This window comes from Chrysemys picta, chromosome 5 (assembly GCF_011386835.1).
Source record: "Chrysemys picta bellii isolate R12L10 chromosome 5, ASM1138683v2, whole genome shotgun sequence".
In the NCBI taxonomy this organism is placed as follows: Eukaryota; Metazoa; Chordata; order Testudines; family Emydidae; genus Chrysemys; species Chrysemys picta.
Window position 1 is genome coordinate 70,786,540 of NC_088795.1, and position 406,129 is coordinate 71,192,668.

At 41.0% G+C, this 406,129-nt stretch overlaps 2 protein-coding genes and 1 long non-coding RNA gene across 24 annotated transcripts; 1 reads left to right on the forward strand and 2 right to left on the reverse strand.

The window, feature by feature from the left end:
- Positions 1–23,678: 23,678 nt before the first annotated feature.
- On the forward strand, positions 23,679–348,126 carry PALLD (palladin, cytoskeletal associated protein). Of its 8 annotated transcripts, XM_005309738.4 has the most exons (23): positions 24,599–24,777; positions 27,900–28,955; positions 141,636–141,814; positions 147,560–147,626; positions 150,332–150,437; positions 151,461–151,535; positions 152,788–152,929; positions 153,294–153,317; positions 172,279–172,398; positions 174,258–174,603; positions 289,873–290,562; positions 308,947–309,082; positions 310,159–310,260; positions 310,827–310,877; positions 312,324–312,545; positions 324,513–324,662; positions 335,289–335,383; positions 338,124–338,256; positions 340,646–340,853; positions 342,370–342,535; positions 344,733–344,866; positions 344,991–345,041; positions 346,014–348,126. In XM_005309738.4, the coding sequence occupies exons 2-22, from the start codon at positions 27,901–27,903 to the stop codon at positions 345,002–345,004; spliced, it is 4,215 nt and encodes a 1,404-aa protein (XP_005309795.2). In that variant the 5' UTR covers positions 24,599–24,777; position 27,900; the 3' UTR covers positions 345,005–345,041; positions 346,014–348,126. The 8 variants fall into 8 exon arrangements, with proteins under 8 accessions (XP_005309791.2, XP_005309795.2, XP_005309790.2 ...); XM_005309734.5 differs by lacking the exons at positions 24,599–24,777; positions 344,991–345,041 and adding an exon at positions 23,679–23,838; XM_005309733.5 differs by lacking the exon at positions 344,991–345,041.
- On the reverse strand, positions 266,145–275,025 carry LOC135983674 (uncharacterized). Its single transcript, XR_010601403.1, has 2 exons — positions 272,808–275,025; positions 266,145–269,045 (listed from the first exon to the last, which is right to left on the reverse strand). It is a non-coding gene; the product is annotated as an uncharacterized LOC135983674 (long non-coding RNA).
- CBR4 (carbonyl reductase 4) lies at positions 292,812–403,160 on the reverse strand. 15 transcript variants are annotated; one of them, XR_010601402.1, is made up of 8 exons: positions 384,652–384,815; positions 382,269–382,410; positions 381,161–381,278; positions 379,079–379,215; positions 377,508–377,642; positions 366,227–366,474; positions 348,446–348,516; positions 292,812–294,085 (listed from the first exon to the last, which is right to left on the reverse strand). XR_010601402.1 is itself a non-coding variant. In XM_024111118.3 (6 exons), the coding sequence occupies exons 2-6, from the start codon at positions 382,408–382,410 to the stop codon at positions 366,296–366,298; spliced, it is 714 nt and encodes a 237-aa protein (XP_023966886.1). In that variant the 5' UTR covers positions 384,703–384,828; the 3' UTR covers positions 361,614–366,295. The 15 variants fall into 15 exon arrangements, 9 of the variants coding, with proteins under 9 accessions (XP_023966886.1, XP_005309797.2, XP_023966884.1 ...); XR_010601400.1 differs by having other exon boundaries at positions 381,161–381,281; XR_006172598.2 differs by having other exon boundaries at positions 381,161–381,281; positions 383,608–384,805.
- Between the last annotated feature and the right edge of the window lie 2,969 nt (positions 403,161–406,129).

Sequence of the window (406,129 nt, forward strand, 5' to 3'; positions counted from 1 at the left end):
CTCCAGTATGAAACTGCAGAGAAACCTGAGAGTCTCTGGATTAAGCTTAGAAGCGTGAGCAACAAGGGTGATGTTGGGGTGGGAGTCTGCTATAGACCACCAGACCAGGGGGATGAGGTGGACTAGGCTTTCTTCTGCCAACTAACAGAAGTTACTAGATCGCAGGCCCTAGTTCTCAGAGTCCCCTGGGAGAATAACATGAGGGGGAAAGGAGTCCAGGAGAGCTGGCTGTATTTTAAAGAATCCTTATTGAGGTTGCAGGAACAAACCATCCCGAAGTGTAGAAAGAATAATAAATATGGCAGGCGACCAGCTTGGCTTAACAGTGAGATCCTTGCTGATCTTAAACACAAAAAAGAAGCTTACAAGAAGTGGAAGATTGGACAAATGACCAGGGAGGAGTCTAAAAATATTGCTCAGGCATGCAGGAGTGAAATCAGGAAGGCCAAATCACACTTGGAGTTGCAGCTAGCAAGAGATGTTAAGAGTCACAAGAAGGGTTTCTTCAGGTATGGTAGCAACAAGAAGAAGGTCAAGAAAAGTGTGGGCTCCTTACTAAATGAGGGAGGCAACCTAGATTCATAGATTCATAGATTATAGGACTGGAAGGGACCTCGAGAGGTCATCGAGTCCAGTCCCCTGCCCGCATGGCAGGACCAAATACTGTCTAGACTGTCCCTGATAGACATTTATCTAACCTACTCTTAAATATCTCCAGAGACGGAGATTCCACAACCTCCCTAGGCAATTTGTTCCAGTGTTTAACCACCCTGACAGTTAGGAACTTTTTCCTAATGTCCAACCTAGACCTCCCTTGCTGCAGTTTAAACCCATTGTTTCTGGTTCTATCCTTAGAGGCTAAGGTGAACAAGTTCTCTCCCTCCTCCTCATGACACCCTTTTAGATACCTGAAAACTGCTATCATGTCCCCTCTCAGTCTTCTCTTCTCCAAACTAAACAAACCCAGTTCTTTCAGCCTTCCTTCATAGGTCATGTTCTCAAGACCTTTAATCATTCTTGTTGCTCTTCTTTGGACCCTTTCCAATTTCTCCATATCTTTTTTAAAATGCGGCGCCCAGAACTGGACACAATACTCCAGCTGAGGCCTAACCAGAGCAGAGTAGAGCGGAAGAATGACTTCTCGTGTCTTGCTCACAACACACCTGTTAATGCATCCCAGAATCATGTTTGCTTTTTTTGCAACAGCATCACACTGTTGACTCATATTTAGCTTGTGGTCCACTATAACCCCTAGATCCCTTTCTGCCGTACTCCTTCCTAGACAGTCTTTTCCCATTCTGTATGTGTGAAATTGATTTTTCCTTCCTAAGTGGAGCACTTTGCATTTGTCTTTGTTAAACTTCATCCTGTTTAACTCAGACCATTTCTCCAATTTGTCCAGATCATTTTGAATTATGACCCTGTCCTCCAAAGTAGTTGCAATCCCTCCCAGTTTGGTATCATCCGCAAACTTGATAAGCATACTTTCTATGCCAATATCTAAGTCGTTGATGAAGATATTGAACAGAGCCGGTCCCAAAACAGACCCCTGCGGAACCCCACTCGTTACGCCTTTCCAGCAGGATTGGGAACCATTAATAACAACTCTCTGAGTACGGTTATCCAGCCAGTTATGCACCCACCTTATAGTAGCCCCATCTAATTTGTATTTGCCTAGTTTATCGATAAGAATATCATGCGAGACCGTATCAAATGCCTTACTAAAGTCTAGGTATACCACATCCACCGCTTCACCCTTATCCACAAGGCTCGTTATTCTATCAAAGAAAGCTATCAGATGGGTTTGACATGATTTGTTCTTCACAAATCCATGCTGGCTGTTCCCTATCACCTTACCACCTTCCAAGTGTTTGCAGATGATTTCCTTAATTACTTGCTCCATTATCTTCCCTGGCACAGAAGTTAAACTAACTGGTCTGTAGTTACCTGGGTTGTTTTTATTTCCCTTTTTATAGATGGGCACTATATTTGCCCTTTTCCAGTCTTCTGGAATCACTCACGTCTCCCATGACTTTCCAAAGATAATAGCTAGAGGCTCAGATACCTCCTCTATTAGCTCCTTGAGTATTCTAGGATGCATTTCATCAGGCCCGGGTGACTTGCAGGCATCTAACTTTTCTAAGTGATTTTTAACTTGTTCTTTTTTTATTTTATCCGCTAAACCTACCCCCTTCCCATTAGCATTCACTATGTTAGGCATTCCTTCAGACTTCTCGGTGAAGACCGAAACAAAGAAGTCATTAAGCATCTCTGCCATTTCCAAGTTTCCTGTTACTGTTTCTCCCTCTTCACTAAGCAGTGGGCCTACCCTGTCTTTGGTCTTCCTCTTGCTTCTAATGTATTGATAAAAAGTCTTCTTGTTTCCTTTTATTCCCGTAGCTAGTTTGAGCTCATTTTGTGCCTTTGCCTTTCTAATCTTGCCCCTGCATTCCTGTGTTGTTTGCCTATATTCATCCTTTGTAATCTGTCCTAGTTTCCATTTTTTATATGACTCCTTTTTATTTTTTAGATCGTGCAAGATCTCGTGGTTAAGCCAAGGTGGTCTTTTGCCACATTTTCTATCTTTCCTAACCAGCGGAATAGCTTGCTTTTGGGCCCTTAATAGTGTCCCTTTGAAAAACTGCCAACTCTCCTCAGTTGTTTTTCCCCTCAGTCTTGATTCCCATGGGATCTTACCTATCAGCTCTCTGAGCTTCCCAAAATCTGCCTTCCTGAAATCCATTGTCTCTATTTTGCTGTTCTCCCTTCTACCCTTCGTTAGAATTGCAAACTCTATGATTTCATGATCACTTTCACCCAGGCTGCCTTCTACTTTCACATTCTCAACGAGTTCCTCCCTATTTGTTAAAATCAAGTCTAGAACAGCTTCCCCCCAGTAGCTTTTTCAACCTTCTGAAATAAAAAGTTGTCTCCAATGCAGTCCAAGAATTTGTTGGATAGTCTGTGCCCCGCTGTGTTATTTTCCCAACATATATCCGGATAGTTGAAGTCCCCCATCACCACCAAATCTTGGGCTTTGGATGATTTTGTTAGTTGCTTGAAAAAAGCCTCATCCACCTCTTCCACCTGGTTAGGTGGCCTGTAGTAGACTCCTAGCATGACATCTCCCTTGTTTTTTGCCCCTTTAAGCCTAACCCAGAGACTCTCAACACTTCCGTCTCCTATGTCCATCTCTACCTCAGTCCAAGTGTGTACATTTTTAATATATAAGGCAACACCTCCTCCCTTTTTCCCCTGTCTATCCTTCCTGAGCAAGCTGTACCCATCCACACCAACATTCCAATCATGTGTATTATCCCACCAAGTTTCAGTGATGCCAACAATGTCATAGTTGTATTTATTTATTAGCACTTCCAGTTCTTCCTGCTTATTCCCCATACTTCTCGCATTTGTATATAGGCATCTAAGATACTGGTTTGATCTTTCCTCCCAGTTTTGTCCTGACTCTCCTTTCTCTCTGCCAATATAGCCCACACTCCCTCTTGTTTCCGACCCATCTCCCCGGTCTCCATGTTCCCCACTCACCTAGTGACAGAGGACGTGGAAAAAGCTAGTGTACTCAATGCTTTTTTGCCTCTGTCTTCACGAACAAGGTCAGCTCCCAGACTACTGCACTGAGCAGCACAGCATGGGGAGGAGGTGACCAGCACAGCATGGGGAGGAGAAAGAAGTGGTTCAGGACTATTTAGAAAAGCTGGACGAGCACAAGTCCATGGGGCAGGATGCGCTGCATCCGAGGGTGCTAAAGGAGTTAGCGGATGTGATTGCAGAGCCATTGGCCATTATCGTTGAAAACTCATAGCAATTGGGGGAGGTCCCAGATGACTGGAAAAAGGCTAATGCAGTGCCCATCTTTAAAAAAGGGAAGAAGGAGGATCCAGGGAACTACAGGCAAGTCAGCCTCACCTCCGTCCCTGGAAAAATCATGGAGCAGGTCCTCAAGGAATCAATTCTGATGCTCTTAGAGGAGAGGAAAATGATCAGAAACAGTCAGCATGGATTCACCAATGGCAAGTCATGCCTGACTAACCTAATTGCCTTCTATGATAAGATAACTGGCTCTGTGGATGAGGGGAAAACAGTGGACGTGTTATTTCTTGACTTTAGCAAAGCTTTTGATACGGTCTCCGACAGTATTCTTGCCAGCAAGTTAAAGAAGTATGGGCTGGATGAATGGAGTATAAGGTGGATAGAAAGCTGGCTAGATCATCAGGCTCAATGGGTAGTGATCAATGGCTCCATGTCTAGTATCAAGCAGAGTGCCCCAAGGGTCGGTCCTGGGGCCGGTTTTGTTCAATATCATTAATGATCTGGAGAATGGCATGGACTGCACCCTCAGCAAGTTTGCAGATGACACTAAACTGGGAGGAGTGGTAGATACGCTGGAGGGTAGGGATATGATACAGAGGGACCTAGACAAATTAGAGGATTGGGCCAAAAGAAATCTGGTGAGGTTCAACAAGGACAAGTGCAGAGTCCTGCTCTTAGGACGGAAGAATCCCATGCACTGCTACAGACTAGGGACCGAGTGGCTAGGCAGCAGTTCTGCAGAAAAGGACCTAGGGGTTACAGTGGACGAGAAGCTGGATATGAGTTGACATTATGCCCTTGTTGCCAAGAAGGCTAACGGCATTTTGGGCTGTGTAAGTAGGGGCATTGCCAGCAGATGGAGGGACGTGATCATTCCCCTCTATTTGGCATTTGTGAGGCCTCATCATAGAATCATAGAATAGAAATCATAGAATATCAGGGTTGGAAGGGACCTCAAGAGGTCATCTAGTCCAACCCGCTGCTCAAAGCAGGACCAATTCCCAACTAAATCATCCCAGCCAGGGCTTTGTCAAGCCGGGTCTTAAAAACCTCCAAGGAAGGAGACTCCACCACCTCCCTAGGTAACGCATTCCAGTGTTTCACCACCCTCCTAGTGAAATAGTGTTTCCTAATATCCAACCTGGACCTCCCCCACTGCAACTTGAGACCATTGCTCCTTGTTCTGTCATCTGCCACCACTGAGAACAGCTGAGCTCCATCCTCTTTGGAACCCCCCTTCAGGTAGTTGAAGGCTGCTATCAAATCCCCCCTCATTCTTCTCTTCTGGAGACTAAACAATCCCAGTTCCCTCAGCCTCTCCTCATAAGTCATGTGCTCCAGACCCCTAATCATTTTTGTTGCCCTCCATTGGACTCTTTCCAATTTTTCCACATCCTTCTTGTAGTGTGGGGCCCAAAACTGGACACAGTATTCCAGATGAGGCCTCACCAATGTCGAAAAAAGGGGAACAATCACGTTCCTCGATCTGCTGGCAATGCCCCTACTTATACAGCCCAAAATGCCGTTAGCCTTCTTGGCAACAAGAGCACACTGTTGACTCATATCCAGCTTCTCGTCCACTGTGACCCCTAGGTCTTTTTCTGCAGAACTGCTACCTAGCCATTCGGTCCCTAGTCTGTAGCAGTGCATGGGATTCTTCTGTCCTAAGTGCAAGACTCTGCACTTGTCCTTGTTGAACCTCATCAGGTTTTTTTTGGCCCAATCCTCTAATTTGTCTAGGTCCCTCTGTATCCGATCCCTACCCTCTAGTGTATCTACTACGCCTCCTAGTTTAGTGTCATCTGCAGACTTGCTGAGAGTGCAGTCCACACCATCCTCCAGATCATTAATAAAGATATTAAACAAAACCGGCCCCAGGACCGACCCTTGGGGCACTCCGCTTGAAACTGGCTGCCAACTAGACATGGAGCCATTGATCACTACCCGTTGAACCCGACGATCTAGCCAGCTTTCTATCCACCTTACAGTCCATTCATCCAGCCCATATTTCTTTAACTTGGCGGCAAGAATACTGTGGGAGACTGTATCAAAAGCTTTGCTAAAGTCAAGGAATAACACATCCACTGCTTTCCCCTCATCCACAGAGCCAGTTATCTTATCATAGAAGGCAATTAGGTTGGTCAGGCACGACTTCCCCTTCGTGAATCCATGCTGACTGTTCCTGATCACTTTCCTCTCCTCTAAGTGTTTCATAATGGATTCCTTGAGGACCTGCTCCATGATTTTTCCAGGGACTGAGGTGAGGCTGACTGGCCTGTAGTTCCCTGGATCCTCCTCCTTCCCTTTTTTAAAGATGGGCACTACATTAGCCTTTTTCCAGTCATCCGGGACCTCCCCCGATCGCCATGAGTTTTCAAAAATAATGGCTAATGGCTCTGCAATCTCACCCGCCAATTCCTTTAGCACCCTCGGATGCAGCGCATCTGGCCCCATGGACTTGTGCACGTCCAGTTTTTCTAAATAGTCCCGAACCACTTCTTTCTCCACAGAGGGCTGGCCACCTTCTCCCCATACTGTACTGTCCAGTGCAGCAATCTGGGAGCTGACCTTGTTCATGAAGACAGAGGCAAAAAAATCATTGAGTACATTAGCTTTTTCCACATCCTCGGTCACTAGGTTGCCTCCCTCATTCAGTAAGGGGCCCACACTTTCCTTGATTTTCTTCTTGTTGCTAACATACCTGAAGAAACCCTTCTTGTTACTCTTAACATCTCTTGCCAACTGCAACTCCAAGTGTGATTTGGCCTTCCTGATTTCACTCCTGCATGCCTGAGCAATATTTTTATACTCCTCCCTGGTCATTTGTCCAATCTTCCACTTCTTGTAAGCTTCTTTTTTGCGTTTAAGATCAGCAAGGATTTCACTGTTTAGCCAAGCTGGTCGCCTGCCATATTTACTATTCTTTCTACACATCGGGATGGTTTGTTCCTGCAACCGCAATAAGGATTCTTTAAAATACAGCCAGCTCTCCTGGACCCCTTTGCCCTTCATGTTATTCTCCCAGGGGATCCTGCCCATCTGTTCCCTGAGGGAGTCAAAGTCTGCTTTTCTGAAGTCCTGGGTCCGTATTCTGCTGCTCTCCTTTCTTCCTTGTGTAAGGATCCTGAATTCGACCATCTCATGGTCACTGCCTCCCAGGTTTCCATCCACTTTTGCTTCCCCTACTAATTCTTCCCTGTTTGTGAGCAGCAGGTCAAGAAAAGCTCTGCCCCTAGTTGGTTCCTCCAGCACTTGCACCAGGAAATTGTCCCCTACACGTTCCAAAAACTTCCTGGATTGTCTGTGCACCGCTGCATTGCTCTCCCAGCAGATATCAGGGTGATTAAAGTCTCCCATGAGAACCAGGGCCTGCGATCTAGCAACTTCTGCTAGTTGCCAGAAGAAAGCCTCATCCCCCTGGTCTGGTGGTCTATAGCAGACTCCAACCACGACATCACCCTTGTTGCTCACACTTCTCAACTTTATCCAGAGACTCTCAGGTTTTTCTGCAGTTTCATACCGGAGCTCTGAGCAGTCATACTGCTTTCTTACATACAACGCAACTCCCCCACCTTTTCTGCCCTGCCTGTCCTTCCTGAACAGTTTATATCCATCCATGACAGTACTCCAGTCATGTGAGTTATCCCACCAAGTCTCTGTTATTCCAATCACATCATAGTTCCCTGACTGTGCCAGGACTTCCAGTTCTCCCTGCTTGTTTCCCAGGCTTCTTGCATTTGTGTATAGGCACTTAAGATAACGCATCGATCGTCCCTCTTTCTCAGCATGAGCCAGGAGTCCTCCCCTCTTGCGCTCTCCTGCTTGTGCTTCCTCCCAGGATCCCATTTCCCCACTTACCTCAGGGCTTTGGTCTCCTTCCCCCGGTGAACCTAGTTTAAAGCCCTCCTCACTAGGTTAGCCAGCCTGCTGGCAAAGATGCTCTTCCCTCTCTTCGTTAGGTGGAGCCCGTCTCTGCCTAGCACTCCTCCTTCTTGGAACACCATCCCATGGTCGAAGAATCCAAAGCCTTCTCTCCGACACCACCTGCGTAGCCATTCGTTGACTTCCACGATTCGACGGTCTCTACCCCGGCCTTTTCCTTGCACAGGGAGGATGGACGAGAACACCACTTGCGCCTCAAACTCCTTTATCCTTCTTCCCAGAGCCACGTAGTCTGCAGTGATCCGCTCAAGGTCATTCTTGGCAGTATCATTGGTGCCCACGTGGAGAAGCAGGAAGGGGTAGTGATCCGAGGGCTTGATGAGTCTCGGCAGTCTCTCCGTCACATCGTGTATCCTAGCTCCTGGCAAGCAGCAGACCTCTCGGTTTTCCCAGTCGGGGCAGCAGATAGATGACTCAGTCCCCCTGAGGAGGGAGTCCCCGACCACCACCACCCTCCTCCTCCTCTTGGGAGTGGTGGTCGTGAAACCCCCATCCCTAGGACAGTGCATCTTTTGCCTTCCAATCGGTGGAGTCTCCTTCTGCTCCCTTCCCTCAGATGGGTCATCTAGTCCACTCTCCGCATTAGTACCTGTAGAGAGAACATGGAAACAATTGCTCACCTGTATCTCCATTGCTGGTGCATGGACGCTCCTCTTTCTCCTTCTGGAGGTCACATGCTGCCAAACCTCTTCACAATCCTTCTGTCCCTGCTGCGCCTGCTCTGAATCTTCAGAACATTGTGGTCGTAGAAGCATCTCCTGACGTCTGTCCAGGAAATCTTCATTTTCCCTTATGCAACGCAGAGTTGATACTCGTTTCTCCAGCCCTCAAACCTTCTCTTCCAATATGGAGACCAGCTTGCACTTTGTATAGACAAAGTCGCTTCTGTCCTGTGGAAGAAAGACAAACATGGCACAACCTGTGCAGGTTACAAAAGCTGATCGCTCACCTTCCATATCACCGTCCTCTTAAGAACTTCCTCAACTGTTGCAGGAGCTACTCAGAGAAACCTGCAGATGAAAGCCTCGGTGCGCTCTCCCTAGGCAAACTCCCGCTGTTAGCCTCTGCTGTTCGCCGCTCAGCTGGTTCGCTGCTGACTGCCCTTATATACCAGTCAGGCCCACCCAAGGCCCACCTGGAACAAAGCACTCCCAATTCACACTTTTCAAACAAACAAGCAAGCAATCAAGCACACGGCCAAACTGACCAACTGTCCCAGCAGCAGACAGACACTCAGATACTCACCAACACAGCCCCCCCTAATGCAGCACTTAGCGTACCTCCTCTCGGACAGCTCCCAGGCAAACTCCCGCTGTTAGCCTCTGCTGTTCGCCGCCTCATCTGGAGTACTGTGTCCAGTTTTGGGCCCCACACTACAAGAAGGATGTGGAAAAATTTGAAAGAGTCCAATGGAGGGCAACAAAAATGATTAGGGGTCTGGAGCACATGACTTATGAGGAGAGGCTGAGGGAACTGGGATTGTTTAGTCTGCAGAAGAGAAGAATGAGGGGGGATTTGATAGCTGCTTTCAACTACCTGAAAGGGGGTTCCAAAGAGGATGGATCTAGACTGTTCTCAGTGGTACCAGATGACAGAACAAGGAGTAACAGTCTCAAGTTGCAGTGGGGGAGGTTTAGGTTGGATATTAGGAAAAACTTTTTCACTAGGAGGTTGGTGAAGCACTGGAATGGGTTAACTAGGGAGGTGGTGGAATCTCCTTCCTTAGGGGTTTTTAAGGTCAGGCTTGACGAAGCTCTGACTGATTTAGTTGGGGGTTGGTCCCCCACTTCAATTAAAGTTTTGGGCTTCCCATCTAGGATGTACTTTTCTATTGCCTCAGGAACACGCTCTAAGAACTGCTCCATTTGTATTAGGAGAGACAAATCTTCCAAAGACTTAACATTTGTTCCTGATATCCAGGCATCCCAATTTTTTACAATGTGGTAGGTGTGTCGGGAAAATGTCACATCTGGTTTCCACCTTAGGGCTCTGAACCACCGATGGGCATGCTTGGATGTTAACCAGATCCTAATTCTGGCCTTTTGTTTAAAAAGTTTGTACTCATTCATGTGTTCTTTAGGCATTTTAGCTGCCACCTCTGCTAAGCGTCCACTGAGTTGTGGCCTCAGCTCCACCATATACTGGTCTGTAAGAATGTTGTACCCAAGGCAGGCCCTTTCAAAATTTTCTAAGAAGGCCTCTCTATCATCTCTGACCTTGTATGTGTGGAATTTTTTGGAATGGGGAGCGGTACCTGGAGGAGGACCATTAGGGCTACCTGGCTGATCCAGTTTAGCCCTTTCCAGCTCTAAGCATTTCAGCTCTGTATCCGCTTTTAAAGGCTTCGCCTCTATTTCTGCCTCCAAGCACTTCTCCACTGCTTCCGCCTCCAAGCGCTTCATCTGTAGGAAGAAATTCCTGTCTTCTGCAGTTAGAACTCGGTCTGGATTAAGGGCATCCCTCTAATTTGGCACCTGAATCTCAGGTTGGGGAGGACTGACCATTCCCTTCGGGGAAATCTCCAGTCCCCCATCCTCTCCCTGCATTTCTGTCATGGAGCTGGATGTCTGGGCTTGATCTGGGTCTGTCTTCTCCGTGGCGTGCTGCTTTGGGAAGACTGGTTGCTCTAAGGTTTCGGTGCCTGACTACAACCTCATGCACGGGGATGCCTTACTCTAGCCGAGCTATTTTGTTGCCACGAAGCTAGGAAAGAAAATAAACTGCTTGTTGAACTCCCTGGCTTTGCAGCTGAACCCTCTGCGTTCCTGTTCCCCCTCAGGCAGCAAAGAAAAGAAAAGAAGGAGAAAAAAACCTCCCTGGCTTTGCAGGCTGCCAAAAGGAAAAATGTGTCCTTTTAAAAATCCTGAGGTCTGTGCCTCTGGTTCAGAATGATCCCACCGTTCTGCCACCATGTCAAGGCTAATTCCTCACTCTGGCACTTCGGGTGCAGAAGGTGGGGGCCTGCAAGGATTCTAAAAATTACTACTGGCCACTCCAGGCTTGTATTAAACTCCCAAGGTTACAGCTTTTCTCTGACCTTGGATTGGTAAATGCTGCCACCACCCAAATGCAGAACCCCTTTGAGAGCCCAGGAAGGCACACTTGAGAATTCCTTCCTGTGGGCAACCCTCAAGCCCTTTCACACCCCCTCCAGGGAAGAGCTGAGAAAGAAAAAAAAAGGAAATCAGCTGTTGCCACCAGCTAATTAAACAACATGTGCACAAACCTCTTAAGATAAAAAAATCCAATTCTGTTCTTAAAATAGGTAAATTTTATTAATAAAAAAAGAAAATACAACTGAGAACTCAGGCTATTGCTAGATTTTAAGAGAGCAACTACAAGGATTAAGCACCAAGAATAGCTTTCTTGAGGTCCATCTTAAAGGTTACAAGCAAAACAAAAGCACCTGGGGTTAGCACAGAGGAATCCACAAGCCATAATGAAATAAAGGAGATAAACCTAATTGCATCTTCGTAGACATTTCCTAATCTACTTACTTATCTGGGGTTTTAAATGAGTAATTTCTAGGTATGATACTGATCATTTTTTCATACCTGGCCCAAGCTTCTTACAGTATAGCTGCTGTCCTGTCTGCCTCTCTCTGAGAGAACAACAACACAGACAAAAGGGGAGGTTTTTTTTCCAATTTTAAAAAGTTCTACCCTTCCCATTGGGTCTTTTGGCCACTCACTTCCTTTTACCTATGCATATCAGTAAAACTTTTTAACCCTTTACAGGTAGAGCAATTAGAGAACAGCTACTAAGAGGGATTTTATAGCTACTGGCTGGCTGGGTGGCCATAAAAGGGAGCTCCCCCCCTTTCATTTATCACAGTGCTCCAAAGAACATACAGTCTAAAAGACAAGATAGATACATTGTGGGAAAGAGAGAGAGAGTATACAATCAGAGTGAATGGAACCTTTTGTGTTTGGCTGAGTTGGTCATTGTCTGAGTAGAGCAATCTAAATTTAATTTCGCGCAGTCAGCCCCTTTACAATCTTTCTTGTATAGATGCTTCAACATTCAAGGGCTTATTAAATATATAGTGTTTTTAATACTTTGCTATGTTTCAGTATTGTGATCTTCCCTTACTTTGTTCTGATCTAAAACACTAAAATATCAGTCTCACGGTTTACAGTTTTGCTAATGCATATGAATGGAGTGGTATGGCCACCATGTTCAGCACAGAGCAGATGTCTGGAGAGCCCAGTGACAGGCATGATATAGATACACCGTAGATAACATAGAATGGTCTATGGCAAAGCACAGCACTGTAGTACACACAATACACAACTTCTTCCATTTCTTTTATCTCATTCTCACATGGGAGACTGTATTATTCATTAATGAGGTAATAGGAAAGCAATTTTTAACTGAGCCTTTGGTGCTTAGTTCAATGCCATGCAGGGCCCAGTCTCAATACCTCCTAATGCCAGATATTTTTAGAAATCATTTATTCTATATGTGTTTTATTGCTAAAGCCAGACAACTTACTTTTCTATGGGAACAACATTTATTTCTCCATCTGCAGGATATGTAACCTTTGCACATCAAGCTGATACATTTGCAAATTTTACTAAGAATTATGGTATCTACAATATTTCCCACTGTGGGGGAAAAAAAGGTTTTGTGTTCCTTCTAAGAGTTTATATGAGCGCCTTAGAGTGAGTTCCTGCTCCCAAGTTATAAAGAAATTTCTCATATTTTCAATTGACATATGTTAGTTTTCTATTTAGTTACCCTTCTTTTTTTCTCCTATGTGTGTAAGATAGAAAGGACATTTATATTGTTTTGACATAACAGCCAATCATAAAACAAAAAGTAACAGCTTCTAGTGCCTGTATATGTGATATCTACGAGGTCTGGGATATTTCTGCCACCACCTTTTTCAACACCTTTCTGTTAGCCAATCAGAAAAAAGCAAAGGGCCTGAATACTCTTCACATCCATGGAAACTCTTTCCAAAAATAGTCCTGAGCTAAGTGCCTACCTACTAGGAGTCAGTGACTGACACATCCCTCTGTATTTCACACTAATTGGCCAACTGTGTTCTACTAACTGATTCTTTTAAAACAATTTCATCCTATTTCAGTTGAACAGCTGATTTCTTCCCTTGGCATATTCCCTTGACAGTATTCACTCCCTTGCTTTACCAGGGAATGTGACATCCTTTCACATTTGTCTTTGTTTAGCACTCTGGCTCCTGGTATCATTATACAGCTGTCTACGCTTATCTTGCATCAACTGACTTTTACTTGCAAGGTGGATTTCCTCATACAGGCCACACAAACTCAATATGCACTATTAAAAGACATAGTGGTTTGAAATAGTTGGTTAGAAAAACAAAATTACTAACAGCTATAATTTTAAAAAGGGAACCGAAAGTAATGTATTTTATCCAGAGATCAACGTGTCAATGCTAGTGCAACAAAGCACTAAAAGGCACATTCACTTTTCAGAGTTAAACCACTGTATGAAGCAGGAGCTTTGGAACAGCTGTTGAGCTTCAGGATAGTGTCCATGTAACATATCTTATCCTTTCTTAACAGTTCTGCTCTGACACCCTTCATATGTTCTGAAAAGAACAGGTCAGTCTTTTAAAGCCACAGTATCTACAGGGTCCATGATCTGAAGGCACGGCTGGCTGTCAATATAAAAACATAAATATCCACCATAGACTTAAGACTAAAATTAATCTAACAGAAATTCTTTCCTTAATATACTATCCACCCAATAAAAGGGGGGAAATCTGAATAAATTATACTGGCAAATGCTAGAAATATGGAACAACAAAAGGCACAGTAAGAGGTGACTTTGTCTCACGTCCCAGCAGTCAGAATCCTCGGACATGTTTAATGAACAAAGAGTGGGATTTTCAAAAGCACTCAGTTTTGGCTTAATTGTTCCCCTATTGAAGCAAATGGGAGTCAACTGAAGTTAGTGAATTTAAGCACATCCGTAAAGTTAAGCACATACTTAAATACTATGCTGAATAGGGATAGACTGCTGAATCAAGGCCCTTAGCAGTTCATATATGGTACAGACAAGAAAAACAAATTAAATTAAATTTACAAAAAAAGAAAAGAAATGAAAAGAAACAGTTAATCCATATGAAGATGTAATAATTGTATGCAATTTGAAAAATGCCAAATTAGAAAAGCATTAGCTATTTAAGTGGTCAAGTTAAAGCTAACTTTGCCTTTTTTCTAGGTGTTCTGCACCCACAGAAGGGAGCTCTCGACTGAGGAGAGGAAACCACATTAGTTCTACTTGTGTCTTGTATAATTTGACCATTTAAACTGCTCAGCATTTCCTAACGTTGCTCTGCCCCCACCCCACCCTACGTGTGTCTTATACCTTTATATGTCAACAGGGAAGAATTGGTAGGGGAAGTAGAAGTGGGTGGCAACCTAGGCAGCAGTGACCATGAGATGGCTGAGTTCAGGATCCTGACAAAAGGAAGAAAGGAGAGTGGCAAAATACGGACCGTGGACTTCAGAAAAGCAGACTTAGACTAGGGTTACCATATTTCAGCAAGCAAAAAAGAGGACGGGAGGAGCCCCGCCCTAGCCCCGCCCCTGCCCCTCCCACTTCCCGCCCCCCCAGAACCCCCAACCCTCCCCCCGTTCCTTGTCCCCTGACTGCCCCCTCCTGGGACCCCTGCCCCTAACTGCCCCCCGGGACTCCACTCCCTATCTAAGCCTCCTTGCCTCTTGTCCCCTGACTGCCCCAACCATTATCCACACCCCCACCCCCAGACAGACCCCTGGGACTCCCACGCCCCATCCAACCACTCCCCACCCCCTGACAGCCCCCCCCAGAACTCCCAACACATCTAAACCCCTCTGCTCCCTGTCCCCTGACTGCTCCGATCCCTCTCCACACTCCTGCCCCCTGACAGCCCCCCCAGAACTCCCAACCCATCTAAACCCCTCTGCTCCCTGTCCCCTGACTGCTCCGATCCCTCTCCACACTCCTGCCCTCTGACAGCCCCCCCAGAACTCCCAACCCATCTAAACCCCTCTGCTCCCTGTCCCCTGACTGCTCCGATCCCTCTCCCCACTCCTGCCCCCTGACAGCTCCCCCCTAGAACTCCCAGCCCCCCACCCCCCTGCTCCTTGTCCCCTGACTGCCCCCTCCTGGGACCCCTGCTCCTAACTGCCCTCCAGAACCCCACCCCCTACCTAAGACTCCCTGTTCCTTGTCCCCTAACTGCCCCTTCCTAAGACCCCCCCCAACTGCCCCCCAGGACCCTACCCCCTACCTGTACCCTGACTGCCCAAAACTTTCTTCACTCCCCTCCAAAAGCCCCCCCAGAACCTCCCTGTCCCTTCTCCTGCTGCTCAGAACAGGGTGTTGGGCTCTGTGCCAGCCGGACACATGGCTGAGCTCCCCTGCAAAACACAAAACCCGGTCCCTGGCCCTGCACAGGGTTGCCGGAGCGGGCTGCAGGAGCAGGAGCTGCCGGCCGGCTCAGAATGCAGGGAGGGGGGGGTGGGAGGAGGAAGCTGCTCCGGAATCCAGCCCGGGACTTTCCTGCAGCCCTCCCAGCCGGGGGAGGGGGAAGTCCCGGACATTGTGAGTGCTTCACAAATTCCCCCCGGACGCTATTTTTAGCACACAAAAGGAGGACATGTCCGGGTAAATCCGGACGAATGGTAACCCTAACTTAGACTCCCTTAGGGAACTGATGGGCAGGATTCCCTGGGAGGCTAATATGAGGGTGCAAGGAGTCCAGAAGAGCTGACTGTATTTTAAAGAAGCCTTATTGAGGGCGCAGGAACAAACCATCCTGATGTGCAGAAATAATAGCAAATATGGCAGGTGACCAGCTTAGCTTAGCAGTGAAATCTTTGGTGAGCTTAAACTCAAAAAGGAAGCTTACAAAAAGTGGAAATTTGGACAGACGTCTAGGGAGGAGTATAGAAATACTGCTAGAGCATGCAGGGGTGTAATCAAGGCACAATTGGAGTTGCAGTTAGCAAGGGATGTGAAGGGTAACAAGAAGAGTTTCTACAGGTATGTTAGCCACAAGAAGAAGGTCAGGGAAAGTGTGGGACCCTTACTGAATGGGGGAGGCAATTTAGTGACAGATGATGTGGAAAAAGCTGAAGTACTCAATGCTTTTTTTGCCTCGGTCTTCACAAACAGCACCCTTGGATGCATTAGATCTGGACCCATGGACTTGTGCATGTCCAGCTTTTCTAAATAGTCCTTAACCTGTTCATTCAACACTGAGGACTGCTAACCTCCTCCCAGACTGCTGCATTGGGCAACAAGTATGGGGAGGAGGTTAGCAGTCCTCAATGTTGAAAGAACAGGTTAAGGACTATTTAGAAAAGCTGGACATTGCACAAGTCCATGGGTCCAGATCTAATGCATCCAAGGGTGCTGAGGGAGTTGGCTGATGTGATTGCAAAGCCATTGGCCATTATCTTTGAAAATTCATGGCGATCAGGGGAGGTCCCGGACAATTGGAAAAAGGCAAATATAGCGCCCATATTTTAAAAAGGGAAGAAAGAGAACCTGGGGAACTACAGACCGGTCAGCCTCACTTCAGTCTCCTGCAAAATCATGGAGCAGGTCCTCAAGGAATCCATTTTGAAGCACTTGGAGGAGAGGAAGGTGATCAGGAACAGTCAACATGGATTCTCCAAGGGCAAGTCATGCCTGACCAACCTGATTGCCTTCTATGATGAGATAACTGGCTCTGTGGATATGGGGAAAGCGGTGAATGTGATATATCTTGACTTAAGCAAAACTTTTGATATCGTCTCCTGCAGTATTCTTGCCAGCAAGTTAAAAAAGTATGGATTGGATGAATGACTATAAGGTGGATAGAAAGTTGGCTAGATTGTCGGGCTCACCAGGTAGTGATCAACGGCTCAATGTCTAGTTGTCAGCTGGTATCAAACGGAGTGCTCCAGGGGTCAATCCTGGGGCTGGTTTTGTTCAACATCTTTATTAATGATCTGGATGATGGGATGGATTGCACCCTCAGCAAGTTCGCAGATGACACTAAGCTGGGGGGAGAGGTAGATAAGCTGAAGGGTAGGCATAGGCTCCAGAGTGATCTAGACAAATTGGAGAATTGGACCAAAAGAAATCTGATGAGGTTCAACAAGGACAAGTGCAGAGTCCTACACTTAGGAAGGAAGAATCCCATGCACCGTTACAGGCTGGGGACCGACTGGCTAAGCAGCAATTCTGCAGAAATGGACCTGGGGATTACAGTGAACGAGAAGTTGGATATGAGTCAGCAATGTGCCCTTGTTGCCAAGAAGGCCAATGGGCTGCATTAGTAGGAGCACTGCCAGCAGATCGAGGGAAATGATTATTCCCCTCTATTCGGCACTGGTGAGGCCACACCTGGAGTATTGCATCCAGTTTTGGTCCCCCCAATACAGAAGGGATGTGGACAAATTGGAGAGAGTCCAGCAGAGGGCAATGAAAATGATCATGGACCTGGGGCACATGACTTGCGAGGAGAGGCTGAGGGAACTGGGCTTCTTTAGTCTGCAGAAGAGAAGAGTGAGGGGGGATTTGATAGCAGCCTTCAACTACTTGAAGGGGGTTTCCAAAGATGATGGAGCTAGGCTGTTCTCAGTGGTGGCAGATGACAGAACAAGAATCAATGGTCTCAAGTTACAGTGCGGGAGATCTAGGTTGGATATTAGGAAACACTGTTTCACTAGGAGGATGGTGACGCACTGGAATGTGTTACCTAGGGAGGTGATGGAATCTCCATCCTTAGAGGTTTTTGAGGCCTGGCTTGACAAAGCCCTGGCTGGGATGATTTAGTTGGTGTTGGTCCCACTGTGAGCAGGGCTTGAAGTAGATGACATCTTGAGGTCACTTCCAACCCTAATCTTCTATGATTCTATGATTCTACGTTTGAGTTGTTCTTTTTCTCATTTGGCTTTTTTCACATGTGTAAGATTTTGGAACAGATATCATTTTGTTTCTTTTTTTAGAAAAGTAGTTAATCTAAATATACACTGATGTAACTTTTTAAAAAAAAGAAATGTAAGACAATATCTTTATATACCAGACTACCAATCTTAGTTCAGCAGCCAAGGTTTCACATTGATATTTTGCATTTTTTTATACTAAGATTTTTCTTTTCTTCCTACAGAACACCCCTCTTCTGTGTTTATCCCCAGGTTGCTACATTGCCAGAATTTGTCCTCGCTTTCTCTGTCTCGCTTTCTCACATCATATAACTCCTGTCTTTTGTCATCTTTGTTGACTTCCGAGTATCTCTGACTCCAGGGGCAAATTGGCCTCTTGGTTTTTTTTTTTCTTTTTCCACCAATAGCTGCCAATATTCTCTAACAAAAACATAGCAGATAACAAATTTGCATAAATGTTTATATATTTGCATACATTCATATATTTTTATCCCCAAATTCTGAAACTTGGAATTGCACTTACATTTCAACCCCAATGATGGTCTAGAACAGCTGATATAGCAGTTAAGTCCATTAACGGGCTTGCATTTTCTTTAGGAAAGGTCTACTAATTTCCACTGAGCTTTTTGGCACTTTTTTTTTAAATCTGTAGTGTCCTCTGGGCATTTAAATGGGATTAAGTGGTGTATAGGTTTTGTCTGTACCCTCTGCACAGGAGTGAATTTCTTCCTTCAAAATTAAATAAGCTCTTTCATTATAAAAATATTAATAATTTAAAAACAATCCTAGCCATTCCCTTCTCTGGGCTTCTCAGTGCACCCTCTCTCTCCTGAGCCAGAGCCTCAGTTGTTGTAAATTGGTATAGTCCTATTGACTTCAATGGAACTGTGAGGGTCTAGCCCAGTCTGTCTTGTTTGGACTATGAACTTTTCAAGAGACGAATTGTCTGTATTCTGTATCTTATACAACACCAAGCACATTGTTTTTTCTTCACAAAGTAATTAACAATAATTCATTTTAAACTAAATAATTGAAGATATTACTTGTTTGAAACTGATGTAAAATAAAATTAGATTTCATTTTAACTAAATTTCTGGCTCCCTTGCTTTTAACTTCTCTGGAGAATTTCAGTAAAACTTAATAACATAATGTGTTTAAATACACAAAGTTTTGATTGATGGAAAGCCCAGAGGAGTTCCATGTCACCCTCCAATCTTAATGCTATCTAGCTAGGATGTACATGTGCAGCGCCTTCCTTAGTATTACTTTCACCCCTCAGTTCAGGAAGTTCCGTGCATTTCATCGGCAAGAAAGTTAGTAGGTCAGCTTTAGTTTGCATTTCTTCACCTTAAGTCTAAATCTGTGGGACCTCATTTTGCTTTTTATCTGTCAAGGGATATTAAATCATTCAAGAAGAAAATTTCTAATTCCTTACAAAATAATGCTCTGGGGCTTCAGGATATGCCAGTAACTGTAAAGCCAAGCTACTATAATATACTATAATCATTTGTCTATCAATTGTGTGTAGTGTTTCTGTTTAATAATAGATTAAACAATGAAGCTTTTTTTTTGCACTCAGGAAAAAAAATCTAAGCAGCCATCACATAGTGCTTTAGCAGAGTAAAGAGTTCCTGAAGGATTTAACCACAGAACAGCATTATCAGTTTGTTAGGAACTGCACTCAGGGATAGACTACATTACAGATAGATGAGAGGAAAGAAGACCAGCTAACTTGATTACACAGATATGGTAAGAGATCCATTTGCAGGGCCGGCTCCAGGCACCAGCGGAGGAAGCACGTGCCTGGGGCGGCACATGCTATGGGGCGGCATTCCATCCATTCTTGGGGCTGCACAGTCCAGGCGGCTTTTTTTTTTTGCTTCAGCAGTTTGGGCGGCTTTATTTTTTTGCTTGGGGCGGCAAAAATGGTAGAGCCGGCCCTGTCCATTTGCACTGGGGAAAAACAGTATGCTGAACTGTTTATGAGAATAAACTCTCTTAATTTAAATCCCAGGCAGAGTTGTCACACTGTCAGCTGCCAGTTATCAACATATAGATATTGTTATGGCAGAGGTCACCAGATGGTACTGATAAACTTAGGTTAGGAGCTCTTTTTGCTACAATTGCATGAGAGCAAGTTTTTAGTCTTGGAAGAAAAGGCCATGTTATTAGTTTTGTGATGCAGATTCTTTAGGGGGATCTATGGTGAGCAGCAAAGAAGTTTACTCTCTGCCTTAATCTCACTAACTAGAATAAATTCTTGAGGCGGGGTTGTTCTATGGAGTTCATGCTCTGGTATTTGGGCTGAGATACTTGAAAGAGGGGATTGCCTGTGTGCTGTTTGTGACCTTCTCTGTTCAAGGACTGGACTGTATGTGTAAAATAAACCAGTTGCACTAAGAATATACTCAGATTCCATGTAACTGATTTCTCCTCCAATGAAAGCTAACCTGTAAGGTCCCGCCTTCTGCTACCACTGAGCATAGAAGCAACAACAGTACTATGGTCTTGCAGTAAAGAGATCATAGTTAAGGTTGCAAAAGAATATTCTGTTTTACAGGGTCTGTACCTCAGTGCCTCTCCTTTGTTAGGAACCCTCTTTTGTAAACATGCCGTGGGAAATTTGAACCAGATTTCAACCACTAATTAGCATGTATGGAATAATCCCCAGTATGTAGTTTGTGTTTGTATGCTGGGTTTTTAGGAAATTTGAGAAAACTTGAACACTTGAAAAACTTGATTTCCCCCTTCCCCACCGCCCCCGCCCACACACACACACTCGCTGTCTACTGCTGCTGTCTGAGAAGTAACATTGTGACATCAGAAATAGTCAGCCATTTATCACTCTTTCCCCTGCAGTTCCATTTCAGACTTGGAGAGAGTGCCCTGGTTGTCATGGCAACAGCTGCCTTTGATTATTGATTTACTTCAGGTACTAGAACATTCTCACAGAGAAGGGTCCCAGGAAGAGCTGACTGGGTTTGGATAAGCTCCTGCAATGCTCCTTTAGGTTTGAACTGGGATAAATTACACGGTTTCTTTTCAAAGGATAATTGTTACTGTCCTCAAAAAGGGTTACATGGAAATAAGAAACAATTTACATGACAAGGAGGTGGCATTTTGTATGTGCTGCTTAAAAATGGGAGGAGGATGACTTTCTGAATTAACCTTTTAAATAGGCAGGGAATTATAGCTATGAGTCCCTACTTATTGTTGTTACACAGTTAAAAACAAGTATTAGGGGGTAGCCGTGTTAGTCTGTATCCACAAAAACAACAAGGAGTCCAGTGGCACCTTAAAGACTAACAGATTTATTTGGGCATAAGCTTTTGTGGGTAAAAAACCCACTTTGTCAGATGCATGGAGTGAAAATTACAGATGCAGGCATTATATAATGATATGAAGAGAAGGGAGTTACCTCACAAGTGGAGAACAGTTAAAAACAGTTTCATTTAGAAGTTGTGAGAAAACAAAGTTGCATTAAAAAAAAACAAATGTGTTTCATTTGATGGCAGTTTAATTTATTAACTTTCAACATATTGGTCAACACAGCAGTGAGTGGTGAAATATGAAGCATCACAAAAATAAACAATGCAAAAAATGCATTGAAGACAACAATTGTGTAAGTGCTTTATTCTTTAAATTAGGCATAGATATAGAAATATTTTCAATTAAAAAAATAAAGAAATTCATAAACAGAAAACTTGGTTTAACCTTAGGCAAGGTTGCTCTCATCAATGAACTAAACTGTAAAAATTAGGAAATACAAAGTTAAGGATTGAAAGCTTGCAAAGTCATGCATTCTCAAGTTGCCCAGACAAGCTTAATTCAGCCTCCTTGTATGAATGCATTATGATACAGTCTTTAATTACATGTAGAAGTGACTATCTGTGAAAAGTTTGTGGTAAATGGGTTGCCCAGCCTTACATAAGAACTCAGTGGCAATGGCAGGGATCAAATCATAGTCTTAATGGTGGTATTCAATTGCCCTAACGACAAGACCATCCTTTCTCTTCCTGCAGCCTCCTACCTCCTTCATTACAAACCTTCCAGCTTCTGCAACAAAGGAAGCAAGAGTCCTGCAGACAACAGAGACCTTCACTACAGAGTTCCAATTCATCCGCAGAGCACATTTGTCCTCTGCTTTGAATAAGTTAGGCATCCTGTGTAATAATAAATAATAATAATAATAAACAATGGACCATGTAATTAAAGATTGTACCATAAGGCATACCGCAGAAGGGGGCCAAATTAAGTATTCATTCTATCTTTTCCTAATTTAGGAGTGCTTGACTTTCAGCATTTAATCCTTTTTATTCCTTAGCTTTATTTTCTATGGTTTTGTTTATTGATTAGGGGTTCTCAAACTTCATTGCAGTGTAACCCCCATCTGACAACAAAAATTACTACATGACCCTAGGAGGGGGGACCAAAGCCTGAGCCCGCCTGAGCCCTGCTGCCCTGGGCAGGGGGCCAAAGCCCAAGCCCCACCACCCCAGGCAGGGGCGCCAAAGGCAAAGCCCAAGGTCTCTAGGGCTGAAATCCTCAGCCCCGGGTGGTGGGGCTCGTGCTTCGGGTTTGGTTCTGGGTGCTGGGGCTGAGGCTGAGGCTGAGGCTTCAGCTCTGGGCTCCAGCAAGTCTAGCACCAGTCCTGGTGACCCCAGGGTGTCCCAACCTACTTTGGGGTCCTGACCCACAGTTTGAGAACCACTGGACCTTAACTAATGGAACTTGAAGTTTTTTGGTTTTGAATTATTATATATGGATGCAGACCATGTTTAGAGCCAGCCATGCCACTAACTAGTTAAAAACTCAATTAAAAGTTATAGTGTGGATCAGGTCAAAATCTTACATCTTAACAGAACTGTAAATGGATTCAAACACTGTTGCATTTATGGTATGATCAATGTAAATTCAAAATGGGGAAAAAAGCTAAAGTGAGGGAAAGACTGCACCTACTTTATAAAAAGGAAATGATAGCCCAGTATGCTTTTTCAAAATGAAATAGCTCTGCTAAAGCACTTGTTCCTGTTAAATACAGAACCCAGTTTTTAAGCAATGTGATGGGTAATCATTGCACATGGTGATAAGTGGTTGCAGGATTGGACCCTTGTATTGGACCTACACTTTGCAAGTCTTGGCTCCAATCCTGCAATCACCTATACATGTGCTTACCTTTATGCAAATGAGCAGTGCCATTGGCTTCAACAAGACTACTCACATCTGTGATATAAGCACATGGGCAAGTGAGTGCAGGACTAAGAATGTAAACTTCTCAGAGTGGGATTTCTGTTCTGTGTTTGGTCCACTCAACCTACTGTAAAATGGCCCAAACATCTAATGGTGCTATATAAATTATATTTTTCTTAATAGTAATCACAACAAGGTGAAGATCCTGATGCACCAAAATGGGATCATAGCACAGAATGAACACAATTAACTGTAGTAACCAAGATCCATATACTATTTCCTGTGCTAAAATGTTTGTTATGCCACTATCAACTGTTAAAAGCTACAATATATCGCTCCAGAGGTATGTGAAGAGGTTATTATATAGAGCTTGTTAGCGCTTTAGGATCTTTCCTGTTGAAAGGTGTACAATAAGATATTATTAATAGTTAATATTAGTATCAATGATGCAGCTGTATCATCAGAAGACAAACTAATTTCCCATGGTAGGCATGGTAATGTTATCAGTCAAAATGACGCTGGGGAAAATGAGAGAGACAATGTGGGTGAGGTAATTTCTTTCCTTGGACCAAATTCTGTTGGTGAAAGAGACAAGTTTTTAAGTTTACACAGAGCTGTGTAAGCTCAAAAGCTTGTGTCTTTCACCAACAGAAGTTGGTCCAATAAAAGATATTACCTCATGTACCATGTCTCTCTAATATTCTGGGACCAACACGGCTATCACAACACTGCAAACTAATGGGGAAAATCTCAGTGAATCCACGGATAGATATTACTTTAGCTACTGCATCTCTAGTTAAAAGAAATGGATCGTAGATAAGAAGATAAAAAGAAACATACCAAATTAACCAAAATAAAAATGAAGTATATGAATGCTAGAAAGGTACAGGTGCATTTTTGACAGAAAACTCAGACAAAACTCTCACTGAAGTCTTTAATCAGGCAAAACTTCTTCCTGAGCAAGGTCAGTATGAGAAAGTGGAACTGGGATCATTTAGCATGCTACAGACTAATATAATGCTATATGTATCAACTATATTTTCGTTGTGCACTTGTTTCGTTTGTTGGTAAATGTATAAGATTTTCATCAGTATCATTTTTGAGTGTTAACTATTACAATAGTAAATTGGCTTGTCTTCTGATGATAGAGCCACATTATTAGTAGTAAGATAATTGCCAGTCTTGAACTGGACATTTATCTTCCACCAACAACTTAGCATGGAAATAAGGTACTATTTCTAATCACATATCTAAATGTAGTATAATATTTTTCTCGTTAGAATATTTTGTTGTCATATGTATCGCTATAACATGTTGACTAATTTACAATTATTTTAATACAAAAGCTTTTTTCAATTTAATGTGGTAAAAATAAAAATCAAATGTTAAGATGAAACTCCTTATAAAGAGGTTTTTTTTTTTTACCCCTGTAAATCAAACCACAGGCCTTACTTTCTATTTCTGGTGAATGGAGGCACTTTGATAGTGAACAAGTGTCACATTTTAAAATTCCTGAATACTGTAAAAGAGACTGAAATCCTGTCTAGAATACAACAAAAATGGAACATTTCAACATTAAGTTCCTTGAGTTTCTAAGCACCAAGTGCACAGAACTTGTTGTGGCTTCCAGGGCTAACATCCCTTCTGCTGGAATTCCAGATAGTGGCAGTCTGCTGAAACATGAGTTCAGTTACCAAATATAGATGAGTGGGGTAAGAATACATAGTCACAGAGGACAGATATAATTCACAGGCCACAGTCGCCTTGATGCTTACTCAGGACCAAGCAATCTTTATTGAATAGTTAAAGCAACTTTCAGCTTTCTTAAGCAAAAAAGGAGGAAGCAGCCTTTCCTGAAATTAATTATATGTGAGACTCTTCAAGCTGGCCTAACGTATATAAGGTCTGTAATGTGGTTTTTTTTTTTTTTCTGTGAATTCAATTAATTGTTCTCAGGGAATAATAGCTCAGGGCTTCAAAATCCATATCAAAATAAGTATTTATTTGTTTTTGAAACACCATTAGAAATTTCCCTTAAACTCTGTTACTCATTTGAGTGGGCTTGATTTTATTTTGATTTTTTTTAATCTATGATTTTTCTTAGCACAATTTTCACAAATTTTAAAGATGTTTGTATTTTTCCTTAGTATTTCCCTTTTCATTACAATGAGAAAGTGAGATCTGTAAAATTACTTTCCATGGTATTCTGTTCCTTACTGTTTATTCATGTAATGCTTTAAACTGATGAATTATTCATGTATTTTCTAAAAGCGTGAAAATTATTGCCACTGTAATAAAATCGATTTTAATTAATTATTTTACCATGTTAATGGGTATAGCATCTGTGATTTTACATGACAAGATAAATATCAAATTGTACCATGGAAATAATTTGTGCATAATATATCTTCCATAAAGTTAAACATTCCAAGTAATATATATGCAAAATTTTTATTTTCCATGTTGTCTTTAAAACAATACAGTGCATTAATAATGGTGAATACACTCATTAGATAGAAGTGCAAAGCACCATTATAAATATGCTGTTGTCTAACCACTAGATGCTAGAAATAGCATTAGATATTTCTAATTATGATCTTATGTGCTATTTGATAGGGTTAGTGTTATTTTAACTTCATTTAGCTGTGACTTAAAGAAGCAAGTTGTTCTAAATGAAATTTTGGATTCCCTGAATTACAGTGGATTTATACATTACAATATAAGTTTTAAAAGTGTCTTTTAGACCAAAATGTTTAAACTTAGATGCCTAAAGACAGACATGTAAATCCATATTTAGACACCAAAATAAGTAATCAGATTTTTCAGAAACGCTCAGCACTTCTGAAAATCTAGCCAATTATTTAGATATCTCAATATGGATTTAGATGCCTAACTTTAGGCATCAGACTTTGAAAATTATAACTTTCAGTCATGTGTAAACCACTGTTTTTATCTAATAAGATACACAATGCTATAAAGCTCAAATAATTGTAACATTGTTCACAATATAATCATTTTACTAGAAACTAACCATTCTCTGTTATGCTGAGTGGCAAAGGGCCAAATTCTGCCCTGAGCCATATCCCAGTCAGACAACAGAATAGCATAGAGTGAAAGTCAGGACAGTTTAGCTTATTATGATACATTTCACACAGAGATATAAGCTTCAGTAGGAAGAAGAAACTGTGTGAATCAGAGTCATGTAAAGATATGCTTGTGATGCACAATATGATTTAAAGCAGTAAATTATCCATACACAGTAGCATATTTATTCATTTGAATATGACGTTTTCAAAAATTACTAATTGTTCCAGAGACACAAATTCTCCAGATTTAACTCTTGATTCCCTGGCATTCATCCAGTTGCCTTAACAGCTGCGCCTCTAGATCAGGTTGGGTTCATTTCTAAAACTGCTAAATTGTAGCCAGTTATGCTGTATATACTTTTTTAGATTTTGTTGACAATATATTGGCATGATTGCTAGATTTGTTCCCCTGTAAATAGGAATAAAGGGAAAGAGACAACCTAATTAAAGCAAGGACTACCCCTATCAACCTACTCTATAAAACTATGCTTCAAATGTTGAACCATAAAACAAACTCTTTGGCTTCCCTGTACTTCCCTTGTATGTGCTTGGCTGTAATCCACTGGCAGAGCACACAAAAAAAGAGATATCAAGAGAGGCATGTACTAGTCCAAGAATTCAATCAGTCAATCAGCTAATGATTATCTGCTGGGTAAACCCCAGTGAAGTAACTAGAAGTAATTGGAGTGTGCATGAGCCAGTGTAAAATACATGTGTGTGCATCTCATGACTATCAAGCCAGCTAGCACTGAAGAAATGGACTAGGGAATAATGTGAACATGCAAAGTTTTAAGCAATCTAGTTTTAAGAAATTAAACTCCCCAAGGAAATGAGAATATATATATAAAGGTATATATATGGTCATGACGATCAGGGATATTTACATCACTGTTGTTCAGCTGAATTAATATTCAGCAGAAGCAGTTATCATTCTTGGAGCCAAGTTGTCACCAATGTAGCATCTAGGAAACCAAACAAGCTTCAACTCATGGAACTTCTTGCATATAATTCCATTTGGGGAACGGGTTTTATTCTGCCCCCACAGAACAAGCAAGGAATGAGATGCTTTAAAATGCTGTAGAAAAACTGAGGGGAGTTATAGACAATTTTATCTTCATATACAAGCTGCTTGGTACAATGTGACTTGCAAGATATATGCATGAATAACACTCCCTTCAATATTGCTTTACTGTATCTATAGTTCATGGTAGTCTGATGTTCTATTAATTTAAATGATCACTGTATATCATAATGCTACCAAGGAACATGCATGTTCCAACAGCAGTGAAGGAAATGAAATATTAACAACCAGAAAATCATAAATAACATGATTAAAAATAATTTTATATTATTAACCAGGAGAAAGCATGGAAATTCTAATCAAGGGAATTCTAGAGACTCCTACTCATTCAGATTCTAAATAATAATAATCATTTGTTTAAATCACTTCAATGTTCTCTTATTGTGATTTAATGTTGCAATATGTTATGATTTTGAAGGCACTTTTGTGGGGAAAGAAATGCAGGTACATCATGGAAATGATCATGAACCTAAACATATAATAATAGAATGGGTAAGATTAATAGGAATCAATAAATCACTGAAAATCATTTGGAGGAGATGAGCTAGTGCTAGCCAACATGCAGGGTTAAAACAAAACAAACCTCTTACAAATTCATAACAGGACTGGATGTAGAGGACCTGAAACACTTACTTTGTAACTAGCTTTCTCTTGCTCAGTGTCAGTCAGGCCTATTCTAACTCAAAGTGAATGATCATGCTACAAATAATTCTTACATCATTAGGATTTAACTTTTTCCCACCTGCGTTTGTAGCCTGTCATTTGTAAATAATGAATCTACAGTTATATGACACAAGCATATAAAGTGTTTGTTTTATTGTCACACTGCTTATAGAAATTATGTGCATTTTCTTCCAGCATGCAAGACAGAAGGCATGAACAGGTGGTGTCTCTACCCTTAATGCTAAAGGAGGCTTACTCAGCAGAGAAAAGAGCCCATGAGGATTACTCTGAAAACATGTCAGAGGCTTCCTCCTTTCATGACTTTTTTTATGATTCCCTATCAGGCATACAGGATGGAGAGGTTTCTAATGAGCTATCTGCATTTCTCAGCAAGGAGGAGATAAGTAAAAGCCTTGATCTTGCCAGAGAAGCTATTGCTAATTCAGTGAAGGAGAATCAGAATATAGAGCAGGAGTTCACTCATCGTTTCAACACTTATCCAAACTCATCAGAATATGCTTCTTCTAGAAAGACCAAAGTCCACGAACAAGAAGATTTGGGGACGCTTCAGCTGAGCAGTCCAAATTCACTATTCAGCACAGCTCAAACTCTCCCAGAGCAACAGAAACAGCAACCACCCACATCCCCTCAGGCAGCAAGCAGCATTTGCACTGTTCCTGGGAGGCAAGGCAGCATCTCGCCCTCGCTAATGGCTAGTCCCAGCTTTATTCGGAGTCTAAGAAATGCAGAGAGATGTAGTCCAAATACGCAAAAGACAAGCCCAAAATCCAAATCAATATCCCAGGGAGATGCTCCTTTCAAGAACAAGCTGTGTGACAAGGCTGCCATGTTCATTGAAGAACTTTCTTCCATATTTAGAGAAGCAGCAAAGGCAAGAGGCAGGAGTCCCAATGGGGACTCCTCTTCTCCAGACAGTGGATACCTGTCTCCTAAAAAGAAACAGTCAGCCATGATAAATGCCTCAGTGAATCAAAGCCCTGGTAGAGCATATCCAGAGACCAAACCTGAGGCAAAGTTACCTGAGACTCACCACAATGGAGAGCCCTTCCCTGACAGGAAGTATGTCACTCAAGAAAGTGAAATTGCCTTTCACCATGAGCTCACCAATCCAGGTAGCTATCAGTCTTCAGCTCCTCGATTTACTCAGAAACTCCGGAGCCAGGAAGTAGCTGAAGGAAGCAAGGTGCTGCTGGAGTGCAGAGTTGCTGGAAACCCAACACCTCATGTCAGGTAGGTGTATGGCAGTTTAAAATGGTCAGGGTGATATCTTCTAATGGCTGATATCTTCTAATTTTACTTTTGTGGAAGAGTATCACCATGGACCTGCTCAAGGGTAATGTACAAGAAAATTCTAACAGTGCATGCTGACAGCCAAGTGATTTTACTAATATATTCATGAAGTGACAGATTTTACCACCATTACCTTGGTGGTTCCTTACTCTGCAAATATTTCCATTGATTTCTACTTGCAGAGTAAGGTACTGTCGTCAGACGTCACCGGTGTGATGCTCTGCTCTGTTCAATGATGATAACGGTCGGCTGCGTATATGTGTGTTCTCCCAGTGTGCTGTCCCAGCTCTGCGCACATAGCTGGAATAGCAGATCTCAAGTGAACCGCCCAATGACCGTAGACTCTAATAAGGTACGAAGGCACCCAGCCAGGTTTATTGTCAAATGAAACACAGTCTCTAGCTCCCCGGATCAGATGTCTACAGTTCTGCTAGTACATATATGCTCCCTGACAATGGACTGGCTCAGTCAGTGGCAGGATTTGCCACTGCCCCCTAGGCCAGACAAAGATGTCCACATAGGGATGCATTCTTATACACAGGTACAAACAGGTCACACATCACTCCTGACACATTGAGGTACAGCCCTCTATGCATTAGGGTGCTGCCTCTCCCCTGGTACAGGTTGGTTTCAAATAAGTCTATCCATCATATTGTCCTTTTGATCCTGTCTTTAGGATGGGTTCCTTTTTATCTCTGTGGGATGTGTTTGTACCGGGCTATTCTGGTGCCATCCTAGCACACGTTCATCTTACTAGTGCTTATATGTGTATACGTGTTTTTAGCAGCCTTGTTCTTGCCAACATCTGTGAGCAGGGCCTGCCTCTGACTCACAGCATAACTTTGCTTTATGTTAGCAAAGTCTTGACCATTACTTCCATTCAGACCTCAGGCTTCATACCAGGCCTCTGATACCAAGGGTTTATGTCTCAGGGCCTCATCTTACTACAGGTACTCAGTCCAAGTAAGGGTGGCAGAACTAGGCCCAAAATTGGCTTCAGAGATTAGTGTCTCACCAATGTGAGTAAAGGGATTCACAATCTGGTCCTTAAATGCTGCAGTCACAAAGACAGTAAATAAGTGTATACATTGCATTTCTCTCCATCGGTCAGAACACTGGATAAATAACCTGAAAAAACTTTCTAATAATTTTGTCACCTCCAGCCAGAAGTCTTTCAGATTGAGACATTCTCAGAAGATACACTGCTCTACAGCCAAAATGCTTCTGAAATAAATGTAGTCAAACTTTACTAATTCTGGGTCACTGAGAACAAAAATGATGCTTAAAATTGTTGATTGCCTCTAGTTTTCAAGATATGCTATTGGGTCAGTATATATGACCCTTGACTTGAGAATGGCGGAGGATAAGTGAGTTATAAAGGGAAGGGATCTCAATTTAAACCAGAAATGGCTAAAATACATCTTTGACTGGATCTATGAATAAATCTATGACTGGGTTTGGACAGTACTTGCTTTTTAGGCGAAACAATGAATGATGCAATCTGAAGCTGGTATTGCGTCATACATGATATGAATTGCATCATGTTATTCCTAGAAGTCATGGATGATGCAATCATAACGAAGCTTACATCACTCTGCTGAACAAATTGCCCTATATCATCTCTAGAAATCATACAGTGTCGTGCTCTCTTATTTGTCAGTGTTTGATTTTGCAAAGGGACACATTTCTGTTTAGCCAAAGTGAGCAGAGATGCCTCGTACTTGGGTGAACAGTGCAGATAACTTCTGCTATGTTTGTGGTGAAGTGACTTTTGCATCACAAAAGCGCAGTATAACCACTGTGGTTAAGAAAGCCTATCACCTTTATTTTGGCTGCAAAATTGGAGATCAGGACAAGAGATGGGCCCCACACATATGCTGCAACACTTGTGCAACAAATCTTTGCCCGTGGTTGAACAGGAAAAGGAAATCTATGCCTTTTACAGTGCCAATGATTTGGAGAGAGCCAACAGATCATACCAGCAATTGTTACTTCTGCATGGTGCTTCCAGTTGGGAAAGGTGTGTCAAAGAAGAAAAAGTGGACTGTGCATTATCCAAACATTCCATCAGCTATACGCCCAGTACCCCACGGAGAAGGACTGCCGGTTTCTGATGCACCAGAATCATTCTCACTTGAGTCAAACGAGGAAGAGGAAGAGGATGAAACTTCTGGTCCTGAACCATCAATGTCACAGGACCCACATTTTCTCCCATCCTCCTCCTCTGAACCACACCTCATAACACAAGGTGAACTGAATGACCTTGTCAGGGATTTGGAACTACCCAAGAGTAAGGCAGAGCTGTTGGGCTCCAGCCTACAGTAGTGGAATCTCCTGGCAGGTGATGTTAGGGTTTCCATGTTCCGTGACCATCAAAAGGATCTTGTCCCATTCTTCTTCATGGAAGGTGATCTTGTAGCCTGCAACAACATCGATGGTGTCATGGCAGCCCTCAACATCGTTCACGATCCAGATGAGTGGAGACTGTTCATTGATTCATCGAAGACGAGTCTTAAAGCTGTTTTACTGCATAATGGCAATGTTTTGCCATCAATTCCAGTTGGTCATGCAGTCCATATGAAGGAAACCTATGACAACATGAAACAACTTTTGAGGTGCATAAACTATGACCAACATCCGTGGCAGCTTTGTGGCGATTTGAAGGTTGTTGCTCTCTTGCTTGGTCTGCAGACTGGATACACAAAGTACTGCTGTTTTCTCTGTGAATGGGATAGTCGTGCAAGAGATTCCCACTACATCAAGAAAGATTGGCCACTCCGACAGTCATTGGAGCCTGGGGGGGAAAAGTGTTCAGCATCCACCACTTGTTGAATCAAGGAAGATTTTGTTAATACCCTTACACATCAAGCTGGGTCTGATGAAGAACTTTGTCACGGCCATTGACAAAACACAAGCAGCTTTCAAGTACCTCCATGGAAAATTTTCAAGGTTAAGTGAAGCTAAGATAAAGGAAGGTGTCTTTGTTGGTCCTCAGATTCATGAACTTCTTCGAGATGATGCATTTGACCATGCACTGCGTGGCAAGGAAAAGACGGCATGGAAAGCCTTCCGGTTAGTGGCAATAAATTTTCTCGGAAACAACAAGGCAGACAACTACAGGTTGTTGGTGGAAAACCTCCTCAAGGCATACAAAAGCCTTGGTTGCAACATGTCACTAAAGATACATTTTTTGCACTCTCATCTAGATTTTTTTCCAGCGAACTGCGGAGCAGTGAGCGGCGAGCACGGCGAGCGATTTCACCAGGACATTGCAACAATGGAGAAACGCTATCAGGGCAAATGGAGCCCATCAATGCTTGCAGACTATTGCTGGACAGTGACAAGAGATGCTCCATTTAATGAATACAAGAGACAAGCCAAGAAGCGCCAAGTAGACACTGAATAGGACTAAACTATGTACAGAATAGTTTTTTGCCTTTTGTTTCATAATAAATGTTATTTATATAACCCTTTTGCTGATTTTTAAAGTGTTACATAAACAGGACAGTTGAAATATTATCATGTAAAGCAACCATAAACACATGAAAAGACCTAGGTTTACAATTTATGATTAAAACTCTACTATCTACACAATATACATAGACATAAAATGTAAAAAATAACTTAAATATCTTAGAAACAGTAGCCAATCAGTTGTTTTAATTGTCATATTTGAATTCAGCACATCAAAATATATAATACATAGCACATTTTATCTCTGAAGCAGACGACTTCTCAAAAATTGTAGAACAGTGATATCAGATGGTCCCTGTATCAAAACATTTCCTCCAGTATGTCGTTGCAATTTTGAACCTGTATTGTTATGCTTGATGGGCATACTGAAATATCTACTGTAATAACAATTTTCACAATGTTCTTAATTGTTAAATCATACTTGTTAGCTATTATGAGAGTTCTAAATTTTACATTTCTAAAACCTATAAACACAATTATTAAGGGAACTCAGCAAAATCTGAAAGGTGCTGAGAGCTTTCTGATCCTTTTGAAGCCAATGGAAGTTGAGGACAATTTCAACTTGCAGACCTGGGCATTTCTTGGAAAGATGTCTGCCAATATTTTGTCTTAAATCAGATGTTTTCTCAAGCATCTTTAACAAGAAAAGAAATTGACAGATCAAAGCAATTATTTTGCAAAGCAACATGTTTTCGGCATGATTTTAATACAATTATTCAAGTATTATAAAGTATTACAAAGCAGCTGTACTTCCTTAAATTGAAAAGCAAGTGAGACTGAATAGTCTAAAAATAGGAGACCTTAATAAGGAAGGGAATGTGAAAACCTTTGACGCCAGAAAACAAGCTTAATCTTTAACTGATTTATTTTGGCTTGATTAGAAAGAACTGATAGTCAAGTTGTATACTACATTAATGTACTAGAATGAAACAGGTCATATAGATACTCAACGTTTCTACTGAGTTGACTATTTTTACCAGTTCTAGCCTAATATGCCTGTTAATTTAACACTTCAGAATTATAAAATATAAGTATAGGCACCTACCCTATGTTATAGGTACCTAGCCAAAGATTATAACCTAAAATATGTATATGGAATCTTTCTCATACCAGTAAAATATCTGAAAATGGTGAAATATTCTAAGTGCATTTAATGCATATAGCATATAATCATCAGTTGGTAATAACTTCAGATAACAGCTGAGCAGAACTGGAATCAAACCAGTGACCTAAAAGTGAAATGCTGTGTATGATATTATAAGTCCTCAATGAAGATGCAATATTAGGAAAGCAAAGATACATCATTATCTTATATTAACATTACAGTATCTCATTGCTATTATTTTGTCTAGCAGTCTTATAGTTACTCTGACTCACAGCTGTGGAGTCATCCATGAAAAACCCACAGCAATGGAAAGATGTGTGCAAAAACCTTAGATGCTTTCATAGTATTTTTGCATTGCTATTACATTCATCCAGTTAGTGGTGTGTGCAAAGAAGCTACAAGTTCTTCACTTTAACTGACATGACTTTTTTTTAAAAAATTCCCTTAATATTGCAGTACTCATTAACTTACAATCTGGTCTACCCCCAATTGTCTTTTTTATGTGGTTATATCTTTGATTGGTGATATCTCTTTGTTACTCTTCATTCAGGGACAATAGAAGAGATGCAAAAAAAAATTTTTTGTCAGCACAGCTCCTGGACTATGGTATGTGAGGCACTTATGAAAAAACAAATCATGCTCTCTTGTGTGAATCCCATAGAAACGGTGGCTTTTTCCTTTAATGTGAATGGAATGGTGATTTTAGAGATGGGGGGGAAGATTTGGAAAATGTGCCCCACCTTGCAATAACAATTTATTTTCAATGCCAATAAAATTCTTTTGGCTTATTGTAATCTTATCCACCTTACTGAAGAGGTCACTCTATCACAAGTCAGGCAATGAGAATTTTGACAAAGTATTTCTCTTTAGTGAATAACACCAGGGGGCACTCGAAAGCAGTTTCAATATATTTATTTAGTTAAACATATTTCAGGGTGAACTGTGAAAGCAGTACTATTATCCAGTCAGTTATTAAGAATTTGTTGTTAGATACAGGTAACAGCAAAAATTTGAACCCTCTCAGACTTTGTGGCAGTTTGGACCTAGGCCCAGAGTCCATCTTTAAATCTTGCCCAGGTTTTTATTTATTAAAACAAATCACAAGTTGTATTTTAAGTCTCTATTTTAAGAGCATCACAACTATTATACTATAAGACTATCTAACATTAGAATAGCCTGGTTCATTAAGAAGGCTTCCAAAGAACTGTACATTGTGCACATCAGAATCACTTCACCTCCATTCTTCCTCCCTCCAACACTGAAAAACAGCCGTCTTCAGGATGGAACTGTGTAACAGCCCATAACAACATCACACAGTAGTTCAACACTGGAAGGAAAAAATAGTGAATCCAGATGAAATTGCAGAAGTAAATCAGAATAGGCAAAATGTGCAATAGCTGAACTTAAAATGTTTCTACCATTTTCAGAGAGATTTCTGCACTTGTGTGTGAGAGAAAATATTATGTATATAGGCCCAGATTTTTATAAATGGATGCCTGAAGTTAGTCTTCCCAATCCATATTTAAGCACCTAAATAAGTGGCCTGATTTTCTGAAGTGCTACACATTCAGGAAATCCTGCTGATTACATCCAATGGGAATTTCTAGGTATGTGTTACCTTAGAAAACCAGGCCACTTATTTGCGACCTAAATATATGGATTGGGGAAGCCTCACTTTGGACACCCTTTTCTCCAAAATCTTGAATATTAGGGGAATAATGGTAGAAGCAGTGAAAACTTTCATACCTGTAGAAACTAAGCATGCCAACTGTATGAAACTAAAGCTCAATAAGCTGAAATTTGACCATAATACTAGGGCCAAACAGCAATATTTTTATGGTAAGTGCTATCAATCTTTAGTGACTAAGAGTGTTCAGAATCTTGGTTTTGGATCTCATCTGAAAGGCAGCAGCACCAATAGTATAATATCCCCTAAAACAGTGATGCTCAAACTTTTTCAGTTGCATCCCCCCTTAGCAGTAACAGAATCTGTCCATGCCTCTCCCCCTCCCCCCCCCCCCCCAATTACTGCAGGTGGAGCTTCGGCTGAAGGCAGAGAGCTGAGGGCAGAATTGGGGATGGGGGTGGAGCTGGGGCTACAGACAGAGCTGGTCTGGGGTGGAGAGGGAATGAGGGCAGATCCAGGCTGGGGGTGGAGCAGAGCTGCAGCGGGGTCAGAACTGGTCTGGGGGCAGAACTGGGCCTGGAGACAGAGCAGGACTGGGGGCTGAATGGGGTTGGATGTGTGGTTGTTAGCGTGATGCTCCCATAGTTTGAGAACCACTGCCCTGAAACCATGCTGAAGTAGTAGTACAGTGGAACCTCAAAGATACGAACACCAGTGTTCCAGGCTTAGAGTTGGTAGGGGAACTCCCACCTTTTCATGTTCTCTGTATGTATATATATCTCCTTACTATATGTTCCATTCTGTGCATCCGAATAAGTGGGCTGTAGCACACGAAAGCTGATGCTCAAATAAATTTGTTAGTCTCTAAGGTGCCACCAGTACTCCTGTTCTTTTTGCAGACACAGACTAATACGGCTGCTACCCTGAAACAAATTACTGTTTGTAGTTTTAAAAGGTGCTGAATATCCATCAGCTCCCCTGGACTTCAAAAGTAGTTGCTGGATGTTCAGAATCTTTGAAATCAATTGCTTATTTAGGTGCATAAAAATATATTTAGAAGCCTATCTTTAGGCATCCATGCTTATTTTGTATTATACACATCCTGTATGTACATGTAAACAACATGCCTCTTTTGCTCACTACAAACTACTTCCCTTCATGACTACTGGACTCTAACCTGGACTCTAACCAGATCCAGCAGACAGAGCCATCCCTTGGGTAGGGTGAATCAGGGCAACTGCTCTGGGCCTGCACTTTGGGGGGCCCCACAGGCCGTGCAATTGGCTGGTGCGGTCGATCCCGGAACACATAGGCGTGAGAACTAGGAGTGCGGGGGGTGCTGCAGCACCCTTGGTCTCCTGGCTGCCAGCTCTGCACCCAAGGTCCCAGCTGCTTCCCCGCGTGCCTGGGGTCTGTCCTGCCAACCAGCCGCTGATGCAGAGTGGGGCCCCCAAGCCAGCGGGGGCTGATGTGTCCCAGGCCCTGCAGCCCCCTAGGGACAGCCCTGCCAGCAGACACTAATGACATTTAAATGTCAGCAAGCAAAATTAATATGTAAAGATATGCTCAGAGTCTGTTTTCAACAGCAGATAAAGCAAATACTGTATAATCCTGCACTTATAGTGTACTTGTAAGCGGGGGAATGGTCCCGCTATTGTGGATAACTTTCCTGACTTCTGCACTACCCCGGTGAGGTGGGCTAGCAAAAGGATCTGAGTCCCCGCTCCCACTTCCTTTACCCAGAGGCCTCCCTGCCCTTGAGGGCTCCCCTTCCACTCTCCTGTCTGGCTGAGTCCTCGTAACCCCAACAAGGCTGGGCCCAGGATTCCTGGGGGGGCTCGACCCCTAACCCTGCTGTGGTCACCTAGGACAGGGGCTAGGGTGTCCCCACTCCGGGGTACTCTCTCTGCACTGGGCACCTCCCTGACCCACTGATTATTCCATACAATTTAAAGCAAATACAAGTTGTTTAATTAACAATTAATCTAAAGAAAAGAACAAGGAAAAATGGGAAAGGTTAAAGGAAAACACATCACCCCGCTCTGTGGCAGGGAACATCACAAACAGTGTCTCTGGAACGTCAGGGCAGGTCACAGTCTGCTCCTTGTAGGTCCCAGGCCTCCTTCTCAGGCCCTGGCCGTGCTGCAGAGATGCTGCGGGTTGGACACTTGCAATGGTGGTGGCCACACACCTCCGGGCTTTGAGTGGTGGGACCCTTCTTCCCAGCATCAGCCCCCCGTAGGGTTAAGGTCCCCCTCCCAGTCTGGCCTGCAAGGGCCCTTGTCTGGGGGTGTCTTTCTGTGCTGGGCCCTTTGCCCAGGTCCCCCCTTGGCTGGCCCCACTTGCTAACCACACCTGGCTCTGTGGCTGCAGGTCTGCTCCCAGCACAGCATCTGCTCCCCCTGGGCTGCGTCTCTGGCTTTGTATCTGGCACGGTTCTGCTCTCCAGCTCAGCTTGGGCCCCTGCTCTCTCCTTAGCTCGGCCCCACTCAGTCTGACCCAGGCAATTCCAACTCACACGGAGGACAGGACCCACCCTGGCCTCCTGTCATGCTGATTAGCCTGCCTGCCCTGTCAATCAGGCTTACCTGGAGTATTGGCCTCTCGCCATTGTTCCTGGGGACTGTCAGTCTCAGGGTCCTGATTTCCCATCGACCCCTCCCCTTTTAGTGCTGGGAGCTAGCAACCAAAACACCCCCACTGAATGTTAGTAAGGGGGCAACAGTCCCCTTACATACTTTATGTTTTCAAAGCACCTGAGGAGCCTCCACTAGCTTGATTCCCCTTCCCTACCATGTCCCAATTATTCCAAGGCTTCTAATAAGTTTAAAACCTAAGACTACATTACAATTCTAACCCCGCATTCAATTTTCTAAAATGAGGGGCTTGATTCTACCCTGTCTTGCACCTTCTGTAGTCTGTGATAGCTATGTAATGCAAAACATTGACACTTGCATTAGGTAGCATTTAACAGCACTTTGCACAGCTGTGAGTGATCTCATACAGTGTAAGGCAGTGCAGAATCAGGCCCTTAAATGCCTAATAAGTAGACAAATTGCAATCTCTCCAAAATACACACAGCCTCACGGGAACCTAAAGTTCTGATCCTCCCAGTAACATCTGCATCATTTGCTGAGAATCCTATCTCTAAATTAGTTACCTCAAAGAATTCCCCTCCCTCTTCACAAGTGCTGCTTTAAGCCCTGATCCCTTACATATGAGTTCAACTTTATGCATGTGTGTGAATGTTTGGAGGATCCGGCCCTTATTTGACAAAAACCCTTTATAGTGAATAGTTCTAATTTACCTACCAGTTTCATCCTTTTAACTTGTCCCCTTCCCTTATTGCCCAACCCAGTATTGCTACCTCTTCTTAGGAATCATGGATTTTCATGGGAAGAGTCAACAGGAGAATTCTCTTTTTGGAGAATGAGTGATATCTATAGAGTTCTACAACCAGCAAGATTATCACCAAGGCAATTAACAATAGTAGGTGTTTGTTTCAATGGTTAGAGAAGTCTTTTATAAAAAATATATAAAGAAGTAATACACGCTATAGGAATATCAGTAGGAAGTGCTTTTGTAGAAAAGACTACAGTTCAATAGCATGCCCATAACCATTATCTTGTATTCTATAACCTGTTTTCATAATCAAGATTAATTTGTTCTCACAAATTAAAAACTGGATTTATATGCTTTAACATTAATGATTGTCACACCAATTTTCAGAAGAGGCTAGACAAGGCAATAATTACCTAAGCTTATTAGACATAGAATTGCTGTTTTATTCTAGCATTAAAGCTTATAATGAAAAATATTTGTTTTAAAGGCTCATGCTGGCTATAAAGCCTTTAAAACCTCAGAAAGTTTGTTACTGATGCTGAAATTGTAGCAAAGTTTTTTTCATATATACATTTCCTACAAATATGTATCTTACTATTGCAGTAACACCTACCATAGATTTACTCAGATTTTTTTTTCTTTTTTTAAGAAACAACTTTTCTGCTAAAATTAACCTTAATGCTCCCCTGTCTTCTTAGAGCCTGTTGGTATAGTGTATTTGGTGTCTAAAATATGTAAATATTTTTCTACTTATTATATCATAGTGCTAAAGCCCTAAGAAGAGGGAGGGTATTTAAATAGAGGACTCGTTATTTAACTTGTATTCCTTCATTATCTCCCACAAGTTCTGTCTTTTGTAAAATTGCTGCAGTAGTAAACTACTCCTCGTATGTAAGTTCTTTTGGGGTAGGGGCATTGTCATCTTATAGGTTGGTACTGCACCTACCCTATGAACGGTGCTACTAAAATATAAATAATAATATATGAACTTTTGTGTGTGTTGCTATGAGCCTGATTACAAAGGGAAGAACGATAGTCGCTATTTTTAACCTACCGGTATACCCACTACAGGAAGCAAAAATTTGTTTCAAATCTGTTTATTAACAGTAGACGGTTATGGCAGTTTTACCTATCCCTAATTAAGATATGGGGTAGCTTATATATAAATGTAAGGAAATAATATCCCTGTCCAAGGAGAGATTTCTCTGGATGTTACATCACTTCTTTCATTTTTTCCTAATTTGCTTTTTTACCCTTTCTCAATCATTTGGCGTTTGTTTTGTTTTTGTTGTTTTGCCTTTGATTTATATTCTTCTTTCCTCTGTTGCTTTCTCCTTGTTGAGTATCCCTTTCTGATTTTGGTGTCTCCCCCAGTTATCTGTTGTCCTCTTTCTCCTATTCTGTGGCCTGTATCGCCGTTCTCTTTTTCCCTTCTGAAATCTCTCTTCCTACTTCACCCCTCGTTTGGGATAATGTATTTCTATGTCTGAACGCCCAGGGAGCACCTCTCTTACAGAAATTCTGAGCATCTTTGGGCTGCAACAGGAAAGTTCATATGTATTGAAAAAGCACTCTCAGCGATTTATGTGATTATTTCATCACTTCTCCTGCTTTTTTTTATTGGAAAGCATACTGTGATTGGTCACTTTTCTGAACAGTGCTTGGGCAAATGGGTTTTTCCTAGCCAACTCTGCCTGGGGATCTCCTTTTGGAGGGGAGGGTTTTCCATGATGCCAATGAGCAAACTATGCAAACTCTGCCTGCGGTAATTTGTGCTGATATGCCCTGTGGATTTTAGGGTGGATGAGAGATCTGGCAGAGATCTCTCCCTACCCAGCTTGTGTGCTGAACACTCACAGTAGGGATTCTGTGGAATTGGGAAGAATATGCTGTGGATGCAGTATTCCTTGTGGCCAGGATAGTTTAGATCAGGCTCCCCTCTGCTTGGCTGAAGGATAGAGCCGTAGTTTTCTTTAACTTGTTAGGAAGATGCCTTTCCTTTAAGAACCAAGAGGGTGTTGATTGACATCATGATTGTCTGTTGATACTATTTGTGCATAAGTGCCTGGGAACCGATGCAGTGTGTGAATACCCATTGTCATTGCAGGTAAATGTCTTATTTCCCCCCACACACACACACTTTATGGTCAAATTTATACAAATAGTCACACTAGTGATAAACTGGTGTGAGGAGAGTCAGGCCCCTATAGTGTCATTGGGAAATGACCCTTCACAGGGACTCAGTGTTGATAATAGGATACTTTATCCTATGTAACTTTGAACAACAGTCACTGGTTCAAATGTGGTTTAGTCTGTTAACAATGGCAGTTCAGGGATCCTAGAAACAAGCTTGTGTGTGCAAAGACTCCAAGGACAGAAGAGGCAGGGATGCTGAGCGATTCTTAAACTACTAATTTCACCCATTTCGTGTACCCCTGGTATATGTTTGAGGGTTGTTAGACAGATGATGCAATTTCTGCTGTCCGTTATTTTTCTGTGCACTAAGAGGAGTTCTGTCCTCAGGCAGGCTGTCTAGTACCTTCACTGAATGACCTTTTAAAAAAATCAGAAACTTGTGTTCTACCATTTATCACAGCATAAATAAAAAAAAAGTTAGGTGCATATAGATGGAAGTTATGAGAGGCAATATCAAGATAATGGGGCAATTGTTTTAAATAATAATAATAAAAAAACTAGGACTGCTGTCTTAAATTGGATTTAGGCAGGAATCCCAGCTCAGTCAGTTTATTGTTCAGCAGCTATTTGTGAATACAAGTTTTTGTCCTGATGTATTTCTAATTACATCATGAATATTCTAAAGATGACTTGATCCATTTCTTTAACAGTTATCCCTTTTTGTCTGCCTCTGTTACAAAATGCAGAACTAAAATTGCTGACTAACACTCCCAGATAAATAGCATCTTAATTACTATTTACAAAAAGAAATCCAAAGAATAGACAATAGTGTTATCAAGTACAGTTGTATTTTGAATATTCTGGGCTTGATGTGAAGTGTATTCATAGCCACTCTAATTCTTAAAAGCTATTCCTGAATGGAATGTGAAGAAAATGGGTCTCTCTCTCTTTGTACAATAAGTTTATAAGGACACCTTTTTTTTTTTTTTAAAGTGGCTATGTAAGTGTTGTGCTTGGCTGAGAGCATAGGGAAACTTTCTCAGATGAGAATGTATCCACTCAAGTCTTCAGAAGACTAGAGATTATCAACAAGACTTCAGTTTTAAAATCAGATTATTAATAACAAACTACACTGTAAAAATAGAACCAAGACTCAACTCTCTGTATCACTTACTATTTGTTTGAGTTCATGCTTGTGTAAATTCAAAACATGGTCTCTTGTTTTTTCTAGCCTCCTACAAGCTTTTGACCTTAGCCACCTCTTGCCAAAGGTTTTGGCAAAAAGGAAATATACTAGTAATCTGACCAGAATATGCTAATTTGTTGGAGGTATTTTTTTGTTTGTTTGTTTTTTGTCAGATCAGTACTGTCAATCAGAAGCCTTATGTAAAGTAGACTATTGTGTAGCTTGCAGAGGTGCAAAGGAAAAGCGTATTGGAAGTGGAGGATCTTATCAGTGCTGAAAATATGGGGATGAGTGTGGGAGTGATGCTTTCAATAAAGAACAGCTGGAATCAATATATTTGGCTTCATTGCAGTCATTGCTTATCCGTGTTCAACAAGTACGTAATGCTATTCCAAATAATTTCTAAATAGTTATGTTAGTGTTTTTTGACATGTTTGCTTACTTGCCTTAGGGCAATACCACATCTTGGATTGTTTAAGAGTGTTAGGGGTAATTACAGCAATTTAATAACCTTATTTAGACAGCACATACTTTTGTGGGATACAATGCATTGCTTTATAAAGATGAATGCAGTAAATACAATTATCACTTTGAAACTTGACGCTTGAAACATTCTTTGCTGAAAGACACAAAGCTGTTTGCCATGTCTGAAATGCACTCTGTAAATGTTTTCAAGACAGCATGGAAGTTAATTTTACTGAACTGGACTACAAAACTGAGTAAATGGGATTCTTTGCAAATGTACATAGCTGATGACTGAAAACATTAACTTCAGTTTATTCAATTAGAGTTGACAAGACCTTGGGGGAGGCAGAGCAGCCTATACTCTAATGACTTATAGTAGACCAAGTATAGAAGAAATACTGTTAAATAGCAGTGAAAATTGAGTTTATTTTATTAGTTTTAGAGGCCATCTGGAAAATCTGTTTTTCTTTCTTATAAGCAGTTTAGTTTGACAGCGCAGTGTTAACTAGACCAAAACTAGGTAGCTTGGTAGCTTTGGGCCAGATTGAGGCCAATGCAGGGGAGATTAAAGAGGTGAAAGGTTCCCCTTTAGTTCCTTTCACCTACTACATGTACCATGGATAGTGGTGCAAAAGAATATCATCTCCATGTCTTGTGATATTTCTTAAGGCATCCAGAACCATAGATCACTGTGTTTCTCTCTCTGAGGTGGTGGGTGAGACTTGCTGGTGTTAAACTCGGAGAGAGATGTTCCCCAGTCTTTTAGCCATCCCAGGCAAGCTTCTCAGGACTCTGCCAGCCCTTACTTTGTCTCACAAGTTAACACTTGGTATACCTCAGTTCCTGAACTTCCCAGAAGTGTCCCTCTGTAGTGTTCAGCCCCCTATCACTGGACACTCTCAGTAATTGCCAAGTCCACTGCCTCCAAAGAGACAGTGTACACACAAGCTTACTTGATTCAACTGAGAAGGCACACTCTTCTTAATATCATAGTGCTGAGGCTATGTCTAAGCAGCAAAGGAAAACCCACGGCTGGCCTGTATCAGCCAACTTGGGCTCACGGAGCTCGGGCTGTGGGGCTCTTTCATTGCTGTGTAGACTTCTGAGCTCAGGCAGGAGACCAAGCTCTAAGATTCTGTGGGGCGGAAGGGTCCCAGAGCTCAGAGTCGTGCCTGAGCCCAGAAGTGTACTCAGCAATGAAACCGCCCCGCAGCCCAAGCCCCATGAGCCCGAGTTGGCTAGCAAGGGCCAGCCGTGGGTTTTTCTTTGCTGCATAGGCATACCCCGAGATGACTTTATAGTAAAAGGAGAATAAATTTAATAAACAACAGTTTCAAGTGCGTATTGAGTAAGAATAATGGAAACACAGTAATGGTTACAGACAGGGCCAGCTCCAGGCACCAGCTTAACAAGCAGGTGCTTGGGGCGGCCAAGAGAGAGGGGCGGCATGTGCGGCGATTCAGGGGCGGCAGGTCCCTCACTCCCTCTAGGAGCGAAGGACCTACCGCCGAACTGGCATCACTGATCGCGGCTTCCCCCCCTCCCCTCCCCAATTGCCGCCGCCGGTCGCGATTGCAGCTTTTTTGTTGTTGGTTTTTTTGCGTGCTTGGGGCGGCAGAAATGCTGGAGCCGGCCCTGCTTACAGATACAACATAAGTATAACACACTTCTAAAAGACTAAGGCCTGTTAAAAGTTATGCTTAGACCTTTATCCACGGTAAGTTTCTCATCTAAAGCAACCTCTTTGTCACCAGCCCTCAGGGTCAGGATCCAACTTTCATGGATGCAAGAAGTGCTGTCCTTTTTGTTCCCTCAGTGATGGGAAAAGAAACCCCTTCTTATCCTTCCTGTAGTCCAACAAACCTTCAAAAGGATACGCTTCAAAGTGTACCTCCAGAAAAGATCTTTGTTCCCCACTGCTCTGTGCTCTGGTTTGGTGAAGCTATGCTGTTTACAAGGCCTCCTATTAACTTGTTTTGCCTGTACTTCCACTGTATTTGACTTATCCTGACTAATTTACATAAAAAGAAGAACAGGAGTACTTGTGGCACCTTAGAGACTAACAAATTTATTAGAGCATAAGCTTTCGTGGACTACAGCCCACTTCTTCGGATGCATATCCGAAGTGGGCTGTAGTCCACGAAAGCTTATGCTCTAATAAATTTGTTAGTCTCTAAGGTGCCACAAGTACTCCTGTTCTTCTTTTTGCGGATACAGACTAACACGGCTGTTACTCTGAAACCTGTAATTTACATAAGAGATCCTGGCAGATAGGTAAATCAGTATTCCTTTGTCTGGGAGAGCTTTGTAACTAGGCAGGGTTGATAAACACAGTTTAAACATTGGTAATACATCTATACAATTTCTTGAATGATACCCATACGTACATCTCGTAATGCTTATATGATGCGATCTTCTATTAGCCCTTTACAGTGGTGTGAGACAAAGTCAGACAGCAGCAAGTAGACCTGCTGGTTCCATTAATCCACAAAAGAGCCTTCTGGAAGGTAAACGCTAAAAATCAAAAGCTACTAAAGGTACAATACGTCAGTGAAAACTATTTATATGTGAAATTAGAGCTTCCAAAGTTCATTCACTTATTCATTTTCTGCACAAAAGGCTTTCCTTCAAAAGATGAATTAGTGTGGGGTTTTGTTTTGTTTATCTTCAGATAACTCAAGTGGCTGAGCACAACTGCCTGAAATTCTTTAAAAAAAATACACACATTTAGGCATGGAAACTTTAATCCACAAATACACTTCAGAAAAGTTATGAACAGTGAAAAGTGGGTTGTATAGAAACTCTTGTGACTTTAAATATAATGGTTGCTAATAATTACTTTAGGGTTTCAGACACTAGCATAGCCGTAGTTCCAAATTGGATGCAACACAGTGACAAACTGGTAGCCTTGCATTTTTGAACCCATTGAAGGGAACCCATTACCCTTATTTCTGTGTTATTTAGGGTGTTCACACTCATGAACCAGAATCTTGATCAGCAAGAACATTCCTTCTAAATCAGTGCCAAAATTGTCAAACCAAATAATTGCCCTCTATTCTGAGGGTTGGTATTTAAAATAAAATAAAATCTTGTATGTGACATAAGCACTGCATTGTAATATCCATTCGTACATGTAGAAAATTACTTTTTTTTCAGAACAGATACTGAATTGATAGCAGACCTCTCACAAACCTGTGAACAGTCAATGGGAACCAATAATACAAGCAGCAGACTGTGACAGTGGCCAAATATTGCTCTAATATTATAAACATTCTTAGATAAAACTCTGAACTGTTTTTTACAGCATGCATGGACTCTTGTATTTGACTTCTTGTGAATATTTATATAAGCACATTTTTTGTGGGGAGACAATGTCGAACATAACTCCTGCTGCTCTGTATTAGAGTGGTATGCAGCCATCTTAGAAGCTTTGTGGATATAGAAGTCATCTAGTTAACCAGCTGAAATATTACCACATCACAAAATATGACTAGCTAATTAAGAACAGGGAATAATTGATGGAAGTCATGGTGAATAGTTTGTAAGCAATCCATAGGCTGACTTATGTATAGACAAATTGAGTAATGAGCAGATGAGCACTTTTCTGTATACAGATTTTTAACATTTTTTTAAAATTAATAATGAATAATTCACCCAGCTCTAGTGAACATTTAAAATTGTATAAATGCAGGGCTTTTCAGTTAAGAAAGGTTACATACCTACATATCACTGAAGGAGGTATCTTATCTGATGCATTAAGAGCTGGATATCCAACAAACGCTAATTATGGATCAGATACTGAGAGCCTTATGTGCCCTAAATAGCACCTTACTCTGCATTTAAGTAAGGTACAATTCAACATGAGTAAGAGGGGCACAATCTGACCCTATGTTGGTTTAAAATTGACATCAGTCTGGTTTCCTGTAGGGAAAAGGCAGTGTGTTGAACATTTAAAGTTTTGCTGGTAATTACCAAGTAGAATCACCCATAAAAGTTGTTTTTTCAGCTAGCTGCAGGTCAAAGCAAGTAGATGACTTTAAAGATCCTTGTGCAGCAAGGCCATTACTGAGATGTTTGTATTAGTTGCTAAGACTAATGTAGTGCTTCAAATCAAAGTAACTTTTAACATCAGGGAACTGTAATCGTGCATTCCTGTGGTGTATGTATGTGCTGATGCCATAAAAATAATTAATACTTTGCAGTACCTTTCATCTGATGATCTGAGTGCTTTATAGAGAGCTTGGGTCATACATTGGCAGCTTTGGTTTGTTTCCTTCTGTTTCATATGGCTATGCTTGTCAGAAGGGGAGGGGAAGAAAAGTTGAGAGAGGGCAGTACTCATTGTTCCATTTTTGTCCCAGGAACAGTTAAATACCAGTTGAACACCTTCCTTACTACCTGGCAAGCTGCTGAGTTATAACTTTTGTACATCATAGAAAAGAAAGTTGCAGAGAGGGAGCAAGGGGGCCCAGGGGAAATAACTGCCTTGTAGGGGAGACCTGAGACATCTTCACAGGGAGGCTTTTTGAAAATATTTGCCATTTAGGAAAGCGGTGCATGTGTTTGCATTTTAATTGTGCCATACTGAACTCCAGGGCCTGATAACCTATGTTAACTGGTCATAATGCTGACAATTTGTGGACTTACTGTGTAAAAGACTATTTAACATATAACCTCAGACTAGTCCACTAGCGTTGTGTAAGAGAAGTATGAGATAATTAGTCCAGTATGTAGCTTTTCTTTTTCTATAATGTATAATACTCTGGTGCAGTGAAGAATTCTAATATCCAGAGGCCAGGTATAATGCTAGATGCTGCCACACACAGTTATATCTCTGTGTACATTTTCCAGAAGGCTGACTTGAAGGGGAAGCAGGGCCTCCTCAGTCAGGAGTGATGCTGTTTTATGATAGGCTTTGCTGCCTCCTGGGAACTAATCTAAATGTCAAGGCATACTTCTCCTCTCAGAATAACAAACTGAATTTGAACCAGCTTTCCCAAGGAAAAACAAAACAAAACAAGAGTACGGAGCATACCTAAAAACACAGATATCTGTAAGGGAAGCAAGGTAATAAAGTAAACTCATGTCAAAAAATACCTGTTAAAATAATGTAGAATTCATATATGGTCAAAATATGGCTAGTCAAGCATCTGCAAAATTAATAACACTGTCTCTTTTGTGTACAAAGGTTAAAAGTGTTTCTACTCTGTTGCAGGTCATAGTTATCAAGTTGGAGAATGTTGCCAAATTAAAGGTTTCACTGTTGGGTGGATAATGCCAGCAGTGGGCTGAGACCAGGAGTCGGAGTGTTGTGTAAATAGTGGAGAAGAGAGATCCCAATATTCAGTATTTTTCTTCAAATAGAAGCACTTACAATAATTCCTTTTGTGCAGAGCACCCTTTGTAAACTCAGGATGTCTTACACTGAAAAGTAAAGACCTGTATAGCCCTTTACAGTCAAACTATATCAGATTTCTGATCTCCAAGCCTGACAATCTAACTGAAACTAGGATTTTCCAGTGACAATAGACCACATATTAAGAAATAAATCTCAACATTTGCCAACAGTTAAATATGGTATCTAATACTGTTTTATGTTCTCTTCCATTATGGATAGGGTTAAATGGATTGTATCTCATTATTTGAAGGGAACTGTTGGCAAATGCAGAGGTTTTTTGACTGCTGAAATTCTAAATAATATTTTACAGTAATACTTTAAAATCAGTCCCAAATTTTGAACCTAAATCTCCTGTAAGCACGGGATTGTACTTTATTACGGTTTACCTCAGAAGGGTAGAGTAATAACAAAATGGTGGGAAAAACCTGTATACATGAGATTTTTGCAACAGTTAAGTGCACACTGCAATATAAGAACAGTTTGAAAAATAGTTATAGCATTCCTAGATCTTTTTTTTTTTTTTTTCTCCTGCTGAAAGGGTGGGCATGGGAGGAGGCGATAGCTCCGAGGATCCTTCTTTCTTTTCCTAACTTTTTGAACCAACTTCTAGCACACATGTCACTGGCTCAGTCATATGTCTATCATCCCTCTGGATGATCAGAAATGGAGAGTGAACTCCTGTGAGGCTTGACTGACCCTGCTCTTTAACCAGCTAGAGACTGCTGTTTAATTCTGGGGGAATGCACATCCCTTATCTCAGGGTTCTCAACCTGTGGTCCCTGGACCTTTTGAGGTCCGCAGACTATGTCTAAGGGGTCTGTGAAAAGTTGTTATTATTATGCAACAGTGGTTTTCAACCTGTGGTCTGTGTACTCCTGGGGGTCTTCAGATTATGTGTAAGATTTCCAAAGGGGTCTGCACCTCCATTCGAAATTTTTTTGGTGCCAGCAAATGAAAAAGAGTTAGAACCACTGCTTTATCCCCTATGGTCTGCCTGCATAACAAATCTACTGCTCTCATCCCAGATAGAATAAGGCACTAGAAATCAAACCAGATAATCTTCCATTAGATATTGAGTGCTACTTCTGACCAAAAGAAATTCCTACATTTTGATAGAACTATATAGCTTCGGTGCTGTTGAAAGATTAAAAAGAGGGTTACCGAAAAGGACCGAGTTGGCATATTGCTGCTCTTACTGTCCTTATCAGAGTCCATTTGAGAATCATTATTTTAATCTGTTTATACACATTGGTATTACACAGATGTATATAGCTGTTTGATTGTATAGGTCTTCCCTTAAGCAAAGATTATTTAAAAGCACCTCAAAGTTAGGTGTCCAAACTCCAGTGCAATTAATTGAAAAGCCCTGCCTTAAATTTTGTAGTAGGTTCAGAGTTCATAAATTTTGTGTCTGAGAGCTGTCTAAAAATTTAAGAGCAGGAACCAAGCTAGATAACCTTTGTATGCACTATCACACTTTATTTGCCAATTTAAGGAGTTCTGAAAATATATAATTGACACAACACACAAATGTACACAAAATATGAAAACAGCAACTATGAGAACTTTCCTTTATTCAGGATAAAGTGATAAAAGCCCAAGTAACTCTTTGAACGCAAGACATTATATTCTTGGATTATTCCCATCCCAGTTTTAACACGAATGAGACAAAATTACCAGAGAGCTTGTTTTTACTTGCTTTGCTTTTATTTTGTGTGGATCTGAAATGTGAACACTTGCCAAATTGGAGACAGTTAGCTCAGTGTGATCAAGCCAAAATAACAGTAATAGTTAATATAAAACTCATAGCTTGTACACTAGAATGTAATGTTTAAAATTGAATGATTCTTATCATGGTTATCAGTTTTTTTGCATCTCCCTCCTCTTCTTTGAGAATATAAAATCAGTGGTGTGTTTTTTTCCATGTATCAAATACTTTTTATGGACATCTTCACCCGCATAATATCCAATTGCTTAAGCCAACCACAGAGTTGATGTGTAAGGTAGTGCCAGTTAGGCAGTGTTAAGCCTCCTTGGTCTCTCAATGTGTAAAATCTAAACTGATGTAATTTACATGCCAAATAGCTGGAAGAAGGCTTTAATTTAAAATAACCCCTCCATTCCCTGCTTTACACACTGCAGAGCAGAACAAAGATGTAAATTAAAGTACAATAATGGGATAGTAATGGGGAAAATAAATACAAAATACTCTGTATAAAGGGTCTCATTTACACCACGTTACATCACTTCTACATTTGACCATAAGGCAATAATTAATTATGCTCTTACTGTATGGGATCCACAAAAGTTATTGGAGGTATCTGTGCAAAACTCTTAAAGTGTTTTGAAAACAATGAGAGTGGTGTTTGACACTATTCTGTGTGGGTTGGGTTTTTGCCCTCATTGTCTCAATTAATAACTTGTTAATGTTCATCACTTCCCTGTCTGCCCACCCCTGGTTTAGCTAAATTGATGGCAGAGCACTCTCTGGTCGACCCCGGTACTCCAGCTCTACAAAAAGAGTAAGGTAAGTTGACCGGAGAGTGTCTCCCGTCGATGCAGCACAGTGAAGACACCAGGATAAGTCGACCTAAGCTACGTCGACTCCAGTTAAATTATTCATGTAGCTGGAGTAGTGTAACTTAGGTCAAATTACCCCCATAGTGAAGACAAGCCCAGAGATTCCCTCACAAAATGTTCCTTTCAACATAAGGATAATCTAAGCCTAGGTGGTAACAGAATTTCAGTGTTAGAATTTCCTAACTTTTGTGATCTTCAGTTCCAGACTAGTTGGACGCTGTCACTTTCTTCTATTCATCAAACTTACAATATATATACTTCAGAAAAGACAAAACTTAAATGCATGTCTCATTCATTATGAGATTTTGTTTGTTTTTGTTTTTTCATTCTTGATAACCACTCACGATGGAAGTAAGGCTTACTTCAAACACATTTCTCTGAAACTCCATTGTGGCTATGTATAACTGAATCAAAAAGGAGAGAGTGGAAAATTGCTCTATATACATAGCAGGATTTCTCCTTAATCAAATGTTTGTTATTTGAGCACAAAGTTTTGTATAATATTAAACATGATATCGTGTTAAAACTCTTCAATTTAAAGACAGCATTGGAGGTGAGGAAAAGTAGAACATGTGATGGGTTAGATCACAGAAACCCCCTTGGAAACTGCCAACTGATATTCCAAGACGACTACTGCCCCTGCTTTCCCTGCCAGCCTGGGACTCCAGCACCCTGTCTTGTTGAGCCAGACATGCCAGTCTGCTCCAACACAGACCCAGGGTCTGAACCACATGTCCCAAAGCTGCAGACGTTGAAAGCAACTTACAGAAGTGTTCTTGTCTTTAACACTCAGATGCCCAACTCCCAATGGGGTCTAAACCCCAAATAAATCTGTTTTACCCTGTATAAAGCTTATACAGGATAAACTCATAAATTGTTCACCCTCTATAACACTGATAGAGAGAGATGCACAGCTGTTTGCGCCCCCCCCCCAGGTATTAATGCATACTCTGTGTTAATTAAGAAGTAAAAAGTGATTTTATTAAATACAGAAAGTAAGATTTAAGTGGTTCCAAGTAGTAACAGACAGAACAAAGTGAATTACCAAGTAAAATAAAATAAAACACGCAAATCTATGTCTAATAAAACTGAATACAGATAAAATCTCACCCTCAGAGATGTTTCAATAAGTTACTTTCACAGACTGGATGCCTTCCTAGTCTGGGAACAATCCTTTCCCCTGGTACAGCCCTTGTTCCAGCTCAGGTAGTAGCTAGGGGATTTCTCATGATGGCTGCCTCCTTTTCTCTGTTCCACCCACTTATATATCTTTTGCATAAGGTGGGAATCCTTTGTCCCTCTGGGTTCCTACCCCCTCCCCCCCTTCTCAATGGAAAAGCACCAGGTTAAAGATGGATTCCAGTTCAGGTGACATGACCACATGTCACTGTAAGACTTCATTACCCACTTGCCAGCACACACGTATACAGGAAGACTCACAAGTAAAACAGAGCCATCTACAGACAGTTGCCCTGGTTAATGGGAGCCATCAAGAATCCAAACCACTATTAATGGCCCACACTTTCCATAATTACAATAGGCCCTCAGTTATATTTTATATTTCTAGTTTCAGATACAAGAGTGATACATTTATACAAATAGGATGACCACACTCAGTAGATTATAAGCTTTGTAATGATACCTTACAAGAGACCTTTTGCATGAAGCATATTCCAGTTACATTATAGTCATACTCATCAGCATACTTTCATAAAATCATATAGAGTGCAACATCACAGAACACCCCACTATTGGACTACACATGAAATTCCCTTAAAATGACAGTCACATTGTGCATTCTTCCTAAGTAGGCAAAGCTAGCCCTTGATTTCAGTACTAGAAGTAGAGAGAAATATTATGCTATTAAAAATCCTACCTTCATTTTAAAACAATGGTGACACATGGAAACTACAGACCAGTCAGCCTCACTTCAGTCCCTGGAAAAATCATGGAGCAGGTCCTCAAGGAAACCATTTTGAAGCACTTGGAGGAGAGGAAGGTGATCAGGAACAGTCAATGTGGCTTCACCAAGGGCAAGTCATGCCTGACCAACTTGATTGCCTTCTATGATGAGATAACTGGCTCTATGGATATGGGGAAAGTGGTGGATGTGATATATCTTGACATTAGCAAAGCTTTTGATACGGTCTCCCACAGTATTCTTGCCAGCAAGTTAAAAAAGTATGGATTGGATGAATGGACTATAAGGTGGATAGAAAGCTGGCTAGATTGTCAGGTTCAATGGGTAGTGATCAATGGCTCAATGTCTAGTTGGCAGCCAGTATCAAGCGGAGTGACCCAGGAGTCGGTCCTGGGGACGTTTTTCTTCAATATCTTTAATGATTTGGATGATGAGATAGATTGTTCCCTCAGCAAGTTCACAGATTACAGTAAGCTGGGGGGAGAGGTAGATACACTAGACGGTAGGGATAGGGTCCAGAGTGACCTAGACAAATTGGAGGATTGGGCCAAAAGAAATCTGATGAGGTTCCAGAAGGACAAGTGCAGAGTCCTACACTTAGGACAGAAGAATCCCATGCACCGCTACAGGCTGGGGACTGACTGGCTAAGCAGCAGTTCTGCAGAAAAGGACCTGGGGATTACAGTGGATGAGAAGCTGGATATGTTGACAAGAAGGCTAATGGCATATTGGGCTTCATTAGTAGGAGCATTGCCAGCAGATTGAGGAAGGTGATTATTCCCCTCTATTCAATACTGGTGAGGCCACATCTGGAGTACTGTGTCCAGTTTTGGTCCTCCCACTACAGAAAGGATGTTTACAAATTGGAGAGAGTCCAGCGGAGGGCAATGAAAATGATCAGGGGGCTGGGGCACATGACTTGCAAGGAGAGGCTGAGGGAACTGGCCTTGTTTAGTCTGCAAAAGAGAAGAGCGAGGGGGGATTTGATAGCAGCCTTCAACTACCTGAAGGGGGGTTCCAAAGAGGATGGAGCTAGTCTGTTCTCACTGGTGGCAGATGACAGAACAAGGAACAATGGTCTCAAGTTGCAGTGGGGGAGGTCTAGGTTGGATATTAGGAAACACTATTTCACTAGGAGGATGGTGAAGCACTGGAATGGGTTACCTACGGAGGTGGTGGAATCTCCATCCTTAGAGGTTTTTAAGTCCTGGCTTGACAAAGCCCTGGCTGGGATGATTTAGTTGGTGTTGGTCCTGCTTTGAGCATGGGTTTGGACTAGATGACATCTTGAGGTCTCTTCCAACCCTAATCTTCTATGATTCTAAGATATGATCATTTCTTATATATTGTGCTGTTTCTCTTCTCACCTTCAAGAAATCCTCTCGGTACAGATAAGAATTACTGAGACAGATTAACATATTAGGAAAATTTAGCCATAATACCTTTAAGGCTGGCTGAAAAGGGAGTTGCCATCTCCTGTGGAAAAACAATCCAATGCAATGTTAGTAGCATGGCAACAGTTGTATAACTTGTCAAAGTGTAAAAAAGAAGCAGACCCCATCGGTACTGGCTTTGTTTGGGCTGCGATTCCCTCTAAATATTTAAGTCTCCATTCCTGATCCAATGAGATGTTGGAGATGTTCTGCCAGGGAAGAAGGGATAACAAACATGCAAACAAACTTTACCTGACAAAGCTGCATGAAAAGAAATGTTAACCCCATAGAGGTTAAGGATGCCAATAGGTATATGAGAGGAAACTGACCAAAACAACGATTGCAGAGAAAGACTGGAATGCTTTCATAAAATATTGTATAAAAATGCTTGAATCGACATTGTCTCAATGCACTTGTAACACATAACTCCGCAACTAATAAGGCAGTACACTATCTCAGCAAATTCTGCCATGTAAGTGTAGAGTATAACTTAAAAGTACCTCTGATAAGGCAGAATGGACAAGTGGCCTCAGATTAGATCAACCTAGGTAAGCCTAATACTTAGGGGTGTTCTGTACTTTTTATTTCTACTTAATATTATTTTTAAGTCTTCTTTGTCTAGGATTGTCTTCACAAAAGTCACTATGGCCTGCCTTCAAAGACAAAAGTATCTGTTAGTGGTACCTTACCTGAAAGGCAGCCATAGAGTAAAACACTGCCCCAGCTTAGCAGGAACAGCTGGGATTCTGGCTGTGGCTAATAAGGTGCCAGAGCAAACAATGATCAGTTGAGGCAGGGATTTCCCTACCCGCCCCCTTGAATTTCCCCAACACCCCCCTCACCCAGTTTTTTGAACAAGTTACATGCAGTGTTGCCAATTTAGTGATTGGAAATTTGAATTGAAATTGAAACATTAATACACACTTTAAAAGCATATAAAGTATATGATAAAATACGTGTATCTGAAAAACTATAATAGATTTGAAAAGTATGAACGTAGACTAGCTTCCTTATACAACTGTTTTTTTATGACAATGTCAGTGAATTCATTTCAGTGATGTTGGCCAACCTAATAATTTCAAATTATGATTTGTAAGCAAAGTCTAAATGAGCTCTCCCTGACATTCACACCTAATCTACCTAGGTATCTAGCAGAGTTGTGTTGCCCAAGTGATAGATTTTGGCTGGGGTTGGGTTACAAATCACTTGGATGTGGGGGGTAATAAAATGTTGTTGTTCTTATTGTAGGAGTAAAGGGCAGTAGAACTGTACTTAGCCTGTGCTGGTTGAGAGCATCAAGAGAGAGGGTGGGGACAGGTGTTTTGCTTGATGGTCTACCTAAGTCACAAGTACTATTTGACCTGCCCCTCTCCATTGTTTAAAGACAGAGCTGATTAGGCTCCATAGATAGGCTTCTGTTTTGTTAAGTGACCACTTCAGCTGAAATCACAGATAATGAGGTCTAAGTGCTTAGGCCTGCTGTGGGAGAGTGTTTCTGTGGAAGACACAGCCCAGTCTGCACTAGCAGTGAGGTTCCCACACTGAGAGCTCAGCTGAAATCACTGAGAGCTGGGTAGAAACTCAAGAGACCAACTCACAGAGGGTACAGTGGCAGGTGGCAGCAGAAGGTGATGGCGCAGGGCCATTGGCAACAGAGCGATGGAGTGAAGGGTGGCACAACAATTAGTGGCCTGAGTGAACAGTGAGCAGCTAGAGGAACGAGCAAGGTGCCTTCTTTCCCCCCACCTGGGAGGTGAACTCATGTGAAAGCACCTCTGAACTCTGAGTCTCCACTGACCAAGGACAACACCAGTGAGTGTTAATGAGGATGTTATGAATGCTGGAGACACAACACAGTTCATACAAACAAACATGGCTGTGGAATCAAACTTTCTATTTAAGCAAGAGAGACCACACAAACTGGAGGCCAATGTTAAGTGCATTGTCACTTGTTCATCCTGAAGTTGAACACTGGTTCTGAACAAGACCAGCAAATGCTCACTATTTTTCTGCAAGAAACTCAACTGATTGGCTAGAAGCATGTGGTGCAACAGTGAAAGACTCAACAGTTGAAAAAGTGAAGAACTCTCTCACCACGTTCAAAAAATTTGCATACATGGCTGAAGAATGCACCAATGCAAATGATCATCAGGTATTAAGTCATTGTGTACGTTATCATGATGTCAGTGGTAGGCCAGTAGATGTATTTCTAGATGTTCAAGTTATAGAAGACACATCGCCTGCCTCTGTGACAACCCACATCTTAGAAGAGCTAAATGCTTGTCAGTTGGACCCCAAACAGATGGTGCTTGTGCATTTGATGGAGCTGCAAACTTCTCTGGAAGACATGGTGGAGTACAAGCTTTGCTAAGAGAAAAGTGTAACCCTAATCTCTCCTATACACATTGCTACTCCAACTAGCACTAGTACGAGCTGCAGATTCTTCAAAAGACATTTAAAAAGCTATACATTTAATGTCTTCATTATATTCTTTTTTCAGCAAGAGTACAAAAAGACTGAATATCTTGGAAAATATAGAAGATACACTGAGACTGAAGTTCAAATTAGTCCAACCTGGGAAAACCCTCTGGCTTTCTCATGAGCGATCCTTGGCTGTTGTCTTAAAATTACTCCGGCTGTTATTACTGGCTTTGGAAAGTATCTACCAAGATGGGATGGATCTAAGTAGTGAGGCTGGTGGATTACTTTTGCTACTACGTTCAGAGAAGACTATTGCCATTCTCTCTCGTAAGTCTACTGTTGAAACCACTTGAGTCATTAAACAATGCCATCCAGGCATCTGCTACAACAGTAGTAGATCTTTGTCCAGCAATAGAAGCTACATTTGGATCAATCAGAGATCGATCTATTGAAAAAGTACTGGAAGAAGCAAAGACTTCAGTCCAGAAGTTGATTCATGAAGGCATTTATATTGAATCCTTAAGTGAAGAGGACAAGAAGTGTTTAAGACAACTGAAAAAGTACACAGACTTGATTCTTAAAAATCTACAACAGCGACTTCTAGATTCTACTCAACCTCTATGTAGCTTTTACAGATCCCTATCCTATAAAACACCAACAGTTAGTGGAGTGAGGCTCTACCAGCAATGGGGCTGCCATGTGCTCAGGACAGAATAGAGAATTTGAACACAGAGTGGAATATCATATAATGAATGAATGAAAATTTGACTTCAACTTCTTTTTTATCATCATCACTAGTGGCTCGACCCGATCTTTATGCTATGTTTCCTGGGATGAAAGAAGTAGGAATTCATCTCTTGCTACTCGCAGTCACAACAGCTACAGTTGAACGTTCTTTTTCATCATTGAATAGAACTTTGTGTTCTGAAAGAAGTCGCCTTCTGCCTGATCAATGAGCATATCAATTGAAGGAATGGAAGTACCGGACACACGAGAAGCCACCAAAGATGAACGCATTGCATGTGATGATTTTAAAACATGAGTTAAATCTAATAAAATGGTCATGAAACATTTTTCAGTTTTTATTATAGTGCCATACAGCCTACCTTCACCCTCACGGTCTGTCCTGATCCTCTCTCCCCTGCCCCCTAAGTTCAAACACCACCACCCATAATTTCAATTCCTGGGGAAAACACTGAGTTGAGGTGACAGGAATTGAGGATTGGGGCTTTTTGTTTTTGTTTGTTTGTTTGTTTTTTGTTCCCCTTCAGCATTTGTTTCTACTCATAGTGTCCTAGGAATATTTACATTTGAATATATATTGCTGTAAAAACAGTATAATGGACAGATTAAGGTAAGGCTTGTTTGTTTTTTGTCTCATGCTAAGCTTTTGTAAGGGACTGGCTCAGGACTGTGCAATTACCTCTCTTCCTCCTCCACCCCCTGGCTCCCTCAGGAATGAAGGACCATCATAAACCTCACCACCACCTGCTCCAAGTGCAAGGGTAATTCTCTCCCCTTGCTTTCTCTAACATAAATGCACAGGTGTGTATAAATACACACACAAAATATATATTTATTAAAAATTTCAACTCTCCACTGCACAGGAGAGGAAGTGAGAACACATATATGACAAATGTGCAGTCACATCACTAAATTCACTACAGGAAATGCTTGGATACTATGGCGAAGTAAGGTTAAAAAAACCTATAGGACAGAGTTTATTACAAATTAGTTATTATAGTTGTTACAAATAACAATTCTTGTTTTCAAGAATGTCACAAAAAGTGTAACTTTTTTTCAAATAGTCACGTACAATAGTCTTTACTTCTAATGGAAATAATATACATTAATAAACCTTATATATTTTTCCTTTTGGGTGGTTAGTATCACAATGGAAATTTTTGTTCATTATATTAACTGGTCTATCAGTCTCTTCCTGTTAAACTGAATCCCCAACAATCTCCTCTGGCATTTAGATTTTTCCTTAGAGAATTTTTCATCCATGTACACTCTAAACCAGCAAATGTTTCTGAAATCTATTAAGAGGACCACTTGAGGTGATATCTGTTGGTTTCAAGAAGTACTTTTCTTCCCTTGTAGTAGACAGGTTTTAATATATCCTGCATCTAGTGACCTAGGGCTGACTCTGTCTGCACTTACTTAAAAAAAGTGTGTGTGTATAGTGGGATAGGTAATGGGCATTAGTTTTCCAGCAATAAAATCCTAGTGGAGACAAGGCCCTGTAGTTCCTACCAGAAGGTAGCTAGGTGAAGTCAATGCTATTTCCCCATCTGTGACTGATTTAACCTAGCAATCATGTGGCAAAAACTACAGGTGCTTTGTCTCCACTAGGCTATTGCAGTGGGATACCTAATACTTGTATTCTTTTTAAAGGCAACAAGGGGATAACTAACAACCTCTCCACACACACTTTTTTTTTCCTCCCAGTAAAAGTATAGCCTAAGATTTTTAAAGGAAAACCTTAACTGCTTCTCTTCCTTCTCCTATTTGCTATTGTCTACTGATTACATGGATTGAAAGTCAAACAAAATGTGGAACTTTGGTGTAATAGCTGGTAAAATTTACTTGGCTTTGAGCTAATAGGACTATCCTCCTTCTTTGAATGAATAAAGAACATATGGATGGGCATTAGCATTCCTTACTTCCAGCAATGAGGCTGAACCCAAAACTCCAGCTCTAAAGAGTCCTAAATTTTGAATTGGCATGGCAGCTCATTTATTTTGATTTCTAACCAAGCACCTGTCTCAAGCTCCATGCTTTTATTAGTTTTTACTTTATACTGCAGTTAGGTTAATCTATACTATAATACATTTGGACTTGTCTTCATGCCTAATCAGTATTTTGAGCTATATCTGCTTTCTAACAGTTGCAAGACTAGATGAGGTGACTAACAAGTTCTTGAATTAATAATTTACATTGTCCACCACCAGGTAGATTCAGAAATATACGAACTATAGTTTATGCCAATATTACTTATTGTAATAAACAAAATGAATAAACAACCCAGGATGAGTGTCGTGTGATAACCATTGTAAGTCCTGTGAGGAAGCTCAAAGGACTACTGTACTTCAGAAATGTTTAAATGTACAAAACTATGTGAACATACAACTGCAAAGTACTGAATGTGGCAACTTAATCTCTTCTGAACCTCTGAAAAGAGACTATAGGATGGGCAAAAAGAGGAAAAGAACTGGTGTTACAATGGAAAAGTTGAGGCCACTGGAACATTCTGGTATCTGGTACCATTCTAAATACAAATCTTCTGGGATAGGCTGAATCAGAGTAGTTCAATGACATCAAGGTCAGTAAGCCAGTTGCACTGTTAGGGGTGGCAGCGAGTCCCCTGGAAATAAAGTGGATCCTTTCCTGGCTCACAAAGGAAGAGAATGCTCAACAGAGAAGTTTACACTAATCTGAAACACAACCAAAACCAGGCAATATTTGCTGAACTGATCTTTACATATGATGGTGCCACACATGTGGCAACTGATATTTTTATACTATTGCTACTATTCATTACTTTTGGTGCGTGCCCCAAATTGTGCTTGGTGTCTCCCAAACACAAAACAGTTCCTGAACTAAAGAGTTCACAATCCACATTCAATTGAGGGTCCTAGACAGACCGAAAAGATTAAGAGGAAAGGGTAGAGAAAAGACCAGGGTAGCAATAAAATCACATTATTGGTCAGGAGGGCACGTACACATCCTGTGAGTCTGCTAACATACTTTTTAAAAATTGATCTTGTTTTTGCAAATGTCATCCAGTTCTGTGTTGGAAATTGAATAGGGCAAGGAAGGTGAATTGGTGAACTGGTTTGAGGAGGGTTTAATGATGTTCAATAGGAGCGGCATGGAAGAAGGCTCAGAAGTTAAAGTAGGAGAAGGGAACCAAAGGGGGCATAAAATGGCAGGGAAGAGGGATATTGAGAGGAGATCATTTGAAGGAAGAGGGCTTCCAATGCAACAACAGGGAGCTCGAAATTGACATGCAGGGGAAGGGTGAGTCAGAGGAGAGAGATGAAGAGGATTGACAGGCTGTAACCAGTGTAAGATGTTTATCCAGACCCCTCTTCTTCTCTCCTCCCCCCCTCCCCCGCAGGTAGGGTTGCTACCATACTGAAATTAATGGAATGGTTCTTAAATTAAACAGTCCTACCTTAAGTGCTAGGGAAGTTAAAAGTCCCAATCTATACTGGTCTTGTTGGATTTTAGTTCCTGTCAGGCATTTGTGACAGCAAAGGACAAGTTTAGGCCACTGGGAGCTGGAAGAATGGATCTGACAACGCGGCGCCACTCTTCAGACGGAGGAGGTAGGTTGCCGCTGCATTTCAGAACTGTCAGCAGAGGTGATGCCTTTGTATCTGACTGGGCCGAGAGAGCAGTCCAAGGACAGAGTAGTTTCCTAAGTATCCCCACATTCTAGAACTGCACTGTCTAATCTCTTAAGCCTTGATGAGCAACTTGGATGCTTGTTTATCCTCATATTTCAAAACACCTTTTCTCACAGGAGAAAGTGCAATAAAGTGAGAGCCAGGAGACCATGAATTCAGTTTCACCTTTTCTACTGACTGAAGTAATCTATACATATCACAGCTCTTACTACTGAGCAAGGTCATCTTGTCAGAGAGAGCAAATATCACTCCCTGCATTTTACAGGTAAGGTAACTGAGAGGATTCACAAGCTCACTTCTTCTGGTAGAGCTCTGAATAAAATTCTAGTTTTTAATATGGAAGAACCAAATCTTAGCCATACTAACTGACAAATCTGGTTTTGGTTATTCTATTTGTAACCCCTGCTTTAACTACTAATCCACACTATCCTTCCTGATCCTGTATTAGAGTCCAGGAATCCTGTGCGTCTCATTCTACTATTGTCTAGAAAATATTTGTGCACCACTGGCAAAGTGTGTCACATGACCCTCTAGTGGTTCACCATTGGAGGTCAGTAGTCTTATTGCTGCTTGTTCCATAACACACTGTATCGCTCAAAGTGCTCTCTACAGGTTAGATGATGATTTGAGGTCCTGTCCCTTCCAGGATAACTTGAGGCCCAATTCTTTCCCTTCAGGTCATTCTAAAGGGGACAGCAGGTTCACTAGACATTTTCCTCTCTTGTTTTGAATGTAGGCCTGCAGCCTAGTTGCTTCTGTGTTCTGGACACAGTTCTCCTTTACTAAAACAGTAACATGGAGACAAAGTATAAAGAAAATAATTGTTGCAAAAAATCTTAATTTAAAATCTTAAGAATCTTCTGGTCACAAGTGAAGTCTGCCTCTTTTTTATAAACAGTCCTTAAAATGATGATTTTTTTCAGCCCAAAACAGATAAGTGATCCTTTTTCTTTTCTAACTTTATGCCTTGTGAACCCTAATAACCTGAGAACCCTTTGAGAGTGGTCATCATACATCTAACAGAATACTTTTGATTTTTATCACGGTGTGAGGGAAAATGTCAAAGTTTCCAAGTGTTTCAGTTTTTGTTATTTGGAATGTTACCTAACAATACCTATGGAAAAAATGTTGACCTGTTCTGGAACCACATATTGGCTACAAAGGAAGTATTTTGATTACATTGTAATAGTGTAAAATATATCCTCGATAATGTAAGGCAAAGGATATGGCCTCTTACTGTTTAATCTTGTTGGCCATCATCCAGAGCAGGAAATTTTCTCTGGGAGAGCTATGGTATCCAGTAACTTAAAAAGTAATATATTTTCAGACACTAGCTTCACTTCACACTGCTTTCTAAATTAGACTGTCATTGCAGACAACAAAATTATTGATTGTAAAGCAGTCTTTACATTCCAAGGGTGTGTTTAAAAACAGCAATCCACTTTCCAATAGAAGGTACTACAGCAGATTTTTTTTTTTAAACAAGGCACATTAATTTCTTTTAATCGTGTTCCTGGTCAATTGTTGATACTTGATTCATGATCCAAATGTGTGGGTGTGAAAGGAAATTTTAGAGCAACTTGTTCACAGGACATCTGTTAAGAGTTGATTCCTAGAATGGTCATTACCAGTGTCAATAGCAATCCTGTATGTGTGACCTGCCAGTGGTCAAGGAAAGTGGCAAAGACAAATCCAAAATAGAATGGAGGGGCTCATTGTTACCTTGCATTTCCTCCATCTATTGTATCTGCTTGTTATCTCTTGTCTTACACTTAAATAGTAAGATCTTTGCGGGAAGGGCCACCATCTTATATGATTATATAGCACCTTGTCCTGATGTATGATTTTGGGTCTCTAGCTGCTACCACCATACAAATAAGTGACTAGATTTATTCATATATCTTTGTATGCATGTGTGACACATCTTCTCTGAAAGGGTATATGCTGCAAAATAGACTGAAACTGCAATAGTGGAATATGTTCTTGTTAATACCAGCCATGGAGTGATCATTTATTTTTCAAACCTAGGCATTATTCTATCCTCAAGTTTAGAATAGATTTATATAGAGAATAGGTAACTTATTAAAATGGTTGAAACAATTTGTAGATTAAATATTTTAAGTGACATAATTGTGCATATGGAAAATAACATACTGCATTCAATGTATAATTAGTGTGTGGACAGTCAGTCAGTGATTCCTTTTCTTATTTGAACCTGTTCCTTTAAATAGATCTGTTGGGCCATTAGTTGTGGTTCATGGAGTGGATTTCTCTCCTAGTTCCTTGGGTGGTTCCCTTCACCTACACTTCATCATTATAATCTAAATCATAGTCAGTCTCAAAAGTGCAAATTAAAAGATCTCACTAAGCCCCTTTTGGGGCTTCTACAGATCCCGGATAAACCACTTCACTACATTTATTGTGCATGGGATCTATACAACTCATTCCATGGTACTTATGCCAACCTATTGTAAGGAGCCTAGAAGTAATTAAGTCTATTTGTAATAAATCTGCCTAAGGTTGCCTGGCACTTTCCATTATAAGATACTGTTTTCAGATGCTTGTAACTTTGTCATATTTTACCCATTTGGGCTGAAAATATACATCTGGGAGTCTGCTTCAAGCTGACTTTTCCCCAGCCCTCATTTCAGCCAACCTGGTTTAGCCATTGCAGAGAATGAGTTGAGAAAAATACACTCTTTATTGCTCATGTTAAAAATTCTGGTGACCTTTTCTTAGAGAAGCTCTAGTTTCCCCCTGTGGCCCCACTTTGGAGCAGTGACTTGAAATTTGGCAGGAGGTGCCTTTATGCCAAAGTCACATGCCTGATACATTCCACAAAAATCCACCCAAACTTGACCAAGTTATGATAATGTAACACCGAAACACCCCGGCATCGGCGGGTGGGAAGAACCAGGGACCTCTGGAGTTTAGTGTATGAGCCTCTACAGCATGAGCTAAAAGCCAACTGGCTGTTGAGCAGACTTATTTAACACTCTAAGTGGTCTCGGTGCCACTAGATGGGACAGAACATCACACCTAGGAGGTGTGTGGGTTACAATAAACCCAGGAGGTGTGTGGGTTACAATAAGCCCATGAGAAAATTGCAATTTGCACATACTCAGACTTGCTAGAGCCTCAGAGCCAAATTCCTTGGAGATTTTTTTTTTTTATGGTAAGCATGGTCCAGGCTGTGACTGCAGTGGGCTACTTGAACAGGACTTCCCCTGCAGTTTGCATATCTGGGCTGCTGTTGGCTGGCCTCTGTCTGTGCCAGGGCACTGAAAATGAAAGCGGGGAAACTGTCTGCTATGCTCTCAATGAAACCGCCCCCTCCCCTGCTGGTCTCATTCAGCATGGAGAAGGAAGATTCCTGATTTGATTGTACAGGGGAGAGGGGTAGGGAAGAATAGATGGGGATAAGTAGGATTCAGGGAGAAGGAGACTGTGACTAGGACTGGCTGGGTAAGGAGAGTGGGGCAATATTAATTTACCACCACCATCCTTATGAGTATGCATTATGATGCAGTCTTTAATTACATGATTGCATACTATTTTCCCTCCAGCACAGGAGAGACCTGCTCTGGGGATAAACCAGAGTGTAATGAAGGAGACTGTTGTCTGTAGGATCCTTGCTTCATTTGTTGCAGAAATTGGAAGGTGGATAGTTAGTGATGTAGAGGAAGGATGGCCTCATAATTAGGGCAGTTGAATGCTGCATTGGAGAATTTGGAGTATGTACCACAGAGTTCCTGTGTGATGCTGGGCAAGTCTCTTAAACCGAACTTTTCACAGGAGGTCACTAAGGTTGCCCAGGCAACCTTAATTCTGGCACTCTGACTTTTGAGTATGTAACTTTGTGGTCTTAATGTTCTTTTAACCTAATAATGTATTTGTGTGTGTGTGTGTGTGTGTGTGTGTGTGTGTGTTTGACTTAAAAACTCCATATTGAAATGGATATACAAGCTCTGAATCCTCAGTCAATACTTACTCTGAATTACAGTTAGCTAAATAAAGGCAGCGGGAACATGCATATAAATATCATGGGTAGTTTTTAACATTTTTATAAACTCTTAGAATGATTTGTTTTAGTCCATTTGGTAGAAATTATTAAAACACTCAACCAACTCCTTGTACTCTTTGAAATACAGGAGTGTCAGCATGGGTCACGTCCCTCCCCTTCCCCCCTCTCTCCCCAGCTGCCAAAATCCCACCTCAGCAAGCCTAAGGACTGCCAGAAAAGGTATTCTGGCCTAGTCAAATGAAAACTTCTGTTAATGAGGAGTGGTTACAAGGCATGACTTTGGCTTTTCAACATTGTTCAAGCGCACACACAAGAAATATCTGTTTTACCTGCCTTGGAGAGCATCTTATCAGCACATTTTATTCAAACAAGAACTCTTCTTATCAACAAGAACCAGGTTCAGTGGTGTTAATGTACTGAGTTGGCAAGCACTCCTATCTACATAGCAACTGGGCAAATACTGTTCCAGCCCTGCTGAGTAACAAATGAGAATCAAGGTACTGCAGATCAGATCTTTTTCAATTCAAGTAGTATTAGTGTGAATAACCTTCGTCAATGCCTTTCTCTCTTTCTGTCTCCTCTCTCTCAGTATTACTATTTCTAGAGTGTGATCTCATCTGCAGACAGTAAATACTTGGGGCTTTTATGAAGGGAAAATATTACAAACTGCTGCAGTTTGCTTCATGAAGAATTTAGGTAGGAGATACATTTTAATTACTGTTAGCAACTGTAAATATTTGTGCATGTGCTGTCAAAAAGGTACAATCTTTAATTAACAGTAAGAAGATAAGGTAACTTATCTTCAGTAAGAGCTTGCAATGTGCATTATGCCTGAGAAGCTCTCAGAAACAGCCTAAAAATATCCCAGGTAATGACAATTACTAGGGATGTATATTGTTCTAGTCCTCTAATGAATATCCTCAGAGTCTAGGATTTTTGATAAACCCTTTAACATGTGTATTTGACATTCACATTATCACAGAAGCCTCTTGATGGAACTGAGTCAGTTGCATTTTATTGTTCCTAACATATTTCAGTTAATAAAATGAACCTTTGTCATCTAGCAATACCCTTCCTTAGCTATTCAACCTGTGGCTGCACTAGCTTTAAACTCCTTCTTAATAGAAGAACAAAAGTGAAGGATGCATGTTTCCCTTTCTAGATTTTCATATCAAAAATGTAAAAGATGTGCATCTGCAGGGATAAGGCATAGCTCAGCTAGCCAGGTTTTAGACTGTAAAATTTGACTTTATTACTCTGCCATTCTAAATAATAGTTCATACTAAAATTTAGCATATTGTAAGTAGGTTTCTCTGCCTCTTCCCTCCATTTCTATTTTAATGTGGTATAATTCTTACTAAGTAACCTAGAATGCACATGGATTCTCAGTCTATACAAACAAAGTTTGACTGTCTCTCAATTGAGACTCTTATGAAAAGGAGATTTTAGGGGAGCAGCACTACAGTACTTGCTACACATTTAGAGCAACTTCTTACTACAGTATCAATACAGTATCTGTATTCCAGTGTTTAGTATGGAAGTTTGTTGTCTTAGTGCTTGCTCTCTTTGTAGTGTATTAGAGAACCTGGTTTCTAATTGAAATGATGCATTATTCATAAATATTATATAAAGATACTGCTATCAAAACAAAAAAGGATGACAGCCAGAGGAAATATTACCATACCAATAATGTTCTTTCTATTTGCTTCCAGTTTTTGGAACAAGGCCACCTCATGTATTCAAGCTGGTATGGCCACACTTCCTAGAGGGAGTTTAGAAGTCTGTCTTAATTTACTGGTTCATACATGTCTTTAAAAACTAACAAATGTCCAACAATTCTGGGCTGTTTTTAGGTTTTGAATTTGGAACGTGTTGCAGGTCTATGTTGAGCCTAAACAGATGCTAAACATTAGAATGAAAATTATTTTTTTAAGAGATATCATTTTGAGATTGACATAAAATAAGTGTTTCAACACAGCAGTGTCTGTAACTTCTTAGCTTTTTATGAGACAAAGGATGCCTTTTTCCATACAAAGATCCAGCCCAGAAGCACTGTACATTAAGAAAGCAAATAAGACTTGTGGGACCCATTTTTATAACCATATTTTGGAAACATCTTAAAAGGTCCAAAATCTTAAGGAACAGTCGTTCACATGTCTTCCCACAACTTTGATTTCCTTTGCCATAGAATTGTCACTTTCACTTTTATTTCAGTATACTGTTAAATTGAAATGAATGCATGTAAAAAAAAAATAACTTCAAAAGTTAAAAGCCACTGCCCTTGAAAGAAGCAACAAATTCATGGTCCTTGTGGTGTTTTAATTCAGATATACCTTATCTTGTTTGTTCAAAAATATTGATGCTCCCACAGTCTCTCTAGTATAGTTTATGGGATATGTTTTGATTCCTGCTCATTAGAAGCTGATAGTCCATTTTATAGGCCTCTCAAAGTAATTTGCATTCATCACCAGCATAACAATTCCCAAAAGGTCAGTGATATATTGACTTCTGCACATGTTCTACTAGTAACATTAAAGGGAAATTAGAAAGTTAAATTTAAAATTGGATTAAGTCCAAAAACATATACTCTAATGTCCATATTATCCTGGTCTACAAGAAGCATTATCATACACTTAATATCTAAAAAAAAAAATAGAGAAGCATAAAATATATATAACATTCCATTTACTCAAAAAGAACAGGAGTACTTGTGGCACCTTAGAGACTAACAAATTTATTAGAGCATAAGCTTTCGTGGGCTACTGCCCACTTCTTTGGATGCAGTAGCCCACGAAAGCTTATGCTCTAATAAATTTGTTAGTCTCTAAGGTGCCACAAGTACTCCTGTTCTTTTTGCGGATACAGACTAACACGGCTGCAACTCTGAAACATTCCATTTACTCTTTTCTTACCAGAGGTGGTGATTAGCTTTCATGTTGTTGTTTGAATATTAATTGTCTCTGATGTTTAAAACATTTTAAAGTCTCTGTTTTTTCTGTTCTATGAAATTCTTTCACTTCTGATCTGCCAAACTTAACAGAACCATCATATAATAAATACCAGTAGTTTTGCAAAATGATGGATCTAGGATATTTTTTGGAGAGCACATAAGTGGCAGAGGATTTCAGAAGGGAATTTTCTATTTTTTAAAATTTTAAAATTCATTTACTTAGTACTTACCACAGTGTGGTTGATAGACCTTGAACAACCCTCTTCCTCTCCACTCCCCCACTTCACTTCCCACCATTTTATGAACTACCAAGAAGCAAATAGGAAGTCTTGGTGGGCAGAAGTTGTACAGGAATGCATCCATCATACAGTGTTTTGCCTGATTGACTAGTAGTGTATGCTCATTGACAGCTACTCTGCCGGGAAAATTTGCTAGATTAGAGGGTCTTTTATAATTTGAATAATGGTTGTACCTTTCTTACCCTCTGATCTTGAGGGTGAATGTTCCCTCCTCTCAGACTAATACAATCTGTAATACTTTACCATTTATTCAGTTATCTAGTATTCTGCCACTAGATGAAGTCCCTTTTCAAGTAATACTGACTCTGATGGGTTTTGTTTTGTTTTGCCTTCACTTTCTACTGTATTTCCTTCCTTATGTCTTACAGCAGGATGATTTGAAAAAAAAATTCTGGTTATTGCAAGAGCCCTTCACTAAGGGAGAAGAGACACAGAGAAACTCATTGAACAGCATTTTGAGCAGGAGTTTGACTAGACTGCTATTTTGGAGAATTGAACTCCAAGGACCAAATTCTGGCCTCTATTACCCCCTCTGAAACCCCTATGACTTCATGGGTTTTGTCTGGTGGATCCAAACCTCAAGTTCTAAGTCATAGGCTCTATGGTGCATATTCTCATCCAGATGTATCTTCAAGAATAACTAAGTCATCTCTTAATTTTCACTATGCTGATACGTTTAGCACTTAATTTTTGGAATAAAATCTGAGTTCAGAATAGAAATGAGTGACTGATAGGTTTACCTAAATGTACGCCTCAACACATACTATTATCCCCACTTCTCAGATGGGAAAATGGAGGCTCAGCAAGGGCGGCTTTCTGAGGCTCCCACCAAATTATGTGGCAGAGCAGAGAAAGGAGGCAAAATTTCTTGACACCATTGAATGGTTAGAGTAGTTCAGTATTTCAGATTCATGCTCATTGAAAAACACTCTCCTCCCTCTCCTTTTGTTATGCCACAAGTAAGGATGCTGCTATACCTCCACAAGAATTGTGTAAATACAAGCTTCAGAAGAGTTTTCAAATGTAGCAAATTTTAAGCAAGTGCATACACAACTTCAGGAGCAAGTCAATAAATCAACAGGCTATGAAATAAAATGCAAACTGCCTCCCTCTATATACAATGCATCATTACAGTGGTAAGTTTCCAGCACTTCACTGTAACTGGGCAAAGATTAAATCCTTGTATACTGCAGCTATACATGTTTGATCTTGACTCTTCCATATAACACTTACTAAAATTCAGGCCCTCAACTTAATGGCTTCTTTTGAATCCAAATTCAGTTGCATCTTTTTAATTAACATTTTATAGCCTCTGATTCCCACCCTTGCGGACAGATTAGCATACCATCAGAGTGACAAAAGGAGATTTAAAAAGGTAGACACGTTTTTGATTGCCTTTATGCAATTTCATGAGGAGGGAGAAGGAAAGAATTCCAGATGCTACTATTCCCTTGATTGTTACAAAGACAGGAAGACTCAATCTTTCTTATCTGCAAGTCATCCATTATCTACCACCAGGTCTCAGAAGTTGTCTTTTATTTTGATTTACCATAGGTCTATATTCTGACTTCCATTATGATCTGGCAGTAGCTTCACAGCTATAGCAGGCTCCAATGCCACTGAAGTCCAATTTTTTTTAATGAAAATAGTCTCTTGATTTTTGTTAAAAAGTAAGGTCTCTGTGGAGTTTATATGAGATTGAAAGTGTGGAGCTAGATAAATGGGTGTTCCTCACTGCCTTCAATTGCACTTCACCCTGCTATTGCTGTATCTTAGATATACCGGTACTTTGTAGCACTACTTTCTACTTAAAGTTGTAACATTTTTTTCCTATCATGAAAACTAACCACCAGAGGTTGTCCTGTCTGTGCACAGGCACCCTGTTGCACACACAGCATGACTTTAAATAAATGTGGCACATGGGCAAGAAAGTCACAGCTATGGCTTGAAGGAATTAAATGATTACAATAGAGTCTGTTCTGCTGATAGGGAAATTATCAATTGTTAATTAACATCTTCCTTCAGGTGCAATAGTATACATCACTGAGGAAGCAGTTCTTAAAACAGGTTTTTTAAAAGGACAGTTTTAGAAGCTACTGGGACTTTGATACATTTTTAATTTTTGATACAAAAATATCTGCCATAAGCAACAGCATCTTAACTAATTCTTTGTAGTCGTATTTAGTTTTTTCTTTTAATAAAGAAAAAGACTAAAGGAATACTTTTTCTTGCATTTTTGTAACATAATTACTTAGCTTGCACCTGTACATTCTAGCTTTCCTCACCTGGAATAAAACCCTTATAGAAAGATCCTATAGGACTTATTAGCAAATGAGAACCTTTCCATAGCCCTTGCCGTGATATTTAAAGAGCAGCATAATCCTCAGTTTCAGTGATACTGCTTAACTTAAGACCTACATTATCTCATGTGTTCTTTATAAATTATCTGGTCCCAGTTATTCAGAATTTCAGAATAGCCAAGTATGTTGCACAGGAATATCCTGTCCCTCTCTCTCAAGACAGTGCAGCTGCCAGAAACTATCACATAACTTAAGCTGGGCCCCATGTTGTAGTAACTCTTCCTTCAGCTGAAAAACTGAATGTGGCAGTTTCTGGAGTCCAGCATGATGCCCCTGCAGAATGTCTAGGCATTGTTGGCATCGAGTGTTCAGAATTGAGATGAGGACCCAAACTTGGGCTGCTGAGTGGAAGAACAGTCTGCAGTTGGCTGAGTCAGACTCCCATCAATCAGTGAATCCAGGCCCTGGCGTGAGAAGGCACCAATGGACCCGCAAAGTTTGTCTCCAAGGATCTATGAGGGAGAAGGGCAACACTGGGATGTATTGGAGTCCACCATAAGTATCAATAATTTAGTAGTATTGACAGGGTAAGGACCCAGGCGAGCTTTGATTTCTTATAGGCTTTTTGGTAAGATGTGATTCAGGTTCCTTCTAAGCAATGCATCAAAATGGAAATATTTCTAGGCCCACCTGCTAACTAGTGGGGTGATAGGATGAGGGTTCAACTTCTAATCCAAGTCTTGCTCCCTAGGCTGGCAACGTTAGAAGCAGCCCACTTAGTCCCCGAAGGGAAGGGGAGTACATTGTATTGTTCAGCAGCAACCCTGCTGGGTTATTAAGGAAAACTTTTGATAGGCCTTTGAAGGAAGATTTTATCAGTCCTACTAAGCAAGAAGGATGGTGTTTGCAGTATAAGACCTTAAGTATGTAAAATGGGAAAAACAGGTGGGATTAGGGAGGGGTGTGGAATTCTCAGTTATTGGGGGTATTTAATTTAAAACATAAAATCAAATCCAATATTCTAATTACCAGCTGATTATCTAGATGAAATCTGGTAATTATATGGGTGGGGTGTGCTCCATAACTTTCTCAATCTGTCTCACACAAGGTTTTAAAACCTTTCATTCTATTGACAGTTGTGTACTGTTGTTATTAATATCTTTACAGTAGTCTCTCAAGTCACTTGTAGTCTCTCATCTCTGCAGTCTCTCAAGCAGAATGGCCAGCCAGTCCAAATATTTAAAAGGTTCAAGCAGTTCAGGCAGGGCTTAAATTCTCTTGGTGTTTCTCAGAGTCCCTTGCGCCCTGCCTCCTCAACAAGCTATGAAAACTCCAGGGGGAGTTGAAAATATTTACCAGAGCGCCACTCTGGACAGCTCCAGATAAATTTAAGCCATGAATCCAGCATACCATTTACTCTTATTGTATTGAAAAGTATGATGTGGGGGGGAGGCAGAATGACATCCTTCCTCAAGTGAACAAAAGTGATGATGGAAAATACAACCTTCCCTTTTCATTGTGATGTATTGCTTTCCTCAGATAATATACTTCCTGTTTTAGTCACAGAATCTAAGACTTAAATTTTAAACACCACAATCAGCACTATCATGGACTGTTGATATTTCTCCGTGTTAAACATGATCATATGAATATTTTAAGTTCTTGTACATTTTAAAAAACAAAGTTTAATATTGCAAACCTTCAATAAACTCTACTTGCCATCATAAAACAGGGGTATGAAACATCACCCAAATATGTAGCCAAAAGCCTGAAAACATAGATGGGCTTTGCATGATGTCCTGAAAGCTAATAAACTCTCTGTCCAACAAGAAACATATCAAGTCTTTTCCTTACATCAAGAATACTTCTACAATTACAATGTAAATCTTCTCTTTTTGCTTTGCAAAAGGACCTCCTTTAAAGAAACATTCAAACAAAAATCATCATAGAAATTCTGTCTTTTTGCTTTTTATACAACATTAAGAACGTGAGGAAACAACGCAGATCTAGTTGGGTTCCAAATAACTGTTTACAAACAATAAACAAACATAAAAGGCCAAATTACATGTACCGGTATATACTACCACTTTGTTAGGTTCTGGTGGATTCTGCCTCTACCTTTTTTGCAAAAGGTACTGAACACATTTTTCAAAATCTAGGAATTGCTATCAGGACTGTCCCGATATTTACTTGTTTGTCCCGCGTCCCGACCGATGTTCAGTCGGGACACGAATTGTCCCGATATTTTGCACTCCGGCGCACAGGCAGAGGGGGCTTGGCCCCCCCATCCCAACTCCACCCTCTCCCTTCCCCATTGGATCCCTCCCCAAATCCCTGCCCTGGCCCCGCCTCTTCCCCAAGCACGCCGCATTCCTCCTCCTCACCCTCCCTTCCAAGCTTGCACTAATCAGCTGTATGGCAGCACAAGTGCTGGAGGATGGGGGAGAAGCAGGATGTGGCAGCCAGCTCAGGGGAGGTGGAGACAGAGCGGAGCTGGTGGGGGGGATTGGGGTGTGGAGCTGTTGGTGGGAGCTTAGCCCCCACCAATTTTTCTATGCTCCTGCTTTTCTTTCTTTTTTTTTTTTTTCCTCCACCGCCAGCTCTTGGGGTTGTTGGGGTTTTTTTTTGTTTTTTGTTTTTTTGCTCTATGGGCACACACACATCTCTCATCTGGTCACCCTAGCTACACCTGGCTTACAAATAAATCATGAATTCATATTCACCCTTTCTCACAATACAAGAACAAAGGGGGCAGTCAATGAAATCGAAAGGTAGCAAATTGAAAATATTTTTTCACATAATGTGCAATTAGCCTATGAAACTCATTACAAGTTAACACTAATGCCAAGAACCTAGCAGGATTAAAAAAGACTAGACATATGTAAGGCTTGCAAGAGTTAGAACCCACAGTTGTAATAGTCAATAATATAAACAAGAGCTTTTGGAAGGGATATAAACCCTTATGCTTCATCACCTCTGTGATGTTAAGAAGCTTTTACAGTTATCCCATAACTGTCTGCTGCACAGTTTCTTCCTTTCAGTAGCTGATACTGACCTCTGTCAGTGATAGGATACCTTGATGGGTCTGAATCAGTATGATAATTCCTATGATGTTTTGTGACAAGTTGTTGATACGATTATTCTCTCCTACCATTGTTTCCAGTAATGTTTTTGTAACTTGCAGTATGTAGAACTAGCTATTTAAACATTTGTGTGTGTGTGTGTGTGTGTATACATACATACATACACACACACATATATAATGGAAAAATATGTTTAAACATTTCGTGTGTGTATATTGTATATTCCTCTTAGAAGTAATATTTATAAAAACAGTCACATAAAAAGCTTGACTGCTTTAATTGTTATGGCCATATTAGTGACTTGGTCCCCTGCTAGGATTCACAGACTCAAACACAGAGGCATCAGGTTTGATTTAATTGTGTCCTGTTAAACATGACCATTTAAACAGTTTTTCTAACACTGTTGTATTTGTAGCTATGCAGTTCAGTTCTCTGTGTGTGTGTGTGCGCACACACAATTTATATATAATTATTTAAACTACGATTCCAGTTATGACTATGACTTGAAGCTAACATAAAATAAGAAGCTACTACCAGTGAATAGTTCAGAAAAGCCTGCAAAACAGTTTTCACATATCCCTAACAACTTTCTGAAACATTCATCTTTTGGGGTGTAATATTCCTTGCTTAATCTATCTCTGAAGGTGTATCATTTAAGTTTGATCAAAACTAGGGCTGTCAAGTAATTTAAAAAAATAATCATGATTAATCATGCGATTAATTGCACTGTTAATAATATAATGCCGTTTATTTAAGAAGTTTTGGATATTTTCTACTTTTTCAAATATATTGATTTCAGTTGCAACACAGAATACGAAGTGTACAGTGTTCACTTTATATTTATTTTATTATAAATATTTGCACTGTAAAAAACAAAAGTATTTTTCAATTCACCTAATACAAGTACTGTAGTGCAATCTCTTTATCATGAAAGTTGAACTTACAAGTGTAGAATTATGTACAAAAAATAACTGCATTCAAAAATAAAACAACATAAAACTTTAGAGCCTACAAGTCCACTCAGTCCTACTTCAGACAATTGCTCAGACAAACAAGTTTGTTTAAATTTGCAGGCGATAATGCTGCCTGCTTCTTGTTTACAATGTCACCTGAAAGTGTGAACAGGTGTTTACATGGCATTGTTGTAGCTGGTGTTGCAAGATACTTATATGCAAGATGCACTAAAGGTTGATATGTCTCTTCATGCTTCAACCACCGTTCCAGAGGACATGCATACATGCTGATAATGGGTTCTTCTCGATAATGAGACCGACACATATTTATTTTCATCATCTGAGTCAGATGCCACCAGAAGGTTGATTTTATTTTTTGGTGGTTCGGATTCTGTAGTTTCCACGTCAGAGTGTTGCTCTTTTAAGACTTCTGAAAGTATGCTCTACACCACATCCTTCTCAGATTTTGGAAGGCACTTCAGATTCTAAAACCTTTGGCCAAGTGTTGTAGCTATTTTTAGAAATCTTACATTGGTACCTTCTTTGTGTTTTGTCAAATCTGCAGTGAAAGTGTTCTTAAAACGAACAACATGTGCTGGGTCATCATACAAGAGTGCTATAACATGAAACGTATGGCAGAATGCAGGTAAAACAGAGTAGAAGATATACAGTTCTTCCCCCAAGGAGTTCTGTCACAAATGTAATTAATGCATTATTTTTTTAACAAGCGTCATCAGCATGGAAGCATGTCCTCTGGAATGGTGACCGAAGCATGAAGGGCATACGAATGTTTAGCATATCTAGCATGTAAATAACATGTAATGCCGACTACAAAAATGCCATGTGAATGCTTGTTCTTGCAGTCAGGTGACATTGTAAATAAGGAGCTGGCAGAATTATCTCCCGTAAATGTAAACAAACTTGTTTGTCTTAGCAATTGGCTGAACAAGAAGTAGGATTGAGTGGACTTGTAGGCTCAAAAGTTTTACATTGTTTTGTTTTTGAGTGCAGTTATGTAACAAAAAAAATCTACATTTGTAAGTTGCACTTTCACTACAGAGATTGCACTATGGGACTTGTATGAGGTGAATTGAAAAATACTATTTCTTTTGTTTATAATTTTTACAGTGCAAATATTTGTAATAAAAAATATATACACTTTGATTTCAATTACAATACAGAATACAATATATATGAAAATGAAGAAAAACATCCAAAATATTTAATACATTTCAATTGGTATTCTACTGTTTAACAGTGTGATTAAAACTGTGATTAATCGCAATTAATTTTTTGAGTTAATTGCGTGAGTTAACTGTGATAAATTAACAGCCCTAATCAAAACCTTTTCAGCCATCCTTGACTATGGGAAAGTATGCCTTTGAGGAAAGAGGAGGAATAGTTTTCCTATAGTGAATCTGGAACCATACTGTTAGATCTGCAACAAAAATGTTTAAAGTTTAAAACTGGAATAGCTATAATCCTAACTGGAGTGTGTTTTCCTGAGGGGTTTTTTGGAGAAGAATCTGGTATATGACTCTGACAGTTCCAAGCACTGAAAATCTGTTCTTCTGAGATTCAAATAGACTGCTGGAAAGGGCTTGAAGAAAGTTCTCTTTGCCATAGAATCCCTGCAGGTATCCTTCAGGAGAAGGATGAAGTTGAGTTTTGTACAGGAAGAGAAATGTCCTGAATAATAATGAGCTCTCTGCTTCTGCTTAACATGCCTATCTGGAGTGGAGAGTTAGGCTAGAAGAGCAGCCACTGGATCAACTAACTTTGATTTGTGGGGAACAGTCCATCCCTTTACCACTAGTTAGTTCCCTAGGCAAAAATCTAAGGTATAGGATATGATGAAAATCTTCATCTTTATCTTTCCTTGTAACTCTTTCTATTACAGTCTGGGCCTTGTTCTGTTTAGTGGCTTATTTAACGCTAGTATCAACCTTGGTCCACTAGCCAATTCAGACATTCCATGTACACAGTCAATATAGCCTGGTTTGGGGGATGGGAGGGGAAAATAAGTTGGCCCTTACTTATAGAGTTGGTCAGATGCTTGAACAAAATATCTTTAATCGAAAAATGGCCTTTTTCAAAATCAAAGTTGTGAAAATGTAGGGGGATTGACAAACTTAAAAGCTACAAATTAGCCTGCTATTTTTTTCATTTTTGATTGTGGTCACTGTCATCCTTTTCTTGTCCTATGGTTAGACCCCTTCTGTTTTCTTGGTTTTGTTTGTCAATCACAATACATTTCTTCTTCTGTGTTCATGCATTTTTTTTGTGTGTGTTCTGTCACCATCTCTTTTTATTTAGAGGGAGTGGAATTTTGGGGGATGATATTTACATGAGATGGGAGCACACAGTGTTAGGTACTGTACAGATAGGCTCAGCTCTTGTACTGGGTAGACACGCAAGCTCAGCAGTTCACCCACCCACTGCACCATCGAGGAACAAAGCTGTAAAAAGTCCTTGTCCTGAAGTACTTACAATTAGGTAGACGAGACAAAGGCTGGGAGAGAAACAAGCAAAAACTTAGTGATTTGCTCAGGGTCATACAGAGGTCAGTGGCAAAGAAAGGAATAAAATCCAGTTCAGGTCTCCTGACACCTAGTCCAGTGCCCTATCTACTAAACAATACTGCATCACTGCCTTACTGCTTCATCTAAATTTTACTAGATATCATTGGCAATTGTGACTAAAAAAGTGTCTAAGTTTACCAAAGGGGAAACTTTTTTGAAAATCTTTCTGTTTTTTGAAATCCAGAATTCTCATTGTACAAAATTATTTAACTAGAAAATAAAAACAACCAAAGAAAATAAAAAGTAAACAAAAGTTGATAAACTATATAGAAAACTTCAGGAAAATGAAAGGAGTCTGTCTCAAACTAGTAACAGAAATAATTGAAAAATTTGCCCAAATTTTGGGGTCTTGTTTAAACTGATCATTTAGGAGCATTGATTTCAATGGAACTACTTATATGCGTATCTTTAAGCATGTCAGTGTGTGCAGGAGCAGGGCCTAAATCTTCTCAGTGAGTTTTCTGAAATAGTCTAACTTTTCCTGAATAACTCAACTTGGTGCTCTAAACATCAACTGGTTTTAACCACATACAAGAATTAACACACCAAAAGTTCTGTTGGGAAGCAACTAGCACCAAGTTGAGTTTATTTTTATACATGTATAATAAACACACTTTACACAAACCCGCAAAAACAAAGAAATGAAAAGTTAAGCTGCCTAACCAGGGCCAATCCCAATCAGATGGGGGGGGGGCAAGAGGACCAGTTGGCCTGGGCCTCAAGCTCAAAGAGGGGTTCAAATTTAGACACTTGTTAATTTTTTGGCATTGGATAAGTTTTGCAACTTGTTTTCATGCACATCCCTATCGGACCAAAATGTGATACACTCTTTCAGCTTAGAGCTGCAAATTTAAGTAAATAAGAGATGTGATTTGGTAAAAGACATAATTTTTTTGTTAACTGATATAGATTTTGTCATATTAAAGAGTTAAAAATATATTGGTTCCGATGGCACAAGATTAGACCATGAACGTGTCCTCTCAGATCAGCTGATTATATAAACAAACCACTACTAGTGGCTGGTGCTGGATCAAGTACATGTTGAAAGTTAGAGAATTGTTACATTTAGTGTCTTTATAGTTTTATGTCTAGTTGACTAAGGTGAGCGCTGCACAAGAGACTGGTTATGCTGGAGTATAGAAAAACAATCTCTGTACTGTGCACCCTGCTTCATTTTGAACAAAAGTGCTGCAAATACATCTGTTGCAACAGAGGTTGGAGGAAGTTGAAAGACCGAATACCAACACATGAGAGTTCAACGTCACACAAAGAAAACTGTGTTGCATGGAAATCATACAGTAGGGCAGCATCAGCTTAAAGTTCAATTGAGAATTTACTCTTGACTGAATTCTCTACAGAAACCTAATAACTAGAAAAAACTTGTTGAGCGCATCCTGAATGTCACCCTTTTTCTTTCTGAGCAGGGATTGGCTTTCTTTGGTTCCAGTCAACGTACTGGTGATCGTGCCAATGGAAACTTTCTAGGCATAGTTGAGCTCCTCGTCAAATATGACCCACTTTTATCAGAGCATGTTATACATGTTTGAGAACTGCAAGAGAGTCAAAAGCGCATGCAAGTCCATTATCTCTCCATACGCATACAAAATGAGTTTATTGAGCTACGTGGGTTATTCATACCAACAACAATTGGTCAGGCCTATGACAATGGCTCTAATATGGTTTGGAAGTATGAAGGTGTACAAGCAGTTCTGCTTGAGCATAATTCAAACTGTATTTTCTCCAGCTGTGGAAACCACACACTAAACCTTGGAGGTGTTGACTGTGCTGAATCATGCAAGGAGGCAATTATTTACTTTGTACATTTGCTGAACAGTTCTAATCTCTTCAGTAGCAGTTCACAAAGGTGGGAAATTCTGAAGCATTATCTTCCTGTTTCACTGCATGGGATGTCCAAAACTAGATGGTCTGCACCAGTTTGATGGTGTTCAACCAGTTGCACAGCATTTGAATTCAGTGAGAAAGGCTTTGAGAGATTCAAGCTCATTTAATCTCACTGCACAGGCTCAAACTGAACTTCAGTCTATTCAGAAGCACATGTCAAAATTTGAATGTATTCTGATGTCATCTTTGTGGATGAAGCTACTTACAATGATCCACCAAACTAATCTGGTAATTGAAGCACACAATGCCACACTTGATGTTGAGAGGGATAACATTGAAAGTCTTATCAATGACAGTGAACAGATTCGTGAACAATGGGATGCAATCCTGACTGAGTCCAAATTAGTAGCACAGAATATTGACATTTCATCTGAGTTCTGCACCAATCGCAATTTACCTACTGAATCTGATGCCGAACAGCATTATAGGGTCAATGTCTTCCTTGTCATCATTGACTCTATTCAATCAGGTCTTACATGTTGATTTGAGTCACTGTGACTAATTTGTATCCTTTTGGGGTTTCTTTGGCACTTCAACAAACTGAGTAATGAAGATCTGCTTTCTGCAACTGAACAATTTCAGCAACAGTATGACAAAGAAATCTCAAAAGATCTCGGTGACGAGGTCATCTTCCTCAAACGAATATATTCTATGAACTTTAAATTGGATTGCAAGCCAAAGGAATTGCTTCAAGAAATACTCAAACTTGGACTCTCTGGGGTGTTTCCTATTATCACAATTGCATTGCGTATTTTTGTCAGTTTGCCTGCATCAGTGGCTTCAGGTGAACGCACCTTCAACATGTTGAAGCAGGTAAAGAACTATCACCGTTCAACTATGGGACAAGAGCATTTGAATGGGCTCACCATGCTTAATATCACCTGTGCACGAAAGCTAGATTTTTCCTCAATCATTAGTGCATTTGCATAGAAGGGCTAGAAAAGCATTTATCAAATAAAAACAATTCAAATTCAAAAGAATGTTTTGTCTGTCAGCAGTTGTGCATGAATGTCCTATCATAGGGTATGATCTGATAGAAAAGTGTTGCTCCTGATGGAGACAGTTTTATGTATGCCCATACCCATCACTCAGTCTTGCCTGTTTCCAGCCCCCAATCAATTAATTAGACTTATGTGTGTTGCAGATAAACTCTCAATTATCATTGTGAATAGCTTCTCAGAATCTACTACTCTACCTAGTTTTGGGTAGATAGACAATTTTTTTAAAAGATCGCTCAATAAACTTTCCAAGGGTGAGGCTGCTAGTGTGCAGAGACCACTAGATATCATGCTGACCAATGTTGTTTCATCGTTTCCTTGTACTCCCTTGTCTGTTGTCTTACATTTAGATTGTCAGCTCCTTGGGGGCAGGGACCATCTTTTTTGTACTCTTTGTACAGCATCTACCAGAATGGAGTCCTGATCCAGTAATACTACTAATAATAAAAAGTAGGATTTACAAGGGCGGAGGGGGGGAAGTCAGAGCCCTATTTCAAAGACATTCTACTAACAATTTAGGAAGAGAAACCAAACCAATTTCCTAGTTTTTATCCCCTTTGAATCTTCTAATCCTGTATGAAATTTCAGTGTTCCCCTACCTTTAGAGAAAAATGGGAATTTTTGCCAATTTTGGAATATAACCTTAACTATGGTGTTGCTACCATGAAGCTACATAATGTAATATATAATCTCAGAACACCTATTTTTTGTAAATCTTTTTTAATTAGTTGCCTTTGTTTGTTCTTTACTGAACATTTGGCTTATGATGCCCCATAAAACTAGCTTGTTAACTATTTTTTTACTCCAAGGTACTCATTCTCTAATAATAAATTTGAAGTATGTGAATTAGATCATCCATTTGTTGACATCAGTCTGTTTTTGCTCTTCTCTGCTCTCATCTATTTTGATGAATATGAAAAACAAACCAAAAACTTCGCTTTCCTTTTGAAAGTGTATTCATAGGGAAGGCCTGTAATGTATAGTAAACAGATGGGATGACACTTGCAAAGCTGACCAAGACCCCTGGGATCCTAGATGCTTAAGCAGATCTCATCATTAACTATAAAAAGTTCAAAGGCTTCATAGCTTTTGCCCAATACATTTACTGCACATAATTACATAGGTAACTAATCTGATAATTTTTATTGGACCAACATGTATGATGTAACATATATGTTGGCATCAAAATACTGTTCTTTAGATGTGGACAATTTTCATAAAAGAGCTTTGTGTATGTTATGTAAGTATTATACATACTGATCTACTTGCTGTTAAACTAGAAAGGTATCTCATGTCACTGGTAACTAGCATCTGAAGGAAGTTCAGTTCACTGTTCTTATCACTCATCAACACACTGCATTGATGCACAACAACAAAAACTTATAAGAAAATATGTGGTTACCTTCCAGGCAAAATAACCCACTTTTCCCCCGTGTATTTATATAAGTGCAAGAAAGCTGCCTATATGCAGATCATTTAAACAAAACTTATGCTGAGGTGTTGTTTTGTTCATCTTTCACTATTAAAGTGTCATCAACTGGAAGTCAACGCTAGTGGTCTTATCCCAAAGCTGCACCCACTTGAGATGCATAAATGACATGCCAAAACAAAGCTATATTTATAGAAGATGTCCATCATATGATGATCCTTCTTGTTTCCTGTGTGCTTTGCTCGGCAATGAAATAGTTAACATTGTCTTGTAAATTGCCATTCAACTTCAGAGTGAAATGAAATGGAGGCTATTGTTTCCTTCAGTGAAACTCCCTTTCTGAAGATGGCCAACAGAATCACATTTCAGCCACCATCAGGGCTTGATGCAATCCTTTTTTATTTGGGTTAGCACAACTGACTACTTTTGCCTTTTTTCCCCCTATTTAGATTTTCTTTACGCTTTAATTTAGTTTGATACTATAGTAGCATATGAGTACTTTAAAAAATTAAATTAAAACTGCCTCTTCTCCTGAAATTGAACTATTTGAATGTCTGAAACAGACATTTTAGCCATAGCATTTTAACTAACATGTAATCAGATTTTTTTTTCTTTTTTTGGAATTGACTACTTAAGTTTTAGTCCTGCTTTTTAAAAAGACCCTGAAAGCAGATATTTATAAATAATATAAATAGTAAAAATGAGTCAAAGTCCAAATATCACTAGACTTTCTCAAAATTAGGGTATAATCCAAGGTTTGGATATTTGACCAATTGCGAACTATGTATGTTATATGTAGCCATGAAACTGAAAGTAGATATCATGTTCTGAGTATTCTGTACCTTTAAATGCAGATGACTCTCTGCGCTGATGAGACAGCTGCCATTTAATGTTGCAATTCAGAGGCGGTGTATTAGTGAGTCAGTGCTGACTGTCGCTAGGTCTGCTTTTTGCTTTTCATTAATAAAAATAAGTCCTCTAGTCTGAAAAATTTTGCATGTATATAGCACACCATCATTATTTATATTGCAATAATGTCGAGAGGCCTCAACTAGATCAGGGTCCCTTTGCGCTAGATAGCGTGTGTATGTGTGTATCATAGAATATTAGGGTTGGAAGAGATCTCAGGAGGTTATCTAGTCCAATCCCCTGCTCAAAGCAAGACCAACACCAACTAAATAATCCCAGCCAGGGCTTTGTCAAGCTGGGCCTTAAAAGCCTCTAAAAATGGAGATTCCACCACCTCCCTAGGTAACCCATTCCAGTGCTTCACCACCCTCCTAGTGAAATACTATTTCCTAATATCCAACCTAGACCTCCCCCACTGCAACTTGAGACCATTGCTTCTTATTCTGTCATATGTATATACATATATCTATACACTATATGTAGGGTGTGTGTGTGTGTGTGTATATATATATATATATTATATATAATATAATATTAAATAACAGCCTTTACCCCCATAGAGTTCACAATCAGGATCCCCACATGCACAGATCTTTGCACACCTTTCCTTCCTTCCTACCTGTAAATAAAAAGGGCAGTAATAGATCCATAATTACCATAGGAGTAGGTGGAGAAAAAAGATCAATCTGAAGAAAAATCTATTAGCAACTCACCCCAAAATTGCAATAAACAAAACATGTTTTCATTTAAAAAGGTGAATCATTCTCTTCAGCTTTGCCCAGAAGAAGGCCACAGCTGATCTCTGGTATGTACTTTATGCTCTGTTGGGCTGAGAGCCCTAAATGGTATATGGCACTAGAATGTGACTTTTGAAAAGCCTGGAGCTGTATGGGCTCCATGATATGCAAAACCTCTTGCAGGCACTATAGTACCATTCTAAATGACATAAATATGTGAAGAAATCAAAAACTTGATAGCATTGTCTTCATATCTCAGCAATACTCGTGTACAGCTTTAACAAACCTGGATTTGCCAAAAAGTTATTGCTTCATAAGTTCATTCAGTTGAATGCAGAAATAAGCCAATTTTTCAGTGAGTCCAATACAAAACGAAAAACCTTCTGAAAAAAAAACTTGTTCCCAGCTGTGTTGCTCATTACTCCTCTGTCTGAATTATTTGCAGTTTAACCCTCTTTGCACAGTGCAACAGCAAGGCAGCAAAATGCACCCCTGAATGTTGTGTGGGCATTTTCTACACTTGTTCAGAAACCGTCATCTATAAAGCAGCTGGAAATGCTGCAGGAGAGAGAGCTCCAGAAAACATTTCCAGATCTGCTTGGACAGCTGGTCTTTTCAGTCCATGAAACCATAGCTGAAGATGTGCAGAGAATGTAAGGTTTGCACTGGTGAGCAGCAGGATATCTACTTAAGACATTTGGAAATATTGTGTGCATGGATTATCCATCTTTCATCATAAATCCTATTTACGTCAACCATGCAATTAGCTCAGGCGTGTTTGACTCCTACATTGCAGAGTGATGTGAAATGGTGTGAGCCAGCCCTGTCTTGGAACTTACATACTGATTTTTCTAGTTTGTGTTTTCACATACTGGTTACACATTCTTAACAGGGCTGTGTCATAATTTAAAGTGTCCCCAAAGGAATTACCGTTGAGAAGGGGGGGGAAATCCTTTTCCTTTGGAAGGTTTCAACTTCTTCAATTCAAGTTCAAGTATCAAACTGCATTAGCCATCTCTATAGCTAAAGCTGTGAGAAACTTATCTAATCTAACTCTTGAAGTGTTCATAAAACTTGCAGAAAGGTATAAAGTGGGAAATGTGGTTTTGCCCTGGGACTACACTTAGAAAATTTATATTTCTTTATATAACTTAATTTTATTTATATAATGTCATAAGCATAGTTCTTTTTCATGTTCAGGAAAAATAGGGATGGGAGGGTGTTGTATTGCTCTTAAAGGTCTAAAGAGTTAAAGACATTTATAAACGCTTTCACTGTCTAACATGAAATAGTATCAGACAGATTCAGAGTTATTTTTAAACAGAGCTGTTGGTTTTACTCAGTTACTTGGCAAACATTGAAAAGCATTAATTCAAATTGAAAGTTTATTGATGAAATACAAAGAACAAGAAATTAAAACAAGCACTTGTATTGAAAGTGTGGTTGAGTGAATATGCAAAACCGACTTAGTCAGACCTTTTTGAAGTCTGTCTCCTTTTGGAGTCAAAATAGCAGTCTCTTATGTTCAGAGCAACCTTTCTTTGATTAAAAGGATAGGGTTAATTTTACTCACACCTGATGTGAAGGGCACTCATTTAACCTTTTATTAACACACACACACACACACACACACACACACCAGATGGAAGAGAGACAGGATAGAAAACACGATGAAATATGGCATTTATTGATACCTTTTGGACTGCTGGTTAGTTACAAGTAGATGCTTTGGCTGGCAAGTTGACCATGACACCTGCTTCTTGGACCCTGGTTAGTTATAATCAGCTCATGGCCATCATCTGGTTGGATCTTTTCTACTTAGATAAGACAGGTTTGGATGAATGCAATATACACCACTACCTCAATATAACGCAACCCGATATAACACAAATTCGGATATAACGTGGTAAAGCAGTGCTCCAGGGGAGCGGGGCTGTGCACTCCGGTGAATCAAAGCAAGTTCAATAAAATGCAGTTTCACCTATAATGCGGTAAGATTTTTTAGGTTCCCGAGGACAGCGTTATATCGAGGTAGAGGTGTAGTTGACTCCAGAATTTGATGAAACACCAAGAGATTGAGATAGGATAGGAGGAAAGAAACTGATTGGGGGGGGTGGAATATGATCGAGGTCTAGAAAATCATGAATGGTTAGAGGAAGGGAATAAGGAACCATTGTTTATCCCTTAACATAACACAAGAACCAGGGGTGTGATGGGGTATACAAACACCACACAAGGCAACATGGGGTTAAGGAGCTGTTCTTGGCTCCTGTATGAGATGTACAGACTGGAAGAGGAGTTAAAAGGAAAGCAGACCAGCTTACTTGTAAGCAGACCAGGGAAGAGAATGGACCTTTTAACTGGCAGCTCCTGAGGAAAGGACTGAGGGGGAAGGTAGGATCTTTCCCATCACCAACTGCCTGAAAGTCCTCCCTGGGGGAAGAAAGGACCTGTTTCTGATACACCCTGAAAGGGAGGCATTTCCCCCTCTCATGTACTAACCCAGTTTGTGTTAATTCCCCTTATTTTGTTTATGGACTACCACAGAAGGGAAGAGACTTGGAACTGACTGAGCTGGAGGGTCAAGTCACAGGAGGAGGGAGTCACCACCTCCAAGAGAGGGAGAGAGCTACCATGCCACAGCTAGTTACAAGGAGGTGCCAAGCTGTGAGCTGACCCCTTCACACTTTCTTGCTACAGACTGTGAACTTTAGACAATAGAGGGGTGGTAGGAAGTGGCCCGGGGAGAGCAGTTTTAAGGCACTCTTGGGTGTCAGATCCTTTGGGAGACCTCCGAGGGCTCTGGGCCAGAGCTCAGTAGAGTGGGAGGCACTGTGCTTCCCCCTACCAAACTGCCTTCTGCATTTTGAAGGATCTTAACCCCTTGACCACTAGGTGATGTTTCCCATGAGTGCTGACCCTCACGAGGGGTCATCTGATAACACTAATAGGCAGCAGGTTTTATAACAAACATAAGGAAGTATTTTTTCACACAATGCACAAACAACCTGTGGAACTCATTGCCATGGGATGATGAAGGCAAAAAGTATAACTGGGTTCAAAAAGGAATTCGCTAAGTTCCTGGAGGCGATATCCATCAATGGCTATTAGTGAAGATGGTCAGGGATGCAATCTCATGCTCTGAGTGTCCCTAAACCTCTGACTGCAAAAAGCTGGGACCGGACAATGGGATGGCTCAATTGAAATTGCCCTGTGCTGTTCATTCCCTCTGAAACTTCTGGCACCGGCTACTGTCAGAAAACCGGACACTGGATATCTGGCTATATGGACCAGTATAGCTGTGCTTATGTCCCTCAACAAAATAATACAACAAGAAAAGGAAGCCCTGGGAGAGAACCAGACCTTCAGTTCTCTGCTTCCAGAGGAGAGTATGGCTGAGAACTGGCACTGCTTGCATTGCTTGTCAGAGCTCCCTGCTGGGACAGTGGTGAGAGCTGCAAACAATTACTTTAGAATGCCTACTAAGACTTGCCTGCGGGAGCTGGAATGAATTATGGCCTGCCAAAGGCCCCTTGAAAGAAGGGAGGGATGCTGTGGGCTTGGCATCAGTTGGCTTTCTCACCTCCTGCCTTTTTCACTCCTTCTGGGGTAACCAAAGGTCGTGTCCCACAAGTAGACATGTTCTGCCAACTGCCCGGACACTGAGAACTGGAGGATGGAGGAATACAAGGCCTTGTCACACCTGAAAAGGGCACTGTGGAAGACCAAGCTCATGACAAATGGAATTCCTAAATGATTCACTGAGATACATCAGGGTCATTTGTCTGTATTCCAAGCAAGTGGAAATAGGAAGTTGCTGTGGCAAACTCAATTGCTGTGAAAGATGTGGAATCCCAAGAGGTGGCTGGGACTCGTGGCCCAAAGATGGGAGGATCTGTAATTTAAAAAAAAAAAAAAAAACAGCAACCATGGGTTTAAGTCTGTACTGGCATTGTGGAAAGAAATCTAAGCAACACCACAGCTGTTGTTGTAAAACACTCTTCTAGCCTGTACATGGTTATGATACTGGAGCTTGGAATAAGAGTGTTTGTGGTAGTGGTGGTGGTTTTTATTTTTTATTTTTTTTTAAATGGGAGCCTAAAGTCCAGGCTCTAAAATCTATAGTTAGGTGTCTGATTTTCAAAAACACTGAGCATCCAGAAACTCCCACCCAAATCAGTGGAAACTGATGGGTGCTCAGCTCGATTAATTATAAGTGAGTTATAAAGGGAAGGGATCTCAATTTAAACCAGAAATGACTAAAATATATCTTTGACTGGATCTATGAATAAATCTATGACTGGGTTTGGACAGTACTTGCTTTTTAGGCAAAACAATGAATGATGCAATCTGAGGCTGGTATTGCGTCCTACATGATATGAATTGCATCATGTTATTCCTAGAAGTCATGGATGATGCAATCATAACGAAGCTTTCATCACTCTGCTGAACAAATTGCACTGTATCAGCTCTAGAAATTATACAGTGTCGTGCTCTCTTATTTGTCAGTGTTTGATTTTGCAAAGGGACACATTTCTGTTTAGCCAAAGTGAGCAGAGATGCCTCGTACTTGGGTGAACAGTGCAGATAACTTCTGCTATGTTTGTGGTGAAGTGACTTTTGCATCACAAAAGCGCAGTATAACCACTATGGTTAAGAAAGCCTATCACTTTTATTTTGGCTGCAAAACTGGAGATCAGGACAAGAGGTGGGCCCCACACATATGCTGCAACACTTGTGCAACAAATCTTCGCCAGTGGTTGAACAGGAAAAGGAAATCTATGCCTTTTGCAGTGCCAATGATTTGGAGAGAGCCAACAGATCATACCATTGTTATTTCTGCATGGTGCCTCCAGTTGGGAAAGATGTCAAAGAAGAAAAAGTGGACTGTGCATTATCCAAACATTCCATCAGCTATATGCCCAGTACCCCACGGAGAAGGACTGCCGGTTCCTGATGCACAAGAATCATTCTCACTTGAGTCAGACGAGGAAGAGAATAAAACTTCTGGTCCTGAACCATCAATGTCACAGGACCCACATTTTCTCCCATCCTCCTCCTCTGAACCACACCTCATAACACAAGGTGAACTGAATGACCTTGTCAGGAATTTGGAACTACCCAAGAGTAAGGCAGAGCTGTTGGGCTCCAGACCACAGCAGTGGAATCTCCTGGCAGGTGATGTTCGGGTTTCCATGTTCCGTGACCGTCAAAAGGATCTTGTCCCATTCTTCTTCATGGAAGGTGATCTTGTAGCCTGCAACAACATCGATGGTGTGATGGCAGCCCTCAACATCGTTCACGATCCAGATGAGTGGAGACTGTTCATTGATTCATCGAAGATGAGTCTTAAAGCTGTTTTACTGCCTAATGGCAATGTTTTGCCATCAATTCCAGTTGGTCATTCAGTCCATATGAAGGAAACCTATGACAACATGAAACAACTTCTGAGGTGCATAAACTATGACCAACATCAGTGGCAGCTTTGTGGTGATTTGAAGGTTGTTGCTCTCTTGCTTGGTCTGCAGACTGGATACACAAAGTACTGCTGTTTTCTCTGCGAATGGGATAGTCGTGCAAGAGATTCCCACTACATCGAGAAAGAATGGCCACTTCGACAGTCATTGGAGCCTGGGAGGAAAAGTGTTCAGCATCCACCACTTGTTGAATCAAGGAAGATTTTGTTACCACCCTTACACATCAAGCTGGGTCTGATGAAGAACTTTGTCAAGGCCATTGACAAAACACAAGCAGCTTTCAAGTACCTCCGTGGAAAATTTCCAAGGTTAAGTGAAGCTAAGATAAAGGAAGGTGTCTTTGTTGGTCCTCAGATTCGTGAACTTCTTCGAGCTGATGCATTTGACCATGCACTGCGAGGCAAGGAAAAGACGGCATGGAAAGCCTTCCGGTTAGTGGCAATAAATTTTCTCGGAAACAACAAGGCAGACAACTACAGGTTGTTGGTGGAAAACCTCCTCAAGGCATACAAAAGCCTTGGTTGCAACATGTCACTAAAGATACATTTTTTGCACTCTCATCTAGATTTTTTTCCACTGAACTGCGGAGCAGTGAGCGACGAGCACGGCAAGCGATTTCACCAGGACATTGCAACAATGGAGAAACGCTATCAGGGCAAATGGAGCCCATCAATGCTTGCAGCCTATTGCTGGACAGTGACAAGAGATGCTCCATTTAATGAATACAAGAGACAAGCCAAGAAGCGCCGAGTAGATACTGAATAGGACTAAACTATGTACAGAATAGTTTTTTTGCCTTTTGTTTCATAATAAATTTTATTTATATAACCTTTTTGCTGATTTTTAAAGTGTTACATAAACAGGACAGGTGAAATATTATCATGTAAAGCAACCATAAACACATGAAAAAACCTAGGTTTACAATTTATGATTAAAACTCTACTATCTACACAATATACATAGACATAAAATGTAAAAACTTAAATATCTTAGAAACAGTAGCCAATCAGTTGTTTTAATTGTCATATTTGAATTCAGCACATCAAAATACATAATAAATAGCACATTTTATCTCTGAAGCAGACGACTTCTCAAAAATTGTAGACCAGTGAAATCAGAGCCTCTATTTAAGAAGCCTAACTTTCAATTTCAATTTGGAAAAAAAAAAATCTTGTCTGTGAATAACTTCAGTTGGTGTGGGCTACGTGCAATCTATTGAACTGTTTTTACCTGGTGCCTGGGCAAATGCATACCCCTCCAAGGTTATATTAGTGAGTGTGTGACAAATACATCATCATTCTCTGTGTAGAGTGATACTCTATATCTACTAGCTAATTTCCTGAACTGATTTTTTTTCCTTCAGCAGCACCAGAAATGTGGTTTTTACTTCAGTTACTTCTGAAGAATTACCGTTGTACAGTTAATCCTCTTGAATGGCATTTTTAAGATTTCCCGCCCCCCCCCCCAAATGATGAAAGGAGATTGTCCCAGAAGTAGATGAGGCAGTCAGCCTGGTGAAACTCACCCTTCACTCCACAGCTATGCAAATAGCCAAAGTGAACTTAGTTCTGTATAAAAAACTGATTGATGTATATGGGAGGCCCATTGCAGTTGGTGCGTGAACTGAGACCCCCATGGTCAAGTCAGCAGTCTCTAACAGGTGATCTATAGGGAAGATTTACCGTTGGCCGACCTAGTGCATGGTGTTGTGCCAAGAATATCTTATCTGGAAATCATTTTTACAGACCTTGCACATTTTGTTTGAAATTGCTTTCTCCAATGTGGAATGCTTTAAAGCACATATAAACAAATGGGATTTTTTATTTAAAACATACCAAATATTGTGCTTTTACAAGTGTGGTGTTTTTTGTTATTTCTAGCTTTTATTTTTTATGAATCTCAGTGCTTCCTCGGCAGCAAGCAGCCACCACCTCCACTTCCTTAAGATCCTTTCTTAAAATCCACTTCATTGTCACTGTTAATCCCTACTTCCAAACATTTGCTCTTCTTTTTTAGGCTTAATATTTATCATATTGTATTTCCCTACATTGGAGTAGGGACCATATACTTATTTGTTCATAATGTGGCTTATACCGTTAAGGTGTTCTAAATAAATAACATTGTGACCAACCAAGCTTTTTTTAAATGGTGGCAAAGCTCCTAAATTCATATTTTATGCCCTCCGAACTAGCAGTCTGATTTTCTGGGTCACAGGATGACAAATCATTTTTAACCATCCAAAATTGCTGTAACAAGTGCTTTTTGAAAATAAAGTTATAACTATCTCTCTCCTCTGCCTCTCAGAACATAGGATATAAGCTTTCTTTATGAAAAGGAGAATTTGTGGCCTCTTCCAGGAGATAATTTTAGTTTGGTTTATGATTCCTCATATTCACACATGGATTTGCTGATCATGAATGAATTCTGATCTTGACAGATACACAAGGGAAAGCATTGACAAGGATAGACAAATAGGATCTCTTCTTACATACTGTAGAGCTCTTTACTGTCCATTTACTGGCAAAGCTACTAAATAGTAGTGAATATTGTATTTCAAATGGACATAATTTTTTGGCTTCTTTAGATACTCACTTTGCTTGACTAACATAAAACATATGTGCCCATGAGTTACCAGTTTCAACGGAGAGAGATAGTTTAAAAGAAATTAAAAATCCTAGGATCAAAGTGCAAGAACTTTTATAATGTTCAAAATAGTTCTATTTTTAGTCTCAGGCAAAGTTTGTTCATTCAGTTGTAACTATTATAACTCTTTGAAAAGGGTTATAAATGGTTGTCAGCTTTTCTGAATGTTTCCAGTGCCTCAGTAAATCCATCATGCAAAAAATGCAGCATCGTCTTTTGACTTAAACTAACTACTGTCTTACATTAAAAAGTTGATAAGTGTATTCTGCCCAGTTTTATAGGCTTTATAACAGCTATACATGAAAAGCATTTTCTCAAGCTGCTGTTAGCTGAGAATAGAAATATTTATATGGTGGAAAGAGAAGGATGATTGCATTATAATGGGTTTTATTTGAAGCAATCCTACTTAATATTTTATCGTTGTCATAACATCTTTCGATAAATTCCAATAATTTGTCATCTTCACCTTGCTGCCAGTTTAGAATTTAGTATTTGTTCAAGAAGTAAACATTTATTACATGACAGAAAATATGGACTTTCCTCATCATTGGGCTACATTTTACTTTTTGCAATGTATTTGTCTCTGCTCAAATCTCCTTAAAAAATATCTTTGCAATTGCATGACATTTAACAAAATCTGGATTGCTTCATTCATCCAGTTAATATTTCTTTCAATAGTGCAAAACAAAACAAAAATGCACCTTAACTTTCAAGGTTATTTTTCAAGCTCAAGCTGAGGTGCTCTTTGGGTGGTGGCTATATTTAAAAAACAATATTTTCTTAACTTCACAACAATCAGTTAATGTTGAGTAAGATGGCAGTGGGCAAGGACAATTTTGTTAAAGTAACATTAGACCCATGTTACAAAGGCGGGCCCATCAGTCTCTTGTTGCACTGCTGGTCATGTCTACACTAGCACTTATTTCCTCAAACTTTTGTCACTCAGGGGTGTGAAAAAACACATCCTTGACTGACATACGTTTTGCTGACATAAATGCTTGTATGCATAGCGCTATGTCGGCGGACGATGCTCTCCGCGCAGACATAGCTACCACCGCTCATTGAGCTGGTTTTATTATGTTGACAGGAAAGCTCTCTTCCATCGGCATAATGCAGCTATACAAGCACTCTTACAGCGGCACAGCTGCATTAGCATAATTCTGGCACCATAAACTTGTAAGCATAGACATCTCAATCTTTTTGTAAGCTGCTTACTGGCTACTTGACCAAAGCACTGGAACCCTTAGCTCGTTTTACAATTTTTCTTAAGATGAGTGACCTGAGAATTAGTATAACCTGGTGTTTACTCCTCCAATGTCTGTCCCTCCCTACAGATTCTCAGAATGGCAGACAAAGTGTGAACAAGTTATGCAAAATAATCACTACTATAGAAATATTTTCTAACTTGACCGGGGAGTTTTCTTAAAATCACCTTTGGGTTTGTCTCTGGATTAGGCTAGAGCTGAGCTGTGTAGCTTACAAACTTCTTGTCATGTTGCCATTTGATTACGTTTTCTTGTCTGCTTATTTACCCAAAAGTGAATGACCGTGAAGATGTGTGAAATTTATAATAGCATAAAAATAATAATGGCAGACAGGAAGGAGCAGTGATATCTGTGGACAGGGCCAGCTCCAGGCACCAGCTTACCAAGCAGGTGCTTGGGGCGGCCACTTCGGAGAGGGGCGGCACATCCAGCTGTTCAGTGGCAATTCGGCAGACGGTTCCTCACTCCTGCTTGGAGTGAAGGACCTCCCGCCGAATTGCCGCCGCAGATCGCGATCGCGGGTTTTTGTTTGTTTGTTTGTTTGTTTGTTTGGCTGCTTGGGGCGGCCGAAACCCTGGAGCCGGCCCTGTCTGTGGACATACCTGGGGATCTCTGTTTCAGTCCAGGAAGGTGCAATGGCTGTTCTGGAGACCCTGTCTGGAGCAGTCAAAGCGGAGGACCCCAACTTTTCCAGAGAGTTGGTGGGGAGTGGTGGAAATGGAGGCTGGTCAATACTCCCAGCTTCTGAACAAGGGCCTTCCTTGTATAGCTGTGCTTACCAGTAGTTGCTGCTGTTCTGGTAATATGATGTGTAGCCACCAAAAGTTACATGCTTGTGTCCAGGCAACATCTCTTCTGGAGCTCCTCCTGGCTTTGGGTAGTAAATCCCAGTTCAGGGAGAACATCCAAAATATCCTCAGATGGTGAAACTGAACTCCCTTTTCTTCTAAGCACAGGCAAGGAAACTTTATATTTTTTTCCCCTTAAAGCTGTCCCTAGCAACCCACCCAACCATTGTATTCCCCTACAAAGGAATCTTCCTTAATCATTTTCAGAAATAGCTAATTTCCTTGTGGAAATCATTTCTGACTAGGAAATGTCTCTAGTGACTGGACAGGATTACTTGGATCAATAGTGTAATAGACAGAGGATAAGGAAGGATCTTTGTCATGAAAAGTCCTGTTGACATGCCTATTTTTAATGTTCCTGCCAATGTGTTGTGTTTTTTAGCCTCCTTTTGCTTCTTAGATATTTTCCTGTTCCCACAAACAAATTTGTCCTGTCATTTTAGGCAGTTTTAGAACAGCCATTCAGCAAACTAAATAACAAACCATCCAAGGTTAAGTCTCATACTTGTACAAAAGATTATATAAATATATATTAATATACTTCAGCTTAAAGAAAGTCCTATAGCATATCCATTAAATCTTTGCAAGCAGAAGTAGGTGATAGTCCATGAATGTGTGCTTCATCTGTTTGACTTAATTGGGCACCTTCAGGCCTACACATGTGCCAAAAGTAGGAAGCCTAGCTTTCATTGAAAACAGATGTAGCTGCTAGCATAGAAAGTAAAAATTTTCTTCCAGTTGCTCTCTGGCACTACAGCCTTTGGTGGGATCCTGTTAAAATAAAGAAGACACATGTTGAACAATGTCCTACATTCTGTTATTACTCAGGAATACAGTAATGTGATGTGAGCAGAGTTAAGTATGATTTGGGAGGCAAGTGGGGAATGACTTTCTTCTGAGACCCCAGTAAATGCAGCTTTCCATCAGTTCAGGATTAGGATGCATCCAAGGGTACATCTACACTACAGCGGGGAGTCGATTTAAGATACACAAATTCAGCTACGTGAATAGCGTAGCTGAATTCGACGTACTGCAGCCGACTTACCCCGTTGTGAGGACGGCGGCAAAATCGACTTCTGCCGCTTTTTGTCGGCGGCGCTTACTACCACCTCCGCTGGTGGAGTTAGAGCGCCGATTCGGGGATCGATCCCCGAGAGGTCGATTTCTACCCGCCGATTCAGGCGGGTAGTATAGACCAGACCTAAGAATATTTGTCACATTTGTGAATGCAAGTCAGACTTGCTTGAATATATGCATCATCAGTATGATTCAGATGCTGAATTTAGGGGTAGTCTGTTTTGAGGCTGTGGGGTTTAGGAACTATTCACTTGGACTTAACGGATACAGAGTTTGAGAAGTTTGTTGTGCTGCTTAGATATTTCTTTTTACATGTTGATTTTTTTGATGGTTCTTTTAATGGAATGTATGGAGACTTCATCAGTGATTAACATAAGACAATATTTGATCATATGGTAAGTCTTGCATGTGCAGTCCACACTATTGCTTTGAATTTCATATTTTTGTCTGTTTTCTAGTGTTTTGGATAGCTTCTGCATTTTAATCCTCCTTCCTTCCTTCCTTTTGAATTTGTGTACATACAAAAATGGAAAGCTCTGATACATGAAATAGGTTCTGATAAACTTGTTTTTGTTTTAGATTATATTTGAGTAGCATTTGTCCCAACATCTTACATTATATTTCAATAAAATGTTTTTCCTTTTACTTAGCTATTGGTATTGAATTTAAATTTGAGTTACTTGCAAGAGAGAGGAGAATCAGCCCACCGGGTAACATTTTCAAAAATTTCTACATCCCAATTTCAAAAACATCTAAGTCACTTAGAAGCTGGGAATGGGTGACAGGGGATGGATCACTTGATGATTACCTGTTCTGTTCATTCCCTCTGGGGCATCAGGCATTGGCCACTGTCAGAAGACAGGATAATGGGCTAGATGGACCTTTGGTCTGTCCCAATATGGCCATTCTTGTTCTTAAGCCTATATGCTTTAGACCCTTCTGAAAATGGGATTTGGGCTCCTAAAACATTCAGGCACATTTGAAAACTTCATCCATTATCTTTACAAAGAAAGCCTTCTTGTATATATCTACATCTTGGATAGCTTAGATTGATCCCAGCTTTCAAAACAAAGAATTCAAGTCTATGGAAATTGATGAAGGGGCTAGAAAAGATGACCCTTACTACCTATGTGCAGAGAAATCATGCTCACTGAGGCATGAGAAGTTGTTTTGCAAGAATATGCTAAATCTTTGGTAAAGATTTCCCTAGCTAAAGCAGATGCCTGAAACGGGTCACCAATCAAGTAAGTACCTCCCACATAAATTAGCTGAACTGTACATACCTGTAATGTTCTAGATCATAAATTGGTGCACTTCATTTTTCCATATTTGGTTGTTTTTTATCTTTCTTCCCCAATCTCTTCCCTTTTCAGTTTGGAGCCCTCCTCTCCCTAGGTTCAAGCACTGTATTGTAAATGACCTGTATTGATGAATGCCAACATCATATATGAAACATGGAAGGTACATGTAGGGTTTTGTATTTATCAAGTACATGACATTGGTGTTAGGTGGGCTCTGACTTATGAGGATACACCTTGCAGTTGATCTAAAGGAACGGATCTAAGGGTTTTTTTCCCCACTTGAGACTATTTAATCATTGCATCAAAAATATCAAAGGGGGAGCAGGAAGCGGAGCCAGTAGTTTCTTTATGCAATCAGCACAAAAGAGCCCAGCATAGCCTCCCTGGATGGGATGTATGGGGGCATTACTGAAAGAGGGCATCTTCTCATGCAAATTTAACTGTGCTTTTCCTGATTTTTAAAAAGTTTGAGTTTTGCTCAACTCAGCATTCTGCAAGGGGATAACAACCTTAATTCTGTATTAACAGGGGGGTAGCGGTTGCCATTGAGTACATCATTAATGATGCTGATGTTATGTTCTATTTACTATGTGGAGTCTTCACTGAGGTGTAATTTGATATTATATGTCTTTATATAATTTACTGAATAATTAGATAAAAACACTTTAATTTTGCAGAAACCTTTGTAACACTAACACCAACCATTAAAATTTTTCTTCCTCACTTCAAATAAGTTATAAATGTCCTTAGTTATGAATGGGTTTGTCATATACTCCAACTGTGCACTTGCTAATTTGCAGATGGTCTTCTCCTATTACTGTGAATTATTTTCTTTCTGCAGCCTTTTCAACAACAGGTGGTACTGGTGGGTGTTTATTAGAATACTCTCTTAGAATTCTTTGAGGGGAGTCAACAAACACGTGGACAAGGATGAGCCAGTGGATATAGTGTACCTAGACTTTCAGAAAGCTTTGACTAGGTCACTCACCAAAGGCTCTTAAGCAAACTAAGCAGTGATCGGATAAGAGGGAAGGTCCTCTAATGGATCAGTAAACTGGTTAAAAGACAGAAAACAAAGGGTAGGAATAAATGGTCAGTTTTCAGAACAGAGAGAGATAAATAGTGATGTCCCCCAGAGATCTGTACTGGGACCAGTGCTGTTCAACATATTCATAAATGATCTGCAAATTCTGCCACCTCACTGTTTTACCCCTTTTTCCAGATGATGCAAAATTACTCAAGATAGTTGAGTCCAAAGCAGTCTGTGAAGAGTCACACAGGGATCTCACAAAACTGGGTGAATGGGCAACAAAATGGTAGATGAAATTCACTGTTGGTAAATGCACAGTAATGCACATTGGCAAACATCATCCCAATTCTACCACATGCCGAACCATTGGTAGCCCAAAGGGCCCTGGCTCAGAGCCCAATGGAATGGAAGAGCCCAGGCTCACCTACCAACAACACTCTGCTGGTCACAGGTTGCAGCCTGACCACTAGGCCACACTTCCCAACCAACTCCTGAGTGAGAACCATTGCATGCCTCAATAGTTTACACTCTAGCTCTGGGCAAAAAAAAACCCCAAAATCTAAACTTTTTTAAAATGGCTATTCCCCCCCCCCCCCAAAGCTTATATCTCTGGAACCTGGGGTCACTATCCCTACCCTGCATCCTTCTGAAGCACACCAAATTTCAAAGAAGTCTGACTAAGCATGTTGATTTTAGAGGACTGTGATGGGGTGTTCGCTCCACACCTCATATGAAAGGGTTAAGGTAGGTGGGAAGGGGCTAATTAACCTAATAGGCTGCACCTTGGGGAGAGTTAGGTTGGAGATGCAAGCCCTAATAAAAGATGATGCTCATCTGAGCAGGTGTAGGCTGGGCTGGTACAAAGCCAGCAAGTTGAGAACAGAAGGGGGCTGAAAGGGAAGTACTGTGCAGTCACTCCCTGAGAGGAGAGAGGTGTGTTTGCAATATAGACTCTGTCAAGAACCTGCCCTGAGCCCCCTCCCATGAGTCCCGGCCCGCACTCTGCCCTGAGCCCCCTGCTGCACTGCTCCTGCACCCCAACCTCTTTCCCTGAGCCCCTTCCTACACACTGCACCCCCTCCCACACCCCGCACTCCCTTCTGCACCCCCCAACCCCCTGCCCCAGCCCTACATTCATGACCCTGAATGCAGTTTCCCCACACAGATGTGGCCCTCGGGCCAAAAAGTTTGCACACCCCTGATCTAAGGGTATGTCTATATAGCCAAAAAACAAAACCAAAAAAGAACCCACACATGACAGCAAGTCCAGAGCCTGTGTCAACTGACTCAGACTTCTGCTATGTAGCTAGCAATAGCAGTGTAGACATGACTACTTGGACTGGAGCTGGGGCTCTGAAACCCAACCAAGGGGGACTCCAAGTAGAAATATCTGCAGAACTGTTTTTAGTCCTGTAGTGTGAGCCCCAAAAGCAGTTAGTTGATTCAGGCTCTGAGATGCTCTGTAGCAGGGTGTGATTTTTTTTTTTTTTTTTTTTTTTAAGAGTAGACATACCCTAACTGATTACTATCTGTAAGATCAGGAAGGAATTTTTTGCCAGGTTAGATTGGCAGTGATCTTGGGAGTTTTAGCCTATCTTTGCAGCATGGGATGTGGGTGCTTACTAGGATCATGTGGATATATTTCGCTAAATTAATTCCCTGCCAGTTCAGGGGCCTTGGACATTGCACCTCAGTCCCTTCTATTATCAACTTGTGGCACATAACAGTTAAGTCTCCTGAGGGCTGTTGCTGTAATATCTTTGTCTAATTATGGTGGTTCAGTTTACTTCATGGGTGCTGATTGGTGTTGGGGTGGCCTGTGATATAGAGGAGATCAGACTAAATTATCTGATGGCCCCTTCTGGACTTAAATTCTATGACTAACTGAAATGCTTTTGCCAGATTCTTCTGTATAACACAAAAACTAATTCCAAAAGTCTTTTCTGACATTCTTCCTTAGGTTGCCAAGTGCAATTGTCCCTGTTCATTTCATTACCTAAAAGACTATTCCTTACAAGAAATTGTTCTCTGAGTACATGGGGGTTGTGATGTTGCACTCCATATGTTTTATGGAAATATGCTTATAAGTGTAAATATGATGTAACTGGAATATGCTTTATGCAAAAGGTATCATAACAAAGGTTATAACCTACTGAATATATTCCTCCTATTTGTATGTATGTATCATTCTTGTATCTGAAGCTAGAAATATGAAGTATATCTGAGGTCCTATTGTAATTATGCAAAGTGTGGGCCATTAATGGTGGTTTAGAATCTTGATGGCTCCCACTGACTAGGACAATTGGTTGTAAATGGCTCTGTTTACTTACAAATGTACGCATAGGCCAGCCCTGGGAGAATGGAGGCTGGGGTCTCACAGGTGAACATGTCACCTGATACTAGAATCCATCTTAAATCTGGTACTTTTCCATTTAGAAGAGATGGTGGGGACCCAGAAAGACAAAAGATTCCAGCCTTGTGCCAAAGCTATAAAAGGGGGTGGAACAGAACAAAGGGGGCAGCCAGTCATATGAGAACCCCTAGTCTCCACCTAAGATGTCTGCTGAAACTAACAAGGACTGTACCAGGGGAAAGTATTGGGTCCAGATTAGGAAGGAGTGCCCAGACTAGGAAGGAGTCTAGTCTGTGAAAGAAGCTTATTGGAATATCTCTGGGGGTGAGATTTTACCTGTAATTAGTTACTTAATGTATTAGGCTTAGACTTGCATGTTTTTGCTTTATTTTGCTTGGTGACTTTCTTTGTTCTGTATATTATTACTTGAAACCACTTAAATCCTACTTTTTATATTTAATAAAATCACTTCTGTTTATTAATAAACCCAGAGTAAGTGATTAATACTTTGGGGAGCAAACAGCTGTGCATCTCTCTCGGTCAGTGTTATAGAGGGCAGACAATTTATGAGTTTACCCTGCATAGAAGCATAAAATATCAGGGTTGGAAGGGACCTCAGGAGGTCATCTAGTCCAACCCCCTGCTCAAAGCAGGATCAATCCCCAGACAGATTTTTGCCCCAGATCCCTAAATGGCTCCCTAAAGGATTGAACGCACAATCCTGGGTTTAGCAGGCCAATGCTCAAAACACTGAGCTATCCCTCTCCAGTAAAATGGATTGATTTGGGGTATGGATCCCATTGGGAGCTGGTGTCTGGGTGCTGGAGCTAGGTAACCTGCTAAGCTGTTTTCAGTTAAGCCTGCAGCTTTGGGGGTGTGGACCAGACGTGGGTCTGTGTTGCAGCAGGCTAGCATGTCTGGCTGAACAAGACAGGGTTCTGGAGTCACAAGCTGGCAGGGAAAACGGGCTCAGAAGTAATCTCAGCATGTCAGATGACAATCCCAAGGGGATCTCTGTGACCGAACTCATCACAGTGGTGAAGAATAAAAAAACTATTTATTTTTGGCATTGGCATCTCTGGTCCAATTGTAACCACAGTAGTTAACTTGTAGCTCTGAAGTCCTCTGGGGAAACTTCTTATTTCTTTTTAGGTACAGAGCAAGCTCCTTTCAAAGCGTGGAGTAACAGAATTCATTAGAGGTAATGAGAGGGTGGTGTGGGGTAAGTTGCCATAGTTTGTGCGTTGTGCTATAGGCAAATACATAGTCGATTTTTTTAAAAATCTATGTTATACAACATCCAGAGATGCCAGGGAGTGGAATCTGAAATAGCTCAGGAAAGCAATGGCAGTATATATCTTGAAAATTGAGTAAACTTTTAATTGGGGGGGGGAGGGGCAGAGAGAGAGCGAGAGAGAGCGAACTATTGCGAACCTAACGTTAGATTGCTACTAAGCCCGCAATTCCCAAGGTGTCTTGACAGTGTCCTCGCTCAGGGGATGAAGGGAGCCCCTCCGTTGTGGTTTAAAGTGCCGTCCAACCAGCGATCGGTTTTAGGAAGCTCCGTTGGAATTTGCTCTCTACCTTCTGGTCTTGAGGTCAAAATCCCCGGCAAGGAAAAAGCCTCAGCACATGTGATAAGAGGAGAAAGTGAGGGGAGACGGATCACCCTAGTCATTTCTTTCGTCTTATTTCTGGACATCACCAGCATTCCTCCCGCAACACCCACCCTATTTTTTCCCAGCCCTCCTCTCTCACATACATTACGGCGCACATAAGCACACACTCACGTACTCTGAAGCAAAAGCAAGAGCAACAGTTGGATTGAAGCCAGGGGACTTACACTCAGCTTCCTCACTGCCAGCAGTAGGCTTTGTTCTTTGGAATCAGTCGGAACCCGGGAGAACGTCTTCACTGCTACTCGTGAGTGGTCGGAATTTTGGCAACTCGGCGGTCTATTAATTTCCTCTGTTCAGTTCTGCAAACTAGGCTGATTTTTAGAAGAGCAAAGCTGGGAGCTGGAGATAGTCAAGGAGTAAAGGGACACGGAGACCGTCAACCTCTTTGGGGGTGGGGGTCCATTTGTTCCATGACGGTAAGTGCCAGCATTAAATACGTATAAAGAAGCAGAGAAAATTAGGTGCTTTAGTAATTTCATTGCAATGGCAACGCATTCGAGTGAATCGCAGTGTATATGCTCAGTCATAGTTTGCCTCGGAACAGTGTTGTGCAGTTAAGTTTTCCTGATCTTTCTCACCCCCCGAAAGCTTTAACAAGACTCAATAGGCTTTAGCCAAATTCTGATGTTGGAAAGATTTCCATAGGGCTTCATGACTAGGTTAGCTGAAAATCTGTTCAATCACCATTCGTAAGTAGAATAGAGTAACTACAGAATAGGAACTGCTTAGTTTGTTGTTTGAACCTGTGAAGTGGAAATTAGCACTGTCGGACAGAGGCAGGATACAGTGGAGTTGTTTGTATGTCGGTCACTAATGTAAGGAATGGGGGGAGGGGAAAGATTTATTTAGGTTCATAGGAGCAAAAAATAGGTTTGATTTACCTGCTTTAATTCATTCAAACCACCTTTGCTCATTTTAGGAAACTAATCGCATTTTTAAAAACCCACTTTTTCAGGTCTTGACATAAAGAGCAATCAGTTAGCAAATATTGTTCTCGGGGAAACAAGTGGAAACCAACATACAGTAGAAAGGAATATGTTCTTGGAGACTTGTCTGTCATTGAGAGGACAAGAACTGGGCAAAATGAAACCTGGTTTTCTTCTAGTAAACATACAGTTGCTGCTATACTAGTTTTTGTACCTATCCCATACTGTTTCTTAAACTTGCTACCGAAGAACCACCCATTACGGTGTTTACAGGGATTGCTTTCCCCTTCTCTCTGACTGGTCTCTAGAAATACTTAAAATGAACAGTGCTCCAGGATATTGATCCAGATGCCTCCAGAGATCTCAAATGGCTGTCAGAAAGGGACCCACCTTAGGGACCATTTGTCTTAAAGCTACTGATAAATAATGCAGTCAGCATACTACTAGATCTTGCCAAGATTTAGTTGAACTGTCTTGACAAAATGATGATGAAACTTTGAAAACCAGTAGTTCAACTATGTTAAAAAGTTGGGGAAGGGGAGAAGACCTGTAGTGTGAATGCATTTTCGATGTAACTACCAGGGGGTTATAAACAGGATTGTAAATAAACTTGAGGAGGGGAACAGATTCTCTACCCTTGCCTGTGGTTGTACCTATACTTAAAATAGTGATTCCAAAACCCTGTAGTAATTTGCAAAAAGGCAATTGTTTACTTTTGTTTTGTCACAGGTGATGTGGGAGTGAATCTAGTCACATACAAAATATGCAGTTGTGTGCAGGTGCAAATGGTTGGTTGATTGTGCAAAATATGGCAGGTGCAATCAGTTACCTGTTTGCTCCGATGGCTGCAGCTTTTTGTTTGTTCAGTTTCTCAAATTTTTACCAACACTGTCCAGTTCTAACTTTCCCCTTTTTGTTGGAAAGAATAGTCTGGTTGGTGAATAAATGTCCTGCTACCTGGTCAGCTGACTGAGTGGGGATTTGAATTTCCAAATGACTACAGATGGTATTCAGTGCCTCATTCATTTTTTAGTGATATGTTCAAAAGGAGTTTTTGTCCTTGTTGCACTGGGATTCACATCTCCTTTGCATGCTGTTGTTTAGTCTATAAAAAGTGTATTATTCACTTGTTTGGAATGGGACACTAGAACTAGCAAAAATTCCTTTTGGGAGCTAAAATTGTAAAAGTGCTTTCTAGAGCTGTGCTCCCCCCTCTGATGGCATCATGTCAGATTTCATCAGCAATGCTTTCAGTTTCACAATTTCCATAGGTGCTATAATTTCTCACTGGGGAGAAATGCGAGGAAAAACCTGAGGTCTTTTGTTACTTTTCCTGCTTTAATATGTTTTTTAACATATCATTTGGTACTGTCTGTGAATTTTGGCAATGAGTGTTAAGCTCAGCAGTTAGACACTAGAGGTGGGCCTCAACCAAAAACCCTGGATCCAGATATTCTTGAACGATGGGAAAGTTAATATCTGGATCCAAAAGGTTCTGGCTCTGGCCTATCCATATTAAAGACGCATCACTTTGGCTACATGTATGTATAATTTGCCATTTGAAGGGGGAGGGAAGCTTATTCAAACTATGGCTATATTTTTAAAAATAACATGCTACTTAGTGCTGCTGATAGATAAATATTAAACCTGGGCCTCTCTGTTCTGATAGCTGATGTGATACCTATGCTGAGAGCTTGTTTGTTAGGTAGCTTCTTTTATTATTCATTGCCTAAACTTGACTTTCACAGGAACTAATTCACTGTAGGTTTATCTCCTATTATAATTTTAAAGGTAAGTTGCATTTGGGGACTCCTTTTGAGACATACTGAATACTTACAGAACAGAAGAATGGCCATACTGGGTCAGACCAAAGGTCCATCTAAGCCCAGTATCCTTTAGAGGGAATGAACAGAATAGGTAATCATTGAGTGATCTGTCCTCTGTCGCCCATTCCCAGCTTTTGGCAAACAGACTAGGGACACCGTCCCTGCCCATCCTGGCTAATAGTCCATTGATGGACCTATCCTCCATGAATGTATCTAGTTCCTTTCTGAACCTTGTTATAGTCTTGATCTTCACCACATCCTCTGGCAAGGAGTTCCACAGGTTGACTGTGTGTTGTGTGAAGAAATACTTCCTTTTGTTTGTTTTTAAACTTGTTGCTATTAATTTCATTTGGTGACCCCCTAGTTCTCGTGTTATGAAAAGGGGTAAATAACACTGCCTTCTTTACTTTCTCCACACCAGTCATGATTTTATAGACCTCTATCATATCCCCCCTTAATCGTCTCTTTTCCAAGTTGAAAAGTCCAAGTCTTGTTAATCTCTCCTCATATGGAAGCCATTCTATACCTATAATCATGTTTGTTGCCCTTTTCTGTACCTTTTCCAATTCCAATACAGTAACGCCTCACTTAAAGTTGTAGTTATGTTCTTGAAAAATGCAACTTTAAGTGAAACAATGTTAAGCGAATCCAATTTCCCCATAAGAATTAATGTAAATGAGGGGGTTAGGTGCCAGTGAAAAATTTTTCACCAGACAAGACTATATACACACACACACACACACACACACACTATACGTTTTAAACAAACAATTTAATACTGATACACAGTGATGATGATTGTGAAGCTTGGTTGAGGTGGAGGAATCAAAGGGTGGGATATTTTCCTTACTGCTAAATGATGAACTAGCAATTGGCTGAACCCTCAAGGGTTAACACTATCACTCTACAAGGCAGCAGGAATGAGGGAGATAAGTGCATTTCCCCTTTAAGTACACTGCTTTGTTAATTAGATCAGCTTGCTGAGACCTCAGCTGCTGCAAGCTCCCTCAGTCCTGAGCCCTGGTGTGTCCCCCCTGTCTAGGGAAGATGGGGTAAGTGGGCTGCAGGAGCAGGGGGAAGGGGGACACCCTGACAATAGCCCCCCCTCTTCCTTCCCTCCCCCCTGCACAGCAAGCAGGAGTCTTGGGGAGCAGCTCCAAGGCAGAGGGCAGGAGCAGCACATGGCAGTGCAGGGAGGGACAGCTGCAATTGCTAGCCTGCTGGGCAGCTGCTGCACAGGGAACTTAAGGGAGCGGGGAGCTGATATGGGGGGCTGCTGGTCCACCCTGGTTCCAAGCCCTCACGGGCTGCTCTTCCTGCAAGCAGTAGAAAAAGCTGGCAGCTGCCAAATGACGTTAGAAGGGAGCATTACACAACTTTAAACGAGCATGTTCCCTAATAGATCAGCAACGTAACAACGAAAGAATGTTAACCAGGATGACTTTAAGTGAGGAGATACTGTATACCTTTTTTGAGATAGGGCGACCACATCTGCACGCAATATTCAAGATGTGGGCATACCATGGATTTATATACAGGCGATAAGATATGATCTGTCTTATTATCTATCCCTTTCTTAATGATTCCAAACATTCTGTTCGCTTTTCTGACTGCCACTTCGCATTGAGTGGATGTTTTCAGAGAACGATCCACAATGACTCCAAGATCTTTCTTGACTGGTAACTGCTAATTTAAACCCCATCATTTTATATGTATAGTTGGGAATTGGAAAACATAATGTGCATTACTTTGCATTTGTCAACATTGAATTTCATCTGCCATCTTGTTGCCCAGTCACACAGTTTTGTGAGATCCCTTTGTAACTCTTCGCCATCTGTTTTGGACTTAACTATCTTGAGTAGTTTTGTATCATCTGCAAATTTTGCCACTTCATTGTTTACCCCTTTTTCCAGATCATTTATGATTATGTTGAATAGCACTGGTCCCAGTACTGGTGGGGGGACACCACTATTTACCTCTCTCCATTCAGAAAACCGACCATTTATTCCTACCCTTTGTTTCCTATCTTTTAACCAGTTATTGATCCATGAGAGGACCTTCCCTCTTACCTCATGACAGCTTACTTTGCTTAAGAGTCTTTGATGAGGGATATTGTCAAAGGCTTTCTGAAAATCTAAGTACACCATATCCACTGGATCCCCTTTATCCACATGCTTGTTGACCCCCTCAAAGAATTGTAGTAGATTGGTGAGGCATGATTTCCCTTTTAAAAAAAACATGTTGTCTCTACCCCAGCAAATTGTGTTCATATATGTTTCACAATTCTGTTCTAACTCTTGTGAGGTATTGAGTGCCTTCAAGTCCTGCTGACTTCAGTGGTACTTGTGGAAGCTCAGCACCATCTTGGTAGTGCTAGGCATCTCACAGGATTGGGCCTTAAATGATCTGTCTAAAACTCTTTAAAGGATATTGCCAGATATATTTGATACCTGTGCCAAAAATGTTGATAGCCCACAACCTGGACTGCAGTACAGTATAAATGTGAAAGCAGAATTCAATTTGTTGTTCTAAGTGTGGTTATTCTGACATTGCATACTGATTGGCCGCTCTGAATATGGCTGTGCTGACAGATACAATAGGTTTCTGTGAATACAATTAAACATGTATCTGCCAGCTGCTTGTGGTATCTGTATGCCTTAGTAAGAAAACCTGTTCTTTGGCTTTATCTGCCCACTGTGGTTTGTGGTACATTACTTTGACTTATTCTGCAGAAATTGCATTTTTTTTCTGAATGATTAAACTCTGATGTCATTTTCTATCTTCAAGGCTTTAACCTTTAAAGATTTTTGCTGTGGATGAGGCCCTTTAACACTGGAAATGGAAAATGCCCTAAAGTCCACTTCTGAGCGACTGTCTACTCAAGCACATTCCAGTGTCACCCATTCATTTGTGGTCAGAATGATTCAGATCTGGTTAAAGATGATTTAAAAGAGAGGCTATGGGTACACTGCAATGTACATTTAGGAACATAAAGATGGTGGGGGGGAGGGGTGTTTTTACAGCTTTATTGAGACCACATGGTTCCAGCTTGCACTTTTTTTTTTTTTTTTTAAACATGGAAATTGCTGGCTGGATTTAGTCAAACAATTTTCTTTCTTTCTAATTGCCTGGAGGCTGAGAGTTGGAATTGTGGCATTAATGGTCAGGTCAAGCTAAAATCAAATAGTTTTTAAGGCTCTCCATATATAATGACGGGTTTTCTTTTGGAGGACTTCACAGAGCATGTAAACCTACATTGCCTCAACATGAGGGGGAGAAAAATGTAATGGGAAATCTTTTGACTTAGTAGGAGAACTGGAGGCATAGTTACAACAAAAAAACAATTAATAGACTGGAGATGGTCTCCATATAACACCAGATGTTATCATCCTCTTCCCAACAAGGAATGCAGACCTGCGAGGAGGTTGTCCACCTTAGCCAAAAAATGCTGAATTCTGTATATAGTTATCTTGGGGGAGCGAAATAACTGGATAATTAATTAAAATAAAAGATATTTTTTAAATAACCACATCATAATTCACATATTTGTCCCCTTATACATATTACATATATAATAAATGGTAGATGCATTCTTTTTGTCTGTTCATCTAATATGTGTTGGAGAATGAACAACCACTTGTCATTTATGTTCATTGAATAGTCACCATGAAATTACAGGGCGGAAGTAGTATGCTAAAATATTTTTCTTACTCTTTCAAGATTTCTTCTTTATTCTGTTCCCCAATCCCAACCCATTTGTCTCCCATTTTGTACACCATCTGGGTAGAGTTCTTTGCGTAAAAGAAAAGATCTCATTTGGCTCTCAGATTCCCCAGCTCTCTTAGGCAAACCCTTCCCTTGAGACATCCCTGTGATTCATTACTCCTGTTGAGACCATTCCTAATTCTGACCCCCTTATGACCATCATCCACTGATGAAGCCATTGCTTCTCTGGAAAATTCATCCCCAATTCAGATTTAACTGTATTTTTTTTAAACAGAGAGAAATTGCAGCCCATAATGATTTGTCTGTCTGTCCTTAGACTGTGAACTTCACTGTCCCTTCGTGAATGTTTAGAAAGCACCAAGCACATCAATTGTGCTATAGTAAACAAATATTAGATTTCTTTTTTTTTAAAACTTTGTGTTCTAGGCTTTAAATTTTGCAACATACAGTACTGCTATTTCAAATTTAATTGGTTTTTGTGGAAGATGGTAGAACACCAACTTAGAGAACAATCCTTAGAGAAATCACTATACAACTTGAATTTTGCTGAGAGCAAAACACAGTACACTATTCAGTGCTATTATACTATCCAGTAGCAAAACCAATAAACAGCAGTTATACTGAAGACTTTTTTTGGAGTTTCTTGGAATATTAGTTTGAGGTGATTATGTTTAGGTCAACAAGCTGAAAGGGGATGGGGGAGCATTGATCACAAATCTGTGCATAAATTTTCAATAATACCTTCTGACACATACTGTGACCAAAGTTTTTTGTGGTTTTGTGTCTCTTCTCCCCCCTCCCCACTCTCCCCACTTGTTTGTGAATACTCTCCAGGACACAGGTGAACTTTGTTCTTAACTTATAAGGAAATTTTACCCTTACTCCTTGAATCAGAATCTATGAAATTAACTTCTGCCACACATAAACTACATTGTTTAAAACTTAATTGCAGTTTGTTCTAAATATGAAGTGCACAATACATATGTGGAAGTTATTAGTACCTCTCAATATCCACTAAACATTAACCAACACACTAGATATGTCTCAGGGCACTTAAACTCTAGGATCTGAACAATCACACAATTCCACAATATTAAAGCATGTGTTAATAAGCCAACCTGAGCCAACTTGTTTGTAGCTTTCCATATGAAAATATAATTATAAGGTAATAACTATATAGTAGGTGTAGCAATGTAATACTTATTTTCAAGAACAAGGAAGTGCAGGTATTAACATGTCTAGTACCATGTAGCACTACCACTCTCTGCAGTTCTATAGGACATCACCTTCCACCTGAAGATCATTAAACACTTTGCAAGTATTAATTATCAGAGCATTTCTATTAGGTAAGTATTCTAACCATATTGCAGATAGATAAATGGAGGCAGAGCAGTTAAGTGACTTGAATAAGAGTAAACAATAAATCAGTGGCAGAGACGGGAACAGAAGCAAACAGTCCTGATCCTGATATTGCTTTTAGTAAAGACAAATATTAAGTCTGGGAGAAAGTGTGATTTAGTGATATAAATAGGGAATGGAGCCCAAATCCACAAAGGGACTTAGGAGCCTAGCCACCTAGTGGAATCCACAAACCCTGAATTAGGTGTCTAGGCTACCTGTTCAATGCATGGGGAGAGGTTGGCGCCTAAGAATGGAATTAAAACAAAAAACAGCACGCTGGGCAGGGAAATGCCTAAACTAGCAATAGCAGATGCTGAGGACACACCCCTCTCCTTATCCCTGTCCCTCTCAGGGAGTTAGGTGCCTATCTTCACATGGGATCCACAGCAGGAAACCTCCATCCTACACCTATTAAGCTTCTTGCAAGAACAGCAGCTGCAGATACCTAACTTCACAAAAGAGTTGGGAGAGTAGGGGAGGGAGGAGGTCTCCCTTATAATCTCTATCCCTGTGGTTAGTTTAGTTCACTAATCAGGGATGTGGGAGATGCTGGCTGAGGAGATGGGATTTCAACAGGGTTTCCCACTTTTCATGTGAGTGCCCGAACCTCTGGGCTACTCTGACGTGGCTCTCTGTCTCTCCTGCTGAAGCTGTTCCATTATGAATAAATAATTTAAATATTCATTGGGTCAGAAAGAGAGAGAGAGCTACTCTATAGTAAAGTTCAAATCCCTTCTCTTCATCAGGTGGAGAAAGGAATTGAACTGTGATCTCCCACATCCCCGATGAGTGCCCTAACTACTGGGCTAAAGGTTATAAGGAAGACTTCCCTCCGCTAGCCCCCCCCCAGCAGTTTTGTATAGAGTCAGGCTTGCTGAAAGCATGCTACTGGGTTGGGCCACACAGGCAAGATAGGTGGGGCAATGCCTCTCTTCATCTGGTTTTAGAATCCTTCTGGGGTTTAGGCACTTGAGAGCCTAGAATAAGGCATTGTGTGAACGACACATGCTCAGAAGCTGAGGCAACTAGGGGACTTTAACAGTTGGACTCTTAAGTGCTGGGGTATTTTAGGCACCTCCAGGTTTATGTAGTAGCTTAGCAGAGGGCCTGAGGATCTCAGGACCCTAGAGTTTGAATTTAAATGCATAAATCCTTTGGTGGATCTGGGCCTGGGAGTTTAGATTTCTAGGTTCTAATCCCAACTCTGCTACTGATTTGCTCTACAGTCTTGAGCAAGTCAGTTTACTCTGCCTCTTAGTTAACTCCATTTTGCAGCTGAGTATAGTATTTCTTCAGGAGGCTTAATTCTTTAAAAAGTGCTTGAAATAAACAGGTGAAAGCTGTTACATAGAGCAAGGGCAAAGTATCATTCTTATAACCCTTAATCAGTTCAGACCAATTTTGTGAAAGGTCCTTTTCTTATTACTGATTTTTATATTTTTTTATTGCTCTGTTTGAACTTAATCTGCAGAATATGCATATCTGGTTTTAAAAAAATTACATCTTGAGCAGGAAGGTATCAGTGTTGTTGATCTACTGTTTCTCTAATCAGCGTTACAAATGGACTCAGAAACCTTAAGGTTATTGTCAAGGCTGATAGGCCCAGCATCTCTCTCCTATTACTGACTTACCGCAAGATACAACTGCAGATGATGATGCTCTCCAAGCCCTGGATGATCATTTTAATCAGGACCGGCTCTAGGCACCAGCAAAACAAGCTGGTGCTTGGGGCGGCACATTTTTAGGGGCGGCATTCTGGCGCGGGCCATGCCACCCCTAAAAATGTGCCCCGGCCGCCCTAACTCACCTCCGCTGCTGCCATTCGCGCACCGCTGCTCGCCCTCCCTCCCAGTCTCTCAAACCCGGGAGGGAGGGGGAGATCCCGAGCGGCTGCGGCGCACGAAACAGCTGATTTGCACGCCGCGGCCACTTGGGATCTCCCCCTCCCTCCCGGGTTTGAGAGCCTGGGAGGGAGGGGGAGCAGCGGCGCGCAAATCAGCTGTTTCGCGTGCCTCGGTCGCTCAGGATCTCCCCCTCCCTCCTGGGTTTGAGAGCCTGGGAGGGAGGGGGAGACCCTGAGTGGCCGCGGCGCGCATGCTGCTTCTCCCTCTCCCTCCCTCCCTCCTAGGCTTGAGAGCCTGGGGGGAGGAGGCAGGGCTGGGGATTTGGGGAAGGGGCGGAGTTGAGGCGGGGCCGGGGGTGGGGTAAGAAAAAAACGGGGGGGGGGGGGGGGTGGCCAAAATTGTTTTCGCTTGGGGTGGCAAAAATCCTAGAGCCCTGATTTTAATCCTCTACTAAATATTGTGCTGAACACTTCAAATTTGGTTCCCATGTACAGGTGCCTCACAAGCCCATTGACCACTATGTAGCTGCATTATATGAGGTGAGTGCAACCTGTAGATTTGCTAGTTTCACAGATAAAAATGATCAGAGATCAAATTTTCATGAAGATGGCCAGTTCCAAGATTCATGAACGACTCCTCATGATAAAAGGCCTTACCTTGGACGAAACACAGAACCTTCCCAATGAGTGGAAAGCACACCATCCACTGTGCTAAATCACTTTCCACAACATCAGATGTCTCCCAGCTTGCAGAGGTTAATGCAGTTCAATACAAGACTGCAATCTGCAAATTTCCTAAGTCTACATCCAAAGTGGCTTTACCCTCCCACATACCACATTGCTACCAGTGCTACAGGTGCAGCAGAAGGCAGGTCACAAGACAGACTTTCAAAGGTGTCCTGCCAAGAAATCTGTATACAAGAAGTGCAAAAAAAAAAAAGTATATTTTGGTAGTCTATGAATCTACTATCAATGTAGTATCCTTAGTTTTCACAGATAGTGATGATGGGAACTGAATCCCAGTGGTGTTCTGAATATGACAGGAGATCACCACACCACTGCACACTGCTAAGTGCAAGTCCGTGGTCATGAGATCAGGATGTTAGTGGATTCTGGTTCACCTTGTACTATAACTAGGGCTCTGCCAGATTAAAGGTCCATTTTTGGTCAGTGTCACGGTCATAGGATTTTAAAAATAATAAATTTCATGATTTCAGCCATTTAAATCAACAATTTCACAGTGTTGTAATTGTAGGGATCCTGCCCCAAAAAGGAGTTGTTCAGTGGTGTCAAGGTTATTGTAGCGTAGCAGTACCACAACCACTCCCTTACTTCTACGCTGCTGCTGGCATCAGCTCTGCCTTCAGAGATGGGCAGCTGGAGAGCAGTGGCTGCTGGTTGGGAGACTAGCTCTGAAGGCACAGCCACTGCTAGCAGCACTGCAGAAGTATGGATGATGTGGTACGGTATTGCCAGCCTTACTTCTGTGCTGCTGCTGACAGGGTGCTGCCTACAGAGCTGGGCACCCGGCCAACAGCCACCGCTCTCCGGCCACCCAGCTCTGAAGGCAGCGCAGAAGTAACGGTGGCAATACTGTGACCCCCCTAAAATATCCTTGCGACTCCACTGCAACTCCCTAATTATAATTTCCCACCACCTCTACACTGTGCTATTTGTCAGCTTCCAACTTGAATTGCATCTTCCAGACATATACCCCAAAGGGTATTTTACAGCTACTCTCAAATACAAGCTCTGTAATACCCAAGGGAAAATCTATGTAGCCTAAGACAGAGTTTCTATTTTAGTATGGAATCATCAAAGAGATCTTCAGATGATATTGGATCTGAATAGTACACAGCCTGTCCTGCAAACTGAAGATAGGCTACAACCAGGAATTTTCCTTGACTTTCCAGAAGTTTTCACCTGTACCACAGGCGTTGCAAAAATCTTCAAGCATAAGATCCAGCTAAAAAAGCAATGTTGTGCCATACAGCATAAAGTATGAAATGCTCCAATTGCACTGAGACAATTGGCCAAGGAGGAGATTCTGAAATGATGCAAAACAAATATCATTGAGCCTGCTGATTCATCCGAATGGATTTCTCCTATTGGTCTCAGCAGGAAGCCTAATAGTGCTATCTGCATGTGTGTGGACTTGAGAGATCTAAACTCCAACACTGTTATGGATTATCATCCTCTACCCAATATCAGTGAAATGCTCTCCCCTTGAAGGAGGCAAGAGTCTTTACAACCCTTGATTTATCCTCCGCTTACCAGCAGATCACCTTAATGGAAGAGTTCCACAAATATGAAACTTTCTTCACTCCAGAAGGTTTGATGCCCAAACAACACCATTTGAATTGTAAGCCTCTGTAGCTTCTGTATTCCAAGGAATGAGGCATGGGATCTTCAGACAGACGAGGGGTTTTACTTTTAAGATGACATTCTAGTGTATGGCAAAGATTAATCCAAACATGTCCTCCTATAAAAGGTTCTAGAAAAACTTTGACAACATGATTTTGCCATCAGCAAAAAGAAATGTCAATTCCATATTGACTCAGTGACATATCTAGGACATACAATCAGAATGACATGCAGCCAAAACCAGTCTTGGTGAAAACCAATTTTGTTGTACCAGAGCCTGACAACAAGGTCAAACTTCAATCCTTCTTGAGATTGTGTGAATACTATTCAAAGTTTGTACAGCAGTTTGCTCTGAAAATAGTACCTTTGCATCATCTCCTCCTTTAAAATGGATGTAAGGTTTAAATGGGATGAAGTGTGAAAGAACCGCTTCAATGAGGTAAAACATGCAATTTCCACCAGCCTGCCTCTTAGCCCTCTTTGATTCAGAGAAGAAAACAATTGTCACAACAGATGCTTGTGAGTACGGTCTTGGTGCTGTCTTGACTCAACTTAAAAAAAATGGAGAGAAGTCACTCTTGCACTGCCCTCCAGAGCACTGACTGAACCAGAAAAATCCTATTCTGTCATTTGAGGAAGTTCTGACACTTCAGAATCTACCTGTGGTGTAGGAGATTTATCTTGAGAGCTGATCACAAACCTCTTTTTCAGTTTTATTCACCACACAAGGTTCTGGATCAGCAATACCAAGAATTGCCAAACGGGCCACCAAACTAATGGACTTTGATTTCCAGACTGCGTATCTTCTAAGTGCCAAGAACACGCCGCAGATGGTCTCTGACCTTATGAGGGTGCAATAGAGAAAGATGAAGAGTGTAATTGCACAAAACACTGCTACAACTCAAGGAGTGATCACAGTCTGAGTGGGCAACAGCCATGAGAGAAAACAAAGTACTTCAGAACCTAAGGACTTAGATTGTCAATGCATGGCCTTGAAAAACGATGATACTAGAACACTTGCAACCATATAGACATGTATATCATAGATTTTGAGAATTGACCATCTTGTTGTGCCAACGCTACTGAGAGAATGATTGATTCACCTGTCACACGAAGGAAATCTGGGAATGAGTCTAACCAAAAGACAACTGCATCAAGACTTGTGGTAGCCAGGGATGGACAAGCAGATTGAGGAAATCAAGAATTGCATAACTTGTCCAAATAGTGATAAGTCACAGAAAAAACTTGAGCATCCCTCTGTCATGGAGTGTGGGGGAGTCAGGGCTCTGCACCCCCTACTTCCTGCAATTCACTGTGACTCTCAGCCAGCCAGTAAAACAGAAGGTTTATTAGACGACAGGAACACAATCTAAAACAGAGCTTGTAGGTACAGAAAACAGGACCCCTCAGTCAGGTCCCTCTTGTGGGGTGGGGAGCCCAGACCCAGATTCTGGGCCTTCCCACATCTCCCCAGCCAGTTCCAAACTCAACCCCCTTTCTGCTCCCTCACCCAGCCACCACCCCCCGCCCCTCCTCCAGCCTTTGTCCAGTTTCCCCTGGCAGAAGGTGTCGCCTGGCCCCAACCACCTCCTGGGCTCAGGTTACAAAGGGCAGCTGCCATCATTTACATGCTGGCCATCAAGTATCATCCCTCAGTGAAGTCATACCCTTATTTCCCATCACCATCTCGTATTAGTGCAGTACCCCAGGGAAAACTAGTAAAACTTCCATGCAACACTACCAAGTTAATACTTCCTACTCCATTACACCCTGTCAATTAGTTGACTGTCTGAACTGCCCATGGAAGAAACTGGCTGTAGACCTAATGGGACCATTTGAAGGTCAGTCTGTTAGTCTACCATTACTATGGCAAACCTTTACCTATCATTCAAAATGGCCAGAAGTTACATTCACTGTAAAGATTACCACTGAAATAGTGATTAAGTTCGTCATCATTCTTAGCCTGAGAAGATTTCTCAAGGAATTGGTAATGGACAATGGAATGCCATTGACTTCTCCTGATATGCAACACTACTTCAGTAGCAATGGTATCAAGTACAAAATGGTTTCTTTATATTATCCAAGACTTAATGGCCTATTTAAGAGAATAAACAGACTAGTGAAAGAAAGTTTGCTCAATCTTTCCTTAAACTGTTCCACTGTAAATATTTCAGTGTTGTCTGTATTTAAAAAGAGAAGTCAATGCCATTGACCTAGTAGAATTAAAAAATAATGCCATAATACTTTTTTATGACCATATGGTATAGGGGGAACCAATTGATAAGAGAGCAGATTTCAGTTTTCTTCCCAAGAGGTGTTGCTTTAAGTAGAGGACAGAATTATATTTCCAACACACCTCTGAACAGCATACTAACCCACAAAAACCTTCCTACCAACACTAGAGAAAGAAGGATTCTGCGTGGACTCCTCCTGAAATACTACCACTCTGAAACCTGTCATGCTATGTCACGTCAAAAAATTGCCAGTTAGATCCATATAAACAGTGACTATTAATTCCTATTTGTTCCTATGTTTTCAGGCCTACAGTAACAGTGAAAAATGGAAAAAGAGCAAAAATAAGTAGAAGCCTCTAGGTACGATATTAACAATATTTCCTCACTCTCGGGAACATGAAATTTACATGCAGAATGAGGAGAAAGATAATCTGTCTTTGTTAATTAAAAACTAGAGATGGACCCAAACCAAATCCCTGATCAAAGCACTGCTAAACTTTGGGTTGGGGATGGGACAATTAAAAATCAAGATTTATATTTTGTGGCTTGAGCCTCTCTGTAATAAAATTGAAATAAGCTGCAAAAAAGGGCATTTTGCTACACTTATTGGAGATAAAAATCTCTCTCTCTCTCTCTCTCTCTCAAGTAAAGTAGGATTGTTCCATTTCCAGCATTCTCTATTGCAGGGGTGGCCAACCTAAGCATGAGAAGGAGCCAGAATTTACCAATGTACATTGCCAAAGAGCCACAGTAATACATCAGCAGCCCCCCATCAGCTCCTCCACCCGCTCCCAGCGCCTCCCACCCACCGGCAGCCCCGCCAATCAGCGTCTTCCTCTCCCTCCCCACACCTCCTGATCAGCTGTTTCGTGGCATGCAGGAGGCTCAGGACGGGGAGGGGGAGGAGTGAGGGCATGGCAGGCTCAGAGGAGGGGATGGGAAGGAGTGGAGTGGGGGCAGGGCCTGTGGCAGAGTCAGGGGTTGAGCAGTGAGCACCCCCTGTCGCATTGGAAAGTTTGCACTTGTAGCTCCAGCCCTGGAGTCTGTGCCTACACAAGGAGCCACATATTAACTTCTGAAGAGCTGCATGTGCAAGCTAGTGCACTGTAGATTGACACCCTGGCTTGCTGTTCACTTACTTGTAATGTAGACAATCCTCAGCTGATATGCAAAAAAACCTTCAAACAATTAGTGTATTTTTGTTACAGTGAAGCTGACTTACTAAAAGTTCTTTCGTACAATTTGGTAATGTTTATACTAGGGTTTGCTTGTGTGTGTGTGTGGTTTTTTTTTTTTCCCCCTCATGGTTCTGGGACAGTGCAAGAATTACTATAATGAGAAAAGAAGACAAGCTTATGGAAAGCGGTTCACAACTCAACAAAAGAAAATTGTGGTCAAGGTTAACTGAAAAGGTTATGTAGAACATCAAAGCCACATGCCACTATCTCAAACCCAACAGTCATTGAAAACTATATTAATTAATACTTTTATTGTCTGGAAGTGTGTGGGATTCAGTAATGCTTTGGCTGCATATTTTAAAAATAATATGCAGGGCTCCTGACTGGGGACCAGATAAGGTGGTCTAACTTTGCTGTAATTCTGACTTTGCTATTGCATAATACTGCATCATCACCACCTCTGTGGCTGTGTGTGTCGTACACAAGTAATTTTAATCATTAATGTTTTGGATGCATTTCGACACTGATGGGGAATTGCCAGTTGATTAACTGCTGCTTTGGAAAATGGTATTCTTTGAGTGCAATAGTGTGTATGTGCTTCAATCTCAAATCAGCTTGTTCGCTTGATCCTGGTATTCTTTGCAGAGGGGAAGCTCCTCTTTCTGGTGTGACTGCTTTGACTGAACTTAACTGAGCATCTTCTATTGCAGTCTTAATATAAAGCTGAGAACCTCCTTACTTTGTTGTGCACAGTTATTGACTTGCAGAGCTGTGTGGATAAAATATCTCCAAGTCATTAAAGTTATGTGGATGCCTTCTAAATTGTCTTTGGAAGAAATCTATAGAGGGATAAGGACATTGGCAGTGTCTGCAATAGCATCAATAACCTAATACTTTTCTCTGTACACAAGTAAAAGCTTTACCCTGCAGGATTTTTTTTATCTTGGATACCTAGGCCTCATTTTCTACTCTTTCTTAACTTGGTTTCTGATATTCAGACCTGTAATCTTGTTAGGTACAAATAAAATCACTTTGATGTGTAGGTGCTATTAGGTAACCAACCATCTCCTGTAAGTGTCATTAATTCTCCTGCACAAAAGAGCTGAGCTTTTAAATTTCACTAGTATCTTTCTGAATTTGAGGAAAATATCTGCCAGTATTGGTCCTAATCCTGGATGGGTCAGAGTGTACTTTTCACAGTATTGCTAACCCAGAGTGTTAACAAATGAGTTAGGCCCCAAAAATGGATTGGCTTAAAAATTGTGAAATTATTTAAATAATATTGTCATCTTTTTATTTGGCTCTGGTTTTTGATCCTCTAAGGTTCATGGTTTTCAAGTCTTTCTCTGCACCCAAGAGAGCCAGAAATTTTTATTTTTCAAAAAATGAAAACTGAGTTTGTCACATAATTAATGACACAGAGCTGGAGCTTTAAGAAAAGTGCCAAATGTCTTACGAATCAGAGTACAATTGTGAGAGCTGGCAAAATGGTCATGGTAATTAACAGAAAGAATTGCTTTCTTCTGACATTGTTACAATAAAACAATATTATGCCTTGATGATAATCCTTAGAGTATTTCAGTCTATACAACCTGAGTTCTTTCATGGCATAATACAGGTATTCCCTCTAAATGTATTCTCCATGCTTCATTGTAGTGTTTCTGCCTGGAACTTTCTTCAGTCTTTTTCTCCCTGACTTCCTAAATGTGATTTAAAGAAACAATACGCACTGTTAGGTTCCTCTTCTGTGGTTGACTTAAATGGGGATTAGAAGATGCTAATGAACACCTTGCAGGACTGGGCCATTTAAAACTAAATTGAATAGTACCAAAGTTTTGAAAGTAAGTAGCACCTGCCCCTTCCTCATCTGAACTCTGTGTAGCCAGCCATGACCCACTCCTCTCTAACAAAGCTGATTATATTGCATGTACCCTGTGGCTGGATTTTTTTTTTAATACTATATGAATGTAATTCTATCCCTCTACTTTTCCACCTTTTTTTTTTTAACTACTTTAACCCCCTGCAAAGGTCCCCCAAAGTAAAAAATTCTTCAAGTAGAAAATCACATTTGGCAGTTCTGCAAGATGATTTTTTTCAAATGGACAAAATAATTGCAGAAAACTGGTTCAGAAACCTTCTGTGGCCAAAGAAAGTATAAAGTTATGTAGAGCTATATTAAGTTGGAGTTGTACTTAAAAATGCTTTCCATGCCAACTGAGAGCATAATAATGCTAATCCCACAAGTCTTAACAGAGTTTCAGGTTTGAAAAATGTTTTATGGTTCACATTTCACTATTAAATAGTCAATATTTTTTTTAAGTTTGCTGCAATTGTCCTCATTGTTTTTTTTTCCCCTTTTTTTCTTCCCCTCCACTGTATTCCCAGTTTCTCCACTTCCATTTAGGAGACAGTAGCAACTAGTGGCAGTCTCTATATTGGAGAAGCCCAGGCCCATGTCAACCAATGTGACAGTCTCTGCAATTTGTGAAATGAATATAGTTACCATAGGGTTTATTTGGTTAATGCACAGGAGATTTACATGTATAATGTCACTCAGTGTTAACAGGAATCACCCACATAAAAACCTTGTGCAACAATAGGTGAGTAGACCTCTAAGTTTAAACTCCAATACTTTATTGCCATGCAGTGCAGTACAATAATTTGCACACACCCCACACTCAGACGTCTATTGATCTAAATGTGCTGGCTTTTTAAGAGGGCAGAATAACTTTGCGATCAATAATCTATGTTATGTAGGTTCAGAATCCAACCTTATTCTGTACAGCATAATCAGCAGAAGGAGGGTGGTCTTGTGGTTAAAGCACAGGAATCTGGGTTCTATTCTGGCTCTCCACCCAGATTACCTGTGTAACTGTAGATGAATTGCTTAACTTCTCAGCTTCTCAACTAGTTTAATGGGGTTAACTACCTCCATAGGAGTGTTGAAACTTAACGTTTGTGAAGTACATCAGGATGCACTGACAGAACTTAATATATAGGCACAGATTACTTATTTTAATTATAAGTATAAAATATTCAAAAAGAGCACTTTATTACTCTGACTACCTGAGGAACTGGATTTTTTTTCCTCCCATAAACAGTATATTGCACGAATGGCCAGGTACACAGTGGACAGGAGGGATGCAGTCCTCTGAAACATTAGATTCAGAGCCGAAACTAAACATTTTTTTGCCCAGGGCTATAACCATATTTGCGCCCCCTACCAGAGGTGCCATGGGGGGGGGAGCATGTGGGGTCACATGCCCCCCAGATATTTTGTTTCCCCTGCAACCCAGACAGGTTGGGTGGCTTGCTGTGGTGAATCAGGGGGGAGGGGAGGTGGCACTCCCTCACCGAGCCCAGAAAAGTGGGACTGGCCCTATAGACAGAGTTTGACTTCTGTATTTGGGGCCATCGGGCTTAATAAAAATGTTTGTCAATAGAGAATATGGAAGTTAAACACAGAAATGTGTGTCTATGATGAAGTGGTTGCACATTCACCCAATGTGGTATGATTTATCAGACTATTCATTATTAAACATCTTGATTTTTTTAATATTGGGCAATACAGAATGCAAACATTATGACAAGGTATTTGTTGAATATATTTGAGGAAGTTATGATCTGCCTATGTATATCCCACAAACAGAAAAATGTGGCTCCACTTGCTAAATAAGTTGTTCAATAACTCTATTTAAAATCAGAAGTTAGAAGTGAAATAGACCTATGGAGTTATGTTTATCCCTTACTGAACAGGAGAGTGACTTTGTTCCAGTGCATTCTTGTGTTCTTTATCTAGACCAATTTCATGAGAGGTAGGGCTCTTTCCACTGCCTTTTGGATGCTATTCAGCAGTGTAATAGATCTCTCCATTCACCCTAAATTTTCCTTTGCTCAGGTTCACCCTATAATTCTTAGTTGTAGTCCACCAACATTACCCTCAACCCACCAAACTCAAATTTGATCCACTGACCTTTTCTTAGTGGCCCTCAGAACAAAGTATTTGAAGAAGCACATGCTGGGGGATTGAGCATTTAGGAGATGAGTGGGTCCTTGAAGGGATCTATCTTGTATGAAGTTGCCTACCTAAGGAAAGAGCTGGAAAACAACTGCTGTAAATAACAGCTTGTGAAGGACAGAACTCAGAGGAAAACAAAAATGGAAAATAGAGGGAAATAACATCGAAAAAGTTCTACAGCAGTAGAGCTAGACAAATGATTTTAGTTGCTGTTGTTTTGGTGGCAAAAATAATTTCATTTCAGGTCCAATGAAAGGAAACATTTTATTTCAATTTTGGGTGATATTTTTACCTTTTTTGTTAAATCTAGCTAAATTTCTAAATAGAACATCATTTTAGAAACAAAGCCAGAGGGGCCTCAGAGGATGAGGGAGGGGATTTTGTGAGCAGGGATGGCAGCAGGGTATGTTCTCCCAGCATCTGAACTTGCCTCATGTAGTCACCCAAGGTTCCCAGCCACAGCTTATCAGCCAGTGGCTTACCCTCCAGCTTCTGGGCGATGGTCTCCCTGCTCAGGGCCGTCACGTGGTTGCTGGCGCTTGCACCCGGCCTGGGGCCAAGCTTTCCCCTCGCTCCCGCTCTCAGGCTGCAGCAGCTGCTCCCCTGTAAGCCACCAGTGTCCTGCCCGGAGTTCCCAGGAAGGTTTCAGCCATCCAGTCCTTATGGGGAAGTTTCTTTCACCTTGGAAACCCCTTTGCCCCCCCCCCCCAGTGCTTGGAGATGCAGGGGAGCAAGAGCACCCAGTTGGGGGAGGGAGCCTCTCGTGCACTGAGGGGACTTGGCTGAGGTAAGCAGATCCCATGTGCATTGCTGCTGAGAGGGGAGTGACGCTAGTGGGCTCTGGAGTGCTGGGACCAGTATACAGTTGCGGGGGGGGAGGCAATGCCCTTGCAGGCCCCCCCAATCTCTGCCTGTGGTTGGCTCAACCGACCCTTGCCATGCCCCAATTTTCTACCTCTGTGGCTTTGCACCCTTGGCAGTTGCCCCGCTTGCCCCACTCTGTTTATGTCCCTGATTAGGTTGTTACCTGAGATAAAATACCACATTTGATGGACCAATGGTCAGATCCAATGTGGCAAATGCTATTTGCTGAGCTTTCTGGACACAATTTCTTTGCTGGAAGAGGGCGTAAGTGACCTAGTTAGAAAAGGGAAAAAACCAAAGTGGATAAGAGGAAAGTAAAATTGGAATAAAACATGTTGTAAAATTGCTGTAAGCTAGATATCATTCCCAGCAAGAATGCTGCTGGTTTTGCTAGACAGTAATCTAACTTTACTGTTTCCAGTATTGCCAACTATAACGGCTGGAGAGCATGGGGTTAAACCAACCTGATTACAGAATGAGCTGCACCTGAGAGGAATCAGGCAATTCCCCATAAAGAGCAGAATGTGGTTTCAGTAAAGAGGGAAAACCAGGAAATTTCAGCTAGGTCTGTAGACATACTGCAGGGAGCAATAAGGCTCCTTCAGGGCCCAGAGACAGCAGGGGGAAAGCTCAGAGCAGAAAAGGAAGCTGCAGGGAAGAGAGTGAGGGAGAAAAGATCCTAATTTCCGTCAGTGGGCTCCTCATTCATTCTCAGTCTCTCTCCCAACACCTCCCCAATCTGTCCCCATACCCTAGCTCCTTGTCCTCTGCCTTTTTTGTCATTTCCATGTCTCCCTTTGCTTCTCATTCACTCTGTCTCTCCCCACCCTCTCAGCCAACTGGTATCAATCCCCCCATCACTCTCTGTTGGCTTCCAGTCCCAGTCTACCTATCCAACTTCTGTCCCCTCTGCATTCTAATCTGACTGCTGCCTCCCCCATGTGGCCTGGGTGCCAAATGGGGTCACTGAGAGCATGGGAGAGACAGGATTCCTGCTCTCAGTGCTAATGCCTGGTCACCAGTGCATTTGGGAGCAGCCATTAAAGGGAAGTTTGGCTTTGCCACTGTAGTCCTGTGCTGGAGAGAGGCATCCTCGGTTGCTTTGTGAGGGATGAACATGTGCAGTCCTGGCACATGCAGGAGTTGAGAGCCTCAAACATGCCCAGCGAGAATGGAATCTTCTGAGATTTTTGCTGCTAAAATCAAAGAAGTCTCTATTGAGCATATGTAAATTGCAGTTTTTCAAAGGCTTATAACTTGGCCAAATTTGGGCAGATAGTCACAGAAAATGGAAAGGCAAAGACCTGAGACAAAGACCACCCCTTGTCAAATTTCAAGTCCCAGCTCCAAAGCACAGGGGGTGATAGAGGTGTTCAAACAAAAAGTTGCCCAAATATAACATGGGTAAGATGACATATTTTTCCATAGCCTTGTTCTTAGAAATGGTTGAACTGTTTAGCTGAAATCTCCCCGTCCCCCACAAAAAACAAACAAACAAATAAATCTGCCTGAGGCAAACACCCAGCATCAAAAAATTCAGCCCACATGGTTTTAGTTTGATGAAGTTACAAGCAACTGAAAACAGGGTCTTATACTGAGCAGTGTCTGGCAACCTTAATAGGCAACACTCCCAGCCCTGCCTCTAATTAGACTTGGAAGGATTAGATTTTTATCAGAAAACGTTGGTAAATATTGATTTTTACTGTACACACACAAATATGAAAAAAATATTTCTATTCATAACTGGAATGTATTGATAAGCAAAGTAAGAAAAATGCTGCTTAAGAACTTATTAGAGTTTGATTTAAGGGTAGTTACATTATATATTTTGAGATGTGATGTTGACAGTTTGTATTTTAGCTGTTTTATAACCTTTTTGAACACCAATGTCTGTCATTATATAATTGTCTGACCCTCCCCCAATAATGTCCTGCAACTGTGAACATTTCAATTAATAAAAATAAATATCTATATTAGCTGTCACAATTACAGAAATATAAATATTTTAAAAATAGCTGAATGCTGCTAAGCCTACCTATAATATGTTTTCATGTTCACTTGAGGTCAGCAGCAGTGTTTGAACATTCAACCTTCAAAGCCATAGTATAAACTTCTTCCATTTCAGCTATAGGAGTAACTGCTGGAGAAAGGGAAACATGCTGCTCTTTTTTGTGGGCCAGCCTATATAGAACATATACATGGCCAGTTGTTTGCACAGGTATTTGTGAGACAGCATTGGAACACTGAGCACCAGGATTCTTGATTACAAACAGCATAGCTAAATGTGACAACATCTCTATTTGTGTAATCTGTGAGGGCTGAATTTGAAACCTCTAGTACTTGAGCTAAGGAACCAAAATAGAATCATAAACCATCTATAAGTGGTCTAGCTGGTAGAGGGAGACACAGAGACACAATGTTAGTGTGGGTTGCAGAAGTACCTAATTTGGCACGGTTTCTTCTGAACACTGTGCAAAGTGGATGATATTTGTCTTTGATGTATTAGAGACCTAGTTTCTCTGTTCTCAGAATTTCCTAAGTGGCCTTCTGCATCTCTAGTACTGTCTACAAAAGAAACTCTAGAGCCAGTCCATATCTGGTAGAAGAGTCTGGCCTCCTAGTAGCAGCCCTGAAACATACTTTGTACAAGAAGATGTGAAATGGTGTTAGAAGTAAAGGTAGCCTCACTGGTGCCAGAGGAGAGTAGAAACAGAAGGAAAACAGCAACAAAAGTTGCGAACAGGAGCAAAGTAAAAAAGGTTGCATGTTTAATAAAGGTTGCAGGATCAAATCTCATGAACATGCTGCTCTTCAGCTTTGATTGTCCTTCAAGATAGACAGAGTAGAAGCAATATTTTCAAGATGTTTCATTGCTACAAAACTCTACCAGGAAACTGGAAATATTCCGGTATCTTCTTGAATTTATGCCATAAATCTTTTGCCGTTACTGAAGTCAGCTCAAAGATGACTAAGAAAGGGATCTGGGTATGTTTGATGCATAGATCCTACCTAAGAGAAATGTGGTTTATGAAAGAGCGTGTTTATACCAGAGAATACAGGAACCAGGAATCTTTTATAAGAGCTCTACATGCATTGTCCGGAAACCTATTTGAGGTGAGGGGCACTGCAAAACAGAAAAGTATCAGAGACCGACTAATCATTGAACTTAGGGATAAAAATATTTCTCAGGAACTACAATTAAAGACAAATTTAAATCTACACACTGATACCAAAGCACTCTGAACTTGTGATGCAGCAGCAAAACAAATTTGTCAAACCAAAAACTAGCTTAGAAGTTGTAAACAGACTCGGCACGAGTGCTAAAAGTAATTATCATAGGATCTGGGAGGGATTTCAAGAATTCATCATAAGACCCCTGAGGCTAAGGGGGACAAATTCCAGGTTAACTACAAAACCTTTTAGACTAAATGTAAGATGTGGAAAAATTCATATCCCAACAGATGTCCAGCCAAGAGCACAAGTATAGTCATTTTACAGCTGTTTGCCAGCTAATTATGATAATGGACAGTCAAGAGCCTTTGTTTCTGGGATCTATTGCAGTGTCTGCCTGAAGAATGAAACTGATTATTCATGGAAAGATTATTGACATCAAAAATTGACTCAAGCAGATGTGACCGTGATTATCAGAGGGACTTACAATCACCCTAACCCCTCTCAGAGCTGAAGTCACCTAATGGAGCTCTGACAAGCCCTGAAGGTATTCCGAACTGCCCTGGGCCATTTCGCCCCAGAAACAACTTATACTCTGAATCAAAATTTTGTCTTTTGTATGTGAACAAAGGATCAAAGACCAACAACCTTCTGAGCTGCTGTGTGGCAGCCATGATGGTCCTAGTGAGAAAGGTGGAAGAACTTGATGTAGTATTTGGTGATACTGGACTCTTGGAAGGAGATGCAGTACAGATGATCTTAAGAGACTATGCTGAACCATGTAGTGTACATAAACTTCACAGGATTTCTCAAAGTGGAAATAGAATTAGAGAAAATGGAACAGATTGGCATTATCGAGAAAATCTCTAAACCAACACCTCAATGGTGCCTATTATAAAGCAAAATGGAAAAATACAAATCTTTGGATTTCAAGATTTAATGAAGCAGTTGTGAGAGAAAAAAATATATCTTTCTCTGAGAGGGGTTAGGGTGATTGTAAGTCCCTCTGATAATCACGGTCACATCTGCTTGAGTCAATTTTTGATGTCAATAAGCTTTCCATGAATAATCACTGGATGACTTCCTCCTCAAAGTGAAAAAAGCTATAGTATTCTCAAAGCTGGATACCTTGAGCAGGTTCTGGCAAATTGCCTTAGCCAAAGAGAGTTGTAAACTGACTTCATTTATCACACACTTTCGGAGATTTTGCTTTAGAAGCTTACTTTTTGAGATTACCAAGCTTACCTGGAAGCTTCCAAAGAAAGTTAGCAGAACTGTTAACGAACACAAATGGAGTTAGTTTTCATGGATGATGATTTGATATATGGTTCTTCAATTAGAAAAACACAACAAAATCCTCAGCGAATTTCTAATCCTCGTGATTCAGTCTAGGCTGAAGCTAAACAAGCAAAAGATGCATTCTCTGCTTACCCCAAATTGAGTTTTGGGACAGACAATAAGCAAAGGTGGAATCAATCCTAGCCCAGAGAGTAAAGGCAATTCAAGAATTCAGTGAACCAACAAATGTACCAGAACTGAGAGGTATGCTGGTGATGGTAAATTACTTTGATCAATACTCTCTCTACAGTGACAAAACCACTGAAAGTACTGTTAATGTTCAATACATTGTGAGTATAGGGGTCATATTAAGAAATTGCCTTCAAAAAGGTAAAAAAATCATCTTAACAGCGCCAGTTCTCAAGTACAATGATGTAAACAAACCCCCAATGGTCAGTGAGAATGCAAGCAGCTGTGGTGTACTGTTCCGTCAATATAGAGCTGAGTGGATGTCAGGTGCATTTTGCATTTGCACACTCACCGAAGCAGAAAAATGATGAGCACAGATTGAAAAGGAATGTACATGGTCATGTGAGAACTTTTACAGTAATCGGTGAGGATTGGATGCTTTTACACTAACCGACCATAAACCACTTGTAACCCTCATCAACGGAAAAGACCTGAATCAAGCCTATTGAAAAAGTTATTGTGATTTTAACCCAATTACTAATTATGATCCTGGAAAAAAAAAATCTGGTAGTAGCAGACACACTGTCATAGAGCACAGCATTGCACTCAACTATCCTTGAGCTTGAAGATGTAAATAGATGCTGTGGATGCATACAGACCAGTGTCAGAAAGGAGGTTACATCAAGCAACCTTAACTGATACACAACTTCAAGAAGTATCAGAGGGGTATCCCTGTTAGTCTGGATCTGTAAAAAGCGACAAAAAGTCCTGTGGCACCTTGTAAACTAACAGACGTATTGGAGCATAAGTTTTTGTGGGTGAATACTCACTTCATCAGATGCATGTAGTGGAAATTTCCAGAGGCAGGTATAAATATGCAGGCAAGAATCAGTTTAGAGATAACAAGGTTAGTTCAATCAGGGAGGATAAGGCACTCTACTAGCAGTTGAGGTGTGAACACCAAGGGAGGAGAAGCTACTTTTGAAGTTGGCTAGCCATTCATAGTCTTTGTTTAATCCTCAGTTGATGGTGTCAAATTTACAAATGAACTTGAAGTTCAGCAGTTTCTCTTTTAAGTCTGGTCCTGAAGCTTTTTTGCTGTAGGATGGCTACCTTTAAATCTGCTATTGTGTGTCCAGGGAGATTGAAGTGTTCTCCTACAGGTTTTTGTTTATTGCCATTCCTAATATCTGACTTGTGTCCATTTATCCTAAAGAAATGGGTTTTTTTCTTGTTTTAAGAGTGGAGTGCATTGTCAACTCTTAACAGATAGTAAATATTAATAAAAACATCTGTTCAAGTTCATTTTGATATGCATAATATTTTGGTGAAATATATTCATTTGTTCAAGCAAAGGGGTTTGCTGTGTATACATGCACTTCTGCAGAGTTACACTGATGCACAACTGGAATAATGCAGTCATGAGCCAGACTTGTAGTTTTATATAGCTATAGAGCCTGCTTCATGACTGCATTATTCGAGTTCTACACCTATATAAGTCTATTGAAATACTAACTCCTAATGAAATCAATAATTATTTCAGTGGAGTTACATGGACATAAAACTTGGAGTAATACAGTTATGAATCAGGCCCGTTTGATTTTGTAAATTATTTATATATGTTTGTATATACAAAATTAATTAGCCCTCTCAGTGCTTCCCCAGAAACCAAGCATGTTGTCCATTTAGTAGTGGGAAAACTACTTCCCATACTGCTTACTCCTGTACTGGTTCTGCTCTCCTAACCAGCAGCTGTTTTGAGATGCATTTTTTATGTTTCCCAAGAGACAGGGCTGACTGCATTTGAATGCTATTCTTTAAAATATATGGAAACTTTATCTTGCCTCCCATTATAGGAGTGCTTTTAGGGAAGACCCCAGGGCAGTGAAGTGAGCTATACTTACTGCATTGTCTTTATCGTCCAGGAAAATAAAAAGCCTGATGTGCTGATCGTGTTTCTTGTAGTTGCACAAGTAATGTTGTGGCTAACAAACTGAGAGACTGTGTAGCCAGTTCTATATAGTGTGAATAAGATAGAGTGAATAAAGAATGGAGAAGTATCTCTAATTTAGAAATCTAATAATCCAACCTTTTAAAGAGAGATGTTAATCCTTTTACGTAGCAAAACAGCAAATAAATCATATGCTGCTGGCAGAACAACGCAGACCGACAGAAGGGGGCTGCTTGACATACTGACAAATGAATTAGTGAAACAATTTCAGATGTAGATAATGTCTACCACACTTTGACTTCAGGGTAAGATGTTCCAGTCCCCAGGAGGAAGTTGTACAAAAACATTCAATTTAATTACCTGTCAAAAGGAAAAAAATTACTGCTCGGTTTCTGGGAGTTCACATACTTAAAACTACAGGGGGTTTCACATGCAGTAACTTTAGTTAGCTGAAAATGCTGTATGTGCCAGCTGCCCCTGTTTTCCCTATGTTAGAAGTTGGTATTATAGCTACTGTTTCACACTTCTGTGATAATCATTACATAGAAACATAAAAACTTCATGTGGAAGAATGAAGGAATTGTTCAATAAAGTACACCATATTCATTCTGATATGTAATCCAGGTTTAAACAATGAGTAATTTTAACTACCTACAATAACTTTGGCTTGAAATTAGCTGAGTATGCACCTCTACCCGTCTTTTTGACTGCAATTTCTCATTCTCAACATTTATAAACCATTCTGTATTTTATACTTTGATAACTTGGAAGTGGCCAGCACAACTATTGACATTAGTAGGGGTAACTATGAAACCAGTGTTTGTTGGTATTGCCAAATGTGCAAGATGCTTTCTAAACAGAAGAAGAGAAACCTGCCCCAAAGATCATGAAGTCTAAAAAGACAAAGATTGCTATAGGGTGGGAGAAGGGACAGAGTAGACTGGACAAGTAAAGTGATCAGGGTAATGATAGATAGACATCTTATTAGCAATACTTCTTGCTTTTTTAAAAGTTAAACACCATTTCCTCCACTCAACCACTTATCTTCTGCCCATACAGTTAGATTACAACATAAAATATTCTGCAGTCTGCTAAATGTTGTACCCAGAAATATACTGTGTAACTATTTAGTGTTTTTTCCTTTATGTATTCACAGCTTATTTTTTTCTAATCGGTCATCATGAACCATGTCTGTAGAAGGTTCAAAACAGCATGAGGTCCAAAAAATGTCTGCAGCTTTTTCCTGCGACTATGAATGATACTAAAGAGTGTGTCCAGTTTCTAATAATTGTTTCCTTGAGACAAAAATGGGGGAAACAATATTGCTTTGTGGGTATTAGGGCTGTCAATCACAATTAACTCACACAATTAACTACAAAAATAATTAATCGTGATTAATTACACTGTTAATAGGATACCAAATAAATTTATTAAATATTTTTGGATGTTTTCCTACATTTTCAGAAAAGGTTTTGTAGCTATGAGGGAGTTCCATCCCATTACAGATCGGGTTTCTTATTTGTTTCCATCCTAATCCCTTTTCCTCAGTCATTTGCAACTTTCTGAAACTTTCAGCTTTTTGACTGTGGTAATTTGTTTTGGGGTTGTGACTTTTTTCAAATTTAAAAATAAAAAAAAAAGTTCACCTGTTTTTGTAGAGGAGGAAAGATATAAAATAACTCCAAAAAATCTTGACTTTTTAAACAACTTTGCAGCTTGAAGTTCTGAAAGTTTTAAATCCTCACTGTGGGCCTGTGACAGGGTATATCTGGCCTTTGCAGTTCCCTACAGGAGGCCCCATGCTCCTACTACAGCCTGTACCAGGAAGTGTCAATGTGGGAGGAAGAGAGTAGTGAAGGTGGGTCTTACAGGTCTGCCTAGAGAGGCCTCTCTGGAGCAGACACTTTGGAAACCACAGTCCACCAAGGGGCTAGAGCAGCTAGCAATGGCCAATAAGGGCCCTGCTGGTCCAGATAAAAGGATCTGGTGGGGATTAACAGTGCAGTTCCTGGCGGGGACCAGAGGAGTGGACAAGATGCTCCTCTCTCGTCAAAGGAGCCCAACACTCAGACAAATTATATGGCTGACTGAATTTACATAGCTGGGAGTGCAGAGGTAGGAGGACCTGAGGATGTTAGCCCTGATGCAGGGCTAGAGATAGAAGTGCCTGGTAGGAAAAGGCCCAGGGAAACAGCAGCAGAAGAATGAAGTTTATAGAGTCTCTGAGTTGGAACCTGGAGTAGTGGGCAGGCCCAGGTTCCCCCACCAGACACCAGTAAAGTTGCGTGAACTCCAAAAGGGGACAGACTTTAATTGGGAGCCCAAAAAAGGACTCAGTTTAAAGGGCTCAGAGCCAGGGCTCAAGACCCTAGTGAGGATAGTGACTGTTTATTTGCTGGACTCTAATACTCGAAAAGGGCTTTGTGACTTGGCTGAAGGGCCAAGCCACTGAAGCTGCATCAGAATCAGCTGGCAGCCTGCAGGAGGCAGCAGAGGAGAGAAATTGACTGTTATCACACCAAGACATTCAGAGGTGCTCAACAGTTGAGTTCCCCTTACAGGATAATTAAGGGTCTGTCTACACTGCAGCTGGGAGTGAGTCTCCGAGCATGGGTAGACGGACTTGTGCTAGCAGGACTCAAGATAGTATGCTAAAAATAGCTGTGTGGATATTGTGGTTCAGGCAGCAGCTTGAATATTATTATAAATAAATAAATGGAGATATCCTATCTCCTAGAACTGGAAGGGACCTTGAAAGGTCATTGAGTCCAGCCCCCTGCCTTCACTAGCAGGACCAAGTACTGATTTTGCCCCAGATCCCTAAGTGGCCCCCTCAAGGATTGAACTCACAACCCTGGGTTTAGCAGGCCAATGCTCAAGCCACTGAGCTATCCCTCCCCCCGTATTATCAATATTGAATATTATTGAATGTTGAATATTATTATTATCAATATTGTTGAGTGGGCTTAACAGCCCACGCAACCCCTGGGTCTGAGTTCAGGTGGCTAGCACAAGTCTCTGTGGACTGCAACATCCATGCTAGCATGATAGTTCAAGCCCTGCTAATGCAAGTTTCACTCCTAGCTGCTGTGCAGACATACCCTACAGCATCTGGTAGTGTTTCTGTTCCCTGCTCTGATCATTGCCCAAACCCACAAAGAGCTCTGAAGATAACCACACAAACACTTCTCTTGTAAATACATATTAATGTATGAATACATATTTGCATGAGAATTTGACACTTTCTCTTTCCAAGTACATTCTTGTGAACAAAACTTCACACACAATTTTATGTAAATAAGAGGTCACAAATACAGACAACACACGTTCTGTTTTAATTTGAATTAATATTCGCAAATATTACTTATTTAAAGTATTTACTCAGCCCGACTTGTGAATTATGTTACTGCTTATAAAAGTGAAGGATTTAGACTACTGACTTGAGCCAAATATAGAGCAGAAAACACTGCACAAGGTTTCACATGCAGCTCTTCCAAATGTATGTTTAGTTTAATCCACACCTATAACTTTTCAGTACTTCAGCAGACCATGCCGATTGGGGTCATTTTTAGTAAACTGTGTAGTGGTTTTGTGATGTGGATAAATAAGAGCAAGAACAGACAGTTATCTTGTGACCCAGGGTAGGATTTAAACTTCGGTCTCGAGAGGTGAAAGGCTTGTTATCCACTGTGCCATCCAGCACTCCCTTCTCCCCTGCTTGAAAGGGGTTTATGCTGTAAGTGATCTGATATGAGATAAAGCTGCTGCATAGTCCACTCTTAGGCCAATCTTTCGTCTTTCAAAACAGAATAGTCTTCTAAGCAGAGGACTGGACTGAAGGAGAGAATCTTCCACTCTTTTTTTTTCTCAATGTGAGGAGACCATCCTTTTCTTACTGGCATAGAAAAGAGCCTGATCTGCTTCCTATTCTTACTGAATTAATAACAGCTGCACAGTTGCCTCCTGTTCTGCAGGATGACTGTTGAAACTGGATTACTTAAAGTATAATACCTATATCATTTGCCACTGTGCTGTGGAAAAATCAGCTTTCACAGTGAGTCATTTCTTTGTTATCTCTAATCTGTTCATGTTATAAATGCACCCATGAGACCTGAAACCAGATTCACCAAAGAGAAAATTGGCAGATTTTTCACTTTTAAAGCATAATTGTCCTCCTGTTAAACTCTTCAAATAAGTAATACATATTTTAATAATTATAAAGGTCTAGAAAAACACACAGTCAAGGTCACCTGAAAATATTAATAGCCACCAGCGAGGACTGATCAGCAGGGGACATTACCTTGAGCTCTTGCAACCAAGACATGAGTACCTGCATGACAGTAATATTTCTAGATAACCTTGACTATGCATCCCAAAAATTCTGTATTTACTAAGGGCCATTTTTCTAAATGGAAAATAATCTCTCTGATCTAGTGTTAATTGCATTTCCATATGCTAATACTGAAAATAAATTAACTTGTTACAGTTTGAAAAGCAAAACCCGTTTCCTCATTCTCCCTTCAATTAATTTGAGCCATGGTGGGAAAACTGCATTTACAGATACCCCATCAATCAGTGAGTTCACACATTTCTCCTAGATTTTTACTTTATATGCATGTGGACTAATACAGAAACCATCTGGAATATGATTCATTGTGTCTTGGAATGCCTGTTTACATATGAAATTTTACTGAACTAGAATGGTCTCATCTTATCAGACTCTTTTATTATTGGCTCTTATCTATATGGTAGGTTTCCATAAATATACAGAGTCAAACTTTGCTCTGTTATAAAACCAGTGCAAAAAGATACTCGTTAGTTCCACTTTTGTTTTTAATTACATTTACACACCCTCACAGTTCTCATCCACCACCACAAAGATGCAGGGTTAAGTTGTAAACCACCTAGAGAAACACTTAAATCCAAACAAAAGTTTATCCATTGCATTATTTTTAAAGTTTCATTAATTTTTTTTTTAAAGAATTATGATGTTCTGGGCCAAATCTGTTGCTGTATCTCTAACTTAACTTAATGGGGTAAATCTCAGAGTGTAAGGCATAGTTCCAAATGTTTTTGCTGAAAAGGTTTGGATCAGTCATATGTTTAAGTGCTTTGATTCAGGCCCATGTCTCTCAGAATAATATTTTATAATTATAACTAAAAGTTGAAACAGTTTAGAAGATCTTCAAGTAAGATGAAGTGGGCCTATGAATGAGTTTGGAGGGCAGTAGTGAATTTGAAATTCAGGGCTATCATTTTGTGACATGCATTCTGATGCATTACAGAGGTTTAAATCATTGGTAACTCAGTTGAAGCCAACAGAATTTCATGATCCAAGATGAGCAAAGTGTAAACGGTAAACAAAGATAAATAAATAAGGTTAAAAAGCTCTCCTAATCTAAGATATAAATAAAACAGTTTTTAGAAAAAACATTTTTTGCCAATTTTAACCTGATGGTACAATATGTCTAATACTCGGTTTGAATACAAACTGACAAAAACCAGTAAGCCGAAGGTAAAATTTTGACAATCTATGATTTTATCACAGCTCTTGTCATGTTTTGGTGTTTTTCTGCTAGTCCCAACTCCTGCAGTCATGTTATGATAATCTCTGATGTTTCTTTTTTTTTAAAGGAAACTTGTATGTGTCAAGATAACAGAGAAAAGTCTAGAAATACGAATCCTGAAAGACTCAAACTAGAGGCAAATAAGGCCCCCAGTTTTAATATCTTAATTCTTGGGTGCTTTAAGCCAATCCCATGATTTTTTAGGGTGGACTCATGATTTTTGAATGTTCAGGGTTGGTAAAACTGGTCTTCTATGGTATCTAATTATTATAGTGCATTTAGCATATAGTACTATACAAGGCTGCGAAACCACTGCAATACCCAGACACAATTAAATGAGCTAAGAACAGTCTCAGCTACAACTTCAAATGCCTTGTCTGGATTTGTCAATACCTAAAACTAACTTAGCAGTTCTTTTCCTTAGGTTATTACACACACTGAAAAGATGCATCAACTTCAATGGAATACCCGTATATACTCATTCATTAGCCTGCTCATTTATAAGCCAACCCCCCAAAATGGATAGATTAAAAATAGCAAAAACTGTATGACCCTTTCATAAGCCGAACCTATTTCATATTTCAGGGGTTGGAAAACTTTGGCTCCCGGCCTGTCAGGGTAGACCGTTGGCAGATCGGGACGTTTTGTTTACTTGGAGCATCTAGTACTCCTGTTCTTTTTGCAGGCATGGAGCCCTTCATCTCCCTGTGGCCGCAGTTCGCCGGCACGTCCTGCAGCTCCCATTGGCTGGGAACAGAGAACTGTGGTCACAGGGAGCTGAGGGGCTCCATGCCTGCAGACGCTCCAGGTAAACAAAACTACAATGTATTAGATCAGGGATCAGCAACCTTTGGCACATGGCTCGCCAGGGTAAGCCGCCACTTCCTGCCACCCCCATTGGCCTGGAGCGGTGAACAGCGGCCAGTGGGAGCTGCGATCGGCCAAACCTGCGGAAGCGGCAGGTAAACGAACCGGCCTGGCCCGCCAGAGTGCTTACCCTGGCGGGCTGTGTGCCAAAGCTTGCCGATCCCTGTATTAGATATTCAATTCAATGATTCCATAGATTTTAAAATCATCAAATTTTGGTGTAGACCCGTTTATAAGCCGACCCCCGCTCTTTTATGCGTCACTTTTTTTACCAAAAATATTCGGCTTATGAACGAATATAAACGGTAGTTAGTCTGTAGTGCAAATTCCTAATAATTAGTTACAGCCAAATCCTTGTTCATAAACACAGCTCTCACAAAAAGATTGTGAGGAACTATGTGACAGTTGGAGGGAACACATTTTCCCCTCTAAACTGGAGTAGATTAGTGAAGACAGTCTGTGGAGTTCTTGCAGCCTACTCTCAGCAGTAGAGGCCATGGCGCACTGCATTCTTTCTAAATCAACTGGCCCCATCTCTTACCTTTCCTCCTGCTCTCTGCTTCTATGTTGCTTCCAGGGAGCAGAATTCTCTTGAACAAATGTTATACCTCTCTCCTTCCACAACACAGTGAAAATGCAGCAAATCCAGTGCGGTTTTTTGGTCTTCACATGCTGCATGAGGAAAGACTGTTGCCTCTTTAAGGTATGTCTATACTGCAATTAAACAACCATGCTGGCTCATGTCTACTGACTCCAGCTCACAGGGTTCAGGCTGCAAGGTTGTTTAATCACGGTGTAGACATTTGGGGTCAGGCTGGAACCTGGGCTCTGGAACCCTGCCCGCTGCAAGGTCCAACCCGATCTTGAACATCTACACTGCAATTAAAGAGCCCCATAGCCTGAGCCCGAGTCAGCTGATGTGGGCCAGCTGTGGGTGTTTAACTGCAGTATAGACATACCCTGAGAGATTAATCCTGCAATTGTTCCACTGAATATGACACTCTCAAGTCAGTGAGAGTTTTAAGATCACAATTAGATTACTAAAGAGATCAGTCCAGAATAAATGAGAGAGATCATCCAATGTTATGTACTTTTTTTTACTAGCTTGACCACAATAGCCCTGTAAATTCATTTTTGGACCCACTAAGCTAGGCATTCAGAGAGAAGCTACACATTTTTCTACTGTTTTCAGAGGTTAAAATCTTGATGGATTTTTAAAAGATATCAAAATATAGGTAGCAAGAGTCTGTCATTATTTGTAGTAATTTTATAATATATAACACTAAGAATATGGACTACATATGAAAACGTGTCCTAATTGCTTCACAAATTACTTTTTGTGTAAAACTGAGTTATGCTTACACTAGAAACATAAATCAATTTCTTTATAGCAATATACTCTAATTTTGATGTGGTGAAACTGATTTCTTTTTAAAATTGTAAACTAAAAAGTTTGCAAATGGAGATGTTTTGAGGGCTGGAAGTGTGAGACAGTGGTTAATTTTTATAGGGAAATTACAAAATAGGAGTTTATACAGTATAATGGAAACACTGACTATACCACTAAAGCAATACTACATTGTTTTCTTTTAGCATTTCTTGCTGGCCATAGTTAACACCACTAAGGATAAAATTACTTCACATTTGGTAGGGGTCGGAGTGCCCTATTATAATTCTTCCCTCAGGCTGTGTCTTTAAATTTCACTTCAGCTGCCATTTTAAATTAACTTTTAAGAGTGTGTGGAAAGGAAACCCTCCTTATTCCTCAGTTACTTTGACTAAACATAGGTTACAGCAGGATTATGCATTAGAGGAAAGCTTGAACTGTTTTTCTTAAGGCCCTGGTATTTGGTCAGTCACTGTGCTGCTCAACTGTTAATATTTTGTTCAGAGTCATTAAAATCCCAGACTCACATGCATTTCCATACATGGAGGATTGTCAGGGCAGGAGGGAAAGAGGAGTGAAGGAGATAGACAAATGGTATGAATGACTAACTCATGTCATGATATGCATGATATACAAACTGTTTCACAGCTGGCATCTCTCATTCCTTTCTTTCATGTAAGCATATCACAGTAAAAATTAGGATGCTAAGTATAGCCAGTAAAAAAGCTTTGGGGGGTGGGGGTAGAGGAGTGAAACTACTTATACGAGAGCATGGAAGAGTGCACAGCAGTCAAAATTCACTTCCCTGTCACTTGAAATATGTTAAAGTGCTAGTCTTTCTCACCCTTTTTTTAAAGTTATCTGAGCTGTTACGTGCCCTGACTAGGATATAATGTCATGCATTAATACAATACTGTTTACTGCAAAGGATCCCAAAGTGATTTAGTAAGGTTAACAAACTGAAATAGAAACTGTATGCAGGGATCAATTACAAAGACTACTGAAATGTGGTCACCATTGGGATAACCTACAGAAATGGTTCACTAACCCACAACAATTGTACACAGCAGTTTTGGAGAAGAAGTAAGGAGTTTTGGCCAAGATCCTTAAACTAGTGACTGAGGTTAGCCTCCTAAGGGTGGAACTTTCAATGGAGCCCAGGTGATTTAGGACCAAGTGCCATTGAAATTCAGTGGGTGCAATGACTGAAGTAATGATACTAAGGCACAGGTGTGTCAAAATCTGACTCCTGAAAGGGATATGGTAGTCTGGAATGGTTGAGAACCACTACTTTAGACCATGCCAATTCTCTTTAGATGCATGGTCTAAAGCAGTGGTTCTCAACCTTTCTGGACTACTGTACCCCTTCCAGGAGTCTGATTTTTGTCTTGTGTATCCCCAAGTTTCACCTCACTTAAGAACTACTTGCTTACGAAATCAGACAAAAATACAAAAGTGTCTCAGCACACTTTTACTGAAAAATTGCTTACTCTCTCATTTTACCATATAATTATAAAGTAAATTGATTGGAATATAAATATTGTACTTACATTTCAGTGTGTAGTGTATAGAGCAGTATAAATAAGTCGTCTGTATGAAATTTTAGTTTGTACTGACTTCGCTAGTGCTTTTTCTGTAGTCTGTTATAAAACTAGGCAAATATCTAGATGAGTTGACGTACCCCCCGGAAAACCCCTCTATGTGTACCCCTGGTTGAGAACCACTGCTCTAAAGAAAAGAGCATAAGGTGGGCGTTAGAACATCTGATCCCAGAACTGCCACAGACTCGCTGTGTTATCTTAGTCAAGTCATTTCACCCCTCTGCTTGTGTACTTCCCCTCCTCCACCACCCAATGTATACATGTGACATAATATATATCTATAATAGAGGGGTGGTGTGAGAACTAATTAATTAATGTTTGCACACAGTGCTTTGAACATACGAAGTACAAAATTTTGTTTCACCCTGATATCCAGAGAAATCCTCCTTCTCTCAGAGCATCTGGACTGTGGGCCCATTCTTCCATGCTACTCTTTAGGGCATAATTTTCTGGTAGAATGCCTCCTCAGGAGCAAAATTGCTATCGCCTTCCACATCCACACCTGGGTCATAATCCTTCTCCCCCTAAGGGAATAAATAGCAAGGAATGGACTATAGGTGACACATGGGGGGGCACGATTTCTGCCAGGGTGGGCTGAGCGCAGCTGAAGGGTCGTGCCTACTAAAGACACCAGCAGTGAGTGCCCCTGCTGAGCCCCACTAGCTGGTGCCCAGAGCAGGGAATTGAAACCGCTCTCTGCAAGAGGGGAGCAGGGGGGCCTTCTGAGTCACATCCCTTCCTCACTGGCTGGCAGCCAGTTACCTGATCGAGTATGTGTCTGGACTCCCCTGCCTGGAGCTCAGGGAGTCAGTTGGGGCATTGAGTGGGGGAGGCAGCAGGAGCTGAGGTAGTGAGCCCAGGGGCGATGGGTGGGAGCTGGAGGAGGCAGCGGGGGCCAGGAGTAATTGGGGGGGAGAGCCAGGGGAGGCGTTGGGGTGCTGGGAGAGGTAGTGGGGGCCAGGGGCAATGGGGGGGAGTTGGAGGAGGCAGTGGGGTCCAAGAGTGATTGGGGTTGGGGAGTCCAGGAAGGCAGTGGGTCAGGGTGCTAGGGTGCCATTTTCCCGAAGGCCAATCATGACAGTGTGAACTTTAAGAATAGGCGACGTGAGCGACCAACCAGTGTGCCATGGTCAGAGGGGTGCCGTGGTCAAGAGGGTGTTGCTGGAGGGTGCCTTGGCAGTCACCAGGAAGTTGACGGTGACTGTGGGGGGGGGGGGGACCATTATGCCCTCCCCCATCAGCAGTTACCAGTCGCCTATGCAATGAACTGTAAAGGAGGAAATGCTGATCTAGCTAGTGAAAACTTGCAGAGGAATTTTCACATAAGTTTCACGTGACTGTTCTCTGATCAGTCATGATTCCAAAATGCCAGTAGCACCTGAAAGGGAAAATGATACTAGAAGGCCTCCTTTGCCTTTCCTCTTTAATCTTTAGGGCCATTTGAGTGTGAATTCCTCTCCTCTGAACCTTTCCACGCAGGGCTGGCTCTAACTTTTTTGCTGGCCCAAGCAGCAAAAAAAAGTGCCGCCCCGCTGTAACACCCCCCCCCAATGCCACCCCGCCCTGCCGAACCCCCCCCCACCGAGTGCTGCACCGCTGAAACCCCCCCGCCGAGCACCGTGCCAACGAACAGCCCCCACTGCGCTGCCGAAAACCCCTGCCGAGTGCCGCCGAACACCCCCGCCGAGCTGCTGAACTCCCACCGAGCACCGCGCTGCCGAACACCCCCCACACACACCCTGCAGAGCGCCGCCGAAACCCCTGCGGAGTGCCGCGCTGCTGAACACCCCTGCCCCCCACGGAGCGCCGCGCTGCTGAACATCCCCCCCCCCCCCCCGCGCGGAGCGCTGCCGAACCCCTCCCTGTGGAGCACTGCGCTGCCAAACACCCCGCCGAGCTGCTGAACCCCCGCCGAGCGCCGTGCCACCAAACTCCCCCGCCCCACACACCGAGCGCCGCCCCCCACCACCCCAAGATTGGCTACCCCTTACCAGGTGCCGCCCCAAGCACAAGCTTGTTTCCACGCTAAACAGCAATAGGGATGACAAAGCCCATAGTGTAAAGGTGTAATCTATTGATGGTCAATCTGCTCCATGGAATATCCTATGCTGTATAAAAGCTAGTTTGCTTTAAACATAAATTCTGTCTTTAAGTGCATGCAAGTCTTAACACTTCATCCAGCTTTATAAGCTGAAAAACACCTTTCTGGGTGGCTAATGGATCCATTACATTAGTGGTACTTCATGTGAACTGAACTGGCACCTACCAAGTTCATTGCAAGAAAAACAAAAACTTCAGTGAGGCATTCATTCAGTAGACTTAATTTTCAGCTCTCCCCTGAGGAATTCACAATAAATACCCTGAATTTCCTGTAAGAAAACTGAGTTGAAAATGTTATGAAATAAACATACGTAGCTAATGTAACCAACATCTCCAACGTTGTCTCTGCATTTCATGAAACAGCAATTACTAGGTTGCAACTGCAATCAGAAATGGGGGAATGAATTGTTCTTGATAACAGTGATGAGTGTAGTAAAAAATCAGGCCTGTTTCCTGTTCATCAAGCATCACATTAAAGACGATTGAGGTAATTTTGTATTGAATTGCTTACTACTATGTTTTGATCTTTGGCTTCAGCTACAGAAATGAGGCAGTGTCTGATGTGGAAGGTTGAGATTCATGTTCTTTTTTTCTAATGATAGGTCATTGGTGGTGACTTTCAACCTCAACTAGAAGTCACAGAATACATAAAGATTTACTTGCAATAACTCCCATTGAGGTCACTAGTTGCTAGCCACATAAATCTCTCATGCATCAGGGGAAGAAAATAAAACTGACCCTCCTAAGAAAATAACTTTGTTTAAACCTCCGGATAAATCTCCCTGATACAACTATATTAGCAGAAATTTTATGACCATATAAATCATAGTACCATAAATATTTGGGGTAAAAGGAACTTGGGCGACAATAGAGACTTATTAGAATTCTAAACCTGCACAAGACTAAAACTGGACCCTATCTGAGAAAGTAATTAGGCTATGAATGGAATCTTTGCCTTGAAAGATATTTCCAGAAAGAAGAAAAGGAAATGGAAAGAGGAATAGGATGGCTAGTTAGGTTTCCGATTCCCCATTTTATAGGGTCTTGGCTACAGTTATCAGTCTAGAAATTCTGGATCAGCCTTTCCTTCCTCTATATTATCAAACTCATAGCCTATAGAAAAGGTGATCAAAGTCTAGGACTCTGGCAGTCTAAATGGCAGATATAGTAGTTGAAGTTCCTCATGCAGAATAAGGAGGGGATGGGGAGGAATTGGCATGTGAACTGCCTGGATAAATTTGTCCCCAAACCAGATAATTGTAAAACTAGGCCAAATGGGGCTACTGAGTAAACAAAAGGAAGTTTATTTGTTTCTTGCCTAACTGGTACAGTCTCTCTATGTGTAGAGCTCTGGGCACAATAGGAAACACAAAAGGAGCTTGTTAGTCTTCAATTACAAAACAGAATGGTATAGGATTTTAGTGCCATTATCAACATTTCCTAGCCTTGAGGAATATTGTGTCTATTCTTCATCTGCACAGGGGACTTGTGTGCACAGTTCTCATTAATGTTAATGGGAGTTACCTCATGTGTAAATCCATTAGATATTGAATGGGGAAGGTATCATTTTTATTCTAGGGTATAAAATAAAAATGAATGTAGTCATTCAGATTTAATATTTTTAGAGGCAAATTGTCCAAGTATCTTCCTATTTTGCTAATCATAGATGAAAAGGAAACCAAAGTAATTTTATTCTATCCATTTGGCTAGAATGAAATAGGAACAGGTCGGTCCATTTGTAAAGGCTCCTAATTGACCTTTATTATTTGACATCTCTAGCACTGTGTGATGCATTACAAACTGTTCTTAAATAGGAATGGAAGATACCCTAACACTGCATCACTTTTATTTTTAAATTTAGGAAAAGCAACCGATATGGCTTCTATTGTTTTTGTTTTCAGGACAAGATGCCAACAAAGCAAAAAGTTTCAGATGGAAGCAATTAATGGAAGATTAGAATTGCAGAAAAATGCTAAGAAGTGGTTAAGAACTAAGGGGACAATCTTGTCAAAGGGATTTTGAATCCTTTGTTGGTCTGAAGTAGAAAATTCCTTAAATTTTTCTGTTTTTAATTGAAGTAAATCAGGCTTTCAATGTATTTTCATAGTTGTATAATGATAAAAATCTATTCATAAGGATGAAGGTCGGGAGGGAGAGTGTGTATGTACTGGTATTGATAAACAAATCACTTTGGAGCCCTCCACATCAGACTTCTGGGTGTTTAGGAAAGCAATAACTCTGTCAAGCCATTTGTATCAGAATTGGAATCACTATGGTCATATTTTAGTAGGAACCTTAAAAACATTAATGATATGGAAGGCATAAGACATGGCTTTGCTATTTTGATTGCAAATTTGATAACAAAAATCACATATTCTAGATGGAGGATTTGTAATGAACACAAAGGAGTTTGCTTGCCTGCACATACTGCCTTTGACTCTCAAAACAAGAGATTAAATTGTAACTTAATTTCCAAGTGCTTAATGCAGGTTACTTTTTTAAAATGTACAATGTGTTAATGGTACCCGAAGAGAAGTTAAGGAAATTATTAATAGCAATTTGTAAGTATGTACGTTTGTTAAGCAAGCTTGAGATACATCTTATATTAGAAAGTTGTATTTCTTTGTAGGTTCCATGAAATATAAAAACAAGCAATACGTTTTCCTTAATGTGTATATAGCTGTTTAGAGTTTGCAACAATTTTTCATACCATTTTGTTAGCGGTAGATGCAAATCGACACTTTGTTTTCTCTTTGTATTCTGTCCCTGTTCATGTGTGAACTGCAGATGGTTCTGTGAAGGGAAAGAGTTGCAGAATTCCCCTGATATTCAGATCCATTGTGAAAGTGGAGGCCTTCATTCACTAGTCATAGCAGAAGCCTTTGAGGACGATACCGGACGTTACACTTGCCTGGCATCAAATTCTGTTGGCTCTGATAGTACTTCAGCAGAAGTATTCATTGAAGGTAAGAAAAAGGGTAAAATGAAAATACTTAGGCTCCTAAATTAGTTAGGCGTTGCAATGCTGAGCTCGGCAATACTTAAATACCTTTACAAATCTGGGCCTAATTCTTCTTTTCAAAGGGGATGTAGGCATCTAGGAGCCAAAATCTCATTTTAAAAATGGAGCTGACTTTAGATACTGCACATTAGATTTCGTTTATGATTTTGTTGCTTCGAGATTTTCGCTGAGTCAAGCTAGGCCTTACGCTCAACTTGGTGGCATTTCTGTGTCTCTAAAAATTCCAGGAATTTTCTAGACATCAATGGGGAGAACCATATGGATTTTGGCAAAAATTGGTAAACTGAAAGAGGAAATGGGCGGGAGACACAGGCACTTTGGTATCTGCTTAGGAGAGCTTAGGGCTCCAATAGTCTTTAGATTAAAGAACCAGTTGATGGCACCCATTAACATCTTCTGACATACCAATCATGGCAGCTCAGCTCTGCCCATCCTCCCAGTACAGTTTTAAAACATTGACCCCCTGAATGAAGTATCTTCCAGACAGAAATCAAATAAAAATAATGGGAGGAAGAGTGGAATGGGGGCTCACACAGATGCTGGCATAGAGAGGGGATGGATGGTAGATGCTGGTGTGGGGAAGAAGGAGGGAATCCCTGGAATAGAAGGGGATGAGAAGGTGCCACATAGGGTGCTTGGAGTGGGGAAGAATGAAAGTAGCCCTGGCCTACAGAAGCAACAAATTGTGTGATCCTCTATTTAGGATTATTTTGGCATGAAAGCCATTTTGACATCGTAACCTTTTGTAGTGTCATGATCCAAACTTAGACTCCAATCCTACAAACAGAATAAACTCGGATGGACTACTCACAGATGTAAAGTGCCTCACTTGTTTGCGAAGTTGAGGCCTTAATTTCTAATTGAATGTACTAAATCAAACAAAAAAAATTCTGATAGTCACCTAATGAATGCAGTGAGAATCTGGCCTGCATGATTTAAATATTTGCTTCCCTAAAGCTTTTAAGAGAGATTAAAATACAGGCATGTCCAGAACCAAATGCCAATAATTCTTCTCATGTTTCTTTGAATTCAAGATTGCTCAGAGTTCAAGTACTGTATTAACCAACTGAAGTTAAACTATTGTGGAAAGACATTCAAAGGCGTTTTTAATTATGGAATATTTAAAGGCGTAGTTGAGTTAATTCTAATTTTTTCCTTTGAGCAACTATTGCTCTTTCAACCATTTTTGGCATAATTTATTTCTTTTGGAGGTTTCAGTTCATAAATGCAGCTGGTTAAATTTTATTTTAACAGTTAAATATGTAAAAATAGATGGATATAGTAAACACTTGTAACATATGTGTGTGGATATCAACATATTAGAAGGATCATCTCTTGACCAACAAAAAATCCACTTTTCATTAGTAATTAGAAACTAAATAGAGATGCATCATTTAATATTAGTACTATTTTTTTATCATTCTCTAAGTGCTGTATTTTCAATATTCAGTACTTAAATACAAAGGAAAATCCCCATTCCAATGAACGTATAGTCTCTACTAGATCTAGAGCTGTTATTCTGCATTGAGATACATTAGCATGCTGTTGTCCTGTTAACATCCATTCCTCAAACACTCTTCTCTCTAAAGCCCCACCCACCCAAGACCACTTTCTCCTTCATTCATGGGTACCCATAAGAAACTTTCATGTAGACTCCATTTTGGGAGTAGCAGCCATGATAATAAAGCTCACTGCAACAGTTGTCAGACAGCTGCTGCTTCTGCTAACTTCTCCCCAAAGTCTTTTCTTTTTAAGAACCACAAAAAGGAGTCAGGGAGAATAGCTCACCCCCTGCTGTTTTATTGACCAATTAGCCCTAATTTCTGACACACATTAATTTCTGGTCCCGTACTTTTCTTGTTTACTCAGCATAATAGCTTAACATAGTCCTTCCTTGAATTATATCAGTGGGCCTTTTTGTTTGTACTAATTCAGTCTTTCATTTCCCTTTTCACCTTTCTCTATCAATTTATTGTTTTAGGTTATTTTGACATTTTATAAACTTTCATTTGCTTTTCACAGCTGAGCTCACAATTAGGGTAAATTTGTAGGCCCAGTTATTACAACACACCTACCTCCTAATTTTTATAGTCTAGCAACAATGAATATAGTCTGAATATTTAGGTATCTGCATGATTCTTTCCCCAGAAGTCAGTCTTTGTGATGTACTAATAACTAGTTGCTTATGATTATATCAAACAGAAATTTTGGAGTTTAGGTGCAGAATAAGCAACAACAATTTATCATTTTCACACATTTCTAAGGAAGAAATCCATACACCCCCACCAGGTATATAGAAGATTTGGATCTAAACAAAATTACTTTCTATGAAACATCAGTTGCGTTTTTTTTTTTTTAAAGAGCATGAAAAAGCTTTATTCCCATGTTCAAGATGTTTCCAGATACATAGATTATATTAAAACTTCCAGTTGCACAGAATGCCCCGATTAAATTCTGAGTGTGATAAATGGAAACCATCAAAATTTGAACCCCAATTCTGATATTTTTCAAAGTATTAAGTTTCTTTCAAATTTCCCATTAAAGGAAGAACTAAAATCTGTGCACATAATAACCAGAATCTCAAGCAGTCATTAATGAAGGGGGCAAATGGGAATTAAAGACAGCATTTTGTTTCTCAGAAGGCTATGCAGGGTCATCAGCAGTAGTGTGGTGATGAGTATAGTGCATGTAGATGAATATAAATAGCATCTGAACTGAGGGTGGACAGTTTAGCATGCAAATGTTATGCCATACTGAGTTATAGTTAAGGTTAAAGTTTATCTATAAATGTCTGAGCTGCACCTGTTCACTTAAACCAGCAGGAGGATAAGCCTCTTTGCCACTCTGTAACAAGTATAAGTATGTGGATATAGAAGGATGGTGTCATTGCTACAAATATTTTTATATTTACTGTGTAAAGCCTTACTTGACAGACAGATGAAAGCTTAAAAATCAACCTGATGCAATAACAATGCATTGGGCATTTTGACCAGTTTATTTAAACATGCTTGTGACATTACCCAGGGTACCGTCTGGACTGTTGAACAGCTGTGTCCCTCAATTCTCCAATCTGGGATGCCTTTTACGCTGCTTCACTGTGAGAGCAACCACTCCTGGTCTGCCCACGCTCAGCTTCCAGCATATATATGACTGTCAGATATACTGAATGAGTGCTATAGCTAGCTAGCCAGCCAGCCATGAATTATATTACAGAGTGACACCAGCAAATTCTGTACTCCAGACTTGTCCCCAGAAATGTGCATCTCGTATTGCCCAGTACCCTCCTGGACAATACAAGCACATAGAAAGTCTGTCATTTCATTTATAGAAAATGGTGTGCACAAATCTTGTTATCCCAAATGAAGTTCCCAAACACACTGGTTTAGATAAAACAAGTTTATTAACTACAGAAAGACAGATTTTAAGTGATTACAAGTGATGAGACATAAAAGTGAGAATTGGTTACAAAGAAATAAAAGGTAAAACACAAACTAATACCTAACTTAACAAGCTGAGTGGATTTAAAGCAAAAGGTTTCTCTCACAACATGCTTACAGCAGTCTGGCTGGATTCCTTTCAGCCAGAACCCCTCCCCCAGTTCAATGATGTTTCCTTTGTCTTTCAAGTGTTGATGCAGTGAGGAGAGAGAGGTAATCTGAGGAGTTTGCTCCCCTTCCTTATAGCATTATTTTTCTTTGAAAATCATCTCCAGCTGGGGTTCAGGCAACACCCAGTCTGTTTCTTTGCCAATGTGTAAATTTCTTGCTTACACCCTTTTTCCTGCCAAAGAATAGCTGCTTAACCAGGTGATGGTCCATTTGATTATGTTGACACCTAGCTGAGGTGTTGGCTAGCCTGTTGTCTCTGTGGAACTGGTCTGAAGCTGTTTCCCCAGACTTGGAGCATGTTTTAAACTAGAACTTTATAACTTTACATACAATATTGCCACACATATTTTACAAGAACAATAATGATAAGCAAATTATGAGCTTTCAAATGATAACTCTCAAGGCATACATTGTACAAAATTTATCATAGTCTTGTAAAAAGGGTTAACATACAGCTACAGACTGTCACAATGCCTACTGGAAATCTTGAATTAATGCTGACATTTTAATTTTTAAAAACACAGTATATGTTAGGTATATAGTTTCTTTCATTGTGAGATGAAATGGAGCCTCTGGTGAAACCCAGGTCTGCGTATATCCAGATCTTGCCCCACTATCACCTCTTTCTCTAATCTATCAAAAATATAACCACGCTAATTATTCATAGCTATTAATAGAGTCCAAGGCCAAAAGGGACCATTTTGATAGTCGAAGCTGATCTCCCATGCAACACAGGCCAAAGAACTTTCCCAAAATAATTCCTTTTGAACTACAACATTTAAAAAAAATCCAATCTTGATTGAAAAATTGCCAGTGATGAAGAATTCAACACACACTTTGTAAATTCTTCTATAAGGTAATTAGCTATACTGTTAAAAAATATGTGCCTTATTTCCAGTCTGAATTTGTCTTGCTTCTACTTCCAACTATTGGATCTTTTTACACATTTGTCTGATAAATGAGGAGCCTGCTATCAAATGATTGTTCCCCATGTAAATACTTATAGACTATGATCAAGTCACCCCTTAACCTTCTCTTCATTAAATTAAGTAGAATGAAATTTCCTCCTCCCTACTGGCAGTTTTATTTAATACAACTTTAATAGCTACAGTGTATCATTTGCTGTCATTCTTGCCATGAACTGGGGACAATGGAAATCCCAGATGAATTGTTAGGAAAACCTCTAGTTAGTGGCCTATGGATTTAAGTCTGCATTTGTTTGACCCACAAAGACATTGAAAAGTCACACACATCACTTTTTTTTTTACATACGTTAATAGCACAGTAAGTGATTCCTTCAGGAATCTTGTCTAGCATGCATAGTATTATTTTTTTTAAGTAGCATACAGCTTCAGCTTCCTTCAATGTCTTAAATTCCTTAAATTCCCTTTCCTGGAATGGATTAAAAAAATGCATCCCCTTAAACAATTAATCTGACTGTACCAAATTCATTGTAGGTATATCTCTAAAGCAGAGATGACTCATACCTGCTGATAGTGGGGGGAGGAGGGACAGAGTGAGGACAGCCAGCTTCAGCAATGTTACTGAGCATGCTTAGGACTAGCCAAGCAGCAAATCCAGGGTGGAGGGGAGACATGTGACCCACATGCCCCTCCCCCAATGTGTTGCCACTTCTCCAAAGACTTCCATGATGTTAAACCAGGTAGGAATGAATATGGCCCATTAACTCATCTTTTACGGAAAAATGGTATGCATGTAAGTAACCAGAGGTTTTTTTGCTTAATTTGCCTTAACGTGAAGGAGTTAAAAACCCAGGAAAACAATTTGTGATTAAATTAGCAATTAACCTCTAATAATATATATCAGCACAGTCATGACTCCCAAACCGTTTAAAGATCCTAAAGACATGTCAGGCAAAAAGAAAAGCTACAATATTTTTGAAAAAAAGAATTTCCAGCTCTGCATTGAAATGATTTCACTTATACTACATCCTATAAGTCAATTCAGTGTAATGCTTTCAGAATAATACTAAATAAGTATAGTATTTACTTTTGAAATTAAGCGTAGTGGAGATTGGAGAGTGTATAACAGCACTGAATATACCCTTTTTCCCCCCCCAGGTGTCAGCTCAACAGATTCTGAGAGTGAAAGTTTAGTTTTCAAGTCAAAATCTGGAGCTATGCCACAGTAAGTGTGTTCAGTAACACCAATGATATACAAATTTTCTATATAACTGTATAAGAATGGTAGCAAAACTGTTCTGCTACATCTGTCCTTGCTGAGGTTACTCCAAAAGAAGAGGCTAACTGGTGTTAATCAATGATCAAGTTATGTTAAAGTACAATACCGGACCTTGATCCTGGGACTTGCTACATGCAGGCTTTATTGTAGGCTCAGAGCTATCAAAACAGAAAATAACTTTAGTTATAAAAACATCTGTTTAAAAGAAAATATGTTGATGTATAATGCATGCAGAAAATAGCTGTACCTAGATTAACTTGGCTCTACTCACAGAACATCTAGTGAAGGAAATTTCTTAAAAAACAAAGTCAATTTAACTTACTTGTGGAAGAAGGTTTAATATAGGCTGGAAAATTACTATCTATATATATTAAGGCTGTTGATTAATCACAGTTAACTCATACAATTAACTTTAAAAAATTAATCATGATTAATTGCAGTTTTAATTGCACTGTTAAACAGTAGAATACCAATTAAAATTTATTAAGTCTTTTGGATGTTTTTCTACATTTTCATATATATTGTATTTTGTGTTGTAATTGAAATCAAAGTGTATATAATTTTTTATTACAAATATTTGCAATGTAAAAATTATAAACAAAAGAAATAGTATTTTTCAATGCACCTCATATCTCTTTTGTTTTTTAGAGTGCGAATATTTCTATAAAAATAAATATAAAGTGAGCACTGTACTCTTTCTGTTCTGTGTTGTAATTGAAATCAATATGTTTGAAAATGTAGAAAACATCCACAAATATTTAAATAAATGGTATTCTTTTGTTTAACAGTGTGATTAATTGCGCAATTAATAGTGATTAATTTTTTTTAATTGCTTGACAGCCCAAGTATATATAATACATACATTTCTGTGACAAAAGGGTAAATTTCCCAGTAGTTTAGCTGAGCCAAATTTATATTTGGAAATACTTTGGCAATACTGAATTTGAATAAACATTTTGGGGTAGGGGGAAGCATTCAAGTAACGGTATATATACCAATGTTCCCATTTAAAAGATGTATCTGAAATTTGGAAAAGTAAAATTTTGAAAGTTAAAAAGCAAAATGAACAATTTTACAACTTTGAGAAATTTTACCCAAAACAAAATGTTGCTTACTCACCTGTATCCAATATCTTCCTTAGTTTCTAAGTTTTTGGATGTTCCCAGAAGGAGAGAAAAAGGGTGGATGTAGTGATGAGAGTTTTCTCTGAAACTTAAACAAGCAGTAATCAGGGCCAGCTCCAGGGTTTGGCCGTCCCAAGCAGCCAAAAAAAAAAAAAAAAAGCCACGATCACGATCTGCGGCGGCAATTCGGCGGGAGGTCCTTCGCTCCAAGGCGGAGTGAGGGACTGTCCACCGAATTGCCGCCGAATATCTGGACGTGCCGCCCTTCTCCGGAGCGGCCGCCCCAATCACCTGCTTGACAAGCTGGTGCCTGGAGCCGGCCCTGGCAGTAATATATCTGTTTATATTGTGATAACTGTTTCTTTGCAATGTGAAAAGAGAGAAACTTATTTTCCAGAGTAGCAGCCGTGTTAGTCTGTATCCGCAAAAAGAAGAACAGGAGGACTTGTGGCACCTTAGAGACTAACAAATTTATTAGAGCATAAGCTTTCGTGGACTATAGCCCACTTCTTCGGATGCATATCGAAGAAGTGGGCTATAGTCCACGAAAGCTTATGCTCTAATAAATTTGTTAGTCTCTAAGGTGCCACAAGTCCTCCTGTTCTTATTTTCCAGATTAAATCTTAGAATTTGCAAGGTATTTTAGAATGCAAGAAGCCTTAAATTGTTTATGTTCAACACTTTCTCCTATCCTGGATGTTCAGAATTTTATTTTATTGGTTTCTTTCATGGAAATAATCTCTGTCAAACATATTGTGCTAGCAACAGTGTATGTGCTGCATCTCCCGTCCTTGTCGAGTCTCCTTCCAAAGCAAAAGCACTAATCCTCGGAGGACTTGAATGGATGTCAAGTTTATGTTTTTAAATAAAATGTTTTGTTTTGTTTTGTTTTACAATTTAAATACTTACATAACTGAAAAGCAGCTGATGAAGGGATTGAGTTCAAACCTTCCAACATATTCACCCTTTGGGCTGATATTCTCTATCTTAGCTCAAAGTTAATATTTTGGAAGGTTATAAGCATGGACTAAGATGGAAACTGATTTTGTAATTTTAATCTGGCAGTGTGATCAGCACGAGTTTATAAATTGCATAGAGACAAAGATAGGTAGGAGGGGGATAGACAATAAAATATAGTAAAAAGACCAATGTGGTTCAGGTAATATTTTATTGGACCAACTTCTGTTGCTGAAAGACACATGCTTTCTAGCTTACACAGAGCTCTTCCTGAAGGTACTCAGTACCTTACAGCAGGTACTCAGACATCCTGAAGGAAGAGCTCTGTGTAAGCTGGAAAACTTGTCTCTTTCATGAGCAGAGGTTGGTCCAATAAAAGATATTGCCTCACCCACCTTGTCTGTCTAATATCCTGGGACCAATGAAGCTACAACAACATTGCAAATAAAATATAGTGTCATCCCTTTCAAATCCTGTAAGAATTTTGAGTTTACGTTGGTTCCAAAGTAACACATTCGATAACTGTTATATGATCTGAAAAAATGGGTTTTTTTCCCCCTTTTTTTCCAGGGCCCAGAAGAAAACCACTTCTGTTTCCTTAACAATAGGATCTTCTACTCCAAAGGCTGGAGTCACCACAGCTGTAATTCAGCCTATCTCTGTACCCATTCAGCAGGTACTCAGACATCATGTTAAGTCAGTCAAATATATTAAATCTCTCTCTCAAAATTAAATATTGGGGGGGCAGAATTGCCATTTTGGGGGATGAGGGATCATACTTCATATTATTTAACTTAAAATCATTGAACTGCCATTTGCAATCTGAAGATTAACAGTAAAAAAAAATGTTTTGAAGTTACTTACTTTATTTGCCCCCATTCAGTGTATTTGAGCATGTGCACATATGTGCTATATAGGTTTTTACACCACAGTCATAACCATAATATCTGAGCACTTGATAATGTACTGAATACTACACAGTATGCTACATTAATATGATTTATGATAATTCTTACGTGTATTCTTTTTATACTGCTCAGAACTCCCTATGCATATGATGTTTAATTACATACTTTTAGCACAAAATGACTCTTTAATCTTTATTTTCTGTGGTTAACTTAAATCAAATGCTTGTGGTTTCAGTTATACTTTGCTGTTTTTTACATCAGCTGTTGGAAATAAGTTTGCCTAAAGTGATTTGTAAGTTATAAAGTATCTATGTTGGTCTTTAGACAATCACATTTTCTCTCAATATTAACTTAATTGAAATTAAGTCCTCTTCCTCTCTCCTTTTGTTACATTGGTTCAAGCCCTCCTAGTTCTTAGATTATTTTTTTTAATAACATACTACATTGTTATATGGTCCGTAATAATAGGTGATGCAGAACTACTTCATTTTGGGGAGATATTTTAAAGATGATCAGATACCAAACACACACAACTCATTAAGGTAATGACAGTTGGGAACACAATTCTCATGTGGAGCATCAAAACCTTTAAATCTTGTGTTTTGATTGCAGAAGTACACATGTGAAATAGTAAAGTTGCACAATGATTGTACTATAATAAAAACTCCTTTGCAGGATTATGTAGTTGGATTTGCATTAGATCTATATTGATCATATTATCAGAGCATATTCAAACTTTACAGTAATAATACATTTAGCGCTTCAAGTGACTGTCATTTTTGATTTTATAGGTCCAAAGTCCTACGTCATATCTGTACCGACTAGATGGATCCAAGCCTGTCTGCTCCACACCCATTTTTACAAAGGTCTGTTTTCTCTATCATTATATACAGTCTACATTTTACTTTCCAGTCTCTAATAATGCATGAATCCTTTAATCACATTAAAACATATATTTTATATAGTTTGTTATGGGTCCTTTTCCTTGTAGGTACTAGTGGCCACTTAGGAAAAGAAGCTTTACATTGTAATAGTAAATTTCCTGTTCTTCTGCACTATTGAAATGTTTTAAAGAATTAAATGTGTTTGTCGCATACCTATCACTGGCCATGGCTACAAAAATTAAAAACAAAACATTTGGCAACACATGCTAATAAGAAAGACCCATTCCCATGATTGCATCCTGGATAATAAAATCTAATGGTTTTGAAGTTATTTTAACAATAATGGATGTGCTCACCAACTAACACATTTTAGCTAGGAGTATTTATAGGATGATTGTAGAAGTTATAAAACTCTTTACATGTCACTAAAATTCAAACCACCAGTTTTTCCAATTTTCCTTAACTACTTGTTCTGTTCCTTTCCTTATCTTTGTCTTGGGTACTAGCCTTTCAGGTACTGGTCCATGAAGGTACCATCTAGGTTTGTACCAGGATAGGACATTCATATATCTCGTCCTTTTCCCTTTGGGACATTCTACTATTAACCTGTGAGAGTAACTCCCTACCTGTTGCTATGGTAACACACTTGTGTCCTGATGCTGACAGTTTTCCTGTCTACTTAAGCCAAAGCTTACTTCAGCTAATGCAAGGTGTTATGGTATACTTGACATGGCTGGACAGAATTGTGAGTTACATTCAGTTAACATAACTTCCCAACACTTAACATACAGTATATGTATTGACTAACAAGAACAATTTATTCTCTCATGTCCAGATTAGCCAATATGTAGTTAACAAAAGATGTGTGCCAGCTGAAAATTCTTCATTTCACACCATGGGGTAACAAATAAGATAGAAGACTATCTGTTGACATCCACCTCTTGTGGATGTTTGGCGTTAACCATTTTCCACTTTCTCCTCAATGATGTTGCTTTCAGAAGATCAGCCTCCTAGAGAACAAGCAGTGCACTACTTCTTCTGTAACCATGATAAGAATGTATTCAAAAATAGACCCTGTATTAAACATATTCCAACTGAAAACACTGTTCTTGGAAAAGAAAATCAGCAGAATGTTATGACACAATGAAATAAATTGAGGATGGGAAGCTTGATTTGATTGTTTTAAAGTATGTAGGGTTTTTTGTTAATGTAAAGTATGTTTGTCACATTTCAGGAGCTGCAAAACTCCACAGCATCTGAAGGACAGGTTGTTGTACTAGAGTGCAGAGTCAGGGGAGCTCCTCCCTTGCACGTCGAGTGGTTTCGACAGGATGTTGAAATCCAAGATTCTCCAGATTTCAGAATTCTCCAGAAAAGTAAGAAATAGCCCTTTGGCTAGCCCAATAATATTCATGTATTCTCAAGAAAGCACCATGGAATTAGCCTCAGTCAGTCAAAGCAGTCACTTTCCACCATAAGGATTGAGTTCTGGATAAAGGGAAAACCTCTTATCCACTTATTTGGGTAATAGTAATACAGACCAAGTAAATTAATTCCAGAAGAACTATTATAGGCAGGTGATATGAATGTCATCCTTGATTTTTCCTGCCAGTATCATCTGCATAGATACTGTACTTGCCTGTAGTATTTCTATACAGAACTTCTATTATTTTTATTAATGTAACCTCTTTCTAATACATTTTTCTTGTTTATTTTCTCCTTGGATAATGTGATATCCAGAGCCCCGGTCTGCAGCTGAACCTGGTAAGAATCATATGAAAAAATAATCTTTTGATTCACTAGCTCTTTGTGTTTGCATTGAAGCCATAAATAGAACAATAATTCTGGAGCACATTGGTAATATGAAACCCCCTTAAAGACAATCTATTCTTTTATCACAGGCTTCATATTCTGCACTGTGCTTTACATCCATTCCTGTATTCGTTAAACAGTAAATTCCATTCAGACCAATATCGAGCTCCCCACTGACAAAACTTTAAATTATCTTTATTCTCAGAAAATGAGCAACTTGCAAGCTAATGAGGAAAAACAATCCCCACAAAATTCCATCACCCAAATTCTACTTGCATAGTTTTGTAACACCAGACCACTAAATGCTGGTTTCCTCAGTCTGGCTTCTCAGATGCAAGCTGTCCTAAATGTAAGCAGAGCTGGCTCAAAATAAGCACCTTTAGTTCTAGTGAGCCTTTCCAGTTTATTCACAAGGTATGGCTCTTGGAACTCAGCAGGCATAAAAATGGTCTGTCCATTTGCACGTTTCTCTCTACCTCCTTATTTCACTCTTCACACGTTGTGTTATGGACTTTTTTGGACTATCAGCTGGAAGTTGTAGGAATTGGAACATATGTTCTCCCATGCCATACCATTTTTATGTTTGTGCAAGAAATCACTAAAATCACCAGCATGGCACCATCTAGCTCCAGTTCTGTGAGATTGAAAGAAAATGGCTTCTTCTGAAGCAATTGTTTAGGCTTTTGCATAGATTGCTTGGCAAATGTCCTATAAGAGCACTGCAGCCAACCCTCCTCCTCTCCCTTTCTCCAGAGATTAAGTCAAGGGAAAAACTAGTTAGTAGGAACTACTGGGGCTAAATACTACCACTACTGTCCCAACATTGTATTCTCTGGCTCAAACTACAGAATGTAGCATTACTTGCTGCCAGTGAGAACTCTTGCTATGACTAGAGTTGCTCCAGCCACTGTAATGTAATACACTTGGCTGACTGGCAGGGAACTGGCCCTGCAGCACGTAAGTGGCAGATAGCAGAGACAACAAGGAGTCTGGTGGCACCTTAAAGACTAACAGATTTATTTGGGCAGAGGAGGCACAGAGCAAGGTTATTTCTGTTCATTATCACATAAGCAGAGTATAGGGCTGTTTTCATATGCTGCCTGTGCTCCTACTTTCCCAGATCAAACAACAAATGGGGGAGGGGATGCCTCTTAGCTTGGTGGTAGAGGATGACAAGTAGCAAGGTAAAGGGCTCTTAGCCTGGGGCTGGTTTTCTGCACATGGAGGGTTGTGTGTGAATGTGGGGTGTTCTGAGCCTTGGGGTAAGAGACAGGAGGTGGCTCAGAACTAATAAATAAACAAGCGTTCAGATGTGGAGAAGTTAAGGCAGAAGAAAAGAATTTCTGCCTGAGACATAGGTGTTGTGTAGGATGTTTCTGAACTGATAGGGACTTGGTTAGAGGAGCCTAGGGGCTTTGAGATGCTGCACTGGCGGGCATGGGGTGAATTGGCGGGATTCAATACGGGGGAACGGTGTCAGCTGGGGATTTGGGTAGGTGAATTGGTGGTGTGCATATGAGGGATCTAGGGTAAAATCTAGGTTGAAGAGGAAGGGTTTGGGACTAAGAAAAAACAGTGAAGGGCTAATATGGATAACTATGATCTTCCACCATGTCTTTTATGAAACTGAGCTGGAAGAGAGAAGGAGGATGCTCCTTTTTTCACCTCACTTCTCCACCAACCTCCCTTATCCCCCCAGCAAAACACTTGCCTATTGTGCCCCCAGACACAGTGCCTCAGTTTTGGAACTTGAAAATATTGATTAGCAGAGGATGTGGAGAGATGAGTGTGCAGATTGCTGCATGCAATCCCATTACTTATTTTGGGCATCAGTTGTCATGGGAATAAATACAAAACTTGCATATGTGTCTATTTTTTTTATAATGCAACTGCCCCACCTGGTTTACTGAGGCCTGAAATGTGAGATGTGCTAGGTAACAACCTTAAAAGAAAGTTGAAAACAGTATATTTGCTCAAACTGGCCTCTCACAAGGTTTAACAGTGAGTCCAGGTATTAACTATGGGGTTTGGGTTATAATTATACACTAGTCTATATTTGTTAAGGATGTCAAATTACAGTACAATCCAATTTTTCTGAAGTGTTTCAGAGACCTCTGAAGCCTTTGGATATGCAGGAGAGTAACATATGGTATGCATTACATTGTGGGCTGTAATTGACTGTTGATTAACTAGGAGTTTGGTTATATGGTGGTCAGATAAATTGGGCTAAAGAAGGAGATATTCAAAAGTAACTAAGGGATTTTATGCTAAAGCTGCACAAATAACTGACTATTTGGTTTGTGTGCAGGTCCAAAAAATTGAAAAAGAAAATTGTTCCAGGTTGACCCAAAATGAAAATGTTTAGTAATTTTTGGCAAACCAATATGTAGAGAAAAATTTCATTTTGTGTTAACGAAAATGTTTGTCAGTGCCAAACAAAACATTTTATTTTGATTCTGTTTTTTTTTAATTTACAATTTTTTTTTAATAAAATTGAGAGAAATTCCAAAATAAAATGTTTTTCCAAAACGTGGAAATGTTTTTAGTTTCAGAAATGCTAAAACTGTTTTGACATTTCCAAATTTTTTAACCAAAATTATTTGCCAAAGTCTACCTGAATTTGATAATTGTTTTAGCCAATTAAAGACTGCATTTTGGGATGAAAAAAGATTTTGCATAAAATATTTAGCCCCGCTGTGTTTAGGATCCCAGATTCCATTGAAAGTCAATGGGAGCTGTATTCCTAAATTTCTGTGGCACTACTGAAAACTTCCCCTACACTATGTCTTGTTGTAGCAAAATGACTCTACTCAAGTTATTATTTTTTAAATGTTATAAAACAAAGCAGATCAGTGTGATGAGTTCCTTTGAAAAAATGGAAATTAGTATTCTTTGAAAATAAGGACTGTTTCAAATTCTGTTTCTAGATTTAATACACTTGGTGTTCTGAGAGAAGCCCTTGTCATATCTATATCAATAGTATCAGCAGTGCTCCCGCAAGCGATTGTCCATATACACATTCCTCTGATGTGTGCATGTGCTTCATATACTAGAGGTGGGAGTCTTTTTGACCAGCAGTATCCATAAGGCATGCATGTGCTATTCAATCCTTGTGCTCCACTGCAAGGGCATGTAAAGGAGAGATGTGCTTGCTGCTGTTCCGTTCCTCTCATGGTTTAGAGATAGAGCCCAACAGTCCAAGAAACTGCCAGCCCCTTCTTGTAGTTTTAGCTAATAGGTTTATATTATAGTTTGGTTGCCTGTTGCAATCTTTAGTTCTTAGAGCTCATCCGGGTAGCCTGGTGTCATCTGATTTGCTGGGATTAAAACACTGCCCTTCATGGGAGGGAACTATCCCAGCTTCAAACAAACACTTGAAGTCCCTCTGTTTTCTTGGAGAATCACTTATTCCCGGTAAATGCGTAATATGCATGTCCTTCAGCTCCCAAGCTAGAAAGGACAGGGAGGGCTGCCGTTAGGTCTTCCTAATGATCAAGTCAATGAGACCCACTTCTGAACCAGGCTCACTAGATTCCAATGTACAGGGATCTTCCAAGCCTGCGTATAAATGCAAACTCTTGGCCTTCAAGAGCTCCGACTCAAATTGCAAACATGACAATAGCGTTGTCCTTAGACTGCAGGGAGCTAGAAGAACTCGGGGCAGGTCGCTCAACAGAGTTTCCTCTAAGAGGAAAACCTCACCGTGGTACTGAATGTTGTCTGAGACTTTGCAACCCAAAAGGGTTCCCACTGAAGCGCACTCTCAAGACTGTTCAAACCATATGGCACTGAAGCATCTGGCACCAAAATCCAGACTGTCAGGAAAGAGTATAGCACCAACCATGGCACTGCCTACTTCAGTGGTCCAGGCACTGACTCTTTTGGCACTGGAATCAAGCCAATCAGGACAGTTCACCATCACTGTGGCAGAAATTGCCATAATGTCCTGACAAAACCAGTTCCCGTGCACCTGAACATGCCACCCTGCCTGGCACTATTTAGATACTGGCACCAGTGGACCTGCAGATTCACCCAGAACCACAGTCGTCCCTGCTGTTGTCTTCCACACAATGATCTATATTGTAGTTTGATCCCTAAATCTCTGAGGGCAAATCTCATGGATCCAAGTTATACATTCTTCTGGGATTCCTCTTTGGAATTGAAGGACAAAGAAATTCTACTTCAGCAACAGAGTTACTTACCCAGCCTGTCTCCACAGCCCTCAACAACTTGTAGAGGATCTTTTGCTCACGCAAAAGATATTGGGACCCACAGAATCCACGCTCATAGTTCCCAAGCCCTTGGCTTCTAGGTTCTTACACACTGATGCCCATGTGGCCTCGCTAGGGACCCTGGTTGGCTCACAGCAACTTCAACCCCAGGAAGCCACCTCACCACCAGAAGTCTGCTTCCTCCATGACACTGCACATTCAGTTGCCCTAACAACCCTTCTGATTCCTACACAACCACAGGCAGAGGAGGAGGTAATGGAAGAGCAGGCACTGGAAGACAACACTGCTCTACAGCCAAAATGCTTCTGAAATAAATGTAGTCAAACTTTACTAATTCTGGGTCACTGAGAATGAAAATGATGCTTAAAATTGTTGATTGGCTCTAGTTTTCAAGATATGCTATTGGGTCAGTATATACGACCCTTGACTTGGGAATGGTGGAGGATAAGTGAGTTATAAAGGGAAGGGATCTCAATTTAAACCAGAAATGACTAAAATACATCTTTGACTGGATCTATGAATAAATCTATGACTGGGTTTGGACAGTACTTGCTTTTTAGGCAAAACAATGAATGATGCAATCCGAAGCTAGTATTGCGTCATACATGATATGAATTGCATCATGTTATTCCTAGAAGTCATGGATGATGCAATCATAACGAAGCTTACATCACTCTGCTGAACAAATTGCCCTATATCAGCTCTAGAAATCATACAGTGTTGTGCTCTCTTATTTGTCAGTGTTTGATTTTGCAAAGGGACACATTTCTGTTTAGCCAAAGTGAGCAGAGATGCCTTGTACTTGTGTGAACAGTGCAGATAACTTCTGCTATGTTTGTGGTGAAGTGACTTTTGCATCACAAGAGCGTAGTATAACCACTATGGTTAAGAAAGCCTATCACCTTTATTTTGGCTGCAAAATTGGAGATCAGCCAAGAGGTGGGCCCCACACATATGCTGCAACACTTGTGTAACAAATCTTCGCCAGTGGTTGAACAGGAAAAGGAAATCTATGCCTTTTGCAGTGCCAATGGTTTGGAGAGAGCCAACAGATCATACCAGCAATTGTTACTTCTGCGTGGTGCCTCCAGTTGGGAAAGGTGTGTCAAAGAAGAAAAAGTGGACTGTGCATTATCCAAACATTCCATCAGCTATACGCCCAGTACTCCACGGAGAAGGACTGCCGGTTCCTGATGCACAAGAATCATTCTCACTTGAGTCAGACGAGGAAGAGGATGAAACTTCTGGTCCTGAACCATCAATGTCACAGGACCCACATTTTCTCCCATCCTCCTCCTCTGAACCACACCTCATAACACAAGGAGAACTGAATGACCTTGTCAGGGATTTGGAACTACCCAAGAGTAAGGCAGAGCTGTTCGGCTCCAGACTACAGTAGTGGAATCTCCTGGCAGGTGATGTTAGGGTTTCCATGTTCCGTGACCGTCAGAAGGATCTTGTCCCATTCTTCTTCATGGAAGGTGATCTTGTAGCCTGCAACAACATCGATGGTGTGATGGCAGCCCTCAACATCGTTCACGATCCAGATAAGTGGAGACTGTTCATTGATTCATCGAAGACGAGTCTTAAAGCTGTTTTACTGCATAATGGCAATGTTTTGCCATCAATTCCAGTTGGTCATGCAGTCCATATGAAAGAAACCTCTGACAACATGAAACAACTTTTGAGGTGCATAAACTATGACCAACATCAGTGGCAGATTTGTGGCGATTTGAAGGTTGTTGCTCTCTTGCTTGGTCTGCAGACTGGATACACAAAGTACTGCTGTTTTCTCTGCGAATGGGATAGTCGTGCAAGAGATTCCCACTATATCAAGAAAGATTGGCCACTCCGACAGTCATTGGAGCCTGGGAGGAAAAGTGTTCAGCATCCACCACTTGTTGAATCAAGGAAGATTTTGTTACCACCTTTACACATCAAGCTGGGTCTGATGAAGAACTTTGTCAAGGCCATTGACAAAACACAAGCAGCTTTCAAGTACCTCTGTGGAAAATTTCCAAGGTTAAGTGAAGCTAAGATAAAGGAAGGTGTCTTTGTTGGTCCTCAGATTCGTGAACTTCTTCGAGATGATGCATTTGATCATGCACTGCGTGGCAAGTAAAAGACGGCATGGAAAGCCTTCCAGTTAGTGGCAATAAATGTTCTCTGAAACAACAAGGCAGACAACTACAGGTTGTTAGTGGAAAACCTCCTCAAGGCATACAAAAGCCTTGGTTGCAACATGTCACTAAAGATTTTTTGCACACTCATCTAGATTTTTTTCCACCAAACTGCGGAGCAGTGAGCGATGAGTACAGCGAGCGATTTCACCAGGACATTGCAACAATGGAGAAACACTATCAGGGCAAATGGAACCCATCAATGCTTGCAGACTATTGCTGGACAGTGACAAGAGATGCTCCATTTAATGAATACAAGGGACAAGCCAAGAAGCGCCGAGTAGACACTGAATAGGACTAAACTATGTACAGAATAGTTTTTTGCCTTTTGTTTCATAATAAATTTTATTTATATAACCCTTTTGCTGATTTTTAAAGTGTTACATAAACAGGACAGGTGAAATATTATCATGTAAAACAACCATAAACACATGAAAAGACCTAGGTTTACAATTTATGATTAAAACTCTACTATCTACACAATATACATAGACATAAAATGTAAAATCTTAAATATCTTCGAAACAGTAGCCAATCAGTTGTTTTAATTGTCATATTTGAATTCAGAACATCAAAATACATAATAAATAGCACATTTTATCTCTGAAGCAGACAACTTCTCAAAAATTGTAGACCAGTGAAACCTGCCAGCACCAATCATTCTTTCCTCCTCATCCCCTGATGAGGTCTTAGTGCCACCCACCCCCACAAATGGACAACTATAAGGGTTTCCAACACACATTAAAGAGGATGGCAGAGACCATCCAAATCCATATGGCAAAGGACATAAATTGGTGCACATACATCAAGCCTCTGCAGTGAGGAAGTCAGCCTTCCCAATTAACGAGACCATCATAGATCCAGCCAGAAACTTGTGGCAGACACCTGCTTCTGTACCACTACATCCCCCAGCACAGATAAAAAGTATCAGTTGCCTACCTATGGGTGTGGAATTCTTTAACATGCATCATGCCCCATCTTCGTTTGTAATTGCTGTGGTAAACAAAGAGGCAAAACAATTCTGATCCACACCAAATGAAAAAGAGCTAAAGAAACTAGATTTCCTTGGCCAGAAAGCCTACTCCTCAGCAATCCTACAGTTCTGTGTAGCCAGTTATGAGGTCCTATTAGCCAGATATAATTTCTGCATACAAGAAAGACTGCTTGCTTCACAGACAACCTTCTGAGTGACAGTCACAAAGACTATGTGCTGTTAGATAATGCAGTCTAGCTTCTAGCCAGAAGAGTCTCAAGCAGCACTGGATGTAGTAGATATGGCTGCCAGCTCAATGGCAATAGCTGTTGTCATATATCTGGCATCATGGAGAAGTCCAAACAGTGGTGGAGGACTTACCTTTAAAAGCAGTCATATTGCTCAGCTCTAAAACTGACTTGGCCCCTGATAGTCCCCACTGAAAGACTCATGAGACACCTTATTTTCCTTCAGAGTACATACAAGTTCTTAAGGGGAAACAAATGAAACAGAAGTATCCCTTATGGAGACCAATCCAGTACTCTTTTACCACCAAAGGTCTTCAGAACAACCCAGGAAACCACAGCATCGCCATAGGAGAAGACAACTCACTGTTCCACCACAAATTTCCCAATCTTCTCAGTTCCAGAAGCATTCATTTTGATGGGATGGTCAAGAGATGTGTCCTTCCTCCATCAGCTCCAGAAATTTATGACCTCCCCTTCAGAAAACTGTTAGCTCACTTCAGGCATACTGGGTCTCTTACCAATATGTATACAATAACGCATGACTATTCCATCAAGTTTTCTACAGTGCCTACCCCTAACCTCCTTCCTTGTCTCTTTTCAGAGACCCTTCTCACAAGGATCTACTATGTCACAAGATCCTCCTGCCCCCTCTCAGAGCAATAGAAGGGTTCCTTACAGGGAAGGTTTCCTTAGCAACAGTTTCCTAATCCTGAAGAAAGAGAGGCTGGCAACCCATCCTAGACTTGCAGAACACCAATACCTTTATTCACAAATTAAAAATCCAGATGGTCACCCTAGCATCAATAATCATGACTCCGAAGTCACGAGACTGATTTGCATCTCTCAAATTCAGTATGTATACTTTCACATTTCCATCATTTTGCCCCACAGGAAGTACCTGAGATTTACAGTGGTACAGGACCACTAGCAATACCAGATGGTACTCCACAGCACCAAGGGTATTCACCAAGTGCTATCACTAGCAACAGTTTACTTGAGACAAAACATCAACATGTATCTTTACCTAGACAATTGGCTGTTATGGGGGAAATTGCCTCTTCAGACCCCCAAAGCCATCTCCATCACACTCAATCTTTTCAGGAGGTGAGGCTTGAAAGTCAGCAAAGAAACTGAGCTTAACCACAGTCCAAAGGAATGAATTCATTGGCACAGTCCTGGACTCTGCCACCTCCTGTTCCTCAAGACAGGTTTGAGAATCTGTCTTCCCTTTCTTTTTCAGCTAGAAAGAAATCCAAATACCAATGTAAAGCAATGCCTGGCCCTCCTAGGCTACATAGGCTCCTGAACATTCACTACTCCACATGCCAGACTTCACCTCTGATGCTTGCAGGATTGGCCGAAGTTTGGTTACACAATCTCCAAACATCACTTGGACAAGCCTGTCTCCATCCCACCCTTGATCCTATTCTCACTGAAATGGTGGAAGGACCCATCAAATGCAGGCAGAAGGTCCCATTCAGAGTACCTGTATCTTCCACAACAGTAGTCATGGATGCTTCCTTATAGAGATGTGGTGCTTGTACAGATGAACTAACAACATAGGGCCTATGGTCCCTGAGAAAGCAAAGAATGCACATCAATCTCCTAGAGTCGTACAGAAGGCCTGTGAGTTTTTTCTCTCCCTAGTATCAGGACACTTGGTCCAAATAATGACTGACAACATAACAATCATGTTTTACATCAACAAACAAGATGTGACCAGATGTTCCTCACTTTGCCAGGAAGCAGTCAGACTCTGGAATTGGTACATCAACCATTGAATATACCTACCGGCAATATGCTTACTTGGACTGCAGAGTGAAGAATTTCAACAGACGCTTTCTCCCAAATCATGAGTGGGAAATCAAAGAGAGGATACTGGCAGACATCATCACAACCTTTTTGCCAATCTATGCAAATGCAGCTGTCCAATTCTGCTCAAAAGGAGGACAAAGTCAGGGATCTATAGTGGACACATTCCTGGTACCATGATCAGGAGTTCTGATGTATGCTTACTCTTCAACTTCATTAATTCCCAAAGTGCTCCACAAATTCAAACAGGGCTTGACCAAGCTAATCCTCTTAGCTCCAGCATGGCCCAGACACTTCTTGTTAACAGATCTAGTGAACTCTCAGTAGCTCAACACAGGACCTTATGTCTGCTGCCTGATCTGTTATCTCAGAACCAGGGTCAGATCCAACACCCAAATATACCACTCCTGCACCTCATATGGAGGCCGGATGAATGTTGTCAGTAGAGCAGGCTTGGTCCTCTCCAGTTAGAGAAGTTCTGATAAGCAGTAGAAAAGAATCGAGACAAACTTATCTTTCAAATTGGACAGCATTTTCTCATTGGGGTAATCAGAAATAATTGATTCCACATCACTCCTCAATCCTTCAGATTCTTGACTACTTACTTGAACTCAAAACAAGAACCTGTGTGTCAGCTCTGTCAAGGTACATTCAGCGTCAGAGTCAACCTACCATCTACCAGTAGAGGACTATAAAGTCTTTTGTCATATGACAGTGGTGAGATTCCTGAAAGGCCTAGTTAAAGAATCCCCACCTATCAAAGAACCAATTCCTCCTTGGACTTGAACCTAGAGCTTGCAACCCTCATGGGACCATCTTTCAATCCAATGGCCTCCTCTTCCCTGCTGCACCTGTCAATGAAAATGGCATTTTTGATAGTGTTAACTTCAGCTGGAAGAGGAGAGATTCAACTGCTAATGACTGTTTACAGTACTCCACCTGGATAGAGTAGGAATGAGGACACATCATAAATTCCTTCCCAAAGTAGTGGCAGATTTCCATCTCAATCAGCCAATACACTTACCAGTATTCTTTCCAAAATCTCACACATCCAAATTAGAGGCAACACTGCATGTGTTGGATGTGAGGAGAACCATGGCCTACTTACTACCTAAATAGAATGAAATGTTTTAGAACATCTCCTAGACTGTTTGTATTATGGAAAGGATGTAAGGGTCAATAATGTCATCTCACAAACTATCTGACTGGATTTCTGGTTGCATTAAATATGCTATGAGGTGGTCAAGGTAGACTCACTATCCATGATCAGAACTTACTCCATCTGAGAGCAAGCTATTGTGGGGAAATAGAACAGGGGGGCCTTCTTTTTAATAGCCAGAGCTGTGGATCTGAAGGCCCCAAAATAAACCCTCCAAAAGAGATCTGTTATGCTAACTACCCTTACACAAAGCAGTACAGGCCAGGGCCTGAACTAGACTAGACTGCACAATTCCCTGCCAAACTCGGTCAAGGGTCATGATCAGAGGAGGGGGGGACAAGGAGGGAAAGAATAAAAAAAAAAGCCCCAGCAACAGCACTAATGAAATATGTTCATGACTAATGAAATATAATAACCACTTGTGTAAAGCAATAGGTAACTTTAGCTAAATGCAATTTCTTAACTCATGCAGCTTCTCCTTTGGGTGATCTGTGACCCACTCCGTGATTCCAGCTAGCTGCAAAAATAGCCAATCATAGATCCTCTTTAGGCGTCCCATGGAACCCCCCCCCCAATCTTTAACCAAAAGACCCCGGAAAATAACAGGTGTCTTGAGAAATGTACCCAAACTTGTGCCAAGTACCACCCCTGGGGAAAACTACCAAGCGCCCCTCTACCCAAATAAACACCCACTTCTTGGAAATTAATGAGGAAGGTACTGGGGGGAAGGGGGGACTGACCCCAACCCTAGTTTCTTAACTCATGACATATTGTTTGTACTTTGCTTGCAGTTTAATGAAATAAAAACCCGCCTGCGAGCGGCCCTTGGTGTGTCAGTCTTCGGACTGCACCCCAATGCACTGGTATATATGTCAATAAACTGGCCTCAGGCTTGAGTCTTTGAACTAAAATCACTGCGTGGGTGTCTTTGACCACAACACTATATCGGCCCACATCACTGTGAAACTTACCCATATCAGACATTTGAAAGGCTGCTACTTGGGTGTCAATGCACACATTCATGACACTGTACCTTTAACAGAAGCCTTCCATAATTGTTTTAACTACTTCAAGCTCCTACCTCCGTAATATAATAGTTGTTTGGGAGTCACCATCAGTGGAATGTGCACATGGACAATCACTTGAATTAGAAAGGAAAGTTACTTACATTTACAGAAACTGGAGTTTTTCAAGATGTATTGTCTGTATGTACATTCCACATCCCACCCTTGCATCCGTTCTTCAGAGTCCTATCGTAAGAGATTCTGTAGTGAGAAGGAACTGAAAGGGGGTGGTCGTCCTTTGCTCTTATATGCCCTCACAGCAGAGCACAAGAACTGAAAAGTGCATGCACTCCTTTTAGGTACTGCTGGCCAAAAAGACTCCAATCTCTAGCACGTGAGGTGCATGCCACACCATCAGTGGAATGTGCAAACTATAACACATCTCAAAGAACTCCAGTTACTGTACATGATAAGTAGCTTCCCTTTTCTCTACCACTGCTTTGTATCTCCTAAATGTAGCTTTTATTCACTCACCCCATCAGCACATCTCAAGGTTTCTGAAGCAAGTAAAACTTAAAGCAAAGTTTTCTAGGAAGTCTACAGCTCACCAACAAATCTCCCTTTTGCTTTTTTTCACATCCAGTTAAAATTGTCAGAATTAACTCTCATTGATGTGATAGTCTCTGCATATTTTAGTAATTTTAACCACTCATTGAAGATGAATAGTGCTACATGAGCTAATTATCTTATATTTAAGAGACTGTGTGATCTACTGGATAAGACAGACACTGGACTGGGACTCAAGAGAACTGGGTCAATTCCTGTCTCTGCCTTTAGTTGCTGAGTGAGCCTGTGAAAGTCACTACCCTTCCCTGGTCCTCCGTATCCCTATCTGTAAAATGGGGATAATGATACTCATTTCCTTTGTAAAGTGCTCTACAAGAGCTAGGTGGTGGTGGCATTATTTATAGCTAAAATATAAGTAGAGTACAACTGAAAGGAAGTTAATACTGTAATAATTAAAAATAAATACTGATTTACTGTCATTATTATTTTAAAACTACTACCTGTACAAAGATGGGGAAATAGTAGAAGAGATTCTGACTCAGGAGACGGTCTCTTCCCCAGCTCTCTGGAATGTACTACACCATCACTTTGAAGGTGCAGAATGGTCTCATTTCTGTGTCTGGCCAGCTTTATTCATGGAATACCCTCCCATTGGTGTCCATGTGAGATTCTCTGCATGTACCATTGTTGAACTAGCTTTTTCTGGTTTCTACTATTCCCTGTGATATTCCACATAGTGGGTCCGATTCTGCACCAACTGAAGTTATGATAAAGCTTCCACTGGTTTCAGCAGTGCAGCATCAAACACTATATGTGTATAGGGAATATGACTCAAATTAGCAGAATCTGTCCAAATAGGGAGAACTTTAACTTTGCCTGTTGTGTGAGGAGCAGAATTTGAGAGTTGAGGAGCCTTACTGCATTTTTTACAATGAGCAGCTGAATTGATTCCAGAAATATAGTGAAGCCTTCTTGTTGCTTTGTGTTTCAATGCAGATTCTAGAAAACCAGATTAAACCAATACCTGTGAAAGAAATGGCTCATAAGCAAGCACATTTCAACTGCTGCTGAATGCAGGCAGTGAGAACATGCACAAGAACTGAGTAAAGTGTGAGGAAGCTGACAAACTATGAAAACCTGTGTTAGTATGTGGGGTACTCAAAAATTTGAGATGGATGCAGTTTCAGCAATTTATTGAAATATTTTGAAGCTACACATATCCTATGTGTTATATAGCTAGTGTTCAACTGTGACTAAAAACCTTACAATGCAAATTCAGTGAGTCCTAGATGTTTATAGGTCAATAATAATGAAATAGGAGCAGAGATCTCCATAAATTCATACAGCTGAGAGACTGTGAAACAGGTTTTTCTTGTCACTGTTCTGTTCTATCTGCCTAATGTGTTTTACACTCCTTTCTCTGTCTAGACGGAAATCAGGCTGCATCACAAATCTCTTCAGACTGTTTTGTGAATTAATAACTAGTCAGATTACTTAGGGCCAACATCACAGTTTGTCAAATTACCTGCTCTGTACTTCTTTCTTTGACATTTTGACTTTATGCTGATTGAATCCTTCAAAGAACAGTCTGCTTGGGGATAAAAAAAAAAGCCCATAGAGTCATTTGCCAGCTGTTGATGCTTTGGTCATTACTCAGCTGTCTGGAGCCAGCCACAAACTGTATTGAATTACTGTAAGACAATTGTCTAAAGGCATGTAAGAAGAAAACTATATAAAATAATTTTTCTTACATTTCCAGAAAATTGCTGCACATAAAATCTTTCAAAGCACAATGCTGCATAATTTGACCAAAAACCTCTGAGAAGATAGACATCACTTATTTTGGATCATGCATTCTAGGGTTCATGTTTTGCTACAGTAGCCCAAGGGTGCATGATAAGAAATAGCCTTGTACAACATTTCCAAATATGGCTGCATTAAGTTTGAAACTGAAAAGGTAATGCAAATGTAACAGTACTGCCCCAAAATTCAGCCTTTTCTTTCTGATAGTTGGTGAAACTTAAAATACAACCAATTCTCAGTAAATAAGTATACACATTATAGGGCAGATCCCAGCTGGGGTAGCTCCACCCAAGTTGAAAGAGCTATCTCAATTTACACCAGCTAAGGTTCTGGCTCTTCACTATGTAAAAGAAAAGAGAACATGAGGTCAACAGCATCTAAATTCAGAGGGGTAACTCAACATTCAGAAATGAAAGGTAAATGTAAAATAAACTAAAGCTATCACTAGATTAGAGAGAGAAACTATAATTGGATTAGAGATAATAGAAGCCCAGCTTTCCCTGCTACTCTGATCCACCTCCCTAGTTACACTACCTCAGTTTTCTTCTGTCAGCTGTCCTCTGCTACCCCAGTATATCTGCAGTATTTTGTATTCTGTCCTTGTCCTTATCATACTGCTCAGGCTGTGCTGGCATGTTGTTGCTTCCCAGTCCCAGGTTAGCTCACTAGTTCTTAGGGACTTTATAATTGGAAATACGTGTTACCCTATTAGCATGTTTTTATAGTCAATTGTCAATTACAAGTTATGCTGCAATACAGGCTCTGACACACATATATATTTAGTTGTATAACAAATGTACAGCTCTCTATTTTCAGAATGTTCTCAACTCTTTGTGAAATCCAAAAATGTAAGATTCTTCCATCCCCATGCACATTAGGCATAATGGAGTTACTCTCTGCATAGGTAGAGACAGTGGCAAAATAGGAGAGAGAAATCTTACAACAAATTGTCTTCTCCTCACCCAAAAACTGATCATCGCAAGAGCATTGGTGGCTAATTCCTAGGGGGTGATTTTTTTTCGATGCTGCCACCAAAAAAACCCCCTTATTTTGTCTTGATTAAAATATTCATGAATTAAGTTGTTTCCAGGGGTAGTTTGGCAGAGGATGCTTGGCATGGTTAAAACATATTGTCCTAGCTGGTAAAGAGCCCAACACCACTAAGAATCTGTATTCTCAGTTTTCTCACAATGAACAGCTGTTTTCTCATTCTGGTGCTCATAAGGTATCAGGTCCCTAAACTATACCATTTTGCTAACCATCACACCTCTCCTCAGTTAAGTTCTGACCAAAAATTTTGTGGCTCCTATCCTATGAACTATCTCCAGAGTTAGTCAGTGCTGCATGTCTTCTGAAATCTTAACACTGCATCTTTCAACTGGTGTAAAACTTTAATCTCTAATTTTAGAGCCCACGAGAATACAGGCTGAAATCACTCTGGAACTGCTGTGTAGGTGGGAGTGAGGTGCAGCAATAGTGATCAGAATTCCCTACATAAAAGAGAAGGCGTCAACTAACATTTTCATTATTTTCATTACCAAATGTTCAGAGTTTTCACAAGACTGAGCTGATATTATCTATTGTTTTTATTTGAGGCTCCTCTTTGTCTCTGCTGGAACTCTGTGGTTTCTCGTCACACTCAATTTAATTCTGTTCTACACTTACTTGTTCCTCCCTGCCTTCCAGACAGATTCCCAATTTACTAGAGGGGACCTGTTGAGTGCATTGCTTTCTTAATCTGCGGTGGCTCAGGGCATAAAGGACCAAGACTAGAAATAGGAGACAGGTTTACATCTGACAGGTTTTTCACAGTGCAGAAAATGACCACTGTGCTTACCCACTCTTTTTTTTTTTTTTTTTTTTTTTTTTTTTTTTTTAATGGCAAACTCTGTTGTGGCTTTGGAACTATGAAATCCATAGAGCTGTTGCTCTATACATTGCATCATGGCCAAAAACTCTTTGTTTCCCAGGATTACGTGTGCATCACAATGGAGGAAGCTGAAGATCAAAGTGGAAAATCAAAGCTGCAGATCAAAGAAAAGTGTCACCTTTCATGTGATGCGCACACACATTCTGGGAAGTAAATGCTCATCTCTGAAAAACACTACATCAAGGAGAAATTAGTAAAAATGCTCCAGAACACTAAAAACAGAAATACCAACATGGACATGGGGAGAGCTTTGTTCCCTAAAGATCTAATAGAAAATATACTAATTGCAGACATAGTGGTCAGGGGTGAGGGGTTTCTTAGCTACATTTAGTTCTCCCTTATGTTGATTCTGTCTCACAAGCAATAAATGAAAAAAGATCAACCTGTGAAATACAACCCTTCTTGTTATCCAACTGACAAAATAATCAAGTGCTTGCTTGCCTCAGCATTTTACATGTTTCAGCGAACAAAATGCTTTTGTATTCATTTAGTCAAGTGTTAAATATGTTCAAGGCCTTGAGAACAGCATTTCAGAGCTGCCGTCTGGAACACATTTCTGTGATGAAATTATTTGTCAGCTGATGATTGCTGGAAATAGAACAGACATTATTTACTTCAAATCACCAGATTTTATTTAACACAGCAACAGAGAAAGAAATAATTGCACAAGATCAGTATTTAAAACTTAACTAAATACACAGAGAACTAGCTATCCAGCTTCTATTATGGGAGTTATTTGCCTAATTTCTACATACAATGAACTTATATTTTACTCCAGTGTTTTATACAAATATTTGCTAATAAAACCTTTTGCAAGAATTCTTGGTGGGACAAAAACAGTCATGGTTTTGGGGAACAAATCCACTGACACCAATGGCAGTTTGCTTACCCCTCAAATATCTTTTAATTAGACAGATGCTCTTATTGGTTTTTGAAGCTACTGTGATCTAGCTTTGGTCAGTTTTCTCATGGTTTTGTCATAATGGAACATCAAAAATACACAATTCTATTTGACTGTCCAATCACCCAGCCCAGAAATAGTCAGTTTGTAAAATATAGTAATTACTGTTATCTCATACGAGATTTATTATTAATGCAATATAGTATTTGCAAATATTTTACTTAAATAGATAAAATGTATCATGATAGAATACATAGTAAACTAAATCAATCCATTATTGAGAAGTAAATTCTCAGTGCCTCCCTTGTTAATCACTTTAAGAAATTGTATTGTTATATAAGCACTTACAGAAATAAAATAATTCTGCTAAATGGCTAGTATCTTTGTGTCCAGTAACACATGAGTGACAAATGTGGTGTTTGCCATTTTCATTTGTTATACCGAAATACTCAGTACTTGGAATTCTTCTGTTCTTTAACAGGAAACTAAGCAGCATGGTTTTCATATCAAATTCCATTCCAAGGGATTGTTACATCCTTCTGGATTCATGTGTAGTTAACAATATAGCACACAGTTACTTAGACTGTCCACTTCCTAAAACACACCAAGACTCGGAAAAGTCTGACCTCAGAAGTTCAAAATGACACTTGTGTTACCCATTACTTACCTGATAAGACCTTTCATGAGTCATTAATCTTCATCTGGGTAAGATAAAATCCAGCATGCAACAGTACAACCAGACACCTTTACTGCAATTACACAGAATGACTGTTCTGTGCTGCCAAAAAAAAAAAAAGTGTTCTACTGTCTGGAAAAAAAATAAAAATTCTATGCCAAACTTTTAATTAGTCATTCATTTTCAGCCTGTCTCCAACACAGGAAGTCTTTGGATACATGATAATTTTAAAAAGGAAAAATCATTTAATTTTGATTGAGACATTGGTTTGCTGCCCTCAATGAAACTTTAAGAATGACTCCCAAAGCTTCATTATTTAACCTAAGAGAAGGCTTTAGTAAATGACCCAGCCTTACTGCTCTTTTCCATACACTAATTCCCATATGAAATTCAATATTCTGCTGCTTTTTCCAACTCTGTGGGTTGTCAGTTGTAGTATTTGGTAATCAGATGAATATGCAGAGTTCTACATTAGAGTATAAAATTGTTTCCTTTGAAGCAGGGTCTTTTCAAAATGTGGTATGTGTTTAATAGTCAGTGACCTGTGTGGAGGGATGGGGAGGTGTTATAAAATGGGTGTTATGAAATGAAGCTTTTAAGGCTGGGTCTACACTACAAATTTATGTTGGTATAACTCTGTCACTCACGGATGTGAAAAATCCACACCCCTGAGTGATGCAGTTATACCAACCTAATCTCCACTGTAGACAGCACTATGTCAACAGGAGAGCTTTTCCTGTTCACATAGCTACTGCCTCTCGTGGAGGTGGATTAATTGCAATGACAGGAGAAGCTCTCCCATTGGCGTAGTAATGTTTTCACTGAAGCGCTACAGCTATACGGCTGCACCACCACAGCATTTTAAGTGTAGACCTGCCCCAATTGTCTTGAGCAGCCTTAGAATGAAACTATCCATGAGAACTGTGCAAAATCGGGATTATTTAAATCTGCTTCCAGAAACTGTTTTAGAATTATTAGGGCTGTAGATTAATCGCAGTTAACTCACATGATTAACTTAAAAAAATTAATTGTGATTAATCACGTATTGTAATCTGCAAGCAAAAAAGCGTAGATATGACTTGGATTAGAGTATGCAAGCTGTGTTTGCATATGGAAACTGGATAGTTAGATTATTTGCATATGCAAAGGCAATTTGGGGACAAAAATCAGCTTTTGTGTACACAGATATGGGTGGGAAAAAACTTTGGGTATAAAAAATGGTTAGATTTAGGCCCCTTTGAAAATCATAGATTTATTGAGCTATCTGTTTAGGATGTACAACCATTTTTAAAGCAATATACTTTGAGTGATTAGCGGTTGACCCTTAGCTGTCTGTCTCATAATGCTCTGAAATATTTAAATGCACAATTCCGTGTACAGCATCTTACATAGCTGATCATTGGTTTGTTCCTTTCTATTCATTTCTAGAAGAGATATGTACATTAGTAATTGCAGAGACTTTTCCTGAAGATGCAGGAACCTTCACATGCACAGCAACAAATGAATATGGGTCAGTGACAAGCAGTGCACAACTTACCGTCTGCTCAGGTATGTGTCAAAAGGACAGAAGAACTGCATATTGCTGTTCTTAGCTAGTCTAACGTATATGACATCTGGGCAGTTATCTGGCTACTTCCTTTGTAGAAAATAGTTGCTGCAAGACAGAGATTTTGTTTAGGCAACTTCTTGCTGCATCTCCTGTTCAATCTCTGTGTGAGTCTTCCCACATCTTCCAGCACTGACTGATTACGTTCTGAGTCTGAAAGCTGTCCTTCATGAAGATGAGGGAAGGCTATTGCATTTATCCTCAAAAGACATTTAAAAGGGAGCCATACGGACTCCTATAAATCTTTTCCAGAAATCCAGCTGCTAATAGAGAGGGTCAAGTACTATCAAGTAGCTGCAGCTGAATCAGAGTTGCCTCTTCATGCAGCAATGCAGACATGTGAACACTCTTTTAATGTGCTTAGTGAGCCTAAAAAAACACAGAGGAATAAAATAAACAAAAAGATGTAATTTAAGCAGCCAAAGTGTTAATGAAAGGGATGATTATAAAGCAATATGTACATGGAAAAAGTAACATCACAAGGGAATTATGAAGAAAATATCAAGTAGAAATGGAATTGAATAAATAGAACCCTAAAGAGTAAATAGCTGGAGTAAAATGTGTGAAAGCCAGAAATCAAACCAGTCAAAAGGCTGTTATTTGTTTAGGTTAGATATTAGGAAAAGCTTTCTAACTATAAGGGTAGTTAAATTCTGGAATAGGGCTCCAAGGGAGGCAGTGGAATCCCCATCACTGGAGGTTTTTAAGAACAGGTTAGATAAATATCTGTCAGGGATTACTTGGTTCTGCCTCAGCACAGGGGGCTCAGCTGGATGACCTCTCGTCATTTCTATGATTCTGTGATTTATGTTCATTAAAATGTGCCTGTTACTCTCTTGATACAAGAAATAATTTTTTTTAAGGAACTTAAACTTAAGTCTATTGAAAAGTTCTCAGTACTAAAACCAGCAACCCACAGAAATGAATCCAATCCAAACCATCTTTATTACCCCCCTGTTAGAGCATGCTTCTTAGTGGGTCATGTAGGGAATTTTTTCTTGCAACTAAGTCAAATGACTGAGATGCTAGGAAACCTCAGTTCTATTTCCAGCTCTGTCACTGGTGTCCAGTGTGATCTTGGGCTAATCACCCACATTTTTGAGGCTAATGTGTCTCATCCATAGAGTGGGAAAAATATCTACCTAGTTGATGGATGAAGCTATATTACAAAGTGTGTTGCCATACTCCGATGGAACGCACCAAATGGAACAAAATTTTAGTTTTAGTTTCTTAATAATAATTTTTATTTATGCAAGATAGGTTTAGAAAAATAATGTAACCAAGTTTAGACAGATTCCTTAACATCAGAACTCTGAGGCTAGATGGCAGCAGAAGCAAAAAGAAAATAGATGAAATTATGCTGACAAAAATGAAAATAAAATCCTTATATTTTATGTAAAAATTAAAACAGAAATGCAGGCAGTTAAGTTTTGGAGTATACTAACCACTCACATGTATGTTGTTGAATATGTGCAGTGAATGCTAATAAAATTCCAACGCAGGCAATTCATTCAGGTGGCTGTCCTTGAATAACTGTAAATCATTCATTCTTAACTAGCAACTATTCCACCTGCATCATGGGTAGTTAGGAAATGAATAGTCAGTAGCATATCTAATTTGGCGTGAATATTTGTGAGAGCTTCAGAAAAAATATCCAGCTGGTGTAGCTATGATATATAACAAAAGTGAAGTGATCTCACCGTTAATGAACTAAAAGCACACTGTGCATATGTGTTGAAGTATGTGTTATGTAGTTTGAATATGACTTGTTGGACAGGGATTATCTTCCTTTTTGTTTTAGCCAACTCTGAAAGCTCTAGCCATGAGCTGTCAACAAGAGAATCCAACAGTGATGATTTCCAACATTTCCCACCTCCCCCTCCAGTTCTTGAGATTAGTTCTCTTGAGCTTCCTCCAAAGAAGCATACAGAGAGCCAACAGGTGAACAACACAGAATTTAGACCCAACATAGCAGCCGTTCAGTTACAGCTCAACTCTGCTGAGAAGAAAACCAATGGCATCCATCCCAGTCATGAAGCAAATGGAGTGATTAACAGCAAAGCTAGTAGTGATAAATCTGCCCCAGCTCCAGATGTCCTGCTTTCACCCACAAAGGAACCACCACCAGTCCTTGCCAAACCAAAGCTGTGAGTATTTCTGCATGGTTTTTATTCTTCCTTTCTAAATTACTGGCTGTTGAAAGCAAACCTTCTGCCCTAGAACCATTGTGTATTTAGACAAATAATGGCCAGAACTGTGACTATATCTTGATTAATGTGTCTTTCTCATTGATATGGATTAAATTCCAAGCAGCTGAATACAAGAAGATCCATGTAGTTCATTTTAAAATCATACCAAATGAAAGGATATTACAACTTTTGTTATTCTTGGTATATTACGTTAAAGCCGCAAAACAAAAGAAATTCAGGTTAATGGCTGGTGTTCTAGTCTTTTATTCAATCACTTGTACCTAATTGTACCTAAACTCAGGGAAAAATTTTATTGACTTCAGTAGAAATCAGTGAGAGTTTTCCAGGGTAAGTACTGCAGGGCTTGTTCTAAAGTTCAAATTTTTTCCAATTGTGTGTCTGTTTTCATCAGCCATGCAAAGCCTTGTGTCTACCGGGTGCTGTGTTTCATAGGTTTTTTTCTACAATGGGTACGGTGATTTGTGAAATTACAGCTGGCCAAAACCAAAAGAACCATTCAGATCAATGGCCTGTAACAAGGTACTAATGAGGAGAAGTAATGCATTGAGAACCATTGGTAGAATGAAGTGAGTGATATTTGGCTTCTGCTTATGTTCAATAGTCTATAAAAACAATAAATTTATATTTAACTATAAAGATGATACAGCTAAAAAGAAGTAGCAATGATGTGGTTCAGTGGTTTATGAATGCAGAGGAGACTTAGTGCTTCAATGAAATATTGATAACACTATTTGTAGTGGCTTGTCCAAAATAATGTGTGTTAACTGTATTCAGGTGACTGTAAGTAAGAGAAACTTAAGCACTAGTGATTAGCAGGCTACAACAGCTGTTCTTACCTTAATGAAGTTTAAAATCCTTCAGTATTTAGTTCATGGTCAGAACTATTACTGGTATATTAAAAATACAATCTTCCTAATTATTTTCTGCATGTCTATGAAAAGCAGACAAAACAGTTCTGTGGTCATTAAAAGGAGGATGAGTGGTTTAGGCACAAGTTTTTAGAATGACATCATGATTCTTTTTTGAGCCAGGATTTCATCACACAGTTCAGGTGCAGAAGAACTTGGCTTTTTGTTTTTACAGTTACACACTAATTGGTGTGGGTGTGCTTGTGGATATGTATTTGGAAGAGGGAAGGGCTATACTGAAATTCAGAAGATGACATGTTCTAGCTGCAGACTCTAACTGAATATTCACATTATGGTATCAATACAAAATCCAGGAATTTAAAGTCATTATAAGAAAAACTTTTGTTGAATCTAAAATTTTTGTAAGCCTACTAAAATAAAGCCTTCATCTTGTGAAATATTTTCTCAGCATACATCTCCTCATATGTTTACAGTATAGTTTGCATTGTTCTAGTTTCCCTTCCTTTGTAAGTGGCAGGATCCACTGAGGACAGAGACAAGCATTAGAGGCAATCTGTCCTGCCCGAAATGAAATGTGAAAAAGTAAGAGCAGACTTGAGGTGCTCCCTCACACCACCTCATGCTCAAACCCAGAGCATGCTAAAGTGTCCCGGGCTTAAACATCCTGTTTAAACCCAAAACCCTACCAGGCCCTTGTTATTCCAATGCCTACAGTCCAGAGCAGGCTACTGCAAGAAGAAACCACCTAGCCTAGCCATCAGAGGTTAGGCCTTCTGAATCCAGCCCTCTTTTGCACAAGAGATAGATTAATGTCTCATTTGTGGAGGAAAAAGTATTACCCTTAACTTTGGATTTGTGCCATCCCCCATTACTTAGTTCCCCTCAGCAGGGATAGAACTTCTTCTGCCACGTGCCTAAAGTTATGATCCCGTGAAACAAACATCAAGTCAGTGAACCATGACACCATGCATACTGAGCAAATAGGCTGTACCTGTGAAAGAGGAAACCAGCACAATTGCTTTAAAGTTCAAGTGTGCCTGTGCAATGTGAATGTGTGCAGTTGGTTTTTAAATCCTGGGTGAGATGCTGTGCTGTACTAAGAGAGGAGCAGAGATCTTGCAATGTAGGGGAGAGGAGGGGCTAAAGTGGCTGTAAGACACCTTTACACCCTGCTGATTCTGCCCTGCTCTGGGGGCCAAAGTGGTCCCTAGCATAACTTAGACAGCATTGGGAGCTGCCTATGGCGGCAGTGCACCCTAGAATCTGTGCAGCACTATATTCTGCAGCTACAGTCTTCATGCCCCTACCATCCGGGCTCCTACACCAGGGTTTGCAGGAGGGTCCACCAAAAACAGCCTGCAGCTGGCTGCATTGCTTTCTGCACAGGGAGAATTCTCTACCAGTCAGATTCAGGGCTTTTAGAGCGCTTTACATCCCTCCAGCACCTTTACCCAGCGTACAAGGGTCAGAGTGGGAGTGAAAATGTACCCACACAAACAGATAACACGCTACAGTAACGTGATGTACAACCTGCAACCACACACAAACAGAGAGGAATGAGGCAATAGAAGTCAGCATGCAATAACCCAAAAGAAAAGGGGAGAGAGGTGATATTTTCATGGCCAGGGAAGGGGAATATTGCAGGAAGAAGCCTATTTCCAGCTGGTGCCACCTTTTACAAGCAGTGCTCGGCCACCTCCTGGACAATTGCTGCGCTACTTATAGATATTGGGATTGATCAATCGTAGCCCCCATACAAAGAGGGCTACAACTGGTCTCCAGGAGCTCTGACACTGCCCAAAGGAATTTGGCCCACCCTCGTGGCCCTTGTCCTGCTCACTAAAGATTAATATTTCCTGAGATACTGGGCTCTCCTGTGCATTTATGCACCCATCCCTCTTCACCTCAATTAAATAGAGGTAGACCATAAATAAAATCCAGACTACCAAAAACCCGTGTCTAATCAGTAACCTCACACCGAAAAGTATGGTTTAATTGTTCAGATCTGAAATAATTGTATTCAAATGACTGCTTTGGGCAGACTGTGCATTTTTTTTAATCCGCATTCAACATCAGTGCCACTGGAGAGGAACTAACCACCACAGAAATACAAGAAATACCGGAGATTAGTAGAGCGCAGTGAGGAAAAACACTTTCCCAGAATTATAGCTTTTCCCCCAGACATTCATGTCCCATTTCTCCAGTCCAGATGAGTTGATCTTATATCCTGGGCTTGTGGCACTATAGTAAATTAATTCTACAAAACTGTTACCCAACAGCTAACATGATTATTTCATTTTCCAATGCTGTTGGATTTATAGTATTCACAAGCAAAAATCTCACATTCTCTGAAGCCCAATATATATTCCCAGAAAAAGAAATGTTATGATGAAAATGAGGTTGAGAGTATGTATCAATAATGCAAGAATAACCGACTCATTACAAGGATGTTGTAATTATCCCAGAACCAAATGTTACAAACTCAGGAAATTCAGACTTAAAAGAAATCCAAACAAGATATAAAAAATGCACTCTTAAGAGAGACAAGGTGAGTGAGGTAATAGCTTTTATTGGATCAACTTCTGTTGGTGAGAGAAACAAGCAACTCTTGGTTGGAAGTTGGTCCAATAAAAGCTATTACCTCACTCACCTTGTCTCTCTAATATCCTGAGACCAACATGGGTACAACAACACTATTAAGGCACTGACATTAAAAGACACTTTTTTTCCCTCCTTCATGATATCACTACTGGACAGAGTTGGGTATCTTAACTGTGCATTTCATACCTTAATATGTTTGGATTTTTTTTAAGTGTAACCTTTAGTCTGAATTTCCTGGGTTTGTAACTCTTGGGTTTGGGATAATTACAGAATCCCTGTAATGTTTTTTTATTCTTATGTTACTGACACATACTCTCAACATCAACACCTTAATGCAGATTTTTGTTTGTGTGTGGGCTTTTTGGCAGGGAATTTCCTTAATGTGTTTAAATTTATTGAAAATGTCATACACTAGCACTAAATAAGAAACCCAAAGAGTATGCTACCCTGCAATATTTTTAACATCTTGATGATATGTAGTATTAATCTTAAATTGTTGTTTTTTATTATTTCACTTTTGAGAAATGATTCATCAGTACAATAAACTAGCCAGAGTAAACCAAGCCAGTTGATTTAGGTTTACACTTGCTTTGCGTCACCAGGGAAGCCCAAAGCAGCTGAAGTGTACTGGTAAATCTGGCCCTTAATTTGCAATTGACTTATGGGTTTCAAGATCTATATTAGTAAGACCGGTGCTATGTTAAAGGGGAGGTAGGAGAGAGCTCAGTCCCTGAGTCCCAATATCTCGAGGTAATAAGGGCTCCCCTGGGCTCCTGCCTCATTTCCTCAGCAGTACTACTTCAGTGTGCAGTGGTGCTGATGAAGTAGTGCTACAGGAAGTCTTTCAAGAACTGATATCCAATCTAGTATGCAGTCACAGAATCTCTGAAGAGCAATGACAATTGGGCCCACTATTCTGTCAATAAGTACTCTGGTTACCTGTGACCAGTCTCCTTCATAGAATCACTTCCTTCCTCTACAGCTAATTTGCATGATGTTGATTGGTAGTTACCTCTGGCATCACAATAGCCCCATTTAAAATTGACCTACGTTTTTGACCTGTCTGTCTGGCTAACCTATATAATCATAGCAATTGGATTCACTTGTTAATGGTTTATTTTAATAACCTAATTTCTTCAAATATAACCTGTGCATAAGATTTCAATTAATTTTAACTATATGAAAAGTTTGAAGTGGAATCCATTTTGAAGCATTTGGAGGAGAGGAAGGTGGCCAGGAACAGTCAACATGGATTCACCAAGGGCAAGTCATGCCTGACCAACCTGATTACCTTCTATGATGAGATAACTGGCTCTGTGGATATGCGGAAAGCAATGGATGTAATATATTGTGACTTCAGCAAAGCTTTTGATACGGTCTCCAACAGTATTCTTGCCAGCAAGTTAAAGAAGTATGGATTGGATGAATGGACAATAAGCTGAATAGAAAGCTGGCTAGATTGTCGGGCTCAATGGATAGTGATCAACAGCTCGATGTCTAGTTGGCAGCCGGTATCAAGAGGAGTTCCCCAGGGGTCAGTCCTGGGGCCGGTTTTGTTCAACATCTTCATTAATGATCTGGATGATGGGATGAATTGCACCTTCAGCAAGTTTGCAGATGACACTAAGCCGGGGGGAGAGGTAGATATGCTGGAGGGTAGGGATAGGGTCCAGAGTGACTTAGACAAACTGGAGGATTGGGCCAAAAGAAATCTGGTGAGGTTCAACAAGGACAAGTGCAGAGTCCTGCACTTAGGAAGGAAGAATCCCTTGCACCGCTACAGGCTGGGGACTGACTGGCTAAGCAGCAGTTCTGCAGAAAAGGACCTGGGGATTATAGTGGACAAGAAGCTGGATATGAGTCAGCAGTGTGCCCTTGTTGCCAAGAAGGCCAACAGCATATTGGGCTGCATTAGCAGGATCATTGCCAGCAGATCGAGGGAAGTGATTATTCCCCTCTATTCAGCACTGGTGAGGCCACACTTGGAGTATTGTGTCCAGTTTTGGTCCCCTCGCTACAGAAGGGATGTGAATAAATTGGAGAGAGTCCAGTGGAGGGCAACGAAAATAACTAGGGGGCTGGGGCATATGACTTACGAGGAGAGGCTGAGGGAACTGGGCTTCTTTAGTCTGCAGAAGAGAAGAGTGAGGGGGGATTTCAAAGCAGCCTTCAACTACTTGAAGGGGGGTTCCAAAGAGGATGGAGCTAGGCTGTTCTCAGTGATGGCAGATGACAGAACAAGAAGCAATGGTCTCAAGTTGCAGTGGGAGAGGTCTAGGTTGGATATTAGGAAACAGTATTTCACTAGGAGGGTGGTGAAGCACTGGAATCGGTTACCTAGAGAGGTGATGGAATCTCCATCCTTAGAGGTTTTTTAAGGCCTGGCTTGACAAAGCCCTGGCTGGGATGATTTTGTTGGTGTTAGTCCTGCTTTGAGCAAGGGGTTGGACTAGATGACCTCCTGAGGTCTCTTCCAACCCTAATATTCTATGATTCTAAGTGTCTGCGCTATTCTGTTAGGCTCATTTTGACAAAGAAAAGACTGACACAGATGTTAAATTTCTTAAAGAACACAGTTTTTTAATTAATCAGGCAAACCATTATTACTCTGTACTCAGAGTAAGCGCTGTAAGTTTGGGAAAGATGCATTGCATTTTTCATATAAAACAATTAGGTTGAATTCCTGCTTTAGGTTCAAAACAGAACTCATTAACTATGGATGTGTGACCAGTTTTCTATAATTTGCATATGAAAAGAGGCATATAAGTGTATAATACTAACTTATCCAAGCTGTGTCCAACCAAGAGTTGTCATGCCAAAGATAGTTACTGTGGGTGTCTTCTGTATAGAAAAGTGTTTTAAAAGCTGCTACAACATGCTTGCTTTCATGGTAATTGATTCTAAGAAATGTAATCCTAAAGCATGATGATGATAGCAGTTGCATCAGGCTGGTGTCAAGTGTATTTAGAATGGAGCTTAATGAGATAAAATATACATCACCTATTAGTTGCTGCTGGGAAAAAATCACAGTGCAGGTTAAGTTTCACACCTGGGATGTTGCAGAAGCTATTACTAAACACAGGTCATATTCTATCCTGTAGGAAGCCAGAAGTTAGATAAGAGAGATGGTAGTGTCTACTGCAATGGTCCCAAACTACTTAAATCGCGGCCCCCTTTACCCCTGTCTATCTACACACACACGCGCGCGCCCCGCCGGGGCTGGGAGCAGGGCCATGGTCAGGGCCAGGGGCCAAGAGTTAGGGCCAAACAGGACCGGGGCCACGAGTGGGGCCATGGGGCTGGGACCGCGGCTACGAGCTGGGCCGGAGCCATGGCTGGGCTGGGAGCCAGGGTCCAAGGCTGGGGCCCCAGCTGGGGGCAGGGCCAGAGCAGAGCTGCGGGCAGAGCAAGGCTGGGTGGTGCTCCCTTCCTGCCCCTCGTGGGGGCTGGCCTGAGCCCTGTCGTGCCACCCAGAACATTCCTCATGTGTCATATGTTTGTACAGTACCTACCAAATGGGACTAGGGCCCTTATTTTTATGATACAAATATCTGAATGATTCTTAACTATTACAAAGATGTCAGTCCCAAATCTCTTGTATGATCTTGTTTGAAACAAATCCATGTCCCTGAAATGAGTTCTATATGTGGCAATCTATGTACTTTGTACATAATTTACTCATTTAAGATTTATTTGGTGAGGCAGAAAGTGGGAAAAGTGGTGGCTTTTTCTTGAGCAGAAAATACCAAAATCATATTTTTCTTTAATTTAAAATGTATGCTATACAATGTTTTGATTCAAACTATTAATAGTTTGAAAGCCAATAAAGACAGCAAAGTACACATAGCAAATAGGACACTGACTAGTGTGTTCTGTTTTGATAAAACATGAAATATTTTGAGGTTATATGGTCTAAAGCAGTATCTAACCCAGGTCATATATTCCACTGCACTGGACAGGAGTCAAATTTTGTAAACATTTATGGAATATTTGTTCAGTAGCAGGTGTACCATGGGGACAAAGACATGACATTTTTATGGGGAAAATACTAAATCCTTTTAATTACATGGAAATGATGACCATGATAAACAGACAACATTAGATACAAAAATAATGTTCTATCCCGGTCTGCTTGTTTGTCTCATCCATCTGTTATGTCTTGCCTTTTTAGACTGCAAGCTCTTTGGAGCAGGGACTCTTTGACTATATGTTACTATCTTAACACAATGGGGCTCTGACCTGATTTACTTATAGTGCTACTGCAATATAATGTTCAGTAACAAGAATAATGATCCAAAACTTGAGGTGGTTTCAAATGAAATGGAAAAGAATTTGAATACTAACCTGATCACTCGATCTGTTTACAATACAAATTCCTTTCAATTAAATACCCTTTACTGATTAACACAAATGTTTTGTTTTTGCCTTTCCTCTTCTCTCCCTTCCACATTAATGGTAATTTTTAACAAAACTAGAGACACAAAGTTATGCTGCAGTACTTGATTAAGTATGTAGAATTTCTGTTACTTGGGTTACTAATCAACATACAGCAGTTGTATAAGTACTAGGTTATATTTTACAAGGAATACTTAACTGATTACATTCAGCTAACAGAACTTTCAAGAAAATGATTGATTGTCAAAGGTCATTTTAAAGTGTTTCTTGAACTAAAATAATGATTCTTGACATTGGATCAGCATGAAAAGCTGTGTTAGCATCTCACTGTCAAAAGGGGTAATTGTGATATGTAATGCATGCTCACATAAGTGTCTGAAAATTCATACCTACTTACTGGGGTCCATATTTTGCTATGAAGGTATGTTAATATTTTTTACAAAAAAATAGATATTGGAACAAGGTTGCTGAATATGTTGGGATATATTATCATCATATGGAAAAAATGATTCAAGCATGTGTGTTATCCATTCAGGTCATTGGGTCTTGAAAGTTCTAAAGTCTGTTAGCTGTACAAAGAAATCTCTTATTTAGAGAATCACCAGATAACTTTAGGCTCCTTCTTTCTTGTAGGTTTCCATAACTTTGTTGGGATAATTTAATGACTTGGAGTAGTATATATAAAAGCTAAATAATTTTAATGAAAGTTCCATATTATTTCAACATAAAGGTAGTATGGTGGGACAGGTTCCCATTCCAGTCAGGAAGAGGTTAAAGAGCTCCTCTGGGCACAGTCAGCTCTATCCCAGTATACCTGGGAGGCCTGTCAAACCTGGAGAGGCAAAATATTCACAGAAAAAGACATCAGATTTATTTTGTATCAAACACTGAAAACTTTTAGTGTAATACAAGATGGGGAGGGGTGAGAGAAGAAAAATGGAGAAAGTTGCTTATCTTGAATATAGTTAGGCATAGTAAGAGTTACTGTACATCAGAGTAGTGATTTCTCCCTTAACTCTCAGTGCCCCAACAAATATTCATTGGGGGGGCCAAGTCTGTAAAATGCCGAAAACCCGCATTAATTTCAATGAGTGGCAAAAGTGCCCAGCACCATGCAGGATCAGGGTCAAAGATCACCAACCAGAATATTATACTAGGCCATATACATACACTGAGAGTCAAAGTCCCTTTTTTTTATTTTTATTTTTTTATTGGGGTTAGTGACACTATACAGAAGCACAGAGACAGTACAGCTCTTCAGTACAAAACATTTCCTGAGAGGAAGATTGTGTGTATGCCTCTACATCTATTTCTATTTAGCAGCCTTTCCTTCTGCAGCATTGACTTGGGTCCTGACATTGTGAGCTGCTGAGTTTCCTGAATTCCTACTGAAATCCATAGGATTTTGTTGGTTCTCAGCACATCTCAGGATTGACGTTTTGACATTAATAACAGATTTCATTAATATGTAAGGGACAAAAATGCTTCTACATAAAGGGTTTAATAGCTTTGCAAACTTCCAAGTATTTACATAGATTTCAATATATTTCATACCACCAGATTTTTCATAGTATTGTTCTGTTCCCAACCCTCCATAATCACCCAACATGCATGTCATTTAGACTATACAGGCTTATCACTATTTTTGGAGAGATGAGGGAGTTATGTTTCCCAGCTGTCTCTGGTCCCAAAACAGGAAATAAATCCCCTGCTACAGCATGAGAGACGAACCTTTTGGGCTTGTTTTGGGAGCAACAGGGAGTGTGGATATATGAGACAGCCCAGCTGCTGAAGTTTTGGAGTAGGAGCTGCCATTCTGGGCCTCCCTGCAGTTCATAGATTCATATATTTTAAGACCGGAAAGGACCATTGTGATCATCTGATCCAACCTCCCGTATAACACAGGCCAGAGAACTTCCCTGAAAATAATTGCTATTTGAACTAAAGCCTGTCTCTTAGACAAACCTAGAATCTTGATTTAAAAATGGTCAGTGATGGAGACTCCACTGAGAGCCTTGGTAAATTGTTCCAATGGTTAATTACTCTTACTGTTAAAAACATATGCCTTATTTTCAGTCTGAATTTGTCTAGCTTCAACTTCCAGCCGTAGGATCTTGTTTTTATATCTTTTTCTGCTAGATTGAAGAATCCATTATCAAATATTCATTCCCCGTGTAGAAATTAATAAACTGTTATCAAGTCATCTCTTTACCTTCCCTTTGTTAAGCAGAACAGATGAACAGATTGATCTCCTTGCATCTCTCTCTCTCTCTCTCTCTGAGACATGTTTTTTAATCCTTTAATCATTCTTGTGACTCTTCCCTGAACCCTCTCCAGTTTATCAACATCCTTCCTGAACTGTGGACACCAGAACTGGAGACAGTATTCCAGTAGCAGTCACACCAGTGCCAAATACAGAGGTAATAAAAACATCCTATTTCTCTGTTTCTGCATCCAAGGATCACATTCACTCTTTTGGCCTCAGTGTTGCATCTTGTGTCTTTTGTATAGAGTACACAGCAGATAGGTAGGCCACTTCTGACAGAACCTTATTTTTAAATGAAAAATGGATCAAAAAATTCCTAAGGATGAAAGGCTAATCAAACTAAACTTCAATTTAAGAGGCCAAGACAGAAACTGACCAACCCTTCAAGCACATGATGAACTATCATGCCAAAACAGATGCCAATTATATTCAGCAAAGCCACATCTGACAGCAGCAAAAGTATGCTCCTAAACTTGGCACCTTATTCCTAATTTTGCTAGTTATGATCCGTGTGTAGTAAAATGTGCTGACTTTCAGTGGAAGGGGCAGGGAAAGAAAAAGGAAATAATTTAAGATGAACTGACAGTTTTTAACAAATCAAATCCACAAATACCAAATGGGGAATAACTGGCTAGGCAGCAATACTACAGAAAAAGATCTGGAGGTTATAGTGAATTGCTATTGCAAAAAAAAATAAAATAAAGCAAATGTCATTCTGGAATGTATTAACAGGAGTTTCATATATAAGACATGGAGTTAATTGTTCTGCTTCACTCAGCATTGTGAATAAAGTTCATTAGAATTTAGACTGTTTTGCTACTTGTGAATTGCTTGCAAACACTATATTTTTATAAACTTATTTACAGTTTGTCTTCAAGCAATTTCTTGAGTAGTGGCTGAATTCCTATCAGTGAGGTTCATCAAATGTGTCATTTCTTCCTAGAAGTATCATCTCAGTCTTCTCCTGGTTAAGGTTCAGTCAAGCTAGCATTCCTCCAAGCCCCTGAACCATCTAGATATTAGTGCAGTCAGGCAACTTTCTTAGCTAGGTCAGTTAAGATGGAGACAGAACTGTGTTTCATAAGCATACTATTGTCATCATAGCCCACTTCTCTTCAATAATCTTCCTATAAGCCTCCGATCAATGTCAAACAGTAGAGGTTACATGCTGGAACCCTGTGGCATGCCACAGAAGAACACCCTAGGAACCAATGAGCCATAACTACCCTCTGGATCTCTCAGAAAGGAAGAGCACCATTTTTACTCAGTATTGGTTGATATTATTATTGTTTTTTATTTATTTTATTGTAGGTTTTATATGTTTAAGCTTGTACAAGCACCTAGAGTCTTGGATAATAGCTTTTAAAACTAACTTTAAATAATTAAAATAAATTGCATTGTCTTTTACTGTAAGTATCTATTGTATGTTCTATTGTATAATGTATACTATATGGTAAAAATAGATAATCTGAAATCCACTGATTTTATTTTTTCCATTTGTACTCTCTTCAGAATCACTATGCCTGTTGAGAGTCTCATGTCTCTATCTAACAAAACTTATTGGGAAAGTTCAGCTTATTGCAAAAATAGAAAATATCAGATAAGCCAACCTGCAGTTCACCCCACCCACGCATCTTCCAGCATAGCTCTGCAAATTTAGGGGTCAAATTTGGTCAGGAGGAATTTCTAGGCAGGACACTGTAGTCTATGAAGTTTTAATCAGAACCTTGCATAAAAATAAAACGTCTGTTTTTTTTTCTTTCCCTGAGATACCCCAGTATCCTGTTTTTATTGAAGCCAGATAATGGGCTGATAGCTTCCAGGCTTTTTCCACAGTCATAATAGTACAAGACTTGTTTCCATTTATGTAGTCCCTAGTTTGGTTCATTGCCCACAGACTTATCATTCATTATCTTTCACATTTCTCTACATTAAACTGTATTGTCCATTTTCTGTCCCATATTAAGTAATGTTTTCTAGTGTTTAAAACAAGGATTTGGGAGTTGTGTGCTCAGTTCTATTTCTGGCTCTCTTTACTTGCTATGTAACTCTGGGCAACATATGTCTCCGTACTTCATTTTTCTCACTGTAGAATGGGTACAATAGCTATTTGATAGATGTGCCAGAGTTTAAATAATTGAGTTTTTTAGTCACTGAGTAAAAATTGAGACCCTGATTCTACTACCCTTAAGCATGCTGAGTAGTCTCTCCACCAGTCCTGTTGATATCAATGGGACTATTCATGGAGTAAGGAACTGTAGAGAACCTGCTGTTAAAGGCCGCTCTAGGCATAAACAAGCTAGGCAGCTGCCTAGGGCAGCAGATTTCAGGACTGCCAGCTGGTTCCTTCCATGGGCAACAGGGGATGAGGCTGTTGGCTGGGGCTCAGAGGAGCAGGAAGCAGCCCTCAGCTAGCCTGCTGGGGAAGCAGTCCCACCTCCTCCCCAAGGGCTCAAAGAAGCAGGAAGCACACCTCTGCTAGGGAAACTCCCTTGCCTAAGGGCTGGGGATGCAGAGTACATGGGGTGAGGGGTGCCTGGGTCCCATTGTGGTTGAGCTGAGCAGCTCCGGACAAAGGGTTAAGGGAACGCAGGGGTATCTAGACCCAGAGGAGACTGGGAATGAGTTGGAGGGGTGGGTCCCTGCTGCAAATTTCTGAGAGAGTAGGGGTAGGGCAGCACGTGGAAGTTTTGCTTTGGATGGCAGCTTGGCTTGAGCAGCCTCTGCCTGCTGGCTGATTACTAGTAGGGTGACCAGATCACCCAAGTCAAATATCGGGACGCGGGGGGAGGGGGAGAGGGTGACGGGGGGGCGTGGCGGGGGGCGGGGCCAAAAAACCCACCCTTCCTCCGCAAGCGCTGGAGGGAGGCCCGGGAGACTCAGGGGAAGCGCGGGGCGAGTAAGAGTCCGGCCTGGTCCCAAGCAGGCAGGACTCAGTTGGGTGGTAGGGAGAGGAGGGGGGCGGCCCGCGGTGCCAGGCAGCGGCTGTTCTCACCCCCGGGCAGCGGGACTCGGGAGCAGCCGCTGCAGCAGCTCCCACTGCCGCGGGGGAGGAAGCGGCCATGGCGCTTGGCGGCTGCGGCTCTGGCGCCCCCGAACCTCCCGAACCGGGGCCTGCTGAGGGAACCCAGCAGTACACACGCTGCGCCCAGCCCCTGGCCAGTTGCGTCTGGGCTGCTGCCCAGCTGGTGCAATCCCGCGGCAGCCCCGGAGTGGGGGCAGCAGGCCCCAGCCCCCCCGTCCCGCTCGGGTCCCGCAGGGGAACGAATGGGGCTGGGCTGCCGATGCCTCCGCCCCGGGGCCGCCGCGGGATAGCACCAGCTGGGCAGCAGCCCAGACGCGACTGGCCAGGGGCTGGGCGCAGCGTGCGCGCTGCTGGGTCCCTGCAGCAGGCCCCGGCTCGGGGGGTTCGGGGGCGCCACAGCCGCAGCCGCCGAGCGCCATGGCCGCTTCCTCCCCCGCGGCAGTGGGAGCTGCAGCAGCAGCTGCTCCCGAGTCCCGCTGCCCGGGGGGGGAGAACAACAGCCGCCGCCTGGCCCCGCGGGCCACCCCCCTCCTCTCCCTACCACCCAACTGAGTCCTGCCTGCACTGGGCCAGGCCGGACTCTTACTCACCCCCGCCCCGCGCTTCCTCTGAGTCTCCCGGGCCTCCCTCCAGCGCTTGTGGAGGGAGGAGGAATGGTGAGCCCGGGGAAGAGGCGGGGATTCGGGGAGGGAGCCAATCGGGGGAGGAGGGGGTGGAGTCGGGGCAGGGGGTGGGGGGGTGCGAGCACTTCCGGGCTCCAGGCTCCGGCACATTTCCTTGTTTGTCCAGTGTCCCGACCGCACGTCGGTCGGGACGCGGGACAAACAAGGAAATATCGGGACAGTCCCGATAAAATCGGGACGTCTGGTCACCCTAATTACTAGATACCTTCCCCCCAGCCCAGCTGAGCTGGAGGGAAATGCTCTGGTGGAGAGCACTGTATTACACAGTTCAGTACTCAGCCAATAGAGGGCTCCATAATCTCTAGAGTACTGGAAAAAGAACATCAGGAGATCAGAGAGGACTAGGAGAGAATCAGAGACTCTGAGGGAGCAGTAGAGCTGTCAAAACTCTCAATTTCTGGTTCATGAGAAATTCTGGCTTTCAAATTTTGGTTTTGTTTCATTCTCATCAATTTCACACACAGCAGCTGCTCTGAAGCAGCTTCCCCCTGTGGGCAGCCCTGGCGCTTAGGACCTCAGAGCTTCCAGACTCTTGGGGAGTTCCCTCGCCTGGGAGTCTGGAAGCCTTGGGAGAGTCTGCATTGCAGGGCTGCCATGGTGCCACAAGCCATAGGATTACTTCCAGGCTCCCAACTCCATGGTACTGTGCCTGGAAGCTTGGAGAAACCCCAGGACTTCTAAGCTTCCTGCTGCAGAGCTGGGAGCTAAGCTCCAGTTTGAGTTGGGACTTCCAGGCCACTCGCAGGGAGAAAGGAGTCTGGAAGTCCTGAGACCCTCAGGTTCCAGCTGAAGGTCACTATCATTATCCCCATTTTACAGCTGGAGAAACTGAGGAACAGGGAGGAGTAGTGATGTGACTAAGTCACTCAGCAAACAAGTGGCAAAGACCGGAATAGAACCCAGGTTTCCTATATGCCAGTGCAGTGCTGTATCCATTAGGCCACACTTTATTGCCTATATAGCGAAATAAAGCAGACAAGCATAATGCTGAGCATTATATATATTAGCTACTTGTGATCAAGAACACAATAAATAAACCTTGATACAGAATCCATTAAAGAAATCTGTTCCCTTATTCCTTCTCCAGTGGTCCACTATCGCTCTTCCTGGAGCCAGTTCTTTTACCAGTATCTCTCTTGCCTCTTTCTCTAATTTGGTTTTCATACATGCCCATCACTGTGACATTGGAGCCCCTTGTTTGTCTGCTAGGAATTTATTTAAGGAAACTTTATCTTTTTAGTAGAAATAGACTCCAAAATCAGCATTCACAACTTTTCTCCTCAGATTTTTCCTTTGTTTCTGTTCTGGCTTTTTTAGACATTTTCCTAACCACTCTCCCTGCTATTGTGCATTGTTTATATTTCTTTAAAAAATAACTTTTCTCATTGCTTACACTACTCTTTACATCCTTATTCAAGCAACACAGGGTGGGCCATGTTGTGTTTTCCTTGCTCAGATTTTTCTGGGGTTAGTTAAATTTCATCCACTGATGGATTTTTAATACTTCACACATCTCTGTTTTAGTTCTCATACAGTACAGAAATACAGTTAGTCTGTCTATTTTACATTCCCTCCGCTTTTCTTTTGCAATTAAATTAATAAATATACTTATAATGAATGAATACACAGCATTATAGGAGAGTTCTGGAACATGTTACAAAAGCATTTTTGGAATATTGTATTATAATTACTCATTATGCTTACCAAAGACCTTTTCAGAGCATTGTATTATTCATTTATGAGAGCTTACTAGGAGAGAGGAGGTGCCAGGAGGACACAGAGGCAACTAATTCAGTAAATGAATTTAATGAAAATAATATGCCTTTTTTGTCAAACTTCTTTATAAGTATGCAGTTTTAAAGTATGGAGATATGTAGTTTTTCCTTGTGACCCATATAGTTTTCTCTAGTTATTCTCCTGGGTGGTGATAACTTTTATATTTTGTGCTGTGACTGAATTCTCATCCAATCCATCTATGTACATAGAGCAGGCTTATAAAATTCTATTCACTCAGTTCCCTCAGGCTGGTAACTTATTTGTGTTTCTGGTGGTTGTTTTGGGGGAGGGGAGTTTGGTGGGGAAGGGGGAAGTAAAATATTGATACATTATTGATTAGTAATAATTTTAACTTGCTTGTTATTATACTTGTAATTAGAATTATTATTGTGATTGTTACATTAGTATGTCTAATACAGAATACAAATACAGTTGTCCGTGGCCGTTTTACCTTCCCCCAGCCCTACCTTTCTTTTTCTTTCAATTATTTTAAATACATTTATAATCTCTTCGATTCATTCCCAGTGAAAACTCTGGGAACCACTCTTCCTTCATCTACTTACTGCTTTCCCCCTCACTCCATTCCACCTCTCTCTGCATTTACTCCTTATTGCCTTTTCCATCTCTCCCCACCCCAGTGCTTCCAACTGTCATTCTGAGACTCATACAGTTGGTTCTCTTCCTCTGTTGTCATTCATTTTTGAATCTGCAACCAGCCTCTTGTCAACGGCAAGCCTCATATGCTCATTCATGTCCTGCTTAGCTGATTTGGCATTAGGGTAACCAGATATCCTGATTTTTTAGGGACAGTCCTGATATTTGGGGCTTTTTCTTATATAGGCTCCTATTACCCCTCACCCCCGTCCCGATTTTTCACACTTGCTGTCCGGTCACCCTGTTTGGAATACACATCTTAAATCATGGAGTTGAAGTTGGAATTTGGTTGGGAATCTCTTCACAGACAATAATCTACACACACACTCATATTAACTGCTAACAGTATTAGAGTGCTCTCAGCTGTTCAGAGGTTTCACAAGCAGACTGCTTGACAATTAATGGATAGGAAAAAAGCTGCACCTGTGTTAGCAGCAAGTGAATTTGGGAAAACTTGCTTAATAAAGCTAATCCTGCAAGGCCAACTTCCATTGAAAGATAAGGACACTTAGGCTATGTCCTCACTACGACCTCTGCGGCTCGACGGCGCTTACTCCTACCTCTGCTGGTGGAGTACAAGCGTCGATTTGGGGATCGATTGTCACGTCCCGACAAGATGCAATAATTCGATCCCCAAGAGATCGATTTCTACCCGCCGATTCAGGCGGGTAGTGTAGACGTAGCCTTAGTACCTTGCAAGAGACATTCAGCACCAAGCAGGATTAGGCCAGTAGTAAGTACATTTATTTAAAAAAAGAAAAATGTACCAGACCTGTGGTCCTGGGTCCCATGTTACTTTTAGAGAAAAAAGTGTCTATACATCATTCTGGAGCTCAGAAAAGCTAAAATAAATCAAATATTTAAATGGGGTTTGTTTTGAAGTTACTTGTTCACTTAACTCAAACTGTGTTTTCCAACACTCTGATGCAAGCAGGATTTATGTGGGTAAATCTTGAGAAAAATCAAACACTCTGAAATAGTAATATGGGAGATTTCTTATGTTGAGTTCTAAATGTATGGCTTTACAATTTTTATTTAGTTTTTTTTTTTTTTTTTTTTTTTGGATGATATGCTGAGAGAACAAAAATAGCATCGCTTTCTTTCCCCTACATAACTCTGAGCTCATTGGATCCTACTACCCTTTATATTAAGTAGTTTCAGTAACACAGTATTGTAACAATCTCTGCTATATTAAATGGTCTACATTCTTGGCAAAACCAAAGACATCTCTGGAAGACAAACTTTTTTCAATACATTTTGTTTTGGGTTTGGCAATTGGTGAGAGAGTAAAACCTGCAAAAAATAGGCAGTGGAGCTCCTTTGTTTGGTGTTTTTAGTACTGTAGTTACTTTGAACCTTCCCTCGTGCACACTAAAACCCCAGGAAATGAGACTGGAAGTGGATAAATTTTCTAGTTAACTGAGAGAGAAAAAAAAAAAACTATAGACACACCACAAAGAACCCTTTTACGGTACCTTTTTTTTTTTTTAACTCTATTTTCTCTGGACCTCACATGATCTTTATTTATGATAAATAATGGACATGGTCACAGACCCAATGTTTATTGGCTAATACTTGGAACAATAATTAAAAGTACTTGTTGGAGGTTCAGGCCCCAGAGAGAGAAAGGAAGGAGGAAAGAGGAAGTGCTATCAGGTCTGCCTCGCACCGACTGAAAAATAATGATGTCTAGAATGAGATCACATAACAGTTATTTAATTCTAAATGTTTTCTTGCATCCCTCATAATTAGCACTTTTTATATTTACTGATGCTTTGGTGGTGCAAAGCTACCAGTAAAATACAGCTTGAAAACTTTAGTGCAAGGAAAAGAAAGTTAACAAGAAGAAGAAAAGGAAAGACTGTTTGCAAATGCCTGACAGTATATTCAAGATCCTCTTTGGTTTGTTGCACTCTACAATTAAGAGTCCCAGTTTGTATATTGTATTGAGTGGCTATCCCTTTGTGAGTTTCATACAACTGATGTAAACCATCTCATTGTAGCAACTCATTAATTAAGTGCAAAGGACAATAGCGGCAACTGAAAATGAGTTTAAGAAAATGGGCTGAATGCCATTAAAATTTGTTTAACGTTTTCAGTTACATCTGTTTTCAATCTTGTGGTGTGCTTTAATTAACATCAGTATTACAGAATTGTACAAATCAGTTTGCAGAAAATGATATCTTGAAGGAAGTGACCTTTGTTTAATTATTAAAAAAAAGTGTAGTGTGGGTTTGATTAACTTTACGCTAGATTGTTTGATTTCATGTCAATTTCAGTGTTCAACTCCCATGATTGTTCACTTCAACAAAGCCAAATCAAGCTCCAGATGGCAGTTTATTCTGATGTGTTGTAGCTGTTGACATATTTCTTGAAGACCAAAAATGGAAGAAATACCAACTATAGTAGTGAGAATCTAGGAAAAACAAATACTTTGTTTAAACTTATTGCGTGAAAAGTAGCTCTTTTGGCTTATGAGCAAGTCAGAAAGTCAAATTACTAGAAATTGTTCCTTCCTGTGTGCCTTTTTAAAAGATGTTTGTTAAAAATAGTTGTCTTCTAACAGTCTTAGTTTGAAAAATATTTAAAAATAAGTGGATTATGAGGTAGCTCTTTTGCTTCTCTGTTCTGCCTTATTGGAACCTTTTCAAACAGATGAATCTCTTGAGCAATGGACAACTATTTGGGGGAAAGGAAAGTCTGGAGAAATTGTGTTGATAATTAGCTCTACTTATTTTCCATATCAGTGAGGCACATGTATACATAGCATTAAATTGCAGTGAAGGGAATTCATTTAATTTCATTGTTGCATCCTAGGAGAAGAACCAGCCAGAGTTGAGACTTTTCATTTGTGTATAAAAGTCCTTCAACAAGCCATTGGTAGTGTTCCTCTCAGGAAGTCTAAATACAATAATTGCATACAGCATCAGGACTGTTTTGTGTTAATTGTGCTAGTATATGGAAGAATTCACTTTCTCATGAGGCCCTGAAACTTTCATAGTAGAGTCCAAGAAATAGTGGCAGTTTATTTTCCATTTTAAATGAAATAGTGTTGTAGGTCCTTAAGGAACACCTCCTCTTGCTCATAATTTCTGGCTTACCGTCCAGCCACAGCTTTCAATTTTCCATTTTATGGAAATCAAATGTTTGGGTGTTACTCAAGATGTGTAAAATGGACACATTTTTTAAAATTCCCAGGGCATGGGATTTAGATTAGGAATTGCTAAACCACTAACAGATATTTTTAAGAACTATCATATTGTGATTTGACATTAATACATTAAAAAGACATGATGTTGAGAAATTAAAACAAACAGATGCACTAATGGAAACGCTAAAAAAAAAAAAAAATCAAAAATAAAACAAAATTAAGAATTGACCCTGAAAGGAAATGACATATAGTTGGAACTAATTTCAAAGTGTGTCATATTTCTGGCACAAACCACTAAGAAAGTGCTTTTAAAAATCTAACAATTAATGGAAATACATTTTCAAACACAGTCAGTCACTGTTAAGCAACCATGAATATGTGATCAGTTTAAATTCATCCCTATTAAAATGGAAAAACAATTTTTAACTAACATTGCCAGGGTTAAGGACTTGGTCAATCAAATGCCTCCTCTTTTGTCTTAGTGGCTTTGCAATTCCTAATCTTAAAAGAGATCATTTTATTGTCAGCAACAGAAGTTGCTGATCTTTCAGGATGCAGGTCCCACTGTCCCTCACAGAGCCCCACTCAAGTCAAAAGAGTTTGGATAATTTCATGGGTTTACCCATGCAGTTCTGTGTGTAGTACTGGAGCTAATTCCTTATGCACCACCACAAATATGCCCCAATAATTGTGATGTCATTGGAGGCAAAACAGGAGTCATACTCTGGTTGCGAACAAACCAGCTATTTCATATGACTGGTATAACCAATGGGCAGCTAGTACACAAATAGTGGGCTGAAGATAACTTGTGAATGAAGCAGTGTTGGCTTTAATTAATATGTTAAAACTTTGTTTTGAGACAAGGTGAGTGAGGGAATATCTTTTACTGAACCAGTAAACGATATTACCTCGCCCACTTGTCTCTCTGCTACACTGGGACCAACATGCAGGGCCAGCTCTAGCTTTTTTGCCGCCCCAAGCAAAAAAAAAAAAAAAAAAAACCTGCAGGGCGGCCAGAGCAGCGAAACAAAAAAAAACTGTGTGGGGCGGCCGGAGCCAGGGTGCAGGGGGACTCCCTGCACTGCAGACAGGCCCCGGACAGCGGAGTGCATGCCCCGGCTAGCGGGGGGGAGGGAGAGGGAGTGATGAGGGGAGAGAGAGAAGGGGGGTGGCCAGGGCTTCCTTCAGCGGGGCGCTTGCCACACGGCGCCTCCCACTGCGCTGTCTGTCGGGAGGGCTCCGCACCGCTCCCGTCAGCGGGGAGGGAAGGATGCGGGCTGCCCTGCCGGGCTTGCTGCAAACCTGGCACCGGCTGGGGCAGACGGAGTGCTCAGCCCATTCTCAGCAGGGCGCTCCCCTCCTTCATGCCACCACCCCCTACAGGGCGCCCGGAGCGGCGAACCAAAAAGAAAAAAAACCTGCGGGGCAGCCGTAGCGGCAAAACAAAAAAAACAAACAAAAAACCTGTGGGATTGGAGGGAAGCCGCCCCTTAGAATCTGCCGCCCCAAGCACAAGCTTGCTCGGCTGGTGCCTGGAGATGGCCCTGCCAACATGGCTACAACATTGCATAAAACTTTGTTCTGATATGCTTAGCCCTGTGCAAGTTCTGCATATAAGTAAAGAATTTAGGAAGGATTGCAAAACCAGCTTTGCTGATTATTATCCTGATCCTGCACTGAGCTATCAAATAATCACTGGAATTCTGACACTGTTCTCAATACGTTACTTTCTTTAGCTTCTCTTAATTATCTTTTGTTTATTCTGTCTGGCCAGGAGACTGAAAGGAAAGACTGGTTTATAATCTGATGTGTGCACTGTGTTTGGCAAAGATTAACAACAGACAGCACTCGGGAGGTAACACATCTGTGTCTGTCACATGAACTTCTCAATAAATGCATTACATGGCTCCCTTTGTAACTTCTTTTTGCATTCAAATCTGTATCCATTTTCTTAATCTAAGAATCATTTTGTTCTTCCTTTTGTAATAGAACAGTGGGGAACAATGAGAAAAATAATTAACATTCTTTCCCTGCTGACTGGTGGCAGCTATAGGCCCAACACATTTCCTCTAGCTGAAGGAGGATGGACAAGCAAGCAAAATGAACCTGGTGCAACTTTCTTTTATGGCCAGTAACATTCTACCTGCTCATCAGTGACAGTTATTTTATGAGATCCTGATTCTGCAATAGGATTTGCATGAGAAGATGCCTGCACCTCTACAAGGTTTATTGCAGTGGTGGGCAACCTGTAGCCCACAGGCCGCATGCAGCCCGTCAGGGTAATCTGCTGGCGGGCCGTGAGACAGTTTGTTTATATTGACCATCCGCAGGCACTGCCACCCACAGCACCCAGTGGCTGCGGTTTGTCAATCCCAACCATTGGGAGCTGCGAGAGGCGGCACGGGCCACAGGGATGTGCTGGCTGCCACTTCCCACAGCTCCCATTGGCTGGGAACGGCGAACCGTGATTGCCGACGAATCAGGGCCTAACTGGTTCGGCACCAGTGTGTGTGGCATTAATAAGATCAATGAGCTAGACTCGAACTGTGGGTTGGGACCCCAAAGTGGGTCGTGACCCCATTTTAATTGGGTCACCAGGGCTGACTTAGGCTTGCTGGAGTCCAGGGCCAAAGCCCGAGCCCCGCTGCCCAGGGCCAAAGCAGAAGCCTGAGGGCTTCAGGGCTCAGGTTACAGGCCCCCTGCCTGAGGCTGAAGTCCTTGGGCTTTGGCTCCCCCACCTGGGGTGGAGGAGCTCGGGAGGGCTCAGGCTTCAATCCCAACTCCTGCAGTTGTGTAGTAATTTTTGCTGTCAGAGAGGGTCGCGGTGGAATGAAGTTTGAGAGCCGTTGTGCTAGAGCATTAACAACACTCCCAACCCTAAGAAGCAAAGCAGCATGGACTTCTATTGGTCTAACACTGGCAGTGCTTAATGGATAACAATGTTACAATACTTATTTGGGGGAGTAGAGGGTCATGAAATTGTGTTTTTCTTTTTGTTTTGTTTTTTACTATCAATACTTACAGTGAAAATTCAAGACTAAAATTTATGTGCTGCTTTCCAGGATTCAGTGATCCATTTCCTTTTATTGCTTTTTAAAAAAAAAAAAATCTGATGTTTGTTATTAAATACTCAGTGCCGGCATTATTGAAAGGTAGCACATGCTGTAAAGGTCTAGTTTTATTTTCTGTAGATTCATTAGTCCAAATAATTTTTTCTATCATTATAATTATGGTATATTAAAACTTCATGAGTGCTTATGGTGTAAAAATGGATATTCAGAAATTATATCCAAGTGAAATGTTCCAAAAATGCATCATTTCAACATATGTGATGAAAACTTCTGGCAATTCAGAATTCAGTCATTTAAAAAAAACACCTCAGAGGTAGGGGTCTGACAGGTCTTGTTTGTGTTGATTTGGTCAGCTTTCTCGTTAGGTAACTTTGTTTAGGAATTTGAGTTGAAGGCAGTAAGTATAGTAATTTACTTTTATTGTGCTCATTTGGGAACTAAACTCTTCAATTTTTAACTGATTCAGGATAAACAATGCTATCCATAATAAATGGAGATACACTGTAGCATGGTTGACTGTTTTCCCTCTTCACAATCATATTTACTTTCCTATTTCAGACACTGTAGGGAGGCATGTCTGTACAGCTATTAAATACTCCTGACTGCCCTGTGCCAGCTGACTTGGGCTCTGGGGGCTCCTGCTAAGGGGCTGTTTAATTGCTATGTAGATGATCAGGCTTGTGAGGCAGCCCTAGCTTGGAGACCCTCCCACTTTGCAGGGTCCTAGAGCTCAGGCTGCTGCCAGAGCCCAAATGTCTACACCACAGTTAAACAGCCCCTTAGCCCAAGCCCTATGAGCCCGAGTCAGCTGGCACAGGGTATCTAATTGCACTGTAGACATAGCCTAAGTGACATTTGCACACCTTGTTATAATGTGAATACTTGTCTTGAGCAACACTTAGCCAGATCAGCCTCTGCGATTAGGAGTGAATGCCGTAGACATAAAACAATAACCTTAGCAAACCTTTATAAATTGTATGCACACAAATAGGTGTCAATACAACAAACTTTCCAGGCCATGTATAGTATAAAATGTTCAATTTAATAAATTCAAATATTTCAGTTTGGCATCAGTTTCCCTAGCTCTTCATGCCATAAAATAGTACTTAAAAGGCCTAATCCTGCTCCCATTGAAATTAATGAAAGTTTTGACTCCACTGACAGCAGGATTGGGCCAATAGCACATTTATCCAGGGATCTCAGATCACTTTCAAAACATAAAATCTCACAACATTCCTGTGAAGTAGGTAAATGTAGTAATATACCCTTTCAATAGATAAGAACACAGATTCAAAGAGGCTGACTTTATCAAAGATCACATAGTTATTTCGGTGTCAGAGATAGGATTCTTGGGTTCTATTGCTAACTCTGAATACCAGTCTCTTGGTCTCACCAAATTATTTCTCAGTTGACATTCATTTACTGACAGAATAAAGGCAACAGAAGCAAATAATAATAACGAAGGACTACAAGGTTTTATATCACTAAATCACAAGATATATATCATGTGGAGCCACAATAGCAGTATAAGCAGCATTTAAGGTTAAAACTAATTTCCCATTATAATCCCCATTTTCAAGCTGCACTTCATATACACCACAACTAAACCAATCTTACTGAAATAGTGCATGCTAAAGGTACAGGTTTTCTGGAAAGTTGGAAAAATCAGAAGAGGTGGTGTGAGTTATTTTGGTTTGTTTGGTTTTTGTGTTTATGTTTATTTGTTCTGTTTAAGTTATAGTATTTTGAAAGTTTACCAAAAAGTTGGAAATATTTTTGAAAGTGACATTTTTATCTCATAGTATTTTGAAAATGGCTTGAAATTGACATGAGGTAACTGGGTATAAAAATGTTTCCCGTAGCGTGTATTCTGATGACAAACACAAAAAGCCAAGTGTTGTTAAGGGCTTTATTTTTGTTTGGACTATCAGTTGCTAGTGATGCATATATTGTTTTGCAAAGCATTATTGAAGGACATGCTGAATCAGTGTTGGGCTTCAGTCAGACCTGAATCATTCTCTTTTTAACTTCTGATCTCGGTAACACTGGCAAACGATGAACCATTTGTGTTACAAACACATCATGATTGATTAATTAAATAAAAATGTGACCTGATGCCCCAGAGTGGTGTTTCACACTATGTTTAAATCCTTAAATTCTAATGATTCCTGTATTTTAATAAGAAAAATAATCCAGCTACTGTTATTTTAGAAGAGTACTTTGCTTTAACTCTGGAAGTTGTGATGCTTTCTATCCATGCTTTTATAAGCAAGAATGTTTATATGTTGAGGAATCCATTCTGTTTAATTACCTCATTCATAGTGGGAGATCTCCATGACAATATGTAGCAACAGATCCCACCACAGAAGAAGCTACAAACATTGCATGAGGATGGAGGGTTGAGAAGGCTTCTCTTCTGTAGCTTTTTATTGCCAACACCTGCCCAGGAAGTATCTGATCAAATATTTTGTTCATTCAATTCTAGCCTTTCCATAACACCTATCTAGATACATAACACCTATCAAGATACAAGGTATTTGCATATTAAATGAGCTTTATTGAATAAAGTCTGTTGAATATAATTAACAGAAAATGGAGTGTTTGTAAAATCTTCTGAAGGGCCAGAATAACTGAAGAGGTAAGATTGAATCACTTGGGCAGGGGTGGATACACTAGAGCAGTAGTTCTCAACCAGGGGTACATATGCAACGGTCTTCCTGGGGGTATAACAACTCATCTAAATATTTGCCTAGTTTTACAACAGACTACAGAAAAATCACTAGCAAAGTCAGTACAAACTAAAATTTCATACAGACAGTGACTTGTTTATATTTCTCTATATATTATACACTGAAATGTAAGTACAATATTTATATTCAGTCAATTTATTTTATAATTATATGGTAAAAATGAGAAAATAAGCAATTTTTCAGGATTAGTGTGCTGTGACACTTTTGTATTTTTATGTATGATTTTGAAAGCAAGTAGTTTTTTAAGTGAGGTGAAACTTGGGGGTACGCAAGACAAATCAGACTGAAGGGTATAGTAGTCTGGAAAGGTTGAGAGCCACTGCACTAGAGGACTGGAGAGCAGAAGAGAGGTATGACTATACTACTACAATAACACAGTTATCTCACAGTAAAATGACTGAATGTAGATATGAGAACCCTTTTTGATCAGACATCCTAACCAGACATTTAAAGCCAACTGTTCTAGTTCTAACTAGTTAATGTCTCATCACAGACTCCTCTTACAGTAGAACTATAACACTTAATTTAAGGATTCCTGCTGTAAACTCTGTACGGAAGACAGTCATTATGAAACTGTAGGATAATTTTGAGAGTCTGTGTTCTTCCAAGATGCATTCTAAAAAATTATCAGGACACAGACTGTTCCACGCTACCTCAAGGCCTGGTTTCATGAGAAGCCTAATCCCAATCTTCAGCATGAAAAATAATTATTTGACTTCAGCTCCAGTTGTCTAGAGAAACTGCCATCAGCAGTTTTCCCTGAAATTCTCACCAGCAACATAGGGGGAAATTGAACTGTTAGTTCTCACTTTCTGATACTAGGAAGCAAAATTTGGATGGGGAGATTATTGACAGCCATTTTTCTGCAGCCAGAGTGAAAAGTAGGTAGTGGGTTATTGACCTATTGACATGGGTCAAAATTCTACAACCTTCATCCCTTAGGTATTTTGATTCTTTTTTTCAAACTTGTCAAGCTGAATTCATGCATGTACAAATTCAGCCTGTTTGAAACTTGAAATTAAATGAGACATGTTTTCCAAAATTAGCATGGGGACTATGTTTAAAAAAAAATACTGAGACGAAGAGGTTTTGCTTGTATATTGCATAGAGTTTGTAAGTACTGGTATGGACCTGTGGTGTACTGCATTACTTCATCAAGCACAGCCAAAGGGCACAGAGGAAGTTTAAAAAAATAAAACTGAAGGGATAAGACTTCATAGCCTTTGATGTGGCAGGGTTTAAATTTTAGGTTTGCTCTGCCGGTTCGATCAGGGGAGAGCGTGTATGTAAAATTCTTTTCCAAACAAGTCCCTCCGTTTTCTGCCAGAGAACCAATCTTGTTGAAGCAAGCCAATGTTAACCCTTATTTTAAAAAACAGCTTTATGCAACCAGAATAATCTTGTAATGACTACAAATGAAGCTCCTAACATGCCTACATTGGCTCAAGTCTTTACGTAAATGATTCCATTGTTCTCAAATTGAGATAAGATTACCCCAGAGCTGTGAATGGGTTTTCTAGTCATCAGGATATATTTTACATGTCAAAGTCAGTTAACCTCCAACAAAAAACAATTCTCTGTGATCTTGAAATTATATGTTAGAAAAACGTAAGGTATTGGTAAAAATTGACGTACATGCAAATGTTTTTTTAAAATCCTTTTGCTCTACCAATATGAATCGTACTTGTGAGAATAATAGAGTGAATACTAAAATCTTAGGTTTGGGAAATGTTATCACACTGCTATAAATAGCTTCAGGTGTAGAAACTTTTCCAGTGTGCTAGGGTTTCTCCTTTCTGGCAAGCTAACTAAATTTCAAGGGAGATAAACCCACAACTTGAAAGATTCGGGGCATTACCTCCTGGCTGAGCTATATGTGTATACATTTAAGAACTCGCTCCTTCTCCTTCTGAAGTCCATAGCCAAACTCCCATTGAATTAAATAATACAGTAACAGGGCTTAAATTACCATGTTTCTTGTTTTAATAAGAAAGGGGTGACTTCCTTTATGTCAGAGGATATTTAAAAATCAGTGGGGTTTGCCAAACAGTTCTGCAAAGGATTGTGAGAGTCTTTCAGTGGTGCTGAGGGTGAAGTGTAGTAAGGGATCCAAACTCTGGTCTGTGTACTAATTTCAATCATAGAATATCAGGGGTGGAAGGGACCTTAGGAGGTCATCTAGTCCAACCCCCTACTCAAAGCAGGGCCAATCCCCAACTAAATACCCAAATGGCACCCTCAAGGATTGAACTCACAATCTTGGGTTTAGCAGGCCAATGCTCAAACCACTGAGCTATCCCTCCCCCAATGGCTTGTTGAATCTATGACTTCACATTGGGTCATAACTTAAATCTAACTCTCCTTCTGGAAATATAGAACAACTATTTCCTAAGCTTCTGCTTCACTTTCTGTGTATCCAGTTTTAAAGCCGATGTTTATACAACCATGGAATGTTTGAGAAAAAAATACCAGCAACTATTGCAGCTCTTTTGCCAAGGCAAAATTTAGTGTCGCATTTAAAAAATAATAATGCTATGTTGTCCCTAAAGTGCATAGCTTAAAGAGTTAGTGAAACAAGTCTGCTTTTTGTGTTTACCATTGATTTTAGTTGCTGACTGTGAAGAAAATATGTATCAAGTCCTTTTATAGTTCTCTGGTCCCACTTTTTCTTTCTTGCAGCATCAAAATGCATATGCTTTTAAAATTTTGTATCTAGTTTTTGTTAATTGCTTTCATACCACTTAATACTCTGCATAAATCAGAATCTATTTTTAGTGATTGTCAAAGGACTTAGCTTAAGCTATCAAAATAACTGTTTGTTGACAGCATAAGTATCTAACTGCCCTAAATGGTGTTTGGAAGCAAGATTATTTTTCTTTTGCAGTAACCAAAGCAACATTTAATGAACTTCAGAGTGCTGTGTGACAAAGCCTTTCTTCAGAGAAAAATATTTTAACCATAAATTACCAAGAGTACTGTAGCTTTGCTGCAAATGCAGAAACAAATCTGAGAAAATGAAGATTCTTTATATGTAAGACTTTGTTATTAAGTACCACTTTAATAATCAATTTTGAATTTTAAAAGTATTTGAGGCTAGGCCCTCCAAATCTCCCATGTACAGTTGCAATATCCAGAACACCTATTTTGTATGCTTTATACTCAAATATCCAGTTAAATCCCTCTACATATGTGGCTTCTTGGAAGCAGATTCTAAGAACATGCAGTGTCCTAGTTTATGTTAGCCAAAAGTTCAGACAGGCTTTGTTCTTACTTGGAAACTACTAAATCCCCTCCATTCTCCTGTTAGAAAGAGATACAATTCCACAAGTGCCTTTGAAAAAAGCTACAAATTAGAGCCAAAAAGTGAAGAAAAGAGAATTTTTTTCAACATACTAATGATTTAATCTCTTCTGAACATTTGCAGACCATAGTAATTATCTTTGCTTGAGTTCAGGAAAGTTACTTTAGTGTGTTCCTCCTGTGCTAGTTGGAGTAGAACCCAGATGCATTCCTCTGCAGTTCTGGACATTGTGATATTTCACAGACCTTTTAACAAAAGGAAATAATAGGTGTGGTTTTGATAAAAATGATTTTTTAAAATATTTTAAAATTCTCTTTAATCTAAAATGCCTAGAGTAGGATATGTAGGGGAAAAAACAGCTTTTTAAAAAGACAAACATTTTTTAAAAAATATATTGTCTAGTAAACTTGGAAAAGTAAGCCTCACCTCAGTAAGCCTCACCTCAGTCCCTGGAAAAATCATGGAGCAGGTCCTCAAGGAATCCATTTTGAAGCACTTGGAGGAGAGGAAGGTGATAAGGAACAGTCCACATGGATTCACCAAGGGCAAGTCATGCCTGACCAACCTGATTGCCTTCTATGATGAAATAACTGGCTCTGTGGATAAGGGGAAAGCAGTGGATGTGATATATCTTGACTTTAGCAAAGCTTTTGATACGGTCCCCCACAGTATTCTTGCCAGCAAGTTAAAGTAGTATGATTTGGATGAATGGACTATAAGGTGGATAGAAAGTTGGCTAGATCGTCAGGCTCAACGGGTAGTGACCAACGGCTCAATGTCTAGTTGGCAGCCGGTATCAAGCGGACTGCCCCAGGGGTTGGTCCTGGGGCCAGTTTTGTTCAAGATCTTCATTAATGATCTGGATGATGGGGTGGATTGCACCCTAAGCAAGTTCACAGATGACACTAAGCTGGAAGGGAGAGGTAGATATTCTGGAGGGTAGGGATAGGGTCTGGAGACAAATTGGAGGATTGGGCCAAAAGAAATCTGATGAGGTTCAGCAAGGACAAGTGCAGAGTCCTACACTCAGGACGGAAGAATCCCATGCACTGCTACAGGCTGGGGACCGACTGGCTAAGTGGCAGTTCTGCAGAAAAGGACCTGGGGATTACAGTGGACGAGAAGCTGGATACGAGTCAGCAGTGTGCCCTTGTTGCCAAGAAGACTAACAGCATATGGGGCTGCATTAGTAGGATCATTGCCAGCAGATCGAGGGAAGTGGTTATTCCCCTCTATTCACCACTGGTGAGGCCACATCTGGAGTATTGCGTCCAGCTTTGGGTCCCCCACTACAGAAAGGATGTAGACAAATTGGAGAGAGTCCAATGGAGGGCAATGCAAATAATTAGGGGGCTGGGGCACATGACTTACAAGGAGAGGCTGAGGGAACTGGGCGTGTTTAGTCTGCAGAAGAGAAGAGCGAGGGGGGATTTGATAGCAGCTTTCAACTACCTGAAGGGGGGTTCCAAAGAGGATGGAGCTAGGCTGTTCTCAGTGGTGGCAGATGACAGAACAAGAAGCAGTGGTCCCAAGTTGCAGTGGGAGAGGTCTAGGTTGGATATTAGGAAATACTATTTCACTAGGAGGGTGGTGAAGCACTGGAATGGGTTACCTAGGGAGGTGGTGGTATCTCCATCCTTATAGGTTTTTAAGGCCCAGCTTGACAAAGCCCTGGCTGGGATGATTTAGTTGGGGTTGGTCCTCTTTGAGCAGGGGGTTGGACTTGATGACCTCCTGAGGTCTCTTCCAACCCTAATCTTCTATGAGTCTATGAAAAGATTCACTGTTCCCACCCAGGGCTGGCTTTAGCAAGAGCGGGGCCTGATTCCTGGGGGTGGGGCTTGCTGCAAGCCCCGCCCCCAGGAATCGAGCCGCACTGCGGCCATGTTCGCCGGGCTTGGGTCCGGCCCAGAGCCCCTTGGCGGCCGGAGCCGAGCCGCGGGGGCCAGGCCGGAGCTGCGCTGTGGGGGCCGGGCCGGGCGGCCGGACCCGAAGCCGCGCCGCGAGGGCCAGGCGACTGGAGCCGCACCGCGGGGGCCGGGGCCGGAGCCACGCCACGGGTTGGGCCGGAGCCACGCCGCGGGCCAGCGCACTCGGCCAGAACCGGGGCCGGACTAGGCCGTGCCTCCCCGGAGACCTTGCACCCCCCACCACCCCAGGTTATCTAGTGCTGCCTGCCCGCCCCTGCTTCTTTTCAGACTTCCCGCGAACCTCTGATTCGCGGGAAGCAGGGGCGGGGGAGGAGCAGGGGGCGGAGTGAGCAGGGGATGGGAGGAGGGGGAAGTGAGCTGGGGGCGGGGTGGAGAGCTGCGGCGCGGGGCCCTCTTGGTGCGGGGCCCAATTCAGCCGAATCGGCCTAAAGCCGGCCCTGTTCCCACCTTGTAAGTGTCATGTCGTTATATAGTGACTGCTTGGGGTGTCTAGTACTGTAGAATCAGTTTTTTAAGTCAAGTTTGCTGTTTTGTAGTATTTATTTGGAAAGGGCAAATTATTCTGAATGACCCTAGTGTTTGAAGTGCTGAATGAACAGTCCTGAAAATTGAGGACCCATTATTTATTCATAAAACAGATACTGTCAGGACTGGACTAATGCATAGGCAAAGTAGGCACATGTCTAAGGCCCAGGTTTGTGGTGGGAGGACCCCAAATCGTTTTGGGTTTGTGGTGGGTTTTCTTTTTTCTGACACAGATTTGTGCACAAAGTGGAAGAACTTCACTCACTTGAGTGAGTGGTGGTGTGACCTGGCAGAGGGTCGCAGTGCCACTCACTTGAATGAAGTTCTGTCAATTCACATGCAAATCTGCATCAGTGAATGAGTGGGCATTAACAGTTTTGCCATTCCCAACAGAACTAAGGAGACAGAAGGGCTGTGGGTACAGAAACTGCTTTTCCAACAGCAGTAAATAAACAGGCTGCGATGGGAATTTACTGCAGTGGCATGTATGGGAGGGAACATCATTGACATGTATTTTTCCTGTTTTTCCATGTATCGGCTCTTTTTTGTTATTCTTATTAGAAGATAGGGGCCCAGAAGTGTATATTTGCCTAGGGCCCAGTGATGGGTTAATACAGTCCTGAATTCAGCACAGGGAACTTCAGTACAAATTTCCTTGCACTACTCAAGCAGAGTGCCTCTAGTCAGTCTGACCTCACAGGGCGAGAATAGTTCCAACTCCTTAGCCTTGTCTGTCTCCTCTTGTATCTGACTGCCAACAACCAGTGCTTAATTTGTTTCAGGGCTGCCTCTCTAGGCATGGGCTAGTTCATAGCCCTGGCATCTCTGGGCTTGTTGCATCAGTTATGGATGTAAAAAAATTGCTCTAACCCCGGCACCTCTTTCATTACAAATTAAGCACTGTCAAAAAGGGTGTTTCTAATTACTACTGATTTTGATGGTGGGTTTTGTCATTGGCATATGTCTATTAGGAAACTGATTCCACCAACTCCTTTAACGTGGAGGAATGTCTAGTACACTGTGCAAAGTATATTGACTTGGTCACTATTGACCCTACTGCAAGCTGAGTTTGAAAAAGTGACCTAGACATAAAGGCTGCATATTCTCTTATTAATCTCCTAAACCTTCTAGCTCTCCTAAAATCAGGCTACAACTCTCTTTAATTTTCTACAAACGTTTCAAAAGGAGAAAGCATTCTTGTGTGCATTACTTTTTTGAATTATTTCTACTTCAGAAGTTGTCAAACAAAAGTAATTTGATTACCATTCTATCTATGAAGGTAGCAAGGAGTCCTTTGAACAGAACCAGCAGTTTGAGCTTGAATTGGAGCGAAATGGTACTTTTTAATACATTCAGTCCATGGTCTTTTATCACTTTCTTACAATGTCTCCTATACTTCAGTAGTCCTGTACATTCATGTGAATCTAGGCTTTCTGAACTGAATTCAGTCTTTGGCTTTTCACATCAGTACAACAAAGTAAGGTTGCTATAGCACTGCAAAAAGCTAGAACTAGAAGATCACATTTGTAGTTTTCCAAAGGGACTAAATTATACTGATATTTAGTTTCCAGTTGGATGCCTCCCAAATCGTTTTGTGGTGGTCACTTTCTTATGGAAATATTCCTAACCAAAGCAATTGTGTGAATTTATTTGCAACCAACATTTGATATGCTTTCATTTTATTACCAAAATGCCTGTAGATGTTTCAGATAAAGCTGTTTCTTTAAAATTGGTTTGTTCGGTTCAGTTAGTGAACACAACCTGCCAAAGCAAAACAAAGCAAAATCTCTGTAAACATAGTCTGAGAAAAAGTTGAAGACAGTAGTTCTTTCTTGGCCCATTGCATACGCACTTGCTGCCAGCATTATTAGTGGGTGGTTGTAATAACCTAATGACCCACTGATACCTCATGGAAAGTTTAGAAAAACATATATATATATATCGTTTTGCTCTTCCCTTGGATATTTAGTACTGAAAATACTCTGAGAGCAGAGGACCCTGCTCTTGGCTCAGGAACAAGAGGAGGAAAAGTGGTTTGAAATCACCTTTAGTTCTCCTGTATTCTGGTGCAGCTGGGGACCTATCAAGTCAGGGCTTTTCTAACTTGTACTGTGCTGCTCCCATTTCTGTATGGGCTCTCAGAAACAAATAAGACCTGGAACACACACTGCTAAAGTTATCTCCCTCCTCAGATTTTATCTACTCTGTACAGGTCCCCTAAATTAGAGGCTGTGAGCAAGCTTGGCATGGAACTCTTACAGCTATTCTAGGCCAGCCAGGAAGGCCCATGGCTCAAGAACTACTCTGGGATGGCTGCTTCTGCCTCTTTAAGGCCTCTTTGCTCTCCCAAAGTGGCATAAGAGGGCCTCGATGTAACAGAATTGGGCCCAGAATTTTTATCCATTAATTCATTTTCTCCTCCTCCTTGTTTACTTATTCCTCAAGAAGTTGCAAACTCTTGTGTCTGATAACTGAAGAAACAAGTCTGATTGAGACAAAAGTTGTTATAAAATCAAACTCCAAAGGAGCAACAGCTTATGACCACCGTATGCTTTTAAAGTGAATTTCACCTTTTTCTAGTTAGCTGTTTGGGGGGGAGGGGAGGGATGTAGAAGACTCCACTGGGATTGAGTGATGGAATTCATCTCCAAAACCTGCATACAGGTCAGCACAGCCCCTTTGGGTATGTCTATATGTAATTAAAAACCCATGGCTGACCTGTGCCAGCTGACTCAGGCTCACGGGGTTTGGGTTAAGGGTCAGTTTAATTGTGATGCAGACATTTGAGCTCAGTCTGGAGTCCAGGTTTTGGGAACCTGGGAGTTGGGAGGGATTCAGAGCTCAGGCTGCAGCCCAAGCCCAAACGTCAGCACCACAATTAAATAGCCCCTTAGCTTTTGAGTCTACTAGTCCAGTCCCTTGCCTGCCTGCCACATGCACACATACGATATGTATGAGTAACCAGACCCAAGATCTATGTAAAGTTACAGACTTCCTTGGCCCTTCCCTAGTGCTCTACTCAGTGCCACCTTATTCAGAGCCAGCCTGGATCCCTTAGTAGGGAAATAAATACAAAAAGGCAGGCCTCCTTCAGGGCTACTTTACCTTTTCCCCCCCTTATGCTGGACTAGTACCACAGGGGTTCAGTCGCACAGGGGGCCTTGCATGGTTTGATTTCACCCCCAACAAGCCACTCCAATCAGAGTGCTATTGGATACCTTAGAAAATCATATTGTAGGAAGCACTAATTTTGTGTGGCTCAGCTCTCTCTAGTATCATATCAAGGTTTTTCATAGCTTTACTATGTCCATCTTGACTCAAAAATAATATAAGCCCAATACTAGACACCTACCACATATAATATCTATCATAGATTTCCTATTAGAGCAAATCTATTCTAAAGGACAGAGCCTATCACATAAAACAGGGATTTACTCTAATGATAATAGATATGCCAAAGTACTGGGATACCATATGGAATTTTATGGGAGTGGCATTTTCTCCAAAAATGTGATTTGACAGCCTTCTAATTATGGATATAACTTCTAATGCTGTAGTCCTTGGTCTAAATTTTGTATTTGCACCAAAATGTGTTTGTGTCTCAATTAGAAAAGGGTTGTCAATTAGTTCAGATAAAATAAGAGCAGAATCAACTGAAATGTTGAACAAAAGCTTTTTGCATATGCAAAAATATTAGGATAACTTTTTGTTACTTTTGCTTTTAACATGTCAAGGGATTTCCTAGTTCAGTTTAACATATCAGGGATTTCCTATTATGAAACACCCTGCCTTAGGATCCAGTATTCTAGTCACAAATTTGTCATCATTTGTTATCTCTGGTCAGTAAGGGCCAGATTTTTCAGAAATATGTGAGTAACTCCTATGACTTGTTACACATGCAGTTGCCCTAAATATCCATACAAATGGAACTGGGGCATACCAGTTGGGTGTTTATGGGTAGTTACAGTATGCATCCAAGAGCAATTATGGTAACTGTACATTGCAATTGGTTTTACACATTTCTCAGGATTTTACCCTGTAATTGTTGTTCACACAAAAATTAAAGCATTAAAAATATGACTGTGTGCTTATTGTAATAATCTTCTTTCACAATAGCTGCCTTTTAAAAAATGATAGGATTATTCCCTGGTATACGTGGAAGGTGCACTATTCTGTCTGGATCACTTAAGCAGTTCAGAATGAATCATACAAACATGCTGAACCAGAATCATTTGCCTGTGGGCGTGTATCTGTTTGCATTTATTTACCAGTCTGCTTAGAAACAGAATGAGAAACATTTAAGCATTGCCTTTTAGAGAAGAGTCTGAATGATTTTTTTTTATACAAAGAAAATATATTGCGTAACCTACAGAAGCTTGCAACCACTTACAGTAAACTGAAAAAATGACTTCAAAGTTTTCTCTGTCTACTCATTTGCACACACTGTAAATCATTAGTCCCTCTCTCCTTAGATAAAATTCCAGGCTCCTGTTTAATGGTGAAGAATGTTATAATTCCTTGTCTCCCATTTTAATCCTCCCATTTAATCCAGAAGCCCATGCTTTGTTGTAATATCTTGATTGTCAGACTATTCTACTCCCACATAATCATGTATATTATGCTCATCACCACCCATGGAGCATTTTAAATTTAATCAGATTGTAAAAATGCTAGTGATAGGTCTGAAGGGACAAGTGCTTCCAAAATTAACACCAAACCTTTTCAAATAGTGGAGGGAGAGAAGAAGTTTAGTAGCCAAAGGTATATTAAAACTGTACTATTTTTAAAAGATCCTGGCCTGATTGCTTCAAAATCAAATTAGTTTTGTCATTGATCTAAATGTGAATGTCTTCAGGTCCACAGTTCTCAGCTAACAGGCATCACATGAGAAATTGTCTGTGAGTGATGCTTTCTTACTCACACAGATGATGATATGTAAAGATCATGCGTTTTTTTCAATGGTACATGGGAGGTTTGCACTGTTATCTGAAAACAGGTTTTGGGGGTTTTTTGGGGGGGGAGGTTGTTTGCGTTTAGTTGTGTAGTACGGCAAACGTGATTCTATGAATATGGGTTTGTCCACACTGGCAAGTTTTGTCACCAAAAACTGCCTTTTGGTGACAAAACAGAAAGAGCATACACACTACAGTGGGACTTTTGTCGTGAAAAACACCCAGTTTTGGGGACAAAAATCTTCCACAAAATCTTCCACTCCTACGAGAGACTTTTGTCTTTTCTCCTCCCTTTATTGACGACAAAGAGCCAGTGTAGACACTGCTGATTATTTTGTGGACAGAACTGGCTTCTGCCAGTATCCCACAATGCCTGCCCTGATTGCTCTGCTCAGTGTTTTGATCTCAGCAGCCCTGCAGCATGCACCCCTCTCTTTTCAAAGCTCCAGGAAGTATCTGTGTGCTGCTCCGTTTGGGGAACAAACAAAGGGCAAATAATTGGAATGCTCCTATTCTGCCCTGCGCTAGGAACACAGCAGCAGGCAGACTGCTGCTGCAGGGGGCGGGGGACAGACTGCTGTGCTGCTTTGCCATTCCTCAATTAAGGAATGCAACTAAGGAAGATTCTCACCAGGTTTGCTGAAAATAACATTGCTGATTGGTCTAAAGAAAAACAATTTGATCTTCCACAAGTGGAAGAATGCTGAATATTACATAATAATACTAATGTTTATAGATATATTCCTATATTCAGCACAGCAAAGTTGGGTCTCCTCCATTCTGTTTAGTCTTTACAAACAGGAGTTTCACAGGTTTCAGAGTAGCAGCCGTAGTTTCACAGTTTGTACTTTTCTATTTGTTCATTGGATTGCAAGAAGCTAAGTGTAGTGTGGCCACCATAGCTATCTGAAAACTGTTGAAATTCTGCTCACTTGTAACAGGGACTGTTATCGAATACTAACTACCCAAATATTCCAGAGATACCTTTCTGCTCACCAATCACTGTGTGGAAGAGTTTGTAAAATAATGACTAGTCTACTACATGTACATAGCTTTCATTATACAGTTTGGAAAGATGTGTCCCATCCTTCACCAGAAGAAGATGGCATATTGTGAGAGATCATGGGCTCCCCAGAGTTTGATGTACAATGCTGTAGGCAAAACTGAACATTGAGAATCAATTTTAAGATTAGAGGTTTGCTCTTCTGACCTGGTGTGAATGCATGATTGTAAGAGCTTCTAAAATGTTCAGTGGTTGTAATAAAGTAATTATATCTAACTATTTTAATACCATTTAAGTATAAAATTCACATGTATAGACATGACAATTAAGTTTATTATTCATTGAAATCATACATTTCATGAAATGTAAGGGCTTGCAGGGGAAAAATGCAAAGATATAATGGAAAAAAATCTAGGAACTGTGTTGTTGTGTTTTTTTTTTTTTACAGAAGTTTTAGAATTAAATTTCTTACCAGCTTCCAAAAAATGTTATTGACTTGTTTCTTTTAATCTTGTCCAAATATTCAGTAACAAAAGTGGTTTTAACTTTAAACAGTTAAAATACTGTCTTGACAAAGGCTACATTGATCCTAAAGTCAGGCTGCACCTTTTGCCTTTGAATTATATACCATAATCTCTCAACATGCAGGACAAAGTGAGGGAAGATTTTTGGATAGCTCAGATAAACAGCTTGCATGTCCCTCTGTAATCCCTCACAAAAATCTGATGCATAGATTAATAGAAACAGTTCGGAAGTCTTAGATAACAGTTCTTGTCTTGCACCTATGCTTTTCTACCAATGCACTTAGACTCTGTACAATAGGGTTACCATATTTCAACAATAAAAAAAGAGGACGGGAGGAGCCCCGCCCTAGCCCCGCCCCTGCCCCTTCCACTCCCTCCCACTTCCTGCCCCCTCAGAACCCCCAACCCTCCCCCCCACGCCTTGTCCCCTGACTGCCCCCTCCTGGGACCCCTGCCCCTAACTGCCCCCCAGGACTCCACCCCCTACCTAAGCCTCCCTGCTCCTTGTCCCCTGACTGCCCCCTCCTGAGACCTTCCCCACATCCTAACTGGCCCCCTAGGACTCTACCCCCTACCTGTCCCCTGACTGCCCCAACCCTTATCCACACCCCCACCCCCAGACAGACCCCTGGGACTCCCACGCCCCATCCAACCACTCCCCACTCCCTGACAGCCCCCCCCCCCAAAACTCCCGACCCATCTAAACCCCTCTGCTCCCTGTCCCCTGACTGCCCCCTCCTGGGACCCCTGCTCCTAACTGCCCTCCAGAACCCCACCCCCTACCTAAGCCTCCCTGTACCTTGTCCCCTAACTGCCCCCTCCTGAGACCCCCCCCACCTGTACTCTGCCCAAAACCTTACACCCCCAACCCCCCAAACTCCTGACCCATCCAAGCCTCCCCCTGCTCCCTGTCTCTTGACTACCCCCCCCCAGAACCTCCCTGCCACTTCTCTGACCCCCTGGCCCCCTTACTGTGCTGCAGAGCAGCGCGCTTGGCAGCGGGGGAGGGGAGCAGGGTCGGAGCTCCAGACTGCCGGAGGCCCGAGGCGAACGGCTGGCCGGCGATCTGCGAATGCAGGGAGGGGGAGGGAGGGAGAGAGAGGAGGGGACTGGTGTCAAGTTGCAGGGGAGAGGAGGGGGAAGTGGAGGAAGGGCTCAGGCTGCCGGAGCCCCGTGTGAGTGGCACGATCCGGCCGGCTGCCCTGTACGCCGCGCGCGCTCTGCATGGGGGGAAATCCGGACATTGACAAATTCCCCCCAGACGCTATTTTTAACTGTCCGGGGGAATCCGGACGAATGGTAACCCTACTGTACAACAACATCATATTGTATAAAACAGGATGCAGTCAGCTTGTAGTATGTCTGTCAACTTGGCTGACAGCAGGGATTGAACAAGGGACATCCAAAGTTAAAAGCATGAATCTCTGTTTTATGCTAATAAACCAGATTCTGAAGCTAAGAACTGCAATAGACCCATATCTTTTATGGATGAAGGACAGGGTGGGATCCATAACATACAATAACCAGTGGGTTACAGTAGCACCATAAAATAGGTACGTATGTACTAGAATATAAGTCAATGGAAGTTGCTCTTGCTTATACCAAGGTTGAATTTCTCATTTATTATTTACAAACAACTGCATGATTGGGCTTGTAGTCACTGAAAATCTAGCCCAATTAATAAATAAGGACTTAAAGTAATCATACAAATGTTAGAAGATTTTAGAATAAAAGCTGAAAATCCTGTATTAACTAAATACTCTGGTTATTGCAACTCTAAACTCATGGGATTCTCTCAGGAATACGGGTGACATTGTATGTTGTGTGTTGTGTTAGTTAGAAAGCATCTCAACCATACCTGAATTTTTGGCTTGTAGATTTTAACCCAGATCGCTGTTACAATAAAGTAGCAAACTTTTGTATGTGAAATTTTCAGAATTCTAAACCATAAAATAAGTATTGTAGAAATAACCTCTCCAGTCTGACTAAAATCCATATGTTTGAGGAAACTAAGAATGATGTCCTCATCATCCACCTTATTGTGTGTCACAGTTTGTGAGAGCCCTCGCTTTTCTGAGTGTCCTTTGCAGGTCATATGAGCTGCAAAATGTAACCACATCAATGAACGGAGTGTCTGCCTTAATACTGAATTCCTTTGCTCTAAGAGGTTGTATTGTACAGTAAATGAAAGCATTAATGTTACATTAAATAAAAACTGCATTGAGATACATATAGCACAGGTATATATTTAGTGTGAGTAGAAAATGATTGTCTATGTACACACAAAACTGCATCTGTTAGCATTGGCAAAGTGAAGTTAACTGAATTTAGTAATTTACGGGAGTATCTTGATCTTTCCAAATTGTTTAAGTGATATTGGCCTCATCATTTCTATGATCTTGTTTAAGTATCTACACATTGACAGTTTGCAAAAGACAGAAAGCAAGTACAAATCAGGAACATCTGGATAAATTTTTAAATCATAACAGTGTTGTGCCCAAATATCTAAAAATGAAACATTATCATTGAAGTCTTTTCAAATGTATGTTCAATAGTATATATAATTTAAAAAATAAGACAAAAATATAGGAATTCTTAGATTCCAATTTATGTAGAAACAAAATTGTTTCTATGTAGCCTCATCGACTTCAGTGGGTTTAGTCCAGAGATGAATTTGACCAGTGGTATCTGAAACTGATGATGAATTAATACTAAATCAGGTTTTCTTCTTGCTTCACTTTTTTAATCTCTGAAGCTCACAGTTCTTTGGAAAGTTCTTAGCTGGGCCACTCACAACTCCAACTACATGCAAAAGCTCAACGCTGAAAATCAAAATTCCAGCACTACTCTTTCCAGTGCAGTTCTGAATCCTTCTTCCAAAAACAATTATATCAAGAACCAGAAAACGTCTTATAATTATCTAATTTATCGTTCCTCAGCCCATGGGCAATGAGGGAAATCCTGTACTGCACATTATTTCAAGTGAAGATTCAGGGTCTAGGAATATATCCTGTCCATGCACCAATCAGTCCTGTTTCCTGTGATTGTAAGAAGCAGAACAAATAGCTAAACTGGCAGTTTCCCAACTCTTGTTTTTCTATACTTCAAAATTAACTTTCTAATTATCTGGCTTAGCTTGAAAGAGTAAAATGAGGCTGGTGCTCTTGTTCGTGGCCTATTGCGAACATTTGTCTACATCCCACAAGCACAGAGACTTACAACTGGCATAGCAGGACTGAAGGATATTGACAGGAGAGTGAGGAAGTTTGAAAGAACCCTGATCCCAGCTTCACTCATCTTCGTCCTTCATCTTCATCCACACCAAATACATCCACGGAAGTTGATAAAAAAATCAGAGGCAGGTGACATTTGGTAACATGGGGTGGTTCCTGGGACGATAAAGAATAAAAATAGTTCTCTGGAACCTGCAGGTCACATTTTGCATTTGCAGGCATTTCTCAAACTGAAACCCTCAGATTGTTTACTAGGAGTGGTCACTTTTCTGTAAAACAGCAGTTCTTCACAACTATTTACCATTTTCTCCTTCCTCAACCTGTCCCATCACATTTATGATTTTCAAGGGGTGACCCAGTGGCTTCCAATAGGAGAAACAATGTTTTGTAAGATTCATTAATATAGTCATGTTCTCCTCTTTTTTTGTCTGTGATTTGTTCTCTGCATTGTGACTAGAAATGCAAAATTTTGATCTAACTCCCTCTAAATTCAGGACTATAAAGAGCTGTGCTTTTGATTCAGACACATTTCCCTTTGTGGATGATGATGATTAAAATCTTCTTTAATCTTTTCCATTATAAGATGAGCCAATGAACTTGTACCAGTATGGTACAGGTTCAAGCTGCCTCCCAGGAAGAGTGTTGAAAGACATGGTTCAAAGCATTTAGGAAAGGACTCTAAAGAAAGCAAAAGAAGAAAATCAAGGGGTCTAAAATGTTCAACAGCATCCTTTGGAGTATTTGAGGTTGCCATTACATAGATTTAGGTTCTGGATTAAGTACAAAGCACCATCCCTGAAATTTGTTTGTGGGAAGCTTTACTCTTTTTTTTTTTTTTTAACTCGCCCAGTTTGGTAGTTTAGTCTAAGATTGTCATGAAGATGTTTCTTTGCCAAGTGGCTGGAAAAACTTGAGAGGCTCTTGAAAGCCTTTTAAGTCAGCTTTTCGTGAGGACAAAAAACCTGTAAAACTCTGCCAGACAGGCTGCTTCCCAGCTCTCCTCCTCCAGTGATTCAACGTTTGAGGTGAGTGTGGCTTAGATTTTAGTCAGCTGCACACTAGTGAGAAGAAAAAATATTTATGTTGTGAGTGAGTAATATTTTTGAATCCTGAGGAGCACTTCTAAAACATCTGAAAACATATTAACTCAGTCATGGATAAAAAATAAGATAGAAATATAAATACCTAAGACTGCACGCCCACGCAGATCTGTAAGGGTCATAAGGAGACCCCTTATGCCTCTGGCAAGTTACTTGCATTGCTGGAGCGTTGTCAGCACAGAGAGTCAAGAACAGATGCAGCCAGGCTACTATTTCCCTCCTATGTAAATGGGCATGCAAAGGTATGGAGTGGGCAGATGGCCCATGCACTCGAGCAAATGGGGACATAATCTGTGCAGTAAAAGCAGTGGTGTAGATTACTTCCCCTTAGAGTAGTGGGGAGGTAGGTTGTTGCAGCGTCACTGTCTGGCTCCTGCCCTGCTCATGGGGCTGTGCATGCTACCCCTTACTAGGGCTGAATTGAAGAGTTACAATCAATCCTTAGGAATTACTGTAAGAAAGTCTATAAAGAATATTGAACCCTTAGGTTCATATCTTCAAAGCCTTTTACACATGTTAGGATATTATAATTTTGAAGTGCCGTATTCTCCTCTCAATCCTTGCTTAGTTTCCACCAATGTTAGTATCATTTTTATGCACATAATAAAAAAGATATACCATTTTGTTATAATTTGTGTACTCTGTTAGTAATCCCCTAGTGGTTTTTTAAGTAACTCCTGTTGCTAGACTGCTTGCAGTGGGAGAAGGGAGAGAGAGACTGTTTGACTATTGGACTAAGCATGGTGCTGGAAACTAGTGTCTTAATGAGATATGCAGTAGTGTCAAGTACCTTCACATTCTACTCAGTGTGGGTAGTACTGTCACCATCCCTTTAACAAAATAACTTGAAATTTTTCCCGTGTCTAGGTTATGTTAGAAATAAGAATCCCTGAAATAAAACACTCTGGACATTTGGCTAAGTCCCAAATAGTACATGTCCCAAAGAAAACTATTTGTAAGATAAGATGCTAGCTATGAGTACTTTACTGTAACCTTTATTGTATTATTTCTGACCCTGACTTCTTTTAAAATAAAAACATTGGAATTGGTGAGTTTCTCCAAAGCTTTTCGGGACTCTTTTAAACTTCAGACATGAATGAACGAATGAATGAATGACATTATCTGAAAATTAATCCAAAAATATATAAAGGGAGGGATGCCTTGAGGAGAGAAACAGTTTAGATCTTCCTGGTCAGTTTAGAATGGCAGACTTCCTCCGTATATGGACATGGTCATGGGTGTAAGAAGCAATGAAAATTCAGTGAGGTTACCACATAAGGAAATGGGTATTTCTGTTTATCAAACTGTGTGGGAAATAAGTCCAAATAGGGCTCTAGCTTGAGTAAGCTAACATGCTCCTATACCTATGGGAAACATTACTCCATCCTCAGCTTAGCACAATTGTGTTTCCTTTAGCATAGATCAATCTGACTTTATTTTCTTTGTCATTAGTTTTCTAAAACACTTTCATGCTCAAGAAGAATTTCTAAGTTATAACAGCAGTATAGGTCCACAGGGTTCTAGTCTTTGCATTTTTGACTGTCCTATAAATAAATCCCATCTATTCCACTTGATTTTTGTCCTTTGCCTCATAGAGCCCCAACCCAACTAAAGTTATGGGCACCCAGCCAGGATCAGATAGCATTTGGTTAGTATACTCCCTTTCAAAGTAGTTTAGGAAATGTTCCTTAAATATTTCAGCTATATGACAACACTGTTTAACCTTTTCCAATTTCACCCTCTTACCATCTTATTTCCTCCTCCTTAATGCTGTCCAGTTCTGGGAAACGGGATTAGAAATATACTTCATCTTCAGCCACATTCTATCAGACTTTTCTTTTTAAGTATCTTGCTTTATTTTTGTATTAACTGCAATGAACATTTGTTTTTCTTATCTGAGTGAGTGTGTATATATATTCTTTCTTAGTGCCACCATGGGTGATCATTTATACCGAAGCCTAATCCTGGCATGCACCCTAAACTTCCAATGACTTTAAGGCAAATTTGGAGTGTGCAAGGAATGTAAAATCAGGCCCCTGGAAAACTGTTCAGTACAGTTTGCTCTTTCTGCCTAATATATATTTATCTTTAAGGATTTCCATGACTGTTGGAAACTTGTTCCATTTCTTCTTAGATAATATACATTCCATTAACATTGCGTGGCCTGGGGCCATTTGGTTCCTCCAGGCTTTGTGAGGTTTTGTTTTGAAGTTTGCTGTCTGAAATCATTCATCTTTGATTTAGTGACTATTGGGGCTCTTCCCCTCTTTCCCAGCCCAGTAAATATAATGAGTTACTTGATTCAAGAAGTGGAGTCTTTATTTATATCTTATTTATATCTTGTGCTTCAGTATGTAAGACTGCATCCAGGCAGTATTTGGTAAAAGTAGTGTGTCTGATACTGTAGGACACGAAGGATGTGTTTGTAATGATCAGAGTTCTTTGCCTTGCTCCATTCTTTCTAGAGACATCCCAATTTGATGTCACTTTGACAGTCATACTGCTTTGCTGTTTGTGCTATTTGTGGCATGCTTTCTTTGCTGTTCAGAAGTGCATTTGTTTTGTTAGGACTAAGATCACCATTGGACAGCAGTTTTTTAGTTTAACTTTGTACATACTTTTACAAGATGCTGATTGCCTTCCTGCAAGGCCCTGAGGCCAAATCCACAAAAGTATTTAAGTTCTTAGGTTCCTGTTTTAGGCTCCACAACAATTCACAAAACTCACACCTAACCCTGCAGGCACCTAAACTCATTCTGTACCTTAATTTCTGCCCTTGGATATGTGCAGTGCTGCATCACTCTTGATGACTAGACACCTATCTCCTGCCTAAGTGCCAGACTGGTCCACGAACCAGGGGAAAACAGGCATTCACCTACTTATCTTGTGTGCAGAGCCTCTCAATCTGGTAGAAGTGCATGGAGGCCACCTACTGGATCTGGGCCTGAGCGTCCCCAGCTGTCTAGAAAGTCAGTCAGGGTGTTTAGCATCTTGTGAGATCAGACCCTTAGTCACATTGTATCTGGTTTGCTCGTCTTGGTTATTTTACAACTAAATCTTCCCTAGTAAAGCAGGCTGCATTTAGCCAGCACAAACCTGCAATTCCAATTCATTCCCTACATTCTGTGCTTTTAGACTGTCAAATGCTGTTCTGCAGTTTAGTTCTTCCAAAACTTGCCAATCCAAACAGATTTTTTATGTTCCTAATATAAAGTACTTAATGTTTACTCCTTTACTGCAGTCACATTTAATCCCTTCCTTTTGATTTTTGTGCTTTTACCTTCTCTTCAAACCTAGTTTGAATTCTTAATATGGCTTTGTTAGTGTTATTTGCCTAAGCATCCTCTTCTGGGTTCTGGCTTATATGCAGCTCTGCATACCAAGTCTTTCTTTCCTGCAGAAGATACTGAGTGGTCCTTGAAATGGGACCTCTTTTTCCCATGCCTCAAAACTAATCTTTACACCTCATAGGCCTAACTCCACTGACTTACACCATAAAAGAAAAACTGCTGTACCTTTAACAGGGAAGGCTGATGATGTTAACTATAAGAACATAAGAACGTCCATACTGGGTCAGACCAATGGTCCATCTAGCTCCGTATCCTGTCTTCCAACAGTGGCCCATGCCAGGTGCTTCAGAGGGAATGAACAGAACAGGTAATCGTCAAGTGATCCATCCCCTGTCACCCATTCCCAGCTTCTGGCAAACAGAGGCTACGGACACTTCAGAGCATATCCATATTAAGACTCTATAACAGGGTTGGGCAAACTTTTTGGGCCAAGGGCCATATCTGGGTGGGGAAATTGTATGCAGGGCCAGGGCAGGGGGTTTGGGTGTGGAAGGGAGTGTGGGGTGTGTGTGTGTGTGGTGTACAGAAAGGGTCTCAGGGCAAGGGATGGGGCAGAGGAGGGTGCAGGGTGTATGAGGGGGCTCAGGGAAGGGGGTTGGGGTGCAGGAGGGGTGCAGAGTGCAGGCAGGGGGCTTAGGGCAGGGAGTTGAGGGACAGGGTGGAAGAGGAGTTCAGGCTCTGAGGTGGCAGCGGCACGCACCAGGACCAGGGCAGGCTCCCTGCATGCCTGCCCTGTCCCCCACCCCGTGCCATGCCGTGCCACACCACTCCAGGAATTGCTGCAGCCTCTGGAGGAGGGGGGCGGAGCGCTCTGCGTGCGCTGCCCTTGCCGCGCCTCCAGGTATCTCTTCCGAAGCTGTGGTTCCCTGTTCCCGGCCAATGGGAGTTGCGGGGGGCAGTGCCTGGAGGCAAGGACCCAGGGGCCCGCAGGGTTGTTGGGCCGGTCGCTGCTGAGAGTGGCGTGGGGCCCGCAGCGCCATGGGGGGCAATCCCACGGGCCGGATCCAAAGCCCTGAGGGGAGACAGACTAGTTTTATTACAGCACCTAGAGGACCATTCAGCCCCTCAGCATATTTTGTCGACCTAAACTACACTGGCTGAACATGGCCCCCAGGGATACTGGCTAGGCAGGGATTGCTAGAGTGCAGTTTGCTGCAGTCATTCTATCCCTCCCTAGAAATCACCTGGCATGCCCCTATGCTTAGGGGTAACAGGAGGTTCGCTTGGGAACCACCTTTATCTTCAAAGAATCTATAGCTAAGGAATGTGGCTGCCTTCTGGCCCATTGTGAGGCAGCAGCAGCATTTAGGGACTGGAGTGGAGGGACTGAGTCGTTTTTGCAAAGTATTTCTCTATCTACCTATATGAATGAATATGGCTAAACCTCTTCCTAGTGCTATTACACTCCCTCTGCTACAACTCTTTAAAGCTGCTGTCAATGGCAAAAGAACTTGCATGAGATAACACATTTTATTACAGTGAGACATTTGAGTGAGGATCTATGATAATTTTACATTTAAAGCCTTCTCATTAAATTTAATGCGAGAATAAATGGTCAATTACAAATATAGTTGTGGTGTGAGGACTTTGTATAAATGTGTATCAGCTGGAATGTCTTTTTCTCTGCAACTTTGTCAAATACAAATGATATTAACATTGTTATATTGATTATTTTGAAGTGAGAGCTACTGTATAGACCTGTTAGACTGGTAGTCAAAATGGAGTATCATAGCAGTCCATTCTGACACCTAGATCTATGAATGATATAGACTAATTTCATTTAAAGGCAACATAACACTCTCCTGCGCACAGACCTTTTCAGGTATTGGTCTTGACAGTACATCCATCTTATGTTCATATCTTTTCTCTAGGTGTAACTGCTGATTTCAATATATTAACAAAAATGTCTTTACCAGTACAAACTATTTTAAATTCTATGGGGTAGGGGAGAGGATTGGAGCTGTCTCCCTCACTATAAATAAGAACAAGTATGGGTTTTACAGCATGACAATGTGTGAAGTTGTAAAATGAACACAGTAGTCTTTCAGAATAGATTTTCCATGGGCTGAATGGACCCCGCAGAGCAGTAAACAATGTTTCATTATAATGTTTGGTAATGGGATACCTGTGGGGATTTCTCTTTTTGCCCAGCCAGAAAGTGGCTTCCTTTGGATTTGGCAAATAAATTATTGAGGAATGTTTTTGGCTCTGCACAGATCTCTCTCTCTCGCTCTCTCTCTCTCTCTCTGTGTTTTAAAGGATACATTGTATCTGTGGCTATGTTCTGTAAGTTTTTAATGTAATAATAATATGCCATTAGTTAGCAGACCTGTGAATCACTATGCTAAGTTTTGGGGACTATATTTTAATAAGGGGTGTGGTGTCCCTGCAAATATGAACCATGTGTATTAGTACTGTGGTGAAAGGCTTGGTGCACATATTTTGTTTTCAGTTTAATCAAAGTAAAAGAATTCTAAGGGAAAATATACAGTTATCAGTCATTCTTTACTGGCATCCAACCTATTGCTGGAAAATGTCTAACTTGTTCTTAAAAGTCTAGTTTTGGTCATAGAGCATGAATAAATACATTAACACAAACTGTATGTCTGCAATGCTATCCCTTTCAAGCCAGAAACAGACTCATGTTCTGGTCTTCGAAAACACTCCGTTTTGTCAGACTGCATGTCCTAGATGTAGCTAAATTGTGATTAAAGTACCTCTGCCAGACAAGGGCATTTTTAGGAACTGTAGCATAAACAATCATCAAGAAACTTAAGATATAATAATCATCCTTTCTAACTATAACACTTCTATCAAAATATTTTCTTCCCACAATAAGTTGCTATCAGTAAAATTACTGAAAATGCTAAATAAATCCAGTACTATTATATATGAAACTTGCTATTTTAAGAGCTATTATTTACTGATATATTGCTCTCGATAGACAAACTCCTAGCATCCCATTGGAGATTTGCAGTGTTACACACAATATTATTTGGACATAGCCGTCTCCTCCCCTAGGACTCCTCCCCTAAGGAGCAAATCCTTTGTAGCCATATTTTGAGTATTCAATTTAGTGGTAATGTGCCAATTGTACATGAATAAGCATTTGCTATCTAAACTAGCATAAGAGTCTCCACCAATGCTTCCAAAACTTGAGCACTATTTTTTTCTTCAAAGGATTGAATTCTCATTGTCAGATGTGAAACTCTCAGGAGATTTTCCAAGTCACAAAAGGCAGCTCCTCTTTGTGCCTTTTCCGACAATCTCTCCCTTAACATTAATTTTCATCTTAAAGCCTATTTGTGAATCCAAATAGCCTCTTAAAACTAATGCAGTATTTGTAAAGGTAAAATGCTACCTGACAGGATTCCTTGCCTGACGCACAAGAAATCCAAAATCATGACTGCATTGTGGTGGATTGCACAAGGCATAATACGCTTACACTGAAGGGTTATCAGACCTTCAAAGTGGCTGCACCTAAAGAAAAATTATACCAATAAATACCAGTTTATACTCTTAAAAAGCCAGAAATATTTTCATACTACTCTCTCAGTTTCATACCACTTTGATTCCATTTAGAACTAACCACTCTCTGGGTTGGCTTGAAAAAAAGTCCCCAAAATGTGCCATTTTTAAAGCTTTACATTTTAATGGACAAAATGTTCTTTTCTCAGAAAATGATACCCAAAAGAGGAAGCTTTAAAGTATTACAGTTTATGTTCTGGAGCTGTTCAGCCTGTTCTGGATTTCCATGTTTGTATATTTAGTATACAATTGTATTGAAGTTTTATGCAATACATGCTGTAGCTGCTTCAAAATGCTGAAGGTTACATTGTTTCATGGAATTGCATAGAGAAAAAAAAACAAAATCCAAGACAGAACAATTCCAGTTTTCTAAAATATTATTCCTAAAAACAATCTTCTCCTGTTCTTATCCAGTTAACAGGAGGGTGGAGAAGGAAATACTGTATATGTCTGGGAACTAGTCTCTGTAGTTAAATGTTTATATGATGTGCAATCTAAACAGTTTTGTGAATATAAAACTATTCTTTTGAAGGAGGCAACAAAATGTGTAATCTTCTATTAGAATCATCCTTCTTTATAGAACATGGTGGTTTCTAAACATGACCTTCAGTAAAATAATTTCAGAATTCCATATGCACAAAGGTGTATCAAATAGAGCATTTTGATATGCTGCTTTCCTGAAGGATGATCAAAGCTGTCTTAAACAATGCATTTTTGCTGTGCAATGCAATTCTATGCTATCAGATTCCTTTGCTTTTATTCTTGTCCCACTTGAATAGCTGTTTGCCAAACCTTATGCTTCTCCAGAACCTTGATAACTATCCCACAGAGAGATGTATGATGCAAACCCTTTAAGAATTCCTGTGCATCAGATGTCTGCATTGCTGTTAAAGACAACAACTGGTCAAAAAGCAAAAGTATTGGGAAGACTGAGAGATACAGTAAGCATTGTGATTGAGAGGAGGGTGTTTGCCACTCTCTGTATTACATTATACATATTAAGGTTGCAAAAACAAGCACTCAGTGGTTAAGAAATGACAAAATTAAGGTCTCTCTCTCTCTCTCTCTCTCTTACACACACTCACACTCACACTCACACGCACACATACACACACCATTCTTGTTCCCCCTGCATTTCAGTCAAGCTGCTCCTCTTCCATCACCTTGCTGCCTGGGTAAAAGCAGAGGGAGCATGACAGCATAGGAAAGACAGCCTCTCAGTTCAAGTGCCTATCACCTCAACAGCCTGGAGCAACAACTGCAGGGAAATCCTGCTCAGTTCTTGCAGCCTTGGGCTGTACTATACCTGCTACAGATGAAATATTCAGAAAATTTAGCTGCCAAACTCTAGTCTCTGCTGACATTTTATGACTTGGCCAAATTTGGGCAAATGTTCATGGAGAGATCAAAAGGCACTTCCCTAATACCAGGGTGAACACCCTGCCAAATTTCAAGTAGGCAGGACAGCACTAGAATTTCTCAACAGAACAGTTGTTTAAAAGAACAATTAACATGGGCAAAACAACACATTTTCCCTAATCTTGTTCTCAGAATCAGCTAAACTATTTTGCTGAACCTTTCAAAACAAAATAAATAAATAAATAAATCCAGCCTGAGGCAGATACCTGGGATGCAGAATTACAGTACAAGCAGTTTAAGTTTGGCAAGGTGATAAGCAACTGAAAATAGGGTCTTTATAATGGCAGCTGTTAGGTAACCATAGCTATAGGCGATGCAATATCTTAGGGTTTTATATCACCACTCATCAGCATGCTATCTGAGCACCTTCCACATAATTAAATTGTGATAATGAAGTCTGTAGTTGATTTTGTGGAATGTCTGGCACTTCTGGCAGTTGGGCTGGTTTTGAACTTCTCTAGAGTTAGCCACAGACAGAGGAATTGCTGCCTAAAGAGGTTCTGGCCCATAGACAAGGTACCATGGCATGGTGGAGGCATCCAACATGCATATGTTAAGCAACTCACAGCAATGACTTTCAGTAATTAATGCAGCTGTGGAGTAGGTTCCAATTTTAAATGAAATTTCAAACTGAATTAAAAGGCAGGGATGTAAGTACCAAAGTAATTGAAACCTTCTCTGGGTATCCTAAATGGTGGGACCTGAGAAGCAACTTGTGTAGCTTACGTAGTTTAGGGAGGCATTTTAATTTTTCCACAGTAGTTGTAGCTCATTAAATAGGTTTGATAAGTTTGAGTTTTAATAAAGCAGCAATGGTTCTTGTGATTTGGAAAGGGGCATGTCTGCTGAACAGTACAATATCTCATACACACAAAGGGCCAGATTGCAGCACTTAGCCACTGGCCTCTATTGGAGGTGGTGTGGAGTCAGGATAGCTCTGTAAGGCACTGTGCCTCCAATACAGTTCCTCTCCAGAGCACAGCATGAGCTGCTCCTCCCCTTTGGCTAGTAGTGCTCTTGTTTGATTGATGTAGAATTTGAACATTAGGTTCTTTAATGTGTGCATTACTAAAATAACTCAAGGAATAAATGGTCAGCACAATGAATTTTTGACCTTTCAATAAGGTCTGATTGGCATGATTATTTTCACAACAGCCTATGCCAATTCATCAATAAAGAAGAAAATCATAATTGAAAATGCCCCTAGCCAGTTTGCAGCAACACAGAATGTGAATGTACTTTAACATTTCCCAGTTTTAAATGTAACAAAGTTTGTTACAAGAATGAATTAACATTGGGACCCTAGGATCAGTGTTTCTGGTTGCTCCTTGGATCATGTATCAGAAGGCTTAGGGACAGATTTGGTGCTGGAGTCATTGTTGCAAATGGCATTGTATCTAAATGCCCTCCCCCCTTCTTGAGCAGGGAGAGACCGATGGGCTTGCCAGAAAATAATCAACCTCACAGGAGTTATGCGACCATGTCACAATGTTTATTCCCTATATGTAGCATCAGAAAACAGTGGCATTCTATACAACCCCAGTAGAAGGTCTGAAGCAGCTCTGAAAGAGCACTTTAGTGCTCATGTATCTTGTGCATTATGAAACATGAAGAGGCTGACGAGACAGTCACTCAAAGCACCAGTACTCCTACATGTTTTAGGATACAATGTGGACCAGAACAATTAAATTCTTTTTTTCAAGCCAAAACCTTGACACTGGTGTTGATATTGGGTCTTTCCCAAGAAGTCTGGCACCCTCCCTCACTTCTGTTTAGCATATTAGTTACAGCTTGTTTCAAGCTGTTTCTCGTGAGCGCTCCTGAAAATGTAAATAGAACATAGAATCACTGCCCTCCAGTTCCAACTGTCTAGGACAGTTCTAAAATCCCACTATGGTATCCTAGCTGTTGGACTAGCTGCAGCAAATTACTGTTTGAAGCTGCTGCCAACCGCGGAAGGTAACATATTACTATGTCTTAGGAAGGAAACTGGGCCTGGATCCATTGATTTCTATGGAGGTTAGGAGCCTAAATACCTTTGAGGATATAGAAAAAGAACAGGAGTACTTGTGGCACCTTAGAGACTAACAAATTTATTAGAGCATAAGCTTTCGTGGACTACAGCCCACTTCTTCGAATGCATATAGAGATTGAGGATATGGGCACTAGTTCCTAGAGGGCATTACACATTGTTGTAACTTGCTGACTTCTGACAGCCTAGAAGGAGATGGAATTTAGCTTTCTGGCATCCATCATATCAGATCTGTCAAGAGCAAAGTGGCAACCAAATGCTGTACTCTGACCCTCAGCAGCCAAGCTATAAATCCTAACCGAAGAAGAAAGTCACATTAGCATAGCTGAAACTAGAAGACAGCTTAGGAAAAAGTACATTAGATTATTCAGTCAGTCTCCTTACAAATGCCGGATTATTCTGTATGCTATTTTTTCTAATGTTATTTCCATTCTAACTTTAAATGTCCCAATCTATGCAGCTCACGCTACACCTCTACCCTGATATAATGTGGTCCTCGGGAGCCAAAAAATCTTACCGCGTTCTATGTGAAACCGCGTTATATCGAACTTGCTTTGGCCTTCGATTGGCAGACACTGATCCCCAGCTCTCTGGTCCCCAGCTAGTTTTCAGAGTTCTTACAACCCCTACTCTAGGCTGAGGGGCTAGCATGGTGGCAGCTGTGACCACAGCGGGTCTGAGTTACTCAGCGGCTACCCCTGGGTTGTTTGCTGCAATCTCGCTCTAGGCAGGGAACAGGGAAGTCCTGTTTTCTCACCCCTGGCGATCCCCCCCATGCAAGGGCTCGGTCTCTGTCCTTTCTCCCCTCCCTGCTGGGTGAGGTGGCTCCTCGGTCCTGCCTCCCTGCTGAGGGCCACGGCCTTTGCAATGTGGGCAGAAGGGACGGTGTGGCCTGACTCCTCGATGGGGAGCTGCGCCCTGTGGGGTGGGGTGAGGCTCGGGCGGGGCGCTACACCGGCAGCTCACACGTCTCTCCCACTGTGCCTTTCTGCTGTGCCCTGCCGCCACCACCCAGGATCGCCAGTAGATGCGGGAGCCGGGGGAGGCTGACCCTGCGGGTGGCCGCTCCAGAAGCGTGTCCGACATGGTGGCAAAATAACGAGCTCTGTGCAGGTAGAGATGGGTCTGCTCACATGTGCCCATCAGGGGGCTGATGGGCTGTTACCTAGAGGACTCCACTCCCGGCCGTCTCGGGCTGGCCAGTGCGTCCTGTATCTGCCCGCTCTCTGATCCTCACGGGGGGGTGGGGGGAAAGGTTATTGGCTTGCGCACTGGGACTTGTTGGCTGAACTGTGCTGCCAAGCAGCGCCGTTGTCTCTTAGCCAACAGTGGTGCAGCTCCACCTCCCAGAGCACTGCTTTCCCGTGTTATATCCGAATTCGTGTTATATCGGGTCACATTATATCAGGGTAGACGTGTACTTCCTTTGGAAAATTATTCCACAAAAGCACATTGTTTTCATTCAAGCATATAAGAATAGTGTTGCTCATGCAGTTTTGTACTCAGAAAGCCATAGTTTAAGATTAAATAAGAATTCTTTTGAAACAACAAATTGATCCATAGCACTGCAATGTTGTTGACCAAATTGAGCATTTATTAATTCAAAAGTATCAGCATGTAAATATAGATATTTCCTGGTAGCCTGAGGATACTAAGTATCTTTTTGTTTAAACAGCATGTGATGTTTCATTTATACGCCAGTTATGTGTCACAAGTGGCTTCAAATGAATTTGGGTGGAGGTGCGGAGGGGAATCTTCTTTTGCAAAATGGTATGACAATTATTTGGTACTAAAATTCTTTTCCCCGCTATCATACCTAATTGTTCAATACTTGACTATAAGATGCAGACATATGAATGTAACAATGTAAAGTCAATAGTATCCTTTTCCCATCCACAGCCAACTCTGTTTTGCCTCTTTTTCCTTTTCCTATGTCAAAGAATCTATGCTTTGTGCCAACCTCTGGGCCCAGGCAAATATGCTTTACCTTATAAAGTTACATGTGGAGCTATTAAACTGATATCATTTAACCTTCACAAGTAAAATATCAAGGAGCCACCCAGATAGTGCAGTTAAGCCAAGCGTTTAAACTTTAACTATGAATATAGCATTCTCAAGCTGTCACCTCCCACTTGATTGCTCACCTGGCATATCCACGCCATGGATAGCAAGGTATTTTGATGTCTGTGGCTCATAACCTCCCATGAAACTCCTGGGACAGATCCGAGGTTGGCATCAACTAATTTGTCTTGGTTGCAATGTGGATATGTCCACATGCATTCTTACTCTAAATAGAGATTTTCACTTCCTGATGAGCACAATGTACGGAGTGCATCTGAGTAGACAAAGTATTTTTGGCTAATATAGATTCTGCTACTGTATGGAAATGGGTGTAAAATGAAGGTGTCATGGTTGATATATTGCTGTTCTATATATAATGAAGTTAAAACCTTTTTTAGTGCTCAGTGATGTTGTAAGGGATGTTTTATAACAATTCACATAGATCATGGACTATCACGATTTTCCTCAGAATGAATCATTCTTGACCAGTAGGTTCCAAAAGCAATCAGAAGTTAATCAGATTTTGTAACCCACATATTGGTCATATATTGCCACAGTTAGGATATGGTGTGTGTATATGTACAAACACAATATGTATATATGTGTACAACCTATATATACACATTCCTCTATAATAAATGCATGGCTGTTAAACTCTGGCAATTCACCATTTTTTTTAACTTGGTCTGGGCATTATATTTGTCAGTTAAGTTTTTTTTTTAAATTGGTTTAGAAAGGGAAAACTTAAATGAGCAGATTTGTTTTTGTAAACATAACACAAATGTTACTAGTTAAATGTTGATATGTTGGCAGTCATAACCTTATTTTATTTTATTTTTTGACACAAGACTTCAAATGGTTTTTTTTCCTGGGGAGGCAAAACATTAACAGCACATATGTAGGCTGTGTAAAGTATGATGCAGTTAATGTATTTCTTATTCAGCTAATCCAGTAGCTTCCTCTTATTGAGGATTGAGGGCTCTATATGAGCAAGTAAAAATGTTCATGCCACTGACAAACATACAAGTGATGTAAAATCATAAGAACAGATCCTCAGTTGCACAGAACTCATGGTCAGTACAATGTGTACTGGGAACAGTTGAGGAGTGGTGGGGGAAACTGGTTTTAAGTCATCTTTCCACCTACCCAAACTGATTTTTTGGGTTACGAGGGGCTGCTCAACTTGCACTCGCAGGAGCAGTTCCATAGGGACTGCTCCACAGGCCAAAACTGGGTGCAATGCCACATGATCCAATTCTGTCTCCTTTGCCCCAGTATGTTTCTCTGCCTCCCTCCTGCTCCAGATATTCTCCTTCTCCAGGAAACTCTCATGGTGGAATAATTCTCACAATCATAGAATCATAGAAGATTAGGGTTAGAAGAGACCTCAGGAATCATCTAGTCCAACCCCCTGCTCAAAGCAGGACCAATTCCCAACTAAATCATCCCAGCCAGGGCTTTGTCAAGCTGGGCCTTAAAAACCTCTAAGGATGGAGATTCCACCACCTCCCTAGGTAACCCATTGCAGTGCTTCACCACCCTCCATGTGAAATAGTGTTTCCTAATATCCAACCTAAACCTCCTTCACTGCAATTTGAGACCATTGCTCCTTGTTCTATCATCTGCCACCACTGAGAATAGCCTAGCTCCACCCTCTTTGGAACTCCCCTTAAGGTAGTTGAAGGCTGCTATCAAAGCTCCCCTGACTCTTTTCTTCTGCAGACTAAACAAGCCCAATTCCCTCAGCCTCTCCTCGTAAGTCATGTGCCCCAGCTCCCTGATCATTTTTGTTGCTCTCCACTAGACTCTCCAATTTGTCCAGATCCTTCGTGTAGTGGGGGGCCCAAAAGTGGATGCAATATTCCAGATGTGGCCTCACCGGTGCCGAATAGAGGGTAATAATCATTTCCCTCGATCTGCTGGCAATGCTCCTATTAATGCAGCCAGGGCCAGCTCCAGGGTTTTGGCCACCCCAAGCAGCCAAAACCAAAAAAAAAAAAAAAAAAAAAAAAAAAGCCGCGATCGCGATCTGCGGCGGCAATTCAACGGGAGGTCCTTCACTCCGAGCCGGAGTGAGGGACTGTCCGCCGAATTGCTGCCGAATCCCTGGACCTGCCGCCCCTCTCCCGAGCGGCCACCCCAAGCACCTGCTTGAGAAGCTGGTGCCTGGAGCCGGCCCTGAATGCAGCCCAATATGCCGTTAGCCTTCTTGGCAACAAGGGCACACTGCTGATTCATATCCAGCTTCTCATCCACAAGTAATCCCCAGGTCACAAGCCCCCCTTTAAGGCTGAGCTAAGACCCTTTGTACAACTTTTTGCAAAGGAACCTTAATGAGAACTAAGGATGTGCCCACACAGACTTCTTAATATTGTTTTGCCCCTTTATTCTTTATTATGTCCTTGAAAATATGGCCTTTAGTCAAAACCGTTTCTTCACTTTGTTGCAAAGCGTTATCATCTACCAAATAGTATCTACAAAGTATTATCATTCAGAGCCCTGTTTAGTAAGAAACATTACATAATAGAAGGTATTTCCTTGTGAGGAGTCACAGCTCTTCAAGAATTTCCCCAGCCAACTAGAGATAAATTCCAAGATCACGTGAATTTGGTTGGTTTGTTTCAACTTTCATTGCAGAATCACATACATTCAGTATATATCTTCTTAAAATACGATTGTCATACTCTCACATTTCATTTTGAAAGATTCCCTCTGCCTGGGTTTGAAGAATGATTGTTCAAAAAGGCCCATAATTCTACACTCAGAGAAAATTAAACATAAAAGATCAGAATGAAAATTATGGAACCAGCAAGAATCACACGTCTACACTCTCTATCTTGCTGTTTCCCTGTCTTATATTTTCATGATATGTTAGCATGTCAATTCTTACAATGTCTTCTGAATACATGGCATGCTGGTAGAAGTATGTAAATAATAAGCAACAATAATACTCGGGAAATGCTCTGATAGATCATCTGCTCCAGCACCTGACAGTGAAGGACTGTTCCTTACAGTATACTTTCTAGGGCTTTGTCTAGTCTTATATGTGTCACTGGTCTAATAGAACAACTTGGCCACTGCATTTTCTTTCTGAGATAGCTAACATTATTAGGAGATGGGTTTTTTGCTTAGACAAGAAGTGAAATCCTAAAATGATTCACTGTCACTTTAAATGCCTGATTCATTTCAGTTCCAGAGTATAGTGAAAAAGTTCAGAAAAATGTTTAATTGAAGAGTTATTTTAAACATACAGAGCATAATTTCTCTTTGTCACCTTGTCTGTAATTCTCACCCAGTGCTATAGAATATTAAACATTCTTACTGTTTAGACTAACCTCTAAGTACTATGTGTTTGCACATTTAAAAAGTACAAGGCTAAGCAGCAAACAACTGAAGAATAAAAAGTGATCTCAAATTGAGTTGCAATGCAATGAGATTTTTTAAAAAAATTAACATGCTCTGGAGCAATCTCTAGTTTCTGAGCAGATACAATAATTCTGTGAAATCCCTGTTTTATGCTGACTTCAGTGTCTGTAACAAAGCAAAGTTTCCAAACAGCTGAAAACTCCCTCTTGCCTTGATGATTTCCAAAAGGAAAGGTACTCCTTAAATGGGCATAACTGATGTGTGATTGGTTAGCGAACTACAAAGGAGGCTGAGTCAGGGTGACCTGCTGAAGTCAGACTATATCTATAGAACTGGGGGAGGACATGGGGATAGAGGGAGGCGTGCAGTTTTACCAGAATGTTTGAACAAGACAAAGAACAGCTCCAGCAACCAAATAAGGAAGTCCGAGTTGGAGTATTTCAGAATACAAGCGTTTCAGGGATTTTAGGAAAGCTGGAGGAAGGAATGAGTACTTGTGCAGCAATCCACTTTCTTTTTTTAATGGCAGGCATGGTAAATATGGAGAATCATGCACTCAAGAATGTTTTTATTCTTCTTTAATCCTCTGTCAGCAAAGCTCAAGATGGATTTGTCCCTTTTTCTCATTTTTCTGAAAACCTTTTTGTGGATTTGAGTTTTAAAAAGAGTGATCATAGACACCATTGTCTAACAGCCTGAAGACAAATTATTTCTTCCTTTGCTGACAGAAAAGCCAAAATTAAATTGCAGGCATTATGCACATTTTGTGGCACACCCTACTAGAGAGTCCATATGAAAAAAAAGTCAAACTGAATTAATGTAGAAAGGATACAGATACTATTTAGAAACTGAATTTGCTTTTGGGAGGAGAGGGGAAGTATTGTGGGGGGGGGGAGGGGAGAGTAGGACTCTAAGCCTCAATACCTTCAAATAATCATATCCAAGCCCCCGAAAAATCCTGGTAGAAAACTTTTTTTTTATTATAATCAAATTGATGGGAGAATATTCCTTGATATCAGAAACTGGCTTCAGCTACAGAATTTGGACTCCGATCTACATTTCACACACATCCCAGCCCAATTCCAAAGAGCATTTGGATCCAAAGTTTTGATTTGGGCTTACTCTGATATCTGTGAGAAAACTAAAAAAAGTAACCTGATTTGATAAATAGGCACTACCAATGACAGAGATACAGAACACCCTCCCCCAGTTCTCCAGGCCTGCTAAGGCAACATAAAGCTTTGTTTGGATGGAGGAGGAGCTGCAATACAGAGTGAGCCTTGGAGGAAGCTGAAACACAGAAAACTAAATGGTTGTGGACACAAAAGTCAGCAATAACATTTAAATTAACAGATCACCTTGCAGTTTTGTTCTGGTTCCAAAATGTGTGCAAGAGGATGTTTGTTAAAATCTTGTCCTCCTTTATGATAAACAGTTAAAGGCACTCTGGGCTTGTCATCCTGAGGAAAGGTAAGAACTTATTCCTTTATCTTTTAAATATTGAGAATAGATCTGCTCATTGACTGTTACTGGGAAGCCTTTTCAAATCTGAGGGAGCAAAGGGGGGTGAAGCCTGACTCAGAAGACAAGCTTCTGTGTAGTTCCTGACAGGCCTCACTATTCCAGCAGCTGTAATTTACCAAAATGTGACTAATATGCACAGCATTACAATACTAATGGAGTTAAGGGGTAAGGAGAATATGGGCAGGGACTAGAGCCAGGAACTGGGAATCAGGATTTAGGGGCTACACTTCTGGCTGTTACCATCTTAGGCAAGTCACCAAACAGTTTACCCATATAAAAAGTAGGTATATTTGTCTGGCTTAGAGCAGTGTTGGAAAGCTGCATCAGTGTTTGTCAATATGCTTAGAGTTCCACTGCTGAAGATCACTACTCAAAATTTATTATTACGAATCAACATGAAAGAAGCGACAGTATAAAGCAGTGGCTCTCAATCTTTCCAGACTATTGTACCCCTGTCAGGAGTGTGATTTGTCTTGTGTACCCCAAGTTTCACTTCACTTAAAACTACCTACTTATAAAATCAGACATAAAAATACAAAAGTGTCACAGCCACACTGTTACTGAACAATTGCTCACTTTCTCATTTTTACCATATAATAATAAAATTAATCAATTGGAATATAAATATTGTACTTACATTTCAGTCTACAGTATAAAGAGCAGTATAAACAAGTCGTCTGTATGAAATTCTAGTTTTTTACTGACTTTGCTAGTGCTTTTTATGTAGCCTGTTGTAAAACTATGCAGATATCTTAATGAGTTGATGTACCCCCGGAAGACCTCTGCGTATCCCTGGTTGAGAACCACTGGTATAAAGGACACTCTTGAAACCAATCAGAGTAAGCCATAACAAGACATCTGCAATTCCATGTTACTCTTTTCTCAAGTTCCCTTCTCTTGACCCTTAAAGCCCTATGGCACCCTCCACACTCTACATCAGGTGACCTTAAATTCTATTAAGAATAAATTTGAATTAAAATATATCCTCTAGATAGGTGAATTAAAACAAAAGACAAAGACAATTGTGGCAAGATGCTGCTTATAAAGAAGTAGGATAGCAGATAAGTGCAAGGAGACTTTTTTCTTTGACTAATAAGGGAATGCAGAGTGCTAAACAAATTAAGGGCAAGCACCAATGTCCTGGCATGCTGATTGGAGCAGAAGAATATAATACAATTGCTTTTATAACTATAATCTCACACAATCATAAAAAATAAATATAGATGGATTGGTAACCGCAATGGAATGAGGGGGAATGGCAGGAAAGATTAAATAAATGCAAAGCAACAGGAAATGGAATAAAAAGACAAAAGGAAGAAGGACACTGAGACGGGATAGAAGCAGAGTTGGAGAGAGAAAAGAACAATGTAAAGGAACACATATATAATAACCTGCTGTGGGTTATTAGTGAGGTTTGAAATTCAGATCTCTAGCACCAAAACATAGGCTTGTACCCCCCGAGCTAATGGAGAAATTCCTTTTCCTGGTAACTGTAGCCACTGGTGGAGGACATGCTATTCTTAACCCTCATTTTACCCAGGGAGTACAGGCAGACTGAGACTAGCAGCTGAGGAGAAGGAAGTGATTGGGGGAAGCCAGAAGCCAGCAGACTGAGGAATATCCAGCATTCAAACTGTTCAGTGCAGTTTGTCTACTGACAATGCTGGCATCCATGGGCTCTAACGGGGTGGGTGGGGAAAGAGGGAGAGTAGCTGTTAGTGGGGAAGCCTGGCTGGGCCTCACCCCTGTTTCTCCACCATTGCTGTTTCCAGTTCTTGCCAGGAGTCATCTCTTCCCCTGGCCCTTGTGTCATTCTGAGAGATCCACTGGTTAGGTGAGCAGGCTTGGTGGGAAGGTGCTAACATCTTCCATTCTCCTCCCACTTGGAACAATTTGCAAGAAATCTTCGTGAGGAAAAAAGTCAGATATTTTCTTCCTTTTAGTTCCCCTCCTGTTAGCCGCTCCCTCCACTCTCTTCCCACACAAATAGAGGTGTGGTTGAATCCAAGGGTTCTACAAACCTGTAAGTATGCCTCAGGCACCAGTGTTTTAGCTGCCTTCTCTTCCATAGTCTCTTTATAATCAAAATGGCAATGTAATAGCAAGTCTAATATCATTTAATAGCTCGATGACCAAAAGGCTTTCCTGTAAATAGACTCATAGACTCATAGACTTTAAGGTCAGAAGGGACCATTATGATCATCTGGTCTGACCCCCTGCACGCTGCAGGCCGTAAAACCGTCCCCGCCCCTTCCCTAGACTCTGCTGCTGAAGTCCCCAATCCTGTTATTAGTGACCTCAATCGGCAGAGACCCTCCTGCTAGAGATCCCTGCCCCATGCTGCGGAGGAAGGCGAAAAACCTCCAGCGGCTCAGCCAATCTGCCCTGGAGGAAAATTCCTTCCCGACCCCAAATATGGCGATCAGTAAGACCCCGAGCATATAGGCAAGAGTCTCCATTCTGACCCCTTTTAGCCATTATGCTATTTACCTACCATTGCTTGGTTTTCCTTGACAGCTATGTTTTACCATTAAACCATTCCCTCCATAAACTTATCTAACTTAATCTTAAAGCCAGACAAATCCCTCGCCCCCATCGTTTCCCTCGGAAGGCCGTTCCAATATTTCACCCCTCTAACGGTCAGAAACCTTCGTCTAATTTCAAGCCTGAACTTCCCCACGGCCAGTTTATATCCATTCGTTCTCGTGTCCACGTTAGTACTTAGCTGGAATAATTCATCTCCCTCCCTTGTATTAATCCCTCTAATATATTTAAAGATAGCAATCTTTACTAATACTGTGTAGAACGCTTAAATGTCCAGTCATTTGACCATGCTTCACATGCTGTAAATACTTCCTTTAGTATGGTAGTTTAATCTGAGACAGTTTACTTTGAGGGTGGCTACCTGTCTATTTTTCTAAAGCTGTGCCTGTTACCTAAGCAAAAGCAATGTGTGTGTGTGTGTGTGTGTGTGTGTGTGTGTGTGTGTGTGTGTGTGTGTGTGTGCGTGTGACACAATTTAAACTAGTTTAAGTAGCCTGGGAAAAAAATCTCTTGCTGTTATCGCTCTGTCTTGATTACTTTTTATTTTATCACATTAGTAGAGCAAGGACTGGAAATCATATTTGGCTTTCAAATGCTGGAGATAGTTGGCTTTCTCTCATTGTAAAGTGCATAACCTTAATATGCTATCTTGGGATCTTTGGTGATGGTAAGGTGTGATATAAATAAGAGATCTTGTGTGCTTAAATTATTTGTCTTTAAGAGTACTGATGATTTATTCTCTAGATTTTTCTTTTTTTTTTTTTTAAGAACTGGTTAATTTTGTTATTGTGGACTTCTCCAATATGAAATAATTTAGAATAAAATATATTCTATAGTCCACTGTCGTCATCTCTCAAAAGCAGAGAAGCTGAGTAGAGCAGGATGCCTGTACTGTAAAATCCAATTGGCTCTCCCAAGATCATGCTATGAATTCCAGGAGGAGGATGTACGTGCCAGCTGCCCCTATTTGAGAGGCATAAAACGTTACTTTTCCACTCTGGCCTTCCAAAAAGAGCTCTAATTCCAATGCATTTCAATATTAAATGTGTTGTGTTCCACTCCTGAGGTGTCGCTATTCAGAGCGATCAAACATTGGGAGATGCAGTATGGGAGAGGAATCAGTTTTATTGATTGTAATTAGTTGGGAAAAGGTTAAAGTTTTGCAATTGTAGGCATTGCAGGCCTCATTCTGATCATCTTACAGTAATGGTGTAAATAAGGTTTATTTCCTTTGGGAGATAACTGAATTGAGCACATTATGACTCTAGCCAATTGTGTGAATCAGCTTGAACACTAGCAAATTGTTCAATGGTGGTTTCATTACTGGCAACTCCAACTGAGCTTCCTCCTGTTGGAACTATGGCATGATGCACAGTTTCCAATGGGCTGGACCAATTTAAAACAGATTTTATAATCCCGAACTGACGTTCAGTTTTGAATTGAAGGTTTTTAAATTTTTAAGGCCAGAAGGTACCATTATGACATCCGTATATACCTCTCTAGTGTGGCAACCCCCTTCACCAATATAAGACAAATCATGGAATCTCACCAAGTAATTTCTGCATCAAGTTATAGCATTTTATTTGAGCTATAGCGTATGTTTAGATGGACATCTAGCATTGATGAAAAGACTTCAAGAAAAAAATCCAGTCTTAATCAGCTTAATCAGAAACTGCACATTGTAATAAAGCATGTAATAATGCCTTCCATTTAGTATAGCAACTGTCATTGCCCAGGATCTCAAAATGTTGTATTTCGCAATGCAGGAAAGCCAGCTATCTCCAGTATTTGAAGGAATTTCAAGTTCCTGCTGGAATAATACTTAAATACACATTTATTTGGAGCTTCTAGTGCTACTGTAATACAATCAGGGTCAAAACCCCATTGTGCAGGGTATTGTACAGTCACATTAAAATACAGTCTCTGCTCTAAAGATGAAATATACATTTAAAGAACTATATTTAGACCCCGAAATCAATTCTATAGTAGTTTCAGTGCTTTAAGAGCATTTTCTAATTTTTCAGACTCAATAATTCAGTTGTACTGTTTTCCAGTCATTTATTTTCAGTCAGATTGCTATAGATCTTACTGTTCTATATCAGATCTTTCCTCCAGCATTTACAAGTTCATGATCTCTTCTTACATGCTGCAGACCTGTGGTGGTTATACTCCAATTTACACAGTATTAATTTAATTTTGACTAGTTGCTAGTTTTCATAATTTTTTCTCCAAAAAATACAAAGTGTGTGCCTTTTAACTTCCTTTCCCAGCCCTTACAAAAAATGTAAAAATCAACAAGATGAATAAATGGCTTCATAACTAATGGATATTTAATTTCATATGACTTTTCTGGAGCTAGTAGTAGATACTACAAGTGGAACCCGAATCTCCCTTCTACCATACACTTTGATGAACTGTTCCTAATCTCTTTGGAATATCCACCCTAAAACTGGCTTTTTAAAATAATTATTTTTCAAAGGAGATTATATTTTAAAGTACCATTTAAAATTGATCGATACTGTAAATTACATAATTATTGTAAGTACACCTCTACCCCGATATAACAATGTCCTCGGGAGCCAAAAAATCTTACTGCGTTATAGGTGAAATCGCGTTATATCGAACTTGCTTTGATCCACTGGAGTGCGCAGCCCTGCCCTCTTCTCCCCCGCCCCCGGAGCGCTGCTTTATCGCGTTATATCCGAATTCATTTTATATCAGGTCGCATTATATCAGGGTAGAGGTGTAGTTCAGTCTAGTCGTCAAGTGTCAATTTAGAGTTCTGCATTGACAAATCATTTAATTTTTGTTAGTTGAGCTCAATTTATCCCAAAATTGTGTCAAATCAAGTCTTCATTTGCTAAAGAGTTTCACAATGGTATTCAAAATACTAACCCATACCAACTAAAAAGAATGGCTTTTTAACTTTTATCAGCTTCCAAGAATTCTCTGTTCTATTAATGGCTCCTATCATCAACATCCCAACAGTGGATACAAATTACTTACTGATTCCTTCCTGCTCTTTTGTATGTCTTTCCAGGATTTGTTTGTCTTATCATAGTTGTCAGTATATTGATCGGGTGCTGTTCATTGGCTTAATGTGGGTAGGAGTTACCTGATTCACTTTCATATCTCTCAAGTCCCAAAATTACTTATGTTCCTCACAAATTGGGTATCTTCTCACATTTATTACTGAAAATGATTTACATCAGAAATAAAAATAATGTAACAGGGGGTATAGGAGGAGTTATTTACACTAAGGGAAGGAATGCAACAGCATTTCAAGTTTCCTACATAAATAATTCTGTATCCTCCTTTTTGGGGTCTTTGACACGTAGTGTGTCTCACGTAGGGAGGCAGAAATAGAGCAGTGGAGTGGGACTCAGGAGACCTGGGTTCTATTCCTGGCTCTGTCATTGGCGAATTTTAAGCAAGCCTCTTCACCTTCCTGTAACTCAATTTTCCCATGTGTAAAATGGAGATCATGATACTGACCTTATTTATATAGCATTTTGAGATCTAATGATGAAGAGCTAAGTATTATTATTATTTGGGCCTTGCCATGATGAACTTCATGTGCACCTCCTAGTCACAGTTATGTTTGTTGAATCACAGTTGGGAGAGTATCTTGTGATAACTTGATGTGTGAAAGTGTCCTTTGTTTTTCATTTGCCTTCCAAACTCATTAAATGGCATTCCTCCTTTTTTCCCCAAAGCTCTCTTCCAAAATTTTTAGTGCAACTCAGTTGGTCTCACTGAGCTCACTGGCATGGTTTCTACCAATTTCTTCTCCTCTGCTGTTAATTTGTTTAATTATTATTAGTAAATAATAATCTGAAGGTATAATTAAGGGCAAAGCAGTTTAGTGGTACTATCCAGAAGTAGGGATTTAGTGTCATACAAATTGCCTATCTACAGCCATTACTGGCTGACAGTTTACACTACTTATTTTAATGTGAGTGGGCAAAATGCTATGTTCAGTAAGTATAACCAACCTAAAGCCAAACATAGTTCTGTTCCAGATGTGGGTATTGATGAGAACAGGAGTTCCTAGGTGAAAATTTCTGAGGGCATGGCTATCTTACGATCAGAGGTGTGACTGTAACACCTGTAGATATACCTGAGCTAGCTCTGATCCAGCTAGCTTAAATGACAATAGTAGTGAAGCTGCTGAAGCACGGGCTGTAGAAACCTGCCCAGGACACTGGGGGTGTGTCTACATTGCAATGTGAGCCTAGGATTAGTAGAACTTGAGTTAAATAAGGTCTTGAGCATCTACAGTCACTTGTAACCCAAGATTAGGAATTGTTGAACCCAGGTCTCAATCTGGGGCTCTAGCATCTACAGTACAGGTATATCTACACAGGGATAAAAAACCCTTAGCTGGCCTAGGTCAGCTGACATGGGATTGGGCACCGGGGCGAAAATCGCTGTGTAAACATTTGGGCTCAGACTGAGCCTGAGCTCTGGAACTTTGCAAGGGTGGAGGGTCCCAGAGCTCAGACTCCAGCCCAAGCCTGAACGTCTATGCAGTGAATTTTAGCCCCACATCCCAAGCCCCACAAACCCGAGTGAGCTGACCCAGGCTAGCCTTAGCCATGCCTCAGTTATTTTATTTCTGTATAGATGTAAGGGGGTTATTGTACCCTTACAAAAACTCAGCCTGCGACTTGTGAGGAACAGACTGTAAACTTCCCTTACATTTCAGAGATGCTAGTTGTGATGTCCGCGTTCCACAGAGCAGGGTCATGTGCTTTCCTTTCTCATTTTTTCCTTATTCTTTAAAATTGATTGCTGTTGAAAAATTTTTATTTGCTTTGAACTGTATGTAAGGATCAGTGGGTCAGGGAAGCATCCAGTGCAGAGAGAGCACCCTGGAGGGGGATCACCCTAGCCCAGGGGTGGGCAAACTTTTTGGCCTGAGGGCCACATCTGGGTGTGGAAATTGTATGCAGGGCCATGAATGTAGGGCTGGGGCACGGGGTTGGAGTTTGGGAGGGAGTGGGTGGTATGGGAGGGGTGCGGTGTGCAGGAGGGGGCTCAGGGCAAGGGTGCGGGGTGCAGCAGGGGCTCAGGGCAGGGGGTTGGGGTGCAGGAGGGGTTTGCAGTGCCACTTACCTCTAGCGGCTCCAGGGTGGCAGCAGCTCACGGTGGTGTTAAGGCAGGCTCCCTGCCTGTCGTGGCCCTGTGCTGCTCCCAGAAGTGGCCAGCATGTCTGGCAGTGGCTCCTGGGGGTGCGGTGGGGCAGGCGGCTCCACCGAGCACTGCCCTTGCCTGTGGGTACCACCCATGAAGCTCCCATTGGCTGTGGTTCCCCATTCCCAGCCAATGGGAGCGGCGGAGGTCGGTGCCTACATGCAAGGGCAGCGCACGGAGCCCTCTGCCCCCCACTCAAGGGGCTGCGGGGATGTGGTGCTGGCCGCTTCCAGAAGTGGCGTGGGGCCAGGGCAGGCAGAGGGATCCTGCCTTAACCCCGCTGTGCCACAGGGCTGGCAGTCCCGCAGTCCGGACTGAAAGCCCTGATGGGCCGGATCCAGCCTGTGGGCCATAGTTTGCCCTGCTCTCTGCTAGCCCCTGCCTTAAGTGACCACAACAAGATTGGGGGTCGAACCCCGCAGGAATCCTGGGCCCAGCTTTGTTTGGGTTACGAGGACTCTACCACACAGGAGAGTGGAAGGCGAGCCCTTGAGGTCAGGCAGGCCTCTGGGTAAAGGAAGTGGGAGCGAGGACTCAAATCCTTTCAGTAGCCCATTTCACTGGGGTAGTCTATAAGCCAGGAAAGTTCCCCACAATAGTGGGGCCATTCCCTCGCTTACATAGACATACCATACACTGCTTGATGCAGGCCCAAGTCCAACCATCAATATCCCCAACATCCTACCACCCTTCCAAAATGTGGCAATTCTAGTCCTTTGTTCTTGGTGCAGTGTGAGAAAACTTGTCTGTCCAGAGACAAAGAAAATTGGCCTGGGGGCTGTGGGATACTTTTGGTGGAGTCTGAGCATGCGTCCAGTGAGGCTGCGTCTACATTGCAAAGGCAATAGAGCTTGTATCCTGGGTTCGGCTTGACTCAGGCTCCACCTCCATGGGTCCTGGGACCAAGTCTTGGTTTAGAATAATTTGTGTGTATGCGGAAAGGGGGTTAGGCTTGAGCCTGGGTTTAAAACCTAAACTTACATTGCCGTGTAGATATACCCTGGATATATACTCCAGCAGCTAGCCCAGAGGTGGACAAACTACAACTCAGGGGCTACATCCGGCCCGCGGGACCGTCCTGCCCGGCCCTTGAGCTCCCAGCCAGGGAGGCTAGCCCCCAGTCCCTCCCCCACAGCCTCGAGCTCGCCATATCGCCAGTGCTCTGAGTGGTGGGGCTGCGAGCTCCTGCTGGGCAGCGCGGCTGCGAGAGCCGCAGGAGTATTGTATTAAATTGCTCCCCATAGGAATGTGCTACTTACGGTGTACTACTTACAGCTGCCAGTCCTGGTACTCTGAACGGCATGGTAAGGGGTCGGGGAGTGGGGGGCTTGGATAAGGGGCAGAGGGTCCCGGGGGGCAGTCGGGACAGGAAGCAGGGGGCAGTTGGATAGGCATGGGAGTCCCAGGGGGGCTGTCAGGGGGCAGGGGAGTGGATGGGGTCGAGGCAGTCAGGGGACGGGGAATGGGAGGTTGGATAAGGGGGTGGGGGTCTCAGGGGGGCGGTTAGGGGCAGGGGGTCCCGGGAGGGGGCAGTCAGGGGATAAGGAGCAGGGGGGGTTGGATGGGTTGGGGGTTCTCAGGGGGGCAGTCAGGGGGTGGGAAGTTGGAGGGGGCGGATAGGGGGAAGGGGCCAGGCTGTTTGGGGAGGCACAGCCTTCCCTACCCGGCCTCCATACAGTTTCGGAACCCCGATGTGGCCCTCAGGCCAAAAAGTTTGCCCACCCCTGAGCTAGCTTGTGCTGCCACCCATGCTTTGTGGCTTCCCTGCTATTGTAACATTTTAAGAATACATGTTTGTCATCCTGGGAATATTTAACATTTTGAAAGTATAATTAAATAACAAAATAACTTGCTGGCAACACACAGCATCAGTAGATGTTCCCTGAACTCTGACACCATCTTCCAGTAGGTGAACAAGGGACAACAGAATGTTTATAAAACATGCGACGGAGGTACCTAATAGAACACTATAAATGTTCTGAAGAAAGCCCCTAATTTAGTTCTAATCTGAAAAGTCAGGAACACTGAAGGTTGGAATGCTGCTCAACTCCAAGGGATGAGTATAAACATCATTTAAAGCAAAAAAAAAAAAAAAACCAACTGAAGCATAACTCCCCCCATTCTAGATTTTCATTAAAATATGTGGATGTGCTACTATACTCTGCCGTTGTGCACTATGGGTGAAAGTGATGTGGCAGGCTAGGAAATATAAATAAACTGTGTGTGTTTTGCAAGAAGGTTAACCCCAGCTCCAGTGGAAAAAATTCTAACTGCTGCCATTTCAGGAATATGTTAATTCCAGAGAATCCAGACTGTTTCCTTTCCTCTCACATGCAGCTTTTCTTCATTTATTAGAGATGTCTGCACAGTTTGTATTGGAAATGGACAAAAAGTATTGGAAAAAGAGGGTATTACTGCACCATGGTAACGTGCAGCTAAAGATTTTTTGAGCAAAATTAAAAAAAAAAATTCCCAACCCTTTTTGTGCTAAGGAGAGAGTAATTTAATACTTAGCAGACCATATTGATTCAGAAGAATATCCTGAAAAGCAAAGGTGACAAACAATAGGAAAAACACCAACTTCACTGCAGTTTTCAGAAATGTGGTAATTCTTTTATTAATCACACTGAGGAATTCTCAGTAACTCTGGAGGACTCTTATTATGAAGTTGCTAGAGCTAGAAAACGTTAGTGAAGAATCACTGAGTCATGAAGTTGGTGTTCTCTTCTCTCTGACTAATCTGTATATAATATTGAGAACCTGCTAGACTCCACTTCAGTCCCAAAGTGCTGGCTTTACTGCTACAACGGATCTGCCTGTCTCTTTATCTGAAAAAGTTGTACTCTGGCATTGTGATAATAGATAAAGTAGGCATTGAAAAGGTAAGGTGCGACGATGCTGTTTATGTATGCTGCGTCCTTTTTTTGATCAGGTAAACCCATGACTAAAACATAGTGATGGAGAACGAAAGGTCAGAGCAACTGAAGACTTTTTTTAATGTGATCTTGGTGATTGCAGCTCTTGCAAGTAGTTTTTTTTTATTAATATTTACTATCTCTTACAGCGTTAGCCACTTTTTCTGTAACTGCAGCCAGGCTCAGAAATGCACTTTATTTGCAGTCTTTGGCATCAGATTCATTTTTCTAAGTGCATTTGGGATGTTAGTGTGGCGGCGGCAGCAGCAGCAGCTGCAGGGTGTGGTGTGTGTGTGTGTGTGTGTGTGTGTGTGTGTGTGTGTGTGTGTGTGTGTGTGTGTGTGTGTGTGTGTGTCAACATTGGCGAACCGATTGTTAGTATATGATAGAGCTGTAAAATAGTGAGGGCCCTTGCAGCCTTCTTTTGTAGGAGATTTCTCTCAACTTGATGAAAGAACTTGTGGATTAAAACAGAGTTAGCCACAGGCAGGAGACTCCAGATATTTTAGAAAGCTTATCACCCAAAACGTTATGGTTTGTTATCAAAATCATAATCTTTGTATGCTGCTTGGAGTCTGTGCTGTATGCAAAATGCATGTGGGTTCCCATCATTTATATACTCTCTTGCTGTTAGTTTATTTTTGAAATATTTATAATTCAGTGTTAAAAGGAATGTCACAGTGTTACCTAATAACTTTGTCATTTACACAGCAACTGCTTTTGGTGCTGCTTGAATTTTATTTTATTTTATTTTTAATTTTTTTTAATAATATGTAGCAGATATTTGTTTAAATTTTGATTGTGAAGACAAAAATATGTGAAAGTTTCCTGGCAACAGGCAAGTAATTAGAAAGGATGCTGGGAAAAGTAAGACTTGCCTTCCTTATAATGATGTGTTTATAGGAACTTGGAAAGCAGAGGTATGCATTGGCTATCAAAGAGAAACCAATGTCTGCCATCGGAACATTTGGATCAATGTTAGGTTAAAGAATGCACAGCTCACATCTAAAAAAAGGAATGGACACATCTCCTATTTGATTGGATACTGAGGTCAAGGAGGCACTCTTCTCAATATTTTGTGGTTGTACTGAACTGCATCCACTGGTCTGGAGGAGCAAATATGTTTTCTGGCATGGATTTCATGGGGTGTGCTATTTGTACTGTGGTGTGCTGTTTCAACTGCCACCTGGAAAGTATTGTGTTTATGGTCTGTGCACAACATACTTCACTGAAGGCCCTGTTTGGTCGGTCAATCTGTCTGCCTATCTAATATAATATAATATAAATAATAGTGTTGCTCTAATTGGAGCCCCAATAACCACCAGGAACCCAGATCTAGTCTACGATTCACTGTATAAATAGCAGACATGGAACGATTAAGAATTGAAACTGATAATATGAAGGATGGGCAAACCATTGCCATTTCAGTGGTTTTGGTCAACTTGATCAATCCATACAATGTCCTGAACCTAATGTGAATCACTTAAGTCAGTAAGCTGTTCTCACAAGTTTTTAGCCCAGTTTTTCAAAGTAAGATTTTGTCACTTCCTACATTTGGTTGGGCAAGGAATACTGTAAGAATTGCCTTTGACATGGTATTTCAACACTTGTTCTCTTGGCTGGAACCAAAAACTCAAGGAGTGGGCTGATAAAAGAGACCAGAGCAGGTAGCTGGGGTATGTATTCCCCAGAAATGCTCATTTTAAGTTTGGTTGGAAGGTTAGGGTCTTGTTTTGTTCAACCATTTAGTCTGTTCCTAAGTATTATAGTGGACCAGCAGTGTTTAAAAATGGACTTCACTAGAACTGGGTATTAGGCAGCCTTAGGGACCAATTTATAATAGAAACCTTCGTTATGAAGATACATTGTGTATTCACTTTCCTAGTGACCGCCAAAATAATGGTTGCATCAGTAATATGAGAACTAATCATCAATACAACTACATATTTCAACACTAAATATGAACTCATACAAAACTCCCCAGTTGTTTTGTTCTTGTGCTAATTTGCAGAAGTGGCATTTCAAAAATCTTGCTATAAAAGAGTGAAAACAAGTGAAGCTGCTTTTTTAGCTCCATGATAAAGCATAGCCAAAAGTTTTGGTCCAGCATTGGCTTCTTCCCATCACAAATTCTTTACATGCAAGTCTGTGGTCCATTAGGGTGGTATGCAATTTTTGGCCTTGGAGGGGAATAGTTCAATATCTTGACAATGACTAAACTGATACAGGTTTGCATCCTGTGTGAATGTATGACCATCTGAGCAAGTAATAGAGAAGGCAGAGGAGTAAGGTGTTTGATATTTTAGCAGTTAATTTTACACCTTACTCATAAAGGGCATGCAATTAAATGAACAAAATAAAGTACATGTTCACAGACAGCATTAATTGTATTTCAGCTGAGCAAAAGGATAACTGCAAGGATGGTGATTGAATCAGCACTCCGTAAGTGTGCGTGGTTTATTTATGCACCAATATATACCCACCTCGTTAAATATAAGAGCTGATGGAATACTAGGAAAGTGATTTGTCAAATAATTTGAAGAAAAATAACCAAATGCTTCAAATAAGGAATTCACCAAATAGCATTCAACCAGCTATACTCTTCAGTAGCTCTGAATATGACATCCCATGCATTCCTTGTGATTTTTATCCACACCAAAAGTTTTCAGACACCAAGGAGTATAGTGTAGCATCAGTCTATGTGGGGTTACTTGTGTAAATCTCTGTGCACCTAAATTACTGGTAGATGATGAATTGGCATTATGTAGAAAGATATGAAGACAAAGACCTGGCCCCTGAAATATGAATATCTAAGATGAAAATGTACAAAATAGGAATGGGAGCAATGAAAAGCTATATAATTGAATGCTGAAGTACACATCTGATTAGTTCCATATTTTTTCAATGGAATATCTTATGCTTTGGGGTTTAAACTTTTCCGTTTGTTGTTTACGCTTCAGAGGAGTAATCTGAGATTTATTGGCCTTTTGAAGTCTGTTTTCAGAGAGTCTTGGAGGAGAGTGTGGAGGCATGGGAGACTGAGGAAGGACAGGAGTTCCAGGCTTATTGGTTTAGAAGATGCCCCAGAAATGAATGAGGGAGATACCTGGAGAAAAGATAAGCTGTATGGCTTGGGGAGAGCAGAGGGGCAAAGGGAAAAAGAATCAAGAGTATAGAAATAGGTAGAGGATAGGTGTTAGAGATTATTCTCCAAAAGGTGAATTTGATACTGTAGTTCATTGTTTTAAATTTTTACTTTTTTCATTTTAGCAAACTATTAAGCCTCAAAGATTAGCTCATCACGAACATAATACCTCTTGTGGTTATTCTTCACTTTTTTGTCCTATTTTGATGGGGAAATAACCTTCTAATGATGGATTTCCTGCTGAATTGTTTTAAATAAGTAATAAATTACTGTGTTGCAGGAATTATCAAGGGAGTAGAGCAGTAAAGAAGGGTTGATGGCCTAAAGACATTAATTTCTATTATAAAGTGACAAACAGTTCAGGGTGTCATATGTGCAGCACATTCAATATTTGGTAGACTTCATCATGTGGTAATCTAATAAATAGCCATACACACTTGTCTCATTACAAGACTAATCTCGGATCATTATATGTCTATGTAACTTTATATTCATAAATAACCTTCCACCTTGAAACATTCCAATATACTTTATAGATAGCATTTCAGTGATGAAGTGTGTACACACACACACACACACACACACACACACACACACACACACACACACACACATACTCATTGCATCCACTTCTGGAGTGGAGTGGGGCTACCACTCTATAATGACAACACTAAATGGTTATTTTTATGGCCGGTAAAGGAATAATACTATATTCATTTAGAAATGGGAAGAACTTGGGTATACATGTTATTACCCAAGTTAGAACTTGGCCAGGATACTCAGGCTAATACCTTTATTTTGTAGAAAACATGATGGGCTCTTTCATGACCCTAAGTATCAGGATCTCATCCAATATTTTGGCATTTTATGAGATGTAAAAATTATTTACATTTTTTGTCACATTCACTATCCGTATACTAGCAAACCAGTAGAGAAACAAGGTAATTCATGGCTGAGCATCCAAAATGTAATTTCTGGATTACCACAAGAATTGCATTTTCTGGAAAATATTTTCTTCCACTTTGCTGTCTAGACACTTTATACAGTCACTTCTTGACCTGCTTAAGGCACTCCAACCTGTGCCAAGAGAGGAAGTCTGCATTTCCTTTATTGGATCATAGTGTGACTTTAGAGAATGGTTAATCGTGGAGCTTTCCTTCACCACAAAAGGAAGGGAGTTGAAGAACATATAAATTTTTCTAAAAGTACAATGGTCTCAATCCAGTGCTGCACCCAGTCTCTGCCTGGTTCCGCAAAATTAAGGGGACCACAATGCAGCTCACAGAGCCTTCCCACTGAGAACAGAGGGGAGGCAGGTTTGACACTTGGCATAATTTAGATTAGCTTTAAGGCTGCTCTAAACTACTCCCTGGCTGCAGTGTCCCAAATGGGGCCACTCCATTTCCTCCACACCCCTTATGTGAGGCAGAAGGGGTTAGGTTGTGTTAGCTGTCTGCCTCCTGGGAATTCCTCCTACACTGGGAGGAGGAAGCCCAATTAGCATTTAAAACAGTTATGTGGCTTCTTTGTATCACCAGAACAGCACAAAGGAGCAGCAGTGGGACTCAGGATTGTGCCTGATATCTGTTTTCAGAATGGACCCTTTCTACACAATGTTCTAGTAGCAAGCAGGAAAGCCACACTTCTTTTCTTACTGGTTCCTTTTGGAAGATCTTAACCAGGACAAGACAATGTAAACTTTTCACTACACACTTCAGTCTTGGGAATGTGAAAGAGGTAATTAATCCAAGACCAGAGTCTGTCTATAAAGAGCTACTGTACCATGTTGCCTATGTGCTGCCACACTGGCAACCTAGTTCTGGAAAATGTTCACTATGTGCAGGGGTGAAAGTGAACCGGTACGAGCCGATACTCCATACCGGTAAGAACCCACACCTACCCATACCCAGCCCACATTAAAGCGCTGCTGTGGCAGCGCTTTAATGTCCCTGCCCATTTTGCCTCCCCTGTCAGGGGCCCTGCTGGTAGGGTCTGTACCGGGAGGACCGCCACCGGGGGGAGGAAGGGCTAGCAACAATAAAGGGCTACCGCAGCAGCACTTTAAGGACGATCCTTTGCCATAGCAGCGCTTTAAGGATACTCAAAGAGCTGCCGCGGCAAAGGACCATCCTTAAAGTGCTGCCATGGCAGTGTTTTAACCTCCCTGCCTCTTCCCCCCATCGATGGCCCTGCTAGTAGGGTCTATACCGGCAGAGCCGCCAACAGGGGAGGCAAAAGGGGCAGGGACATTAAAGCGCTGCCGCGGCAGCACTTTAAGGATGGTCCTTTGCCGCGGCAGCACTTTAATGTTGCTGTGCCCCCACCGACGGGGGGTGGTGGTGCAACAACATTAAAGCGCTGCCGTGGCAAAGGACCCTGCAGCGCTTTAACCCCTGTCCCTTTTGCCCCCCTCTCCTCTCCCCCCCCAGCTACCGACGGGCGGGGGGGGAAGGGAGCAGCTGCCCTGGGGCTGGTGATTTAAAAGGGCCCGGGACTCCAGACCCTTTAAATCAACATGGGAGCCCTGAGCGGCGCGGGACAGGCAGCCTGGAAGGAGCTGCCCCACCTCATACCGATAAGTGTCCTCAGTTACTTTCACTCCTGACAATGTGGCATATATTTCATTAGTCCTAGAGGTTTTGTTCAATGAAAGAATTTCTAGTAGACATGATGTGTCACCCAGCAGAAATGTACAGGAAAGGTTTTTGGTTTTCCTTGGCAAAATCCTTGCATTTTTTTCCACAATGAAGTGTATAAATAGATTAACTCACAAAAAAGTTTAAGTAATGTTAACATTGATACTGACCAACAAAAGTCATCAAATTCAAAGTGAAAGCTGACACCGTAAGGTCTATACCCTGTTGTGCCTAATATTATAGCACAGGATCTGAGATCCCTGTGAATAATGAGATACCATGGGGGAGTTAAGGATAGAGCATCCACATTTACTTTGAATTTCCTTGCTTTTGTTGGTGTGTAATATAACCAGTTGAAGGAAACACAATGTATTTTACTGAAACATAGTTGCCGGAATTGTTTTAATTCTTTGATTTAAATCTGAACAGCTAAATGTCATTAAAAGGTGTTGAATGAAATATGGACTTAAATTTTAAATTGGGTTTTAAAAATATCTCTTGTTATGGAGAAATGTCCATTTCAAACAGCAGGAGGGGCATTCAGATGATATCCAGTGATCTGGGGAAATTTTATTATGAGTTCTTGCACAACCTCTAGTCAATAGACAGGGCATGAGTTGTTACTTAGTTGAGATTCTTGGACTACAGAATCATAAAAAATATGGTCCTCGTTCTTCAACCACTCTGCATGCATACATCCAGTTTAAATCAATGGGAGAGTTGCATGGGATACAGTGGCTTCTCAAGAGAACCAACCTTCTGTTTTGAGTCCAGATTACCTTAAATCAGGCCTGCCCCTCGAAGTAATCTTCCTGAACCTTAGTCACAGCCTGGGAGAATTCATTTCTAAATTCTATTTTGACCTATTGTCCCTATTGAGCTAAATATTTAATTATGCTGAACATTAATTGTATGAAAATAATCACTAGCAATAAAAAATGCTCTTTTTAGACTTCAAAGTGAATTTATATTATATACCTATAACACATTTTACATATATATACAGTGTAACAAAGGGAAAAAAGTACATGTGATTTTTTTTTCTCTTTAGAGAAAAGAAAAAGAGGATAGAATAAATGTGCGTGTATAAATGTACATTCATCTAAACATGTACATATAAAGTATCAGTAAAATCAGTATCTAATTTATGGGGATGATTTGTTTAAAGCAGTTCATCTTTCATTATTTACATACAAAACTTTTAATGAGTCCAACTTTGGCTAACAGAGCAGATTCACCAAGGCAACACAAAGTTTTGAACAAATTGAAGGAGTGCTTCCTGACACAGAAACCCAGTGGTGCTGTATTTCTTCCAGCCCACTTCACTGTACTTATTTTGGCACTAAAATATAAAGCCTTGTTTGTAATGTCTGAAAGTATCAGAAGGGCACCCTGATTTATGACTGTAGTACACAACTACCAAAGATCTAGTGAATTTTCCAGTGAAAGTGGAGCTTTGAAAACCTCAGAGGTGGTCGTCATTTTTTGTGGATGAGATTTTTCCATGCACTCTTTATATATGTGTTGGTGACATGTGCTTCCTGTGCTTGTTTTCAGAGGGTTAAATGAGAACATCAGTTTCTTGATAGTTCAGTTACTAGGGACCAAAAAAATCTATTAGCTGCAAGAGGATGCCATGGCGCTGCTTTTCTTCAGTGCAGCTCTGACATGTTTAAAAGCAATAGTTTAAACAAAGTTGAATAAGGGTGTAGGTATCCCCAGTGGTTGCCAGGGGTCTTAGTGCATTAGACTCCTTTCAATTGGATGTCAGAGAGATTAGCAAAGCATGGCTCTCTCAACTATCCCATCAAGAAGCTGGTGAACTATCAAGCAGGCATGCTAGGTTTTTTCTTTATATAACATTTCTTGCATAGTTTATTTTCAGGAGGGAGTCATGGCTTCACTTCTGTATCTTAGTTTTCACAAAGATGTGTGTTTTCTGGGGGGGGGGGGGAAACAATTACATTTGATCGGGGACCAGATTTGAACTTTTTTGTAAAACTGTTTTAAGCTACAAGAAGATTGAGACGAGGGGAAAGCTTTGTTTAGTTTAGTCTCCAAAGCCATCCATCTGTTGGCCTTTTTTTGTAGACTGACAACCAGAAGGCCAGTTCTATCAGTTGTGATGCTTTAAAAGTGATGCTGTTAAACATTTGTTTATAGTGGTAATCATATTATTGAGAGAGAGAATCCTCCAGGGGCATTGCCATTCCATGTATTGCTAAAAAACACTTCCTGTTTGGGCTGTCTATCTGCAGTACAATATCATGTAGTTTTCCTTTATTTAATGTATTTGTTTTATTTATTTACAAAGTAAAATTATCCTGTGTTTAGCTGAGATTGTGACAATCTCAATTCAATATAAATATTAAAATAATAGTCTTGTCTAGTATGCTTATCATTATAGCACCTCAGATACTCATCCTTGCAATACCCTGTGTTGTGGCCATGTGTTACTATCTCCATTTTACAGATGAGGAAACTTGAGGCACAGAGATCAATATCAATATTTCCAATGAAACTGTGGGCTTGAAACTCCTGAAAATCAGTCCAAGGTACCTAGAGTTGGGCATTCAAAGACAGAGGTATCCAAAATTAATGGACATGATCAAAATACTCAAGTGACACATCCAACCACACATAGAAGATCTGGATTCTGGCCATTCCATAGACTTCTTAAAACCCTGCCCAATGCTTTAACCAAAATACTATGCTTTCTCTCTCAAATATAACATTTGTACTCTGAATTTTTCAGGTACAAAAGAATTTAGCCATACTCTTGGCCTATTGAGAGAGGTCAAATGATATGCTCCAAAAGGTTTTTATTTCCTTAGGGGGGGAAAAGTCATAATTTTTAAATCTGTACTAAAACTGGAGATTAGGATGTAGTGTAAAGATAAAGGTGCACCTTTTCTATCCATTTAAAAAGAATTATTGAATCCAACTATAAAACGAGACCATGGAAGTTCAAAATATATTGAAAGATAGTTCTGTTGTACCGTGAGTCCCCAGTATGTTGCATGTGGTTCCCATTCTTTTATCTTTAGTGGCTTTTGGAATTTCTTCTAGAGCTTTTGAGGTTATTAGCTTAAACTTCTTTTAGTATTTCATCTGGAATTGCAAGAAAATGATCACTTCCATTTTTGCTACTTATAAAATTTTTGTTTCTAAAATCAAAAGAAAATGTACATTTTAAGATAAGTTGTATTTAAGGAATGCTTGAACTTGAAGCATATCCTTGGGGAGAAGAGATTTACAAGAAAAGAGATATACGGCTATATCCTGCTTTCAGATACTGAGTTCTATTAGGGTTACCATATTGAACAAATAAAAAAAGAGGACCCTCCACGGGGCCCTGGACCCGCCCATTTCCCACCCCCAGCCCCACCCCAACTCCGCCCCTTCTCCACCCTAACTCTGCCCCCTCCTCCCTCCCACTCCCAGCCACGCGAAAAGGGCTGCCCGAGCGCTACCGGCTTCACGGTTTGCCAGGCAGCCCCCAGACCCTGCGCCCCCGGCCAGCGCTTCCCCAGCGCAGCTGGAGCCCGGGAGGGGAAGCGCCCAGCCGGGGGCGCAGGGTCTGGAGGCTGCCCGGCAAACTGTGAAGCCGGTAGCGCTCAGGCTTCGGGCAGCCCCTATGCCTCCGGACCCTGCGCCCCCGGCCGGGCACTTCCCCTCCCGGGCTCCGGCGGCACAGGGTCTGGAGGCATGGGGGCTGCCCAAAGCCCGTACCGCTCGGCTCTTAAACAGAGCCGAAGAGTCAGGGGAGGAGCAGAGCCACCGCGGCCGGAGGCTCTGCTCCTCCTCTGACTCTTCGGCTCTGTTTAAGAGCCGAGCTGTCCAAGCGCTACCGGCTTTGGGCAGCCCCCATGCCTCCGGACCCTGCGCCGCCAGAGCCCGGGAGGGGAAGTGCCCGGCCGGCGGCTGGGGTCCGGAGGCAAGGGGGCTGCCTGAAGCCCATAGCGCTCGGGCAGCTCGGCTCTTAAACAGAGCCGAAGAGTCCAGGGAGGAGCAGAGCAGCCGCGGGAGGGGAAGTGCCCGGCCGGCATTTTCCCGGACATGTTCGGCTTTTTGGCAATTCCCCCCGGATAGGGGTTTGATTGCCGAAAAGCCGGACATGTCCGGGAAAAACCGGATGTATGGTAACCCTAGTTCTATAGGCCATGTGCATGCACATTTACCTATGTAGATTGAAAGACCAAAACTGAGATTAAAACAACAGTTAAATATAATATAAAAAAACGAACTGCCATGTCAAAGGCTTTCTGAAACAAAGAAAGAGTTTTAAACCTGCTCTTTATTGGGTTCGTTCTGTGGCTGTCCATAGGTCATGAGAGAACATTCCATAGTATGCTTAGGGCATCAGAAGAAAAGATACAAATAATAGTTCTCCTACCTGTAAAGGTTCTTGGTTCCTTCAATTCCATGACTTTTTAGACATGATGCTATGGGGGTAGAGGGAGAGCAAGAAGTCACAATGTAACAGGAACCTAGTCCAGTGAATGCTTTGAAAAGTGAATACCAATTTTTTTGCACTGAATCCCTTTTAAATAGAAAGCCAGAAAAATGAGCACAACAGTCAGAAAGCAGGATCTCCTGTGCTCTCCACCCACCCACTCCCACCCCCAATTGTATGGTGGCTTTTTGCACCAGGTGCAGACAACAGAGCAGCCTTTAAAGTAGCCCCCAGTATACACATTGCTGTAACCCAATCTTGATGTCATAAAGGCCTGTCTAACAGTGATCAGATCATTATATAAGAAACCTGTCCTCAATGTGGAGACATTCTCAAGATGGCAAAACTCAGCTCTGACCACATAGCATCACAGTTAACACAAGATGAAGGGCCTAAGCAAGAATTTGAGCAAGTCTGTTTTAAAAAGAAATTAACTCTTTCTAGGATATGAGCTGTCATTTTAAAAGGTCTAGGTTCATAGAATCATAGAATCATAGATAAAAGGTCTAGGTTTTTCTACTGATTCCCTTCTCTGTTTTTCAGTTTACCCAATTAGTGTGTGACACTTCATGGGAGTTAATGTGATCAATGAGAAATTAGCTGGGTATTTCAGTACATTGGTGGAAAAGTGTCAAGAAGGCTTAAAGACTTAAGAAAAGAAACATAGCTAGTGGATCTTTGTTTGCCACAGATTAAAGCAGTAACCAACCCACTGTGCTAGTGAATCTATTGTAAGATGGTCTTGTGTTGCCTTATGAGGACTGAAACATAACTGAGATGGACTGGATTCCTCTCATGTGTTGTCTTTTTCATGAAGATTTAATTGTTATAATCTGTGGGCATGGCTTGTTGGTTGTAGGAGGGAAAAGCTTTATTGTGATAAATATTTTGATTCAGAAAAAAAATGTTGATGGTTTGGGGGATCAAGGAGATGGGTTAATGTTACCTGAGCTATGTCCTACCCTGATGCATCTTACCTTTATAACACACCTACATAATTGGTATCCAGCAAAACATATGAACAAAGCCTAATTTAAGTGCAAGTAAGAAAAAGCTCGAGCAACTAATGTCGGAGTTACTTTCCTGCTGAAAGAGAAAATAGATGTACACAGATCAAGATTTTCTAGTTTCTCTCTGTTTACACTATGCACATAACTCCTGTCATTGCCTTGAAAAAGGATAGCTACCTCTGCAAAGCAACAGCAAAGCTTACTTAGATTTAGCATCACTTTCAGAGCTGTGTCAAAACAGTTCTGCTTTCACGTTCCCCACTCACGCTTCTTCATGTTTGCTGCTTCTCTCAAGAAACTACCACATGTGACTGACTCAACTCCACTTCAGACATGTTTACTTTAGTTCGTTAGAAAGACTACGTGCTTGAATTGTTACTCAAAATCGCCATCTTTGCATGCCTTTCACCATGGGGTTCTGGCTACTGGGCAAGTGGCTTGTTCACATCCTCTGGCCTTGTCTTGAGGCCTTGTCTACACACACAGTATCTGAAGCTGATCAAAGTTTTTATAGATCGGGCCACAGTTTTTCTAAGAGTTATGCACCAAAAAATGCAGTTTTGGGTCCACCAAAACTATTTGCAAATTTACTGAAAAGTTTCTCCCCCACATTGAGCTAGATTCACCACAGGAGTTAAGCACCATTTTTGGTGGCTACTGGGTATTCTGGGAGGAGTCTCTCTCAATTTCTCCTCATGCAGCTATGTGACTTTGTATGACTTCACTGGGGCAGAGAGAGAGGATGACTCTTAGCCTGGGGCTAGGGCACTCGGCTGGGTGGGGGGGACCTGGATTTAAGTCCCTGCTCCAGAGTGGGGATTTGAACCTGGGTGTCCTACATACCAGGGGAGTGCCTTAACCACTGATATTGAGTAGAATGGCAGGGGGTGGCGGTTGCACAACCTCATTGTCCTCCTCCTCCAGATTCGAGAATTCAGCTCTTCATTTCCTTTCCTTTATTTTTTTTAATAGTTAATGCACAAAGTCTGAATAACATTTTTCCAACTTTTTCACTTTACAAAAAATTCAAAACATTTTGGTTTGTTAGTTCCAAAACAAATTTTTTAAAATTTTTCAGAAGTGGCTTTTATTAGTTATTCGCACAGCTCTAGGAATTAAACACTTCCAATGAAGATGAACATCTTTCCTCTTGTATTTGAACATAACCGGATTTCGTAGCACTGTTACAGTGTTGTGCAATTAACATTCTTGCTGGGTACAAACTTTGGAGGTTTTTTTGGTGATTGATTATATCTAAGAATGTGAGGAGCTACTTAGGGACAGCAGAGTTCTAATGGATGACCAAAGAGCTCCATCTGCCAGTTGGGTAGAAGACAAGTTTGCAAATAAGGCTCTATGGTTACGGTAAATCTTTTTTTAGGATGAATCAAATAGCTGATCATGTTCTGAGCACTAATGCCAACCGAGGGAAAAGACACATCCTGTTTACTGAGTGGATTCTGGAATGTACTGAACTGGGGAAACTACATATTTGCACATGGTCATAGTTAAAGTAACACATTCATTGATAAACAGCAGAGAAGAATAGAAATGTAATGCCTGTATGCAAAATGTTGACTGATCTGGGTCAGATGAAAGTTATGCTCTTTTTTAAAAAAAGAAATAAATACAATTATATGAAATATTCTTACAGGACATCTCTCGCTCTTCAAAACATTTCTGTCCCTCTATTAAATTCTCCAGTTGTGAGAGTGTGATGTTGATAATAAGTGTCAGCTAATTAAGTTCATAATATAGGTTGGGTTTGAAATCTATTTGTAAAACATGTTAATAAAAATTTTCATCAATGAAAACTGGGTATTTTTTTAAAGTTGCTTATAATGTTAGAAATCAAACACAACAACATTGTGCTAGTGCAGTGATATTCAACATTTTTGATACCAGATTTATTTTTCCATACTGGGACCTCCTCCCATATCGCAGGGTTACAGCTGAGATACTCTTCCCAGGGGACCATGAAATGTGTTGCTCTTCTTGATGCAGATTGTCCATGCTTTTGGATGGAAATTAAAGTGCCTTTGACATAAGTTTCTATAAAAGATTGTGGGTTAAAAGCTATCTTCAGTGTCTCAATAAATGGCCTTGTGTTGTAGAACGGTGAGCCTTAGGTAAGGCAAAACTTGTGGAAAGACTTTAAGGCTTTACTTTTGGTAGTTGGTAAAGGTTTTTTTCAGCATCCTTTGCAAGGGACGTGGAAGAGTGCTGTATTTGATTCTGGGGTTTTGGGATGCTGGGCACACACAAACACATGCAGCTCCCTATCTGAGAAACACCACTTGTGCTGCAGTGTTAACATGTCTAAATCCTGGCCTGGATGAAGCAGGGTTGAAATGGATTATTGACTACACTCCACCCTCCTTATCTAATATCAAATGTTGCAGTGTACATTTTTCTGTCACTTAGGTCAGTGGTCTCCAAAGTGGAGTGCGTGCACCCCAAGGGGTGCGCCAGAGGATCCTTGGGGGTGCGCAGCAGGAGGAGCGCTTTTTTTTCCCCCCGCTTAATCAGTTCGGGCGGGAGTCCGAGCGGCTTTTTTTTTTTTTTTTTTATTAGGGGTGCGCGATCAAAAAAGTTTGGAGACTGCTGCTCTAGATCACCAGTTTAAATCCAGTAAGTAGTGACAGAAGTGGCAAACGTCTGCTGAATGTTTGGTACCCTATGTGAACTGAGTCACTCTCAGTTCAGTTCCCAGAAGAGTGGCCTCAACAGCTAAAAATACCATCACCCGTCTTTGCAGACTCAGCAGGGAAGACAGAAACTGTCACCCCTGGAAGTGATCTCTCTATGTGAAAATTGAGGCATAACAGCAGGACAGTGTGGGAAATCTTTCACTGCCACTATCTGCTCTGTGGATAGGTTATTTTGGTTTCAGAGGTGTTACTCTGGCATCTTTCACAAGCATTAACTTCATATACAAATCTGAATGAGAGCTTGCAGTTTTGTACAGTAACAGATAACAAATAATGGAGATGAATGACAGATCTCTTGCTTCAGTCTCAATCATATGAAAGAGAAAGGAATTAATTTAACCCCTGTTGAAAGAAATGGCAGAACTACACTGCTTTCAGTAGGAGCAAGAGTGAGCTCTCAGTTATGTATATGCACAAAATACAGTATCTGCACTCTCCATCCCTAACAAAGTACCTCTACATTAATTCTGAAAGCATGAACATCACTTTATTAATTATGTACTAGATGTAAACATGTTTTTTTTCTAATTAGTGACAGCTATTTGCATTTTTGCTATTGCAACAAATAAATGTAATTTTCCAAAAGCAAAATCAACCATGCAAACCCTCTCAACTGTTTGAAGGTACTGCTTCATTATCTGAGGAGCAAAGGGTTAATATTGGTACAATAGGTCCAAATGTAGGGTCTTTACATTGATATTGTAGATATAGGATAATACATAGATCCTCCGAGTTTCAGTAAATGTAGCTCCTGGTGCTAACAACTAGTGAAAATGCTGAATCATGACCTGATTTTGATATCACTTATATTCCTCATTCCAGGACATTGTCCTCAAGTCTCCAGATTTCTTTTGATTTCTTGAGATGAGAGGTTTTCAATCCCTTTGTTTAAAAAAACCCAAAGTAGTAGTTTATTCCCATTGGATAGTTTAAAAAAAAAAATCACATGCTTTAGCTAAATGCCACAAAGGCCTTTCTATAATCTGGAACATTCTGGGACCAGTGTACATTTACAAAAACAATACTTCAATTTCACTGACATTCAAACACCTTCTTTTCCCTTCATAGCTCACACTGTTTGAACTTCTCATTTTACTACAGTTATTCAACAATTTGATTGCCTGCCTTTAAGGGGAAAATATTAAAGAGACAGTACAAATTTCTGCCAAGTACTTAGGACCTAGAGAAATCTAGTAAAGTGAGTGTATTTAGCTTTAGATGTGAATTCTGCTTTGCAACATTCGCATAGGACAGACTGAAGGCCAAAATAAATTAAACCATGACAGAAATTGTGTCACCAAAGGGTGAGAAATGGCTAGAAAAATGTCACCACATACTGCTGTCATTATTAAACAGAAATACCAAAGATCTTGGGTGAAATCCTGGCCCCACTGTCGTCAATGGCAAAACTCCCAAGGACTTCAACAGGGTCAGGATTTCACCCGTTTTCAGCCACTATAAAAGGATAAGGAATACATCTTAAATACAGGCAGTTAAAAAAATAATTTCTCTCAAATGAATACTACCAACTACAGTTTAGTTGGCTGTGGCTCAAGACTTATCAATGTTAATTTTCAGCAGTATCTTCATCACTGCCTCAGTACTGGCAGTCTTGAAATTTCTTCGGCTATTTTGGATTGGGAAACTGAGGTTATTAGAACCCTTTAAACATTTTAAAAATTGCTTTTGTCATCATTTCTAGCCACATAATCTGGTTTAAACAGACATGACATAGGTTAAACCAGGAGAACACCATGCACAACACACCCACACTTCAGTTGATTCCATGTTCCTTAGTTTTTTTAGACCGATGTATTTGGCAAAGCAACACTGAAAGTTACCCTAATTTGATTACTGGAGACAAGATGTTCATTTATAATACTAGACAGGCCTTGCTTCAGCCATTTGAAATGCAAATAGTACCTTGAGGGCTGAGACAGAATTTGATTAGCAAAAATCACAGATTTCTGAACTCTTCATAGATTCTGAGGCCAGACAGGACCATTGTGATAATCTAGTTTGATCTTAAGTACAACACAGGCCAGAGAACTTCCCCAAAATAATTCTTGTGGCTTTTCTCCAAACCCTCCCCAGTTTATCAACCTCCTTCCTGAATTGTGGACCCCAGAACTGGATATAGTATTCCAGAAGCAGTTGCACCCGTGCCAAATAATGACAAAATAATCTTTCTACACCTATTTGAGATCCCCCTGTTTATGCATCCAAGGATTGCATTAGCCCTTTTGGCCTGGGTGTCTGGAGCTCATATTCAGCTGATTATCCACATGACCCCCAAATCTTTTTCAGAGTCACTGATTTCCAGGATAGAATCTCCCATTTTGTAAGTATGGCCTACGTTCTTTGTTTCAATATGTATACATTTTCATTTATCCATATTAAAACACACATTGTTTGCTTGTTTGCAGTTTACCAAGTGATCCAGATTGCTCTGTATCAGTGACCTATCTTCCTCTATTTAGAACTCCCCAAATTTTCTGCAAACTTTAACAGTGATGATTTAATATTTTCTTTCATATCGTTAATAAAAATATTAAATAGGATAGGGCCAAGAACTGGTCCTGCAGGACCCCACTGGAAAAACAGGTGCTCGATGATGATTCCTATATACAATTACATTTTTAGACTTATCGGTTAGCAGCCATCAGTTAGCACCCTCCTGGACTGATGTTTTTCATAAAAAGCCCTACACAGTATTAAAACAGAATTTCTTTTCTGAAGCTACATTGACCTGGTTTCACCAATTAAACCTCTAGACACCAATGAGCATCATCACCTAAGTCAGTGGTCTCCAAACTTTTTTGATCGCTCTCTCCTCTATCAGTAAAAAATTTTTGAGCACACACCCCCACCGCGCCGGCTCTACCATTTTTGCCGAAGCAAAAAAAAAGCCGCTCGGACTTCCACCCGAACTGATGAAGTGGGCGGGGGAAAACGCTCCTCCTGCCGCGCACCCCCAAGGATCCTCTTGCACACCCTCTGGGGAGACCACTGATCTAGAGTGAAGCAATTCACATCCCATTACCAAAACCAGGTGCCATCCTTACCATCTGAGTAATCACAAGTTAACAAGATATTTGAATTCAGCTGCAAGCTTGCTCCAAAAGCAACAGCTGAAATGTGAAAAGTATTCTTAAAATAAATTATTGCACTTTTAGGTCCAAATTTTCAAACTTGTGTGAAGAAAGTTAGGCACCTGTATAAGTAGCCTGATTTAAGAGATGTAGATTACCTAATGCTCCCACTATATAACTTCAGTGCAGATGCATTTGCTCTGAAAATCAAGCTACTGATTTAGGTGTCTAACTGCATTTGCACAAGTTCGGAAAATGTTGGCATTTCCCTTTTATATGATACTATAAAATGATGATAAATATGACACAACTCCATGTCCAGCTAGAGTATAGGTCAAATGACAGTTCTTTTTCTGGCTGCTATATATAGTAAACTAACTCATGTAATACATTGTTAAAATAGATGAGAGAGAGAGAATGTCAGTTAAATTTTTTCCATTAAAGCTCATTTTAACAGATGTTTTCTCTGTTTCCACAATGACAACGTACCATGGGACAATACTCGAAACTCAACAGGGAACTAAAACAACAACTTACTAAACAGCAATTGCGTCATCCAGTGATCATCAACTATTTAGGTCAAGTTTTATTGCAATTTTCATTTGATTTAGTGTTTGCTATAAACACAGTTGCATTGTTATTTACATCTATGTTTTGAGTTTAAAACTATTCTTCTTTCTAGTCCCTGGAAAGGAGGTCCGGGTACTGATTGGAAACAATAAAAAAAATCTTCTAAAAAATAAGCACTGGCTGTGGCTAATAACTCTCTGTATAGTTTTGGGATGAAGAAAAATTTTTCAGTACTGAGCTAATTTCATTCATCAGTGGAATTACACCAAGGATGAAGTTGGCCCTGTGAATATTGTTCCTTATAGGTTTGTTACTCTGACAGTTAAGCCACAAATTAAGTCAAACATCCTCATTTTCAATTAAACTGGTTAACCAGCCACAGAGATTCTTCATCAGATGCCTTCAGGTGGGGTCAATAAATAATACAATTTAAAATCACTTCTCTCTGCTGTGACTTCAGTTCCTGTAAATTTTCAAAGCACTGTATGTAGCACAATTCTCATTAAAGACATTGGGAGTCATTCAGTTAAATCATTGCAAGCCCCTTTGGCAAAGATAATGGCCTACTTTGGCTTTTCATACTCCAGGTGGTAAACTATCTGCATGGCACTGAGTAGATAAATGTTCACTCTGGATGAAATGCTATGCAAACTAAATAAATTACTGCATGCAGTCTTGAAGCAGGATTTTGATCTGCAGTACAATGAATGTACATCGTCTGTCCTTAGTAAAAAATAATTAATAATAATACCACTTACATAGCACTTCATGAGCATTAACTAATTTATTTTCCTAATAACCTAGTGTTGTAGATTAGGTGGTGGTTGTTTATTGATTGAGAATCTGAAGCAGAAAGGTTTGTCTCTCTCAAGACCACAGAGTCTCAGTATCAAACCAAGGATAAGAGCATAAAGTTTTTGGCTCCTAGTCTAATGTTCAGACCAGGGCCAGCTCTAGCGTTTTTGCCGCCCCAAGCAAAAGAAGAAGAAGAAGAAAAAAAAAGCCATCATTGCAAGCTGCGGCAGCTCTACCGCCGCTTCATTCTACGGCGGCAATTCAGCAGCAGGTTCTTCGCTCCGAGAGGGAGTGACGGCTGGACGTGCCACCCCCCTTTTCATTGGCCACCCAAGTCACCTGCTTGCTAGGCTGGTACCTGGAGCCAGCCCTGGTTCAGACCACTAGATCATGACTCTCTGTACTCTGATTAAACACTCTTGCTCTGCTGAAATTTGTGCAAAGTCAAAAGTGATTTTTCAGTGTTGTACTAATGCTCCATCATTGAGAAAGTAATGAGAGTAAGATTACCAGGCCTCTGCAGTGTTTCATTGCTCTTCAAATTAAAACATCACCCTTATATGATGATCCTCACTGAGAACTAAGTGGGCACCTTTGAGTGTTTAAAGCAAGATGTTAACTTGCAGGGAGGCTTCCTATTAAGGAAGAGTGATGTAATGTCAGTGGAACACTGCCAGCTTCTCTCCACTCATTTTATTTATATTAGCTGCATACCAGAGGAAAATGCCCCACAAAACATGAGCTGCTTGCTATATTTAGCCAGGCTATCTTAGAAATACCAGGAGGTTCTGTTTCTATGCAATGGAAATAATTATAAAAAAGATTTTCAGGGCATCTTATTTCCATAAAACAGGTTTGAGCTAGTTTGAAAGTGAAAACCCATGTTACAAGACAAGCTCCTGAGACACGCAACAACTCTGGGGTACCGTCTATTATTTGTTTTTAGGACAGGAGTTTTGCTTTACTCCTGTACTGAAAAGCAATGTTTAAAATTAACATTTTAATTTAACTGTATTACTGGGTACATATTTCTAGCTGCCAGTAATAGAAACAACATGAATAGATACAATCTTAGTAGACTTAAAATATTATAGATAGAATATAAATATCCTAAGATTTAGCTTATGTAGCTAAAACAGAAACTTCAGCTATGTACCCAAATACAGTAATCTAATCTGACGTGTTTATATGTCCCTAATATGATGCATCTTTTGGCGATGTATAAAATTAACCTGGATCCCTCAACTATATTGTGCTGATTACCTTCTCTGTGGTTTTGTTAAACTACTGAAGTCCTCCATTTAATGAGCTACAGGTTTGTTTGTTTTCTGGCTTTTTGTTTGTTCCATGTACTCTAGTTGATGGCATTGATAGATAATCACAAGATTTCTTCCCAACTGTAACAATGTTGCTGCATGCTGCTGCTAACCAATTTTGTATTAACTTCACACCCATATGGTGACCTTAGCTGGGTGGGTGGTGTATGAAACCATGGACCCTCCCTGCCACTCATTCTGCACAAAGGAACATTCCTCATCTAAAGTAGCTGGGTGTACATTGGTTTGCTACAATGAGAAAACTGCATTTGCAAGTCAATTAATTATGGATTCAGTGTAGTAGCTATGTTGGTCCCAGGATATTAGAGAGACAAGGTGGGTGAGGTAATATGTTTTACTGAACCAACTTCTGTTAGTGAGAGAGACAAGCTTTCAAGTGGTCACAGAGCTGAAGACCTGAAGAAGAGCACTGTGTAAGCTCTAAAGCTGGTCTCTCAGTTAATTATCTGATGCATAACAGAATTCACATCAGTTACTTACATGGCATATAGGATAGAGTTTTTTATTAATACATCTAAATGAGCCCATTATTTGCTGAGAATCACCCCAGTGTGATTGTGAAGCAATATGATATACTGCTATAGGAAAAAGAATTGGTTCAGATGATTTCTCAGATCTGGGTCCATGAGGTTTGGATATGTCTGAGATAGTATAGTTAGGTTCCAAAGAAAGGGTGAACAGCTGTCTGAACGCCTTCCTGTTAATCATTTTAGAGTGAACCCTTGGTGGTGGTTACTGAGAAAGCTACACGGTGTATGGTCTTCTACTCCGAAGTAGGGCAAAATCGCAGCAAGACCCTTGTGGCACAGGAAAAATAAGAAAAACACAAAGTGATCACTTAGGACTGTTGCAAATCAAGCTTCGTGTTTCTCTTCACATCTGGAAAGTGTTTTAGAACTGTGGAACTGCTTAATATACATAAAAGGTGTTCCAACTGTGATAGCAAGATACTGTAGCACATTTCCAAGTGTGCTGAAGATCTTTTCCTACTCAGTCATTCTAAGTAATTCATTAAAGAAGTGGATCGTGCTGCTAAATAATAACAAGAGAATATTTAGGTCAGCTAGAGGTCAAAAACATTGCCTCTAATTAGAAGTATGGTAATCAATCTGTGCTTTCCCTTTTTGAAGAATTATTGTTGATTTCAAATACCAAAATTAAAATGTAAGAGAAAGTGGTTCTTTGGTATTTCTTAGCACCAGGCTCCAGAGGACCAAATATCTCCCCCAGGATAAAACAGCAGACATAACTAATGTATGAAGTATTGCATGGACAGTGAGGATGATGTGCTAACACTTCTCATTTAACAATTTTTTTTCTGAATTTAACTAGACAAAAATAGGGTTTTTGGCATTTTAATATTCTTGAATCAATCTGAATATTTTTGGATTGATTTAATCTCTGGTGTTTTCAAAAATGATCTAAAAATGATGGCCTCAAACAGCACTGTCTTTTGGAGTGAGAATACAATTAATGTGACAAGTCTTAGTGTATGGACTCATTCGAATCCTGGCATGCAAAATAGCAGAAGTGTAGAGAAATAAATGTAGTTGCAACTGAAGGGAAAAAAAACTATCAGTGCAATTTGTCATCAAAGTTGGGTGTCCGAACACACTTCAGGATGTACAACTGAACTCATTATGGAGGACAACTGCTTCTTTGCCTTTCCTTATTTTATCCTCCTTACTGTAAGAACAATAATTAATTAATGAGCTATTGTAAACAGCTGAAAGCATTAGATCTGATGTCAATAGCACTCTTACTCTTCAAGGTGTACCCTTCCCCCCATTTCTCTGTGATTTTTCTGGTGCCTTTCTCTTGATGATTTTTCTGTTCCACATAAAATTATCAGAATACCACTATATGGAGGGATGGACAAACCAGTTTTGAACTGCTCTGAATTTGTTTAGCTCAAACCAACCCAACTCTAAAACGTCTTTTAAGGTTAAAATAAAGGTCAGCTAACTTTTAAAGTTTCCAGAGTACCATTGGAAAGGGCAGAAGGTGATTTGGTGCTTATCCATTTGCACACATGGAGGAAGGACATTGTCATCCTGGCTAGCCCGCACTCTGGTACAGCCCCATAACTTCTTTAGTCTTGTCTTCTGTATCCTGCAAACCTAAAATTCCATTTTCAGTATAGACTTGTGGGCTGCTTATCAAAGGGCAGTTTTGTAAGGTTCTTCTGTTCTCCGTCTCAGCTATTTTTAAGGTGGTAGGCAACTGCTGAGAGTAATTGTCATGGCATTTAAAGAGAGGATGTGCATCTATGGAATAGAAGACCATGGCTTCACTACAAAAAGGTGTGTTTTTGCATTGTCAGCTTTCCTGCTGTAAAGTCCCAGTGGAGACAAGGCACAGCTAGTTTTTACCTTGATTTAAGTAGTCAAGGTCAAACCTGTACCAACTGAGGTTTACCTCACCTAGCTACTCTATAGTAAAACCTAGCTGTAATGTGTCTCCACTAGGACTTACAGCAAGAGAGACCTCTTGATGTATGAATATGCTTTTTGGAGTGATATACTGTCTCTGAGAGAAATATCAGATGCGTCAGAGGAAGGTACAAGAAACTCAGTAATAGGCTCCCTAGACGTGGATTAATCTTTCTTCATCATTCCTGTCAGATTACGGTTGGAATATGCCCCGAAGCATGAGTTTCATAATTTATATATATTTTTAAAAATAAGCTTCTTACAAAACAGCCTTTCACATAGTCAAACTCAAGGCTAATAAAACTCGGCTTGTGGGTGGGTTGGTTGGTTGTTTTTTTTGCTGGGGTTAATAGAATTATAGACGTCAGCTATAATTATAAAGTCCACTCATTGTAATGCAAGATTGTTCCATATAGCATGTTAGAATAATGGGGGGAATGCTGTTCACTAGTTTTTTCCAATATTTATAGTTTTGCAGCTTTCTTTAAAAGTATTGCATGAACAGTATTTATTGCCCAGAAATCACTGAAAAGTAGTAAGAACATAATTAAGGCTATTTAGTCATGGGTATTTTTAGTAAGTCATGGACAGGTCGGGCAGTAAACAAAAATTCACTGCCCGTGACCTGTCCATGACTTGTACTATATACCCCTGACTAAATCTCAGGTGCTCTGGAATGGTGGCTCCGAGGGCACCATTGGTGCTCTGGGGCAGGGGGCGGCCCAAGGTCGTGCATCCCAGGACTGCCACTGGTGCTCGGGGGGAGAGGGGGCAGAGCCTGAGATTGCTGATAGTGCTGGGGGGAGGAGGCTGCCACCTGAGACTGCCGCTGCTGCTCTGGGGGGGCGGGCGCAGTGGCCCAAGACAGCCCCAGCAGTGGCTGGTGCGGCTGTCCTGGGGCTGCCTGAGCTGCTCGGGTGGCCCTGGGGTCAGCAGCACTGGCTGCTGCAGAAGTCATGGAGCTCCTGGAAAGTCATGGAGTCCATGGCCTCCGTGACAGACTAGCAGCCTTAAACATAATTTAACACAAATGTATAGTCTGTCCCTCTTGTGCTAAAATAAACACTTCTGGTGTGTGTGTGTGTGTGTGTGTGTGTGTGTGTATGTGTTTGTACTTTGTCTAGTCCATTTTTCAAATATTTCCAGGTCACATGGCTTACCTGAGAGCTTTACACCAGCTGGATAGCTCAAGGGGATAAGCATTAGTCCTTTGAACTAGGCTTACCATACATCTGGATTTTCCCGGACATGTCCGGCTTTTTGGGCCTCAAATCCCCGTCCGGAGGGAAATCCCAAAAAGCCGGACATGTCCGGGAAAATAGGGAGGGAGGGCCCGGCGGTGCTCGGCCGGGGCCGGGCTGGGGCCGGCGGTGCTCGGCAGGAGCCACTGGGGCTGGGGCCGGCGGTGCGGGGCCGGCGCAGTGCTGGACAGGGGGCTGGCGCGGTGCTGGGCCGGGGGCCGCTGGGGCCGGGGCCGGCGGTGCTCAGCAGGGGCCAGGGGTGGCGCGGTGCTCAGCTGGAGGCCGCTGGGGCCGGCGGTGCTCGGCAGGGGCCGGGGCCGGGGGCGGCGCGGTGCTCAGCCGGGGGCCGGCGGGGCTGGGGCCGGGGCCGGCGGTGCTCGGCAAGGGCCGGGGCTGGGGGCGGCGCGGTGCTCGCCCAAGGGCCGAGGGCACGGGCACTTGGCTGGGGGCCGGGGGCGCGGTGCTGGGCCGGGGCCAGGACGGGGCCGGGGGTGCTCGGCCGGTGGCCGGCGCCCCAGGGCCTGAGCCGAGCCGGGCGGGAGACGCCGGGGCCAGAGCCTCTTGGCCTGGGCCGACCAGCCGCCGGAGGGAGCCGCTCGGCCAGGGGGGCCAGATTGGGCCACGCCGCACCCAGCCCCAGCCTACCTGCTGCCTCCCTGTTTCAGACTTCCTGCGAACATTTGATTCGCGGGAAGCAGGGGAGGGGGAGAACAGGGGGTGGAGCGTTCAGGGGAGGGGGCAGAGTTGGGGCGGGGCTGAGGGCAGGGGAGGGGCGGAGTTGGGGCGGGGCCGGGGCCCCATGGAGTGTCCTCCTTTTTAAAAATTAAAATATGGTAACCCTATTTGAACCTGATTAGCCCAGCCAATATTCAAGTTCCACCTTGGACAAAAATTTTAAAAAGGTTAGATGTCATATTGCTAGAATCTGTCCATCTTTTTGTGGATTCTCCATCACTGGCAATTTTTAAATCAAGATTGGTTAGTTTTCTAAAAGATCTGGTCTGGGAATTATTTTAGTGAAGTTCTATGGCCTGTGTCATACCGAAGGTCTGATTAGAGGATCACAGTGGTCTCTTCTGGCCTTGGAGTCGATGGAGCTTTGATGCTGTTCAATACAAGTTATTGTCCCTGGGTGTTCCTTAGGGGAAACTTCTGTCTGCGTTGTGTCTGGTTCTTCATTTTAGGTCAGTCATCATGTTATATCTGCCACTGCATGGGAGTTGGGGGGGGGAGGGAGGGGGCGAAGAGAAGAGAAATTCACTTGCTTCTACTACTCTCCCCAGGCCACAAACTGGATTTGTTTAATTTACAGCTAAATAGATTCCAGATCGGTTTTCCACAGGTGAAAAGCCAATCAGTTCCGCTTATGTATTATATGAACACAATGAATGTTTGTGTTTTTCATCATAAGCTTGTTTGTGCCAATAAAACAAAAAAAAATGCCTTAAATATACTGTTCCCAGAATTACAGCTCCCCTATTGTGCAATTTATTCCACTTTTTGTAACAGGGCCTCTGCACCATATAAGCCTTCTATTGAAAGCTTAGCTAATGGCTTAAGTGGTAAGTAATATTTTAGGTGGATCATCTGCAATGAAATGGGTTTTATCCTTAATAATTGGTACAAAAGAAACTCTGCATCTTGCTATCCCACATAATAATGAAAATCTTTTTAACAGGATAATGAATGGTCTTATAATTAGTAACTAGAGAAAAAAATAATTTAAATTCTCACTGCAAAAGATCTTCACTTATTTGCCATGACGGTCCTGTTTTAAATTATTTATCGCAGATGTTAAAAGGAAATTGAATCATTTTGAGTGCCCCTGTCCAAGTGCATATTCATTCAATATACAGTATTTACCTTTCTGATGGTAGATTATGCAGAATGTCCTGTTCAGAAGAAGGGCTTATTCTGGGTATAAGAAGTGTTTTGGTTCCAGTGCAGCTAATTGGCCATTTGTGTTGCTATTTGTCTGTGCCCAGAAATTTTGCTGATATAAGTTTTGGTGTTTATTTTTTTTTTTAATAATTATAGATTCATAGATTCCAGGACTGGAAGGGACCTCGAGAGGTCATCGAGTCCAGTCCCCTGCTCTCATGGCAGGACCAAATATTGTCTAGACCATCCCTGACAGACATTTATCTAACCTACTCTTAAATATCTCCAGAGATAGAGATTCCACAACCTCCCTAGGCAATTTATTCCAGTGTTTAACCACCCTGACAGTTAGGAACTTTTTCCTAATGTCCAACCTAAACCTCCCTTGCTGCAGTTTAAGCCCATTGCTTCTTGTTCTATCCTTAGAGGCTAAGGTGAACAAGTCTTCTCCCTCCTCCTTATGAAACCCATTTAGATACCTGAAAACTGCTATCATGTAACCTCTCAGGCTTCTCTTTTCCAAATTAAACAAACCCAATTCTTTCAGCCTTCCTTCATAGGTCATGTTCTCAAGACCTTTAATCATTCTTGTTGCTCTTCTCTGGACCCTCTCCAATTTCTCCACATCTTTCTTGAAATGCGGTGCCCAGAACTGGACACAATACTCCAGTTGAGACCTAACCAGCGCAGAGTAGAGCGGAAGAATGGCTTCTCGTGTCTGCTCACAACACACCTGTTAATGCATCCCAGAATCATGTTTGCTTTTTTTGCAACAGCATCACACTGTTGACTCATATTTAGCTTGTGGTCCACTATAACTCCTAGATCCCTTTCTGTGGTACTCCTTCCTAGACACTCTCTTCCCATTCTGTATGTGTGAAACTGATTGTTCCTTCCTAAGTGGAGCACTTTGCATTTGTCTTTATTAAACTTCATCCTGTTTACCTCAGACCATTTCTCCAATTTGTCCAGATCATTTTGAATTAATACCCTGTCTTCTAAAGCAGTTGCAATCCCTCCCAGTTTGGTATCATCTGCAAACTTAGTAAGTGTACTTTCTATGCCAATATCTAAGTCATTGATGAAGATATTGAACAGAGCTGGTCCCAAAACTGACCCCTGCGGAACCCCACTTGTTATACCTTTCCAACAGGCCTGGGAACCATTAATAACTACTCTCTGAGTACAGTTATCCAGCCAGTTATGCACGCACCTTATAGTAGTCCCATCTAAGTTGTATTTGCCTAATTTATGTATAAGAATATCATGCGAGACCGTATCAAATGCCTTACTAAAATCTAGGTATACCACATCCACCACTTCTCCCTTATCCACAAGACTCGTTATCCTATCAAAGAAAGCTATCCGATTGGTTTGACATGATTTGTTCTTTACAAATCCATGTCGGCTATTCCCTATCACCTTACTACCTTCCAAGTGTTTGCAGATGATTTCCTTAATTACTTGCTCCATTATCTTCCCTGGCACAGAAGTTAAACTAACTGGTCTGTAGTTTCCTGGATTGTTTTTTATTTCCCTTTTTATAGATGGGCACTATGTTTGCCCTTTTCCAGTCTTCTGGAATCTCTCCCGTCTCCCATGATTTTCCAAAGATAAAAGCTAGAGGCTCTGATACCTCCTCTGTTAGCTCCTTGAGTATCTAGGATGCATTTCATCAGGCCCTGGTGAGTTCCAGGCATCTAACTTTTCTCAGTGATTTTTATCTTGCTCTTTTTTTATTTTATCTTTTAAACCTACCCCCTTCCCATTAGCATTCACTATGTTAGGCATTCCTTCAGACTTCTCGGTGAAGACCGAAACAAAGAAGCCATTAAGCATCTCTGCCATTTCCAAATTTCCTGTTACTGTTTCTCCCTGTCCTTGGTCTTCCTCTTGCTTCTAATGTATTGATAAAAAGTCTTCTTGTTGCCCTTTATTCCTGTAGCTAGTTTGAGCTCTTTTTTTGCCTTTGCCTTTCTAATCTTGCCCCTGCATTTCTGTGTCGTTTGCCTATATTCATCCTTTGTCATTTGTTCTAGTTTCCATTTTTTATATGACTCCTTTTTATTTTTTAGATCATGCAAGATCTCGTGATTAAGCCAAGGTGGTTTTTTGCCACATTTTCTATCTTTCCTACCCAGCAGAATAGCTTGCTTTTGGGCCCTTAATAGTGTCCCTTTGAAAAACTGCCAACTCTCCTCAGTTATTTTTCCCCTCAGTCTTGATTCCCATGGGACCTTACCTATCAGCTCTCTGAGCTTACCAAAATCCGCCTTCCTGAAATCCATTGTCTCTATTTTGCTGTACTCCCTTCTACTCTTCCTTAGAATTGTGAACTCTATGATTTCATGATCACTTTCACCCAAGCTGCCTTCCACTTTCAAATTCTCAATGAGTTTCTCCCTATTTGTTAAAATCAAATCTAGAACAGCTTCCCCCCGGTAGCTTTTTCAACCTTCTGAAATAAAAAGTTGTCCACAATGCAGTCCAAGAACTTATTGAATAGTCTGTGCCCCGCTGTGTTATTTTCCCAACATATATCTGGATAGTTGAAGTCCCCCCTCACCACCAAATCTTGGGCTTTGGATGATTTTGTTAGTTGTTTAAAAAAAACCTCATCTACCTCTTCCACCTGGTTAGGTGGCCTGTAGTAGATTCCTAGCATGACATCACCCTTGTTTTTTTACCCCTTTTAGCCCAACCCAGAGAGACTCAACACTTCCGTCTCCTATGTCCATCTCCACCTCAGTCCAATGTGTACATTTTTAATATATAAGGCAACACCTCCTCCCTTTTCCCCTGTCTATCCTTCCTGAGCAAACTGTACCCATCCACACCAACATTACAATCATGTGTATTATCCCACCAAGTTTCGGTGATGCCAACAATGTCATAGTTTTATTTATTTATTAGCACTTCCAGTTCTTCCTGCTTATTACCCATACTTCTCGCATGTGTATATAGGCATCTAAGATACTGATTTGATCTTGCCTCCCAGTTTTGCCCTGACCCTCCTTTCTCTCTGCCATTATAGCCCACGCTCCCTCCTATTTCCGACCCATCTCCCAGGTCTCCATGTTTCCCACTTACCTGTGGACTTTGCACACCGGGCCCCGTCGAACCTAGTTTAAAGCCCTCTTCACTAGGTTAGCCAGTCTGTGTCCAAATAGGGTCTTTCCCCTCCTCAAAAGGTGAACGCCATCTCTGCCTAGCAGTCCTTCCTTGAATAGCATCCCGTGGTCGAGGAAGCCAAAGCCCTCCTGGTGACACCATCTTTGTGGGCAGGCATTCACCTCCACGATGCACCTGTCTCTGCCCGGGCCCCTACCTTTGACAGGAAGAATCAAAGAGAATACCTCCTTCACCCGTACTCCCAAAGCCCTGTAGTCACTCTTAATCCACTCAGTGTCACACCTCGCAGTATCATTTGTGCCCACATGGATGAGTAGCATGGGGTAGTAGTCAGAGGGATGGATAATCCTCGACAATGCCTCCGTAACGTCTCTGATACGGGCCCCCAGCAGGCAGCATACCTCCTGAGATGAAATGTCCGGGCGACAGATGGGCACCTCCGTCCCCCTCCAAAGAGAGTCTCCGACCACCACTACCTTACGTTCCCTATCTGCAGTAGTGGCAGCAGACCTCCCAGCCTTAGGGGTACGAGGCTTCTCCTCCTCTACTGTAGGGGGTGATTCCTTCTCTCCTGTATCAAGAAGAGAATAATGGTTACCTATTACCATGGTGGGGGCGGGTTTCAGAGCAGGGGTGGTGCACTGCCTGCTGCCAGAAGTAACCAGCTGCCAGTGTCCACCCTGAGCCATCTCCTCCTCCACCTGTGGTGTGTCAGCAGTCCTGTGTACTGGGACAGCTACCTCAGCTGTCTCCACATCGACACCGTCCAGGAATGCTCCTCAACCTAGCCACTTCCTCCTGTAGCTCCCCCACCTGCTGCCTGAGAGATTCCACCAGCAGGCACCTCTCACATTGGATGGTCCCCCCCAAGCCTGGATGTCAGTAAGTGGGAATTGCAAGTCACAGTCCCTGCAAAACCACACCAGGATCTGGGTAGAAGCATCCATGCTCAGGCGCTCTGGCTACAGGCGCAGGTGGAGGAGACAGAAGCAGTGCTGGCACAGGTGTTGCGGGTCTTCCTAACCATCGTAGGCCGCCCTCTGTCAAACTCCCTCTCAAACCCCCCTGTCTGCAGCCCCCTGGTTGCTCTGCCTCTGGCTTTTAAAGCCTGCTTGCCTAGGTCAGTCCCACCCCCTCATGAATCACTCTGGGGAAGGCCAGTCAAAGGCAAGAAAGGGGACAAGGTCAGGCACTCAGTCCCAACTACCACAGCAGCTGTAACTGAAACTGAAGTCACCTGAAATCAGAATCACAATTAAAATTCAAACAGTTGAGCAAACTCACTCACACCAACAGCTAGTACTCTCACTCTCACCTGGTAGCCTGTTCAGCAGCGGGATCTCTTGCTCTCCCTCTCAAACTCTCCTGACTGCAGCCCCCTGTCCATTTCATGGTTATCCAGGACACAAAGCCCATTGGAATGTTGGGTTCAGTCAGGCTTTAAGGTTAAAGAAGCCTACTCTGTCCAGAGGGGCAACCACATTGTAATCCAGACCATTTCAGATATTGGAGAAGAATGCTAGGGAAGCAGTGGGAGATGTGCAGTGTTTCTCAGCTCCATGCAGGAGGCAACATCCACCTCAGATAATGAACTGGAGGAGGCAATGAACTGCACTCTTAAAGGACATCAAAATGGAATCTGGGAGAAAAAGGCCTCCCCTGTGGATCTTCAAAAGCCTCAGCAGGAAAGCTCCAGTCCCTAATGCTGCAGTAACCTCTGAGGCCCAGATGAGAGGTTTAGGACTGCATTATCTTCTGCCGTCTCTCTTTCCACCCTGTATACACTCAAAGCACAAGCTGATTCTTTTTGCACCAAAACCAACTATTCTTGGGATCAGCTGGGCCCAGTGGAGAGCCAGGCTACTACGGGAAGGAAATACAGGGCCTATCTGACGTGTAACACAGACACAAGATTTGGTTGAGTTAAAATTCAAAGTTGTTTAAATAAATGTCATTAAGAATTCTAAGAAAGTAAAATACTAAGTAGGACAATAGCGTTAACATCAGTACTAGGAATCCCAATGTTCTGGGAGTGAGGTGGAGAACGTGTTAGGATCTTGAAAGTTCATTGTTAATTCTTGTTTTCTCTCTCCTAGAAATAAGTACATGTTTTTGATAGGGTCTTCTTATGTTTATAAAAGGAGTCTTTTAAGAGAGTGATATGATTGATTTGAACTGCAGGGCATGATTCTAAAATGGTTCTGGCATCCAGCACGAATAAGCTGACATTCTCATAAAAAGAAAACCTCAACCACATATAATTGTTATAAATTATTTCTTTTTTTTACTTTAATTTCATTTTCAATGGTTTGTTTACATAAGTTCTTTTAAGGAGAGAATGCTCCTGCAGTTACAAAAAGTTCCAAAAAAAAATTAGTTTAACCTGTCAGCCGATCAAAATTCCCCAAATATCTGATGTTGTTTGCAGTAATGTGGTAGCCATATTGGGCCCAAGATATGAAAGAGACCAAGTGGGTGAGGTAATTTTATTTTTTTATTGGACCGACTTCTGTTGGTAAGAGAGACAAGCTTTTGAGCTACACAGAGCTCTTCTTCGGGTCTGGGAAAGATAAGACCAGCCTGGGAGCTTTAATTCATAACTTTGCTAGACACTTAAAATCATGGACTCAGTGGAAACACTGGCTTTGTTTCATTACAACATCATCACTTCCACACTGACCTTCCTTTGTCTTATTACTGCAGAGGTTAGTGTCCTACTTCATTTTGCATGATCTCTTGCACCATGAGTTAAGTCCATATGTTTAACAGTCTGTTTCACCTTGTATTTAGCTGTGACACGCTGATTACCCTTTCCGCACCTGAAGAAGAGGTGTAACTTAAAAGCTTGTCTCTTTCACCAGCAGAAGCTGGCCCATTAAAAGATATTACCTCACCCACCTTGTCTCTACCAAATATATGAGACTAAGGCCAGTCTATACTAGCACTTTTGTTGGTGTAACTTATGTCATTCAGGGGTGTGAAAAAACACCCCTTTGAGCAACATAAATTACACAGTCAGAAGCGCTGTCTACACTGGCGCTGTGTTGGTGGGAGATGCTCTCCTGCTGACATAGCTACCGCTGCTCGTTGGAGGTGGTTTAATTATGGCAATAGGAGAGCTCACTCCCATCAGTATAGAGTGGCTACACAAGCGATCTTCCTGCGGCACAGCTGCATTGGTACAGCTGTGCCACCATAAGCTCACTAGTATAGACATGGCCTTACATGAGGCAATGATCCTCTGCAAATAAAGGTGCTCCAGAATAGCTCTGATCTCTGGGTACTGGCAGTCTGATGAGGAGGTAATGAGTTATAGTGCTTTCTCACAAAGGCTTGGAACTAGATTCTTAGCCATTAGATTAATCTCAGATATTTGTTTTCATTAAGTTATCTTATCAACTAGCTCAGATGAAAACTTACAGCTACAGTGTATATTCCATTTATCAGAAGCTTCTTACATCTCTACAGAGATATTCATTTCATTTCTTCTTTTTAAAGATAAAGACAATGGAATTGAGATAATCAACTAACTTCGTTAATCAGCCCATCTTAGGGTTGCCAGGTGTCTGGTTTTTGATCAGAACGCCCCATCAAAAAGGGACCCTGGCAGCTGCTGACCGGGCTGCTAAAAGTTTGGTTGGTGGCGCAGCGGAGCTAAGGCAGGTTCCCTGTCTGGCCTGGCTCTGCATGGCTCCTGGAAGCAGCCAGCATGTCCGGCTCCTATTTGCAGGGGTGGCCACAGGGGCTTCATGCACTGCCCCTGTCCCAAGCGCTGGTTCCGCAGCTCCCATTGGCTGGGAACCATGGCACCTGTGGGCATGGGCAGCACACAGAGCCCCCTGGCCCCTCCGCCTAGGAGCCAGACATGCTGGTTGCTTCCGGGAGCCACGCAGAGCCAGGGTAGGCAGGGAGCCTGCCTTAGCCCCGCTGCGCTGCTGACTGGGAGCCGCCTGAGGTAAGCGTTGCCCGGCCAGAGCGCTCACCCCTTCCTGCACCCCAACCCCCAGCCCCAGTCCTGAGCCCCCTCCCAGAGGCCACACCCCCTCCTGCACCCAAACTCCCTCCCAGGGCCTGCACCCCAACCTCTTGCCCCAGCCCTGATCCCCCTTCTGCATCCCAAACCCCTCATCCCCAGCCCCACCCCAGATCCCTGCCCCCCTCCCATACCCCTGCCCCATCCCTGAGCCCCTCCTGCACTCCAAACCCTTGGCCCCAGCCCAGAGCCCCCCTGCACCCTGAACCCCTTATTTCTGGCCCCATTCTGGAGCCGTCACCCCCTCCTGCACCCCATCCGCCTGCCCCAGCCCGGTGAAAGTGAGTGAGGGTGGGGGAGAGTGAGCAACAGAGGGAGGGGGTTTGTAGTAATAATATTATAATAATATTATATGGAGATATACCTATCTCATAGAACTGGAAGGAACCTTGAAAGGTCATTGAGTCCAGCCCCCTGCCTTCACTAGCAGGACCAAGTATTGATTTTTGCCCCAGATCCCTAAGTGGCCCCCTCAAGGATTGAACTCACAACCCTGGGTTTAGCAGGCCAATGCTCAAACCACTGAGGGCCTCAAAGAAGGGGCAGGGCAGGGGCAGAGCCTCAGGAAGGAGGTGGGGCAACGGTGTTCCATTTTCTGTGATTAGAAATTTGGCAACCCCAGCCCATCTCTAAATTGAATCTGGTAAATTCTGGATGTCCTGTTACTTAGTCAAGCACTATATAATTTTAATGAGTTCTCTGTGCATCATAATGAAAATTTGCCCCACTAAATCTATGTAAATTGGATGGTACTACAGCATTAGATAATTTGTTTACTATGCACAGATATTAGGTTATCTGATTTTAATTAGGAAAAATAGTAGCCATCTTTTTCCTCTTTTTTCATTTTTATGTGTGTATGGTATTATGCTATTGCAGTTTTTAAAAGCCTTAATTCTGGATTTAAAGAAAAGAAATCTCTGCATAAGTCTTTGAAGAAAGCAGTCCTACCTCCTGGTCTTGCTTACTGTACATGAAAATGAAATCCAACGGACATAGCACTAGACACAGTCTTTAGCTGTCCTTGTACTTTAATAGATGTTAAAGATGCAGAAGACCTGTTGGTCCATTGCTGTTCTAATGCAGGATTCTGTAATGTTTTGTGCAATCTAGTTGTAAGTTCAAGCAATGGTTCTTTTACCAATAACAGTGCCTCACCTATCTATAAGTTATGCTTTTCTCCCCTCAACAGTATCACTTAATGCCTCATGCTCAATTCTTCACATTATATTTCAATTGTAAGGGACTCATAGCATTGCTTAAGTGACACTCTTGAATTACCAGTTCAGACTGCAATGTAAGGTGCCAAACTCAATTTTCTGATTATAGTCCCAACAGGGGCATTAAGTTCAGTTTTACTAGTAAAGCTATACTGTGTCTTAGACTTGTTAAACAATGAATGCACACAGGAGCACAATTTCCTCTCTTTCTGAATCCAGGCTGAATTTGTTATCTTACTGGTACATGTTTTGAAAAATGTCCTTATGGTGTTAGAGATATGAAAAATGGTTCCTGTCTGTGAGAGCATTGTATGGCGACGTCTTGTGTCTCAGCAAGTACTGGCAATATCACTACTGCTGGTTTCCTTCAGATAGAAATTAACTTGACGCCATTTGACAGATAACCAAACAAAAATGGAAAATGGGCACGAGTATAAATACCGCTTTTTAGGACCAGTTGGGAAAGTCCTTAATAGTCAAACTAGGGCAGAATTTCCTTATAAGAGAGTTCACAAACAATGGCGCTACTATGCAAATGTTTTACATTTGTTGTCTTGTTGTCTGAGGTTTTGCCTAATGAGGAATAAGCTTATTTTCAAAGTATCCGCTATTACAGTGCATTATATTAATAGTAGAACATTCTGTGTTTCTTTTGAGTAGATTGTTTCTGTTTCTCTTTTTTGACTGAATTGGTTGTTTGTTTATAAACAATAATCCAGTTAATACAGTATCCATGGAAAGTATTGTTCAATTGTATTTGAAGATATTTACCAGCAAATTTTATGTGTTGAAGAGACAGAGGTTGGTGTGGCAAAACAAATCTGGAAAGTTTCAGTTGTAGGGATTGTTTCTAGTTGTCCAGAATGAGGACCAAATTTGACCCTCAGTTATATCCATGCATCTTCATTGAAGTCTGTGTAAGTAAGGACAAAATTTAACCCTGAATATTTTCATTTTAGTATGTACATTGCTATTGATCTTTCATTTATTATTCAAAGCCTACCGGGATAGGAGCCTTTCTAGGAAAATTAAACAGGCTGTGATTGTTTCTAGGAATGCAGGGTGTCATGGAAAAAGTTACCCACGCATTGATTTTAGTTCACAGACTCAAGCCTGAGTCCCGTTTATTGCAATACATACCAATGCATTGGGGATAGCAATAGAAACTGCTCCCCAGAACTGAGCTCGCAGGCTCCTTTTATTCTTACAAACCGCATACATATTACAAGTTACACGTCATTTACGAAAAATAAAGAGTTAGGGTCTGTTCCCTTTCCCGGCACCTTCCTTATTATTTTTCCGAGCATTGGGTGCATATTGGGTGGAGGGCTTCTTGGTGGTTTCCGATATGGGCAGTACGTGGCACCAGTTAGGGTGTATTCTCGGCAGGGTGTAAATTACTTTTCCGGAGTGTTACCGATAGTGCACCTGGGGGGGGGGGGTCACAGAACGCCCAAAGAAGCAGCGTGATTGCTTAGTTTGCATTTAGCTAGAAGTTCGGGGGGGGGGGGGGGGTCACAGAGTACCCAAAGGAGAAGCTGCATTTAACTACAATTACTTTCTTCACACAAGCGGTTTATTATATTTTGCCAGCCAAACAAGTGGTTATTATATTTCGCCAGCCAGACTTATATTTCATTAGTGCTGCTGCTGGGGCTTTTTATTCTTTCTCTCCTCGGTCCCCCTCCCTACTCTGGTCATGACCAAGACCAGCAGAGAACATGACTCCTAGTATGGTTCAGGCTTGTGGCCTATAGGGTGGCCTATAGGATCAGTCTTCGCTGGTGTCTTGTTCGGTGAAAGGGGGGGTCAGCCAGGTCTATTCCCCCACCAGGGTATCATTCAAGATCAAGAGGCTTGGTGCTTTAGTATAAAAATGTTTACGCTAATATGGCCCAAGGGCTCTGTCTGCATTGAGCACAGTCCAGTTTTGGAAATGTTGCACCGTTGTTTTATATTTTCCCCTTTCTTTGTCAAGCTTCCTTGTCATGTAACCATTTTAAATTTATAAAAAGAACAGGAGTACTTGTGGCACCTTAGAGACTAACAAATTTATTAGAGCATAAGCTTTCGTGGGCTACTGCCCACTTCTTATGCATCCGAAGAAGTGGGCAGTAGCCCACGAAAGCTTATGCTCTAATAAATTTGTTAGTCTCTAAGGTGCCACAAGTACTCCTGTTCTTTCTGCGGATACAGACTAACGCGGCTGCTACTCTGAAACCTTTAAATTTATACACGTCTTTTTCAAAATGTGAAAATGTTAATTTACCATCCACAGTGTAATTAGATGCCATCCTGCTCACTACAGCTGTTAACTCATGCAACCTTAGTAGAAGGGTAGTTTTTCTATTTTAAAAATTGAAGTATTGCATCATTGATAAAACTCATAAAAACCTTTACAAGTTTAAGAGTGGTAGCCATGTTAGTTTGTATCAGCAAAAACAACAAGGAGTCCTTGTGGCACCTTAGAGACTAACAAATTTATTTGGGCATAAGCTTTCGTGGGCTAAAACCTACTTCATCAGATGCATGGAGTGAAAAATACAGTAAGCAGTATATATATATATGAAAAGATGGAAGTTGCCTTACCAAGTGCGGGGTCAGTGCTAATGAGGCCAATTTCAATTAAGGTGGAAGTGGCCTGTTCTCAACAGTTGATTACTTTTGTAATGCTAACGAGGCTAATGCAATCAAGGTGAACGTCGCCCCTTTCCAACAGTTGACAAGAAGGGGTGAGTATCAGCAGAGAGAAAATTACTTCTTGTAGTGACCCATCCACTCCCAGTCTTTATTCAGGCTTAATTTGATGGTGTCCAGTTTGCAAATTAATTCCAGTTCAGCAGTTTCTTGTTGAAGTCTGTTTTTGATGTATTTTTGTTAAAGAATGGCCACTTTTAAGTCTATTATTGAGTGTCCAGGGAGATTAAAGTACTCTACTACTGGTTTTTGAATGTTACAATTCTTGATGTCTGATTTGTGTCCATTTATTCTTTTGCATAGAGACTGTCCGGTTTGGTCAATGTACATGGCAGAGGGGCATTGCTGGCACATGATGGCATATATCACATTGGTAGACATGCAGGTGAACGAGCCCTTGATGGTATGGCTGATGTGGTTAGGTCCTATGATGGTGTCTCTTAAATAGATATGCGGACAGGGTTGGCAATGGGGTTTGTAGCAGGGATTGGTTCCTAGGTTAGTGTTTTTGTTGTGTGGTGTGTGGTTGCTGGTGTGTATTTGCTTCAGGTTGGTGGACTGTCTGTAAGCGAGGACTGGCCTGTCTCCTAAGGTCTGTGAGAGTTAGGGATCGTCCTTCAGGATAGGTTGTAGATCAACAAAAAAACTTCGAAAACAGACTTCACTGAGAAACTGCAGAACTAGAATTAAACCATCAGGGTTCAAACCTTGCCTGTCCTATGACAGACTGATTCCCATAAATGATGGACATAGCCAATGCCTCTTCAGCCTTGGAAAGACCCACATCTCAGATAGGTGCTCTGTGTGCAAGTCAATCTCCACAAGAAACTACAAATCCAGGGATGTTCAGCTCAAGTTACACCTGCTAGAGCAGTCCTTGTGAGTCAGTTTGGGCCCAGAGAGGGTAGCAACTACCAGAATGTGGCCAGACAAACCAGCATCAACCAATTCTGCCTCAAACAGACACCATACCCCAGGATAAGGCAGAGAAAAGAGGGCAAGAGGAACCACTGACAAAGCCAGCACTGGCAACTTCCACACTGACCAACTCAGCACTGATAGTCTCAGTATCGGCAGTCATGATGCTAGCAGTCCTGTCACAGGCTGCCAGCTGACAACCTCGGCAGCAAAATCAGGACCTTTGGCCACGAAAAGGTGACATTGAGAGACTGAGCTGGAGGGAGCTCAAACATAGCTCCAAACAGGGAGCATAGTCCCGAAGAGATGATTCATCCAAGGGCAGAGCCTCCAAGCCCTCCACCAAAACTGGAGAGATGCAGCAGAAATGAGACCCACTACTGATACCCATGAATGAGCCTGGCAATGAGCTGAGATGCATCCTGCAAGACTCAATGTTCCCCGCAGAGACATCCTCCACACCAAGCAATAACCAGTACCAGGGCCAATACCAGTTTTGTGTCAGCATACAGCACCACCACTGAAAGAAGAGCTCTTCACTTCACCATCCTACTCCTTTTCTCCAGTTTTGAGTAGGGATCCATGACCCCTGCCTTTTGAAAGCAATCTTAAGGAGCATACCAGGTGGCTTTCATTTAGAGTTCCATCTCAGCTGGGGGGTGAGTGGCACCAAACCAACTGGCTTCTAGCAGGCCAGTGTCCCTATAGCATGCCACCAGGACTGTATCGGCCCTACTGAGAACTATCATAATTCGGGTCCAGGAGCAGATATCCCTCTGATACATCCAGGAAGAGTAGGAGATCCCGTTCCTTATTGACATCATTAGCCAGGCCACCCACACGAGCTGGACAATGGCCCCCATGAGCAAGAGGTAATGGAGGGGCATCAACAACTGACCCCTATCTCTACACAAGATGTCATCTTCACCAGATGAAGTGGTGGTGCCTGTCCCAAAGCCAGCAATCAATGGCTTCAAGGCATTCCAGGATCTTCTGTCTCACATTGCAAAGACCCCAGACATTGAAATGACATTGATACAGGAAAAATCCCACAAACTTTTTTATATTTTAAGCACTGCAACTCCAGCCCAGGGTCTCACTCCCTTTCAATCAGAGAGTCCTGCAGCTGACCAAACCCTGGCCATTCTTCCTCCTACTTCTAAACGAGTGGAGAAGAGGTACAGATGCCTCCAAAAGTCTTTGAATACTTCTATGCCCACCCAATTTGAGGGCTTCTGGTTGTTTTGGCAGTACAAGAAAAGTTCAAGTCCACAAAAAGCCTATCTAAGAACAGAGATCCTAAGAAGTTGGGTCTGTTTGGATGCAAGGTATATTAATTTGCCTCACTGCAACTCTAAGATGAAAAGTGCAAGGTCCTGTTTACTATATATGATTTTCTCACCTGGAAGAGGGTCACCCTATTTCTGTTACATAAAGCAGCAGAAGATGGCATCAAGCCTATAATATGCTCTTCCCCTGTTCTCCCAGATAGACCTCCTGGTGAACTATGAAAAATCATCTCTTGTCCCATCACAGAAGATAAAGTTCATAGAAGCTTTGATCGACTCCAGGTCCACAAGAGCATATCTTCCTGAGGACAGGTTCTTGTTCATGCAATCGATAGTACATGAAATGGAATCAGACTCTACTGTGATGGTATGGACTCATCTGGGGCAGCTAGGCCATATGTGTGCATACACTTACATTATACCCTTTGACAAACTTCTTCTATTGGCTCTATGATGGAAATCTGGCTCAGATTAATCTATTCCCCAGCAAAACACCAAATGAACAAGAAAGATCTGATCCCGCCTCACATTGTCACTGAGATGGTTGCAGGAACCCAAGAATGTACATAAAGGAGTTCTGTTCACAGCTCTTCCCCTTGAATAATTGCTATGGAGGTCCATTATAGACCCAGTATTCCTTCATTGGGGTTCTCCCATGATAGACCTGATTACCATCATCAACAATGCCAAGTGCCAAAACTTTTGTTCTGGAGGGGCACAAACCTGAATAGATACCAGATGCCTATCTTCTACACTGGTCTCAAGGCCTTCTCTGTGCCTTTCCATTGATTCCCCAAGATAATATCCAAGATCAAATGAGACAAAGCCACAGTCATCCTTGTAGTCCTTACTGTCCAAAGCAGTTCTGGTTGAAAGACAGGCCACAGAAGTCCACCCAAACACCTGTCCAGCTTCCAACTGCCCAGATCTGATTTCACAGCACCTTGAACAGATACTCCACACAGACCCAAAGTCACTGCACCTATCAGCATGGCTGTTGGCTGGCTCAGTACCACAGACAAAGACTGCTGTAGGCAAGTCCAGGAAATCCTGAAACAAAGCAGGAAGATATTGTTCAGGAATATCTATTCATCAGACCTACTGTGCAAAAGAGTTTAATCTCGCATGCATGAGGCACATGTGCACCCTCACTGATTACATCATCTCAAAGAACCACAGCTACGTAGGGTCAGTAACTGTTCTTTTTCTGAGAGGGAGAAGGCAAAGCAGAATTGCTGGCTGCCTTACCAGGTTAAGTACTGTCCTATCATTTGTGCACAGTTCATTTACATCATGTAGTAATAATAATACACCTCTACCCCGATATAATGCTGTCCTCGGGAGCCAAAAAATCTTACCGTGTTATAAGTGAAACCGTGTTATATCGAACTTGCTTTGATCCGCCAGAGTGCGCAGCCCCACCCCCCCAGAGCACTGCTTTACCGCGTTATATCCGAATTCGTTTTATATCGGGTTGCGTTATATCGGGGTAGGGTGTACCTACCTCTTATATCACACTTTTCATCAGTAGATCTCAAAGCACTTTAGTCAGTATCATTGTTCCCATTTTTTTCCAGATGTGGAAACTGAGGCACATGGAGGGAAGTGATTTGTCCAAGATCACCCTGCAGGCCACTGGCAGAAATGGGAATTGAACTCAGCTGTCCTGAGTCCTACTACAGTGCCCTATCTGCTAGGCTATACTGCCTCCCCACTGTTAGTGTTAGTCACTAGTTTAAGCTTGGCCTCTAGTCAATATATGTCTCCTGGACCAAAGATTCTATATATAAAGCTCATTTTTGATGTCTGATGCTCTTTGTCATATTGTATTCAATCACCTACTACCAGTATGCATGAATGTACACAGGTAGTGAGCTGGCCATACATAATTATAAGGAACAATCACCCAAATACCTGAGATCAGTATTGAGCCACTTATAATAGTTGGTGCAGATTGGTATGTATATTGTGGTTGTTAATATGTTGTCTGAAGAAAGCTTTGATGGTGGCATGAGGGATTCACTAACTTCATAATGGGAAAACAGTCCTCCTAGGCAATTAGAGTAGTCAGACTCCAGATCCCATAAGCTTTGCGGCTACAAATTTTCATTAATCAAGGCAATAAAAGAATTATACTTATTTATAAGTTAGATGTCTCTTTCATTTCAGTAATTTGTCTTGGAAGGGGCAAAGAGGAAAACAAAGTTGTAGAAATATCTGAGACGTAATAATCTCTTCTTGAAACTCGGTATATGTACATTAAATAAAGCATTGCTTAGTTACAGAGAGTGTAAGAATTCCCACAGTTAATTATAACTCTTCAGTACTCAGAGGTATAAAAGAAAAAAGTGACAGCTTGCAGCACACACAGTTCTCCCAGAAGCAAGTGTATTTCCAGCCTCAAGATGATCACATCCTCTATCATTAGAAACTACTAGTGGTGTGAAGAACATAAATCCTAATTCTTAGAAGCAATACAAGCTGAGTTTCTTCCTCCCCCGGTCTCTCTCTTTCAAGGCAAAGTTGCACAGCAGGTGAAAGACAATCCAGGAAAGACATAGTAATGGAGGTGAAAAAGGACCATGCCTTCTGCTGTCATTTTAGACACCATTATTAAGAGCTGAGACCTCTTCTCCAAAGGGCTCTGAGATAGATACAGCAGAAACTAGGTCCTGTAGAATAGAACAGTAGTTTATACGTGTTATATAGAAAAGTCGTAACATTACTGCACTATGTCTATAGTAAATTGGCAAAAATTAAGTATTGTGGACAGGGTAATAATATGCACATTCACATTAAGAACTGAATAACCTTCATAGTGTATTACAGATTTTCCCTATTGTTATTTAGGCCTGTGCCCTTGTTCATATTAAAATATTACTACTTCTCACTGTTACATTGTGTGTGTGTGTGTGTGTCTGTAAATATGTTTTTTCAGTTGGCTTATAAGTCTTATTTTTTTCATAGCTGTTGGAACATAGGCAGAGATATATACATGTGCAAATCTATAGCAAGAATTTCCAACAGTAGGCAGGAAATAACTGACAAATATCAGAATAAAGCTGTTGAAATCCCTTTATAAATGGTCATGTCGGAGTTCAAATGATTTCCTGAATCTCCATTTCCTCTCCACCTCCAATGTGATTATTTTATAGTCGATTTGGCCTTTTCACTGAGTGAATTTTATTCAGAAGTTACTTTTGATTTTTCAGTTTCTGTAATTAATTGTTAGATAAAACTGTAGGTAAACCTCAAATAAGTAATAAAAAATAAGTATGTGAAAATGTTATCATTTTTTTCCACTGTGTTTAAAGAAGTAGTTGTAAAATAAATGTGACCGGTTCTATGAAAGTGTGTCTGTCTATCACCCTGGATTACTAAACATACCTTAGTTGGCTGAGATAGGATCATGTTGTTATATCTAAACTAGTATTGTTTATGTGTCCTCCTAGTCCCTGAAGTTTTTCTTTATCTCCATAGTTGCTTCACTATTGTTGCTAATAAAGGAAGAAGCACTGGTACAGATTGGCCACAGGTGGAGTATTTTTAACTACTGTGTCTAGCTTTGCACTGAGTAAGGTTAGATGATGTGGTGTAACAGTGTTAAACACCAGTGCCCCGTCTCCACCCTCACGCTCCCATTATTAGCACCAGTGCAATAGCAACAATGGGATTTTTTTAAAATGCTGGATGACATTACTCTAGGATGTGTCTAGCACTAGAAAACTTAGTACCTGTTTTACAGCAACAGAATAGCTGCAAAGATGCCTAATACAGGGATCATGCATTTTTACCTTTGTGTCATGAAAACCTGCTCAGAGTAGGATCTTTCCTTTACCCAACATGTACATTTTCATGACACCCTGGATTTAAAGCCTGACCCTGGTCTACACTAGCCCTTCCGCCATTACTAACACTGATATAGTTGCATCATTTAGCAGCAGTTGCTGTAAAACAGGTATTAGCATCGACAAGGCCCTAGATGGTCACTGCTATGTTGTGCCAGTGTCTGAAACATGAACACATGACTTTGTAATTTAAAATAGAAAAGTTTCAACACAGCACAGGATACCTTTTGTTATGGCACATGCTTGGTGAAAAGTCTCTGTATTTGAGATTGTTAAACTTCTTCCATACCTGGCACAGCATATATAGTTAGGTACATTTCTATTTACTTTTTGGCCGTAGTCTCACTATAATACATACAAATGATGGGGAAAATGAAGTAAAATTGGTATGAAAATGAAAGTAAAAATATGTTAAAACACTTCCATGACCATTAGACAATGTGCCCAAGAATAGTTAAAATGCACAATTTGGAAAGGACAAACTTAAAAAGGAAAACCCCAAAATTAAAAAAATAATAATTTTTTTTTACTCATTTATCCAAGATGATTTGGTATTGCTGCTGGAACTCTGCCATTGACTGGGAGGGTCAGATGCCCGTATGGGCTAAAAAGAAAGCCTCAATGCAAAATTGCTCAAGCAGTAGCTCTTTCAGGGTAAGGGATGTTCAAAGGGTATAATAAAAAATAAAGACCAGCCTTAACCCAAATGTAACATCAAAACAATCTGAACTCAGGAGGAAACTATATGATCAGCATTCAAAAAATGAATATTCAGAAATCTGTAGTGAATAACTCCAAAATGTTTCACACAACTATATTGAAAATAGTCTGGTAAAAAAGAGCTAATCTGCTACTCCTGTAGGTGGGGTAACTCTCATTTCTAGACCAAAGTATCTTTGTGATATGGTTTTACAAAATAGTCAGAGCCTTCAAAACATTGATTTTTTTTTCAGTACTGTGTCTCAAAATACCTTGTGTGATTAATCTTAAACTTCTGTCCCCCCTTTACAGCCAAACAGTCTCCTTTTCTAGACACCACACGTGAAATTTCAGGCAGAAAATATTTTCAGAGTACTTTGGGGAGCAGGAGTATCAAAATAAATCTTATAATGGAAAGTAGGTTACAAATGTAACTATGACATCATGATCATTTCTAATACCAAAAGTATGCATCCATTATGCTGTTTGTCATACATACATATTCCATGAATTCAATAGACTCTGCAGTAAAATCTCTGGTTAAATAATGACTTAAATTATGTGATAAATGACACACTGTATATAATATTGTAAAGTATTTATATGTGAAATATACTGAAAAGGTGCATCTGCACATAAAACCACAAAGACATCTGGAGCGTTGAGAAAGTTACAATTCCCAGCTGGGACAAGACAATTGTTAAGCCAATAAAACAGATGAGTTTTAGAATCAAGACCACACACAGCAAAGTTTGATCTCTGCTTTGATAGGGGCCTTATTGAGGTTATAGTGCTGCTAAAGCAGGACAGTTAAAGGAGATTCACAAACTACCTTAATGGTCCTTAGTCTCAAGATTTTTTTATAGAAGAGCTGCTTTCCTGTTAATTATTATTAATGGAGATATCCCATCTCCTAGAACTGGAAGGGACCTTGAAAGGTCATTGAGTCCAGCTCCCTGCCTTCACTAGCAGGACCAAGTACTGGTTTTGCCCCGGATCCCTAAGTGGCCCCCTCAAGGATTGAACTCACAACTCTGGGTTTAGCAGGCCAATGCTCAAACCACTGAGCTATCCCTCCTTCAATATGCAATGTAAATAGTCATTTAAGCAATTGTACAATAAGCAAAAATATGTACAGGATCAGATTGTCATCAATGTTGAATGTCTATAGTATCTATTGACTTCATTTGGAGTTCTGGGTGCTCAGCGCTTTTGAATGTCAAACCTACAGTCTTTACAGTTATGTGAATGTGAAGAAGTTCTGTATTTTTATTGTAAATAAGCCTAACTCCCATTGGTGTGGTGCTATGAGTCCAGTTAGCAGAGCCCTAGAGCTTCAGTTCCTCAGCTGCCTCCTGATATGGTAGGGTTCTGAGGCTTGGTTAAGAATAAAAGTTGTAAAGAGTACAGCTATATTAACAGCTGTCAGTGGAAAAGCTGGGACTAAAACTCATGGTTTCCTGGTACACAGCTTAGTTCACCTTTCCCTAGGTTGCAGAAAATTATGGGGGAAGTTTCATTCACTCCCTCACAAATGTGGGGGAAGGTTTGACAGAGCTGTCAAATGTCTGTCACCTCATGGGAATGACACATGATTAACAGCAGGCACAAACTAGGGCATTTAGATTTCTAACAACCTGATTGTGGCTGCAGTTGCTTAGATATTTGAAGACCATAATAAGAGAGCCAGAATTGAGGCCCTTTTAAAAAAAAGTGACCCTTAATACTAGGACTCTTGCAATTAATATTTTCAGTTCAAATAAAATTAACAAATGATCCACCAGCACCCAAATAAAAAGCAAACTTTTTTAAAATTCAAGAGTCTTAATTTCTATTGTGGTATCAGCTGAAAATAAGAGTACTAAGAAGATCACAAAAAGGACTTTAATTGCAGTATTTGCAGGTCTGATGAAATAGGGAACTACAGGAAATTTGCCATCCCAATCTCCTGACCAAAATGGTTTGAATCCATTGGGAAAAGCTTTAAATAAGTATCCAAACCAAATCTCCCAACTTCATTGAGGTTTTCCATCCCAGCAGGGATTCATGGCTTTATTAATTAGAGAGCTTACAATGGTCCTTTAGCTATAATTAAGTGTTGTAGCAGTTTAATATCTGATGTGTGTTCTTGCAGGGACTTTGCTGGCACGGGGATAGACTTAAGGATCAGATATGCAAATAGCTCTGAGTTCCATTGGCTTCTAAAATTCCAGGTGATAAAATAGAGCTCAGTGTCTAGATAATGAGGTTGTCTCTTTATTTTAAATCTCTCCTCTCCCATCACCATCCCTCTAATTAAATTTCTTTCTTCTCATGCAGGGACCCTCTAAAACTACAACAACTGCAGAACCAAATTCGTCTGGAACAAGAAGGTGGCCAGCGGTACCATCACCACCAGCAACATCAAAACCCTCCCCCATCTCCTCCTTTTCCTCCTCCCCCTTCTTTCCAGGAGCTGGTGTCCTGCCAGTCTGTCACTTCTCCTGTGCAAATGAGCATTCTCAACTCCCACACTTCCCCAACCATGCAGTCATCCAGCACTTTCAACTATGCCCGGCCTAAACAGTTCATTGCTGCTCAGAACATCAGCCCTGCTTCAGGTTATGTAACTCCTTCATCTGGGTCTTCCACATCCAGCCTTCCATCCCCTATGTCTCCAACTGCCTCTCAGAAACAATTTGGCAGAGCACCTGTTCCCCCTTTCTCCCAGCCATTTGCTCCGGAAGGGGAGTACCTGTGGTCTCCATCTTCCTCTTCGCCCCCTCCCCCTCCTCCACCAGTCTTTAGTCCAACTGCAACATTTTCAGTTTCTGATTCCTTCCCACTTCCCCCACCCCCTCCTCCTCCTCTCCCTTCCTCAGTTTCCTCACCTTCCCGCAGTCTTTCTCCAACTGCTAGATTCTCTAACTCCAGCCAGTCTCCAGCAGCGTTCCTCAGCTCCATGTTACCATCCCAGCCACCGCCTATATCTGTCAATGCACTCGGACTTCCAAAAGGTGTTATGCCTCCGTGAGTATACACAGCTAATGAACTTCTTACATTTAATTTTATTGTTTATTAATTTTATTGCTTCTCCATTTTTGTAGCTTTTTGGGCTCTCTGCACTGTGGCTAACTGAGAGGGGGTGGGGGAATGACTGATTCTTGAATCAGTGGAAGGAATTGCAAGGAAATCTCCCTTCGGGCCAGAGGTCTTGCAGTCACTTTCATAAGGTGATACTTGGCTTCTGACTCTAGTGATTTCTGTACATGGAGGAATGTCAGGGAAGAAGACACTGATGAGAAATATCATGCTGTATTCTGCTTATGGAACAAAGCTGCAGAGATGGAAAATGAAGAGGCACAATGGCCTACTGATATTTGGTTATCTTTTTTTGCTCGGGGTGGGGAAGAGAGGACGTGGTTCTGGGGATTTGGAAGAACTGTGTTTAAAAAACAGGAAAAACACCACAGACTACATCAGCGCCAGATATTTTCTCTCCCTTTTGTCTTCCCGCAAGGCTAAAATATTGTTCTGGAGCATGCCAAAAGCCCAGAGCAGTTCAGTTTGTCTTTCCATTGGCACTAGATTCTCATTCCATTGTTGGAGAACAAAGAGAAATGCTAAAGAACAAAAAATGAGAATAGCTGGCTCCAAGGCTTATTTATAACTTTGTTTAAGGGCTTTCTAAACATGTTCACAGTATCAAGATAACTTGCTCAGCTATAGATTTGGTGCAGTAGGAACTTCTGTTATTTCACTCCAAGGTATGTGATGGAAGACAAGGGAGAGATAAGATGGACACCAGAGTAGTAATTCAGGTTTAAGTTTTTTTAAAAAGTGTTTCTCTAGATTTACATCCTGTGCCTTATTATGATATTTGATCACAAAATAAACAGAGTTAAGGAGAAAATGAATAGTTTCATTCACTCTTGCAGTCACTCTAACTTTGTTTTGTTTGCCTTCCTGTCTCCTCCTTTCCATTGGCTCCATTCTTCTAGTTATACTCAGTTCTAGTATTTGTTCAGGAACAGGTTTGCAGGTACATTCAGCCCTGAAATAGTGATTTTTGTTTGTTTGTTTGTTTGTTTGTTTGTTTGTTTGTTTGTTTGTTTTTTGATTGGTGCAGCCCACAAAGGTCCCAAGTTGCCCTGGGTATTTTACCAGAACTCAGTGTAGCTGTTTGTGTGTGACCTCCTAAGGCACTTTTGGAAAAATTCTGTCAGTAACTCAAAGATAGTAATGAATTTGTCTGCAATGTAAACAAAACATTGTAATTTTAATTATAACATTTGGTGATGTTAAAAGATCTATTACATAATTCAAAAATCAACTTGTTCTGTCTCTTTAATTTTTACTTTTAGTTTCTCTTTTCCTACCAAATTTCTTCTTTCCTCTTACTGTATGTTATCATATCCTTTCTTAGTTTTTTTCAGTGTCTGTTTCCCCTTTGTCTTGTTTAACAGTATTCTCATTGCCATCATCCTCTATCTACGCTGCCACTCTTTTCTGTGTTTTTTCTCATCTTTTTTTCCCCCAAGTTCTTTCAATCTCTCACTTTCCATATTTCTGTCTTCCCAAAATTTCTAATTTATTGTCCCATCCCCTCTTGCCACCTCCATTTCCCCTTCACTCGTCCTTCTTCTTTGTCATCTCTATCTTTCTATGATCCCCATTACTGTAGTACATGAACACCTGTACTCTAATGTATTTATTCTCACAACACCTCTGTGAGGATATCTCCCATTTTACAGATGGAGAACTCAAGCACTAGAGGGGCTGAATGAATTGCCCAAGGTCACAAAGCAAGTTGGTGGTGGAGGGAGGAACTGAACCCTGGTCTCCCAAGTTCCAGGCTAACACCACAACAATTAGACCATCTCTCCTATCCCTTTTCTTTGCTTTACTCACTTTTTTTCTGAGCTCTCACCCTCCACTCACTCCAGTACATGTTTGTTGCTTGCCTGCATGGGTCTCCATAGACAGAGCCAGTTAGTAGTATAGATGAGACTAGACTGAGCAAAATTAACTGACTGCCAATCACCTCCAGTGATGTAGGAGGAGCAGAAGCTGGTCAGCTCTGCAGCCTGTAAAAGGGAAAAAGCCTGGATGATCAGCCGTCTAATCCTGGCCTATACTCCTTGCTATTGCCTTGCTATTGATGTCCATTGATTCTAAAAGGAAGACACTGTTTCCTTGGTAAGACACTGTAGTGTGGTTGTCTGGGTGCTGAACTTGGAGTTGAGATCGGGAACTTGTAATTTCAGCTCTGACATGCATCATGAGCAAGTCATTTAATTTCTCTGTCTCCATTTCCCAATCTATTAAATGGGATTACAAATGATACATTATGCGTTGCTGAAAATGAACTAGTCAAAGTGTGGAATGCATTCTGTAGATGGAAATGAGCAGTATCTTTATCAACATTGGAGAGTCCAGCATAAGCCGCGGTCTAAAGTAATGGAATTTCAGCTTTAAAATAGATTTTTACTACCATTGACATCAATGGGAGTAGGGTTGGATCCTTGATTGTTTTTTAAATACTTTACATTAGCTACCTTTCTTAGCAACTGCTTTTATTAAGAGAGAGACCATTCTTGCAGCAAACTTTATGGTCACTTTCAATGCCTTCCCCTCTCTCTTGTCTTTTTATTGCTGGTATTTCTTTGCCACTTTCCTAGTATACTTGAGGATCATAGAATATTAGGGTTGAAAGAGACCTCAGGAGGTCATCTAGTCCAACCCCTTGCTCAAAGCAGGACCAACACCCACTAAATCATCCCAGCCAGGGCTTTGTCAAGCCTGACCTTAAAAACCTCTAAGGATGGAGATTCCACCACTTCCCTAGGTAATCCATTCCAGTGCTTCACCACCCTCCTAGGCTAGGCCTGCAGTAGAGGGGGGGGTCGATTTAAGATACGCAAATTCAGCTACACGAATAGCATAGCTGAATTTGACGTATCCAATCCGACTTACCCCACTGTGAGGATGGCGGCAAATCGACCACCGCGGCTCCCCGTCAACGCGTTTACTCCTACCTGGGGTGGTGGAGAACGCACGTCGATTCGGGGATCGATTGTCGCGTCCCAACGAGATGCGATAATTCGATCCCCGAGAGATCGATTTCTACCCCCGATCCAGGCGGGTAGTGAAGACAAGCCCCTAGTGAAATAGTGTTTCCTAATATCCAACCTAGACCTTCCCCACTGCAATTTGAAACTATTGCTTTTTGTTCTGTCATCTGCCACCACTGAGAACAGCCTAGCTCCATCCTCTTTGGAACCCCCTTCAGGTAGTTGAAGGCTGCTATCAAATCCCCCCTCACTCTTCTCTTCTGCAGACTAAATAACCCCAGTTCCCTCAGCCTCTCCTCATAAGTCATGTGCCCCAGCCCCCTAATCATTTTCATTGTCCTCCCCTGGACTCTCTCCAATTTGTCCACAGATATCCACATCAGATATTCACAGCTCATGTTTGTGTGTATGGTCTTCACATGATAGCTCACTCTCTTCTGCCTCTGTACTGGCTTCCTGTGACAATGGTAGTCAAAGATCTGAAAAAAAGAAAAGGGGATTTTTGAACTGCTTAGTCTTGTGTCAGAATCTGTAATATAACCTAAATAACTTGCCACCCAGATGAGTTGGAATTCTTGTGGAATACTTTTTAAAGTGATACTTCTTGGTGTTCTGATTACATTAGTATATATTGTATATTTGTAATATTTCTTTGATGCTCTCTTCATTTGAATGTAATGAAGAAATATTATATTAATTCAGATTCAGAACTGGCTGGAGTATTTTGGCATTTTTTCATCAAAAAATGACTTTTTGATTAAATTGAAATTTTCACAAATTTAGTTCCATGTTTGTTGAAGGTCTTAGTATTAAATTTTTAAAAATTGAAAATAAAAAAAAGGAATTTTTTATTTCATTTTGGTGGGCAAAATCCTACTTTCTCTTACTTTTTAACTTATTTTCCACTAGGGAAAAAAGATTGTGAATGGGGAATATAAGTGGGTTATTTTTCCCCCCACTGAAACAAAACAATTGAAACTTTTTGAAAAATGTTCAAAAAATTGTTTTGGAATTTAGCTAGCCAAAATATGATGAAAAATGTTGAATGAAATGAGAAAAAAAATCATTTATTTAAAAAAAAAGTTCATGAAATATACTTACTTGTTTTGGACCAGCTCTATCCAAGATTCAAGCAAAGCATGTAGCCCCCCCCCCCAACTCTAATTCATAGGGTCCCACAGTTGAGCATGCAGCCTTCTCTCCATTTCCCCATAATGGATTTGCCGTGCCAACTGGGTACAACTATGGACTAGAGAATAAGTAATGTGTCTAGATTGGGGATGGGGGGGTTGGATAGGGTTACAGACAGTGCTTAATTTGTAGTTAGAGGTGCTGGGCTCAAGTTATTAGGTGCTGGGACTCAAGCAAAAATATTTTTTTTTACATTCATAACTGAGGCAGTAAGCCCAGAGCTACTGGGGCTATGAACTGCCAAGCCTAGAGGTGCCAAGGCTTAGCCCTGTCAAACCCTGGCACAAATTAAACATTGGTTAGAGCCAAAAAGGATGGAAGTTTCCTGTAAAACAGAAGGCAAGAGAAACATGTGATTGAAGTAGCCCACATAAGGTCAAAGTGTCAAAGGAGACATCCTGATCTCTCATGAGTCTGACGTCAGCATACAGCAACTCTTATTCCACACCCTAATTCCTGTTTGCTCTAGCTCAAACAGGAATTAATTCACGGAAGTCCTATGGCCTGTGTTATGCAGGAGGTCAGACAAGATGATCACAGTGGTCACTTCTGGCCATATAAACTATGAATCTAGGAATGAATTAAGTGGCATGGAAATATGCACAAGAAATAATACACTGGGTTGAAATGACAATGGGATAGGATTCCCATGAGATAGGGAGCTCCCAGAGGCTGTGGGTTTGGCAGCAGCGTCTGAACCAGTTTGTACAATATGGTTTCTAGTTGGATGGTTTTGATGAGCTAGTTTGCTGCCAGTGTATAGATTTACAGTCTGACTGTCCAGAACTATGAGAAACAAAAAAAAACCTAATTGAGTAGATTTCTGGGTCTACTTCACAAGTGTCTGACATTCAGATAAAATGAAGAACAGTTCTGGATGTAATAGTTCAGAGTGGTCTGACCTTTTCAATGCTGTGGGCCAGATGCTACTTTTGGGGCACCTTCGTGGGCCCCATACAGAAATATCATTCCAGATTCTAGAATCCGATCTTTTTTTAGGATTTGGGATTTAGCCATTAAAGCATTTCTGTGTAGGGTTAAGAAGTAATAAAATTAAATAGGAGACTATTCAAGATAGGGGTGCCCCCAGGAATATTTCAAATGGTACACATGTCCCTACCCCTCCCAACTCAGGGAGGAGACTCTGGCCAGGGCTTCATTGTGGTCAGTGCACTGTCTCTGCAGAGGTAAAATTCCCCCTCTCCACTGCCTACAGGAAGGGATGGGGTGCCAGCTGCACTAACCATAGGGAAGGCAGGAACAGGGAGCCATGAGGTGAGAGGACAGGGAATCCAACCTCTCCCCCCCACACCCAACCAGCTCTCAGGCTGCACAGACCCAGCAGTTGCCACCTCCTCTCCTGACAATGCCTGGGACAATAGTGCAGGCAGACCATGGCCAGGGACCCGCCGCCCTCACTGGGAGTGATGGCCTGGGGTGCCCATATCCCTGCCCAACAGGTGAGCCCCTACTGGAGTCCTGGTGCTGTGGGCTGGGAGGGGAGGGGACTGGAGGCCTCAGCACTTCCCTAGCCTCCAGCCCCAGGTGGTGCAGCTGCAGGGATGGGGGCTGCAGCTTGTATGCTGGGGCTTTCCATGAGGAGTTGGGTTGCAGGGGGCTATGTGGTACTGGTTCCCCTGCACAGTCAGTGGCATTGGAAGAACTGAAAAAGTTGGTGGGGGCAAGCTTGGCCTGGTCGACCCCTGGGACAAATCTGAGTGAGAAACACTGCAGTTTAGTTGGGGTTGGTCCTGCTTTGAGCAGGGGGTTGGACTAGATGACTTCCTCAGGTCTCTTCCAAAGCTAAACTTCTATGATTCTATGATCTACCATATGTTGGCATTCCATATGGTAGAAATTGTTTGTTTGTTTTTTACAAAGGTATTAAGCAAGGGCAGTGCTTGAAGTAACAAAAATCAAATTGTTTTCAACAGCAGTTGAACAATAATGTTTTCATATTTCCCCCCACCATCAGCCTGACCATCCCAGAGCCCTCGAGGGAGCCCCAAGCACTCCACCAGTTCTGCTCTCTATTCCATGCAGTCCCAGCCCTTTCCACACTCCCCTCCCTCAGCTCTACTCCCCATTTCATACAGTCCCATCTCTTCTCCCTGTTCTACACACCCACAGCCTGGCTCCCCTTCCACACTTCCCCTCCTCCCAACTTGGCTCCCCTTCCCTCAGGCCATTGGTTGGACCACCTTGTACTAGTTCATCATTAAATATTTATTTGCACAATTTTACTGAGAAAAAATGTCTATTGAATAAAATACTTAGTACTGCCAGGGTGGTCAATTCACTTTACAGTCACTAACACTTTCACCTAGTGAGATTAGTAAGGGACATAGGGATCACTTTACCCATCCATCAAATACAGCCACATTTGGGATGGAACACAGTAGTTTTTATCACCATATAGTAACATTTAGAGAGGAAGTGAAGAATGCTGTAGTCAATTAACATTTCAGAGAGAAATAATGGGGGCTGAATATTGTTTATTTCTGAGTTGGAATTTGGCCAATATCCTATTGCTCAATCCTTGTACTTGGGGGGTCTCTGTTTTTCCTATTCTAAAGAACTCTACGTATTAGTAGATTTATTGGTCCAGCTCAGCCTTCAGCTATGTGGAGGATAACCCTATTAACTTCAAGGGGAACGATACATGTGACAGAATCCAAAATTGTGCCCATTTTGTTTTCTGACAGAAATATATGGAGGCTAGAACCTAAGTTTCATCAGCCATCACAACAAAAGTTTGATACAAACCGAGATTTTTCTCTGATTTGCACCCATGCACATCAGTAAGTTTGGATGGGTGTCACTGACAGCAAAATTTTGACCCACAGACCGATTCTATAAATGCAAAGCGTAAACCACTAGAAAGAAAGCATGGAATTAGTCGTCTGACAATGACAGATGGCATCCCTTTCAGAGTAGAATAAACATGCATTTTCAGTTATGAATATATCAGTTTAAAAGGATCTTGACTGTAGGACATATCTAATTCTTTCCTTCCAGCAGTTGCATTCTTCAGTAATGTTGCTTAGGTCACTAACAGAGGAGAATATCATGATGCACGGAGTTTTTAAAAGGACATGACTGTTGACTTAACTTCATACTTGCTGTTCCTATTTAACTAAACCTTTTAAAGAGAAAAGAAAACATCACTTTGGAACACTTCTGTAAAATTAACAAACTGTATTTTTCATCGTTGCTGATGCTAATTTTAATTGCTGTTTCCATGCTCTTCAAAACTGTAAATCAAAGCATTATGGGGATAAGGAACAATGCAGGGAGAACAGTGCAATGTTTTTACCTTTACTTGAGCCAAAGCAGCTGATCTGCTCTTCCAGACTTATTCTGTACATTGAACTTTGCCTCAGTAACTACTGATAAGCCAAATGTTTTACTGACTTCCAGGTTCCCTGCATCTGTCAGTGATGATGGTGAGCATCATAAGGGACAGCCACCTATGTACGTGTTGTCACCATATAACTCTCAGTCCCTCATTACAAAGGACATCCCCCACTTTAGAACACAATTTATTGCTGTCCTATATAAATCTGGCATTTATTTTCCTGGTGTTGTGAATTATGACTATCACAGTTTGCTCAAACTGAGTTTATAGTTAGTGTGGTTTATGCCAAAACATTCATGTGTTGGATGGGGCTTCTGAGAGCCCCTTGCTTAAAAATCCCACCACCAAATTGAGGATAAAGATTAAGGTGATTTCCCTGCCTCTGAGGGAGCTCATCTCATCTCTGTAATGTTCATTCATCCCTGCCAAACTTATCTCTGGGGCTCATGAAAATACATCTGAAGTGAAAGTTTTGAAATGAACTGAATTTCAGCAAATGTCAGGTTTGGCTGTTTTTGTTTTTTAGTTTTCCAGTTTGCACTCATAGGATTTGTCAGAGGTCCAAGGGAGAGAACTTCTATGGGAGCCCTTTATGAAAACGACAATTTATCATTCTGCTAAACTAATGAACCACATTGTTCTTTTGCCTTACAGTAACACCTAGAGGCCTCAGCAGAGATTGAGACCCCATTGGGCTAGGCACTGCACAACACAGAGAGAGCTCTTTTCCCAAAGGTCTTACAATGTGAATAGACAAGACAAAGGATGGGAGGGGAAACAGAATCATGGAGAAGTGAAGTAATTGTCCCACGGTCACACAGCAATTCAGTGGCAGAACCAGGATTAGAACCAAGTTCTCCTGACTCCTCACCCAATGACTTTCCCAGTAGACCACACAGCTTCCTATTGTTAAAAACTTTCTGCCCTATTGTCCTCCCTGTGTCCTTCATCTTGAGCTCCACGTATAGCTCTCTAGGAAGCTAAGTCTTGTATGGCTATCAAGGATATGAGCAGATTCTCCTCGATTGTCCTATGAAACATCCATATGTTTTTTTTTAAACGGAAATTTTAAATTTAATGAAATGTGCACACAAGTTACCACCGAAAATATCTTCTTTTCATTCTTCTTAAAAGAAAATAACTAAATACAACCACCATATATCCATACTGTAAGGGACTGTGACATAGGTGGTCTGTCCTAGTGGTCAGAGCTGGACTGGGGTCCACACATCAGGGACAGTAGTCTTTGAGCAGGGGTCAGAGAGATTGCTATAGACCAGGTTCAGTAAGCAAGAGCTGGGTCAAAGTCAAGCCAGGGTTGGAGACTGGAGATCAGAGATAATACCAGGCTAAAATCAGGAGGCAAGAGTCAGGATCAGGCTGGGGTCAAAGACCGGTCTGGGGTTGCATCAGGCCCAAAGTCTGTTTTGTTGTCCAGGCAACCTCCTGGGGCACTCTCCAGGGTTAAATACAGTGGTTGGCCAATCAGAGGGCCGTAGGGTACTGTCATTCTGGGTCATTTTGGGTGGTACTTCCTACGGCGCTTATTTTCCACAGTGCTCGCTGGCTGTGCCTCTGCATTGTTTCTTGGCATCACTGTGGGACTGTCAGCTGTCACAGGTTCTGCAGATCTAGGTTCTAATCACCCGTCCTTACAGATGCATTTGAACTTTGAATGCCAAGCTGTGCCCAAGGCACAAATATAAACCAAATATTTTTGGCAAACTTTTGTGGCAAAAAATGCAGGCTCAGTTACACTGAAATGTTTTGTGAATTTGTGTTGGTTTTGCCAAATTGTTCACATAAAGAAAAAAAAATCCAAAAATGTCAAACCATTTTGAGATTTTGGTTTGAGATAATTTTTTGAAATTTCCTTCAATTTTATTGAACCAAAAAAAAAATCTTGTCTGGATTTGACCTTTAAAAAATGGTCAAAGTTGAAATAAAATGTTTTGTTTTGGGTTGAACAAAATGTTTCATTCAACCCAAAATTAAACTTTTTTACTTTTTGATACTCTGAGAATTCCAAAAAATCTCATTTTCGGTTTGACCCAAATGAAATGTAGTGTTGGTTTGTGTTTTCTTATTTTTGTTTTTTTGTTGTTTTGTTTTTAATTGCTGGTGAACTAAAACATCCATTATTCTCAGTGTGAGAGTTACTTTACTTATGAGTTACTCAAGGCTAAGTAAAGTACAGAGCAAGAATTTTACATCAAGGGGAAAGATACTCGAGGTTGGTGCAGTAGCCAAAATCCTGACCTCCTGCATCTTGACCGTGGTTGCATCTGGACGGCTTTATTTTCCAGATGCTTTTTATCCATTTCTTTTTCCAAATGATTGCTGAAGATGCATATGCAAAACATTTAAAAATGACCAGTGACTTACTGTCAGTGTAATCAAAACAAACTGGTGATGAACATGCACTCTGTTGGAGAGAGAGAGTGTGTACTGATTTATTTACCTTGTTTTGTAGCTTTTTGGCCTACCAACCTGGCTAGTATCCTATACATGTTGTCCCTGTTGGCCAAAGCACAGAACTTTACTTCAGACTTATGAAGGGATGTCACATAAATGTCTGTAAATCAGTCAGAGAAGCTTCTTTTCTTTTTATTCAGATATTAATTGATTTTATATATAAAAACAAGTTATGGTGTGTTGGTGGCAGGGGTGCTTAGTGCACTAGCCTTTCAACAATTGGAGATCAAGGTTGATTTTGGATAAATCACAAATAGGACTGAGTTTGGCCTCCTCTCAGTCCCTAGTGGATGTTTGTTCACATCACATGTATTTGGCACGTTTGTCAGTCACTGCTCAAGAGAGACCCAGGACTGCAATAACTAGAGTGTTTCAGACTAAGATCCATGGGCTGTGTTGAGTAGGGAAATTCGCGTGTGTCCTCCTTCTCTACCTTTGGCTCCAGTCAATGCTATATTAATCTCTTCATTTTCATGACTATCCGTTCCAAACACAACCTTTACAATAATTGTATGGGTGGGGGGCGTGCGTTAAGATTTATTTTGCCTAGATTACCAGAATTTCAGAAAGGGCTGGATTTTTTTTAAACTGAAATCAAATGTGCCTGCCCATCTTTGGAAAAATGTTTCACAATGGATATGACATAATCTCAATTATAGGAGCCAGGAGGCACTCAGGCCTAGATCTTCAAAGCTATTTAGTCTCCTTCCCATTGAAATCAATGGAAGTTAGGTGCCTAAATATCTTTACTGATTGGGTCCTCAGCTACTTGTGGTGATGAATGACAATATGAAAACCTAAATAAGTTGGTAACTTGCACAAGTGGAGTGGGCTTGATCTGAAACTAAAGAAAGATGGTTGTGGTTTTTATTGGGTGAAAATGCATTTTAATTGCATGCCTTGCAGAAATGACAGTCTTGGGTGATATGAACCCAGTTTTTAGGTGAGTGGCTCCCTCTTTGTTGTTGAATCTCTGAAAAAAGGATCAAACATGCTGGGAAATATGTATTGTACATACCTGGTTTCATCCTAGCTGATCTATGGGTAAGGTTGATTTTTAATCACTCTCTTGCCTTTTTCTTGTTAAGATACTTTCCTGGGGGAAGTAGGTGAACTTTGTTACCTTTGTTTTATTTTGAGGGTATCATCCCTGAGTCAAGACTCTGCCGTAGGCAGTCCTTTATTAATCCAAGTGCATTTAATTAGCACTACTGAGAGGAGCTGAATTTTGGAGTTTTAAAACCTCATAGTATGTATGACAGGACCAAACTAAAAACATTTGTTCTTTATGTGCAGTCAAAGCTTGTGACCCATGCTTACCATAATTCCTCATTTTAAAGTAATTGAAAATACTTTACATGGATAGGAATTTTCTGTGTGCTGGAGCCAGAACAGACTTTTGTAAGGCTTTGGTTATAAAAGGAGAATCAAATTAATGTTCATTTAGATTTCTGTGAAACTGAGCAACATTGACGGCAAAAAAGAACACATCCTTGGGACTGTAACAACCACCAGCCTGTTGCCCTTGTTTACTCTGTCAGAACGGTGAGAAGGAGGAGTGGAAAGAATCTCATCCAATGCGCACACTGTAATCAAAGCATGAAAAGTGTTGCTGGTTTGGCCTGCTTTCTAAATAAATGTTACAGTGAGTATTCAAAACAGGCTGGAATTGAGCCAAGGTTCCAAAATTCTCTGCTGTCAAAAGTTTCTGCATGTGAAATAATTAAAAGTAAAATATGTGGCGTGTCTATGGGCAGTTTCCCTGTGCCCTCTCTGGCCAAAAGAATTCAAATTTATATGCTTGAAGTTATGCATCTAAATCCAGATCTGGGCCCCTAAATAAGAGGGGGGTTTGGAGGTGCTGAGTTCCTTTGAAGCTCCCTTTGAAGTCAATGGAAATTTTGGCCTGATTTTGAAAGACAGCATAAAATTTTCAGCCACAGTTTTGTGCTGACAGTTATTTGCACCTATATTTTAAGTCTGCCTTTTCTTATTGTGTCCTACAGCTTTAATCCTCCCACTGTGCACTGAAAATCACATTAGACAAAAAATTCACATTCAAATCCACAAATAAATTAGCAGCATTTTGTCTATTGTTCCCTAGAATAGGCTAAACATAGGCATGGGAGCAGCCACGAACAAGAAGAAAATTCTCAGGACACAGTGTGTCCAGATAAGTGCATAGGGATGGTGAAACCACTGCAAAAGTCAGTGAATAGATGGTTTGGGTGACAACCAAAGCAGTAGAATGGTAATCACTTGAGGTGGTGGTCTGAACTGATTGCAACAACCATGAAGGGAACTGGTGTTGCTCATTACATGGGCCATGCCTTGGAGGGTAAATTGTAAATCCAACAGTGAACGAGATTGTGGCAATGGCATATGTAATCCCTGATGGGGCCAAAGCTTTGTCTCCTGAATCTCTCCCGTTCCCTAAGGGCCCACTTTTCAGGTCCCTGCAGTGTTGTTTCTCTTCTGTCTTTGCTATATAATAGCATGACCACCCTTATGACCATACACACCCAATGTCTTTCTATTTATCTCCATTTTCTTGTCGCCATATTGAAGCTCATGTCAAAAAATGTATGTTTGAAAAGGTAACTTTTTTTTGGTGTACCTAAGTGTGATTTAAGAAAGGGGGATAGAATCATAGAAGATCAGGGTTGGAAGAGACCTCAGGAGGTCATCTAGTCCAACCCCTGCTCAAAGCAGGACCAACCCCAACTAAATCATCCCAGCCAGGACTTTGTCAAGCCGGGCCTCCACCGCCTCCCTAGGTAACCCATTCCAGTGCTTCACCACCATCCTAGTGAAATACTGTTTCCTAATATCCAACCTAGACCTCCCCCACGGCAACTTGAAACCGTTGCTCCTTGATCTGTCATCTGCCACCACTGAGAACAGCCGAGCTCCATCCTCTTTGGAATAGGAATAGATCATCTCCATGAGGGGTCACAGCTCTCTCCAGCCCCAGTCCAAAACAGTCCAGAGTTGTTACAAGACATATCTATTTGCTAAGGATTTTGAGGGCTGCTAGCTGTATAAATTTTTTATAGTTATATGTCAAAGGCAGGTTGCCTGAAGTAGCTACCTCCATTGTTTGATTCATGTTTTGTAAATCTACATAAATTTTGTTGATAAACATATCATTACCCCCCCTTGACTCAAGCGTGTGGCCAAAGCTCGGGAGGTTTGTTTCTGTTAGGAGTAGAAATTGATGAGTGAGATGGGTATCTGTGATGCAATTCTGTTTGTTTACAAAGAATGTACAGGGGCCTGTTTCTCTGAACACTGGAGGAATCCAATAGGAGATAGCTTCTTTGCTCGCAGCTCCAACCCCTTTTCAATCAGCCTTGTCCCAAAAGCTCTCTGTAAGATTTTTTTCAGGGCTATGCTCTGAGTGCTTGTTCAGGTTGTCACTGACTTTCTGCTCCTTCTCTGTATCCTGGTCCAATCTTAACAGTTAGGTCAACATAGCGACAGTGCTCAGGGGTGTGAAAAATCCACATCCCTCAGCACCACAGCTATGTCAACCTAATCGATCTAGCTACCATTGCTTACGGAGGTAAAGTTCCTGCAGTGCCATAGCTGTAGTGTACGCAGGGCCTCTGTCTGTTTCTGTGGTGTTTTTCTTTCTGCTTCTCTCTCTCTCTCTCTCTCTCTCATTCTCTCTGACATGCACATCTCTATTAAAACCAATACTCAACCAACCCTCTCTCCCGTATAGTTCAAATTCCTGAGCGGTCTCACATGTGCCTTTGTTTTTGGGCAGTGAAATGTATGAGTTTGTTCTGGGAAGTGTGCCTGTCTTTTGGGTGGGGCTGCTATTGTTTTATAGAAGTGCTATAGTATTTCTTACCACTATCTTAAATGAAAGGTGGCGGTTACATGTTATCTTGCCTTGACCTCACCAAGCCTAAGCCTTGGGTGACCACAGTCCTTCCATGCAAGCTCCCATGTGCTGTGCAAAACTGAAATAGTGCTGGCACAGTGGCAGCATAACACCCCTCTTTTCATGAAACTTGCATAACTTTCTTGGGCTTATTATAGGTTATACCTTTTTGGACATCTGTGTGCCAGTTAGTGCGTGGGATGATTGGGACCTAGATATATTTTGCTAAGCTGCTTCTTGAATTTAGTGATTTAAAATATGAAATTGTAGCATGTGATATGAAAGCTTTGTTTCTTAATGTATTGTTGTATATTAGTCACTTGTGACTTGCTTCTCAAAATAGCCTGTATGTGGAAATTGTTAGTTTTTTAAACAGTAACCTATCCATTTCCCCACTCTATTAATTTACTTTCAGTAACAGAATATAAAATGTTTCAAGCAGAAAGAGTCCAATTATAGTCTTCTGCATCAATTCACTTGTTTTCGTATTGGTTTCTGACAGTTCATTTCTACTATATCAGCTTAATAAACACTAAAATTATAGTTCAAGACTATATATAAGGAATGACCTCCTGCCCCTATCCTGGAAACATGACTGCAGTTGATAGAAATATTTTCAGGTAACTACCTGATATTTGGTATCTCCATTTTATTATTAATTTTAAAAGATCCAGCACCAGCAGTTGACAAGTTAGTTATGTATTGACAGGAAGATGGACTGAGATGCTTTAACACAATTGGAATCTTTTTCCATCTTTATCATCTATGAATCCTAAATTCCAATTAATTTTAAATGTTCCTGGCAACAGAAAAAAATCATGCTCTCCTGGTTTGTGCTATCATCCCATTAACATTTTCACAATAGGAGAAAAGTTTCACTTTTAAATAAAAATGGGTCCGGACCAAAACCCCAGGTCTAAACACCCCAAAGTGTGTGGATGTTTGGAATCTGACCTGGATCCAGTTACGTATTTTGCAAAGCGTTTCTCTTTATAATGGGCTACACCAAAATCAGAGATCCGAAAACCCTCAAAAACTGGGGTGTTGAAAATCCAGCACTGAGCCAGTATCAGAGGTTACAGTGGCATTTTGCTACTTTATCAGGCTGTAGAAGGGAACCCTGGTGTGCTACTGTTTTAAAAATGCAGAGGCTGACTGAAGTGTTCAGTTCCCCACTGCTTGAACTGAATAAGTATATCCTTGTCTACACTAGAAAATTTAACCATTATTTTCAGTAGTGAATCCCTTGTACAAATACTGACAATGGTTTTGATGCTAGTGCAGACTAGACAAAACCATTTTCAATCACTCCAGATAGTGGGACTGAGACTTTCTGAAAGTGTGATCATGCTTTCTGCAATGGTATGGAGAACAGCTTTGTTCTTTGTATACCAGCATTTAAACAGTTGTTTTCCCATCAGGAGGCCACACTGTTGAAAAGTGCTTTCAGTGCTGGTTCAGTTTCCCAGTGTAAAGCAGGCTCTGGGGCTGACTAGTCTTTCAGAAACAGTATTGCCATGTCATTTTCCAGCTATGCAAGGAAGAGAAAACTTTGTTACACACTATGTATTCACAAACAGTAACATGGGTTAATTATAGTGCTGAGGCTACACCACTCTAGTTAAGATTGCATCACAACTTTCCTTAAATGTTGACCTTTCTAAGGGGTCTATACTGCAAATAGACACCCGGGGCCTATGCCACCTGACTTGGGCTCACAATAAGGGGCTGTTTAATTGTGGTTTTCATAGATTCATAGATTCTAGGACTGGAAGGGACCTCGAGAGGTCATCGAGTCCCGTCCCCTGCCCGCATGGCAGGACCAAATACCGTCTAGACCATCCCTGATAGACATTTATCTAACCTACTCTTAAATATCTCCAGAGATGGAGATTCCACAACCTCCCTAGGCAATTTATTCCAGTGTTTAACCACCCTGACAGTTAGGAACTTTTTCCTAATGTCCAACCTAGACCTCCCTTGCTGCAGTTTAAACCCATTGCTTCTGGTTCTATCCTTAGAGGCTAAGGTGAACAAGTTTTCTCCCTCCTCCTTATGACACCCTTTTAAATACCTGAAAACTGCTATCATGTCCCCTCTCAGTCTTCTCTTTTCCAAACTAAACAAACCCAATTCTTTCAGCCTTCCTTCATAGGTCATGTTCTCAAGACCTTTAATCATTCTTGTTGCTCTTCTCTGGACCCTTTCCAATTTCTCCACATCTTTTTTAAAATGCGGTGCCCAGAACTGGTGTAGACGTTCAGGCTCATACTGCCTGCCACCTGAGTTCTGGGACTTTCCCACCTTGCAAGGTCCTAGAGCCTGGGCTCCAGCCAAAGCCCAAACATTTATACTGCAGCTAAACAGACCCTTAGCTTGAGCCCTGTGAGCTTGAGTCAGTTGGCATGGGCAAGCCATGGGCTTTTACTTGCAGTCTAGACATACCCTAAGTCCTTTAAAATCAACATGCTTAGTCAGATTCCTTTGATATTTGGTGTGCCTCAGGAGAGTAGGGGATATAGTTAGTGATCCTAATTTGGGATCATATAAACCGGGGTTAAAGAGACATACGATCCTCCAAAACATTTTCCAAAAAGTTTTTAAATTTCTTTTTTGCAGAGCAAGGGGTCAAACCATTGATGTGGTGTGAGTCAAAATGGGCTCAATCTGTCATGTTTTACCCAAGGCAGTGCATGGCATCCACTAAATCTTTGGGCGATTAAATTGAGCCTGGTATTTAAGGATGTTCTCTTCTTTGCTTGCGCAGATGTGCAGTCTGGAAGGATTACAGTGCATATGCACCAGTAAAGAAAAAAAACATGAGAGCATTTCTATGCAGCTATTTTATATTTGCCAGGGTAGTTTAATGCCTTTGCCCCCATGAACACCCAACCATTGATGTATCTAATCCAAACTTTGTACACCTGTACAATAAAGATTGAATAACTCTTGTTGCTTGATACATGAGTTCTCTGTTGTCACATATTTTTAATTTATGGGGAGGCTTACTGTGAACACAGTAGAATAGTCAGCAGGCAGTCTGACCAACATTTTTGTTATGGGGAGGAGCTAGAGGACTTCTGAGGGGAGGTAGGGACCGGGAAAGGGAGAGGGGTTGCAGCTGCAGAAGGGGTGGGAAATGGAAACAGGTGGTAGGCAAGCCTTGGATTGGTGGTTTTTGAGAAAATCTGTACTTTACTAGCCTCTGCTTGCAGTGTGTGTGTGTGGGGGGGCGAGCTAAATTGTAGGGGGGAACACAGTGAATGGGTCAGAGCCATAGCTTGGGGAGATCACTTAAGCTGGGCTGGTGGTGCTCAGCCTATGGGAGGCAGTGCTGGCTGTTTCAGTATGCAAATTGTGGGACATGATATGAACAGCTACCTAAATGACTACTAACTTCTACCAATAACGTATCTTTTCCTAGGCAATTCAGTGGCAAAACTCTACATTAACACAGAGTTAAAGTTGCTTGGTGGTATGTCACCACCTTGCAGAATGCTCAGTTAAGTAAAACTCAAACTTCTGAAAACCTTCAACCCGGCCCTCTTTCAGCAGGGCCCCAATATGTCCTGTTAAATACATATCTTTACTCTGCCAACCCTACAGGTGCTGAAATGTGCAAGCTCTTTATCTTGTTTTACTACCCATTCTCTCTGACCCAGAGGAATGGCCTGAGAAAAAGTTAGAGATCAAAGACAAAACGAGGCTCGGGACTGTAAACTAAGAACCTGCTCCTTTTGTTTTTGGTTTCTCCCTCCTGCATTTGGAGAAGCAGAACTTGATACCTCTTTGTAAATAAACAAAGTTGCATCAAAAAAAATACCAGACTCTATCAATTTGTACTTCCAACTGGAATGTCCCCAGGGCCCTGAAATTTGACCACCCATTCAGGTCGAAAAGGGGCAACAGTATGTACAGTGCACACCCCCCTTTCCCTTTCACTCTTGCTCAACTAGTCATGCCTTCTTTACAGGCGCTGTTATCATGTTTGTTGTATTGTCATTGCTAACTTTGCTTGCTATTTTGTGTATGTGTTATGTTGGCACCCACTTCAGCACCATTTCAACTCCTATTTGAACTAATGCTTGAGAAAAAAATCAAAAACAAACATTTAAACTTTTGCCATAGAACTGACCCTCAGATCACAACAAAGTGAGTTAGAAGAACAATTGTATGACTTCAACTAAGCTTCTGCATTATTATTGATAACTGTGGTAACAACACAAAGAATATAGTTTAAAAAAAATTAGAATATCGGGTTCACAGCTTAAATTTCATGAGTTTGGACAGGGTAGGTGAGATCCTGACCCTACTGAAGTCAATGTCAAAAACTCATTGACTTCAGAAAGGGCAGGATTTTACCCAGATATTTTAAAATCTTAATGGTTTAATAAAAAATGTTACTTTCTTGTATTGTGTTGCAGGGGATTTCCAAAGAAAACAGGCAGAACTGCTAGGATAGCATCTGACGAAGAGATTCAAGGGACAAAAGATGCTGTCATACAAGACCTGGAAAGAAAACTTCGTTTCAAGGAAGAACTTTTGAACAATGGCCAGCCGGTATTTAAACCTAACATGTAACGGGGGGATTGGGCATAGTTTCTCAGATAATTTATTATTTGTATTACAATAGTGTCCAGAGGCTCCATCAGGATTAGGGCCATTGCACTAAGCATAGACCCTGCCTCAAAAACCTTACAATCTAATTTTAAGACAAGACAAAACAAGTGGGTGTAACAAACAATTGGAAGAAATGCTGATAGGAAGCATGTGGTTACAGATTAGCCATGTGCACATCTACAAGGTTTTGAGCCAATTATTTCTCTATGCATTGTAAGACATAAATAAAATTAGTCTCTAATTTACTTTTGAGAAAGTTCACCTGTTGTTCAGACACACCAACTTTCCCAAACCTTGTGTGAATTTTTCAGTTAAGGGATTGTTTTAAGTGTCTTTGAAACCTTAGTAGTCTAAGAATCAGCTACTGACATCTTTCTTGTGATTAATTTTAAATAATGAAGGTTATTTATATGCTGTAGATTATCATCCCCATTTTGTAAATGAAGGGCAAAATTTTCAAAAGCGTCTAAGTGATATAGAAGTCATTGAAATCTCATTGATAATCAATGGATCTTAGGTTTCTTGGGGAATGTCTACACTGGAAAAAGAAAGACCTATGGCAGTGAGTCTCAGAGCCTAAGTCAATTCAGGTTATGGGGCTAAAAATAGCAGTGTAGATGTTCTCACTTGGGCTGGAGCCTGGGCTTTGAGACCTGCTGTTCCTGCTTGTTTCTCCTCTGAGGTAATAATTGTGTTTGGGAGTATAATTGCTTTCTGTGGAAATTATGTTGATGACACAAATAAGAGTAATAACTTAAGAGGAGATGGATTTTTAAGAAATAAAGATCCTGTTTTCATCTCAGCAATACATTTGAGCAGTACAGAAAATATGACACAGAAGCTAACTTATTGCTAAACTGAATGATTCTCAGATTTTCCCATGGGAACACTGGCTGTTCTTTAAGTTACCTGCTGTGTGGTTTTTAAAAGAGAAAAAATAACTTTCCTTTACTTCCCCTTCCCCTTCTCCACTTTCCTTTCCTCCCACTCCCTTTTTTTGTTTTATTTTTGTTCAGAGGTTAACTTATGAGGAGAAGATGGCACGTCGACTACTGGGTGCTGACAATGCTGCAACTGTCTTTAATATACAGGAACCAGACGAAGAGCCCACTACACAGGTGCTACATAACTCTGCACTTGAACAGTAAAATAATCATTTCCTTTCCATTGCTCGTTTCAGACAACATTCTACTAGAGAGCTCCATATGGTAGGATAGACAAGACAGGATGGATTTGACTAAAGAAGTTGTGAGTTATACACAAAAGCAATCAAGTGGAGAATACCATGCTTATTGCTCAGTTTTTCCACACTGAATAAGATGAAAGGATTCTCAAATGTCTGCTTCCTACTTTGAGCTTCATTTCTTTTTATCCTATCCTAACCTGACCCTTCAGTTTCTCAAGGCAAAAATACATCCTCTGTTATCTTGAGACTAACTTGTCTTTTATGCATGTAATCTGTACTGTTGTGTGCAAACCAAAATCAGAAGTGTAGCAGAAAGTCTGTTTAAAAAGCCAAGTAACCCATTTTCCATTTTTGCTCTGTTGCCAGTGTTGCTGTTCAGCCATTTGTTTGTTTATGTTACCACATGCAGTACTTTCTTCTGAAAGAACTCCCAGAAATTGTAGTGGATTCCTCTTGATCTTCTTACTGCTAGCCTTCATTTTCTTTCTGCCCTTACAGGAAGCTTGCTCTCTTGATGCTTCTATAAAGAGTCCTGTGGATAATCAAAAGGTTTTCATCTTTCTTCTTTCTTGCTTTTTTTAATCTATTGACTTTTTGTCTCCTGTACCTTTCACCTTTACCCTCTTTCTTTAATAACACTGCAGTGGTCAAACATTAATAACTTATTTCTGGGTGCACTTACACACATGGTGTTTAATTTAATATTTAGTAAGCAACTGCAGACAGATTAACTTTAACAACACTACCATTATAGCTCTGTACAAATGTCTTTCCCCAGTAATTCTGAGATCCATTGACGCAAGATGCTTTGCATCCTGCATTGGCTCATCTAAGTAATGTAGAATCAGATAATTGGATAAAATTTCATGGGAAAATTTGTAAAGAAATAGGTAAAAATGTTTGTTATAACCAAAATCCAACTTTTCTCTCACTTTTTTCCTGCACAAAGTGATCATTATTTTCTATAACCAAGTCAGGGGATAGCGATGAGGGGCTTAATGTCATCAGCCAGATCAAATTCATTTGTAGAGGGAGGATCTATGAAAGGAGACTTTACATGAGATACCAATAGTAATAAGAAAAAGAATGGTTAGAAAGAATATAAAACCTACAAAAGGGTGTTCTAGTTTCTACAGCCTAAGAAAATCAATGATAAATAAAGATTTCTGCTGCTGTTTAGTCTTCAGTTCACTTACCATAAAGCCCACGTCAAATATGTCTAGATGCAGAGTATGGGTATCAGTAGACGTGAGAAAAATATGGCCGTTGTCGTCATATGCCATATGTTGATTTCACACTAAACAGTCCCTATATATATATATAGGGAATGTTCAGTGTGAAATAAACAATATACTGTATAGTGTGTGTTTGTGTGTGTGTGTCACTGTTTTTTAAACAAGGGCAATCTGTGGCAGCAACTGGGTTGGGGCTGGAGACGTGAGAAAAATATGGCAGTTATAGTCATATACCAGTAATGTAGTTTTGTCACTGCTCAGGGAGAATGTAAACAAAATAATGGTATTTTTATTGTACTACTTGCAGTAAGGTTCTTCACAAACTCCAGCTGTGAACCATATGGTCTCCTGGCCATCTGGAGACAAACCCCACCCTAAATCTGCCTACACCCTCCAGGAAAAATCAGTGTTTTTTTCTTTGTGAACTGTTTAAGAATATATGATTTTATGCTTTGTGTGTTTGGGGAAAAAAAGAGAGAGGAAGAAAAGCAACCAATGGCTTTCTTTCTTTCTTTCTTATGAATTAGACCCTAGGACAACATAAAATAAAATGTATGCCTAGTACCAGATATTTTCATTGTTTTATAACGAACTCATTTTGGACACAAATTGTTTTTTTTCTTCTACATAATGCAATTTCTTTCTATATGTAAGATCCTAACCAATTGTCAAAGACCTAGGGAAAGAAATTCATTAGAATCATATCATACTATGTAGTAAATGACGACAGATACTAACATGAACCTTTCTTGTCCGGTAGGAGTATAAAGTCTCCAGCTTTGAGCAAAGACTGATCAGTGAGATTGAATACCGCCTGGAGAGGTCTCCTGTGGAGGAATCGGATGATGAGGTGCAGCATGGAGACAAGCCCACTGATAACAGTGTGGCACCATATTTTGAGATGAAGCTGAAACATTACAAAATCTTTGAAGGAATGTCAGTCACATTTACATGCAGAGTGGCTGGAAATCCAAAGCCAAAGGTGAGAGGATGGAGGAAATCTCTTTAGAAGTGCGGAAACTTCTGATTATTGTATTGGTTATCTCTGTAATAACAAGTGTTCTATGTATTATAAGAATATTAAGTTTTCTGTCTGGGGGCAGGTCCTCAGGTGGCATCTTCTTCTTAGCATATGAGCAGTGTGCCTCAGGTGCCACATGAACTTCATCACCAAATTTGTCCATTGGTTGGATAATTAGCTTCCACAGTCTGGGCAGCTGGGTACTGATGGGGAGTGCAACGTGAACGCTGATCCATGACCCCCAATCAGGTGGCAGAAATTGTCATGGCTCTATTGAAGCTAGTGAAGTTATAGTGATTTGCATCAGCTGAGGGTCTGCATCTTGGGGTTTATCTCTAAAGATGCACAGCTAACCATCTCCCAGTCACCTTAGCCATATATAATGGGCGTAAAATTTTCCAAAGCACCTAAGAACCATTTTCAAAAGTGATTTAGGAGCTTAATTGTCATTGAAAGTCAATGAGACTTAGGTCACTTTTGAAAATGGGATTTAGATTCCTAGGTAACTTACAAAAATTGTCCCATATGTTTCTGATACATTGTAATGGTGCTCCTCATGTTTCTGTAATTTTTATTTTTTAATGACAGAAGCTTGTTGTTCATCTGAAAATCTTCTCAAAGGCCACCATACCTTCCAGTGAAGTCTTGTCAAAGGAAACTTTCATTGACTGGGCAAAGATTTCTGCCAAGCATCACTGTTTTCTTTTAGATTTTTAAAGTTCAAAAAATAACAATATAGCATCTCCTGGTTTGGTGCACAGCACTCAGGATGGGTTTCCTTTGAGAAAATGTTAAATCTCTGTTGATACTAGGTAATTAGTGTGGAGGAAAATGTCCTGTTTAGTAGGCTGTGCTTAGTAATTTTAATGATTAACCAGTAATCTACTGACCTATTTAGGTAACTGGAAAACAAAAGCAGCACTGGTTCCTTGTTGGCTTCATTCATAAAGCAAGTACCTTCATAATTGTCCTGAAGGGTAGGGGAAGATGGGAGGAAAGCAGTAATGTGCGGCAGGTTGTCACAGTGTCTCCTTGTGGCTAGATACTGTTTTTCATTTAGATTATTCCATTGAAGCCCAGCCTTCACAGCAGTGAAGGCCAGATTGGTAAACTGCCAGAAATGCAAGGGGCTACATAATTTACATAATAAATGTATTAGGATTTTAGTTTGAGGAAAATTATACATTTTTAAAAGGTGTTTATAGAGTGCTATTAGCATGCAGTGTTACACAAAATTATAGAAAGACCAAATGTGTTTGGAGTGTTGCCAGGGAAGGACTAGAGTTGGGAAAACTGGCGCAGCTTCTCTGAAAGCAACTTCTTGATGTTCAGCTTTATTTCTGAGCTTTATTTTTGAACAGTTTGAGTCTGTTATGCAATGTTGTGGTCACTTTGATCCCTGCAGAGTCCAAATAGAAGAAATATCTGTTCACAAACATAAGTATTTCCAAAGAGACTTTTACAAATAGCAGCCCTCTTTATGTTACCTACGAAAGCTTTCCTGGCCTGCCGCTCCTGAAGCCTTCTGATCTGTTCATTTTATCTAGAACATGCCTGTGTTTCCTACTTGTTCACCTATTCTTACTGGTAGTCTGCTTCTCTAGAAAAAGATTGAAATGAGTAGCCACAGATTGTGTATCACAGACCTAATACCTTTCCATCTCTAATAGTTTCTGTAATCCTAAAGAATGTATCCTGGTGGTTAAGTGCAGTCCACACTGGATTTCCATGTTATAGTTAACTGTAGTTGTCATTGTTGTCATCTTGGCAAATCCCAAAGGGACATCACCTTCTTGCAGTAACCAGATAACCATAGTGACATAATTAAATTGATATAATTAGACATCAGATTCAACACCCCATTGAAAAATTAGTGGAAGGTTATATCTCTGAGCTCTTGATTCAGGCTGTGAGTCTGTGGACTCAGGAAGATAGAGAATAATGATATGTTTTTCTTCACAACCATCATAGTTAAATATTAGTGTGTGATTTCCAAAAACACTTTGCTCCCATTGAAGTCAGTTAAGCCAACATTGAGCACTGCTGAAATCTCACTTAAATAAAAAATAAAATAAAAGCTTAAATTCTTAGGAAACTGAGGGGATATTACTGGATCTCAAGAACCAACTCAGCAGGCCACGGATTACATACCCCAGGCTTCTTTTAATTTTGTATTCTCTCTCTGAAATTCAAATTTAATTCCATCTCATGTATTTGATGCTGCTGCACTTTTTACTAGTGTAGATTGACTTTAGAATGGCTGAATCAGAAAAAGTTTTATGGTTATTTATGTTGAAGAAAATAATCCCATAGCCTTTTCAGTTTGTGTACTATTTATTCTTGTACTTCGTTTCAGCTTAGTCCCACATTTGGACCTTGGGAGGCTGAGAACAATGCTTAGAATTGGCTTTCCTCAATCTAATTTTTCTGGGCAATACTTATGTGTGTACAGAATGAGAAACACAGTGATGCAAACAAGTGGGCAGCACTGCACATAGAAGAGATCAAAGAGGGAGCTTTTAATTAACCACAGGTAGTATTAAAAAAATTAAGTTTCCTAAACTAAAATGTACAAAGTTCAATGTGGTATGGGTTAGTCCATTAAGGAGCCAGGACTAACTTCAGGCCTGATCCAATTCTTATTGACTTTGATGGGCGCTGATTAAGATGGGAAGATGAATCAGGACAGAAAAGTTTCCAACTACGTTAGATTACTGTAGTTGGGTGTGTGGTCTGATGGAGAAGTGTGCTTTTTGCCCACAGCTTACGAATCACAGTTTGGGTGGACCATAGTGAACTATGGTCATTTCTTATATTTGGAGAGCATTCAATTGGCTGTTCCCTGAAAACACTGCATTCTAAATTAGTGCATTATTTGACATGGGTATGTTGTGATAGGGATATTATGCTCCATTCTCCATTATATTAAAAATATATAAATTGAAAGTGGTCTGTCATCCTCACTGGTGGGGCTATGACCTTTTATTCAGTTTCCTTGGAGATGCTTCATGTGTGATTTGCTCAGTTGCCAGGGGTGGAATCATTTCCACTGCTGTTGGGTAACTTCTTGTCAACTGGACTTCTCTGGAATTACCAGAACATGTTCTTTCCCTTATCTGCTTAAGTATGTCAAGCTGGCAATTTTGAAACGGTTGATGGTTGAGATGAGCTCCTATACTGCCATTTCCTGATGCTGGAAATGTTGACACTGGCAAATGAAAGCCTGGAAACTATTTACTCAACTTGAATCACCTTTTTCCCAAATAGTCTGTGAAAGAATAGATTTGGGAGGAACTGTGGTGTTTCTAAAATCTGGCATTCATTACAAGGGATCTTTGTAAATAGGATTATTGGTTTGATTTTTCTTTTTTCTGAACATACCATGTAAGTTGAATACTGATGTGAAAATTCTGTCTTTAGATATGTTTCTAAAATTTGAATTTCCTTTGATTATAACTATCATGATAGTTGTTTTCTGGTTAAAGTGGGAATCAATGTGTGTGAGAGAGGAAATGTTCTTTTTGAGGGATATTTGTCTTTATGATTATGATAATTCCATACAGAGAAATATTCACCTCAAAATAGGGGTTAAGTGAGATGTGAGTATGCATAGACCTTGTACTGGCCTCTCTGCACAGGGGTGGATGTCATTCACAATTTAAAAATAACTGAATCTGCAGTACATGGTCGAAAATCACTACCATTTTTTTAATACATTCACTTACACTGTTTTTGAAAATGTATTAAAAATATACAATATCCAAATGTAAGGTCAATGACTACATAATGGTACCTTTTATTACAAGGTATCATATGAGGAAAATATTTTACCAGACAGGTGGCCCTTGTTTCCAGTAGAAATAGTGATGGTACCATTACTTATAACCCACAACAGATAAGGGTTACATTAAAAATTCACTCAGAATAAAAAGCCATAGAAGGGAACTTTGTTACTACCTGGTGGAAGTGAGTATTAAGCAATCAGTGTATCAAGTTGGGACAACAGATACAGTTAATAGGTGCCTCTGCTTAATAATTCTTGGCATGTCTCTTGATTCTGTGATGAGAGAAGTGTGTTACAAAATAATTACCACTTAATGCAAGCCCAACTAATGTCAAGTAACATTATGAAACATGTGACGCATACAAGTTAAAACTCATTTTTGCAGCTATGTCTTTGTTCAGAACCATTAGCATATGTTTATAAATGATCAAATATCTTTTGTCTCCAGTAAAAGCTCTGTCAGCAAATGAGAAAACATTACCAAATCTGTTAACACCATAGATTTTCTGCAAGCCTGCTGACAGACAAAATGGGAAACTAGTATAACCAGCTATTGAGGAAATGAAATCATTTATAGTGACATATAATGCCTGTCAATACAAGAACCAGACATAGTAATTATTTTTAAAGGAAATTTCCACTCAGTTTTCCTAGTCTATTGTATTTCAGTGAAATTTAAAAGTGTCCTTCATTCACTCCCCCAAATGAATGAATTATTGGCTTTGAAGAGTTGGCAAATATGAAGAACCTGGAAGATTGTAATCTAACTGGAATCTTGCTCTGCTTTGTCGCTTGACTGTTGCTGGAAAACTTCTGAACACATTTTTCTCACTAAATCACTGAGTTCTCACTACAGAAATAACACTCCTGACAACCTTGCCTGCCTTATGCTAATAATCCTATTGGTTTCATGAATAGGGGAAGAAAAATTTCACTCTATATGTACTGTGCTATAAAAAAGAAATCCATATTCATTTATTGTTCTAACACATCAGCCTACATATAGTAAGTGGATGTAGCCCTTTTTCCTTCATCTCATAGGCAATGATAACACTGTGAACACATATATTTTCTTCTAAGTGGGAAAGTTCTTTGAATGGAAATACAGGCTGTATGGCAGGGCCTAGAGAGAAACAATGAGAAAGAAAGGGAGTTGACCAGAGGTTCAGGTTTGAACACAAATTACCCTCTCTGATAGGGTTTTGTTGTTCTGGTTAAACCCAGATTGACACCAATTTGGTAAGTCTGTAGCTGCATTCCATCCATGCACTTACACAAGCAGTAAACTCAAAAGAAGCAGCCATACAGGGTAGCTCTTCTATTCTTCCTATAGCTTCCTGGCCTGGCTTTTGGTTTGCACAGCCTTCTTGACCTCCCTGTGTAAGGTATGTGCATAGGCTAACCTGCTCCTGATTTGCTTCTGGCCACTAGTGATTCCCTCAGCTCCTTCTGATCCTCAGCTGGGAATTAACCCACAAAGCCCTTTGTCTGGGTTGGTGGAGCTGCCTTCCAAGGACATCTATACTCCTTGTACTCACTGTTGCAGCCTGTCAGGCATAGAAAGAAAATGGAAAAAGTCAAAGGTTTTAGACTTATTTTGCCCCCAACTTTTTTCTACAGATATTAAAGTAAGGGAGAGCAGAGGGAGAACTTTCCCTCCCTTCTTGTCTGGTTGATGAAGTGAGGACATGAGAGGAACTTGTTCCTGGAGCTCCCAGTTTTTCCCACCAGTCAGAGGAGCACCTAATGGCAGAATTATGGCCCCAGACGCAAGTTCTCTATTCGCCTCCTCTCCAAAGGAAGATATTTCTCCAGGCTAGCTCCAGAGGAAGGAAATTGCCCCAGTAGCTCCCTCTTCCCTTGAGGAGGGAGAGGGAAGGAAACACAAATACATCATAGATTTGACATAAAATCTCTTTTGCAGCATATATTTCAGGGTAGAGCTCCAGGCCCTCTCCTTTTTGTTTTTGAATCAGTACAGATTCTCCAGCCTAGCAGACACTGAGGAGCATCAGGGATGTAGCGCATCCCAGCACACTTTTACTTTGCTTGCTGCTGATTCCTTTGTGGGATAAGAACCCCTGTCAAATGCATTTATTTTCTTGACCCAATTCTCTTCTTTTTGCTGCCTCTGATCACCACAAAATGATGCAGCACCACATTCCTGTTTAATGTGGCACCAGTTGGCAGGGTCTGGGGACCGTTGCCCAGGCCACTGGACAGTCCCCCTGTCCCCAGGGCATCCCCAGCAGCAGCTGGTGTGGCTGTGCCGGGGGCCACCTGAGCAGCTGGCCCCAGAGCCAGCTGTTTGGGCAGCCCTTGGGTCAGCCACACTGGCCCCTGCATAAGTCATGGAAAGTCACAGAATCCGTGACTTCCACAACCTCCAGGACAGACATGGAGCCCTAATTATGGGTAATTGAAATTTAATGGTGAGTGGCATTTTGTAATAAAACTAGGCCAGATACAGGGGTGAACAATTTTCAGAAATAAATTCCTTAAGTTAAGCTCCTAAACCCATATTCAGGCACTTAAGTTAAGTGACCTCTTTTTCAGAAATGTTGAGCATTCATTGACTTCAACAGAAGCTGCTGAGCGGTCAGCATCTTTGAAAAAGACGCCATGTATTTAGAAGCCTAAATATGGGCTTAGGCCTCTTAGGCATCATGGGTAAAATATTCAAAAGCACCAAAGGCCCAGATCCTCAAAGGTTTTTAGGCAATTAATCAATGGGATTTAGGTGCCTAAATACCTTTGAGGATCTGGGCCTAAGTGACTAAAGCACTTTTGAAAATTTTATATTTTTAAACTTTGGTCACAATTTCCAAATTTCCTTTTTGCATGTGCTGGAGGCTTTTAAAAACTGTATTTATGGAATGGATACAAAAATGAAATGGATGTTTTTTTCTGGTTACATTTGTCTTGAACTCTTGTCCTATACTTAGGGCCCTACCAAATTCACAGTCCATTTTAGTTAATTTCACAGTCATAGGATTTTAAAAATTGTAAATTTCATGATTTCAGCTATTTAATCTGAAATTTCAGTGTTGTAATTATCATAGAATCATAGAATATCAGGGTTGGAAGGGACCTCAGGAGATCATCTAGTCCAACCCCCTGCTCAAAGCAGGACCCATCCCCAACTAAATCATCCCAGCCAGGGCTTTGTCAAGCCTGACCTTAAAAACCTCTAAGGAAGGAGATTCCACTACCTCCCTAGATAACCCATTCCAGTACTTCACCACCCTCCTAGTGAAAAAGTATTTCCTAATAATCCAACCTAAACTTTCCCCACTGCAACTTGAGACCATTACTCCTTGTTCTGTCATCTGCTACTACTGAGAACAGTCTAGATCCATCCTCTTTCGAACCCCCTTTCAGGTAGTTGAAAGCAGCTATCAAATCCCCCCTCATTCTTCTCTTCTGCAGACTAAACAATCCCAGTTCCCTCAGCTTCTCCCCATAAGTCATGTGCTCCGGCCCCCTAATTCTTTTTGTTGCCATCCGCTGGACTCTTTCCAATTTTTCCACATCCGTAGTGTGGGGCCCAAAACTGGACACGGTACTCCAGATGGGGGGTGGGGGAGGGAATGATCATGTCCCTCGATCTGCTGGCAATGCCCCTATACAGCCCAAAATGCCGTTAGCCTTCTTGGCAACAAGGGCACACTGTCGACCATATCCAGCTTCTCGTCCCCTGTAATCCCTAGGTCCTTTTCTGCAGAACTGCTGCCTAGCCACTCGGTCCCTGGTCTGTAGCAGTGCATGGGATTCTTCCGTCCTAAGTGCAGGACTCTGCACTTGTCCTTGTTGAACCTCATCAGATTTCTTTTGGCCCAATCCTCCAATTTGTCTAGATCCCTCTGTATCATATCCCTACCCTCCAGCGTATCTACCACTCCTCCCAGTTTAGTGTCATCTGCAAACTTGCTGAGGATGCAGTCCACGCCATCCTCCAGATCATTAATGAAGATATTGAACAAAACTGGCCCCAGAACCGACCCTTGGGGCACTCCGCTTGATACCAGCTGCCAACTAGACATCAAGCCATTGATCACTACCCGTTGAGCCCCACGATCTAGCCAGGTTTCTATCCATCTTATAGTCCATTCATCCAGCCCATACTTCTTTAACTTGCTGGCAAGAATACTGTGGGAGACCATATCAAAAGCTTTGCTAAAGTTAAGGAATAACATGTCCGCTGCTTTCCCCTCATCCACAGAGCCAATTATCTTGTCATAGAAGGCAAATAAACTTGCCCTTGGTGAATCCATGCTGACTGTTCCTGATCACTTTCCTCTCCTCTAAGTGCTTCAGAATTGATTCCTTGAGGACCAGCTCCATGATTTTTCCAGGGACTGAGGTGAGGCTGACTGACCTGTAGTTCCCTGGATCCTCCTCCTTCCCTTTTTAAAAGATGGGCACTAGATTAGCCTTTTTCCAGTCATCTGGGACCTCCCCCGATCGCCATGAGTTTTCAAAGATAATGGCCAATGGCTCTGCAGTCACATCCGCCAACTCCTTTAGCACCCTCGGATGCAGCGCATCCAGCCGCATGGACTTGTGCTCGTCCAGCTTTTCTAAATAGTCCCGAACCACTTCTTTCTCCATAGAGGGCTGGTCACCTCCTTTCCATGCTGTGCTGCCCAGTGCAGTAGTCTGGGAGCTGACCTTGTTCATGAAGACAGAGGCAAAAAAAGTATTGAGTACATTCGTTTTTTCCACATCCTCTGTCACTAGGTTGCCTCCCTCATTCAGTAAGGGGCCCACACTTTCCTTGACTTTCTTCTTGTTGCTAACATACCTGAAGAAACCCTTCTTGTTACTCTTAACATCTCTTGCTAACTGCAACTTCAAGTGTGATTTGGCCTTCCTGATTTCACTCCTGCATGCCTGAGCAATATTTTTAGACTCCTCCCTGGTCATTTGTCCAATCTTCCACTTCTTGTAAGCTTCTTTTTTGTGTTTAAGATCAGCAAGGATCTCACTGTTAAGCCAAGCTGGTCGCCTGCCATACTTACTATTCTTTCTACACATCAGGATGGTTTGTTCCTGCAACCTCAATAAGGATTCTTTAAAATACAGCCTGCTCTCCTGGACTCCTTTCCCCCTCATGTTATTCTCCCAGGGGATCCTGCCCATCAGTTCCCTGAGGGAGTCAAAGTCTGCTTTTCTGAAGTCCAGGGTCCGTATTCTGCTGCTCTCCTTTCTTCCTTGTGTCAGGATCCTGAACTCTACCATCTCATGGTCATGGCCTCCCAGGTTCCCATTCACTTTTGTTTCCCCTACAAATTCTTCCCTGTTTGTGAGCAGCAGGTCAAGAAGAGCTCTGACCCTAGTCGGTTCCTCCAGCACTTGTACCAGGAAGTTGTCCCCCACACTTTCCAAAAACTTCCTGGATTGTCTGTGCACCACTGTATTGCTCTCCCAGCAGATATCGGGGTGATTGAAGTCTCCCATGAGAACCAGGGCCTGTGATCTAGTAACTTCTGTTAGTTGCCGGAAGCCTTGGGATCTTGACCCAAAAAGGAGTTGGGGGGCGTGGGGTTGGCAGTACCACTACTCTTACTTCTGCACTGCTGCTGATGGTGGTGCTGCCTTCAGAGCTGGACAGCTGGAGAGCAGCAGCATGGTATGATATTGCTAGCCTTACTTCTGCACTGCTGCCTGCAGAAATGGGCCCTCAGTCAGCAGCTGCCACGCTCTGGCCACCCAGCTCTGAAGGCAGCAACGCAGAAGTAAGAGTAGCATAGTATGGTCTTGCCACCCTTACTTCTGTGCTGGTGCTGGCAGGCTGCTGCCTTAAGAGCTGGGCACTTGGCCAACAGCTGCTGCTGTTTGGCCGCCCAGCTCTGAAGGTAATACAGAAGTAAGGGTGGTAATACCATAACCCCCCTGCAACTCCCTTTTGGGTCAGGACCCCCAATTTGAGAAACGCTGGACTCCCCTGTGAAATCTGTATAGTATAGGGTAAAAACTCACAAAAGACCAGATTTCATGGTCTGTGACGTGTTTTTCATGGCCATGAATTTGGTAGGGCCCTTTTTATGCTACACTACAACCAGATCTTACATATTAGCCTGAGAATAAAATATATAACTATTTAAAACCCTATAGAAAGGTCCTCTCTTCTTTAATAGAGAAGTTAACCATTCTGTAGAACTTTAAGCCATTATATACACCGATATAACACAAATTCTGATATGACGCGATAAAGCAGTGTTCCGGAGGGGGGGTGGGGGGGTGGCTGCACACTCCGGCAGATCAAAGCAAGTTCGATATAAAGCAGTTTCACCTATAACGCATTAAGATTTTTTGGCTCCCAAGGACAGCATTCTATCGAGGTAGAGGTGTAATTGGGATGTAGTTCTCTAAAGTTCTATACTTTGATTTAAAATGTTGGTATTTCCTATGAAATTTTTAGAGTATTTCTATAGAAGCCTATTAAATTTTGATAACACTTTATTATTGTCTAAATATTATTGTAAGTCCTACACTTATATTAAGGTGGGATATATCTGTCTCTTTGGGGAATGATTAAGCATGTTATTCAACAATTAAAATGTAAAGAGAAAAGTTGTTACATTACATATTGAACTGGGGAGTGTGAGTTTGAGTAACATGCCTCTTCATGGTTATTTGGTTCAGACTGGTCAGTGTAAGGGTATGATAAGCCTCGGCAGGCAATCCAGGCCAGCGAGAGGTTGTGTCACCACTTGCTCTGAAACCCTAGATGCCTTACAGTGCTTTTCTGCTGTATCTTCTAGTGTGGGACATTCACAATGAGCCTATAAGCATGCAGGTTGCACTCTGAAATATCTGTGTGCTAGACAGCTATGGTTCAGAACCCCTGAACCCAGCAGCCTGTCTACAGCCCCACTCTGGCTTCCACCAGCCTTGGTTATTACTTGCAGTGCGACCCCAACACACGCTAAGTCCCAGACTTTCCTAAAACTGTGTGTGCTGCAATGTCCAGCCCTCTCCTGGACAGTTCAGAGAAATAATAATGTCTGTTTGTTCCTTTAAAGAGACACAAGCACATCATAGCCTATTAACTTAACTGAGGTAAATACACACCCTTCCATTTAAACACAGCACTGAGTTGGTTTATAGTAAAAATAAAACAAATTTATTAACCATCGGGCATAGGTTATGTGATGCAAACTAACGGAATAATGTTAGAAAGGGTTACAAGCAAATAACACAGTAATATTGTATACTATCAGTTGATTCAATTGCTTATCACTTGAGGTGAAGAAGATGACATGGAGTCTGGTGATGAAGCTCCATGCTCTTTCGTCCCCCTGCTGTCTCGATGGGCCTGTTTACTGCTTATATGTAAATACGGACCTTCATTGTTTTTTCCTGAAGATTGGGCTGGTCAAACAATCAAATTTACATTTCTTTGTCTAAGGCAGACCTGTTCACCAACTCCCCTCTGACGTGCCTGGTTTAATCACACGTTAGTCATAATTCTAGCATGTACCTCTAACTCTTAAAACCCACCATGTACATACATCATTCAAGAACATTAATAATCAGTGAGTTATTAGCTTTCAAATGATACCTCACAAGGCATGTTTTGTACAAAAATTATTACAGAATTGTGTGGGACATGACTATGGGGTGCTTACGGTCATAAATAGGCATCTAGTAAAAGTGTGACTTATAAAATATAATTATCACTTGTTTTTATACTGACTCATCAGAATAATCATTCCTGTAACCATCATGGTTTTTTTCCACTGGAAAAAAAGCATTAATATTCTTAAATTATTTTTCCAACTTCAGATTTAAATAAAATACAGGAAATTTATTTGATCTGGAACATTTCTGTAAGTGCTCAATTGTCACTTGCTTTTTGGAAACCGAATACTACCCTCCGATCTAACTTCCCTGTTTAAATGTTTGTGCTTTCCCTTCTGAAGATTAGGCTTCTGTAACTGAAACTTTTATTACATCCAGTTCATGGATTCAGGACCCAGCCCAGTTCTGTACGCCTTTTAGTAGTGGATAGGAAGAGGTTTTCTTTCTATCCACACTAGTGAGGTTTTCAACAATTGAGAGTTGTTACCATTGTTAAATGAGAAATGACGACAATACCCACCTACTTCTGATCATCCACCCTTGGTTTTCTTCTACAGATTTATTGGTTCAAAGATGGGAAGCAAATCTCTAAAAGGAGTGATCACTACAAAATTCAAAGAGAACCGGATGGGACCTGCTCTCTCCACACTACAGCCTCCACCCTGGATGATGATGGGAATTACACTATCATGGCTGCCAACCCCCAGGTAAATGGAAGTTTGGCTGCAGAATAAGCATGCTCCTGTAAACTCTTTCCTCTAACAGTTGTGCAATTTAATTAGACATGAAGTCATCTTAAAGTATGTAATACTTAGACTTCATCAGCAGGGTGGGACCACTGTGCCTCTATGCTTAGGGGGAAATGCTATGGAATGGTTATTTTGTTTGTTTTTCATTGTCATTTCTTTGCCTTCAGCTGACACTGTCTAAATGTCTTGACAGAGCATGCCTTAAGTAAATATTATGCAAGCTAAAATAGGCAAGGTTCCCAGCAGAAGTAACTCAACACAGCTAAGCTGTTGGTTACACTTCCGCTTATAGCACTTATTAACACAATTAGTCCCACTGAAACCAATGGGACTATGTGGATCAGTTGTGCTTCTCACTATGAGTAAGGCTTTTAGATTCAGGACCTAAAACTACATGAAAATAATAAGGCTGAAATGCAATCTAACAAAAGCCAAGGATTATAGCATGTAGTATGTGTAATATGGCAGCCTGATGTGTAGATCCCATGGTCTTCACTGTATGTTCTTCTGAAAGTCACATGATATTGCTTTGTAATCTGAGTGATTCTTTACATATGCAGTAGCTAATAAACTAAAGCTGTGGTGCATAACAGAAACCTATTATTACACACATTGAAAAAGTAACACGGTGGACATAATGCCTGAAGTCACAGGCTAAGAACACTGGAAGTCATTTTTTCAACCCACTTTTTCCTAGTTTAGCAAGCTGAAGGCAACACTGCTTGAATTCAAGCCATGAGAGACCAAAGCATTGCCATAACTTAGAGAAATAATGAATAATTGCATTCTGCAGCACCGAGGACCTTGCCAAGATCAAACTCTCAAATAGTTACATTGTAAAATAACAAACTCTATCATTAAGACACAACTTAATCTAAACAGGAGTGTTGTGCTCTGTTATGTACGTTGCTAGGCTACTTAGCATGACACTTCCATTTTTGCATAGCTTTTTAGCTGTCAATACCTCCTCAAGTTGCAACATATATACAAATGGTAGCTTTAAGCTAGACCTTGATACCACAAACTGTATTGGATAAAACTCTCAAATGTAAATGTTATTTCCACATTATATAAATAGTTTCACAAGTCCCTGGATAATCTTTACAAGCTGGAAACATCCTTCATACAGAAAGCACTGTACAATAACTAAGTAATATACCTACCCATTTGCGTGATAAATAATGCAAACGGATAGCAGCTTTGTTTGGAATAAAAAAAAATAACACACTCCTCTGCACCAAGATAGAAACATCATCTTGAGAACTCCTAGGTTCAGCATTTGAGGCCTGATCCAAAACCCAAGCAAGTCAATTGAAAGACTCCCATTAACTTAGGGGGGTTTTGGATCAGTCGCTAGATGAGATTTACAAGTTCATTTAGTACCTACTTTTGTTTATTTCTCTGAATATCACCAAGAGGCTACTGACCAATTTGATGACAGAGATGTGACCCAGACAATCATCATTGGCAACTGATGCCATTTAATAATGCTACTTTTTAATACAGTAAAAAGTTCTGCTTTATTCCCTGTTTTGGAGTCTGAGAAAACAGCTATGTGAACTAAGGAGAAAATCTTGTGCTCATGTTTGCTTGACTTTAGACAAGAACCAGAAGCATCCTCCTCTGGATCCCCTGGATGAAAACTTGGAAGTTTATGTTATTACGCAATATAGAAAAACATCTGAATGGTTCACTCAACCCTTTATGTTCTTTCTTCACGTCATTCCCAAGTAAATATAATGGTCTCCCAGCATTAGTTTATTTCTACTATGCATTTAGCAGTTCAGTGGAGGCAAAGAGCAGCAGTGGATTAATGCACTAGCCTTTCACACCAGAAGACTTGGATTCCAAGCTGGTTAAGTCATCATACATGAAAATAAGTTTGGCTTGTCCTCCTAATGCTAATGGAAATTTGTCCACATCTCAAAGCTACCGCAAACATAGGCAAAATTAGCAGCTTCTTTCCAGGAAAAGCATAGTACATGAATATGTATTAAAGCACTGTACAGAGGGTGGGTCTCAAAACAGGATTCTAGTGGATTGGCAGAATTGTGTCAGTACAGGTTACACAGTGCTGCTGCACTTTGCTGGACTCCGGCCAGTGCTATTTGCCCCTCATTTTATGAGTGCCAAACAAATCTAAATATAAAAGGCAATGAAGCTAATCCTCAGATGATGTTGATATAGTTAGTTGATATAAAGGAGCTATGCCAGCTGAGGATTTGGACTGATATTGTGAAATTTACACATGTAGGATTTACCAGCTTATCTTGGAAGAAGAAAAAGGAAATATACAATTCTTGCGCATATATATATATACTGTAGTTAATATTGTGTAAGCATTTACACTATAGGAATCTGAAATTTGGGATTTATAATCTGGCAGCAAACTGGGTTCACTGTAAAGCCTGGCATAGAACATCTTAACTGAGGAGCAAACTTTGTTTTGCAAATTCTCCAGTAACTCAGCTTTGTGTGTTTTATCCCATTCAACATTGCTTTACACATATTGGTAACCTCCCAACGGCTAGTCTCCTACCAATGCCAGTAAGTGTGGGTGTGGGTCCTTACCTTCTCACTCCTTCCTGTTTTTCTTCCTCCTTTTACTGCATCTCTCTCCTTCACTCTTTTGTAATGTGGAGTAGCAATCAGGTGCCCCCTCACTATCTGACTGGCTATCCCTCTGGCCTTCCTCTGCTGCTACCATCTTCCCTCCACTTTCCAGGCCATCTTGTCCTAGATCATGCCTCACCGATGGTTTCTTCACTTCCCAATTCCATAAGCTGTCAAGTTCCCTAACCCTCCTGTTAGGCTACGTCCTCACTACGGGGGGGGGAGGGGGGTGTCGATTTAAGATACGCAAATTCAGCTATGCGAACAACGTAGCTGAATTCGACATATCAGAGCCGACTTACCCCGCTGTGAGGACGGCGGCAAATCGACCTCTACGGCTCCCCCGTCGACGGCGCTTACTCCTACCTCCACTGGTGGAGTACAAGCGTTAATTCGGGGATCGATTGTCGTATCCCAACGAGATGCGATAATTCGATCCCCGAGAGATCGATTTCTACCCGCTGATTCAGGCAGGTAGTGTAGACCGTGTTTTCCATTCTAGATTCTTTCCAGTACTTTACATTTCCCTTTCTGGATGCCCTCTTGCATCTACATCCCAGTAAATTTAGCTAGAAATGAGTTAATTCACTACCCACAAGCAACAAGTTAATGTATAATAATGCCTAAAATAGAGGCTTACTGGTTCCAGATGTTTTTTATAGTCTTATAACTCAACATTTTCACAGGCCATGTGCAGTAACTTATTGTAACACAGGTATTTGTCTAGTGGACTAAATAGGGCAGAGGATTGGGGATACAGAGACTTTCACCTCTAGCTCTCCAATTCTAATCTCTGCAGTAATTAAAAGTTCATTACCCTTTTGAGAGCTATTTAGTGACCGATGTGAAATTTTATTAGGGGAGTCCATCCAGTTCCTAGTGAGTGGCTCCCCACATTGTGGTTGGCACTTTTTATCACCCATGTTACTAGACACATGAGTGTAAAGCCCAAAGTTCAGGTACATCTGCAAACTGATGCAGGGATGTTTGGCACTATTGCTGCCCATGTGGTAGTTATTCAATAGATAAAGGTAACTTCACTCTTTAGGGCACCTGATCCAGGATTTTTCAGGAGCATTAAAGTTGCCCTAATATATTTTTTAAAATAATGCATTTTTCTGCCATAAATATTTGTTTTATGAAGTTAATAACATATTTCAAAAGCATTTACGTAACACACTTTTTAAAAAACTGCCTCAAATAGAAAAGTTACCCTCTACAAATACTCTGTTCTCATTTCTTGAGCAAATACAACCTATGAAAGTGAAAATAACTACAAAACAGTTTTGTTGTTATCATTACACCACAAAGCACTCAGAGCTGATAACTACAGTTAAAATAAATTCTCTGTCCTTACCATCTTCTGTGGTGTCTTCCTCTCAAAACAATATGCACAAAGGATGTAGTGTGAGCCTAAACTATCACTTGATTGTTCTTGTTAGCTGCTTGGTATATTATGTATTGTATATGCTCCAGTTAACTAAGAGCAGGTAGAAAATGGTCAACAAAATTTTTCTTTAACAAAAATATGACTTTTAAAAAGAAATTATTCCTGTTCCAAAAAATAGTTTCTTTCAGAATATTTTGATTTTTCAACAAATCAGGTCTAAATGAACACTTTCATTTAGTTTTGATTAGAATCTACTTTTGTTTGTTATTTGTTTTCCTCCTTTGTCCTATTTTCCACTGAAAAATAGGGAAGAGAAAGAGGAGGGGAGAAACTGAACGAATTAAAAATTCTCATTTGAGTTATTTTGTTGAAAATTTCCATGGAAAAATTTTGAATGAAACAATTTTTTCTGTTCAAAATGTTTCATGGAAAATATTTAGTGTTTTTCAAGGAGCGCTAATTTAGAATACAGCCAAAAAGTACAAACACTGCAATATTAGAACAACAGAAATTACTTTTAAAATACAGATTCATCTTGTGCAATAAAACTGAGAGGGATTTGATACAACTCAACCACTCTACCACGTATGTAGCTCATACCTGAACCATGGGATGAACCAAAATCCCATATCTAAACATGGCCAAGTTTTCATGGATTCAAAGGCCAGAAGGAACTATTATAATCTGGTCTGACCTGCATAATTTTGATTTGGTGTGGTTGGGTTTGAGATCTACACTCTGTAGCTCAGTCCCATACGAGAATGAAAGCCATACATTTAAAATTAATACACAATACAAAATACAAAATTGTTGTTTTGCAAATTTGCTTCTAAAAACAACACTGTACATGCTGACTTCATTGTGGCCTTTGTAATGGAGCCTTCTGAACATAGGAATTCACTGCTTGTTTAGATTAAAGCAAATGTTCTAATAAAATGTAAGCTTTTTGCCAGGTATTTCAGGCACTCAAGAAGACAAAACAAGTTCTACAGTTATTACATAGCCAACTGTTTACCAACAGGTCAAAACAAGAAAAATTAGCAGTGAGCTTGCTGTGTATATAACACAAATGAAATTAAAATCACAAGAATGAAGCTGGTTTGCATTAGCAACATTACACTTTGTGTTTTATTACTGTGCATAGTGTAAGGCACAATCTTTTATCTGTGGTTATGACAGGAAAAATACATGCTTATATCATAAGAACGGCCATACTGGGTCAGACCAAAGGTCCATCTAGCCCAGTATCCTGACTCCCGACAGTGACCAATGCCAGATGCCCCAGAGGGAATGAACAGAACAGGTAATCATCAAGTGTTCCATTCCCGGTCGCCCATTCCCAGGTTCTGGCAAACAGAGGCTAGGGACATCATCCCAGCCCTTCCTGGCTAATAGCCATTAATGGACCTATCCTCCATGAACTTCTCTAGTTCTTTTTTGAACCCTGTTGTAGTCTTGGCCTTCACATCCTCTGGCAAAGAGTTCCACAGGTTGACTGTGCATTGTGTGAAGAAATACTTCCTTTTGTTTTAAACTTCCTGCCTATTAATTTTATTTGGTGACCCCTAGTTCTTGTGTTATGAGGAGTATATAACACTTCCTTATTTACTTTCTCCACACCAGTCATGATTTTATAGACCTCTATCATATCTCCCCTTAGTTGTCTATTTTCCAAGCTGAAAAGTCCCACTCTTATTAATCTCTCCTCATAAGGCAGCCGTTCCATACCCCTAATAACTTTTGTTGCCCTTTTCTGAACCGTTTCCAATTCCAATATATCTTTTTTGAGATGGGGTGACCACATCTGCACGCAATATTCAAGATGTGGACATACCATGGATTTATATAGAGGCAATATGATATTTTCTGTCTTATCATCTATCCCTTTCTTAATGATTCCCAACATTCTGTTCTCTTTTTTGACTGCTGCTGCATATTGAGTGGATGTTTTCAGAGAACTATCCACAATGACTCCAAGATCTTTCTTCAGTGGTAACAGCTAATTTAGACCCCATCATTTTATATGTATAGTTCGGATTATGTTTTCCAGCATGCATTACTTTGCATTTATCAACATTGAATTTCATCTGCCATCTTGTTGCCCGGTCACCCAGTTTTGTGAGATCCTTTTGTAGTTCTTTTCAGTCTGCTTGGGACTTAACTATCTTGAGTAGTTTTATATCATCTGCAAATTTTGCCACCTCACACTGTTAACCCCTTTTTCCAGATCATTTATGAATATGTTGAATAGGATTGGTCCCAGTACAGACCCTCTCTCCTTTATGAAAACTGACCATTTATTCCTAGCCATTAAGTCCTATCTTTTAACCAGTTACTGATCCATGAGAGGACCTTCTCTCATATTCCATGACAGTTTACTTTGCTGAAGAGCCTTTGGTGAGCGACCTTGTTAAAGGCTTTCTGAAAATCATCTAAGTACACTGTATTCACTGGATCCCCCTTGTCCACATGCTCGTTGATCCACTCAAAGAATTCTAGTAGCTTGGTGAGGCATGATTTCCCTTTACAAAAACCATGTTGACTCTTCCACTACAAATTATGTTCATCTATGTGTCTGACAATTTTGTTCTTTACTATAGTTTCACTCAGTTTTCCCAGTACTGAAGTCAGGCTTCCTGGCCTGAAACTGCCGGGATCACCTTCGGAGCCCTTTTTAAAAATTGGCATCTCATTAGCTATCCTCCGGTCATTTGGTACAGAAACTGATTTAAATGATAGGTTACAGACTACCGCTAGTAGTTCTGCAATTTCACATTTGAGTTCCGTCAGAACTCTTGGGTGAATATCATCTGCTCCTGATGACTTCTTATCATGGTTGCAGGGCTAGTCGCACCTCTGTCCCCTTTCTGGTCTCTGAGGGGACCCCCTCAGGTGTCAGGCCTTATGCTTTTGCCTTTTCTTGACTGAATTCTGCAATTCTCCCACTCTTATATTGGCTCCTGGTCTACAGTGCCGAATGTATCCACCATTCTTATCCAGCAGGCCCAACAGGGCTCATGTGTCTGCAGTTTTTCCCTTTGGGAATCTGTGACCAGTGGTTTTCATAGATTCTAGGACTGGAAGAAGGGACCTTGAGAGGTCATCAAGTCCAGTCCCCTGCCCTCACGGCAGGACCAAATACTGTCTAGACCATCCCTGACAGACATTTATCTAACCTACTCTTAAATATCCCCTCAGTCTTGATTCCCATGGGACCTTACCTATCAGCTCTCTGAGCTTACCAAAATCCGCCTTCCTGAAATCCATTCTCTATTTTGCTGTACTCCCTTCTACCCTTCCTTAGAATTGTGAACTCTATGATTTCATGATCACTTTCACCCAAGCTGCCTTCCACTTTCAAATTCTCAATGAGTTCCTCCCTATTTGTTAAAATCAAATCTAGAACAGCTTCCCCCCAGTAGCTTTTTCAACCTTCTGAAATAGAAATTTGTCCACAATGCAGTCCAAGAACTTATTGGATAGTCTGTGCCCTGCTGTGTTATTTCCCCAACATATATCTGGATAGTTGAAGTCCCCCATCACCACCAAATCTTGGGCTTTGGATGATTTTGTTAGTTGTTTAAAAAAAGCCTCATCCACTTCTTCCACCTGGTTAGGTGGCCTGTAGTAGACTCCTAGCATGACATCACCCTTGTTTTTTAACCTAACCCAGAGAGACTCAACACTTCCATCGCCTATGTCCATCTCCACCTCAGTCCAAGTGTGTACATTTTTAATATATAAGGCAACACCTCCTCCCTTTTTCCCCTGTCTATCCTTCCTGAGCAAGCTGTACCCATCCATACCAATCATGTGTATTATCCCACCAAGTTTCGGTGATGCCAACAATGTCATAGTTGTATTTATTTATTAGCACTTCCAGTTCTTCCTGCTTATTACCCATACTTCTCGCATGTGTATATAGGCACCTAAGATACTGATTTGATCTTGCCTCCCAGTTTTCCTCTGACCCTCCTGGTGTATATAGTGATCAGACAGCTTTCTTAAAACAAAGGCATTGTTTATTTTGGTAGTAGGAATAAAGCGTAAGGGGGAAAGGATTTTTTAAAATTGTCTACACATATGTCTGTGACCTAAACATTTACCATTACCTGATGGTAATGAAGACAGGTCTAACTTGTTCAAACAGCCCCAATAGGGTCCTGTATCTCAGTCTGCTTCTCCCAAACAACTACAGCCCCTCTCTGGAGAGGAGGTTCTTTTTAAACCATGCTGTAGTTCTTTTGTTCTTCTGTGTCCCCAAGCTTTGACCCATCTTGTCAAAACAAGTCCTGTGGGCTCAGCAGCAGACCAAATGAGTACTCAGAGCCAGTGATTCTGGTATTGTCCTTTAACAACTCTCAAGTGTTTGCTGAAAGGGTGGCTGTGACAGAGTGCTAGGTATGAAGTCAGCACTCTGGAGCTGATGAGGCAGACCTGTGCCTAATTTGTGGGTGGGGCAGTGCAGTAGGACTAATTAAGCCATTAGCCAGATAGGCACAGGAAGGAAGTGAAAAGGGAAAAAAGCAGGCAGTGAGAGAGAGATTACTCTCCCTCTGCTTGTAGAGGCGCTAGGTACGCTGTGAAGATAGTGGGACTCAATTATAAATAAACTGCACAGAGTGTTGGACCAGCACCAGGGTCTCTGCGTGGTTTGTACACAGAGACAGAAGCAGGATCAAGGAGGCCCTGCTACAGTGGCTTATCTTGAGGTGGTGGTCTCTTTCCTGCCATTTTTCCAGATAGACTCCTGTTGAGTTAAACCAAAGTCCTAAAAAAACACCCCAATACCCAGACCAACATACTGTATTCATTAATTATCACAGGGCACCTCCAAATCTGTCACAGCTCATACAACTATTAGAAATGTAAAAGGAATATCACACACTTTTCACATCATAATGGATGCTATGTACCATGTTTACTGCACTGGAAAGATGTTGGAATAGCACAGAAATTCCCAATGATATGATTTCTAGCACTCCATGTGGGTGTCCACAACAGCAGTGTCCTGAGAAAAAGTCCAGGAAGGAGGAGGTCTAGACCTTAGAAGCCCCACAGCAGGAACTATTCCTCCTAAGATATATTAAATCCTGCCCTTCTGTCTGGAAGAACTTGAGGTTTCTCCCCTTGCCACTACTCCTTTGTAACAAGCAATTCTATAGATATTTCAGAGAGAAAGGAGTAAGTTATGTCTTACCGTTATCACCTAATTTACTGCCTCAGTGATAGTCCGATCCTTATCCTGGCTGGATGCTGGTATCTGCTGGAACATCAGCAGTCTCTTGTTTGGTAGTTGGGAACATTAATGTTTACCCACTGGACCAAACCAATATATTTATGCGAGGTCTATGAGAAATTTCAGCAATTTCTGTTAACCTGGATAAGCAGATACTTAGTGCTTAGGGGTCTTGTTGAAGATGGTAGACACTGGTGGAGAATCAGCTTTTAATACAATCAACAAAATAGCACTTGAAATGCACAAATATGTATTCTATTTTTTTAGTGAACTAAAATCTTTCAAGAACTTAGAAGCTTTTTGGTTACTTTGAAATCCTGTTTTCATCCCATCTATGGCTGAGAGCCCAAACAGCTACTTACCTGTGTTTAGCGAAGTTGAATGGACACTCCAACACCTAGATTTCCCACTGTGCTGTGAAATGTGCAGACAGCTGTCCAGAAATCCATATTTTTACTGGTAACAACCTTTCTCACAGAGATACTGCTTCATGAGTACTGGAAATAAAATTCCTTTTGTGGTACATTTTGTAAAGCAGCACGTATACATGTTATCTATCAATAATAATTGTATTTCAAGGTGACTGCTTTTGTTTCCCCTCCTGCTTTCTGATTTTATGCAATACAACTTCTTTTCTGTATGTGAAGACATCAGTGTTGCAAACAAAACAATGACTGAGCTGCCACAAGCGCTTAGCTCTGTGTATAAAGTTTGTTAGGTATATTTTGGGTGTGACTTATAGCCGGTGGAGCAGATGGATAATTTTACTACTAGATAACTAAGAATCAATGTGAATGTTATGCTGATGGTAAGAACAGTCAGCAGCATTACTAAATGGTCCATCAGCGAGAGCAGAGTCAGCAGCTGGACCATTTAGCAGCATAAAGGAACATGGCAATATGTCTAAATACTTTGTTCTACAGACAATAGGTACCTCACTGCTATCTGTACCAGCTGTGTTCCAGAGAGTGCAGAAATTTCCCCCTCTTGAAAGGGTTACCTTGTAGGATACAATAAAGTAGACCTCATAACTTTTTATTGATCATTTTTTGTAACCACAGAATTGCTTCAGTGTGTTCAGAGTTGGACTGCTAGCTGTAAAAACAGGGAAAGTATTGTTGGCAGTTGATATGTTAACTAATTCTGATGGGAACTGCCTTTTTATGGAAGAAAAGATTTTGAAAGCAAGGCATCTGTAAAAGTTGGCACCAACAAGTGAACTTCAGGCTCTGGGTATTTATTAATATGTTTGTTTAGTGTTTTGGGGGAAATCTATTCTGTTAAAATTGTTTATTTTTAATAAAAAAAAATGTTTTTTTCCCCACCTCAATGTTTGTAACAGGGCAGAATAAGCTGTACTGGAAGGTTGATGGTTCAGGCTGTCAATCAGAGAGGACGGAGTCCTCGAACACCCCCCAGTCAGCCTCATATCAGAAGGTACCATAGATGTTTTCTTTACACATTCATCACTGCAGCTGCTAAACATATTTTGCACAAAGGTGCTGGCATAATTAGAGAGTTGGGAAGAAAGTATATGTGCAATATGGCACACAGGAAGAAACCTAATCTTCTCTTGTATCCAAAAATCCCTATAACTTTTGGTGCCATCAGATGTACAACAGGCAACTTATACAATCGTGTGATCTTAGTTTTTTAATCCTTGTCCTCCCTCCCTTCCTTGTTTGCCACGTTCACTTGCTGCATCTTGTCCCAGTCTTGGTCTACACCTAAAACTTAGGTCAACCTAGCTACATCATTCAGGGCTATGAAAAATGTCATGCCTGTGCGACGTAGCTAGGTCACCCTAACCATCACAGTATATGCAGCTAGGTCGATGAAAAAATTCTTCCATTTTGGTTAACCAAGTAGAGGGTCCCAGTTCAAGTGTCTGCTGTGGTGGCATATATTCGTTCTGTTCATTGGTTATGCCCACTGCAGTATCTTGCCATCAGCTGCCAATTACAACACAGAGTGTAGATATGACAGCACTACTTACTACATTCAGGATGAAATTAATGGATTTTGTTACTCACATGAACAGTTAGCAACTGAGGAAGTATATATGGTACAAATACTGCATGGAAAACAGAGCCCTGGTAAATATTAAATTAGATACTAGAAAGTCCTGATAAATCCCTGGTCAATTGTTTATGAGGATGATTCTCAGATCCTCCACCCTATTTCTCCACTTTATTTCCTCCTTTCTCAGAATTCTTCATGTTACCTAATCCTTATTTCTGGACAAGGAGGCCTGTGATGCATTTTTCTCTCATAAGCCTCACTCCTGAGTTGGCCAAAAGGCGGTCACTCAAGTGTTGAAAAGCACATCTTGCCCACCCTCACCTAGTGCTATGCAAACTGCCTCCAATAAAGTTCCAGGCCCAGGAATAACAAGGAGCTGATATCAAGGCCTGAATTCAAACCCTTTCCACAGCAGTGTGTTGCACACTGTCATTAGGCCACTAAGCCCACAAAAGCTAGTTTTATGTTCATTTTGCATAGTAAATGCAGTGGAGAAGCTATTTCAGGACTGCACAGCCACTGATTCATCAATAGGTTGATATTCAATATCCCCACTGCACTGGATCAGCACCTTTGCAATTAAAAGCCTCTTATTCATCTGTGACAGGAAGAGCTGCCACTAGGAATTGTGGGTCAGAGCTGCAAGGAGCCTGCAGGTCACTAGCTTCTAGAGAAGACAGTGTAAACACCTTTTGGGGCTGGGGGGCACTTAAAATTTAGGGAGAAGGGAACATGCAGATGCATGAGAGGGAAAGAAAAGAGGAAACGAAGAAACAGATAACACTAAGCAACAGAGATCAGTCTGGCTATGTTCTTTAAAAGAGCTCTCTTTTTGGTTTTTGAGCCCGTCCAAAAATATTTGTATTTCTCCAAGACAAAAAGAAATGGAGTCAGATATGAAGATTGATATGCAAAATAAACTTCTAGTACATGCTAACTGAAGGCAGAATTTCACTTTCAGAGCCATGCAAATATTATTGGCCAAATGAATTCCATTACAGTTTGTTGCAGTAGGGTGTCACTGTGGGCAGAGTTTGGCCATAGAAGCAATGAATTCATTGGAGCTGCATGACTGTAGCAGAGGACAGAAACTGGCCACAAATCTTATTTTTAACTACATATTTTTAAATTTAGTAAGTAAAACAGAGATTGCAAAAAGAACTTTTTGCTAAATAAGTTACTTATATAATGGAAATATTGTTACTTTCAATTGAAAATGAACTGGTTAGCCACAGACAAGGGTACAATAAATTAATGGGCAAGAACTGCTGATCACAGAAATTACAGAAAACTGTATTTTGGGTGGAGGAAATCTGCTGATTGGTCATATTTTCTGCATTTTTCTTCCCATGTTCTTTTATTTTTACTAAGAACAGTTTAATGTCACAAGATCTTTTATTCTTTAGTTTGTGTTGCTTATGAGCTACATTCTCATTCTTCTTACAGCAGAATGAGTTGCTTTGGAAATGATTATAAATATCACAAACCGATAACTGTTTAGTGAAGAATAATCCTCCAGAGCAGATGAATAAAATTTAATTCACATTAATGTAAATGTAAAATAAATGTCTTTAACTAGTAACAAATAAGAGAAGATAATAATGGAAAATCTAATGTGGAACCGAATATATTTGTGAATTGTGATAGTCTTTAGCTTCTACTATTTTCTTAAAGGTAAATGTAATTATTGACAGTACAGATTTTCTGGCTTAATCAGTAATAGAGAGGGTTTCAGATGTATGAAAGACTAAAGCAGAGTTGTGGCTGTAAATATAAAGTATTACCAAAATTCTTGTACATTTTCTTTCACTGATTTAAACTACAGAATAAATGAAATCTAAAACCTATTACTATGTATATAAACAAACTGACTTACCTAACATGGTATTCATTGTGAATGAGATAATTTTCTACTTCATATCTTTGCTACAAAATGTAGACTGAATCAAATAAATATAGAGAGAGTCATATTTAGTTGATTTTTGAGCCAAATTCTGCTCTGTTATGCTGGTGTAAATATGGAATTATTACAATGGGATCCAATGGAGTTAAGCTACATTTATACCAGTCTGACATCTGAATTTGGTTCTTCAGTTTCATCAGAAAACATGGGGACATGCCTAATAAACAAATGTATTTCATATATTATTTTAAGACCTCGATCTCGATCAAGGGACAGTGGTGATGAAAATGAACCAATTCAGGAACGATTCTTCCGACCTCATTTCCTGCAGGCTCCTGGAGACCTGATTGTTCAAGAAGGAAAACTCTGCAGAATGGACTGCAAGGCAAGTATTAAGTTTGTTTTAATTAGTGTTTCTGTTGAACCAGAGAGGGAACTCTGTTCAAATTCAGCTGTATCCTGTAATACTCATGCACTTCAGATTTCAGTGGGAATTCTAGGTACACAAAGGAGGCAGAATTAAACGCAGGATTCAGACTTGGCCTTTGGCAAAGCCTCCAATTGGGGCCCACCCTTGTGGAGGGGGGAGGAGGGGACTAAGATGTAAAGAAGAATCTCAGTATTTCTTCTTAGAATAAAGCCAGCTGGAAAGTCAAGTGATACTTTGACAAAATTTCAAACATGTGAGTTTGTATTATTGATTTATCCAAAAGGTGAAGGTGAGTCACAGCATCTCCTACAGCCCACAGCTGGCCTTTGAGGTCCATGAAAACCATGACTAAACGTACTTCAGTTTATTAGAAGGAATGCAAGTCAGTTAGTGACCTGGGTAATGCCACCTTGCTGTACTCATGGCACGAGTTCCTTCCTGGCTAACAGACTGCAACAGAATCAACTCCTATGATGAGCAGCCATTGAGCCCTGTGCTGACAGGGAGGGGCAGCTCACTAATAGGAATAATCTTCTTCCCCCCCCCCTTAGTTTTACACAAGAAGTCAGTAAGCACAGCTCTGAGAATAATATTTGTCTCAGTGTGTGCTCCCCTCTGCAATAACTAAGACTCACAAATTGTAGATCCTACATAAGCAATGACTGTGACTTTGAATGCTCCAAGGGACATTCTTCACCACATAGTACATATTATATATAAAATATTACCCTAACTAACTTCAGTGGCCCTTTTTAACTGAGAGTGAGACAGCAGGTTTCAGTGATATCATCTGCTCTAAGTACACACGGTAATTTGAATTTTTTTGCTCTTTTTTCAAGCAAACATTAAAGCATTCAACATCTTCCCTTTATAAACTTATTTTCAACCTACTACTCTGTATGTATATGTGCCTATGTATATAGAAAAAGAGAGACATTTCCTACACAGGTCACCTGCCCTGTTAAGAAAAATAAACATGAATGAACAGAATGGCTAGTGGAGAAAACTGCTGCTAGATAGTATCTAGCCTGATTCATCCCTTCTGTAGTGGCTTTCATCCTGAAGGTCCCAGAGAGTTAAAAACTTATATAAATTAGTGTCATTGTAAAGTATTCCTTTGTAAATTACAGATTGTTTCAATCACTTCTTCCTTTTTAAGAAAGTTTCTTGTCCAGCTGCACCCATTTCAGTGAACCAGTTCACCTTGATTTGGTTCTAAGCATGAAAGGAAATAACCTTTTCCCTCAAATAACAGCAGTACCATAGTGTTATTCTCCTAACCCCTTTTCATGTGTTAGTTGAGAATATTATCTCCATACTGTTATGATAAAAACAAAGGCCAAATGATCTTTCCAGTGTACAGTTTAAGGGTCAGTTCTCTGTTGTACTCATGTGAAGTGACTCTGCTAGTAAAAGGAAAATGGACTCTCTCGAAGAGACTGAATGAGGGCCTAAACATTGAGTCGAAAGAGGCACTTTGAGCCACTCTCTTAGCTCAGAGAGAATGACTTCTACAACTCAGTTGTGTAAACTAGACATGCACATCCATGTGAACAGAGATGTGAATCTAACAAACACACAATGCCTGTTGGCCACCAATCCTTTTAGCCCATTTTGGTCTGTTTGAAATCTTACAAAGGTAGGACCGAAACTTAGCTTGGTAGAGAGACTTGTGACTTTGTATAAGATAATTAATTAAAATTCAGACTTGAGCTGTTTACTTTTAAACATAATTAGTTTCTCATAATACAATATCTTACTCTTATTTTCCTAAGTAGTACGTATTGTTGATGAAACATCTTTCAACAGTTTGTCGATGGTTCGAACCATCTGAATACAAAGTTCTGTAGATGGCATTGTCTATAATAAACAATACATAACTGGAATTGAATTTGGAGTTCAATAACAGATTACCAATGGGTTGGTTTTTTGAAGGAAGAATTGCTTCACAAACCAGTTGTCGTCCTTTGTCTGTAAATTTCCCACAAGAAAAGAATTCTGAAAGTTTCTTTTCTCATTCAGAATCAAGGGCAACATTCAAAAAGATGACGGGTGATATCCAACCTTTTGTTCTGTAATCTATTACTTTGTTACTTAGATTCAAGATATATTTTAATGTTTATATCTAGTCAGTCATACCTGGGATCCCTATGGCATTGTACAAGGTGTAATTTGACCCAGTTGCGCTCCTGTGTGTAACTGAGGGCAACATTTGGTCCATTGTATTTTGTCAGACACAAATTTTCTTGCAGAAACATTCCTCCTTTTTCTCTGCAGTATGAAATAAGGAGTTCCCTACTGTTCTGTATTGCTAAGACTCTGTTCCATTCTGTTTATATTTAAGGTCAGTGGATTACCAACTCCAGATCTAAGCTGGCAACTCAGTGGAAGACCAATTCGTCCTGACAGTTCTCACAAAATGTTGGTGCGTGAGAACGGTGTACACTCTCTGATCATAGAACCAGTCACGGCTAGGGATTCTGGAATCTATACGTGCATTGCCACCAATCGAGCTGGTCAAAACACATTCAGCCTGGAGCTCATTGTTGCAGGTAATCTCTTCATGCTAAGACTACATGTTGAAAATTGTTTGAGGCATACATGAAATATTGAAAATGCAAGTTGAAGTTCTCTAGGAAAGACTATGGAATTATTACCCACTAAAATAAGTATCTCATTAATTCCAGGAGGTGAGTGTTTGAACTATCATATGTTCAAATAAATGCATATAGTGCATGGTTACAAATGTGAAAAGAGATGTGTAACTGCATTTGTTACTTTGAACCAGATCTTTGTCAATGCTCTGACCCCTTTGTGCCTCTCCAGAAACACAAAGGGGCTATAAAACTGCCATTAAACTGACAGATGAAGATACTCCGGCTCTGTTCCACTTGCCACTCAAGAATAGGGGGCATGCTTTGAAGAGAGAGAGGGCAGAAGGCACTGCAGCCAGCAGAATAGTCATTACCAGTTGATACTGGGAAAGTAATGGAGCCCAAACACTTAGCTAAGTTTGCCCCCGTCTCTTGAGTTCTGTGCTAAACACAACTCAGCCAGCTCCAGTGCAATATTAACACTGTATTTTGCAGGGATACAGCAAGTGCTTGGGGATCGGATAGGTATGTAGCAGCCTATCAGGCTGATTGAGAGAAGGAGAGCTTGAAACTCAATAGGACAGCAAGGAAACTAAAAGGTAACATTTAAAAAGGATAAAATGAAGTCCTTCCTCCTCCAGAGAGGGTATGAGAAAACAAATCATGTGACAGATGTTAATCATATCCCTTAATGTACTAATGGAAGGCATTCAGATACTATGGTGAGGAGCACAGCCTAAGCATCTATACAAAATAGGATGAGGGGGGGTAGTGGACTGTCTTGTTTTAGTGGGGTGTTTTTGTTTTGCATATTGGAGGGGTGTTGGGCATATCAGCTCCTGGAGCCCATGGTCACAGAACATTCAAAAGACTATATAGAAGAGGAATAAGTTGAAATGACACTATTTATGTTAAAATATTTTATTGGTGAACAATTAGCCACGGTGCAGAGCATATGCTGATGGTCAGCTGGGCAAAGAAGAAATTTTATCCCAAATTCCTTTTGTGTATGTGCACAATCAGCCAAAAGATATGCTACTACATTTGTCTGAAGTACACTGGAGGCAATAATAGAGACCACAAACCAGACTAGATTGCCAAACTAAGAAAGAGCTCAAATAATATCTGTATGAGATCAGTTTTGCCAGCTAATGGGCACACCTCATAGGATCCCAAAAATGAAGCCCCTTTCATTTGACAATATTGAGTGTGCCTTGTTCAGCTGAACTGAGAATTTAAGCATTTCACCCTGCTCTATTAGAACCCATCTTTCTCTTATTAAAGTCATAGACAGGACAAGTTTTACTTCCCTGAAGCAGGTGCTGGTCTAATGCAATTATTTTTATAAGTTTACTGCCACTAAGTAGTGGTTTAAAATCTTCTACCATTTAACTGAATAAATGCAATGGAGGCTGAATGGTAATAGAATGTTGTCACTGTAAATATCGTTGCCATTTCTATGGTGTTTTCACAGCTAAGGAAGAACACAAGCCACCTGTGTTTCTAGAGAAGCTACAGAACACAGGAGTGGCTGATGGATATCCCGTGCGACTGGAGTGCCGAGTCTCTGGGGTGCCATATCCTCAGATATTTTGGAAGAAAGAGAATGAGTCACTTACTTACAACACTGAAAGAGTGAGGTTAGAGCAGTTTAATATTATATAATTAATCTCACTGACAAAGATCAAAGTAAATCATGACTGAAAGCCCCTGAAGGTTATATGAGGTTGTAAGAATCCTTAGTGCAAGGTTCACAAAGGGACTAAAGGTGCCTAACTGCCACTTTAGCTTCCTAAATCCCAGAATCAGACCCTCCTGGGATTCACAAAATCCCCACTCAGCTACCCCCAAACCCTGTAGGCACCTAAACTCATTCTATGCTTAAATTTTTGCAGTGAAAGTTCCCTATGTTTCTGCCTCTGAACATGAGCACTGCTGCCCCATGGCAGACATACAAACACTTAAGTCCCAGTGGTTCGCCCATGAGGGGAAGATTCACAAGCCTGTAGGTAAACTCTGAGCCCACTTAGCAAATGAGCTATTTGTGGGGGGACTTACTCAAAATGAGTGGGGGGTAGGAGGAGGATGACCTCTCTTGTAACTTAGGGGTGAGGGTTCTCAAATGTGGGAGAGCCAATATCCAGTGTGCCTACTCCAATGAATTTAATTATTCATTCACAGTGGGAAGGATTCAACAGCAGAGGCTGAAGAAGCCCCATGTCAGAATAGCCCAATGGTTAGCGCACTCTCCTAGGAGGCAGCAGATCCCAGTTCAAATCCCTTCTCCCCTTCAAGTAGAGGGGGGCCTTGAACCAGATGTTTCCTTCAGGCAAATGCCCTAACCACTGGGCTAGAGAGTATGAGGTTGCTCCCCGCCACCCCAACCCAGCATGGGTGCCTAATGCTAAGAGAGGGTTTGCAGTTGAGGATTCAAGCAGCAGGAGGTGCCTATGTCAGTGGCTTTTGTGAATCCCATTCCAAGGTGACTGTTTCCCACATTCATTGTGTAAATGTAAACATATACGTCTGGAAACAAAGAATATAGGACATAGTCCGCCATTCTGTAAGTATCTTAGGAAGCAGTGCCTGAAAAAGATTACTGTTGTGGATAATCAGCTGAACATGAGCTCCCCCTGTGATGCTGTAGTCAACAGAACTAAAGACGATCCTAGGATGCATAAATGGGAATCTCGCATAGGAGTAGAGATGTTATTTTACCTCTGTACTTCACACTGGTGTGACCGCTGCTGGATTATCCAGTTTTGCTGTCCACAAAGGCTACTGATAAATTGGAGAGGGTTTTGGAGACAAGCTACAAGGATTAAAAAACATGCCTTATAGTGACATACTCAATGAGCTCAAGCTATTTAGCTTAATAAGGGGAAAGCTAAGGGATGACTTGTGTACAGTCTGTAAGTACTATTAGGAACAAATATTTAACAATGGCTCATCTATCTAAACAGAAAGGAAATGTTCAATCCAATGGCTGGAAGTTGAAGCTAGACAAATCCAGACTGGAAATACGATGTACATTTTGTCATTGGAACAGTTTACCAAGGGCTGTGGTAAATTCTCCATCCCTGACAATTTTTAAAGCAAGACAGATCTTCCCCAAATAACCCTTAGTCTGTCCTCCTGTATAGCACATAGGCTCTAAGTGAGCACACTGGTCCCTTCTAGCCTTGGATTCTACAAGGATGTGAATAGGAAACCTAGACACTGAACTCAGGCTTTGTGAACCCCAGTGACCTTTTAAGGGCTTCTTTGTGAATCTAGCCCTGAGTGTTTATTATGTACTCTTAACATGAAGTAATCCTCACAGCAGGCCTGTTAATGGCTTCATCTACAAAAGGGGACTATGAGGCACATGACTTTCTCAAAACTATGAATCTCTCTCTCTCATTCCTTAAAGGTCAAATTTGTTAGATTCTTCCCCAAAGTTTCTTTTTTGAAGTTTTGACTTGGAAATGCAATTGAAACTTGAGCTCTAAAGTAGTGTCTTGAATTGTGGACAAGAAAAAGACTGGTTACTGAGATATTAGCCAGATGTTAATTGTGCATCTTGACTTGTTTTAAAAATTAGCAAAAAAAACAAATTAAAAAAAAAAACGACAGACTTAAAAATTAAGCTCAGATTCATTTTCCACTTACTGTGCACATCTCTCTCATTCCTTTAGTGGGAGCTGTATGTTCATTAAGAGGAAATATAACCTACTATCTGTAAATGTGCTGCTTTAAATTTGGGCTTGTAATGATATGTTTAAACACAATAAACCATGTCCATACTGGCTGTTATGTAATTTAAGTTTTAATAACCTTTTCTTCTCCCCCATTTAGTATGCACCAGGATAACCATGGCTACATTTGCCTGCTTATTCAGGGAGCTACAAAAGAAGATGCTGGTTGGTATACTGTGTCAGCTAAGAATGAGGCTGGGATTGTGTCCTGCACTGCCAGGCTTGATGTTTACAGTAAGTGCCTTCTATTCTGAGATATGCAGTTAAATTAAACCAATCTTCCCAAAAACCAGCAGTTCTAAAAACTTTAGTTTATACCACAAAGGTTTACACTGATCTCTTTCTCTTTTGTTTATAGTTTCTTCACAATAATAATGATCCTCATCAAGACAGCAAATACTCTGTCAAAGTATACTTCACCACCTTTCAAATACTTACACAAACCAAGCATGCTGGTTTCTTTACTTGCTTAGAATACTACATCTAGCTTATTTACACATGCATCCTTATCAGTAACTCTAGAAAGCAGCATGACATTTTCTTTTGGTCCTTCTTACAATGCTCTGCTAGCATCAGCTTTTAACCTTTATTAGTATTACCTAAACACACTTTAGACGGGTGCCAATGGCAGATCCTGTTGTAGTTTACTACTTAGACCAGTACAGTTTCCCTATTGTGAACGGATCTTAAACCAAAATTAGATAATGTTGGACAGCAATCTGACCTGTTTATTGTTTTGAGCAAAATGTTTATTCTTGTTAAGGTCACACAATAATGGGGTGGTGATGGTGTAACTTGTTACAAAGCAGCAGCTCTGAACAGGACTCTGCTTAGCTTTGTCACACCACATCGCAGAGGGGGACAAGGATAATCTGATTTGTTCCATGGAGTAATTCCATTGAAGATCAATTACATTAGTGGGAGATTAGAATCTGGCCTGGTATTTTCACCCCAGTGGGGAGGACTGTCTTGCAGTGTTCTGCAGTAACTTTTCTGGACTTCTTGGGAGCAGCAATGGCAAATTTTGTACTTGGCCAGGGCGAATGGAGTCACAATGCACATCTTTCAGAAGTAAGGGTGGGAGGTGGTTGAGAAGGCTTAGCTGGTGGGTTACACAGCAAAATAGTGGAGGCAAACAATTTATAGTCTTTTCTGTGCAGTAAGGACATGACAAAGTGAGAGCAGTGGAGAGAACAGGGTTGGCTGTTATGTAAATCAGTACATAAAGTAAAAAATCTAGAGTTGCTAATTCCCTGCCATTCAAGTGAAAAAATGTATCGGGAGTTTATAAAGAACTGAACAGTACAGGAGTGTGCCTATAGTACTTCTGTTATCTGAGTTAAGAAGGGTGAACCTAATTTGTTTTTTTTCAAATCTGTAGCTCAGTGGCAACAACAACCTCAAACCACCAAGCCAAAGAAGGTGCGTCCCTCAGCCAGTCGATATGCAGCACTTTCTGACCAAGGACTAGACATCAAGGCAGCATTCCAGCCTGAAGCAAACCCAGTTCATCTGACATTGCAGTCTGGCTTGGTAGAGAGCGATGACCTGTAGACCTGAGCTGCCAGATCCATCATTTTCTTTCAAAGCAGAAACACTGAAAGCCATTGCCTTGACCAATGATTCTTCTATGTCACTTTATGTAAAGCCAGACACCTTCAAGTACAAAAATCCCCACCTTAACCATATATTTCTTATTCCTACCAAATTAGGATAGGTAGCTGATTAATAGAAATATTCACATTGCACAGAAAATCACATTCACTGTTCAGTTCCTTATGCCTATATTGCTAGAACTCTTATGAATAACCTTTTTCATAAAGGCCAAAATACTGAACTGAACCAGATTTTTCAGAAGTAAACAGTACAGTATTTAGCACTGAGTTCCTTCCTAAGCAAGATGTAGATGCTACACGGTATTAATGGTGAGAGAAGTTTCATTTAAGGCTATTAGACCATAAAGGAAATTAACATGTATGGTTATCTTTTTACAATTCAAAATGGCAATGCAGCGTGATAGCTACAGAGAACAAGTGCAATATTGTAAGAATAAAACAGGAAGCGAGAAGGAAAAACAAACGAATACCTTGTCTCTACAATGAGAAAGGAAATACATGCCTTAAAATGTTAGAACTGCCAATACTATATAGCAAGGCTGACACCTTTGTTCTTAAAAAAATTCTTATTTTTTTTCTTTTTTTGGTCAGCGAGGATGCTTATTTACAACCATACTACAAGGCTAATTTAAGCAAAAATAATTGAACCTAGTCAAAATAATGAGAGCTGAGGCATAATACACTACTACAGACTATAAATCCTAGCACCCAAGTAAGGGATACTTTTGGGAAAGAGAAAAATGCCAACAGTATAGTTTTACTACATACAGTTAGCAAAAAGGGGGAAAACTATAGATGTTTTTAGTGTTTTTTTTTTTTAAACAGATCCTGAAAACTAACAGAACACTGCCATTCACACATTTGAAATTCCCAGATCAGCAGAAAGCTATGGAGTTTATGTAGTGGACATTTATGATTGTGTAGAGCTTGTGAATATGTATGAGGATTTTAGGAATGTAGAGCAAGTGGAAAAAATGGACTGAGTCTGCAATCGGAGTTTAAATGACAAGTACATATCATAGGGGGTAGGCTAGTAGAATGAAGGTGGAGAAAAACAGATGTGCCATTATATTATTTTCTTAAGACAACATGTGTAGGTGGTGAATGATAAATATTTGTTTTCTTCCCTAGTGTATGATAACAGACTAACCATGCTGTGGCTAGGGACTGCGTGCAGTAGGTGAAGACTTTAGAATAGAGGCTACTTTCAGAATGCAAAGCAATTCCACATCAAACTGGACTCTACTGTACTAGGCAGTTTTGACTCTGAACCAATTAGCTTAGTTGAGAGGGCAGAAGAATTTTAATTGGGCCTAATGGGGAAAAAATTGAGGTATTGATGGTACGAGAGTCTTTGATATAAAAGGAACATGCTGTATTCCTTACATGAAGCACATATGGTTATCGTTCATTATTTATAATAAAAAGTGTTGAAATCTATCTCAGCTCAGTTATTCAAGTCCATTATTAGTTTATTGTTTGTGTACTACCATATATTTTGCATTACTGCTATACATATATTGTTTCATACCTCTTTGTAAGTATACAAACCAAGTTTTTTTTAGTGACTAAACTTTAGCACAGAAGATAGTACTATTCTATGCAGATTGGTGCAGGTTATGACCACAGTTACAGGCACTACTTATCTAAATTAATATCATACAGTCTGTCATATAGAAATATCCTACCTATATTTTAGAGTAAAGTATGTCTTATTTGCCACGTTTTTCTTGACTGCTAATTTACTGTTTGTTTAGCTTAACTAGCATTATTTTGACACCTTTTATTTGTATTTATAAAAAAGTACTATCATTACTTTGGATTGTTGTGCTGACATAATGTGGGTTTAGCATCAATAAATATTACACAAATAGAAAATTGTCATTTTCTGGGCAAAAGTAGTCATAGCTATTTCTATAAAGGTATCCAAATACAGAATTTGGAAATTTAACACAAGACCGACAAGATTAGGGTTGTGAGCTGGAAATAAAGAGATTTTTGAAGTTTCTAAGAAAGGTCAGATTTGGTTTAGGGAATCTCCTTCGCTGATTTAAACCTGGGGGGTGGGGGAAGGACCCTTTTAGCACGGTGTAATAGTTCAGTTTTAAAAATGTTTCATATTCAATGTGTATCTCCATTCATCCTGCACACATTGTTGCATTTGAACTGTCTATAATACCCAAACCATGGTACTTACCCAGTAGAAGAGAGACTGTAATTGTGTTATAGAGGCCATCTTGTGATTAAGATCAGTTCTTGATTATGTTTCTATTTAAAAAAAACAACAACTATTTAGTAGGTACACAGAATTGTTTGGCAAACGGCCACATTTTCTAACACGTTATTTAGCTGCCTTGAAGTACCATTATCCTAGTGTAAGAACAGACTTTACCCAAAGAAAGACAGTCCTCACTCTAAATTGCAAAACACTAAATCCAAGAAGGAAAAAAATGTTGTACTCCATATGTTGCAAGTTTGCCCTCCATATAGAGAATCAAATTGTTCAGTAAAAGTCTAATTTACTATTTGGTTTATATTTAGGAACAGTTCCATACAATTAACCCTACAGCAACTCACTCAGCAAAACAGAGTCCTGACACAAGTGATAGTAATGCCATTGATACCAATGGTGTTGCCCCTGCTTACTTACTACAGCAGTATTTGGCACAGTAAATTAAATCTGATGGGGCTTTTGAGAACCAGAGTACTTGTTTTATAAAACAGCTTGTCCCTCTAATTTGCTGTTGGTGTGTTAAAAGTAGCTCCCATCAAATAGTTTATGTAAACATTTTGCTTCACAGACAAAATGTCTCTCCTTGACTTTCTTTATACATACCCATGCACAAATTAGGGATGTAAATATTGTTTAAAAAGTTAACCGGTTAACCAAGGTCGCAGCCAGGGCTGGGGCCCCTCCAGCCGGCCAGCACAAGGCAGCCCGGGGGCCCCTCCAGCCAGGGCGATGGGGTTAACGGTTAAGGTCAGTTAACCTTTTACATCCCTAGTACAAATAGTAAAATCAGGTCTTTAACTAAAAAGTAAGGATGTTTACAGCACAGCCAAGTTTTTAATTACTATTTTTAAACATTGAGGATGTTGTGGGTTTACCAGTGCAGAAAAATAAATCAGTGTAGCATAAGCAGGGAGAGACACATGTGCTTGCCAAAAGGCTACAAACCTATGTGAAATTCACTGAGTCATCAAGGTCATTTTATGGAGGGAAATTTAAATTTCCCAGCCAACTACACCCAACTGAGGCTACCCACTGACACTGTCTGTATAATTGATAATGTAACTAGTTACTTTAGACCAAAGAGTTCTCCACTGTCTCAAAGTCCTCTGCAATTACATTTTGTTAGAAACCCTCTCTATTCAAGCATATTTACACATTCTATGGACCACATGTTAATACATTGTGTCTTGCAGACCAGCTACCTTCACTTTCTTGATTACAAAAACTTGGTGGCACCTACAGCAGTTACTTACATAATCTATATAGGAGTTTTACCTACTTTTAATAGCTGGATACAAACATCCAGCACTTTGTGATGTTTCACAGCTATTTGGATCAAATGGAACCAAATTGCACAATTTGGGAACACCCGACTTTGAAAAGTTTAACTTTTTCAGATACATTACCTTTTAAACATTTTTCTGCAATTTGTATGGTAATGAACACCTCAATTTTTTAAAAACACATCTTATCTCTGCCTCCAGCACAGGTAAATAGCCTTTATGCCCAGTACTTCGTGGGGGCTTAAACTTTCCCCTGACTCAATAGAGCAGCAGTTCTCAAACTTTTGTACTGGTGATCCCTTTCACATAGAAAGCCTCTGAGTGTGACCCCCCCCTTAAAACACATTTTATTATATTTAATGCCATTATAAATGCTGGAGGCTGACAGCTTGCAGCCCTCCATGTAATAACCTTGTGCTCCCCCGTGGGGTGCTGACCCCCCGTTTGAGAAGACGATCTGCTCCACTGTTATCAGTGCAGCCTCCAAGTCATAATAGGCTATGCTGCTTCTATGTGCATGCCTCACCTAGGGAGGGGAGTGAATCATCTAATCCAACTAGATTAATCATCCAGCATTTTCCCCCCTCTATCAATTCCCACCCTTTATGGTACAGATAGAGTTCTGCATGCTGCAGTTGAGAGCACCTGCACCAACTCCCCAGGCTCACTACTTATTGATCATTCTGCACCTGTGATAAACCGGATTTGCCCACATTAATCTAGTTCTCAAATGGCAACAAACATTTCCCCTCCGCACCCTTCTGCTGTTTATCATGTGACTTAAATAGTCATGGTTCAATACAAAGAAGAGGATATACTCCTGGAACCCAAGGAGTTCACAATCTATATCATACAGTATGCCCATTCTTTGGGTCTGTAAGCTGGAATTTGGGTAAGGCAAGCATTACTTAAAGGTTAGGTGCAAAGACAAAATAAACTGATTAAATCCTATGCTGCACTATGTTCCTACTAAAAGATCTGGGGGTTTAAAATAAGGCTCAAGTGCACTCCTAGGGAGAAAGTCCAGACTAAGAAGCATCAATACCTGCAGGGAAATGACCTCATAAATGCATAAAGAAGAGCTGAGACTAACTTGGATGCAGTGACTCTAAAGTGACTGCAGTGCCATATATAAAACACTGGTGAAGGGTCAGACTCTACTACTGACCGCACCTTCTACTTCTGTAATAGTACAACTAAGCCAAAAACATCTCCACAGCACAAGAGATGGGGAAAAAGAATAGTAGATGGCCACTGCTCAGACTGATTAGATCAATTATAGCAGAAGCTATAAAATCTCATCACACAGAACGGGCTAGATTTTGCCAGACTCCATTTTTTAACCATTTAGCTAAATATGCTGTTAAAACTGTTTGGGTCAAATTTTGACCTAAAGTTAGCAAAGAACAACTCTCCCAAAGTACAGCTAAAAGGGGGAATGGTATTCCCTCATTTCCATTATGCAATCGCTCAATTTAAAGCCCTCCGCCATTGTTCTAAATACTATCCACAGTGGTTTGAAACAGAACTATACTTGTCAACTCTTTTCCACTTTTGAACTCTAAGATATCCCTTCCCACATGATAGACAGCATATTTGCTTATTCTTTGCAAATTTTAAGAGACCTATTTAAACATCTAAAATTACAGGTTTTTATCTGCAGTACTTTCCTTAGTTCCCAACAAAGGATTATCATTTTGTATGAAAAAGACTGGAAGAAACACAGCATTGTAATATTTCACCACTGCCCTCTATGACTTCCTAATTGATACATTTCTTCTCCCACAAGTCTTTAGAATTCAGCACTTTCCCTCACAAACCACTAAGTGAATTTGAGAGATTACAGATAAAGCAACTTCCATTAATTCTGAATTTACTTTGGCTATTCAGCCTCGTCAGCTATTAATTCACATATTTCAGTCTGACCAAAAATAGTTTAATTTCCCTTAGTAGGTGGAATCCTGCAATGACTTTCACAAAAATGTCAGTAATATTTTCATTGGTGTAACCCATCTAATAACCAAGTAGCAAATTCTATACAGAGCATAGGAATGGTAATCACAATAGTGTATACCACAAGAGCAATTCCCTTATGAAGCGGAGAATGAAAGATTTAAGAAGAAACTAAGTTTGTCTCTCTCCAATGTTCCACCCAAAATAATCAGTTATATGGCTTGTATACTATGTGGATTTCTAACTATAAAAGTACATATGTAATATTACACTATTCTCTGCTGTCAGTTCCCTCAGAAGTAATGTACAGTACATAAACATTTAAGGAAAGCCTGATGGACAAAAGTAGAGTTGTCTTAGTGAAAAAACTGTTACCTCTTGTAACTGTTGTTCTTCGAGATGTGTTACTCCTGTCCATTCCAATAGCTGTGCGCACGCACCGCGTGCACGATCGCCGGAAAGCTTTTCCCTAGCAGGTCCCATCGGGTCAGCTATGGAGACCCTTAGAGTGGTACCTTTATGGCAGTGTATATAGGTCCCTGCTGACCCGCTGAATGCTCAGTTCCTTCTTGCCAGAGTACTCCGACAGTGGGGAGGCGGGCAGGATTTGGAATGGACATGAGCAACACATCTCTAAGAACAACAGTTACGAGAGGCAAGTAACCGTTTTTTCCTTCTTCGAGTGATTGCTCATGTGCATTCCAATAGGTGACTTCCAAGCAGTTACCCCCGGGGACGAGTCAGAGTTCACCTAATTGCCAAATGTAGGACTGCCTTACCAAACTCAGCATCATGGCGTAACGATGGGTAATGGCATAGTGGGAAGTGAAGGTGTGAACTGAAGACCAGGTTGCCACCTTGCAGATGTCCTAGATAGGGACCTGCGCCAGGAATGCTGCGGATGCCGCCTGCACTCTGGGGGGCTGGAACTTTAGCCAGGCCATAGCAAGTCCTGATGCAGGACGTGATCCATGACGAGATTCGCTGTGATGAGATCGGGAGTCCCCTCATTCTTCAGCTATAGCAATAAAGAGCTGCAGTGACTTACGAAACGGCTTTGTGCATTCAACGTAAAATGCTAAGGCACATCTAATATCCAAGGAATGGGACATGTGCTCCCCGTTAGTGGCATGGGGTTTAGGAAAGAACGCAGGTAAAAATATATCCAGGTTCACATGAAACTGGGAGATAACCTTAAGCAGGAACGCAGGGTGGGGGCGTAGCTGCACCTTGTCTTTATAAAATACCGTATAAGGCAGTTTGGAGGTCAGTGCTCGGAGTTTGGCTACCCTTCTAGCGGAGGCTATAGCCACCAGAAAAGCCACCTTCCAGGAAAGGTAGGACAGAGGGCATGTAACCATGGGCTTAAAGGCCCCCCATGAGTGAGGACAGGACCAGGTTGACGTCCCAGGGGGGGAACGGGCCAACGTACTGGAGGATAAAGTCTGTCCAGGCCCTTAAGAAACCTGCTCACCATGGGATTACTGAACACTGAACCTCCACCCCACCCTCCATTCCCAGGTGAAAGGCCGAAATAGCCGTAAGGTTTACCCTCAGGGATGATGTTGCTAACCCTTGGTGCTTGAGATATAAAAGACAGTCCAAAATAAAAGGAATTGGGGCTGATTATGGCTCAGTTCCCCTTTGTCGAGGCCAAATGGAGAAACGCTTCCACTTAGCCAAGTACATGGCTCGAGTGGAGGATTTCCTACTTCCTAACAGGACCTCCTTCACTGAGTGCAAGCACTGAAGCTAGAGAGGGTTTAGCCATGGAGCTTTCATGCCATGAGGTGGAGGGACTCCAGACTGAGGTGCTGTAAATGGCCGTGGTCCTGTGTGATTAGGGTCGGACAGAGAGGGAGCGCTACTGGTCTGTCCACTGAGAGGTTCAGGAACATGGTGAACCAGTGCTGGCGAGGCCACGCTGGCGCTATGAGGATCAAAGAAGCTCTCTCCTGATGAGGGGAGGTGGGAATGGTGGGAATGTGTACAGCAGGTGACCTGTCCATGACAAGTGAAAGGCGTCTGTGGTAGAGGCTGGGCTGTGGTTCAGGAAGGAGCAGAATCTCTGGCACTTCCTGTTGCTCCGTGTTGCGAACAGGTCCATGTGGGGAGAGATCCACCTCTGGAAAATCAAGTGAGTGATGTCCGGTCTGAGGGACCACTCGTGTCCACGGAACGAGCAACTGAGGCAGTCGGCCAGCTCATTTTGTGCCCCCGGAACGCCTGCAGGTGAATGGAGTGGGCGATACAAAAGTCCCACACTGTGAGGGCTTCCTGACAGAAGGGAGAGGAGCAACCACCACCCTGTTTGTTTATATAGAACATCGCTGCAGTATTGTCCATGCGCACTGATACACAAATGCCCTGAAGCCGGGCCTGGAACGCTTGGCATGCCAGGCAAACCGCCCTCAGTTCTCTCACGTTGGCTGGGATTAACTCCTGGAACTTAGCCAACGAGCTCCAGGCATTAAAAGCGTATCGGCTAAGTACTGCCTGCTGATTCGCTATCCGAAGCTGGAGCCCACCAGTCGAATAGACTTTACGGCCAAAGAGATCCAGTTTCTTGGCATCATGTGACTTAGGTGCAGGACCCAGTTGTCCTTGTCACTCTTTGTGGTTTGCCGCATCAGCCATCAACGTCCCCGGTTGGGGCTGGGTAAAAAGGTGCTCATAGCCCTTTTGCAGCACAAAGTAGCATCTCTCGACTCCTTTATCCACTGGTGGTATAGAGGCCGGGATTTGCCAGAGCACCTTCGTGGTGTTCTGAATTATCCTTATGGGGGCAAGGCCAGTCTAGAAGGGCCCTAGGGAGTGAGCATGTCTACCATCGGATCTGAATCCTCCATAACCTCCTTCGCCTGACGGTTGAAGTTAACTGCCACCCTCCTAAGCAGGTCCTGGTGGTCTTTGCTGTCCATTGGTGGTAGAGTGGTGGAGGTGCCTGCCACCACCTCATCCAATGAGGAGGAGGAAGAGGTTCCCGGGACAGGATCTTCCTGCCCCTTGGGTTCTCTAGAGGTCGGGCCAAGTACCTCGGAGCTGCCTGCAACCGGAGGATCAGGTGCCACCAACGCTGGTGGAGGAGGGGCTGTGATTGTCTGTCACCGCTCAACAGCCACGTCCCGTACAGGGTCCTCAGGGGCCCTAAGGATGTAGCGTGCCATCAACGTCGTGGATGGAGGGTCATGGGGGGCTGAAACAACCGATGCAGCCTAGATCCCTGATCTTGAGATTGGTGGTAGGCCCAAAGGGTCCAAAAAGGCCATTGCACTGGGCCCTGCCACTAGGGTGGCCAAGTGATGGCTGGTGCTGGTTGTTCCACTGGTGTACAGTGCCAGGATCGGTGCCAGGACCGGGATTGATTGTGGCTGTGTCAGGACACAGATGATTCTATGTCTGACTCTGACGAGTACTCTGTACCCGACCACAGGGGAGTGGAACCAGGGAGCGATGCCGGGGAGACAGAGATTGGCGCCGTAATATCATGGGCTTCCCTCAATGATGAATCAATGGCGGTGTCGCCATCGGTGCCGTGACAGGTGTCGGAGTCGTCCAGGATGCCGGGCATGCCGCCGCAGTCAATGCCGTCGCTGGTGCTAATGGCATTGCCTGAGTTTGCAAAGCCAGGCTCCACACCTGCGGGGCCAGGTACTGCAACCTCATGGCAATGAGGTCTCGAGATGCCTAATATGTGTCCAGAGTAGAGGGGAGGTCAAGCTCGTCCTCCAAATCGTCCCGGGTAGTAGAGTCCATTCTCGCTGGACTCAACAGCTCTGCAACTGGGGTCGGAGTCAATGGCGTTGGTTCTTGGGGACCAGACAGAGGGTGTCCCACCAAAGGACGCACCCCACTGGAATCTCTCCTCGGCTTCCTGATAGGGAAACATCCCGTCTGGTTTCTTTTTCTTATGTGGCACCGGGGACTGTGAACAGTTCTGCCGCGTGGCACTGGCCTTGCGGGCCAGGGAGCAGTGCCGGTGTTCCCTGGCGGAGTCCTTCTGAGGCCGGTGCGCTGTGCACCGAGGATGCCAGTGTCGGCTCTGGCTGTGGCTGAAGGGCCGACTCCATCAGGAGGAGCTTCAGGCGATAGTCACACTCCCTCTTAGTCCTAGGTCTGAAGCTCCTGCAAATAGGACACTTATCTGTCTGATGGCCCTCGCCGAGGCACTTGAGACAGGAGGTGTACGGATCGCTTGTTGGCATAGGTTTTGCACACCTATCGCACGCCTTATACCCCTGCGACAGAGGCATGCCCCGGCGCCGGGGAGTGAAGAGTGGGGGGAAACCCCCCGAAGTAAGCTAAACTAATCTACACTATTAACTAACAACTACTGAACTATTTACACAGAAAAACTAGGGAACCACTAGGTAAGGCACTTGCAGAAACAAGAGACTGAGCTGTTCCAACGACTGTCATGGGTGGTAAGAAGGAACTGAGCAGGCGGCAGGTCGGCAGGGACATATATACACCGCCATAAAGGCGCCACTCTAGGGGTCTCTACAGCCGACCCGACGATAGGGAATATCTTTCCGGCGATTGTGCACGCAGTGCGTGCACACACCTATTGGAATGGACATGAGCAACACATCTCGAAGAACAACAGTTATAAGAGGTAAGTAACAGTTTTTTCACTAAGATAACTCTATTTTTGTCCATCACGCTTTCCTTAAATGTTTATGTACTGTACGCGCACACACCTACTGGAATGCACATGAGCAATCACTCAGAGAAGAATCTTCAGATACATCCCGAGGGACCTGGAACACCAGTAATTTTGTCTCAGCACATACAATCACCAAAACTGATTTTTAAAATTCTAAAATAATTTCAAGGGCTACAAGCCCACTTAATGACAACCTGGTAGGTGTATGATTTGACCATTTTTTTGATCAAATACTACCAAAGTAAAATTTTCTTGCATGTGAAAGTACCTGTAGCAAATTCTCAATGTAATTTGACTTTCAGTTATTTATGCAACATTTTCTAAAAAGCACACCTGAGACTTTCTTGGAGGAACTCTATATACCATAGAAAGAACAATTAATTACCTTACTGTAACTGTGATTCTTTAAGATGTTTTGTCTATGTGGATCTCACTTATGGTACACATGTACCCAACATCAGAATCTTTTCACTAGCAGCACCTGTTTCAATCATGTCTACACATCATGCATCCCCTTCCCACCCAAGGGCATATAGGACAGAGGCCCCAACCATCTCTCAACTCCCTTGCTAATTCAGAGTCCCAGTAAGAATGGGAGGTGGGTTAAGGGATCTACACAGACAAGATCTCTCTACGAATCATAGTTGCTGTAAAGTAATGAGATTTTTTTCTTAATTTTTTCCTATTAGCATCTTCTCTCCTCATTCATGACTAATGGTTAAATACCTCCCCTTATGGAATGCAGAGGCAATCCAATGTTGCTAGAGGCTCCAGATTTAACCCCTGCCCTTCAGCTCAGGCCACCAGAAGAAATGCTCCAGCAACCAATTATTAGCCTTAAGGCAACTTGATCTAATGCATTAAAAACTTTAACTCAATTATATCTACATGTCCCTTTAGAGAAAAATTTCATTTATATTCTGGTCATTTACCAAACTACCAGGGTGGGTTGAATGAGGCGAGATGGTGCTAAAAGAAAAATCAGGTAAATTTCTCATTCTGTTGCACAGCTTTTCTCATTCATCACCACCAATGGGAAGTAGTAAACAGTGAATCACAGAAGTAAGAGAGGGAGGGAGGGAAAGGATAAGCAGACTTCTAATTAATACAGTAGAACAGAATGGAAAGGAAGTTCCCCTCATAAAAAGCAAGATCTTAGCAAAATAAGGAATTATATGGGAACCAACCCAGCAGCTCCCTCCTACCAACAGATACTTCTGCAAAGGAGAGGAAGCCTACTTTGCAAATCTTGCACAGATGACATGCATAAGCTTTCCCCCCTATGCACCTAGGAACTTCTGTGAATGTTTTCCCAGATGCCCAGCATGCCAACTGGTACAACATTTTAATGTCTTGCCTACAGCTACATTGAGGCCCCAAAGCTTTGGCATTGAGAGAGTATGAAATGAATAGGATACAAATAGCATAGTACTCCATATGCTTGAGAAACATCTTCAGATCACTAGCAATGCCCATTTATAGCACAACCTTCCAAAAGAATTGCAATGGTTCAAGCTACATTATGGGAGAACTATTTCCCAGGAATTGTGGAAAGAAGAACTTTACTTAAACGGAGAGGTTTCTGGAGCTGTAAGAATAACATTTTCTTTCACAAGTGTGCAGCACAAGCAGCAGTGTGGTTCTTGCATAAATATAGGATCTAATTCCAAAACCAGAGGTAATGGTGAAAGTAAAGGCCTACTGCAGGCACCTCCCTGCCTATTGATTGGTTGCAAAGCTGTTGTCTAGTAGGGACCATAGTTCAGATCTTCTCTTGAGCAGCACAAAGGATCTGGAAGCTATTCAGATCACCCAGAGTTACGGAACCTTGATATGTAGCCAGGACTCTTTCTGTGACCATGTGCCTTGGATCTTTGGTGGTTTAGATGGGCCACCCAGAGGAAGCATCTATACTCAGCGCATCACCATGGGAAGAGAGATGCAGAACAGTACCCCTCCTTTACAGGCCATTTGGAAACTTAGGCACTGGTTCAAAGAAATAGTATAGGAATCAGGACCACGAGAGGAGAGTCTATATGATATCTCGTAGGTCAGTAAACAGACTTCAGCCAGCCATGGACAGGGCAGAAGTCGATTCTGGGAAGAAGTGTCATGTAAGTACTGACACCATGTGACCCAACAGTCTGAGACAGATTCTTGCTGTTTTTGCAGCACTCTCCCGGAGATAGAAGATCAGGGAATGAGACAGTCTGAAGTCGGTCTACCAGCAGGTATGCCTTTGCTGACTTGGAGTCTAGAAGGGCCCCTATAAAGTCTATTGACCGAGAAGGAGTGAGGGATGACTTGTAATTCACTCAATCCTAAAGAGTGAAACGAAATAGGGTACTGGACACTTCCTGTGGGGATTTCTCTCCGAAAAGCCAGTCATCCAAGTCCTTGTCATTTCAGATGGGCTGCCACTACTGCCAGCTATTTTGTGAATACTCTTGTGGCTATAAAGACAGGCCCAAAGTTGGTACCCTGCATTGTCCCACCGTAAAGCAGCGATAGCTTCTGTGGGTTGGATGAATTGCTATATGAAAATAAGTATTCTTAAGATCAAGAGCTGCAAACCAATCTTGACATTCTAGAGAGGTGACAATGGAGGCTAGCATCACCATTCTGAATTGTGTCCAGTTATGAATTCATTTAGTTGCCTCAAATCCAGAACAGGACTTCCTCTTTTCTTTTGGAGAAAAAAGTCTAAAGACTGGAAACCCCTCCCTCTGAACTCCTAAGGTACTTCTATTGCTCCAGATGAAGTAACTAGTCCACTTCTTCCCTCAGTTGCCTCTTGAGGTGGGTCTCTGAAGAGAGACAGGGGAAGAGACAAGGCCTGAAATGGCAAGGAACGTTCTTTGAGAAGTCTCCAATACCCATTGATTGAAAGTAATCCTGGCCCATGCTGGAAAAAAATGGTAAAGACAGTAAAGAAAAACAGTGTATGGGGGTTGGGGGTGGGGGGAAGAGAAGGAAACTCAGGTGGATTGGTACAGTGCTCCCAACTTGCACATCAAACCTACTGCATGGAAGATGATGCAGAGTGGGTGGTAAAAAAAGGAGGGGGCTCTCGAGTGGGTGAATCAAGACTTACTTTCACAAGTGTAGTCAGCAGGTCTCTATTGCTGATGGGGGGGGGGAGGGTAAGAATATATATATCCAGGAATCTCAGTGTAGATCTAGAGTCCTTCAGAGTACAAAACAATTAATCTGTGCAGAAGCTAAAACAGATCTGGTCCTTCAAAGAAGAGATCTTTTACAGTGGTTTGTATTTCTCTGGGAATCTGAGGACTGCAGCCAGGCTGTCTTCTTCCTGGTGATGGCTGTGGCCATGAAATAGGCTGTATCAGAGGTGTCCAGGACTGCCTGGAATGAAGTATTGGCTATTAGTTCTCCCTCCAAAATAATGGATCTCCAGTCAGCCCTCTCTTCCTTGTGGGAATCTGTCAATAAATGGTGATACTCTGCCCCACAGAACCAGTACAGAGGAGTGTTGGTTTTGATGAGGCATCTCTACCAGTGCTAGGCTTCAGCATCAGAATAGATTTCAAAGTCAGGTAAGACAAATAATCAACACTATTAGGCTACACAGGGGGGTCAGGCCTCTAAGCTCATGGTTTAAGACAGAAAGCCCATGATTCTTAACTTCTTTGCTCTTTATCATTCTGGGTAAGAAGATCAGCACTGAGAAGAGGAGCTCAGATCTGCCTCAATGTGATGGAAGTAATATCACGCTTTAGTGATGGGCTCCCAACCAATGCTGAGTTCACTCTGGAAGACAGAGGACAGCTGACTGAAGAGGTAGCTGACTCTCTCTCAATACTGTTGGTGAGAGCCTTTAAGGTAGAGTCCCTTCTTAAAGGGATGTTGAAGGAATGGGATCTCTGGGAAGTGTCCTCCTTTTTGGAGTCAGATTATCTTTCCAACTCAGCTGATACCTTCATGGACTACTCCACAAGGTAGAGCTTTAGCTTGATATCACTGGAGCAATGAGTTCTGCTAGAGAAAGACAAGCATATGGGTCAATGGTCCAGAACATGGCTCTCATCTAAAGAGAGGACACACCAACAGCATCATAAGGTAAAATAATACATCCATCACATGTGGGGCATGGCATGAAGCTGAATGATTTGGTCTCAGCCATTACACAGGAAGGCACTTTCATGCCAAGTAGAAAAAAAAAAGATTTTAAAGAACAGAAACAAACAATGGGCTGCCAATCGGCTAGAATTTTGTCACTAAACTCGCTAACCTAGTATTTACAAATTGTAAGGGTGCTACATGGTAGTAGACAGACATCGCAGAGTTCTGTCTTGCTGCCACAGGTGGCAATAGCAAACAGAGAAGCAGTCATGGCTGCTCTGCCATCTAGGCCTGTGGTTGTTGAAGACTAGCAAGGCGCAGACATAGCCCTAATAGACATTTCCAACTCAAGTGCCTGAGACATGCACACTACAAGTGGGATCTACAGAAAAAACAAAAAGATTCCAGGAAAATGTAACTTCCTTTCCTTTCCCCAGGCTTACAGGAAATTATTTGCAGAGGAAACACCCACACCCAAAGAGTATGAAAAGGAAAAGGAGACTGCCATTAATATGAAGTGCAAAAGAACTGTAACTTAAGGTTGTTAGCAGGCCTCGTCATCATCAATCATCATCATCCAGATTGAACATATAGATTTTGTGAATTTGGCACTCAGATATCACATTCAAAGGCCTGGACACCAAAGTCCTCAGAACCAGTATTGCACTGCGAGTAGCAGTCTCTGCTAACCCACCAATGTTTTCAATTGTGCTTTAGAGAGACCATAACTAGTGATAAAAGCAATGAAGTGGCTTCTCTGCTGTGACATGGTCTCCATGGCAGCTGTGATTCAGATTTTTACAATATGGACACCAATCCACAGGAAATGGAAAGCAACAACCAAGTCATTGCACACACTCAACAAAAGGCTCTTCACTACTGCCCTGGAGAGATTTACTCTGATGATTTCTCTATGTAATTTTGCCCCTCATAATACTGCAGTATCATTGTATTTGGTGTATGCTAAAATTAGTAAGGCTTTGTTCCCTGCTATCATTGTATACTAGTTAGAGGTGATTTTTTTTTTAAATTGAGAGATATAAGGAATCCATCATGAGGTCAAATAACCACAAGTAACTACAAAAATACAATGAATACTAATATAAATATTAGGGCTGTCAAGCAATTAAAAAAATGAATTGCACTGTTAAAAAATAATAGAATACATTTATTTAAATATTTTTGGATGTTTTCTACATTTTCAAATATTCTGATTTCAATTACAACACAGAATACAAAATGTTTATATTTATTTACATAAATATACTTAATATTTATTTTTGCAAGTATTTGCACTGTAAAAACACAAAAGAAATAGTATTTTTCAATTCACCTAATACAAGTACTGTAGTGCAATCTCTTTATCATGAAAATGCAATTTACAAATGTAGAATTGTGTACAAAAAAACTGACATTCAAAAATAAAAGTGTAAAATTTTAGAGCCTGCAAATTCACTCAGTCCTACTTCTTGTTCAACCAATCGCTCACGCAAAGAAGTTTGTTTACATTTGCAGGAGATAATGCTACCCGCTTCTTGTTTACGTCACCTGAAAGTGAGAACAGGCGTTCTAATGGCACTGTTGTAAGCTGGCGTCACACAATATTCACATGCCAGATGCGCTGAAAATTCACATGTCCCTTCACGCTTCAACCACCAGTCCAGAAGACATGCATCCATGCATATAATGGGTTCTGCTCGATAACAATCCACAGCAACACAGACCAACGCATGTTCATTTCCATTATCTGAGTCAGATGCCACCAGCAGGAAGCTGATTTTCTTTTCTGGTGGTTCGGGTCCTGTAATTTCCGCATCTGAGTGTTTCTCTTTTAAGACTTCTGAAAGCAAGCACCACACGCCATCCCTCTCAGATTTTGGAAGGCACTTCAGATTTTTAAACCTTGGGTCGAGTGCTGTACCTACCTTTAGAAATCTCACATTGGTACCTTCTTTGTGTTTTGTGAAACCTGCAGTGAGAGTGTTCTTAAAATGAACAACATGTGTTGGGTCATCATCCGAAACTACTATAACAGGAAATATATGGCAGAATGCAGGTAAAACAGAGCGGGGACATATAATTCTCCCCCATGGCGTTCAGTCAGAAATTAATTAATGCATTATTTTTTTAATGAGCGTCATCAGCATGGAAGCATGTCCTCTGGAATGGAGGCCGAAGCATGAAGGGGTATACGAATATTTAGCATATCTGGCATGGAAATACCTTGCAATGCTGGCTACAAAAGTACTATGCAAATGCCTGTTCTCACTTTCTGGTGACACTGTAAATAAGAAGAGGCAGCATTATCTCCCTTAAATGTAAACAAACTTGTTTGTCTTAGGGATTGGCTGAACAAGTAATAGGACTGAGTGGAGTTGTAGGCTCTGAAGTTTTACATTGTTTTGTTTTTGAGTGCAGTCGTAACAACAACAACAAAATCTATATTTTACATTGCACTTTCATGATAAAGAGATTGCACTAGTGTTTGTATGAAGTGTGAAAATACTATTTCTTTTGTTTTATCATTTTACAGTGCAAATATTTGCAAGCAAAAATATACAATTTGATTTCAATTACAACACAGAATACCATATATATGAAAATGTAGAAAAACATCCAAAATATTTAATACATTTCAATTGGTATTCTATTATTTAACAGTGCAATTAAAACTGCCATTAATTTTTTGAGTTAATCGCATGAGTTAACTGTGATTAATCGACACCCCTAATAAATATAGATACTGAGTCACAAATAACTCCAGTTGCTTCCTATGGGCCTGATCCCCAACTGACCATCTATACTGGGAGTCATATGTGCTCAGCACCACTCAGTCCCAAAGTGGGCATAAATGCCACATCTATTTGATACAATAAGTCAATGGCTCTCATTTGGCATGTCCAAGCACACATGGTGGTGCCATCAGACCCACCACTGGCAATCTATAGGGGTATATTAAGTCTCTCAAAAAATAATATTGCATTGGTATCAAAAGTTTCATATTCTTATTGGCTAACCTATGCATTGCTAATTAAACCGTTAAAACCCTAGACAAGTGTGAGAATAAAAGCAGTCAAGAGAAGATAATGTATTTGACCTGATCTGATGTGTACATACAAATGATACAATAGACTGGGCAGAATCAAATTACTGCAGTCCAGACAGTCCATTCCATTCCTTTCATGGAATGAGGGGAGATGGGGTTCAGGGACCTCAGAGTCTGAACCACTATACTGCTACTAAAGCTAAAAGCAAATGTACTCAATACTTCCATGCTTCAATAGAGTTGTGAGCACTTATACAAGCATTGAGCATAGTGCTCAGCCCCTGCACATTAAAAGGTATCTTCCCTCCGGCCTCACACCTTTTCAGCTTAGCTCATTTCATCCTGATTTTGCATCTAATATTAAGCATTTGTGTTTGGCTTTGGGAAGGTCAGCTGTGATTAATTTCCCTTAACTGAATTGCATTCTGCACTTTAAAAAAAAAGTAAACCTGTGCTAAGTAACAGGTAAAACACAATCATCTCAACCTCATGGAATATATCTCATCCTGTGTTAAGGGAACAAGTGAGGAGAACAGGTACTCACCATAGTCTGTAATTTAGAAAATATGCAAAGATAGAACAAAAGCAATTTTAGTCTGAGTTATAGAAACACTATTAACAATAAACAACAATAATGCCATGGAGATGAGCTTGAAGGTTGGGAGTTTCAAGAACCTATGGGACTTAGGTATTGAATTCCCATTGAATTTGAATGGGAATTGGATGCCTAGCTTCCTTCAACCTCTTTCAAAATCCCAGCATAAATCCCAAGAGAACACAGTCTACATGGAGTTGAGAATACTGGTGGAAACATTATAGGTATCAACCTTTTAATCAAAGCAGACATCTCTACCTTCCTGGAATTATACAAATGTCTTAATCTGAACCATTCAATTTCCCATATGATTATATCTTTGGTTATACTGCCCTCAAGTGGCAAAAAAGAAATCCCTTCATTGAATATAGTTTATTGTATTGAATAATTTATCTATCAGCTGCTTAACACATTTCCTGTGTATTTTTTCCCCAGTGTGGAAGCAAGCCTGTCCACTGCTCTCCTGCTGCAGTTCCTGGCAGAAAAGTACATGCTAGTCTGAAAAGTACAGTGCATGATTCCTACCAGAAGATCTTGTTGATGGAATATGAATGGCACTATGCTTCCAAAAGCTACGAAAAGTCCAGAGCACTGCAGCTACCTGTTTTTATGAGTCAGGTAAGGAGGTAAGAGTAAAGACTGGATAAACTCTGTGACTACAAGAATCAGGGTGAGCTTGTAGTTAAGGAAAAAGGGATCTATACAACATAGCCTGTCTCACTGAGTCTCATGTTGAACCCACACCCCCAAGAGCCAACTATGGGTAACATAGGGCTCCAGTGACAACCATATCCTACCAAAGAAGCAGAGAGTATAAATAGCACACTAGACCCTCTGTCACTGGAGGACACGCAGTAAGGAGATGCAGAGGGAATCTAACTTTGAGGACTGAGACATGCAAGAGTGTTAATTTGGAAAATGAAGGGGAAATTAAGAACTGACTGGAATAGGCAATAAAACTATTATTAGTCACATTGCCTAAAACGATGTATAACTAGACGTTCTGACATATGTAAGAGCACCACTATATTCACCAATAGGAAAAATGTAACCTGAAACTTTATTCACAAAAGTAACAAAAAACATCACCCTATTGCTAATAAACCAACCAATTGGAAAAAAGGTCCCATACTTTCCTGAAACAAATGATAATAATTAGGGCTGTAGGGCTCACTCAAAACAAGTTATTTTAGTCACTGGAAGAAAATGGGAGTTGGGCTGACAGTCACCACGTCACATAACCCACTTTTCTTGCAAGATACTAAGGACAAGATATAGATAGCAGCCAGTTTACTGATTCTTCTGCCAGACTGGTAAAAAGGCAGCTATGGATCAACATGCTTTGGCTTCATATTTTGGAAATATTTGTTTTTTAAATATCAAACTGTTTTTTTCAGTCACTGAGCAGACATAGTACCATTTACACACTTTTCTGTCAGAAATTCTGGCTTGTAAATGAAGTCCCTTGAAAAATGTGGAAAGGGTCACAGCTATACTGCTAATTTCAGTTCAGATTTACAATACTGTCATAGAATCATTGTACAGAAGTGGCATCCCACACTCCAAGGGCTAAGCAATGACCTCAACATGCACTCACACTGCTACCGATTTCAATGGTAGTTGAATACATATTTTAGAACAGGACTCAGAAACAAAAGGTGAGGACCTTCCTCCTAGAGAGGAGTTTACCATTTCATTACACATGATGCCATTTCTTCTGAAAAGAAACATTTGGTCAACTAAGCAACCACCACCACTGACCAGTGAACAGGCTTACAAATGTTATAAGTCTTGTTGTGCTTCAGAGTGATGCTCCCATTCTATCCCAAATCATAAAATGTGAATGGCATTCAGAAAAAATGTACTTAATTTCAATGTGTGATTTAGTATCATTACCATTTCCCCACCTCTTCATAGAAGTTATGAAAAAAAGTTCTATAATGAATCCACCATGCATTTCCTCATTTGGCGTCATATATGCAGACTTTAGTTAACTGACCAATGTACATATTACATTACAACCTTACATTCTAGAGTTTACTATTTAACTTATACATGATTATTTTACTGTTTTGATTAAAAAGTGCTAACTCATGAAAGTATCATCTTGATTACACACCTCAGAATCTTCATCAGCCAAGTTTATTTTTCCCTCATTCAAGTCATTTTATAAGTGCTGTTGTGGAATTTAAATTAGAAGCTGCAAGCCTCCATCTACAACTAGAATATGCCCTGTAATATAGGGAGACTCCAGAAGAAAGACAACAGCTTGTGCAACTTCATCAGGCTCTCCAAATCTTCCAAGAGGAATAGTTTTCTTCAACTGATCTTCTTTCAAACGTGCAGTCATCTCTGTGTGAACAAAGCCTAAGAGAAAAAAAATGTTTGTGACATAAAATGTAAGCAGAATTGATGAGAGTAGCTGTAGAAATCCGGAAGAAATCCTAGTATGATATAGTAGCTCTGTAAGATCCTTGAGTCCTATCCTTATCCAACGTAAAGTAAGTTTATGAAAAAACGTAACAGTTATTTCACTGAGAATCAATCCAATCTCAGTACAAATACATTTTGTGTGTGTGTACACACACACACACACACACACACACACACAATTACTCCTGAGTGCATTCTGCGCCAAAAAATTAAAAATTCTGCGCACCATATTTTAATTTTTTGCAAGTATTGTCAATAAATAAATGCAGAGGCTCCAGCATGGCAGTGGGGAGCACATGCCACTGGCTGCACGAAGGTGAGAGATCACCCTGCAGTCCCCCATCACCACCCACCCTTGAGACACGGACTCAGCGGTGAGGCTGCACCCTACTCTGACCTAACACAAGGCCTGGACCTGCCCCAGAAAATCCCTAGAACTCTGAAAATCGCCAGGCGCACCAAGTGTGGGGCAGGCAGGCTGGCTCAACCAGGCAGGATCCAAGTGTGGGGTGAGAGGGTTCTGTGTGGGACGATCTCAGTGGGGGGGTCTAGATGTGGGGGGATCTGGATTCACAGAGGTTCGTTGGGGGGCTTCCAAGTGAAGATGGTTGGATCTCAGCGGAGGGGTCTGGGTACAGCTAGTTGGGGTCAGGGGCATCAGGATATGGATGTGGGGCTCATCAGGATGGGGGTTTGAGTGCAGGTAGCTCAATGTGGAGTGGTCTGGGGTTAGGGGCAGAGGTCTGGAGGCAGGGGGTCTGGAGTCAGGGCGTTGAGGTTCAGTGGGGTGGAGTTCAGATATGGAGGGTTAGGGAGGTTTTGAGTGTATGGGGTGAAGCTTGGCGGGGGTGTCTGGGTATGGGAGATTCCAATGCAGGAGGATTGGGTACATGGGGGAGCAGCTCCCCATATAGTAATCCCTCACCTGCAACTGAGGAGCTATGGGGGCAGGAAGCAGGGGAGGTTTCTGGTGGTGGGTCTGGCACAGCCCCAACCACTCCTTGCAGGGGAATAAGTCCAGTCCTCTCCTGCCTCCAACCTAGCTGGACTAGCAGCTGATCCCAGCTCAGGGTAGGAGCCATTGGCTGGGGTGTCTCCAGCCCCATGTTGATTTACCTCGCGGCCGGCTGCTCCAATATACCTGCACTGCTAGGGAGTAGCGTGTGACTGCTCTTGCAGCTTCCCTGTCAGAAAATCATTTTTCTGTGGGGAAGCAAAGAAATTTGTGGGGCATGAATTCTGCACCTGCGCAGTGGCGCAGTATTTCCCCAGGAGTAATATATATGTATTTGTATGCATGCACACACACCCCCTCCTGCAACAGCAATCAACATATATTACAGTGGTTTGATATCAATGGAAACCTGTAATAACTTAACCATATCAGGTTTTTCACAATAAAGAGAGATTTCAGAAGCTGATCCTCGAAAACACATTATGTATAGTGAGACACACTGCCCCATATTCATCATTGTGGTATAATTATGATATAGTTATGACACAATTATGATGCATCTTGTGCAAAACGTGTCATGTGAGGTGTGTATGGAAAGGTTTAATTTGCTGAATATGATTATCCTATTTGTATGCATGTATCATTTTTGTATCTAGAGTTACAAATATTGACTATGTATTTGTATTTCAAATGTGTTTACTCCTGGGTAACACCCAAAGGTTTGTTTGCATTCAGGCTAGCCAGCACATCATCAATGGCCTATTCAAATGGAATGGCCCATCAGCAAAGACAATGGGCCAGGGAAAATGCTTGTCCTCACCTAGGGACGCTTTAACTAGTCTACGAATAATGGCTGCTATGACTATGCAAGGAATGCAAGAGCATTTAACTAGACCATATAATACTGAACTCAATTTTGGTACCTCTATTTTTCCACAAATTGGGCTGGGAACCTGATTTGGAAAAAAGGGGTTCCTGATGTACAGAGAAACTATGTAAAGGTGGGGAGTGACATCATGACTTGTCTTTACTCCCCCACAACTCAACATCTGAAAGAACCTCCAAAAGACAAAGGACTCAGAATGGGGGAGGAGACCCCAAGCTGCAAAGCATATGCAACTTATGCCTCAAGAATTTGCAAGCCTGCTTGTATCATCAGTCAGGGTGAGATTTGCTCATTCAAATCTATCTAGTTTGTATAAGACTTAGATTGCAATTTTGTTTGATTTCCTAGGTAACCTGCTTTGATTGGTTTGCTATCACTTAAAATCTATCTTTCGGTAGTTAATAAACTTGTTTTAGGTTTTATTTTAACCAGTGTGTTTTTAAGTGAACTGTCAGTGAATCTTGGCTTTGTTAGCAAGAGCTGTTGCACATCTTCCCCACATTGAGAAGCGGACTAATTTAATGAGCTTGCACTGTACAGAGAGGTACAGGGATACATTGGGATGGTGGAGGGGGTAGCTGAGCGGAGGCTCGGAGACATAAGAGCAGGGGGAGGGGGCGCAGGGCAGTGTTCCCTCTAATTTTTCCCCAACCATGTGCGGAATGAATTTTGTTAGGTGCACCAATACAGAGGTGATGTGTCACACATCACCTCCATATTGGTACACCTAACAAAATTAATGTTGCAGGGTGGGCTGAGGGGTTTGGAGTGTGGGAAGGGGCTCAGAGCTTGGGTGTCGGGGGGTGAGAGCTCCAGCTGGGATTGCGTGCTCTGGGGTGGTGCTGAGGGGGTTGGGGTGCAGTGAGGCTCCCCGGGACCACAGTGGGGAGAGAGAGGACTCCCCCACCAGCTCTTTCCCCCCCAAAGCAGCAGCTGGGCTGGGGGTGAGAGGTGCCGCTCCCCTGACCACGGCAGGTCCAGGCCCGAGCTGGGTGGGGCTGGGGGAGGGGTACTGCAGCAGGTCCAGGGCTTGGGGAGAGGTAGCTCTAGGATGGGTGGGGAGGAGAGGATGTCTGATTAGGGGTAGATGGACATGTGGACAGAGGATGAAGGACACACGAGGCAGATGTGCCTGACTGAATGGGAGAGGCTAGGGGTCAGCCAGGGTCTGCATGTGAGGGAAACTCCCTAACAATCCCTTCCCAAAAAAACCTGGTGGGAAAAGTATGGAACAATACCCAACTACTGTCCAAGTTCACACCCGGGCTCCTTCCCAGTAATTACTTCCCTCTACCTCAGCTCCTCTGCTACCCCTAACGCCCCCTCCAACCACCCCAAGCCTTTGCACTGCTTCTGAGGAGTGCAGGAAATACAGTTCTGCACTGTCATTTAAATGAATCATTACTCTAAGTTATGTATTAATCTGCCTAGTAAGGAATCTATTTGTCTAAAAACATTTCCTGAATCTTTTTTGTTGTCTGCATTGTTACAGACATACTTGCTGACAGGTATTTTGAAATAAATTACCAAAATAATTGAAACTGATGTAATTATAGTGTGTTATTTTGACAAATAAAAAATGACAAATTTGGCAGAATTTTAAAGTATTGCATGCAGAATTTTTAATTTGGCACATACTGCATATACTCATTCATTAGCCCGTTCATTTATAAGCTGACCCTCCCCCCCCCCAAGATGGATAGGTAAACATGGCAAAAAAACCAAACTGTATAACCCTTTCATAAGCCGACCCTGTATTTCAAGGGTTGGCAAACTTTAGCTCCCGGCCCGCCAGGGTAAGCCATGAGGGGGCCGGGACGTTTTATTTAGGTGTAGCGTTCACAGGCATGAAGGCCCTCAGCACCCCGTGGCCCTGGTTCACCGTTCCCAGCCAACGGGAGCTGCAGGAAGCGGAGCGGGCCGAGGGACATGCTGGCTCCCACTTCCCGCAGCTCCCATTGGCTAGGAACGGCGAACCGCTCTGTGCCTGCGAACACTCCAGGTAAACAAAACGACAACGTATTAAGATATTCAATTCGATAGAGCTTAAAATAGTCAAATTTTGGGGTAGACCCCTTGATAAGCCGACCCCAGCTCTTTAATGCTTTACTTTTTTACCAACAAAATTCAGCTTATGAACGAGTACATATGGTAATTTATTTTTTGTTGCATAATTCCCTAAGGAGTAATTATCAAAAGGTATAAGAAGCAGAGGTAAAGTGGGCTACCTCTAAGTAAACCCACACAAAGAAGTTTATAAATATCCTAACTGAAATGAATGTTATAGTTACTATAAAAATTTTATTCAGAATAGCTTCTAGAAAAAACATGTGCAGCTGGAAAGGTTTCAAACCTTTTGTTTATTTCTTAATGTTGAAATGGCAAATCCCTTTTGTGAAACACAGATTTGCAAATACTTTAGCTAAATGCAAAGCTCCCATATCATTGCTATGTAAATGGTAAAATGTTTTGTGTACGAACATGGAATCTAATGACTTTGCTAAACTAATTACTATTCTGAGAAGCCATTTAAGTATAGAATATTTATATAATTATTTTTTCCCATTAAATTACTGGCATTGCTCAAGCAACTCTCTCATCTATCTTAGGAAGACAAGAAGAATCACCTTTTTGACATGCTTATATTTTGGGGGAAAAACCCAATGACTTTTTAAATAATTATTTAAGCTTAGACTATCAGAATTATTTAACTAACTTAAAATCTGTAAACAGTTATAACACAAACAGGAATAAGGGTGGATAAAAATCAATAATTTAAAAAAAAATAAAAAATATGTAAATAATTTTTTTTGACAAAATGCTTTGAGGAAAAACCTATCTAAAGATAGTTTTAATTAAGATATCTTTGAGCTATAATGTATCTCATCACAGAATAGGAATTATAAATTCTAATTCTATAGTATGAGACAATTTATTCATGTAATGTTTAAGAAAAGTTTTGTAAATGAGTTCCAATAATTCATGGATTCGGGACCCAATCTTATCGGGTTCCAGGGGCTTCTGTATAGATTATTTAGGTTGATCTTTCTATCTACCCAATGGGACTCAGTGCTCAGTCTAGAAGATACCATCAGAGATGCTTAGTTTTGCAGTTTTCAATCAGTGGATTTGTGTCTCCAGAGATAACATGCCTGTTAACAGCAAAAATGGTTTTAAATAAATAAATAAATAAATAAAGGTGAGGAAAAAAAAAAAACCAGACCTAAACGGTATCATCCCTCTGCAAATTTGTGTACACAGAGTCAATCCCTTATCTCTCTCTAAACGTGCAACGTTTCAAAAAGTTCAATGAATAGAAGGTTGTTGAGGGCAGAATAAATCTGGACAAGGAGAAGTCTGGCGATAAATGTGAGAAGGGAGGGACAGGCAGTAGAAACAAAAGTGAAACTGTTTGAGCAGCATATTCCAGAAGTCTTGAGGTCTTTCTGAGTGTAGCCTTCATTGATTTGAGATCTACCATACCATTCTCTCAATAGAAGGGAAAACCTATAATGGCAGCAGGCCATAAAAGAGACCCAGGTTGGGAATATTTTAATGAAGCTCCTTTACCTGTGGGTAAGACAGGCATGCATGCAAAATGCAAACAGTGCAACAAAGAAATGCAAGGCCTAGTCGCCTGAATGAAACATCAAGAGAAGTGTTCCTTCTCAGGAGGAAGCTACGTTGAAGATGATGAAAGGAACATGTCTGAACATGCAGGATCTTCAGGTTGGTAAACTTTTTTGTTTCATACTTCTTTCTTAACGACTGCCTGTCTTCCTTCTGGACGATTCTTGAATTCTTATGTGTGAGCAATAATATAGTAGTTACTCTAGATGCAGTTGTGATAAAAAATAAATAGCTAAAATAGGCAGATCTTCCTTTTACAATTTCACCTTTTAAGTAGTACTGAGCGTCAGTGAATGCAACGAGTAATACTAAATGAGCAGTATGGTAATAATAATTAAATAACTCCATTGGCTTATTTTGTTTAGGAGAATCCATCCTCAACATACAGGATTCTGAAGACTATCCACCTTCAAGAGTACCATCATTTTCTATAGTTTCAGAGTTATCTGCCAATAATAATGTTTCAGTCACGTCTTCTATGTCACATAGCCACAGTATATCACCTGTAGCAAAAAGAAAAAAAAAATCTCCATCATCCAGAAACAACTATAGATAACTGTGATGAGAACCAGCAGATTACAAAAAGAGGTAATTGATTAAAAAATTGCCCCATTTGTTTATGCAACAAACTCTCCTTTCTGTATGATTGAGAACTCATTACTTCATTAACATGGTTCAGTCATTAAGACCAGGATATAGTCTACTCAACAGAGCAGATGTTGCAGGCAAATTGTTGGATAAAGTATATGAAAGAGAAATTGAGCAGTGTGCAAAAGGTCTAGAGGGTGAAATTGTTAACCTGAATCTTGATGGGTGGACCAATGTCCACAATGATCCTGTTATATGTGCTTGTGTGACAACAGAAGAAGGGAATGTCTTCCTTACGGAAACAATTGATACAACAGGAAATGCACACACAGCAGAATACTTACAAGCAGCAGCAAAAGCTATAACAAACTGTGGGGAAAAAAATAAAATGTCTAGTATGCAGCTTGGTCACAGACAATGCTGCAAATGTATCCAAGATGAGAAGAAATTATTTAGAAGAGAGTGCCAAGCTAATAACATACGGTTGCAGTGCTCATTTGATGCACCTCCTAGCTCAAGACTTCAGTGTTCCAGAAATAAAGGCTAATGTTGTTGAAATTGCAAATACTTCTGTAACAACCACTTTGCAGCAGCTGCTCTGAAAAAAGTGGGAGGAACCAAGCTAGCTCACTCACAAGACATGCGATGGAACTCAGTAGTGGACTGTTTTGAGTACTGTATCAAGAACTGGCCTAATCTGATGACAGTTTGTGAACAAAATTGTGAAAAAAAAACAGATGGCACTGTCACAGCCAAAGTTCTCAACATTGGTCTTAAGAGAAATGTTGAACACATGCTGAGTACCCTGAAGCCTATTTCTGTAGTCTTGAAAGGAAATAGCTGTTTTATTGTTGACGCTGTTGAAATTTGGAAGGAACTGAGTGAAAAGAGAAATATGCAATGACAGTGAATGGGACAAGCACTATATTCTCAATACGCAGTACCAGGGTCAAACCTTAACTGCTGAAAAAGAGGAGTTGGCTATGATATGGACATCCAGCAATCATCCCTCCATAATGCCAACTATAATAAACTTCAGAGCTAAGGGTGAACCAGTCAAGAAATATATGTTTGCTGATGATATTTTAAACAAAGTCACACCAGTGAAGCGGTGGAAGTCACTTAAGCACTTGGATTCAGAGACAGTAGAAGTGATAATCTCACTTTTAACAGCAATAGCTTCTTCTGCCCGTGTAGAAAGAATATTTTCTTCCTTTGGACTAATTCATTCCAAATTGAGAAATCGTTTGGGACCTGAAAAAGCAGGAAAGCTTGTTTTTCTTTTCTAGATTATGAACAGGAAAATGAATTTATAGAATAGGGCTGGAAGGGACCTCAGGAGGTCATCTAGTCCAACCCCCTGCTCAAAGCAGGACCAATCCCCAGACAGATTTTTACCCCATTTCCCTAAACGGCCCCCTCAGGGATTGAACTCACAACCCTGGGAAGGTGAAGACGACTGAGTTAGATGCAGAAGCCAATATTTTAAGTTTCTCATGTTGACCTGTCTGACAGTCAATTTAATTTGTTGGGTTTCTTTTTAATATTTACCGTATATACTCGATCACAAGCCAGTTCGTTTATAATCCAACCCCCCCCCCCCGATGGATAAGTAAAAATGGAAAATTTTTATAACCCATTCATAAGCCGACCCTATAATTCTGGGGTCAGCAAACTTTGGCTCCCGGGCCATCAGGATAAGCCGCTGGTGGGCCGAGATGTTTGTTTACCTCGAGCATCCGCAGGCACAGAGGTAAACCTAAGTAAACAAAGTGTCCTGGCGCGCCAGCTGCTTACCCTGACAGGCCGGGACAGTAACTGGTGGGGAAATTTTTTTTTTTTGGGGGGGGGGGGGGGGGAGAGAGAAGCTGGGAGTCAGGGGAGTAACCCCTGTGACCATTCCCCACATGACTCCATCCCTAGCCGGGGACTCCCACATTCTCCCCAACCCATCCCTTCCCACCTTATCTGGGGAGGGTCTGGGGAGGATGTCTCTGACCTGGCTGGAGCTGCTCCGGCAGGCTGGGCAGTGCAGCCACAGCCTGCTCCGGCGAGCCTGACCTGGTGGCGCGGCCACAGCATGTTCCAGAGGGCTGGGCCGGGCGGCACGGCCGCAGCGTGCTCCGGCGGGCTGTGCGGCGTGGCCACAGCCTGCTCTGGGGGGCAGGGCCGAGCCGCACAGCTGCAGCTGCTTCGGAGGCTGGGGGGGGAGCAACATGGCCAGAAGCAGAGACTCTGGCCCCACCTCTTCCCTTCTGTCTCTGCTGCCTCTCCTTGCTCCAGGAGCTCTGTTGGGGAGAGGGGCTGTGTCCCACCTCTCCCTCTCTATAACCGTTCATAAGCTGACCCCCTTCTCTGGTGCTTCCCATTTTTACTAAAAACATTCGGCTTATGAACGAGTATATACTGTAATTCAACTATTTTAGTTAAAAACAATTTTAACAAATACAACATCTGATTTTAAAAAACTTGAATGTTTGACTAAATTCAAAAATTCATATGCTTGTTTTGTTAAATTATATGTTTGCTGTTGAAGAAAAAAAATCCAGAATTGTTGTTTTAGTTAATTAAAACAATTTAAATGTTTGTCTGTTGATGTTCTCCTACTAATACAGCATGGCAAGAAAATCCTCCAAATATTAATGATTAACCTGTTGAATTGGAGATAGTTCACCATGCAATGATTTCATAAATATCGGCTTTGATTGCTTTTGGTAAATGAAATAACCAAACAATCATTCACTTTCTAATATAGCTGTATAACTAATCTGAAAAGTTTTCAAAATAAATCCCTTTAAAAATGTATAGTGTGTACCTTCTAAAATGAAACCTACATCTATCTCTGAGTTGTGAAGAATATGTATTAAGGTTATAACAACCAACAAGAATGCACTTTTATGTAGAAATCCATGATTAAATTGAGTCTTCCTAACTAATGATTTAAGTCAAATCCACCCTGACAGGAATGTTTGGGCTTTTTGAAAACTATTTCGTTTCCTGTCAAAACTAATAAAACTGAAAATTTCAGAAAATGGACTGAATAAAAGAAAAAAAAAGTTAATTTTAATTTTAACTTTTAAAGTTATCTGATGCTTTTGCCATCCAAGAAAAACAAAGGCACTTAGAGAAATGTTGCATATTCATTAAGCAGACTGCATATTCAGGAGCTAAAGGTGTCACCTAATCTAACCCTGAAAGCAGGGTGCCAATGAAAGAGACAGCAACAAACTTTGAATCTAAACATGTCTGAAAGAGGCTTACTGTCCTATAATTTCATGGAAATAGGAAGATATAAAAAAACAAACCACCCCTCTGAAATGAGAACCCCTCACACACATCCTCTCTACCCTGCTTAAAAACAGCAAGCACTACACAATGTATCCAGTCCACCTCTACAAGCAAGCTGCCACAGCAGCTAAAAAATACAAAAGACTCAAAAAGAAACCCAACCCAAGAAAACCTCCTCAAGATTTCAACTATGGTGAGATAAAGTTAACTAAGACACTGCCAAAGGATTAGATTTTAAACTATTTTATTGGAATAGTGAAATGCAATAACTTAAAATATTAATAGTTTCTCTTGTTATTCACCAAAAGGTTAAACTGTGTATTCTTGGAGAAGAAATGGGACTAAACATCGGTAAATAAACAGTGGGATTTAATTGGATACAAGATTTTTAACTGGCCAGTCTCAAGACAGCTCCTTAAATGGTTTCTTCTAAGTGATTTAAATATTTTCTTGGATTTCATGGAATTTAGTGAAAATTGCTTACTCTGCCCAATGATAGCATGTTTCGGTTATCAATGATTTTTATTATATATAAATATAGACAGACACACCCACCCACCCCCCAAATAGGATACACCTGTTCTTGAAATTATTTTGTAAAGAACACAAACATTCTTTGTTCTCTAAGCACAGACTAAGTCTGGTTTCATAATAATTTTGGGAAATAGGGCCTTAGTTTCAGTTTATAAAGAGAAAAAAGCACCACACCAAAGGCGAGTCCACTCTCAGAGACGTAACTCTGCTCAAAGCTCTCCAGAGAGAGACATACTTCCATTAGTCTGTTCTGTAACCGGTTTATTAGTTGGGTTCTGTCACTTGTGTTGCTTTGTTTAATGTTTTCTTTTCCTTTCTTTAACAAAATAGCCAAGATCAATAGCTTGATTATTTTTCCTGATCTCAATTATGGTGTACCCAAAGGTATGTAAAGAATCTGACCTTGTAGTTGGCAATAAGAGAAACAATTAGTAAGAACTGTCTTACTATTTCTAGTTTCTCTAAACATTTTTAGTAATTTATAATAATACAATTATTTGGCATCCAACAATTTAAAATGACCCCTTTCTACCCCATACAACTATATGGCCCTTTAAGAAATTGAAAGATCAGTCCCATTAGGAAATAGTACAATGCGCCCTCTCTCATCCATTTTCTTTTGTCTAATAAGAGTCTGAAACATTAAGGACAATGTAGATATAGAAAGGAATCTCCTATAAAAGAGAAATTCCTCCTCATGCAGCATTTCTTAAATTTCCTTTTCTACACAGGGTTAGTTCACAGAAGCAAAAGATAAGCAAACAAAATTAAATTAGATATTCAAGAAGGAACACACATTTATTCCCTTAAGCACATTCATATGTAAAAATGGGCTAAGTAATAAGATAGACAAAAAAAATTGTCTAAGAAAACTTTTAAAATAAAAGATTACCATTCTGTTTGGAAACTAGCCTAAAACCTGCTACTTAGTAGTGTTTTTCCATCAGTGTGCTTTTATAAATAGTTTCTTACTTTCAGAGTACAATAAGCAAATAGTAAGCGCTTCTTTGTTCCAACCTTGCTGATCTGTAACTGAAGTAATCACAAACAATGTACAGAGATTTAGTATCTTAATCATGAACTAACCTGGAGCAACCACGTTGACTCGAATTTTCTTTCTTGCTACTTCTTTAGCAAGAGAGCGTGAAAATCCAACTAATCCTGCTTTGCTGGCACTGTACACACTCTGACCAGAATTGCCCTTGAGTCCAACAATACTTCCTAAAACAAACAGAAGAGCAAACAGAGGCCAAATGACAGGCTAAATTTAATCTTTTACAACTTCAGTTGTGGCTTTACTGAAGTCAGAACTTTTAATCACCATCCTTTTAAATAACAGCAATGAGAGCTCGATATGCATGTTACATCCCCATCTGCAAGTTAGAACTAAAATTTTCCCTTGAATACATGCCTAACTATTGGAGAGACAGTTAAGATTACAACTAAAGTAATGAAAATAAGATTGCTTCCTGAATATTAACTTATCAATGAGAGCAAATCTCTCAGCTATCTATGTACAGTTCATACAAATATGCACCAGAAAATTATAATACTGGTAAGTCTGTGGCAAAGCTCCCTGAATAATACCCTCCTAGAGAGAAAAAAAAGCCATGCCTTTCTCTATTTTGATTTTAATTAAGAATAACGCTTGCAATAATTGGCAGAAGTTACGGGAAGATTATAAAAGCATGATGAAATGCAGACTAAAGGTTTTATAAGGACTTTATTTATCATGGCCATGAGCTGTGTTTACATTCAGAGGTTGCTGAAAAGGTTTAAAAAGGAACAATGTGTTCACAAAAGAAAGGCTAAGAAAATAGTGACTCAATGAGTTTAATGAGAAAACACACGTGCATAAAGTTACTTGATTGTATAAGGGTTTGCAGGACTAGGAATAAAAAAAAGCTAACCACACACACACAAAATTCATCATAATTGAAAAAACATATAATACTCCTTCAGCCTTTCATAGTGTGTGTTACTTGTGGACTGCTTTAAAAAGGCACTGTAAAACTGCAATCTAGTCTTTTTTTTTTAATTAAAAGTAATATAAAACATTATACCTGCCTTTGAATCCTCTTCCCAATTGTTATGGTTTTAAAAAAAAAAAACAAAAAAAACCCACACACACACACACACACACACACACACACACACACACACACACTTTCCTAATTCTTTAACATATTCCTGTCTTTCACAAACAGAGAAATCTATCAGACTGTCCAGACGAAACAACCAAGCTAACTTTACACCAAATGCTATGAATAGTGACAGGTAAATACACTGGGGAAAATATCTTATTTTTCAGTTGTAGGCAAATTTGGTTTTCATCTTACAATTAGCTTCAAATGGGCACAGAGGTCTAAATCATTTGAAGTGCATTCCAGGCTTAGATAATAATAATAGGCAGAATATTTTCAAAATGATATGTGCAGAATTTGTTATTTGATTATGCCCCTCTACGAGTAACTGGACCCAATGATAAAATATTAATTTCAGGACATTATGCATTTCCTACAATTGTGTTTCAATTTTGGATTCTTACTACACGTTTTTAGAGGTATACCTTTTAACATAAAATTTCTAAGACTGTGTCTAAGAAAGTCAATGAAATATAATTAACCACCTTCAACTTGCCTAAGGTGTAGACTCACCTATGTTAACAATAGCACCTCCCTGCTGTTGAAGCATATGCCTTACAGCAGCTTTGCATGTCAACATCGTTCCCAGAAGATTAGTGTTAATTTGGGATACCATATCTTCAGATGTGGTTCTCAGCAACAAGCCATCCCTGTCAAAAAAAAAAAACACCCTGAAAAATTGGTTTAAGTCATCCCCAGTCAAATTCCGTTGACCAGAATCAAGTTACACCAGGGAAGAATTTGACCCTACATATACTAGCACTGTTCTTGGTAACACTGAAAAATTATGTACAGGAATAAGACATAAGGCCCACATCAGCCATTTTGCTGATAGTATATGACAAGCGGTCAAATGTTCTAGCTCAGAGGACTGTCAAACACTAATTTCTAATGGATCAATTTATTTTTGGCCACGAAGAGACTGGAAATTATATATATATTTGTACTGGAGTTTCACTTCCATTGAAAATAATATATCTTTGAGTACAACAGAAAAACAAGGAGAGTGAAGTAATATGTTTTATTGGACTAACTTCTGTTGAAGAGAAAGACAAGCTTTCGAACTTACACAGAGCTATTCTTCAGGTCTAGGAAGTGGACTCGGAGGGTATGTCCTCACTGCAATTAGACACCCACAGCTGACCCATGTCAGCTGACTCAGGCTCACAAGGCCATAAAATTGTGGTATAGCTTGAGCCTGAGCTCTGGGACACTAGGGAGGGTCCTCAAGCTCAAGCTCCACACCAAGCCCTAATGTGTATTTTATTTTTTACAGACCCACAGGCCAGCAGCAGGTATTTAATTGTAGTGTAGACATATCCTGAGTGTCGCAGCTAAAACACAAAGTGGAACATATTAACTACTTATGCTAAACAACACATATTTCAAGCGACTATTAAAGGAGAAATAGCCCCTTAGCACCTCTCAACGGTGCTAGTAAAATCCATGTCTTACCAGTACGGGGGAGGGAAAGGGGGGCACCAACCAAGTGGGGGCACGTGACCTCCGCATGTGACTCCTCACCGCCCTGCCTCCAGCCCGGGACTCCCATGCTCTCACCGTCCCCTCCCTATATCCATCCCATGTTATCTGGGGGGGGGGGGCTTACAGGGTTCTAGCCTCCTCCTGCTGTGCCAGAGACAGGGCTGGGAAAGGGGGGGGGGGGAGGGACAGTGGCCAGAAGAGCTGCCAACGTTCTGCTCCTTTCTCCACTGCTGCCCCTCCCAGTGGGGAAAGGAGCAGAACTCCCAGCTGCATCTCCATCCTTCCTCATACTACAGCAGCAGCCCTCCTGAGATAGGGCTGGGGGCGGTACAGTCACCAGAGGAACTGCTAGCATTCTGCTCCTTTCCCTGCTGCCCCTCCTAGCATGAAAGTGAGCAGAACCACTAGCCTCACACCCCCCCCCCCCCCCCCCGCATCCCCACAGCCCTCTCCTCTGGCAAAGTTGCTGCTGTGTCTTTCTGGTACACCATACCAGCTATAAATGGCTTGCTAGTATGGTGTACTGGCCTACTTGCACTGCTGGCCCCTCTCAAGTCATGTGGGGGAGGGAAGGGTTACAGATTGTTGTAATAAGCCATAAATTCAGTGTCTTTATTCAGTTCATGTTTTTTGGTGTCTAGCAAAGTTATGAATTTATGCTCTCAGGCTCATCTTTTGAAAGTGTTATGCAGGTTTCCTTTGAGAATGAAAACTGAGAGATCATACCTAAAGTAATTGTCTTGTGAAAATTGTTCACCCACAGGTGATATGGTGTTTTTGTCTTATTTTTTCTGTGAGAGTTCATTTGAGAGCATAGTGATTATCTTGTTTCACTCCCACAGTTGTTATTGGGATATTTAGTGCATGTACAAGATCCATGGATCTTGAAAAATGTGTTGCGGAGGATGTTGATCAGTAATATGTCTACAGGTTTTGCATCTGTTGTTCTGGCTACAACAACACTGACCACAATACACAGTCTTCAGATACACTTCAATTCATTTTTAGAATCATTAACAATGTGTTTACTTTTGCAATTATTCTCTCAGTATATTTAGTACCTTTCAACAAGAATGCATACCCTACTCTTACTTTCAACATAAAACTAACCTGTTGATTCCAGCAGCATTAACCAAGTAATTAACATGACCTAAATTCTTCTCCACCTCCTCAAGTGTATTTTGGACATCTTGTTCCATGGCTACATCACAGCTAAGTGCCATATGACCTGCTGTACTGAAATGAAGTTGCATTAGGGTAATAGTAAATATAAATAGCAAAATAATAGTAAAAACAGATGTTGAACTAGTTCTAACTTAAGAAATCTGCTCCCCCTCAAAGGAAAGTTAAATGAGGACACGTTTCAAGAAGTTTGCTGATTAGTTACAACACTTTCTTGTGTTTTGAATTTTTTGGCCCTTTTCAAGTTTGGAATCAATGTGGTCTAGAACAGTTTGAGGTCTGGGCTGGCTGGAAGCCAAGAATTGCCAAATTTTAACACCCGTTTCTGTCACCAACTCACATGACCGTGGACGACTGCCTTAATCTCAAGTTACCCTATCTGTAAAAGGGTGTCTGTAACAATTACTTACCAACCACCTTCCTGGTAGGAGTGTTATGAAGATTATATATTTGGGGAAAAAAGTAAAGTGCTGTGTAAACTGCTCTTAAATGCAAAAATATTGTTATAAAATATTACAACTATAAAATTACCGAAAGAATAGATGGTTCTTAAATGCTGCTTGGAATTCACACACTTTTCCTAACTGAAAAAAATGGTATTGGTAGATAACACAAACCCTGCCAGTGTCAGGCCCTAGATTTAATGGCTTATGTTTCAAAACAGCAAGGCACACTACTATGCTCAAAAATAGTTTAAATGCACTTTATAATTAATACACAAAATTCACTGGACATTCATTTTGAAACTACACACATTTAAAAACAAAATAGACCATCTTGTTCCCAGTGACGTTAATGAGAACTTTTCTATTGACAATCATGAGAACAGACCCAGGCCATTATTCACACTATTTCAGATAGTAAATCCTCCATCTGCTTTGCTATATGTGGCTTAATTCTCAAATAGATGCTCCGCCTTTTACTTTCACCTGCATTTGTGAATATGCTCAGTTTAGATATATTAATATATTACTTTTACCAGTTACCTAAACAGTGGACAGGGCATGAATAAACAGTAACAAAGCAATATACATACCCCCAAGGTGATTCACAGTAGTTTGAGCTATTTCCAGATTTCTAGCAATAATAGCCAAGCGGTATCCTTTCCATGCCAGCAGTTGTGCAACAGCTTTTCCAATTCCTCGGGATCCTCCAAAAATGGCACAAACTTTGGCCATCTCCAAAGAATAATTCACAAACAGCAAATAAGTCTACAATCAACAGTGACTGGCACCACATATTTTAGGACCTGGTCCCTTATGATGCCAATTATCTTCCATTCCCACTGAAGTCAATACAGCACTCTGTCGTATCAGATTGTTTCAGTGTTACTGTATTCATACCTAGTTTATTTAAACTTTATCAAACAGCTGAACTAACCACTATTAGCTATGTGTTAAGGCGGAATATCTTCAGTTGAGAAATAAGTGTACTAAAATTTCTGAATTACAGATAATCTTCAATTTTGCAGTCAGATAATCATGAACTACAAATTAACTATTATTTTAAGAGTGTGATAAAGTTTGAAAGCAATGTAATTATAAAGATAATTATATACCTGCTCAAGTCAGTGCTTATAATTCGGTCTTTTCAAAGCCAACTCAAGAACTAAATGTGATTACTGTATTAGCACTTCTGATATTAAAGCCACTCAGTCTTTTGACCTTGGCCTCAAAACTCATCCCAAGCATCTCTATGACACCATAACATACCCTATTTTTATTAGTAACACTTACTGTGTTTACATTGCCACTGACCGAACAGTACTTTGGGATGGTCTAGACAGTATTTGGTCCTGCCATGCGGGCAGGGGACTGGACTCGATGACCTCTCGAGGTCCCTTCCAGTCCTTGAATCTATGAAACTATGTTAATTGCTTCTGCTTTTAAATAAAAAGCTTGTTTAATCAGTTGAAATGATACTTGAGCAGGTATGTACCTAACTTCAAGCCAAAACCTTGTGCCTTAGTAAAGACAGAATAAGAGCGCTAGAATTTGTCACTTTGGCATTATAATGTTGCTTCCTGTGGGAGAGGTGAAAGTAGAAAAGAGGCCTAGTTTCTTTTCTGCTGGTTATGGAAAGAATGCCAAAGGTATCTTTTCAGTTAACTGCCATGTTATGTCAAGGGAAATTATGAACATAGGTTTTTAACATGAAAATATTCTGGAACTACATAGACTCCACTTAGCAGTTTTATACAATCTGTTAATACCTTTTAAGAAAAATAAATCATCAGTCCACAAAGGACCATCACAACTGGCAGTTTCAACAGTGAGTAGCCCAGAAGTGAATCAATAAGATTTTATAGGGTCATTCCCCCTTACTGAATCACTGCACTTTATCTTTTACCACAAGGTCAAAGTTGGTATTCTCACCTTTGAGACACTACAGAACCCCCATCTTTCCAGACATTTGTTTTGCATCACAGCACCTTTTATCAAAGGATTTCAAAATGCTTTGCCAACTCTAGGCCATCATGGAACTACTCACATGAAAAAGGCCTGTTGGACTGGATCCTAGGGAGAAAAATCTATCCCTGTAGTGGTACTGAGACTAGTGAAGGGGCAGAGTCTTGCACCTTTTCTACCACTGGGGCTGCTGGGGCCATTTTGGCTTCTGGTCAAAGTCCGAACAGCACTAATATCTGCTCAGACACTGAGGTTGGATGCAGCAGCTGCTATACACCATTTCACTCCCAGGACACAACAGTGTCTCAGCCATGCCTTCTCCTTCCAGTGATGTTTCCACATCACTGTTCTCCCACGCCCCCATAGGGTGACTTGTTCTCCTGAAAGCAACAGAGAGTCCTGTGGGCACCTTTAAAACTAACAGATGTATTGGAGCATAAGCTTTTGTGGGTGAATACCCACTTCATCAGACACATGCATATTCACCCACGAAAGCTTATGCTCCAATACATCTGTTAGTCTTAAAGGGGCCCACAGGCTTGCAGGGCTCCTCCATGCACACACCCGCCCTGCAGGGGCAGCGTGGGGAGAACACTACGGGGCTCGGCCCGGAACAGCGAACACCCAGAGGAGCTCGGACAGCTCCCAGGAGTCGCTTTGAGCCTCGGCTCCAGGTGACTGTAGCGCAGCCTCCCGCGGACCCCCTCCACCTGCCGGAGCTTCACGCGAGCGGCGCAGACCCTACCCGGCAGAGAGCGGGCGGCCAGTCTGGCAGGCAGCGCCCCCCGGGCGTTCACCCACCTCCGCTCCCCAGCTCCGCCTGCGCCTCCCCTAGGGAGAGTAGCAGTTGGCGAACCCGCCTCGGGGACAGGTTTCAGCGCGGCGGAGCAAGCGTTGGAGCCTCGTGTTCCCTCCCACCCCTTTCCACTGCAAGCGCCCTTGGCCTCGCGCTATTTCAGGCGCTTGTCACAGTGGGGCAGCTACACTCGGGGTTCAGCAGTAGCCGGTTACCACGGAGACCACGCCGAGCTCTGTAGCACTCGTCTGCAATCCTCCCGCTACCTCGCTGGGAAAAACACGCGCGCGCGCGCGCGCAGCCCTTCCTTCGTTGTGGCGCACGGGGGGAGACTGCACGGCCTCTCATAAAACGCTATGCAGATCCTGCCAGAAACTACCGCTCCCAGCATGCAATGCGGCCAGGCTGCTCCGGCTGCAGATAGAGTGCCTGTAGCTGCCGGCATTATTAGGAAGCAGTGCATGCTGGAACTTGTAGTAGGAGTGCCCAGGTGAAGCTCCGGCTGCTGCTGCGCGGGCTCGCAGACCGAAGACCCCCTGCCGCACAGGATATTTGCGTTGGACTAGGAATAATCTTCCAGTAATTAAACACCACCCAAAGCCTCACGGCAGGCCCTAGGCAACATGCACCTTGCCCCAGCTGCCAAACCGGGCTTCGTCAGTTTTATCACGTGCGATAAAGCCCCAGTTCCTGGAGTCACAGCACGCAGGTGGTTCTAGGGGATCACAAATTGAATAGGAGTCAATACCGTGATGCAGCTGTGAAAACAGCCGCTATTCTGGGCTCTCACCGTCCCTTCAAACATTTATATGATTATTTTATGAGAATCTTTTTCATTTTAAACAAAAATTGGTAATGCTAACCTCAATCAATACATTCAGAATTTTTTTTACTACTACATTTTAGGTGATTTTTATTTGTCCTCTGGTTACTGAGCCTTTCGGGTGCACTCATGTCACTTTCTCGAGCTTCTCTCTACAACTGTGAGGACCAGAAATTCATTTTTAAACAAAAGCTGAGCTTCTTGCCTACTCCATTGCCTCCAGAAGCCAGATCTTTAAGAAAAACAGCACGTATCATGAGATGGTGAAATCACAAGAGTTGCCAACATTGAGCAAATCTAGTCCTCAGAGTTGCTGAAAATAAGCAATAAAAGAATCAACAATATTTTTAAACCTCATGATTTTAAGCCAGTCTCAATTTTGGGGACCCTATTCATGATTTTTGAATGCTTTCTATTGACAATGCTGCAGGCAAACCTAGTCACCCCTGCATGCCCCGCCCGCAGACATGCAGTTATTACCTATGTGCCATGCAGCATATACCTCTCTCTCTCAATCCCAGACCCCCCCCAGCACATAGACAATTTTGCTCTTTCTATCTTAGTTCAGAGGTTTTAGGATTTTGAACTGAAATCTCAGTTTTACACCTTGAAGCAGTAATTTACACTTAACCTATCAACTATTTTAACACTGCATTTTTTAACCTAACCCTGCCCCTGTCCCAAAGAATCTGTTGCCAGAAATTATTTGGCATGCAAGTGTACTGAGAACTTGTCTTCTTTCACATTTACATTGAAAATTGCTGCAATTTTCTTTTTAGCATATCCCTATTGGATATCTAAGAATCTTTTTTTTTTCCTTCCTCTTAGTATATTTCCCTTTTCTCCCATGGATCTATCAGCTTGTCTCTACACTTATGTTTTTTCTGCTTTAACTATGCTGGCATAATTACAATGGTATTCTCTCCACCTCAGTGTACACCAGGATAAGTTTTTTATATCAGCAGGGCCAGCTTCAGGCACCAGCTTGCCAAGCAGGTGCTTGGGGCGGCCACTCTGGAGAGGAGCTATTCGGCGACAATTCGGCAGATGGTCCCTCACTCCCACTCAGAGCGAAGGACCTGCCGCCGAATTGCCGCCACAGATCGCGATCGTGGCTTTTTTTTTTTTTTTTTTGCGCCGCTTGGGGCGGCAAAAACCCTGGAGCCGGCCCTGTATATCTGTATAGCTGCATCTACACTAGGGCTTTTACTAGAATTATATCATCAAAAACCCACACCCCACATACTTCTGACATGGTTATGCCAATAAAACTTCTTAAGTGTAGAAGACCAGACCTTTATCATAGATGATATAATACTGAGTGGGACAACACAGCTCATCAGCCATTCAGTAATCAGGTGGAGGATCTTTTGAGTGACAAGGTCTCCTTTCCTCTACAGAAAGAATGTCTACACTGCAGCTGCTACACAGACACAGCTATGGTGCTGCAGCTGTGCCACTATAGTACAGATTCTTCCTGCATCAACAGAAGAGGTCTCTTCCCCCTCTCCCCTCCTTGCCAGTCAACATAGTTAATCCTCTCCAAGAGATGATAGCTAGGTCAGTGGAAGAATTCTTCCAGCAGCCTAGCCCCATATACACCAAGGGTTAGGTCGACCTAACTGTGATATGTGCAGATGTGGTCATCCCACCTTAAAAAAAGATATATTGGGATTGGAAAAGGTTCATAAAAGGGCAACAAAAATCATTAGGGGATGGAACGGCTTCCGTATGAGGAGAGATTAATAAGAGTGGGACTTTTCAGCTTGGAAAAGAGATGGCTAAGGGGAGATATGATTGAGGTCTATAGAATCATGACTGGTGTAGAGAAAGTAGGTAAGGAAGTGTAGTTTACTACTTCTCATAATATAAGAACTAGGGGTTACCAAATGAAATTAATAGGCAGCAGGTTTAAAACAAATAAAAAGAAGTATTTCTTCACACAAGCACAGTCAACCTGTAGAACTCCTTGCCAGAGGATGTTGTGAAGGCCAAGACCATAACAGGGTTCAAAAAAGAACTAGATAAATTCATGGGGGATAGGTCCATCAATGGCTATTAGGCAAGATGGGCAGGAATGGTGTCCTTAGCCTCTGTTTGCCAGAAGCTCGGAATGAGCGACAGAATCACTTGATTACCTGTTCTGTTCATTCCCTCTGGGGCACCTGGCACTGGCCACTGCCAGAAGACAGGATACTGAGCTAGATGGACCTTTGATCTGACCCAGTGGGGCCATTCTTATGCTCTTAGAATGTTCAGCGCATGAAATTTTTCATAGCCCTGAGTGACATAGCTAGGTCAAGCTACTTTAAAAGTGTAGACCAGACTGGATTAATTTGGCAGTGATACATTGAAATTTGTGTACATAATAGACAAGGAAGTAAACCGGGGTCTCCCCCATGATGGGGGAGAGTGCAAGTGTGCCTGGAGTTGATGGTTTTGTGACTACGTTCCCATTGTAAGACTATTTGTTTAGCTCTACTACATAGTTTTGTTTTCTTTTATGCATTAGTCTGAAATTAAGGTTGCCAGTTTTAATTGGATGTATTCCTGGAGGTTCCATCACATGACAATCTTTAATTAAAGATTAATTTTAATTCCTGGAGGTTTGGCAACCCTATCCAAAATGTGGCTTAAATGGCTTCAGCTGAGAAATAATTAAAGTTTAGAGATTAGTATCTACTTATGTGCAGGACACTTTTCATAGTTGTTTGGGCTAATAAAAATTATTCAAAGTTCTCAAATTACTATTGATATGATTGTTGTAGAGTTATAAGCTCAGGGGAAATGTGCTATGCTGAGGTTCTGACCTTCTGCTGTAAACCTCAGTAATGAGGATTTCAGACTGTTTCTAAGAGCTCCAGGATTAGAGTTGAGAGTGAAGTTATCAATTTTAACATATAATTTTCAATGGGCCAGTCTTTATATATGATAGGGAAAGATGTATTTGGGGTTCCAGACACACCATTAACCAGCTATAACTTATAACTAGAGAGCTGACCATTTGGTCTCAAAATAGTCTTTAGCACAGACTTAGTTCTGTAATACAAAAGAGTGTTCACAAAAGGGAAAATGTGGATGTTTTGTTCTGGTGAAATAGATAGCAGCAAAACAGCATGGGGGTGGGGGGCTGGAGAGAGAAAGAATCAGTCCCCAATGAAAAGGGATATAGCTAATTAGCTAAAGCTGGTGGACTAAAGACACAATAATTCTAGGTTCCATGACATGGTATGAGTAGAGCAACAGACCAGAATTCATGTGACATAAATTAGTGCTTAATAATTGTCTGATGATCCCTCATCAAGAAAGGCAGCATAACATAATGCTTTAAGAAAGTGATAAAAAGTTGGTCTTCCCTGTACACACTGGAACTCTGACACAAAAGCAGGAAATTCTCTACATTTTTTTTAAACTGCATCATGTAGTGAACAAAACAACAATGCAAAACATTCTTTCCCATGGTTCAGACAAGATTGTGTTCAGCTCTTGTCTAGTAAATGCTTATTTAAACTTAGATGTGTAATCAGAGATCACTTATTGGCCACAGAATAACCAAATGTTTGCAAAAGTTATGTTAACCTTTCTCCCAATGATTTCTTTTTTACATGTTTTAAGCATATGGCTGAAAGCATACACAAGCAATGAATCTGAGCCAGTTTACCCCTAGTTATTTCCTAATTTTGTAAAGGATGAGCTGACTGTATTGAAGTGAAGAATCAGTTTAATATTGGATATATTCTCTCCCTGTGGGACTGTGTCCTACTCTGATATATGAACTCAATCTAATACATCTTTTCTATCCCTAATGGATAAAACTATAGCAACTAGCACAACATTGGTTGTTTCTATGTCTGGTTTACTATGACTGTAGAATTACAAGCAAATTAATCACATATGGTTCTCTATATAACAGTGTATAGACACATTCAGGACTTGTTGACAATTTACAAGATAAAAGTAAAATTATCTAGTTGTCTTTACTCAAACTTACTGCATACAGGCACTACAAAAAGTTTGTGCTAGAAACTGCAGTTTTTTGAACGATTTCAGCCCATTATTTGAAAAGGTCATAGCTTTTTCTCAAAAACAATTTAAGTTTATAGAAAAAATGAGTAAGCATACTGCAACTCACCAAAACAGTTGGAGGTATTTAATGTATTGAAAAGCATCAAATGCAAATAAGAACAAAGTAAGGTAACCTTTTAATCATTAGTTATGGGCCACTAGTATTGGAATACCTAAAGTCCCTCAGATCAGATACTTCAGATTTCCTGTGGTAGTCTAATGACTTAGTTCCTCTTTTCTCACTTTGGGCAACTGTTGCTGTGGGATGTAATAATCACTAAAAAATTAGCAGTACATCTCTACCCCGATAACGTGACCCGATATAACATGAATTCGGATATAATGCGGTAAAGCAGCACTCCAGGGGGGTGGGGCGGCGCACTCCGGCGGATCAAAGCAAGTTCAATATAATGTGGTTTCACCTATAACACGGTAAGATTTTTTGGCTCCTGAGGACAGCGTTATATCGGGGTAGAGGTGCATTTTGCAATGTGGCTAATTTTCCTCAGCCACTCTGATTCAAATACTTAGGTGACCAAACTACCATCCTGTTATTCTTCATTGATCTATTGTTTCCCCCTTGGCTGTCCAAATCTGCATTACTTTCCATTGAATATGGTATTCACAATTATAACACAACCGTAACCATATATCTATACACCAGTTTTCTCTACTTGTCACTCTACAATAAAATGTATTTTTAACAAGTGTGTAAATCAACACATTCATGATTTTATAGATCAGCTTCCAGGAGAGGCCTTTTAAACTAAAGAAACAAAGCAAGTGGAGGGTCTGTGTCAAATAAATTGGTTTCATCTACTTCCTTCACATTACAACTGGCATTAACTCACAACCTCAGCAGAGTGGCCTGGGCTTGACTGCACATGGAGACCCCACTAATTTTTCCACTCAGTGAGAGGTAAGGTATACTGGTAAAGGTGAAGTGAAGCTTGCACTGTTGCTGCCTGATCTGTGGCTAATAAGAGGATTTCAGTTTCCAGTGTTTCACTTGGCAATTTCATAGACATTTTAAAACAATGCAAAATTAACCTCAAAAATATCTTCAAGTTATATAAATTGCCCTAACTCCCACAAGTCAGGAAGTTCAGGGTTCTAGCTGAAACTCCAGTTTTAATACATATTTTGTTCTGCCTACTAATTACGGGAGTGGAACACAACCAGTGAGCAATCTCACATATTTTATCCTGTAATATTCAGACATACAGAAAGGTGAATTAAGAATGTGTTTTCAGTCTTGGAATTTCTGTGCTTCCACTGATCTATCAAACCCTCTATTTGAACATTATACTGCTATTCAAGGTATGAGAGTTCAGCTTGTGTGTTCATGCCTGAGCCAACAGTGACCGAGAACACTGAGGCTGCAGCACCATCAGCCTGTAGGGAGGCAACACCTTGTATTATTGACAAGGACACCTGTTGATATACACTTGAGCAGCCTCTATAAACCCCTGAAGGAGCCACATGTAGTCATCTGTCTCCAGGTCAACTCCCAGGGAGATTTTGAAAAATGGACAGGACCTATCTCTCTCCCGGGACCCACCATAGATTTTTTTTTTATTTATGCACAAGGATGGTATCTTAGGTGTGTAGAATATTTTGTAAGTGATAAGCACATCCCATAAATGTTTTGGTACTACTAAATTCTAGAGCTCTACAGAAGCATTTTGCATGGATGCCTTTTTTAAAAAATGAAATACTGCAACTAGGGGGACTTCTGCTTTCCAATTATGTTTAGTTTGTAAATTGGCTTTCAAATACCTTCTTTTTTTCAAGGCAGCTATAGCTGCTAGAAAGCAAGGGCCAGACTGGGATACTGGAGACTTGAAGGCAGCTTTAGAAAGGCTGAGGACTTTTTAAAAAGCACTTGGTTGTTTTTGCTCAAGTTATTAAAGATAAATCATGGCTTTAGTTATCAGAAGGTACTTTACTGCCATCACTAAGAGGACAGTTTGAGTAATCATGGAAGAACAGCTTAATCTTATTCTCCTGGATGTGAACAGATATATTTTAAGATCTAGGATGTACTCACAATAGAGATTACCAGCCTCAATAACACTCAGAAAATAGTCAGCTACCTATTCATCACATACCTAGAAAGAACTCATGTAGCCCAGAGATCATCAGCATGTTTGAACTACTAGATATTTATATAATAATTCTGTCCACCTGGCTTCTACAGCTTCAGTTCATGTATCATTGCAATGCAATCCCAGTTATAACTGAGGGGTCCAATCCTGCCATCTACACACTCACACACAGTCCCACTTATTACACGTGAAGAAGTGCTGCAAGATCAGGCCTATAGAATGTGACTCCAAGGATAATTTAGCCCATAGTATTTATGTTTGATACTATTAAGATTAGAATAAAATCTAATAAATTTTTTTTTTTAAATAGAGTTTCACAATACAGCAGAAAACATTACAAGATTATATTGTTGCTTTGTGCTGAGCGGTAGTATAGAAAGTAAAGTTCTCTTAGTATTTAGAGATAGAAAAACAAAGCTGTGAATAGCCTAACATTAGCCCCATCTCCTTCCTTCCTGTTCTAAAGTACTAGCAGCAAGTGTCAGCAGACTACTAGCCTATTATATCACTAATCTCAGTCTTAAACACCGGATCTTCACAGATGCTATAGACATCTCTGGAGCGTTGCCCTATGACCCAGCCTACTGGAGATTTACACCTTCTAGTGCAAAACTGTATTTTTACTCTATCAGCAAAGTAGATTATTGAAATGAGAATTGGCATGACTTAGCATACTCACTCACCACTTTGATGTGTAGCTGGTAACACTGCAACGCTTTTTACTTCAGTCAGGACTAGTTGTGACTTTATACACAGATGCTTTTACAGAAAAACAAAACAAAACAAAAAACCCTCCCACATACTAAACTATGGGCTATTGCCTGCTTAAAGCACATTATTTTTTATTTCCCTTGTGATGGACATGATTAATTGTGTTGAATTAATCTTGCCCTTAATTTGATGTTCTTTCCTGCAGTGGTCTGATTAGCAGAACTTAATTTTATGAACTATGAATATATTCTTAATCATAAAAATGAAAAATATATTACAGTAACGGCACAAAAGGATACTAATTTTAACCTTTTTATTTTGCCTTTGACCTGAACAAGGCAGGATAGTATCCAGTATTACGTCTAATTCACTGGAGGGCTTGCATTGAAAAGTGAAATATAGTAGGAGAATTTATGTTTAACAACATACATGGTCCTGGTCCTGCATCTCCTACTCATGTGAGCAGCCCTGTGGACTCATGTGAGTAAGGGCGGTGTCTAATAAATGTGGTGGTCAGCCTGCAGGAAATGCAGTAGATTTAAATTAAAGTATGTGGAAAAGTAGTGTTGTATATTTGTTTCCTTCTATTATTTAGTATAAACATGGTCTGATATCAAATAAGTAAATAAAGAAAAGAGCAAAGGAATTATTAAAAACAGTTTAGGGGGTGAGGGTGAAGGGAAATTATAAGGCCCTGATTCCACAAACTCATCCTAATTGTCTCATTGACTTCAGCAGAAGTCTCACTGACTTCTTGTAAGGACTACTCAATTAAGTATTTGCAAGACTGGTCCCTAACTTGTATAGGGACCTATTGAGCACTGTTTTACTCTGGCAAAATGTCAATGGGCGATTTGCCTGAGTAATAAGAGCTGAACAGTCTACAGTAAAGAGTAACTGTGGCAGAAGTAATAGTGACACTCACACATCTCACAGGCCATTCACCTCCCTTATCTTTTCCAGTGCTATAGGAAATGTCAAAGGCAATTTTTTTAAAGCAGCTGTTATCCATTTTGCATACAGTAGCACCTGAGTAGCATACAGTAACACTTTGAGTTTCCTGAAAGCCGTCCATTTCCAAGAATGAGTTTTCTCTATCAGATTGTCTCAAACATATCTAGTTTTATATCTTGCCTCCTAATAGCAGCAGAAATACATTTTCACTCTGCTGTTTATGTAACTGAGCAACTGAGGACTTAATCTCTCTGTAAGAAACAGAAGCCTTTATTGTTGTTTTCCTCCTAATGTATTAGAGCAGTAAATCATGATGATAATGGTCTAAAAATATCCAGTCAATTGGCTTAACAAGGTAAGAAGTAGGTTGTTAAAAATGAGAAGTGATGTTTGAAGAAGATTGCTTGGATTGGTTTTTAATGCATCTATCAGTGAATATTCTCCCTTCAGGGACTTATCAAAAGTGATAACACTTTTCAAAGATGTTAATCTGAAATAATCTAGACAGTGCAATAGTTTAAGACATAATTGATTATATACAAACATCTTACATTGGTGGAAATTTCAATAATAGGCCAAATTAATTCCTGTTCTACATCCACTGTGGTCAAATAAACTGCATGAAGGATGAATATTAATATCCTAAATATTCATCTGATTTCTGGCAGAGTGGGGTACTTCAATTTTTAAATGCTAACTACCACTTTGCCAGGAAGTCAGGTCTGTTTTTCTAGTTCCCATAAAAACTAGACAACTTGACTGATTTAAGTGACACCGGAAGAGTGAGACATGCTCCAAATTTGGAAAAGCAGGCATAGACCAATTCCTCAGAGACAAAAGCCAAACTGATGGGTCAGCCAGGTGTCAACAAAATCAAATGGACTACCACTGGCTAAGGGGCCATTCTTTGGCAGGAAGACGGATGAGTGAGACATTTACATCCTGGCAAAGGGTCTCAACTGCTGGAGATGATTCTTAAAGAGGAGGAAAAAATATAAAAATGAGGAACTGAGATCTCAAGTCACCTCTCCGCAGTGATCTCTACTCACTAACATTTGAAAGACAAAGGAACCATCATTGAACTGGGGGAGTGGTCCTGGCTGAAGGAATCCAGCCAGACTGCTGTAAGCATATGGTCAGAGAAATCTTTTGCTTTAAATTCAACTCAGCTGTTAAGTTAGATATTAGTTTGTGTTTTACCTTAATTTCTTTTTCTGACTTTTTTGCCTCATTACTTGTAATCACTTAAAATCTATCTTTCTGTAGTTAATAAACTCATTTTATAATTTTATCTAAGCCAGTATGATTTAAGAGTTTGGGAAACTCCATTTAAGGTAATAGGATTTGTGCATATCATTTTCTATTAATGAAATGACAGACTTTCTATGAGCTTGTATTTTTCAGAAGGAAAGAGCTGGATGCACATTTCCGGGGACAAGTCTGGGACTGGGAATTTGCTAGTGTACTCTGCAATACAACTTAGGAAGGGCTGGCTAGAAGCATAACTCAGCTGGGAATAATTTACATGCTAGAGGCGGTGTGAGAGCAAGGCCAGAAGTGGTTGCTCTCACAGCAAAGTGGTGTAATAGGCACCCCAGATGGAGAATTGAGGGGACACAGCAGTTCAGCAATCCAGATTGTACCCTGGGTAATGTCACAGTCACATACAAGTGCCTTTATTCATTTTATTTAATTGAGATATTTAAAACTTGCACCTTCAAAAATGACCAGTTTAGAGCATCATAGGCACATATGTGATGCTACGTACAGTACTACAATCCCACCAGTTTCTTTGGTGCTTCCATAGTCAATTGTGCTAAAGAGTTAGCTGGAAAACAAGAATTCCATTTTGCAAACAAATCATTGAAACTAATATTTCTGCAAAAAGTTTTGAAAAAAATCAATGTTTTCCAACGAAAACATGTTTTGTAAAAAAAAAAAAAAAATTAAAAAAAAAAAACTCCTTACAGTTTTACTGAAGGTTAGAGTTACATGACTCACCCAGTGCACATGCATTTCAGGAGAAGCAATGTCCTATGGAACATCAAGTAGAACAAACGGACTATTGCTCAGAGTGTTGCACATCTGGCAGCACACTGCAGCTTCCTGTTTTGAGGCTGCTTCCGCAAGGATACAGATGAGTTAATTTTTGTACTATAACATGCTGTTTCCTTTGTTATTCATCTGTCTGTGTAGAACACTGGCTGCTAAAAGCTTTACATCATTTGTATTATACAATATTTTCTAAATATCATCATACTTTAGATTGTTCTGTTTTTGCTTTTCTTGTGAATTTTAGCACATATGCAAATGCCAGATGGAGAGCACTGGAGACTGACCTTCTTTATCTAGTCACAGAGCAGGCATGGAATGAAAAGCAACAGTGCAAGATTTCCCCACATTGCTCTGCCTTTGTACCTCAACCCTGACCCAAAGGGGCCATCAATATGGATAAGAGGGTAGTTCAGTCTTCAGGGTTCCTTTCAGTGTTAGAACTGCTACCTGAGATTGCAAATTTACAAGTTACCATTTGTGGAGATACATGAAGGCCTGTCTACCAGGCACCAGAACGAGGTCACCAGATTCATTTCAGATAGGCTGCTGAACAGACCTCAGCTATGCAATAAACTCCTGCTCTCCACCATCCAGGCCTATAGTCGTACTGGCAAACTAAAGCTACTTCCAGTCTCTTGAGCCACCCATTGCCCTAGCTTTTTCTGTAACTCTGTTCACACACCGATGGGCATCCCTGAACACCTGCAACCACTTTCAGTGAGCACTACAGCATCACATATGCTATGCATACAGCGCCAGGCAACTCTCGCAGGACTTGCTGACCATCTCCACTATGCCTATGGAATGTGCGTGGTCTATGTACACAAAATTCATTCTTGTTTGCTTATCAAATCGTTATTCAGAGTTACAGGCACTCTTTCATAAAGAACTATTCTGCTCTAATAGAAACAAGCAACACATTTGCTTTACAGTAACCTGGGCGAAGAGCTCCTTCCGCATGACACAGTTGTCTGTCACTGACTTTAAAATGTTTTGGAAAAAAATATGGCATGCCATCTGGATCCCAAACTCTCATTAGATCTATCGAAACAAATGGTTAGTGGGCTAACAGCACTTCTCACATTTTTAAAAATGAAATTTATTTATAGAGGATACAGACAAGAGGAAGTATGTAAGTGCTTACAATTAGAATTTTTTTTATTTATAGCATTTCATTTCTACTGCCAGAAGTGTGTTAGAACAGAGAAAGACACAGGCCCTACTCCCAAGAGTTTACATTTTGTATGTGACGTGAGTAAGGATGAGAAAGCAGTAAGCAGGAAATAGGAGGAGGAAGGTCAATGGTGGAGCAAAAAATATGAAGAGAACTAATTGATGGATGGCCTTGTGGTTAAGACCTGGGACTCAGGAGACCTGAGTTCAATTCCTGTCTTTGCCAGAGACGTCCTGTGTAACTTGACAAGTCACAACCTCTCTGAACCTCAGTTTTCCATCTTTAGTTGGGGATAATATTTCTTTTATTTCTCTTGTCCACTGACCCCTCACTTAACTGTGTGTATGTGGTTTCACTGCTGTGACCCCATAGCACCCCACTGACGTCATGGGGAATCTGTAAGGGTGCAGGAGTTCTCTCACATAATGGAAATTGCAGATCAGGCCCCTAAACTGTAAGGACTTTTGGGAATGAACTGTCTTTTACTATTAGAGGTGGTCAAAAAGTGCCAAAAATATTTTTCATGGGCTCTTCAGGGAAAATGGTTTTTTGTTGTTTGTATTTTCTAAATTTCTTGTGGAAAATTCCCCCTCTCCACCCCCAAACCAACCAACCAAATCTCATTCCGTGTCCAAAAAGGTTTTGGTAATAATTTTAGGTTGTTTGTAATAATTTTCAGAACCCAAAACCAATTCTTTTAACCAAAAGATGAATATTTTTACTAAAAAAATTTCAGTTTCTGTTTTTCATAAAAAACAAACAAACAGAAAAGCTTGACAAAAATGAACATTTTCTAACATAATTTGCATTTAGGTAAAAAACAATTCTCAAAAAATGTTTTTGTCAAACATATCAACCAACTCTACTTACTATGTGTCTGTACTGTACAGTGACTGGTACAGTGGTGCTACCCTAGTATAAATATTAACAAGAGTATGAATTGCTAGTATACAGAAACCAGGCCCCAACAACAACATGGTACAATAAATAAGTTAAAGTAAACAGATAAACAAACCAGGTTGGGAAAGAATCATATTAAAGTCCAAGTTCAGCTCCCATTAAGTCAAGAGCAGGACTGCCATTCTTACTAAGGTTCTGAGCATGGGAGAATGAATAGTCCCCTTTGTGATGATGACTGGGGGAGGGAAGAGTTCTTTTACTAAACTGACCTTACAAGAGTTCAGCCCCTGTCTGTTTCCCTCAAACTGATTGCGTAGCTCTTGTGGAGCTAAATAAGCTCTAACTTATTTATATCCCATTTGCACTGTAATACTTACATCCAGAAGCAGCATCCTTTAGAGTTCCAGCTAGTTAGGTTCTTTATGTTTGTTAGGGAGAAGGGAAAAAAAATCCGGCCTTTGACATAAATAAGGCACTAAATGCAGCTATTTAGCCATGCAAAGGAAGCCTTTCTACTCTAAGCCTTCAGTATCTGGAACATGCACATACAATGATTGAAAAAGACAAACCAGCCAATAAGGGGGGGGTTGGAAACAAATATAAATGCTACAGTGCCCTTGTCTTTTGACATCTGGAACTTGGCACTTCAGCAGGAGGTTCCAAAACAAGATTCTTATGAGTTTACAAATCTGTTACATTGACAAGAGGGTCATTCTGTTTCTGATAAAAGAGACTACTTCCTGAGGGAAGAGAACCTGTGGACATGAAGTCATTGTGCACTGAGTCAAATAAATGTGCCAGCATAGAGACAAGTTATTGCTGGGTAATTGTTCTTAATGAACATCAGTTGCCATGTGCAAGGCAGCCATGTTAAGATTCATTTGATGATAAAAATCAATAAGTTATAAAGAGCAGGATGTAGTATATAGTTCACTAATTGGTGATTCAAAAAGAATCAAATCTAAACATTTTTCTATAAAGGACAGAAACTATTGCTATGTATTGTACCTAACTGACAAGTAAATTGCTAATTCATCTGTTCTGTCAAAAGCAAACACACAAAATAATTTTCTCTTTATTGATCTTAACATTTTGACACTGGTCCACCAGTCTGCTTAAGTGTGTTATGATACAGTAGTCCAATTCCACTATTAGATTGAAAGAAAAAACATGCATAGTAATATTCCCACTTATGCTTGTCTTTATCCTTTATGGAACTTTAATAAAGATAGATTTGTAGAGAATATAATTTTCATGAAGATTTAGAAAATAAACAAGTAGAACAGCAAACTGCTTGACAAGGCAGCATCATGAAAAAACAAGTCAAGACAATACAAACTCATAAAGCTAATACTTATAAACCTGGGCCACTATTCCATCCTTTCCACCAAAGTCACCAGAATTTCAGATATAATTGTATTTTCTTTAATGCCGCTATAACAGGGTGGCTTGTACTTAAGGGCTGGAAGGCCTGGGTTCGAACCCACCCTGTGGAGTCCTGGGGCCGAGACCAGAGTCAGATGGAGTTGTGTGTAGAACAAATGGTGGCTTGGGATCCAGCCTGAGACTGAGCCTCTGGCTTACACTGCCTAAGGAGACACACCTGAGAGAAATAAGATTACAAGAGTAACAGGACACTGCAGAGAAGAGGGAAAGATCAAGTAGTTGTGGCAGAGACTGAGGAAAAGCTCCCGAGACCTGAGCTAGACAGGGAGTCTCCAGCCCTCCTAAGAGGAGAAAGACACTGAACAGGAGTTTGGGGGCCAGATTGCATAGGGACTGAATAAAGCAGACCCCAGAAGGAGAATGTTTTAAATCACCTTTGGACTGGCGGTGTGCAGTTCTTAAAAAGACCCGAGGATGGGGAAACGCAGGCAGGGCACATGGGAAGCAGCTGCCCTGTTACAGTGACCAATGAATTCAGGCCACAAGTTATAGTGGAACAATCTGTCATCTATTTTCAGAGTAGCAGCCGTGTTAGTAAAGTGCCACAAGTACTCCTGTCATCTATTGTAATATAAGGCTGCTAGTATAAGGCAATTTCAGCTATACCAATGCAAATAAACTGAAGGAGAAAAATACTGGCATTTCATTAGAATGCAAACATTCTTTTGCCTCATAATTTTTGGCACAATCAAAAGCAATAGGAACTCCTGTCTAGAACACTTTCATCTGTATATTACAAGAAAACACATTCAATATGCTTAATTGAGGCAGAGATGTCAATGGATGGGCCTATCCCTGGAAAGAAAACAGTGCACCTGGACCCTCATGCTCTCAAAGAGCCTTGTTGACACACATGACTGTTTCCATCCAGTATGGGAAGGCACAAATCTAAAGGGGAGGACATGTGACCACCCCATGTGTCTCCTCTGCTCAGCAACAACCCCAACCCCACCCCTAGGCCACTGTCCTCTTCTCTGCCCATGTTACCTGCGGGGCCAGGGGCTCTGTCCTTCACACACTGCACCTGTCCCCACAGCAGCTCTCCCTGGCAGCTGGGCCCAGGCAGGGAGCAGGACAGAGCTGCTTCTCACAGCTGAAGCTGGCCATTTTGGGTCGCTGCTCTGTGCAGTGCAGCAGCTGCCTGAGAGCCTGGCTAGGGAGGAGGTGGCGGCCCACTCCCTGCCCGGGCTTGGCTGCTGATGACAGGGGCTGAGCATGCAGAGAGGAGGGGATTCAGGCTCACTTGGCCCCTGTCCTGGGCAGGTGGTGGCTGCCACCTCTCCAGCCAGGCTCTATCAGGCAGCTGCAAGGAGCAGTGACCCAGTGGCCAGTGTTAGAAGTGGCTGGTCCCAACTCTTTCGCTCCCCGCACGGCCCGGCTGCCAGAGACAGAGGCCAAGCATGCTGGGGCCAGGAGCAGTGGAAGGATAGACACCCTCTCCCTCTTCTCCTCTCCCACCCCCCAGCAAGCTAATCTGGGGGTGGGGGGGAGCACTTGACCCCACATGCCCCTCCTATGCATTGCCTCTGTTTGTTGAAGTCAGGGGGTGCAGGGTTTCTCCATATAGTTCTCTTTGCAGGATCAGGACATAAAATTCCATATGTTCAATTTTTTGTTTATAACCTCATTCCATAGGTTTTGGATATTATCAAATCTAGCTTAGATTTAGGCCTTCTTAGTCATCACATCTCTAGCACTGTCCAAGAAACTCTGTTTTGTTTGTCATTTTCGGAGTCCATGCAATTTCAGGGGAGACAGAGCCCATTGCTGCACTTGTACTATATAAGTAAATAAATATTTGACCAAGCAAATTCTCTCAAATTATTTCCAGTTGTCTAATCTGCTGCTGATGATGACCTAGGACAGTGATACTCAGACCTCAGTGGTTAAGGAGCCAAATTAGCAATCAACATTACCCAAGAGAGACACAGTAGTGTGAATTCATTGTTTTCATTTACTATAGTACTTATTATATCTAGTTATATAATTATTGTATTCTCATACCAAATAAGTTAATAACTTAGTGCGAGTTGGTAACTTAATTGGTTAATAACATAGTAAAAGCACCTGGATTGGTTAATACTTAAAATCACACAGTGTTTTAATATGTGCTTCAAAGAGCCGCAGCACACACATTAAAGAGACATTTGTGCTCACAAACTTCAATCCGCGTATCACAGATCTAGGACTTCATCAGCCCCTGCATCTATTCCAATCTTAGGTTAAGCTGAGCGAGAAGAGTGCTGATGTACTCCTAGCTCTTTCATGCATGCAACCTCCCTCTGCAGTCTCATCCCCTCACAAAACCACTGTGAGCAGAGAGAGGAACACACACCCCTGACCAGGGCCGGCTCTAGTTTTTTTGCCACCCCAAGCAAAAAAGTGCGGCCGGACTGCCAAAGCAAAAAACAAAAACAACAAAACAAAAACAAAAACCCGGCAGCCGCAGGGAGCACGTGGAAGGCGGTCAAGGCAACTCGCAGGGGGGTGAAGGACAGCGCCTCTCAGCCAGGTGAGAGGGGCTCCCCCATCCGGCCTTGGAGTGCCTCTCCCGGCCGGGCAGGCGGAGCCCCCAGGGGCTGCAGGAGGTGCTGGCTCAGCCGCTCCTTTAAAGGTGGCTCCACTGGGCTGGGCTCAGAGTGGCGCAGGAGGCCTGTGCAGGCAGCAGGGAGTGGTGCGTCCCGGGGAGCCCGGCGGCACTGTGATCGGTGGTGACTGCTAGTTCCTGCCTTCCCGGGCCGGGGTCCGTGCCCCTGCAGAGCTGGGCTGGGACTGGCGGAGTGCGGGGAGCCGGCCGGGGGCTCCGGAGCTGCGGACTGGGCTGCCAAAGCAAAAAAAAGAACCACGGCAGGGCGGCCAGAATGTGCCGTCCCAAGATTGGCCAGAATGCCGCCCCTTACCATGTGCCGCCTCAGGCACGTGCTTTCTCATCTGGTACTTGGAGCCGGCCCTGCCCCTGACTGCCCCAAATTCTGCTCCACCCCTTTATGAGAAGGGAAGAGAAGAGGAACAACCCTCCTTCTCCCCACTCCTGAAGACCAACCACCCTTCTTTGTCCGCCACTAGGAAAGGAGGAAGAGGAATACACTCTCCACTGCACTCACTCTGATCACTTTAGTAAGGGCAGAGAAACCACATGCATGTGCACACACATATCCAGGAGCCCCACACGTATCCAGGAGTCCCAGGAGGCGAAGAAGGAAGAAAGGAACATGTGGATCTGTGGTCCCCCACCCCAACCCCTTTGGGAAGATGTTTACCAACTTATGTTCCCACATAGTTGCTTCCTTTGGCTGGCCTTCCGAAAACCCTTCTTGACAACAGCTATTCTACTCCAGTGCTTGGATGATTTAACTGGAGAGCCACCATTTCAAAAAGTAGTATATGAAAACCTTCAGATTTTGGCACTCTGGTCTACATTTTACTTGTACCATATTCCTTTTGGGGACCTAGCTGTTTTTGCTGCAGACATGGCTTTCTTGATATGTACTTTGGAGGATGGCAACAAATTGTAATTTTAGCCGAGGGTCCCTGAAATGATCAATTTACTCAACTTTGCAGGTATGGGCGTATGTGGGTCTGACAGCCTTAAGCTTAATTTAGGAGAGGAAATCACAGCCACAGAAAAATACCTTACGTGTTCCCTGAGCCTGAACCCAAATCCTAATCCTCCTGGACAAAGTCCTCTCAACACACTATGGCAAGTCCTAAACTATGGGTAAATCCCAGTCAATATAATTTACACTTTATTTAGCCTGGAATAAGAGCCTTATGAATCTGAGACAGAGCTTTACCCATCTCTCAAGCTAGGTAACTGGATGGCAACAGTTCTACCAGTTCCTGTAGGAGTTCTCACCAGAAACCAACCCTATATGCATATCCTACATATATCTGATAATCAGCCAAAGTGAGACCTTTGGACTCTGTTCTTCTGTTAAATTATATGTAGTGGTCCTTTCTCTTCTCTCTGAGAGGTCCAGTGTGCTCACACATTATTAGATCAGATTTGCTGTTCCAACATCCAGCTTATACCCAAAGCAGTATAGTTCCTTTCCCCACATTGCTAGCAGCTGCTGGATTTTTCTCAGTTTTCACCTTCCATGTCTATACATTTCTCAACACAGTCTGTAGCAGATTTCCCACCCTAGTGACATGAATCTCTACATGATTAATGCCAGACAGGCATATGCTGATCAAAGTGTTGCCAGATTTCCTGGAACCAGTCACATTTAGCATTCATCTCACTGCCTATGCTGAGGTACCCAGCCATGCTACAGTAACCAAAGGGCTTGGCTGAGTCAGACCCTCTGCTCTCACTGTTTGCATCAGCAAACAATGTTTTAAAAGTCCTACGGAAGCCCCTATTTTTGCTCTCTCTCAGTCAGAGCACTTAGTACATCAGTGGAACTTAAACATGTATTAAAGCACTTGCTAGAGCCAGGCAATCATGGGGTTCTCTACTCACCACTGGAGTGCCTCCTTGTAGCTGCCTCTGGGGAAAAGCTCTGCCCAGTCTGACACCCACTTTGGTTTCTTCCTTGTTCTGCAATCCCTCACATGCTGCAGGAGTTGCAGTGCTTCATCTTTGTGAGTTGAGATAGTCCTTTTTCATTGCTGGGTTCTCCAGGGTTTCAAAGTCAGACTGACTATCCAGGTAGCATTACTAGAAGTCTTCTAAGTCAAAACTATGCCACTTCCCTTAGTGGCTGGTAGATGAACCCAGGCCTAACCACTACTCTGGGTTCCAGCCCAGGGACCCTACAATCAACAACCAAGTTCTGCTCCATCCCAAACCTTGTTGTTATTTCCCTGGACTGCTTCCTACTCCATCTCTATCAGGTTTCCTCATCCACCATCCTTCTTGGTAAACCGTTCCTTCAGGGCCAGGATCCCAGAACTTCTACTCTCCCCCTAGGCTTCTTCCTTTCACTCAGCTAAGCCTAGAGCTTAACTGTAAGCTTCCACACTACAACCCCCTTTCTTCCTAAGCTTACACCAGCCTACTCCTGCTCAGCTGGTGCTGCAGCCTCAATTAGGGATTGCTTATGAAATCTAATTCTCCCTCAGGTGTGCCCTATTGGTTAGTTTACCCTTTCTGGGCCACATTAACCTTTCCAGACTATTGTGAGGTGAACACCCTGTCACACAGGGCCTCAATGATGAACATACAGATTTTAATTTTGTTTAGGGGAGTTCAGTGAGCCACAACCATTAACACTAAAGCTAGAAAATGGAAAATATTTGGTGAGCTCCTCAATGAACTTCACCTCCTCTCACTTTCATAGCCAGATCACAGCCTCAGCTGAATAGATTTGAAACACCTCGTGCTATTTGTTAATAATATTTTGTTTGTATAGCACCTTTCACCACAAGATGTTTTACAAACTGCGCTAGGGACAGCATCTGTCAAACAACCCACTGTCTGACAACCATTTACATGTTATCTCCAAAGTTTTTAGTACAAAGTTGCTTGGCCTCTATTTAACAATCACTTCTACAGAATGACTGATTTTTACTGAGCATTCAGGTGGTAACTTAAGACAGTTTTCACTGTACATACAGACAGCTCTACTGATTTTGTATCCATCTTTGGGATGGAGTGTGGTAATCAGTCAGTAGCACAGCATTGAATAACTGAGAGGTACTGTATTATAAATAGGGACAGAAATTTTAGTTCAGGGTTTGTTTGGCTTTTGAGTTCATGTTGAAAAGCTGGTGAAAACACTTTAAGCACAACCTGGGGACATGGGATGTGAAATGTCAAACGTATTGTTTTTGTTTAATTAGAGAAAAGGTGGAATTCATTTTTGCATTTAATATACCTACACTGATTGCTGGAAGTAGCCGATGCATATAAGTAGTTGCATTTTCAGTGCATGGTTCTTCATGTGGCTTTGTTCTAAAGACTGGGTCCATTGACTTCAATAGGAATGAAAACTCTGACTTAGCAAAGCACGTAAGCACATGCTTAGCTTTCCAAAAATGTTTAAGTTCATCCCTATTCAGTAAAACACTTAAGAACGCATTCAAGGGTTTTGCTGAATCAGAGCATAAGCACGTTCAATTTCTTGCAGTATCAAGGCCTAAAAGATTCGCATTTGTAGGCAGAGAGAGCTGATGTCATGTTTTATCAGACTCAATCTTAAACATGCTGCCACTAACATTCAAAGTAAAGTAACTGAATGTGAAATACATTGGTTAGAGACTCCTTTTATTTGTGGACTCACTATGAAAGCATCTATAGTTCACATTTTTTCCAGAAATATTCTATAGTATTAAATAAAACGAGAAAATCAGTACAGTGCCAGTTAAAACACTTTTAGCCTGTGAATCTTTGGGGCAGGAGCTGTTTTTAAATTTCAGTCTTGTGTAGTACCAAGCATATTGGTGGCATCAAATGGTGAATAAATAATAAAACAATTAGAAGTACTTGGAAATTTTCCATTGGAAAATGTGGATTCATCAAAATGAAACATTTCATGGGAACATATCAATTTTGACAACATTTTGTTTTGAAACAAATGGAGTGGATCATTCTGATAAGGTCAAAGCAAACTCAAATAGCGATTTCCTCTTTCACACACACAGAAGCGGATTTTCTATCTGCAAACCTCTGCCAGCATTAACTAATGATAACGTACAGTAGTTGTGTAAGATCAAGAGTGCAGGATTGCTCAAAGTGCTCTTTCAAGTGCCTCTTGTGCTTGGCACATCAAGACCTCAGAACTGTTTAAAAGTAGGTTTAGCTCTTATTAAATAAAAATAGAAGCTGTATCACTGATATACCCGTATATCTCAAACTCTTAATTGTAGGAGCATGCCATTCTACATTCAAAAGCTGAATCTGATGCAGTCTTTACTGGAAGAAGGGAAAAGGTAGTTTGGAAAATTTCAACTTCATCAATGCTAGTCAGTAATACACTAGGACTCACGAATAAAGGCTGGGAGTTTGTCACGGAGGACACAGAAGTCATTGAATCCGTGACCTCCATGACTTCTGCAGCAGCCGGTGTGCCTGGCATGGGGGCCGCCTCACCAGCTCAGGCAGTCCCTGGGCCAGTCGCACTGGCTGCTGCTGGGGCAGTCTTGGGCCACCACGCCACCCTTCCCCAGCAGCAACCGGAGTTTGGGAGTGGGCAGGGGGATGGGGCACAGGATGGGGTGAGGTCTCTGGGTGGCGCTTACCTTGGGGGGGCTCCCCTAAAGTGGCGACATCCCCCTACCTCAGCTCCTAGGCAGAGACATGGCCAGGCAACTCTGTGCACTGCCTCCACCTGCAGGCACCCGCCCCTGCAGCTCCCACTGGCTGCAGTTCCCGGCCAATGGGAGCTGGGTAGCCAGAGCTCTTGGCAGAGGGAGCTACAGATCTGCCTGGCCACATCTCCGCCTAGGCCCTAGATGCTGAGAGAGGGGGATTTCACTGCTTCTGGGGAGGTGCGAAGCCAGGTAGAGACCCT

Bases quoted from the DNA above. Each gene is read 5' to 3' on its own strand.
- PALLD (XM_005309734.5), top strand. From the start codon at position 27,901: ATGCAAGACAGAAGGCATGAACAGGTGGTGTCTCTACCCTTAATGCTA. The intron at 310,878-312,323 runs GTTTTCATCTTT...CTTGTCCGGTAG, and splicing joins GTCCTGTGGATAATCAAAAG to GAGTATAAAGTCTCCAGCTT. The intron at 312,546-324,512 runs GTGAGAGGATGG...TTTCTTCTACAG, and splicing joins CTGGAAATCCAAAGCCAAAG to ATTTATTGGTTCAAAGATGG.
- CBR4 (XM_042842120.2), bottom strand. From the start codon at position 383,655: ATGCAAAACAAATGTCTGGAAAGATGGGGGTTCTGTAGTGTCTCAAAG. The intron at 381,282-382,268 runs GTATGTATATTG...ATTTCAGTACAG, and splicing joins TACTGTGAATCACCTTGGGG to CAGGTCATATGGCACTTAGC. The intron at 377,643-379,078 runs GTGAGTCTACAC...TGTTTGTTTTAG, and splicing joins AGGTGCTATTGTTAACATAG to GAAGTATTGTTGGACTCAAG.